Below are 576,716 nucleotides of genomic sequence, written 5' to 3'. Positions count from 1 at the left end.
ATATGATTAAAAATTCGATTTTGATATCTTATAACGGGCCCGGACAAGACACGAAAATCATTAGACTATCAAATCTATTTTTCCAAGGCTCCTTGATTAAAAATTAGTGTTTTTAACACATCCATGGCACTCTATAATAGATAGAAATTTAAAATAAGATTTTTTAAGCAAAAATGTCAAAAGTTGACATATTATGATATATTATTCTATTCAGAGTGTCATTTTCTATCGAATAATGTAAAAACATACCGGGGGTGTCATTTAATAATCAAAAGTTGTAGTCGTTTCCGGTGAAACTGGAAGTGACCAAAAACAATTGAATACGTCAATCAATTCCAATTTATGTCATATACTAACATACCAAATCTCGTTTTTTTTATCCAAAAAAAATAAATAAAAAAGTTATAGCGGTGGACCACTTTTGAGACGCACCCAGTATAAAATGACAGCAACCTTCATTTCATAGCCATCGCTGACGCTGATTTTTTTTTCGATTATACGGTAGCTAATCAGTACAATAATTAATTTTATTAGATTACTACGTTCACTAAGATCTAAAATAGTAATTTTAGTGTAACAAAAATGTTGATTGCTACAAGTAATAACGTTGTATATTCAGTTTACAGCTGGATGCTATCTACCAACACCATATAAATATGACAAACACGTTCTATGGTTGCATCTCTATAATATGAAAGTTATTATTACTCTAATTTCCAGTAATTCTATGGGCTGAAATTTTTGACAGATGAATTTGACAGATAAAATTTCTGATAGATGAATTTTTCAGCCAATAGAATTACTGGAAATCTATTCAAGGTCGTTACGCCGTTACGCCGATACGCCGTTTGTAGGATAGTGTGGATACCTAAATCTATCGAGGCGACGCGACGCGACGCGAAGGGTCAAAAATTTACGAGTAAAAACTTTAGGTACTTCTCTATATGTATAACCATATGCGAAAATGTCAAAAAATTGACATATTATATGTCATTCTATTGAGGTGCATCCACACTATCCTAAAATCGGCGTAACGGCGTAACGGTGTAACGCCCTGAATCGATTTCAGTAATTCTATTGGCTGAAATTTTTGACAGATCAATTTGATAGATAAAATTTCTGACAGATGAATTTTTCAGCCAATAGAATTACTGGAAATCTATTCAAAAGGTCGTTACGCCGTTACGCCGATACGCCGTTTTTAGGATAGTGTGGATGCACCCTCAATAGAATGACATCATAATATGTCAATTTTTTGACATTTTCTCATATGGTTTATTTGAAATTGTAACATGCGGTTCATAATGACAATTTGACTCGAAATACTATGTGTGTGGTACCAAATTATTCGTAAAAAATGCTTTTTCCAAATATGCTAACGAGCCTCCCTTGTTCCGTTTGGAAAAATTGAGATATGATTAAAAATACGATTTGGGCATCTTATAACAACGGGCCCGGACAAGACACGAAAATCATTAGATTATCAAATCTATTTTTCCAAGGCTTCTTGATTAAAAATTAGTGTTTTTAATACAGCCATAACACTCTAGATTGAAATTTAAAAAACAATTTGTTTAAAGCGAGAATGTCAAAAGTTGACCTATGATATGTCATTCGATTCAGAGTGTCATTTTCTATCAAATAATGTAAAAATATACCGGGGGTGTCATTTAAAATCAAAAGTTGTAGTCATTTTCGGTGAAACAGGAAGTGACCAAAAACAATTGAATACGTCAATCATCCCAATTTATGTCATATACTTACATACCAAATCTCGTTTTTTATCTAAAAAAAATAAAAAAGTTATAGCGGTGAGCCACTTTTGAGACGCACCCGGTATAAAATGACAGCAATCTTCATTTCATGCCACAGCTGACGCCGTTTTTTTTTCTCGATTATATGGTTGTTAATTAGTACAATAATTAATTTTATTACATTACTACGTTCAGTAAGATCTAAAATAGTAATTTTAGTGTAACAAAAATATTGATTGCAACAGTACTACGTTGTATATTCAGTTTACGGTTGGATGCTATCTACCAACACTATATAAATATGACAAACACGTTCTATGGTTGCATCTCTATAATATGTTCTATCTTCTATCTATGTTTACTTACTATGTATTCGAAAACTTAATTTGAGTATTATATAGTAGTATAATATTATTAATATTAATATTCATTAATCGCAATATGAATGAGAATAGTGCTTTCTTTTAATCACAATTCTAATAAATTGAACTTGAAAGTATGTGTTTCCCAGAAAAGTAGGTGGTTCCCAGACTATACAAATAGGGAATTCCCAGAAGTTCATGCTTTTAAACCTACACTTTTTACTACTTTACTGCTATATGAATTTTATTTAAATTTAAATGATTACATTACACTTTTAAACATTTTTCTTTACAGTTTCATCCAAACTCAACTCGCCAGATTAGACTTTAAATTATTTATATCTTGTGACGGGGATTCGTTATAATTATTTTGTTGGGTGTCGAACCATAAACTTTATGATAAAACTCGAAGAATTTCAACAAAACACTTTTATTAATAAACTTTAGGTTTCCGTGACAAATCAAATCATATGTTTTTTCTACCTACTGTCCCTCGCTCTTTTTTATAATGGACTCGTCCAAGCGGTCCGAGAGGGGCCCTATAATAATAATAGTACTCTGTTACAATTTTTAAATAAAACTTGTAGAAACAATCTTAAAGAATACTTTCTACCTATTTTGATTTTTTTCGTCTAAATTAATCTCTTAATATTCTAAATGAATACACTTTACTTATTAGATAAGTATACACATGGCATACATATGATTCCAAAAAACGGCGTCAAATTACCTTTGAAATGACAATCGTCAGAATCGATCGTCGTGTCAAAAAATTGTACGAGTATCTAAAGTTTTTTTTTATCTAAATCGATCACCGTGTCAAAAAATTGTACGAGTTCCTAAAAATTTATTTTGATGCTATGATTTTGTTGTAAAAGTACCTAAAGATTTTTTTCATCTAAATCGATCGAGGCGACGCGACGCGACGCGAAGGGTCAAAAATTGTACGAGTAAAAAACTTTAGGTACTTCTCTATATGTATATAACCATATGCGAAAATGTCAAAAATTGACATATTATATGTCATTCTATTGAGGGTGCATCCACACTATCCTAAAACGGCGTATCGGCGTAACGGCGTAACGACCTTGAATCGATTTCCAGTAATTCTATTGGCTGAAATTTTTGACAGCTCAATTTGATAGATAAAATTTGTGACAGATGAATTTTTCAGCCAATATAATTACTGGAAATCTATTCAAGGTCGTTACGCTGTTACGCCGATACGCCGTTTTTAGGATAGTGTGGATGCACCCTCAATAGAATGACATATAATATGTCAATTTTTTGACATTTTCGCATATGGTTATACATATAGAGAAGTACCTAAAGTTTTTTTCATCTAAATCGATCATCGTGTCGAAAAATTGTACGAGTACCTAAAAATTAATTTCGGTACTATGATTTCATTGTAGTAGTACCTAAATTTTTTTTTCGTCTAAATCTATCGTCGTTTCAAAGAATTGTACGAGTACCTAAAAATTTATTTCGTGCTATGATTACGTTATAGAAGTGCCTAAAGATTTTTTTCATCTAAATCGATCGACGGGTCAAAGAATTGTACGAGTACCTAAAGATTTATTTCGGTGGTATGATTTCATTGTCGAAGAAATTACATCAATGTAATTACGATCATCGTATATATGATAGTGACTGTACGATAAGGCCGTTTTGTATGATATTTCTCCCCACAGGAAAAAGTTTACACAAAAAGGTACCGTATGATCGAAAAAAAGCGGCGTCCAGTTGGCTTGAAAATGACGATCGATGACATTCCCCATATAATTTTACATATAAAATGACAGCAATTTTCATTTCATTGCCATCGCTGACGCCATTTTTTTTCGATCATAAATATGATAGTATTCAGTTATTTCACAATAATTAATTTTATTGCATTATTTCGTTCAGTGAGATCTAAAATAGTAATTTCAGTGAAACAAAAATTTTGACGGCTACACGTATTCTTTAAACTGTGGCTACACACTACAGTAATACGTATATTCAGTTTACTTTTAACTTTTTTTCTTTTAAAGTATAAAGATAATATACCCCCTATATTATCTTTATCCATCATCACTTAGTAAACACTTACAAAATCTACTAAACGAAATTGATAATGCATTGTAACTTGATTATGCTTATTACAAAGAAATTTAATTTTTAAAGAAATTTCAGATAAAAACGCTTTTGTACAGATGCATTTATAAGACAGAATATATCTAATACTAACAATAAGTACAATAATATTCACTATAGCAGAAATGCACCGTTTTTACTTCTGTACTGTCATCAATTACCGCGTCAAAAGGTCCGTTCGTCTAATTCTAATATAAATATTTGAGAATTAAAAGCGGCAACGTCGTGGGTCTGGCGAAAACGAATAAACCTCTATTTTTTATATAAATGGGACAAATTAAACGGTCCAGCATCAGGGCCTGAAGGCATCGCTTGAACATTTTTCGTCCGATATACCCCGGGTCTGACGGCCTATCTTCAACGTACCGGGTCTGACTTCGTCGATTTAATAAATATATATATATATATATATATATATATTAAACCATTTGCTACGTTCTTAGATTTTAAATCCCAAACATCGCTCCTGAGGTTTTGTCCCACTAGAATTACCATCCGCCGCACTGTGCGGCGCGCCTTGGCGCGTCTTGGCGCGGCGCTCCACGCGCCTGGAGCGTGGATCGGCGCTCCACACGGCGTGTAATGGCACTTTAATACAGTTCAGACTCTATAGACAGTGGACGGCTTCATCGCGTGGTCTACTATTGCGTAATCAAGCACGTGATCTGAACTTAATACATTGTAAATTTACAATTTGGACGAATTTTTACATCGTATTTTGTGATTCTACATAGTAACCTGTATGCCTTTTCATGTAAATTTACGTAGATAGAATAGAAGAAATATTACATGCAGCCTTGTAAAAATACACATAAAATGTATTTTTGCCATGCATTTTGTAAATATTCAGTTACTCATATGTAGAAATACCTTCCTAATTATTTTTATGTAAAAAAACTCTACATTGTCTGTGAAAAAATAATGTAAATTTACCCTAATTTTTATCAGTGTACCATCTTAAATATATCTGAAACGTAACTACATATTCATACTTATTTATTCATAATTTTAGAGTGGTTTAACAAAATCACATCACATCATGTTAATAAATATTATAAACATTTCTTCCGAACAGCTTTTTAACCGTTTCAGCATTACAGTATTGCCGCTGAATTTGAAAGGTCGTAGCATCTTTGTTATTTAGAATGAAACAGGCGATGTATTATCAATTTTTTGTAAATTACTTCATTTTTCACAATTTTTCTATTCTACATTCGAACGTATATATCGGGCAGAACAGAAATGGGCATCTTAACATTTTGATGAATTTTAAAGTTTTATATTATATTGTGTCTTAGTGGACCGATTTTGATAATTTTTTAAGCAATTTTTAGCTAAATTATTTGACTTTAAAGTATCTCTTTCTAAATTAAAAATGAAAGTTCCAATCTGTCAATTATACCAGGGAAAATATAATGTTGATATTTTGGCGAAAGTTTGAAACGCCCTGTGGAATATGTTAACACATCAAGGAATCTAAAAATCATTTTAATATCTAGGTGCATCTTTTCTTGATTGATCTCTTTGTTTGTTTTTAATTCATCTCAACAGCTTTATATTTTTGGAGATATTTGCTTTTGAAGAAGATACTAACATTTTCTGGCAATTTTTACATTAAAAGCGTTCTTTTGCTTTTGGTCCTAGTGAACAGACCTATTAAATAGTGTATAGGATTTATTGAAATGTCACTATCTTTGAAAAGTCATATTGTTATTTTCTGTTGGGCAGTTACTCTAGCAGATATGGTTTTAAGTCCAGAATTTGATCTCTATCTATACCATGACCAATTAAATCAGCCACTAGCCGATACTTCTGAATTTAAAACCATCTCTACTAGAGTAAACGTCAATAAATAATAACAATATGATTTTCCAATGATAGTGATATTACAAATACAATAAACCGTATTTTATAAGTGTGTTGACAAAAATCCAAAAGCAAAGGCATGCTTTCATCGCTAAAATTGCTGTAAATCGTTACTGTCTTATTCAAAAGCGAATATCTCCAATAAAACTAAAGCTATTGAGATGAATCGATACACACACTATCGAGAAAAGACGTGCCTAGATGATAAAATGATTTTCTAATTCCTTGCTTTGTTAACATATTCCACAGGGTGTTTCAAACTTTCTCCAGAATATCAATATTTTGTTTTCCTTCTATAATTGACATATATGAACTTTCATTTGTAATTAAAAAAGACACTAAAAAGTAAAATAATTTAGCTATAAATTGCTTCAAAAATTATCAATCGGTACACTAGAAAAAATATTCTTCTTCTTCTTAAGGTGCCGTGCAGATTCGTGCGTAGGCGTTCATTTTTTCTTCCTCATGAGATGGTTCTATTTATTGCAGCGACTTGGAGTGCTTGGAAGTCCGGTCCAATGACGAATATTTCTCAGCCAGGATAGCTTCCTTCGGCCTACTCCCCTTTTGCCCCCCTCGATTTTACCCTCGAGAATCAGACGCTGAAAGTGATAGCGTTCTCATCGTAGTATGTCATAGGCTATTTTCCTCTTCTTGATGATTTCGAAGAGTTCACGTTCTCCTAGACCAGCTCTTCCAAGAATGTCTTCATTCCTCACACGGTCGACCCAGAACACTCTTAGCATTCGTCGTAGGGTCCACATTTCGAAGACTTCAGTTCTTATTATCTCTTCGTTTATTGTTGCTACCTTCAGTGTCCATGCTTCCACACCATATAACAAAACTTATGAAATCAAAATTTTAAAGTACCCGTTTTTCATGCCGGTGAGTGTAGTTTTCAGAAACAAAGAATAAAATTAACAAAAACATGATAATGAAATAATACTGGTACAAATATCATGAATTCTGCATGTTGAAAGTTGAAATTTGGGTTATATAGAGATTAAGAAACGTCAATATATCCAATCTTTCCATAGCAGCTGATTGGATATCAAACAGGGAGTGTAAAAGTATCACATATACCAAACAGCAATAATTCTTATATCGTTCAATAATCGTAAAAATAATTACAATTCCTTTTTATACTTTCACTGCCCTATTGTTGCTAAAATTCTTATCAGACATTCCATCAATTGTATACATCAAATTAATTTATAAAGGCAGTCGTATTTACATATATTATTCGTTATTTATAGTGACTGTAACGTGTGACTAACACACCTCGAATGTTTAATTTAATTGAATGTTTTCGTTTGATTTTCTTTAGAGCCAGTTGTACAAGATTTGTGTCAAAGAACAACGAAAATCTAAAAATAGCTAAGTGGTAAATAGGAGCGCTAATCTAACTTACTAGTTAACATAAAATTCCCTATTCTATGAAAACAGAAAGTAATATTAGTTTATAAAAAAAATAAGACTGCTGGTGAGAAGGATTTCGGTATACAAAATGTATCCAATTTTTGTTTTAAATTGGATACATTTTGAATAATTTAAATATCACCTAAAATTTAGGTTCAAAACACAGGTCCTAAAATGTTTCTATTAAATTCCTATTCAATTTACTTTTATATCCGATGTTCTATAAAGGAATGCCTCTACAGGGATCTCGAAAAAAAGGTATTAAGAAAAATCAAATTTTTCCGTTTTTACTTATAACTGACTCAACTTGAAAAAAAATGAGAATTGTAATTTCACTCAATACTCTCAATACTACGATCCTGCTATTTAGGGTATCTCAATTTTGAGCCTCGTTATTGGTATTTCGGAAGCTACAAGAGATAGGTTGGTTAAATGGAGGTAAAATTGCGCAATTTGATGCTGATCAAAATGCCACCTTAAAGTTTAAAAATTCCGAATACCTCCGAAGATTTTTGAAAAAAAAAACGAATATTATAATAATTGTATTCGATTTCGGTTTTATTTTTTGTGCTTCTATTTGAATAGATAATAACAAAATAAATGTCACATCTCATTGTAACTGTTTTGTTCTACAAGACTATGTTATCAGATTTTCAAACCGACGTTTCCTCTTTGAGTCTCTAAGTTCCCAAAACCAATGATGTACCGCACTTATTTGCAAAAAAGGATACTAACGATTTCCTGGTAAAATCTTCCCAAAAATATATTCTCTGTCTCCCTCTAATACATGAGTTCTTACGGAAAATGTTACTAATACCAAAAAAAGGTTGATAGGCCCAGAAACCTGTGATGCTGAAAAGGAAGTTACAAGAACGACAACAAAAGCATGAAAAAACAAGAATGGTAAAAAAACCACCAGTGCTAGAAACAGGTGAAAAAAATAATACCCTGTTAGCAAAGTTTTGTCACATTTAGGGAACAGTTACGTATTTCCGTTTTATTCATGTCATCAGGAAAACGTAATAACGACGTCACCTAGAACACATTTCTCTTAAAGGAATAAAACGCTCACTGGGTAGTAGAACATTCGCCAAAGTTTACTGCAGATCAGATAATCAGAGACAGAAAAACTCCCAAAGCTGTAATAAATGTACAGGGCATTGTAACTCCAACAGAAATCTAAAGCTGTCGATATTGACGGACGAAGCCATGTGGCACTTTATAGTAGTGCGATAGCCTGGCAAATTTGCGGTTTTTGTATTATAGGCAATGATAAGCCATTACAAATAGCGATTATGGAGGGTTTAGTCTCCAAGTTATTAGACTTTTTGAAAAGGATAGCACTTGAAAATATAACCTAAAGAACAAAAAAGGCCCACAGTCAATCTGAAAAAGTCACAGCTATATACCGGGTGATTCTCAAAAGTGACACACAAGTGCTTTTTCCAGATTTGCTAATGACCACTTCATTTGAAAAAAATTGAGATATGATTAAAAATACGATTTGGGAATAATAGCAGCATAACTCAGCAAAAACTTTAGACGATCAAATCTATTTTTCCAAAAAAGGCTCCTTGATTAAGAATTAGTAATAATTACTAATTCTTAATCAAGTTCAATCTTGTAACACAGCCATGGCACTCTAGATTTATTTAAAACACGATTATTTTTCAGCGTGAATGTCAAAAGGGGACATGTCATATTATGTAATTCTATTCAGAGTATCATTTTCTATAGAATAAAGTAAAAATATACTGATAAAAATTAAAAGTTGTAGTCATATCTGGTGAAATAGGAAGCAAGCGAAAACAATTAAATACCCCATCAGTCACTCCTAATTAATGTCATATACTACCAAATCTCGTTTTTTTAACTGATAAAATAAAAAAGTTATAGGTGTAGGGCCACTTTTGAGAAACAGTTTGATCTAAGATACCTAATTGTTATACGTAATTTCAAAATCTGTCATAGTGAATATGAAATCAAAGTACGCCGCCATTTCGAAAAATATATCGTTGAAAAAAGAGTTTAAACTACATAATAATAATAAGAAGAATCATAATTCAGTCCGTAAAATGTAACAAACTGGTTTCATGTTCACTAGATGGCATTAATATAAAAAAGCAAAACTTAATGTACACAAGTAATTTACAGCTGTACCGCGTTAATAATTAGAAACTAGAAAAAGTGTCTGGAAATAATTTCCACATATTATTTTTTTAAATACGACCGTGCTTTTTAATTATACGAGCGTCCCGCGGTTCGAGTTGCATTTATCCGACTTAAAAAGATGGCGCGTTACGATGCCACTAGAATAATAAACTAATTTGTAAGCGAAATATTTAGCTTAGGAGAGTTTCAGCGGGGAGCGTATTATGCTTAGTTGTTTTGCAGCAGGAGCCTCATCGACTAACAAGAGCTTAGAGATGTCTCTTTTTAGAGAAAATGTCGATGCAATCAAAAACATAAAATGTAAAGAAATGCCAAGTCTCGCAATACAATTCTTCCACTACAAAAAGTTGTGAGATCTCATTTAAAACGAAGTCAGATTATTTTATTTAAATATTACCAATTTTATTATAAATTGTTAGTATAGTCTGTGTAGCGAATAACTTTGAATTTGACAGTTCCCGCGGGCTTTTCTAGTGTTAATTTTATTAGGTTAGCAACTTGTGGCTCTGCTGACGCAATGCCGTCTCTAATAAAACAGCCTCACTTGACTATGGCTGAAATCGCACTCCATAGTCAATGTAGATAGTTTTAGTGTTAAGAATAATAATTTGAAAAAATATGTGGTCATTTTTTGACAAGTTTATATTAGTTTATTAATTGTAGTAAACATTATTATGTGGTGTGCGGTGTGAATATTTTATATGTAGTTTTTTGGATTATATTCGACACTATTTTTTTCATATGACACAACACTGATGAAGGCTATAATGTTACCCGAAACGTTTTTTTAACCAAATAAAAATAATGAAAAACCAAATGAAAACTTAATCAGCGTTTTTCCCGAACCAAAATCCCAAGAAAATCAAAAATTTTAGAATAATTTACATATAAAATGACAGCGATCTTTATTTCATAGCCATCGCTGACGCCTTTTTTTTCTATGATATTGTATTATTTGCAAATATAATTTTTCGAACATTGATACTTGCAAATATACATATACATTTTGTGAATGAAAATAATAATACATCACTATTAGTAGATATTGAATGTTTTTTGTTAAATTAGATCGATTTTCAAACCACAAAATTTAAAATTGTATATTGTAAAACATTTGCTGCATTTGTGTGGTTCATAGTTTATTTGCCAAAGTATTTATTACTATAAATAGGAATATGTATTGTATTTATTAACTGTATATTATGTATATTTCATGTAAACTATATCATTTTTAAAATACAATGTTTATGAATGAACATGTATCAATAACAATGTATCATGAATACATGTTTTCCATGTATTCTACAACATATTTATTAATCCGTAGTATCTAACTAGCGTGACGTCATCAATCTCGCTCCGAGGCTGTTCTATTAGAGACGGCATTGGTCTGATATTTAGAAATGTCAAAAGCTGATGACATTTTACTTTTGGCAATTATGACAATTTGTGTTGATTTTTGCAAGAAGAGGAAGAACTGTCACTTGTTTTATTATTTTCCTTTTCTATTTCACGTAAGTAAAAAGAGTTACCTATCTGATTCGTTCAGGCACTCAGTTTAAAGAATATCAGTAACTTTTTTGACAGAGGGATTTTATATTTGCCATGTTGATAAAAAAATAACGGTCAAAATTCAAAGTTATTCATTTTATAGACTATATCAATATATTCTTTCTCTAGGAGATACGAAACCTTGTCGTTGGTGGGGAAGCTCCTAGTCAGGTGCTAGTAGAATTCCCTCTGGCACTTTGTCTGGGTCTAAGGAGCATCTCAATGTCTTGTCCCTGGCTGTACTGTCGTGGCCAGGAAATTGCACCAAGACGTATAATGACGCCGGATGGGACTACTCTGTCTGTCATACCAGGCACCCTCTAGCTTAACCACCTGGACCAAGAGGAGACAACCTCACCAAAAACCCAAATCCTGTGATGGCGGAACCAGGTCAAAGGGATGCGTGGTTAGATAGAAGATTAGCCTCTACTGGTCTCAACCTTGGGGCACCAGCAGGGCTCTTTAGAAGTCTAACCCTTGCAGGACAATTGACCTCAAATCCAAGGAAGTAATAGAGAAAAATGGATATATCCTCTATTATAGATTCGGGACAACACCGGTATCAAGTCTTAGGAGAGACCAAGTTAAAGAAGTGGAGAAAATTGAGACAGATCCCCGAGCCTTCACCTCACGGGCACCTCAGCCGGAGACAAGCTCCTCGACTGTGAAGGGCACGGAGGTAAAAAGCAGCACTAGTATGAGGTAAAAGCCAGCTCTCCTAGAGGATAAACATCTGTTGTCAGAGGAGGATGAGAAATACACTGTCCCCCCTACAACAGGAACATTCTCATGTATGATGTGTTATAGACTGATGAGCTATAACTCAAGAAAGGGGGACACAATAGATCTTTAAGGTCGCGGTGATTAACCCCCCCCCTCTTACTTATTCTACATTCTAGTATCAATATAAGACATCTTTATTTCTGTAATAATTATAATGACTTGGCAATAACACGGCACCATAATTATAAAAGAATGATCTACCATTTCGATTACTAAGAAAATATCCACAGTGCACTTACTTACCCAAGAAAACTTTTGAAGCAATCGATGATCTAATATATCGATATTTTAGCACATCCCGTCTTTAAGTTATAAGAAAGCAGTCTGTAGATAATAGAACGATCTAGAGTTGGAAAAATCAGATTAAATTAAATTGGGGCAATCAGAGGAAAAGAACTTTTGCCTTTAACGTTTATTATTTTATTTTTAGGATGGTATCCATTTAATTTTTTTATTAAATCAGAGCTATTTTGAAGAGATAATTTTTAAAAGAAGAAGCAATTCTCACGAATTAGTTGGTATAATAGAATTAATAAAGGATATATTTTTAAATCTTATTAAGTTCTTATTAAGTAGTAGATGTGAGTGAAATTAATGAAATAAATACAGCCAGCAATAAAGTGAATCTCAAAATAAATTTATCAAAAACTAAAGTAATGTACAACGAACTAGTGGAAAGAAAAGACATTCTAATAAATAACCTATACTGGAAATAGTAGAAGAATATATATATTCGGGACAGCTAATACAAGCTCGGTATCTTTACAACCTTCTGGTAGTTCCATTGAGCGTTCTCATTCCATTGTTGATTTCTATCAACAGAAGAATTAAGTTAGCATAGAGTGAAAGCACTTGTAAAAGTAACTCAATGATATTTAAACATAGAATGCCACTCTATCTAAAGAAGAAAATATTCGATGCTGGGAATTACCAAGAGAGACCATAAAAGAATAGAGTGGATACGACAAAGGACCCAGTTAATAGATGTCATCGATAGAGTCGAATCCCTCAAATGGCAATGGGCAGGACACCTGACAAGAAGAACGGACAACAAACAGATGGACATCAAAATTATATAGCACACTGTCCCAGATAAAACACCAAACACCAAACCTAGAAGAAGACCGAACGTGAGATGGGACCATGCTATTAGGAAATTAGCAGGGATAACTTGGGCCCACATAGCCAACAATAGGCAACACTGGGCCCAACTACAAAAAGAGTATTTAAATATGTGACAGAGGCTACACCATAATTGGAAATGGTTCAATAAGCTGAAAATGATGATGATCATGATGAAGTAGTAGATATGAGTAAACTGTTATATAATTTGCGTTGGTCATATACAAATTTTTCTTTGAAGATTTTGAGAACTATTTTTCAATCAACATTCTCATGACAAAACAACATTATAATTATGTAAACCAAAGGCATGGAGTTATGTGGAATCGAGTGCCTTTAGCGCTGCTTGGCTCTCTTGCAGTTTTATTTCCCCCACGCGATAATGGATTACCGCTATTTCCGCCTGCAAAATATTCTGTGTGTAGGTTTACGGGAATAAACTTCCTGTTTCAGCTCTACTACTCCAGCTCCATCGCTTAAGTTATGAGCCTTAAGTTACATCGCGCTCCATCGCATTAGGTTGACATGGTACAAGTGTACTTGGATGACAGCTCAGACCAAGAAATTTGTACAAGTACATACACTTGGTCAAAATTGGTTTCCACGACAGTGTACTTGCAGAAAGTTGTCATATTTGGTGTTAAAAAATGTGGGATTAATTGCAGATATATGCTTATACAGGAACTTGAATTGTATAACAAATTTTGTAAAGAGAAAAACTCCGGACCTGGACGTGGATCTTTAATCGCGAAGGACGTTGGCTTATACCTAAAGGCGCGTTTACACGAATCAAGCGAACTGATGAAGTCACTTTAATTCAACTGACTTGAAAGTATATACCGAATTTACACATTTCTTGTCAAAAAGCTTTTCTTAGTTGATTTAAAATGGTGACAGTGCGTCAGGCTTTACTTCAAACTGCCAAAATTATGGCAATAGAATTAATATAAAGATTATTACGTAAAAAACAAGAACTAGAAACTAGAAACTACTCTCCTTTAACTAATTTTGTATTCTGGACTCTGTGTTCCATAAACACTCATATTTTTCATATAAATTAAAAAAAAATACAGAATTTTCTCCTGCAAACCTACTTGCCACCATTTAAAAAAACACCATTGAACGTCAAGAGTTAATAAATTGTCAACTGAGACTTGATCAGTTGACATGATTTGTCGAATTTAGACTAGCGATGGGAACTATCGAATGAATTAGACTATCGAATGGTTACTGAATGAATGATTTCAACTATCGAATGGTTTTATTCGAATAAAATCATTCATTCATTTGTATACTAAAGCATATGTGACAACCTCGCCGTGCAACTAAATGGTTATCGTTGAGCCAGAAGTATCGAATCCTTTTGATAAATAAAATTTAGTATTCGTTTGATTTTTTGTGTACGTCAGTGCATTATTAGTTCTTCCAAATTTTTATAACTTCACCTTATAAATACTGTGCTATTTTTGCGTTTATTAAAATATTTAAAATACTAAAATAGTAGGTTTTTTAATTGACGATTGTGTGCGTGTGCAGGTGTCAAAATTTTTCCCAAAATTTGTGTGATTTTCCGTAGCCCGATCTTTCAATTATTTAATTTTATATGGTATATATGGTCTATTTTTTAATGGGAAATTTTGAGAAGAAGCAATTTTTAAGAGAGATGAGATGAACTTAGAATTAATTTTAAAAATAGATACATATTTGTATTTTAGATGTTTTAATAATATGAATTAGTTGAACTTAATAATCATATTTAAGTAATGTGGTTAAGTAAATGTGTGGTTATCGAACTCAAACTATGGGGTGTGAAAATTAAATTGAAAGTTTTACACGTGCCAATTTAAAAAAAAGTTAACGATGTTTGTATTTTGTTTATGCTAATTCTCTTACATGTAGTTTTTTGCGAAGAAATATTTCATTTATTTTTTAAAGTAAATGCCAGTAAAGGTAAATATTATTTTTAAATAGTAATATAAACTACCTAATATAAATAATTTTGATTTCTAATTTTTTATTTATATTTTTCTTCCATTACACTGCATGCTTAGAAAATTAATAAATGTTTATATTTCATGATTTTAAAGTTTGTTGTTAATATAACAAATTAGTTCTGTAATTATTATTATTTAATAAACCAACGTTGCCAAAAAATTTAAAAACTATATTATTTTTAAATAGGATCTAATATAAATAATTTTGACATCTAAATTTTTGTTTATATTTTGCTACTACGTAAAAAAATGTTTATATTAAATTATTTTAAATTTTGTTGTTAATAGGTATAACAAATTATTACTGTTATTATTATTTTTATTAAACCAGTCTTTGCTTAAAAACATTAAAAAATAATTTTCCTACATCCAAAATAACAAGTATTATTGCAGTGTAACAACAGAATATTAATAAAAAAAATGCAAAATATATAGACATACTATCCCTAACTAACTAAAGCCAAACAATAATATTCTTTGCTAATATCAACTAATACCAATATATGGCAACAGCGCCCTTCATAATGTATTCTGTGTAAATACTAGCACCTCAATAAAAAAAATAATGTGTCCTTATCTTTATATGACTCCGCAAAAAATCAAAGATGCCGTCTTCTTTCATAGCATTGCTGTCGAGCTTCTCGGAAAGAAACCTACGTCGCCGGGCGACAACTAAAATCCAGTTAATATTTTATTATAATCGATCCTGACGAATAAATGAATTTCATAAATGAATGAATTTTATAAATGAATGGTTTTTGCTGCCGAATTACTAGAATACAATATTTCAAGGCAGATGACGCATCTATTCGATAATTTTTATTCGAATAGTTTTCAACGAATGTTTTTTTACTAGCTATCGAATTATTCGAATGAATTGCAACTATCGAATGTTTCGATAGTATTCATTCGATAGTTCCCACTACTAGTTTAGACGGTCATACTCCATTTATGCGAATTGAATTCAAGTATTTTTTGATCAATTCACCTGACTCGCATAAACGCACGTTAATGTTAGAATGAGAACCAATGTTCAAACCTTAGTTAAAACCTTTAGTTTAAACATAGCTGGACCGTTACCTTCCAAAATCATCGTGATCGCAAATTTAGGGCGTCAGGAGTCTAGCGAGATGTCAGTGTTTTTATTCCTATTATTTAAATTTTAATTTATAAATTTCACATCATTTCCTTTCTCTGGCTCTAAATTTACTGTCATACCTCATAATTGAACTGAATAGAGATAAATAACGTTTGGGTTACGCTAGCTTAAATTATTTTTCGTTTTTCACTGCATTCCCAAATAAATATGGCGGCGTCAAATAAAATATTCGCATTATCCGACACAACATGAGAAAGCTTTTATCCGGGATTATGGTCTAATCGGAAAGAACATGACGTAGTTATAAAAAATAGTTTAAAATACACCATAATTAGAGCAAAGGACCATGTAGCGCGCCCGCTAGAATATAATAGAGTGTTAGTAGACAAAAGAAGTTTTTTTGAGAGACAAAATCTTTGGTTAGTTTTGAAAAAATCCGGAGCAGTAAAATGTACAGGGTGTTACAAAACAAATGAAAAAAGCTTTAAGGGGTGATTCGTTCTTAACCCTTAACTACTGAGACTGGGCATGGGTATTGACCCATGTTAAATTTCACACAGACAAACACAATGTCTTAGAATGAGTATACGAATGTCTTCAAACTTATTTGTTTGTATTTTAATTTTGAGCAAAAATGATACTATTAAAAATGTTCGTAAACTTAAAAACAGTATCAATTTTCTGCAACCATACGAAAACGAACAGTAGTAAGAGATGCGGTGATATCTGTCTTACATCTTAAATAGAATTGGGCAGGACATGTAGCTAAGATAACAGATGGATGGTGGACAAAGAGATTTGTGAAATGGAGACCAAGACACGAGGACTATAGAAGCAGAGGACGACATCCTAGTCGATGGACAGACAATATTAAGAGAGTAACTGGAAACTGGTTTCAAGTGGCACAAAATAGAAAGAAATGGTTAGAGTTAAGGGAGGCTTTTGTTCAGCAGTGGACGAAATAAGCTAAATGATGATGATGATGATATGTTACCATTTTCTCAAGAAATATCTTTATTTTAACAATTTTAGTTTGATGAAATTATAAGTTTCCATTTAAAAATGTTATTAGTCCCAATTGGAGCAGGCAATTTTTATTTTAATATTAACATTATTTTGAAATATAATTACTTAGAGCGTCCGCTCACGGGTCGTCTGGCTTACGAAGCGAAAGAGTCTCGAACTCCAAGCGAATCTTCCTGCACACTGCCTCCGTATATAAATAATATTATCAATCGACTCCGCATCGACCGCCAAACGCCCCGTTCGCGGATCTACTATTATTTACGTAGGAAGTAGAGCACTGTTGCCAACCTAGCGGTTTATTTTTCAGTTTAGCGGGAAAAAAATATTATTTTGTGGATAGCTGTTTTTTTAGCGGTTTACCTTCGGCTACTAGCGGCTTCCGCCTTGAGTTTGAGACGACCTGTGTGTGCACGGTCTTATTATTAAATAATGATTTACTCAATATGAAACTATAATTAGGTTTGGTATCAAAGGGTTGTATGTTAATTCCATTGAAATGTAATTCTTATTATGAGAATTTCGTTTATATTTTGGATGAATTTTGATATCTGCATCATTCTCGTTCTTTTAATAGAACACAAAGAAAGTAAGATTTTTCAGCGATATGTTTAACACATCGATCGAACTTACGATTTAGTTACGTATTGGAATTTGAAAAAGACATTTGCTGCATGCAAAACACGTGTGAAAATCTTTAGTTGCTGGTAATAGGTAGAGTGCGGGCAGAGATAGGGTTACAGAAGATAACTCGGGGTACCTTGTGGTTGTGATCCTTGTAAATAAATGATGAGTGATGGAATAGAAATTACCCTCCAAGAATGGGTTTGTTTTCTACAGATACTGAGAGAGAGATTCGGTCTACAAAATAACCTGCAAACTGAACTGACAGTAGTAAAGGAATATAAAAATAATTGTTCCGAAGATGAGTTTAGTGCTCCAAAATTATGGTTAAGTGTTAAATGTAGATTATGTTTGAGATATATTTTAGATGGTAAGGGCGATATACCGTATCATCGAAAAATAACGGCGTCCAGTTGGCTTAGAAATGACGATAAATGACATTCACCATATAATTTTACATACAGGGTGTTCCTTAATAAATTGCTAATATTTAAGGGGGTGACTCGGGGGGTCATTCTGTGACCGAATAAGAAAAAAACTTCATATGAATGTATGTCGTAAACATATTAACTTTTGAGATACAGGGTGGTAAAATTTTCCAAAAAAAGCATTATTTTCATAATAAATCTGAGGTTATTATAATTATCTTTATGGAATTTCACACACGTCTTCTTTGTATAAATATGTATTTTTTTGGCCCACAATTGTGTGTTGTCGTATCTCTTAATTTCCATCCAGCCGATGCATAAATGATTTCCATACAACAATCACCGCATCAGATTTTTAGCGATTTGACCCTGAAATAAAATGATGTTTGAAAATGAATCAAGATTTTGAAAATATTTTTTATTCTAATAGAAGTCAGTGGCGTACCATATTTTCCTTCAGATTATTGAATTCAAAATCCGTATTGACGTCACTGGTTGAAATATATCAAATTGTTTGCACATAAAAATATAGGCATTTTGATACATAGAAAACGTGTACCAAATTTCATGAAGATATCTTTAATACCATCGGAGTTATTATGAAAAATTTTTTCTTTTTAGAAAAATTTTACCAGCCTGTATCTCAAAAGTTGAGGTGTTTGGGACATTCATTCATATGAAGTTTTTTTTCTTAGAATATGTCCAGTAATCACCCCCTTAATTATTAGCATGTCATTAAAGAACACCCTGTATAGAATGATGCGATCATCATTTCATAGCCATACCGTTTTTTTTTCAAATCATATTGTAGAAAGCCAGTGGTACGACTTACGACTTCGGTAACCGGTTTTCTGAATTGTACCAATTATTGCGATGAGCAAATGCAAGACCAAAACTCAGTGGGTCTTGCTCTTAGTATTGCAGTCTTCTTGATCTTAAACTTGACCTTGCAGGGTCCAGTTTAGGTCTTGGTCTTGCGCAAGACTCTTGCAAGTCTTGCATGTTTAATAAATTTTTAATAGATAGTCTTGCATGTTTGGTGTTGCATAAGTCTTGCACTGGTTGGTCTTGGTCTTGCAAATCAAATGCTAGTCTGGGTTATGATCCTGCTTTTTGTCTTCGCCTTGGTGAAGACCAGTCTCGCTCATCACTAACCTAACCATTTAAGGCATTTAATAAATTTAACAGGGCTTTTAATAAACTGATATATCTGTTGAAATAATGCTAGTAAAATTCCGAAAAAATAACTAAGTTGTGAAAGAAATCAAAGTACCATATCCGCAATAATCACAACCATCCAGTCCAAAAAAGTTATTTTTTTTTATTTTCCTCAAAGCGGCATGGTTTATAAGTAAAAGGTTTCTAGATAATTTAAACTAATATAATGTTGTATTATGACTCGATCCGTATAAAACGTATTCTAAAAATCAGTTTAGGTCGAGGGACGGTAAATAAAAACTTGTACAAATTACTGAAGTGACATATGAAGAAAATTAGTCACAAAAACAACTCCCACATGTAGGAAAAAATTCTGAACACATCGGGACTCTATATTTATAATATTTAATTTAATTTACAGCGACAATAAAAGACGGACACCATTAATTTGTCACCTAAATTGACTGGCATTTTATTGGACATTTTCCGACATGGAAGACAAACGACACAGATAAAAAAAGCTTATTGCATTCATTATTTTTGGACACGAAAAGAAACAACAAAGAAGATGAGAAAGAAAAGAAGAGCTTATTATAATGGAACGTGTATGTTTATGGAATGCCAAAATATAGACGAAAATCCTGATTTCTTATAAGATTTTTTTATTTGTATTTATATGGAGCGATCAACAATGATTGAAATAATTGGCTATTGTAATTTTGATCATTTGTTTGGCAAAAAATTTAAGAAATTCAAATATTTATGGGCTGATATAACCTTAGATTAAGAATAAAAAGATATAACCTAGTGTCCAAATAAACCAAAATTTAAATAATATGATCAGTTTTTTGACAATATTTCAATTCATTTTCAATGTAAAACTAACCAAAGCGAGATGAGAATAAATGCATTTAATCTGACAGTTTTCTAAACTTAATTATTGAATAAGTGTGTTAAAAATATAGGTTAGGTTTCGTTATAAAGTTTGATAATAAAATGCACATTAAGATATCATAAACTAATTTAATCCCAAAAAAGAGGTTCGTAGATGGTATCCAGTGTAGGGTCAAAAAGTCCAGTGTACAATCAAAACTCAGTTACGGCGGATGCTTTTAGCATCGTGATCCTCTTCTCAACCCTTAACACAGATCAAAATATAATATCTATTTTTATCAGCTTAATATCGCTACGGCTATTTTTCAAAATTAGTAGGAAAATATAAATAAAACAAAATCCCGATTTTCAATATTTCATTGTTACCGCCAGTGATACAATAACAACAACAACAAATACGCTTTATTGTGCAAAAAGCCAAAATAGCTTCATCGACAAAGCATTTACAAAACAAACAAAAGCACAAAAAATATACAAATAATAAAAAATATACAATATATACATATATAACAAATTTCGGCTTAATAGGTAGATTAAAGACCAGATCACATGTTTGCGTATCGCGAATTGAGGAACGCGAATAATGATCTGATTGGTTAGACAAATGTCAGGCACGTCAAAATGTTACAAACTATCCAATAAGTTCATTATCCACAATTCGCGATTCGCAAGCGCATGAACTAGTCTTAGAAAGACTAAAGAAGATTATTAGGTATATTTTGTGCATATGTTTTTTTTTACATGCTAATTGCTAGCGTTGGAAAAAAAGTTAGCCGGTGTGCCCATTTGCGTTCGCAAAGTTAAACTACAAACTACAACACTCAGAAAGCAGACACAAATTACTATAATAAAAAATAAGATTTGACATGTTTTCACATGATATTTGACATAAATATGAATTAATTAACCATGTGACATTCAAGTCAATATGGCTATAAGAATGTAGGTATTTAGGGCACTAAATTAGGTAATTTAATAGGTCATCCTTATTGTAAAGGAGAAACTTACCGTGACCATGAAATATGACAACATGACGGATATTAATTATTAAGATGTTATAATATATAGTAGCTACTTATGAAGCATATTGTTCTTTAGCCATTGCAATTGACACCAAAATGTCATATTATCAAGAATCCATGTTGGAAGTACAAACGAGGCCTTTTTCTGCCAGCCATTTTTTGTAGAAAAGGGGAAAATTGTGTTTACTAGCATATTACTAATAAAGGATCAACGATAAATGTGGAAATCGTTTTATTATTACTGAGAAAGATATTAGGATAAAAATTTTAGTTTTTATTTTTGATTTTCAGTTTTTTTTACCATATAAAATTTCCAGAACTATGAAAATAGTAAGGTAAATTGAGAGCGCGTCAAAAATATGTTATTATGACCCACATATTTCATCATAAAACTTGTTTCGCATTAAAATTGTCTTTCTTGCCTCCACAAACCAACTTATAAAAATGTGTGATGACTTTTCAGATTATACTTAATTATTTTAGGGAGTCCATTTTAATTTCCGACCAGGTAGTAGTGCAGCGTTATAGTTTTGGTTATAGTTACACCAAACAGAAATACTAAAACGATTTAAACGTTTTTAAATATAGTACCATGCAAAAAAATAATTATATAATGAAAAATTTATGCACACTTTAAGAATATTAAACTAAAAGTTCTTTTGTAGTTCTTTTGCTATACCATTATGGTACAGAAATTTTAGAGGATTGTCTTGTAACCATTGTTTTAGAAGTTCTGTAAGACCTCTTAGAACGTTTATACAACAATTCTATAAATATTTTCTGCAGAAGTAAGAAAACAATTAAAAGGCTAAAAAGTTCTATAAAACGGTGCCCATTTCTATCGTATAAGTGTTCTAACAACTTTTAAAAATGTTCTTACTTAGAACAAACACTATTCTATGAAATTTGCTCTGGAAACGTTCTTACGATTTTTATAGAACATCAAATTGTTACCTGGGAGGATATGCAGACGACATTGTGGTCCGGGGTGAGCTTGCTGGGATGATAATAGGAACTAAACAGAGTAGATAACAGCACTAAACAAAGTAGATAAGTGATGTAAATTAGAGACACTGACAATCAATGCTCATAAAACACAAATTGGCAACTTTACAAAAATATAGCACCAAAATGCCTAAAACCACCGGTGCTACGAGAAACCGAGATTTCATTTGCCAAAGAAACAAAGTATCTTTTTGGGGTATTTTTTTGTCAAAGGCTTACATGGAATTAGCGAAGGCGGCAGAGAAGACTCATCTCTTTAGGTAGGTGCAGAAAGATGTGTGGAGAAAACTGGGGAATCCTAAAATGACTCTATGGTAATAAACAAGGATTATTGATAATTAGTACCCATGATAACTTACAGATCGGTGGTATGGTGAACAAATTTTTGCAAGAACTTGTCCTCCGATAGACAGTAGTGAAATTCCTCGGTAGTTTCCGCTATATGCCGTTGTTATTGTATATATTGTATATATTTGTTTACCTTTGTTCTTCACTAGCTCGTCACGGCCTTGCATTTTTACTCCCAGCGCTTGTAAAGAAGTTTCACTTCAAAAATAAAGTTGATGATGGAATTTGAAAAACAAAACGTAAATCGAAAATCTAACAACACGAACCTGTAAGTTTACCCAGACATTTTCTGGAATAATTTGTAATGCTATTACAGATTTGTTTGTTAAATCAATGGAATTTTCATTAATGCTCTTATAATTACACCAAAATTAATTGATAGAGTTAAAATATTTTGTTCACCGCAAATTAAACCCTTTTTCTTTGAAGACTCTTAAAATTATCGCTTTTTCATTTTGCTCCTTTGGGACAATTTCTATGGCTACTTTCACGCTTAATTTAAGCAAAAAGGTCACATCGGATAAGAAAAAACGTTGCCTAATTAGAGGCCTTATTCCTTAAAGAAAGACGGCAAGAAAATGGATTTTTTTCTTCAAAAATCGTTTACGTCTCATTAGCGTTTCATATTTAAGCGAGCCTTAAATTTGTCTGGTGGCTTTCAAAAAAGAAGCCTATTATTTTAATTTTCTCAGGTTTCTAACCCTTTTTTCTTTTCTTTGGTCTTTTTTCTTTGTATCTAAAAAATAAGATGGTTACCTGATTTTCTATTCAAACAAAAATTACCCCGCAGCAATGTTAATACTTAAACATCTAAAAAAAGTAATAAGTAAAACTATAAAATAAAATAAAAATATTTTAGAGGTAACTTTATTATTTTGCAGATTTCTCTTCAAGACACAATAATAAATATGATAATATTATAATAATAATGTGTCTATACAAGGGTTCAGAACCCATAAATCCCGAAAAAACCGGGAATTAAGACGGTCCTAAACGATGTGGTAAACACCTTCCAACGTTGGACGCACGGACATTCGCCACATCGTGTGGGCGCGCAGAGATTCATGTGTCCAACGTTGGAAGCAAGTTCGGCCTCTTGTCGGTAAATTTTACGCGCGTCAAAGGACCTTCCAACGTTCGAAGCATTGTTCGATGGGCTCCTACACGGGAGTCTTCACGTGGCTGATATTTTACTGGGGATCAGTAGCGGCCTCGCTTGTAATGTTATACCGTGGTCTCTTCACGCTGAAAATTTTTCGTGTTGATTTGCTCTTTGCCAGAAATATGTAAGTACATACATAGATATATAGAAAGATTAATTATTGGTTTTCTTTGTGTTAATTACATTAACTTAATGAAAACACTTACATTTTCCTTCGTCGGAGCAGAGCCAAATTTACAAAAAAATCTATCACCGGTTTTCCCATAAACGTCTAACGTATGCAATATATAATACATTATTATAGATTTTGCTTTTAGATGCGAAGAGGAGGAAAGAAGTTTGTACATGTATGCCACAACGGCATAAAATTTAAAAAAATACATACCTTTCCCTGCTTTTATTTAAAGATAACATTCACCATCTCCCATTACGTGTTCGTTTTTTTTGCTTCTGTTGCAACAGTTTAGCGCAACGTAAAACTATCATACCAGCGGCAATCCCAGCACTTAATATATTATCCATATCTGCTCAAGTCAAGAGTACGTACGACACTGAGTTAATTTCATAAATATAGCGCCAGGTTTGCGTCCAACGTTGGAACCAACCTTGGAATCATCGTGTAGGAAACACATTTGCCAATTGCAATATTGTCGCAAAACTGTGTCCAATGTTGGTTCCATCGTTGCTTGCAACCTTGGACGCATCGTGTAGGACCGTCTTTATTCAAGAACATCAAAGAACCGGTAGTCGACAGCGGCGTAGCGTGGCGTCAATACAGGGGTTGTAATAAATAACTGCAATTAACATTTTACCAACACAATAAAGTTTTTTTCTTTTTTTTTATTAAAGTCTTAATAAAAAAAGATAAATTTTGAAGGTACAAAAATAAAAAATCCGAAATGTAATAGGTTAAAAAATAATCGAGCCAATTAAAAAAAATAACTAAATTTAGGTAAAAAAACAAAGCTATGAACGTATCCGTTAGATTTTAAATTTTAAAATTAAGATCAATCCTTCTAGGATGCAAATTTTTTGCGAAAACTTTTATTACATTTTCTTCAAATAAAGGAGAAAAACGCTTACTCTCTAGCAATGAACTTTCAATAATGAAATTTCATCATAAATCATCATTGCCGGTAGTATTCCATACATTTTTGTCCTTGAAAAATGGTAGACAAGGCCAACAAAAAAGTTTATTGATACATTTTCACTAAAATGATGTGTGAATACATGATTTTAATTTGGTATTAATATTGAACATATGCTTTGGAGGTCCTATTTCAACAGTTTTTAATTTTTCTAAATACACCATAGATGCGAAAACCTCAAAAGTTGACATATGGTATATGTCATTTTACTCAGAGTGTCATTTCCTATCGAATAAAGTAAAAATAAACGGGTGCCATTTAAAAATCGGCAGTCGTAGTCATTTCCGGTGAAAGAGGGGGTGACCAAAACAAATGAATACGTCAATCAATCCTAATTTATGTCATATTCTCGTACATACCAAATTCCCGTTTTTTATCTGAAAAAAATAAAAAAATTATAGGGGTAAGCCACTTTTGAGACGCGCTCCGTATATGTTCCATACCTAGACATTTTGATAGAGATCAGCATTTAGAAAATTGACCATTCTATACAAATAAAAGAGCATTTATAACACGTACGTAGAAATATATATAGAAAACAGTTCCTATAAAACTACAAAGAAAGGAGGCTAAAAGGTTACAATTCATGAACATAAATCATTTTCTATAAAGGTATTATAGCCAGGAATAATTATAATAATCAGTGCCATTAATATTCGCGCGAGAGCTATTTTCGTACACAATGAAAATTTATAGAGATAATGTGGGAGTCAGAATCCTAGAACTCTGCGAACCATAAAACGACATTGACTAAACCAAACAAGCTGCTGCCGTATTCAGAAATGGCAAATGGCAGTTAACGAATGAATGGTCCAGCGCATCGGGTAAATACATCGGGATATTATTAGTTTTGCGTCTTAAAGCTGAGGTAACGATGGAGTAAATGCACTTTACTAGGGGTTAAACAATTATCATCAGATTGCATATTGCATTACTTCATATGCCCATAGAGCATTTTGTAGAGTAAAGCGGTTTAAAAATGAGATAAATTTGCAAAACCTTTTTTTTTAATTACATCTATTTAAATACCTGCAAAGGTATTTCTTCTATAAAAGGCATTTCGTGGTAAAAAAACTATTCAAAAGTAAGAAAATTCCAAATGTACCTCTAAAAAAGTCAGTATACAAAAAAGAGTGTCTCATATTTAACATACAGAAGTCTAAAAATGAGACATGCTGTGTTAAATATAAGGCAGCTACAAAATGCACGTTTAAAGGAATTGCAATTGTTTATATTAAATGCTGCAGCAAATATGCGACTAGAAAGGTAAATATTAGACATATACAGGGTCCCTGATTTTTATAGGAACGGTGGATTATCAAGTAAAATATAAGAGGTACAGCAAAAAGTTAAATATAAATGTGAAGTGTAGTAAATATAAATGTGCCACGACTTTAGGATGGACCCTGTGTACTTAAATTTATTACCCGCTAATAGATATTTAAAAATCCTATAACTTTTATATTCAACATTTTCCAGTACCTATTATATTTTACCTAATAATCGACCGTTCCCATACATATCACCGACCATGTATTTATGTTATGAGTAAAACACAGATAAAAAGATCTGGAAGACCTACTTATAATTCAAATCAAAATACAGTTTAATCATACCGTCGCAAAACATTTATAAACTAAAAGTGTAAAACATAGGGTTTCCAATTTTCAGAATCGGGATCTCGTTTTGAAATCCCGGCATCCCGGGATTGAATATCAGAATGAGAAATTTAATTTAAAGGAATAATTAAGGTCGGTGATATTTATGTATATACCAGATTTAGGAAGAACAGATATCACATAACATTTTAACCCGATCAAACATTCGGAGGTTGACTACGTACTGTAAAAACCAACTGAAATAGAGAAGGCGACATTGCCACATATCAAATTTGCGCCTATCTACTTAGTTTGATTTGCAGAAAAGGTGACTTTAAAACCTTCACCGGATATCAATAAATCTCAATTTCTTAATTAAATTAATAGTTTATTTTTAAAGAAGCATGCGTAATAATATGTTATTAACCAGAGGATATATGCGTTACTATTAAAGGACATGTTTACTGTTTAATGTGCTGAAACGTCTAGAACTATTAGCAATGTCGCTGCTAGTTTTCCAGAACGAAAATGAGATGTCCGTCCCACTACCCCTCGCGACGGCCCTTGGTCCATTATAGCGTACTACTAAGCTGTGGTACTACGTTTAGCTTACGGTGTGTCTGAAGTCGGAATCAAGTCCGAAATGAACTTTTCAGTGTTTTTTCAGTAGTTTTGTTTTTGTTTAATGTACTTTTGAATCTGCGAATTTTCAATATGGTACGACAGTGTCAAATGTGCGGACAAATAAGCTCAAATTACTCGAATTTGTCTTTTCACAGGTAATTATTGTAATATTATGGTAATTATCGTAATCGTACATAGGCGTCCCACAAGGGAGCTCTAACAATTAAAATAATTTCTAATTATATTTGTTGAATTTTGATCTATTAAAACAAGAACTTAGTAGCCGGTAATTGAATTATAATTCGTCTCAATTACTACCTAACTGTTGTAGATCATAACAAATTTGAATATAAACGTTACATTTGAAACTTTATTATAAGCCAGAAAGTGACATTTTTTTCTTATAATTGCGTCCTATTTTGATCATGTCATTATAAACGATATTCTAAAGGAATTTTGCTCAACAAATAAACAAAGATGTTTACCCGACCTTTTTTACATTTTATTGCTTTATTATATCTGCCCCTTCGGCCTTGTTTAGACAATTTTTTACCACCGTACAAATAACTCTAGGAAGATGTTTACTTTTTTTAGAATGGGACAAACTGTAAATAATTCTTAGGTTACTAGTTTTATACATACCTATATAGAGAGTGACACAGGCCTCCAAAAAAGCTTTTTACCTATTACGTTTTTGGTTTGTGATTTTTATTTCAATTTTTTACATAAGATGGGGGCCATTGTAACGCACATTTTCAAAATATTTTTGTCAACATACAGGGTGATTCAAACCGCAATACATATGCTTAATACAGTTCATGAAGATTAGGACATTTAACTACAATTTGATTATCTGATGAAGCTACCTTTAAAAGTAATGGATTTGTAAATAAACGTAATAGGTATTCATTATTATGCGACAGGAATTTTTGAAAATAAAAATTTTCTCATTAAATATTGATTTTAGGTATAGGAAGTTATTAATAATACAAGATTAAACAACTATAACACAGTACTTCACAGGAAGCTATCGATTACGAACTAACTAAATCGTTACTAATTAGGTACTAATTTTGAAAAGTTCTTTTTAATATAAAAAAAAAGGTAAAACTAAAACCTAAACTATCATTTGAGATTAAACGGGAAGTTCTAAATAATGTTGCCTATTCTAAACAACAAAAATTTATTTATAAGTTAAGTTTTATAACATTCCTAATTAAATTTGGGCGAACAGAATATTTCTGTTTGCTGTAGATAATTTTCTCAGGGAAAATACGTAATAAAATGACTTTTAAGTCAAAAAAAAGTCAAAAGGACAAGTTATTCCAAAAAGGACTGTCCTTTTCAAAAAGGACAAGTGGCAACCCTAGGTATTTCTGGAATGGAAATTTAATGGCAAATCTACAACTTTGGTTTGAAAATATGTTCCGGCCACCTATGTTTACAAAAATGTCTAAAATGTGCCTAAATGCCTCCATATTCTGAAAAAAAAATTGAAAGAAAAGTCACCAACCACAAACCTAATATAGAACTGTTTCGGAAGCCGGAGTCACCCTGTAAATATTCAAAAGTAACTGAAAGTTTATATAGAAATAACTGAAAGTTTAAATTGAAAATCGACGTTGGACCGATTTTCGAAAACTACTAACGTTTCAATAAGTATATGTGGGATATTAATTGTATTATTATATTAGACCTTATAACAAAACTCATCTGACGAAAAAGTGTTAATGTAGTATATTAACATGGAGTAAAAATTTTACTAATTACTTTACTTTTACTTTACTAATTAAATTCGTTCCAAAAAACGATACGACTCAATTAGAAAAATCCAAATGCGCCTAGTTGCCGGGTCGGAAATTTTAGACTTCTCTGTCTCTTCTGTCCGTGTTTGACACATTGGAATGTTTGATACACTACCAACGAGTATTTATGAATGAGATGTTCGGTCTATCTTTATAATGTCTTTGGTATATACCTATACTGCATATGATATTATATACCTATAGGGGGGGGGGGTGTGTGCAAGAAATTTGTTTTCCATTTTATAAAAATACAGCTACATATATCAAAAAGAAAATGAGAAAAGAGCTTTATTAAAATAGATAAAACAAAGTCACATTCATATTTTTTGTTGAAAATTTCACACCTCTACTTTTCAACCAATAACATGCTTTAATGTTGACTAGTTACCATGGCAACTGAAAAAATTTCCGGAAATTTTTTCGAGGCGCCACGAAACTTTAGTGGAAATTTTTTGACAGTTGAAAAGGTAAACATAAGATCTACAATCATAATGTGAATGAACTACAATGTCTATATATTGAAATATTACCCATTTGAGTTTTAGCATTTGATGTAACTAATTAAAAATATAATAATATTTGTTAATATTATTAACAAATTGAAATTATTTTAAAATGTCATGTTGGATTAATATTTTTTTTTTCAAATTTAGGTGTGAAATTTTCTTACCGAATACCACGCAAGCTTAAATTATTCCTGGAAATTTTCTTTCGGGCACGAATATTTTAGGAAAATTATCCCTCGTCTTCGACTAGGGATAATTTTCAAAATATTCGTGCCCTCAAAAAAATTTCCGAAAATAATTTAAGCTCTTGTGATATTATAAGTGAAAAAAATACAGCAATCACGGAAATATAACATTTAGACATTGACGTTCTGCTTAGTATAAATAAAATATGATCTTTAAAAGACTAAAGTGCTTAAAGTCGAATCATTTTTGATTGGGCATTTAAATTTTTCGAGATTTTGAGGACCCCGGAATTTAATATCAGAATTTCGGGATTGTATGTTTAATCACGATCCCCGTTTAGAAACCCCAGTGAAATAATTATATTAAATAAAATATTATATTAAAATATTAATAATGTCGCTTAAAGAGTAGTACAAAAAGAAATATAATTTTACCAATTAAAAAAACTAAATATTGCTGAAAATATATTGAAAGAGCAAAGATTCCGTAGTTCTAAGAATCCCGCCCTGCAAACCTGAGAGTGGTAATTTAAAGAAATGCATTTGTTGAAATCATTATTTTCCTCAGTAACTGCAGTTTTGATTTATCAATATGAAAAGCTTTGGCTGATTATTCGCCCAGAAAACAAAAACATTCGACCCAACTGTCGTACAACCCACCGCATCGATGCTTCAGTGAACGAAATCGACGCATTGGCGAACCACATCAGCGCATAGTGAATATGCGCTGCAGTAACCGTTGCTTCAGTAAATAGCAAAAAAAAAATAAAATAAAAAGTATTTAAAATAGTTTAGATATAACTATCCAGAGAACACTTTACTTTTTAATAGATACGTCTCCTATAAACCGTTGACGTTCGATAATATTGGACACATGTATTTTTTTAAACTTCCCAGGAATTTTGATTCTTGAATTATCGTTCTATCCCGTCAAACACCAATTAAACTAGTCAACATTAATACAGCGTATTAAAATAGTTAATATTCGGTGATATTTAAGTGCTTCATTTCCTATATGAAAGAGCTTAAAAATATAAAAGTCACTCAAAGGGAAAGAGGTCTAATTTTTTAAAATACTTATATGCATTATTTAAAAAAGCTGTTTAAAATGAAAAGTAAATGCCAGATATCAATTAACAGCTGCCTGCCGTGAAAAAACACATCGCGCTTCTTAAGTTTCATTTCTTATAACCCCGTATTTACAGTTGAGGGTTGGAACCTTTGGTGTTAAACATCAAATTAAAACACTAATTCACCACAATACACCAAAACACTTTACTTTTGCACTGGACGCGCGTTTCCATTATGGCATGTTAATAATGTAGGATTAAAATTGAGATTTAATCATTTGCTGATTATGCTAACATAATGGTTAGCGAAACGTGCGTTTGGTTAGCGTTTTGGTGTATTGTAGTGAATAATTAGTGTGTTATTTTGCTTTTAATCTGTATTCAGTTAATATAGATATACCTGAACGAAAGCACATCATCATATTTATCAATAACATATATATATTAATCGGTTTAAAACGTTCTACATCTTCCAATGCCATCTCTCCATGCCTGTCTGTCTCTCCATGCACTGTCTCCGAGAGATCTTTCCTCCATAAACGTGTCAATCCCTTCCTGCCAACTTCTTCTCGGTCTACCCGGTTTTCTTCTTCCTGCAGGTTTCCAGTTTATAATTTGCTTTGGGATTCTTATTTCTGCCATTCTTTGGACATGCCCGTACCATATGAGTTGACTGTTCTTTATGTCGTCCACTATCGTATGTTTAACTTCCATAATCTCTCTTATGCGTTCATTAGTTATTCGCTCGAGTCTTGGTTTGCCTGCTGATCTTGTCCAAAAATCCATCTCTGTAGCTTCCAGCATTCGTTTTGTTGTTTCCTTAATTGGCCACACTTCACAGCTGTACGTGGTTATACTCTTTATGATGGTATTGTATATTAGAGTTTTGTTCTTGTTGTTTATGCTTCTGTCCCACAGTATCCCATTCAATACCGTGATAGCATTTCTTCCAAGTTGGTTTCGTTCTTTAATTGCTGTATCCAACAGTCCATCATTTGTGATTTGCATACCCAAATATTTGTATTTTGTGCAGCACTTAATTTTCTTCCCTTCTTCTAGTATTAGATTTTGTTGTTCTCCTCCGATACACATATATTCTGTTTTGTTAGTATTGATCTCGAGTCCCCATTTCTGATATTCTTCTATAAGCTTACGTGTCATATAATTTATGTCATCGTAATCTTGTGCTATGATCACCTGATCGTCCGCTAAGCAAAGTGTGTAGAGCATGTTATCCCCTATGGGTACTCCCTATTTCTACATTTTTGCTTCCAACCTTTGAGAACTTGTTCGAGATATATCTTGAACAGTGTTGGTGAAATACAGCACCCTTGTTTCAGACCTTTGGTTCCATTAAATCCTGTTGTTAACTTTTTGCCGACTTTTATTCTAGTTTTTGTTTGTTTATATAATGATTCCACTGCTTTTATTAGCTCTACATTTATATTGTTTTTTTCCATATCTTCTCAAAGTCTCACAAGGGGAACGCTGTCGTATGCATTCTGCAGGTCCACGAACACAAGATGTAGCTCTTGGTTTATATTGCTCTTTTTACTTATTACTTGAGTGACTGTAAATAAGTGGTCCACCGTCGATCTTCCGGCCCTAAATCCTGCTTGTTCTTCGGCTTCTATTTCTTGGTATTCGTTTTCGATCCTATTTCTCCAAATTTTTCCATATATTCTACTCACGGTGGCTGTTACTGATATTCCGCTGTAGTTTTCGCACTTAGTACGATCTCCCTTTTTGTATATAGTTGAGAGGTAAGCCTCATTCCATTCTTGTGGTACATCCGTTCCGTTTATGCAGTCCTGGAATATTTTCCTTAAGTGTTCGTACAGTTTTTTCGGTCCTGATTTAATTAACTCTGCCGGTATATTTCCCGGTCCGGGTGCTTTACGATTTTTTAGTGAGGTACATGCCTTAATTACTTCATCCATTGATATTCTAATCGGGGATCCCATTGTTCTTATATTTGTCGTCACGTCAGGGCAGTCCATAAATTCGACTCTATTTTCCGTCATAAGATTTTCCATGTATTCTTCCCATTTTTGTGGTGTAATCGGGGACATGATTTCTTTGCCTTTTCCCTTATATATATATATATATATATATATATATATATATATATATATATATATATATATATATATATATATATATATATATATATATCAATAACATACTATACAAAATTAATTTAAGTTTTTAAGAGTGAAAAATTAAAATGAATTATTTTTCTTCTTCTTCAGGTGTCATGTTCCTAATGAACGTTGACAACTGCTATATTCACGATATCTCTGTATCGCTCTCGATCTTGTTCGACATGGTGTAACTTGGAGTAACTCATCCGCGTTTAAGCCTGTCCATTGTCGCAAGTTCTTTGGCCACGCATGAAGCCTCTTGCGCCCAATCCACTTTATTCCTTCGATTTTTCCGTCAAAAATCAGTCAGAGAAATTCATATCGAGGTCCTCCAGGTACATGGCCAAGGTATTCAAGTTTTCGTCGCTTGATAATATTCAGAAGTAGTCTGTTGTGCTCCGTTCTTCAAAAAACTTCTTCTTTCTGGTTCTGGTGTCTAAGATATTTTAAACATACTTCTGTATATCCAACTCTTCTGTATGTCAAAGGTTTCGATTTTATTTATCGTTTATTAAGCGTCCAAGTCTCACATCTATACCAAAGAATCCACCACACACAACACTTTGTAGGCTTCTGCCGTATTTTGATGTTTAGTGTACTATTTGAGAGCAGTGACTTAAATCTCTGAAATGCATTTCTTGCCTGTTTTATGCGACATCTGATTTCGTATGAAGGATCGATACGCTAGTTAATCCAACAATCTAGGATTTAAACTTTTCCACTCTGTCCAATGTTTCTTCATTTCATCAAATAATGAGGCCTCAAAAAATCAATTACTAATAGAGCTGAAATAATTGTCCTTTTTGTGTCCATTGTAGATAAAGGCAACCATTTTTAAAAATAGTTAATACGAAATCATTTAAATATGAAAACAACAAAATAGAATTCGCTTTTAAGCTCAAAATAATTAATTAGTTGTTTGTATATATTTTTTAATATTGCTTCATTTTTTAAGATAAAAAATAAATAAGAGTAACTACCAACGACGAAATACCTTTTATTAACATTTTAAACTCTCTTCAGTTACCTAGTTTAATTTAAGCTCAAGTTTATATACCAACTTCAAAAATATCGTGAAAATAATAATGAAAATCTCTCAAAACCTTTCGAATTATATTTTTAGCAACTACACTTATAAAATAAATAAGAAACTTCAGAATTACTTTCCTTTTTTTATTTCTTCTCGTTTAATATTTTCGAATTATAAAGTTTCAAATTAAATGTAAAAAATAAAAATGGAGCAGAAACATAGATAAATTCTTTTTTAAAAACTAATAACAATAATTATTCTTTTAACGGCTTTATACATTTATGTAATAATTTTATAATAGTAAAAGTTCCTAGTGAGGACATTGGGATTTATAGAGTAGAATTCATTGGGTAGAATAACATAAGAGGAGAAACTTTGCACCCTGTATCCACCCACTCTTCACTACCTGTCACATACCCCACATCACCACTGTATATAATCCTTTTATACAGGGTCGTGAGTGCAGAGTAACCGGTCAGAGTAGTAAATGATCGTTAGAAAAACACGAGCGCATCAGATTAAGGCAAGGTGAGTTAAATACTAAAGACCGATCGAATGTGAATTTTTTGGCCGAAGTCGGAAACGAAGTTGAACTTCAGTCTGTAGATTACCTTCGGCCGAACCCTATGCCGAATATACATATGTTTATAAAGTGGTAAGTTTAAGTTAAAAACAAAAAAATATATAGGATAAGGTGAAAGAAGATCGAAAAAAAGCGCCATGTTTTGAAAGTTAGACAGGATGAGTCTTAAATAAATGGAAATATTTTCAGGGCTGGTAGATCTCCATAAAAGAAACATACTTTCTCTTTACCGTTTTCAAAGAAGTCTAAAATAACCAAGTTATTTTACTTTAAAAATTTAAAAATTATATTTTTTGCTTTTACTATCCTGATATACTATCGTTAAATCTCGCCAAGAAATCCTCTATGGGTATTTCGCCACTGCAAGAAAATCTACAAAATAAAATAGTTATTTTTTGTAACCACTTCTGCGTTAATCCCAAACGGAAACTACTTCTCAGAAGTTAGGTTTACAGTTATACAAATTTGCATAATGAACAAAAAAAAATGCTTAACGTTTCGGAAAGTTTATCTCTTTCCGTCGTCGGAAGCAAAAAAAAAAATACAAAGAATAAAGAAAAAACTATTTCAAATATTTAAATTCAACTATTCGCGAACACTTTAGTTTTTTAGAACAGATACGTCTACAAAAACCGTTGACGTTCTGTTAAAATTACATTATATCAAGTTAAACTTCAAAATTAACACTTACTACCTGATAAAAATTACTTAATAAGAAGGTAAAACCAAAAAGCCCCAAACTTTCTGTATGATTATTTTTAATTTTACGTAGGTATGTTATGTTTATTTATGTTATGTTCTTAAAAATCTAAGAAGCGATTGCCATACATTACTAACATCTACAGATGTATGAGCAATACATTTTTTTTGTTGCTCATCATCATCATCATCATCATTTCAGCTTATTCGACCATTTCCAATTATGGTGTAGCTTCTCACACATATTTTTTAGCTTTTATTTTTTTTATCGTTAAAATATTTGCACTTATTTAAGAATCACCCTGTATAATACAATAAAAAAAGTTATAAACATAAGAGGTATTTTAAAATATATATTTCAAAATAAAAGCTTGTAGCTCAATATTCAAAATTGAACAGCCTAATATTATATTTAAAAAGGGTAGCTTATCTGCTTTCCCTCCTAAAGCCGGGTTGTCACTGCGCGAAACAGTTTCGCGAAAAAATGTTTCGCGAGTGTGTTTCGGACAACGAACATACGTTTCATGCTCCAAGCAGAAACAAGTGGTGAGCCGCCAGTTTGCGCGAGACAATGATTCTTGGTCCATTTCTGGCGCGAAACACACGATGCACGTTTACACTCTGAGCAACACGAAAGACTCTTTTGAAAAATCTCTTTTGATGCGCGAACGAAAACCGTCTGACGCTAGCTCACTTCGAAACATATTCGCGAAACGAGTTTCGGGGTGAGTACGAAGTATACACGAAGTGAGGCTAGTTTCGCGAAACAGTTTCGCGCAATGAAAACCCGGCTGAATAAATTAGCTCTTCGTTTCAGCTTAACCACGCTCGTTGATGGAGACGAAAAAACTTGATGCAGGTTTTAAAGGAATGTACGAACATGAATCCCAATAATAGGGAAAATGTCACTACTTCTTAAAAGGAAAGGTTCTCGTAAATACAAATCTAGATAATCTGATTGATGAAACTTGATGACGATTATACTTTTATCCTCGGCAAAAACTTTGGCTTAATTTTTTCCGGAGCCAAATTCACCGGAAGGCTTAAACAATGACCGAATTTGGCCGAAGCCGATTAATCGGTCGATCTCTATTAATTACATAGGTACAGAAAAGTATGCATTTGAATATTTAGTTAAGGAAATGAGAGAGTAAAAAAATATTTTTTTAAATTAATCATAAATTTTCGATCGAAAAAATTATGATAAAACGGTTTTTGCTGAACCTTTCAAGAAAAACATTTCAAATTAATTATTTCAGTCCTTGTTTCAGTCTAATAACTATTTAGTCAGCATGTTTAATTTACGTTAATGATGACATGCATAGATTATTTCGACTCGAAACGAGTTTCGAAGTATCTCGGGAACCATTACTCCTAGCGATTTTTACCTAGAGACGTTTTTTACATAAAAATACAGCGGAAATGTATATTCTTTTACTCAGTAGTTTGATACAAGTACGGAAAAAAAGTTATTATTCTTCAAACCAGTTAAATAACATTTAGGTGGCGCCCTGCTACAAGTAGGACTCATCATCATCATCATTTCAGCTTCTTCAATTATTTCTAATTATGGTGTAGCTTCCCTCACATATTTAGATACTCTCATTGTAGTTGGGCCCATTGTTGCCTATATTTGATATACGGCAGTAGTATTCACATTGACGTAAAAATCAAATTTCTCGTGTCAAAAAACTCCTCATCCAAACATCGACGTTAGTTCAGTAATTATATTGAAAAAATCGAAATAAAATCAAAACTTCTACACCCTGTATCTCTAAATAGAAGCATTTTGGGACATAAATTTATATGGACTTTTACTTATTTTTATCTGCAAAATATGCTGCCGAAATTTCCCGAACACAATTCGGACCACCCGCTATAAAGTGTGTTTAGATCTATAGTTTTTTTTGAGTTTAAATTTTGTTTATCTTTTTAAAATTTCTCATGTCTCATTGGAGATACATTACTTGACGTATTAAAGAATGTTACTGTTTGTTAATACAAATTTGTATGCAAGGCAGAGCTACTGAGAAATTTGTCTCCAGGATATTTTAAATGCCTAAAATTGATTTTCGATGTCTTTTAAGGTAAAGTAGATATATATTTTGATTCTAAATATTTATTTTTGTTTCAAAGTACTCAAAACAACTGATTATAATGAACACCAAATTTATATAAACAAAAAAAATTATGGTTGGAATTGGAATATTTTACAGGAATTCTAATAACTAACAGGTATAACCAATTTTCAGCTTAACAGTATATTATTATCTACTGAAAAAAAATATCAAATCGCAATCAAAGCCTGATCTCAGGGTTTAAATAATTACCTTCTTTGTGATCGGTTCATTATTTTTATGATCCTTTCATCGTTATACCGTTAATTTGCTAGAAATGCAGAAAATGGAACATTAACAGCCAAGCATACTAAAAAAGAAATATATCTGTACTGTAATAAACTCGGAAATATTTCTTTAAGTACTGATTTGCGAGGTTAAACACTAGTTAAGGTCGTAAATCATAATTATACTAATTACGGAGTGACACCAGAAAAAAATGCCTGCAAGGAAGATTGAAAGCAAAAAATGCTAGTTAACAGTGTAAAGCTTTTAGGTTTCTAGAATAACGTTTTTTTTAGTTATTGTCTGAATTAATTCTATAATAGGTTTGGTTTGGAGGTAGTAAATGAACAAGGATATTATGTCAGAACGTAAGTTAACAATGACATTATTGCGAATTCCAGAAAAAATATGTAAAATAATAGGTCGCGCGCCGCGCGGCGTGCAGTATATCTGGGTTAAAAATCGAGATAATAAGGGAATAATTTTCACTGGTAAGAAACTATACGGGTTTTTTTAAAAAACATGTGCCATCTCTCATGGGGAGATTCCTCACGCAAAAATAAGATTTATTTTTCATATCATCATAGATCTGATTCTCCTTGGTTTCGTAGCTACAGGGTTTTAAATTTTTAATATTTTTTCGATTTAATATAATTTTCTTTCAAGTACTTTTAGCGATTCGAATGAAATTTACAAAAAGTATCGACATATTCACCAAGGACGGGCATATGGATTATTACTAGAATATGTTTCTAAAAAAGCATGTACGCCACTGACATTCTCTTGTTAGCGAAATAATAAGCAGTTTAATGCCGATTAAAAGTTGTCTCTTGATATTTTGTCGATTTCGGCCTCCTTGGTGAGCTAAACGCAATTTTATTAATTTGCCTTGGTCCAAGTCTAATAGCAACCTTTAAAAAAATAATATAATTAACTTGCAAAAGTTTTAAATAAGTACTCATTGATTCCTCATCAAAAAATATGAAAAAAAGTTCTTATAAACATGGATATGGAAATGCATAGTTTTAGAGTTACAGGATGTTAAAACTTTTTAAAATTAGGTTTTCTGTAATTATCTTAAATATCATTTTTTCACATTATTTATAATTATTTATTTATTTGAAATTGCTGTAGGTTGGACTAATAGTAATAATAACTAATAGAAATAATATTTAATAATAAATTAGGTAAAATATATAATTTATTAATTTTATTTTAATTTTATTAATTTTGATTAATAAAATTAGGTTTATCTCATCAAGGAGGCCGAATTCGACAAAATATCAAGAGATAAGTTTTAATTGGGATTAAACAGCCTACACAATTTTAATATCAAAAGAAAAAAGTCAGTGGCTCACATGTTTTTTTTATAATATTACAGTGATAACCCATATGCATCTAAAAGTACTTGGAAGAAAATTAAAATAAATCAAAAGATTATTAAGACTTTAACACCCTGTAGCTACAAAACAAAGAAGAATCAAGCAACCTTTATTTTGTAATGTCATTAACTGGTTAACTGGTCTCCATTGACTCTTATAAAAAAATTCGCAAAACACTTCCTATAAATAGGGTTGAAGAAATGTTTAGTTTTATTGTTAGTATGTTAAAAGTTTCAAAAAATAGTTCTTTTGTTATAATTATCTTGAATAGAGCATTGTGTTTTTTTCTTGAATTTGCAGTATAGCTACCACTGACCATCAGTATATAAATTTTAATAATATTTAATAATAAAATAAATTAATTAAATAATTTTTTATTTCATTTTAATTTTATTACATAATTGTGATTAATAAAATTGCGTTCAACTCTCAAGGGGAATTCGACAAAATATAAATATACAACTTCTAATCGGCATTAAACGGCCTACAGATTTTGGCTAACAAGAGTGAAAAGTCAGTGGTGCACATGTTTTTTAATTTTCATTTAAATATTCTAGTGATAACCCATATGTACGTCCCTGGTTAATCTCTCGACACTTTTTTAATGCTAAAATAAAGTACTTGGAAGAAAATTATGATAAATCTGAAAAAAAGAAGACTGTCGTGAACACTTCAACCCCCTGTAGCTACTAAACAAAGCAGAACCGGATATATTGATATAAAAAATAAATCTTATTTTTTTACTTGAAAGACACCTTGTATCAGAGTGACTTTATTTGGATTTTCCACATTATAACTTACAATCCAGACCGTATAGATCTGGCGCACGTATGCGTACCTACACGTCGAGATAAAGAATACTCCAACGATAAAATCAGACTTGCCATCCTCCGTAAATCGAAAAGCCGTTTAAAATTCGAAATAAATAATAGCGAAATTGCAGATCGCAAATCAATTTTATGCGCTTGCGGCTAATAAATACGATTACGCGGCTGGAACACACCTACGTCGTTGTTGTTTCTATGTTGGGGCTGCCGCCGATTTTCTATACACAGGTAATTGCAGTTTGTGCTGTAATTGTAGTCGTTTTGTCTTTTCGATTATTGTAATTATCCAGTATGATAATTAGACGTAATTACTTAATTATAATAGGATTAGAATATACCGTGTTATAGAACGAAAACGGTGTAACAGTAAGCGTGAAAAACATTCTAATTATATCTTAAAAAAATTCTAGGGTTTTTTCCACTGAAAAAGAGACCTACAGAATAAAAAAGTATTTTTTTTGAAATACCAGTGCGTTGAATCCAAACGGAAACCAGCTCGTCAGTGGCTTTTTACTAGAAAAACAAATTTGTCTAACCGACAAACTGACTTTTCGGGGGGAATATATCCTCCCGTCGTCAGAAGGAAAAAACACAAGGAAAAAAACTACACAAGAACACTCGTGTTTATACACTACTGGCAAAGGAATATTAGCAATAGGAGGTTTTCAATGCGATAAAAAAAGATGGTAAGGCTGCAAAATACACTGCAGTGCAACAGAGACGGATAAAGTGTCTTTTCCCTACCATCGTATAGGGGAAGTGATCATAGAAGTGATACGACGAGAGAGCCCCTGCGAGAGGAAGCGCCGGGCGGGTCTTTAAGACGCTTGTGTGGGGGCTACCGCCTACTAATAGAACAGAATCGAAAAAATAGAAACAGGACGGACAGTGTTGCCATTCAATTAAATCGAAATTATGTTGGCTTGTCAAAATCCTAAATCTTCTAATCCCATTATCTTGCCTACTTAATGAAATATTAAATAAAGTACAAAACAATTTTACGAATGTTTTCTCTAGGCACATAACTTCTTTCTAAAACGAAAAGTAACATGCAAAACTTTGATATCATTTCTAAAATAGCAAGTGCAATTCTATGAAATGGCAATACTGTACGATCTTCCTAGCAGTCGCCCCGACACAGTCGGTCGGCGGCGGCGCTTCACAAAGCCGCGGCTGTGACAAAGGAATTAGGCCGAAAAAAACTTTATAAGGAGTAGACGAACAGGGTTGCCGGGTTTGTTAGATTATAATTCCATACGAGAACAAAATTCTCGGTAGATCTTCAACAAAAATTAAAAGTACAGAAACGAAATAAAATATAATATTTAAGTCCAAAATTAGCATTCCTATGTGTCGTAATAATAGATCACTCAAATAAAATACAAATATAATAAATATAACAAGAATTAGAAATAGCTAGGTATATTATTTAATATTAAAAAAAATATTGAATTAAATAATATTAATATATTAATAAAAACATATAAAACTATAACAAGTAGGGATAGCAGTCACAAATTAGTGTAGCAGTCACTTTTTACCTTTGTACAAATTTTGATCAGTGATATCTAAAATTAATTTCATTTCAATGGGAAAGCTGTAGCAACTCTCAACTCTTTTTTCATATTAATAAATTTTTTTGACGGGAAAATCACTAAATATTGTCCGAATTTAGGTTGTTTCTTAACTTAAATTTTGTTTTTGTTTACATTTTTTGGGGGAAAATATGGGTTCAACTTTAGTAGATGAATGAAATAAAATCTTTTCAAAAGATATCAACTTCTTCGGGCATGCCGCCAATCCCGCGCCTAATAAGGAGTAATAAGGATTTTTAGGAATATCTCTGTAACTCTGCAACTAGACAGAACGATGACCTGTATGTCTGTTATTACTAAATAAAATTTAATGAAACAATAATAAAGTCAGATTATATAGATTCCAACGCGGCAGTCGCTTAATTTTTAGTCAAATAAGTCAGCTTTTTAAAAGTGCTTCTATTGTAAAAACTAAAGACGCAGTTGAATATATCGTTGGGTTTTTCTTTAAATCGGTAGATCGGTAGCTTACAGACGAAACCGGTAGACCTGGCAACTCTGTGATGAACTGACGGGAGTCGGAATTGCGAGGTGCGGAGGCGCGTGAAGGGAAATAAAATAATGGCGATAAATAAAGGGCAGGGAGATGGGTATCATGAGTGGATGGGAGGTGGCGGAATTTCCAAAATTTGTTATCTTATTGGAGTTTGTCTAAGTAGACAGTCGTAGTGGAAGTGGAAACGGGGAAGTTGTTGTCCATCTCTGTTTAAGCATAGACTTTTTATAGGCGTTTCATTCCAATGCATGTAATTCCTATGCCTAGAGATCCATTGCCGGGCCTGTATATTATATGAGTAAAACAGCTTTTTTTATTTTGTAGGTTTTTTTTCTCTAGAGACAAAATACCCAGATTTTTGCAAGGTTCCAATAATTATAAACAGACTCTACACTATCCCCGAAATGTTTAAATTGAAAACTTAAAATCGTAAAACCGCTGGGCAATACGGAGTGACTAACTGTTTTGGCGGTCCGCTTTTCATAGGCTATAATCCATTGTGTTGAACTATTTAAAAATCGTGTAATTATTTCTTATTTTTGAACGGATTTATATCAAGCAATGTTATTATTATATATAAAAGTATCTTTTATTGACATCGGGTCAATCAATAATCCCAATTGGCTCGGAAATATTATCTTGAAATCGGATATGCTGATGATGTTGCCATTATTACTCATCAAGCAATACCACAGTTATATTAATCAATTAAGGCCGCCGAAACAAACAACATATACAGTTTTATATACTAATTCATTATAATAAAATTAATAATAAACATATTGTAATTATATTCCTGCAAATTGAGTGTGTGAAAAGTTTTGTTCTTAAATATCAACTCTGCATATTATAAAGGCGTGTTCAAATATTAATTTTGTGGAATATATATCAACATAAAACGAGATGTAATTAAACTATCATCGTAACAACAGCTATTTTAGAAACGTCTAGGTTTACTTATTTCACTGAGATTTATGAAAAAAAATCCTTTGCCTCGGGTACAGATACCGCCACGTTTTGGAAATAGCTCAAAACGAAACAAAATTGAACAAGGCTATAGGAAACGAGTAGTTATCAGGCGCTTTTAAGAATTGACAGTAGGTCGAGGCAAACCGAAGTGGGCCAAGACAACTACAAATAAATCGAAATGCGACTAAGTTGGGCGATGAAATGCGTCCTTGACCTGTTTCAAAGAGTTCTCCGCATAGTGTAGAGGCTGTTAGATATTTACCAGAGATGTACAAGATACCTCATAAAAAAGTATCTAAAAAGGTATTTCAAATACTAGATATAATATACGTACTTTCTAAATTATTTTATTAAAATAAATTACTTTTAGAAAGAAAACATTTATTTTTAATTTAAAAAGAAATTAGCTTATTACAATAACAATAATTATAAACAAGAATCCTGTAAACCTAAGAATGTATTTATTACTTAAATATTGCTATGTTTCTCAGGCTGCTCTAACCGTCGCCGGCGCCGGTGCGGCGGTTCTGCCAGTAGACTTGATGTTGTCGCTACTTCCAACAGAGTAATCAGAGTCCTCTAAAATCATGTAATTAGACTGGATTTTTGTCTTTCTTTTTACGTATTCCCCATTGTTGTCCCCAAGTATTATCTTAATTCAAATTGCATATATGTATATCCGGTTTTTATAGCATCCTTCGTCGCCCTCTGGTCTCCATGCGCCACATCCGTCTGTTGTCCCAATCTCCCGGTTGTAAGTTCCTTTCCGACATGGCTCTGTCCATTCCTTGATTCCAGGAAAGTTTAGGTCGGCCTCGTTTACGTCTGTCTGTAGCTGTCCACTGCAACACTTGCTTTGGTATTCTCTCATCAGCCATTCGTTGCATATGTCCGTACCACTGCAGTTGTTTTTCTTGTATTTCTTGTACAATATTACCCTTCACCTTCATTTTTCATATATTATCTCGTTCCTAATCCTGTCTAAACGGGAGATTCGGGCTGATCTTTGCCAGAAGTCCATTTCTGTCGACAACAACTTATTTTTATGTCTTTCGCTTAACTTCCATACCCCAGGACTATATAACATTACGCTTTTCAGAATCGCCTTATAAATCAGTTCTTTTCTGTGATCCGAGATATCCCTAGACCAAAGCACCGAGCTTAGTGCTTCTATCACCTTTTTGTTATCCTTTCTATCATAATATATCTTCTATCTCTTCTCTTAATTCGAATTCAATTCATTATTAAACGAAGTAGCACCACAATATATTGTAAAATATAATTTTACTAATGGCCAAACAAAACATATTTATTCTTAACGCATCTCGCTAATAGAAAAATACATATACTAAATAACTGAAAAAAAATATAAGTAACATATATTTATGTTAATCAGTTTAAATTACTGTTAATTCTTTAAAAGTTTCAGTTCAGTTTCCTGTCTGTAATATATCAATGTTAATTATTAAAGTACATACATGCCATTAGGCTTCTTCCAGCTTACTAATTTAACGCTGGTTCTTAGAATTAATACTGAATCGTTACAGACATTTTAGAAAACAAGCAATGTAGTAATAGTTAATAAAAATAAAATTATAAATTAGTACATAACAAATTTAACATTTATGTAAATTTGTTGTTCTGCAATGATGTTCTCTTTGATGTTCTGCAATTTGATAAATTTTATAATAATTCTAAAAAATGATATTTTGAAAAAAAAACGTATAAAACACATTGATGTTGGTTTCAAATACTTAGAATCTAAGTGTGTGTGGTCTTATAAATGTTTTGGTATCAAGTTTATTATGCTCTAGTTAAGTATCCGGTACATTTGAACATTTTCTTAATATGTTCTTAAAAATATCCGTTAGCGTTTATTTTTAATACAAAGGTTTGGCAGGATTATATACTAATGATGATTAGCAGCGCCTCAAGGGCATTCTGGAAATTAAAAGACAAAGTTTTCTACATCACGACCTGGGCACAAAAACGAAACTTGCAGTGTACCGAGCAATAATAATCCACACAATGTTATATGGAAGCGTATTGCCGACACATGAACGCATTAAACAAGTTGCAAGAGAGACACCTTACACAACTCTTAAGAATCAAATGGTTCCACCATGTCTCAAACATATCAATCCTTGAGAAAACTAGCTGCGAGAGCATTGAAGTCATGATTACAAGATCCCGCTAAAGATGGGCTGGTTATGTATGCAGAATGCAAGAAAACCACCTATCAAAACCTCTGTTTTACGGTGAGCTCGTAGAAGGTAAGAGGAAACCGGGGGACAACTGAGCAGGTACAAGGAGAAGAATTGTAAACTCAGCCAAAAGCAATGATATTGTTACGGATTCCGTGGGTCCACTAATTTAAACTCACGATAAAACACTAAACGAATTTATTTTTCTCTTAATTTACACACAATTTATACTAATATAACACACAATTAACTACTTATAAAATTCCTTCTCCAAATTCTCCGATTCACAATTTTAAACGCGGTATTATCATTATTAAACTTCAAACTGTCCAACTGCCAAGCGCGGGCCTTTATATACCCCTACTGACTGTTTCTCGAACCTTCTGTAATTTTCGATACTTTTCCGCCATCTGCCAGTAAATTCTATTGTATGATTCGCTTACTTGTTGACTTGATTAAGAGATGGCGCCTAAAAATGTCTTTTACTTTTTGGTGAATTCGCCATGTTTCTTGACACGTTACGGCAATGTAGGCAACCAGCAATACAGTTTAGCGCCATATACACCTTGACAATATGTTTAAATGTCCGGTGTGAGGAAGAAAGATAACATCACGTATCGGGCTTTTCAGTCACAGAAAAGCTCATGAAAGAAAACGCCTTGCGTATACACCTTCTGTTTTGTATCCAATACTCGTCAGCGAGTAAGGACAGTAGTAGTAGTTAATACAAAGAGTCTAGAACTTCCATAATAAAGAAACAATGTATTAATGACGCAAAAAAATTAGTAACAAATAGAAGATAAAAACACAATGAAATTTATATAACCATTTTTATATTAAACTAGCTGAACCTAATGATGTGACTGATGATTGTTGATATTTGTTCTCTATATTTAGTTTTATCTATTTTATTGTTGTTTAGGGTGTCCCAAAAATAAGTGCAAATATTTTAACTGGGAGTATAGTACCACCAACGACACCAGAAACACGCCCATGGCTTTTTTTCGCGTAAAAAAGTGTTGAAAATTTTATATTTTTCGGGAAATATTGAAAAACTTTTGAGAGTACTTCCGGAGAATGCAATGTTGCCGCCTCCTACGTTATCCACATTCTGTAGGTTATAAGATGACATTTTTAAATTTCGACAAAAAAACAATACTTAAATTAATTTTATTCATTGTAGATGTTTTAATCATTGTAGATAACTATAAGATATAGTGCAACGTCTGCTATTTTAAATATATTTTGACAATTTAGTAAACTGCAATAATGAAACCCAAATTATTGAGCAATCATAGCAGCTTCTTTTCGCCATGTAACTAAAAAAGTAAATATTTTCAATCGATTCCCTCAACAGTTATAACGTATAAATATGTTGATAGTGCTTACTCTTAACAGTATTTTATATCGAACATATTTTACGCAAACACGTGCACATCCACATATCTATTAAACTGAATCCAAACTAACATCACTTATTCTTATTATAACTTTTAGCAGAATATTATTTTAAGTTTTACACATGAAACAATTCAACATAAATACATTAGAAACTTTTTACACAATTTTCGAGATTACACCAAGACGCATAGTCTCCCACCGATGCGATGAGCCCAATGATACTGAATATATCAAATATTTTTTCACCTTTCTTTGGCTTCTTGTCGAATTATTCGAATCATTAGATACCGTTTCAGGTCAACGTTTGACCTACATTTAAACACCTACCCCTACATTATATACCCGAGACAAAGGACTTTTTTTCATAAATCTCATTGAAATAAGTAAAAACCTAGACGTTTCTAAAATAGCTGTTATTACGATGATATTTCGTTAATTACATCTCGTTTTATATTGATATGTATTCCACAAGATTAATATTTGAACACGCGTTTATAATATGTAGAGTAGATATTTAAGAACAAAACTTTTCACTCAATCTGCACGAATATAATTACAATATGTTTATTATATAATTGTATTAGGTAGAATGAATTAGTATATAAAGTTATATATGTTATGTTTGTTTACGCGGATTTAATTGAGTAATATAACAGTAGTATTGCTTGATGAGTAATACTGGCAACATCATCAATATATCGAGCTGATTGGGAAAATTATTGATTTACCCGATGTTCAATAAAAGATACTTTTACACCTATATAATCATAACATGGTTTGATATAAATGCATTCAAAAATAAGAAATAATTAAACGATTTTTAAATAGTGAATTATAACCTATAAAAAGCGAACCCCCAGAACAGTTAGTCACTGCGTATTACCCTGCAGCTACACGATTTTAAGTTTTGGAAATATATTTTTTACTATACAGGGTGAGTCTTAAATAAGTGCAAATATTTTCAGGGCTTGTAGATCTCGATAAAAGAAACATATATTCTCTTTACCATTTTTCAAATAAATCTAAAATAACCGAGATATTTTACTTTGAAAATTTCCCAAAAAAAGATTTTTTGCTAAAATCTTGATAACCACTGGATCTTCTCTGGATTTCCTTTCTTGTAAATTTAATCTGCTACCTATGCTGCTATATTATCAACAAATTACAACTTTTAACTAAAAAAAATCCAAAATTTTTTTCAAAAAATTCCAATTTTAATTTTTTTTTTCGCGAAAAAAAAAATCATAATCGTGTTTCTGGGGTCGAAATATACTACACCTAAAAATATTTGCACTTATTTAAGACTCACCCTGTATTGTAATTAATAATGTTAGACAATGATTAAAACTAAATATTCTTGTATAACCTCAGGAATAGCCAATTTAATCTACCATCGGTAACTGTTTTCTAAATGCATGCTTTTTGATTTTTCATCAGTTTAATATAGTGGTATTCCATTACACTCCATTATAAATTAATGATATTTATTCATACTCCATGTTTACTTATTTTTCTGAAGCGACCACAACGTTTCACCTTGATTGCTTCGAGCTGTTTCACAAAATAGTACGATAAATATAAGCCCGTGTTATAAAAATTAGTTCCCACGGCGTTTTCTGAAATAGATCGAGACGCGCCGCGATTGGTTGTTTGTTTATTTTGGTGTTTATTCACAAAAACAAGAGTGTGAGAGGTATCAAGAAATAATCGTAAATAATTCAGATGATAATATATGAAGGTATTTTGTGCCCAATACACGTGGATATTTTGTAGTACTGTCAAGCATCGATGTGAAATGAAGTGTTGTTAATTGCAGAGTTGGCGGTTTTAGGTAAAGTAATATCGATCTGCTATATATCGAAGTCCCGTTTTCTAATGTTAAGTAAACTTTTTACTTTTAATCTGGATTTTCCAATATACATTCGTTTTTAAATATTTCTAGTCGATTTGTCAACACTCAGCGCCGAACAGGTGGAGATATATCCTGGTAATTGCGAGGTAATTTGCGACTGTTTTATTGATTGCAACCGACCGCTCTCAAAATGTCCCCATATATTTTTTTTTAAATGCAAAGTTAAATAACTCGGTTATTATCAATTTATTTTAAAAATGGTTAAGAAAAAATATGTTTCTTTTTTTCCAGATCTACCTACCCCTTAAAATATTTGCACTTATATTATACTGGTACACCCTGTATAAACAAAATATACACAATACATGATAACCTGTCACATCTATTGCTCTCAATCATTTCACATCATTCCACCAATCAGTCAGTACCTCAAGAGTGACAACATATGTTTTACATCACTTCATTTTACTTCGTATTAGGCAATACTAAGAAAGCCGGGTCATTTAGTTAAAAATAAATGCCTTTTAGATATGTAGATCAGCTGTATATGACTTGATTGAAAACATAAAAAATGTATAGAAAAGACACATATGGTATATGGTCGTTACAGTATTTTTTAATATAAAAAAAAAACATTAGACTGTGCGTGTAAAGTAGCCAGTAAAGAAAAACTAATAATAAAATAATAAAACATTTCAAATGGATTTGAAAATTAATCAATCTAGTAAAAAGTTATTTGAATAACAGACCCCAGAAAACAAAAATCGGAGACATAGAAAGCAATAGTAGCATAGCTCCATATGGCCTACCACAAGGTGGCAACTTGCCACCACTACTATATACATTATTTATACTAACGATTTATTTGAACAAAATTTCTTTGGTAGAACGTATGCGTATGCTGACGATTTATGTATGATGTATTCTGAGAAAGGTTACAACAATTTACAACTGAACCTAAATAATGATCTGAAGAAATTTGAAATGTGGTGCTTCAACAATTCGCTAACTAAATAAATCCAAAACAGAATTTATAAGATTTAATATAAAAAATCAAACAAAAGACTTAAGTATAACTCTAAACGAGCAAAAAATAAAAGACATATCTGATGTCAATTACCTCGGAATTAAAACTAATAACAATTTAAAATGGGACACGCATATAAATAGCTTAAAAAACGCCAGAACAATTGCCGCACTAGTACAACTTTAAAAACAATGCCACCAAATATCAAGAAACCACTATATAATGCATTATTTTCATCAAGGAATATATATTTAATTCATACAGGAGTAATACAACAGAAAAAACCTAAATATGCTACAAAGATAACAAAATAAAATACTAAAAATAATATTTAACCTAGATAAACCAACACCAACAGAAGAAGTATATAAATCAAAAGAACTAAATATAAGATAATAAAATATCATAATATATTACTTCTACGCAAAATCAAAAATAAATTAATAAAAACAAATATTTCTTTATAAACTAATAAACAAATAATACACACTTACGAAACTAGAAGAAAATCACAGACATCAGAACAGACAAGACAACTCAACACAAACAAACTTTCACAAAAACTAACAACAGAAACTACCACAATATATAATATGTTACCAAAAGAATTAACGCAATTAAATTATAAAAATTTTAAGAAAAAAATTAAAAACATGATATTTGAGAAGAGAAAAAAAAACGTAGACGACATAGACCAATTTATAAAAAAGAACAATGCCTTCGACACCACCTGCCCAGGGAGAGTCTTTAAAAGTATTCAAACTGTTGCAGATGAAGAAAGACGCATCCAACAACTGCCACGAAGATAAAGCTTACTAAATAATATTGTTAAATTGTATATTTTTAGACAGTTGTATATATTTTTGTTAATAAATATTTATACTATAAATATATATTATATTAAAGACAAAAGATAATGTAAATGCATATTTACATTATGACATATCGACTAGATTCAAGCAGAAAAATTGTTGGAGCTTTTCAAGACGTTCGAATAAATAATTCTAAGAGAACCATCTAACGGAACGTAACGTTTGCAAAACCCTTATTCAATCAACTCAAATTTGAACATGAATGACGTATATTGTACGTACGGCCATAAGACAGGCTATTAGAATATAATTTATCCTCGCTATATACGCATAGGCGTGTGGGTTAAATAAAACAATTTTACAGCAGACAGGCTGCGTAAGATAAATTCAAAAAGTGACAGGGTATATGCCCTATAACGCACGTCACGAGTAAATCACAATTGATGTAAAAGTGCGTTGTAAAAAAGAAATTGAAGAAAAATACTTTCTCTTGCATTGATGGCCAATAAAAGAATCTCGAAGTCAAATAATTTTTCACTTTCTTTCTATTTACAACAACCAAATATACATTAATAAGAGTATGTGTGTATAGAAAAATCTACTCTGTAACCTGTGCCCTATGAATGTGTCAGTAATCTTAGATTAACGAAAATCGCTCTTTTTAAATAATCTTTGTGTTCTTTAATTCAAAGATTTACAGTTGTGAGAGCGAAACTGGTCTGGGTTATTTTAACATCAAATCAAACCAAGACTGAGACTAGCGTTTTATCTGCAATCCCAAAACCAAGACGACCAAGGAAAGACTGACGCAAGACCAAGACAAGTATGCAGGACACTAGCGGTCTTGCATTTTTATATATTTTTTATTTACATCGTATTTTTCATAGATAATAATTAACCCCTATAATTTTTTAGAACCATATAGTTTCATTTGGATTAAAAAGGTTCCACTTGGCATTTCATGTCAATTAGAATCATATGATTTTTATGGATCATAGAACTTATTGCCATATTATATGTAATAAGAAAAACGCTAAAATTTCGACATAAAAATTTCGACCTTTTGCCATAAAACCACCGAGTTATTAGGCTAAAATAAAAATGGATTTTTGTGCCAAAGATCTAACAGAAATTGATAAAAATGATTAATGACTAATTTAAGAAGATAAAATGTATTGATTATTTTGATTCCAAATATCTTGAACGATTGTCCATAGCGATTTTTACAGAGAGACCTATTTTACGTTAAAAATTGCGGAAACAATAGTTTTTCTTCCAAGTACAACACAAGTATAACACAAGGACAGGCGAAAATTATTACTCTTCAAAACAGTTAAAAACATGTAAGTGGGGCCCTTACAGAACTCATACTAACACCGAAATCAAGTTTCTCATGTCGAGAAACACCCAGGCATCAATTTTCATCCAAATAACGGCGTTAGTCGAGAAATTATCCGAAAAAAAAACGAAATAAAAATGAAACTTCTACAGCCTGTCTCTCCGAAACGAAGCATTTTAGGACATGAATGTGTACAAACTTTTTACTTATTTTTTTACCTGTAGAATACGGCCCAACGTATTCAACCAAACCCTGTAAATTCAAAAAAAAAATCAATGGAAAAATATACAGTTCATACAAATAAACTTTTAGTCACGTGATTAAGCTTGACCGCCACAGCGTTGCCCACTTTTATCTATTTTTTTTTACCAAAATATTTTAGGAAACAAAAATAAATTAATTATAAATATTATAAACAGTTATTATTTACATCAACAAAACCCGCCATCTTCAACAGCACTTAAGGGACATAAAGGGTCATTATTACCGCTTTCCCGTTCAAAATATGCTACTAGAGTTGTGATGAGTTTTTTGCGGCTATTAAGTATTGTAGTACTGCTAGGAAACATTTCCAAGCTTAAAGTATCACAACAATATTTATTTAAACCAAAAACTCGTAATACAAAACTAGAGTGTCAAAACGAATGGCAAGTCAGGAAATGAATAACTAAATGCGGCAACTTTTACAGCAAAGTTACCACGTTAATCCCCAGCGCGAAATTTAAATCCCTAGGCAGTACGGCGCCGAATATGTCCATGGATGATAACAGTGAATTTAAAAATCGCGCACTGGAATACGTAGCTAAAAGTTTCATTGATATGAAAAATATTTTATTTCTTTAAAAAGTTTTATTTGTACTAGACTACATAAAATACTACACTCATGGACAAAATTATGGAATATTTTAAATTTTCCAAAAAAATTTCATGTATATAAAATTTAATGAATAATATGCTACAGACAAGAAAGAACAATGTATTTTACAAATTTTAAATAAGGAATATTAAATTATTATTGACAGTAAATTGTAAAAAAATAATGCTAAATTTATGAAAATGGAGGATACTTAGTTTCAACTTAAATGCTTCAGAAGTAAGTAAGTAAAACCTTTTGAATGGAAAAATAGGGAATAGTTAATTACGAGTGTTCCCACCTCGAGCTCTAATTACTGCTTGCATCCTTCTCGGCATGCTACTAATTAAAGTTTGAATATATCCTTGAGGAATTGTATTTCACTCGTGTTGTATCGCATATCGAAGCTCTTCTAGTGTATTTGGAACAGGGTTTCTTAGTCGTATGCGACGTTTTAGCTTTTCCCACAAATGCTTAATGGGACTTAGTCTGGACTATATGGTGGCCAATCTAATCTTTGAATCTGGACTATATCAAGATAATTAGTCACTATGCAAGCTGCCATGTGGTCGAGAATGATCGTGCATAAATAAGAATCTGTCGTATCTAATGAGGCCTACATATGACAAAACATGACCTTGGAGGATATTTTCAATATACCCGTTACTGGTCATTCGTCCAACAATTTATATGAGTTCGGTGCGCCCCTCCCAATGAATGCCTCCCCAAACCATTATACCGCCACCTCCAAAACTAACAGTCTGTTTAAGGTTGCAGCTTCCGTATCGTCCCCCGACTCTGCTATATACATGATTTCGCTCATCTGGCTTCCATAATTGTCTTCTACTCTCATCAGTAAATAGATCTTTTTTCCAGTCCTCGATATTCCACTGAATATGTGTTCTGGCAAATTGCAATCGACGAGTTTTGTGATTTTGGACAAGACGTGGAACTTTGGCAGGCCGTCTTGGCTTTAAACCCACTTCATTTAATCTTCTTCTAACTGTTCTCGAACTAACATTAACTTGTCTTACAATTAGTAACTCACTTTTAGGTATGTGGACGTCAATGTGCGATTTCCAGTAGAATTAAGTACCACAAAACGGTCATCAATTGCCGATGTACACCTTTTGCGTCTTTGGCCGCGTCTTCGTACAAAATCTTGAGTCTCTTAATATCTTTTTAAAACATTTGATACTGTAGACTGACCTCTTCTAAGATGCCGACCGATTTTTGTTTGTCTATATCCTACCTCATACGAAGTTACAATTTGTGCCGCTTCACGCTCACTGCAATACCTCACTGGTGGCATATTTCTTTTAAATAGAGAAAACAACAAATAAAGAACACTAACAAATTACTTAAATTCACTACAAATAACTTAATTCAATATACTTCTTGATTTATGTAAGGAATTTTTAAATCTCAAAGAGGGCTATAGAAAATATACGCGCCGTTAAAATTAATTAAATGTCAAAATATTTTAAAACAAATGAATATAATCGCCTACTAGACAAATAACATTAGCAAATTTATAAATTTACAACGATAATATAGAATCTTGTTCGAATAATAGTGATAACCAAAAATATTCGATAATTTTGTCCATGAATGTATTTATTTGATGATTTTCTATGTAGAACCTGGCTTTAGTAAAAATCCATTAAAAAAGTACGTGACTTGCAAGGGACTTTCAGCAAGCACACGACTAACACAAAGACTGGACCCTGCAAGACCAAGACTAAGACCAATATTAGACTAAAGATTAGGACCAAGACGAACTTGGTCTTGGTCTAGTATTTGTTCATCACTAATTTACAGATCTAGATATTTCACCAATAAAACTTTTCTCACATTTACACGCGGTTAACGTGACGAAAAATCCAGACTTCTTTTTCAGAAATACTTTAAATATCATCATCAATACCGGGCTTACCGTTTCTTTTCATTCAGCTTTAATATCAGCCAATCCGGTTATTTAATACGAAGGATATAATCTCAATTTATATCCCCATTAGGTCCTAGAATCATTTGTGTGTGACGGCGCTGCTGAAAATCTCTTATATATGCAGATTTTCAATTGAATATGTTTGCCGTTAAGTGCTCATCTTGCCGATAATAAAAGGCATTAATTCTCGGTCGATATAAATTATGGAGCGTTATTGCGTGAGATCTGGCACTTTCTACCGACTATACGGTGTTTATAACGTCGAATTTTGTCAATTAAAATTGAACAAAACATTGTTTATTATCTGATATTATCAGTTTTCAATAACTTTTATTAAATATACATTAAATAAGTTTTTGCTTTTTATTTAAACATTTGCTTTCATATTTTATATGCGTTGCCAATTTGGTAGGTGTTTCCATGCATACGAGGCGTTTGTGAAAGATATGGGACTGAGAGAAAAACAATATACGAACATCCTGTAAAACACAATATACACTTATTAGGGTAGTTTTGATTACTTCTATTTATTATGTCTTTTTGTGGTGCTGTCAAATTCGAATTTGAGATTTGCTAACAAAATTTCGATACGATGGAGTAAATGCAACAAATTGGATTTTTTGGCGTTTTTTGTTTTTAACTTTAAAAACATCAATTTTCTCGTAAATATTATTACTATTCTAAATTAAAGTAAACAATTTCCTATATTTCTTATTATTTAATTTTTTTTCTCTGAAGAATTCAATGTATTTCAAATATCCATTAATTTAATTTTCAATTCAAAGGTTCCAACCCCCAACTGTAATATTTTTATTCCTCTAAGTGATAAGGGTAGTCCACAAAAAAATAATACACATAAAGATCTACAACATTTTTTAATTTATATTTTTTATGATGTGACATACAAGCGTAAATTTTCACCCTTCTACCATCAACCCCTATTTTTTAATAGTGATATTAGTAATTCAATAATTCTCAACCCCGTAAATAAAAATGACACTACGTTTGCTGGGCAGCTAGTTCTGTATAAATATAAGAACACAAATAGTCGCAGATGAAAGAGTCCACTGTCATTTATTAAAAGAGAAAAGTGTAGATTACGCATTATGGGTGGTAATTCTTAAACTATCAAATTTAAATTTAAATAAAATGAAAAAGTAAAACCTCTTGCAATAATGTAAAATTATGTACAGATAGAAAACAGAATTATAATTACAATCCAACCACAATTTTCACACCATACATTCGGATAATGATTTTTTTGCGGTTCGAGTTTAGTTCCTATTCTCTTTCTCTCTTGTCATTTTTGATGGCTACTCTAAGAAGAATTGTGGAAGAACTGAAGTGTGTGAAGCACAAAGGGTATAGAAATATTGACAAGTATAAAAAGAAAGCAATCTGCTGTAATATTATTTACTGAGTCCATAATGACACTGCGCCATATGTGAGGCTTCGGGGAGGTTGTGGCCCACTACGGTTTTGACTTGGTCTACCCACCTCTTAGGTGACCTTCCACGTGATCGTCTCCCCTCTACCTTCCCCTCCACCATCAGTCTCCCAATTGAGGTGCCACTCCTGGAATATGGCCAAAATATCGGAGGATTGACTGATTCAACCTGGTAATCAGACGTGTCTCAATTTTCAGTTCCTCAATAATAGAGATGTTTGTTCGATGAGCCGTCCATGGTATTCGCAACAGTCGTCGATATCTCCACATCTCCAAGGCGTTTATTCTTTGCTTATCACTTTCCTTTAGTGTCCATGTTTCAGAGCCATACATAGCTATGGGGAATATGAGGGGGTTCGCAATGCGCAGTTTAGTTTTTCGTGTAATTGCTGAAGTCTTCCATATCTTAGTCAGCTTTCTTGTTGCATTCCTCGCCATTACCACTCTGCGCCTGATTTCAGCCTCATGAACAACATCATGGAACCTAAATAGTTGAACTGACTCACAACGTCGTATCCAGCCACGGTTCGGACATCAGGTTGGTTGTTGCGGAGTACTGTCTCATAGAAAAGGTACAAATTGTATCACAAGATGAGAATAGAAATCCAAACGAGCGGGACTGGAATACTAAATGAAAATGTATCGTTCCAATGCCAACCACTTTGAATTCTTCACCGAGTTCGATACTGTATGTACAATTGTTGCAAATTCCAGAAAGGCTCTCAACTCAATTGTTATATACACTATTTTTTGATACCCTGTATATTTAATCAGCATTACTTTTTTTTTAATTTTTATGTAAACGTCAAGAAATAGATTCATATCATATAAAAACTATGAGCCTTGCATGCTTGGTCTTAGTTTTGCAGAAACCTTGCACTGGTCAGTCTTGGTGTCAGGTCTTGGTGTGTGGTCAGTCTTGGTCAACACCAATGAGTCTCGCTCATCACTATCTTATTTAGATTAAATCTTTGCCGATAACATTCAATTTAAAACCTTTTGTTTTGAATGCCGGGATGAAAAAAACTTCTGTCTAATTCGTTGCACACTATAAGTATATTGAAAAACAGTATTTTTTACATATGATAACGATACAGTTATAGATTTTTATATTATAAAATTAATGTGGTCATTTTAAATCCTGTTTTATTGATTCTAACTAAAATTAATCTGAAAGAAGTTTTAAGTAACTGCGTGTTTATAAACCAACCTCGATGTTTTACTTTTCATCTCCTTCCGATAAGAAGTTGTAAAGTCCTCCTACGCTGCGGTAGGCGAAGGCGAATTCCTACGTCAAGACGAACAGCAAAGAAATTGTTTTGCAGGAGAAATATTTGACAGGTTTTACGATCGCATGCCTGTCATCCCTTTGGGAATGAAAATTTGCAGTTTTTTATATTGATTTTTTGTTTCATTATTAGTTTTAATAAAACCATGTACAAAAAAAATATAAAAAAGCCTAATCAATATTTTTAAATACACTTATTGAATAATTAAATTAGGAAACCTTCAGATTAAATCCGTTATTTCTCATCTCCTTTTCATTGGTCTCCCATTATTATGCAAACTGAATTTACATATCGTCAATAAATTAATCATATTATTTAATTGTTGGTTTGTTTTGATGCTAGATATATCAACTGATGAATAATCGAATTTCTTAAATATATTACCAACCAAATGAGTAAAATCAGAATTGCCAATTATTCAACTATTTTAATCACTGTTGATCCAATTTGTATATGCTCCCTATGTATAGATATCAAGGTAAATATACCATATAGGTACCGTTACTTTCCATTATGCCAGTAAAGGCTAGATATAATAAAACCCGAAAAAGAACAATAACTGTTACTCCGATGGTCCGTATAAAATATTATGTAGCTTAATGTTTGATAATAAAAGAAATAACTTAAAACTATTATAAGATATACCGTATGATCGGAAAAAAACAGCTTCTGCGATAGCTATAATATGAAGATCGCTGTCATTTTGAATGTAAAATTATATGGGGAATGTCATTGATCATCAAGTCCAAGCCAACTAGACACCGCTTTTTTCGATCATACGGTATCTTAACATAATAATATTGTTGGGGAAAATAAGTATTTTAATAGCAACAACTAATAGTGATAGTGATAGTTTTAGTGACAACGGTTTCTTATTAAATAATATTTTTTGTATACTTGGGTAAAACAGTTATAGTTTTTTTAATATGCAGCCATATTTTTTACTTGAGCGGCCTACATTGCACATTGTTAATCTCCTATGGCTTCTAAGAAAAATGGAATATTGTCTAATTCTGATATGTTTAATCTTAAGATTTCTATTTTAGATAAATGAACAAACAAAAATTCGTATAATGACTGACCTTTACCAGGCTAGTGCCTCAATAAGTCTTGAAACAAAGAAAATAAATCACGGCTACTTTGAAAAGCGTTTATTAATTTTTAGCACCATTCTTTTCACGATTATTGTCCCCAGTTCAAACCTTCAATTTGAAATTACACTATGATAGCAAATTAATAGAATGCTCTTGAGTTTACTCGTAGCTTGAAAAATTATGTTATTGTCTGACGAATCATAAATGCTGAGGACATTGTGTTTGATAACATCGACCCAATCAAAACATCTTAATTTAGTGGATTAAATTCTAGTATAATAGCGGATATATTGACTTCATATTATGGAGCCACAGTGCGTGCACAATAAAGTGCTGGGGGAAAGTTAGATCTGTTTTTATTTATATGTTAATAACTCTGGACTGGATAATGGGAATCCAACAACTGAGTGCTCGCTTAAAAGAGCGTTTCTTACTCTATATTATACCACATAAACAATAAAAATAAGCTTTTGAACGTAGACGCTAGGGGGCGCTGTCTTACAATTTAACAAACAGTATGCGTTTTTTTCAAAAAAATGAAATACAATAGTATATGTAATTTTTGCTGATACTAAAGAGTAATAAAAGCTTAAAATATCAGCGAAAACCGCATCTTCATATCTTTTTTCAAGCCAAAGTTATTAGCAGAATTATAATAAATAGAAAAAATAAGCCCTTAATTAACTTATTTTTATAACACGATTACACTAGCCCTCTTGATTATTACTGATATTATATTCTAATAAAAAATAAGATAAAAAGGATTTGTTTGTTCTAAAATGGACAATATACCAGAATATCATAATACCAGATGTATTAATTTCTAATAATTAAGATATCAATGACAGTGAATAAGAAACGATGCCGCAGTGAAGTCATGATAGGCTTGGAAAAAAGTTTCTTTTAAAGGGATAGTTTAAATATCAAAATATTATTATATCAACATTTCGATAGTCTCAGCAGTGTTTTTTTATCTTTTGATTTATTCTAAAAATACCTTTCTTCAAAAGAGAAAAAACGCTGCTAAGACTATCAAAATGTTGATCAAATTACACTTTGACGTTTATACTATTACGTCAAAAGGAACTTTTTTCCAAAGCCACTTCACTGAGGCATCGTTTCTTATTCACTGTCATTGATATCTTAATTATTAGAAATTAATACATCTGGTATTATGATATTCTGGTATATTGTCGATTTTAGAACAAACTAATCGTTTATGTAACTATCTTATTTTTTATTAGAATAGTCATAATCAAGAAGGCTACCGTAACCCGTAACCAAATACGTTTAAATAAAATATACGACGGCCTCCCCATAAGAGCAATGAGAGGATTTACGTCCCAGTATTGAAGGAGGACAGAAAATCGAGTCGAATGGTTTCAAGACATAGGTTCATCCTTGTTTAGTCAAACCTCCTACAAACCAAGGATAGACTTATGAAGGAAATGCATTGAAATTCTATAGCCATCCTTCAATATCGGGACAGGAATTTAAGCGGTACCCTCCGTATATTTTATTTTAAACATATTTGCCCGTAACCGTGTTATAAAAATAAGGTAATTAAGGACCCATTTTTTCGTATTTATTATAATTTTGCTAATATCTTCGGTTTGAAAGAGGATATGAAGATGCGGTTTTCGCTGACTTTTTAAGCTTTTATTACCCTTTACTATAAGCTAAAATTACATATACTATCACATTTAATTTTTTTGAAAAAACGTGCAATGTTTGTTAAATTGTAAGACATCGCCCCTAGCGTCTACATTGAAAACCTTATTATTATTCTTTATACGGTAAAATATAAAGTAATAAACGCCCTTTTAAACGAGCCCCCGTTTGTTGGATTCCTTTCATCCAGTCCGGAGTTATTAATATTTAAATAAAAATAGATCTAACATTCCCCCACAACCTTATTTTGGCAGATAGGGCAAAATGATTCTAACAAAAAATATTCAAAATTTACTGAAGATTACTGAAGTTATTTATCGAGTACTATAAATAATTTAGGCAAATATAATAATAAATACCATAATTATCTAGGCAAAATTGTGTAAAACAGGTTTTTCTTATTTTTTATAGCAGTTGCGCCCTCTAGCGGCTGTTCTATAAACTTGAAAATGATTTCCAGCAATTTCTCATAGTCTCTTTAGTTATAAATAGTTTTTTTCCGCAGGCCCTACGGCTGATACTTTCCGAGATACAGCCGAGAGGGATTCTTAGTACACCCTGTACATTATCTGAATTTGTCTTATTTACACCTGCTATATTCTGTAACTTAGAGCATGTTTGGATTTTACGCTTCTTTCACTCACGATAATTTCAACTACTAGTAGACGACGAAGATGAACATGTCTAGCAAGTCGACATGGAATTAGTATCGGATGAACTGGACGTATATAATTTTCTTCTTTTATGTCACAGCATAATTACTGCACAAATTTTGCCAAAAAAGTATCACAATTCGCAGCGGTAAATTCGCACACACTACACACAAAAAATCCCACTTCTGATATAAGAGATCTTTCAAATATTCATATTGTTTAGAGGAAAATAAGTGTTTTAATAGCAACAACTGGCTTCCACATCGGTTTCTTATTAAATACTAATATTTTTTGTCTTCTTGCTTAACAGTTTTTGTGGGCTGACTATAAGAACCAATCATAAGGTGAGTATTAAATAAGTACAAATATTTTAGGGCTGGTAGATCTCGATAAAAGAAACATATTTTCTCTTTACAGTTTTTCAAATAAATCCAAAATACCCGAATTATTTTACTTTAAAAATTTCCAAAAAAAAATTCACAGTCCTTTACAAAGATGCAACCGGGGAGCATTGAAATTGATGAATAAAAACGTAAAAATATGATTAGTGTTAATATGAGTGTATTACATATATATGTTTAAATAACGAACTTAAAAAAAACCAACAGAATAAAACATTCACTGAAAAAGTAGTAATGTTAACATTAAATAAAACATTATCAATAATCAATAATAATTATGCGATCGCACCAATCCGTAAAACAAACAAGCAAAAAAACAAAATAATCAGCTTAACATTAACTTTAAATCAAACATTATCAATGCTAAAGGCAAACCCCCATTTAACCACAAAAACTTTTTAATACCTACTACTGTATCTAAAAGACATTTTTTTTAAATTACTAAATTATTAGCCACGCTTCTGTTTTTCTTGGCTGTTGTGCGTCACGTCAGAGATTAACAGGCCCACGTTTGCACCACAAGGCGATGCAGCAGACCACTAGGTAGACCGGTTGTAGAAATTTATGTTATACAACTTATAATCGATCTACACAAACATTATCAAAAACTTTTAAAATGTGTTCAGATTTTGTTAAAAGTATAGGTCAAAATCGCAAAACTTAAATTTGATATGAGTTTCTTAGTTTTTATCTAATATAGTGGCGAATTACAAAAATGCCTTTTCAATGAAAATTAATCAGTTAAATAAAATAATTTAATAAATTATTAATTATTTTTCCAACATATTTTACTTTGCAATTTTTTATAAATATTCAGACTCGCCAATAGTAGGCGCGCACCGTATACCGTAGGCCGATTCCTCTTCGGCAGCGTCGTGACCCTGGCCGATGGAAGAGTCTTGAAGACGCTCATCCGCGCATAGGATCAAGTTGACTGCGTAGCGTATTGCGTATTAATACGTATACGCGTGATGACGTCATGGTGTGGCAAATGTAGCATTTTAATTCGATTTGGGCTCCCTTATACCATAGGATAACAGAAACATTTTCAATGTTTTTTTTTGCTAACATTTTGAGAACCACTGGATATTTTGTGAATTTTACTTTCTTGCAAATTTAATCTAGTACCTATGTTATCATATTAAAAAGAAATTATGTTTTTTAACTAAAAATATATTCAATATTTTTAAAAAAAATCCTCAAAAATTTTCAATTTTTTTTACGCGAAAAAAACATAATCGTGTTTCTCGGGTCGAAATATACTACCCCTAAAAATATTTGCACTTATTTAGACTCAGCCTGTATACTTATAATTATAACGGGTAATAATAATTATAGATCTGATTTTTTTTTTCTAATAGGTGTTATCAAAAATGTTTAACTCTTAACAACCGTTAGTCTAGTTACATCACTGCTTACGTATGCGTTACATTCAAGATAATCGGTCCATTACAGGAATCTTCTCCTAAACGATTTCAGTACCGACGTGCTCACACTGACAAATCGCGTTTATTGCCTTTTAGGGTGTTCGGTAAAAAAAAAGAAAAAGAGGAGCAAAACGGAGCAAAGAACTGCTGTCAGAACATCTCCCGAAACTTGGTAAAAGTTACGCCATAAATGGCAATAAATACGTTTTTCGTGTCGGTTAATATGGTGGAAATAGTGAAAAGAATTCGAGATTGGAAATATTTAGAGAAAAAAATAGACAAGAAATTCTATTAGGGTAAGTTTTTTTCTTTCTCTTAATATTTCTGATAAATAAAAATTATCAATCACTTATTTAACGTGACAGTAATATAATAAGTTTAAGTTTATTTATTTACTGTAGAGGGTGTCTCAATTTCGAGCCTCATTAGGGGGATCTCGCAAACTGAAGAAGAAATACGAGGTTAAATGAAGGAAAATTTAATGATCAAAATGTCACTTTAAAAGTTTAAAAATTTCGAATACTTCCGAAGATATTTACAAAAAACAGAATATTCGTGATTTTATTTTGATTTTTTTATGACTCCATTTATTTATGTGAATAAATATAATATAATAAATATCAAATATTTTGATTGCCACTTTTTTGTTCTATAAGACGGTGTTATCAGACTTTCAAATCGACGACGTTTCGTTTTTGAGCTGCCTTCATCAACTTCCTATTTAAATATCATCATCATCATCATTTAGCTTATACCGTCCACTGCTGAACAAAAGCCTCCCTTAACTCTAGCCATTTCCTTCTATTTTGGCTCTGGATTTTTTATTACGGATTTTATACGGTTAATAATTTTTAAGGTCTCAAAACAATTGATGTAACTACTACTATTACGAGTATTTAACACGCATCAGAAGATGGTTACTCAAGGTGTTTTCTTTCATGAGCTTTTCTGTGAGTGTAAAGCCCGATACGTGATGTTATCTCTCTTCCGCACTCCGGCCATCCAAAAATCTCATTACTTTGTTGCCTCTTTACTTTTTGGTTGTCGTTATTAACTGAGTTTACAATTGTTCTCCATTGTGTTCTATTGTACGCTACTTCCTTCCTCTGATTCTGCATGATTATCACCTTTTAAGTTTTCATGGAAAATATCCTTGTATCATTTGAGTTGTCCACCCGGTTTCCCCTTACACTCTACAAGCTGACCCTAAAAGAAGAGATTTCAGTAGGCGGTTTTCTTGCATCCTGCATACGTGACCAGCCCATCTCAAGCGGGATTTAGTAATCATGAGTTCAGCACTCTCGCAGCTAGCTTTTTCAAGGACTGATACGTTTGAGACATGGTGGTACCATTTGATTCTTAACAGTTGTCTAAGGTGTCTCTGTTGCAACTTGTTTAATGCGTTCGTGTGCCGACGGTACAGCACTCAGGTTTCGCTGCCATATAACATGGTGGGGATTATTATTGCTCGATACACTGCAAATTTCATTTTTGTGCTTAAGTCATGATTGTGAAAAACCCTGTCCCTTAATTTCCAGAATGCTCTTGAAGCGCTGATAATTTTGTGCTGAATTTCAGAGTCTATATTTGCCTTTACCGAAATCAAACTGCCAAGGTAATTGAATTTCGCTATATATTCCAGACATTCTAGTAGTTCTTCTCCGATTTTTATAGCACTGTTATGATTTTCCGGGAGAGTGCACATGACTTGACATTTTAGTTTTATCGATGTTCAGCTTAAGGCCCAAAGTCTCGTATGTCCAGGTATATGTGTTCAGCATTTCTTGTAGTTGCTGTAACGTTTTTGCAACTACTAAACTTGGTAACTAAGGAAAATTCTTTATTGATAAATAATATCGGTTATATACGGAACGATTTGGTAGAATCGCAGACAAGTCAAAAGCTGATATTAGTTCTCACTCTCTCTTTTATCATTCGCCACTAACAAATATTTCACCGCGCGTTCGTCTCTTGAAAAATACCCAGAATATTTTCAAAGATGACTCCACAGTGGAAAGGTTTAAACGTTATTTATTAAACCGTTTTTAAACCTATGAAGCTACCCTAGCCACCATTGGCATTTTACGGATATATAGTTTCTGAAATTATCTCGCTTTTTAAGTTCCAACGTTACATGTTTTTGTTTCAAGATTATCATTCGATTCTCAACATTATCATTCGAAAATCCTCGTGTACCTTCGCGAGGATTCTCGAAACTGATCACCGTCTGGCGTAAATATTAAAGTTCAGAAGTAAACTGATTTATGATTTATATATTCAAGTTCAAACGTATTACTAACGCGATAACGAACGCGAAAGACAGAGCAAGGAGGCCTCGTGGTACATAATTGATAAGTTTTCCAACGCAATTCTTTCTCTACAAAAAGTTGTGAATCTCATGTAAAACCAAGTCAGCTTATTTCTCTGAGAGCGTCCGCACACGGGTCGACTGGCTTTCGAAGCGGAAGCGTCTCGACTCCAAGCGAATCTTCCTACACTCTACTTTCGTATGTAAATAATAGTATCAATCACTTCGGTCATGGACCTACTATTAGTTACGTAGAAAGTAGAGTGGAGGAAGATACGTTCCAAGTTCGAGACGCTTCCGCTTCGAGTTTGAGACGACCCGTGTGTGCACGGTCTTAGTTTCTCTTGAAGCACCTATTCAACATTTTTTTCATAAACTATGAGATATAATTTCTAAATATATTGGCAATATAACCAGATATACAGGGTAAGTCTTAAATAAGTGCAAATATTTTAAGGCCTGGTAAATATCGAGAATAAGCAAAGAATAAATGCCTTGGTGATGTGGGTGTATCGACGGCTGCTGCGAATACCATGGACGGCTCATCGAACAAACATTTCCATTACAGAGGAACTAAAAATTGAGGCACATCTGGTTACCAGATTAAATCAGTCAATCCTCCGATATTTTGGCCATATTGCCAGAAGTGGCACCTCAATTGAGAGACTGATGGTGGAGGGGAAGGTAGAGTGAAGACGATTACGTGGAAGGTCACCTAAGAGGTGGGTAGACCAAGTCAAAACCCTAGTGGGCCACAACCTCCCTGAAGCTTCACATATGGCGCAGTGTCGAACAACTTGGTCCGAGGAAGTGAGGGGAATCAACTCATGATGTCACCATACTCTCACGTAGAGTGAAGGACTGAAGAGAGAGATCTCGATAAAAACATATTTTCTCTTTACCCTTTTTTTAAATAAGTCCAAAATAATCGAGATAATATTTTAAAAGAAAATTAAAAAAAAATGATTTTTCGCTTAAATTTTGAGAACAACTAGATCTTTTATGGGTTTTCTTTCTTGTAAATTTAATCTACTACATATGTTGCCATATTATCAAGATATTATGTTTTTTAAATAAAAATTAAGAAAATTTCCAATTTTTTTTTCAAAAAATTCCAAATTTTCGTAGCGGGGTCGAAAAATACTACCTCTAAAAATATTTGCACTTATTTAAGACTCGCCCGAGGACTCATCCTATAGCATGTCCTCTTAATTAGTAAAAATTAATATTCTTGCTTTGTCCACAACGAAGTTACGGGGGGTCATTCTCAGATACTGGCTTTTGTCAAAGCCCTGTGACTCTTATTGCTCAAGAAAGGGGTACACAATAAACCTGTAAGGTACTCTCCCTCCCATACATTCTAGATTGGGGGTCTAAAGTACCGTTAATTGCTTCGAGAAAAGGATGGTACTGCTATGATCGACTTGGCGGAGCACTGCCGTATCCCCAGATTATCATATTTAGATATCACATTCTATCTTCCGAATTAAAGAAAAATCAATTTCAAGCAAATTTGTTCCGAAAGTTGTCGAACTGACCTATTTTGTCACACTTAGGAATGTATGTATATCACAATAACAGAGAACATCGTGTTAACTTCTCGCATTATCCACCCCCGACTAATAGACGGTCAATATCGCATTCTACTGACCTCTTGAGGGAAGCCTCGCCACTAATCTGTAGCCGAGCCGCCGTTAACTTTGTAACAAAACCGGACACTATGTAATCGGATTAGGCGTCATCTACATGTCCTATCCGATTTCGTGGAACGTATGTGTGTAGCTATATTAGCCGGGAAGGTCGATTCTCACAATAGGGCCACAAATATTCTTGGGTGTATTGTTTATTGCTCAGACGTGACGCTGGTTAAATGCGACTAGGATATATTTGTCGAAAAGGTTCATTCAATAAGATTCTTTTACTCAGAGTGGTAACTGCAAATGACTATTCACTCTGTCTACCGGGGTTGGCAAAAATCAGATTTTTTTATCTAACCCTAGAACGCTATTGTGTTTCTAATGACTGTTACTGGTATTGACACGTAAAATTTACGTATCAATACCAGTAATACATTGTCTATAGCGCGCAGCAATGATATTAAATAAAAACGATTGAAGGGTATTGATAAAAAAACACCCAGAATTCAAATGAAAATAATTAATTATGAATGAATCATTCAAATAAAAAATACATTATACCCAAAAAATATTAATTATAATAAGAAAAACAGATTTTTAGCTGATGCTCCCAGAAATAGGTGTTATACATATAAGACAGTATTTAGTTGTCATTCTTTTTTTATTGCTGGGCAAGTTGAACAATATTCGACCCTTTTAATCATGTTGGTCTAAATCTACATAATGTCCTATACCATGCAGTCCTTTCGCCAGTTGCGACTTTACAAATGATGCCTGGCCAATAACGACTTATATTGGGTTGCCCAAGACGTCGAAGCTGCCAACCTTCAGTTAGTTTTTTATTCACTTCAACAAGGAACAAATTTCCTCCCTGGAATAAAACATTATATGAATAAACAATAAAGGCGTTTATAAATGCCATGTTTATCATGTTGTAAAAGACGCAAAGTGGCCATCTTTTTGTTTTTCTGTTGCAGCTTGTGTTCATACGCATTTGATCAAATACATATATCCACTGCGCCTTTTGTGGCATTGTCAGAATACGTATCTCGGAAAATTTATCTACCAACTAAAAATATATGTAAAGACCACTTCTAAGACCACTGTGTTTGTGATAAAAAAAAGAAAAGAACAGCTGCTGATCTGTAACCTACATCATCAAATAAAACCTGTTTTTCATTTGTTTTACAATTACGGACTCCTCAGTTTTCTTTGTCGACTTAGAGGCAATGTTTTTTTTTTTCGTTTTTCATAATTATCTACTTCGATATTTTTCTTCCAGTTCTTCTGGCAAACATTCTGGATCCAACAGACTTTGTCTCCTGACTCCTCATTTTCTTCCCTAATTTGCTCCAAATAATCTTCTTCTTCACCCTCACTACTTTCATTTATCAACTCTTCAAGTTCTTTGTCAGATAAACCTTTTCTTGCCATAATATATAGCAATGATATAAATACCCATATATACTATATATATATATGTATATATATATATATATATATATATATATATATATATATATATATATATATATATATATATATATATATATATATACGCCCATACTAAAATATGTTAATAAAAAGTTGGTAGGCAGTTCTTTTAGTTTCAAAGTAAAGGAATTTTTCCATTTTTTTTATCTCAAAAACTGCGACTTTGACTGATTTTGATGTTATTACAATTGTTGCAAATATTACTACTAATCTTAAATAGAAAACCGCGTTTCGCTAGCTACTCTAATTTTGGAGTTACGATTTTTTAAATTTTTAACCCCCTCCCATACCCTCTTACCAACCCCCCACCCCCACCAAAAACTAATGGCCAGATTCTCGGGTGCTACAGTATTTTTGTGTCAAATTTGGGTAAAATCGGTTTAGCGGTTTTTGAGTTATCGTGTTACAGACAAACGGACAGACAGACAGACAGACAGACGCCATGAAAATGTTTTGTATTTAGGTCATTTAGGACCCAAATAACTCATTTTGAGTGAAATTAAAAAAAAATTTTTTTGCCGATGTTAGTGTGGCTGCAACGACCTCCCGTAATCCTGCTGTTAAAACAAAACAATTGTTTTTTATATATGTATAAAAATCAGCTGTTATGTTTTAACAGCAGGATTACGGAATGTCGGCGTCGTTGCAGCCACCCTTAATAGCCTACCATACCTGTTGCCCTATCCTAAATGGCTAGTTTTTCTTCTTATCGAAGACAGTTTAACTAATACTATAAATAATGTAACTAACTTGCTATACAGAAGTTTTGTGTTTGATATAGTATCTATTTAATTAAGTTTAATTTGATATTTTTTAATTACCTAGTATTTATTCATAGTTATTACTTTTCTTGATAAGCTCTATCAATGCATAGTAAACTTGCTGTTAAGTAGTTGATCTATTAAGAATGTATTTGATGGTATTAAAGTTAATACGTAGTTTTACAAGTTTTTACACTATAATTTAGATATGAGAATTTAACGCATATTGAATTTATTAAAGATTACTGTACTCATTATTGAGATCTCGGAACCTAGAAGAGGTATTAATCGGTTAAATGGAGATAAAGTTGCAAAAATTATTAATGCTGATCAAAATGTCACCTTAAAAGTTTAAAAATTCCAAATACTTCCAAAGATTTTCGAAAAAAAAAGAATATTGGTGATTTTCTCATTTTTTATGACACTGTTTGAATAGAAATAACAAAATAAATTTCACATTCTCATTACTATTTTTTGTCATATCATAGTTTGAGCTCCCACCATCAACTTTCTTTTGTTAAATAGAGATTTTTCATTAAGGTTTTTAAGAACTTCTAAATAGGTCCCAAATCCCTTAGAGATCCTCAAATCCCTTGAGATCTTTACGTATCGCACATATTTGAAAAAAATCATATTAATGACATTTTCTGTGAGAACTAATGGCATGTGTTAGAGAGAGACAGAGAATAGATTTTTGGGTAAGACCTTACTAGAAAATTATTAATATAAATTGTTGGAATAACTGCGATACATCATTGGTTTTAGGACCTATAACAGTTCTTAAAACGTTACTTTGAATATGGTAGATATTCAGTATTAGAACTAAAAGAATTTCGGACTTCCATAGTCTTTATTTATTTTGCTTACACAACGTTTCGGTCAGAAGTATCACTGACCGTTATCAAATGTGATCTAAACTAAATCCTAAAACTACTGTGCTTGTATACTAGAGCCGAGCATTCACCCGTGAATTAGTTGTCGAAATTTCCATACTTGGATTGCTAAAGATTTTGTTATTGTTAAAAATGAATACGGCCTCTTTTTAAATTTGCGCTTTTTCCAATGGGATTCTTTGTGGACAACCCGGTCTTACAACCATTTTATTTTGTGGTGCTTGGACCAAACATGATCTGCAATGCCCGACTTTACCGCACCCGCATGGTACCTGGTAGATGCACTCTTTTTCTAGGTTTGATGATTCCGGTTTTTTGATAGAGCAGCTTCTTAGAGTAGTCCTAGTCTTAAAAACAGTTTTATTTTTTTGGAGCATTGTGCATTGAATTTATAAAAGGAACATCGGAGAAGATTAGGCTGTTCGGGGTTTAATAATAAACCTACTAATTTCTTCTAACATAGGCGAATAGCTAAGCAGTATAAAAATAATTAATTTCCAAGATGGCAATGATAAAGATCAAATTTACCTTCTACACAATTAAAAAAAAATAGACAGAAGAAGCCGAATAAAAAAACATAAAGACAAAATATAAATAAATAATATATAAATAGAAGCTTTTTTACTCAATATGTATATTATGACTTTATATTTAAAATAACAAATTTGAACTACCAGTTTATTATTCAACGCCATTTTTATATTAAAGTATGAAAGGTGTGAAAGTGAAGAAGGCGTGGAACGAAAGGATGGCAGTACGACAAATCTCAATCAAAACACTTAAAAAAGAGGCTTGTTTACTGCCTAATATTCCCAATATTAACATATGGCTTCGAGTATTGATGAGACGATGAGACAGTCACAAATGAAAAAAATTGACGCAACTGAGATTTACTGCTGGCAACGAATGCCCAGAATTCTCTGGACTGCCCGAAGAACCAAGGAATTCATAGCACAAAAACTGAAAATCACAGAACGTCTCTCAACTTCTATACAATCACGTATACTTAAATATTTTGGTCACGTTGCGTTGTTACGTTATGGGGAGGGATACTGATTGTATCGAAAAACTCGTTATACAGGGTGGCGCCTCTCATACGCCGCGGAAGCTCCAAGGGGAACGGTAGTTTATATCGAAATGAAATTTTCGCAGCATATGTAGGTTCACTGAAAGCATTTTATAAAAATATATAGAGTTATACAGGGTGTCTCCAAAAAAAGTTACACATCAAAGTTGTGTTTTTCTAATGGAACACCCTATATATTAATTGATTTTCGGATTCTAGGAACAAAATAAAGGTGAGTTTTATTGAAGAAGCATATACCTAAAATCTAAGGATTTTGACATATTTCACATTTCGTGAAAATAAAGAGAAAATTTTAAATTTAGATAACAGCTACCTAAATTTTAGTTGACCTTGTATAGCCTAATATTTAATTACAGTAAAAATTGTATGTTAAACCAAATTGAAATTTGACCCGAAAAGTTATACAGGGTGAAACAAAATTAATATGGAACATTGGACACTTTTAAAAGCAAGTTACTCCTTTATTTTAAATAGAACACCCAGTATATTTTTTCGGTGTTCAATGGGGAATTTATATATCTTTAAAATATTATTAAGGTTGCCTACCCCTCAGACAAAGATTTTCCCAGATATTTTAATTTTTATGATTTTGCGTCAGTAAATCTTTAATATTTGGAAAAATCTAGGTGGCTGTGTGATATACCTTTTGTTAATTTAACAAGAATTAAAGATTGTAGAGTAAAATATACAAGGGTAATAAAAAGATACGCGTTTAAAACATATTTTAGTTATTACAGAATTAAAACTAGATATAAACCTATAATTATGCTACAAAAATTAGGTAGATGAAATCAAATGCTCAAAATGCTTCCCTTCCTGTTTACTGCATAAAATGATTGTCTTTTCAAAAGGATCTTTTCATTTTAAAAGGCATATGTAGAGTCCTACCTCGAAAAGCAGCTACAATAATTTCTCTCATGTTGTCGACACTAGTTAGTCGAGTTTTGCAAACACTGTCTTTAACATATCCCCATAAAAAAAAACAGACTAGATAAAATCAGGAGCATTTAAGTATTCTCTTAATTGGTGAATGCACACTGCATTCACCAAGAGAATCATATCAATTCTCTCTGATGTAAAATAAGTTTGCAATTTCAGCAAATTTCTGAGAATTTTTTTGTGTGTTTCAACTGACACAAAATGATAACTAGTTGTTAAAGTTGGACTGATTAGACAGCTATGTTGAAGTAACGTCAGACATATCACAGCCACCTAGATTTTATCAAATAATAAAGATCTACTCAGATCAAATCATGTAAATAAAAATATCTAGGAAAATCTTTGTTTGAGGGGTAGACAACCTTAATAGTATTTTGAAGAGACATGAATTCTCCATTGAATATCAGAATAATATACTGGGTGTTCCATTTAAAATAAGAGAGTAACATGCTTTTAAACGTGACCAATGTTCAATATTAATTTTGTCTCACCCTGTATAACTTTTTGGATCAAGTTTTAATTTGATTTAAAGTACTATAGTTAATTTAACTACATATTAGGCTATACCGGGTAAATTTTAATTTAGGTAGGTTTTATTGTAATTTAAACATTGTTCTTTATTTCTAGAAAATGTTAAATATGTCAAAAACCTTACATTTTAGTCATATACTTCTCTTATAAAACTCACCTTTATTTTTTGCCTAGAATCCGAAAATCAATTAATATATAGGGTGTTCCATTAGAAAAAACTTTGATATGTCACTTTTTTTGGAGACACCCTGTAGAACTCTCTATATTTTTAAAAAGTGCTCTGAATTAACCTACATATGCTCACAAAATTTCATTTCAATACAAACTGTCGTTCTCCTTGGAGCCTCCGCGGCGTATGAGAGGCGCCACCCTGTACAGGACAAGCTCCAGGAAAAAGACCAAGAGGCCGCTCGCCCTCCCGTTGGATAGACCATCTAACAAAACTCACTCACAAACCACTGTATACACTGATATATGAAGTATATGAAGACAAACAACACACATTACTTGGCCACTATTCATTCCATTCTCCATACGAATAAAGACAGAGAGATAGATAGGTGTATCTTCTATAATTTAATATGTTTTCTATTTATCTGGTTAACAGTTAATCGCTGTTATTCTTTTTTTATAAAATATATATCAAGAGATTCTAACAGTGTGAGTAGCTTTTCTGCATTCTTTACTACTCTGAATCAATGTGTTTAAGTCGTTTTTTATGACGGGGATTTCGACTGTCGGTAAATGTCACCGGCAGCAACCTCCGTAATAAAGTAATTTATGTCGGATATTATCTTACGTTGTTTGTTAATGACAGTGAAAAAGCATCTGTTTGGTTGTATATGGTGTGATTCGTCTTTGGAACACCCAGATATCAGTCACGTAGACTGCTAGAGAATTTAATATAAGAACTGATAAAGCCCGAACATAATTTATGTTGTTTTAGCGATGATTCGAAACAATTCATTGGGAACAAGTTTATATAAACTATGTATGTTATATGATGGATGATACTAATATTATTATTAAATAATGTAAATACCTTTGTTGCGGATTTATTTATTTCTACAAAAAAGTAATTTGGGTATTTTGCCACTAGAACAAAATCTACAAAATAAAATAATTCTTTTTCGTAAAAACCGCTGCGTTGATCCAACAGAAACCAATTTGTCAACGGTATTTTATTAATAAAACAAATTTGCCTAACTGAAAAAAAATACTTAACGTTTTAAGAGGTACTATATCTTCTCTTCTCCCATCGTAGGAAGCAAAAAAAGCAAAAAGAAACCAAGAAAAACTATTTAAAATATCTAAATACAACTATTTAAGTACACTTTAGTTGTTTTCAATAGATAAGTCTATTAAAAATCGTTGACGTTCTTTTAAATTGACAATATCAAATAATACATCAAAATTAACAACTACTTAATTAGGTTAAAACCAAAAACCTTCAAACTTTCTGTATATGATTTTTTGTTTCTTTATAATTTTACTTATGGTATGTTTCATCATTACTTTTATTGTAGCGCCATATTTGATTTTCACACATCTATAAAGATTAGTTCATTGCAATTCTAACGGTATCACATAGTAGCTTGGAATATATTTAGAAGCTTTGCAGCTAAGCAATATAAGTCAGTAATTTGTAAAATTCGTTTTTCAATAGGCGGCTTTGGTTGTTTGTAAGAAAACGCGACGTCTTAAACTTTATTACAAATTTGGACAGAAATAGGGCAAGAACATCAGAAATATATGTATTTATAAGCTTATCCAGAAAGGTATCAACAAGGCAGTTTATTTGAAAAACTAGATGAACATTTAGTAAGATTTTTGCTTTTTAAAAACCAAAGAAGATAATATGGAAACTAGATTAATTATTATAGTGTGGTAAATGTTCAAATCTCTCTTCCTGGATGCTTCCTCGTGCCTTCGGTTCTTGGCTTAATCGCCCGGACCAAGAGGAAACAACCCCATCAAAAACCTAAATCGATGGCGGGACCAGGTCAAAGGGATGCGTGGCTAGATAGAAGACTAGCCTTTACTGGTCTCAAACTTGGGGCACCTCATTGTATTTACCCTTTATTTCTACATACGGGATATGTAGAAGTGGATCGATTATCCCTCGCGACTCGTGGGAACACTATGACAAGTAGAAATGGCGGTGATGCCAAAGGACTACCCAGAGGTTGCACTGATCACAGACCAGCAATCGGCTCTAGAGGAGGCGATACTGGTCAGCTGCGTTTTCTGGGAATACACTTCCGGGTGGCCATGATCTTCATAGATTGTGTATCTCAAGAATCGCCGGATTGGTTGGTAGAAATCGCACCTAAGTTGCACTGAAGGGAGAAAACTTCTCAAAAGGGGCGCCCATCACGGTCTTCCTGCCGAGGAGCAAGGAGAAAGACACCAATATCGAGGCAATGGAGAAAGAGGGATATAGGTATACGGGATCAGGTCTAAGGAGAGGGGAGGGACTAATTTAAAGAGGTGGAGAAAATGGAGACAGATCAGCTATTTTCAGCTAAAAGGTTTTTTTGTCAGTAATAAGTAAGCTACGTAATTACTGACAAAAGAACCTTTTAGCTCAAAATAGATATACCGGGTGCATCTCAAAAGTGGCTCAACCCCTATAACTTTTTTATTTTTTCAGTTAAAAAATTAGGATTGTTAGCGTATTCAATTGTTTTCGGTCACTTCACCGGAAATGACTACAACTTTTGAGTTTTAAATGTCACCCTCGGTATTTTTTTTTACTTTATTCGATAGCAAATAACACTCTGAATAGAATGACATATCATATTATGTCAACTTTTGAGATTTTCGCATATGTTTTTTTTGAATTTATAATTTGTGGTTCGCAACGAAAATTTGACTCCAAATACCAAGTGTGTGGTATCAAATTATTCGTAAAAAAATGCTTTTGCCAAATATGCTAATGAGCCATACCGGTTCTATTTAAAAAATTGAGATATGATTAAAAATATTAAGCATATAATTAAGCATTTTCTATAACTTGCCAGGATAAGACACTAAAAACGTCAGACAATCAAATATATTTTTCCAACACTCCTTGTTTAAGAATTAGTATTTTAACATAGCCATGGCACTCTAGATTGAATTTTAAAATACGCCGTTTATTAAGCCAGAATGGCAAAAATTGACATATGATATGTTATTCTATTCAGAATGTCATTTTCTATCGAATGAAGTTAAAACATACCGAGGGTGCCATTTAAAAATGAGGTGGTGAGGGGAGAGCCACTTTTGAGAAGCACCCAGTATAGAAATTTATATGAAAATAGATAATGGCGAAAATACACGTCGAAACGTCGGCAATTTTTTAAATATAAGGTTGTTTATTTCCTGGTCCTAAACATGCAAACGCCATTTCAGAAATTCAGTAGTTTTCCTCCAAGCACCCGTTTGCGGAACATTAGCTTCTGAAGAAACTTGATATGTTGATATGCCGATTTTGATGTGTTCGCTTGTATATAAAAACAGATGTATTAGTACATTCGGTAATACAAATTATAAAAAGAAAAAGAAAAAAGAAAACTAATGATGGTGGTCAAAAGACTAAACGTCAAATGACAAATCTGAAAACACTGTTGAAGAAGGATACACTGGAGAGAAGTGACAATAAAAATGTGTTTTTACTCTTACGTACTTAGGACAGAAAAAGAAAATATAAAATCGAAATCTTAAATTTTCGAGTTTTCTCCGATATCTTCGGAACTACTCGGAATTTGAAATGCTTCTAAACGGACTATTGTTAGGCACATTAGTGTAAACTTAGTCCTAATTTAACCATCCTCGTATCTATAATTTTCGAGAACCCAATAGTTGGCGTCGAATTTGAACGACCCTGTTTATCTAGAAATGAAATGTTTATAGAAGTGTTCTTGAAGCAACTGGGCATATATATTTATGTTCATATAGTAATCATAACACTACTGTTTTATTATTATGCTGTTTTACTTCTTTATGGCTTCCCAGACAGCAGTAAACATATCGGAAATTTCTAATTTTTATTAATAGGTACCTACTTTTTCCGAACCAGTAAAAGTTTCACTCCATTGCAGACAGGAATATATACACTATTTGTTTTGGTAATTCAATTCTCTTCAATGCACTACGATAAGCCGTTAAGAAATATTTTTAGTTTCAAGTACATACGAGCTTGCGCTTAGTCACAGTTACATTTCATTAAATCAAGCCTGTATATTATGGGTGCATGTTGTTAATAAAACATTCTAAGAATACATTGAAATAAATTGTAGTGGTTTGTTGTCTCAAGTTACAGTATATAAAGAAATCTTTAAAATCAAATGAAAGTAAAATATTAAATAAATATTTTTTTCTACAAACGTCAGTAAAAATGTTATTTTTAATGCATGTTGTCAGTGCCTAAAAGGTGACATTATGTCACTGATGGTAAAAGACATTTACTTTTAGCACTGGGTGTTAAAAGTAAATACACTGAAGCGATAATTGAAAAAAAATAAGAAAAATCAAGTAAACGCAGAATAATTATTTACTCAAATTAAATGTACAATTAGTGAAATTACAATTGGAATAAATTATTCCATGGCCAATTTCATGTATAGCTGTAGTACAAGTAGATGTTATCTCTGACGTGAATATTGTACCAAGATTTGAAGCAATGGTAGTATCCGCTGAGGTTCTGGATAAAATTTGACCTGCAATACTCGTTTTATTTTGTAATGAGTTTTCTATATAACCCTCCGCTACGGTACTGGACTTCCATCCACCGTGTCGCTTAATTGTATTAAGATTAGCCCTGGGGCAGCCCTAGCAAACTAGCCGAGAATCTTCGGAAGCAATGCCCAGTGTAAAGATGAGAATTGGGCAAATTTAGAAATTTAGCAATATTTTCAGGCATCTTACCAAATGTGTTGATTCCAACTGGAGTAATGGCACATTTATTCTTAATATATTTTATAAATATTCTTAAATGGTTGATGGTCGCTGGACGGAGAGCTATGCACTTTTTGTAATAATTCAAATATAATGTACCAGTAATAACAAATGTTCGTTCCACATTAGTTTTTGTATTTGGAATATGCACGATTAATGAAGTTCCTACATCCTCAATATTATTTAATGTCAAGTTGCATAGTTCTTCACGTCGCGCGTCGGCCAGCTCTAAATATGCCGAAAATTACGGCAACTTTTTTCATAAGGTATATTTCATCCGACTTCTCTGCAAGAAATTTGTCGATCTGTTCTCTGGTCAATATTTTCGACTTCTTTGGACGATTCTTATCCCTCACTTTCGACTTTCTTATCCCTCACCTTTTCGCTTCAAAAAAGCAATAAGCCTGTAATATTTGCTTATGTCCTGATCGTTAATCTTTATCATCGCCTTGACCATGGAATAATTTGACCAAAGCGTTGACGATCTCCATATTTTGGACTTTTCTTCGAAGTATGCCAAAAGTACTTTTTCACTGAACTTGCCAGTGCCACTAACATTTTTTGGGTCACACCATCTCAAAAATCGATTATATGAAAACTCGTACTGATCCTTGGACTTGCTGGGTAATAAATCAAAAGTAATTCTATTAGCCGCTTCTTCAATTTCGGCTGGGAAACACTCAGTTTCTTGATTACTTTTCATCATTTTACAAGAGTTGAGGCACAAATTTGACATTAGTTGACAACAAATGATCGAATGTTTCTAGGTATACTCTTTGATCGAATGTTTGGAATCTTTCAATTACCCTCGCAACCATAAACTTCATAATTAATTTGATTTCAGAATGACATATTATGAATTATTCATTAACGTAAAAAGTAATAATACCTTGATATATACGAGCATAGATTTATTTGTAGAAAAAATAGTGTGTGATATGTGTGCTAAAAGTGATTTTATTTTGTTCGAAGGGATTCGAAGGGGTTCGAGCTTCCCTTCTCACAAAATAAAATAGCACTTTTAGCACTTACATCATAAATAACTATTAATAAATAAATATTTTTAGTACATAAGTCCTTTCTACCCAGCCTTTACAATTTGTAGAGTTTTGAGGAGAAAATTATGACCCTTTATCAATTGTTATAATTTAGGAACTATTATTATATCTAAAATCAAGGGTCGATGTATATTAATGGGTATAAACTACCTAAATTATTAGGAAAGGGTAGGTATACATTTTCTTTATGGTATTATAAAACTCTTATAACCCTTTATAAACGAATTATTAAATAATTCCAAACTAACTTCTCACCGTGAATACGGCTTTGTAGTTTTGTTTAGTGGTGAAAACTGAGTCCCGTAGAGTTTTTCACGTGGAATCCAGTGGCGTAACTGCTTTTTTGTTGGAAGCTGTCATTTTGGAAATATGACCCAAATTTATGTTTTTCTTTAAATGGAACATTCTGTATATTATTTTTTATTTTGTTTGTCCTCTTATGAACTTTTTAATAATATAATATACTCTATACTTTTTTCATAAATAAGGTGAAACAATGCATTATTTAGTGTTTTAACACAAATTAACCTAGTTTAAAAGAATATTATCTTATTTAATTCAGTTAAACCAGAATTAATTTAACCATCTTTCCATTGTGTTATCTTAATAAAATGCACTGAAAATGAACTTATGCAACTTTTAGATAGCACTTTATACAGTTACTTGTGCAATAATTTCACAGAGAAATTAGCATGGAGTAGCCAAATTGACACCAAAACTTGTCAAATAAATTATTTGATTGTTTTGATTACCTAATTTAAACCGGCCGCCTATGTTAAAAAGTAAAATAATGCATTTTTTTACCATATTTATGTAAGTAATTATAGAGTACTTTATATTTTTAAAGAGTTTATAAAGTGGTAAAAAAATAACAATTTAATGTATTGGGTATCCTAATAAAAAAAAGCTTTGATCAAATTCAAAAATAACAGCTCCCAGTAAAAAAAATCCCCTGTATTTCGGAAACTATATTTAGTTTCTTTAGGGTTTTTAGGTTTTATTTCAGCGTTATCGTGTTGTCCTATACACTATAACCCCGTCAACACTGTAACCTTCACAAACGAGAAACTCTGTAAAACACACGAAAATGAGTCACTCCGTACGCTGCATTATTCAAGAATTATTAGTAATGCTACTGATGCCATTAAAACTAATTTACGTAAACCATTGTGCAAATAATTAAAATTACTGAGTAGTTATCATCATCATCATTGTTGTCTGTTGGTGGCTATGCGGGCCCAAGTTATCCCTGCTAAATTAATACCATGATCCCATCTCAGGTTTGGTCTTCCTCTAGATCTCTTAATTCGTCGTGGGTACCAAGCCAAGTAATTTTAGTGATCCATCTGTCCTTCTTGCCAGGTGTCCTGCCAACTTGAAGGATTTGATTCTGTGGATGACATCTATTACCTGGATCTTTTGTCGTATCCACTCTCTTCTTTTACGGCCTCTCTTGGTTATTCCCAGCGCATATTTCTTTTAATTGAACGTTGTTTCAATTTTCAACATAAGTCATGACTGGTAGTATACATTGGTCGAATGTGTTCTTTAGATATAGTGCCATTCTAGATTTGAATGATTCAGTTTCTGTTATAAGTACTCCATGCTAACTTATTTCTTCCCAAGAAATATCCTAGCTGTCCCAAATATTCTTCTACTATTTCCAGTGTTGTGTTATTTATTAGAATGTCTTTTCATTCCACTAGTTCGTTGTACAATACCTTAGTTTTTACTAAATTCATTTTGAGACCCACCTAATTGCTGGCTGTATTTAGTTCATTAATTTGTGCTTGTAATTCTTCAGGACTATTGTATTATGACTATGTCATCAGCGAATCTCTAGATGGTTAAGATATTCTCCATCTATTTTTAAACCTTTGTTGGTCCACTCCAGTTTACGGAAGATTTTTTCTAATGTTGCTGTAAACAGCTTTGGGGATATCGCGTCTCCCTGTCCTACTCCTTTGTCAGCTGGGAACTGGGGTTGTTTTATATATCATTACTCTTGCTTTGGCCTCTTGTAAAGCACTTTCATGTCTAAGCGTTAGCACAAAAGTGCGAAGATATATTATTAAATTGACATAAAGTGTCAAATTCAACGAGTATAATCATAGTTTCTCGATATACCGGGTGCGTCTCAAAAGTGGCTGACCTCTATAACTTTTTATATTTTTTCAGATAAAAAACGAGATTTGGTATGTTAGTATATGACATAAATTAGGATTGATTAACGTATTCAATTCTTTTCGGTCACTTCCTGTTTCACCGGAAATAACTACAATTTTTTATTTTTAAATGGCACACTCGGTATTTTTATTATTTTATTCGATAAAAATGACACTTTGAATAGAATGGCGTATCGTATCTCAAGTTTTGACATCTTCGCTTAGAAAAAAAATCGTTTTTTAAATTTCAATCTATAGTGTTTTAGGCTGTGTTAAAAATCCTAATTTTTTTCGAGGAGCTTTGGAAAAATAGATTTGATCGTCTAATGTTTTTAATGTCTTGCGCTGGCCGGTTAATGGATGCCTAAATCGTATTTTTAATCATAACTTAATTTTTTCAAATGGAACGGGGGTAACTCATTACTCATTAGCATATTCGGATAAAGCATTTTTTACAAATAATTTGGTACCACATACTTGGTGTTTCGAGTCAAATTGTCGTTATGTTACAATTTGCAAAAATGTACCATGCGGTTGCAATTTACCATGCAAAAATGTCAAAAGTTGACATATGATATGCCATTCTATTCAGGGTGTCATTTTCTATAATACCGAGGGTGGTATTGAAAAATCAGAAGTTGTAGTCATTTCCTGTAAAACATGTCAATCAATCCTAATTTATGTCATATACTAATATACCAAATCCCGTTTTTTTATCTAAAAAAATAAAAAGTTATAGGGGTGAGCCACTTGTAAGACGCACGCGGTATAATTATTTACAAGGTATTACTTTGAATTTATATTATTTGCAACACCTGAAAAAGTTCAAAAAATATTTATAGAAATTATTTTTTTTTTCAAACATCACAAAAGTATTTTGCGACGTGATTGGCAATATAAACAGGTCATTTTAATTTTAACGCCTAGGCATAAAAGTAAAGCACTTTTACGCCTAAGCACAATTGTACGCAAATATATTATTAAACTGACATGAAGTACCAACGAGCGTAACCATAGTTTCTGGATGTATAATTATACACAAAGTATTACTTTTAAATCTTTTTATATTATTTGGAACGTTTGAAATTGTGTCGTTTTAAAAAAAAGCAGCGTGTTCTATTCGGAGTAAAAATAACTTTTTGTGGCTCGCCTGCATGTTCAAACATACAGCCTCGACCGAAGAAATGTCGTTTTTACTTCTAATAAAACAATATACTCTTTTGCGCCTCGCCTGTAATGTACGACGTAAACGTACAGGCTCGCCACAAGAAGTATCCCCCATTTTACTCCTAATTAAACAATATACTTATACTATTATTAAATCAGTAGATCATTACATAATAAACAACGCTGAAAATTAAATTATTGACTATCCCATCCCATCCCTTTAAAACATTCCATGAATAAAGGAAAATAATACACCAAAAACAAGCCAAAACAAACCCATGCCGAGTAAACAATTACAGTATTTGGTAAGACGCTACTACTAATTATAAACGCTTGTTATAAAGTTTAAATTATTTTACAGTGCCGCGTTTAAATAAACACGCTCTATAATTTAATGAGCTTAAAACAACATACAGTCAGCAGCGCGAATGTCGTTCATACATATATAATATGTTTATTTTACCTAGGGCAATAATAGCTGGATGTGGTTTATTTAGCCAGAAATTGTCTTTTACGGAAAGGGAGTTCAGTAGACTTACACAAAATATAATTAGGTTTCATCAAGTAATTTTGACAAAATTATTCTCATTCTCGTCTTTAAAGTCATAAGAAGATAAATTCATAAATATTTGTTAATTTGTTTTATAAAAAACTGTAAGTTATGTATGGCTAAAGAAAATTATTTTTTTAATATCATCTATAGCACATTTTTGTATAGTAAATCTAATCTTGAGTTACTAAATTCTTGCAAAATATATATGGTTAAAGGTTTTTGTTTCAGTTTTATCAATCTAGGTTTAGGTTTTGTTTCAGTTCTATCAATCTAAATATTTACGATTTTAAGAAGTTGACGACGTCAATACGACGAGAGCATAGTTCCTTCTGTTCTAGACAGGAGATTTTTAATAATTTCAAATTCAATACAAAAATAAAACAATAGACCCAAGAACAACTATAATGCATTATTAGTATCATGTGTTGCCACCTCTAGCTGCAATAACCGCTTGAAGTCCTCGTGGCATTCATCTTATCAAATTTTGAAGTTTCCTGTGGAATGTTTTCCCACTCCTGACGCGCAGCATGTTCCAGTTCAGCTAAAATGTTCGGGGAGGAGGATTTCTTTGCCGATTACATTAGAGGCCGAGCATTATCATGCATTAGTAAGAAATCCGCTCCTATGAACGGCGCAAATGGAACTACATATTCTTCAAGGATCTCCAACACATATCTGCGTGCATTATGGGTAGGTCTAGGTAGAGGCACTAAATCCGTACAGGCATCGTAGGCGATGCCTCCTCAAAACATAAGACTTCCTCCAGCAAACGGCTCCCTTGGAGATATGCCATGCTTGGGCAAATCGTTCACCGTCTCCTTTCCAGACTCTAGAGCGATAAAATAGAGTAATCCAATTATCGTCTCTTCTGGTGAGGAGAGGTCCAGTTGCCAGCCTTCTTTTACTAAAATTCGCTTCATGGAGACGTCATCTAACTGTACGATCTGAAATATTGATATGGCGTACTTCCCTAATCGAAATGTTTAAGCTACGGCTGGTAGATGTTCTGTTTCGTAGAACATTGAGGCGCAAACAATTGTCATCTCTTTGAAAAGTAGCTGAATGTCGTCCTTGTCCTGGTCTTCTTGTTCCGTCTCCCAAAAACGCTGCGCAGCTCTCATAACCCTATGATGCACGCCTAAAACACCAGCCACATAACGGTAACTTCGACCTTATTCAACTGAAGTTATTGCTTGGACAGCTTCATTTTCAGTCAGATGACGTGACGCTCTGTTCATACTCAATAGAGAGAATGGTTTATGTTTCACAACCGTAATTTTTTAGTGTCACCTTAAACAGTACGAAGTACTACTTAGGTACAGGGTGGTCGAAATTGGTCTGTTTTAACAGAGAAAACCTATTTCCTGACTTTATAGAGCAAAACCGACATAAATGTCATGGGCTCGATTTCTGAGACACGGTTAATGGCGGAAACCGTCTGTTGATATTTTCACTGCCAAGTGAGATACGGGGTCTTTTTGAATTTTTTACCATTTGCAAAATTGCCCATAACTTTTGTATCTCGCGGAATAATAAAATTCTGTAAAAACGTTCTTAAGGCATTTTTTAAGCATAATCCAGTGGCGTAGCCTGTTTTTTTCTATACTTGCTCTTTTTGTCAGAAATAATAAAAGATATAATTTTTTAAATGGAATTCATAGTTGGCTATGAATTTAAAAAATGCTGGTGTTTAACCCTTTCCAACGATATAAAGTTATGGGTATCTATTTCTAAGAATGAGAGAAATATTTGTTTTTTTAGCGGTCAGGAAATAGGTTTTCTCTGTTAAAACAGACCAATTTCGACCATTCTCTACATGCAGGGAAAAATGCAAAATAAGTAATTTCAATAATTCAGAAAATATTGACCTTAAACACCAAAATAAAGTGTAAACGTTGTTTTTGTCCAGTTTTGTTTTTCGCGCGAGCAAAGATAATAACTGTTTTAATTGATATTTATTTATTTTTTAATTTTCTTAAAGAAATCAGCAGTGGTGCGATAATTTTGTCCAGGAGTGTATTTGAAAAAAGATATAACAACACAAATTTTACATTATTGTTGCTAATTTTTCTGCACAAGTTGATTTAAGTTCGTTTCTCAGCAACGATCATCAGCTTGTCTTTTTAATTGCGCACATGGATTTATTACTGCCTTATTCAAAAGCTTGTGACCTCCCAAATGCAATGATGATGTATCTCACTTCAAATTCATAAATAACTATCACAGTTTCGTGAAGACCACAATATACAATCTACTAATATAATACTAATAAGCCAAATAGCCCTCACTTGCAATCAAAATTGTTAAAAATTAAGTTAAATATTGTTAAAGATGTCAACTGACAGATACGAACATTTGACGTCGACCACTAAAATTTATCAGGAATATTACTCCTTTGCCTTCAAATCGATTGGACGTAACTTATAACACTATACAGGGTGGTCCGAAATGTATTCGGGAAACTTCAGCAGCATATTCTGCAAATAACAATAGGTAAAAAATTCCTATAAATGTATGTCCTTAAATGCTTAATTTCGGAGATACAGGGTGTAGAAGTTTCATTTTTATTTCGATTTTTTCCAAATAATGTCTGAAGTAACGTCAATATTTGAATGAAAATGAGTGTCTGGGAGTTTTTTGACATGAGGAATTTAATTTTGATACAAATATGACTCCTATATGTGGGGGCGCCACCTACATGTGTTTTAACTGTTTTGAAGAGTAATAATTTTTCGTCCGTACCTATATAAAAGTACTGAGTGAAAAAATATACATTTCCGTGATTTTTTCGTAAAAAATATTTCTTGATAAAAATCGCTACGAGTAACCGTTCTCAAGATATTTAGAATGGAAATAGTCAATAAATGTCATTATATTGACAAAAAATGAGCACGTTGATGAGATACCGTATGATCTAAAAAAAAACGGCGTCAGCGATGGTTATAAAGATCGCTGTCATTTTGTATGTAAATATATATGGGAAATGTCACTGATCGTCATTTCCCAGCCAACTGGACGCCTGGAATTTGAATGAAATAATAAATTCGAGAAATTTTTATTTTTTTTAAATTAATCATAAATTTTTGTGCGAAGAAATGATGATAAAACAGTTTCTGAGGCACTTGTGGCACAAAAACATTTCAAATTTATGATTTCAGTGTAATAACTATTTAGTTAATATGTTTAATTTATGTCAGTGATGACAGATGTATTGATAATTTCGATTCCAAATATCCTGAGAACTATTACTCGTAGCAATTTTTCCCAAGAGACTTTGCTTACGTAAAAAATGTCGTAAAAGTATTTTTTTTTACTCAGTAGTTTTATACAGTTACGGATTAAAAGTTGTGGCTCTTCAAACCAGTTAAAAAATATGTGTGGTCTCTACAAGCAGGAGTCATACTGGCATCAAAATCAAATTTCTCATGTCAAAAACTCCCAGACACCATATTTCAAATATTTACGTTAGTTCATAAATTATTTGGAAAAAATCGAAATAAAAATGAAACTTCTACACCTTGTATCCCCGAAATTAAGCATTTTAGGACATACATTTATACGAACTTTTTTACTTATTTTTAGCTGCAGAATATGCTGCCGAAGTTTCCGGAATACAGTTCGGACCACCCAAAACTTCGAAAAGTTAGAGAACTAAAATAAAATTTCGTAAAAATTGTGCCAGTGGCACAGTGCATCATTCTTCCTCATACTGCTCCTTTTAAAAATTCACACTCTAACGGTACATAGCAATTAAATTTTACTGCAAAGAATTTTCATCAAATAACGAAGCTAATTCTCACTTACTATTACACACGGGTTGCGTGCCTGCTTGCCTAGCAGTTATCTTTACTTAACACGTTGCCCTGACACCTTAAAGATTAAACAAACATTTATCTAAGCTTATGGGCCGTAAATACAAGGATGATTTTAACTTTTCCATCTTCCGTTTTGATATATTGCACAGCTAGTTTGGTAAATTGCGTCGAAGGGAACTGCTAGCTTCGTTAAATTTACTTAGGATTTCTCCTTAGCTTCCTTGATTAGTTTTCTATCTGATAAAACATCAAATATTTCAACTTCTTGGTAATTGGCTAATTTTTCATTCTATTTCTCATGTCATGTCTAAGATTTGTTAGTAATGTCGGCGTGAGATTCACTATTTTTTTGGGGTGCACAACTGCACATCCTTAGAAAAATAGTTATTTTTTATACAAGACGATAAAATGGACAAGTAAAGTAGTTACAATTTCAAGTATTTGAAAAATCAAGCAATTGCTCACAACTACTTAATTTTTGTCAAGCTACTTGATTACTTCACTTTGTATTACTTTCACTTGATATTTTTAATCAACCACAAAATCCTGCAATAATAAACTTTATTGAAAAAACTAAATTCTAATGTTAACAAGAATCGCGGATTAAAACAACAATAAAAAAACAAATAAAGTAAGAGACTATTTATTAACGTAAATAGATAATAATAATGTAAATATAGATTATCCTTAAAGATTTAATAAAACTGATTTTTCTATGTATGGCTTCTTCTGCAAAGCTAAATTTAAAATAAATAATAATACATTTAAAATAGGCCTTTAATATTGTCGTTCGCCATCCCAGATCTAGAGCACAAAAGGCTTCTAAGAGCATTGTCCCCTAATCGGTTTCGGATTTTTGTGACAGTAAGGGCGACTCTAGAAGAAAATGTGAAAAAAAATATGAAGAGTATAAATTTGGCGTACCCGTGATGTCATGAGACTTAGACGTCATGACATACCCGTCATGATATAGACGGGAAGACGGGGGTAGCACGTAGGTCTCTATTCGTTTTGCCCGTGAATAAATTAAATTGTTATAGAGGCACACTAAAGTTCCCTAATCATTTTGAAAACGAGAAACTAAAATAAAGCCTAACGTTGAATTCTGATATGTTTTTGTTGTCTTTTGCCGGTGGCTTGCTACAGTAAGAAATGGCAAAAAATTAAGGTATTTATACAGGGTACTACAAATTCGAGGTACAAGCATTGGTATCTCGGTAACCGAATACATGGTTAAATTGGGGCAAAGTTGCGTATTGGGATGCTCACCAAGATGCCATCAAAAAAGTTTTAAAAATTTCAAGGATTACTGGGTTTTTAAAAAAAATATTTTTTTTTGAAAATCAGTTTTATTTTTTCCTGTCATTACTATTTAGAAAATCGAAAAACTAATTGCACATTCTCATAGTCACTTGATATGCCATACTTTATACTTTTCTTTTGTTTTGGGTACCTTGACAGCAACAAAACTATTTAATTATTATATAAAATAATTTCAAGTCTGACTCTGGTTTCTTAAATTATTTAATCTGATTATATTCATCGCAGTAATATTGATCAGCGCTAATTAAGATTGAATAAGGAAAATCGAGCCTATTGGAAGATTCAAATAAATAATATCCAGGTCAGAAATTTAATGATATTATTTTTAACTTTTTTTATTGTGAATTTGAAATCTCAGTGTGCGTTCTAATAATATGCATAATATTAATCCTAGTTATTATAAATAAATCAACATCTACAAACTAGTTTCTAATGTTCTACATGTTCGAACGGGTTATTACCACCCTCCCTATTGCACAATTTTATTTTTCGTTCAGTTTTATTTATAGCTCTTTGAACTTTCTTCTCATACTTCCGAATGCATTTTGTACCATTTATTGTAAATATTCAGATGAATTGATTTGACACTTTTACAAATGACGTCAAGCAATGTAGCCCCTTGGCGATAGGTCCAGGAACCTCGCTGGACATTATGCTGCTCTACCATTTCCAATCCATCTTCCGGGAAAATGATTTGATTGTTTATTGTATATTATATTTATATTAATTATTTTATTGCATTTGATTTTCCGTATTCAATGTTTTACCCCACGTCATTTTTAAATTTGTCAGCTTATTAACATTATAACAACGAATAGATTAAATATTAAAAAAAAACAGAGCCGGACTTGAAATTAGTTTAAGTAAATTGTGTTCAAATGTCAAAACAAAAAAATATTAAGTGTGGCATATTATTATACCCAGGAGACCGAGTGCTTTCAAAATCTGAAATAAAAAATTCAGACATGCTTGCTAGGATGAAGCAAACATGTTTGTTCAGTAGGCCGCTGGTTTTAATTTTGGCGGTACGATCTGTGATTATCACAGCTGCCGCTAGATGGCGTAGAGCGTCTAGCACTCTCGCCATAGTAGTACGTTTTGTACTCAAATGCTATTCTCTGCTTTTCGTTGGTCAGATCGAGGGTTACAGCAAAGTCGGCCTGATGATGGAGAAAAATCTCCGAAACCGGTCGTCGAATGCAGAGAATAAGCATATATGTAGGGTTTTTTGCCCCTTTTTCCGCTACTCGTATTTTGTTTATTTAAAAAATGCAGGTTCGTATTTAAAAAAATAAGTTGGCCTCTGTATCTCACAAATTATCAGCTAATTTGGAAATATAAAAATACCATCATAAAAATGTGCAATTAGTTTTTTAATTTTCCAAAAAGTAACGACAGGAAAAAATAAAATTTATTTTCAAAAAAATCAGTTTTTTCCAAAAAAACTCAGCAATCCTTGAAAATTTTAAAACTTTTTTGATGGCATCTTGGTGAACATTCCAGAGCGCAACTTTGGCCCAATTTGACCATGTTGGCATCTATTACGGTTACCGAGATACCAATGCTCGTACTTCGAATTTGTAGCACCCTGTATAGTTGAACCAACACAACTTTGGGAACACGTGACTTTTCAAAAGTGAAGTTTGACAAACGCCCGTAAGTTTTTAATTCGCTACCAACAAAAATAGTGGCGCCAAATTCAAATTTTCGTACATTAAGCAAACGGCATATGATTAGCGTAGCAAGCCTGTGTAAGCAAAAGCCGCGTCCTGTAGTCACTTGTTCCCAAAGTTGTGTTAATTCAACTATAAAGGCAAAATTAAACCATTTTTGTATGCAAATAGTTTTGAGATTTCATATTAGTATCACTTAATTTACAAATGTCCCTTTGAATTTGCTGATGCGTCGTTTTTTATAAAGCAAGAAAACCATATCAAAAGGTGGATTATGATTCGGTCAAGTGCTTTATCTAACTATAGTTAAGCCATATGATAGGTATTTTGAATACACTTCTAACTTCTACGCCGTTAAAGGGCCAAGTATTTTATTTTTATTAGTGCCAAGACTATCTATTGATGTTTTAAAACATCGATTTTTCAACCGATGTTTTATCAGCATCCTTATATAGCATATATTAAGTGATATTATCATCGATGTTAGATGACCGATGTCCAATCACTATTATACGATGTACAGTGCGACAAGATGCAATCAAGTAATATCAAGTAGCTTGAAACTGCTTGATATCAAGTCAAGTATTAACGATTGAAAATCAAGTCAAGTCAAGTAGTGAGATTCTAAAATACTTGGTTTTTCAAGTCAGGTCAATTAGTTTCTAAAAACATCAAGATACTTGACTTGATTAATCCCTAGCTAAGATGGATACTTTGAAGGAATCAGCAGATACTTTACAATCTAAATGGCGAGAATGCAAACTGTCTACAAAATCTGGTTAAAATGTAGATTTTATCACAGTTTACAAAACTAGCTGCCAGTTTAGATGCTTACCAGGCAGTTTACAATTTTTTGTTTCAGAAGTCCGCCTACCGACTGCAAATTTTCCTTTCTATCTTGGATGGAACTTCATATTGTATTCGATAGAAGGCCGGCCTCGCCGCATAATATGTTTAACACATGCATCGATCTCCCAAACTTAAACTATTTATTTACGTACCTAATGGAATTTGAAAAAGAGTTTTGCTGCATGCAAAACACGTGCAAAAATATTTAGTTGTTGGTAAGTATTAAGAAGAGTGTGGGCAGAGATATGGTCACAGAAGATAACGCGGGGTACATTGAGGTTGTGATCCTTCTAAATAAATGAAGGGTGATGGAATAGAAAGTACCTCAAAGAATGGATTTATTTAGTTTGAAAATATAAGTGAAACCTTTAAAGGTATGTTCGGTTTCATTATGTACCTATATCTAATGGGTCTATTTCCTATTAGCTCACTCGAAATTAAGAAAGGCTTTATAAAATAAAGTATATACATATTATATTTTGAGACAAAAATAGAGCTTAATGGGAACTGGACCGTTTTTTAAATAAAAAATATTGTAATATTTGAGGGTTGGTTACAACCCCTTGGAACTGGAATTTCAAAAAATCCCTTCTTATCAAACCTCTATACCTTAGAATCAACCTGTATGCCAAAATTGAGCTTCTTACGTTGAGTGGTTTGAGCAGGATCGTGATTAATCAGTGAGTCAGTCACTTAAGAATTTTATATAAGTATAGATTTTTATATTTACCAGTTATTTTAGTTAGTATGTATAATAACTATTTATGATTGTGGTTAATATGATAGGTCTGTTCTCAGAAGAATCCATGACTAGTCAGCACGTTTTTCATTGGTTAAAATGCGTAGAAATGCGTAGAAACCTGATTGTTAGTCTAGTTTCTACACATTTCAACCAATAAGAAACGCGCTGACTAGTCAGGGATTCTTCTGAGAATAGAACTGATAACTCCTCAATAACTATAATGATCATCAGTCATTCAAATTTGCTAGGTACGAAAAAAAGAAAATACTTGGATTAATGTTATTAATTTTAATTTGAAGTTGTTAGATTTGTATATATTGAAGTAGATATCTTTTTAAATGTAGAGTATGGAATTCTTGATCAGAATTGAAAAAAAAAATATATTAAATTATAATATGCGTTTGGCAAATTTAACTTCAAATTTTAAAGCTTAAAAATTATTCTCACTATACCTTCCGTTTCCATTCCATATCCGTTCCGTATTTTCTATTGTATTGACGCTATACGTAAGCTTCCGTTCCGTATCAGTTCCTTATTTATACTTTTTATTGTACTCTATATCATTACGAAAGTTTTATTTTAAAAATGTGTATCTTTTGAAAAAGGTAATAGATTTAATTAAGAGGTGAAAGAATAAATAAATATCAGCAAACTTTTAACAGAGCTGGTACAAATGTAAGAACTTGACAACGCTGTTTCCAATACGCTTCAATCCGTCCGCCAAAAAAATGTATGGAAGGAAAGGATATGGAACAGAAGGGAAACGGCACGGATGGTGTGCTTTGTCCTTAAATTGGAAAGTCCGATATCCGATATCATTTAATGAAAGATGAGATATTCTGAAAGCATGAATAAGTCTGAGGCTAAACTTTTTTCTCATTTATTTTAGCAAAAACACTAATCTTGTGCTCTTTATTCTTAAAATTTACATTCTCATCAGAAATTTAAATAAAACAACGTATCTGTAACCGTTTATTTTTGAAAAAAGAATAATAAATATAGAAAAAAAAACGAAAAGAAGAAAATTTTTATCTTTTATTTAACGAAAAATTACATTTTTTTTGAAAAAACGCTTAAACACCTATATTTTATTTTGTTTTTTTACATATTTTAGTTTTTTTTTAATGTATACAGGGTGTTTCGAAAAATCTGGTCATTGTTTAATCACGATCCTGCTTAAAACGCTTGACGTAAAAAGCTGATTTTTGGAAAACGGATTGACTTTAGGGTGTAGAGGTTCGATAAGAAGGGATTTTTCAAAAGAGTTCTAAAGGGGTGAAATCACCCCTCAAACGTATTATTATTATATTTATTATTATATTCTTTATTTAAAAACCGGTGAGTTTTTCGGAAAAACTCTTAAACACGTATATTTTATTTTGTTGTTTTACATATTTTAAGATTTTTTTTTAAATTTATCAGGGTGTTTCATAAAATATGACCACTGAGTAATTACGATTCTGCTTAAACTGCTTGACGTTCAGAGCTGATTTTTGGCAAACCAATTGACTGTGGGGTATAGAAGTTCGATAAGGAGAGGTTTCTCGATTATTTTTTCTCATGCTGACATAAATGTGAGAAAATTTTATCCAGTTTGTATGTTAATGGAAATTCTTGCTTTGCTTTATCATCACCATTACAAATTATTACGATGCGAACGAAGTCGCGGGTACACGCTAGTAATAATATAAAGTCCTGACTAATAATTCTGATTAATAATTTGTAAATTAGCTGCTGGTTACCCGCCCTTTTGCAAAAAATAGGCGACTTCTTACAATATAACAACGCTTTCAGTTAGTTTGTAAAATAGCTGATTATATAGCTTTGAAACTAGCAAGTATTCATTTTAGCCCTAACACATATAAAACAAACTTTAGCTACTGCGTTTAATAATTTATTATTTCAGTTGTCTAATATTTGTATTAGGTATAAGTACACTGTGTAGTGTACACAAAGTCGTTGCACAGTTATGCATCCTCAATTCGAAAGCTAATGAGATATTTAACAGGAATCGTATTTCTTCATCTATTGTTGGCTTACGAAATCAAGCACTATTAGATTTTACTGTCAGCAGGTGGGCCGTTTCATAAGTTGCAATCTGCCAGTGACAAATTAGCTTATTACTTACTTTCCACTGTACGTACGAGTGTGTTGTGTTATTTTCCTCCATCTTATTAGATAGCAACATTAGTTTTCTCGAAATAACTGTCTAGCATTCTTTCCAGTACATAAAATTAATGTAGTATATCATTTAAGATGAGTTGCATTTATTTTTGTTACTTAGAAGTAGCATATAATCATAAAAATTACAACGGTGGAATTTTGAAATTACTCGAAACAATCACACCAAATCTAGTGAAATATTAGTAAAAAATAATCCTTATGTTTATTTTTTAATGAGTTGTAAATAGTGTTTCTTTGGTTTTTGCTTTTGATGATAGGGGGAGGTATACCTCTGGAAACTTTAAATATTTTTTGTCGGATGGAAAACTTTGCTTTACTAGTAAAAAACCACTGACAGTTTGGTTTTTGTTTAGATTCAAGGTAGTGGTGTTTACAAAAAATAACATCATTCTATTTGTAGATTTTCTTCCAGTAGCAACCCCGAATTATTTTCAAGAAATGAGCCCACCACAAAGGTATAGACATTATACAGGGTGTTTCAAAAAACATCTGACATCTCTAGCAGGGAGTTTCCTCACGTAAAAGATTTATTTCTTATATCAACATAGGTCCGATTCTTGTTTCGTAGCTACAGGGTGTGAAAGTCTTAATTTTTCAATTATTATAATTTTTGTGGTACATAAAAATAAATGAGTTACGAGGTCAGAAAATGAAATGCCTTTTTTATTGTTAAAAAAAGAGAAAATAAATTAGTTATATTTGGTGGGTTTCTTTTTGTTGGAGGGATAATACTCTGTATACAGGGTGTTTCAAAAGAGATGTACCCTCTCTCGTGGGATGATTCCTCAAGTAAAAAAAACGATTTTACAGGATAAGGATTATGCTTTGTTTAGTAGAAACAGGGGGGCAAAATCTTATTTTTTTTCAATTTATTATAATTTTCTTCAAAGTGCTTTTAGTGATTTGAATGCAGTTTTGAGTGTAAAAGTTACTATAAGTCCGACATATTTTAATGGTAAATATTGTCGACAGATTCACCAGGAACCTGCATATGGGTTATCACCAAGGTTATTAAAAGGTAAGTTTGTCTCGTAACTCGATCCGCCATTATCGAAAACGTCATCTACTGCATCATAGGAATGACACCGCTCATAGATAAAGGGATAAAAAGTGCCCACAGTCCGACAGTGCATTTCCGAATCGATATTCATTGTGTACTTTATTGTTTATAGTGAATGGCGTCAATAGTTTTCAGTTGTTTGATGTGTGTTTTCTTTATTGTATTGTCCATTTATCTCTCTTTGTCGGGTGCATTTTATTTTCTATTCCTTTTATTCTATGATGTTTTACGTTCTATCTACGTCAGAGGGATGATTTTCCGCTTCGCTCCTATTGGTCCAAAAGTTACGAGACAACCTTACCTGTAATATCTGTGACTCACCCACGTTAAAATATCTTCATGACAAGGTAACTCAAGTTCAAAAATTGCAAGCCTCTCTAGACACTGTCGAAGCACTGGGAACCTGTCTAAAGAAGAACAATGATCTCCTTCCGGTCATTAGTGAAATGTACGATATTTTGAGTTACCATGACTCCAAGTGGAAGAGCTTGTACACGAAAGTGGATGACATTCACAGTTTCCCTACCAGTTTGTCGGATGGTAGACAAGAATCTTTATTCCATTCCATCAGAGACATGAAGCAAGATATTTTCAACTTGTCGTCTATTTTACTGGAGAATCATGATGAGTCTATTAAGGTCCAAATTCATGACTCATCAAAGGAAGACTTATCAAAGGAGTTGGGTGATTTGCGTTTGAGTGTAAATAAAATGGCACTCATGTTGGAGAAGTTGGCCTCCAGTGAAAAGACATCCAAGAACATTCCTCCAAAGAGCATTAAAAGTAACCTACCAATAGAAAAAAAGTCTAATTCGACGCAGACTGACCATTCGGATAACAAGGATACACTGGTGGGTATTGCTTCTCCAAATACCATTACACCCATACCTCACGGATTGTCCAAGAAAGAAGACTGGCATTACCTGATAGTGTCCAAAATCCCACCTCCTTGTACAGCAAACCAGCTTGCACACTATGCCAAGGAAAAGCTTGGAACTACTGACTTTATCCGATGCTTTCCCTTGCTGAAAAATAAGGACAGTTCACACTCTGACTTCAAAATTGGTGTGCAGAACAAGAGCCACCTTGAGCAGCTGAAGGACGTAGGTATGTGGCCGCCAGGTACTGAAATAGTCACTGCCAATTCTTTTACAAGACCTTTAAAGATATCGCCGCCAGCACCAAGTACTTCGTCCACAGGCTGTAAACACATCTTATCAAACACTGTTGATATCCGAAGTCTACCACCTTGCTCAGACTCGACATCCGTAAATATACCGGGGGAGGTCAAATCTGTTAAGATTTCTTCTGAGAAGGAGGCTATTGCTGCTTGTAAGTCTCTTGGGCTGAAAAATGTGGAAATGGTTGTGGAAGAAGGTGCGAGGAAGGATGGCGATTCTACATGTGAACCCGTTGACTCCGCCTGTAGTTCGGATGACGCAAAATTCGGATGAGGCAGGTGGGCGTTATTTGCTAGCTAGACTGAGGGACCCTTCCATATTAAAACCTATTCGGCTACTCCTCGCCTATCTCCACGATCAACCCTCAAGTGTGTGTTTTGAAGGGTACACTAACACCAGCATCAAATTATATATGGCCTCAGAAGAACTTCCTAGTGACGCGGATTCCCTGCGTAGGATATATTATCGCTTCCACAACGTATATGGTATTGACTCAGCTGAAGTGGATGCGGATCTTTCTGCCTTCAGGTCCTTCTTTTCAACGGAAAAACTTCAACAGCTTCAGAGAATTAGGGAAAGTCATACCAAGTATTTCTCCAATGCCTCTCCAAATAAAAATAAAAATATTTTTTTTTAGGTGAAATGACGCGAACAGAGGATCAAGCAACCTCTGAAAAACTAGATGATAGCAAGCTTAGTGTTTTTTTTTAATTAATATTCAGTCCTTAAGACATAAAACGGATGAATTATATCTTTTATTAGAAGAGCTCAATTTTCCAGAAATTGTTGCCATAACTGAACATTGGTTAAATATGGATGAGCCTGTATTTGTCAAAAATTACACTACAGTAACTAGATTCAATAGAAGTAACTCATCTCATGGAGGTACTATGATAATGTCTACTAACAACGATTTTACGGCAGTAACTAAGTTCGATACTCCGTCGGTTATCATAATGCTTTTGACCTTTATATTATTTGTATTTACAGAACACCTGACGCTGACGTGCATATTTTTAGTCAAAAATTGCTAAGCTTGCTTGAATCCCTACCTATAAAAAGTAAATTAATTTTGTGTGGCGATCTAAATATTGACTTTTCCAGTGTGTAGGGAGTCTCTCCAGTCCATTTTTCATTCTTTTGGTATACTCATGCATGTTGACTCACCAACTAGAATAACTAAAACTGGCTCTAGTACTATAGATTATATCGTGTCGTCTTTTGACCCGGAATTCGTTGACTGTAGAGTCCTTCACTCAGGTTTCTCTGATCATGAGGCAGTATTGACAACGTTTTTGCCACATTCCTAAGGCTTTCGACTGTGTAAATCATAATATCTTAATTAACAAATTACAATACTATGGATTCAGGGGAGTGCCGCTCGAATGGCTTAAGTCATATCTTGGCAACAGACAGAAGGCAGCTTGTGAGGATTGATACGTCTATGTCTTCTTGTATGCCTATAGAATGTGGTGTCCCACAGGGTTCAGTACTTGGCCCTATTTTATTTCTGGTGTTTATCAAAGACATTGCAAATCTAGACATTAGCGGTAAAATCTGCCTCTTTGCGGACGATACTAGTTTCACTTGGAGCGGCCCAGATGTTACGGCACTATATGATACTATATCCAGTGACTCACGCACCATTAAATCTTGGTGCGATTCTAATCTCCTATGCCTCAACCTTTCAAAAACTAAAGTTTTGTCATATAAAAGTACTATACAACCTTTTGTACTTAATAACACCACTATTGACGTCGTGGACTCTGTGAGATTCTTAGGACTTCTTGTGGACAACTCTTTAAAATGGGACTTGCACATCGAAGCCTTATCAAAGAAACTAAGCTCTGCCTGTTTTGCGCTAAGATCAGTGTCTAAGGAACTTATCTCATCAACCTCTAGAATGGTCTATTATGCCCTTTTTTGAGTCGCATCTTCGTTATGCCCTTCCATTCTGGGATACTTGCTGCGCGACAAAATTTGATCGTATTTTCAAGCTTCAAAGAGAGCAGTTCGATACTTATTGGGACTGAACAGTAGAACTCACTGCCAGAATTTCTTTAAAAATTTCAAAATACTGACTCTTCCTTCCTTATTCATTTTTGAATCCGTTTGCTTAATCCGCAAGTACATATTCTCTATTCCGGAAAGGCCTTCTCACAACTATCCACTTAGGAATGCGGAGCACGATATTTATCTGCCAACCCCGAGCTCAGAACTAGTTAAGGGCTCAATACTGTACAATGCCAGGAAAATGTACAATCATTTGCCTTCGAATATCAAGTCACTTTCATTCTTTCCCGCATTTCGCAAAGCTCTGAAATCATACTTACTGGAGAGAGCCCTATATGCGGTAAACGACTTTTTTGTTGATGTTTAATCATGAACAATTTAGAATTTTAATTTTAATATTTTGATCATCTCACACACTGGTTAAAGGTCTAGTATTTAATATTTTATAACTCTTGATTTTATGTTATTATAACATGATTTTATCCATTTACAGTTTTCCTTTTGTAAAATTTTCTAGATACGCCTGTGTTCTGCAATGTCCATATATGTTTTATTTGTAATTTTATGATGTAATTTTTTTTTTGAATTGATTTGTATTGTATAACATTTTTTTTTATTATTTGTATATTTGTTTTTGTGCTTTTTTTGTTTTGCTTTGTCGATGAAGCTGTTTTGGCTTTTTGTACAATAAAGCGTTGTTTTTTTTTAAAAAACCTTGGGTTATCACTAGAATATTAAAAAAAATGTGCGCCACTGAATTCTTTTTCTTGTTAGCAAAATTGTGTAGGCCCGGTTATGCCGATTAAAAGTTATCACTTGCTATTTTTTTGCCCATTGTTGTCTATTTCTTTACTTGAAGAACCTCCCCACGCGCGATGACACATATGTCTTTTGAAGCACCCTGTATACAGAGTATTATCAAAGTATTATCCCTCCAACAAAAAGCAGCACACCAAAGTTTTAATAATTTTTTTCTCTTTTTTAACAATAGAAAAGGCTCTTCATTTTCTGACCTCGTAACTCTAATTTTATTTTTATGTACCTTAACACACAGGTACTTATTACAAGAACCACTTTGTTCGAAAACGAAAACCATTTACAAGCGCCATTACTCCAATTGCTAGTATAATTGACTAGCCACAACATCGTGACTGAAAACTTAATTTGAAATATCAGCAGGTGTCTATATTATTGTTTAGTGAGTAAATTAAAATATTTAAAAAATTATGATTTAGATTTTATACCTGGACGAATAACATAAAAAAATACCAACATCTAATTATCATCATCGCTCTCAGCTATTCAACCATTTCCATTTATGATGTAGCCTCCTTCACATATTTAGATACTCCCTTTGTAGTTGGGCGCATTGTTATTTATTGTTGACTATGCGGGCCCAAGTTATCCCTGCTAATTTTCTAATATCATGGTCCCATTTAAGATTTGGTCTTCTTCTAGGTCTTTTAATTCCTCGTGGGTTCCATGCTGTAATTTTTGTGATCCATATGTTGTACGTCGTTCTTGCCAGGTATGCTGCCCACTGCCATTTGAATGATTTGGTTTTGTGGATGACATCTATAACTTGGATTTTTTTTTCCGATACACTCTATTTTTTGACAGTCTTTTTGTTTTTTCCTGGCATATTTCGTTCCATTGAGCGTTGTGGAACCTTCATTTTCCTTATAATGTCAGTTTTAAATGTCCAGTGCATAGGTCATGACCGGTAGTACACATTGATCGAATGTTTTCTGCTTTAGATAAAGGGGCATTCTAGATTTGAATATGAGTTTCTACCATCAGTACTCCATACTAACTTAATTCTTCTGTTGATTTCTGGTAGCAAAATTTCCGAGCCATGTATTAGTTATCCCAAATATTTTTTTCTACTATTTCCAGTGTTGTGTTATTTATTAAAATGTCTTTTCTGTCTTCTAGTTCGTTGCATATAACTTTAGTTTTTGCTAAATTCATTATGAGACCTACTTTATTGCTGGGTGTATTTAGTTCGCTAATTTGTGCTTGTAGTTCTTCAGGACTGTTGGCAATTAGGACTATGTCAAACCCTAATATTATATATTAATTAGATTCATAAATACTTTTACATGTAATTTACAGGTGTGTTGAAGTTTCTAATGCTTGTTATCAAGCATCCAGATAACGTTAGAGACAACGAGAGGATCTATGACATTGACTGTGTCTGTCTGTCATTTTATTTTAAAAGTAAATTGTATTTTCTGTCATTTTTTGAATGTTGTCTGTCGATATTTTCCAGGGCAGACTTTTGACATTGGAAGCGTAGAAAAGAACTAAAAAAAAGAAGACTAATCAAAATAAAAGAACAATATTTGGTTTTGTTTAATCTAAATCAACATATAATAAAATGTAATAGATTTAAGTAACTAGTGAAATATCTTCTTGGGCTGACATTGTCTTTAAAGTATCATTTCGGACAGATATGTATCACTGACTTCAAAATTATTATGAACTAATTTAATCTAAATCCTGGAGTTATTAAGCTGATATACTAGAATAAAACCTCTGAAAGAGTCGGGGCATTCAAACGACTTACGTGACAATTATACATCAATATCATTAAACTATATTATACCCGCACTATAGCTATTTTTAATAGATTTTATATATGCAATAAAATCAATACATGTATACTATAAAATATGATTGCATATTGTTCAATCTGTGCCATTATTGCCTACTTTATGAATAAATTACATGAATTTCGAAATAAAGAAAAGGACTGTAGAATATGAAACCTAACAAATCAATAATCGTGATCTTTGTTTGAGTATTAATATTAATAATACGTGTGATATTTTGAAATGGGGATTGTGAAATGACATTTCCATTAACTTACCGCTTTAGAATTCCACGAAATTCAATCCTTCAAATATCGCATGATAGAAAAGATTTAGAATTTTAAATGTTTGAGGGGTGAAAAGGCACAATTATAAGAGGTTGAAATGTTCAAAATTATTTATATTTTTTATTTATTTTAAAATTTAAATATAATCAAATTTATATAATCGTTTTCCTTCCATTAAATATGAGAATTGAGTATTGAGTATTATATATTTATTACATATATACAGTGTGGCCCATTAGTGCGAGAAAGCTGAATATCGTTATTGTTATGAAAAACGTTTTATGCAGATTTTACCTGGATCATAATGGTGCATATCGTAAAAATATTTTGTAATTTAGAGGGTGCCACACAATAGTTTGTGAGGTTTTTTAATTATACTCGTAATTTTTTGTCACACCCGCCAATTAGATAATTAGATTCAGCATACAGTTCTTCGTATAGTAGGACACTATTTTTATTTGAAGCATTATGCGGTGTTGCCATTATATTTCTTATTTACTTAAACTTTGGTTAAAATCACTATATACGAAAGGTTGTTAAAAACTGGACTGACTATAACTTTATTAATACTTAGTATGTTTTTCGAATCATCAAGGATAACAGTCATGGGTATTTTTTATGGCGTCACCAAAATCGGAATATTTAAAATGGTATATCTCTATTTTTCAATGCAACACTGTATATTATTTTTATTTAGATGTAGAATTAAAAAATATTTATTTTTTGTTTTTAAAGTGTTTTAAAGTTTTGTTATTTTATTTTTTGTTTATAATTTTTTATGTGATTTTGCAGATATTCGCTGTACTATAATACACATAAGGGTTTCAACGCTAAAATACCAGAGAAAGATCATACTTGGTTTTGATAAAAATTTAGTGTTGGAAGAGCGATATGTAAAATAATACCGCGAATATCTGCGATACCGTGCATTGAGTGCCATTTAAAAAAAATTAAAACCTTTTCATAATTTTATATCATTTTCATCATCATATTATATAATTTTTTAGGCACTCCTGTCTGAATAAAATATTTTTTTTCATATACAACGACATTAGACTTCCTCACATGATGGCCTATTAGCTACCCTGTATTACTTCTGTTTAAAGAACATTGAAGCAAGAGAAAGAGCGCATTTACCAAGAGTACCTTGTGAGTTCGGTGAGTCGTATATTGGAGAGAAAAAACGTCCTCTAAATGTACGACTTAACGAACATAAAATCATTCCACAAAAACGTGAAACGATGAAGTCAGGTTTTGCAGACAATGTGTGGGCCAAGCAGCAAAATAAAAAGTGGTTAGAAGAACAAGAAGGCTCATTCGCAGGGCCGGATCTACCTAAGAGCTGTTTGGGCTGCAGCCCAGGGCCCCGAGGTTACAAGGGGCCCCCAGAACCCGCTAAAAACAATAGGCCATAATTTGAATTTAAAAAAAAATCTAAATTAAAAAAAACTACCATAATTTTTAATTACTGCACTCATTACAAAGTATTCACGTATTCAAATGCAACGATTATCTCGTTCAATGTTTATTTTCAGAAAAAAATCAAAGTCTTAATTTACAATAATGTCTGTTCGAAAGTATAAAAGTGGAACTGAGAAACGCAAATTACAGCTAGATTGAGAAAAAGAAAGAAAAAAATGTGCAAAAATTGGGACTTTTTTCAAATCAAAACATAAAAACGAGGACGAACTCGCTGAAAATTCATCAACAAGCGCCAAGGAAGGGATCTTATCTGAGGGGAATCTATTTGAAGAGAGTAGCAAATCGCAACACCAAGAAAAAGACAAATGATGAAAATGTGCAAAGTTTTGACTACCAGCAACCCTCTGATCAAACGGAAACGATATTGGTGTTCAGCGACAGGATGGTAACACAAACACGGAGACAGAGACACGGATTTAGAGAATACCTATTAATTTTGAGTTTGAGAAATATGTTGACGTGGGCTTGTGGCCAGAATTGCTAAATAATGATTTAATGACATCCTCTCATATAAAATGACTGACTTTCAAAATAAAAATCCAAAAAATATATATTCAGCTTCTATAAAGAAATACAAGGAACAAAACAGAGCATTTTCAAATAGCCATTTCACTAAAAATGAAAAATGGTCAATCACTGGAAAGATCTTGGCTAACATATTCAACCAGTATTTGTGCTGTTTTTGGTTTGCCTTGCAAACTTTTTTTTTTAAACCTCTTCTCAACACACGACTGGAATTTCTGATTGGAAACACATAGGAACTTGTTCAGAAACCCAAGAAAATTCTAATGAACATAAGAAATCAATGTTAGTGTGGTTGACACGAAAAGAAAATAAATCTGTTTTAGGCAAGCAGCTTCAGGAGTAATTAAGAAAGAAATATATTATTATCAGAATGTCCAAAAACGAGTAATTGTAGTGGTAAAATTTTTGAGTATAAGAGGCTTAGCATTTAGAGGTTCCGAGGAAGTATTTGGTTCTCCACATAATGGTAATTTTATGAGGAGTCTGGAGCTATTGGCAGAGTTCGATCCATTCATTCGTGAACACATTGAATATCGGGAGCTGCCTCCAAAACCGATAATATCGTACTTATCAAAAACACACAAAGACACAAAATATTATTCAACTGTGATGGATTCTACACCAGATCTGTCTCACAATAATCTGTCTCACAACTTGCTATTGTATTACGATACTGTTTTCGGGGAAAAGTATATGAAAGATGTGTAGCCTTCATTAAAATTAGTAGTCATACTGCCTTACATTTATTTAATATTCTACAAGACTTTATAGAAACAAATGGATTACTACTGAGGGGGCAATCGTATAACAACGCTGCCAATATGGCGGGTCACTACAATGTTTTTTGACATTGCTATAATTGAGTACTTAGGTAGGCCTCTAAGTAGTTTCAGCCCAGGGCCCCACAAATTCAAGATCCGCCTCTGCTCATTCGAAAAAAAAAACTTAAATTTAACGAAGCCCTTTAGAAAGAATTTTTATATCAAGCAACAGCAACATCTAAATTTGAAAATTCTTACAATATGGGAAGCAACGCTTTTCAAACATGCCAATAAACAAACAAACCACCGTCCTCAGCGGAAATATTAGCGCTTGGTTGCACTTAACTCCGTCACAGATAAGCGCCTTGCTCTTAATAATGCAGTAATAATATTCAAGCTAAGTCGTTTAAGTATTTAGTTTACAGTTGATAACGATCAATGATATATCTGACCAAAAATTGTGTAGGTTAGGTTGGTTAGGTTGGTTAGGTTAGGTTAGGTTGCTGGAGTTTGGGATCATATTTGATCCCTCACTCGGAGGCCTTGGGCCCATTGCTTTGTTGTCCCTCCTCTTGGGCCCATTGTTTGTTTGTCCCTCCTCTCATTCTTTCTTTGCATTAAAGCACTTCCAGCTCTTTGCAAAGTTTGCGATGTCGCTGATGATGGTTTCTGCTGCTTCCTCTAGTCCCTCCAAAAAACCTTACCCTAAAGTTTTAAAGCGTTGGTATTCCAGTGCCGGACAGTTGCACAGCAGGTGGTCTATGGTTTCTTCTTCGTCTCCGCATTCTCTGCAGTAGTCGTAGTCGGAAAATTTCCATCTCATGAGGTTTACGCCAGTGGGGAAATTTTCAGTGACGACACCTACCATTATGCGTACTAGGTTCTCTTTGTGCTCTAGTAGTTGTTTTGTCTTTTTGCTATCTACCACTGGCCATAGTCTTCGAGCTGTAGCGCAGTCCTCACGGTGTTACCACGTCTATTGCTGCTTGGTCTTGATGGCCTTGATAACTTCCTTCAGTGTGTTGATCGTCACAAGTGGTGGGTCATCTGCCACGGCCTCTCCTCTTTGGCGAGTCTGTTTTATTGTCCACCACATTGCTATGGCCTGGCACCCAGCACAGAGTAGCCCCGCCGCGACGCAGCCAGGACAGTGCTTCTCGGCATTCCATAACAGTTTTCGATCTCACTGATTGCATGGTGATGCTTCTCAAAGCGCCCAAGCTGTCAGAGTATATCACGATATCCCCTATCAGCAATTTTCTCTCGTATACAACTAGCCGCTTCCTTCATGGCGTAAATCTCTGCTTGTAGAACATTACAGCCATCCAATAGCCTTAAAGATCGTCGGATGTCTAGTTCCTCTGAGAAGATGCCTATATACCTGTGCCTCCTGAAGTTGCGGAAGCATCTGTGTAGACTGCTATCTCTTGAGTCTCTTGAGTTTTCATTACTCGGTTGCTTTCCCATTCTTCTCTTGTCGGGATGCGAATCCTTATCTTTTCTCCAAAATCATGTTTGATGAGCATATAGTCCGTTTTCTCGTCTAGCAGATGTGGACTCGTGTTTACGATGATTTTCCCTATCACTGGCAATATCCTCGAGTGACCGTAGTTGGTCTGGTTCCACAGATTGGATGAAAACTTGTGTAAGTTTAAATATATAAACACAATGGAAGTCCGTAATTCTTCTAGGAACAATATCATATAGGCAATGTTTGTGGAAAAATGTTTAAGTCGTTTCAGCTGGATCTGAGATCTGATTTCGTAAAATGAGATTGCCTCCAAAATTCGAAAAACACAAACTGTACATTTAAATAATAAATATTTTCACTAATACCATACAGTGGGTAATCTGTCAAAAGTTCTCACTAGAAGAGCAAAAAAATAAAAAGTACAAAAATTGAAAAATATACGTAATAAAATTTTTCAAAACATATTTTATCGAAATTATTTCCATGACTACACAGTACGAAGACACCGACTGGTAGTACCACAAATACTATCCCAGCGTGACGTCAGTCCGATACGACCGGCACGGTAGATGGATGTCGACCTCACTGCCACCCATTATTCAGGCGATCGATTTGATGAATGGCTTTTTCCAGCGATACGATTTATAATTCTTTCACCATGTTAACAAAAGTGTTTAGTGGGGGCTCGATCGTGTTTATTTGATCACCGGGAGGCTGGTTGTTGCTTTTTTTTCTGTTTATATTGCCGCGAGATGAAGACGAGACAGGTGATTTATAAGTAAACATCATTGCATGTTTTGATTTTATTTATTTATACTTTTTAATGCATTGTAATACCATTGGGTGTTATTTATTTGTTTATATTGGTGGAAGATGAAGAAGAAACAAGTGATTTATAACTGTATATATACCGGGTGCGTCTCAAAAGTGGCTCACCCCTATAACTTTTTTACTTTTTCACTTAAAAAAACAGATTTAATATGTTAGTGTATGAAATAAATTAGGATTTATTGACGTGTATTCAATTGTTTTCTGTTACTTCCTGTTTCACCGGGAATGACTACAACTTTTGATTTTTAAGTAGCACCCTCGGTAGTTTTTTACTTTATCCGATAGAAAATAACATTCTGAATAGAATGACATACCATATGTCAACTTTTGATTTTACTTTTACAACATTGTTAACCAATTATACTTTTACATAAAAATGGAATATTTTGTTCTGTGTTTTAAGTGTTTTGTTATATGCATTAACCTCAGAAATGTATTTTAATGATTTCACAACAAAGATAAAGAATTTGCTTAAATTACTTCATTGTTACTCATTATGTAAATAGTCAAATTAATAACTTAACTACTTATCTCTATCGAGATTTAACACAAGAAATGGGAACGAATCGTTGTAAACAATTTAAAAAATCAAATAGAGTGAAAATGATAAGTTTCTTCGGCCGTAATAAGACAATTATAACGCCCTAATGAGATATGATGTATCGGATTTGAGATAAATGAACCCATTTAATTACTTTATTATTGCTGTGTATCTGTAGATGCAACGTACCCGTATTTAAATGCTTATCTCCGTATTAATCTTCGTTTATTACAATGTCCATTATGGTAAATAAGTTCCTGTCGTAGCGATTAAGCTCGCGTACGTCTTTCGTGTGTTTTGTCAAAATTAAAAATGTTTGCGCTATCACTTAATCGTGTGGGCTTTTTCTCTCTAAATTAATTTCGATGATAAGGCTTAACTGGAGGTTTAATTTGCATAAGACAGGTTAAGTTTTTTATCGGTTATAAGTTATCTTGAGTACATAAATATTGGAATTAACACATTATACAGAGTGTGATGAATGCATTATTGATGATTGCTTGTTAGGTTGTACATTTATGATAACAAAAACAACAAAAAAATGGCTATGCATATGTGTAGAGGGTTCCTTTCTTGAAAAAAGTCTGCGTTTTTCGCTACCGGAAGAGAAATATGATAACATAAATGTACAAAATAAAAAATATATTTTTTGTACACACCTCTGCGTTGTATACAAATAGTAACCAGCTTGTCAATAGTTTTTACTAGTAAAACAAATTTGCCTAACTGAGAAAAACTCTTAACGTTTATTAACTTTTTAATCTATTAAACGAAAAATAATGATTACTAAAAGTGAAGCTACCGATAACTGCATATTCAGTTGACACGAAGTTGCACAAATGAGTTTTTATAGCTTTGGTCTTTTCGTGATTCTCTTTTTTTTTAATTTTGAATGCTTTATTCGTAGCGGTAGACCAAAAAACGTTTCAAATCGTGATAGAATAAAACCGCTTGGCAGAAAGTTTACTTACATATAGTAAGTTGATTTGGCCTGCAGCACCTTATCAGGGGTGGAGGCAGATTCAAAATGGAGGAATTTTTCAAAATGGCGCAGCTTAACTTAATTCTTATGAGACTAATGGGGTTGAAATTAATAGAATAGCAATTTTAACTTTTATAAATTATTAAAAGTTCAGCATTTTTAAGAAAAAAAATAAAATGGCGTGATTTTTTACAAAATGGCGACGGATACCATTCCTTAGTCTTCGGAATCTTCTAAACTAAAATAAAAAATTTAAAAGAATAAGTCTACTCAGAAACTTTTTGTTAGTCTAGCTCGGAAAAATATAAAAATATTTAACAACTTTTGGATTACACTGTTGGTGCACATGTCTTTGCAGGAACTGCATTGCAGTGTACATGGAAGTACATGGAAGTACATGGAAGACCACTTCTTTTGCATTTACACCGACTGCTGCTACACCCAGTTTTACAGGAGCATTTAGCTAGATTCCATTCCATAGAGGAGTCCACTTTCAATTCTTTTCAACCCAGCCACATCCCTTAGGTGATGGCGTTACGTCATCCATATCGTAAGAACGGCCCCAGACTTGACCACCTTGGTAATCAGCCCTTAGTATATGTTGATACAGTGCTGCAGAAGTGGGAGGTATCAAATGAATTGGCTTGTTTTTTTTTTGAGAACAAAATAATTATTTTCTTGTGGTATCAGTGTTGGTTGCAGTGCTAAGTGGATTGTACATCTGAACAGTGAAGCTAGCAAGAACTTTGACGACATCGTCCGAAATGGAAGACAGTGATGGGCTTGAAATCGCTTGAAAAGCTTTGGTTGCCTTATCGCTCTGCAAATTCCATGTTTTCCAGGCACTTTTTTCCTTTGTAAGAAAAGAAAGACACCGTGTCACATCCTGTAAAAGCATGAAACCCAGAAAGAGCGCTAGCCTTGTCGCCAAGAGCATCTAAAATATGATTTTTTACGCCAAGTGTGTTATTTGTGTGTGAGAGGCTTACCTGCCACAAGGTGTGCTGCTTATTATCGTCTCTTTGCACCTGTACCAAAAAGAACCCATAAATTCTGGAGGGAAAGAAACTTAAATTGTGCGTATAAAGCTATACATAGTACTAGTACATTAGTATCAACTGTTCGCACTACCACGTTCTGAGACCCATGCTGCAGCGCATCCTTTAAATGTAATATTATTCTGCCATCTGCTTCTTCTTTAGTACTACATTTTACACTATTAAGGGATGAGTTTGCCTTTGCTGATGAGTAAATTATGCCAGCATATTTGATACATATACTATTTTGCTTTCTACTGCAATAAAAGATTTTGTTAAAAAAATCAATTTTGTTTGATGGTTTTTTTTAAGAAATCTGGCCAGTTTGGTGGAAGTCTAGTAAGGCCAGTTACTTGGCGGCGAATTCCATGTCCTCGTTCTTCACGGACAGTATTTTTAACGCTATCAATTATGTATTGATCCCAAAAAATATCAATATATGTATATTTAGTTAGTTTAAGTTTTTACGTTGTACAATAAAGTTCTGAATAATAATTGAAATATTGTAAAATAATTGTGGATTTTTAATAAGTGGATTTAATAAAGTCAAGTCGTTGTTGTACTGAGTGTTTTGAATTATTGGGACCCACGGATAGAGTAAATTCGTAACAATACTTAATGTGCCTAAAAGGTTTATATTTTATATGGAAATTTAATATTTTTTCTTCGGATTTCCTTTTTTATTGGGGGGGCGCAGGTGGGAAAGGGGGGACGGAAGGGGGTCTTCTCACAATTACTTTCTTGGTGCGCTGCTGCTTGTAATAAATTTTTGATTTGAACCAAAACTTCGCGTAGGTGATAGAGAATTAGCTCGCAAGTACTAATTAATACAGAACTAAATTCCGCCATTTTGAATTTTATATACTTAGTGTAGTATTAATCCTATTATTAGCATTTGAATTCAAAATACATCTATTAATTTAATCGATTAAAAAACTTAAAAAAAAAACAAAAAAAAGCCAAAAAAAACAGTAATTCTAAAAAACTGCCGCCATTTTGAATTTGCCTCCACTTGCAATAAGGTGCTGCAGGTCAAATCGATCGTTTATGTGTATATACCACCTATAACAAGTGGTTTGCTTCTATCATTATTTGAAACGTTTTTCGTATATTTGGGTTGTACCGCTACGACTACTTTGAATAATTTGGTTTTAAAACTGAATGTCTCGCGTCAAATTCAGCTGCTGCTGTATCGATCGGTCCTCATCATAACAGAACAGGATCCGGCTGCATGATTATTATGCTCATCGTATTCTTAATCAAAACCTAATTTTTACATGTATATTGTATTTACGTAAATAACGTATACAGGGTGTCCCAGGCTGAGCATGCATTAGAAGTTTACAGAGAAGTACAATATCTAGATCGGAGATTTCTTGCACATCATTGTTTTACAACGAGATCTATCGATTAAAAATATTTTCAATATGTCGAAACTTCCGGAAATACCGGAAGTTGACAGCAACTTTCTTATTTTAAATGGGTGCCCCCATTTTTTATTACATACTTAAATTCTCTGTAAAATGTTATGCATTTTGATATTAACACTCAATACCTAACATTAACCGTTTTTGAGAAAAAAAAAATATTTAAAATTTTTGAACGAAAAAACTGCCTGTCAAAAATATGTGTATAGTCTAAACGTCAAATTAAGTTATTACCACAGCCACTGTGCCATAAAAAGAAGACATGTGTCTATTTATTGCAAAAATGAAATGCTTTAAATGTCATATAATAATGGCGGTAGCTGTCATGGAATTGAACGATTAACACATTATCATAAATCAATTTTTTCAAATGGAAAACCACTTTTTTTATTTCACTAGTGAAAAGGCTTTTCAGTTCGTTACTTTTTGGCTATACATATTCCTATACCTAAAATAAATCGTTTTTAAGTTATTTAAGATTTAGTTTTAAACCGTATATTTTTCTTGATTTTAACGAATAGCCTATGACTTTAAACGTCAAGTGATGTAAAACTATATATATCTGGCCGCTAGATCATATATAGATAACTTATTAACTTACGTGGATAAATCAACGCCATAAGTTTAGCATTAAAAAATATGTCTCCGACAACACGACATGCCATTTTCAAACCTTCTTTATTGCACTTATGAAACGTTCAATAGGTTTGTCTTTCTCGAGGACCTGACTTTACGCATGCGCATTAAAAGTGGCACGTATTTCCAAAATAATTACAATTTTATCCGATTTAGAAAGTACAAATTATACATTGTTATGGAAACCAACTTTTCATTGTCATCATATTGTAATAATCTTGTCATAATCATATGTCATAATTTGGTCATAATGTTATGATAATGTTATTTCCTTTGCGTAACGACGTATGTTTTTTGCGTTTTTTATTTTAAACATTGTATTAATTACTCTTTTATCGACCGCTTTTATATTGCTAAGGATGCAAGTGTGTTCAGTGAGAAGTTAATTTTAAGTTTGTGCAATTATATTTCTATTTTTTATTCGTTGGGTTTTAATTTTTGGGTAAATATTCGTAAAAATGACAAGAAAGTATTTGGTGTGTGGAAATTATAATATAAATGTCCCCGATTTATCTTTTTATATAATTTAATTTTTGTGACAGTAACATTCAATTATTGTTTAAATATATGTATTTTACAAATTAAATTTTTAAAATTAATATTCAAATTTGGCTCGTGGGTGATACGTCCTCGACAAGGATAGACAGAGTAGAAGCACCGCGTGTGCAACAAAAAAAGAAGATAAATGGAAGTCGTTGATATGTTTCGGATAGTTTCCATAGTGATTTACTTATCCATGTAAGTAAAATTCAAATTCAAATTCAAATTCAAATTCAAATTCAAATTCAAATTCAAATTCAAATTCAAATTCAAATTCAAATTCAAATTCAAATTCAAATTCAAATTCAAATTCAAATTCAAATTCAAATTCAAATTCAAATTCAAATTCAAATTCAAATTCAAATTCAAATTCAAATTCAAATTCAAATTCAAATTCAAATTCAAATTCAAATTCAAATTCAAATTCAAATTCAAATTCAAATTCAAATTCAAATTCAAATTCAAATTCAAATTCAAATTCAAATTCAAATTCAAATTCAAATTCAAATTCAAATCAAATTCAAATTCAAATTCAAATTCAAATTCAAATTCAAATTCAAATTCAAATTCAAATTCAAATTCAAATTCAAATTCAAATTCAAATTCAAATTCAAATTCAAATTCAAATTCAAATTCAAATTCAAATTCAAATTCAAATTTCTTTATTAGACCCCATTAAGTTTTACAGAATAATATTAGTATTAATAAATGTGTGTCTAAAGGGATCGCACCGCGATTAAAAAACCGATACAATGGCACAAAGTGCCAGAGTGGTGCGACCCCAAATACAAAATAGAAATAAATTAAATTATAGAAATAAACAAAATTTAAAAAATTAAAATTATATAAAAAAAGTGAAAATATAATTTTATCAGGGATGAGTGGACATAAGCAGAGAGGCATAATGAAACAGTGTAAAAACCGGAACAGCAACCAAAGACGGGCATATCAGAAGAAATTATAATATTTACGAATTTAGTAAATGATTTTTAATTTGTTTTTTATAATCTGTAAAGGATTGAAATTTAAAGTTATTAGAAATATTATTCCACAAATGTGGCGCTATGAAACTGAAAGATTTTTGGAAGTTAGCTGTTCGGTGTTGAGGAATTTTAAAATAATGCACTTGTCTAGTCGAATGATCATGGTCAACGTAGTGAAACAATGAGAACAAATAGGGAGGCTGCTCTGTATTTAAAGTTCGATAAATGAATGTCATTAAATGAAATTGTCGTCTATTAGTTAGTCATGAATAAAATAGATAAATTTTTAAGATGTGGCGTTATATGATCTCTAAAAGGAATGTTAAAAGAAAACCGTAGACACGAGTTTTGGAGTATTTGGGTTTTTCTAGAGAATCTAGCGTTTATGGATGTACCATAAACAACATCGCCGTTATCAAATAAACATAAAATATTATATTATCGATCATCCTTCCCAAGCCAACTTAGGTCTGTTTTTTTTTCGATCATATATCGATATATTATTAATAATATCAACTATTAGATATCACTAAAGAGCAAAAATACCAGATATATTTTTATGTTGTTTGTTTTTTTGTCGATCATACGTCTTTTACGTCATGCGTCATTTCATTTTCGATCATATTATTATACCCCGCTGGCAAGCGAACCTTTAGGTCGGCGTTTACATGTATTATAGGAGTGAGTCGTTATGGCAATCTAGTAAGTCGGAGTGAGCAAAAATACGAAGTATGTATTACATAACTACTTAATCTGACGCTAGATTCCATGCGCTTGGGAAAATACTCGCCTTGTGTCTTTATTCAGTACATCTTATTTTACTAAGCATGTTGACCGTACTCTTCGTACACCGTGAAAACCGGCACCCAAGACCAGAAATGCCGACCCTTAGTATATCATTAATAGTTAATAATATCAACTATTAAGTAATTATCACTAAAAAGCGAATATATAATAACGAGATATATTTTTATAAATACACTTTTTAGATATAAACTTAACCTGTCTTATGCAAACTCTTAAGAGTTTAAGGAGCAGTATTTATATAAATAAGGGAAATTCAAATAATTCGTTTTCTGGCAGATGGAAATACATTGTATGGCTGTTTGACACTTAATGTCAAAGGAAACTAGATAAAATCAAAAAAATATATTATACGTTTTCAAACCTAATCTTAAATAACGTAAAAACGATTTATTTTAGGTAAAGGAACATGTACCTATAATTAAAAAGTAGCGACCTGAAAAACCTTTTCATTAGTGAAATAGAAAAAGTGGGTTTCAATTTGAAACAAATGATTTGTGATAATTTTTTAGTCGCTCAATTCTAAAAATTCTAAAACTATCGAAACATATTTAATAATATCTTAGGGTTATGAAAAGTCATCAGAAAGGAAGCCAAAAATGCAATAATATACAGATCTAATCCACTCACCCTTTTTGGGCCGCCCTGTAGAAGTTAAAATGTTCTCCTAAAATACATCCTAGTACCTATATACTTTAGTTTGGCACTAATACAAAATTCCTAAGTTTTTTATTATAGGAGCTACAGCCGCACTGTTGCCGGGCTCGTAGGAAAATCTTTGAACCGTGGTAATCTCCCTCCCCTCGGCAAGTTTTTATAGGCACCCTTATAACATCATGTAGAGAATAAAAATAACTTTAATTTGACATATAAATGATGAAAAAAATTTTTGAGCGTAATATTGTCTCCAAAATCAGTTATTATACCTAACCTAACTGTGTGTGTGTGTGTGTGAACATAGTTGCGGCAAGTTTCTGATAGGCAACCTGTGAAAAGTGTATTCACCTACTCATAAATATACAAAAAATTAGGTTTTCATTAAAAATACGATGAGCGTAATAATTATAGCGTTTATTAAACCACTACCACTGCGAACGGCAGCTTTTCATCGGAGAGCAGTCGTGGATAAGGTTGTGATTTCACTGGAAAGAAAACTAATTAATAACAATAAACAAAAAAAATAGATATTATATAGGGCGCCAGGCATGTACAGAGAAAGAAAACACAGTTGTATATTACTTAAAACTAATGACTATATTTATTCATGATGTTCTTTGATGGTAAATAACATTGTAAAATTTTAATACTTAATTATAGTGGTTATATGTCGAGGAAAAAGTTATATTAAAAATAGTATTAAATATGTTCAATGAAAAAGACTACGGAAAATACAATATAGAGCTATAGAAAATATAGAAAAGGTAGCATTACTTTAATTAAATTGTTATATTTTATAAAATCTAAGATCTTGCAAGCCGTAGATTCTAGAATCGGTTCGGTTATTCATTTGTCAAAATGACGCAATAATATATACAGAAAGTAATACCACAGATTAGGTATCCTATAAGTATACAGATAAAAATCTTGTCTCTAATTCGTGGTACGAAAATTGTTTTTTATGACGATGTGCAAACGAGTCAAATTTCCTGTGCGCAAAAATAAACTCGTGTAAAATAACAATAAACAGCGTAATAGAGAGATATCGCTAAACCGAAAGCGTGCATGGACGTTAATAAGGCCAGGAGTTATTTCCTTTACGTGAGGTGGTATAACTCTCTTCCCTTGCTCTCTTCATTTATAGTTATCGGATCGGAAAGAATTCTGATCGCGTTGCGTCCGCTATTTAAACTTAACCTAACTTTGAAATTGTTTTGTTTACTAGGTATTTTAAAACTAAAGGGCTAACGTGCTTATTTCCAGTGCTTTATTGTTCAACGTCTGCCAGTGGGTTTAGGGCAACAAGCAACAAATTTTCTTAGAAGGGCTAAGTCGTCATCTGCTGTAAACCTAAGACTCTTTATAGGTTCTTTAGTATTGGAAGAGGTGGAATCCATATTTTGGGCCATATTTATTTAATTAAAACTAATCCCAGCTACTTAAATATCAAATTACCTAATAAAACTAAAGCAATAATTCAAAACAATTCAAACATAACCTAAAATAAAAGATCTCGCCGGCCGGCTCCGGTTGTCAAATACCCACATGCCCATTTAAGCAATTTTAAACGTTATCAGAGGTTGTTTAGAAAGAGCGCTTGGGTGTATTGATCCGCAAATTACGTCAGGCGGTAACGTTATTAGTGGGTGTTGCGTTAAAAATTGACTCGCGCATATCGTAACCATGATAAGGTACGCGTAAATACTGGATGACGCTATTCGGTTTCCGATATCTCTCTAATAACTGTGCCGGTCAGGCGCTGTGCACAATTTTAGAGGCCATAAGTGGGCGTGCTATATGCGCAAACTAGTCACCTAACTAGTGCCCGATTCCGAAAATTGGAACCACGAAAAACAATAAAGAAAAAACAAAGATTATAATCTGTATAATCTGTGGTAATACTATTATAAAACGTAATGTTCGCAAGGAAACTAAGATCTAAATCATATTTTAAATACTAATCTGACATAAGAAATTTAACCACTAAACATAAAGTCTGTACGATATTATTCAAGATGTACTTTACTGTTTCAAGACTGAAAATCTAAATGTAAAACATAAAATCAGAACTTAAATCTAAACTTAGCTGTTCGTTCTTGAGGCAATCCTGCTTCAAACAGTACAGCGTGAGCTGGGACTCGTATCTCTGTACTGTCTCTCGGCTATGCTGTTGGCCAATACAACAAAAGAGGCCAGGATGAGAACACCATGAACCAATACAGCCGTAACTACTAACTAGGCTTAAAAACAGGAACGAAGCAGCATGGAGCTTACGCTACATCCATACTGGAACAATCTGTACATGAGACAAACCATGCACACAGTGGACACTCGTCCATAGGACATCTGTACATGGGAACACTACCCGTACCTTGGAACACTACTAGGACCTTGGATAATGCCCGTACCTTGGACATCTTCCGAGGTTTCAATAATAAACAAAGAAACTGTCCTTTCTTCCATGTAACATTCTGCAATGGAGGACAAAGAAAGCAAAAGAACACCAATGTGCCAGCAAAATACAAATACGAGTTAAGGTGGGTCAATCCAAAACTCTACCCCGTTGTTTTGAAATAGCAGCTGATTCAGATTATACAGCAAGATTTAAATAATTACCATTTCTAAAAGCCGATATGGTGTGTTGGTGATGGCTACAGAGCGACAAAAGCAAAAGTGAGTCCACAGCGCAGAGAGCGAAACCTTGAAGCGATGTTGACAGCGTCTCCACAGAGCAATGAAACCATAACAGAGTTGTGGACTAGAGAACGTAAAAATTACGCCAAGCGTGCCAAATACATTATCAGGTCTGAACGATACGGAATCCGGTGATGATACGTCAGACATCATATATAAAAAAGACATGTAACGAACTAAAAACGTTACATAATCATGCAGCCGGATCGACTATAATATACGTTACTATCTCCTTTTTCTGCATAATTTCGATTTCTCTATTATTGGTTTGGTGATAGAAAGGCTCACTTATATTTATTTATTTATTTATTAATATCACTGTGAAACATATATATTCCCCGAGAAAAAAAAAGAGGATGATCTGCGAAAAGCACCGAGATCCAATCAAAAGATAAAATGTAAAAGAAAGTCTTGCAACGCAGTTCTTTCACTACAAAATGTTGTGACATGTTATGTAAAACCAAGGCAATTATTTTAGTTAGTGTCTATAAGAGTACCTCTTCAACAAGTTATAAATTGTTATCTAATCAATTATCTATCAAAATTTATAGTGACCATATCAATATCACAATTGTAATGCCTTGGAACTCCCATAATTATTATCAAAGAATACTACCATTTCGATTACTAAAGTAAATTACTAAAGTAAGTAAATCTAAACAGAATAAAGTATTTTAATTGCAGAATAAGCTATAGTGCAATTATATAGAAATTATTATAAAGACTTTTAATAACAGTTAGATTCTGGATATGGTCACTATAAATGTTGATAGGTAATTGATTAGAAAACAATTTATAACAAAGTTTGTTAATTAGGTGTTTCCATAAGCACTAAAATAAGTGAATTAGATTTACTAATATTTCAGAACTTTGTTAGGGGAAGAAATGCAGATGCGAGACTTGGCATTTTTACATTTTATGTTTTCATTGGATATTACACAGTTAAAAATATATTTAAGAGTTCCATAGATAAACCTAACATAACATACTATTTATTCGTATACACGCTTAAGTCAATATTCCAAACAACCTTAAAGAAAAACGACTGTATTCTATACAGCTAACAAATGATTCTTTAATGGTCTGACTATCTATCATAATCAAAGCAATTTAAATATCATTATTTACACAGAAAATTACATTTAAGCCGTTCGGTGTGTAAGTAATTATCACCAACGTTATGGCGTGGCCTTCAACTCTTCCTTAATTATCGTAGGGTAAGTTGACCTATCACACTCAATAAATTTATTCAGGCGATAATGGGGAAACAGTTCTCAACTCTTATCGGGTAGACTAACAAATTCTATCGTGTTAAGGGCTTATCTATTCCTAGGCATTTTTATGTAAATGGAAATAGTTTAGATTTACTTCGAACGTCGCACAGAGGAGTGTTTTATGTTAAATGACCAAATCGCGTTTTTTTCTAATTAAAATACCACAAAACTTTTGCGGATGCAAAAATCATTGCACGTCAATGTTGTTTCATACTGAAATATTTCGATTAGAAATATGTATTTTGAATGTGGTGAATACACGAAAATCCCGAAATTTGATAAGAACTTCCTCATTTTAGATGGATACTTCCTTTCTTTTAAATTGATTGCCAGATTTTATTAATTTTAATATCAAACACTATTACCTATATCCCAACAGTATTGTTCTTTAGATGCTCATGAGCCCAAAGAAAATCTTTAACATTCTGGAAGAAAGGAGGAACAGAATTAAATTAATCTGGAAGCTTGGCCAGAGCGGTATCGAAGACAACAAATACCTGCCAAACTCGCAAGGCAAAGATCATCGTTGACCTGAAACTACTGAAAAATGTTGTATCTAAGATCTTACACTTTTTAAAAGCAAACATAGTGCAGTAAACTCTGAATTAGACATCTCAGGGATACAGACATATCAACGTCTTCATCCAACCTAATTTTTAAAGGTTTTACAGAGGTCTTGACTGGATAAGCTGACTGGTGGTCTTGGCTGTCAAGTGCCACCTGAACAATCTCAGCCGGTATCATGGATCAGTCTGAGATGACTCACCTATTTAAAAATAAACATATTTCTTTAAATTCAATACATTCAGTTTTAAGACACTCTGTATACATACATAAAATTATTGATTTTTAAAATATTAATCACAAACTAGGGAGAGGGAAATCAGACAACGAACAGAAATGATAGGTGTTAGGTAATAGTGTTAGGATCTAAAGATATTTGCACCAAACCTACAACTTTAGCTTCGAGTTTCGCAACCAGAACCTTAGTACCTGCGGGTGGGAACCTGCTAAACTAATAAGAACCTGTTCAGTTTTAAATTTAATAAATGTGGCATGTTTTAATTGTCTTAAACTACAAACATTGGTATAAGACAAGTTTTTGTATTATTATTATTTTTCTTTTATTAAAGTTGAGAACAGCATAGTTGGGTTCTTTGAAATAGTGATCAAGGTTTTCTCTTTTTTCCGTGCTCTTTTATTTGTGAATTCCAGGTAGAGTATGGCACTCTTTTCATTTCATTTAATAAAATAAATAAAGCTATTTACAATTTTAGCGTTTGATTTACATAGCCTATTTTCCTCAAATTTCTCAAAATATTGCTTTTGTCGAGCGCATCCGAGGTAAGTCACAGTAAAAAATATTTTTAACACAAAAATTTCTTAAAAATTTCTTCATAATAACTCTGATTTTATTAAAGAAATCTTTATGAACCTTGATACACGTCTTCTATGCATCAAAATACCTTTTATGGTGTACAAATCATTTTTTCCCACGTCCCCACGATAACATCTTTTGTTTATTGTTTCCTCTGGGCTAAGGTAATAGCGACGAGGTATGCTGAAGTACCTCCGCAGCGGTTTTTTGGTAGTAACGCTTGCGATTTGTGAGCTACTGCTTAACCAGGTTGCAAATGGTGCCTAGTGCCTCGTTTTCTTCCCCTTTTTCTTTTTTCAAGATAGCTAGTTCATCGTTGCTGATTGCGGGAGGCAGAAACACTAAGTGTCTACGGGTAGTCGTGTTTTAGCCATGTTTCATGGCTAATCTTACTGTAGGTTTGCCCAATAATTTCATTCGTCTTTTTGAAATAATTTTATTTCTTTCAACCAGTGCCGTCCATACGGGTTTTATATTGACTATTTTTGGAGAAAAAAGTACACCACTGACATCTCTTAACCCTTAACTGGTCCGGCGTCGTCTGACAGACTACGCCAAATAATTAACTCATTCTCATTAGTTACTGGGACCGCCCACACAATTGGCGTTCCAGCTAATCCTCCCCCGCTCGGTCAACTACTGATAGCCATATTTATGCCCAAACTGGATTAGTTTTTTAGAAATTATGGCAGAAGTTACTTAAGCCGTAGTCTCTCAGACGACGCCGGACCGTTTGCGTAAGATTTTGTGTTTCACAAACTTTTGTAAAATATGGCCGGGCCTTCGAAAAGAGTGCGTTTAGGAGACTCTAGTTATGAAGAAACTCTATTAAAATGATATGATAAGGACTGTGACAGTGACAATATGACAATCTGCCAGACAAATGCGTTTGACAATGTCCAATATTCCAAGAGAAATATACTTTACAATTGGTAGAATACTTGCAATTCCTGTACAACCAGAACACGCCCACGGAGATATTCTTATCCCAGAGTTCTTATCCTAGTTAAAGACAATGTTATGTCCTAGTTTAATTATTTTTAATGCCTAGAATGTACGAATCCATTTTGTAAAACATGTTCAGGAAAACAATGAACTTTGCCTCATGCTGTAACTAAAAACCTTTTCTTTAACTTCAGTTTTATAGTTTTTTTTTTTTTATATATAGTACTAAAAACATATTTCTGTATTGTAATCACTGTTACTAATTTGGTTTAATATTTTAGGGCTTAGTAAAAATCAAATTGTTTTTTTTTCAAATTTATATGTATGTTATTTTATTTTGTACTATATTTTCTTAAAGTTTATATTAATTGAACCCATTTTTGTCTATATTAGTTCAATAATACATAATATAATATATAATAAAATAAAAATTTGTTATTTTTTAGTTTTTGTGTGTTTTTCTTCACTTTTTAGAAGGCGTAGTCCCACAGACTACGCCGGACCGTTTATGATACATATCTATTACCGGACCAGTTAAGGGTTAAAATAAAAATTATTTTCAAAATCTCTATTCATTCCTAAACATTTTCTATCTCTTGATTGTTATCGTCCGACGCACAGTTTTTGCTTAAAAAAAATAAAGGCAGTTTACTTCAGGGCCAAATCGCTGAAAACCTGATGCGGTGACTGTTGTGTCGAAATCATTTCTGCATCGGCTGGAAGGAAATTAAGAAATAAAACAATTTTTTTGTATATCAAAATAAGCATTTTAATGCATGGGAGACATGTATCAAATATAACATCAGAGATATTTTGAAAAAAAATTGACAATTTACCACCCTGTATCTGAAAAGTTAAGATGTTTAGGGCATATATTCGTATGAAGTTTTTTTCTAAGAATAGGCCTAAGAATCACCTCATGACCATTAAGTAACACCCGAGGTAACACCCTGTATATTAGAACTAAATCACTTTTATAGTAACCCTTAGGATATCTATAAATTGACTTTGAATAAAAACTGCACTTGTGAAGAATAGAATTAACGAGATTCTTTAAAACCTCATCAATATAGTTGCGCCGTTAAATTACGACCCAATGACAGTTAACATCTCATTTTATCTTTTCTACTAGTGGTAATATGTATAGCGTAATAAACTTTGCATCGTACATCTCCTTTAACATCCGATTTTATTACCAATTAAAGCCCTAATTTACTATTCGAGCATCGAAAATACGTATTAATCTGGTAACGAAGTCGAAATAATCCAGTTCCAACATTCGGTTTACATTCAAATGAACTCGACTGGTATAGATTTGCTTATTTTGTATGGGATAGCAGCTATTTACTTTAACAACAATGGCAAAGTTTATTGAACCTTATTAGATTTGTTTAAATAAAGCTAAAATTTATTGTTCATACCTAATAGGTACATATAAATAAGTTTATAAGTTTTCCGGAAAATAAGGTGCGATTTTTTTATTGGGACACCCTGCACAGCCGCGCTATCAAGTTAAGATAAGTAAACAATTACAGAATCGGACTAGTCATATCTAAATCACTCAACAATCATAATTTTAAATCAATCATAGGTGTTCTTATAATTTTCCGCGTTTTTCGGAATCTGGAGACCATTGTGCGCCGTAGAAACGAACGATCGCATTGTGATCCGATTCAATTCTTACGATTCCTTTTTACGGCTCATCGTTCGAATCTTATGGATCCGTGCTGGCCACGATTCAATTGAATGAACCGTATTGTAAGCAATGAATAAATTCTCACGACTCTTTGAACGAACGATCGCATTGTGATCCGATTCAATTCTCACGATTCTTTTTTACGGCCCATCGTTTAAATCTTATGGATCCGTGCCAGCTAAGATTCAATCGAATGAACCGTATTCTAAGCAGTGAATCGAATCACACGATTTATTTTTAATACTCGTTCAAATAAACGACTCGTTCAAATTTTGCCCACCTCTATTGTAATATCCACGTTATCCACTCTATCCTCTATTGTAAAGACTATTAATATTTAAGTGTTATCGAGTGTGTTCCATTTGAGAAAACAGATTCAGACGGCAAGGAAATAAGAACGACAGTGATGTCTGTCAATGGAATCTTCTGGCGTAAATATATTATGAAACGTAAGATACAACATATATAACACTCTAATTAAGAATAATTTATTATACAGTTCAGAAACTTGGAGAATGGCAGAAAAATAAAAGAATCAAAATGCATGCACTAAGAAAATTAGTTAGAATATCAAGAATCGAAAGAGTTAGAAATAAAAATATCCGAAAATAAATGGGAATTTAGGACACAAAATTATACAAAATTATTCAATTACACTGACATCGAATAAAAATACTTAGCTGGTAAGACCATTTATCACACGCTATATACAATAACAACAGATTACCTATAAAAACAATGAATTGGACACCACATCGCTGGAAAAATAGAGGTAGCCCAAAAAGAACTTGGCGCGTTTGTAAAGCCATGAGTATGAGAAATTTAGACTAAATACCGGACAACGTCGCCGAACGTTCAAAACTCACTAAATTTCATTAGTTTTGTTAATAAAATTTATAAATTAATTGAAATTTACCTACTTAACCAAACACTTAACAAGAACCAAAACGGACTTTGTAAACTACCTGGTTTCTCTAGTTAGCAGCTCTTTTAGTACACTGAGACAAAATATCCATTTTAAACAGATTTTGCAAATAATTTGCAGACTAACCAGTTAGATTGCAAGCCGGTTAGTTTTAAAACTAGCCAAAATTTCATTTTAGCCGTAACACATGCACTAGGAATAAGATGAATTTCTATCATATATTTTATAATCAAATCATGTCTGAATATCAATCCAAAATATGTCTTACGATTCGTGAGTGGGTAGATCGTGATGTTTTATGTAAATATCTATAGTAAACAACAATTACATGATGTTTTGTTTTAATAAAAAGCATACTTAAACAGTTGTAAACAAACTGTCCCAGGCGCCGCGCCGCGCCGTTCTGAATAAAATCAAATTGAATTCTTTTTTTGGCATCACCTTACACTATTTTGGTTCATTCAACTTTATATCATTGCGTCTAATTTACTACTACTTCCTGTTAATGTTTACAAATTTAATTTATATCTCTTGTAAAAATATTAGAGACTGCTAAAAACTAAGAGATTTGAAATAGCATAATACTCCAATACAATAATTATTCATATAATTATCAGAATTTAACAACTGTAAAATGTTAATCAGTGGTTTTAGAAACATTTTTATTTTAAAAAACAAAAAAATTATAATTTTTTTTCGAAAAATACAAAAATTAAAAAAAAATGCGAGAAAAAATCATAGACGTGTTCCTAGGGTAGAAAATATACCAGCACTCAAAGTACTTATATAAGATACTCTGTATTGGTTTCAAGATAAGAAAAAACAATTTATAATATGTATATTTAGCTTCAAGAAAGAATTAAGAATGTGTATCCAAAAACAGTTTCTTTATTCTATTTTTAAACCTTCTGGATTATATACATATGTACTCGTATAATCGTGATGTTTTATGCGAATATCACAGTAAGCCATATTTACATTATGGCTTATATTTATTACTAGCGCACTTATTTCCCGGTATCACTTTACACTATTTTGGTTCATTCAACTTTGTATAAATTTTAGGCTATTTTAGTGTACTGTTATTATTTATATTATCATTATTTTGTATTTTTTTTTAAAACTGCTAAAATGAATGGAAAATTTGAATACCTATTATTAGCGTAAGTGTGAATTATACTATACTGAATTATTTTGTTTTAAATAATTCAATAGAGCTTCATGCCAATCTTATGTTCTGCTTTATGTAGTTTTCTAGCTAAGTTTTCAGTTTTATCCACTCTATCCTCTTGTTGTCACTCTTTATTTTTCCAAATGTACATCGCTGCATCGGCAATTTCGTGCTACCTGCATTTTCTTTATGAGTTCTTGTTTAACTGTCCATGTTTCACCATCATGACCAGTAATATCAACTCATCAAAAGGGTTTTTAAGGAGGTGATATTCTAGGTTTGAAGATGAGGAAATTCTTGAACCAAAACACTTTATATTGCACCGGACGCGCGTTTCACAACCACCTCCATCATCAGCAGATGATTAAAACTGAGTTTTAATCATCTGTTAATTCAACTCTTTCATGACATTTGCAAAAATAAAATAATGTTTTTTAGGCCAAACAACTTTGGGAAATGCGAAAACTAGATTCAGAGTACTATGTATACTTACAGAAATATGCTGATGAAACCAGTTATTACCAGCCAAGTTATCAACTCTCGACTGTTTCTTCAACTCCTAAATTATACATATAACCGCGCTGTCTTCAGCACACTTTTTTATATTTTGTCTGCTCATCGCAAACATCGGCGGGTGCATCAGAGTTAAATCAGCAGATGTTACAACTGAGTTTTAATGCTGAGGATTCTAACATTATTATCGAAACTGGCGTCCAGTGCAAAAGTAAAGTGTTTTGGTGTATTGTGGTAAATTAGTGTTTTATTTTGCTGTTTTAACACCAAAAATTCCAACTCTCAACTGTAATACTTAGTTAAATTGAAATTTTTAATGTCAGAAATCTTAGGGCACGGCAGTGTACAGGCCAAATTGGCCACAGCCATACCGTCCTCGAAACAGCTAAGGCACTTTTGACGCCACTGTAACTTCGTTGCGAATAAAGCAATAATCTTAAGAGTCTATTTCACTAGTGCGAAAAAGTAGCAAAATAAGCATTCGGAATTTAATGTTTTATATAAAACTGGCTAGGTATTTTTACACAAACGAAGATGGAAATTAAAGATGAAGGATTATACTATATCCGTATTGTAACACATTTTTAGGCAACTTCTTTATTTTTAAGATTTTGAAGGTCAAACATCAACAAAATATTCCTTATGTTTGGACTAAATTTTCTCGAAAATAACGACATAATTTAAAATTCCGTTACAATACGGAAATGGACTGAAGTTTTGTGATTACAGTGATATATAATTTGGATTTGTAATATGGATTTGTAACAAAGCAGATGTGTTTGGAATTTCTGGTGTGGCTTAACACAACAGGATCAGGCTAAGCCTTAGGCAGATTTCTGAAATATAATATATATTTCCTTTGGCCACACCCCCGCTTTACCCGACCCCTGAGAGCGACCCGAACTGTACAGTTGTACAGCGTACAGCGTAATAGACTCTTAATTTTTAGTCATCAACAGGGTACGGTTCGGTTAGGTTAGGTTAGGTTAGGTTAGGCTATATTACCAATATAACTAGTAATTACACCATATATGTAGTTTATGAATTATCACTAGTCAGAATCATTTAATTTCAACAGTAGCTCACTCACCGGTCATCAAAATTTGAATTTGCATTAGCCTTTAGCCTATAAATAGAGGAAGGAGAAAATTAATAAAGATCATTAAGTCAAGCGTAGAACCGGTAAAAGGGTATTTAGTCGACATGAAGTTGCACAAATTAGTTTTGATTGCTTGGGTTTCAACATTTTTTAGTGATTATCTGGTTTCTTAAATTTAAAACCTTGATTTTGAAAATTGAATATCTCACAAATTTTCAGTCAGCTGATATCGATCCGCTCTGGTCATGAATACTACGTTTACGTTTTTCGATTTATAATTGTGATTGCTAAGGTTGATTGATGATTAGGTATAGGTAGACTTATGTATTTACCTATGGTATTATTTAGAAAGATATCTTACCCGAGAAAAATAAGAAAAACCACCTACAAAAATGTTGCTTAAAAACCAACCATTATGTATTATGTAAATCATTGGTTTCTTATATTTTCACTGGTTTGAAAATCTTGATTTTGAAAATTTAATATCTCACGTCAAACTTTCGGTCAGCTGATTATCGATCGGCTCTGATCGTTAATACTACGTTTACATTTTTCTATCTATAATTTCGATTGTTACTGGTTTGATAATTAGGTATAAGTAGGCTTATGTATACTCCTACTGGTGTTATTTTGAAAGATGTGCTACCTGAGAAAACCAAGGAAGATCACCTAAAAATATGTGGCTTGAAAACAAACTATTATGTACCTCATCTTATTATAAACAATATAGCGTTACAGAAGAGTTCTATATAGAATCTTTGAAGATGCTAATAAATACCAGTTCGGAGTTCATTCAACTTTACGTTCACCCCTATATTCATCCCCCCAATTTCTCCTTTCTTTCCAATCTCTCTCTACCTGTTCCTGCTGGAGACGACAGCTCCGAACAGCCACCTGTAAGGGCAAGGGCACCCGACCCCCAACGCCCCTTCACTCACCTCCAAATCGTCATGTTGCCTCTCTGATCCTATCCTCTTTCTCCCTCTCATGCGCACTGTAACTCCACCACCATATCGGGGGCACGTGCACTGCGGCGGCGGCGAAGACGTCGGGACGCACGTGCTGACGGCGTCGGGCGCGAAACTTTCACAGAGCGCGCGACAGCGGACGAGACACAACTGGCTGCGAGATTTCTAAATAGCACGCGGCCACACTGCAATCGGATGTCTTCGGCCAACAAAAGACCTTCCTTCGGGAGGGGATTCCATCAGTTCCTGCTTATTATTAAATAACGCATTTTTGAAGCTCTTTACTGCTATTAGTGTTTCCAGTAATCGGCTGCCTAGTAAAGATGGGTAGATTCGGTATTTTAAAAGAGTCGGATCCGGAGTTATATAAGCTTCATCAGTGATGCCAACTCGTGGGAACCCTCGAGATCCGGAGGGAAATGGAAATTTTAACCCTTAACTGACGTGGTGAATTTTTCTACCGCTTATGGCTTTCATTCATTTTCAATAAATTAATAAGAATGCACACAAAAATAAAGTAAAACACATTTTTTAAGGATTTTTGACAACAGAAATGTAACTTTGTTAAGAAACCCATAAAAATTAAAAACATATATAATTTATGAGTTTCCCGTATTATTAAAAGTACAAACAACTAAAATGTGAAGCTAAAGTAATAAACATAAATTATTTTCAACACAACTGCAAACCTTGAATGTACATAACTTTTTCAAATACAGTTCATGTTAACATAGGATCTGCAGTTGCCGCACATGGATCGTACACATTTGATTCATGAGATTTTTGTGTTTTGTCATTTCTTCGTTGACATATATCCCATCTCTTTCTTTTCTGGTATTGATTATTCAATTTTCTCTGTTCTGTACTTCTGTATATTTTCTAACTTCTGAGTTATGGTTACTCTTTGGAGAAAAATCAATGTCTCGATGATCTTCATCTCACTTAAGCCTCTTTAAGTTCATCAAACCACTCAATTAATGCTTCCTCAAAATTATCGTCCCCGTGAGGCTCGCTTTTTAGACTACCCACCATCCTAATACTAAAACATTCTAGGCGTGGTGGTGCCACAAAGACCCCAATCAAACTTTAGCCCCCGCTGGTAGGAACAATAATTTATAAAAGCTAGTGCACCTTTAACAGTTGCATATGGGTACCCTAACTTAAAGATAAATGGCGCGGCGAGGCCTAAATCTTAAACGTAAAAATTTTACAGAGTTTTAAATAGTACTTGGTTTGGTTTGACCCCACCACGCCAGTTGAGGGTTAACCCAAAACACCATACTCGTGGGAAATTCTAAATTCATGTATTATTCGTGAAAAAATAGTTTTCGTATAATACGCATTTCTCAGCAAAGTGAGTAAATTCAAACTAGCACTACCGCAACTAAATACACATTTTCGGTTGGTATCAGACATTATTCTTGTACCCACACTTTTCGAATACATGGTAAATTTTGAGTGGGCTGAAAAATTGAAAAGTCTATTTCGAAATATCTTTAGTAAATTTTTCAGTTAAAAAAAAATATCTGTGTTGTGTTGCCGACACTATACTGGATTTGAGAACTCTTGCGAATTTTTAGAAAAAAATGGAAAATTTTGACCGTCTTCGTGAGAAAATCTATTTTATAAAGTTGGCAACACTAAGCTTTATGGATCACATCCAGATTCCAGTTTTGCTGGATCTATATCATTCTAACTTGATGGATTCCATAATTTCTTGAATTTATTAATAAATTAATAACACTACGCACAAATTTCAAATAATACTCTATAAGTTCCAATACAATTACGGTTCCACAAAAGTAAACTTAAAAAACAGTAAATACAACTAAGCAGCAGTTACAATTGCCTCCTTATTTCAATACGGTCCAATACTGATTTATTTTGCTACATCGTTATATTTTCGTTATCTGCCGACAACGTGGCCGGTTGGCTGTCAGCAAGTCAAATTCAGTTCAAGTTCAAGTTTGGTGTTCAGCAAGTCAGTTCCGCGGATAGGTGTCGATATTCAGTAGAATCTACATCCATCAGTACCGCCACCGCAAAGAGGCAAAGAGGTCCGTGGATTCGTATCCATCCGTATATACACATATCTATTGCCAGCAGACCTTAACGGTTATTTTTATACCGTCCCTATCAGAAATGATTGAGGTGACTGTTGGGTCGGTGAGAAAAAGGGGAAGATGGTGGAAAATTACTTTTATTTCTTATAAATTTGAAATTATGGATAATTTAGAAAAAATGTTTAATTACAACATTCTTGTTACTGTTATGAGGAACAAAATATGTATTGTACAAGAAAATTAAAAGTTATTCAATTAGTTTATTTTGAGTTTCAACATTTTTTATACTTAACTTTTGTTAGTATGTTTTCAACTATTAAGAACAGTTAAAGGAAGCTAAAGAAAGGAAAAAACAATTAGATAAGAGGAGCCAAAAGATTTTTTGTAGTTATATCACCCTAGTAGATATATCCTAATCATTACATATTACACAATTTTACGCACAACATTACACAATTTTTTTCTTCTTGGCAGGCCTAGCACTGATATGATTTGTGTTTGGTTTGGTTTGGTTTGGTTTGTCTGTCGTTTACTCTTCGAATTGATACAATTTGAATTTTGCTTTGTCTGTTTAAATTCCTAGTCTTCTAGGAAAAAAAAACTAATCTTAAAAATGTTTAATGGACCAATTACAGTCTTCAGAATTTTCCTGTCCATACTTATCAGGTCTGTAGTAAATTTTGGGTATGAACTTTTTTTCCTGCTTCTATTCTAGTGAATTTTTCCACAATTCTATAGATACACTGGCTACGCATTGTTTCACTGCCATCTTTTTAAGAGATTTTGTCAATCTGAAGAGGAAACGACACAACAGAACACATTTTATGCCAGTACGACAGTGTACAGGTGGGTCAGATTCGACGCTTTTAAATGGAAACACTCTTTTCTATAGGAGATAGACGAAAACTAATATCGGTGTCTGGAGCTCAATTTTCATCAAAAACATAATGGTGAAAACCGCACATCAATATCTGTCTGTTACCGTTTCGGAGTTACGGGGTGTTTTTCAAAAATGTGCATTTTTAACAAATCGCTGTAACTTTTTTACTATGGAAAATTTTGTATTTCTATGAAAACATTTCCAAAGTACCTTTTTACGTAAAATTTAATGGTTTAAGAATATTTTTTTTAAATTAATAATTTAAGAATTACCAACAGAAAAATTAATTTTTTATTTGGGACACCCTCTCTATTTTTAATTAACTGAAAAGAATTTAAAATTACTTTTCCAAAAATATAGCACACTTGATATTTTGTTATAATCCCCTTCGAAATACAGAATTTTTAAAAGTTCGCCACTTTTAACTAGTAAGCTTTGGACCCTTTACTGATGATATGCCCTTAATGGAACTCGAAAACATATTTTTCCAGCAAGACGACGCACCGCCTCTGAACTCTGAAGTTATCAGCAAATTTTTGCAGCCAATTTCAAGAATAATTGAATAGCTAACCAAGATCCCAGCCGTTGGCCGTTGAAGCCGCCTGACTTAGGGCCCATGGATCTAATCCTATGGATACATTTGCAGAAGAATAAAGGTTCCTTATTCTTTCGTATAATCTAGACAAGAATTAGAAATACTTAGCAGTTATGAGAGGGTGAGTTAATGAATTCCGCGAGAAATGTTTGAAGTGAGTTAATGAATTCCACTGAGTTAATGAATTCCGCGAGAAATGTTCAAAAACTGCCCCGTCTGTCCATAAGATATAGATTAGATCTGTCATTAGATATAGTTTAAATCTGTTGATGTTGGTTAAATATATTTTAAAATGTTATAAAATTCTGCATCTCTCGTAGCAAATATTATTTTCGTGTTAACTGATGCTCACAGCTAGAATTTTTTTTCATTATAGCCGGTGCCGTTCAAAGCCTACTTATTTAAAGCGGGCGAATTTTTATATACTCTATATCTCGAAGAGGAATTGAGCAAAATATCAAATGTGTTATATTTTTCGAAAGGTAATTTTAAATTGGTTTCAATAAATTAAAAATATACAGGGTGTCCCTTATAAAAAATAAAACTTTCTGTTGATAATTCTTAAATTATTAATTTAAAAAAAAAATATACTTAAACCATTAAATTCTACGTAAAAAGGTGCTTTGGAAATGTTTTCTTAAAAATACAAAATTTTCTATATTAAAAAAGTTAGAGCGATTTGTTAAAAATGCATATTTTTGAAAAGCACCCCGTAACTCCTAAACGGTAACAGATATCGATATGCGGTTTTCACCATCATGTTTCTGACAAAAATTGAGCTCGATATTACTTTTTGTCTATCTCCTATAGAAAAGGGTGTTTCCCTTTAAAAGCGTCTAATTTGACTCACCCTGTACATGTGCAGTTTTTTGGATTAGGCAAAAAAAGCAAGTGACAAAAAGTTACATGGACGGTTCAGTCTCAAAGTTATTAGACTTCGTGAAAAGGATGGAATTGGGGAGTATAAGAGATCAGGGAGCAAATTGGGGAACCTAGTTATCAGAAGAGGACACAATAGTTCTAAAAAGGTCATAGTACCACCGGCAGAGAGCCACTTCAAAAATATAATCCCATCTAATGATTATAAAAATCTAATAAAACACATATAATTTTAAAACAAACTGATCAGAAATGAAATAAATTTGAAAAGATGCAAAAACTGCTATACTAATAAATTCCTAAAAACATATTTGGCGTCATATAAAACATTGATAAATATGTTTTTAATTTAAACTAAAGCCATTTTAATGTGCTCCATATAGAGAACCACGTTGTTTCTAGAGATAATAATTTATCATCACAATTCTTGTAGCTTCAATAACCCTCACCATTCCTGTTTTAGAAATATTCAAATAATTTTCTCAGTCTAGATGAAAACTAGGTCACGCGAAGACATACTACTGCAGGAAAAACGTCTACGTTTACACATGTGTTTCGATACGAGTTCTCCTAAATGCACTATGGTCTGGAAGTTAAAAATATACTAGGTATCCCAAATTATATGGATCAATCATTCTGCTCTAGTGCTTTTTAAAAAAAATTGATTTAACTTTAATTTATTTTTTTATATCTTTGTTGTTTTAGAGGAGACACCTATTTCTAAGATACCAGATGCTATTTTTAAAGCTCCTAGTATAATAGTTCTATCTTTTAACACACTTTAGCCTAATCATCCTGTATACCAAATGATAAATACCGATATTATACAAATGTAAGTAGAGTGAAGCAATTTTTATAGATACCGACTGATTAATCGGCTTCGGCATCGGTTAGTGCAAAAATTAAGCTAAAGTTTTCGCCGAAGATGAAAGTATCAAGTGTCAACGACCACAACAGAAGAAACGTATAATGACTTTCATGGCCAATATGTAAATTACCTTTTGCCATATATATTTTAGAATATTTCTTATATTTGTATGTTGTAGTGTTGTTGTGTATTCAAAAACATTATGATTTTACTTCCACCTTCTTTAATTTAATTTGGTCCTGAACAATTTGAATTCAAGGCAGAAGGATTTTTTCATTTCTCCAAAAAAATCCTATAGGGGTATTTCGCCAGTGCAAGAAAATGTACAAAATAAAATAGTTATTTTCTCTAAACACTGCTGCGTTAATCCAACCGAGACTACTTGTCAGCAGTTAGATTTACTAATAAACAAATTTGCCTAACGAACAAAAAAATGCTTAACGTTTCGGAAAGTTTATCTCTTTCCCTCGTCGGAAGCAAATAAAATACCAAGAATAAAGAAAAAAACTATTTAAAATATTTAAATGCAACTATTCGAGAACACTTTAGTTTTTTTAAAATATACATCTACAAAAACCGTTGACGTTCTGTTAAAATGGCACAATATACATTACTGATAACAATTACTTAATAAGGTACAACCAAAAAGCCTCAAACTTTCTGTATGATTATTTTTAATTTGTTTTTAATTTTTACGTATGTTATGTTTATTTATTTTATGTTCCTTAAAATTAAAGGAGCCATGGCAATACATTACTACCATTTACAGACGCATGACGCATGAGCAATACATTTATTTTTATTAGATTGTATTAAAAAAACCTCTTTTATTTTTCTTTTAGAGGCTATTGCTTCGTTCGTTATAATTTTAGCGTTGGTAAAATCTATTCTGTGCAATGTTCCCATAAATGCTGACAAATCTTAGATTTGTGAATGTCACCCTTTCTTAAATAATCTTTATGTTCTTTAATTCGGACATTCAAGGGTCTAGATGTTTTACCAATATAAAACTTATCGCATTCACATGGTATTTTTTATATTACATTTTTTGGTTGTTGTTTAGTATTAATTCACTGGTTTAGTGTGTGATAAAATGGATCTAAGTGCAGTTATGATATATTATAATTGCACTTATTAATTACTTAATTAACTACTATTTAATTAATGTTAAGTTCCGTGGTATGTTTTTAAAATAATTACAATTTTATGTCAAAAATTACTTTTACGTTTTTTTTATTAAAAATTACTTTTTTTGTAATGGAACACCCAATATATTAATTGATTTTTGGATTCTGGGAGAAAAATAAAAGTGAGTTTTATAAGAGAAGTATATGACTAAAATGTAAGGTTTTTGACATATTTAATATTTTCTAAAAATAAAGAACAATTTTTAAATTACAATAAAAGCTACCTAAATTGGAATTTACCCGGTATTGCCTAATATGTAGTTAAATTAACTATTATACTTAAAATCAAATTAAAACTTCATCCAAAAAGTTATACAGGGCGAGACAAAATTAATATTGAACATTGGTTACCTTTAAAAGCATGTTACTCTTTTATTTTAAATGAAACACCGAATATATTATTCCGATATTCAATGGAGAATTCATGTCTCTTCAAAATGCTATTAAAGTTGACTACCCCTCAAATAAAGATTTTCCTAGATATTTTCATTTACATGATCTGAGTAGATCTTTATTATTTGATAAAATCTAGGTGGCTGTGATATATCTGACGTTACTTCAACATACCTGTTTAATTAGTCCAACTTTAAAAACTAGTTATCATTTTGTGTCAGTTTAAACAAAAAAAATTGAGAAATTTGCCGAAAATGCAAATTTGTCCTACATCAGAGAGAATTGATATGATTCTATTAGTTGGTGAATGGAGTGTGCATTCACCAATTAACAGAATACTTAAATACATCTGATTTTATCTTGTCTGTTTTTTTTATGGGGATATGTTAAAGACAGTGTTAAAACTCGACCAACTATTGTTGGCACCATGAGAGAAATTATTGTAGCTGCTTTTCGAGGTAGAACCCCACATAATACCTTTTAAAATGAAAAGATCTTTTGAAAAGACAGTTATTTTATGCAGTTAACAGGAAAGGGAGCATTTTGAGCATTTGATTTCATCTAGCTAATTTTTGTCACATAATTATAGGTTTATATCTAGTTTTAATTCTGTAATAATTAAAATATGTTTTAAACCTGTATCTTTTTATTACCGTTGAGTATTTTACACTACATCCATTAATTTTCGTTGAATTAACAAAATGTATATCACAGCCACCTAGATTTTTTCAAATAATAAAGATCTACCGACGCAAAATCATAAAAATTAAAATATCTGGGAAAATCTTTGTCTGAAGGGCAGACAATCTTAATAATATTTTAAAAACCAAACCTAACCTAACCCAACCCAACACCGGAATAATATAGTGGCTGTTCCATTTAAAATAAAGGAGTAACTTCTTTTTAAAAGTATATCATGTTCCATATTAATTTTGTCTCACCCTGTATAACTTTTTCTGATCAAATTTTAAATTTTGTTTAACATACAATGGTTACTGTAATTAAATATCAGGCTGTACGAGGTCAACTAAAATTTAGGTAGCTGTTATCGAAATTTAAAATTTACTCTTCATTCTTACAAAATGTGAAATATGTCAAAATCCTTAGATTTTAGGTATATACTTCTTTGGTAAAACTCACCTTTATTTTTTTCCTAGAATCCGAAAATGAATTAATATATAGGGTGTTCCATTACAAAAAACACCAGTTTGATGTGTAACATTTTTTGGGGACACCCTGTATAATTCTATATATTTTTATAAAATGCTTTCAGTCAACCTACATATGCTACCAGAAATTCACTTCGATATAAACTACCGTTCTCCTTGGAGCTTCCGCGGCATATGAGAGGTACCCTGTAGATCAAAAGATAATTAACATTAGTGCCATCAATGCCATGCATTTTTTTATATGTTTATGTAGCTTTCCCTTTAGAAAATTACCGAATGTGATATTTTGGCTAAGTAAAGCAACGTTGAAATCCAAAATATGTTCTTAATATTTATTGAAATATTTTTTCTCATCCTGTACATTAATTTTCAGTAGTCTTCTAGGAAGTTAGTTAATTTTTAATTTACAGAGTGGGAACGATGTACGGACGGGTATGTTTACCGAAAATATTAACAGACATTAATACTGCTGCAAATAAACGGAAAGTAATATTTAGTTAGTCAGTCAGCAGCTGAAACAGTTTTAGATTTATAGACTTCCAGATAAATTAGGTTGCGGGCTTTGCTGTATTTGGTACAGTCGCTGTTAATTTTAACATTTCCAACAATGTTTGAAACTGAGAACATACGTATAGGATAGTTGATTATAAAATTCTATACAACATTTTAAATTAATACTCTTATCAATTAGAGGCTTTATATAGTTAATGCTTTAAAAGATAATTTAATCCTGACTGAAATAAGTCATCTTTGTTAGCATTTTTTTCTAAAAATACGTCGAGGTATTGACAAAGATCGTCATCTTTTTTCAGTACCGACAGGCACATTTTTGACTTGTTTCGGTCAGGATTAAATTATCTTTTAAAGCTATATCACTGCCCAATCTATATTAAATATATTAACCATCTGAGATACACTCTATACAATAGGATTACATCAAGACAAGCCCATAAGACTAACTTTAATTTTGCTAATTTGCCTCCAACAGAGAACTCTGCAAAACTCCATTTACTCAGAACATACTTTCAAGTATGTTCTGTTATATATATATATATATCTATTATAGAAAATGTTTTAAGTTGTGTTTGTAGATTCAAGAATGGATTAGTAACAAGTTAGATCATTTACCATATGGATGGAAGAAAGATCAAAAAGGCAATCAACAGAAGATGTGGCGCCACCTGACCTACTAAAATTAATTTTTTGCAATTGCAAAGAGAGTCAGTGCTCTAAAAATTGCTCTTGTAGCAAAACTGGGTCTTAAATGTTCTTCAAAGTGAGGTCAGTGCTACGGAATCAGTTGCACAAACTTTTGTATTTTAGTTGAGGACGAAAATGATGCTCAAGATGACGTCATAGGAGATTTTATTTAATAACTTTAATTCAATAATAATGTTTTTAACAATAATTTTATTTAATAAATAATATTTAAACGTTACTTTTAATTGTTTTACTGCTTAAATTTATACTTGGTTTATCTATATTAACACTATACCGTTAACGCAAAAATTATAGCTGATGAAACTGGAAAATTTATCAAACGTATAATAAAAAATTACTCTATCTCTATTACTATTTATTAAAAAAAAAACGATTGAAAGTGGAAAATTCTAAATTTAATTCTCTACAAAAAACATATCTTTAGTTTTTTCTAAAAAAAGTTATGCAAACGGAGATATTTGGAAAAAACGAAAAAATCCAAGATGGCGGCGGTTTTTTTCAAACATCCCCCACTGGAACCGAATGGGACTTTTGAAGGGTTAAATAGGAGATCATTATCTACATATTCCCGTTGAGATTGGTTGGTTACTAATTTTTTCCACCTTTACATATAATACTCGGCTCCGTTTACTGGCCTATACATATTTATCCTAAAAGTGGTGCACTCAAAAGTGGTAAAATAGCTCTTATTTGAATAAGTCCATGATAAATAAAAAAATATAATATTAATAATAATAATAATGCCTTTATTTCACAGACTGATAGAGATTACAATAAAAAATAATATTTATAAACAAGATATATATAAAAATAATGCAATATAATAAAACAGTATAAAAAAATAAACACGCTCATTCCTACTAACAATCTTTTAGAATTTAGAATTTAGAATGAGTGGGAGGGGGGTTAATCACTTCGACCTTACAGATCCATTGTGTCCCCCTTTCTTGAATCATAACTCATCATACAGTCCCAGGGCTTTGACAAAAGCCAGTATCTGGGACGGTTTTATAGAGGGTAGTTCTCCATCTCCAATATCAGTCGTACCAAAATTCATGGCACGAATGGTTGTCGTCTCGGCGCACTCAGTGATGAGGTGTACTGGTGTTTCACCATCTTCCCCACAGAATCTGCATTCGCCGTTTCTTCTTAGTTTCAATCTACTGAGGTGTTCATTGAGGAGACAGTGTCCTGTTAAAACCCCGTGACAATCCGAAGATTGTTCTTACTCAGACCCAGGAAGATCTGTGATTTTTCTTGATCATAAGCCCTCAGAAACTTCTTCGAGTGTCCTAGACCATTGCAAGATTTCCATTCCAGGTTGCGGATGGAATCTTCCAAGTTTTTGAGTTCCGCCTTGAGTTGGTTACCACTTGGAAAGCAGAACGGTTCTGGTCCAGTTAGTGGAGTGTTCGCTCCTTTCCTAGCTAGATTATTTGCTTTTTCATTGCCTTCTATCCCTTGGTGAGCAGGCACCCAGTGTAGGAGGACTTTGTTTTCTTTGGCTAATTTATTCAGCTTCTCTATGCATTCTTTGACCAATTTCGAATTGATTGATACTGAGTTGATCGCCTTTAATGCTGCTTGACTATCAGATAAGATGGCTATTTCTTGTTTCCGATAGTTCCTATCTAAGATAAGTTGTACGCATCTCTCGATAGCGTAGATTTCTGCCTGTAGGATACTAGGGTAAGTGCCCATTGGTTCGGAGTAATTAGCTCTCGGCCCAAACACTCCGGTCCCTGTTCCCGTATTGGTTTTGGAAGCATCAGTATACCAAGTTATGGTATGGTCTTTTAACTGCTGGGCAAGCGTTTCGCTCTTCCAATCCTTCTTATTGCTCAATACTACATTGACATGTTTGTCAAAGTTGTACGTTCTTGGCATATCGTCCATTGGGAGTTGCAGAAGTGGTATTTCCTTTTTGAGGGTGTTCCAAGCCCCTGATCTGACAATTCTCCCAGTACTAATTCCGTTAGTGACCATTCTAATCATTGTCGCATTGGCATATCTACCAATGACAATGTGCAGTGGTGTTAGATCTAGAATGACCTCCATTGCTGCTGTTGGACAGGTTCTCATGGCTCCTGTGATGCACACACATGCTAGTCTCTGGACTTTGCATAGGTTTAGCCTTGCCGTCCGTTGCTCTAGTTTTGTGTACCAGGCAACTGCTCCATAAGTAATCATGGGTCTTGCTATCATGGTATACATCCAGCGCAAAATGTTAGGGGAGCAGCCCCATCTATTTCAGCCAGTCTTCTGCATATCATGAGAGCCTTTATGGCTTTGCTGGTAGTGTTCTTAATATGCCTGTTCCACAGGAGTTTACTGTCAGGGTTATTCCCAGGTATTTAACTTCCTGGGTTGGCAGTATTTCCTTTCCATCTAGTTGGATTCTTTTCAAGTTTTTCAGACTTCGCCTCCTGGTGAATGGCACTATCGCGGTTTTGTCTGAGTTGATACTCAGCCCGACAGTCCTACACCATCTCTCAGTGATACGGAGTCCTCTTTGGATAATATCACACAAGGTGCCTTCATGTTTCCCCCGAGCGATCATGACTATGTCATCTGCATACCCAATGCAGTGTATTCCCGCTAGAGTTAATTCATCTAGTAGTTCATCCACCACCAAGCTCCACAGCAAAGAGGAGGTTACTCCACCTTGTGGAGTTCCTTGCGTTGTTTTAACAGCTACAGTTTTGGTGCCCATCTGAGCCTCTGCTGTTCGTGTTGACAGCATTTCCCAAAACCAGCGAATAATAGTTCTGTTCACCCCTCTTGTTTCTAGAGATCGCCTGACCACCTTATGTGGTATATTGTCAAACGCCCCCGCAATATCCAAGAAGGCACAAATTGCTGTTTCTTTGCTATCCAGACTTGTCTGTATTAGCTCCGTTAATTGGTACAGAGCAGTTTCTGTGGATCTGCCCGTTCTATATGCATGCTGACTATCATGCAGTGGTTTAACCTTACTAACAATCTTAGAAACCTTTTTGATCAATTTTTTTAGGTATATATTTCTTTGGTAATTCAATAAAAAAATATCTGGTAATTTTTTAGTGGTTGAGTCTCTGGCGCCGTTTTATAGTTCTACGAATTTTAAACCTTAAAGCGTTTTAGCTAATGGCATAATAAAAATATTTTAGATAAGTATGAAATCATAAAAGAACATTATGTGTTTGTTATCACTGTTCGTACGTTTTTTGTATTAAATGTATACTATTATAAATATCCAGAAACTAAATTCTTATACAGGGTCACCCAGGCCTCAGAAAAAGCTCTGTATGAGGTTTTGAGTTTGTGATTTTCATTTCAATTTTTTACATAAAATGAGGGCAAATTACATAATATGAGGGTTTTGCACACCAATTGTGTACAGGATGCCCACTAAGAATAGCTCTCGGGCACAGTCTCGGGTGTATCTCGGAAAGTATTACCCGTAGGGCCTGCGAAAAAAAATTATAACTAAAGATGAGGCTATGATAAATTGCTGGAAATTATTTTCAAGTTTGTAGAATGGCCCCTAGAGGGCGCAACTGTTATAAAAAATGAGGAAAATGAGTTTTTACACAATTTTGCCCCAAGATAACGGGTACTATAAATAATAACTTCATAATCTTCACTAAATTTTAATTATTTTTTGTTAGAACCATTTTGTTAGATCAGACCAGAATGTTAAATCTGTTTTTATTTAAATATTAATAACTAAGGACTGGATGAACGGAATCTGACAAACGGGGGCTCGTTTAAAAGAGCATTTCTTACTCTATATTATACCGTATAAACAATAACAATGAGCTTTTGAATGTAGACGCTAGGGGGCGCTGTCTTACTTGTCTTTATTTTTCAAAAAAAAATAAATAAATGCGGTAGTATATGTAATTTTAGCTGAGAGTAAAGTGTAATAAAAGCTTAATTAAAAATATTAATTATATATATTAATTAAATCCAAAACTGCATCTTGATATCCTCTTTCAAACCGAAGATATTAGCAAAATTATAATAAATACGAAAAAGTAAGCCCCTAACTATCTTTTTTTATTACACGGTTACAGTAGCCCTCTTGATTATGACTATTCTAATAAAAAAATAAGATACGAAAGGTAATTGGTTGTTCTAATAATTAAGATATCAATGATAGTAAATAAGAAACGATGCCTCAGTGAAGTCATGGTAGGCTTTAGAAAAAAGTTGCTTTTGGCGTAAGAGTATAAATGTCAGTGTTATCTGATCAACATTTTGATAATATTAAGAATCTTGAAGAAAGGAATTTTTAGAAAAGCAAAGATAAAAAACGCTGCTGACGCTATCGAAATGTTGATATAATAATATTTTGATGTTTAAACTATCTCTTTAAAAGCAATTTTTTTCCAAAGCCTACCATGACTTCACTGAGACATCGTTTCGTATTCACTGCCATTGATATCTTAATTAATAGAAATTATTACATCTGGTATTATGGTTTTATTAAGAAACGCTCTTTTAAACGAGCTCTCATTTGTTGGATTTCGATCATCTAGTCCGGAGTTATTAACATTTAAATAAAAACAGATCTAACCTTCCCCCATCACTTTATTTTAGCAGATAGGGGAAAATGGTTCTAACAAAAAAGATCCAAAATTTACTGAAAAATATGAAGCTATTATTTATAGTACATCGTATCTAGGCAAAATTTCGTAAACATTCTATTTTGTTATTTTCCATAGCAGTTACACCCTCTAGCGGCCGTTCTACAAACTTAAAAATAATTTCCAGCAATTTCTCATGGTCTCTTTAGTTACAAATATTTTTTCCGCAAGCCCTACGACTAGTACTTTCCGAGATACAGCCGAGAGCTATTCTTAATGGGACACCCTGCACAGGGTGGGTCAAATTCGACGGTTTTAAATGGAAACACCCTTTTCTATAGGAGATAGACGAAAACTAATATAGGTGTCTGGAGCTCAATTTTCATCAAAAATATGATGGTGAAAACCGCACATCAATATCTGTTACCGTTTCGGAGTTACGGGGTGTTTCTCAAAAATGTGCATTTTCTATGAAGATATTTCCAAGCACCTTTTACGTAGAATTTAATGTTTTAAGTATAATTTTTCAAAAATTAATAATTTAAGAGTTATCAACAGAAAAATTGATTTTTTATTTGGGACACCCTCTGTATTTTTAATTAATTCAAGAGAATTTAAAATTACCTTTCCAAAAATATAGCACACTTGATATTTTGTTATAATCCCCTTCGAAATACAGAATTTTTAAAAGTTCGCCACTTTTAATTAGTAGGCTTTGGACCCCTTATTAATGATATGCCCTTAATGGAACTCAAAAACATATTTTTCCAGCAAGACGACGCAATGCCTCAGAACGCTGAAGTTATGAGCAAATTTTTACAGCCAATTTCAAAAATAATAGAATAGCTAACCAAGATCCCAGCCGTTGGCCGTCGAGGCCGCCTGATATGTGCCCATGGATCTAATCTTATGGATATATTTGCGGAAGAATAAAGATTCCTTATTCTTCCGTATAATCTACAGAAGAATTAGAAATACTTAGCAGTTATGGGGGGGGGTATCTTTCACCCCTACTGAGTTAATGAATTCTGCGAGAAATGTTCAAAAACTGCCTCGTCTGTCCATAACAGAAGACGGTCGATATGTCGAACACCTGTAGCAAAATATCATGTCTTGGTTTGCTATTTATTTTTATTGTTATTAGATATAGTTTAAATGTGTTGATGTTGGTAAAATATATTTTAAATTGTTATAAAATTCTGCATTTCTCATAGCAAATATTATTTTCGTTTAAATTGATGCTCACAGCTAGAATTTTTTTGCATTACAGCCGGTACCGTTCAAAGCCTACTTATTTAAAAGCGGGCGAATTTTTTTATACTCTATATATCTCGAAGAGGAATCGAGCAAAATATCAAGTGTGTTATATTTTTGGAAAGGTAATTTTTAATTCTTTTCAATAAATTAAAAATATACAGGGTGTCCCGTATAAAAAATCAAATTTTCTGTTGATAATTCTTAAATTATTAATTTTAAAAAAATTATACTTAAACCATTAAATTCTACGTAAAAAGGTGCTTTGGAAATGTTTTCATAAAAATACAAAATTTTCCATAGCAAAAAAGTTACAGCGATTTGTTAAAAATGCATATTTTTGAAAAACATCCCGTAACTCCGAAACGGTAACAGATATCGATATGCGGTTTTCACCACCAGGTTTTTGACAAAAATTGAGCTCCAGACACCGATATTATTTTTTGTCTATCTCCTATAGGACAGGGTGTTTCCATTTAAAAGCGTCGAATTTGACCCACCCTGTACATACAGCTTTTTATATTTTTTTGATGATCTCTTTAGCTTCATAGTTTTCCCAGTTGTTTTTTAATGTAGAAAAACAACAAAAAAGTACAACAAATCCGTCTAATTTCAAGTTAAATTTAAATGTAATTGAAACGTTAAACACAACTGTGAAAAATGGGGGTTTTGATGTCGATTCCGTCCCTAATGCATGAATACATTGATAGCATTATACCTTCCTTAATCTTTTTATTCAGAAGGGTCAACCAAAGTCATTTATAAAACAAGCATAATATGAAGCGGACTTAATCTGTGATATAGACTATAAAACCACACTGTAAGCACAAAAAATATCAGGTATTAAGTAATATTTTCTAGTAAAATCAGATAATCTCCGCCCATATATCACATTACATGGACTGGCATTTACCACAAGAGGCACAACAGTCTAAACAACAATAGGGGCGATATTTCTTATTTACTTTATGATTTGTTTTTGGCCGCGAATCGATACGATTTATCGATGTTAAATAACGATTAATGGACCGTGTAAACGTTTCGAATGAAAAAGAACACCGCCGAAAGAGAAAAGAAGTCCGTTTGTACAATACCTTCTTAAATAATAAAGCCTCAGATCTTCTGAATTAGATTACTGGGATAAAGCCATGGACGTAGGTAGATTTTGACTCAAGGTAGGCAGAAAATGGGAAAAGTTATTTTAAATTCAATTTCGGCTCTTGAACTAGTCTGCTTTGCATCTACAAGACTGTGGCTATGTATATATGTATTATGTTGGAGTTATGATAAAAAAAGATACTAAGTAGTGAAGAAACAATATAAAATGTATGACTTTGAATGCAGATGTTTGAGTTGCTAAGTTATTTCAAGTTATTTAAATTTCTCAAGATATCTTGTATACAACATATTGTTACGTTTTTCGTCGGTTCCGTGTGGATAGAAAGTCACAATTTATTTAAACACTATTTATTTAACACTAATGAACAAAAATAATAACGATAAAAGACTTATAGAACTATTTACAAACGATTTATAACTAAGAATTTATTTTGAATTTTAGCGCGTCAACTGTATATTTATAACTGCCCTCTCTAGGCCACTGCCGCCGGCTTTTATACCGACAGGGAAAAGAAATCTAGAATAGTCCAAAGATCGTTAAGCGCATAGAGAAGGTTTTCGAATGTTCTCGTATGTACGAGTCCATTCTAGTGGGTCTCGATTCTTCTCGAACGAATGAATCATTGCGGTGTATGTGCGATGTTAAGGTCATCCGAGGGCGGGCCATATTGTGAGGTTAGGTCGAGTCCACACCGGCTCGCAACACTGCCCCCTTCTTAGGCACATGCTCGTCCCGAGATGTATACGGTGAATGAAGGTATTTGCAAAGCTGGCCCCTGGTACATTGCGAAGTCTGGTAGAAATAGCAGTCTACAGTTTTCTCTCCCGATCTCAGCTTTGGGTTGTAGCAGCAAACGAGGATCTCGATTCCCGTAAATCTGAACAAGACTTCAATCATGTTCCGGATTGTACGCCAACTCAAACCATCGAGTCCACACGCCAGCTTCGGAATGGCTAATCGTGCAATGTTGTTGTTTAGCAGGGCTTCTCTCAGTTCAATCAGGGTCTTCCATAGATTGAGATAAGTCGGCTTACTCGGGGACCATTCCTTGGTGACCAGGTAGAAGATGTGCCTTGCTTGACCATGTGCATTGTCGGTTAGCCTCAAGACGCTTCCAACCTCTGGATCCTGTCGGCGTAGTTCTCCGACACGCCCAAACTTCTCATTGAACGTCGCAGCGATTCCTCTGGACATCCGCAAATCTCGAGCCACACAATGAGCGAGCGAATAATCAGGAGGCACGGAAAAGAGGTCTCGTTGATCTTCTTTGGTTACACCATAGCGAGCCTTCTCACTGCTGTTGTATCGGGCCATGAAATCGTCAAAGGACATCTCCGAATCAGGGGGATCAAAGCTGCAGGTTCTCACGGTCCCAGCACGATCTTCTATTTCGCCTTGGTAGGGGCTCAAACGGTTGAAATGGACTACCCTCGGTTTTCCTTTTGGCAATTTTCTGATACGGTATACGACGTCATTAATTCTATCCATGACTTCGTATGGCCCTTCCCACGAGGATTGTAGCTTCGGAGATAACCCACGACGTCTCTGCGGGTTATATAGCCACACCAACTTCCCTGGTTGGTATCCTCCATGCTCAGCTTGAATGTCGTAGTGTTCCTTCATTCGGTCACTAGCACTTTGAATATTTAGGCGGACTCTCTGATGAATGTCGTCCATCCTTTGACGTAGTGTGTGGACATAATCTTCTCCGGCGACTTCTTCTCCCGGTCGGCAACCAAATTTCAGATCACAGGGTAGGCGCACTTCCCGTCCCATAACGATGCTGGCTGGAGTTTGCCCTGTAGATTCTTGGACGGATGAACGGTAGGCCAACAGGAACAGGTGAAGAAATTTGTCCCAGTCTCTTTGGTGGTCAGAGACTACTTTGGCCAGATAACGGTTGATAGTTCTGTTCATGCGTTCAACCATCCCATCGGATTGTGGATGTAGAGCAGTCGTCCTGGTCTTGCGGATGTTCAGGACTTCACAGACGCCTTGGAACAGATTGGACTCAAAGTTTCTTCCCTGATCTGAATGAAGCTCCATGGGAACACCAAACCTGCAGATCCATTCTTTAACAAGGGCATCAGCAATCGTGGACGCTTCTTGATTTGGCAACGCGTAGGCCTCGACCCATTTGCTGAAGTAATCCATTACTACCACAATGTATTTGTTGCCATCGTTCGTCTCCGGGAAAGGACCAGCCACGTCGATCGCTATTCGTTCGAAGGGACTACCAACATTGTACTGGCGCATAGGGGCTTTACCACGCTTTTGTGGCCCATTAATGGCTGCGCAAATGTCACATTTCTTACACCAGGCCCTCACATCTTCTTTGCAGTTCACCCAGTAGAACCGTTCACGCAGCTTGCCAAGTGTCTTGGTAACACCAAGATGTCCACCGCTGGTTCCATTGTGAACTTCCTCCAAGACTTCTGGAACCCTCTTCTTTGGAATGACGATCTGTCTTCTCTCTTCTTGTCCCTCCGGTCTCTCGATCACACGGCGAAGTAGTCCGTTATCTATTACCAAGGACCAAGGAATTCCACTGGGCCCAGTACGACTTCACGTTCGGCGAATATCTGCAAACTTCCCCCCACGCTGGTCTCTGGTCCGCGTTTTTCCAGTTAATCACCAAGCCCAACTCTGGATCGCTGATTTGGTCATTTGCAAGATCTTCGGTTTGCCAAGTATCACCAACCACGGTCGTCCTTAAGACTTTCACTTCTTTCTCTTCTTTGTAACGATTTCCCATCTGTCCGCAATTCCAACAGCGAATCGGTCCCCCCTTCTTGCTCATATACTGATCCAGTACTTTCCGCACAATCCTTTCCACTTTGGAATCGTCGGAACTCTCCTCAACAGCCCGTACAAATCCTAGAGACCTAGAGCATTCTTTCGCGGCCTCAAATTCCAGGGCACGTGCTAGGGCATCTCCCAAATGCGTTGGATGAGCTAAAAGAAGTGTTTGCCTTGTCTCGTTGTCACGTAAACCATCAATAAAAGCCTGTACTGTTAAGCGCTCCATAACATTTTCGGGCATAGCAGGGTACGCAAGGCGAACGAGGCGGGCTACGTCGGCTTCAAACTCCTGCAGAGACTCATTTGACTTTTGAATGCGATTTTTTAGCTGGGAATGATAGACATGTTCCAAATGAGCTTGGCCGTACCTCATTTCTAAATGTCGTACCAATTGCTGATATCTCCCTGTTCCGATGGTGACAATGTCTGCAGGATATCAGTCGCATCTCCTCGCAGTGCGACAGTCAAAGCGGTAGCCTTTTCAGCGATTGTCCATCCGTTCGCTCTCGCAGCGGCCTCAAACTGGCAAAAATAATTGGCCCAAGCGGTTTTTCCGTCAAACTGTGGAGGCTTAATAACTGACTTTGAGATATACTTATTTTCGACTAGTTTCGGCCCCTCCGATGTTTCTTGACATTTTGGTGAATTGGCCTTTTCTATTTCTTATTTTAAAATTTCGATTTTTTCATCGAATTTTGAAATTTCCGAGATCGTCCTCAATTTGTGTTATTTTGTCTTGTAGTTCTGTAGAATTATCTATAATCTTTTCTTCTAATTCCCTGGAAGATTCCTGGATTTCTGTTATCTTTTCTTCTAAATTAAGTATTTTATTATTAAAGCTGGCCTGTATATCTTTAGAATTTTCGATGATCTTATCTTCTAATGTATTGATTAAATCCTGGGTATTTTTCATCATTTTATCTTCTAAATTATTCAAATTGCCGTTTAAATTGTCTTGCAATTCCCGGGAATTTTTCGTAGTTTTATCTTCTAATTTTTGTAAGGACGAGTCAAGGTCACCTTCCAACTCAAAGCAAAATGTTTCAGGATCCTCACCTTCCTCCACCAAAACGTCTCTCAGTCTGGCTTGCAAAATGCTTTTCTTTCCATCTGTCTCGCACTCTCTCTCTTCCAATATGCATTTCAGTTCGGACACTTTCAAGTCTTTCAACAATTTTTTCAGAGCCATGGTCAGTCTTTTTATTCTTCTAGTCTATCACACACCCCACACCTGACACCAATTGTTACGTTTTTCGTCGGTTCCGTGTGGATAGAAAGTCACAATTTATTTAAACACTATTTATTTAACACTAATGAACAAAAATAATAACGATAAAAGACTTATAGAACTATTTACAAACGATTTATAACTAAGAATTTATTTTGAATTTTAGCGCGTCAACTGTATATTTATAACTGCCCTCTCTAGGCCACTGCCGCCGGCTTTTATACCGACAGGTAAAAGAAATCTAGAATAGTCCAAAGATCGTTAGGCGCATAGAGAAGGTTTTCGAATGTTCTCGTATGTACGAGTCCATTCTAGTGGGTCTCGATTCTTCTCGAACGAATGAATCATTGCGGTGTCTGTGCGATGTTAAGGTCATCCGAGGGCGGGCCATATTGTGAGGTTAGGTCGAGTCCACACCGGCTCGCAACAATATAATTAAAAATTGCTGGCTTTATACGGCCGTAGGATACTATATCTTGAGTGGTGCATAAATAAAAAATGTCTCTAAATTTATTCCTAAATTAGCGAAAAGCTGGGGTGGGACAACTGCAGATGGAGCCCCGCGTTATCCCACCGTGGCTAGGCCCATGGATGAAACTTTATCGTGTGATCAACATTTTTTAATAAATCCTGAATTATCAGTCCGGATTTATTAAAAAATGTACTATCCTATCTTTAATTAAAAAAAACTTTTGGGCTTCTTTAAATTTACGCTTTTTCCAGTGGGATTTCTTATAGACCACCAACCTTGTGGAGCTAAGATTACACATGGTCTGGAATACCTGACTTCGTTGTTTCACCCCATTCAATATGTTTTTTATGCTCGTTCAATTGTAAATTATTTTTAATCAGCCTTGGGCAATTTAGTATAGCAATCTAGTAAAATTTCACTAATGAGCTATTTGTTTTCGACTTAATTTGCTACGGTTAAATACAAATCACTAATCCTATGATAGTAATTTTGGTTATGTCAGTTCTTTTGGAGCACTTTGTTAGAATGCACTGGGCTGTAGTAATTTATAATTTAATAGCATTTTTCACTACACTAGTTCAAATGGTTTTGTTCTTTTTAGTCTTCTAACTAAGCCATCACTATCCAGAAGCGGGTGGGCCTCGATGTTGATGTGCTGATGTTGATGTGCTCTCTTCATGTCTTAACGCATTTTCCTGATAACGTTGTCGACATCATCCACTTCTAAGTCCCTTATGTAGATTTCCATTGCGAATATACCACGGTGCGTCCACAATACCTCGTAGTACAATGTTTTGGAATCTTTGGATAATATTTCGGTTGCTTTGTTTGGAACATCCCCAAAGTTGAATATCATAAGTCCATATTCGCTTCAGGACTTGTTGATAAAGCAAAAACTTATTATACAGGGTGAGTTTCCTACGATGTTCTCTGAGTATCTCGGAAACTACTGGAGATAGAGAGTCAGTTAAATGGGGAAAGAATTCCAGTATTATGGGGTCATAAATATGCGCCTTTCAGATTTTTGAAAAAGTTCATGGCTTACTAGATATTTCGAAAAAAACAAATTTTGGCTATTTTAAAAATTGTGTCCCTGATTCCATTATAATCTATTTTAAACAAAAAGTTTTCAGATAAAAGTTGTAGATAATCACATCCTTAATGAGATTGTGTTCTCTGATTTTTTCTAAAGCCTGTCATTTTTGATTTATTACACAAACATATGTTTTTTTTAATGGAAACCTTAGTTGGCCATGACTTCATAAAAAGCGCCGTTTTTAAGCTTTTCAGCTATATACGCTATAATATGTTTCTTTTACAAAATTACTGAGTTATAGCCAATTCTTATCTTTCTTGACTAATTTCACTTAGTTGGCCATGGAAACAAGTTCAATCGTCAGAAATATGAAATTGTCACATTCAATCTTTGTAAATTAATATAAACAAAAATTGTAAATAAGAGTTTTTCAAATGAAGAAAAACGTGTAGGAAGTAGGATTATTGGTTGAACTTTACTTGGCCATACAGTTTCGAGGATACGTTGACCGTTGACCGGTGAGCGTTACTTACGTTATTTAAAGGTTTTCAAGTCATGTTAGAAAAGTTAAATTTATTAATACTCGCGCATTAATAGAGTGGTTCCAACATAACTTTCATTATGACACACCAACCCCCCCCTACACACACACACACACACACACCAATACACGTATGACCATATTTGTGACAACCGTGCAGTAAAGACATTTGTGGTATCATCACTATTTTTGTACGAAATGATACGAACCCGCTGTCCACGACCTAAAAATATAATTTATATGTCTATACACTCCACCGTAAGAAAGTTATTGGCATTTATTAATTGTGGAAACCTGTTCCACAAATATTATATTTTAGAATGTGTATTTGTGCTACCACAAATACCTTGCACCATAAAAGTGTGTAATATAGATACCACAAATATACAAATTTCAACTTCCTGTAAAAAGGACTCCACAACTATTGTCGAATGTGAGTAATTATGAATTAACCTTTTAATATAAAATTTTTTGTAATTTCCGTGTAGGTACGCTGATTCAGAATTAGTGTTTGTGGATGCTACATATTGCTATTTGGAATCATTGTTTTCGTTCAAGCAGCTATATTATATTATCACATATTTACCGAAAAAAATCGTAACGTACCATACGATGGAAAAAAAACGGTGTCAAAGACGGCTGGGGAATGACAATCAATCAATCTCCATTTACTTGGCCCGTACTATTCTTTATTTTTTCATGGCGCTTACTGCCAATTGACTTTAAGAAGGTTGTAATTTATTTTTATATTAGTAAAAATTATTTTTTAATAATGTAATTTAAAATTCGAGAAAAAATATTTTTTTGGAAGTAGATTTGTGAGCCTGGAAACATTCAATCATTTTTTAGATGTTAGAAAATTAGTATTAATTTTTGATAAGTTTTATGTCAATTTTTAGAAACTGGCATCTAAAGATTGACCTCGCCGAAACTAGCAACTAATGTCATTCCTCAGGCGTCTATGACGCCGTTTCTTTTTCGATCAAACGGTATTTCTAACCCATTGTTCACAAATATTTAGCCAATACAACTAACGATATAAAAAAACTTTCACTCAGCGTAAGTAGGGTTTCCAGTTATTTAAAATCCCGGAATAAGAACCTATAATCTCGGAATCGCGGGGATCAGAATGAGAAATTTAATCTAAAGAAATATTTAATAAAAATGCAGCTACATAATATATCAAAAGAAAATGAGGAAAGAGCTTTATTAAAATAGAATAAACAAAGTAATATTCCATATGTAGTTGTAAAAAAATATAATTCTTGTTGCAAAAAAATATAGCAAACAATAATTGACGTTCGGCTTACAGCGCTTTCAGATGGAGCGGACCGTCCGCGCGGATGTTTTTCAAGATAGCTCATCCGGACGGAGCATATGCGACCCATGTGAAATTATGTTCATTTAAATTCATGGACCTGGCGGACGGTCCGCGTAGACGCTCCGCTCCATCTGAAAGCGCTGTAATGGAACTCGCGGACGGTACGCGCGACCGCTCCGCTCTATCTGAAAACGCGGTAACAGCGCTTTCAGGATTCAGCGCGACCGTACGCGCGGAGCGTCCGCACGGATATTTTTTCAAGATAAGATAGCCTTCGACGATCTCATCCGGACGGACGGAGCATACGCGCGACCCATGTAAAATTGTTCATTTGAACTAGTGGAACACGCGGACGGTACGCGCGGACGCTCCGCTCCATCTGAAAGCGCTGTTAGTATAAATAAAATATGATATTTGAAAGACTAACTCGAATCATTTCAGATTGGGCATTAAAATTTTTCGACATTTTCGGAATCCCGGGATTTAATATCGGTATTTCGGGGATAAATATACAATGGGCACCCGGTTTGGAAACCCTAAGCGACCGACTATCTATCATTTAGAATACGTTCGGGATTTTCCTCGCGGAAAATTTTAATATGATATGGTAATAATATATAACTAATATACACTATGTGTCCGGATTGTCTTTACAAGAGGAAAAACATATTTATTATTAATATTTTGAGAAAAATGCATTCTTAATAAAAATTTTTGCTTGTTCTAAAATGGTTAATCCCGTTTGAAAATAATAAACATGAAAATATCGTTGATTTTTTCTAAGCCCTAAAAATGAAAACGAGTTTTTATGGTACGAGTAATATAATTTAGATTTCATTCTTTGATAGATGAGAATTATGAATTTTGATTAATGACATATGTTTTGCTATTGTTAAGGTATCACATTTTCCGACCATTATCATCCTTTCCGTAGCATTGAACTAAATAAATTTTGTGTTTCTTTATCATTTTAAAACGCAAAAAATATGACGTTAATTAAAATTCTATCAATAACAACAAAGAACGAAAACCATAGAAACGCGTTTTGATTTTTAGAACTTTAGACAAAAAATTCAACCATATTTTCATTTTTTTTTAATTTTCTCTAAAACGGTATGGAAATTTGGAAAACTATAAACGGGATTAACCATTTTAGAACAAGCAAAAATTTTTATGAAGAATGCATTTTTCTCAAAATATCAATAATAAAAAAGTTTTTCCTCTTGTAAAGACAATCCGGGAACATACTGTATAATTAATATTTTAATAATATATTATGATATAAGTGTGTTCCTCAATGAGATTTAGAGGCGACTCTTGAGTTAATTTTCCGCCAAAAGGATTCTAGGAACCTTGTCCACTCTGTATCTCAGTTATCAAGTTGATAGGTTTAGGAAATAGTTTCCTGTGAAGTTTTTTTTTCTTAAAATTAACCAATAATTTCCCCCGTGAACCTAACTATATCATTAAGAAACACCCTATATATTTTTTTATTAAATATTCTAGGATTTATTATGTAGTTTTTTTGGTGCATTTATATTTATACAAAGGGGTACCTGAAAGACAAGATAAAACCGATCAAAATTGAATTGTTTTAAATGGAGAAACTCATAGCAGATATTGATTCTAAAAAAAATTCTTGATTTGATTCTAATCAAAGTTTTTAGAATTTCATTTAACGTACCATACACTGATTCAATTACTTTTGAATTATTCATGTTTGAAAATTATATTTTTTTAGTATTTCTTAGATTTGTCTATACCATTAAAATATTAACAGCCAAACCAGGTTGTGTCTATGTTCTTATATCGTTATTTAAAAGTCTTTCATAAGGCACATGAACTGCTTTTCAAAATCTGAAAATGTAAATTTTCAAATGTAATTAATTAAAAACAGTACAATAATTATTCATAATATTAAGTTAAATGAATAATACTTATTTTTAATTAAAATCATAATATATCAAAATACGGGGTGTTCCATTTAAAAATGCATTTGTGTTTGTTCATGCGCAGCTAAATGATTGAAAATCTACCTTATACAGGATGTTTCCTCTCATACATAGCTCCAAGGAGAACGGTAGTTTATATCGAAATGAGATTTTGGTATCAAAGTTGTGTTTTTTCTGACGGAACACCCTATATATTAATTGATTTTTGGATTCTAGCAAATAAAAAATAAAGGTGAGTTTTATTAAAGAATCTAAGGATTTTGACATATTTCACATTTTTGAAAACGAAGAGTAAATTTTAAATTTCGATAACAGCTACCTAAATTTTAGTTGATCTTGTATAGCCTGATATTTTTACAGTAACTATTGTATGTTAAACCAAATTGAAATTTGACTCGAAAAGTTATACAGTGAAACCAAATTAATATGGAACATTAGTCACTTTTATAAGCAAGTTACTCCTTTATTTTAAAAGGAACATCCAGTACATTTTTCCGGTGTTCAATGGGGAATTTGTAATTAATTAATAATTTGTTGTTTCTTCAAAATATTATTAAGGTTGCCAACCCCTTAGACAAAGATTTTCTTAGATATTTTATTTTTTATGATTTTACGTCAGTAGATCTTTATTATTTGAAGAAATCTAGGGTGGCTGTGTGATATTACCTTTTGTTAATTTAACAAAGAATAAAGATTGTAGAGTAAAATACTCAACGGTAATAAAAAGATACACGTTTAAAACATATTTTAATTATGACAGAATTAAAACTAGACATAAACCTATAATTATGTGACAAAAATGAAATCAAATGCTCAAAATGCTTCCTTTCCTGTTAACTGACAAACAAAAGGATATTTTTATTTTAAAAGGCATATGTGGAGTTCTGCCTAGAAGAGCAGCTACAATAATTTCTCTCATGTTGTCGACAATAGTTGGTCGAGTTTTGTAAACACTGTCTTTAACATATCCCCATAAAAAAACCAGACTAGATAAAATCAGAAACATTTAAGTATTCTATTAATTGGTGAATGCACACTGCAAATGCAACCTAACTTAACAATACCAACTAATAGAATCATATCAATTCTCTCTGATGTAGGATAAGTTTGCATTTTCGGCAAAGTTCTGAGAATTTTTTTTTGTTTTAACTGACACAAAATGATAACTATTTGTTAAAGTTGGATTAATTAGACAGCTATGTTGAAGTAACGTCAGACATACCAGAGCCACCTAGATTTTATCAAATAATATAGATCTATATTATTTTCTTAGATCAAATCATGTAAATGAAAATATCTAAGAAAATCTTTGTTTGAAGGGTAGGCAACCTTAATAGTATTTTGAAGAGACATGAATTCTCCATTGAATATCTGAATAATACATTGGGTGTTCCATTTAAAATAAAAGAGTAACATTCTTTTAAAGGTGACCAGTGTTCAATATTAATTTTGTCTCACCCTGTATAACTTTTTGGATCAAGTTTTAAGTTGATTTAAAGTACGATAGTTAATTTAACTATATATTCGGCTATACCGGGTAAATTCCAATTTAGGTAGCTTTTATTGTAATTTAAAAATTGTTCTTTATTTCTAGAAAATGTTAAATATGTCAAAAATCTTACATTTTAGTCATATACTTCTCTTATAAAACTCACCTTTATTTTTCTCCCAGAATCCGAAAATCGATTAATATATAGGGTACATATATAATACATTACAAAAAATACAACTGTGATATGTAACTTTTTTTGGGGACACCCTGTAGAAGTCTCTATATTTTTAAAAAGTGCTCTGAATTAAACTACATATGCTCACAAATTTTCATTTCAATACAAACTGTCGTTCTCCTTAGAGCCTCCGCGGCGTATGAGAGGCGCCACCCTGTACATTCCCAAATATTTTTTAAAAATTTGGGACGCAACAGAAAACATAAAAGAATAGAAATTAAATAATATGGTGTGTATTCTGAATCGGTACTTTTCGGGAATGTACGTATCTAAACGCCGGGTTTACCACAAATATGAGTGTGTATAAAAATGTAGATGGCGCTGCGATACAGTGAAGTTTAGGTTACCACAATTCTGAAAGTGTGTGATACCAATAAATATTATGATTTGTGGAAACTTACACACGTAATTTTTCGGATCTAGCCGACCAGACTAATTTTGACCCGAGGATATCGAATTTGCTATCAGAAAATTGTGGTATACGCGTGTATGTATACCATAATTGAGACGTATGTCACAAATACTACTACTGCACACACAAGGTGTCACAAATATGGTCACACATACACACACATACACAATGAAAGAAATGTTAAAAATTATTTATATCATAATTATGTAGACTCAGGGATAGAAACCATGTGGACCAATTGCATGGGTCTCGGCCATTTGGCCTATCCATTTTAGATTTTTTTTTATGCGGTATTGTTAACAACAAGATTTACAAAAGAACTTATGAATTGAGAGAGGCACTCGAAGAGGCGGAACAGGAGAAGTTTAATTAAGTCAACCGGTCGTTCTGTGAGAATAGCTAGAAATTCATTTTAAAAAGAAGCATTTATGTACTCAAAACAATTGCGGATTTTTTGAAAATTTTCGAAAATAACTTATAGTGATATTATTTTTTTAAGTTTTAGTTTGTATAAAGCAAATTGTAAAGAGCCGTTTAATAATACATTTTGTCTTTTTATAAGTAATAATTCATAACAAAATTAGAATACCATTGAAAACCGTTCTCTAAAAAAACGTAAATAACTTTCACCGGTCAACGTATCCTCGAAACTGTATGGCCAAGAAAAGTTGAACCAATAATCCTACATGCTTTTCTTCATTTGAAAAATTTTTATTTACAATTTTTGTTTATTTTAATTTACAAAGATTGGATGTGACAATTTCACATTTCTGAGAGCAACGACGATTGAACTTGTTTCCATGGCTAACTAAGTAAATTAGTCAAGAAAGATAAGAATTGGCTATAACTCAGTAATTTTGTGAAAGAAACATATTATAGCTTATATCGCTGAAAAGCTTAAAAAATGGCGATTTTTATGAAGCCATGGCCAACTATGGTTTCCATTAAAAAAAAAACATGTTTGTGTCATAAGTCAAAAATGACAGGCTTTAGAAAAAATCGGAGAACACAAACTCATTAAGAATGTGATTTTCTACCACTTTTATCTGAACACTTTTTGTCTAAAATAGATTATAATGGAATTAGGGACAATTTTTAAAATAGCCAAAATTTGTTTTTTTCGAAATATCTAGTAAGCCATGAACTTTTTCAAAAATCTGAAAGGCGCATATTTATGACCCCACAAAACTGCAATTCTTTCCCCATTTAACTGACTCTCTATCTACAGTAGTTTCCGAGATGCCCATAGAGAACATCGTAGGAAATTCACCCTGTATATTGACAGGGTTGAATGTCATCCTAGTAACCAGTACATTTTCCTTTACTTTAATTTGAGTTCTTCGCATTTTTTCTTTACATGCGATTTCCAACTGAGTTTAGCATCAAGTGTCATGCCAAGATATTTAGCTGTATATTCGTAAGGAACTACTTGTTGATTTATATATACTGGCTTGTACTCGATTCGTTTATTAGTGAAATCGATATGCACTGATTTTTTTTTATTCAAGTTAAGGCGCCATTTTGCTATCCAGGTAGATATTTCATTGTATTTCGGCGACGGCAATTTGTAACTTTTCGGTTGTACATTTAAAGGAAGTTCTGTCTCTCCAATATACAACTCACCGCACCAACAAGATACCTGGCAGACGCACTCTTTTTTTTGCTTTGATGATTCCGGTTTTATTTTTTTAAATACTTCTTAGAGTAATTCCAGACTTAAAAATAGTTTTAACTTTATACTGTTAGGCTATTTGTCTGATTTTTTTTGATGCTCCTTTCGAATATGGAATGGGTGGCCAACAAATATCTAGAATGGTGAAGAAACTGACCAGGACAGAGACAGACGAAAAAGTTTATAGTAGGACATTTGCCAAAATTCACGGTAGACGTGATAAGCAAGGACAGAAAGAAAGTCAAAGCTGTAGTGGGTCTACAAACAGGACATTGTAAGCTGAATAGGCATCTAAAGCTGATAAGGTTGACGGACGAAGCCATATGTATGTAGGTTCTGCCAATCTGAGGAAAAAAAGACAGAACATATTCTATGTCGATGCGATAGACTGGCAAATGTGCGGTTCTCGGTAATAGGTAGTGATAGGCCTATTACCGAGAACACCTCTAGAAATCTAATCTAATCTAACCCGTATGGAGATGGGTGCGGACAAGCGTAATATCTTAAAGGGTATAAAGGGTTACCAGTTTTGGAAATTTTCATAATTTGATTATTAAAGATGATATTATTGTTTGATATAAACAGTTTTTTAATTTTTTATTATATATTTAGCTTATTCTTAAACCATTCGGTGGCATTAAGGTAACGGGTGACTTCCGTTATGCACTTCCGGGCCCCATATTCAAGATTTACAAAGCTGTAACCACCAAGGAAACGGTTGCGGATCCTATACAAAGCCGGACAACGGTACAGGAAATGCAGAACCGTTTCCCCTTCCTTCGGGTCCTTGCAGATTTGGCAAACTTCGTTAAAAGGATACTCATTCTCGCCGCATGTTAATCAATTGGCCAGTGTCCAGTATATTACCGTAAGCCTGGCGATATCCTTCTTACGCGTGTATAAAGGGTTACCAGTTTTGGAAACCGTTTGACGTTATGACGTCATGTTCTCCAGTGTATACCTCATATTTTTTTTTGTAGAAAATTCGATCTTTCTACCACTTTCTGTTATGCTGCTTAGACCATACAATATATAATACTGCAATACTTAACTTCATTATTTTACCACTTTGCGTATAATTTTTCCTTTTGTGAAATCGCACACTTCCCAAGCAACACAGATAGTTCCAAATCCCTTCGGTTTAAGACTGGCTACTAAAACATAGTTCCTGGGTGCACCCTGTTACCTATTTTGTCACTAGATCCGGTAATACCACCCATTTTTGGATAGTATCTGTTACCACCCTGTTACTAGTCATTTGGTTTGGTTTGGTTTGGTTGTGACTAGTAACTGAGACTACGCAAATCCTTTCATTGTTACCACTAAGTGGCAAAATCTACATAGTGATAATAAATACGGAACGGCTACCAGCCTGTGCTACTAAACTGGGTCTATGAAGTACTTGTTACTATGTAGTCCCATGCTTAGTCGCAGAATAGTCGCAGTACCATATATTTTGGGTCTTAAAGTTACGAGGCATTTGGGTACTAATTGTTGGTCCCAAAATAGTAGCTGCAACTATGGTTTGTTACTATAAAGTAACGGGTACTATACTCCTATTGACGTCTTGCTACTATAAAGTTGTGGAAACTAAAAAATATCTCTTTATAGTAGCAGATCGCGTATTTACCCATCCTGTCCGTTACCACAAGAATAAAGATCAATAAAATTGGTTGTTCACTGCGCTGCTAGTGGAACTTTCTAGACAAGTTCACCAGGATAAAGGGTTTATTGGATTAAATATAGAGAAGTATGACTGGGCTTTGATATGACAATAAATTATTTTAAATTTATTTTTGAAAATTCATATACATATTATTATTATGCATAATTGTCGTATTTTCTATATATTTGTAAAGTTCTTATAGCTGCATTTTTCTAGGAATGTCGAGTTGGTGACTACTGATGAATTTAAAGATAAAACGGAGCTTAGAGAAGAAAGTAACATTGGTTCCTGACTAGCCACTGACGGCCTGACTAGCCACATTGCTTTAACAGATTTACTTGGTATACTAAAAAATGAAGGCTTAACATCATTGCCAGGAAACAGCCACAAAACTTTATTGAGTACACTGAGATATTGTGCCATTGGTACAATGGAATAAGGACATTTTAGTAGCACGTTTATCCGAACAGACCAGCCTAGAATCGATGTCTCTAATTTTTAGTGTTGACGGCTTGCCTCCATTTAAGAGTTCTCCATTAAAATTTTGGCCGATACTCCTAAAAATGCATGAATATCCTTGCGATCAACCTTTGGTGGCAGCTATTTATTGTGGCAAGTCAAAAGCTCCATTACAAGAATTTTTACATGATTTTGTAACAGAATTAAATGAGATTTTGGAGACTGGAATTGAAGTAAATCAGATTAGGGTGAAAGTAAAAATTCGATTTTCTCATTCATCATTTTTTTTATTCATTTGTTTTTGGTCACTTCATGTTTCACCGGAAAAAAACAACTTTTGATTTTTAAATGGCACCCTAAATATTTTTTGCTTAATTCAATAGAAAATGACACTCTGAATAGAATGACTATCATAATATGACATCATAATATGACATTTTCTCATATGGTTTATTTGAAATTGTAACATTGGTTCATAACGGCAATTTGACTCGAAATATAAAAAACGAATTAATTATTCATTTAAACGAATTACGAAATTGTTCGTAAAAATACTTTTTTCAAATATGCTAATAAGTCATCCTCGTTCCATTTGAAAAAATTAAGATATGATTTAAAATACAATTTAGGCATCTTTTAACCAGTCAAGACAAGACACGAAAAACATAAAAAGATCAAATATATTTTTCCAAGGCTCCTAGATAAACAATTAGTGTTCTTAAATTGTTTTGAGATGAGAGGTAGGCGGAACTTTATAGAGACATATGGAACTATATTGTCTCAAAATGCCTGATTGTCCGACTTTTTGGGTGTTCAAAGTAGCTTTCTAGTTCCAGTAGTTACCATAGTGTACAAAATTTAAATAAATTTAAGAATAACAAAGTTCCAAAGTAGTAACTGATACTACAAAGTAACTTTTGGGTAGTAACAACTTAATCACTGGAAGTAGCGGATCTTTTAAAGTAAAAAACGGGTAGTCCCTGCTACTTCATAGGGAAGAGCCTAACTTTATCGTAGCGAAGTGTGCGTCAGCCATTTTTTACTGTCAGACATTTTTTAATTAAATTTATTTGTTAATATATTTTCATTTTTTCTTTATTTTCCCAAGTTTTATAGTGCTTTAAGCATTTATTTTTCCAATTAGAACTCGAATACACTTTCGTGCATTACGAAATATTATTTTTAATATTTTTGATATTATTTTTTGTCCTTAAATATCTACAGAATTGAATTAATTCGAAGGCGCGTTAAAATATTTCCATCTAACTCGGTAATATTTGTCAGTAAAGTGACGTGCGTTATTATATTAGTCCTGGAAGTGTCCGAAATACGCGATTAAAAACCATCATTTTTCTCATAAACATAACACGCCATTATTAACTTAACTTTAACATGGCCATGCACCGCGGCTGTCATATCATATTATTATTTTATTTCGAAACGTTTTTTTAAAGTAGAGGTCGCTAGAAGAATGTTTTGCTACTTCCTATATAGTAGCAGTTACCAGGCGGCTACGTAGGGGCGACCAGGCCGCTACGTAGCAGGATAGTGGCCGCTACTACCCTTTCACTTTATAGTTACGAAGTATAGTGGCAGCGTTAGTCCCTGGGACCACCAGGTATACTACCCAGTTACCCTAAATTCTTCCTTATTTTAGTAACAGTTACGTGGCGGCAACGTAGCCGTCTATAGTGGCAGTCTATTTGATGGTCGCTTTTGTAGTCCCAGGAACGTACCTGCTACTATCTGTGTTGCTTGGGTTAGAGGACGTAATGCTCTTCAGGATATGACTTGACAAAGTACCTGGTAGACATTCTTTGTCGTATATTGATATTTCCGGTCTTGTTTCTAAGACGCTTCTTGGAGTAGTCCCAGGCTTATAAACTTAGTTAAATTTTTACTGTTTAAGCTATTCGCTTGATATTCACTGAGGATCCTGTCGTATATAGAATTTTCAGCAGAATGAGGGTACCATTCCCAGACTTTTGCACCAATGAACCATGTCTTACATATTACACAAACTATACATGACGTCACACATTTCTTCGATTCTTAAATGCTGTGGTTTTTGTCTTTCAGGGGGCAATTGCTAGTTTGAGTGACAGTATAAAGCGAACGCCCATGGCTAGATGGAACGGGCAGAGCGTTCCGTTTCGTTTGTAATAATAGATGGGTCGACGAAGGTAGAGAATAGTATAACGATTACACCTCGAGATAAAAGAATTTTTACGTCAAAATATTATTTAGAAATACGATCTTATTGTGGCGAATTATTTGGATTTTGTGTCGGCGTGACCGCAGAGAACTCTCGACTCGTTTTGTTTAAGTCCATTGTAGTTTTAATTGTTATTTGATATGATACCATTATGACTACATCGTTTTTTAAAATATATCAGCTATTTCAAATTTATAGACTGGATTATTTAAAAAAAATGTCTATACATCTCTGGCGGATTCATTTTTTCAAAAAAAAGAACTTCTGGGTATTTCGCCATTTGCACTGTAAGAAAGTAACAAAATACAAAATAAAAAAGTAATTTTTTTAAAACACTGCTGCCTTAATCCGATGGAGACCCACTGGTCATCGGTGTTTTACTAATAAAACAAATATGACTGATTGACAAAAAATGCTTGGAGCAAAAAAGCACAAAGAACAGACAAAAAAACTATTTTAAGTATATAAATATTATTGCGTGATTGAAGTAGTAAGTGCTACCAGTTTGTCGAACTCCAATTAGCAGAATTGCCTCTTCGATACCACTCACTCTGAGACCCTATCCCTAGGGATGGGAAACTTGGACTGTTAACTGTTTATAACCCTTCGGTGGCATTAAGGTAACGGGTGACTTATATTATGGACTTCCCGGCAACATCTTCAAGATTTACAAAGCTGTGACCACCAAGTACGATACTACAAGTAAGATAGCGGTACAGGAAATGCAGAACCGTTTCCCGTTCCTTCGGGTCCTTGCAGCTTTGGCAATTCTCGCCGCATGTTCACCAATTGGCCAATGTCCGGTATATCGCCGTAAGCCTGGCGATATCTTTCGCGACTTAGTTATGAACTCTCCCGATTTCTTAATGTCTGGCTGTCCTGCAGGTGCTTAAAGTTTTCCATCTACTGTTCGTCATAGACAAAAAATGGTGGTAAATGTCTTTTTCGTGGTATTGAAGGAAGTAAAAACTTCCTTTGATGCATCTAGCCCAACGCACGATCCTCGCCTTACAAGTTTATCAGCGCGTTTGTTCCCTTCGATGTTCCTGTGGCCTGGAACCCACAACAAGGTATATTTTACCTATTTGCTATATAGGATAACTTTTTGTACGTTTTTTTTTTACTATTTTGAAGGATAGGTAATTCAGAGCCGACATGGCTTCTTGGCTGTCAGTGATTATTGCAGTTTTTCGCCCATAAGGTGTCTCCTCGCGCAACCATTACCAGTCCTTCTTCATCTTCTAAAATCTACGGTGTCCTTCCTGTGTCTCATCGTCGGGACAAATCTTGATTTTCAAAAATCTTCCTTTTTTAAATAATTTTTGTTTTTAATTTATTTAGTTTGTTTTAACATTTGGTCTAGATGCTTCACCAATATAAAATTTATCACATTCACATACTATTACATTTTTTGTTTGTTGTTCAGTATTCATATGGTGAGATCTCACAGATTTTTGTAGTTGAAGAATTGCGTTGCGGGACTTACTTGGCATTTTTTATATTTTATGTTTTTGATGGGATTTCTCTAATATTCAAAAATAAATGAAACAATTTCTAAAAGTTTGATTTAGTTTCAATATTATCAGAAAAATGTTTTTACATTACGAAATAAATAGGATCGATACAATATCCCCTTTTAATTATTTATGAACTTTATAGAAAATATGTCTGATTTACATTTAATTATTATATAATACCTAGAGATATTCTAAGTAATATTCTCTGTACTTATGACGCAATATAGATACTGCTTTACAAACAGCCTTCATAGTAAAGTGCTAATCTAAGTCAATTTTATGGGGTAAATATATTCAATTTCGAATGGAATGTCTCTTATTGTCTTCCTCGCTGACAATTGAAGATTCCCCACTGCCATAATAACGATAACCCGGAATAGAACACTTCCGTGTACCGTAGATTGGATGGTTTATTAGGATGGAGACAATGAACAAAGTTTGAACTTAGTCGATTAGTAAGTAGGCGGCAGATATAGGAGGGCGCCTCTCATATGACGCGGAGGCTCCAAGGAGAATGGTAGTTTATATCCAAATGAAATTTTGAAAGCATATTTAGGTTAACTGAAAGCATCTTTTAAAAATATATAGAGTTCTACAGGGTGTCCCCAAAAAAAGTTACACATCAAAGTTGTGTTTTTTGTAATGGAACACTCTACAAACTTTCTGTATTGATTTTCGGATTCTAGGAGGAAAATAAAGATGAAAGTATATAACTAAATGCAAGGTTTTTGACATATTTAACATTTTCTAAAAATAAAGTACATTTTTTAAATTTCAATGAAAGCTCTCCAAAAAATCCTATATGGGTATTTCGCCATTGCAAGAAAATCTACAAAATAAAATAGTTATTATTTGTAAACACTTCTGCGTTAATGCCAAACGGAAACTCCTTGTCAGAAGTTAGGTTTACAAATGCTTAACGTTTCGGAAAGTTCATCTCTTTCCGTCGTCGGAAGCAAAGAAATGTTTAAAATATTTAAGTTCAACTATTCGAGAACACTTTAGTTTTTTTAAACAGATACGTCTACAAAAACCGTTGACGTTCTGTTAAAATGACATTATATCAAGTTAAACTTCAAAATTAACAATAATTACTACCTGATAACAATTACTTAATAAGGTAAATCCAAAAAGCCCCAAACCTTCTGTATGATTTTTTTTTCAATAAAAGCTACCTAAACTGGAATTTTACCGGTATAGCCTAGTATGTAGTTAAAATAACTATTGTACTTCAAATCAAATTAAAACTTGACTCAAAAAGTTACGCAGGGTCAGATGAGAAGTTACTCTTTTACTTTAAATGGAACACACAGTATATTATTCCGATATTTTATGGAGAATTCATGTGTCTTCAAAATATTATAAAGGTTGCCTATATGCCTACTACAAAGATTTTCTTAGATATTTTCATTTTTATGATTTAGTGTCAGTAGATCTTTATTATTTGATAATTAATAATAAAAGTCTAGGTGGCTGTGATATTGTGATATGCCTGACATTACTTCAACATAGCTGTCAAATTAGTAGTTCAAACAACATATCTGTCACAACTAGTTATCATTTTGTGTCAGTTAAAAGAGAACAAATTCTCAAAAATTTTCCGAAAATTAAAACCCATCCAACTTCAGAGAGAAAGTGACATGATTCTATTAATTGATGTCTGGAGTGTGCATTCACCCATTCATAGAATGCTTAAATGCTCTTGATTTATCTAGTCTGGACTTTTTTTATAGGGATATGTTAAAGACAATGCTTAAAAATATCGACCAACTATTATTGACAACATGAGAGAAATAAATGTGGCTGCCTTTCGAAGTACAACTCCACATTGTGCCTCTTAACATGAAAATATCCTTTAAAAAGAGAATCATTTTCTGCAGTGAACAGGAAAAGAAACATTTTGAGAATTAGATTTCAACTAGCTAAAATTTGTCAGATAATTATATGCTTATATCTAGTTTTATTTCTGAAATTTAAAATATTTTTAAACGTGTATTTTCTTATTACTGTTGAATATTTTACTTACATCCTTTAATTTTTGTTAAATTAACGAAAGATATATCACAGCCATCTAGATTTTATCAAATAATAAAGATCTACTGACGCAAAATCATAAAAATAAAATTATCTAGAAAAATCTTTGACTAAGAGGTAGGCAATCATAAGAATATTTTGAAGATATATGAATTTTCCATTGAATATCGGAATAATATACTGGGTGTTTTATTTGAAATAAAGGGGTAATTTGCTTTTAAAAGTGACCAATGTTTAATATTGAATGCTAATAACGGAGATACCGTATCATTTTAAACAAAATAGGACACCCTATACATATATAATAACAATAATAAAGACCTTCATTCATCAACAAAAGTCTTACAACATCATATTTAATATAATTACTATTGAAATCTTAAAAAAAGGAAAAATCAAGTGAAGTCTAGCTTTAAAACAATTTTTTATTGCTGACTATTTTTCTTAGTAGAATTCGATAGTACAAATTAATAAATCGAAGACAAATTTCAACAATCAAAATATTCATGTATATAGCTCTAATATTTCGGCTACTATAGAATATTCATAATATAGATTCCATCCAGGACTCTATATTACGACAGTGCATGTCCCGAAAGCGTATATTCTCCACTACGAACTCTAAAACGACGAGAAATTTGCATTGGATAAATTCCAGTAACGTAGATAAGACCTCGATTAGCGTTATTAATTATTCATAAGATTTTTGGCAGCACGGTGCATTCTTGCGTATGCCGTGTCACATAAATGCATTGCAACGTTGTCTGCACTTTAAAAATCTGACGAAGGCGGTATTTTAATTACATTCCAGCGTAAAATCAAACGGGACTGATTTTTGTAATTAATAAACTTATATTTAATACAGAAGGTAAAATAATATTCTATTAATTGATGTCTGGAGTGTGCATTCACCCATTCATAGAATGCTTAAATGCTCTTGATTTATCTAGTCTGGACTTTTTTTATAGGGATATGTTAAAGACAATGCTTAAAAATCTCGACCAACTATTATTGACAACATGAGAGAAATAAATGTGGCTGCCTTTCAAAGTACAACTCCACATTGTGCCTCTTAACATGAAAATATCCTTTAAAAAGAGAATCATTTATTAATATAATTTTTATTTATATTTATTTTAACTTACGCAACATTTAGATCAGGTGTATCACTCAGAGTTATAAAGTGTTTGTTCTAAATCCTAAAGCTTCTGAGCTTATTATTGAAAAAACTCCTCTTAGAACCACAAATTTTACAGTATCCCGATTTTGACAAGCCTTTTCTGCTCACAACAGATGCGTCGAGAGAAGCTTGTGGAGCAGTATTATCGCAAAACTTCGGTGGAGAAGACCTACCCATTGCTTTTGCATCGAGAGGATTCACGAAAGGCGAAATAAATAAATCCACCATTGAGAAAGAACTAGCTGCCATTTATTGGGGAATTAACTACTTTAGGCCTTATTTGTATGGTAATAAATTTTTTGTCAAGTCAGATCATAGACCACTTATTTACCTATTTTCAATGAAAAATCCATCTTCAAAACTAACGAGAATGAGGTTGGATCTTGAGGAATACGATTTTGAAATTGAATACATTAAAGGCAAAAATAATGTGTTAGCAGATGCATTATCCAGAATAACGATTGAAGAATTAAAAGATAGAAACTCAAAATCAGCGCAAATTTTCGCTGTTACCACGAGATCTATAGTGAGGATAAGGCAAACATCACCCAATATTGACACCAAATTGCAAGAAGTTCAACGACCCGATATGACGCCAAAAATAATTCAAACAGATGATAATTACGATTTATTCCCTGTTCCTACTTTAAAGTTTATAATTAAGCCAGATTGTCTACGGATAATTATGGAAAAATATGGAAAAAAGAAGTTCAGCGCTGAAAGAATGATTTGTTTCACTAATGACAATTTTTCCTTAGGGAAAGTGTTGTCTCAGCTTCAAAAAATGGCTAGTGAAAATAAGTTGGAAAAACTTAAATTAAATATAAATGATGAAATATTCAAATCATACACGATAAGCGATTTTAAATTAGTAGGCCAAGATTTTTTAGAAAATACTAGAATATATCTATACAGGGAACCCAAAGTAATTACAGAGACAGGAGGACATTGTGGACAAAAGAAACTTTTGAAGAAGTTAAGATCAAAATGCCGTTGGAAAAATATGTCTCGTGATGTTGCTACCTACGTAAAAAAATGCAAGAAATGCCAACTAAATAAAAGCAATATTAAACACATTGAACCCATGGTAATTACGCCAACTCCACAACAACCGTTTGATATTGTTTAGATAGACACTATTGGCCCATTTACGAAAAGCGAAAATAATAATGCTTACGCTGTAACTATACAGTGCGAATTAACCAAATATGTGGTCATTGCACCTGTTCCAAATAAAGAAGCTCTTACGATGGGAAAAGCAATAGTAGAAAATTTTATTTTAGTATTTGGCCCTATGAAGGAAATTAGAACAGATATGGGTACCGAATATCGAAATGAAGTTTTAGAGAAGTTGTCAAACATTTTGAACATTAGTCACAAGTTTTCAACCGCGTACCATCATGAGAGCATTGGTGGATGTGAAAGGAATCACAGAGTGCTAAACGAATACTTAACATCTTATATTAATGAAACGCATACCGACTGGGATAAATGGATTAATTTTTACGCTTTTTGTTACAACACAACTCCCGGAGTTTATCACGAATACACTCCATTTGAACTTGTTTTTGGGAGAAAAGCGGAAATTCCTAACGAAGTATTAAACAAAATAGACCCCTGGTACAACATTGATGCATATTATCAAGAAGTTAGGTACAGAATGCAAATTTCTCATCAAAGAGCTAGAGATTTTTTAGTGAAAGTAAAGCAAAACCGCAAAATTAAGTATGACTTAATATCTCAAAATCTCAGTTTACAAAAAGGCGACTTGATTATGCTAAAGAACGAAAATAGAACGAGATTTGATGCTTGGTTTAAAGGTCCTTTCACCGTAGTTAGTACAAATGGTGTTAATTGTACAGTGAAAAGTGAAAATGGTAAAGAGCTCACGGTGCACAAAAACAGAGTTCAAAAATTTAACATTGCGCAATGACATTAATATTAGTGATAATGGCAGTGCCAATGATAATTGTATTAATACAGTATATTCTACAGTCTATAAATTCTTAATTTATCAAATTGCTTAGATAATAATTATTTTAGCATTAAGTATTTAACGAATCTAATATATTAATTTATATTTTATAGTATACTTAATTATTACGATAACACGTATTGAAATTTAATTTAGTTTAATAATAATAATTTCTATTTTAGAGTACTTAAATGATAATAAATTTTATTGGTTGAATTACATTTTCTAGAAACTGGCCAGTCTCAATTTGCTTGAATGAAATTCATGGCAATGAAATCCATTTGAAAAGGGGAAGATGTGGTGCAACCAAATCAAATGCTTATTCAGTAAACTCTGCTATTAACAATAATTAGTATTAAAGTAACCTAGTTTTAATATTTTACAACCATAGCAATAATCAATCGAACATTATAAATTTATATTATACAAAGGTAGAATAAATTAGTATTAGTATGGCAGCAATCGAGTAATCATTTACATGACCCTAAACACATTCTTACAGGGAAACACTGCAACCTGTGCTGGTGTGTTCCTGCAAAACAAATTCTGCAAACTGTTCTCCTATCCCTATACGCTGCACCAACTTATACAGATCTCTGATAGGATGGGAGCATATTTCCTCCGGTTTTAGCCTGCTTCCAAATAAAACTGTCTTTTGCGATCCAGAGCCTCGCAGCGACATATTAATGCTCCGCTGTTTCAGGATCTTTATCGCAGAGTCTGCAGCAAAGACTTCCTTGATACAGGTTGAGCTTGTTCACAGCCATTTGTCCTGTCAAGAGACCTGTTGTAATCCGCATTATATTCCTGCGAAGCATTACCGGTTCCTTTGTGGTTTTAGAATTAGGTCCCTGGATAAAGACCTTGCTTTGCCTGTGTTTTTGTGTGTTTCTACAGTAAAAATTCTGCTTTTTCCTGATCCAGAGTTTTACTGCATTACGGGCCATATATTTGGGTATAACCACTAGCTAGTTCATCGGCTTTTTTTGTTGCTTTGGTTGCCGCTGTGGCCCGGCACCCAGAATAATTTAATTCTGTTCCTTCGTGCCAGAGCTCCCAGTACATCCAGGCATTCCCAGACGAGTCTTGACGATATGTTTGGGTTCATAAGTCCCGCCTGACTGTCTGAGCATATATTGAAAAGCTTACCTTAGCAAGAAGCTCTTCTGTTGTTTTCTCTCGCGTATTGTATAATGGCAAAGATTTCTGCCTGAAATACGGTTGAGTATTTACCCAAGGAAAAGAATAAGCTTACCCTTGGTCTTTTCCCAAATACTCATAAAATGTCAGCACCTCTTCCGTCAGCGGTCTGTGATCCGTTGTATACCAGGTTAGTCCATCCAAGAAATTACATTTCCCGATCTATTTAATTTACTTCGAAGGGTTTGTGGCTGAGTACTATGAGTAAGACATGTACTCATACTAGAGTAAGACATTTGTCTGTGAAAAAGGTGGGTGCAGTCAAGAGTGAGTCGAGATTTCCATGCAAGGATTACTAAATTATATGTTATTATTGTTCGGGCTAACGCTTTTTAAAATGAGGGTCCCTGTGGACAACCCGGGTTTTCGACCACTACGATATTATGTTTAGACCGCACTTGGTATGCAATGCCAGACTTCATTGTTTCACATATTTGCATACTTTTTTATTCTCGTTAAGTCGTACACCATTTGCCTCTCCAATATACGACTCACTGCATTCACAGAGTACCATAGTTAAAAAAACTTCTTGGCATAGTTCCAGAACGTTCTGGAACTCTCTGTAGAGAGAGCATCTTCCTGAGAGAATATCTTCCTTCATTAACTGCAGGTTAACAAACCAATAAGTCTATCTTACAATCTTATTTAATCTTATCGATCTTAATGTTAACGGTTTTCTCAGAATTAAAATTCTGAGGCAAATCCAACCCTATATTATTCATTTCATCCTTAAGGAAGGCTTAGTCATTTACTATAGGATTTTTGCTCGGTAGCATTTAGTAGTAGCACTAACACTTTTTGAGCCATCCTGGAGAACTTAAATTTTTCCCTGGTGTTTTAACATACTTTAGATTGGCACTTATACAAAATTTATTTTTTATTTAACAAAACAATTGTATTGATGAACCCTAGTGTCTACGGGTAGTCATATTTTAGTCATGTTTCATGGCTAATCTTACTGTAGGTTTGCCTAATAATTTCATTCTTCTTTTTTAATTTGATATACATTATAAATGATTAACGAATGTTATGAACGTAATATATTCTTTAAAATCAATTATTATTATTAATTAAACATATTTGCCTCAACTTTCTGATTGACATCCTGTTAAAAGTGTATACCTCTATCCATAAATATACGTAAAATTAAGTTTTGATTAAAAATATGATGAGCGTAGGTAATAGTCCTGTAGTCGGATCGCTATTAGACTATTATATACTCAGAAACCTACTTAAATCTATGAGCGTGGCAAAGGAGTCGAAAATATTTTTGAATTTCATTTCATGTTTAGAATGGAACAAAATACAATCTATAGCGTTGATATTTAGAAACCGCCAATGCAAGCTCTGTCAAAGTACAGTCTGTATATAAAGTTTAGTTAAATAAATTTTACTCCTCTTAATGTAACTAACTAATTTTGCTTAACAAAAAAAATCATTTTTTTCCAAGAATTTCTTTCACGAAAACTAGGCGAGGATTTAAGGAATAGCATGTCTTCAAATCGTTATCATTTAGAGTCCCATTGTCTGGATTCCACACTCTACACGACAATAACGCCATTTACACAACCGAATTGTTCTTGTGTGGTCGGCGGACAATCTACGAATTCAAGTGCGAGTTATTGTGCATCGGACAATCTAGAATACCCTGCTAATATACGGTTTTGCTAGGCTATAAAGCCGCAAACTTAATCCTCTCACAAGGGTCAGTTTAGTAATTCGTCCTAATTTGAAATGTCAGTTGGTTAGCCCACTCTCTATACATGGTAAAAAACAATTTTAATTTTTTCTCAATATACCAAGTTTTAGCTCCGAACTTTTTACGAAAAAGCAGATATTTAATAGAGTTATGATTTTAATACCTGACGCTTATTTCTAGTCTCCTAGAAATTACCCAACTTTAATTTGACAGACATGCTAGAATATAAAATGTATAGAAGGTTTTAATTATCAGAAACTTACAGATCTTTTGTGTCTCCTTTCCTGAGTTATAATGAGTTATAACTCACCATATTGTCCAACATCCCAGAGCGATCAGACATCACTTCTTTTCACAAGGATAAAACCTTATGGTGCGTTTAGACTGAAGCACGCACGCACTGATCCTCCGCGAATGCTCAAGTGTAAACGGCTGTGCGCGCACACTCACTCTGAATCTGTCTGTGCGCGAGCACCCGCGAACGTGAGCCGTCTGGTGTCGGTTTTTGGTCCGTGCTCAAAGGAATTTTATGTGTGCGCGAACGCTCAGTTTGCACCGGCAATTTGTTTTGTCTGCGTTCGTGCGTGCGTGTGTGATTTTTTTTCGTTTTCTTTATTAAAATTATGGAGTGGATCCATGAATCTTCGTTATTATTAGTTGAAGAATATGAAAAGTTGCCTATACTATGGGATGATAAATATTCTTTGTATTATTAAAAAATATAAAAAACGCATGGTGAGATCTTGTAAATAAAATTAATATTGAATATGTCAATATTAATGAAATTGCTATTCTAAAATTTGTATCTTTTGTTCGTAATTTTTGGTGTTATTAAATTTTGTAAATATTCAAAGTCGGGTCTGGTCATTCTTGCAAATTTTTTGAACTGATCATAGCCCTCCTCCAGACACTATGTTGTTGCAGTAAATTATATCGATTTCTAAAAATTTGGGTTTGCCACCAGCGACGATGTTTTCGATTTTTCTCCTTTTTAATAATTAAGCTGTGCATAACAATGACTGCAGCCTCGACTATTTCTTGGTCGTCCATTATTTCGCCAACACAACTCTGCTGTGCGCGTACAAATGGATCACTTCATTCGTCGAAAAATAAGTTTTTAATTTGAACGGAGCCGAGAGCGCGAACGAATGCCGTGCGCGCACGTTCAGTCCGTGTGTGCTCAAGTCTAAACGCACCATTATATTAGGCTCTCAGTAGTGCTCTCATTTGCTTTGAGTACCGGCGTGTTTGTGAGTTTCGTTCTGTGTCACCTTGGCAGATACCGGGTGAAAAAGGTAACTTACTTAACTTAAATTTGTATGACTGATTTTTATATATGCATATATTGTAGAATATTACTCTGAAGTAGTATCAAAAGCGCTTTAAAGCTCCACAAGAAATAAATACCCAGAAGGTATGAAGTAACGTTAATATTTGAATGAAAATTGGTGTCTGGGAATTTTTGACATGAGAAATTTGATTTTGATGTCAGTATGACTCCTGTTGTAGAGGGCGCCACCTACATGTGTTTTAACTATTTTGAACAGTAATAACTTTTCGTCCGTACCTCTATAAAACTATGGAGTAAGAAAATATATATTTCCGTTACTTTTCACGTAAAAAATGTCTCTTGGTAAAAATCGCTACGAGAAAACAGTTACTGTTGAACTTTTGGCACAAAAACATTTAAAATTTATGATTTCAGTCTAATAACTATTTAGTCAACATGTTTAATTTATGTCAATGATGATAGATATTGATAATTTCGATTCCAAATATTTCGAGAACCATTACTCGTAGCGATTTTTCCCAAGAGATATTTTTTTACGGAAAAACTTCATTAATATGTATAAATGTATATTTTTAATATTTTATATATTTTTATATTTTATATACAGGTACGGCCGAAAAGTTATTATTCTTCAAACCAGTTAAAAAATATGTAGGTGGCCATATAGACTCCTACAAGTAGGAGTCATATTGACATCAAAATCAAATTTCTCATATCAAAAAACTCCCAAGCACCAATTTTCATCCAAATATTGACTTTCCTTCATAAATTATTTAGAAAAATCGAAATAAAAATGAAACTTCTACACCCTGTATTTCCAAACCTAAGCATTTTAGCACATACATTTATACGAATTATTTTACTTATTTTTATCTGCAGAATATGCTGCCGAAGTTTCCAGAATACAATTCGGACCACCCTGTATATCTAGAGCAAAATGTTAGGGGCGCGGCTCCATCTATTTACCGCTAGTCTTCTGCATATCATAAGAGCCTTGAGCCGAATGTTTTTAAATTGCCCGTTCCACAGAAATTTACCGTCCAGTGTTATTCCCAAATATTTGACTTCCTGTGATGGCAGTATATTAGGCCCTGATTGTCTAGAAGTTAGAACTCTACGTTGTGATAGACGTGCTACTCTTAACATTACGTTTAAATTTACTAGTAGATTTGTTGATACGATGCATATTCAAAATGCAAACGTACAAGATCCATTTCCAATAGTATGCCATTTTGACGTTTCTTTCCATTAGAAAGCACTGCAGGTTGACTGATAACAACACAAACCTGGATGGTTATGAAACAAGATTTGGCAATAACTTGTGGATTGACTTCCCAAGTAACATTTTTAGTTCCTTTAGGTTATATATTCTCAAGTTTAGTTATATAAAGGTTTAATAAATGTCTCATTGGTATCTTACAGTGTTTTGATTTATATAAGTGTAGCGTTGGTTAATTATCACTAATAGTAACCTTGAAATGTTGTTTACCACTTTCCTTATAAAACTACAGGTTCTTGTTACTAAAGGTTTCATAGTAAGGTTTTATAAAGGTGTTCACATCTATTTTATATAACTTCTGGTATTAGGTGTTATAAAGGTACGCAAGATATACACTATATAACTAAAGGTGTTATTAAGAACCATTATGTAACCTATTGGTTACAGTTATATAACTTGTAGTATTATTATACTACAAGTTATATAATTGTTCCCTCAAATCGTTTTTGGCACCTTTCAAATGTTTGCGTGCTTTATATAACCTGTAGTTACCGAATATCAAACCTAATGACATAACCTCAAATTTTTAATATAATCAAAACAAATAATATATTAGCAAGCAATCAATTCGGTATTATAATGAATAATAAAAAAATAAACTGGACAAAACACAAAAATACATCTACGTTCAAAAGAAAGGTTCTTCAGAATTTAAAAAAAAAATAGCAATAATCCAAACCTCATTCAAACTACAGCTACCAATATTGAAAGCCAACATACAAATTTACCATCCACAAGCAGAGATCAGGATCTACCTGAGATATTTCCAACAGAAAGTTGCCAAAACGATCAGGAACAGGAAGATGCCTGATTAAGGCATTCTCGAACATAAGAGAATGAGCTTTGCGCTTTAACATTACACATTCTGCACTTAAAGAGCTTTTTTCTATAGTCAATTCATTCATAACTGTTCTAGCAAAGTACCAAAGGACCCTAGAACTCTTTTGCAAACTCCTACCACTTTAAATATAGATCAAATTGAACCAAAACAGTATTATTTCAATTTTATGAGGTTATGTTTTGTTTTCTGCACATTTTCTGTCAATTGCTGTAATGTCAAACTTCGTTCACAGGGAGTCGCTACAGTCGACACCACGGGTTACATACATGGTACAAAGAATACAAGGTATGATATTGCGCAGGTTGGTTGCTACGTCACAGGTGATAACAGGCGCTATTGGTCAGCACGCCTCGCGTGCTAGTTCAAATCGTCAAGGTATTGTTATAAACCTGTTTTTTTGTTTATATACCGTCACTGAATTATCGCTAAGCAAGTTACTGTGGAGCAGTGCGTAAGGAGTTGGGCTAGGAAGCGAGAGAGCGGAGTTCGAATCTCGGCGGGACACAACTTATTTTTTAAATACTGTTGTATTCTATAGTTTATTTTTGTAGTATAAAAGAAAGAACTATTTATTCTGTTATTTTTTAATCTGCAGTATTAATATAAATTGATTGTTGATACAATACCTCATTTAATATAAAATAATATTCTACTTTTTGAAATGTATCTGGCCCTAATTGTACCTAAAAGTAATATATTTTTACAGTGATATACCATATTGTAAACTATTGAATATTTCAGTCACTTAAAAAGTTAATTTGCATTGAATAATTAACTACGATCAAAGGAAATTTGAGCTATATAATCCTTGATGGGCATATTCTGGGTATGCAAATACTTCCTCTAAATTTTGGATTTCGTTCAACCAATTTATTCTCAAAACCTGAAACATCTACATATAAAAAGAAGCACAGGCCACTAATTATAATAAACTTCACCCTTGGAATTACTTCTATCACAATTACAATACATTCATCTGCATTGGCATTTTCTACTTTTCGATGGGAAACAATATAATTCCCAACATTTTTTAAATGATGTAACAATTCCTCTTGTGGTTACTTTTCCATAGATATCCTCATCTCTGCCCTCATGTGAATTCAGAGGCAATGAACATAAAAATTATTTACCATAAACATCGCAAACTAAAAACCTAATAAACAATTTTATACCGAATATAGAAATAAATTTAGTATTCTTACCTATTATGGTCCAAATCCATGTTAATAGATAATTATTATTTTTAAATATATTTTTGAAACTGCTGGTTTTAGTAATTATTAAATTAAACAATTCTTAACCATAGCCCCAAAAAATGCAGATCTCCTGTCAACTTTCTTTATTTTTTATTTATTCATTATTTTCCTAGTGACGTCACAGGTGGTATGCGCGAACTGAACGAAATTGGAGCCGCTATCGATCATACCTTGTATTCTTTGTACCATGGGTTACATAAAGGTTTTCTAGGTGACTAAAAGTAGCCATAAACACCCCGGCATTTATAATGGCGATTTGTATCACCTTTAGTTGTATAAAACACTAAAATTGGTGTTTTAAATAACCCAAACTCATTTACGCAACCTTAAGTAACCAAATTTATATAATGGTTGATGAGTATGTTATAGACCTTAAAATAATATATAGCACTTTAAATATAATGGACGCCATTATTATTGATGTTTTCATTTTTGGCTACAATGAGTATTTCTAAGATAACGTTGAAAACTGGTACAAAACTATATTTTGGCCAGTTGCCAGTTATTTCTATGTATTAAAAAAGTCGTATGTTCTATTATTTATATTAATAAATTTGAGTTTCATTACAAAAATTTTACCATATTTTTTTGTTTATAAAAAAATCTATTAGATAATTCTGCTTTTGGGGGCGCATGTGTTTTTTGGAGGTAAAATTGATTTTCACACAGTAAATTTAATATCGCATATGTATTTAGTACTCTGGATAGGCACAATAGCTGTTATTAAGCCAGTAATTTCTATAAAGTCATTTGCATAACGCAAACGCTTTTGTAGGCCATAACAGGGATGGCGTCATTTTGTCTCATTTGTTTCTGGTCTGGATTATCTGCGTAGGACAACTTGGAGCAATAAGATCATATCTGCTTTTTATGTTAAAAAAAGAGGCAAATATTAAAGTAGTTAGTCAGAAAGAAACAAGTATATTTTCAAAAAACGCGCATGCGCGATATTTCTATGGAGGTAGTCTGTGGGAACCTTCTCAACACCACTATATAACTTTTATATACCCTTTTTCAGTTTTATAGCGGTAACTCGATAGGATATATAAAGGTGTTGAGAAAGTTTTCAGGACTTTGGTTGCACACCTTGAGTGTTAAGGGTTACCACAGGAACAGTTATAAAATGGACCGTTTAGGGCATATAAGTGTTATATAATGGTTACCAATAACTCACGACAACCATTCTAGATGCCATTAGGTTGTATAATATGGTGTTGGGAAGTTTCCTAACACACTTATAAAACAAAAAATGCTTCTTGGGTTATATCATACTTATTTGCGCGATCTCCATCCTATACTGTATAATAAGCTTACATATACAAAAATAAGAGATGATTTCAGGTGGATAGTGTGCTACTACCAGGGCTACTAAGTCACTAGGGTACAGTGTACAGTTACCAGGGTACAGTGTCACTGATTATTTTAATAGATAAATTTGTGTTTATTGTAGATATTTAGAATTTTATATGACATTTTGTGATTGCTTTATTATATTTACAGATTGTGTAAGTTATTTTTTTATATGTACAGGCAGTCCTCGATTTACGTCGTTTCGAGTTACGTCGAACAAATTTTTGTCACTATTCGTCAAAGTTACGTCCCCCTGTTTCAAGTTACGTCATTTTTTGAAAGGAACGATCCAAATTTTAAAAGAAATTTGGACATAAACAATAAAATTTTAGCAACATACAAGCAGGGTAGACAGATCCTCATAATGAAAAAGCGGGACAGTGTTGATCATTACTTAATTAGAAACTATTACGACTTTAGACGATATCCACAATAAAAGTTCCAACCAAAAAAAATAAATATATACTTTCTAAATATGTCGACTTTGACTCTACTTACTATTATATTTACGATTATATGGATAGTTAAAAATACTTTTTTGATTAGATAATGAAAAAGCGGGACTGTAAAAATACTTTTTTTATATATATTTTTTTCTTGTATTTTTTTTCTTGTATTTCTAAGTTTAGCTGCATTACAATACACTGTTTCTCATACCTCAATTATTTAAAAATACAATAATATTAATATATACAAACGCACATCTCTTTGTTATATTGTATTTTTATCTTACAAAAGTACCTAACTTCTCCATTTTTTATAGGATCTTATGACAAAATAAGATTCGACTTAACGTCGTTTCGACTTAAGGCGCTATTTTGAAGAACCTAACCTGCCCTAAGTACGAGGACTGCCTGTATATTTCTGAAGTACTCCTAGATCATTGTATTTGATCATGGGAACAAATAAACTTTTATTATTATTATTATTATATTTTGAATCAATATGTTATAATGTAATAATCTTGGTCTAGAATGTAAAACTGAATTTTAACCAATGGGGGCAAATTACTCATCTACCAAAATATTATAGCTAAATTAGATACTAAAAATTTAATATACTTTTTAATAAAATGAAATGCGAAAAATGTTGCAATCATCTCTAATCTATCAAAGGCTGGACACTTTATATGCCTAAATGGTGATATCAAGAACCCAGGTCAAGATACATATTAGCTACAGGACGTCCAAGAAAGAATAGGTCTATTAGTCATTTATATGATCTTATATTAGATCAACACAAAATACCTGTAATATAGTTACAGGTCTTTTGACGTTAAGATAATGACATTAAGAACAACGCATTCATTACAAAGATTTTGCAATATTCAATTGATTAACTAAATTGTTCAAGAAATAAAATTATTCCAAACTTTAACGAAGCAGGCTTTTTTCTAACGTTTTCTATTATCAGATTATATTTCAGAAAACCTAAGTTAGTTAAGGCCCTAAAAAAAGTTAGGCCGTGTTGCTATGTGGCGGACTAAAAGATTTTTCACAGCCGTCTAGACGATTCTTTATTTTTCTATTATCCCCGGCAAAAATGTTTCTGGAACTTTGGCTTTCAGCCATTTAATTATATTTTTCTCTTTTAGCTACTGATCAGGAGAGTTTGAGGAAAAATGTCAATTTACGAAACTATGACGATTTGCGCGATCTTTGGCTTGTATTTCAGGGTGTTATTGCTTTTGTTACAAATTCTTTGTGTTTTTGTCACCAAGATTTACAACAGTAATAGAATGGAGAGTCCAGAAATATATAGGGTGAAGAGATGAAGAATTAAATGCTTGAGCAAAATATTTTCTAAATAATGTCTGTACCTTTATGGCGGGTTCATTTCTTGAAAAAAAGTTTTCTTGCCACTAGAACAAAATTTACGAATTTATTTATTTTTTGTAAATTCCAGTGTGTTGAATACAAGCGGAAACCAGCTTGTCAGTGGTTTTTACTAGTACTAAACTTTTTGCACATGATTTTTGTGTTTAATTTTTTTTATGCTATTCTATATTTATTTATGTTTAAAATTGTTGACTGAAACATGGTATTTTCTAATATTAAAAGTAGTTCGTAAAGTGGTGATAAGAGACAATAATTCTCAACATTTATTCATTCAGAAAGGTATTCAAAGTAATGTGCGCTTTTCAATGTGTTTTGTAAATCAGTGGTTCAAATTGTGATGAAGCCTATATGAAAATAATGTGTTAGATATGGGGACTGTTATTTTAGCACTTATTATAATAGCATGTACAAGTAAAACAGCATAGTGAAGTGTATTTTAGTTAAATATGTATCGAAAAAGAGAACTGTCACAGTTACATCGATCTGTCATAAGTATCTTTTTTAATGTTTTTTTTTTATTTATTTTGTGTAATAATATCACAATCTTAAAAATGTAATGCATCTCTGCAATCTCGACCAAACTCGTCAGGTGGTGTGATTTTGTGATTTATTTTTATGCAAATACTTTCTTGTCGATATGGCAACACAGGGCGTCGAATTACCTGAGATCCGGGCTTGATCCGGGTAATTGGATGTAGTTGGTGATAATCTGCCGGCGGCGGCGGTTCTCAAAATGTTGCTATTATTTTTTTTTAAATTTGAAAGTTAAATACCTTGGTTATTTTCAATTTATCTTAAAAATGGCAAAGAGAAAATATGTTTATTTTGACCAGATCTACCATCTCTTAAAATACTTATTTCACTTATTTCTGGGACACCCTGTATTTATTAAAATAAAAGAGGCGATAGCCAGCTAACCTCTACAGATGTCTGAGCAATATATGTATTTATTATTATTTATAATAGATCTAAAAGCCTAAAAGGCTCATGGCTTGATTGGTTATCTTCCTCCATTTGTTTCTGTCTTTCGCCTATTCTCCACCCATCCACTCTTATACTTCTCAAATCCTCTTCAGCATCCTTTTTCCATCTGGTTCTCGGTTTACCCCTCCTTCTCTTTCCACCTATTTCACTTTTCATTATCATACTAGGAATTCTTGTTTGAGCCATTCTCTCAATATGTCCCAACCATCTCAGTCTTTGTGCTCTTGCTACTCCCGTTATACTGGGTGCCTGATTTAATTCTGCATTTATTTTTCTGGTCTATATGTTGTCTATCTTCTTTCCTCAAAAAATCTTGCTCAGTATTTTTCTTTCCCAAATCTCTAGCCTCGAACTTTCCATTGCATTGAACGTCTACATTTCACATGCTATGTAAACCTTATGTATTTATTAGATTGTATTAATAAAGTTTCTTTTTTTTTCGCTTAGAGGCTATCGATTTATTGATTATAATGTTTGCATTGGTAAATATACGCCGTAGCTTGTGGCCACACGTATGCTCACAAATCTTTTTCTTGCACCCTTTTTTATATAATATTTATATACTTAATTGTGTTATCTCTTAATTCTCTTAATTCATTAATTAATTAATGAACATTTAACCTTGATGATTCACTAATATAAAATTTCTCACATTCACATGGTATTTTGTATATTACATTTTTTGTTTGATAACATGATAGTGTACTAAACCTTAATTCTAAAATTAACTACTTCAGTCAATAAAATAACACTAATTTGAAAAGAATTATTCTTTATTACATCTTTAATACAGAGCCGGTTTCAAGATACAGTAAATAAAAGTTAAATATCGTTACTTAGTGGCTAAACAAAATCATTGTTACTGTTTTAATTTGCATCAAATTATTATTAGGTACCCATAACCAAAAACCAAAATATCACAGCTAAATTACTAAAAATTTAATATACTTTTTAATAAAATGAAATGCGAAAAATGTTGCAATCATCTCTAACCTCTCAAAAACTGGACACTTTATATGCCTAAATCGTTATATCGAGAACCCAGGTCAAGATACATATTAGCTACAGGACGTCGAAGAAAGAATATGTCTAGTTATTTATATGATCTAACATAGTTACAAGTCTTTTGAGGTTAAGATTCTTTTGCGACATTTCGCGCCGTAGGATTAGAACGCTCGTTTGTATAAATTAATTTAAAGCTGTCGTTCCGTAAGACTTCCATTGGCTGGTTCTCCTAAAACTAAGCCTGCTATGATCTCAGACCCATTCCGTTTATCATAATGTTCGCCAGGGCGTTACGTCGTTTCCGCCATGCGCCCATTCCCTGGGCATGGTTCTGCAGCTTTTTGTACCAGAGGTGGGTTTGGTCATCATCATCCGCCTAAAACAAAATAATAAATATATGGTTTATGTAGTATTCGCCAAAATGTTTAAAAATTACTAAAATTTACGCAGAACACTTAGATTGAATATATTAAAATATAGAAGAACGCCACTGGCATTGGTTGGATGTTTTCTCCACATACATACTACACATACATACACTACAACAAAGTTTTTCCGATAAAAAAAGTCTTTATTTACACAGTCTACTTTTCGAGTATCATCTAGCCGAAATTAGCTTTAACAATATCGCTTTGCAAAGAAGTTGAGGATTTGAGGTTGTAATTATTGCGAATATTTGGCTTGATTTCTTCCAAATTTTATGTATTTTTTTCAGATATTTATAGAATTATTTCAACAGAAATATAAATTTCTCAAAAAAATTATACGATTCAGGAAACCGGTTGCTGAAGTCGTACCACTATTATGCCTACCTATATCGTACTTAACATCTGAAATATATTTGAAATATACATATTCATACTTAACCGTAATATTAGAGTACTTTAAAAAATAACCTCAAGCCTATCAAGCCTCAATTAGGCATCGGTTTGGACATTTTTATCTACAGACCAAATGCTCAAAAATATATTTGCGATCCTTACAGCTCCACCATAAAATTCAATTTATTTACTTATTTACTTATTTAACTTATTAAACCTGCTACTTTCCCAGACGGTGGCACAATTTATGCACCACGTAAGTACAGTACGCCTATCCGTTCTGTAGCTACGGGGTATCCGTGAGAGGGGAAACAATATTCTCTCCATGTTTTTCGTAAAAAATTAGACGACGCGTCCCATCAATAAAAATTCGACAAATTTGCAAGTAGCCAATAAAATGAGTGGGCGGAGCGATTTGCGGTGACGTACTCGTCAAGTCGACGTATAAAATATATCGCTGTTTATTTAAATATTTTTGTCCGCATTCCTTTCATAGACGCATCGTCTAATATTTACGAAAAACATGGAGAGAATATCGTTTCCCCTCTCACGGATACCCCGTAGCTACAGAACGGATAGGCGTACTGTAGACACAACGTTGGCAGACGCGTGCCTACCTAGTACCTAAGTTGTGCCTACGTTGTGCTATTACGGTATTGCCAGATATCATCTCATCTCACTTATAAAATCAGTAGATTTAGGGAAAAAATGCTTTCTTCAGACACGCATGCTATTTGAAAAAGATCTTAGGTTTTACACAACTGAATTACAAACCAAATGTACTGCAAGCTATCTTGCTAATGCAGTTTGAGACCAGACATTGAAGAAGTACGATTTAGGAGCCAATACGGTATAGACAAATAGACAACTCCCAAGAATCAGCCAAAGTGATAAGTGTATATTGATGAAAATAGGTTAACAAGTGACACAATGACTTAACAAGACGATTTTACTCTGATTACAGTGATACACTGTAAATCCCCCCTAAAGTCGTATTTAAAAAAACCTCAGCATTACGAGATCAATTTATACATATTTTTCATCCAATAAAAACACACGCATCTAATATTATGAAGTTCATAACAGGAAAAACAACAAACTTGATTAAAGGTTAAAAAGCTTTTTTGTTTTGAAAAATAATATAATTTTTTTGCAAGGCATAAAAGTATTTCTGTGTTTTTGCTTTTCGAAAATATTTTATATAAAATTTTCCGGGAAAAAAATAAATATACATTTTTTGTCGACCATTATTTATCTTTATTATGTTTTATTCCTGCTTATGTATTTATTTTTAAATGTGTTTACTTATAATACCCTTTACATTAAAATTTTTAAATTATTCAGGTAAACATGTATATTTTAGCAGACAACATAAATTTTAAATAGTTAAATTTACTTAAAAAAATCTCACATATTTAAAATATAAGTAGGTATGTAGTAGAATAATATAGTGTGTCAAACTCTTGAATATAAACATGATTAGAATGTCAGGATTAATCGTTCAAACTATAGAGGTGATTTGGAGATAATAGTATGGTCAACTCATCTAAAATTGCTGTCAATCTATAGTTAGACGGCTTCTCTGTATTTTCTAATGTGTCTATCACAGATTTTACTTTAATTTGAATTTGCATTTGCTGAGGGAAATCTAACGTTGCGTATTACTGTTCAAAATTTTATAGTCTTGAACTGCTAAAGTTGTTCATGTTAATGATTATGATTTTATTTTTAATGCTTTACAAATTATACCAGACAGGGATTATAAACTGCGTAATATTTTACAAACAGTATATGAGAAAGTCGCCTATACTCCCCCACTACCGGCTCCTAAGATGTATCTCTGCAATATATCATTTATAATTTCATTGGCGAGACACTTTGTGGCCTACCTTGTGGTTTATTTAGTAACCCCAACAGTACGTCCAGTAAGTAATACCTTTACTTTTACTTTTAGTATACCAGTAAGATCTTTCTCAAGTAGCACACAAGTGTTTGAAAAAATAATACATGCCAAAGATTATTTGTACCTGTGCTCTTTATGACTTATGGTAAGTGATGCATAACTTGAGGGAATGTACCTAATTAAAGATGTGTATTTTTGGGAGTTACTAGAGTCTGTTTTCTTACATTCTTATATTCCATATGGATAAACATTAACTTATACTTCTAAATAAACCGACAAATAATTTATTTTATTATAATATATGTTTAATATGATGTTGTTCAATGATGTTGCCGAAACAGTACCTCTGTATGATTGCTCAATTAGTACCATTACGAGGATTTAGGAAAATAACATGTTTATTAGAGGAATCTTACGATAGAGAGAGAGCCTAAGTATAAAAAATATTATAAATGGATATTGGAGGTGTAGCATATTATGGTCTGTAGACAGAAATGTTTAGACAGCGCCAGCGTTTTGTGACTTGCAACCAGCGTTTTGTAACTTGCGTAAAAAGAGATAAAAATAAATCTTTGGTAGATGAGTTTATTGGCAAGCTAAATCCCGATGTTACTTTTTAAAACCACTCCAAAATTACGGTTATATATGATATAGATATGTTTCAGATATATTTCGCATGGTAAGGTCGATATACGGGGGTGATTCACGGCCATGGCACGTTAGACGTTTATGGAGAACCAGTAAAAGTATTTTTTAAAAATTTAACCAAACTAAATATTGTCAAAAATCACATTCACGCAGTCCGAAAAATTTGGTATTTTTTACTTTTGTGCAAAGTGGTATGGTTTAGCGTTAAGCTTTATTTTAAAAAGAATTATACATTTTATCATATTCTTGTTTTAATCGTTTTGTATTTATCTAATCGAATTTATCTTCGATATATTAACAAAAATATTAGTAAATTCTTCACAAAGTGATAGAAATAAGTATAAGCATAGATCATAAATTACCTTAAAAATAAACGTATCCTTTCCGAGTAATTCCTGGACTTCAAAGTAACTCTGCCAGGCTGGATCGGCAGCAATTACACACCTATCCAGATACAGCGGCTCTCTTAATAAAGAGTAGCGCCCATTTTTATCCCTGACCAGCAACAGCGCAGCATCCCTCACTCCAGAGCTTTTTGCTGAGAAAACCAGATTGCTGTCTTCGATTTTATCGGTTGGAGGTTTGGAAATTGACGACGTCGTCTACAAGAAAGAAAATAAGGTTAGTACAGTTCGTCTGCTGGATCTGTGTCTATGAAAGGAATGCGGACAAAAAACATTTAAATAAATAGCAATATATTTTATACGTCGACTTGACGAGTACGTCACCGCAAATCGCTCCGCCCACTCATTTTATTGGCTACTTGCAAATTTGTCGAATTTTTATTGATGGGACGCGTCGTCTATTTTTTTACGAAAAACATCGAGAGAATATCGTTTCCCCTCTCACGGATACCCCGTAGCTACAGAACGGACAGACGTACTATAGTTAACCAACTGTTGAAACATTGTATCAAGAAAAATATAAAATATACACATTTTTAGAAGGTAATTATTATTCTAATCCTATTAAATGAATTCAATATTCTTTTTGCTATAAATATCAACCGCAGTTGTAGGGTATGTGTAGCATGTAATTTAAAAAGATATAAATCCGTATAACATCTCTTACAATTCTCAAATAACATCCAAACTAAATTTATAGTTGTTAAAACTAAAAGGTTTACGAAAGGTATTGACTTTAATAGTTACAGAGAGCATTCAGCAGATGCCATTAACAACATTGTCAAAGTTTAAATTTGCTTTATTCAAACACTGATTAATTTGTTATATTTCAGCTCAAACTCTACGGAGGGATAATTGTTTCATAACCTTATATACATAGTTACTGTGTTTAATTACTAGCTAATTAAGTTTTGTAAACTAGGAGTGCTAAACAAGTTTGAAATTGAGGTAATTTTGAATAATATGAATAGGTGTAACAGCATAAAAACAGGTATTGTCTAATCCCAGGTAAGCATTTTTTTAAAACCGCTTGATGATTCGTTGAAAGTTTATATTTTGTCAACATTCCACAATAAAAATAATGTCTTTGAATGTGACAGACCATGATTCAATTAAAATAATTTCGAACTATCATTGTCTTTATTTTATTTAACTTTTATAACATTTCAATCAGAGTTCAAGTGTAAACTAAACTAAACTAAAAGTGCTAAAATTACTGCACTTGGATATATGGTCTCCTTTCTTACGTAAAAATGTAACTAAAAAAGCGAAAAAGTCAGTTACCCCACTTGAGGCTTCCCTACAGGCAAAACTTGTGCCTCACAAAGTGTTATAACTGGATCTATCACGGTATCAAGGCAGTGATAATATTTAGATATACAGGTATTTTTTTTATTTTATTTTCTCCTAATAAATGTTTTAAATGCCAGTTACGCCAGTATATGAGAGAGGGGGCTATAAAAATATTTCATCCCTTACTGGTGACATAACTTTATTTATATTATTTAGAAAATTATAGTTTCTCAATAAAATAAGAATATAAAATCAACAAACGATTTTTTTCTGAAAAACACTGTCAGGTATACCGTGCTGGCAACTGTTACTTTTGGGTCGGCATTTACATGTGTGGAAGTAAATCGCATAGGGATCATATTAAGTCGGAGTGAGAGAAATGCGACGGTGTGCTTTTGCGGCGTTGCCGGTACGCCTCTCCCTATGAAGTAAAGTAAAATCACGATCAACAACCAAACCGCTTATTTTTAAAAGACTTTTTTTTCGAGCGATAACTAGATAAAATCATTAGACATGTTTCTGAGCATCTGAAATGGAATTATAAGGATATCGTTAAGGTGTCATTTTTTTATAACAGTTTCTAGCTTGCACTTAAAAAAAATCAAGCTATAGGGAAAATTAGAAGAACTCGTTAATAAATAAACAAATTAAGTATCACGAGACGTAATTAAATAGTGAATCTGAACGCATGACGTACACCTTTCCCTAGAACTTTCAGTACTGACAGAGGTATTGATTGGGTCGACCGGTCAACTGCGACAAAGCTGTTATATCCCGTTCCACGTCTCTTAGCGATGTGCACAGTTTCTCGATTTATTTCATACGTTTAGCAACGTGTTTACTGTCCTCTCTTTGTTCATTACATTATAAACACATTGTACTCTTCTTACATACGGAAATCTCGACCCAAGACTAACCTTCGCCAGCCCTTAGTAGAATAAAAATGTAAATGTATGTAAGAATGTAAAAATAAAAAAGTAGGCATATCAATCTGAAGCAACGCCAGTCAACATCTTGATCAATCTCAAATTGAGATAGCAATTTCCTTCTAGCAGAGCCATTATAAAACAAGAAGAAGAAGATGAAAGTTATTGACAACTTGCGGTTTTCTGGTAGTGGTCACATATTGAAAAAAGAGTGAATCTATTGTAAGAATTGCAATAACAAAATATTGTTCTTACCTTTCCATTTACCACCAACAAGGCATTAACAGGCGTCAGTTTTATCGTTCTCCCTTTTCTCCAATAATTATCAGTTGGCTGTGTAAAAAGCAACTTCCCTTCCAAAACAAATCTCGCTTCGTCGTGATTCCATTCCAACACGTCAACCGCTATCTTTCTCAATTTAATATTCACCAAGTCCATCTCCGTACTCGGCCTCCTCCCAGAATTATTCCCTATCCTCCTCCACAATTTACTAGGCACATCTTTCGTTTCCGAGTTCATATGGTTCAAATGCAGTTCAATTTTATGTTGAGCCTCTTTTAAATGTTCCCTTGTATTGTAATGTGACGGCGTTACTTTATAGAGCCTGGCGAGTAATAACGGGTATTTAGTCACTCTCTGAACCGGAACCATCAAGAAGGAATTTAGGTTCATCCGTCGTAGCATAGTGTTCTCCATTTGGGAGACTCTCAGAAAGATTCTGAGTAGTTCCTTTTCTTTTTCTAGACTAGCTAACAATAAACTGGCAGTGCCTTGTCGGACGCAGTAAGTTTCAAAAGCATGAAGCATTGGCGCGGCTTCTAGGAACAGTTTACCGATATTTACAGTCAGGAGGTCGTCGTCTCCTTGTTCTAAAGCTATCTCTACCGCGTCTCTTAACCTTTCTGCTAGGGCCTGGCTGTTTTCTAATAACTCTTCTACGTTGAGGAAAATCGTTGATAACTGATCAGGTGTTAAAAGGCCAGCCACCAACATAGGTTGATAGAACTCCTCTAATATGATTTGTAGATCCTTACTGTATTTTTCTTCAGTTTCCACAATTTCTGTTATGATTTCCTTACGTTCTGACCGTTTCTTCAAACATTTTCTACATAAGAGAGAATCATTTTCTGTTTTCGATTCTAACGTCGACTCGCAATCTTCACAACAAGCAAAAATCTCAGGTTTACTCCTGTATTTACTCAAACTGGTTTTACTGGTCTCCGATCCTACTCCGGAATCATTTCTTTCCACTTCTGCTGGTTTTTGGAAGGTTGCTTTTTCATCTATGAGTGCGCCTGAGATGATTAGAGAATTGTCTTCACTGGAATCACTGACCGTACTCATGTGGGATACTCTGTTGTATGGTTCTTTGGTTTCGTCTTCTGTGTTGCTGCCGGTGTTGTAATTGTATGTGTAGCCGTCTTCTTGTACGATGCCGCGTTCTTTTGCATCCACCAAGTAACTGAGGATGTCATACTTTGAAGCTCCCTCAAAAATTGATCTAAAAAAAATAGAGAAAAGCTTTAATATCATTATTTATTAAGCATATTAATTTTAAATAGTTAAATGATAATTCGAAACTTAGTAGCATTTTACAAACAACAGGTATTGTATAGAAAAAAAGTGTTTCTTATTTATAAGGAGTGATCTACAATGATTGAAACAGTTCACAAAACTGTATTAAAGGATAATAAACATGTAAAAATTCTCACTAATAATTTCAAATGTACTGTGTTGTATATTGGATACCTTCTAACAAACATTTTTTTGGAATAAATCTAGTTTATGATACCTTAATATGCATTTTATTATCAAGATTTATTACAGATACCTGAATTTTTAATACACTTATTGAATACTCAATTTAGAAAACTTTTTTTTATTTCCCATGCATTTGGACGTCGGGACAACGTTGTGTCACGCGACCAAACGTCGGGGCGCAACGTCGCGCGTCGGCACAACTTCGTGCTAACCCTAGTCTGCACTAGTTTGGAGAATAATTTTTGGGTCGAAACAACGTTGGATACCGACGTTGGCTAGCAGCCTAATTTAGTACAAACTGCAACGTTGTTTAAAATCCTAATTCACAGAAATACAAAACTATAATAATATGGCATCCAAGTCGCGTTTTATCAATTTATTTTAATTATCAAATATTTCAAGTTAATGCATTCAAAAAGCAGGAATTGCTATTTTAGGAACGAAACATTTTCTTATTCAACAACACGGCGGCTTTCACTTTGTTGTTTTGGAGATTAAGATGGAGCAGTTCGAGTAGTCGCATACTGGACTAATAAAGTCGCAGTTCAGCCTTAACAGGTAGTATACTAGTCGCAAGATTGCCTAATTTAGTCATCCTACAGTCTAGCTTGTGCCGCCCTCTATATTCTAAATAAACGAGGGAGTGGATTAAGTATCGGTATATGTCGATGTATATTTTAATTTAGTTTTATATGTACATTTCTTATGTCCCATTTTAATTAAGTTTTTTTTTATAAAAACAAAAACAGCACTGAACTGTCTGACTGAACAGAACAATGAAGTGAAAACTTAAGATTTAATGTTATGGTTCAATATAGTTGCAAAAAGGTAGTGATTCGACGTCCTACCAACGTAAGAATAAGGAAATCTAAACAACGTTGGAATTAGTAAAACCGACGCCGTTTGCATAACGTTGGAATAGGTCCTGAAAGTGACGTCGGAAAACTCTTTATTGCCCTACATTGTAACTACGTTATCCGAATCACCTAAAGATCACTTAAGCAAAAAAGGTTACAAGACAACGTTTATTCGACGTCGCAGAAGCTTTTACTTTGTTGTAGTACTAGTGCAACGTCGGCACAACGTTACAACAACGTTTACATTTATTTTAATACCCAAGGTACGGAGCTAACTATTTTTTGTAACTAATCCAACGTTGTGTTTAGTAAACATGTTGTCGCAAGTCGTGAAAATGCTACTTGGGTTCTCATCTCGTTTTGATTAGTCTCACATTATTATACAAAATGAATTTGAATATCGTAAAAACATAATCATATTTTTTAATACTTGGATGTTTTGACGCTAGTGTTAACAGCTGACAAATAACGAAGTTTAAGTTTCTTAAGTTTATTGCCAACCCAACGAGCAAAATCATATCTGTTTCGATAATTGTTGATTGCTTCGTATAAATATGTCTTAAGAATCCATTTCACTAGTCAGAAAAACAGCAAAATAAGCGTTCGGCATTTAACGTTTTATGTAAAACTGGCTAGGTATTTTTACACAAATGAAGAAGGAAATTAAAGATAAAGGATTATATTATATCCGTAACACGACAGGATCGGGCTAAGCCTTGGGTAGATTTCTGAAATAAAATATATAGGGTATTTCAAAAAACGTGTGCCTTCTCTCATGGGGAGACTCCTCACGTAAAAATATTATTTATTTTTCATATCAACATAGGCCCGATTCTGCTTTGTTTCGTAGCTACAAGGTGTTAAGTCTTAATATTTTTTCGATTTATTAAATATTTCTTCCAAGTACTTTTAGCGTTTCGAATGAAATTTTGAGGGTAAAAGTTGCTATAAATGCGACATATTTTAAAGCTAAAAAAGTATCGACATATTCACCAGGGACGTACATATGCCCAAGTAGCATTTTCACGACTTGCGACCACATGTTTACTAAACACAACGTTGGATTAGTTACAAAAAATAGTTAGCTCTATACCCTGGGTATTAAAATAAATGTAAACGTTGTTGTAACGTTGTGCCGAAGTTGAATTAGTACTACAACAAAGTAAAAGCTTCCGCGACGTCGAATATATGTTGTCTTGTAACCTTTTTTGCTTCAGTGATATTTAGGTGATTCGGACAACGTAGTTACAAAGTTGGACAATAAAGAGTTTTCCGACGTCACTTTCAGGACCTATTCCAACGTTATGCAAACGTCGTCCGTTTTACTAATTCCAACGTTGCAGTTGTTTAGATTTCCTTATTCTTACGTTGGTAGGACGTCGAGCCACTACCTTTTTGCAACTGTATTAAACCATAACCTTAAATCTTAAATTTTCACTTCATTGTTCTGTTCAGTCAGACAGTTCAGTGCTGTTTTTGTTTTTATAAAAAAAACTTAATTAAAATGGAACGTAAGAAAGGCACATATAAATAAATTTAAATATACATCGACATATTACCGATATTTTATCCACTCCCTCCTTTATTTAGAATATAGAGGGCGGCACAAGCTAGACTCTAGGATGACTAAATTAGGCAATCTTGCGACTAGTATACTACCTGTTAAAGCTGAACTGCGACTTTATTAGTCCAGTATGCGACTACTCGAACTACTTCATCTTAATCTCCAAAACAACAAAATGAAAGCCACCATGTTGTTGAATAAGAAAATTTTCGTTCATAAAATAGCAATTCTGGCTTTTTAATACATGAACTTGAAATATTTGACCCTAAACAACACGCGGAATTTTTTTTCGACTGCGAATAAATTATTCTCATTTTACTAAAAAAAATTTCAAGAATTTTTTTAAAACTTCTAGTATTTTTCAGAGTAGAAGCAATAAATTTATCAATAAAGAGTTGGTTAAAGTGTTTCAATAATTATGATCTTCAAACATCCTCCACACTTAACTACTTTTGTTTTGTTTTCCTTTGTTTCCTTTACTGATAAAATTAATATGTTTACTATAATTATCCCAATTTAGGATAAAACGCGACTTAGACGCCATACTATTATAGTTTTGTATTTCTATGAATTAGGATTTTAAACAACGTTGCAGTTTGTACTAAATTAGACTGCTAGCCAACGTAGGTATCGAACGTAGTTTCGACCCAAAAATTATTCTCCAAACTAGTGCAGACTAGGATATTTTCCAAACTAGTGCAGACAGTAAAGGAAAGACATGAGGTTGTGCCAACGTTGCGCCTCAACGTTTGGTCGCGTGACACAACGTAGTCCCGACGTCCAAATGCTGCTTCGGTGGGTTATCACTGGAATATTTTTCTAAAAAAAATATGTACGCCACTGACTTTTTTCTCTTGTTAGCGAAATAGTATAAGATGTTTAATGCCGATTAAAAATTGTCTCTTGATATTTTGTAGATTTCGGCCTCCTTAATGAGATAAACGCTATTTTATTAATTTGCATTGATCCAAGTCCAATAACAACCTTTAAAAATGTGTAATATAATTAACTTGTAAAAGTTTTAAATAAGTACTCATTGATTCCTCATCAAAAAATATGAAAAAAAGTTGCTATAAACATGGGTATGGAAATGCATAGTTTTAGAGTTACCGGATGTTAAAAATTTTTAATAGTAGGTTTTCTGTAATTATCTTAAATACCATTATTTTTTTATTTCAAATTGCTGTATGTTGAACTAACAACTGGTAGTTTTTAAAGGTGTTGAACTAGTGAATAACTAATAGTAATAATATTTAACAATAAATTAGGTAAAATATGTAATTTATTAGTTTTATTTTAATTTTATTAATTGTGATTAATAAAATTTCATTTATCTCATCAAGGAGGCGGAATTCGACGAAATATCAAGAAATAACTTTTAATTGGCATAAACGAAACCAAACCAAACCAAACATTCCAGTGATAACCCATATGCACGTCCCTGATGAATTTATTTACCCCCAAAATTTCATTCGAACCACTAAAAGTACTTGGAAGAAAATTATAATAAATCGAAAAAATGTTAATATTTCAACACCCTGTAGCCTGTAGCTACGAAACAAAGCAGAATCGGACCCATGTTGATATGAGAAATAAATCTTATTTTTACGTGAGGAATCTTCTCACGAAAGATGGCACATATTTTTTGAAAGACCCTGTATATTTCCTTCGGCCACACACCCGCTTTACCCGACCCCTGAGAGCGACCCGAACAGTACAGCGTAATATACTCTTAATATAGAAGGGACTTATGGTCTTATTATATTTACCTTGTCGTATATTCTTTGTCCAATTGTAAATCATCCAGAATGCTCGATGGTGGAGGATTAGCAGGCAAAGGAGGCGGAATTTGAATTTCCTCATAAATAGGATCGTTGTTCACCTTTATACTCTCGTAATGATGATCGTCACTTTCTGATACTTCCACGTTCTCCGCTTCAGCCAACAACTCGTAAAACTTTGTCCTGTTCGAGAGTTCCTCTTCCGTCACAGAACTCCTGTTGCTATGATCGGTATAGCATTCCGAACTTTGATCCATCATCTCGTACTGCGTCGAGGAATGTTCCGACGTCACGTCCTCTTCCAAAGTTCGATCGTTCCTCAATTTTAACAAAGAATCCTCGATAGTTAAAGGAAAGTTAGCCTCTTTGAAGAAGGAATCAAAGAGAGAGTTAATGTTGCCGAGCGGCGAGGTGTGATTGGGAAATTTAGTATCTCGAGGTCGCCTAGGCATGTCTGACTTGCCACAGACATGAGGGACTAAGTTGTGACGAACAGCCTCGACAGGATCGCGCAGGATTTCTTTTATAAGCTCGCAAGAAGAGCTGGACTGTGAAGATTGTTTGCCTTCGTTCAATTTTGGAGCTACTGTTTCATCTTTAATTTCTGATTCCATCTTGATTGGACCATTCTCTTTAACGCTGGCAACTATCTTGATGGTATTTTCTTCAGGAACATTCCTTGATAATGTGTCTTCTGACGAACTACTAACGACAGCTTCTTCAGAATTATTACTAGAGATAAAAGTTCCAGTAATGTATATTTTACTGCTCTTCTTATTGTTTTGGATTGGTTCATCTTTCACCACAACCGAAGATTGATACAAAGGTACATTGTCATTAACATTTACAGTAGAGTAACAGTCATCTCCGTTTATCAATATAGACGTTTTTCTTTGAGGATTCTCTATTATGGAAATTGTGTTGTAGTTAGTGGTTGGTGAGAAATCAGGAAATTCGTTTTTAATTTGGATTTTGTGCATCGTAGGAGGAGAATTGATTTGTACGATTGTTTTATTAGAGTTTTCAGGACGAGGAGATTCAATTTTTACCGTGTGAACTAAGGGTTGTATTTCAGGAGACTTTACAATGTTTATGGTCTGTTGCTTGTTGTTGCTACGTTTTCTAGGTGGAGCTGAAGGAGGTGTTAAGTCATTGTTGTTAGAACTATTGATTGATGAATCTGAACCTGTGCTTTCGTCGTATTTATCACTATCATTGCTGGAAATAGATATCTTATGTTTGTGGCTAGAACTTTCTTCGATTTTAAACGCCAGTGAATCAGAATTTTCAATTTTTTCATCAACAGTGATACTATTTTCAAGCTTCTGACTACTATCAAGGACGCCCAGAGCTCCTTTCTCAGACTTTGCACTTATTTCATCGTTGGTATTAGATTCCGTTTTAGTCACAGCTTCAGAAGGTAATGAAGGTGGTAAAGGTGGAGGGGACAATGGTCGAGATGTACATGAACTAAGTTTACGCGTTTTTGATGTAATACCATCCAATTTTTCGAGATCTTCATTAGAGAATGTTATTCGTGAATCAGGTCTTTTTCTCGTTCGTAACGCCATACTGTCAAAGAAGTCCACACATTTGCTTTGAATGTTCCTTCGGTCGCTGTTACTCCTGCGAACTTTTATCAATTTCTTCTTTATATCGTTTGAAACTAAAAAAAAATATAATTTTTTTATATTTTGCTCGATATGTTAACGTTTCAAAAATTGTTACCATCTTTTTTAGGCTCCTCTACTGATTCAGGTACTGGCATATCATCCAAAGCGTCTTCGAAAACGTCATCTTCCTCTTCCTGTACTTTTTCGGTAGTGACATCTTCATAATTCTCTTGCTCAGTATTTTCGTTTGTTAGTTCTTCAATACTTAGTTGCTCGTCTTCTTCGCTGCTTTCAGATTTTCCTTCAAAAAATATAGCTTTAATATACAATTCTAAAAATGCTTTAGAGATGAGCAAAACTGCGATTGCGATTTTTAAATCGCAGCGACTGTAACTTGCGATTTTAGTATTTACCAAACTAAAAAATTATTCGTAAAAAATGCTTTTTCTAAATATGCGAATGAGCCATCCTTATTCGATTTGAAAAAATTGAGATATGATCAAATCCATTTTTCCAAGGCATCTTAATTAAAATTAGGGTTTTAAAACAGCCATGATATTCTAGACTGAAATTTAAAATACGAAAAAGTCAAAAATTGTCATGTGAATATTCTATTCAGACTGTGATTTTCTATCGAATAAAGTAAAAAAATACCGGGGGTGTCGTTTAAAAATCAAAATTTATAGTAATTTCCGGTGAAACAGGAAGTGACTGAAAACAACTGAATACGTCAATCAATCCTAACTTATGTCACATACTAGCATACCAAATCTCTTTTTTTTATTAAAAAAAAATGAAAAAGTTATTGAGGTGAACCGAAGAGGTAGGTACACTCTTGCGAAACACCCAGTATATTATAATGGTGGCCCTAGAAAATAAAACCTTTTATATAAAGAAATAATATCAGAGAGAAAATTTAAACGCAGGTTACTATAAAAAGCTTCAATAGACCACAAAATTACATTCGCACCAATATCGCAAATCGCAACACCTAAAAATTCAAACTAGCAGATAGAAATCACGGTCCCAGTTTACAAAATGGCAATCGCAGCAAAATCGCAAATCGCAGCTATACTGCAGGTAATACTGGTTGCCTGAATCGAACCTGGCAAATAATAGAAGAAAACGCAATGGCAGTTTCCTATGAGAGCAAATCGCAAGTTGCGATTGCGATTTTAATATCGCTGCGATTGAGTCACAGTTTGCGATTTCTTGCTCATCTCTATTACATAACCTTTTTAATTATAAAATAATGTATGTACAGTTCGCACCTCAAAAATTGTATCTTGTAAAGCGAGTGTAATATTTTATATTCAGATAGTATACTTTTATAATTGTGATTATATTGTTTACCTGCGTCTACAAATTGTACTTTCTTTCTTGGTGTTAATGGAAGAGACACAGGTATATAAAACCTTGATCCTGTCTTTTTTGTGGACAGTGGACTAGCCATATCTTCAGCATCAGAATATGGTGACGAATCACTACTGTAGTTTGTACCTCTCTTCTTCAATATCGATTTGAACGTGTTATTTGTTAAAGTATTATAAATAGAATCAGAAGTTCTAGTGGGGATATCGCTTTTACCATTAGTTATTGTTATCTAAAAATACATTATTTAAGAATATAGATACATTTTCAAAATAAAAATCCTTACGGTAGGCTTAGACTTTTTCTGTTTCGAAGGAGACAATTTTATTGCTGGTATTTTCGATGGTGATTTCAAAGGACTTGCAACATCCTCATATTCTTGTTGGTCCAGCTTCGGCCTTACTCTAACTCTTTGACCTCCAACTAATGCTACTGATTTTAGAGACTTATGATCAGATTTGATATCGCCAGACATCAAATCATACGGATTTATGTCACATTCTAATATAGAACGCCTCCCAAATGTGGAGTTGTACGATAAGTCTTGTTTTAATCCTAAAGATAATAAAATCAAATTAATATTGATATATAAATTCAAATATAGCAAAACCCCTTGTTAGTTAATTAAATGATTTTATGCATATGTGCTAATACATTGGTATTTCGTAATAAAATGAAGGCTATTGAATATTAAAGACCAGTAGCAAGTGAACCAAATAACAGCGTTTGTGGGTTAATACAAGGTTCAATAATTATTTTTACTAATGCTTTAACAAATAATTACAGAAGTACTGTCTATTTTTTGGGAAGTATAATTTCTTAGTAAAACCTGATGCTTTCAAATATCAAAACTAAAATGTAAATAAAAAAAATCACACCTTTAGATTTGCTGCAGCTTTGACTCTTTCTCGAATCGTCTTTGCTTTTAGATGGTGAGATTGTTCTGTCCCTAAACGGGGATACAGTAATTTTGGTTTCTGGTACTGATAATCTCGATCTTCTCATATGATCATAGGGATCCAAGGTTGGTAAAATGGAAGGTCGGCTTGAAGAGGTTACTCGTACAGTACCAGCCCTCAAGGGCATAACAGTATTGGCTTCTGTCGTTGGATAGCATCTTACCTAAATTAAATATATGAGCGTTAATTAGTAAATACACATTATCAGGAATATAATAAATCATGTTTAATTAGTTTTGAAGGTTGTTGTCGGTTTTCCTACGTTTTTATTTCCAAAATAGTATATTGTACCTACTTTTTGATTAAATGTATGGTTGTAAATTAAATAGAGCAAACCTTGGAGAAAAGTTTTCATAATTGGCTCAAGATTTAATTTAAACACAGCGCATCTCGATTAACAAACTCAGTCTTTCAACAGTAACGAGACACTTCGCTACTCGGTGTAATATAATTATTGCCGTTTCACACTATAATGCCGACCACAGTCCGTTCTTGCTTACACTTATTTCGAGTATCTCAAACTTGCTTGAATGTACTCATTTCGGCGGAAAGATACAGAGAAGGATAGCATGGCCCCTGCACAAGGATGACACGCAAAATCGTAAAGCGTTCCACATTTTTATGGATTTAGACAAACACGTACGAATGACATCACATATTAAAAGAATCTGTGAAAAGGCAAATATGGCCACTATATATAATTATACATAAGTTAAGTAGACTCAAGTCAATTATACATAAGTTAAGTAGACTCATATATTAATACATAAGTTAAGTGGACTCATGCCAAATATCGGAGGTTCAAGAGTAACAAAGAGAAGGGCACAAACAACAGCTGTACTTTATTTAAAAATGAAGAAGAAATCGGGGTTGAAGTTTAAATCCTATCGGGATTTATTAGAACGACTTAACCGTAGAATGGCAATAAGTATATAATATCGGCCTACAGAACCGCTTAAAGAAGCAGTTACAGTTCTTGCAGGAATGACTCCAATAGAACTGCTGGTGAAAGAACGGGACTTCATTTATCAAATGGGAAAATATTATGCTGCGGGGGCTAAGCAGACGACTTACGCACAGTGGCAAACAAGATGGAATGAAGGTGGGCTAAGGCTTTAAGGGTGGGCTAAGACTTTCATCAAAGACATTAGAAAATGGTGCGAAAGAAAATGGGGTAATATGAATTTTTATACATCACAGGCTATGACTGGTCATGGGGTATCTGTCTCATACCCGCAAAGAATAAAAAATAGCAGGATGCATGTTGTTGGTTTTGTGTAGAGTAAAAAAAGGTATAAAGGTGTAAGAGATGTAAAAAAAGGGATAAAATTACGAAAGAGAACGTAGCGAAAAGTCGAAAAGTGGCAGCAGACTAATGAAGAATATAAAGAAGGAAAAGATAGAAGGGAAGTATAGACATTGTCAATAGAGGATACTTTGTGAGGTTGAAGTAATACTTAGAGCAGTTCCAACGGCACTTGAGAGAAAAAAACAGGGGGAAGGGTTTTAGTCGGTCGCTACAAGCAAACCCGACACAACCCGCGCCGCTAGGCCAACAGTCGGGTATAATATCGATATACAGCATGTACATTCAACTTTTAAAAAAGGCTTGAACCTTCACGTCAATCCGACTTTCTAAGATTGACTTGAGTGAAGCTGGTTTGGGGAATCGAATATAATATGGATCAAGTTTTTAAAGTTTTAGGGTCGATATTTGAGCCTGATTTAAGTGAAGCTTGCTTGAAACACTCGAAATAAACGTGGTCGTAGTGTGGATTGGTTCTAAGCCTTTCAAACTAAGTACTTTCAAACTCTACAAGTTACTACTTACGGTGCCAAATTTTGACTCCACCGAGGACAAAGGCAACCTGGTGCCTTTACATTTCTTGCAGACGTGGGGACTCTTCTTCGACCCAGATCTCCTGCTCTCGTTGAAGTAATCGGGACATTGGCATAGAACAAGGGCTGGCGTGAGCAGCAGGCCTCCTGAGGCCCTCACGCTGCCGTACAGCCAGGGATCAGCGTAGCGCATCGAACGGGATAGGGCGCCAGTGTTTCCTCCGATGCATCTGTCTGCAGCGTCACCACCGTTCCGATTGCCACTTTCACTCTGAAACAACAAAAAACATTACGATATAATGAATATGTTACTGTTGAAGTGATTACTTAGCTAGTTTATATCCTTGCTGGAGAGTATACAAACTAATAAAACATCTTGATATTTTTAAATCAGATTGCGCTTAAAATAACTAGTAGTAGTTATTGGTTTATAGTGGCATATTGTCCAGTAGTGATGAGCCAGACTGGTCTTGGTCTTGTATAAAAAGTAAAACCAAAATATGCGTTTGATCTGCAAGATCAAGACCGACCATGCAAGACTCTTACGGTCTTGTATTTTGTCCACGTTTATGTGGAAAGAACTTATTTGTTCAAAATTACTATTTTAATTTATTACAAATACAGGGTGATTCAGGCTTCCGAAAAAGCTTTACAGGGTGGTCCGAACTGTATTCCGGAAACTTCGGCAGCATATTTTGCAGATAAAAATAAGTAAAAAACTTAGTTTGGGAGATACAGAGTGTAGAAGTTTCATTTTTCTTTCGATTTTTTCCAAATAATTTCTGATGTAACGTCAATCTTTGGATTAAAATTGGTGTCTGGGAGTTTTTTGACATGAGAAATTTGATTTTGATGTCAATATGACTCCTATTTGTAGGAGGCGCCACCTACATATGTTTTAACTGTTTTGAAGAGAAATAACTTTTAGTCCGTACCTGTATAAAACTACTAAGTGAAAAAATATACATTTCCGTAGTTTTTGACGTAAAAAATATCTCTTGGTAAAAATCGCTACAAGAAACCGTTCTCAAGATTGAGTAGGTAATTATCTCGGTAATTATTTGACTGAAATAATAAATTTGGGAAATTTTTATATAAATCATTTTTCTTCGAAAAAATTATGCTTAAAAAAATTAACTTTTTTCATAAAATCATTTCAAATTTATTATTTTAGTCTAATAATTATTTAGCAACATGTTTAATTTATGTCAATGATGTATGATAAATTGATGTATTGATAAATTCGATTCCAAATATCTCGAGAACCATTACTCCGAGAGATTTTTACCAAGAGCCGTTTTTTACGTAAAAAACGTCGTAAATGTAATTTTTTTACTCAGTATTTTTATACAGGTACGGATGAAAAGTTATTACTCTTGAAACCTGTTAAAAATGTGTAGGTGGCGCCCTCTACAAGTAGAAGTCATACTGATCATCAAAATCAAATTTCTCATGTTAAAAAACTCCCATACACCAATTTTCATCGAAATATTGACGTTCCTTCAGAAATTATTTGGAAAAGATCGAAATAAAAATTAAACTTCCACACCCTGTATCTCTGAAACTAAGCATATTAGTATCTACATTTATACGAACTTTTTTACTTATTATTATCTGCAAAATATGCTGCCGAAGTTTCCGGAATACAATTCGGACCACTCTGTATATTTCTGGTTTCTGGTTTGTAAATTCCATTTAAATTTTTTACATAATATGAGGGCAATGCTAACGTACATTTTGAAAATATTTTTTTCAACATACAGGGGATTCAAACATATTTTCAAACCAAAGTTGTTTAATTTTAAACGGAATACTATATATTTTTTAGCTCTATCAGTGGATTTACCCATTAAATTTCCATTCAAGAAATACAGTGGATTTTGCAATATAATCCTTTTCAAACTAAATTTACAGCTTATTTAAAGCCCTTTTAATTTCCAAATTCGAAGAATTTTATTTTTTTTAACAGGCAGTACTGTATAATAGTGTCTTAGCAATCTTGTTTCATATAATATACAGGGCAAGTCAAAACTAAATGTATTTTCTCCACGATTTTAGGTAGAACACCCTCTTTTTGTATCATAATCGAACAAGGTTTTCTTTAATCTTTTTGTTTTACTAAGCACTTCTTATAGCTAAAATAGATATTTAATGAGAAAATTGTGTTTTTTTTGAAAATAAGACATGATCTGGCGTCCAGTAAGACAAATGTATTGAAAGAATGGCGTTTATCATTAAAACTGTCATTGTCCATCTTTTAATTTTAAAACCTTGTTCGATTATGATACAAAATACAGGGAGTTCCATTTAAAATAGTTCCAATTTAAACACAATAAAGTTGATGACAGTATCTCTCAAATAAAATGTCAGATTAAAAATCTAATAACACATCAACTTGCAGAGCACGAAAAGTAGCAAATGGATCTGAAATTTGTATTATTATGACAATACATTTGAAATATAGACAGAAAAGAAATACAACATTTAGATTTGACTTATTTTGTATATATCAAATAAGATTGCAAATTTTAATAGACCGAAGTTTTACACGAAGACACTTGGCGCGTTCGGTATTCACGTTCGACCGCTCGGATCGATCTCTATCGTTCGTTTATGACATCCAGATGTAGGGGAAGTAAATCTGAATCGTTCGGTAAATAAAATCGGAGCAATCAGACGCTGATCTTTTTACTCGGAAAATTTTGACGGAGCAAACAGATTAATTTGAATTAGTGAGGTTAAATTTCCAAGTTGTTGTCAAGTTTTAAATTGTTTATTTTGTTGCTTAATGCAAAATGACGTACAAAACTCAAAAAAGAAATTACTGGTCCTTTTGTCTTTGAACGTTGAAAAATTTCAATTGGGAATTAGGATTTCAAACTTGTCACTTTTCCATTAGCGATCCGAACATTCCAAACCGTTCGGTAATTTCAGGTTACTCAATCCAATCTGTGATCACGTGACAAAAAATCCGTCGACATCTGGATGTGATTACCGAACTTAGCATTAGACAATAATTTCCTGTTAATATTTTTTTTTAAATTCTTCAAATTTAGAATTTTAAGAGGGCTTTAAATAAATAGTAAATTTTATATTTAAAAAAACACACGGTATAGTACGCGACGTTATGGTATTTTTGGAACGGAAATTTAGTAGGAAATCCACTGAGCTAAAAAAATATATCGTATGATCGGTTTAAAATTATACAGCTTTGATTTGGAAATATGTTTGAATTACCCTGTATGTTGTTATATTATGTAAAAAATTGAAATATTATGTAAAAAATTGAAATGAAATTCACAAACTAAAAACCTACTAAAGAACTTCTGCGGAAGCCTGAAACACCCTGTAATGTTATCCCTATAAAATTTTAAAGGAAGAAATGCTGATTCAGTTTATATTGAAAAATAAAAAAATTCGTAACACAAATATTCTAATAATGTTTTTCTTTAAAGTTTTATTTGCATTCAATTACTAAAAATACTATTTATTTAATGATTTTTCAAAACCAAGACTACTTATAAACTACAAAACCAAGACCAACGGAGTCTTGGTCATGGTCTTACATTTACTCGTCACTATTATCCAGCTAGTTTATAAATTATAGCATGTCTGTCGCCAAAGTTCAAACGACAAAAAAATTAGAAAAATTAACTAAGGCTTTTGGCTAGGCTCTAAACTTGCTACTATATTTGGATAAACCACGAACGTAATTTTCCTAGTAACATACTGGGTGTCCCATATAAAAATGCATACTAGAGAGATCTGATAAACAGAAAAGATCCTAAAATTTTCAATTAGAGAAAAGTATCGCCTTGCTGAACCCTAATAATATTATATTTCAAAATTTAAAAAACACGATTATTTCGAATTTAAACCAAATTTTTCCGATCTCGTTTTTATTCTTTTCTGGCTTTATTTTAAAAGTATTGTAATAAAATACAAATTTCAGATCACACTGCTACTTTTCGTGCCCTGCAAGTTTATGTTATTAGATATTTAATCTGACATTTCATTTCCGAGATGCTGTCATCAACTTTATTTTGTTTAAATAAGGGGGGGGGGCTATTTCTTAATTCATTTTCTAAACGCTTGGGACTCCTCCAATATAAAGATGTAGCATGTAGCATATAGCACACTATAAGTACAGAAAAAATATCCCCATAACTAGCCATGATTTGTTTTGTATAACAGAAAAAGCTGAAATTTTAGCAGTTGGTGTTCCAGAGAATATATTAGTATGAATAGAAGAACTTACCCTTAAATTGTAGGAGAAAGCTGCATCCGGAGGTGACAGTGGAAACCGATGCATTGCATGGCTAACCAAAGCAGCCATAGAAATATAATAAACGCACTAACATCTCCAAAATCTGTAACAAAATAAAACACATATATTAAAATTATTCACTGATATTTCTCATGATTTTTCCTAATTCAAATATAGTTAAAGACAAATTTAATTTACAACCTAATTATTTTATTTTAATTTTAAATATTTAATTTAGCCCTTTTCCAAAGAGCATCTTTTCTTGTAAGTGGGATTCTAAAATACTCATTGAATTTGGTGTTAGTACCAATTGGTACCATAAAGTATTATTTACTTATTTAATCACTTCCTCTTTCTGGTTCTAGTCGCTTCTTCTCCCTCATCAAGAGCTTATAGCTCTTAATGAGGGAGAAACTTTTAATTTAAAGCTGAAACTTTTAATTTTACAGAAGACGTTATACGTCTTCTGTAAAATTAAAAGTTTCAGAGAAAACCACTACAACTAGCCTATTGGGCAGACAATTATTGAATATATTGTTAGCTGTCCAGGTGTTGACTGAATGAGACTGGGCGGATACAGCAACAGAAATATGACATGATTGGCATGTGTGAATAGACTATATAATTATCATTTAAAACAATTTTGCAAAATTAAGACTTGCTTCGGGATTAAAAGGGTAGACAAATCAAATTTGAATAACTCTAAAGTAGGTAATAGAAAAAAAAATCTAGATTGAGTGTGAGATACATGATAAACGCTCGGTCTATAAAATATTTTACACTCCAAATACAATAAATAGCGTCACACTGAGCTCTTGAAATGATAATACCGTATGATCGAAAAAAGGCGTCCAGTTGGCTGGGAAATGATCGATGACATTTCTCATATAAATTTACATATAAAATGACAGCGATCTTTCATTTAGCCATAATTTTAACATTTTTTCATAGCCATCGCTGACGCCGTTTTTTTTCGATCATACTGTAGAACTAACATAACTTTTGCCGGACCTAACCTAAGCCTTCAGGTGCGGATTATTAAAAATTGACATAAGGTACTACACAGCAATTAGAAAAAAATATTTTAAAATGTTTGAAAACATTTTACACGTTTCTAAAATAAAAAATACCAAATGTTTTATCCATTAATCTCTTCAAAAGATTCTTCTGGGTATTTCGACACTGCAAAAAATCTACAAAATAAAATAGTTATTTTTTGTAAACACCGCTGCGTTAATCCAAGGGAGACTAATTTGTCAGTTGTATTTTACTAATAAAACACATTTGGCTAACATCATCAGAAACAAGAAAAACAAAGAAAAAACTATTAAAAATATCTAAATACTACTATTGAAGAACACTTTTTTTCAACAGATACGTTTATTAAAAACCCTTGATGTTCTGATAAAATGGCATATGTTAAACTTCAAAATTTACAAATACTACCTAATAACAATGACTTAATGAGGTAAAACAAAAACCTCAAACTTTCTATACATATATGATTATTTTTTAATAGCTTTTAATTATTATTTATGATATCTTTATTATATTTGAACTTATTTAAGACTCACCCTGTATAGTAAAGTTATAAAAATGTATCAATATTAAAGCTTTCCTTAATTGTAGTTCAGTATAAAATAGTTTTAATAATATATAAAAAAAGCTTATACCCTTAAGTATGCATCATGTATACATATTCTGCAATAGTTACGAGGTCTGTAAGTATAATGTTATTGCTACCTGTCTTACAATTATCTGACTTTTAAAACACTTAAGACTTTAATAAATAAAGACATAAAGACGATATACATATCTTACATGCATAATTGAAACATTAATATACCTAATCTCTACTAAACGTTCTCCCTCAATCAGCATTCGTAACTAGTTATTATGCAAATATATCGGATTCTTATTACTACAATTTCTGCCGCATTTTCCAATCAATGTATCTCAGGCGTATATAAAAGGTTTTTAAACAAAGAGCGTACGTCATTACGCAAAATGTATCCTGTCGATAAGAATCTTCCTTTCTACTATTGTCTGGCTTACTTCAGGCTGTTGTTCTATTATCCGTCTAATAGAAACTATAACAAAAGGACGTTCCTAACGATATCTTCGTTTTGGATGGCGTTCTTTGCCGTACACACTTTGAATATCTACACGAAATTTATAACTAGCGTAATGAGTAAGTAACCAAACCAAACTGATAGATTTTGGAGATTCTACATATTTTGAATGTTAAAAAAACTACTGATATTCAATGATGGTTCATTCATCAATAAGCGCACATGTGTGTAAACTTGATGGCGCACATGTGACTTGAAATTAAGTAGTATTGAAAAACTTAACAATACGGTGCCTTTTTAGCTGACCATACCAACAGGTAGGCTATTAAGATGGGCAAAAAAGAGTTTTTTTAATTTCACACAAAATGAGTTATTTGGGTCATAAATGACCTAAATACAAAATATTTTCGTGGTGTCTGTCTGTCTGCCTGTCCGTCTGTAACACGATAACTCAAAAACCGCTAAACCGATTTTAACCAAATTTGGCACAAAAATACTGTGGCACCCGAGAATCTGTCCATTAGTTTTTGGTGGGGTTGGGGGTTGGTAAGGGGGTATGGGAGGGGGTTAAAAATTTTAAAAAATCCACTTTTAAAAACTCCAAAATTACAGTAGCTAGCAAAACGCGGTTTTCAATTTAAGATTAGGAATAATATTTGCAACAAAATTTGTAATAACATCAAAATCAGTCAAAGTCGCAGTTTTTCAGATATTCCGTGTTTCCGTAGTACGGTTTTGAGAAAATCCGTGTGGGGAACTCCAAACTCCCATCGGACGCGACCCCAGGTGGCGAATAGGGGAAATAACCGCGGACCAAAATTCGAAAAATTCCTTTACTTTGAAACTAAAAGAACTGCCTACCAACTTTTTATTAGCATATTTTAGTATGGGCGGCTATACGTGCCTCCCGGCGCCAATTTTTTTATTTAGTGTTAATGCATAATCTTTAACAGCTAAAGTGCGGTCTATGGGATCCCGGTATCTATATTTTATCCTATAAGGTAACAAACGCAAATTCCGAGTCGTATGCTCTCTAATCACCCAAGACTTGTCTAAAATATTCTAAATTAAAAAAGCGGTAATAGATTTTTAGCAAAAATGTTAAGAGTTAGAAGATACACTTGTAGATGAAGAAATGAATGGAGAAGATTCTGATTCACACATACCAAGTTTTTTAAAAATTTGGCACAAAATTTGGTTATAGATCTCGTTTTTAAGCTCACTAGAATTTCATATAACAATAATTGAAATAAATGTGAGCTAATGAATATGTTCCACTACAAAACCTTACACCACGACATAAAAAATATCTGAAAATTTGAATACCTGCTATAAATATCCACAAAGGTGTTATGAAGAAAGCCTGTTCCAAAAACCGAAACACTGCTTTGGGAACACCGGTGTTGGGCTGACACCGGTGGTCAAATATAGGCTATCCGGTGTACCGGTGTCGACAACACCGATGTTCATCTACAACACCGGCGCGGCATTCGTTTCGACACAGGTGTTAATCTCGATACCGGTTTTGACTATATGACACCGATTTTGATCTCGACACCGGTGTCTCGACAGGCTGACGGTAACGCTAGCTTATCTCGGACAGGTTTTATACCACGAAATCGCCCATAACGTTGCGCATTTTCTTATTTTTTCAATCAACGATAATGCGATCAAGACATAACATACCAGAGGACCTGCGCGGCGCGACCTGACGACTCGGCACATTAGTATATGTATGTAAAATAACTTGTAATCATGCGCTTTATACTACGATACAAATTTTGATAAAGTGTCAAATAAAACTTAAAGGTAAGAAAAATAATGCGATGAAAAAATTTTCATAATTTGATGAAAGATTCATTAAATAATAATCATAATATATTATGATCTTCGTTAATAAAATACCTCCTTTTTATAGCTTCATTGATCTATTTGTATTATTTGTAAACAGATGTGTGCCTTATCGCAGAACTTTAAAAACCTAGAATGTATACTATTGTCACACCATTTTTTTTGTGATTTGACAATATTATTATTTTCTAGAAAACGATGACACCGACATAAACGAAACTTTGGCTGATCTGATGGGAAATACCAGCTGCATTTTAAACTGTTGTTTTTTCGTTTTCTTTCATAAGCAGTGGTCGAATCTGTTCGAAGCTTTAACAGATCATTCAACCTTTGGCAAACCTCCAAAATACGATACAAGTATTCAAGCTAACAAATTGTTTTCCCGATTTTGTGTTTGGTATGGTAATATTGGAGTGGGAATCTATACAGTTATATCACTTATAGATGAAAAATCTTGTGACAAGGTAAAATTAAATAGTAAGCTTTATTGGCTTAATAATTAAGCACACCCATCACTCAGTACAACTATATGCAAATTAAAAATTGTTTTTTAGATAACAATCACTTATTATTATTGTTATTAATAAAATGAGTTTGATTTCATACGAAAAAGAACAAAATGTTTTGGGAAATATATTGGCCATTAGGTATTGTTTTTATAATACAGTCCCTTCCTGTTCAGTCCGAATGTTATCATCCGGTCCCAGGGACCGTACCACGTATTTAGTGTAACGTCTTCAATATTTCGATAGCTCCGTCAAAAGGTGTGAAAAATATTCAATACAGGGGTTCTGACTTTCAAAAGAGATTGAATAACGAGAAAACTAGAACTAGAATACTAAAACTATTTTTTCTGACCAAGATGAGTAGATTTTAGAGCAATATTGATGAAAATTCTTCTCTCATTCGGAATTAATGACAGTGACAATATATCCTAATGATGAAAACCAGATCAACCAACGAATTTATTCTCGGAAGAATGGATACAAATGGAATCTTCTAAACCTAATCAAAACGTAAGACCTGCATGCGAAATCATGAAAGTTCTAACCGTAAGAGTAACTGGTATTATTATTTTGCACTATACCAAACTGGCAGAGTATCGCGTAAAAGAAAGACTGGTCAGAGATACGAACGACGTTGAAATCAATAGATTTTCGAGCCACTTATTATACACAAGCCAAAACCTGATGATATTAAAGTCTTATTAAAAAAGGTTATATAATATATATCTTAATTCCCCCAAATAAAAAAATCATGTTACTACAAATAATAATTTATCTTGTTGTCCTCAGGACGCCATAATGTTGTGTTTGGTTTGGACACTATTCTGCAACGTCGATTGTAACAGTCAAATTTCCTCGCTACGACCTATGTGTGCTATCTCATAAATTATCGCAAATAACTATTATTTTTGCATCATGTTTACTATAATTTTATTCTTAAATATTATTTTATTTAGTATTTTACCATTATGCAAGCGAATATACACCGTGATATTATACAGCTACAGCTACACAACATTGTCACTGGATCCGCCCAGCATTAGAATTTTTGTCGAACTCTCTATATCTTTGATCATCACCTGCCCGTCACTTGTCACTGTCAGATCAAATCAGATATTTTTGGATTTATTTATCCTTTGTTTTGGTTATTGAAATTTTATAATTATCAGATAAAATTTCGTAGTTAAATTGTTTATTTTTGATGTAGCAGAATGAGAGGGAAGAGGCAGCTCACAATAGAACGGAATGGAGAAAAATTGTAAAGTCAGTTAAGAGCGACAACCAAAAGTAAAGAGACAACAAAGCGATGAGATTTTTGAATGTCTGGAGTGCGGTAGACAGATAACATCACGTATCGGGCTTTTCAGTCACAGAAAAGCTCACGAAAGAAAACGCCTTGCGTGACCATCTTCTGATGCGTGTCAAATACTCGTCAGCGAGTAATGGCGGTATGTATGTATATTTTTGATGTGGATAGTAGTGTGCAATTCGTTAATTTTAATTGTGGAATTTCTGAGTTAAGTTGGTTCATTCATCGGATATGAAATATGTCAGTGGAAAATATTCTAGAACATCATTTTTTTATTTATGCCTTTTTGTGAGTTGGACTAGTCGAGATATATAGTTCTCTATCTATATCCTGGAGGGAGATTTCCGGTTGAAATCTGATTTTGTGAAGGAAATCGAATCCTTGCATCACTTCTTGTGTGCTCCCCGACCGAGAATATCGTAGTGAAGAACTGGCTGCCGTTTCGTGAAGCATTCCCTGTTGGTAGTTAACAGGTATTCTTAGGATTAAGGCTTCCGAAACACATTTGGTCAGAGACGTGGTTGTATTTTGTGGTTTGGACATATTTACATGGACCGCCGACCAATTTCCGTAATGGGATTAAAATAGCCTTTTTCCGACCGATGCGATATACCGACTCCACGTGCCCAAGAAGTCCCCGAATAGTTCCAAGGTATACTATAATTCTTCTGCCTAGTCTAAGTCAATGCTCAGCTGATTTTTATTCGTATTGTTGACTGGTTTTCGACTTTTCCATGCCCACGTGGTGTAGAAAGATTAGTTGAGCGTTATCTTCCTTAAATCTTATTTGGTTGTTCGTAATTGTAGAGCAAGAAGACCGATCCAGACCGTAGCACAGAACAGTCCAGAATTCCATCCGTTCCTGTTGTCCGTGTAGAGGTACCCGTTGGACATCATAAACCCTCGGTGAGGTAAAGTTCAGAGTTAATTAGTCCATCGTAGTCAGACAGTACACCGAGCTGTAGCCCCCTTAGCTATACACCGTAGCTCAACCGGAGGAAGTTTCAAAAATTTCAAGTACATACATCGAATAGAGTAATACTGTATAATTTTAGTTTAGTTTAGATTTGATTTATGTAAACCACCCTGACTGTATCTAGTGTTAAGTTAGATAAGGGAGTTTGATGTCAAAATGACTAGTTATTCCATTTAATTTAACTTCTATTTTCTTTTCCAACCTTCCATTTTACATTTCATTCATTTTTTTTATATATATTAACTTTTGATATTTAATAAATTGCTTAATCATTTTTAGTAGTATTTTTTTTTACAGCCTAGTCTCATAGTTAAGTTAGAGTCACTTAAGTTTAAATAATTATAGTAACATTTGAAGTTCATGGTAGTTACACTCAACAATTCGAGGTTAGTGTTGAAGTCTACTTAATAGTAACATCTTTTATGCTGAGTTCATAGAGTATAATCTCGTGGCGCCCTTTTATTAAGATCTTTGAACCCCGACCACCCGGCTGTTAAAATTAAAAGTTAGTGGCCTCTATGCAACTCATTACCGATTAAGTAAACTTGTGTTTTATTGAACTTCGAATTAGAAAAGGACGCGGCACGATTAAGGGTTAAAATTTGTACGAATTCTTTTGAATTCATACTACGTAAATAATATGTTTTTCCTAAGCTCAGTACGGATCAATCTTCCAAAACTGTTGATAGCTTTAAAATTGTGAGTATAAGAACTCTCGCACACACACCGGAAAAATCGGTGCCGGAGTCGGCGCCGGCTTTGCACCTGTTTCCCGTTTCGACAGTTGTATTTAATTCTATTGTATTGGCCGGTCCCTGACTATTTTACAGGATTGGAGTATATGTGAAGGAGCTAATTTATTTATATTGCAATCGATTTCAGCCCCGGCACCAACACTGATTTTACCGGCGTGTGTGAAAGCGCTCTAACTATATCAGAACTCAATCTTATATCAACGGCAACAAAACCATTGTTGACCTGTATTATCAATGTAACCGCAGCCAGATGCCATCTTCTTCTTAATTATTATATCTTTTGTATTAGGAAAACGAAGAACTACACTTGAACAGGATGTGTGGAATGCTAAGTCCGACATGGTGGCCCAACACTATCCAAGCAACCCTACCTATCAAACGCTTCTACTTAATCTATCAAATACTGGCCACCTCCTGGATTTTACCTCCTACTTTAACCTTATGTTTCATTATATACGAAGCTGGAGGTCTCATAGATGTTAGAATAGACCATCTGAAAGAAGTGTATGATAATATATTTGAAACAGATAATGAAGAAGAACAGTTCAAAAGGTTTAAGCTCTGGGTTAGATATCATCAGGATATAATTGGGTAAATTAACATAAATTAAGGTATTTTTTGTTTATTAAATATTGTTTTCTTTCAGGCTATGCGAACATTTGAATAGAATATCAAAAAGAACCATTGGTCATGTTCTTTTAATAGCTGCAATTGTCATGGGATGTATAGGAAATCAACTTATAAAGGTATAACTTTTATTAGCTCAAACAAACCAATTTTAATAAATTATGTGACATTACAGGATTCTACTCCAAGAGCAGCTATATATCTGGGTGGATATGCTTTATCTGTATTCTTCATATGTCATTGTGGACAACAAATTATTAACAAGGTGTAACTTTTTTAAACTGGTTTAATTTACCTTTAGTCGTTTTCAATCAGAATTTTTATTAAGTTTTTTTCACAGTCTTTTTTTTTATTTTTCAACATTAAATTTTTACACTTTGAATTAAGGTTATCGTTCCCCGATCAGATCATCCAGATTGAAGGCTGAGTGAAAAGTTTAAACAGTCCAAACTTCATTTCAAGGAATTTTAAAAGCTAAGGTTTAGATCACAATTACCAATTGATTCACTGGCGTAGTTTTTTTGTCTTTACTATTGATAGTGTTATATTTTAATTTGTTTTAAACTTATTATAAATATTAAACTATTCATTATTATTTGTCATTATAATAATTGTATTTCTTCTCGGACGAGACATACTACCACCTGATACATATCAAAATGAAAGAATAGACCTTCACACCAATGTCTTGTTCGTAAAATGATAGATCAAAAGTGATATAGTGTAAATCCCGCTTTAGCTATAATTTATAATTTATTGCAGACGCTTGATATCAGGGATACTATATATGAAGGAAAATGGTATATGTGCGATGAACGGGTAAAATCTTGGATGCCTTTTGTTTTACTGAGATGCCAAAAACCAATGAGCTTAGATGCCCTGCCACTGGGTAGCGCAAATTATCCATTGTTTCTGTTGGTAATAATCTAAATTAGAAAGAGTATATTAAACCAACTAAACATTTTTTCCTTTTCAGATTATCAAAACTACGTATTCGTATATAACGCTATTGAATCAAGTTGTTTAATGAGAAGTACTCGAATAGCAACGCGTTTTTACAGTTTTGCTTTATGCATACTATTTATATTCTTCTTTATAATATTTATATTATCCACTAGATCTCTTCCTTATTGATTTATAGTGGCAACAAGTAAAATAATTGTAATGGTTTAACAAAAAGGTCTCAATTTTGCTCTACATGATTTCCTAAAATTTTCAAAAATTTATACCGCGCACATATTGGAAATCTGCATTGTGAATATGAAAACATACAAATACGGAATTGTTGGCTCTAATAAAAGCACTGATGAACATATTCTTGTGTTGTGGATTTTGATTTTCAATTGATATGTTTGACTGGGTTCACATAATTTAATTAAGAACAATACGTATTAATTGCTGCTTAAATTAAAGAAAAATGGTTGTTAGTTAAAATTAGATTATAAAAATACTCCAAAAAAGTTAAATAACTGGAAAGATTTTATTAAATATCTAACAAGATTTTGTAGTATTTTCAATATATTTTTTATGCCCATTTAAATTGTTAATTTTATTAAAGATCGCAAGAGAAATTACATTTTTTTATATCCTTTGTCAATTTTGACTTTTGACAAAAATAATAAACAAGAAATAATGCTTTTCATATATTTAATGTGGGTTTAAATGCATCCGTCATGCATCATCAGTCGTTGATTATGTGCAATTTTATTTGTTTATTTCAGAAATGTCAGCTGACAATTATTATGATTGGAGTTACAGAAGGACGGGCGGATGACACATGGCGTGTGCATATACTAAGGGCTGGCAAAGGTTAGTCTTGGGTAGAGATTTCTGTATGTAAGAAGAGTACAATGCGTTTATAACGTACTGAACAAAGAGAGAACAGTAAAGACGTTGCCAAACGTATGAAATAAACCGAGAAACTGTGCATATTGCTAAGAGACGTGGAAGGGGATAAGCAGATTTGTCGCAGTCAACTAGTTGATCCAATCAGTACCTCTGTCAGTACTTAAAGTTCTAGGGAAAGGTGTACATCATGCGTTCAGCTTCACAATTGAATTACGTCTCGTGATACTTATTTTTATTTATTAACGAGTTGTTGTAATTTTCCCTATAGCTTGAAAATTTTTAAGTGCAAGTTAGAAACACTTGCATTTTTGGTAAAAATAAGTGGAATTGAGTTGGTGTTCGACATTGGTCGCGCTATTAGAACTCTGAATTTAAAAATCGATATCTCGAAATATACTAGAAATAATCGATTGTAGTTTTTTCAAAAACTTTCTTAACATTTCTGCTATATTTTCTTCGCAGACAGTATGTGAAAATCTTTATAAATAAAAAAGTTGCACGATTGCTGAAAATTGCTATGCACTTAAAGAAAATGGATGGGTTGTTTAACATTTTTGAATGGAAAAAACAACCTTATCGATTTTTTCTTATTTAAACATATTGTAAAAGATCGGATCTTCAAAATAAAAAAAGTTTCAATATCTAAAGTGATTCTTAATTTATGGAGTGTGACACCTTAACGATATCCTTATAATTCCATTTAAGATGCTCAGAATCATATATGTAACGATTTTATCTAGTTATCTTCTCGAAAAAAACTCTTTTAAAAATAAACGGTTTGCGATCGTGATTTTAGTTTACTTGATAGGGAAAGGCGTACCGGCAACGCCATGGAATTTCTCTCACTCCGACTTAATAAGATCCCTATGTGATTTACTTCCACACATGTAAATACCGATTCAAAGGTAAAAGTTGCCAGCACGGTAAACCCACCTTTAAATAAATAAATTGAACTGACAAATTATTTTTGTTTAATCTTAAAAATACAGTTACATCAACTTGGACATAATAATAAATGAAACTGCTGAACACAAAAAATAAAATCAAGGATTGAGATGGCCAGAAACCTTTCCAAAAACTAAAGATTTTTTTGCATTGGTGATATAAACTTACATTTAAGAACAAGAATGCTCCGATGCTATATGTTTTCAAACTTATTATATGGTACAAAACTTATGGTGGGGAAGCTCCTAGTCGGGTGCTAGGGGGAATCCTCTCTTCTCGGGGAAACACTTTGGCTGAGTCTAAAGAGTATCTCAATGTTATCAGAGTATATCAATGTGTATTTGTGTATATGACGAGAGTCCAAACTCGCTTCCAACGATCTCTGCGCTACCACACGATGTGGCAAATGTGTGCGTCCAATTTTGGAAGGTGTTCGCCACATCCTGTGACATCTGTAGAATGACGATTTGATAGCACAAAAAGAGTCATTCTTAGGCATAGTAACGTGACAATCAAATTTCTAAGATTGTGCATTCCAAAGTGAAGAACTACGTGTTCCCATTGGCATTTAGTATAACACGAGAAAGTTTCATGATCTAAAATTTTCATTTATTTTTATTTCATTTAGAAAATATTTCTTTACATTCCAATTTAATTCTACCTTTGTTCAGAATATTATACAATATACAACCTACCTAGCTAATGAGAAGGCGCTAGCTAATATTTTTATAGCTTTTTAAATAGAGAATATTCTATTTACACAAGGAACCAAGGAAACTCATCAGTGTAGAGTCGTTGGCAAAAGGCAGATATTGCCATTTACCTTAATAAGCCTTTCACGGTTTCCACCTTTAATAACATTGCGAATTTGTATTATCTAATATAAAACAGGCATCCGTTCAGTTTGTTGGAGATTTCATTAAAAATTATATTATGCAAAGTAGCAAAGTGAACAAATTGTATTTGAAATTACTGAGAATATTCCTAATTGATTGACTAATAAATAACACGATAAAGAAATATAAATATATATTTTATCAATGTTATTTGGGATTATTAATTGAGAATTGTGGCGGTTCCTCAATAAGTACAGGGTGTCTCACTTGTTTTAAGGGATTTCTCGTTTATGAGTAGAGATACAAAGAAGCGGTTTGCACCTCATTATGCTACTTTTTTATGAAACCAAAGTTCCTACACACAAATTTGCCCTGGTTTCTAAAATACAGGGCGAATTTGAAATTGTTGCATTTGTACATCCTTTGTATCTCGGTTATCTTATAACTTGTCGAAATCGTAAAAATTGAGTTCAACCGTAAAATCCAGTGGTATATCTAGTTTTTCGCTTATAGCTGTCATTTTAAAATTATGACTCAAACTTGTATTTTTTTAGTTTTTTTTTCTATATTATTTATTTATTTTTATAGTTGTCTTATGAGCTTTCTAAAAATGTACTATACTCTATACTTATTTTCATAAAGTAAAAAAGCATTTTTTAACTTTTTTACATAAATCAACCTAGTTTAAAGTGTATTATTATTTTATTTTATTTAATTTTGTTAAATTTAAACAGATAATTTTGGTTTCCGCCAGTTTTCTTAATAATATGCGCACTAAAAATAAACCTGTGCGGCTTTTAGATAACACGCTGTCAATCAGAGTTAGTGATATTTTTTATGCACATGTGCACTAATTCTACACACATAAACTAGCGTGGAATAATCAATAATTATGTGATTGTTTTGACTACCTAATTTAACAAAAATAACATATAAATATTAATTTAACTACAAAAATGACATCAGCATGCAATATTTAAAGATAATAAATGTTAGTTACCGAGATATTTAATATTTTTGTAATGAAGATTTGGTGCCTAATAGAATATTTTTTAAACGTACGCCATCAAAATATTGAAAAACCCGCCACCAAAATATTGAAAAGCCCCCGCCACCAAAATATTGAAAAACGTGCCGCTACTGATTGCAAATCTAAGTATCTTAGTAGAAATAGAGAAATACAAGAATATGTGTATTCTTGCATGTGTGTATTTAATGAAAGAGAAATATTAAATATTCAGAGTTTTGCTATAATTATAAATATACTAATAATATTGCTCTTTCTTTTTCGAAACTTTATATATTTTTTCTGCTTGTAATTAGAGCTGCAATTGACTTTCAGGGATTCTCTAATTAAAAATAAAACATTTCTTTGTTTTTGACTCAAAAACTTTTCTATTTATTATTTATTTATAACAAAATTTTATGATGTTTAATATTTTATCAACACTCCACTCTATATAAAAACTGAATAAACTTTAAACGGATTTGTATTTAGTATATCCAGAAAGCGAAAATGACGAGCATATATGAAATCACAAAAAATAAGCCTTTTTACTATACCTTAACTATACTAAAAAATTTAAGATTTTATCCCCAGTCTATGGAGACGAATTACAAATGTCGTTTCTACATAATGCTTATTTTATGGAATTTTATATTAGTTGTACCATGGTTTACTCTTCTCATATTACATTTGGTTATGAATTTGATTAGTAAGTAACTAAAAATAGACATGTAAATGGAAATATAGTCCTAAGAAATAGAGGTGGGCAAAGATTGAAAGAGTCGTTTCAACGAGTATTAAAAATAAATCGTGAAATTCGATTCATTCAATGCTTAGAATACGATTCATTCAAATGAGATGTAGCGCGGGAACGGATCCATAAAATGGTATGTATAAAATCATTTGAGTATTTGAACGAGTCGAATCATTACCCAGAATGAGCTTCGTTCAAATGAGTCATGATAAGCAGGGATCCCTAAAATTTGAACGAACGAGTCGTAAAAAAGATTCGTAGAAATTGAGTCGGAGCACCGCTTTCAGTGCGATTCGTTCGTTCCTACGATTCTTCGTTCAGTGATTCATATTGATTCGTTGGTTACAATACGGTTTCTTTAAATGAATATTACAGTTAAATACTGTAAGCTTGGATACCCAACGTTTGTAATATGGGTAATAAAATAAACTATAATATAATTTAATGCCGTCTTCATACTATATGAAGACCGCGTATTTATATAGCGCATCAATATTTAGACTCAAACAAAATCCCAAAACAAACATCAAAATGCAAGCGATATAAAAGTTATTTATAAAAAACTGTATATTTATACAGTTTACGTAAAATGTGTATATTCGTTCAAATGTAACGAATCTTGAGAGTCGTTCGATGTAAGAAATTGAATCGTGTAATTCGATTCACTAAAAATAATCGTAATGCCCCAGAATATATGCATTCTTAAAACTAAAAATATAAGATTAAAAAAACTTAAACAAGAAATAAAAATTAGATAAAAGGTTGGTATGAAATGTTATTTTAAAAATGAGTTTTCCTTTTGACTTTTAAAGTCCTGCTACTAAAGTGTGGGGCCACCCTGTATATAACATCTACTAAAATAATTTACGCTTCTTAGATGGAACTGATATCGACTTAACCGAAGACATTGGAGATATTTTTGGCAACACGGGATGTGTACTCTGCTGTGTATTTTTTTCGATCAATCACAAAAAGTGGACATTGATGTTTAAGAAACTATCTGACTTCAGGCGGTTTGGTAAACCACCCAAGTATGAAGTAGCACAACGTCGTGGCAACATGATATCCAAACTGTGTTTTATATATGGTAAAATATATAGTATCAAAATAGTTAGAATCGTCTAAGATATCTATCTTTTTGTTTATACAATATACCGTATGATCGAAAAAAAATGGCATCCAGTTGGCTTGGAAATGACGATCGATGACATTTCCCATATAAAATACATATAAAATAAGAGCGATCTTCATTTCATGGCCATCGCTGACGCCGTTTTTATTCGATCGGTAGTAATACACCTAGGTACCTTAAAAATACTCAAAATAGTATTTCTAAAAAGACTACAGCTAATACGAAATTTAAAATTATTATAAGAGATCATCATTTTAAAAATACGCTGACCGCCATATATAATAACACTTTTCTTTTCATTGACAACATTTTTTTTATTTGTATATCGTCAGTGAAACATGATAAGGTACTCCATTTTTTACGTGAATAAGTTTTTTATACCGTTAGAAAGAGAAAAAAATACTCTATAAATATGAAAAGCAGCTAAATTGTTTACCATTAAAAAAATTGTTATTTTAACTCAATAATATCTGCTAACTCCCAGTGATCTGAAATAGCCGCCGAAATGCTGCTATCTCCATAATTTCCGTTACGATCACGCTGAAGCAAATACGCGAATTTTTTACTCATATGTTTCTTTAGTACAAGACGTCGATCCAGGGTCGGACTAGGCCAGAGGGGCCCGGGTGGCATTGTGAGGAGGGGCCCGGGTGGAGTTTTTTGCGTATTTTTTCGCCTTACGTTTTGGTCAGATTTTCTCTATTTATTTTCAATCAGGAAACTACCCGTAATGCAAAGTGAACCAAAATGTAATGCACTCAAATTGCAATGCAAATATTGTTAATTAAAAATAAAAAGTTTTGGGGATAACCTCAGAATATTACCGTCCCTTTTTTCTGTTTCATTTCTATTTAAGAATAAATAATGCTATGCCTATATAAACTACTAGGGGAGCCCGCGAAGGCTGGGACCGCCTGGCAATCTCCAACCTGCTATGGCCAGTCCGACCCTGCGTCGATCCATTCTGTAAATACAGGGTGTCCGTAAAGGGTAAGGGGAGAAACAAAGTTATCTCTACACGAGCAATTCATGGGCATGCTATAAATATTTAAAAAAATAATATTTTTTATTTGAATATTGTTAGTAATAATATTACTTGCTTGTACAAAAATTTCCAAAGTACCTAATCAATTTTTTTTCGACGTTTTTTCTCGTAAATGAGACATAATCTTTATAAAAATTAAAAAATTACGGAGAAAAATAATAAAAATTTAATAAAATCACGCAACTATTTTACCGATAACGACTTCACTGTTTTTAAAAATTAGGCTAAGCATCCTGTCAATAAAATTCGACAAATTTGCAAGTGGCCAATGTAATATCATTGTACTAGATTTCTTCCAGAATATAGAGCTATATCCAGGAAAATCTACCATATCTTCTTAGAACTGTAAGTTAAATTTGTAAATTATTTTCATATTCATTAAGTCCAAAATGGTTCCTATTTTAGTTCATTAAAAATGCATTAAAAATTTATTCGGTCTTGGACTTGTGCATTTTGCTTCCAGACCGACGATATTATAAATACATGGTTATGAATATTATATTTTTTTTTAAATTTAATTGATTATTTCTAAATCTATTTGAGTAATATTCAATTCCATTTTCAAAATTTCAAACAATAAAGGTTGCTATCTTCAGAAATATATTTTTATTTCTAATTTCTGCAAGACGAATTTACTTCATTTTTTCAGACACAATAGGGAGATAGCAGATTCTCCCTATTGCATCTGAAAAAATGAAGTAACACGAAATATTCAGTCTTATTGTTCCCCAGCAAATAACACATTCACCGACATATGGTATTCTCATTACAGGTATACTAGGTGTAAGTACTTATGTCTTAGTATCCATGATAGATTCAAAACGATGTCAAAGAATGAATATCGAAAAGCATTTGCATGAAGTTTGTGGTACATTCAGTCCAGCCTGGATACCAAACGGCGATCAAATTGATTGGTTATCCTATATAGTATTGCTTGCGTCACAGTGTGCTTCTGGAATAGTATATCTCCCTTCTGGTTTTATTTTAAGGTAACAAATATTCAAGAAGATTTCAAATATTTTCAGAAACTGGGAAAAAATTACAATACACTGCGTTTCTTAAGAGTCCATTTCAAAAGTAGCAAAATAAGCGTTCGGCCCATTTAACGTTTATTTATAACATATTATGTTATCTGTGGTTTTATATAAAACTGGCTAGATATTTTTACACAAATGAAGAAGGAGATTACAAATAATAACGTGGTTGTGTAATACTCTATCCGTATTGTAGCACATTTTTAGACAACTTCTTTATTTTTAAGATTATGAGGGTCAAACATCAACAAAATATTCTTTAAGTTTGGACTGAATTTTCTCCAAATTAAAGACATAATTTAAAATTCCGTTACAATACGGAAATAGATTGAAGGTTTGTGATTACAGTGATATATAATTTATATGGTTTTGTAACAAATTGCTGGCTATTTTATGGCAAATGCTAAAGCTCTGCAAACCTTAATAAAGCCTTAATCAAAGCACGTGTGTTTGGAATTTTGGATGTGGCTTAACATGACAGGATCGGGCTAAGCCAAAGGCAGATTTCTGAAATATAGTATATATTTCCCGCTTTACCCGACCCCTGAGAGCGACCCGAAAGTACTAAATATTTGTATTGTTACAGTGGATTGCCCTTAGAAGGCTACGGATTAATTGTAGCAAGAATACGTCACCTTAAAGTTCTAATTAAAGAAGTTTTGAACATCGAAGACCCAAACGAACAAGAGAAAAATATAAAGACCTGGATTTCTTATCATCAAGAAGTTATCAGGTGTTTTATTTTTGTTGTTCTTTTTTACTACAGATAATTATTTAAACTATAAATTTATTAAAATTTCACAGATTATCTGAAGAATTAAATGGTGTGTCCAAGCTGACCATTGGCCATGTTCATTTTATCGTTGCTCTAGTTATTGGATGTCTGGGCAGTCAGGTTTTAAAGGTACTGAATGTATCAATTTACTTCCATTCCTTTTTTTTTAATTATTTTCAATAAGCCAAATGTCGAAATTCCTTATAGCGATTATACATATAGTGACGAGCGAAACTGGGTCTTCGTCTTAGTTCGGTACAACAAGCAAGAGTTAAGGCGCTCATATTTTTTGAATCCTTGAAATAAATATAAAAGTTATTTATTTATTTAAAAATAATGTTTCAATTTATTTTAAAGGGAGCAATGCTGATTCCGGAAACTTCGGTAGGATATTCTGCAGATAAAAATAAGTAAAAAAGTTTGTATAAATCTATCTATGTCCTAAAATGCTGTTTCGGAGATACAGGGTGTAGAAGTTTCGTTTTAATTTCGATTTTTTCCAAATAATTTTTCAAGTAACGTCAATATTTGGATGAAAATTGGTATCTGGGAGTTTTTTGACAGGAGAAATTTGATTTTGCCGTCAATATGATTCCTATTTGTAGGAGGCGTCACCTACTTGTGATTTAACTGTTTTGAAAAGTAATAACTTTTCGTCCGTACCTGTATAAATCTACTAAGTGAAAAAATATACGTTTCCGTAATTTTTTGTGTAAAAAATATCTTTTGGTAAAAATCGCTACGAACAACCGATCTCAAGATATTGATAATGGAAATAGTCAATACATGTCATTATTGACAAAAATAAACATGTTGAATAGATAGTTATTTGACCGAAATGCTATATTTGGGAACTTTTTTTTAATTAATCATATATTTTTCTTGGAAAAAATTATGATAAAATAGTTTCTGTCGGACTTTTACCACTAAGACATTTCAAGTTTATGATTTCAGTCTAATAACTATTTAGTCAACATGTTTAATTTATGTCAATGATGACATATATTGATAAATTCGATTCAAAATATCTCGAGAACCATTCCTCGTAACGATTTTTTCTAAGAGACATTTTTTTTCGTAAAAAACGTCTTAAATGTATATTTTTTTACTTAGTAGTCTTATACAGGTACGCACGAAAATTTATTACGCTTCAAATCTGTTAAAAAATATGTATGTGGCGCCCTCTACAAGTAGGTGTCATATTAACATCAAAATCAAATCTGTCATGTCAAAAAACTACCAGAAAACAATTTTTATCCATAAATGAACGTTGCTTCAGAAATTGTTTGGAAAAAGTCGAAAAAGAAATGAAACTTCTCCACCCTGTATCTCCTAAACTAAGCATTTTAGGACATATATTATACGAACTTTATTACTTATTTTTATCTGCAGAATATGCTACCGAAGATTCCGGAATACAGTTCGAACCACCCGGTATACTAATTTTAAAAAATATCAGACAAATATTGTTTCTTTCTGTAAAGTTTCATTTGCATTAAGTAACCTAAAAATTATTTGACAATTTTCTATGTTGAAAGTGCCTCTAGTAAAAATCTATTGGAAAAGTGCAAGACCAAGACCTAGTCCAAGACTTGCAAGACCAAGACCAAGACCAAGACTACTTATTAGACTGTAAGACCAACATCAAGGGCATCTTGGACTTGGTCTTGCATTATTTGCTCATCACTATTACCATACTCGTATATTACTATTATTATTTCTTTCTATGATTTCGAAAGATAAAGACGATTTAATACAAATAACAAAAGGTAGTTTGCAAATTAAGACAGTAATTAACCATAATACACAAAAACACTTTACTTTTGCACTGGACGCGTTTCACTAACCATCAGCAGATGATTAATCATCAGCAGATGATTAATACTGAGTTCAATTCACTTTTAAAAAATTCAGTTTTAGTCATCTGCTGATAACGCTAACATGTTTAGCGAATCGCGCGTCCGGTAAAAAAATAAAGTGTTTCAGTGTATTTATATGTTAAAAGGTATTTAACATATACAATTAATTTAATGCCAGAACATTTTTAAATTGTATTAATTCATTAATTAAATCGAAACCAATGTTGTTCCAGCAATCAACTCCAAAAGCTCTAGCTTATATTGCAGCATATATAGGCGCTTTATTTATGATGTGTCATCCAGGTCAAAGCGTTACAGACGAGGTAAAAGTTTTAAAAAATTACCTTTGAACTAATTTCTGCAAAAAAACATTTCATTTTCAGTCGTTGAGTATAGGTGATGAGATCTACGACAGTAACTGGTACGAAGCCAGTCCAAATATTAGAAAATATTTGATTTTGATTATTCTAAGGTCTCAGAAACCGCTTAAAGTAGACGCGTTGCCTTTGGGATCAGCAAATTACGCTTATTTCTTGATGGTAACACCTAATGCTGGTTTAATATGAAAATCGAAAATTTATATATATCTTTTCTTGTAGATATTAAAAACGTCATATTCGTATTTGACGCTACTGAATCAGGTTGTTTAATTATATGACAAAAATGGGTTATAAATGTGTTGCTAAAATATTTCTATTTGTAACTCTTATCATATTATACCAAGTATACTTGCATTGTTTCTTTATGAAATACATTATTTTAATACTGCCAACCTAGCTCCAGGCTACATATAAAACTAGCAGCTTTATTGCACTTGTTATTTAATTATTTAGTATTTAGACTCAATCAGAATATTTAGAAATATAAGTTGTAAAGCAAAATTAACAAATAAATGCTTAATACTTATACATGAAATATTTCTGTTTAACTCCAAATTTTAATACACATTTTGTTGGACCATTTTAAAAATAGACCATTCACCATTTTGTCGAGAAAAACAACAATATGGAATAAATAGTAAAAATGGAATAGAATGTGAAACAGAAGAAAAAAGAACGTACAGAAGAAATATGATATTTAAATCCAGTTTTCAATTCTAATTAAGTAAACTCTATCTTAATAATAATATATTTTTTATCACACGTTTTGTTTGTAAATTTTTCGTAGCTTTATTTGCTCTTATATTTATTATATTATAGGAAGTGAGGGTAATTGGGAACACTGTTAGTCATTTGGAATACTGACTTATTAAGACTATGCAATCCCTAGTTAAATATGATATAAACTACTAGTTCAGCTTGTATATAATGGACAACAGATTTTGTAGTTATTTTAACTTATAGTAGACTAAAGCTTTTATAGTGAATTTAAGTTAGCAATAATTGCCGTGATTTTTTTTAATAACTTTGAGTAGGTCTTAAGTTCGCTATAGGTCCATATTTTAATTTATTAAATGTATTTTTCGATTTGTTAAAGCATACAGAGCTGCAAGCTCACAGAACACTTAAGTCTTTTTTTGACTTAAATAATTTTAATGACTTAAATCATTTGATTTTAAGTCATATTTCGAAAGCTGACTTAAGATTTAATTTAAGCCATTTTCAAAATGAAGTTAAAGAATGAAAGCATTTAACTATGAAAAAGATTTAAGTCTTTTTAAAACATTTAAGTCTTTTTAGAAAAGGCTTAAGTTTTTTTCATATATTTTTATCGTAAATTTATAACAGCGGCATCAAATATGTGTTTACCATCTTTAGTATCATAAAAAGTAGCAACTGTGAAAACCGTATCTTTGTACCGCTGCCCATAAACGAGAAACCCTGTAAAATACACAAAAATGGGACAACCTGTACAAAGTACCACACAGTTTAAATTTTATTTAAGTTGTTGATGTTTATATATGGGTGTTTTTATGTCCTTGATGCGTTTATTTTTTTATTGTTTATTATAGTTGTTTATATAATATTTTAATCTAATATGTATCTACAATAAATTAATATAGATAATAAAAAAATCGGTAATGGGTATTACAATAAAATAAATATTAACAGTTAAAAAATAGGTATTTAAATTGAATTCTGGTTGTTTTGACTTGAGGGAAATTATAGTGAGTTAAGTCATTTTACTGACTTAACTCGCAGATTATCATGATTTAAGTAAAAAAAAACTTAAATAATGTTATATTGATTTAAGTGATTACAAAAATTACTTGACTTGAAAGAAAATGACTTAAGTCAAAGACTTAAATTTCAGTCATTTAAACTTCGTATTGAAATTGACTTAAGACGTATTCGTATTGAAATTGACTAAAATCATTTTGATTTTAGAAATGGCTTAAGAGTCCATTTGCGCTACACCGCTCGGGTCGGTCTCAGGGGTCGGGTAGAGCGGGTGTGCTGTGGAAGGCGGTCCGTTCACGATCCCCCACCGCCTGATTTTTGGTCGGACGCATTCAGTGTAAATCACATCTGAATATTTCCCATATTTATTTCAGTGGAGTAAAAACGATATCAAAATGTGTCAAAAATTTTTTTGGAGGTATAACTACATGATATCTATACAGGATTATCAGTTAGGCCTTTGTGCATGTGAAATAACTAATTACGACCTTTTGGGGGTGTCAGAAATTTTTAACTAGCAAAATGTCAAAAATGTATAACCATGTTTTTTATCTTTCCTACGCGATAACTCCTAAACTAATCAACTTATTCACAAACTCTTTTTAATCGATTGAGAACACATAGGCGGTGATAGCTGAGGTAATTAAAATTCCATAGTGAGTGTATTTTTTTGAAAATGGATTAAACTTCAAACATTAACTTTATTGTATCATGATTTTCGGTAAGCGAGAAACTTTTTTTATTTGAAGGAATTTTTACATAGTATCTGCGTATGAAATAAAGTAAAAATATTGAAAAGTTTTTGAAACTTGGTACAATTTTCTAATGCTAATACTTTTCTTGTTATCCTAAATTAAGTTTACGAATAGGCCGCGCGCGAGACCACTCGGGCCTCGCCGCCCGAGACTTTGATTTTATATGGCGACACGGCGGACGCGATGTTCCGTAGGCCTATTTCTGATTATTTGTATTGTACCTGCAGTTTGAAATTTAGTTAATTCAGTACGTTATAAATTATTTAGTTATCGACTCTTTAATTTGCAGAAAAACTATAAAGAAAAATGATAGGTTTTTTTAAATCCTATTATAACGAAACCTAAAACTATCATAATCATAAATGCTGCGGAAAAAGGCAAAATGATGTATGCTTAATATATTAATTAATAATTGTATATATATTATATTAACAATTATTAATATATTATATTAACAAAAAGAAAACTAGTTAAATAGAACGGTTTTGATATTATAATATTTTTGATATGTGATAAAATAGGAAAAAAGGGCAAACATCACAAATTAACATCTAGACAAACAGGTATCTTATGTTGTAACCTATTTTAATAAGATTTTTTAATAAATTCATTGATAATAAAATTGATATGATCGCTAAAATTCCATAGTCAGTATTTTTTTTGCCAATAGAGCTGAATAATTTATCATAAACCAGAATAATTTTAATTATTCTTATTTACCGTAAATATAAAAATAATAATAATAATAATAATATTTTTTTCTAGTTATAATAATATAATTCCATTACATAAATAATTCTATATAATTCTACAGAATGTCCCCGGATTGTGGAAAAACAAGTGGAAAAACTTTTTTATTATTGACATTTTGAGAAAAATGTATTCTTCATAAAAAATTTTGCTTGTTCTAAATGGTTAATCCCGTTTATACTTTTCCAAATTTCCATACCGTTTGTATATTGTTGAATTTTTTCAGTCTTAAAAATCAAGGGGCGTTTCTATGGTAATATAATTTCGATTATATTCTTTGATAGACGGTTATTATTAATTATTGTTTTATTATATGTAAATTTATATATGCATGGGAAATATTGTTGATCGTCATTTCCCAGTCAACTGGACGCCGTTTTTTTTTCGATCATACGGTATATTATGTATTTCAATAAAAGCGACAATACTTAGGCAACAATGTTTTCGATCTAGCGTGGTTTAATGACAAAAGGGGCTCCCTGTAATCCTTTTACCTGTTCAAATTAATTGATTAGTATAATGAGACAAGTCGCTGATTCCTACTATTTAGTGGTTTTCATATTTTATTGCAATGAAAATCGCAGTTTTACGTACACAAAACGCAGATTTAATTTAATTTTTTTTTAAAAACTCAGAGCAAAATTTAAAATGTCATATGTCAAATAGAAAAAAAATATTACAGTCGAAAGTGATAAAATATCCGATTTTTAAAGAAAAATCTCAATGCAATCGGTAATATTTGCCATGACTACCAACATAAAGCTTTTTTAATCTGCCAATTCGTTTATTTAATCAGGAAAGTGTGCTCAAAGGTTTCAAAAAAAAGAATTTTTATTCATTTCCGATAAAGACAATTAAAATAAAAATTCTCCAGCTTTGGCAACATTTGACTTTCAAAGAAATTTTTGTCTATTTTAATTTCTACACCGGGTGCGTCTCAAAAGTGGCTCACCCCTATAACTTTCTTATTTTTTCAGATAAAAAAACGAGATTTGGTATGTTAGTATATGACATAAATTAGGATTGATTGACGTATTCAATTGTTTTTGGTCACTTCTTGTTTCACCGGAAATGACTACAACTTTTGATTCTTAAATGGCACCCCCGGTATTTGTTTACTTTATTCGATAGAAAATGACATTCTGAATATAATGACATATCATATATCATATGTCAACTTTTGAAATTTTCGCTTAAAACGAAATTGAATTTTAAATTTCAATCAAGTAGCCTTGGAAAAATAGATTTGATCGTCTAATGTTTTTAGTGCCTTGTCCTGGCCAGTTAGAAAATGCTCAAATCGTATTTTTAATCATATCTCAATTTTTTCAAATAGAACGAGGGTGGCTAATTAGCATATTTGGGAAAAGCATTTTTTTACGAATAATTTGATACCTCACACTTGGTATTTCGAGTCAAATTATCGTTATGAACCGCATGTTATAATTTCCTTTATAATTTCAAATAAACCATATGCGAAAATGTCAAAAGTTGACATATGATATGTCATTCTATTCAGAGTGTCATTTTCTATCGAATAAAGTAAAAAAATACCGAAAAAACTAAATATGCCATCAGTTTGCTTAAATAGAACAAGTAACATATAATTTACGCGAAACTGACGATATGAACACAGACAACAAATTGCAGAGCTTCACAATTCAGCATAAAAAAATATTTATTAAAAAAATAAATTAAATATAACTGTAATCAGAAAACCTTAATTTATGTCTGTATTGTAACGGAATTTTAACTTATAATACTCTTTCCAATATAGACATGTCTTATAAACCTTATATTTTTAAATGACGTGGTGAACGATGTGGGGTATCGATTAATTTTGAAGAAAAAAATATTAAACCCTGAACTTAAATTAAGATTTATTTTTAAATTATAAGAAAGTATCGCTTATAATTAAATTAACTATTAAATTTATTTCAATCAATATTTTTTAAGTATAATAAATACAACTTTGTTTGACCATCAAAATCTCAAAAATGGTAGATAACAACCTATTCTCAGACCTATTGAATAGACATATAAAATTTAATCAAAATCGGTCAAGCCGTTACGGAGAAGTATGGTAACAAAAAATTAAAAACAACCCCTATTTGAAAGTGAAAATTTAGTGTCGTATGTATTTTTAATGCCACATCGTAAAAAACAAAAATTAAAAATTTTGTCCAAAAAATAAAAAATTGGGGTGGGCCCCTTGTCACTTAAGGATATAAAAAATAGATAACAGCCTATTCTCAGACCCCCTGAATATACATATAAAATTTCATCAAAATCGGTCAAGCCGTTACGGTGAAGTCGGGAGAAGTATGGTAACAAAAAAACAACCCCTATTTGAAAGTGAAAATTTAGTGTTGTATGTATTTTTTATTGCCACATCGTAAAAAAACAAAGATTAAAAATTTTGTCCAAAAAAATATAAAAAATTGGGGTGGGCCCCCCTTGTTACTTAAGGGTATAAAAAATTGATACCAACCAATTCTCAGACCTACTGCATATACATATTAAATTTCATCAAAATCGGTCAAGCCGTTACGGAGAAGTCGGGAGAAGTATGGTAACAAAAAATTTAAAAAAACAACCCCTATTTGAAAGTGAAAATTTAGTGCTGTATGTATTTTTTATTGCCACATCGTAAAAAAACAAAGATTAAATATTTTACCCAAAAAATACAAAAAATTGGGGTAGGCCCCCCTTGTCACTTAAGGGTATAAAAAAATAGATAACAACCTATTTTCAGACCTACTGCATATACATATAAAATTTCATCAAAATCGGTCAAGCCGTTACGGAGAAGTACGTAACAAAAAATTAAAAAAAACCCTATTTGAAAGTGAAAATTTAGTGTTGTATGTATTGTTTAATGCCACATCGTAAAAAAAACAAAAATTAAAAATTTTGTCCAAAAAAATAAAAAGAATTGTGGTGGGCCCCCCTTTGTCACTTAAGGGTATAAAAAATAGATAACAACCTATTCTCAGACCTACTGAATATACATATTAAATTTCATCAAAATCGGTCAAGCCGTTCCGGATATTCGGGAGAAGTATGGTAACAAAAATTAAAAAAAAACAACCCCTATTTGAATGTGAAAATTTAGTGTTAAATGTATTTTTAATGCCACATCGTAAAAAAAACAAAAATTAAAAATTTTGTCCAAAAAAATTTAAAAAAATGGGGTGGGCCCCCCTTGTCACTTAAGGGTATAAAAAAATAGATAACAACCTATTTTCAGACCTACTGAATATACATATAAAATTTCATCAAAATCGGTTAAGCCGTTACGGAGAAGTACGTAACAAAAAATTAAAAAAAAACCCTATTTGAAAGTAAAAATTTAGTGTTAAATGTATTTTTAATGCCACATCGTAAAAAAACAAAAATTAAATATTTTATCCAAAAAATAAAAAAAATTGGGGTGGGCCCCCCTTGTCACTTAAGGGTATAAAAAAATAGAAAACAAATAATTTCAGACCTACTGAATATACATATAAAATTTCATCAAAATCGGTCAAGCCGTTACGGAGTAGTACGTAACAAAAAAAATTAAAAAAAAACCATTTGAAAGTGAAAATTTAGTGTTAAATGTATTTTTTAATGCCACATCGTAAAAAACTAAAATTAAATATTTTGTCCAAAAAATAAAAAAAATTGGGGTGGGCCCCCCCTTGTCACTTAAGGGTATAAAAAAATAGATAACAACCTATTCTCAGACCTACTGAATATACATATAAAATTTCATCAAAATCGGTTAAGCCGTTATGGAGGGAGTACGGTATCTAAAACTGTGACAAGACAATTTTTTATATGTATTAGATTTCAGAAATCTGCCTAAACCTTAGCCCGATCCTGTCGTGTTAAGCCACACCCATAATTCCAAACGCACGTGCTTTCAGCGAAAAAATATAATTTTTAAATTCCTTAGATTAGGGCTTGCAGAGCTTCAGCATTTGCCATAAAATAGCGAGCAATTTGTTACAAAACCATATAAATTATATATCACTGTAATCACAAAACTTCAATCTATATCCCTCCTGTAACAGAATTTTAAATTATATTTTTATTTTCGAGAAAATTTAGTCCAAACATAAGGTTTATTTTGTTGATGTTTGACCATCAAAATCTTAAAAATGAACAAGTTATCTAAAAATGTGCCACACGACGGATTTAGTATAATCCTTTATCTTTAATTTTCTTCTTCGTTTGTGTAAAAATACCTAGCCAGTTTGACATAAAACGTTAAATGCCGAACGCTTATTTTGCTACTTTTTCGGACTAGTGAAATGGACTCTTAAGACTTAAGTCTTTTTAAAACTGACTTGTTGCAGCTCTGAAAGCATATATATTTTTTGCGGATTATGGCGTAAGATCTTCATGTTGCTAATTTGGAATACTAGAAATAATGCAAATTTTGTATAATTTATCTGGCTGCTTTTCGATTATATAAATATATGTCATTTTTTCGGCACGCCCTGTAGCCCAAACTGCTTGATGTTTAATTTTAACATATAAAGTGTCGTTAGATTTGTCTTAGAATGGTAGGAGGGATATGGATAACATAAGTAAAAATTAGAAGATAGGAACAATTGGTGAGCCAAAGCTGAATTATTTCGAATTCCTCAGAAGAACCCGCTCCAGAATATGAATTAAAAAGAGAGCCAGATCAAGATACTGTATGCCTTTATAGCGTAAGATAATTTAGTGAAGATACAAGAGGAGAACAGAGGCTTCAGTACGTCACATGCAAATCATGAGTGCACTGTGTTTGTGCCGGAACATACCGGGTGCCACTTTTGGTTCACCCCATAACTTTTTTATTTTTTCAGATAAAATAACGAGATTTGGTATGTTAGTATATGACATAAATTAGGATTGATTGACGTATGCAATCGTTTTTGGTCACGTCCTGTTTCTCCGGAAATGACTACAACTTTTGATTTTTAAATGACAACCTCGGTATGTTTTGACATTATTCGATAGAAAATGGTACTCTGAATAGAATGACATATCTTATGCCAACTTTTGATATTTTGACTTAAAAAATATTGTATTTTAAATTTCAATCTAGAGTGCCATGGCTGTGTTAAAAACTATAAATTTTAATTAAGGAGCCTCAGAAAAATAGATCTCATCGTCTAATGTTTCTTGTGTCTTGTCCTGGCCGGTGAAAAGATGGTCCTTTCCGGTGGCTCATTAGCATATTCGAAAAAAGCATTTTTTTAAGAATAATTTCGTACCACACACTTGGTATTTCAAATTGTCATTATAAACACCATGTTACAAATAAGCCATATGTGAAAATGTCAAAAGTTGACATATGATATGTCATTCTATTCAGAGTGTCATTTTCTATCGAATAAAGTAGATACCGAGGATGCCATTTAAAAATCATAAGTCATTTCCGATGAAACAGGAAGTGACCAAAATTAATTGAATACGCCAATCAATCCTAATTTATGTCATATATTAATATACCAAATTTCATTTTTTATTTGAAAAGATAAAAAAAATTAAGTGGTGAGCCAAATTTGAGACGCGCCCGGTATACGTGTGCAACTACTGCAAATAATCTACTTAAGTTTCTCTTTTAATTATTATTTGGATACAAACAACGTGGAAAGGTAATTTTAAGTTCTTTTCATTTAATTAAAAATACACAGGGCGTCCCACATAAAAAATTAATTTTTCTGTTGACAACTCTTAAATTATTAATTTTGAAAAAGTTATACTTAAACCATTAAATTCTACGTAAAAAGGTGCTTTGGAAATATTTTCATAAAAATAGAAAATTTTTCATAGCAAAAAAGTTACAAAAATGCACATTTTTGAAAAACACTCCGTAACTCCAAAACGGTAACAGATATCGATGTGCGGTTTTCATCATCATGTTTCTCATAAAAATTGAGCTCCAGACACCGGTATTAGTTTTCGTCTATCTCCTACAGAAAAGGGTGTTTCCCTCTAAAAGCGTCGAATTTGACCCACTCTGTACACATGACTTGATTTCCAAAAAAAAAACATAACACCCATCTAACACGACGCTTTAATATACTTTTCATAATCTTTTCCTATTACCGTTTTATAAAATCCATTTTCAAAATTAATACTAGCAACTGTCATTAAGCATTTCCAAATTTTCAATCAAATTGCAAAGCCCCCTTCCGCCCTTAATCAAAAACAGCGCCAATTTACATCACAAACATTGTTTTTAATTATCGATTAAATCATAATGTCAATCATACTGTGTATCGGAGATGAGGCTTGATCGAAATGTGGGTCATGGCTCCGCCACGAGATTCGAAGAGAGATTTTAGCCCGAGGGGCATTGATTTCGAGCCGACTTGCATGTAAAGAAAATCTTTCTGCACCTGTTTACGCCCCAGGACCGGCTTCAGCAGCTTCTAGAAATTTTATTTCCTCTCGATTTGGTAATATCCTGACAATTTTGTTGCTAGTTTTTTTAATTTTTTTTTAATTTAAATTAAATTAATATTCAAGGTTGTAAATTGTATCTAAACGAACATACCTGGTTTTCGTAGTACCTATTTCTATTATTTTAAGCTGAATAATACGAATCACACATTGCCCAAAATATATATAAATTATTAGCACCATAGAAATATACATACAAGGTAACTAATAAAAATCTATTCTAAAAGAAGTGAAATGTAGCTCTATACATACAGGGTGAGTCTTAAATAAGTGCAAATATTTTCAGGGCTGGTAGATCTCGATAAAAGAAAAATATTTTCTCTTTACCATTTTTCAGATAAATCCAAAATAACCCAGTTATTTAAGTTTGAAAATTAAAAAAAAATAATCTTTTTTGAAAAAAATTTGAGAGGCACCGGATTTTTTCTGTAATTGCAGCCATTTTAGTGCCGTAACCATAGAGTAAAGCCGTAACTATGGTAATATCAGAGATTAAGAAATTCTAAAAAGTGTTCGAAAAATATATAGGGAAATTAAAAAAAAAAAAAAAAATCATTTTTACTCCGAATAGAATTTGCTATTTTTTTTTCAAACGCCCACAAATAATTTTCTAATTAATATAAAAAGGTTTAAAAGTAATACCTTATAAGTAATGATATATCGAGAAACTCTGGTTACGCTTCTTGAATTTGACACTTTGTCAGTTTAATCATGTATTTCGTACTTTTGTGTTTAGGCGTAAAAGTGCTTTACTTTTATGCCTAGGCATTAAAATGACTTTTTTCTACGATCGTGCAAATCTGTAATAAAAGTCAAATATATTGTATTAAAAGACAATTTTTTACACTAGTGCAAAGAAACACCTTGACATTATTAATGGCTGCTAAAATACTGGAAGGTAAACCAATTACCAGTATAGAACACCTCATCGTAACAACATTCCGGAAGAGAGTTTTAAGTGAAGAACAAGAACCCGAGACCTCCACGAGCAGATATCAAAATAAAATACAAAAGACTAGTGGAAATGAAGTTTGTCCATCAATTACCTTAGTGAATTGTTTAAATTGCGACATTAAAATTAAAATGAACTCAAAAAAAGTTATTAAAAAATAATATTTGTTTATAGTGTTGTTGTTAGTGGTAATATTATTCTGTGAATTACAGTAAAAACTTTTTAATAAACATTTAAATAAGAATTGTTCTTTTTGCACTAATTACACAAATAACTATTTTTTCCAAACGTCACAAAAGTATTAATTTTTACGACGTGATCGAAAATATAATATAAAAGTCATTTAACGCCTAGGCATAAAAGTAAAGTACGAAAATATATTATTAAACTGACATAAAGTGTCAAATTATGACTTTTAAATCTTTCTATATTATTTGGAACGTTTGAAATTGTTAGTTGTTTAGTGTATTATTTTTTGAGACGTAAATGACAATATAAAAAATTTATTTTAATGCCTAGGCATAAAAGTAAAGCACTTTTACGCCTAAGTCAAGCCTAAGCATAAAAGTACAAAAATATATTATTAAACTGACATAATGTGTCGAAAATAACTTCTTCGTATGCCAAACGTATAACCTCGCCACAGAATTTTTACTCCTAATAAAACAATATTAGTATTTTTTATACAAGACGATAAAATGGTATTTTATCGTCGACCGAAAAGATGATCTGAATTAATTTCGAGAGACATGCAATTTCGGGAGAAAATGCAATTTTATCGTCGTGTACAAAACAATTTTTTTTTTCCATAACGAGTTACGTTTTAAAAAATATTCAGAAATTATTATTTCAAGGAATTTATTACGAGTAGAAAAAATATTGCGCTGGGTTGGCGTTGGTTTCTATGTAATTTGACAAATAAATAAAGCTGTCTCTTTAGCGTAATAAAGCGATAAAGCTGTCTGTTGTCAGTTTTGAGCTATGGTTTTGAGTCAATATTTTTTAATTCTCTTTCGTGTCGATTGCTGATTGAATTGGAGCCAGAAATGGCTCAAAACGAAATAAGTAAATTACCAACAGATATTCAGGCTGAGGCGACAAACGCCATATCCAAACTACTTCCATTTAAATCCCGAATAACTTATGAAAAGGAATACAAAAAATTTCAAAAATGGAAGCAATTAAAAAACGTGCGAGAAGAAATAAAGTTTTAAACCTATCACTGAAGTATAAATAATCCTCGCAAAAATATTGAACAACAAAATGCAACTGATTCCGATCCTGCAGGTGTATTAAAGTAAAAGTGAAAGACCCGATAGCAATATTTATTTTAAAAGCAACCACTGCCCTGCAGCTAAACAGCGCTTTTTAAGAGACAACATTGTCTTCATTTGACTGTTTCACTTTTATATATTATAAAGTATATATTTGCTGGGAAGGTCAATGGCAATAATATTCCCTGCAGACATGCAGGTTTCGTAATGTGGATAGAGAAAGGTGATAAAAATAAATATCTTTATCTTCAAGATATATCTAAATGAATAATTTTAACGTCTGAATATTTATATATGTAATTAATATGAAAAAAAGCAATACAATATAAATGCTGTCGATGTTCATGATTTTTATTTACATATATATTATTAATTTTACGTGGTTTTATACATGTGATGGTATCAACTAGTTGCTGATATGTATAATGACACAATCCTTTAAAACAGAAGAAGCAAAAAGATTTTAATTTCTTATATTTAAATATTGACTGACCCGTCTATATTACATTAAATTAAATTCTTTGTGGTGGCCTGTTCCACTGCGATCTTTTCTGATCCAGGTCTACCCTTTTTAGAGAGTCTAGCAACTTGGAGACTGAACCCTCCTTATAGCTCTTTGTTAATGGTCTATGATTGCCTAGTCAAAGAACCGCAAATTTGCCAGGCTATGACACCAACATAAAATGTGTTTTGTCATTTCTTCTTCAGATACACAAAATCTATACATGACTTCATCTGCCAATATCATCATCTGCCATTAGCTTCATCAGCTTTTGATGCCTATTCACTTAGTTAATGCTCTCTCTTTTTACATGTTTAATATTTTCTAAAAATGAGGATTCATTTTTAAATTTCAATAAAAGCCATAATTTACCGGATAAATATATGGCTAACAAATTAAAACTTGAGCCAACATATTATACAGGGTGAGACAAAATTAATATTGAACATTGGTCATCTTTAATAGCACGTTACTCTTTTATTTTAAATGGAACCCCAGTATATTATCCCGATATTCAATGGGGAATTAATGTCTCTTTAAAATACTATTAGGGTTGTCTAGCTCTCAAACAAAGATATTCCTAGATATTTTCATTTTTACGATTTAGTATCAGTAGATCTTTATTATTATTTGATAAAATCTAGGTGGCTGTAATATGGCTGACGTTACTTCAACATAGCTGTCAAATTAGTTCAGCTTTAATAACTAGTTATGTGCGTGTCAGTTAAAACAAAAAAAATCTCAGAAATTTGCCTAAATGGAAACTTATATTACATCAGAGAGAATTGATATGATTCAATTAGTTGGTGACTGAAGTGTGCATTCATCAATTAATAGAATACTTAAATGCTCCTAATTTATCTAGTCTGGACTTTTTTGTGAGGATATTTTAAAGAAAGTGTTTACAAAACTCGACCAACTATTGTCGACCACATGAGAGAAATGATTGTAGCTGCTTTTCGAAGTAAAATTCCACATATGACTTTTAACATGAAAAGATCTTTTGAAAAGAAAATAATCTTTTGCAGTAAACAGGAAAGCAAGCATTTTGAGCATTTCATTTCATCTAGCAAATTTTTGTCACATCATTATACTTTTATATCTAGTTTTAATTCTGTAATAATTAAAATATGTTTTAAACGTGTATTTTATTATTCCCTTTGAGGATTTTACTCTAAATCCTTTAATTTTTGTTAAATTAGCAAAAGGTATATACAGGAGGCACAGGTATAGGTATCTTCTCAGAGGAACTAGACATCCGACAATCTTCAAGGCTATCGTATGGCTGTAATGTTCTACAAGTTGAGGTTTACGTCATAAAGGAAGCGACTAGTTGTATACGAGAGAAAATTTCTGATAGATCAATAGGGGATATAGTGATATACTCTGACAGCTTGGCCGCTTTAAGAAGCATCATGCAATCAGTGAGATCGAAAAATGTGATGGAATGGCTGAGAAACACTGTCCTGGCTGCGTTGGGACGGGGCTACTCTGTGCTGGATGCCAGGCCACAGCAATGTGGTGGGCAATCAGGAAGCAGACAGACTCGCCAAAGACGGGGCCAGGGGAGAGGCCGTGGCAGATGACCCACCCCTTGTGATGATCAACACACTGAAGGAAGCTATAGGAACTGCTATCAAGGCCAAGCAGCAAGAGACGTGGCAACACCTTGAAGACTTCGCTACAGGTCGAAGACTATGGCCAGTGGTAAATAGCAAAAAGACAAAACAACTACTAGAGCACAAAGAGGACCTAGTACGCATAATTATAGGTGTCGTCACTGGAAACTGTCCCACGGGGGTAAACCTCGTGAGATGGAAAGTTTCCGACGACGACTACTGCAGAGAATGCGAAGAGGAAGAAGAAACAATAGAGCACCTGCTGTGCGGTACTGGAATGCCGACGCTTTAAAACTTTAGGGCAAGGTTTTTTGGAGGAACTAGAGGAAGCAGCAGAAGCCAACATCAGCGACATCGGGAACTTTGCAAAGAGCTGTAAGTGCTTTAACGCAAAGAAAGAATGAGAGAAAGGTTTGGTACAACAATACAGGGGTATCGCAATGGGCCCAAGGCCTCCGAGTGAGGGATCAAACATGATTTCAAACCCCAGCAACCTAACCTAACCTAACCTAAAGGTATATCACAGCCACCTAGATTTTATCAGATAAAGATCTAATGATGCAAAATCATAAAAATGAAAATATCTAGGAAATTCTTTGTCTGAGGGGTAGGCAACCCATAGTGTTTTGAAAATATATGAATTCTTCATTGAATACCGACAATGAGTAACTTGCATTTAAAAATAATCAATGTTCTTGACAATAATTTTGTCTCACTCTGAAAACTTTTCGGATCAAATTTTATTTTGGTTTAAAAACAATGGTTTTTATAATAACCTATATATAGGTGGTATTAAAGCTATACAGGGTAAATTACAATTTAGGCAGGTGTTAATGAAATTTCAATTTTATTTTTCATTTTCACAAAATGTGAAATATGGCAAAATCCTTACATTTTACGCATATGCTTCTTAAATGAACACTTATTTTTTCATAGAATTCGAAAATCAATTAATATATAGGGTATTCCATTACAAAAAAAGAACAACTTTGATGCGTAACTTTTTCTGGGGACATTCTATTGTTTCTCTATATGATTTTATAAAATGCTTTTAATTAACCTACATATATTACGGCGAATGAAGATTCTGTGGGGAAAATGGAAAAACACCAGAACACCTCATCACTGAGTGCACCGCAACAAGAACCATTCGTGTCATAAACTTTGGTACGACTGATATCGGAGATGGAGAACTACCCTCTGTAAAACCGTCTCAGATACTGGGTTTTGTCAAAGTCCTGAGACTGTAGACAATAGATCTGTAATGTCGCGGTGATTAACCTCTCTCCCAGTCATTCTACATTCTATATTCTACAACCCGAGTTTGTTTCATTTATTTAGATATATAAAACGTTATGTTTCTCTAATGAATATTTGAAAGTGTTTTTTTTTCTAAATTAAGGAATTTTGTTTGTGTAAATCAAGAAAATTTATAGTTTATCTACCTCCTTTCTTATAAACATCGTGATAATAAATCTGTCAGATCATAAAATCATTATTACAAAGCTGGGCGAATGTGAAAGACTTACTTTCATCTCGACAACACTGAAAAATTAAGAACTGATCTGAGACAACCCAGATAAATTATAATATGCCTTTTACTTTCGTGCCTGGAGCTATGCCTGGGATAAATAAAATCGAACTATACCATGACAAAAAAGGTGCTTTCGTATGTCACGTAATAGAAAAAAAATATTCGTGCTGGTACCATCCCATGGGAGTTTGATGGGAGAGATAGAGTAAAGAAATGAAAGGTAATAGTATTAATCTATTCTTTTAAAAACTTATAGTAGTATGGGTACTTTTCTTTTGTACTTATTAATGGCATTGTTGGGCATGACACTTTAGTTTTTTATTACAAGTTGTATTACGAGTTTTTGGTTTAAATGAATTATTGTTTTGTGATACTTTCGGCTTAAAATTTTTTACTAGCAGACCTGGCAGTGGAACATTGCTCTTTTTAGAACATCTTTTAGTGCGAAGTGTACAAGATAACTTAATAGCCGTTACAAAAAACTCATCGCAACATTACTAGAATATTTCGAACGGAAAAGCGGTAGAACCAAACCATTTTTTTTGGCTGTAAGTTTTTTTGTGGGTGGTTAGTGATTGTAGTGTTGTGGCAGTCGTAATGAGGATGTGGCAACCTTATATATAATGACAATTGCAGTTAGTTTATAAGAGATCTGCAATGTTGTTGAGTGATTTAGATATTTTGTTAGAAAACCGATTTATATGGTTGAATTTAAGATCCTATTCAGTTTCTGAATACAAAAAAAAAGAAATCTTATGAGATATTTTATATCGGACACGTAAAACTGTACAAAAATAATGTTCAATAGTGCTTAAAAAAAATTAAGGTTTCCTCACTCATTGTTTTTTTTACTGATTTACAATTTCCGATACTTTGTGTCATTACCATTTTACAAGCTGCGATATACGCGTATTCTAAGGACAATAGATTTTTGCGAACAATAGTACAAGTTCAACCTAAATTTTTTCCATATCATCGCTTCAATTTTCATTGTTTCTTTTCACTGAAAAAAAAACTGAAAGTAGCGAAGACTACAAATTCGTTATCGATGTCGATCTCATCTCTGCCGCATTGGGGCCCATGTAACATAATGAAATTGAGGAAAGAAAGTGAATGTTAACTGATAATTATACTAGCAGTTATTAAAATTTAAATTAAGCTTTGTTAAAAAACTTTTTGGTTTATATCGAATAATGAAAAAAAAACAGTGCCACAGTAGCTTTTAAATTGACAAGCGATGCTAAAGGTTCGGCTAATAAACCTGTCTTTGGAAGTGAAGAAAATGAATTAGCCATAATTAGCTTTTTTAGAGAGCATTCACTATATCTAATAGTCATCGTAAAATAAATTAGAGAACTACTTATTCGCTTTTCTTCATAAAACATTAAATACTTATTTATTAAACAATTATAGTAAATAAAAGTAATCTGCTATAAATTTAAATGAAGTATATAAACTTTTTTCGAAAATAGCTAGTAACTTTTACTATCGAATTGCAATGACGACATTGCAACGAATTGCCCTCTTAGCTGTCATTTTATTGAAAAAATGCTCTTTATTCAAAATCGGAGCTAAATATTAAATTTTAACAATTTGAGTTTAAACAAAAAAAAATAGTTATAGGAAACCCCAATATAGTTTGAAAGGACATTTAAATATGCTTTATCTTATTTAAAATATACGGAGTATTACATTTGAAATAACGAAGTTTTTGTGTAAAATAAATATTTAAAATAGACCAGCAATTTTTGATACACCCGTATACATACCAAACCAAAACAAAGCAATAAAATTTTTCAGTCATCTGTCAGTTATTGAAAAGAGACCTAAATATTTTTTGTCAAAATTAAATATTCCAATCAGAAAATAAAAGAAAAATTTACAGAAACAACTCTCTTTTCATAAAATACTAATTGATATTCTGTATGAATTCTCGTTTAAAATATTTAAAAAAAATCATTTTCTTTTAAATATTTTAAAAGATGTTACGGTTGCAGGATTTTAGTTTCAGATTTTTTATTATTTATTGTTTCTATATTTATTTATTATCTATTTTTCTACAGTGTTTTATGCATAACTCTAAAGATTTTACAACCTAACATACAGGACGATTCTATATACTGAGGAAGCAGCCTACATATTTTTGGAATCAAAATAAGTTAATTGGACACATTTTACATACAGGGTGTTTCAAAACAAATGCGAAAAACTTCAGGGGGTGATTCCTTGTTCAAAATAAAGGGTAGTTTACTTCATAAACGTTGGGTCAAAAGTCAACCATTAGGGAGATATTGCGGTACAAAGATGGCGGAAAAATAATGTTTTTATTTTTTATCTTGAAAACGAAAAGAGATAGACTAGAAAAATTTTATGGAAGCATTACTGTTATGAAAACACACTTTCTGGTAATTTTTTCACTTTTTTAAAATGAGTGGAAGGGGTTGAAATAAACTACCCCTATCATTCTTGTTAACGAAATTTAAAGAAAAATCTTATCAAACACATGCAAAAAAATTAATTTGGATAGTTTAGTTTGTTTAGAAACTTTTTTATCTCTTGTATTTTTTTGATGACACTCACCGATTTGAATTTAAAAAATAAAATGTAAAGCATTACATGTCAGGACAAAAAACATTTTCTGATAAAGAATCTAGTGGGCTGCTGTAATTTTTTTAGGAAAAAATCTAGTCGGCCGCTGTTACTTTTTAGGATATTCCTAATATTATTTTATTTGACATTACTCTACTGCAATACGTTATTATCTAGATGATTATTATTATCGTAATTATCACTAGATTCTTAATCTAAAAATGTTTTTTGTCCTGACATGTAATACTTTACATTTTATTTTTTAATTTCCAATCGGTGAGTTTTATCAAAAAAACACAAGAGGTAAAAAAGTTTCTAACCAAACTTTTCGTTTTCAAGATAAAAAATAAAAACATTATTTTTCCGCCATCTTTGTACCGCGATATCTCCCTAATGGTTGACTTTTGACCCAACGTTTATAAAGCAAACTTCCCTTTATTTTGAACAAGAAATCACCCCCTAAAGTTTTTCGCATTTGTTTTGAAACACCCTGTATATGCAGTAATAAACGGTATCAAATTTTGATAAACCAAAATGTTAATTAATTTAAAAGTTATAAAGCCAATTCACTACCTGAGTTTAATTCTTGATATAAAAAGAAATATTTTTGTAGGTCAGTTTTTCCCTCTAAAACTATGTTAGGTGTCGTTTTTTATAAGAAACAAAAAATGTAGTAAATACTAGAATCAGGGTGCTAAAAACTCAAGATTTTTTTTTAAATTTTTTCGGATATAGTCATGACTGTCTTAAGTCGGAGAATAAAATTAATATCATCTAATGTTCAAAGTGCAAAGTACTTATTGCAGAACAAAATGCCGGTAGAAATTTGGAATGAACTAGAAGATAAATTAGAGAAGGTAGAAGTTAGCTTGATCAACATTAAGCTGTTTCAAAAAATATATAAAACAGCCTTGACATCAGCATATTTGTTTACATTGATTATAGACTTTGGGAATAAAAATATAACCTGACATCAAAAGAAGCTAATTCTGCACTAGAGTTTGCGAATGAAATTCACAACAATTTCAAAATAAATCTATGTCATACAGGTATAATGGATTCACACGAAACAACTTCAAAAATCGATTCAACATTTTAATAGATGGATAGATATTAAGTAGGTATATATGTGTCATATGTTATATGCTATATATTTTACAATTATTTTGCGATTAAAATATTTAAGCGTTACAACAGCAAGTGTAACTTTGTATTTGATGAATATAAATATACCGTGCTGGCAACTGTTATTCTTGGGTCGGTATTTACATGTGTGGAAGTAAATCGCATAGAGATCTTATTTAGTCGGAGTGAGAGAAATGCGACTGAGTGCTGTTGCGGCGTTGCCGGTACGCCTTTCCCTATCGAGTAAAGTAAAATCACGATCGCAAACCGCTTATTTTTAAAAGACATTTTTTTTCGAAAAGATAACTAGATAAAATCATTAGGAATGTTTCTGAGCATCTGAAATGGAATTATAAGAAAGGTGTTATTTTTTTTATAACGAGAAAACGTCAGTAATCGCGATAATTTAAAAACTCAACTTTTTAACACATAACACGCCATAACTCAAGTAACACTTTAGATATTGAAACTTTTTTTTATTTTAAAGATAGGATCTTTTACAAATATGTTTACATAAGAAAAATTCGATTAGGTTGTTTTTTTCCATTCAAAAATTGTAAACAACCCATCCATTTGCTTTTAGAGCATAGCAGTTTTCAGCAATCGTGTAATTTTTTTATTGATAAAGATTTTCACTTACTGTCTACGAAGAAAATACAGCAGAAATATTAAGAAAGTTTTGGTTTGGAAAAATACTACAATCAATTATTTCTAACAGATTTCGATATATCGATTTTGAATTCTGAGCTGTAATAGCCCGACCACTGTCGAAAACCAACTCAATTCCACTTATTTTTACCAAAAATGCAAGTGTTTCTTGCTTGCACTTAAAAATTTTCAAGCTATTGGGAAAATTACAACGACTCGTTAATGAATAAACAAATAAAGTATCACGAGACGTAATTAAATCGTGAAGCTGAAGGCATGATGTACACCTTTCCCTGGAACTTTAAGTACTGACAGAGGTACTGTTTGGGTCGACCGGTCAACTGCGACAAATCTGCTATATCCCCTTCCACGTCTCTTAGCAATGTGTATGTGTACAGTTTCTCGATTTATTTCATCCGTTTGGCAACGTGTTTACTGTTCTCTCTTTGTTCAGTACGTTATAAACGCATTGTACTGTTCTTACATACGGAAATCTCGACCCAAGACTAACCTTTGCCAGCCCTTAGTAAATTTCTTATAGGAATACTTTTTTATATATAGGAAAAAGTTTTTATAACTTTTACAGTTATTTTTCGATTTATTATAAGTTTTCGAACAAGTTGAATCCAATTTAACAATTTAAATCCATGATTAAAATTAAAAAAATTGTTTATTTAAATAATCGCACCCTGACTAGAAGTAGCCTTTTACGAAAAAAGACGGACAAATAAGGGGCTTTTGTATAGAGTTAACTTGTGTCAAGTCAATTGATCTTCATTATTTTGTTCTCATATTTTCCTATACTGTAGATAGTTCATATAATATAAAACGTTAGTTAAAAACTAGTGAGATTTATTCAAATCTATACTTTTTCACATGGATAATTATTTACGATATCAAGGTGCATACCTATCAGTTAAATTAAATTAAATGCAACTCTTCATTCATCGCTGAATATTTAAAGATAATTTAAATAAATTAAAAGTTTTATTTACATACTGAAATCAGCATATTTTGTTTGTAAATTACATGCAAATGACACTGTGCTTATCAAGTACTGTATATAAAACAAATATTGTTTCATCTATCAAATCTCAATTTACTTTCACCATCTCGCAATAATAACCATAGAAATCTATAAACATCTCCAAACATGTCTTGCTGTAATAACCATTTTCAGATTAATAAGAATTATTAGAAAAACCATTATCCATTCACAATCCTTAGCGAATTGTATTAATATTTTATACACAATGTTGCTTTTTCTAAAGTGGGCTAATATCACAGAAATAAGTAAACATAGAGATCCATAACATACAAATAGCATTGTTTTATATATGTCTTTGCCGGTTTCCGGCATCCGGGTACATCCTGTAGATAAAAAAAAGGTTTCAAAATTTATTTTTCTATTTTTTTATTAAAACATGATGGTACAATCTTTCAAAACCCCTCTAAATTTACTTATTTTTCTAGAGGACTAATTAAACAGATATTCCATTAGCATATACCGATAACTCTGATTTTCACACACACGCTTCCTGTTATATTTGTAGCGCTCCATTACTTTAATTAAGCATTTTTTCCGGCCGCAATTAAAGCCATTGACATTGGCAATGACTCGAGAAATGACTTTCACTTAATGTCAACGCCCTATCTGTTAAGCGACCACAGAGAAGAAAGCCAGCGGTCTTCCTTATAAAAACAATCTTAAACGGTTTTTAAACGAAGATAAGGTCTATATAAAGTAACCTCTCTGAAAAAAGGTTAGGCCGTGATATCCTGACGTAAATTTAAACTTTTTATTTTTCCCATCACTTTGATCGGCGGCAGGTTCTCAATAAGGGCCCATGTAGACTTAAAGAAATAAAATTAAACCAAATAAAAATACCACAGTCTAACGAAGTCAAATATTTAGGCTGGACAGAGGACTGACTTAGAAAACGCATATGGAAACAAGAGAAAAGCACTTGATCAGCAGTTAAGGAAACTTTACTGTCCTTTAGGATGAAAATCACAACTATTTTTAGAAAATAAACTCCAACTATACATATAAATGCATACTAAAACCCATATGGATTTACGGCTTGCAATTGTGGGGCACAGCATCCACATCAAACATAGAAATTTTAGAACGATTTCAATTCAAAACCCTTCGTGAAATAACTGAAGCCCCCCATTTTATATAACAAATTAGAATGACCTAAAACTCAAATCAAGAATGTTAATGAAGAAGTTAACAATTGATTGCTTACGTATTGTAAGAGAATTAAATCCGATGCTAACTTATTCGCAAGACCACTGATGAAAACCGCCATAAATTTAAAAGTTTAAAAAGAGCCCCCAAGATCTGTAAAAAGATAATTGATTACATGAACATATCAATGGATATTGTTCCATACACGCCAACAACAAAAATTATATAAAATCTAGTTAAATGTCCACAAGACAGCTCGCTAGAATAAAAGTAGTGCCAGCCCACCAAGGCATAGAAAGCAATTAAAAAGCAAACGATCTAGCTAGAAAAGGAGCAAATACTCCACTAAATGGACCAGAACCGATGCTTCCCATGTGGAAACCAACTTAAAGCGGAACTGAAGAACCTGGAAGATTCCATCCCTAGAATGTAGATTGTTTAGGAGGAGAGTTAATTACCGTGACGTTACAGATCTATTGTTTGTTCCCCTTTCTTCAGTTATAATGAGTTATTACTCATCATATAGTCTCAGAGCTTTAACAAAAGCCAGTATCTGAGACGACTACTCCATGGAGGCCAGCTCTCGATCTTCGACGTCAGCCATACCCAAGAACAGTTAACCTAATAGGACTGCTCATTCAGCCAAAAGTGTACGCCAGGTGCATGCGAAAACTACTCGCTTTGTGACGTCATTGTAGTCTTTGTCATGGTTATTAGTCCTTATTCGGCAACCAATAATACACACACGTGCATTATTGGTTGCCGAATGCAAAACGTTCATTATTTAGTTTATTTATTTAAACACCTTATATGTATGCAGTATAGAAAATTAACTGCATAAATCGTATTAAATACTCGGATAATGTATTTTTAAGAACAGCAGTTTCCAGCATCACTTTTTGCAAGCATTCTTTTTAGAGTACTTCCATATTTTGCTTTAAAATAATTAATAAACAATATCGTAGGCACTTAGTAAGCACTTTGTTACCGTATCCACAACGCAAAATGAACGAATTTATACACTCTATAGCTCTAAAAACTTAAAGACACCTTTTTCACATTTAAAATTGACAAAATAATTAATTCAAAATTTCTCAGCTGTTATTTTTATAAGTTTACCATAGGCAACTAATAATACACACTATCATGACAAGGACTACAATGACGTCACAACTGTCAGCTGAAGAGGCGAACGTACGTCTTATGAAGATGAGCAATCCTATTAGTTTACCGTTCTTGAGTCGTACCAAAGTTCATGTCTCGGACGGTCGTCGTCTCTGCGCACTCAGCGATAAGGTGTACTGGTGTTTTCCCATTTTCCCCAGAGAATCTGCATTTGCCGTAGCTCCTCAGCTTCAGCCTACTGAGGTGTTCGTTGAGGAGACAGCGTCCTGTTAGAAACCCATGACAAACCCCATGACAATGATTATTTTTTAATTAAATCAAGGAAAATTTTTGATTTTTCTGAGTCGTAATTTCTGAGGAACTTTTTCGAGTGTCCTAGACCGTGGGAGGACTCCCATTTCAGGTTACGGATTACAGGTTCTTCAGTTCCTCTTTTAGTTGGTTTCCGCTTGGAAAACAGAACGATTCTGGTCCAGTTTGTGGGGTGTTCGCTCCTTTTCTTGCTAGATCATTTGCTTTTTCATTACCTATTATCCCTTGGTGAGCGTTCCACGGGGTGAAATCCAGAGTTCCATCCCTAACCTGGAATGGGAATCCTCCGACGGTCTAAGACACTCAAAGAAATTTTTCAAAACTTGCCAGAAAAATCAAAGATTTTCCTTGATTTAAGTAAGAACGTTGATTGAAAACATTCCTTTAATCAACACTAAGAACAATCTTCGGATTGTCACGACGAATGCATATTCTGTAGGGGAAATGGGGAAACACCAGAACACCTCATCACTGGATGCGCCTAGACGACAACCATTCGTGACATAAAATTTGGTAGGACTGATATCGGAGATGGAGTAAAAAATCTCTGTAAAACTATGTCAAATACTGGCTTTTGTCGAAGTCCTAAGACTGTACGATGAGTTATAACTGATTATAACCCAAGAAAGGGGGACACAATAGATGTGTAAAGTCGCGGTGATTAACCCCCGATATATTCTACCATTATACACTATATTTACTGAACATGCCTTTTATGTGCCAATTCCGGGCGTTCCAGCTTTCGTTCATTCATTTTTCTGCCACGTCTCTTGATCACTTCGTGCACTGTTCACAGGAATAATAGATGTAATTGGTTAAACAATTGCCGCATTCGCCCTTGGTTCCTCGTGACATCCAGCGATGTTCAACGTGCCATCGTGTATTAAACTGGCTCCTGTTCACATGTATTGGAATTATTAGATTGGATTGGATATATCAGAAGCAATACATTTTAGTGGTCGATTTTTGTTATAAAATAAGATCCTTTAATTTACAGTCGTAGCTTTGTTTTTAGGCGTAATCGCGTAATATTTTTTTTCGGAGAATTGAACCATTATTGGCTTTAATACTTTCTAACTTTCTTGATCAGTTGTTGATTTACTTACCGTTCAACGCATCCAGCTACAGTGTACTGAAAAGAAATAAAAATAATTAGTGATGATCTTAATACAAATTATGAATTATAAATTATTAAAAATATTATGACGAACTTAGTAAGTAAATGAATTGAAATGAATGGAAAAAGTCTCAGTGGGAAAATATTGTTTAAGACGTTTTATAAACTTCACCTGTATACTGTATACAGAGTGTCGCGTATAAGAATCCAAACTACAAGCACCCCTAAACCGTTCTCGAGCTTACATAGTCAACTGTATTTGTTTAAATACGGAACTGGATATATTTTATATCCCTTATTAAATAATTATGTCCTACCAAATACAAACTTCTCCAAAAAATGTTGATTTTTTTAAACAGAAACATATAATCAAGGTGATTCTCATGAGGGCCCATCTCAGGCCAGAAATGGTCATAAAAAAATAAAAACAGAATCTGGAAATATGGTTTTCGAATATGGGAAATATGGTTTTCGAATATGGGAAATATGGCTCCTACTTGTAGAGGGCGCCATCTGCATATTTTTTAAATGGTTTGAAGAGTAATAACTTTTCGACCGTACCTGTATAAAGCTACTGAGTAAAAACTACTCAGTAGCACATTTACGACGTTTTCTACGTAAAAAAGGTCTCTTGGGAAAAATCGCTACGAGTAACGGTTCTTCTAGATATTTGGAATCGAAATTATCAATACCTGTTATTAAATAATTATGTCCTCCCAAATACAAACTTCTCCAAAAAATGTGAATGAATATAAATCACAATGTCACAAAACAAAAAATACTACAAATCGAGAATTGCTAATAAATGTCCTAATATAATGTACCTTAAATAAAATCTCAAGGATTTATAGAATGATAGCAGGTACAAATAAATTAGTGCCAGGATCATTATTCCTCTGAACTGAAGGCATTTTAGACAAATGACTTTAGAAATTCAATTTGACTTGTTTGTTATACCATATCAGATAAATATGTTGAATCGGAACTGACAGATTAATGATAAAGTAAACAATGAACTAGAAGATATAAGGCGCGTGGGTGATTTTTTCTTAATTCTCAGTAGCTATAGCTATAAAAACACTGCTTTTATATTTACTAGTCTATTTGATATTACGTGCTTCGACGACTTCATTTGATTTTGATGCAAATTGCAAATTCAAAGTTAAGTAGTTTTTAATAGGAAATATTTTATATCTCTAAATCAACAAACTTTCATTTTCTGAAAGTAACATTTTAGTTAACATGCCAATATCCCACAAACTTATCTAGTAATGTAATCACCCTCACAGAAATTGGTTGCGGGACGGGGAAACCCTACGGTCACTACAGTATTCTTGGAAGATTATTGAAGGATATTATTGCTGAACCATCAGATTTTATGTCACCTAAGTTGGTACTTGGCAGGAACATTTTAGTCTGAATTCAAACCAGAAAGGAATGGGAGACTAACAAACTAGTGAAGGAATTTGATATTGCGCTATTGATATCGATTGATAAATAATTAATACTGATGGATCCAAGATGGATTCAGATGTAGGTTCGAGGGTTTTCTTGTAGGGTCTTCACATCACAAGCTCTTATCGGCTTCCGGATAGATCAAGTGTTTTCCAGGCAGAGATACTTGCTATTTGGAAGGCTTGCGAATGCCTGAGCGAGGAGACACCTTATGGGCAGAAAACTGCAATAATCACTGACAACCAAGCAGCTATGTCGGCGATAAACTCATATGCATATCCTCCAAAATATCCAAAAACATACGCCAGGTTGTTCTACGTGGCAAGTAGGTATGATATGACTTTACTTTGGGTTCCAACGGTTCACAAACGCGCTGATGAACTTCCTTGAAGGCTAAGTTCCATAAGAAGACATATTTACTCCCCCCAATACCATAGAAAAAGACATTTACCTCCATTTTCTGTCTATAGCCAACAGTAGATGGAAAACTTTAAGCACCTGCAGGACAGCCAGGAAAACTTGGCCCAAACACTACCTTAAGATATCGGGAGAGCTCATAACTAAGTCGCGTAAGGATATCGACAGGCTAACGGCTGTATATATGGGACATTGCCCAATTTGTGAACCTGCGGCGAGAATTGGAATCTCTTTTAACAAAGTTCCTGTGTCCGACTTTGTATAGGACCCGCAAACGTTTCCTCGGAGGTTACAGTTTTGTAAACCTTGCAGATGTTGCCTAGAAGAGGATAACGGAAGTCACCCATTACCCCAATACTAAACTATCCCATTGTTAATCAATATAAAAATAAATTCCAACCTTCTTAAGGCCAAACTAAGGCCGTAAGTGCCATTAAAAAGTAAAGAAGAGTACGCGTCACGAAAATGAGGTCTAGAGCTAAACCTCGTCAAGGTTATCATTGATTGTCATTTCACAGCCATTTTTGACGCCTTTTTTGATCGTATGATACCTACTAGAATCAACACTATTTTTTAATACACTGCGGCTGATGTATGGAAAATATCCTCAACTATTTCTAAACTACAGAACCATCCTGATTTACAATCCATCTCCTGTAATAGGAAGTACCACGTTCCCGCAACTGTTTTTTACTGTAACATTCTACTCTCTTTTTATTAAAATTTCTCCGCACGCGATCATCCTATGCGTTGCCTTTTATTTCTATCGTTAACTCTTACCTATCCATACAGAGAGAATGGTTATTTATATGCGCTTATATAGGCAGAAACCTGCGAGAATGTGGCAAAGCGAAACCATTCATTCCTATGAAATTGACGCGAAATAATCGATACCATTTTCAGTTTAAATCCAAGTTAATATTAATAAATTTGAATTTACTTGGGGTTATCTCATTAGATCCTGCTTTTCCTGATTTTGGCTTTAATTAGCGCTAATTATCGATGGGATTAATAAATTCAAAGTGAAAGAACGTTAGTTGTCAGTTTAATAAATAATCAAAACCATACCTTTGAGTAAGTTTGCCTCGGAAAAATAAGTACACAAAGAAAAGTATTAACAGTTAGTTTTATTGGAACAGTTCAAAAATCTACAATAATTAAGTGTAACATTTTTTATATTTAATGTATTTTAAAATCTGATCTCTCTTGTGCCAATATCAGTCTGGTATTTTATCGTTCAAAGGGCCATTATGTAACTAAAACGCGAATATTTGCGAAACCGTTAAAAATTTTGAAATAATTTAAATTCAAAAAATATTTAATTTTTAATTTTCTATTTAACAAACGAATAATATACAGGGCGTTCCATTTAAAAAAAATCATCCAAATCCACTCACACTTTTTTGAGCCACCCTGTAGAAGTTAGCATATTTTCCTGAAATACATCCTAACACATACTTTAGGATACCTTAGGAAGTTTCTTGTTATAGAAGCTGCAAATGCCCGATACACTGTTGACCAGTCTGTATAAAGTATAGGACCGACTTTGAACTATGATGGCAATCCCTATTTCCACCAACTTTTTCATAGGCATCCTTATAAATGTAATACAGGGTGGTCCAAACTGCAGATAAAAATAAGTAAAAAGTTCGTATAGATGTATGTCTTAAAATGCTTAATTTTGGAAATACAGGGTGTAGAAATTTCATTTTTATTTTGATTTTTTCTAAATAATTTCTGAAGTAACGTCAATATTTGGATGAAAATTGGTGTCTGAGTTTTTTGACACGAGAAATTTGATTTTGATGTCAATATGACTCCTACTTGTAGAGGGCGCCATCTACATATTTTTTAAATGGTTTGAAGAGTAATAACTTTTCGACCGTACCTGTATAAAGCTACTGAGTAAAAACTACTCAGTAGCACATTTACGACGTTTTCTGCGTAAAAAAGGTCTCTTTGGAAAATCGCTACGAGTAACGGTTCTTCTAGATATTTGGAATCGAAATTATCAATACCTGTCATCATGACACAAATTAAACATATCGAGTAAATAGTTATTATTATACTGGAATCATAAATTTGAAATGTTTTTGTACCCAAAAGTTCAACAAAAACTGTTTTATCGTCATTTCTTTTCCAATTAATTTAAAGAAAAATAAGTTTTTCCCGAATTTATTATTTCAGTCAAATAACTATCTACTCAACGTATCTATTGTTTGCCAGCAATGACATGTATTGATTATTTCCGTCCTAAATATCTTGAGAACGGTTACTCATAGCGATTTTTACCAAGAGACATTTTTTACCAAGAGACATTTATTTTTTGTATAAAAAGTCACGGAAATGTATATTTTTTCACTCAGTACTTTTATACAGGTACGGACGAAAAGTTATTACTCTTCAAGACAGTTAAAACACATGTAGGTGGCGCTCCCTACTGGGAGTCAAATGGGAGTCATATTGTCATATTTTTCGTACCAACCGCGGCACCGTCGATTCCATATTTTCCATCCGTCAACTACAGGAAAAAGTAAAAGAGCAGCAGTCTAAACTTTATGTTGCATTCATCGATCTAACAAAAGCCTCCGACTCTGTGAACAGAGATGCACTTTGGGCAATTATGAAAAAGTTCAGAGTACCCAACAAATTTCTTACAGTGTGTAAAAGCCTCCATAACAACAACAAGTCAAGAGTATATCAACATGGATCACTGAGCGACCCATTCCTAACAAATACAGGAGTTAGGCAGGGATGTGTCTTAGCGCCTCTCGTATTCAACATATTCATGGCAGCGCTCTCCATTATAGTGGACATCAAATTGCAGGAGAGAGGATTGAGCATTAGATACAGATATGACGGCGGTCTGTTCAACATAAAAAGACTCAGGGCAAAAACACGTACAAAATTTATCACAGAACTTCAATACGCTGACGACTGCGCTCTAGTTGCAAACACGGTACAACAATTACAAGAAATGTTGAACACATATACCTGGGCATACGAGGCTTTGGGCCTTAAGCTAAACATCGACAAAACTAAAATCATGTGCACTCCCCCGGAAGATCACAACAATGCTATAAAAATGGGAGAAGAACTATTGGAATATGTGGCGGAATTCAATTACCTTGTCAGTTTGATTTCGGAAAAGGCCATTATTGACTCTGAAATCAGCACAGGATTAGTAACGCCTCAAGAGCATTCTGGAAATTAAAAGACAGGGTTTTCTACAATCATGACTTGAGTACTAAAACAAAACTTGCAGTATACCGAGCAATTATAATCCCCACCATGTTATATGGGAGCGAAACCTGGGTGGCCTTACCGCCGACACATGAACGCATTAAACAAGTTGCAACAGACACACCTTAGACAACTCTTAAGAGTCCGGTGGTTCCATCATGTCTCAAACGTATCGGTCCTTGAAAAAGCTAACTGCGAGAGTATTGAAGTCATGGTCACAAAATCCCGCTTAAGATGGGCTGGTCACGTATGCAGAATGCAAGAAAACCGCATACCAAAATCTCTGGTTTACGGTGAGCTTGTAGATGGTAAGGTGGACAACTGAAAAGGTACAAGGACATTTTCATTTCAGAATGAGTGCGAAAAAGCAGCTCACAATAGAACTCAATGGAGAAGGGTTGTAAACTCAGTTAACAGCGGCAACCAAAAAGTAAAGGGGCAACAAAGCAATGAGATTTTTGAATGTCCGGAGTGCAGTAGGCAGATAACATCACGTATCGGGCTTTTCAGTCACAGAAAAGCTCATGAAAGAAAATGCCTTGCGTGACCATCTTTTTTATGTGTGTCGAATACTCGTCAGCGAGTAACGGCTGTATGTATGTAAAATCAAATTTCTCATTTCAAAAAACTCCCACATACCAATTTTCATCCAAATATTGACGTTACTTCAGAAATTATTTAGAAAAAATCAAAATAAAAATGAAATTTCTACACCCTGTATTTCCAAAACTAAGCATTTTAGGACATACATTTATACGAACTTTTTTACTTATTTTTATCTGCAGAATATGTTGCCGAAGTTTTCGGAAAACAGTTCGGACCACCCTGTATAATCATGCACAGAATAAAAATATTTTTTTAATTTTAACTTGACGACACATTTATATGCCAAATCAAACCAAATCAAAATAAAATTATAAACGTAATGTCGCCTCCAAAATAAGTCGGTCAATTAATAAATATACGTAAAAATTAGGTTTTGATTAAAAATATGATAAGCGTAATAATCCTGCAGCCTTAATGAGAAAATCTTATATGATGCAGACTTTATCTGTAAGAGTAGAATTTGAACATTTCATATGCATATTTGTAAAAAAATCGCTATATAAACACTTATTGAGATATTAAAGATTTCTATGTTGGTACATCTACAGACGACAGACCCCCTAAGGCTTAAAGTGAAAAGTTGTGCATAATCGGACGCACCCAAACAAAATAAAATCAAAAGTTGTGCGTTGAAGATAAACTTGACCCAGAGAAAGTATTCGATATGCCTCGTGTATGCCTTGAGAAAATGTTATTAGTAATTTAATAGCCTTTTTAAATCAGATAGTGGTAATTAACAAACGAGAAAACAATGAATTGTGTAATTAATATTAAAAGATTTCGTAAAAGAGAAGTGTGATGAGAAAAAGATATAATTGATTCTCACTAATTTTGATTTGTTATTTTTGAGTATAGTAATTAAATATAAAAAATATGAGTAAGAATTTCCAACAAAATTAACTTAAATGCAATCAATTTATTTAATTGTCTGTTGCCAATTATTTCTGCAAACAACATGCATACAACGAATAAACTTCAAATCATTTGGAGTTTTGAAAAATATTAAAGATATATTTAACTGGCTCACTTATAAACTTCTCAAAATTTTTTTAGCGACTAGTCCAGTTTATTTATAATCTGTTTAGCAAAAGCATATAATGACAGTGACAACTGTCTGCCATTTCGTATCAAAAATATATTCTGCCATTCTTTGGATATCGTCTGTCGGAGCCAAAAATAATTCTTGTTTCTAAAACTATATCAATATTGTATTTTCATTTTCATAGAGTCCTAAAATATGTTATTTTTTTTCAAACGTCAAAAAAGTATTAGTTTTTGAGACGTGAATGACAATATAAAAAATTTATCTTAATGCCTAGGCATAAAAGTAAAGCACTTTTGCGCCTAAGCCAAGCCTAAGCATAAAAGTACAAAAATATATTATTAACCTGACATTGTGTCAAATTCAACGAGCCGCACCTAACCATAGTGTTAACCATATATATAATTACTTACAAGTAATTATTACTATATATTAATATATAGTATAATAATATATGTATAAGGCTAAAGAATCACTGTCAATAATTACTTACAAGGTATTATTACTTTTAAATCGTTTATATTATCTATACTAATATATAAAATCCTTAAGTAACTGACTCACTGATTAATCACGATCCTGCTCAAACCACTCAACGTAAAAAGCTCAATTTTGGCATACAGGTTGATTCTAGGGTGTAGAGGTTCGATAAGAAGGGATTTTTCGAAATTCCAGTTCCAAGGGGGTGAAACAACCCCTCAAATATTATAATATTTTTATTTATTTAAAAAAATTTCAAGTTTCCGAAAAAACGCTTAAACACGTATATTTTATTTTGTTTTTTTACATATTTTTAGATTTTTTTAAAATAAATGTATACAGGGTGTTTCGAAAAATCTGGTCATTGATTAATCACGATCCTGCTTAAATTTTTTGGTAAACGGATTGACTGTGGGGTGTAGAGGTTCGATAAGGAGGGGTTTCTCGAATCTCAAATTCCAAGAGGATTAAAAGGCCCCTCAAATATTACAATATTTGTTATTTAAAAAACGGTTAGTCTTTCGGGAAAACGCTTGGACACGCATAATTTATTTTGTTTTTTTACATATTTTGAAATTTAAAAAAAAAATCATACAGGGTGTTCCAAAAAGTTGGGTAATTGATTAACCATGATTCTGCTTAAACTGCTTGATGTAAAAAGCTTATTTTTGGAAAACGGATTTTTCGAAAGTCAAATTCCAAAGAGATGAAACTACCCCTCAAATATTGCCAAGTTATATAATAATATCGCCATATTGTTTTTTCTCATGCTGACAAAAATGTGAGAAAATTTTATCCAGTTTGTATGTTAATGGAAATTCTTGCTTTGCTTTATCATCACCATTACAAATGATTAATTCAACGCGAACGAAGTCCCGGGTACACGCTAGTATTTTATGTTATTTGTGACATACATAGATAAATTAGTTAATACGATGGAAGCAGCGCACAAGTGAGATGTGCACAGTATCCGTAGAAGTATACCTATACAGGTTGTTAACTGGACAGTTCCTTATAGGGGAACAGAATGGCAACACTGCCTATTGAGAACACACGACTCGACTCGTCGCGTCGTCTATCGACGAGCGGGCCGAGGTTGCCATATTTCAACCATAAAGCTCTTGCCGCGAGTAATATACAAATTAACAACCTGTATAGCAGCAGCTAAGTGTACTTGGTCCAGGTACACTTGGACCGTGTCAACAAGGCGTTAAAGCCACCTCATACAAGAAAACTATTAAAAAACTTTCCATAAAAGAACGCACCCCATCTCTTCTTTTTGATATCAAAATTTTTCATTTAGAAACTTATTGTCAATAAAAACTCTAACCGATCCGAAACTAACTTCTGAAATAATGATTTTTAGGTAGAAGATACGGCCTCTATCACTGCTGCCGGCTAAGATATTATAGTCGAAACTACGACATAAATATCGAACTTTGCAACCCAAGGAAGTTTTAACCGCCGTGACATCGGGTAAACTTTTATCCTTTGAAGGTTTAAAATACTTTATATCCCCCTGCTTTATGTAATAATAGTTTTAAACTCTAAACTGATTAGACGTAACCTGAACGCTGAACGTTAATACTGACGTATTATCTTTAAAGTCCTAATTATTTAGTAAGTTTTAACTTAAGTATTAAAGAGGTTTATCGGGTTTATCAACATGTAGAGATATACTTGAAATTTACACAGTGTATGTTCTAGCACACCCCATATATGTCGATTTTTTGAGATTTTTTCAAACCTAGATTTTGAGATATTGTCGGTCAAATTTCTAAATTCATAGGCTCATATTTTCAAGTGAAACCCTTTTCACATATTACGGGCGCAACGTCGGCACAACCTCGTGCCAAACCTAGTCTGTACTAGTTTGGAGAATAATTTTTGGGTCGAAACGACGTTGGATACCGACGTTGGCTAGAAGCCTAATTTAGTACAAACTGCAACGTTGTTTAAAATCCTAACTCACAGAAATACAAAACTAATATGGCGTCTAAGTCGCGTTTTATCCTAAATTGGGATAATTGTAGTAAAAATGTTATTTTTATGATTTAGTTCGAACATATGCCAGATGGCAGGAAAGGAAAACAAAACAAAAGTATTTAAGTGTGGAGGATGTTTGAAGATCATAATTATTGAAACACTTTAACCGACTCTGTAAATCGTTACCCAAGGCAAAAAAGTTAAACGCAAACAACTTTATTGATAAATGTATTGTTTCTACTTTGAAAAATACTAATGGGCCTTAAAATTAAAGAAGTTTTAAACATTTTCTCGAATTTTTTTTTTAGTAAAATGAGAATAATTTATTCGCAGTCGAAAAAATTGTTTCCGCGTGTTTTTTAGGGTCAAATATTTCAAGTTAATGTATTCAAAAAGCAGGAATTGCTATTTTAGTAACGAAACATTTTCTTATTTAACAACATGGCGGCTTTCACTTTGTGGTTTAGAGATTAAGATGGAGTAGTTCGAGTAGTCGCATACTGGACTAATAAAGTCGCAGTTCGGCCTTAACAGGTAGCATACTAGTCGCAAGATAATTGAGTCATCCTAGAGTCTAGCTTGTGCCGCCCTCTATAATCTAAATAAACGAGGGAGTGGATAAACTATCGGTAATATATGTCGATGTATATTTAAATTTAGTTTTATATGTACCTTTCTTATGTCCCATTTTAATTAAGTTTTTTTTTTATAAAAACAAAAACAGCACTGAACTGTCTGCCTGAACAGAACAATGAAGTGAACATTTAAGATTTAAGGTTATGGTTCAATACAGTTGCAAAAAGGTAGTGACTCGACGTCCTACCAACGTAAGAATAAGGAAATCTAAACAATGTTGGAATCAGTAAAACAGACGACGTTTGCATAACGTTAGAATAGGTCCTGAAACTGACGTCGGAAAAGTCAATATTGTCCAACGTTGTAACTACGTTGTCCGAATCACCTAAAGATCACTTAAGCAAAAAAGGTTACAAGACAACGTTTATTCGACGTCGCAGAAGCTTCTACTTTGCTGTAGTACTAGTCCAACGTCGGCACAACGTTATAAAAACGTTTAAATTTATTTTAATAGCCAAGGTAGGGAGCTAACTATTTTTTGTAACTAATCCAACGTTGTGTTTAGTAAACATGTAGTGGCAAGTCGTGAAAATGCTACTTGGGGTCCTCTGCCGGAAACACTGCGACCTGTGAGGCCTATTGTGTTTGTCCCCTTTCTATATCTGCACCCATTCTCCTATCCCTGTGCCCTGCACTAACTTATGCAGGTCCTTGATAGGATGGGAGCATAGTTCCTTCGGTTCTAGCCTAGCTTTCCCAAATAAAAAGTGTCGCTTGCGATCCAGAGCCTCGCAGTGACATATTATGTGCTCCGCTGTTTCAGGATCTTTATCGCAGAGTCTGCAGCAAAGACTTCCTTGATACAGATTGAGCTTTTTCAGGTAACACTTGACAGCCATATGTCCTGTCAAGAGGCCTGTTGTAATCCGCAATTTATTTCTGCTCAGCATTAGCAGTTCTTTTGCGGTTTTGGAGCTAGGTCCTTGGATAAAAGCCTTGCTGTGCCTGTGCCCCTGTCTGTTTCTCCAGTGGACATTCTGCTTTTCCCTGATCCAGAGTTTTAGTGCACTACGGGCCATACGTTTGGGTATTCCCAGTACTGGCTCTGGACCAAGATAAGATGCCGATGATTCAAGTGAAACCCTTTTCACATATTACTCAACGAAAAGTGTACAAACTGAAAAAAAATAGGTAGTTTACAGGAATATCTGTCGTTTTATGTTATATGTATGTAATTGTCAATTACCAATAAATAATATTGTCAATTAATTAATATGCATTACTTTGCTAGATTCTTCTCATGTTGATGGCTAATTTATAAATATACATATAAATTTACAGAAAATCGCGCGTTATTGTAAAATACTTTTAATTTTACATTTTTTATTTCGTTATTTCATCATAAATATACAGGGAGGCACACCTCATCCGCCTCGGTTGATTATACGAAAACGGAGAGATGTAGAAACAAAACATTTTATGGGTATATGTGGGGAGACAATGTGCACAATTTAAAATTATTTTGAAATATACAGGGTGTTTCAGAACTAAGATCCATACCAAAGTTATATTTTTTCTTATGGAACACCCGGTATTTTATTTCATTTTTGGATTCTTGGACCCAAAAAAAGGTATTTATTATAAGGGTTAAATATGTTTAAAATCTTTGGTTTTTGAGATATTTAAAGATATTTAAATTTGCATGATACAATAGAATAGATTATTTACACCCTATACATTACTTTTCAGAATTAGTTCTTGTGCTGAGTTTAAAGGTAGACAAAGAAAATTTACAGAAAAATGTTATTCCTTCCTTAGATGTATACAGGAGTATCAAAAATTACTGGTCTATTTTAAATATTTCTTTTACATAAAAACTTCGTTATTTCAAATGCAACACTATGTTTGACTAATGAAACTAATTTTGATTTTGAAAATAGCTACTAACTGTCACTAGAAACTTGCCATGACAACACTAGCGATCTTGATTACAATTTTATTTAAAAATCGCTTTTTATTCAAAATATGAGCTAGATAGGTATAGGAAACCCTAATATAGTTTGAAAGAGCATTTGAATCTCCTTCGATTTATTTAAAAAAATACAGGGTGTTGCATTTGAAATAATGAAGTTTTCATATAAAATATATCCTTAAAATAGATCAGCAACTTTTGATAGCCCTGTATAAATTTAAGGAACCAGTACCATTTTTCAGTAAAGTTTATTTCTCTACCTTTAAACTCAGCATAATAATTAATTCTGAAAAGTAATGTACAGGGTGTTAATAGTCTATTCTATTGTAGCAAAGATTTTAAGCATATTTAACCCTTATAATAAATGCCTTTTTTTGAGCCCAAGAATCCAAAAATGAAATAAAATACCGGGTGTTCCATAAGAAAAAATATAACTTTGGTATGGATCTTAGTTCTGAAACACCCTGTATATTTCAAAATAATTTTAAATTATGCACATTGTCTCCCCATATATATCCATAAAATGTTTTGTTTCTACATCTCTCCGTTTTCGTATAATCAACCGAGGCGAATGAGGTGCGCCATCCTGTATATCCATATCATAGCTCCATATCATAAATGACCGTTTAAAGCATTTTTTGCTCCCACAGATCCCCGACGAAGAAACAGGGTTTATGCTAGGAAAAGGAACAAAAGAACAGATATTAAAAGACATATTATTTGAAAAAGCATATGAATTTAATGTTAAAACGTATTTGTGCTTCGTCGACTACAGTAGGGCTTTTGATTGTGTAAAGTGGAAGAAGCTCTGTGGCTGGTGTTGGAAAACATGGGAGTACCAGAACATGTTATATTAAGTCTTTTAGTCCGAAACGTGGTGTGAGACGAGGTTGTATAGTATCACCCATACTCTTCAACATCTATGGACAGTACATAATGAGAAAGGTCTTACAGGGCTGGCGAGGCGGACTAACGATAGGTGGAAAAAATATTACAAACCTTAGATATGACTACGACACCTTAATTCTTGCATGCTCTGAGGAAGAACTTGTTCAAATAATGAGAAGGTTGAGTAAGATCAGTGCTGAACATGGCCTTATGCCGAACAAAAGGAAAATGCAAGTCATGATAATAGACCGAAATCATACGAACATCACGGAGATTGATGGTTTTGAGGTAGTTGAAATGACCTCGGGATCCCTTATAACAAACAAGGGATGATGTGACGAGGAAATCAAACGCAGACTAGCAATAGCTCGTAACTCGACTATAAAACTAACATGAATATGGAAAGACTCTGCAATATCCCAGCGCAACAAATTAAAATTAGTAAACACATTGATCTTTCCTATCGCTACTTATGCATCTGTCATGATTGTGAGACCTGGACTCTGAAAACTACAAACACACGAAAAATATATGCTTTCGAAATGTGGGCCTACAGAAGAATGCTGCGAATTTCATCGGACATGCGAAGAACATCGGACAACGTATCAGTTCTAAGGCAGTTGAAAGTTAACACAAGACCGTCAACCAAAATAAACCAGTCATACCTTAGGTACTTCGGGCACATTTCGAGAAGAACAGATGGGATGGAAAAAATCATAATCAAAGGGAAGATTAATAGCAAACGACCAAGAGGAAGATCTCCGACTCGCTGGGTGGACCAAACCAAAAAAACTATTGGTGACGGCCTACAAGAGGCTTCTTATAGCCGCTCAAGATAGGGAGGGATGGAGAACAACGATCCGAGCAATTGAGACATGATCTCACCGTACTCTTTCGAGAGTTAACGTTTAATATTTTCAGGGCTGGTAGATATCGATAAAAGGAATATACTTATCTTCTCTTTTCCATTTTTGAAATAAGTCCAAAATAACAGTGTTATTTCACTTTGAAAATTAAATTAATGATTTTATTCTTAAACTTTGAAAACCACTCAATTTTTTATGTTTGTTTTCCTTCCTCTAAATTGATTCACGACGATAAAATTGCATTATCGTCTCCCGAAAATCTTTCCGGTCGACGATAAAATACCATTTTATCTTCTTGTATAATCTTGTATATATCTTTAGCTACTGCTATCAAAGTATGAACGTAGATGAAATACTCTTATTACAATGCATGGTCCAATATTTATTTAATTGGTATAGAGGTATTTTTTAAGGACTCTTTTGCTTCGCCTATGCAGATGAAGATGGTATTTTCCGAACGACCAAACAAAGGAAAAACTATTACGCTACACAGCCACTTTTACGGAGAACGTTGGCACGATATCGCTTATTACATTAATTATATTCAAACAGCTAGCAGACGGACATCTCCAATTAAAGAAGATGGTGGTAGAGGCATATTTGCAACCGTCTAAACGGCGCTGTCAATGAAAGAAAATTGCAGGTAATTAGAGGTAATTTGAATGGAATTTCTTTTGTACAGGTCAGTTACAGAAAGCAGTATTCTAAAGATTTTGAATTTTGGACTTAAACTCTATCTTTCTATTATTTAAAAATAGAATTTAACTGCTGTATTGTAAAATTTAGTTCGAAACTTTTGGAGTTTCAACAGAAAAACACATTAAATCAATTACAATATACCAGGAAATAGGCAGTCTTTAAGAAAATATAAATTTTTGCAAACCAACCATAATATTTACTTTTGAACTAGAGGGAAAGGTAGTGTTTTATCATTTGTTGATGTTTTAGTGTCAATATTTCATTATAAAAAAATCAAATCATAAAATATTCATACAGCAACACAAGGCGTTCCAGATAAGGAAAGTAAAACTATATTTCATACGAACATCGTTTAAAATCAAAAATACTTTTAGATCCCTTTTTACCCACACAAAACCAAGGAACATCAAACAACAATCAAAAAATATGATATACCATATAAATAAGATAGGTGTTATATTAGCGAAACGTCTAGAAGTCTAGATCTTTTAATTAGAAAACAAAAATAAATATCAAATAGGCAGATTTTCGCAAAGTAATAAACTTTGTCAACATTCATGGGACACAGGATAGACTTTAACAAAGTAAAAATTATAACCCACGAACCCATAGTTTCTAAGATAAGTGTACCAGTTGGTTGGTTAGGGGCATTGTACCAGTGTTCGTCACTTCATTTGTCACATCACAATCTTTGTCAAAAATTAAGAAGTTTTTATATAGCACAATAATAAATCAAAATGTATTTCACAGTTTTGATTTTTTTTCCTCAATAACAAGGGGCGGTCCTCTGCCAGAAACACTGCGACCTGAGGCCTCTTGTGTTTGTCCCCTTTCTATATCTGCATCCATTCTCCTATCCCTATGTCCTGCACTAACATATGCAGGTCCTTGATAGGATGGGATCATAGATCCTCCGGTTCTAGCTTAGTTTTCCCAAATAAAAAGCGTCGCTTGCGATCCAAAGCGTCACAGTGGCATATTATGTGCTCCGCTGTTTCAGGATCTTTATCGCAGAGTCTGCAGCAAAGACTTCCTTGATACAGGTTGAGCTTGTTCAGGTAACACTTGACAACCATGTGTCCTGTCAAGAGGCCTGTTGTAATCCGTACTTTATTCTTGCTAAGCATTAGCAGTTATTTTGCAGTTTTAGAACTAGGCCCTTGAATAAAGGCCTTGCTGTGCCTGTGTCCCTGTCTGTTTCTCCAGGGGATATTCTGTTTTTTCCTGATCCAGAGTTTTTCACAGTTTTGATAATATTATTTGATCAATTTTACAACATATGCATTATATAATAGCTGTCATAATTTATTTCTGCAGTACTTTTTGGTGCGAGGTTAGTATAATGTTGGTTCTGTGCAAGTTCTTTAATATGTATGTTAAGACACCCAAACTTTTAAGATAGATCAGTAAGTCTACAAAATTAAGTTTAATTATGCATGTTTTATATTAAATAACCTGTATGGATATTAAACTTGCTAAATTAAGATGATTATACAAGAATAATTATTAAAGAATATTTTTAGTAGCACAAAAAAAATTTCATATCCAATACTACAGGAGCTAAAATTAAGTCCTGAATTTATCGTTCATGAATATTTTTAGTAAAATTATTTTTTATTAATTTTCAAAATATTGGTCTCCAAATAATTTAACCTCTTGTGGTATTACTAGTAAAAATAACTTTCTAATTTTTGGGCACTCTACTTCAATGGCAGAAATATTCAGGAAATATTTACTTCCATTTGAGTAAAAAATCAAAAGTATTGAATTAAGATCAATAATTAAGGCTAAAGATGTCCTAATAAATATTCAAAATTAAAATTAACTTAAAAATGCAATTTTGATAAAAATACACTTATTCATTAGTTTCATTTGTGGTTTTTGATTTATTTCTTATTCATAAGATATCATTAAAAAAGAATTATTATACGCGCTACAAAATTATTCACAGCGTTTGGAATTTCATCTCAAATTCTACATCTGTATATTTGTCTTCTATTCTCCACCATTTGTTATGTTTAACTCGAACACTTCATTGACTTCGTCAATTAATTCGGTTATATGGAAAGGCAGCATTTAAATGAAGCTCGTTTGCATATTCCAACAATTAACATTCCGGAATGGTATTAAACGAGCGCTGCGTACTCTTTTTTTTCTTATTTTATATCGTAAAATATTCCATATTGGATAATAGACTGACTTAACAGTCCTACAAGCAAGTTGGTTTCGATGCAGTTACAAATTGAAGGGAATACAAAATTTGTTTAGTGTAATGGCGAATGCGCAAGGATTCGGAATTCGAATCACAACTTTCAATTCATGCTCTAAATTAAAGACTCAGCATACAAAATACATTATATTATAAGTATACAAATATGTACATATTCAAATTATAATATATTTGGTAATATATTATAATTATTTATTTATTTTTTGAAGTACGATACATTATTGGTTTTGGGAAATTGGAAGCTTTTAAAATATTTAATCAGGGATCATCCTGGATGCACAATCGTGCATATTATTCACCAATTTACACTCAATATGTAGAATAGCACCACAATAAAAAAGCATGCACAATCAAGTAATTTTTCAAAATATCAAAACTTATAAAAATTCTATAATCTTATATTGATGAGTAAAAAGAAAGTTAATGCTAATAAAAAAATAATTCGTCAACTTAATGTTAAATAGTACAAAAATTATATTTTTAAACCTATGATTTGATTTATAATTATAGTATAGCCTCCTATTAATTAGCAGGCATAATAGTTATTCTTGAGAAGTTCCTAATATCATGACCCCCCATCTTAGGTTAAGTTTTCTTCTAGGTCTTAATTTCTCGTGAGCACCAGGCTGTATATTTTGTGGTCCATCTGTTGTCAGTCCTCCACCTCTCTGGCCAATTTCCTGCCCTTTGCCACTGTGGAATCTGATTGCCATCACAGGAAGTGAAATATCTGGGAATAACCCTGGATAGTAAACTTCTCTGGAACAGGCATATTAAGAACATTACAAGCAAAGCCACAAAGACTCATGATATGAAGAAGACTGGCGGGAAATAGGTGGGGCTGCGCACCTAACATTTTGCGCTGGATGTATACAATGATAGTAATACCCATGATTACTTATGGAGCAGTTGCTTTGTATACAAAACTAGAGCAACGTACAGTGAGGCAAAACCTGTGCAAAGTACAGAGACTGGCATGTATCTGCATCACAGGTGCCATATGAGAACATGTCTGCAGAACAGCAGCAATGGAGGTCATTCTAGACCTAACACCACTGCACATTGTCGTCGGTAGTTATACCTTATACCAATGTGACAATGATTAGAATGGTCATTGACGGAAACAGTACTGTGAGAATTTTCAGGTCAGGGGCTTGGAACACCCTCAAAAAGAAAATTCCATTTCTCCAGCTCCCAGTGGATGGAGACTCTTCATGGATGGAAACTCCCCATGGACATACGAAGAATTTATAATTTTGAGAAACACCTCACTGTAGTATTGAGTAATAAAAAGGATTAGAAGGAAGAAACGCTTATCCAGCATATAAAAGACCATACCATAACCTGGTAAATACACCGAACCAATGGGCACCTATCCCAATATCCTTCAGGCAGAAATTTACGCTATCGAAAGATTCGTACAATTTATCTTAGATAGGAACTATCGAAAACAGAAAATTGCCTTCCTATCCGATAGTCAAGCAGCACTTAACGCAATCAAATTAGTAACCATCAATTCGCAGGTGGTCAAGGAATGCCTAGAGAGGCTCAACAAATTAGGCAAAGAAAGTAAAGTCCTCCTATTCTGGGTGCCTGCTCACCAAGGGATAGAAGGCAATGAAAAAGCAAATGATCTAGCTGGGAAAGGAGCGAACACTCCACTAACTGGACCAGAACCGTTCTGTTTTCCAAACGGAAACCAACTGAAAGCGGAACTGAAGAATCTGGAAGACACCATCCATAACTTGGAATGGGTGTCCTCCAACGGTTTAAGACACTCGAAAAAGTTCCTCAAAACTTACGACCGAGAAAAATGAAAGGTTATCCTTGATTTAAGTAAAAAAAATCTTCGGATTGTCACGGGGTTTCTAACAGGACACTGTCTCCTCAACGAACACCTCAGTAGGTTGAAGCTGAGAAACAACGACGAATGCAGATTCTGTGGGGAAAATTGGGAAACACCAGAATACCTTATCACTGAGTGCGCCGAAACGACGACCATTCATGCCACGAACTTTGGTACGGCTGATGTCGAGGATAGAGAGCTGGCCTCTGTGAAGCCGTCTCAGATACTGGGTTTTGTTAAAGCCATGAGACTCTATGATGAAAAAACTCGTAACGAAACTCGTTATAACTCAAGAAAGGGGAACACACAATAGATCTGTAAGGTCGCGGTGATTAACTCCCCTCCTAAACATTCTACATTCTACATTCATTACCTATGGGTCTTTTGTCATACCGACTTTATTTTTTACTGTCATTCTTTGTTATTAACAGCATTTCGACTGCGTGGGTGCTCGGATGGTCCAGCATCCACGTGAGGAAAACAGTGGGTGCGGAGCACTCACGAGCAGAAGCATCAAAAGTAATAATTTAGCAACTGTAAGCAAAAATTATCTCATCCACTTAAACTATGGAAAGCCCTTTGATACATTGATACGCAATACGCATCATACTGTGGTAGATTTTCGAAGAAATAAATTTCAACAGTTCTAAGTAAATTTCCTCGTCCAGTTTCAGGTAAACCAATCTTGTGTTTCAACTTTTAAATCAGCAAGCAAATCGACATGGGGATAATTATTTCCTTTAAGTAGCCACAAATCTTTGGTCCATTTGGTTCTGGTTAACTAACCGTTGTTTTGGGGTTGTTTTCTTTATTACACAAGAGACAAAGACAAACATGTTGACAACAAGGCAAGATATTTTAGGAACTCTGGCGAAATCTGTCAATTCTAACAATGCTATTCTAACAAATCAACAAACTAACAAACACTAGTATTTCTAACTACTATAGTCTAATTTTAACAAATACTAGTATCGTTACACTATCCATGACTACTACGACGCATTCGCACCTGTTTCTAATTCATTTTAGCTCGCTAAGTATAAGAAATGTGATATGTGATTTGAAAGCTCGTTGTGTATGTTTATATTCCGTTTATTTTCGAGAAATTTAAGTTTTGATGGATAAATTTATCTATCGAAATCCTAAGGTACCCATTCATCCCGAATATTTCTCCACTAGCAGCTCATCTCAGTAATTTAACTTCATTCATTTTGTATCTTTACAATAAAATTAAGAATCTGTGTATTTTACTGCCTACCTTTACACGATTGTACTTAATGGGTATAATTAATATTTTAACAAATTGGTATCTGCTTGAACTAAATATTTTTATTTCTGCTTATTTAACTCAAATTGTACTCAATACAACTGCAAAAATGATATAAATTGGTAATAAATACAACAAATGTAACCAATTCTTGAGATTTGTTACATTTACCTGTACCTGATGAGCACCCACGAGGTTTTATAAAAGTCGGCGCCCCTGCATCCAGCGTAGTGCGACCTGCAGTTTCCTTATAATGGCTGTTTTAAGTTTCCAGATTCTGCAGGCATAAGTCATGACTGGTAGTACACATTGATCGAACGTTTTCTTACTAACTTCATCATACTAATTTTTCTGTTGCTTTCTGGTACTAGACCATGTTTCAGAGATGTTCTGACCAATATAATATAGTAATCTCTTAAATATTTTTGTTTTATTAAGGAAACATCCTGTATATAGCCATCGTTCGTCAGACTCGATAATAAAGTTACCACACCCTTGGCGATCAAAGAGTGTTTCCTGGTTCGTTGTTAGTTTGGCATTTAAACGGAACAATGGCAGTGTTGCAGCGATCTAAACATTTCAATAAAAAAAACGTATCGTTCCTTGTATTTAGCACTATATTTCATAGTTCACCTTTACCGTTTGACGAGATTTATGTGAGGCGTTCCATTGTTTGTCTTGCCCACAATTACGTTACTGTTACGGTTTTCATACACGTACGAATGAAGAATTTTTTGTTGTTCAATTGACGTGTTTTTGTTGTGATTTCAGTATGTTACATTTTGAACAGTATACAACTTATAAAAAAAATATTGAGTGTATTCCATCAGTGATCCACTATTTGTAGATTTTTTGGTAGATAATGATATTTTTATATTTTCTTGATATTCGGATACTCTAGGCGAAGATGGACCCCAAGACCCAATGCTATTTATTAGACTGCAAGACCAAGACAAGAGGACCTTGGTCTTTGTCTTGTATGTTCTGAAGGTCGTATTTTTTAACTTAAGACTTTTAAAACTTAAAGATTTAAAAGACGTTTACGCATTTCTTATTATTATCTAATGGTAACAGGTTTTCTTTAAATTCGTTGTTTAATATCGCTGAATAAATTGTAAGTGCATTAAGTTCTCCCAAACAAAAACTGGTTAAATAGTTTGTTAAATGAATATAAAATAATTTTACAAAATAATGGATTATAATGTACTAGGCGCTCTATCTAGATGAAAGGTATAGCGATTGTTAAATATGATTTATAAATTCGTTCGCTTTGGGACAGAAATTATTCACTTTAATTAGACCTATAGCAATTGGAGCAAAACATAGTGGTAGCAGCAGTAGTTAAGTAGAAAGAAATGGTTTTACAGTCGAATAGATATAAATTTCACAGACGTTTTTAATCGCAGCCATTAAGACCTAAAGCATTAAAAAATAATACCGGTTATATTTTAGCTTAGGTTCTGTAAATTCTTTTCTCTTTCCTGCTGATTTTTATTATCATTGCTGCTTTTGGTATTATGATGTTCATTAAAGATTTTTTATATATTTTAGGTTCCGTTTATAGTCTTTTTTTTAGAAACAACTTTCGTTTAGGTAACTAAAATTATAGGAAAGAAAGTGTAATTTTATATGTTTTTTTTGATTTAGTGTCAATTTAACAGAACGTCAACGGTTTTTGTAGACGTATTTGTTTTAAAAAACTAAAGTGTTCTCGAATAGTTGAATTTAAATATTTTAAATAGTTTTTTTAATTCTTTGTATTTTTTTGGCTTCCGACGACGGAAAGAGATAAACTTTCCGAAACGTTAAGCATTTTTTTTTTCGCTTTTTCTTGTTCGTTTGGCAAATCTGTATATCTGTAAACCTAACTTCTGATAAGTAGTTTCCGTTTGGATTAACGCAGAAGTGTTTACAAAAAATAATTATTTTATTTTGTAGATTTTCTTGCACTGGCGAAATACCCATATAGGATTTTTTGGAGAGATGAATCCGCCACATAGGTATAGACATTTTTTATTTGTTTAACCATAACAGGTATATGATGTACGCTAAAATGACATTACGTATCAATAAAGTATTAATAATTACATCAAGGTTTTTTTTCTAATAGACGACTCTGCTAAAAAATCTCTGAACCCGGAATAGTTGTATTCAGATATTTTCAATAGTTTTTGGCTTCTTTCTTTTGTTTTTTTTTGTCATCTGAATATTGGAGTTTGGTGGAGTTTGTTACCGGTGTTTTTCAAAAGTCGCTCCTATAGATTTATATTTTTGCAGACAATAAAACGACATTTGGTATGGGAGTATATGAAATAAATCAGAAGAATTGATTGACGCATTCAATTATTTTTGGCCACTTCCTGTTTCATAACTAGAACTTTTGATTTTGAAAAGGCACCTTCGGTTTTACTTTATTTAATAGATAACATTCTGAATAGAATGACATCATGTACATCATGTAATTGAACTCTACTATACAATTTTTGTGCGTCCAGATTAGACACTTAATAGAATAAACAAAAAAAGATCAAGTCTGCCCTGGAAATTTAATTGACACTTTATATGTCAGCTAGTTGGATCTTTTTTTGTTTATTCTATTAAGTGTCTAATCTGGATGCACAAAAATTGTATAGTAGAGTTCAATACAGGTCAATACAGATCAATACAGAACCTAAAATGTTATTGTCAAAAATGCCAGCCAGCCCAGACGTTCAAAGGACATCTTATACACTTTTGGTTTCTCTAATTGAATGAGGATTTTCTTTTGCATAATAATGTGATTTTTTTTCTATTAAATGTACCGGAATTTGTAAATAAAGATTCATCCCTCCATAATATTTTTTTAGAAAAGGGGGGCTTTTTTGAACACTTTCCCGAAACCAATTGCAAACTTCTAATCTTCTGTTGTGATCACCAGCATGTAAGTTTGGTGCACATTTAAATTTAAAATTGTGATATTTATGTTTTTTAATATTTTTTCCTAAATAAGAATCACTTATACGTACAACACTCGCGACTTATTTTACGGCTAGAAGTTTCCGAATTTATTGCAATCTGAGTTGGCACATTAATATCGTTAAGCCTTTTAAAATATTGCCCTCTTGTTTTTTAAAGCTACCAGCAACTGCTATTTTTCTTGAAATCCTTGCGAAAATAGTACGATGACGCTGTGTTCTTTCAGGATACCATGTTCTATAACTTGTGGATGCCATATTATAATTTCTATTATTTCTTAAGTAAACAACATACATATCTCGTGTTTCCTCACTTGTGAACATATTGTTGACTGTTAATACACTTTACACTATCTACTATACATTTTTGTGTGTCCAGATTTGACACTTAATAGGGTAAACATAATTTAACTTGCTGTTTTAAGGTTTTATTGTATTTCCAAGGCAGATGTGATCTTTGGCGAATTTTTAAAAAATCTAATTTTTTTAGTGAATTTACATAATAATGAATAAAAATTAAATACCACCGTATAGACTTTTTTCCGCTCTATCTAATAGTATGAAAATTCAAAATGGCGGTCATAAGAAAACAAAAACTTGACTGTTGTTGTGCGAAATCTAGAAGGCTTAGAAATTTTCTTAAAACTGCATTTAATTGGCCGAGGTTAAAAATATAAAACCACCAACTTAGTTGCAATACACTAGTTCTGAACATATTGTCATTTAAAATAAACGTATTATTTTCATTTTTTTGATATAAATGCGAAACTAATCAAGATATCGGGGTTTTCTTCATAGGTGTTTGTCTAACTTCTAATTACGCAACTTTTGTCCCATTTAACCGAATTTGTATCTCTCGTAGATTCTGAAATGCCAATGTTGCGCATCGAAATTGTCACCACCCTATATATCACAATTTTTATAAAAATCGAAGAAAACATTATTAATATTTTTTGACGAATTTTTTGACGTGAAGTCAAAAAATCCCTTAACTTAACCCATTACCCCTCCCCTAAAACCGCTCTTGCCTGCAACGTGATCCTGTATTATTAACAAATAAACACAATTGTAAAATATTTCCTATTACGTACTTTTTGGAAATGCGTTGCGTGCTTAATCTATTTTATTGGAAATTTTTGAACAACAAATATTATTAACCTTTCGCCTTCCTCCTTTTGGTAAATCAGGTCGGAGCAACTCTTTTCGCGAGCTTTGCGCGTGGTCGTCCGTTCTGAAATTGGTTTGTTTGGTTTCGGTAAGACTTGTAGGTGGGACGCGAATAGAAGGTCTAAAAATACGTTCAACGGTTCTGTCGCTGAGGCTTTACATTCGTGGGCAGATCAACGCTATCGAATGTATACAAGAATGTATAATATAGAATGAGGTTTATAAATGCAATGATATAAAAACATATAGGTTTTTATACCTGTAGGAAGATTTATCGATACCGGTTGGGCATTATTGCTAAAACCCCTTTTTTAGGTGTGTTATCATCGTGGGGTTATTTTAAGGCTCCGCTGGTATCTTCGGAATGTATATTTGATAAATCAGAATCAGTTTTGGAGCTGGTTTTGTCCATTCGGCGGTTTTTGCCCTGGGAGTAACGAACTTAACGAACAGGAGTCGATTCAGGAATATAACGATTGCATTGCATCATATCCATAAATTGAAAAATTACGGAAGGGAAATTGCTATCCACGTATTCATGCATTTGAGACGGAATCGACACTACAAACACACGAAATATTCTGTTTTACCTAGCAATTGACAAAATTGAATTTTATTTGAAATATTGCATATTTGTTGTGCTTTTCTGACCTTATATTACGTTATGTATTGTTTATTCTACAAATGAAGACGTGGCTGAAATAACCAGGCAGCTCCATTTTAATAAATTTGTGGGAAATCGAAAAAGAGCTGCTCGGTTCTTGCTGCAAACCTAGAGCAAGGCAGCTCCAACTAACGTCGCCATTTATGTACTGTTATATTGAGAGAACTGATTGTTAGTGTTTAAGGAAACAATCGGCCAATTTTTTTAAAGGGCAATTCATTAAAAATCTAATTTTCGAAAAAAAGTGGAGCTGCCTGGTTATTGCAGCCACCCTTTAAATTGGTTTTGTTTAGAGGAAGTAAATATAGAAGGATATTATGTCAGACCTTAAATTAATAGTGGTATTATTAAGAATTTCAGAAAGACCTTAATATAGTTATATAGTTGTGCAACGTGTAGTAGATCTCGGTCAAAAATTGATATAGAGTTGACTGGTAGGTATTAATATGTACAGCTTCTTAAATTATTATAGAGTATACAGGTAGTTTGAAAAAAATTTGGGGGATATAACATTATATGTTCTTTTTTTTTAATAGCACCTTATTTTTTATTTTATTGTTAGATTCTGCGTAAAATTCCTTAACTTTTTTATATATAATGTTAACAGATTTTTTAATAATTCAATTTGTTTAACAAATTTTAGATTTCGCTATGGTAAAAAATTATCAGTAACGCTATTGTTTCTAAAGTTGGAGTACGACAGAGGAGAAGCAGGACGGAGAAACAGATGAAGTTAGATAATTATTACTTTTTTCATGACAACTCTATGATGTTATAGAATAAGTGTATAAATAGAAAAATATCGAAATAAATCGCAAACAAACTATTAAAAATAGGTATATGTATGCTTAGCGTGTATTTTGATTGCCTTTTTCCTTATATCGTGTTTTGATTGCTAGAACTACATTATGACAACTTCAACCTTATTTCAAAAGAAAGTCATATAAAACTATTGACGTCACGAACCCAAATGCAAAAATGATGTGGAAACTATTACTGCGAAGAGTCGCTGGAGGTTCTTCCAAGTTGATCATTAAAAGTGACAAAAATGTAAATTAGTTTTAAGAAAGGTCTCGTACATGGTAGCACTACTTGTACATACGTGGTACTTGAGAAAAATTGCCAAAAATACTAATCAAGCGAATATAAAAAAAATATAGCTGGAAATGTCAGTATTTGATTCAAATCTACTTTTAAAATTCAAAAACTATTTTATTAGTTCAATATACTAACCTACTAAAAAAATTAAAAAATAACAATCGATCATAATAGTTTCACATATATCAGATCACTTTTATTATTTATTTTTTGCTACGTTCAAGAGAACTTATTTTGATATGTTCTTTATCGTACAGACGTACATGATGGATTGCAAAACAATCTTTTGATCTTGACTTTGTAGCAGGATGTCTAACCTTTGTGTAAGTATAATTACAGGAATTAGCTTCGCCAAAACTGTAAGTAGCTGTTATATAGAATTATATCTAGAATGTAGAATGCAGATGAGTGGAAGGAGGGTTAATCACCGCGACCTTAAAGATCTATTCTCTCCCTTTCTTGAGTTATAACTCATCATACAAACTATAATTAATCATACATGGAAATACGCTTGTGGGAGGGACAGAGTATTTCCCATCCTCCTCTGACAACAGATGTTCATCCTTCGAGAAGTGGTCATCTACCGATCAGAGTTGTATCTATATATTTCTGATATTTTTTATTCCTTCTAAGACATCTATCACTTAAAAAATATTTTTATGTAATAATCAATCAAAACATATGACTAAAATTAATTATTTATTAATGTATAATTTACACACAACCAAACTTAGATGGAATCATCTATTATTTTTTACAATTTTTGAGACGTATGAATATTTTATGTTTATGAATAAAACTCAGCCCTTACCAATGACTTTTAATGAAAAATAATCCATATAGCAATACAAAAATTAATTAGATCCCAAAATAAACACAATGATATTTTTTTGGTTTCTGAAACGAAATGAGATTTAAATTTTGAATGGTCAAAAAGCAAAGACAAAAAGAGAATTGATAATTTTAATAATCTTTGTTGCCACCTCTAGCCCTTATGTAAGCTTCTATCGGCACTGGCATGCTTCTTATTAAATGATCAACTTTGTTTTGGGGTAAGTTTTCCCATTATGTCAATGCTGCATCAATAAGCTGTGCGAAATTTCCCGGATTGTTTCGACGAGCTCTAATTTTTCTTTTGAGCTGGTCCCAAAAGTGTTCGATAGGATTTAGATTTGGTGAACATGTAGGCCAGTCCAGAACTATGACGCCTTCCGTTTTAAAACATTCTCTGGTCACTCTGCTGGTATGGAGAGGTGAACTATCGTGCATGAAGTTAAAGTTATCCCCAATTGCAGCTCTCCAAAGACAACTATTGGTACTAACACTAACTCAACATACCTCCGACCCGTTAAAGTTTGTTAAAGTGGTAACACTGGAGTTTTTGTTCCCAGCATAATACCTCCCCAGTACATTACAGTTGCTCCTTTATATATTGGCACAGATTTGGTAGCCTGGAGTCTCGCTCGTCTTCCTGGAGCTCTGAGAACCCGAATTCGATGGTTATCTAATCTTGGGACAATTCTGGTCTCATCCCAAAAAAGAAGATTTTGCCAATTCTCAGTTGTCCAGTTCTGATGTTGAAGGCACCAATTTAACCGGTCAACTTTATTTTGCCGAGATAACTATGGGACCCGTAACTCTCTCCTGCTGTACGACCCTCGAGCACGAAGCCTTTTTCTTATGATTTCAACTGAAACGTTCACACCTGTAGCTGCCAGAAGTTGTTTTTGTAGCTCTGGATGAGAAATATTGGGATTTCTTCTAGCAATCTGGTACACAATGCGGTCTTGGTGTTCAGTTGTGACTCTTTGACGACTTTATCTGGGCCTGTTCTTGTGTGTTCCTAGTTCCAAGTACCTTGCATATGTTTTCGAAACAACACCCTGGGTAACGCCTACTATCTCTGCTACGCCTCTTTGGGGCATTAATTGTTCAATGAGAGCAATAATTCTTCTCCTCTGTATACATATCTCTTAATCCAACATAATGAATATTTTTATTTTTTTTGGATCCAATGAAAATTACCGGACAATCGTGATTTTACTACTGAACACAAAATTCACAAGAAAATAAATAGCAGCAGTCGTTTATTCTTTGTTATCAGGTTTATTTACAACAAAAAACCTTATCATAAGGTTGTATACCAATTTTTTCCTTTAGTAAGAAATAAAAAGTGATTCCATATAAGTTTGATTATAAGACCCAAGGGTGGATTAATTAATACAGATTGCATATAAGGGAGGAATCATTTAAACATGATATTAATGGTATTAGAAACTTGCTTTTAACATTTCGTTGACAATCTAATGCTACATTTTTTGCTTGTTGCATTTTTATCTCCAGCTTAATTTTTAAAACGTACTCTAACATGAAGTACCATACGTGCTAATCTGTTTTCATCTTCCTTTACGCAGTCTTCTGTTTTATCCTTATCGTACCTACACACGTTTACCGCGTACCATGATGACAGCTGTCTGATTAGTCGCGTGATTTGTTTGGTCGTATAAAATTCAGCTCATGTTCTACGTTGTAATACTTTTCTTTCGTGATCATAGGCTTGATTTTAAGCTTGATGGTTGAATTGCTCTTACCCATTGAAGTTCCAAAACTTTATTTAGAACTCTTGTCTAAAGAAAACCACTTGTATCTTTTTTAATAATAATAATAGTTGAATGTTTTAACGCAGTTTTTATGTAAAATACATATTTTAGATAGACTAGCAATTTTTGATACCTCTGTATACATTTAAGGAACCAATCAAATTTTTCTGTAAAGTTTATTTCTCTACCTTTAAACTCGGCACAATAATTAATTCTGAAAAGTAATGTAAAGGGTGTTGCTGATCTATTATTTATAGCATGCATATTTAAATGTCTCAATAATCAAAGTTTCTAAACATATTTAACCCTTATAATAAATGCCTTTTTTAAGTCCATGAATCCAAAAATTACCATAAATTAAAGAAAATACCGGGTGTTCCATAAAAATACAACTTTGGTATGGATCTTAGTTTTGAAACACCCTGTACATTTGAAAATAATTTTAAATTATGCACATTGCCTCTCCACATATACCCATAAAAAAATTGTTTCTACATCTTTCCGTTTTCGTATAGGTAATTAAACGAGGCGAATGAGGTGCGCCACCCTGTATAATTATACAGGGTGGGTCTTAAATAAGTGCAAATATTTTTAGGGGTAGGGTATTTCTACCCAAGAAAAGCGATTAGGAGGTTTTTTCGCCAAAAAAACTCCTTATTTGTATTTTTTTTTTAATTTTTTGGTAATTTTTTAGTTTTTAGTTAAAAAACACACAACTTCTTGATAATATGACAAAAGAGGTAGTAGATTAAATTTACAAGAAAGAAACACTAGAAAAGATCCAGTGGTTCTCAAAATTTAAGCAAATTTTTTTTGGAAATTAATTAATAAAGATAACTTTAGAAATTACTTAATAAAGTAAAATAACTCGGTTATTTTGGACTTTTAAAACGGTAAAAAGAAAATATGTTTGTTTTATCGAGATCTACCAGCCCCGAAAATATTTGCATTTATTTACAACTCACCCTGTATATTTCTTCTTGCATTTTTTTTTCATATTTAATACGTCATAAATATGCGCCTTTCAGATTTTTTAAAAAGTTCATAGCTTACTAGATATTTCGAAAAAACAAATTTTGGCTATTTTAAAAATTATGGCAAAGTGTGAAAAAAAATATGAAAGTTGTGCCACAGATGGTAAGAAATATTATCAAACGTTTTCCGAAAGAAAAAGAAATAAATATTGCAAGATTTTCAGAATTAGCATTTAAATGTTGTATTTAAAAGGAGCATCACATGGTACCTAACAAGAATAAAAAAAAAACATTATAAGGTACATTAGCCAATCTAACACCTAAAACTAGGTGATATAAATTATTGTAAATTATTAACAAAACAAAATTCGTAATAAATACATAGACATAATCCTGAGAAACAAAATTTCTAACACATGGACAAAACTAAAACTTTTTTCTTCCTATTTTTTTGGCATTGTCTGAAATAAAATCGTTGATGTTTAGACTGTTCGCTATTTCGTGCTCAATAGATATTAAAGATAATCCGCTTAATCGTTCTTGTGTCATACTTGATCTCAGATAATTCTCAATTATTTTGAGTTTAGAAAAACTTCTCTCTCCGGTTGTCACTGAAACCGGCAGCGTTAATAAGATTTGTATGGAGATGTAAATATTTGGAAAGTTTTCAATCAGATCGTGAATTTTTAAATATTTTAGTGTTTGGTTTTGGACAACTGAAGTTTTCGACATTATCTGGTGGTATTTGAGCAATTAGAGTTTACTCCGTCCGTTAAATAGAGTTGAAGATCCATACAATGCTTTGGTATTTCCTCTCATTGATATTCCTGAGAGCTGTGAAGTCGTATAAAAATGAAAAATAGTCCGAGTGAGCTTTTAACAACCTTTCCTGGAGAGCCTCATGGATTGTATCCAGGGCAACAAAGAAAAAATCGATTTTAAACTTTTCCTGTGGATCTAAAATTGACTCATCCACTGATTCATACAAAAACTGTCTAGTTTTTTTCTGGGACGAGCTCTAATGTCATTAGTAAAGACTGCTTCAATTTCCAGCTCTTCTGCCAGCTCTGCAGCATCTACTAATATTTCTCTAAATGGTCGTCAGTCCTTCGAGCTTTTGTGGACTCAATGGTGTCGAGTTTCTCATTCTGAAGCAGTTTACTAGTTGCATTTATACTGTTAGAAATTTCGTACCGAAAATGAACATTTTTCCAAAATGTAGTACTGACGCATGACGTACCGAATTTGGTCAAGATGTACCGAATTCAGTACAATTGTACCGAAACGGCCGGTACCTGGAGTCACTGCTTCTCTGCTCCACCCCTCAGGACGGCCCTGCATAACACACTAGTTTGTTATAACTTCAAAAACTCACGCGTGTGTTATTATTTATTTTATATGCATGGTATACATGTGAGTAATGTCTGTAGAAAGTGGCTGTTGGATAAATATATTTTTTTTAACAATTTTCATAATTAATAACATTTATTGAAAACATAAAGCAAAACCAACAAATTATTGATTTAGACGTTTTAAATAAAATTAGAGCGGCACTGATAAACCAGAATTTAAGTCAACCATTTCAAAAGACAGAAACATTGAAGTCTCGGTAAAATCATAACTGACCAGTCAACCACATTAAGGGCTATCTTGAGGCGATTAAACCGCCTGATTATTAATTAAAACATTGGATGTTTCCGTTGAGCCTATTTTTTAATGTAGTGTTTAGAGAAGGTTTTTTACCACGTTGATGTCCTGAGGATGGAATAAATAAATTCCGTAAGCTTGACCATTAACGAAGTGTATTAACTCCAGTCCAATCCCTTCCGACTGCAACTACACTAGTTCCTAAATTTTTTATTTATTTTTATGTATATTTTCAGATATGCATTTGGATATATTAAATTTCTGTTTATAACACATTTAAATAACTTCTTGTAATAAAAATAAATGGAAATGTCCAATACTGTTATACAATTACCAATTATTTACCAGAATCGTGCCACTTATAGATATGTTTTTCATTACAAGTTTTGATTATATACGGTCTAGTACTTTCAGGTATTTATTTTATTAATAATAATGTACACGAAGCCCAATAAATTGTTACAGAGAATCCGGAACAATCTGAATTCGGTCAGCTTGTAATATTCTCTTTACAGCCATAAAGTACGCTAGATTATAATGAGTTTCTCCTGTGTGGGTATTTATTTAAGAGAGCTTCAAGAAAACGAGTTATAAATAAATGTGATGCTATATTTTCTTTTCAAACTTGAAACCAATCTTTAAAAAGTACCGTGCCCTTGTAATCAAAAGGTATAATCCCCGCTAAAAATATAAACCATAAAATGTATAAAAAATCGTAAATATAATATAATAAAAAGTCTCGCAAAGCAGTTCATCCGCTACAAAAAGTTGTAAAATCTCATGTAAAACCAAGTCACTTATAACTATGGAAGCACTTATACAACAACTTTGTTATAAATTGTAATCTAATCAAATATATATTACCATTTTTATGGTGACCCTATCAACATTAGACATCATTAGACAGAGTGAGTCTTAAATATGTGCAAATAATATTATTAGGGTTGGTAGATCTGGATAAAAGAAAGATATATTTTCTTTACCGTTTTTCAAACAAGTCCAAAGTAACCCAGTTATTTAAGTTTCAAAATTAAAAAGAAATTTGAAAAAAGATTGAGAGTCACCAGATTTTTTCTGTTAATTGTGTGCCTCTCTCTGTAATATGTGTAATTTGTTCCTCTAATTTTGATCTACTACCGATGTTTTTAGGATTGTTAGAGGACGTTTTTAAGATTTTTTAACTAAAAGTTTCACCTAAATGGTACTCGTATTTGTTACACGCCACCCAAGGGGTAGTGCAAAGGCGCGTTCTTTGTTTAATGGTGTTCTCCAGTAGCATTGTTACCGAGACTGTTACCCTACACAATAAATAGAATAAGCTTAGCTCTGACATTTAAATATGATATTATGCTATTAAGTTATTATTGGTTATATTCTTAACGTGCAAGTCCTATCTTACCTGTACACAACACAGAACATGGAAAACCTAGTTGGCTCATTATTTTATTATGGTTAAGCTCATTATTTTCTTATTTGGAAAATTGTTATACATTGCGTGTGTAGTACACACAATACCACAAGGGGACAGGTAGGAAATTTTGAATTCTAACCACATTATTTTAATAGACGCAAACTCTCAGAAAAATAAACATTGGATAGAAATTAGCTTGTGCTGACAAGGTAAGAGCCTTAAAATCGAGCAAAAACAATGTATTACACTCAAAACAGACGTTTTATGTGTTCGTTCTTTGAGGTATTATTCTATAGAGATGTAATAATGTATGCTAGTACCAAAGCCATAAAGTTATAATTAAACTTAAAACCGGTAAAAGGGGTGTGTTTTATTCTAGAGTTATTTATTTTGTGAATAATGAAATAGATAAAATAATCATAATGGCACAACTAGTATTTCTGCACTTTATAATACAGGTTATTTTTTCACACCTTTTCTGAACATTTTTACTTGTTAATTGCATTTTCTCAGATGAATAATTAGAAATATTTTTAGATGAATAATTAGAAATATTTAGGAAGTGGCTATGTTGCATCCCGTTTAGTGCCGTAACCATGATAATATATCAGAGATTAAGTAATTAGACGGTGAACAAGGCAGGTCTAAAAAGTTTTCGAAAAATATACATGAAAATTTAAAAGAAAATGCACGATTTTCAACATCTTCTTTTGCGAAAAAAACTCAGACGTTCTCCTGGGGTCGAAATATACCACCGCTGAATATCTGCACTTATTTAAGACTCATCTTGTATAATAATTATAATGACTTTGTAATATACGAACGGCCAACATATTGTACCAATTAAAATACTTTATTCTTAAATGCACTGTTCGTTAGCGCCCTGTTTATTTAACTTAGCAATCGAAATAGAGTGGATTATTCTTTTATAATTTAGTGCCTTTTTCATACTTTTGCTATGCCTGTGCCCCTGTCTGTTTCTCCACTGGACGGGACAGTACTACGGGAGACATATTTGTGATTTCCCAGTACTGACCTGACCAAGATATGATTCCGATGATCCTTTGTGTCACTTTAAAATTACTATACTATATAATTAAATATTGCATTTTCCACGCAAAGAAATTAAATAATATTGAACAAAAATAAAATAACGTATTTATTATATTTCTGTTATTTATGCCCACTTACTTATCTACCAACTGTTGCATACATTACTTTTTGTACGTTCTGTCTAATTATATTTGAAGGCAACTTAGTCTCGGGCGATAATTTATGCAAATGTAGTAAAATATCTTGTTTTTGCAACAAAGATACTCTAGGAATTAGGTAAGATTCAGATGCAATTAAAAATAGAAAAAATCTCGGGAAAAATATAGGAAAGTGATACATGTGAGAACGTTCTTACCTTTCTTTGCGCAACTGTCGAATGCATCCCACAAGTATGCAGAAAAGAATTCCGATACACTTAATGTAGTTAAACAACTTTTCCTTCCTTATGAAATAATTTGTACAAACCACAAACTAGGGCTTAAATATCAAATGAAAATACATTCTGCAGAAAGGAATAACTTAAAATTCTACAGTTATAATTATAATTGGAGAATTTTGGTTTCTCAACCACCTGATATCAGCTCTGTCGTATTAACGAAAAAGCTCCTTGTCTGATGCAGTGAACAAGTTACGATCTTTCTTCTTAATATTTGTAAATGGGTATTTTAGGTTTTGTGTTATATTTGTAACAATAACTATCCGATAGTTGACTATTTGTCTGCCGACTAAAAATCGCATGTCAGCACGGGAGAAATCCCTTTATTTCGCATCTCGTTTTGATTTGTTTCAAATTATTATGGAAAGCGAATTTAAATATCATCAAAAAATTACTTAGATCATTTACTTTTTGGTTTGTCTTGACGTTATAGTGTTAATAGCTGATAAATAATTGTAATTTCTTAAATATATTGGCTATTAACCAAGCAAAATCAGAATACTTTAATCATTTCAATCACTGTTGATCGTTGATATTACTACATCGCATACCTATTACCACCTTTTCTTTAATAATTTAAACATATATGTCTGCGTAGATGTTGTTTATATACTTATAAAAATTCTTCAGCTAATCACATGCAATATAATTACCAAGATAAAGTAACACACCCTGAGAATGATCTAAAAAATGCGATATGAACTAATGTCACCAAGGCTAACAGAATCAAGGATTTCAACTAAAAATATACACTATATATGTACGAGGCAAGACAAGAACATTTTATGATTATTGTTAAGTTTATTTTCTTCCTTGTAACGTAAACAGCATTTTCTTAATAATTATAAATGTATAAATAATATGAGTTTATGAAGAAAGAAGTTTTATAAGAAATTGTCGATATTGAAAATTTATTAAAGTGTATGTAACCTAATAACACAGTTTTTTCTATAAATATATTACAACATTTTTGTTAAGTACCAACAATTATTATTCTTGTCGTTATGAAACAGTTCGTTTGTAGTAACTAAAAAAGAAATTATGTGATAGGTGATATTGTTTAAAATAATATTAATAATATGCTTCAGTGAATATAATATTTTTTAGGGATCTGAATATTTCTGAATAGGTATATGTTGTGTTTTGCGACATACATCTGTACAAACATGTGCAAAAGATATATTATCCCACAGTTAGCTTGAGCGAATTGGTTTGAAATTGTTTAAAACATTATTTATGACGTTTGAAAAAAATAGCATGTTCAATTCGGAGTAAAAATTACTTTTTGTGCCTCGCTTATAATGTCAAACGTACAGCCTCGTAACAAAAAGTATCACTTTTACTCCTTATAAAACAATATAAAATATTATCAAAAAATGGCACCAGCGATGGCTTTGAAAGATCGCTGTGTTTCATGTGTAAAATTATATGGGAAATGTCATCGATCGTCATTCCCAAGCCAACCGAATGCCGCTTTCATTCGATCATACGGTTGAAGCATCGTATATATTAGCATCAGTATCAATCACTTATCCTATAATCCTCCAACACAGTATTGCCAACTATTTCAATTCTTTGTTAATAGCTCCGTATTATCTATAGTCTTTTAACACAGTTATTTTGAATTTTGCATTTATGAGAGGAAAAATACACCCAATAAATATTTAGATCCAAAATACATTTTATTAGTTTGGGTTTTTACATACTATACATAGGTCCGAAGTAATTCATCAGTTCTTTGTGTTGTTTGGACACAACAAAAACACCAAGATCGCATCAATGTCAGGAAAAAGGATTAATGACGAAACGGAGAAAGTCTAGCTTTCCGTTTGGCCCATAAACGACTGCGAATTGTTGTCGAGATAACGTGTCACACACTTAACAAGAAAGAAAAAAAGAACATAAAATCAACTTTAATAAATAATATTCCTTTGTGTTCGCGAACGTACTCAAATAAAAATTCCAGCAAATTGTATTTAGAGTCAAATATATGGCATATATGTTTCATTGAAAAACACGTAGTTTTTTCTTTGTAATTTACGATAAAATTGATTTTAAAACTAATATAATCTTCAATTAAATGTTTGCTGAGTTTATCTAGTACAGAAAACTTAAAAAATGTAACATGACTAGACAAATCTTAAAATTCCAAAGCCAAAGCTTTACAATACTCCAAATCAAGATATTTGCCATTAACTAATATCGAACCAGAATTTTTGTCATCTAAGCAAACTATGAAATTTAAACAATACCTGAAGTAACTTGTCAGAGAGAAGAAAATGGGGTTGTAACTCGAATACCAGAATATATGAATACCAAAAAAATGAATAACAAAATGAAGGGGAATGTGCAGGAAGAAACAAGTAAATAATTCCATATGGAACCATTAACCAACCTCGAAAAAACACTACAAGCAAACCATAAATCAAAAAGTTTTTAGAAAAGTTTTAATACAAAAAGCTAATTAGTCCATTAGTCTAAGCAGAAATAATTTCAGGTAACCTTTTAAAAATTACTTTAAATGGAGTTTATAATATAGATCTATATGAAAATGTCAAAGGCATAGTGTAGGCGTTTGACCTAAATTTCCAAAGTGTTCTCAAAACAGATTAAAATATTTTATTTATATTTTCTTTATTCTTTTTTTTTACTTCTGAGAACAAAAGAAGATATACCTCATGAAATGTTGTTAAATGATTTTCGTTTGATTTGGTTTAGTTAAGCATATTTGTTTTTCCAACCAAACCAAACTACTATGTAGGTGATCAACGAATCTTTAGAATGGTGGAAAAATTTACCAGGACAGAGAGAGATAAAAAAGTTCATAGTAGAACATTCGCAGAACAACTGGAGATTAAAGTAAACGATAGTTTAGATAAAATACACCGTTGGCTGAAGACTAAAAATTTGCAAATGGCGGTCCATAAAACAGAGGCTGTACTGATAACGGATAAGCAATTTTTACATATCCCAAGATTGTATTGGATGGGACGGAAGTCAAATGGTCCAAAAGCCTCAGGTGTCTGGGAGTGCAAATTGACAAAAAGCTGAACTTCAAAGAACATATACATGCAGTAGTAGTAAAAGCTCAGTAGCTAAATTAGCAAGAATAATGCGAAACATCAGGAGTCCAAGACAAGATGTTGAAGAAATGAAGACCTATTGAAGAAAGAAAATTCATAGTAAAACAGGCCTTCAATCGACCTAACCTAGCTCCTAATAGTAACCTAACATATGAGTTATCTGATATTAGAGACATAGTGTCAGGAAACGACCTATATATATTTTATTCATCCCTCAACTTAAAACAACTGTTAAAAGATATGCACGCCACTTTCAACACCCAGTCTATAAATACTGTGAATGATGTACGTATGAAGAGAGAATTTTTTTAGATACAGTCACGTAAAGACTTATCTATCCGCTTTATAAGGAAGACAGTTGGGTGGAGTAAGTGAACGTGAGTATCTGTAACGAGCCCACTCCTGTCTTGTCCTTGGTCAGGAAATGTCTAAGGTCAAGCGCCCATCGCGATTATTCTCTTTCACGGCAGAAATACTCGCCGATCACGATGTACAGGGTGATTCAAACTTGACGCCTTCGACTAATAACAATCCACAATGATTGAAGTATTTGGAAATACATTGGATCAGTAAGTACTCACCTAAGTAGTAGAAGTACAAGTAGTACAAGTGTACGCATCTTTTAGTAAACTTATACTACAATCAAACTGCTGCTGTTAGGGTCGATGAAGGAACTACTAATGACTGATGTTATTATTCAACTTGTATTCAGAGAACATTTTTCACGAGGCAAAACAGAAGGCGTTAAATTGGAGACGAGATCATAAATAACGTAACGGAGACGACACCGCCACTGTCGCACAGAAAGCATGGAAGACTTGCAAACGCTGCTAGACAGAGTACATGAAGCTAGTTCCAAAAGGGGTATTAATATAAATATTAAATATCAAGATGACGAAAAGGATGTTTGCGGGTAAAATACAAATTAATCCAATCCCGTTAAAAATCAGCGGACACAATATTGAACAAGTACCGCATTTTAGATATTTAGGAAGCTGGCAAAATAGTGAAAATACATGTGACGAAGAAGTAAAGGCAAGAATTTAAATGGCATGTAGAACATTCAGAAAATTGAATACCACGCTCACTAATAGAAACCTGTCACTGCAAACCCGATTACGAACACTGCGTTGTTACATATGGTCCACTCTTCTTTACGGATGCGAGACATGGTCGCTAAAAGTCGAAGATATAAATACAATTAAAGCTTTTGAAATGTGGTGCTACCGGAGAATCCTTAAGATTACTTGGACCGAACATACATGCAAGGAAGAAGTTCTTTGGCAGCTCAATAAAGATCGGGAACTCTTAACCACCATCAAGGCTAGAAAGGTTAGCTACTTCGGACATATAATGCGAGGCACCAAATCATTCTAGGAAAAGTCGAAGGTAGAAGATGGATAGGTCGAAACAAACTGTCATGGCTGAGAAACATACGGAATTGGACCGGTCTAGGGGTGGAGAGGCTGTTTCATCCAGCAAATGATAGAGACCCACGGCACCGCAAGAAGAAGAAGTGGGTACTCAGTAGTCTACTAGTGCGCACTCAGTACTCACTTTCTAAAACAAATTATCGATCGAAAATTTTTATTATATTATTTCAATTCATTGACGTCACTTTTTTGGCTTCTCTTTCGTGCTTTTAAATAAATACAATATATCTACTATCTACCAAAGATTAGGTAACATCACAACTTATGCTCTACCAGATGGTCATTTTTGAGTATTCCGAGGTTCACTTGTTTACGTACATGTTTAATACATGCCAGTAGTCAGAGCACCCGCCTTCATTGATTTTTTAAACCAAATGTCAATGGAGCTCAGAAAAGTACTTATTTACATAAGATAAGACATTACGCACATTTCCAACTAAATGACTCTGTAAATGAAGTCGGCAGGCAATTCAGTGGTGGACAGAGAGGGGGGCCCGTGGGGCCTTTATAAATTGGGTTAAATATTAAATTTTCCGGTTAAATATGGCGCCCTAAAAAGCATATTCTACATTACTTTTTGTTTGGGCTCCCCCTAAAATAAATTCCTGTATCCGCCCCTGGCAGGCATGTTATGAATTAGCCTGTAGTTATACAGGATGTCTTAAATAAGTGTTAATATTTTTCGACTGCAGAAACACGTCTATGATTTTTTTTTTCGATAAAAAATTTCTTTGAATACTCGGAATTTTTGGAAAAAAAATTTTGGATTTTTTTTAAATTTTTTGTTAAAAAACATAGGTAGTAGGTAAATTAAATTTACAAGAAAGAAAACCCAAAAAAGATCCAGCGGTTTTCAAAATGTAAGCCAAAAATTTTTTTTTTCGAAATTTTCAATGTCGAATATCTTAGTTATTTTGGATTCATTTAAAAAACGGTAAAGAGAAAACATATTTCTTTTATCGAGATCTACCGGCAGTCCTGAAAATATTTGCACTTATTTATTTAAGATTCACCGTGGCATTATTACAATATCGTCGATATGTCTGTTCCCAGAAGAATCTCTGACTAGTCAGCAAGTTTCTCATTGGTTGAAATGGGTAGAAACCTGATTGTTAGTCAGGTTTCTACGCATTTCAACCAATAAGAAACGCGCTGACTAGTCAGAGATTCTTCTGGGAACAGACCTGATATAAACAATCAGATCAATTAAAAAAGTATGTTAACTACAGTTGCGTATTAAATTAATAAAAAAATTATATAGAGAGAATAAAAAAATACTAGTGTAAAATTTACATAATATGTATCACACACAAACTTCAGTATACCAGGTGCGTCTCAAAAGTGGCTCACCCCTATAACTTTTTTATTTTTTCAGATAAAAAAACGATATTTGGTATGTTAGTATATGACATAAATTAGGATTGATTGGTGTATTCAATTGTTTTTGATCACTTCCTGTTTCACCGGAAATGACTACAACTTTTGATTTTTAAATGGCACCATCGGTATTTTTTTTGCTTTATTCGATAGAAAATGACATTCTGAATAGAATGACATATCATATGTCAACTTTTGACATTCTCGCTTAATAAAAAATTGTTTTTTAAAATCCAATCTAGAGTGCCATGTGTATGTTAAAAACTAATTTTTCATCAAGGAGCCTTGGAAAAATAGATTTGATTGTCTAATGTTTTAGTGTCTTGTCCTGGCCAGTTAGAAAATGCTTAAATCGTATTTTTAATCGTATCTCAATTTTTTAAATGGAACGAGGGTTGCTCATTAGCATATTTAGAAAAAACATTTTTTTACGAATAATTTGATACCACGCACTTGGTATTTCAAGTCAAATTTTCGTTACGAACCGCAAGTTCTAATTTCAAATAAACCATATGCGAAAATGTCAAAAGTTGACATATGATATGTCCTTCTATTCAGAGTGACATTTTCTATCGAATAAAGTAAAAAAAATACCGGGGTACCATTTAAAAATCAGTCATTTCCGGTGAAACCGGAAGTGACCGAAAACAATTGAATACATCAATCAATCCTAATTTATGTCATATACTAACATGCCAAATCTCGTTTTTTTAACTAAAAAATTAAAACTTTAAAGGGGCGAGCCACTTTTGAGAAGCACCCGGTATATAGTACTGTACTATTAATTCCATGACATAACTTAAAAACTTACTTAACCTATTGAAATAAAATATCATAATATGAAGTACCCAACATATTTTAATACGAAATCACACAAATCGCCGATGAAAATACGTAAAGGCGAGCGTAAAGGCGTATCTCGAATGTTGACGAAATTTAGATAGATCCGCCAATGCACATTAATTTAAATGTTCTTCAAGTTGTGACGTTAAGATGTATCTCTAAAACGCACTGTTCGCTTTGGAAAATAAAAAGTTAAGGGTGTTTTGTTAATCGCATAACGTAAAGGGCGTATCTGAAATAATGTGTTAAAAAAAACCTTTATAGTACATTTATCAATAATTTTTATGGTTTATCTTATTAATCTTGCCTTGAGTTAAATAACCTCCAAAAATGAATCTCCCAATTTTAATACTCCGAGACTTATGTTTGAAATCATAGACTTAGAATAAAATATAGACTGAGCATCTCATTCATAAATAGCTGGAAGATGCGGACAGACAACGTCTTGTTATTGTTGTGTTATTGTTTTTGGCTCTAACGAGTGCGACACGAGCGATAGATAGGCTGTCTCCGTCGTAACGGTCGTTTCCTGACGGCTCTGCCGCCCAACGCAACACTGTCTTTTGTTTCTTCAGTGCACCTGCACTCTCCGTATCATAGGCGGGTATTTTTTTTAATTTTAATGAAGCTATAATTCAATTAAAAATATATCGTATTTAAACTTTTTTATATTATTAAGATTTAGGATAAAGAAAAATAAAGCAAAGTTTAGGACTTAGAAAAAAAATACGTCTTAGAGTCTAAAAACGATAAAAATAATAAAGTACGTGTTATAGAAGAAATTTTAATAATCGAAATTATTTAATTTTTGAAATTGATGATAAATTATTAATTTAATAAAATATTAATTTTAGTCAAACATTTACAACTCTAATATTAATCAAAACAGGATCTATTCTATAGATATAATAGAACAGAAAGAGAAAAAACTTTATAATTGTTTAATTTTTTTTTCCGGTAAAAGTGATGTCTTATTATGTAAATTAGAAAAAACAGGAATCTGTTCCATTAAAGCAAGCTTTTAGGAAGTGAATAAAATGAAAACTACATTTATTTAACTCGTTACTGTCTTTATTATAGAGTAAGTATAATAATGGTAATGGTGACTATACTTTATTCAATGGAAATATGCACCAAATTCAAACAAATATAAAAGGCATGAGTATAAACAGTATTACTACAGTAATATTGAACATTGGTTCAAAAATATTACATTAATATAATACAATATTACTGTAGGTATTACTGTCAACGTGCAAGCTTGTTTGAAGCTTGATGTATTTGTATGCGCTTGGTACATCTTGGCGTTGGAAAATGTATAGAAAATTATTAAGAAAAACTAGTACGTAATGGGGGATATCTTGATATACAGAGTGGTCGGAATTGTATTCAGGAAACTTTGGCAGCATAATCTGCAAATAAAATCAGTAAAAAAAATAGTATAAATTTATGTCCTAAAATGCTTCGTTTCAGAGATACAGAGTGTAGAAATTTCATTTTTATTTCGCTTTTTTCCAAATAATTTATGAAGAATGTATTGATTAATTCGTTTCCAAATATCTTGAGAACTATACTTGTGGCGAGTGTCAACAAGAGACCTTATTAAGTAAAAAACGTTGGAAATGTAAATTTTTCTCAGTAGTTTTATATAGATACAGACAAAAAGTATTACTCTTCAAATAACTTAAAAAATATGTAGGTGGCGCCCCCTATTAGTAAAAGTCAAATTGACATCTAAATCTAATTTTTCATGTCAAAAAACTCCCAAACGCCAATTTTCGTCCAAATATTGACGTCACTTCAGAAATTATTTGGAAAAAAATCGAAATAAAAATGAAACTTCTACACCCTGTATCTCCGAAACGAAGCATTTTAAAAACTTACAAGTTCATTTTTTTAGAAAGCCAATGCAACATTTCTGAGTTTCAAATAAAGATAAAAAACAGTAAAACATATAATAATAATATGTAAATTATTTTCTTGGATACATACATATATGGCAAATAATAACAGATTGTTTTATTAAAGATTTACGTTTTGGTTAATTCTAAAACTATCTTCAGATTATATGTGATATTACTTAAGTGATATTACATTATAAAAGAAAAAATGAAAATTATACCTTATAATCGAAAAAAAACGGCGTCAGCGATGGCTATGAAATGAAGATCGCTGTCATTTTATATGTAAAATTATATGGAGTATGTATCGATGGTTTTTTCCAAGCCAACTGGACGCCGTTTTTTTCGATCATACGGTATTACAAATTAATAATAGATTAACAGTCGAGAAAAAAAAAGAAAAAACTCTAGGTAAGTACTGGATAAATTTTAAAATGGCATATTTATTTTATCTTTGTTTAATATAAAAAAAACGAAATATCTACCTGGTTTACATAACCCTGTATAATTTGTGAAATAATAATGGACAAAAATGCAAGCGGTAAGAAAAATATTTACAAAAAATATGTACTTGTTTACATTTCTGGACCATTGTTCGTCATTTTTGTTATCATAATGGTGACCCTATCATAAAAACGTAGTTATTTCTATACCTGATGTGAAACTATAGGGAAAAAGTAATGTTTGTAAAATATTTTAGTCTTGAAAAAAAATAAGGAATGTTTGGTATTTTAAAATGTTTGGTAGCTTGTAATTTTTTCGACTTTCTCGATTGTTTATAGTTTATAATAAGCCTTAAAAATTGTTGTTTCATAATGGAATATCATTCTGGAATTCCTGTATGTTATTTTAGATTCTAAGGATGGTTTTAGAATAAAAAGAAACACATTTTTCATAAAAAAAAGCATTAAATTAACCAATGCCCAAGAAAATAATGTGTCTACTTCTTATGTACTTAATAATGTATCTACTCGTTATATTAATAACGAGGTTAGTAAGAACCTTTACGTAAATGATAAATATAAAAAATACAGATTTTCCAGGGTTTATAATTTACTAAATTATTATCTAAATAAGCGCCTTTCTACAACGCCACTGACGCCAAAATAGTAAATTTGACTTACCTGTGGAATGTTGTTCCAGGACTTAAATAGTCCAATTTCTTACAAATTTGGCACTGACGAACATGTTTTATAGTTTTAAATAAAAAGTAATCAAAATAAACACTAAACCGACACTACACACTAAGAAAATCGAATCCAAAAAAATACAAAAATCAAAACATCCAATAAAAACAATAAAATAGCCATGGAGAAACTGTGACAACAAGGTTTTACGACACGTGCTTTACTCTACTATGGCTCTACTACGAGAGAATAAAGAATGAACAGGCGACCCGGCGATTGATGGGTGTTGCCAAATTGTAAAGAATTTGTCATTTTTAAATAGTCTCCGACTTATAATTTAGTAGTATAGGGACTATTTAATACATCTTTCTACTATTAAACACTACTTTATTAAAATACAGTTTTAATATCTCAATATATGTGTATAACAACAAAAAAAATATTAATAATATTTTAGACGTGACAACATAGGCTGGAGGCGAAAGACTCAGACGGCCGAGGTCAGCTGCACCCAGGAGTAAACATGTTTACAAAAATTAATATTGGACCGCGCTTAAATGTAAATAGTGTAGTCTATATTTTATTCTAAGTCTATGTTTGAAATAGTAGAGTCATTTTTCTTAAAATCGCTCTCCTGAAAAATCGTTAAAAACGAGTTACGCCTTTACGTATTTTCAACGGCGAAATAATAAGTTGTTCTGTGACGAAATAATCCTAAACCATTTACTATAGGTACAACATTAATAATATACTCCCCAAGCACGATTATGTGAAACCGTACTGAAAAACTTATAATTTTGAATAGTACCGACCGTATTGTACTCATAATAATGTGGAGACCGTTATATAATCATTACCAAACGGCTTATTTATAGAAATATTATCTCAGTGTATTGGAAATGTAAAAAAGCGAGTACATGCAATTTGCCACACAGAACAGTCCATTTGAACGACCGGTCAAGCATGTAGTATTTTTTATGAACTGGTGTTTTTTCGTAATTTACATAAAACAGTAAATGCCTTATATAGGAATTGGTATATAGGTTTAAGATCCGATTACTAAGCTGGTGCATATTATATGGGTATAGTTCTAATAGTTTGCCTCCCACATCTGAAAATTTGCAGGAGACTGTGAAATATGTAATAATTTGTAATGCAATAATTTTTGTAATGTATGAAATTGATGAATCTAATTTAATTTAAAGTTTATTTTCTTCTTTTTAGAGCAATTAAATAAAAGCTTGTTTTTAAAAAAAATTAATAATTTTTAATACAATTTCAACTCAATTTTTATTGCGACATTTTTCTTGTTAATTCAAAATTATTAATTCTTCGATGTTGTGGACGGCCGTGGCTCGTGGCTTCAGCAGTAGTAGGTCGACTGCTAGTAGGTAGGTCGACAGCAATACGGTCGCTTTATCTGTTTAAATAAAATTATTTATCTATTTAATTAAAGCGACCTGCCATTTCAAGGAACGCAATGACTACACTGAATAGTCCCTCTCAAATAGTGCCATTCGGATTCGTATTCGATAAACTGAAGATAAATTGTGAACACTAATGACACACATTGCCACCTCACAAGTGCATGCGATAGATTAGCAACGCTCTGTATAAAGCAAAGTACGAAAGAAGAAGAATTCTTCGATAATTAGTTCTTCTAAAGATTTTATTGTACTTACTTACGGATCCCAGACCTGGACACTAACAAAATCAAATATGGATAAGGTAACAAAAGCTCAAAGATCTATGAAAAGACAAATGCTACATGTAAGGCTGGCAGATAGAAAAAGGAATGAGTGGATCAGAGGTAAAGCAAAAGTTAGCGATGGTAGTAGCAAAATTGAAATGAAAGTTTGCCGGTCACAATGTCAGACAGAAGGATGATCGATGGAACAAATGCATCGTAAACTGGAGGTCCTGGGAGAATAGAAGAAGTAGAGGAAGATCTCAGATGAGATGGACGGACGATCTGAGGAAACATGCAGGCACAAGATGGACGAGCACGGCTACAGAGAGAGAAGAGTGGAAGAGATTGGGGGAGGCCTATGTCCAACGATGGACCGAAGAAGGCTGAATAGATAGATAGATAGATAGATAGAAAGATTTTATTCGCCTAAGGGCAACATAGGCTTGCCCAGCGGCGAATCGAAGACTCCCAAACACTGTAGGTTTATCTTGTTTAGTATTTCCGATACCATCTTCAGACTAGCTTTATGGTACCATAATATTGTATTGTGGCTTAAGATACGAAAGTATACCAAATTTAAGCGCAATCGAACGTCAGAAAATTATTCTAATTCAGCTTACAAGCAGTGTTGTCAGCTCTTCGTTAATTATCCTACTAGATCAGAGCAAAATTTTTATTAGAATCATACTAATACATTTTTTTTCTAATATTTCAAATAACTCTAACAACTAATAATTTTATTAAATAAAAAATCTGGAAAACATTGTTTTCTTCTTTGCTATGGTTTAGTCCGAGTTTGACCATCAATGGTGTCAAATGATGTGAAATGCAATGTGTAAATTCTTAAAGAGGGGGTTCATCTTCTGATATGAAATTCATTGGGAATTCACAATGTACCTATCTATTTACTTAAATTTGAATCTATAAATGGCGCTTTATTTCTAAGAATCAATGCAAGAAAAAACCTGCCAATAATCTTACTAATCTACTAATAATAGAATTTCCTACCGAGGCTTCTGCAAAATCTACTAGATTTAGTAGGATTCCTATTGAATTGGTAACACTGGTCGCAAGACTTAACCCATATGAACAAACTGACATGACAAGTTAAATAAATGAAGGGTCCAGGGGAAAAACAAGAAAAGCGCCATTTTACTAATCTTATAAGAGAGCACTGGACGGCTGGTGCTTATCAGGTTCTTTCCATGCATTCTATATTTTTACTAAGCATATGTCATAGTATTTCAAAACTTATTGCCCTGCAGAGTTTAATCATTTTGTAGGGTCCAACTAGACCAATTATGATATTGTAAAATCCTAAAATTAAAAATTCGCGCTTATCAAGTTATTGCCCTGGACCCTTCAAATGCTTGGAAAAAACTTCCTTTTAAGTTGTCGTTATTTTTGAAATATAAGATAATAATTAATATATTTTAAATACTGGAATTGTAATATAATATTTCTCATTGTAATGTTACAGATTAAAAATGATCTGCATTAAGTACTTAAAATAGTAAGTAAACTTAATTACATAAATTTGTGAATATTACAAAAATGGCATCTATACAGGGTGTCAAAAATAGTGTGGTTAACCTAGTGATGATTCTAGAGATATAAATAAAACAAATACGTTCCTATAAAGATGCTTTCCGTGGAAGTTACAGTTGACGAAAGGGTAAGTATAAAATAATATATTTTCTTTAATTTTGAGAATATTGGTAAATCGTTGTTCTTGAACTTTGGTATTCATGCAAACACGTTATTGCCAACAGTAACAGTTTGCCCGTAACAATTTTTAAAGTAAGGTCTTTTTAAAAAATAATAAATATCATGTATGTGATTTTTTAGCCATGTATACAGGGTGAGTCTTAAATAAGTGCAATTATTTTTAGGGGTGGTAGATATCGATACAAGAAGCCTATTTTCTTACCGTTTTTCAGATAAGTCCAAAATACCCGAGTTATATATTTTACTTTGAAATTTTCCAAAAAAATATATATTTTGCTTAAATTTTGAAAACCACTGGATCTTTTCAAGGTTTTCTTTCTTGCAAATTTAATCTACTACTTATGTTGCCATATTATCAAAAAATTATGGATTTTAACTAAAAACTAAAAAAAAGTTACAAATAATTTTTCAAAAAATTCCAAATTTTCAAAAATTTATTTTTCGCTAAAAAAACCTCAATCGTGATAATCCTGTTTCTGGGGTCGAAATATACTACCCCTAAAAATATTTGCACTAATTTAATTTAAAACTCATCCTGTATAATGCATATACCTAATACATTCTTGCAAGCGACTGTTATTTAAATTTATATTTTCAATTTCAGTTAACAATATTATAAAAACTAATTGTAACAAATTAATTAAAACTTACTTTTTATATGATGTACCCTTATATGTCTCTGGTTTTGGTCTGTTACTGATTCTGAAAAGAAAGAAAAACAGAATTTAAAATTATTTACTAAATACCACTACACTCTCACATTATTCGTACAAGTCCTACATTACTATAAATGTATAAATAGCTTGATTGGTACCATTAGTACGGCTGTAATACTATTTAATAATTACTATTCAGAACCGACCGTTAATGTCGTACAATTGTTTTTACCGTCGCTACAACAAATATATGATCTAATACCCTCGATTCTGCAACAACGCGAACTGAATTGCAATTATAAAAATTGGTGGGTCCCCGATATGGTCTGTGTTTTATGTACTTGCTTAACCTATCGTGATGACCAATAAATTATTATTAAAAAAAATAAATAGAAATTTATTATTATGTATAAAAGCCGTTCATTCGATGGGAGTATTAGATATTATATATAAAGATATACTTCTAGCAAAAGATATACTAAGATAAGTCCTAACTCCTAGTCACTTTGAATTTTTGAAAAAATATAATAAATAATATTTAAAATATTTTTGCGATAAATTAAAATTAAAATATATTGTTCGTTTTTCATAGAAAATTGATTAACAAGCATAAAAAATATCAGTTCCGGGATAGTATTCAAAATATTTTTTCTACCGTTGTAAAGAGATAGGGGAATCTGAAATATATCTATGAACAAGAAAGAAATAGTGAGGGAAATGTATAAAAAAGAAGAAAAAGATTAAACGGCTCAGCCCTCAACAACTCGTAACCGTATACACCAGTGTACACCAGTGCAGACACGCACACTCACACACTCGCACAACCACACCTACACTAGTGTACACTGATGTAACTGCCTTCAGGCTTCATCAGTACGGTAAGGAATCAGGAAGCGATGAAACCGATCCCAAAACACAAAAAAAACTATTAATGAAACATAATTATTACTATTAAAAATATTGGATCCGGACCTAGAGGCACTAAATAAAAGACTAGTTTACGTACGGATCGGCCAGCGCGATCGTAGCCCGATGGTAGGCGGGAGTGGAGAGTGCCAGCCGTATGTTACCCAGGATGTTACCTGTCCCGGACCGAAAAAAATGAGGGGAACTAGAAAAACTAATTAAAAGTCTAGTTCTCGGGAATCTATTCAGTCGACAGATCCGAGATATAATACAAGGCGACGACGATGAATTCTGCCTTGTCTATTGCAACAGCCGGTATAATTACCACAGAAAATTGTCGTTGATACTGAACTGGAATGTTTGACTTTAGATCTGTAAGATTAAGAAATATCTTATAAAACGAAGTAAATATTATTCTGAATTTTTAGACAAAAACAAAAAGCTTAAAGTGAGGAAAAATGCAATTTTTCGGAAAATTTTTGTATTATTTGCTTCAATTGATTTGTTGATTTGTGATATAGTTTTTTAAACTCTGATTTGAGTTTCTTTTTTAATTTTTTTATCTGCAATTAAACTTACCTATGTGTTTTTAACATACTCAATTACACGTCTCGTTATATCCCGTACATTATAAAAATTATACAGATCATACTGTGAATAGTTCTGACTGACAACGAAACCCATTAGCAAGCAACGGGGTTGTCAATGTTAGTCGGGAGTTATTGTGAACTAAAGATCTAGTTTCAGAAACTATTCCTCCGGTGGGGAACTAGAACCAACGAACTAGTTCCTCCCAAGGAACTAGAATTCCCACCTCTAGTCTCTATTTAATTATTTCTATACTCAAAAATGTTTAGGCACCGAGAAATTATTTCGACTGTTCAAAAGATTTAGAACGAAAATTAAACGAGTATTGTTGCATTATTTACTACCGAAACAAAAGCAAAACCAAAGGACAAAAGAAAACAAGGTCTGCGCTAATTAAGCAGGCCAGATAGTGCGATAGCTCTTCGCGGTCTGGAGTGAGTTCCGAATAGCGGTTTCTTCGACGGCCAACAACGAGGTCAATATGTCCTCTATCTCGTCTAGATAGATGTGTGTGTGTGTATGCGATTGTGTATGGCCGTTACGCGTTCTTCTAATTGATTTACGTGTCGGTACGTCGACGTGGTGGTCGATTTCGTTTCGTTTGTGACGGATTGTGACCGTAGAGGATGGATTGGTTCAGGATATCGGCCGCAGTACTACACGGCCTGATTCGATAATGAACGACAAGAAAACAGAACAGCCGCCCAAAGGATTGCTAACAATAAGAATCAATACCTGTACAGGGTGTCCCATTTTCGTTTTATGGGATTTCTCGCTTATGAGTAGAGATACAAAGATGCGGTTTTCATATTCCTGTACCGCTTTTTATGAAACTAAATATACTATATACACAAACATTTTTTTGTCGTAGCCCACTTGATTTCTGAAACACAAGGCGAATTTCAAAATGGTGCATTTTTCGACTCCCGGTTACCTTATAACTTATCGAAAAGGTGAAAACTTAATTAATTAATTTTCATATACAGGGTGGACCATTTTGGTTGTTTCTAGAGGATATCTAGGAAACTGTAAGAAATATTCAAATTTTGATACTGCAGTCTCGGGTTCTTTTTTTGAAAAAATCACAATGCCGCAAACGGATCGTCGCTATCTTGATCGGTTTTGAAGCTACAGGGGGATTCTCAAATTTTGTACTTTTTGAAGATATATTATCGAAATTTTTATATTTATATTTAAAAAAATTTTTGAAGATATATAGTTCGATAGTTTGTTTATTTCAGCAACTACGCAAAAATGAATTATACATTCTAAAGGCACTTTTCGGTGTAGAATGCAGTGGCGTAGTCAGACTTTTTTCGAAAAAAATATTTTTTTAGATATAAACTATACTTCTGTTTTTTTAAATAGAACCCCCTGTATATTTTTAAATTTCCTAATTCAGCTTGGCATGGGCTTCTCGAAAATATAGATCCCTCTATATTTATTTTCACTATTAACCTCAACATTTCAATATTTTCTTAAAATATCTAGTTAATAGTAGGCCGCGCCGAGTAACAAAGTAAACGGTTGTCATGGTGATCGAGGCATCCTTTGATGGATGCGTGACATTTCAACAGATTGAAGTGTGTGTATTTTAAATAATAAAAAAATAAGTAAATTTGGAAATTTTGAGAAATATAATATGTTAGAATGTTATATTGAGTCTAACAAAGATATAAGCAAATGGCAGCTGATTTATATTTTGAGCGCGAGCAACCAAACCCAGCCATTTTTAAAAGGTCAGAAAATAGTTTAATTCTAGCTACCTAGGTCATCTGATATCACTTCCTTGGACTTCTTTCTCTGGGGCTTTCCGAAAAACGAAATTTATCAAAATGCAAATAGAACATTAGAAGAGTTACAAGATAGTTTTGTTGTGGCTTTGCAAAGTGTAACCAACATACACATTCGATATGCTGTTAGCGGCGGCGTGCAGAGACGGTGCCAAGTCCGTCTAGATAATAATGGGCAGTAGTTTGAACATTTAATGTAGTCTTTGTGTTTTTATTTTTTATATTAACTGAGAAGCCCGATTGAAGTAATCTGTTGAATTTGTATTGAAATATGTTCTTTTGTTTCTGTCACACTTATTTTATATATGCTTCGTTTTGTTCGAATTTTTTTAATTGCTAATACATGAATTAATTTGAAAGTAGATATTCGCTTGTTTCCTTTATTACTCGGCATGACCTACCAAGAGGAAAGTCGATATCTTTAAATAAATTGGAATTTTAAAGTTAATAGTCAAAATAATTATATAGTGTTATATATTTTCGAGAAGCCCATGCCAAACTGAATCAGGAAATTTAAAATATACAGGGGGTTGTGTTTAAAAAAACATAAGTATAGTTAATATCTAAAAAAATACTTTTTTCCAAACAAGTCTGACTACGCCACTGCATTCTACAAAGAAAAATGCTTTTAGAATGTTTAATTCATTTTTGCGTAGTTGTTGAAATAAACAAACTATCGAACATCTTCAAAAAGTACAAAATTTGAGAATCCCCCTGTAGATTCAAAACCGATCAAGATAGCCACGATCTGTTTGCGCCATTGTGATTCTTTCAAAAAAAGAACCCAAGACTGCAGTATCAAAATTTGAATATTTCTCACGGTTTCCTAGATACCCTATAGAAACAACCAAAATGATCCACCCTGTACACAGTGACGTTCGCTGGAAGCTTTTTTTTTAAATGGGACACCTTGTATATTATTCTTTTATATTTTCTATAATGTATTTTTTGACATATTTTTGAAAAAAAATTATAGATTATAGTATATTTTTAGAAAGGTAATAAGACAAATAAAAAAAATAAAATAAAATACAGGATATCGCACTTAAAAAAACATAAGTTCGAGTCATATTTCGAGAATGACAGCTCTCAGCAAAAAACTAGATACGCCACTGAATTAATGTGAAAAACTCAGTTTTTACCTTTTCGATAAGTTATACCCTTGATTAAGGGTTATACCGAGTAACGACGGGAGTCGAAAAATGCAAAATTTTCAAATTCGCCCTGTATTTCAGGAACTAAAAAGGCTAGGACAAATCTGTGTGTAACATCTTCAGTTTCATAAAAAGAAGTGGCACAGTGATGTGAAAATTGCATCTTTGTATCTCTACTCATAAACGAGGAACCCTGTAAAACACATAAAAATTTGGAAATTTTGAGAAATATAATATGTTAGAATGTTATATTGAGTCTAACAAAGATATAAGCAAATGGCAGCTGATTTATATTTTGAGCGCGAGCAACCAAACCATACTCTACACAATATTGTTAAAAAAATACCGTCATTCGGCGGCATGATATTTCTATATCTGTAAATGCCGGTGGAAAATTGAAGTAATTTGTCGTTGACAACGGTTTACATTTGACCTGGCAGACAAAAGCCGTCGAAAGGCGGCATACTGTATTATATATATATATATATATATATATATATATATATATATATATATATATATATATATATATATATATATATATATATATATATATATATATATATATATATATATATATATATATATATATATATATATATATATATATATATATATATATATATATATAATACAGTAATATAATAATACAGTATATATACATACACAACAAAAACATTGCCGAAATTATTACATAACCTAGCTTACCTCTCGTACCAATCAGATGCGCATTAATCAAACAGAAAAAAGTGAGAGTGTTTTGATTGCTAGAGCTCTAGCTAGACATTAACCTAACTTTAAGGTCCTTAAAGCAGGGTTGGAAAAAAATCATGATTTTTTTAAAAAAATAAAAAAATCAGATTTTTTTTATTTAAATCAGATTTTTTGGATTTTAATTCAAAATAATATTTAAATCGGATTTGCAAATGACTAGGACTTATTTCCAATTAAAGTCCTATCCTAAATGGCTAAATCTATCTAGATTAACATTAACAATTCTACGGGGCGAGTGATTTTTCCACATATATTCCGCAAAGAAAAGTCGTTCACTTCAGATCAAAAGGATTTTTTTTAAACGTCTCAAAAGTATTAATTTTTTGTCATTTTAATGTCTAGGCATAAAAGTAAAGCACTGTTACGCCTAAGCACAAAAGTACAAAAATATATTATTAAACTGATATTAAGTGTCAAATTCAACGACGTGTACAAATTGTTGTTCGATTACTGTTTATATTATTTGCAATGTTTGAAATTGATTAAAAAATTATTTGTAATGTTTAAAAAAAATAATATGTTCTATTCGGAATAAAAATGTACTTTTTGTGCCTCCCTGTAATGTTGGAATAGCTTTACGATGATCCTACAAAGGTACAGCATCGTCAAAAAAAGTATAATTTTTACTCCTAATAAAACAATACACTATTGTTCGGAAATAGTCTTAAGTCGAGAATGAAATTAGTATGTATTATCTAATATCAAAGTGTAAAGTACTTACTGCAGATCAAAATGTCGGTGGGAGTTTAGAAACATACAACCGTTTCAAAAAATATATAAAACAACATATTTTCTGACAACATTTATAGATTCTCGGGAATAAAGATATAATCTCTATATTAAAGCAGAAAAGAAGAACCTAGTTCTGCACTAGACTTTGCGAATGATATGTATTTGAACAGCGAATTTTTGTCACTTGTACTAATGTTGGTCTAATGGATTCACACAAAATTAGTTCAAAAATCGGTCCAACAATTAAATTGATGAATAGATATTTTTATATAGTTTTATAACATTTACAATTATTTTTTGATTTATTATCTGCTACATCTGTTATAGAAAATGTTTATAGTTTTCTAGGACACATTTTCATAACTTTTACAGTTATTTTTTAATTAAAGTACTAGAAGCATGTAGAATGTAGAATGTTTACGAAGGGGGTTAATCAACGCAATCTTACAGATTTATTGTGTGTACCCCTTTTTGGCCCATTGTGTGTCTCCATCATACAGTCTCAGGGCTTTGACAAAAGCCTATATCTGAGACGGCTCCACAGAGGCCAGCTCTCCATCTCCGACATCAGCCGTACCAAAGTTTATGGCACAACCGGTTGTAGTCTCGGCGCATTCAGTGGTAAGGTGTTCTGGTGTTTCCCCATTTTCCCCAAATCTGCATTTGTCGTTGTTTCTCACCTTCAATCTACTGAGATTTTCGTTGAGGAGAAAGTGTCCTGTTGAAAACCCCGTGACAATCCAAAGATTCATCATCATCATCATCAATGAGCCTGAAGTGTCGACTGCTGGATCTAGGCCTCCCTCAAACCTTTCCACTCTTCTCGGTCCTGTGCCACTTAGATCCAGTTTCAGTTTTCGACATCGGTCTAAGATTGTTCTTACTTAAATCAAGGAAAATCTTTTATTTTTTCCGGTCGTAAGTTCAGAGAAACTTTTTCTAGTGTCTTTAGACCGTTGGCGGATTGCCATTCCAGATTACGGATGGAGACATACAAGTTCTTGAGTTCCGCTTTAAGTTGGTTTCCGCTTGAAAAGCAGGACGGTTCTGGTCCATTTAGTGGAGTATTTTTCTAGAAAAGATTCAATAGCTAGCTACATCTTAGCTAGATGGTTCGCTTTTCCTCTTGGTCAAATCATTAACTATTGAGTCCCTCTGTTCAGACGAAATCAATTCGAAATTAAATAATAATGATGAAAAAAACTCTTTTCTTTACCACACACTAAAAAAATTGACTCAGAATATAAAAATTAAGATGAAACCTTTTGAAATGGCTAAACTACGAATCCCTACTAAAATCCATAAATATACAGAATGTCGTATAATTAAGAAGAAAGTAATATCTTATTTTTTAAAAAAATATATCCTTTCTTCAGAACCACAGAATATGTTTGTTAAAATTTAGTTCACTCAATTCGGGGCGCACAGAATTTTAAGGTCAATTATCACTCTAAACAATTCAGATTAGCATAATTTAGTAAATCAAATCCATTAGCATCTTTGTTTAAAATCGATTTCTCGTAATAGGACCTGTTTCGGAATGAAATATATTTTAGTCCCACTTTAGTTAAATTTAAGAACACTGGTAAAACTATAAATTTAAAAAATCTTATATCATTGTAAGAAATAACAGCATCTCTTAATGGAGCTCCACTTATGTCAATAAATACATAGCCTATGAAATGAACAGTTTGTGTGACCTACATATTTTATTTATATGGAGTTCTATATCATCAAGCATTAAGTAGCTAACATACGTTAATCTGTTCAGGAACCATATGTTCTATATAGCATGGTAACTGTCTAAGGTGATTTGCGGAATCTAATGATAATGATTTAAATGGTTTATAAATTAAATAGGTAAATGTAGATTATAAAGCATATAATAGTAGCGTAATAAATTAGTACTTATAGTATTATCCAGTAGCTACATAATACTAGAAATAGGCTCTCGTAGATAATATCATAACTGTGTATTTGCCTATATACAGAACAAGATAAAATACATTGAATATAAAGATTATGTAAGGAGTCTAATATTATTTTATGTTGTGCATTAAGAGACGGAACTAACGTCATAAAACGCCAATTTTTGACAGTTTTGTTAAACGTTTCACTTGGCACATTTGAATTTGACAAAAATTTTTGCAGTTTGCTGGAATTTTCTAAGCTTAAATTAAGTTTATTTATTTATAGCCAACGGTAAACAATTTTACATTTATAAATCAAGTAAGAAGATAAAAGTAAGGAAAGAAACAAATACAATCTTTTGTATTAAAATGGTAAAATACCTTATGGTTGTGAAATGAAAAGTACTATGAAATGAAAATCGCTGTCATTTTATATGGAATATTATATGAGGAATGTCATCGATCGTCATTTCCAAACCAACTGGACGCCGTTTTTTTTTCGATCATATGGTATAATATATTAATGTAATCTCGAAGACACTATTAAAAACTTTAAAAACTTAACTCTTAAAGAGCATACACAAAACTACAAAATAAGATAGATAGATGATTCTTGTTTATTTTATAATTGGTTTGTGTATACAGAGTGGTCGAAATTAGTAATTTTAACAGAGAAAATCTATTTCCTGATTAGATAGAGCAAAACCGGCATATATATCATATGATATCTATGTCGGTTTTGCAAATCCATATGGACTCGATTTCTGAGACATGTTTAATATTTTTTTCATTTTTACAAATAGATACTTGTAACTTTATATCGTTGAAAGGAGTTAAAAGCCAGTATTTTTTTAATTTCATACTCAACTATGATTTCCTCATTTCCATTTAAAAAAAATAGTTTCTTATTTCTAACCAAAAGAGCTAGTATAGAAAAAAAATGACTACGTCACTGGATTATGCTTAAAATAGTGTCTTAAGAATACTTTTACAGAATTTCATTATTCCGCAAAATAAAAAAGAAATGGGCAGTTTTCAAAATGGTCGAAAATTAAAAAAAAACGTATCTCAGTTGGCATTGAAAATATCGACAGGTGGTTTGTAACATTAAACATGTCTCAGAAAGCCCATGACATTACAGAAAACATGTATGTCGGTTTTGCTCTATGTAGCCGGGAAATAGGGTTTCTCTGTTAAAACAGACCAATTTCGACCATCCTGTACAAAGTATATAAATTTGGATAGACATAGACATTGCTTCAAGATTAAAACTATAGCGAAATAATTCTGAATTTTAAAAAGAGAATTTAAAAATAGTGACTTGTGCAACATACGATAGTTCCCCAACAAAAAAAAAACACACAAAACATAAAGATAAAAAACCAACTTCTATGTTACGAGTGGTAAATCCTAATAAGTTTTTAATTCATTTAGTGTAAATGCCCTCAATCTAAGTCTAGCAACTATAGTCAATTTAGTTTTTTCCAACTATAGTCAATTTTAGTTTAGTCAATCTAGCAATTTATACTCAAAAATTTGGAGTAAAGGCTCCCTGTGGTATGAATAAAAACCAGAAGCAGATACTTCGCTTGAGTTGGGTTCTCTTAGGTAAAATTTGTTGTGAGTATGTTCTCATTTTTGATATGAATAAAAATGTGTTTATGCTCGTTACGGTGAGAATGTACTCCATAAATTTGGAGTCTGATAGTGACCAGACTTCAGTGTAACCGTGGCAGAGCTATGGCTGAGTTCGTGCTTAATTTGCGTTCAAAAAAATATTATTAACCTAGAAGAAGTACGTGTGATCGTGACTTTAAAGCAATGTATCCATTTAATAGAGAAAATGTCGAGTGGCTATATAATAACTTTTTGGTTGTAGAATCCGAAGAAACAAGAGGTGGTGCTATATATGTAAAACTGATAAAATGAAAATATTTTTGAGATATGTAGGTGATCCGGGGTTTCAAACAGGAGTAGGAGGAAAAATATTGGTGTTCATCAAACTTCTGTTTCTAAAGTTGTGACTCAAGTTGCTGACCAGATGATAGAAAAATTTGGACAGTGTTATAGAAGCCAAAGAAAGATGGCAAACAAAGTACACTTTTCCATGTTCCGTGGGTGTGATCGATTGCACCCACATAAAAATAAAAAAAACACCTTTTCATGCTGATGCATATATATAAATCGCAAGGGATATCATAGCATCAATGTTCAAGCCACTTGCAATGCCTACATGCCTACAATCAGTTTGGAAATTAAACAGCGAGTATCTACACTTATCTACTAGAAGCAGAAACTCATTAATTCGAAATATGTTTATTCATATAAAGTGGAGTACAAACTCATACTTTTTGCTCATACTCATGAGAACATACTCGGAGTTTATACTCTGGTATTATTCATACCACCTAGTGTCTATGAAAGCACCTTAAACAACTTTTTTATTATTGTTATCTAGTCAATTACCTAACAAATAATCTAATTCTCGTCTTGTCTTATTATTCAGAATAAAATATAACAAAATCCTAAATACAATTTACCGCCGACAATTATAAAATATTAACTTATAATAATAGGACACTAAATAAGAGAAATATTAATAATATAAATATAAATATATTGTACTAGAATTTATAGAGAATATTATAGAAGATAATATATAAAAAATATTATAGAATATATATTTGGCAAAGACGCCAGATATAATATATATATATTGCACTAGAATTTAAGTATGGTAAATGAATCTTCCTAAATGTAAATACACACAATACACAAGCAAAAATTAAATCAAAGTTTTTTGATCACTAGATAAAACATGTCGTAAACTACAGATAGCAGAGACACCAAATATGAGAATCAACTCAGACAGCAAAAAGATAATTATGAAAAATGAGTTACAATAGAATTTGCATAATCTTACATGGTTTTATGATAATGATGGACCGCACACAGAGCAATGTAATAAATATACCATGTTGATAAAGTGAGGATGGTTTAAAAATTTCTCATAATACAGGGTTGATCACCACATACGACACGGAGTATTGTAGCTAATGTTGCTAAAGGATTAGATTTTTAGAAATTGTAAGTCTTGGGTTCGTTGAAGGACTATTAGAGCTACAATTTAAAAGTAATTTTACAAAATACAGAGTGTCCCAAATAAGTAAAAAATATTATAGTTGTATTTTTGTACATTATTGTACATTATTCCTGTACATTATTCTATTTTTAGATTGTACAATTGAAATAAAGGTAAATTTGATTAAGGTTTATCACACTTAAAGCTTACCTTTTTTGAAATATTTTCAATTTTGTGAAATTGCAGTAAAAAATTTAAAGCTCCATTTCACCAAGAATATTAAAGGTTTTAATACTAAATATTTACTGAAGATTATTTATTGATCAAATATTGTGTTGCAATAATAAAAATTATACTACCTTATACAGAGTGTCTAAAATTTTTTATTAAATAATTACTGGCTTTAAACGGCAATAACTTGTTTAATTTATTGGAATACCCTGCATATTTTACGTGAATGAGATGCTCAATTTAATAGTCTATCAAATTGTATTATACCATTTATTTCTTATATCAATTTTTTGTAGAAAATGCATTTTCTTATCATTTAGACCTCATTTATCACTGTACCCATGGAATATTGACATTAGATTATTTTTAAAGATTTAAAATATTTTTAAAAGAACATCTGTAGGATACACTAAGTATGCAAGTATGCATGTCCAGCAAACGATAATAGATGAAATAGAGAGAAGACTGCTCAGCAAAATAAAAACACTAAATCACCACAATACACCAAAACACTTTTACTTTTACACTGGACGCGCGTTTCGCTAACCATGTTAGCATCATCAGCAGATGATTAACTGAGTTTATAATCATCTGCTGATGATGCTAACATGGTTAGCGAAACGCGCGTCCAGTGTAAAAGTAAAAGTGTTTTGGTGTATTGTGGTGATTTAGTGTTTTTATTTTGCTGTGTAACACCAAAGGTTCCAACCCTCAACTGTAATGAGAAGACTGCTGGTATGGTATGGGCATGTAGAAAGAATGAGTGAGGACCGAATACCGAAGAAAATCTTGAAATGATCCGGAGTGCGGAAGACAGATCACGTATCGGGCTTTTCAGTCACAGAAAAGCTCATGAAAGGAAACGCTTTGCGTAACCATCTTCTGATGCGTGTCAAATACTCGTCAGCGAGTAATGGCAGTAGATGATTTTCATGATCGCCAAATGGAAGATTGGGTCCTTAGATAAAAAAATGATCCTGACACTTTTTTCCGTAAAGTTGTTCGTAAAAAGAAACCAATTCGACTATTCGTAATTTTGCAACTTTCTTTTGTCAGCCTCTCACGAATAGTTGTTTTTATTAAAATCTAACTAAATAAATAGTTCAAACTTTCTGAGTTGCTGAAAGAGACTCTAAGAACAACTGTTAAAAAAATATTGATAAATAAGCTATTATTAGTCAAAAATATGAATAAGTTTTTAAAAATCTGAAAATTTTTGGCAGTAAAACCAAAACGTAAAAAATGACAAGGACCATTTTTGTAGATAATTATCTAAGCTTTATTTTTTATTCCAAGAAAAAATTTGTAAATTGCATATTTTGGCAGATATATGCGAAAACTTATTTTTGACCAAAACTGGCCGAGCACGGTGTTACATTTTTTCCTTAAAACTACTCCCCAAAAAGTACACAACCCGCCTGCAAAGTCCCGGTCGACGAATTAGGCCGTTGTTTCAACCTTCATTTAGTGGACTATACAGTAAAAGTACTATTTAAAAAATACAGCATACTGCTTTCTTGGTTGCCCTCTATCATTTCTTGATGATTTTGATATTTAAATGAATGATACTCCTGAATATATATATTTAAAGTTCTTATTAGTACTGTGATATGATTGTTTTACACATTCCAATACTTCCTATATTAATATTCTTATTTACTTTCGTTTATGTCGTGATTGTGTACTGTGCTTTCCAATTTTTTATTACGCATTATTTTACTTGAAACAGCAATAATCTTGTGTATTGTCGACCTAGAAGGAAAATCAGGGAAATTAACCAAAAATATATCAGATACAAAACACAAAATATATTTTGCATATAATAGCATTTTATTATAGTGGCTTTTTCCTCAGTTGTGCAGCTCATAATAACAATAAAGTATTAGTGTTAAATATTAAAATTAACATTTTAAAATTACGTTACAAAATAATATAATGACAAGAATAAGTTACATGGTTATAATAAGATAATGACAAAATCATATTGACAACCTGAGGTATGTTGACCTTATCCCCCCCTCCCCCGGTTCAGTTTTAATTTAAGTGTGTTTCTTGTATTAAGCTTCATTCAGAACCTCGCAATTAGTCCAATACATTAGTGGTCTCAATTAGCGTAGAAGTTTGTTCCTTTAATTTCAATGTAAGCATTCAGAACGTCAAAATTAGTGGTAGACATTTCAATTAGTAGAAAAAATTATCAAAATTTTAACTTTTCAACTAATTATACTTCAAAATTTCCGAGAAATGTAATTTGATCCTTTAATTATCTTCCGTCAAGAGAAATTGTGGTTAGAAATCAAAAGTTGATTGTTTCATAAGTTAAATATTAGGCTTTCTCTATGGATACAACTAACTAACGCAAGCTGTTGCTAGGATATTCTATTAATTTTAATTGTGTTTTTTAAACATTGTGGATGATTGTAAACTAAAAAGTATAAAATGTAATTGAAACCACTAATTTATTCCACTAATTGCGATGTCCTGAATGAAACTTTAGTTCAAATCGTCTGGTCAAATTTGGCACATGTATTCAGCATAAACAGACCTTTTAAAACCCTAAGTACGACTTTGTTGTAATATATACAGGAAGGCCAATAATTTTTAAAAAATTGCATGGGACCTCTTTCCAATGACGATGCCACTTCACGGTATCTCATCTTAATGAATTAATAATAAATATATAGTAGCAGTGCATATACCCTCAGATTAAGTTATACCCTTGAAAGACTTTTAGTTCGACGTATCTCGTTAAAAACAGTACCGACTGAACCTTGCCATTTTCCTGCATATAGCAATCCACTCACTCTTCGAGGTCTGAGACATTATAAAGATGTTTTGGACGACTTTTGCAACGCTTACAAGGTGAAGATAGTATCATCATGGGTTTTACGGTTTCTTAATTTCGGATTAAATGCGCGTATGATAAGATACATATGTTATATGTAGGTTGGGTTGTAATTTAGAAACAATGCTACTGTAATACTGCTGTGTGTTGCTTAATACATCGTGTAATACAGGAAGTACTTATTAGGAAGATTTTGCAACTATATGGAATTATTGCGATATACATATTTAAAAGAATATTTTTAATTAATAATTAAAGAATAATTTTCTTTTAATTCTTAATTTAAGTGTCTTTTTCAAAATCTTTATTTTCGATTGTTATATATAAGATCGAGAAAATGGCGTCACAAAATTGCCTTCAAAAGATGAACCGTTATAATTTATTTCGGATCGATACCTATTTCCCCTTTTTTAAAGTTGACTTTTTCAAAAACTTGAAAGATTATCATATAAAGGAAAAAATATTAAAAAGCTACAGTCATGGCAATCTTTTTAATTTAAATTATTTTTTGGAAATAATTTTGGCCCAGAAATTTCTTATTTTTTTCAATTTTGTATGAATACAAGTATTTATGTCAATTTTGATAAATTATATATACAGGTTGACCAAACAGAAAATGATCCATCATCGATCATCATATCAAACACTAGTGACAAGATACCGTATGATTGAAAATAAACGGCGTCCAGTTGGCTTGGAAATGACGATCGTTGGCATTCCCCATATAATTTTACAAATAAAATTACAGCGATCTTCAGTTCATAGCCATCGCTGACGCCATTTTTTTTCGATCATATGGTATAATAATATTATTTAATACATTATAACATTTTCATTAATAATGTTTCTCTCAGACAAATAAAATTAATAAAAATACTTTACGGTGCAAAACAAAAGTACATAAGATATGCAAACCAGACGTAACTAGAAAAATGTCAGGTTGCTATAAATTTAATAAATAAGATTGTGTATGATTGTAATATAATGATTATAGTACTTCATCGAATTATAAGGATTTGAAAACCACAAAGGTGTAGATTTCTATCTATTGACATATATTGCTTCTCTATCAATAATTCAAAATTTAAAAATCATCCAGTTTTCAAAAGTCAATTTGACAAAACCCTCAGTTGTAAATTTTCAAGTTCAGGACTTGGCGCTTTCCCTTTGATTATATATTTTTAACTTTTATCTTACATGATTTTTTGTAAAAAATCTATGCTTGTACATTTTGAGACTATTATTTGTTATCAAATTAAGGCGGAAGTTCTGTGTGACGGAACGTATAAAGTACTTATTTTGTAGAATTTACAACGGAAATGGAAAACATAACCTTTCACAACTGAGTATGTACTTTTGACAGTAACAAGCAATGGCGCTGGTCCACAGGTATATAACACAGGTCTGTATCATATAAATACGAGTATATATGTTCTAAGATACATTTGATGTTATATACTCTTCTGATTATATTTTCCTGTAGGTAATATATTTTAAGATACCATGACATTCAGCTTTTATATTGGAATTCTTAAATGCTTTTGGTATAAATAGTCATTCGTGTATTTAACTCTCTGTTTTATTATAAGTATCTAGAAACTATGCCAATGACGTTGTCAAATCTTGAAAAAAAAAGATTCTCTGGATAAAGCAAGCTGTAAATAAACAAACGTTTATTTATATTTTGCTTCTGTATGTTGTACAATTCAATATTGTATGTAGAATGTTTGAGAGGAGGGTTAACCAAGAGGCGACCTTACAAATCTATTGTGTCTCCCGTTCTTAAATTATAAGTCATTATAAAGTCTCAGGGCTTTGATAAAAGCCAGTATCTTATATGTATCTTTACAGCGGTTAGTTCTCCATCTTCGATAATATCAGTCTTACCTGGCTAGTAAGTTCATGGTACGAATGGTTGTTCGTCTCGGCGCACTCAGTGATTAGGTGTTCTGGTATTTTCCCATTTTCCTCACAGAATCTGCATTCGCCGTTGTTTCTTAACTTGAATCTACTGATATGTTTCTTTTGGAGACAGTGTCCTCTTAAAAACTCCATGACAATCCGAAGCTTGTTCTTACGTAAATCAAGGAAAATCTTTGATCTTTCTCGGTCGTAAGTCCTGAGAAATTTCTTCAAGTGTCTTAGACCGTTGGAGAATTATTCCCGTTCCAGGTTACGGATGGAGTTTTCCAGGTTCTTGAGTTCGGCTTTAAGTTGGTTTCCACTTGAGAAGCAGAATGGTCCTGGTCTAGTTAGTGGAGTGTTCGTTCCTTTTCTAGCTAGATCGTTTGCTTTTTCATTGCTGTCTATCCCTTGTTAGGCTTTCAATACATATTTGTAGTGTTTCCTTATTTTGTTGACTAGTGACAATCTCTGTTAGTATCTTTTACCAATTAATTTAACAATATTAATGAATCCAATCCTTGCTTAAAAGCACACGTTACATTTTATATATAATTTACATTACATTAAACTCTAAAAGTAACGACTGTTGATAAAAGAAAGTGTAAAATCTGCATCGATATTAAAATAACTAACTAATATATTCTAACACATTCTAGACCCATTACAACCGATTACATGCACGTTAATAACTTCAATTTTCTTATTGGATTAAAGAGAAAACTCAGTCCACTGCCGGTTTTTCATCTTTATTAGAGAAAACAAAAAAAAAAGCAGCAGAACTTAAACGATGCCAAGTTCCATTAGTCTTCTTTCGTTTTTATTTCATTGGTAATTGCTGCCGATTCGAAAAAATCGATGAGAAATAGGCACAGAGTGGTCCCATTTGTGTAGGTGACCGGTCTACAAGCAGCTACTTTTAGTTTTTAACCGTCTGATTGACACAATTCTTCTCGCGTCCCATGAATTAATTAGAGATATTACCATCGACGTTAAAAAATGTAGATCAACCTATCAGCTATTATACGGGGTGGTCCGAATTGTATTTAGGAAACTCTGGCAGCATATTCTGCAAATAAAAATAAGTAAAAAAGTTCGTATAAATGTACTCGTATGTCCTAAAATGCTTCGTTTCGGAGATACAGAGTGTAGAGGCTTCATTTTTATTTCGATTTTTGCAAATAATTTCTGAACTAACGTCGATATTTGGATGAAAATCTGTGGAGGAGTGTTTGGGAGTTTTTTGTCATAAGAAACTGTAGTGGGACGCCAACTACATATTTTTATCAGGTTTGAAGAGTAATAACTTTTCGTCTGTATCTGTATAATAATACCGAGTAAAAATATTTATGTATTTCTGCCGTTTCTTTTTACGTAAAAAGGCTTCTTGGTAAAAATCAGACACTTGCTCAATATATTGGCTTCTATAAGATTTAATTCAAAAGTTATTATATCAGATTTAGTGATATAAAATATTTTTTTTTGCTTATTGTCATCGGCTTTTTTATTTTACTCACCGTATCAACCTCCTACCGATCTATTATTTTTAATGTTTATGAATATTGCGTGTTGTTACGTCCAACTAGACTGTTGTGACGAAGGAGTGGCAAAAATGTCGATATCGAACATGTACGTTTTTTTCCTTTTTGACATTTGGTGATAAAGAACGAGTCAGCTGGAAAATTTTATATTAACATATGTATAATTCCTAAAAAACAAATTTATTTTTTATCTTTGTTATTATGTTATTTATAGGAAAGATTTTATGCTTCGGTATTCGTTTTGGTAAGTTTTTGTTATGGTTTATGTCCATGAAGTGTCTGGTACAATTATTATTAATCAACGGGTGATATGGTTCATTTACTTTTTTTAAATATGTATTTTATTTTTTATACTAACAAAATTAACAGATATTTTTACACTTAGTATATAGCAGAAAATATTTTTTTATTTATAATCGAAGGTCCTCTACTCAAAAGGTGTAGACTTCTAGTAATTACTTCCTTCCATACACAAAATTTTGCCACTTTTTCTTGTCCAGTACCAAAAAAAAAGTTTTGAGTTTTTCTAAATTTTCCCAGTCTTAAATTATTACAATGCAGTAGTTGCAAAGTAATAGTTTTGTATTTTTCACCACTGTCTAAGACCATTACTGTTATAGATGGTGATAGGAATAAAAACACTATGTTAAGAAAAGACTGTTTAAAAGGTAGCAAACACGTTGAGTATAATATTAATTTTAAATAATGTATATTCGTTGGTTTTGCTGTGATTTAAAGCTCTTCAAAAAACAAATTTACTATTCAGAGATAATGATACAACAAACGATAGATACTAAAAATACAATAAATAAAGATATATTACTTTTCAACTACTAAAACAACTAAAGGCTAAATTATAAAGAGTTCAAATTATTTGGAATCGCACTAAGAAAAATTAGATATTACCCTTGTTTATACAGTATGTCCCCAGATTGTCTTTATAAGAGGAAATAAAGAAACCTGTTATTTTTAAGTTTTAATTTTAAGCTGCTGTGTAGACTTCTAGTAATTACTTCCTTCCATACACAAAATTTTGCCACTTTTTCTTGTCCAGTACCATGCTTGCTAGTTCGCCGGTGCAAATCCCTCTAGCCTTAAGTAATTCCACAACATTTTGGTTCTCACAACTAACAAGTAACTCTTAAATAACCGTTTTTGATAGTTGTTTTAGTACTGGTTGGACTTTCAGCTGCTCTCTGATATCGAAATTGCGTATTTTATTCATTATTAACCCTTAACACTTTTCTTATGTACCGGGTGTCCCACTAAGAATAGCTCTCGGCTGTATCTCGGAAAGTATTAGCCGTAGTGCCTACGGAAAAAAATATTTGTAACTAAAGGGGCTATGATAAATTGCTGGAAATTATTTTCAAGTTTGTAAAACGGCCGCTAGAGGGCTGCTATGGAAAATAAGAAAATATAATTTTTACAGACTTTTCCCTAGATAATGGGTACTATAAATAATAGCTTCATAATCTTTAGTAAATTTTTTTTTATTAGAACCATTTTTCCCTATCTGCTAAAATAAAGTGGTGGGGAAATGTTAGATCTATCTTTATTTAAATGTTAATAACTCTGGACTGGATGATCAGAATCCAATAAACGAGGGCTCGTTTAAAATAGCGTTTCTTACTCTATATTATACCATAAAAATATTAATATTAAGGTTTTGAACGTAGACACTAGGGGGCGCTTTCTTACAATTTAACAAGCATAACGCGTATGTTCAAAAAAATTAAATACGATAGTATATGTAATTTTAGCTGACAGTAAATCATACTGATATCTTCTTTCAAACCGAAGATATTGGCAAAATTATAATAAATACCAAAAAATAAGCCCTTAATGATCTTATTTTTACAACAAGGTATCAGTAGTTCTCTTGATTATGCCAATTCTAATAAAAAATAAGACAGAAACAGTTAGTTTATTTTAAAATCGACGAAATACCAGAATACCATAATACCAGATGTATCATAATATCTAATAATTAAGATATTAATAACAGTGAACAAGAAAGATGATTCGGTGAATCCATGGTAGGCTTTGGAAAAAAATTGCTTTTGACGTAATAGTATAAACGTCAAATTGTTATTAGATCAACATTTTGATAGCTAGTCTTTTATCTTTTAATTGCTTTTTCAAAATGTCAACAACTTCAACTACTTCAAATAATAAAGGCATTATGAAAAAGCAATTAAAAGATAAAAAAAACGCTGCTAAGAATATCAAAATGTTGATCTAATAACAATTTGACGTTTATACTATTACGCCAAAAGCAACTTTTTTCCAAAGCCTACCATGACTTCAGTGAATCATAGTTTCTTGTTCACTGTTATTAATATCTTAATTATTAGATATATTAATAACAGTATTACGTATTATGGTATTTCGTCGATTTTAAAATAAACTAACTGTTTCTATCTTATTTTTTTGTTAGAATGGGCATAATTAAGAGGGCTATTGATACCGATTTGTAAAAATAAGGTAATTAAGGGCTTATTTTTTGGTATTTATTAAAATTTTGCTAATATCTTCGGCTTGAAAGAAGATATCAAGATGCGGTTTTCGCTGACTTTTTAAGCTTTTACTACTCTTTACTATCAGCTAAAATTACATATACTGTCGTATTTAATTTTTTTGATAAAACGCGCTATGTTTGTTAAATTGTATGAAAGCGCCCCCTGGCGTCTACGTTCAAAACCTTATTATTATTATTTTTATGGTATAATATAGAGTAAGAAACGCTCTTTTAAACGAGCCCTTTTATTGGATTCTGATCATCCAGTCCAGAGTTATTAACATTTAAATAAAGATAGATCTAACCTTCCCCCACCACTTTATTTTAGCAGATAGGGGAAAATGGTTCTAAAAAAAAACTATTACTTATAATACCCCTTATCTAGGCAAAATTCTGTAAAAATTCTATTTTCTTATTTTCCATAGCAGTTGCGCCCCCTAGCGGTCGTTTTACAAACTTGAAAATAATTTCCAGCAATTTATTATAGCACCTTTAGTTATAAATATTTTTTTCCGTAAGTCCTACGGCTAATACTTTCCGAGATACAGACGAGAGCTATTCTTAGTGGGACACCCTGTATTTCATTTTTATTGCTTTCCTCAAGTTTTTCTGTGAGAACCCAACTCTCACTACCCAATGTTAATTTTGGTACGAATACCGTAATTAAACTCGCTCATGTTGGTGTTCGGGCATAACTCTTTTTTACCAACAAAGGTGTTATTTATGCTATGGTATATATTTTGGTAATATTACAAAATGTTACTAAAGTATGTATATTATATATTCACTGTTATATAAGAAAGTTGAAATTGAAGTGAAAATTTGATTTTAGTAACTCTATATGGGATACTTAAAATTATCTGCCAAGTCAAACAAAGCTAGTATTTTCAAAGCAACTCACTGAACGTTTAATCCCTGTAACTTCATTGTGGATAAAGTAAAAATCTTAATTTTTGTGATCAAAAAGACACAATATAACTGGCTATATTGCCAATATATCTAATAAATTATACCTTATAGCTCGCCTTATAGCTTATGAATTATCGCTAGTCAGAATTCTTTAATTTCGAGAGTGGTCTACACACCGAATTTAAAAATTCTAGTCATTATAATTATTATAGAAATATAGATATGTCTAAATTGATAATAATATACAATATAAACGTTGATAGGTAACTCTTAGTTTATAACCAAGTTGTTGAATAGGTTCTTCCATAGACCCTGACACTAACTAAAATAACTGACAAGGTTTTACGTGAAATTTCACATCTCTTCATAGTGTTAGTAGTTCATTTTTTACATTTTATATTTGAGAGGATTGTTAGTTGTCTATTAATATTTACATGTATGTACATGTATATACATATAATAATAATGTATCCTTATATGGTACCTTATGTATCCTTATATGGGACACCCTGTATAAAATCTAGATAGTTCCATTTTTAATTCATTTTTCTATAGATCTTGCAGCATTTATTACATTATCTCTTATTATAATAATATTTGTAAGAGCCATATTACACTACAAACAACAATAGCATTTTTTTACTTTCTTTGGCTCTATCAGAGCATGAAAAAATCGCAGATAAGCCCCTCGGTTTCCTGATAGCGAAGAAATCCGTTACAGGAAGCGTTATTCCTGCACACACAGGGCGTTACGTAAAACTAGACACTCGAAAAACAACGAAAAAACCATAAGGCGAACTGTGCTATAAAACAAAGTTATCAGTAGGTACCATCTATCGGGATATAATGTAATAACTGGGTGGAATTCATTTTCCATTCATACGCTGTAATTATGATATGCAAGTTGCGCGTTCAACTAGGCCAGTGATATATACCGACATTTAAGTCGTTATGAAATCGTAATGATGGCAGGGTAGAAACAATTATTATTAATGAAATAATTGACATGGTGTCAGGTGTGGACAGGGGCGGAACTAGACTATTTATTGATGGAGGGGAGGGGACACCCTGTGTACTAAAAAATATTTTAAAATTAATGTAATATGTAATGTAATTATGATATGCAAATATGCTTTCAAGTGTTTAGTTTGGTTTGGTTGGGGATGTGGTTGTGGATCAAATAAAGAATTCTACCTAAAAACTCGATTTCATTAGTGACTTCCACATCCAGACATTAAATATCCACTTCCTAGGTTATAACAAAACCTTCAAAATCTATAAAATAATGTAAGTAAAAACAGATGTGATTGGCAAACAATGCAGAAAACAACAGATATCTTCTTCTTTCTCTGCTTATCCATTAACATATATTTGCGACCACACTTTCCAAGACTTCCCTCTCTCCCTTTCGTCTCTGACTGTGTGGATCAACGTCTGTATGTTACGCATGCCTGTCCACTGTCTATGTTCCGCAGCCACGACATTTTTTTCCGTCCCAAACCTCTTCTGCCCTCGATCTTGTCCTCGATAATCAACTGGAGAAATTGGTATTTATGGTTACGCATGACGTGATCCAGGTATGCAGTCTTTTTTTTTATAGTGTTGAAGAGTTCACGTTCTCTATTAATACGTCTGAGCACATCCTCGTTTCTTATCTTGGCCGTCGATGGTATCTTGAGGATTCTGCGGTATATCCACATTCGAAAGCTTCCAGTCTGTTTATGGCACTTGCTTTTAGTGTCCAACTTTCCACGCCATAGAGAAGCACCGACCAGACGTAGCATTCAACAAATCTCAATCGAAGCTCAAAGTCGAAATCGCTACAGATAAAGACTTTTTTAAATTTCAGGAATGCGCCCCGGGCTTGCTCGATTCTGCACTTAATGTCCCTGTCAGATGACCAGTCCTCGTGAAGCCAAGCTTCCAGGTACTTGAATTTTGCGAATTTTCCTTCGTATGTTAAGCTGGCGTTGTTAAACTCATTCACCTCTCTCGTGACAACCATGAATTCTGTTTTCTTTGTGTTAATGGCAAGTCCCATTCTTTGACTACATTCTCCTACGATACTAGCCGACTTTTGTAATTCATCCATGTTATCCGCAACCAGAACTGTGTCATTGGCATATCGTATGTTATTTGTCCAGACTCTATTGACTCTAATTCCAATCTCCTTGTCCTCTAGCGACTCCTAAAAGATGGCCTCTGAGTATATATTGAACAAGAGCGGCGATAGTATACATCCCTGCCTTACTCCTCTGCGAATACAAATTTGGTTGGTAATATAGGCCGTTCGCTAATTTTACCCGTGCTGACTGGTGCCAGTATAGGTTTTCGATACATCGGATGTGTTTCTGGTCTAAATCTAATCTCCTAAGAAGCTGCATAAGTTTATGATGTTGAACCCTATCGAAAGCTTTTCATCACCAAATAATGCAGAAAACAACAAATATACTTACAAGAAATAAAGACAACAAGCATCACACTTTTACTTACAATCTAAAGTATCAATTTTCAAAATATTTTAGGTAGATTGCAAGTCATTTATATTGTAAAATCAGTAAATTTTATATTTATAGCGATTAAAGTTGGGGGAGCCTGGGCACCACAGGCCCCCGTAGAGACACCAGGGCATATTTAAAAAAATGAAATTTTATCTTAAAGTACATTTTAAAAATAAATCTCTGAGGTAATAAATATTTCTATACATCCAAACCAAACACCTTCTTTTAGTTGCAAAAAAGGAACACAATTATTGGCAAGTAAAAACTGAAAGTATGTTTGCGTAATGCAGAAAATTACAGGATCTATGATTGATAGGTTAGACTTCAACAGAGAGTCCAGTTCTTTTGCGGAGCTTCAAAGACTCTAATTAATACATTCCTTAGAACGAGACTGACTTATGTTTTAGTTTTTTAACTGTTTTTATTGGCATTTTACGCTTTATGAGTCACTTTCTTACCACACGTGACTTTATAAACCTAAAGTAAGTACCTACCTTATGCATTTTTGTTAGTTTTCTGTTAAATGACTTAATAATATCACCATATCTTCTTCTTCTTCTTCTTAAAGTGCCTTCTCCATTCAGTGAAGATCGGCAACAACCATGGCAAATTCCTCTCTATTTTTCGCTCTTCTCAGCAAAGTATGTGAGTCCAGGCCTGTCCAATCTCTAATGTTCTTCAGCCAGGAGCATTGCCGTCGTCCGGGTCCGCGCTTTCCCTCAATTTTACCCTCGATGACGAGCTGAAGGAATTCATACTTGCTATGTCTTATGATATGGCCCAAATAGGCTGCTTTCCTCTTTTTTATTATGTCGAGGAGTTCTCGGTCCTTGTTCATTTGGTTTAGAACTCGTTCATTCGAGACACGGTCAGTCTATGGTCATCACCATATCACCTCTCATATTAATTTATCGGCTTAGTGCATTGTAGTAATCTGCAAATGCTGCCACCATCGGAGAATACTGTAAACAGCCGATTAAACAAATACACGGGTTTAACTCTCTGTTAAAACACACGAACAAGTTGTTACGTTATTTGAAAAGTATTCTACTTAGTATTATTAAGTGCAATTTCTGAAAATTCTTATAAAAAATCAAAATATGTCTTTTGATATCTTCAGAAGGTCAGATGTGTATTATAATTTATTACTCAAGCTAATAAAAATTTTTGGGCTTAAAGTATGGTAGCGATCATTGTTTTATGCACCGGTTTTGCTAGGAGGACAATTTTTAAAGTTTAATATTACTGTGACACCAGTGTAGTAGAATGTCTCGAGAAGAAATGCAAAGTTTATAAATGATGAATAGTTTCATATTTACCATAAGCTTAAAACACATTAAAATTTAAAACTACCAATATTAAAGCTTCACTCTAGATTAATTATCGTTATCGGAAAAAGGTTCCTTAATCAAAAGTTGATTGGAGTTCAAACTGTTTCATCTTTCCCTTTAGTGTACACCTTGGATGAATAACAATTTAGATGCTATCTACACTTGACTCCTCCAAAATGATCAATGAAAGTGATAAAGTAACAAGAAAGTGACACATCACTTATACGACTGCCTAAGCTTCAGTTAATGAAAGAGTTCACGGAAGTCAGATCAGGTCACAATTTTTTATTCCACTCAAAATGCTGATAAATATTTTGTTAATATCTTAAACTACAGACAAAAAAATAAATCACATAGACTTGACTGAAACACAAAAGAAATTATTCTACTTAACTGAGTTTCTTCTAGATCTTTTGGCCTTTTTCGTCATATTTTAAACTAATTGAATATACTTTTAGAGGCAGTTAACCTATCTTTCCAAGCTAAGTAAGCACTAATTATATCTACAAAAAGGAGCTTCTAATTGCTTTGATATCACATGGTATGATTTAAAAAGGCCATTAAAAGTTTATTCACATACTTAATTACATCTTCATATTTATGTCTTTACTAAAAAAGCAACATGTAATACTGAAAGCGGCAATATTTCGCTTTTTATTTACTGTTTTATATGACCGTCTCTTTTATAATTTGGATGATATAAAAACATGGATAAGAGAAAAATTGAACACTCTGTAAGTTATTTTGGATAAAATCTGGATTTGTAAATAAAAATTCAATTTTCTCAAACTTTAAGATTTGTGCCATTTAGAAATATTTATTTTTATATATTTTGTACCCTTTATAATTAAATGAGAACCTTTCTCATTTTGATGAAATATATTATCTTTTGGGATGAAAAATATTCAATTCCAAATATACTTCACAACACCCACCCAACCCAATAACTACAGTATATCCGCAAATCGTCTTTTCAAAAGGCAAAATTATTTTATTATTAGCATTTTGAGAAAAATACATTCTTCCTAAATCTCTCTCTCTTTAGTCCTTCACTCTACGTGAGAGTATGGTGACATCATGTGTTGATTCCCCTCACTTCCTCGGACCAAGTTGTTCGACACTGCGCCATAGGTGAAGCTTCGGGGAGCTTGGGACCCACTAGGGTTTTGACTTGGTCTACCCACCTCTTAGGTGACCTTCCACGTGATCGTCCGGTCTTCCCCTCCACCATCAGTCTCTCAATTGAGGTGCCACTCCTGGCAATATGGCCAAAATATCGGAGGATTGACTGATTTAATCTGGTAACCAGACGTATCTCAATTTTTCTTCCTAAATAGTTTTGCTTAAATGTTATTTAAGATCTTGTTTTAAGAGACTGTTGAGGGGAGGAGTAGCGGCCAAATAAGATTTTGTGGTTTTTGTTATTATCGTTCTATTCATTGTAGTTTGAGATTGAATATACTCATATTAATGGTTTATTATACAACGTAGCCTTGTTTTATATAGTTGTTAGTAGCGTTTTATTTTGCTTATTTGAATAAATTCTGATTATTTTAGTGCCTCTTTTCATGCATTTTTGTTTATTTATTTGGCCTCTTTTTTTCCTTGTCTATTAATGTATTAAATTATCGTTTCAAAACGTCTAAACTTTCTGTTCTAAATTTGTTAGTTCAAATGTGTATGATTTGTTTATATCTCATCAGGTAGAGAATTATAATTTTAACTAATACCACCTAAAGATGTCAGTAACCTTTAATAAAATACGGAACAATAATGAAAAACTAAATAATGCAATTCGCAGCATTCTTCTAAATGAGCTTGAAGAAAACCTACTCTTCATTTTTGCATAATATTTAGGATATTTTAGTTCATAAAATGCCTACGTAACTTTCTAAGAAAAGTTTTTTGTCGTAAAATAAATACGCTTGTCGTCAAGGAAATATCATTGTATCATGTATATTTGTTAAAAGGCATAATATTATCTTATATATAGGATAAATTTAAATTATTGTTCAGTTAGTAATTGTTCTTATAGAACTCTGAAACCAAATAGATTTCTATATGAATTTTTAAGTTTATATGTAATCTTTACTTCTGTTATTTAATATGCTTAATTTGAACGTTATACTTTACAACAGAAATAATCTTCATTATTTTCTTTATTAATGCAAGTGCTCGTGCAGTTCACTCGTATGTCAGCATGAGAAAAAACAATATGGCGATATTATTATATAACTTTTGGTAATATTTGGGGGGTAGTTTCATCTCGTTGGAATTTAACTTTCGAAAAATTCGTTTGCCAAAAATAAGTTTTTTACGTCACGTAGTTTAAGCAGAATAGTGGTTAATCAATTACCCAACTTTTTGGAACACCCTGTATGATTGTTTAAAAAATTTCAAAATATGTAAAAAAAACAAAATAAATTATGCGTGTTCAAGCGTTTTCCCGAAAGACTAACAGCTTTTTAAATAATAAATATTGTAATATTTGAGGGGCGTTTTCACCCTCTTGGAATTTGAGATTCGAGAAAACCCTCCTTATCGAACCTCTGCACCCCACAGTCAATCCGTTTGCCAAAAATCAGAATCAAAAGAATCGTGATTACTCAATGGTCATATTTTATGAAACACATTTTATTTCAGTCAAATAACTATCTGCTCTCTCTCTCAACGTGTTTATATTTTGTCAATAATGACATGTATTGACTATTTCCATTCTAAATATCTTGAGAACGGGTGCTCGTAGTAATTTTTACCAAGAAACATTTTTTACGTAAAAAGCCACGAAAATGTATATTTTTTCACTCAGTAGTTTTATACAGGTACGGACGAAAAGTTATTACTCTTTAAAACAGTTAAAACACATGTAGGTGGCGCTCCGTACAAATAGGAGTTATATTAGCATTAAAATCAAATTTCTCATGCCAAAAATCTCTGAAATACCAATTTTCACCCAAATACTGATGTTCTTTAAAAAATTATTTGGAAAAAATCGAAATAAAAATGAATCTTCTACACCCTGTATCTCCAAAACTAAGCATTTTTATCAGCAGAATATGCTGCCGAAGTTCCCGGAATACAGTTCGGACCACCCTGTATAAGTGTTTAAGCGTTTTATCGGAAACTTGACCGTTTTTTAAATAAAAAAATATTGTAATATTTGAGGGGTGGTTTCGGCCCGTTGGAACTGGAATTTCGAAAAATCCCTTCTTATCGAACCTCTACACCCTAGAAGCAACCTGTATGCCAAAATTGAGCTTCTTACGTTGAGTGGTTTGAGCAGGATCGTGATTAATCAGTGAGTCAGTCACTTAAGGATTTTATATATTAGTATAGATTTGGCATAATTTATTTGTATTTGGTACTCCATCTTTTTCTCGGTAGGCGAGCTTTAGTAGATGCGTTACATAGTAGGCAGTATTTTTTCGATTAAGAAAATACTTAAGTCTACATAAAAAATGAAGTAGGGTTAGCTCAAGATCATCTGTACCGATTTTAATGATCTCTGATTTGTTGAATTCGTTTCAGCCCCAAAATAACTATTAAAATATAGAAAATATTCACAAAAAAATACACAGTTAATTTTTAAATAAATTAAGTTTGGAAATTTGTCATCTTCCGCAATTGCCAGCTCACAATAAGCAGGCTTAAGCATATTTATGTTAACGGATGTTCACAGTGATATAAATAGACATTATATAAAAATAAAAATACTTGAATAGAAATGTACACATAACAAAAATATAGAGAAGAACTGTCAAACTTCATTTCAATGTTAGACGATAAGAAGATAGCCGGGTCTCCTAATTTTCCAACAAATCAACTCTTGTCATTAATGTAGTAAGGCAATAACTTAAATCTTTTTTTTCATAAATATCTTATTTAAATAAAATCACGCATATTTCACATATTTATATCAACCATTATCAACAAAGACAAATCCCATTCGAGCTTTTACTTTCAATGGAAACAATCTATTTTACGTATAAATAAAACTACTTAGCCACTTTATCCCAAGAATGCCAGCTGTTTTCGCTTTCTCTGCCTGCATTTATTTATAAAATAACAAAATAATTAGTGTTTTTGTGTTCAGTATTATTATACAGTCTTTAATTAAAACAGATTTTCAATTTGCTACACCAGCAGTTTCTTGCATTTCGAAATAATTCTTATACAAAGAAATGTAATAAATGAGTCTCACATATTATGCTTAATTACGACTTCTTCCTTAAATAGTTAAATTACAGAAATGTGGCAAATTACCAATAAAACAAATTAATGTATAGTTAGTAGATTTAAATTCCCTACAATGAAATAGTTGTATACCGGGTGGTGCATCTTCGTTGGAAACATAGGAAATCTCATGCAAATTTTGAACTGTCCAAATATTGGCTCCCCTGTAATTTTACAGCCAAGTCGCAAATAGGTTTTTTAAAGGTCTGCGGAGGCTGAATACAGATGCCAACTTTGAACAATTTTGTACAAGCCAATTTTAAGTAATTTAAGATAAGCTGCATCTATTTTTAAATTAAAACTGGACAGGTAATAATGCAAAACCAGCCTATGACTTTGTAAACGCCAAATTGTATTTTCTAAACGTTAGAGTTTTGCCTATTTATAACAAGTTTTAAATTACAAAAATGTATTTTGTTGCCCTAACTGTAGTACGCTGAATACTGACAAAAAAAAATTGGATAAACGCAGCGGTATTTACAAAAAATAACTATATTATCTTGAAATTTTTTTTCTAGCGGCGAAACCCCCAATAGATTTTTTTTTGAAGAAATTACAAAAATGTATTTCGGGCGCCCTAACTGTAGCACGCTGAATACTGACAAAAAAAATTGGATCAACGCTAGCGGTATTTACAAAAAATAACTATATTATCTTGAAATTTTTTTTCTAGCGGCGAAACATCCAATAGATTTTTTTTGAAGAAATGAATCCCCCGCCACAAAGATTATTTTAGCACGACTTCCAGTCCAAAATATTAATTATAATTACCAAGTAGTAGTCCTCTGGATACTCACTAATGCCACCGTTCGGATATAGAGACAAGCGAGGGTTCTATCCTGGATGGTAGTACACCTCGTCGATTAAATAGAGACATCCTGGATATGGACGTAGGCTTACCTGATTTAATAATATTTTAGCCTTACATACGGCACTATGTTCTAGGTTGTCTAACATTTTATCTCATAATATTTCTGAGGATGGTCGTAAAAATCTTTACGATAATATATAATTCCAGATAATTTAAATAATTTAAAAATCCGCTTGATATAAACTCTGAGATTATGCCTCATCTTTTATCTTATCACAAAAGCCGGCTCTTCAAAACAATTAGCTCATAGCTTAACCACATTGGGTATCACCCTTAACGTCTTAAATAATAAGAATTGAATAAAATAAATACTGTGTATTTTTCTACGGAAAAAATTGGTGGAGGGACAGGCTCCGATTCGGAAAACCGATATCGTCCTTTTCGTCAGTAGAGGGAGATGAGAAGAACGAAAGGGCCATATCGTCCCTCAAAGGTTCCACAAAAATACGATGCGACGACAGTTCCGGGCGCATGAAGAAATAATAGTAAGTAAACTCCAGTTTGCAGGGTTATTATAACAATTTATTTCTATTTCGAAAACTATTACTTCCAAAAAAGTAATTTTGTCATGTATTAAGGGTGTTAAAAAGCCCCTTTTTGAGGAACCAATAAAAACATTTTTTGACCTTTGTATCGAACTACAAAGGATATCAATATAGCCTTTTAAAAATAGGCGTAATAAATATATGCATAGTTTTACCAAATCAGCTTGTGTCAGGTTAATTTTTGGTAAAGAAGCCTTCGGTAAAGCCCGTTTTATAGCATATTTAAAGAACTTGAATAAGTTTGTATCTAATTTCCATTTTAAGATGGGAGATTACCGGACGTATCACGAATTATTAAAAAGGTGTTTATATATCCACAATAGGCCTTTTTATATCCTCAAACATTAAAAAATGTTTTAATGAAATAAATTTACACTTGGTATCGAGTGTATTAAACATCTTGATGATTTCCTTATATTTGGTTCGTCTTTTGAAATTTGGGCGAATAATAATAATAATAAATATACAGTTGATTTACTATTATCATGAAGATTTGAGGTTAATTTTGAAAAAAAGTGCTTGGAGCGTCTATCTTTAATTCTACTAATAGGTCTATTGTTTTGCCAGACAAATATAAGAAGCATAGATTGAGAGGTTTCTATATATAATAATAATAGCTTCCGTATATAGCGTTTAACGCCTTGGGAGTAGCAAGGTACATCTTACCATGCTAGAGCCGGTCGGTGTACAAGGAAGGTAATGTGGCTAGCACTACGCTTCAACCACCTATTTGTTACATCAGGACTGTGAATCCCAAGTACTCACATTTAAGGCTGGGTCGACCTAGGTACCCAAACTATTTTTATTTTAATAAAAATAGTCGGCTGATGAAATGCCGGGTGTAAGATTCACAACCTTGAGATTGGTAGACGAGAGCCTGTACCTCTACGCCACCGGACACTATTCGAGAATAGGCATGTTTCATAGGTAACTTGTCTCTTCTTGCCCTGGTGTTAAGTTTGGTTGGTCACATAATTTTAAGTTCACAAAATGTCTCTCTACCTAGTGGTTTTGTACATTTTGTGAACTTAAAATTAACAATCAATTTGAAAATCCAAATATTGATTTGTATGCATCCAATCTTAGCCGGAAGTATCATAAATTTGTATCTTGGCATCCTAACCCTAATTTTGTAGCTGTCTATACTTTCACAATAAATTTGCAGAATTCATTCACTTTTTAGCTTAATTTTAAGAAAATTATACTAGATCAGGCACGGGGGATAATTGTTGTTCCGTGATGGTTGTGACAGCCATGGTTTCCTTTATATTTGTTATACATAAAATAGGAAACCATATTTTGTTTAAACCACAGCCTAATTTACTTCTTGTTCTTTCATTGGGGCAACACCCGATGTCGGCCACCTTTCCCTGGTAGCCGCAGTATTATGCAGCAAGCTTTCTGAATAAAGAACATACCAGAAAAAGCTATTTCCACTATGCTCAATTCCATTTCAGAAAATACCTTACTGGTGCGTTTAACCTTTGTTGGTGGAATTTTTGTATGAAAAATAATTTTTCCGTTTTTAAGGCAGTATTTACTAAAATTTTGAGTTTTTTACAGTTGATACTTGATACCGACCCACATAAATATGGCACTTTTAATAATCATTAGTCAACGCTATCATTAATATTACATGAAAATATTAGTGCTGATGCTAGGATTAAGGTGTTAGAAATTTAAGGCCAGACAGACCAAAATATAATGTAATGGGATACCAAGCCAACGACAGGATCGGGCTAAACCTTCGGCAGATTTCTGAAATATAATATATATAATTAATATCTTCGGACTGGAAGTCTACTAAAATTATGATCGAACATCACAGGTAAGTTCGTTTGATCATATAATTATTATTTAAAATGCCATATTTCAGCGCAGCTATAATCCCTGCGAAAACCAAACTGAAGAGAAGTCAATAATTTGTATTCAACATAATTTCAGATCTGTATCTCCTCGATTCGTTCAACTATGAATATAGTGGGTAATATTCTAAGTTCCCAACTGGCAAAGGAGTATGACAGGGAAACGCGAACGCCCAAAGCTGTTTACAGAAACATTAGAAGAAATATTCCGTCACCTGGAAGGGACCAACAAACGATTAAAAATAGATGGAGAATATCTTAACCATCTAAGATTCGCTGATGACATAGTCCTAATCGCCAATAGTCCTGAAGAACTACAAGCACAAATTAATGAACTAAATGCAGCCAGCAATAAAGTAGGTCTTAAAATGAATTTAGCAAAAACTAAAGAAATGTACAAGGAACTAGTGGAAAGAAAAACATTCTAATAAATAACACAACACTGAAAATAGTAGAAGAATATATATATACTTGGAACGACTAATACACAAGCTCGGGACAACTAATACACATATCTACTACGAGAAATCAACAGAAGAATTAAGTTAGCATGGAGTACTTACGGAAGAAACTCCAATCATATTCAAATCTAGAATGTCACTCTATCTAAAGAAGAAAACATTCGGCCATTGTGTACTACCAGTCATGACCTACGCATGCGAAACCTGGACACTTAAAACGGACATCATAAGAAAACTGCACATCGCACAACGCTCAATGGATGGTGTAAAAGAATAGGGTGGATACGACAAAAAGACCCAGGTAATGGATGTCATCCACAGAGTTAAATCCATCAAATGACAATGGGCAGGATACCTGGCAAGAAGAACGAATAGATAGACCACAAGAATTACAGCATGTTGACCACGAAGAATTAAGAGACCTAGAAGAAGACCGAACCAAGTGAGAAGGGACCATGATATTAGGAAATTAGCAGGGATAACTTGGGCCCGTATAGCCAAAAATTGACAACAATGGGCCGAACTACAAAGAGAGTAGCTATGTGAGAGAGGCTACACCATAATTGGAAATGGTTGAATAAGCTGAAAATGATGATGATGATAAGTTCAGATAGTTGAATGTGTAATGCAACCTTAGGATTTGATAATAAAAAGAAACTTTTCCAGATACTCGGTAAAGAAGCCGAGTTTTTTTAACAAAGCTCAAGTAGGTACACATATTTCTATGCAAACAGTCGTAAACGTCAGGCTTATGTATAAGCTTTGGTTAAGAAGAATGGCAGTTTGTGAGTTGAAACCTCAAAGCGTGTAACGTTGAACATTTTGCATTTCGGGATCAAAAAACTAGTTTTTAAATAATGAAATTTAAAATATATGATTTTCCAGTTTAAAAAAATAACATTTTGTTAGATGGATGTTTACAAGATATATTACTTTCCGAAGAGTTGCTTTCCGTATATTTTCGCAAAAATACATGTTTTTTTCGCGCCCTTAATGACGGCTCGTTAACGTGCAACAAGCCGAAGGTTTCGAGGAATGGCGAGTCTCACGCGACTTTTTCCCGCAAAAACCCCGTTTCGCCGCATTCCTCGGCCGACCATATGCATACCTACCTCCGTTGCGTCATTATTCGACCCTTTTTTCCGCAATAAACCGGCTTAATTTAGATGACGCGATAAACTAGACGTAATAGCTTCTTAGAGGAACTGTAATGAACGAGGTACACGGCGGGCAATTAATTTTTAGTGCGCGCTCCGCTGCGCGACTCTACCAATTTCGAAGAGTAATAGCGGTGATTTAGGGCCCTTTGTGCTTTCGGTCGTTAGGCTTATAGAAAAAATTGCGAAACTGCAATTTGTCCGCATCGTTGCATAATCTGTTTTGTTGTACGGAAAGGTCTTGGAAAATTATGTAAATGTGGACTGTCAGGATAGTTACCTCTCTTCACTTCGAACTGTTTAGATGTTTTGTGAAGGCTCTTACTTATAAATTGTCCAGTCATCTCAAGCTTCCATCGGTTTTTCCTCTTCAACGTATATTTCTTTTCTAGCACTTATTTCTGCTGCATCTTCACAGCAGCTACATCCTTATACTATATCTAATTAGGCCTACTTTTCAGATTATATCTTAAAAGCTAGTGTCCAATTAGAAAACCTGTAAAATGTGTTAAAAATTGAGAAGCTTATGATTTTTTACTTAACACCAAGTTTTGTCTTGTCTTTAGTCTAGATGTTTTTCTAGTATGACTTCATTTTGTTCTTTTCTGATGCTAATTAAAGATTCACTGAAGATATAGGAGACTTTCGTAGTATCGTGCTTTAGTAACCCTTACACAGTTCATTTGCTGTTTCCCAATAACAAAGCTCTAAGATAATAGCGGGCAGTAAGGTATTCTGTAAAATACCATAAATCCTTTCTGTTTAATTTAAGGAACCTCCACTTTCTTACAGAAACTGTAATGAACGAGGTGCGCGCCTTTACCAATTTCGAAAAGTAATAGAGGTGATTTAAGGTCCTTTGTGCTTTCGGTCGTTAGGTTTATGCAAAAAATTGCGAAACTGCAATTTGTCCACATCGTTGCATCATGTGTTTTGTGATCACGATGATGCGATAACTAAATGGGACAACCGTACGGGAAGGACTTGGATAATTATATGATATGAGATGTAGTCTCAGGATAGTGACCTCTCTCCACTTGGAACTATTTATAGATTTTGTGAAAACTCGTACTCATTCATAAGTTGTACAGTAATCTCCAGCTTCTATTGGTTTTTCTTCTTCAAGGTATATTTCCTCATTTGTCTCGTCTACATCTTCACAGTAGCGACATTTGCCTTCTCCAATTAGGCCCATTTTTTCATTTTATCTTACAAGATAGTGTCCAATTAAAAGATCTATAAGCGTTAGGTCGTTTCTGTAAAAATTGAGAAGCTTTATAAAGAGTTTTTAGTACCGAACATTTTATACAGATTTTATTTTATTTTTGGTCTGAGGTGAAATTTTGATTTTATTTTAAGTGTAAGTGCATATTCGATCAGTGTTTGTTTCATTTGGTCCTTTTCTGATTCTAATAAAATATTCACTGAGAGGAAGATATAGGAGACTTTGGTAGTATCATGCAGTACAGTGACATAGAAGATGTTTTATTGCATTTTCCAATAATAAAGCTGATTCCGTAAATCATCTCTCTTACATCAGTCTGCTGTTTTATCCGATCAATCATCTTTCGACTATCAGCTACCATCTCATAGATCTATAAGCTACTAATAATTTCCAAGAAGTGTCGAAACATAGTTATTTCAAACTATTTTTAGCTGTGTTAACTAAATTATTGCAACAATGTTAATGTTACAATTCATTGTAAGACATTGTAGGTGTGACAAAAAAGTCTTTAATGAATTTGAACTTTAAATAATATCTTTTGCTACTAAAGGAGTGCTATTGAACTAAATAGAATTAAAATTTATTTATGTAATTCAAATGGTAGAAACAACTGTTCTATACTTAGACGCTAGTATTAAAAATTAGCAAAATTTCAGGCATTTGATATCTTGAGCTTTCATTCGTATTAGTGAATAATGTTTTGTGTTTCGGTTTTAGCTCATAGCCAAACCAAACAGCGGTTAAGAATTTCTCAAAAAGGCTTTTAATGCTCCGTAGTTCAATACCAAATCTTTTAAGAATTTTGTTACCTTTTTAACCCAAATTACACTTAAATTCGGCTTTTAATATTAAATAGCTTCAATCAAAAATATTAGAAAATGTATTCAAACTAAATTTGGTAGCCAAACCCTCGTCCAAACCTTACCATTTTTAAACTAAACTCTTAAACTAATTTTGGTATTAAATTTGAATACAATAACATTAAGAGATATCGGGTCTTAGTAAGTTGCTTAGTATCTCCGTATGTTTTAAGGAGATGGTTCTAGGAAGTCTCACAATGTTGTCATGACTGATTTAGAAATGTTCAAAGAATAAGGCAGAAATTGCCAAATTACTACCTTAATCCACATACAAAGTTTTACAGAACTCCTGTAAATATTGTTACTTTTTCCATAAATCCTCAAAGATATACGAGAGTATCTAAAATTGCAACATTTTCAATATAATCTTGTAGTATAGAAACTAAGTGCCGATGATAAGTTTTTACAACTTTAAATTTACAAGTTTATTTATAACCAAAAAATGGCAAAAAATAGAATCTTTAAATTGAAATGACAGACATAACATTGTCACTGTCAGACACCCCCTCGTTGGACAGACTTAAAACTTTGGACAGAACTCTTAATTGTAACAAAAATGGAATACATACAAGAGTACAATAAATCCTAAGTGCTCATTTTGGACTGCACTCTTTCGTTCCAAATCAAACTTTTACATAAAAATATTTTTTCGTGAAAAATAGATATATACCTAATTAAAATTAATTTCTGCGCGTGTTCTTCTATCGTTATATTTCACCATATTTCTTGCTTGGGTTGCCGCCCACCACGTCAAACCATTACAATAAATTATTAATAAGTATCAATATCACACTGAGCGCGGTCAATGCCAGAGGCGAGGGGGCATAAATTCGAAAATCCGGTTGCATACTTCCTGATGCAGATAAACCGGCTCCCAGACCTAAGAGAAGAATTGCTGCCAGACACGAACGTGACCGAACAATGTGCCTAGACGTACATACATATTCTTGTTGCATTACAATACAATACGACGGCTTGTCATATTAAATTACGTAACGACGTACGACATTGTCCTACATTAATTGATTTACTATGAATTCGTTCCCCTAATGCTATATCCTAGTGGTCGAATAGAAAATAAAAAAAATATTGTAGATAATGTTTATATTTTGGTTGAGTTAATAATGTAATTTGACAACATCACCACTGAAGAAAAAACACACATAACTCTCTTTCTCTCTCTCAAAATGCCTAGTTTATTGAAAACAAACCTCTGTGTCTAGACACCAACTCAATATTAAAAGCCATCCTATGCCGAAAACACTGCGACCTGCAAGGCCTATTGTGCTTGTTTTGTTTTCTTTCCCTTTCTGTCTGGGGGGGGGGGCATCCAATCCCCCATTACTATTCCCTGCACTAGCTAGTGCAGGTCTTTGATAGGAAGAGGGCCAAGCAAATACGTTTAAAATAAAGTATACGGAAGGTACCGCTTAAATTCCTGTCCCGATATTGAAGGATGGCTATAGAATTTCAATGCATTTCCTACATAAGTCTATCCTTGGTTTGTAGGATGTTTGACTAAACAAGGATGAACCTATGTCTTGAACATTCGACTCGATTTTCTGTCCTCCTTCAATACTGGGACGTAAATCCTCTCATTGCTCTTATGGGGAGGCCGTCGTATATCTTATTTAAACGTATTTGGAGCCAAGTCTCGTCGATTCTAGCTTTGTTTTTTCAAATAGAAACATTTCAAATGCAAATTCCTAACATATCATTTTTTTAATTATCCCATTATCTCTATTCTTTTATGAGCTACACATTTTTAAATCGAGGGCTAATATTTTTACAGTCTTGAAGTTGTTGAAAATGGAGCTCTGAATGCCCACCGTTACATTGAGGATGGTCCACCAACAAGTTGTCGTTCCACTTGCTCCGTTCATTGGAAATCAGTTTATACTGATGCATGATAATGACAGACGTCTCACGTTGAGTGAAGTAACGAGTTGGGAGTACGAGTAGGTAACGATTACCCGGATGAGGTTGGACTACCAATATTGGAATAGCCTCCTTGTAGTCCCGACCTCAATCCAATTGAACATTTGTGCGATGAACTTAAAAGAACTGTTCGTCGTCGTCCTATTCCACCAGCAACTTTACAAGAGCTAAGGCTAGCATTCACGGAGGAATCTCTGTTAATGCTAGCCTTAGTTCTTGTAACGGGTTTTCTTGATCTATAGCTTGATATTCATCAGGCTATAGATCAAGAAAGAATGACTACTCTTATTCGGTTGATACACACCGACGGAAACACCCTTATTCCCCAAGCTCTGAACGGAGAGTCATATGCCATATTAATCGCCAACCTCAACAGAGAAGGCACCTAGGAAGAGGAGGATTCGTTTGATACGACGAAGACCTCGAGCTGTTACTGTTGCGAGAGGTGGACATACACGCTATTAAAATTATTATAAAATTATTTTTTCTGTCAATAAAAGAATCTCTAAAGTCAATATTTTACTTAAAAATGTATAGCTCATAAAAGAATAGAGATAATGGAATAATTCAAGAAATGAAATGTTAGAAATACATCTAATATTACAGGAAAGTTTTTTTTCGAAAATGCCCGTCTCATTTTTTCACAGGGTTACGATACGCAAAAAACAACGTTTTAATTTACCCCATGATGAACCCACCTAACCGAAGAATATAAGCCATTAAAATAATAAAAATAATACCGATAAATTTATCTATAACACTGCTGGCTTAGAAAATAAAAAGTTATGAAACATCAAACTTAGTCAATTTTTTAGGGTGGCGGAATTTTGTGCCGGGTGTATATATTATATATTCATACATTAAAAACGGAATAGAAGCCATTTTTGATAGTATTGTGTTAGTTGGTTATTTGATTGTACATTATTTGTAGTTGAGTGTACAGTGTTTGAAATGGAGTTGAATTTTTGCGGATTTGTTTAGCTTCTCTGAATATGTGTTATTTCTGGATAATTTTACAAGTGGTTTTATACAAAGTGAACTGTTTTACATCCCGCATACTACCTCTCTTTCCTATTTTATGTCTATCAAAAGGTACAATGGCAACTTTATGGACATTTTAAAATATTGACGTTAAGGTAAATTTTTCCTATTTAATATCTCTTTGGTCTTGGAGGTAAGGATGCACTTTTCGAGAAGAAATAAAAAGATTATAAAATTACGAATATTCATGAATAGTTTAATATTTACAGTAAGTTTAAATTACATTAAAATTTAAAACTGCCAATTGTAAACAAAAGTGGTTTTATACAAAGTGAACTGATTTGGTATGATATTATGTAAGGAGAATTAGAGTGAGATTATTGTGAACCTTAGAAAGAGGCTTCAAAAATAGTTACTTGTGCAGGATGCAATCATTCCCAGGCAAAGAGCAAGAAATATAATGAGCCATTTTGCCAAACAAAAAAAAACAAATTGAAAGATTTTTTGGTAATTTAGCATGCTCCAATTGATATTACCGATAAAAATATTCCATTACCTACCTAGTAATAAAATTATATTTACCGCTGACCTTTCGGAACACCCTGTATAAAAAGATGTATGTAATATTGTACGAAATCTCAAAATGAGGTTCTTTAATGGTCTCGTTAGATTCTTATAACGATTGGCGCGCTCAACCTTTCAAATCCTTTTATTTTTCTTTAACCGCAAATTCATTAAATTTCTATCGGTGTTTTATGAATATTGCATTTTCACTCTTTTCCTTAGTGCTAGATGCATAAACAACAAGATTATATTGAAGAAAATTATAGCTACACATGCTAAAAACTAGAGTTTCATTTGCATTACCACGTGAAAGTAAATTAAATATAACTTACCTACAACTCTATAACAGTATAAGCTCCTTAATCCCTATAAGAAATAAACCTAAACCAGTTCTAAGAAATCTTCCGTAAATTTTATGTTGGACTTAAATATCGAATGGGTATCACCATTTTATTGGTGCAGTAAAACTATGGATCAAGAAAAAGTAGACCGTAGAAAGTACTACCTAAACAAACTCAATCTATATAAAAAAAAGTCCTTGCTGCAGACTGAGACTGAGATAGATCACTTTTTTTGTTTGTTTTTTTTGGAGGTGTAAAATACTTTTACGTACGGAGTGTGGTTTGTTTGTCTCTCTTTAAGCTGACTGCAATCTCTCTTTAAGCTGACTGGAGGACACTAGCCACTAAACATCACCCCTCCTCCTACCAGGTCTACCTGGACCCGCTGGACGCATCTCCTCCAGTAGATGCCGGACTGTTCTTTATGTTTGATTACCCCTGTCTTCGCTGTATTTTGCCTTAGTATATTTTGAGCCAGTTTTGAAAAACCAATCATGCAAACAAACCAAATCATGCGCGACTCACATTTTTCCTGTTCCCATCATGGACAAGCAAACTTCCCTCTTTCACAATTTTACACAGGTAACTCCCAAAATTCTCGTGACCACGCAATATTTGAGTAAGATAGAAGTTTACATCTCCATACTTTCTTTTAATCCACATAGCCAGTTCTAAGGGCTATTGGGGATGAGCCTCGAAATGAGCTTATTTTCCATCTTCCTTTTTGCGATACTTTCCATTCTGCCTGCCACTGCTGCACTGTGCGGTTTCTCTCCATCTCTCTGCTTGCCCTGGTTTGTACTTCATCCTTGAGAAAGAGTCGTCTTCTTTCTCTTTAGAGAAGATGCAGGAGCACCAGACACGATATAACCAAGGCTGCTTCCGTTGAAGTTTACGCGTTTAGACCCTCAAAGCCCTGACTCTCTGTGCACCCTCAAGTCTTTTTTTATTTGCTTGCATATTGGTTACTTCATTCCACCCAGGTACATAATAATATTCTGGCACGCATATGCTAACACTCTTCTCTTTGCTGGTGTTGGGCCCCAAACGTCTAGCAGCACTGCGAACAACGCTTTAGCAGGTCATTATGACTTCAAACACACCTCCTTGATATGCAGGCTTATTGTGAGTACACGCTCTATGTGGAATCCTAGATAATTGACTAACTTCACTGGATTTATTATTATATCCTTAAAATAAAACTTTATATGGTCAATTTCTCTCTTACGGCTTGCAGCCGTGGTAGTTCACTGTGGCGCCGCAGCCGGCGCTTTGTTTCGCAAAAAATACTTTTCATTTAGGAAGGCAGGATTAGAACCGGAAGAGCTGTGCTCCCACCTATCAAAGGCCTTCACAAGCTGTTGCAGTGCACATGAATAACAGCCTGGGTGCAGTCATAGAAATGGGACAAACACAATAGGCTCTTTAGGTCCTAATGTTTTCAGCATAGGAGTTAGGAGTAAAAATATACTTTCTGTGGCGTTTGACATACAGGCGAGGCACAAAAAGTCATTTTTACTCCGAATAGAATATGCTATTTTGATTTCAATCGCCACAAATAATTTTTCAAATATTTTCAAACATTCCAAATAATATAAAAAAAAATAAAAGTAATAACTTGTATATTGTAATTTGTAATACCTTGTATATTAATGTAATTATATATCGAGAAACTATGGTTACGCTCGTTGAATTTGACACTTTATGTCTGTTAATAATATATTAATTTCGTATTTTTGTGCTTAGGCGTAAAAGTGCTTCACTTTTATGCCTAGGCGTTAACATGATGTTTTTGTATTGTCAATCACGTCCCAAAAATTAATACTTTTGTGACGTTTGAAAAAAAACACAATTTTTATTCGCTTTTAAGCATTTAAAAAGATAATACTTGTCGATATGTGTGTTTTATTCATGAAAAAACATAATAATGTAGGTGTTAATACGAAAAAATCCATTTGCAGGTTATCACTAAGCAGTTATCTGCAAAGGGTCGACGGTACTGTGCAAACAGGCTTCAGAAGAATGAGTCAGCAGCTGAATTTGTTTGTACTGTCGGCGCCAAGTTCATTTAAATATACAAGTCTGAAGGAGAGAATTTTCTACCATAATATGCAAAGAAGTAAATTCTTCAGAGAAGTTCTTCACTAAAATAAATATTATAGGATCAATATTTTGTTTCTTTCAGTAAAAAAAGCCACTGCTCAAAAAAATCTAGCAAAAAATAACTTGTATTGTGTATTTGAATACAACGGAACATCAATAATGTATATACCTTTGTACCAGGTTTAGAATATAAAAAGTAATATTTTATAAAATATTTTCTGTATTTATCCAGTTTAAATTTTGTTTACAGTAAGATTTATCTGTTATGTCATGTGTGTGCAGTGGTGCAATTAGGGGGGGCTAAGGGGGGGGGGGCTTAGCTTAGCCCTTATTTCATTTTTATTTCGATTTTTTCCAAATCATTTCTGAACTAACTGGCTGAAAATTGGTGTCTGGGTGTCTTTTGATATAATAAAATTTGATTTCGATATCAATATGATTTCTACTTTTAGGATGCTGCACCTACATATTTTTGAACTCTTTTGAAAAGTAGTAAGTTTTCTCTCATACCTGTATTCATTAGCTTACTATCTCATTAATTTAATCATTACAGCCAAAAATTAAACATATTTAGTAGCTATTTATTAAACTGAAAAAATAAAACTGGATTTTTATGCGCCAAAAATTCAACATTGAGTTCCCATATTTTTTTATCATTTCAGTCAAGTAACTGTTTAGTCAACATGTTTATTTTTTGTCAGTTATAACATGTATTGATAATTTTTATTCCAAATATCTTGAGATCAGCTGTTCGTAGCGATTTTTACAAAAAAACCATTTTTACATAAAAAAAAGGCGGAAATTTATATTTTTTCACTCAGTAGTTTAATATAGGTGCGGGCGAAAAGTTATCACTGTCCAAAATATTTTAAAAACAGGTAGGTGACATCAAAACCAAACTTATCATGTCAAAAACACCTAGACACAAATTTCCACCCAAATATCAACCTTGGTTCAGAAATTATTTAAAAGAAATCGAAATAGGAATGAAATTCTACACCGTGTATCTTCCAAGCCAAGCATTTTAGGTCATAAATTTATACCATTTTTTTTTACTTATTTTTATCAGCAGAATATGCTGCCGAAATTTCCCGAATACAATTCGAACCACCCTGTATAACTTTTTTTTTAATTTCGTGTTGTGTACTTAATATTTAACTAACCAATCACCAGTTTTTGCAAATTCATACAACCAAATTTTTCTACAATGTCTGATGCAATATATCCACTGTCTTATTAGGATCTTATATCAAAAACGTGTCTTTAATGTAAACTTTGGATGAAACAAAAATTAGAGGCAATCTAGATTTATCACCTTCGATGATTCCTCAAAGATGTTTATGAAAAATGACAAAAATGTTACGAGAGCCCTTTACGGTATATTTCCGTATAACATACGTAAATACGGATTTCTTTTCTAAAGTTCAATATCAAGGAACAATATCCTCCGTGGCTCTTAGCATATTTTCCCAGTATTATCTCGCGAGTATTCTCGATGAATATAGCCCGCGGGCAACAATAGATATGCTCCTTTTATGGTACTCGAAGCTTTGTATTAAGTACAGTTACGTAATGTCAGTAGGGCAGTGCGGTATGCAAATTGTCCAGAAAGGTGTGGTTCCGCCAACGCTCGTCTGACATTTGAAAAATACGCTAAAAGAACGTCTGTCATTGTCCGTGGACCGACCGCATCGAATGAAACGACGACTGAAAATGCCGGTGAACTGTATTTTAACTATTTTATTAACCATATTTGGAACGTTTTATGTCTCTGTTATAGGCATAGATTCGAATTTTTTGGTTTGGTTTATAAAGAGGTAAATACTAAAAATATTTTTTTATATACAGGGTGTGTCAAAAAAAGATATTATAAAGTTTTAAGTTCTTTTTTTAAGTTGCACACACCATTTTTCTGTACAAATTTGGATTCAGCATAAAATTCTGCATATAGTACGCTATTTTTATTTCCAGTAATATGCAATGTTGCCATTCTATTTTTATTTACCGAAACTTTGGTTAAAAACACTATATCCGAGAAGTGGTTAAAAACTAAACGAGTGAATTTTACGAATTTTAATAAACCCGCTAAGGAAAATTTACATTATCTTATACAGAGGTAATTTAATGGTGTCCCAAATATCGCAATATTTAAAATACTATATCTCAATTTTTTTTAAATGCAACACCCTGTCTATCATTTTGATTTTAGATGCAGAATTTGCAAAAAATTGATTTTTTTTTTAAAGTTGTTAGTTTGTTGTAAATTTCGCAGATATTTGTGGTATATTATTTCATAGGGATCTTCCAACAGTAAATTTTTATCAAAGCCACCTATAATGATCTTTGTCTGATATTATTCATTCGATTTAAAAATCAATTATCTCTGCCACGTTATCGGACAGCCATGTTTAAACGAGGATTTTCCTATAACGCTATCAAGTTATATAATTCACTGCCGGACGAATTTAAGTTATATATATTTATAATATCAACAAATTTAAGTGTAAGTATCGTTCATTGCTGCTTAATCAACAGGTTAATGACTGAAACGAGTATTGATTGGGCTTAGTTGGAGCCTTTGATGACACGATAAGAAGGCAATAATAATTGACAGCCCTCTGAACAAAATTTACAGTACCTGTGCTTCTTCCCCTCAATCCCGAGTAACTTACTTTTCATATTGTATATTATAATTTGGCCGTATATTTCAGCGTTTATATAATTGACGAATAAAAGCACTGTTTTTTCGTTCTTGAGGTGCAAGAATCGCCCGAGCGTTGAGTAAGAGCAGCTATTTAGGCTAGACGGCGCAGACGGGTGATCCAACCCCTCAACAGTTTTATGTTTTGTATATGATATAAATTGTAATATTTTTTTCTATACAATTTTTCTATTTATATATAAATTGTAATATATTTTAATATCTTTTTTGAATAAAGACTTTTTATTATCATTTATTATTATTATTTTACCGTTCAAATATTACATATGGGGTATGTAATATAATACGGAGAAAATCTGCAAAACCGCTAAAAATTTAAGATCACTTTAAATACAAAAAATGTTCATTTTTTGTATTTAATTCATATTTTATTTATTTTAATTCTTATTATATTAATTTATTTTTAATTCTGCAACTACACGAAAAATAATATACATAAAACAATATACATAGTTGCATTTAAAAAAAATCGAGATATAGCATTTCAAATAATCCGAATTTGGTGACGACAAGAAAAATACCCTGTATAGAATAATGTACATTTTTATTTTATTTATTTTATATTATTATCCTTGGTGTTTAGAAAAATATAGCTAAGTATTCAGTTCACTCCAAATAAGAAATAAAATGAAATAAAAATGCAAAACCCTAATTAATGCCCCTTTATAAACTAACCCTAAAACCACAATGCTTCAAATAAAAATAGTGTACCTACTATATGTACAGTTTTATGCTAAATCCAATTATCTACAGAAAAATGGGGATTGCAGTTTAAAAACACTTAAAACCTCGCTTAAAACTTTATCCTAACTTTTTTTGTGGCACCCTTTATACAACAAAATATTTTTAGTATATGCCCCTTTATAAACTACCTATGTAACATCTGTATAAAACATTTTTCGAATCTTCAAAAACAATAACGATATTAAACTTCCTCGCACTTTAAATTATATACGCCACACCCTTTCCAAGCACCCTGTATACTATATAATAATTTTAAAATGTATATCTTAACCTTCCCCACAACTTTTCAATTTAACATTTTTTTAAAATCTCATTTTGCATCAAAAATATATTTTCGTTTCAATAAAATATTATGCAATCTTTTGAATTTAATTAAAAAATAAACTGTTAGATGACTTTTAATGGCTACCTGTATTATCTATAAGTAAAATCACAATATGGTAGCAATTAATTTAAAAATAGAAGAACTATTACTTCTCAATCAGCGAGGAAATTTAAACGCATCAAGTTTCTCACAATTATCCTCCGTATTTTCACATAGACCGTAATTATAATTACTTTCGTTAATTTCCTCCGTACTCTTCGTTCGTTTTTTCTTCTTCTTTTTCTTCGTTGAAGCGTCGACACGGAAAAGCATCATAAACTTTGGCTCGCTCGTAGTTTGCCCGAGCAATATTAGGGAAAGTTAATTTGAGAAAAAAGATAACCGCCGGTTTTGTGTCCTACATAAATTTTAGAAAATTTAAACAAACATCGATACGGACGCATCATCATTACTTTCTATGTTGATGAGAGCGTAATTGATAATAAATGACCAAATTTCCAGTCGCTTATTTATTGTTGTTGATCTTCTGTCCCTAATTTCATAACCAGCACGGATAATTTTCTATAGAAACTGAACTTATTTTAGTCTGTAGTAACTAGAAGTCATCTAGATTCTCTAAATAAAACATTTTAAGTTATATCTAAATAAATAAGAAGTCGCGTTATAAAACTCAAGAACGGTTAATGATATTTGATTTGTTGGGGAAAATTCAGGGAAAAAATTATACAAAAGATGAATATTTAAATATATTAGGTCTCGCATGCTTAGAGCTTATTCGTAATAACAGATATCCACTGCAAATCAGTAATACAGGGTGTCCCAATATTCCGTAGACATAGAACACCTATACGTATTTTTGGAATCAAAATAAGTTCGTTGGACACAATTTACCTTTATACAAAAGTGCTTCGTTTGTCCGCTAGAGGGTATCAAACTTTCAAAAAATAAACACATTTTTAATATATTTTAAGAACCGTTATTCCGATTTGAATTAAATTTTAGGTGTCTATGTTTTGCTAGTGGCCGGCCGTAGCTCCAGCGTTAGTGTGTCTATCTGCGGAACGGAAGGTACAGGGTTCGATCCCCAGCCAGAACGGTCACTTTATTTTTTTAAATAATATTTATTTATCTAAATAGAGCGACCAACAACCAACGAGCCGCCACCTCAAGGAAGGCAATGGCAAACCACCTTGAGTATATTTTCCTTGTACAGCATCTCAAATAGTGCCGTTCGAATTCGGCAATAAACTGTAGGTCCCGTGTACTTGTGAAAATACTGATGAGACACATCACAAGTACATGCGAGAGGTAGCCGACGCTCTATATAGAGTATGGCACTGTAAGAAGATGTTTTGCTAAGTACTTTAACATTTAATTTTCACAAAAATCAAGAAAACGTACGAGAAAGATGAAAACTACTCTCACACATACATACATTTTAGTATAAGTAATTGTGTGACAATGAACTTATTTTTATTCCAAAAATACGTAGTAGTTCTGTGTCCACGGAATCATGGGACACCCTCTATATTAGACATTAGTGGAAAATAGTGGGAAAGTACCATATTGAAATATAAAGAAAATGCTTGAATCAAAACGAATAAATAAATATAGAGAACAAATGACAACTCCATTATCTGTCAAAATTTAGAAAAAAAAAACTCTTACTCCATTTCACTGTCATCTAGCAAATTAAAAACAAATGACGCTCAGTTATCAATTTAAACTATTTATATACAAATTCAAATTAAAATCTAGTGTACAACAGAGTATATTATACATCTACTCACATCGCTCTAATTCCAAGCAAAATTATATTTTATCACAGAAGACAGATGCATAAAATCCGGATCTGTACCATTTATAATAGTCTTGGCAAAGAAAATTGCAGTAAACGACAGTTTTACTAAGAAAACAGACAAGAAAATGCAATTGTAATACTTGTTTACGCCGCAGTATATTACCAGATTATATTCAATAAGCGTAGGCTTGTAATGCTAATTTACAACAAATGCCAGTATTTAGATCATAATATTATGTATTTATTACGTAGGTACTCGATTTACAGTAATTGGAATCAAAATTCAACTGAAATATGATTTTTCAATTTTGCTCCCATCTCCCATATATGAAATTTGCAAATATGAAATAATTTGGCAATACATACATTGTTTTAAATATTATTGAAAAATATCAGCACATTACATACACCATTTAAACATCCAATATAATTAAGAAAAAAAACGGCGTCAGCGATGGCTATCAAATATAGATCACTGTCATTTTATATCATGTCAGGCATGTCATCGATGAGGCATGTCATCGATGTTCAATTCCAGGCCAACTGGACGCCGTTTTTTTTTCGATCATATGGTATTCTAATATAAACATATACAGGGTGGTCGAAATTGGTCTGTTTTAACAGAGAAAACCTATTTCCTGACTAGATAGAGCAAAACCGACATAGATGTCATGGGCTCGATTCCTGAGAAACGTTTAATGGCGTAAACCGCCTGTTCATATTTTCACTGCCAACTAAAAGACGGGGGCCTTTTTGAATTTTTTACCATTTTGAAAATTGCCCATAACTTTTTTATTTTGCGAAATAATGAAATTCTGTAAAAACGTTCTTAAGGCACTTTTTTAATAAAAAGCCAGTGGCGTAGTCAGTTTTTTTTATATGTTTGCTCTTTTTGTCAGAAATAATAAAAAATATAATTTTTTAAATGGAAATCATAGTTGGTGAACTTAGAAAAATGGTGGCGTTTAACCCTAGCCAACGATATAAAGTTATGAGTATCTATTCCTAAGAATGAGAGAAATATTAGGTTTTTATCTTTATATCGAAGCAGGCCTTGATTTTGTGTTGATCGTTTGCTTGTCATAAAACTAATATCACAATTTAATATTCTAAATTATTGTTTACTTGCATAATAAAAGACTTTTAAAAGGTAAATTAACATTCTATATTAGTATTAGTAATTACAATTGAAATCGATACAATAAACAGCTAACGAAACTAAAAAAAATTATTTTTTGAGTGACAAATATAGTTTTCTAAAAAAAATCATCAAAGATGTTCAAACAGCACCTCCTCTTGTTGAATACACAATAAACATATTTTGCGCACAGAGTTACAGCGATTACAACTGGTGTAAGTTCAAAAGCTTGCCTAGTAGCCTTCCGAAATTCTTCTCTCATCCCAATGGTTCTTCCCTTAATAATATATAAGGTATTTTAATGTCCCCCATAAAAAAGTCGAAAGGAGTTAAATCACAAGACCTAGCAGGCTAAGATATGGAGCCCCTTGTTCCAATCCAATTCTCTCTAAATTCTCCATTTGTTCAGTTGTAACCCTGGCGTTTTAATTATTATAATTGGTAATACTAATATAGAATGTTGATTTATCTTTTCAAAAGTCTAATTATGCAGATAAATAATAATATAGAATATTAAACTGTGATAAAAAATAATTAGGCAACTAGGTCAACACAAAATCAAGGTCCGCTTCGATACAAAGATAAAAACCCTAATATTTCTCTCATTCTTAGAAATAAATACACATAACTTTACATCGTCGGAAAGGGTTAAAAGCCAGCATTTTTTTAAGTTCATAGCTAACTATGATTATATTTTTTATCATTTCTGACAAAAAGAGCAAGTATAAAAAAACTCACTACGCCACTGGATTGTGCTTAAAAAGTGCCTTAAGAACGTTTTTACAGAATTTTATTATTCCGCGAAATACAAAAATTATGGGCAATTTTCCAAATGGTAAAAAATTGAAAAAGACCCCGTATCTCAGTTGGCATTGAAAATATCAACAGGTGGTTTACGCCATTAAACGTGTCTCAGAAATCGAGCCGATGACATCTATGTCGGTTTTGCTCTATCTAGTCAGGAAATAGGTTTTCTCTGTTAAAACAGACCAATTTCGACCACCCTGTACATTCTAATATTTTAATGAAATAAATATTTTTTCCCTATCTTTTTTTTCATTAGAGAGAGGTCATTGGTATCTCAGAAACAAGAAATACGAGATCCATTAGATGGAGGCTAAATTGCGTAATTGAATGATGATCAGAATGTTACCTTAAAAGTTTAAAACTAGAACCAAATACTTAAAAAAATATTACCAAGATGGTGGCAGTTTATAAAATGTCGATGGTTTATGTTTACTGTCATGGTTGTTATTGAGGAGGTTGGGAGCTGTTTGAAACAGACCCTCTTTTAAGCAGACCCGCTTTCAAACAAACCTTGTTTCAAACGGGTCTGTTTCAACTAAGGTCTGTTTCAAACCGAGGCTGTTTCAAAGAGGGTATGTTTCCCCCTTCAACAACAAGCATGACAGTCGATATAAACGGCCAACATTTTATGCTACTATTTTTTGCCAAAAATCTTCAGCAGTATTCCAAATTTTATAATAACTTTTAAGGTTGCATTTTGATTAGCATTACATCGCGCAACATTGCCTCTATTTAAACGACCTCGTATCTCTTTCCGATTTCCAAGTTTCCGATATCCCAATTATAAGGCTTATCATGTATAGGGTATCCTAAATTTGAGGGTAAGCACGGAATATCGACAACCCAAGATATACGAAGAAGGTTAAATTCTGGAAAAGTTGCTCAATTTTATGACCAATAAAATACCGTTTTGCAAATAAACAATTAAAAGTATAGGTATATTGCAAATTCCTTTAAGTTAAATCCTGGGTTTATATAAAAAAAATTAAAGCATTTTTAAATATGTCTCTACTTACCTATTTACAAAAGTCCGGTTTTTGTTAAGCCAATCTGTAAACGAAAAAAACTTCTATTAATTATGCTATTAATCTAACTAAATCGATAAAAAATAAAAACAGAGATATAAAAAAATCTAAATATATCCAGTGTATTAAGCCCTACCCATATATGGTAACTATTAGTTATCATTCATTACAGGCAACTAGAAACTATTTCAATCTAGATTTACATACGTATCTGCACTAGTCCGAAACCAGTCCGACTAGAAAAATACTTTATATTATTTAATAATAATTATTTAACACTTTCCAATTTATCAGCAAGAGACCTACATTTGTAATTAATTCTTTGTTATTAACAACCGTTACGGCAATCTATGTTTTTCTATTATAAATATTAGTTGCAGCCAGTATTGACGTAATTTTGCAATAAAGTTTGTTATAAATAATGCAGCAGTTTCGTGTACGTTTAATTTGTTGACTTACTTAGATATAGTAGGTTTTGATTTTTGAAATTGATTTAAAAATGTAATTTATATATTGATAAGTTTCCTATAATATGAGCTATTTCTTTGTTAATTAATAATTTATATTTTATTATATGATAGCTAATGGTTGTTTGTAGGTAATAAATAACAATTATACTGTTATATGGGTAATGAAAGTAATAAGCTATTTTAGATTTTAGTTAATATTTTTCATTCCAACTTTTATGCTTCAATAACATGATATGAACATGATGTATTGGTATCTACAGGAAATGTATACAGGGTTTTTTAAGTAACTAGTTTATTAAAAGTTTTTTAGCATTAAATTAGATTAGATTCCTAGAGGCAGGGCCGCGTTAAGGTGATTTGGTACCCTAGGCACCATTTATTTTGCCGTCCCCTTCAACTAATAAAAATTCAAGTAAAATTTGCTGCCTTTCTTGCCTAATGGATAAAGCGGCACTACCTAACTGGTTATCGGCCTGATCCACTGCTACTTTCTGAGATCTATTGTGGTCCTCTTGAGGGGGAACTACTCCATGTCTTACCGGCACGAAAAACACCTTAAAATTTGCAGGTATTTTGAAGTTCAATAAATTTTGTTCTAGTGTACCGATTTTGATTTCTGAAGCAATGTGTAGCTAAATTATTTGAGTTTAGTATCTTTAAATTGAAAATATAACTCCTCATTTGTCTATTATACGAAGAAAAACAAAATGTTGTTATTTAGGCGAAAGTTTGAATCACTCTGTGATATGGTTTAACAAAGTAAACCATTTATTTTTTTACTTTTCCATCAAGGTGCATCTTTTCTCGATATTTTGATTTTCTGATTTATCTCAATAGTTTCATTTTTTTGGAGATATTTCCTTTTGAAGAAAACAGTAACGATTTAGAGCAATTTTAGTATTAAAATATGCCTTTTTGGTACTCATCAATACATTAAAATAAATGGTTATTGTTTTCGTAATGGCAGTGTCATCAAAAACTCATATTATTATTGTTTGGTAGCAGATACTCTAGCACAGATAGTTTTAAGTACAGAAGTTGATCTCTACTATGTTCTATTAAAGCAATAGACCATTTTATATTCTATTTTGGGCTTAAACCCATCTCTGCTAATGTATATTGCTATTAGTTCAATTCTATTTCTCCTATTACAATCATAAATAGCCATGATGACCGGTTGCTAAAAATGCTGTTATGTATTAACAAATAAAAATATTTGAAACAAAGTCTAATTACCTATTTCAGACGATTATATATTTAAATTTAATTTCTTTTAGTCTGTAATTAAAGGTAGGAAGTAACGCTAAAATTATTCAATAGTAATTATTTCAGGAAAATCAAATATAGAGCATAAACATAATGAATAACTGTATAATAATTGTATGGGAAGCATACAAGACACGTACAGTTGTACTAATTTTATTAAAACTTTTTGTTTATATTACCATCGGAAACGCTTGATTGATAAAATATTTTTTAAATGATTTTCCATTCGGATTTTAGTGTAGTGACAATAAAAAAAAACAGAAATCGACCCCCCAAAAAGTATATACCGAATATATAGAATTTTCGTTTGTTATTCTACAAAATAATTATTTTTTTATACATACAGCTCTGACAACAACTTTTCATTCTCAGGAGTGGACCTCTACCTCTTACGAGGATATACACCCTTCTACGGTTGGGGTTTAGCCCTCCGTGATCTTCACAGTCGAGGAGCTAGTTTCCGGCTGAGGCACTCTTGAGGGGGAGGATAGAGGATCTCTCTCCATTTTCTCCACCTGTTTAACTTGGTCTCTCCTTAAACCTCCTACTGGTGTTGCCCTGGATCTATAATCGGGTATATAGCTCTCTTTCTCTGTTGCCTGCTTGTATAATTGCAGCTCAGTATAATCTCTTTCTCTGTTGCCTCCTTGGATTTGAGGTCATTTTCTATTGTGAGGATTGCGAGGATAAAAAAATACAAAAATATTAACTTGAATGAATAATTGACATAAGTTTTTCGATCAAATTGTTTTTGGTATCAGTATCAATCATTTTGAATCTCTTCATCTAACACCGCATTGCCATCTATTTCAATCATTGTTGTTTGCTCCGTACTATTGTGGTAAACTTATTCGATAAAAATGTATATGGAAAATGCACATTTTCTATTAATGGCCAATTATATTAGCGCCAACAGATCTAATTCCATTTTCATTCGATCGAACTGTTATTCTGTTTACTGCTGTATAAGTAAATCAGCTTTTTCTCTAGAAACCGACTTTCCACGACCGTCACCGTTCTATTTATTCTCCGTTTTTCTCTGAATTATTTCTATTTGTGCCGTGCTCGATTCTTTTTTCTATCCAAGTCGAACGCATTGCGTTAGTTCAAATTAAAGGCGCTTTTAAGCGATCACAATTAGCCTAATACGTCCTCCTTACCCTGTTTTGTATCCTGAAAGTTAAAACAATTAAGACCGGACTGTATAGCAAGTTAATGCCCGTATCATTATTTAATATTTCTTAATAGTTCAGTTTAGTACATATATAACGATTTTTTGCAGGCCAAATTGCGCAATTTGATGGTGATCAAAAAACCTTACAAAGTTTAAAAATTCCGAATAATTCCAGAAATTTTTGGAAAAACTTTAATATTCCCAATTTTATTTAAATTTTTATGACTTTATTTGAATAGATATAACAAAATAAATTTCACACCCTCATTTTTTGTTCTACATGATGATGTTATGAGATTTTCAAACCGATGTTTCGCCTTTACAACTGTCATCATCAGATTTCTTCTCTAAATACGGGTCTGGATTTTTTACTACGGATTTAAAGACCTTTTGAGGTTCCAAAATGAATATTGCGATTAACAACTACTAATTTCTTAATTAGGAGTATCACACTTAACTAAAAAAATCGGGTTAATTAAAAATAGAATTAAAATTAAAACAATAAAATCCTGTTCTCTGTCTCTATCTCTACTGTCTGTGGTCATGTATCACGGGCAGAGGGTGTGGGGATCTTGGCTTAACCGCCCGAACCAAGAGGAGGCAACCTCACCAAAAACCTAAATCCTATGATGGCGGGACCAGCTCAAAGAGATGAGTGGCTAGGAACTAACCTCTACTGGTGTCAACCTTGGGGCACTCCCTTACTTCTATATGCGGGGCTCTGTAGAAGTGGACTGACTAACCCTTGCGGTGTATCACCATCTTTGCCAGAACTCTAATGTAAGGACATCGATTTGGTTAGGCCAATATACAGGGTGGTCTGAATTGTATTCCGGAAACTTCGGCAGCATATTCTGCAGATAAATATAAGGAAAGAAGTTCGTATGTCCTGAAATGCTTAGTTTCGGAAATACAGGGTGTAGAAATTTCATTTTTATTTCGATTTTTTCCAAATAATTTCTGAAGAAACGTCAATATTTGGATTAAAATTGGTTCCTCTGAGTTTTTTGATATGAGAAATTTAATTTTGGTGTCCATATGACTCCTACTTGTAGAGGGCGCTACCTATATATTTTATAACTGGTTTAAAGAGTAATAACTTTTCGTCCGTACCTGTATAAAACTACTGAGTAAAAAAATATTCATTTAAGAAGTTTTTTATGTAAAAAATATCTCTTGGTAAAAATCGCTACGAGTAATGGTTTTCGAGATATTTGCAATCGAAATTATCAATACCAATCATCATTGACAAATTAGACATGTTGACTAAATAGTTATTAGACTAAAATTATAAAATTGAAATGTTTTTTTGCCAAAAGTTCAACAGAAACTGTTTTATCATCATTTTTTCGAAGAAAAATTTATGATTAATTGAAAAAAATAAAATTTTTCCAAATTTATTATTTCAGTGAAATAACTATCTACTCAACGTGTGTTTATTTTTCGTCAATAATAACATGTGTTGACTATTTCCATTCTAAATATCTTGAGAACGGTTGCTCGTAGCGATTTTTACAAATAAATATTTTTTACGTAAAAAGGCACAGAGTATATTTTTTCACTTGGTACTTTAATACAGGGACGGACAAAAAGTTATTACGCTTCAAAACAGTCAAAATACATGTAGGTGGCGCCCTCTACTAGTAGGAGTCATATTGACATCAAAATCATATTTCTCATGTTAAAAAAGTTCCAGACACCAATTTTCATCCAAATATTGATGTTACTTCAGAAATTATTTAGAAAAGATCAAAATAAAAATGAAACTTTTACACCCTGTATCTCTGAAACTAAGCATTTTAGGACATACATTTATCTGAACTCTTTACTTATTTTTATGTGCAGAATATGCTGTCGAAGTTTCCGGAATACAGTTCGGACCACCCTGTATATAGATGTCTTCTGTGATAATATCTTATATAGATGAGAGAGAGATTTTCTGTTCTATTCGATCCGCATAATGTTGATGGATCTCTAAGAAAATTCCATTAGGACATGTTATCTTTTGTTCTGCCAATCCGACTTCTTAGTCTGTTAAGGGACTTTCCATCGCAGTGGCAATTTCTTTTTGAATTTATAAAAATATGTAGAAGTACTTATTATGAATTTCAAACATATTTTGTTGTACCGGGTAGCATAACGGCGCTGGAAACGTGGGAAATCCCATGCAAATTTTGAACTGTCCAAATATTGGCTTCCCCTATTGACTTTACAGCAAAGTCGGCATAGGTATTTAAAGGTCTTCGTATGCTGAATACATATTCCAAATTTTGAAAACAATTTTGGATAAGCCGATTTTAACTAATTTAAGAAAAACTGCATTTATTAGCCGACCATACCAATGGGTATGGTAGGCTATTAAGATCGGCAAAAAAAAGTTTTCTTAATTTCACTCAAAATGAGTTATTTGGATCATAAATGACCTAAATACAAAATATTTTCATGGTGTCTGTCTGTCTGTCTGTCCGTCTGTAACACGATAACTCACAAATCGCTAAACCGATTTTAACCAAATTTGGCACAAAAATACTGTGGCACCCGAGAATCTGGCCATTAGTTTTAGGAGGGAGTGGGGGGTTGGTAAGGGGGTATGGAAGGGAGTTAAAAATTTAAAAAAATCGTAAGTACAGTATAGCTAGCGAAACGCGGTTTTCAACTTAAGATTAGGAATAATATTTGCAACAAAATTTGTAATAACATCAAAATCAGCCAACGCCGCAGTTTTTGAGATAAAAAAAATTTGAAAAATTCCTTTACTTACTAAAAGAACTGCCTACCAACTTTTTATTAACATATTTTAGTATGGGCGGCTATACGTGCCTCCCGGCGCCATTTAAGGTAAGAAATTCGCTGTAGTTTCTTGACCAATCAATTTTGGAATAAATAGAATTAATGGAATTTATTAATTAATGAATAAAATATAAATTATTTTTTATCTCACGACAAGGCTACAAATTTGGAGGTGCATGTGCACATGTGCCTATTGAAGAACTGCCTCATATATTCTCCCTTTCGTTGTTCTAGACTATACTTAGTATTAATCTTCTGTATAAAAATATATACATCCTTATAAATTTTACTTGATAATAGAAAGTAAAAGCGTATTAAATAATCTTTCTATATACCACAGGCTATCTGTTCTTTTTTGAAAGCGAAAACAATCGAAACCAAACATTCATTCCCATGAAGTATAATTACATTATACACCAGCTCACCAACTATCTCAGTTCTTTACCACAGTATTCTAAAAAGATAATATATAGTTTGGAGCATTTCTTGGGTAGCCGTGCGAAAAATTAGTGGGTGTGAAGTGGCACGAAACACTGTAGTTCGATATTATGTTTTATTCTGTATCTGTATGTAACTGGAAATATATTTAGAGAACTTTATTTTAATATAATTAACTAATTTTGGTATTAATAACCATAACAGAACTAATGATATTAAAGAAAACATCTGTAATAGTCAAGTATACAAACAGAAAAAAAACTTTTAAAAAATACCTAATATATTGTATTGCCCCCTTGGCTACTATAACTGGCTGTAGACGTCTGTTCATAATGTCAAAGAGGCTACATATATCATATTTAAGGACCAAGCAAAGTTCATTTATGAAGATGGTGAAGCTTCGCGACCTCCAACCCTCCTAACCTAGCCAAGTGTTTCTAAAACGTGTTCTATAGGGTTCAGATCTCTCTAACATGCTGTACAGTTTACAGTAGTATATATTTCACTATAATCAGCAAAGGTACCTCATCATATTGGAAAATAACATCAGAAGAAAACGATAATTGAAAATATTGTTGGCAAATTAATATACTCTTAAAAATTAACCAAGACATGTGTGGACATCAGAAAAAAAAACTAAATGCTCAGGAGACATGTTTCTGTCAGAGAAATAGTGTTTTAGAAAAATATTGCACAGGGTATTTTAAAGTTAATGTAAAAAACAGCCATTCGAAAAATCCTGTATAATAAAGCCAATTACTAATTACGTTTATTAAAAGTAAGTTTTGTTGTATATCCAGAAAACAAAATGCTTAAGAGACATGATTCTGACCAAAAAATAATGTTTTACAAAAATTTTCTTACGAAATTATTGCATTTTGCATATGAGTGCATAAATAAAAATAGTGAAAATTAAAGAATATATAAAAAATCAAATTGAAGAAAGTAAAAGTTCAATATTTATACTGTGAGGTGACAAAATAAAAAGTTTCTGTGGTTTCTATTATGTATCAATCTATGAAAGTATGTACAATCGAATATTTAAATTATTCGAAGTGAGAGAAACATTAAGTACCACCTAAAAGTTAATGCAAACGAACGAATCTATTATGCAGCGAAAGTTATACCCCTAAGAAAAAAACAAACTCATTTAAGTATATATGTTGGGTTGGTTACGTAACTAAGTATCTAGCTGCGAACGCATCTAATTTGAATAAGTAATTACTGGAATTAAGTAAATAAACCTTAATAAGTGTGTATACTGTATATACTGTACTAAATAATTTGCTAAATTAACATAGCACAAGACATTTAGTAATATCTCGCTACGAATATTAGGTATACAATGGATGACAGTGAATAATCATTATGAAATATACTTTTTATATTACATATCAGCAGTTTGAATTAGAGGTGACTAGATAATCTAAAATATCTATAGTTCATATCAAATAAACTTTTAGTCGCGTGATTAAGCTTGACGGGCAGAGGCGTTCCCATTTTTACCATATTATCTTTTATTTAAAATATTTTAGGAAGCAAAAATAAATTTATTATAAATATATAAACAATTAATATTTACATCAACAAAACTCACCTTCTTAACATCACTTAAGGGGCATAAAGGACTATTTTTTTTTGTCAAGGAGGTTTTTGTTTTTTTGGTAAGGAAATGCAATTTACGCACGAAGTGTCGGGCTCTCTTAATAAATACCGACTAAAACACCTCCTTTTACGTCTTGGACTCTAGTTCGGGACCGTTTAGCACTATGGTTTAGCACATTACTTCGAGACTAGTCCATTTTTTTATCGCCCTTGGGCTCGCTTCTGTTTATGGAATCAACGGTTGTCCAGGTCGCTTTTCTTTTCCCTCAGTATCTTTTCCACCACATACCTAGATATGCGGTTCCAGTTTTCAGGGCTTCAATTTCTTCCTCGATATTTCTTCTGTATACGCTCTACCTGTCGCATGCAAAAAAGGTATGTTCTGCGTCGTCATAACCTTCACAGTAAAGGCATACTGGTGATGGTACCTTTCTCATTTTTTCAAGGTATTATAAAAAATAGCCGTGGCCGCTAAGAAACTAAGTCAAGAAATGATTTATTTCCCCGTGTTCCCTTTGTGTCCAGGTTTTCATCGATTTAATAAGTGGCGCAGTCCAGCGACCCCTACTCCCCTGTTCCCATAATCTCTGCTATGCTTCATAAGTCCTGTTGATTTCCTCCTGTTTAACTTCTTTTGGGTTCAATTCGGTTTTTCTTTGGCATATGGCATACCGTTCTCTGGCAAGAAGAGCTATAGGTGCTACCGCTGCGATAACCAGCACTGACGAAACCGATTGAACAGTCGACATCAAAAATCGCCATTTACTTGACTTGGGTCCACTGGTGTTGGCCATAAGTCTGCTCAGTGCTGTGACACCTTTAGCGGCCTTGTCAGCATTTTTATCTGTTCCCAGAAGGTCTTTTGCCAAGCCAAGATATTTTACTGCTGGTTTCGATGTAACTATCTCTCCCCCTACGTGGAATGGGAGCACTGTGTTTATTCTGTTTTTGGTGAGAACCACAATTCCAGTTATTAATAGTTAGCATCACACTCCTTAATTTCATTTGGGCCATCTCCTTGTCTCTAGCTGCGATAAGTGCGGCGAAGTCATCGGCTTATCCGACCAATACTGTTTCCTCAGGCATATTCGTTCTCAATAGGTCATTGTAAGACACATTCCATAGATCCGGACCAAGGATAGATCCTTGTGCAGCCCCCGATGTTATCGTCTTCCTTTTGTACCCTTCTTTAGTTTCGTAAATGAGAACATGATTCCTTATTAACGAATATATTACATATGTATAAAGGACCATTACGACCGCTTTCCCGTTCAAAATATTCTAATAAAGTTGCGATGAGTTTTTTACGGCTATTATGTACACTTCGCGCACTAAAAGAGGTTCTAAAAAAACAATGTTCGACTGCAAGGTCTGCTAGGAAAAAAAATTAAGCTTGAAGTATTACATAATTCAATTAACGAAACCAAAAACTCGTAATACAAAACTAAAGTGTCAAAACGAATGACAATGTCAGGAAATAAGTAAAAAATGAGGCAAGTTGACATTTTTTACAGCAGAGCTACCATCTGAATACCCAGCATGAAATTTAAACTCCAGTTAGTGAGCCCGGCACCGAATGTATCCATGGTTGGCAACAGTGAATTTAAAAACCGCGCCCTCGATTACGTAACTAAAAGTTTAATTAGTATCAAATATATAATAGATATTAGATATTATTATTATAGATATATTTTGATATGTTTTTGCATATCCATGTCTGTTGAAATGAAAACTATTGAAACAATTTAAATATATCTTGAAAAAGGTCTCTCATCTATCATCACTAGAAGATAAATCTACAAAATAAAAAGCTGTTTTTTAAACGGTTTTATTAAACGGTTATTTAGTATTATTTGTTTGTTTATTTGGGTCAAAATTAGAAATTGAAATTTAAGTACCTTCCTGTTGTCAGATTGATCTGAAATTTGGTACACACCTTTAGTTCCCATGACAATACAATATAGTAATACCAATAACATTGTAAATCTAAGATGGCCGCCGGTACAAAATGGCGGATTTCATATTTTTCCACAACCCCCTCAATATGGGTATCAGATGAAAGGGCTACACTAGTAGAATACTGTAATTATGACAAAATTTAAAATCCAAGATGGACGTCGTTACAAAATGGCGTATTAGGTGAGGGCATGAGTAGTCGTGTCCAGAACAGTTGTGTCCAAGATTGTGTGACGTTAGAAGGACAGATAAAAAAAAATAGGTGATTAGATGTACCTACGTAGTTAGCGGTAGATTTACCACCCAAGTTAAGGTAATAGGTTAAAACGTGCTGAGGACTGTATGGCATTAAGGTGGCTAAAAATATAATGTCGCAAGCGTTTTCCCCTCAAGATTGGGCGCCTCTTGTTGTATATTATAGCCTTGCCCCTCTACTGGACCTCTGGGGGGGTCGACCGTTAAAATGTCCATTACTCGTGGGAACAACATGGAAACAATAAATAAAAAAAAACAAACAAAAATAAAAAATCGGTAAAAAAACTTTTAAGTTAAACGGTTTTATCTTATGTGCATTGAAAACTAGAAAATAATAATAACAATTAGGTATTTTGAACTTCTAGTTCAGAAATATTTTAGTACTAGGCAGAATAGCTTTTAGGCATATTAGACTAAAATAAAAACGTGGGGCCCCTCTGAAATCCTACCTATGGCAAAGCATATCTTTATACTTTGGTAGATCATGAGCTCGGCGTTCGCTGGTGAAGCCGCCACGGCTGGTTATTGATTGTCAAAATCTCCAGTTACGATTATAGTAAGTCGATGCAATCCACACTTAGTATAGAAGAAAGTATTACAGCAATAGTTAATGGGCCCCACGTTTTTATTTTAGTCTAATATGCCTAAAAGCTATTCTGCCTAGTACTAAAATATTTCTGAACTAGAAGTTCAAAATATCTAATTGTTATTATTATTTTCTAGTTTTCAGTGCACATAAGATAAAACCGTTTAACTTAAAAGTTTTTTTACCGATTTTTTATTCTAAACACCACATCCTTATTACTATCTGTCTGGTATCTACTAGTAAAACCATCTTGTCTAAATTACAAAAAATGCTTAACATTTCAGAAGGTATATTGTAGTTAGAACCAAAAAAAAGAAAAAAAATATTTAAAATGTCTGAATACAACTATCCAAAAACATATTAGTTTTTAGCAGATACGCCTTTTATAAACCGTTGACGTTTTGCTATAATAACATAACATGAAGTCAAACTTCAAATTAAGAACTACTTACTACCTCGCGGATGATACTTGTTTCACATGGAGCAGCCCGGACACCACGGCACTTCATAGAACCATTTCCAGTGACTTAATCAACATAAAAACATGGTGCGATTCTAATTATCTGTGTCTCAACGTCTCTAAAACTAAAGTCTTATCATATAAAAGTACGTTGCTACCTTTTCAACTTGATAATACCACCATTGACGTCGTTGATTCTGTGAAATTTTTAGGCCTTGTTGTGGACAACTATTTAAAATGGGATTTGCACATCGATGCTTTAGCTAAAAAATTAAGTTCTGCCTGTTTCGCACTTAGATCAGTTGCTAATGTGCTTAATTTGTCAACATCTAGGACAGTCTATTATGCCCTTTTTGAGTCGCATCTCCGATACGCACTTCCATTCTGGGGTGCGTGTTGTGCGACTCAATTTGAGCGTATCTTCAAATTACAAAAGAGAGCTGTGCGATATTCACTGAGGCTAACCAGTCGTGCTCACTGCCGGGACTTGTTTAAAAGATATAAAATATTAACTCTTCCTTCCCTATTCATACTCGAATCCGTCTGCCTAGTTCGCAAGCACGTATCGAGTATTTCTCTAGGGCCAGTTCATGGCTATCCAATTAGGAACGCAGAGCATAACATGTATCTGCCAACCCCTCACTCTGAGTTAGTAAAGAGTTCCATATTGTACAATGCAAAAAAAATGCACAATCATCTGCCATCTGAAATTAATTCCATTTCATCCGTTCCTGCATTTCGCAGAGCCTTGAGATCATACTTACTGGAGAAAGCCTTTTACTCTAGGTTTCTAAATTTAACACACATTCACTAAATTTAAGAAATGATTTTGTTTTCTATCCATTTAAATTTAGTATTGACATTATATACAGTTGTTTATTTACATGTATGTTTATATTTTATTTATATTTAATTAAATAAATTTTTGACAATGTACAATTTCTATAATTGTATAAAGTATTGTTTTAGTTTTGTATGTTTGCTGTTAGTTTTATATGTTTTTCTATTGTTAAGTGAAGTTTTGTATGTTTTTTATATTCTTTTTTTTAAGCTTTGTCAACAAAATTGTAAAATTTTTTATGACAATAAAGCAATTTCTAGATAAAACCAAGAAGCTCAAACATTCTCTGTTTGTTTTTTTTTGGTTTTTAATTTTTACTAATATTTTACGTTCATTTATGTTATTATACGTGTTATTTATACAGGGTGTCCCAGAACTTGCAAGTATTTTAAGGGGTGGTAGATCTCGATAAAGGAAACATATTTTCTCTTTATCGTTTTTCAAGTAAGTCCAAAATAACCGAGTTATTTTACTCTGCAAATTTCCAAAAAAAAATTATTTTTTGGTAAAATTTTGAGAACCACTGGATCTTTTCTGGATTTTCTTTCTTGTAAATTTAATCTAATACCTATGTTGCCATATTATCAAGAAGTTATGTTTTTTAACTAAAAACTAAAAAAAATCGAATTTTAATTTTTTTTTTTCGATAAAAAAACCTCATAGGCGTGTTTCTGGGGTTGAACTATACTACCAGTTAAAATATTTGCACTTATTTCTGGAACACCCTGCATAGAGAAAAAGTTGACAATAGCTTCCCCTAACCAATATCCCCATTTTTTTTAAACTAGCATTACTCCTAAACTGTGACAAATTTTGAAATATAGAGATCGAAAAGTAATCCAATATACATTATATACATATAAATTATAAATAAAAAAAAAGATAAAGCATACAATTTAATAGAATGAGCATTATAAAGGATATTTTCAAGTGGGCAAGTTCGATATTATCAAATCTAAATTTAGATATAAATTATTTTTCTATAACGCATATAAACTAGTTACAATGTGTGGTGTCACATGCAAGGCTAAATCTTATTTTTTTCGACGTACGAAACCAATCTATAGCATTTAGGCAATTCCGGTTACAACACATTCACTTTTATGCCAACAGGAGATTTGAAAGTAAAGTTTAGATAGACAAACAACAGATTGTTTGCCGGTACAATGCATGGTACTACTAGTAATAAACGTGCCAATAATGAAGAAGTAAGGTACGTTGCTACACGTACAAAATCATTTACAACGTATTGTCTTCAGGTTTTAATTAGCACTATATTTTAGAATTATTGCTTTCTACTGATTACATCCTATCATTAAATTGGTGATGCAGATCTAGCTGTTATTTTTTTAAATTATTTAAGTCATTTAAGTTTAAGACACTCTGTAAATTTATGCCTAAATGATTGATTTTTAAAATACTGATTTTTTCCGCGCGATTAAGGTATCATTTTATTACGGCAACACTGTGACCTATAAGACCTATTGTGTTTGTCCCCATTTTTGTCCCCCAATTAAGAACTTTTATTTTTCCGCAAAGATAAAAATCCATAGGCACTAAGTCCGGCGGCGTCGATGGCCAACGGCTTGGATCATGGTTAGCTATTCAATTATTCTCGAAACTGACTGCAAAAATTTCCTGATAACTTCAGCGTTGTGAAGCGGTGCCTCGTCTTCCTGGAAAAATATGCTTTCAAGTTCCATTAGGGATAGATCATCAATAAGAGGTCCAAATTTAAGCCTACTAGTTAAAAGTGGCAAACTTTTAAAATTCTGTGTTTCGAAAGGGACTATAACAAAAGTGGGTTATATTTTTGGAAAGGCAATTTTAAGCTCTTTTCGGTTAGCTAATTAAAAATACACAGAGTGTCCCAAATAACAATATCAATTTTTCTGTTGATAACTCTTAAATTATTAATTTTAATAAAATTATACTTAAACCATTAAATTCTACATAAAAAGGTATTTTTGGAAATGTCATAAAAATACAAAATCTCCCATAGCAAAATTAGCAATTTGTTAAAAATGCACATTTTTCAAAAACTGCGAAACAGTAACAGATCATGTTTTTGATAAAAATTGAGCTACAGACATCAATATTAGTTTTTGTCTACCTGCTATAGGAAAGCGTGTTTCCCTTTAAAAGCGCCCAATTTGATCCACCCTGTACAAAGAATAAACAATTCTCGAATTATTTTTTCCTATATATATTTTTTCAAAGATCTTGAACACACTGCATAAACCAACACAATCCAGAAAACATAGCGACGTTAATAACCAAAATCCGCAAAGACTGAAAGAAGACAAAGTTGCGATTTTATATACCTAACTTGTTCTCAGCAACCGCAAATATTTAAATAAAGAATTATGTTACGAGACAATGTTACGGGCGAAAGCCTTCTCAGAATTTATGCAGTCTTTATTTAAAGAGCTGCACATACTGTAAAGAATAGGAGGGGAGAAGAATGGAAAAGAGTAACGATAAATTTAACGATTCTATTACACGTACGATAAATATCCGCATAGAAAAATTCACGGCCATTAACATTTAACTACGATAAGAAGTTTCCAATTACTCCCGCCTCGATGGAAGAAATATGACGAGGTCCGACTTGAGTTTATAATGCGGCCTTAGACCATCTAACAAATAGACACTTTCGTTCCACTGTGCTCCTCTGTAGCCAACATAAATTTTGATCAAGTCTTATTGGTAAAACCAAATGAATGTTACTAATCTGTTTTATCTAGTATAAAATGGAAATTTAATATTATTTCTATTTAGGAAGGTTAGGTTAGGTTAGGTTGCTGGGAATTGGGATCCTGTTCCATTGCGATACCCCTGTGTTATTGTACCAAACCTTCCTGTCATTCTTTCTTTGCGTTAAAGCACTTCCAGCTCTTTGCAAAGTTTCCGATGTCGCTGATATTGGCTTCTGCTGCTTCCTCTAGTCCCTCCAAAAAACCTTACCATAAAGTTTTAAAGCGACGGTAGTCCAGAGCCTGAGAGTGGTACAGCAGATGCTCTATAGTTTCTTTTTCCCCTCCGCATTTTCTGCAGTAGTCGTGGTTGGAAATCTTTCATCCCACGAGGTTAACCCCCGTGGGGAGTTTTTCCACTGAAAACTGAAATTGTAGGTGCCATCACTTGGCACCTACAATTATGCGTTCTAGGTTCTTTTTGTGCTTTAATAGTTGTTTTGTCTTTTTGCTATCTACCCTTGGCCACAATCTTCGAGCTGTAGCGCAGTCCTCACGGTGTTATCACGTCTCTTGCTGCTTAGCCTTGATGGTAGTTTCTATAGCGTTGTCGTCAGTGTGTCGTGTCTATAGTGTTGATCGTCACAAGTGGTAGGTCATCTGCCACGGCCTCGCCCCTGGCTCCCTCTTTGGCGAGTCTCTCCGCCACAGTTGCCCACCACATTGCTGTGGCCTGCTTTGACGCAGCCAGGACAGTGCTTCTTGGCAGTCTATCACAGTTTTTGATCTCACTGATTGAATGGTGATGCTTTTTAAAGCGCCCAAGCTCTCAGAGTATATCACGATATCTCCTATTGGTCTATCAGCGATTTTCTCCCGTATACAAATTTGGAGGATTTTTCTATTAGTCTCTTTGTGTACCATTTCCCACCATACTAGTGCTCCATAAGTGATGATTGCATGGTCTAACAGCAGTGTACATCTATTTAGGAATCAAGAGAATACATTTCAGTTAACAGTTTTCTTTAAGACTAGGTTTAATTTCTCCCACCTTGAGGAAGAAATATGAGGAGTTTCGACTTGAGTTTATAATGCGGCCTTAGACCATCGAATAAATTGATACTTTCGTTCCACTACGTCTCTCTGTAGGCAAAATATTTTGACATAATCTCATTTTAGAACAAAAAATAACATTATAACTGCGTTTTGTTTAGTATAAAATGGCATTTTAACAGTAAATTAAACCACCAACAAATAGAAACTTTGATTCTACTGGATCTTCTTGAAGCCTACATAAATTTTGATCTAATACGTTCCATTAGTGGTGACATCATATTGCTGAAGGCCAGTGTCACTGAATCCAAACAAACATTGTACCCAATGGGTTAAGTTCGTTTTTCTTAATTTATTATTTCATTGCTGATTTCTCAGGGATAACTGTATTTTTCCAAGTAAGTCGTCTTAGTAAGTCAGTCTTGAATCTTACAAATACCCTTTATAGTTGATAGATTCTTTAAAATTATGGAAATTTGTATTCTTTGTTTTTGTGTCATAATCTAAATTACGGATCTCTGAATTATCTCTGAATCTCGGATATTACAGAATGATGGCTACGAAATACATCGGTTCATCAAGTGTGATCATTACATTTTTTAAAGGCCATGGAAAGCAGTTTGAACGTGGTAGACATGCATATAAATATGTGCATGTTGTACAGTTCCATTTTGGTGCTGATTTGCATTCAGCCCTATTAAGGGTTCCAGATTGAAGTTAGTGTAAGTAGGTATCTTAATTTGTGTTGTAAATGTTAGGTATCCATCGGTTTCAATCAGGCTCGAGTTATAGATGCTAAATGCAGTTATTTAAGGGGAGAAGGGTTTTGCCATCATATAGCTGCTCTATGCCTACCATTACCTACTTAAGTAGTAACAATCATGGTACATTGGAATGTTTCGGGACCTTCAAAACCATTCTAAAATTATGCGAAAAAGCTTTTTCATAGTTTTGAACCATTTCCCATTTAGACAAAATTAACAGTTATAACAAGAAAATTTACCGCTGAACTGAAAAACACGAAGACAAATAATAACGAAATCTAAAATGGCTGCGCCCGATACGCATGAGCCAGGCAATCAGTCATACCAACATATGATATGAAACTTCCCTTTCTACGATCTGAAACGTGATTGGTGAAGGCTATGTACGTCACAACACAACCAGGAATGTTTAAGTTTGAAATTATAATTTAATTTCTAAAAAGATACCATGGAATTTTTCCTAATTTCCTATGTATTGTAAGTAATGAAGACTTAATCTATGAAATACAATGATTTATTTGCGAATTTATATTTGTTGGAACATGCCCATTGATAATGATATAACGTTGAAGAGTCTTTAGTAGTGTCTACTGAATATACTTATGGTCTAAGAGTTGCTGTACCGCAGGAATTACAACTTCATGATATATGTAATAAATGTGTAATGGACGGGCATAGTAAATTCCAACGCGAAATATAGGAAAGTAATTTAGTCGAATGCGCTCACGACAGGGTACTTCAATAAAGCGTACTTTCCTAAGGAATCGAGGTAGGTACCGTGAAATACGCGAATGCTCGCTAACCGTTTTAGTACTTTAATGATTTTGCGTTATGCGCCGCTCGGTTCTTCTTCGTTTAGCTTGTTTCCATGATAATAACGCATAAAAATATCAATGCCAAACTACCTCACTTTGTGTTTTATTCTTTCTCCTTTTTACAATTAAGGTTTATAACGATCCATATTCCTTATAAACTTAAGGGTTTGTATGTTATGTCTAATGGACCTACTGTAACAGTGCATTGCGCTATACCGGGTGCGTGTCAAAAGTGGCTCACTCCTATAACTTTTTTATTTTTTCAGTTAAAAAAACGAGATTTGGTATGTTAGTATATGACATAAATTAGGCTTTATTGACGTATTCAATTGTTTTCGGTCACATCCTGTTTCACGGGAAATAACTACAACTTTTTATTTTTAAATGGCACTCTCGGTATTTTTTACTTTATTCGATAGTTGATTATAAAAAAAAACAAATAACACTCTGAATAGAATGACATCATATGTCAAGTTTTGACATTTTCGCATATGGTTTATTTGAAATCATAACTTGCGGTTCGTAACAAAAATTTGACTCGAAATACCAAGTGTGTGGTATCAAATTATTCGTAAAAAAATAATTTTTCCAAATATGCTAATAAGCCACCCTCGGTCCATTTGAAAAAATCTAGATATGATTAAAAACACGATTTAAGCATTTTCTAACTGGCCAGGATAAGGTACTGAAAACATTAGACGATCAAATCTATTTTTCCAAGACTCCTTGATTAAGAATTATTAATGTTTTTAACATAGTCATGGCACTCTAGATTGAATTTTAAAACACGATTTTTTATTAAGCGAGAATGTCAAAAGTTGACATATGATGTGTCGTTCTATTCAGAATGTCATTTTCTATCGATTAAAGTAAAAAAATACTGAGGGTACCATTTAAACATCAAAAGTGGTAGTTATTTCCGATGAAACAGGAAGTGACCAAAAACAATTGAATACGTCAATCAATCCTAATTTATGTCATATACATCTCTTATGTCATACATATCTCGTTTTTTAACCTGAAAAAATATAAAATAAAAAATTATAGTGGTTAGCCACTTTTGAGACGCACCCGGTATAGGATATACTAGCGTTCTGAAAAAGTTATATGTGTTAATTATGACATAATCACAGACTTTAATATTTTTTTAAATAAAATAACTCGATTATATTTTTTCAGTTTTATACATTTTTTTCATAATATTTTGAAGCAACCACTTGCCACAAAAATTTCAGACATAATTAGTTTTCTGCTATGCGTTCCAATTGTACCAACTTATTTCTTTGTAAAATCAAATAAACTACTTTGAAATTAAAATGACAGACGCATCTATCACCGTCAAGAATTTTTGTCGTTGGACTATAGATAATCTCCTCTTAATTGGGCACATTACTGTCTAATGTGCGGCTCCAAGTTATCCCTGCTACTTCCAGGTCTCATTATTTCCTTGTAGGTACCATGCTGCAATTTTTGTGGTCCACCGTCCTTCTTGTCATAGTTCTAATTGGTTAAAATAATTTTCGACATTTTTAAGTAACTTAAAGCACAAACCAATGGAAAACTCAAATTTTGCTTAAATTATTTAATTTTCTATAGTTTATAACTGTACTTAAAACTGATATTTTAAATAAATTTATACTACCTTAACTGCAGTTGCTATATAAATTGTTAAAGGGGAACACACAAATCAGATATCTTTTAATAAAAGACAGAAATTATACATTTATAGAAACATAAAGAAAAGAAACCCCAAACTATTATGCGATGAAATCGACTACCACTACTACTAAGCACGTTCTCATTTTGTGTGGTTTGAATACGGAAAATACCTTTCATAGCATAAATTACTTTGATACGGGTGACACAATTCGCATTTTATATATTATATGTAATTAGTGCATTATATAAGTTCAACTGCGTTACATAAAATCGGAAAAATATTAGTAAATGAAGGAAAAAGTAACCAGACAGACGAAAACCACATTTTACACATTTCTCGTTCAATCGATCAGCTGCTAACTTTACAGTTACTTTCATTTTAAATGTAGGTCTTAGTAAACTATCATTAAAAACATTTATTTTGCGTAGAAAATAGTAAAAGGAGTGGCTCTAGATTAGCTGATTAGAAGTTAGAGGCTACCTTCTAAAGTTCAGGGCCGTGTAAAAAAAAGTTGATTATGGCAGCTCAAATACGCAACGCCGGTTTGAAAATCTAATAACGCCATCTTCTAGACCAAAAAATTAGTAATGCGAATGTAAAATTTATTTAATAAATAATCATATATAATAAACAAAATTTGTTAAAATAAAATTTCTTCAAATTTAAATTAAATAACAATCATACGATACAAAATGGGTTATTCTATAAGATAGTTACAAAATTCATATTCAGACAGAATTGACACTTGACCTTAAAATATCAATTAGAGTCCTCCCTGTTAGAAACATATCAATATTTACTCAATAGAATATTGTTTTTGTTTTGTTACTGGTTATGTAAGTTGTGCACGGTATCTCGAGATGTCTCAATATCTTACCAGAAAAAAAAACTCCATTAAAATCGAGTTACATCACTGACGTAAGTGTCGGCGATGACCGGTATAGGTCGAGTTGGCGTTACCTGGTTGTGTGGCTCTTCCATCTGCAGATGTTTCGGAAAAAAACGGGGTCACCATCGGAGGACAACCCAGAGCGATAATTAATCCATTACATACCGTATATTCCTCTTTAACTGATCAATAAAATAAATATTTTTAGAACAAGTCTACTCATACAAATACCTACCTTTATATTTATTTTTTCTCCTAGGCAATATCCCCAAGGGGTTACTCAGGGGTCAGTCTTACAAGGACAATTCAAAATTTAAAAATCTACATTGACATGAACATTTCAAGTTGAGTGACAAAAAAATCAAAATAACTAAACACAAAAAAATAGAGAAATAAAACGCAAACAACGAATCTGTTTCTTTCTACCGTATATGAGGACATTCACATTTAATGTGAGTTACTGTCAACTCAACATCACAGACTATGCACATTAGAGTATGCCCAATACGAAGACGATGCACTCTGGATTCGTCCGCTCGTCCTAGTGCAAGACGTAAGGATGGGGTTGACAGATCTTGTTTTATTGAGCAAGGTTTACCTGCCCACTCATCCTGCCATTCCCTTTCTGTTCATTTATGCAGTACTACTTTAAGATCATATTTACTAATATAAGGGAAATCAATGGTCTCTCTTCCATCAGCTTGCTCAGCAGCTTTATCTGCCATTGTGCTGCCAAGTATATCAGTGTGGCTTGGGACCCATACAAACGTGAGTTTGTTTCCCTTCTCGCTGCACTCTCGAATAAGCCTCTGAATTTTTGTTTCAGAGGATCATGGAGAAATATGTTATTAATATTAGATACGATCTCTAAAGAGTCAGAAACAATTAAAACTCTAGATTAATTATATTTCTCGATGACATAGAATAAGGCTTTCCAGATCGCAAGAATGGAGATGTTATATCTACGAAGAGTATACTTGTGAGACATGTCAGCTTCGATGGTATGGATATGGATACTTGGCTGGAATGTACATCGATATACCAGTAAAAGGAGTATAAGAAGCTAAAATGCAAGGGAATAGGCTAAGGAGTAGACCGGCCAAAATATGGAATGGCACAATAGAGAAGATATTATGGATAGAGGACTAATAGTAAATGAAGCCAAAATATTATCAAGAGACAAAAATAAATGGAAATAATTTGTGTATAGTGAGCAATTAAATAAATTTAACAATTATATCTTACACCTCCAGTAGAAAGGTTTTTTTGCTTATACCGAGTGTTTCTCAAAAGTGGCTCACCCCTATAACTTTTTTTATTTTTTCAAATAAAAAACCGAGATCTAGTATGTCAGTATACTACACTTCCTGTTTTACCGGAAATGACTACAATTTTTGATTTTTGGTTCCATAACCTCGGTATTTTTTACTATTCGATAGAAAATGACACTCTGAACAGAATAACATATCACGTGTCAACTTTTGATATTTTCGCTTAAAAAATTCGTATCTCAAATTTGAATCTAGAGTACATGGTGGTGCTAAAATAGTAATTTTTAATCAAGGAGCCTTGGAAAATAGATTTGATCGTCTAATATTTTTCGTATCTTGCCCTGGCCGGTTAAAACAGCCCAAATCGGAAAAAGAATTTTTTTACGAATAATTTGGTACCACACTTGGTATTTCGAGTCAAATTGAATAAAAAAATCCTCTAAAATGTGATACAAAAGTATGGAAAAACTTATTTTGCGTTGTAAATAAAAACGTTAAAAATACTGATTTTGGTCTTGCGCAAAATATTTTGATGTTTTACTACTCTGAGGTATATACTTACAAAATATATCGTTAATTTTTTAGGTTAAGGGGGGAGGGGGTTCTTTCATTCCGTTTGTGTTGAACATTGTTGAGATGTATCGGAAATGTATACAGAGGTGCTTCTTTTAAGTACACAAAGTAAGCTATGAACGAGTTTATCTTCAAATTTTTCGAACACAGTTTCTGTCTTTTCTTTGTTTTCACATACTGCTCCATTAGAAACAATTTTCTGTTACTGTTAGAACGGCTGTATTTCGTTGTAAAAATTGTTAACCAGCTTGATAAGCTATGGGAAGTATAGATTCATGAAAAATATTAATTACAGAACGCTTTGTTAAAAAAGTCAAATGCTGACAATAACTTTTCTGTATATATATTTCATAGCCCAATAACTTTTCTGTATGACCATTAGATGACAAAATCGTTGCTCGATCTGCTTAAAAAAATAGCGTCTACGTCCCACTAGCCTACTCAGGCCCCAACAATATTGCCGTTTGTTGTCCCCTAATTTCATGATTTTCAATTGTTAGCTAAACTAAAGACGTTTATTTTTACGGTTTATTTCAAAGTTGGATTGTAACGATTTACGTCTAGCCGGACCGTACAACTTTTCAACCCGCAGTTTCGCATGCGTATTTGTCTTCGGTGGTAAGGCAGAACAAAGTAATGCTTAGCTATAGCCTGGTTACGAAAGCAGCCTGTGGCTCGGTAAACCAAATAATAATCCAACTTTGAAATAAACCTTAAAAATAACGTCTTTAGTTTAGCTAGCAATTGAAAATCATGAAATTAAAGGACAGCAAACGGCAACATTGTTGGGTGTCCGAATAAACTAGTAGGACGTAGACCTTAGACAAGGAAAGAGAGGGGACAGGTAACACGGCAGCTGAAAGTGAGGCCACTTGTCACCACACGAAATTCTCCATAGGCGTAGCATAAGAAATTAGCTTGTACCTAGACGATAAAAAATATTTATTAAAACGTTAACTAATATATCGTTTATTTTTGAGTAATGCATGTACAATTTTGTATTTTATAGTCTCACCTTTATAATATTAGAATATGTAAGCCGATAATGCAAAATTTATTTAACAGTCACAGTGAACTGATCATCAAGCCAATTATTTATTTATTAACGTGTGTATAATGTATAATTAAATAAAAAATAATGTAAATATATATGTTTTAACGTGTATATACATATATACCGTATGATCGAAAAATAACGGCATCCTGTTTGTTTGGAAATGAAGATCGATAATGACATTACCCATATATATAAAATGACATAAAAACTATATAAAATGACATCGAAAAAAAGACTGAGAGGAATGTCATCCACAGTCATTTACAAGCCAACTGGACGCCATTTTTTTTCCATCATACGGTATAATAATGAATCTAGGCAATCCCCTTCACACTTGCCTACGGATTCAATGAATAATTATAATACAGGATATTGAAAATACTACTTGGAATTATTAAAAATAGTTTGTTTTGGATGTGGTACAAAACATATTAAAAGCATTTTACATATTTTTACTGCTATAATGAAAAAAATGTACATTTTATGACTACATAGCACAAGTTGTGTATCAACTTTTACCTGTAAAATGTAATTCCAGTCATTTTTTTCACGCTTCAGTCTTTGCAGCCATACGCCGAACATCTCACCACATACTAAACAACACAGTTTATAAATTTAAAACAAAACAGTATTCACAAAAAACTTAAAAATTCGTTTGGTGTCACCTCGAAATCTTGTCACCAATGTATGGCCGCCGATCAAATTTTGGCCTCAAAAATTTTTCACTGGAGAATATGCGTGTTAGCTGTCCCCTCTCTTTCCTTGTCTAAGACGTAGACGCTAGTCTGAAAAAACACGTTTATGTCATAATGTTAATTAATAACAAAATATATATTTTTTTTACAAATTTATTAAAAATTTGCAGACAATTTAGTTCTCAACAAATTTCTTCCAACAAAAAAACCTTTTCTCGTTCGACAACGGGTTCATGAAAATTCAAAATTTAAAGTTTGTGACACTTCTAGAACTACCTTAGAATTTTGATGACGGTGAGTGAGTCGCTGGCGAAGTTAAAAAAATTTGACTAGAAAAACTTCATAATCCTTGAATTACTGTTGGTATATTCATATACAAATAAAATCAGAAGAGACCGCTTCGATTAATTCCAGATTTTTACCTTCTTCTCTACTGGAAAGTCAGTAACGGGTAGCGGTTAGACAGCTAACTTGTAATCCATCGATTAAGGATCGATATTTCGAGATTTTTCATTTTTTCCTTCCATTATAAGCTTAAAGCTAAAGTACCTTTTAAGTACCTAAAATTAAAAATTTGAACTCTTGTAGAAGTACCTTAGAATTTTGATGATGTGTCAGTGAGTCAATGTCGAAATTAAAGAAATTTGACAAGCGATAATTCATAAACTATGAGGTATAACTACTAGATATTTTGGAAGTCTAGCCAGCTATAGTATCTCCTCACGCGTAGTGAACATTAATATGCTTGCTTTATCCACAACATAGGGTGGTAAAAAGGTTAAAGGGTGGTGAAAAGTGCCGCTAATATCTTCGAGAAAAGGATGGTACGACTGTGCTCGACATGGCGGGAGCACTTCCGCGCCGTTCCCCCAGATAAGGCGGTTTCTTATGTTTTACGACAATAGAACAAAAACAGTTATAAAATACATATAATAGGTTATCCATATGAGGAAAACATGAAGCTGGAGTCATCAAGCAGTGACATTAATGGCATCCGTTAGATTAACTCAACAAAATACAGAATACTTAATATGGACTTTTCATTTTGCTATTGTAAAGCTTTATTTGCAAAAGCTTATTACGAAAACGTTACTGGCTACCGTTATGTATTCAGGAATCCCTTTTACTGCGAAGCAGTAAAGATTATGCTAGTACTACCAATAGTGCATCGAATAACAAGTTAAAGATCCTAAACATTCGGTATGGTACTTCGGTCGGTAGTTTCCTGCATCATGGTACTAATAATATTTTTTTACACGATCTTGTTAAACAAGTTGGAAAATGGTAAGCATGTAGTTTCTTTAACTTTGTAAAGAGTTTATATACTTAATACTTACAAAAGGAATGTTACAGTTAGTTCCGGAATGGAAATTACCAGTTTGGTTTGGCTTTAATTTCCGGTATAGCTTAATGTATGTCCCATTTTGGTTGAAATCATACGGTATCTCCGTTATTAGTGAAGAGAGAAGGGCGCGGTTTGCACAAACCTGTTCCGCTTTTTTCTCAAATGGAAGATGCTGTAAACAAAATTTTCATAGCCCTCTTCGTTTCTGAGCTACAGGATCTTTTTGAAAATTTTGCAATTTGGTACACCCCCTGTATCTCTGTTATTATTAAAGGTATCGAAAAGGCAAAAACTGTTTACTGTAGAAACTGTTTTACGTAGAATACAGTGGTGTAGTCTGTTATTCTACGAAAAGAATATTTTTAAAAATATGAACTAAATTTATGTTTTCTTAAATGGAACACCCTGTATATTTATAAACTATATGATCTGCCTTGCCATAAGCTTCTCAAAAATTTTACTTTATATTTATTTTTACTGCAATATTTATTATTTTTTAATAAAATATCATATTTATTAGTAAGCCATGATTGATAATAAAAGAACCTAAAGAATTATATGAATGCTAATAATTATTAATGCTATACTATCTGTCTCTTGTTTTGTTTTGGGAACCACTAATAAATTCTTTATACATTAGGAAAACTTAATCTTAAGAGCTATCGTACCGGAACTTTTAGATATTCATAATTTCAGTAAGATGGGGCTCCCCCTCACTCAACTTTGAAAATATTAGAATTTTGTTAAATTATTATTTCTCAAATCAATGAATTGGAACCAATGGATCCATATGATGGCCTCCCTGATTCCCGGATTTGCCCGTTCTCGATTTCTGATTGGGGATTTTTGAAATATGAAATATATCGTGGTAACTACAACAATGTCGAATACCTGGAAAATGTTTTAATAATGCAAGCTTTTAGATATTTGTAATTCGCAAACCCATCCCGTTATAATAAATTCCATTCGGAGATTCAGTGGTAACAGTTCAAAAGTAAAATATATCAATCCCAAATAAAATTTGGGATTGACTATTTTAGTAAATACCATTTTAATTTCTTTGATATTTAACACGGCCTACCAATAAGAAATTGAAATATTTTAAATATTGCAGTAAATAGTGAAAATAAATTTAGAGTGGTATATATTTTTGAAAAGCTCATAGCAAGACGGATCATATGATATATAAATATACAGGGTAGTCTATTTGAAAAAACAAACTTTAGTTCATATTTGCAAAAAAAAATTTCGTAGAGAAACAGACTATACCACTGTATTGTACGTAAAAAAGTTCTACAAAAATCAGTTTTCATCTTCTCGATATCATACACAAGAACGGAGATACGGGAGCTGTCGCAAATTGCAAAATTTTTGAAAAGACCCTGTAGCTCAGAAACGAAGAAGGCTATGAAGATTTTGTTTACAGCATTTTTTTTACAAAAAAGTGAGATTTGTACAAACCGCGTCCTCCTATCTTTACTAATAACGGAGATACCGTAACATTTCCACACTATGGGACATCCTGTATTTTCATCAAAATATTCAATCATCTCTCCAAGATTTTTTGATATTTGTAATAAGATACCAATTTTGACATAATATTAAAACAAAAATAAGGTACATAAAAATTTTTGTTTGTACGAAGAGTACACAAAATTTTTTGTGTATCAACATGACTGTACAAGAAGATGTACTGAAGAATGAGAGAAGAGCATGTATTTCCTAAGCGCATGAAATAAGGCACCGAATTAAGTGGTTATGTATTATGTAATAAGTATTTTACCCATTTTTTTTTTCTTTCTGACTGACGACATCGCCATATCGATTCAGTACTTGACATGCAAATGCTGACCCTAGACTCTCTGTTGCCGACAGAGTAAAAATCTTCCGTCGAAATATCTAAAACAGCAAATTATCTATATGCAAAAATTACCTAAATGCTAGAGTGAACGTAATTTTTCTATAACATTTCCTTTTTTACTAACAAATAGGTACAGCGAAGCGCGACGTCTGGTTTTTAGTAGGAGAGCCAAAGATGCCAAATGAGGATATACGCGAGTGTCATATTCAGCTAGGGCAGTTAAAGTCTTCATTTTTTTCGATTTATTATAATTTTCTTCCAAATGCTTTTAGCAACTCAAATGAAATTTTGAGGGTAAACATTGTCACACAATAAAAATAAAAAATTCTTGTGCGTTTCAGATGTTAATTCTGTATGCGCTCCACCTGTTTCTCATTAGAGAGGGATACCAATCTGGCTGGTTTGCATGGTAGGGATAGCCATACGAAGGAGTAGAAAAAGATAACAACTTTCGTTTAGCTAAAATCTGTTATATAAAAAATGACTTTATATATGCGTTCTAGAAGGCGTTAGAAGTACAAATATACAAAAATTTTCCTGCGGAAATGCGTCATTTTCATTTTTCGAACTTTAGTATAGCCGAAATCTGTTACATCAAAACTAGTCTTCGGGGTGTGTTTCAGACATTTTTCTAAACATAAAAAACACAAAAAAGTGTCTGCGGAAATTTTTTATTTTTATTTTACATAAAAAAATGCTTTGACTTTAGAATAGCCGAAATCAGTTACATGAAAAATGAACTTATAATATTTGTTTTATACGAGCATTTACGAGCAACGAAATACAAATAAATTCCTGCGTAAATGTGTCAATTTCATTTTGTGCACTTTGTTTTTCATACATTTTTCAGTTTAGAAGCTTACGGGACCCGGGAGCGAATAGGGGTGCTGGGTGGGGTAAAACATCTTTCGGGGGAATAACAATTCTTGTAGAATAGATAATTTAGGTTCTTGTAAACTATAAGTACCTCGGATTGTTGCACTTATTCTTGTTTTTTATTAAAGCTTTACGTAAATAGGGCTGATTCAAAACAAAAAATCATTGGATCATGCAGTTTTCTTTTATATTTTAATAATTAACTGTGATTTGGCAAAAATATTTGATTGGGTTGCTTTGGTTAGCTTTTCCTTGTGGAGGGTGTTAAGCTGTGGTTTTTATATTTTAATAATTAACTGTGATTTTGTAAAAATATTATTAGATTGGTTAAATTTTAGACACTTTTAAATGATTTGTTTTTGGTTCAAAAGTGCTTCATCAAAGATTTTTTTTTCTTTTAAACTGTTCTATAAGCATAGGACTTTCTGCCAAAAAGTTTTTTTGCTAAATTCGTGGGTACTACTTTACAAGACCCGATAATAAAATAAGGAACAAATGGAAAATGAAAATCAAGCATTTCCGCAGGAAATTTTTTTTTTCCTGAGTTTGTAAACGCTTCTAAGAGGCAAAAATATATATTTTTTTACATAACCGATTTCAGCTATTCTAAAGTATATTAAATTTCCTTAGAAAATGGATACAGTTTATTTCCAAACCTTTATTTTCCTCAATTCGCGAATGCTTCTAAAAGGCAAAAATATATTTTTTTTATGTAACTGATTTCAGCTATTCTAAAGTCTAATAAATTTCCTAAGAAAATAAAAACAGCTTATTTCCGCAGGAAAATTTTTGTGTTTATATGTTCAGAAAAATATTAAAAATAAAACGCAAAATGTATTTTTTACAGCAAATTTCAGTTATTCTAAAGTGCGAAATTTGGACGCATTTCCGCAGGAAAATTTGTGTTTTCCGTGGTTCACAGTAGCTTTTAAAAGACAATTTTTTTTTCTAATAACTGATTTTAGCTAAACGAAAGTTGACCCTAATTGAACTCTAAAGAAGACTTCATTCAAATGACTGACGCACCCAATTTAGACGCATCCAAAATTCATAGCAGATTTTTTAGAAATTCTCAGCACCACACTTTATCAATAAGTTTATCTACTTCGATTTGTGGAAATCGGCAGATTATTTTATTCCCGTGATTCTTGAATGATTTCCTTCAAAATAAATTGGTGCGGGTACTTAAGGTGCAAGGTTTTTCCCTTCATGTTATTCTGCCTTGAGTAATTCTAAGTAAATTCTTGAGTAAATTCTAAAATCCTCGCTTGGGCTCCCCTACTATTTGGAACGGCACCTAGACTTGCTGGGCTTATCTATCTCGAAAATTATTTGTTTTGTCCTTTTTCTGGTATCATAAACAACTATTTTATATGTGGCAAACCAGCACCAGGGTATTATCAAACGGGCCACGCTATCATTTTTATTAGAGATATAAATTTTTATGGCACACAACACCTTATGGAGCCGGTACGTACACGTATGTATGTACACGCAAGATTTTACGTAGAAACGGTCATATAAAACGACTTTGAGAATTATTTAAGTTCGTGGAATGTAGGTTTCAGGACGGCTATGAGGATTTTTGACGGGAAAATCTGTACTTCATCTACAATTGACAATGTTATTTAGTAAAACACCTGTAATGGCAGGCTAGAGATTTTATTTGATCGTTGAAAAAATCTTTGAATTGAAAACAAATAGATAATATATTAAATAATTATATGGTATTTTAGGGAGCATTTTATCTACGGAAGAATGTTCAAAGGCAAGACCGTAGTTCAAGCCTTTAATTTTCTTAAGCGGATAAAATACAACTAAAACACTAATATAATACAGCATTTTATCCACAAACGCATGTATTATATTTAGTAAAATTTATAAAGATTTGGCAGGAAAAATTAGCAGCAAAGGAATAAGGGGGAAAAATTAGCAACTGTATTCCGGAAACTTCGGCAGCATATTCTGCAGATAAAAATTTAAGTAAAAAAGTTCGTATAAATGTATATCTTAAAATACTTAGTTTCGGAGATACAGGGTGTAGAAGTTTCATTTTTATTTCAATTGTTTCCAAATAATTTCTGAAATAACGTCAATATTTGGATAAAAATTGGTGTCAATATGATGTATGTGTATGAAATTGATGTCAATACGACTCCTACTATTAGAGATCGCACCTACATAGTTTTAACAGATTTGAAGAATAGTAACTTTTCGTCCGTACCTGTTTTTAGTTAATTTTAGTTTAATTACAGAGTAAAAAAATGTACATTTATGATGTTTACGTAAAAAAAAGTCTCTTGGTAAAAATCGCTACGAGTAGTGGTTCTCGAGATATTTGTAACCGAAATTATCAATACCTGTCATCATTGACATATATTAAACAATGTTGACTAAATAGTTATTAGACTGCAGTATAATCTTAAAATATTTTTGTGCCAAAAGTTCAGCAGAAACTGTTTTATCATTTTTTCGAAGAAAAATTTATGATTAATCTAAACAAATAAAAAGTTCCCAAATTTATAATTTCAGTCAAATAACTATCTACTCGACATGTTTATTTTTTGTCAATAATGGCATGTATTGACTATGTCCATTCTAAATATGTTGAGAATGGTTGCTCGTAGCGATTTTTACCAACAGACATTTTTTTGCCCAAAGAGTCACGGAAATGTATATTTTTTCACTTAATAGTTTTTTACAGGTGCGGACGAAAAATTATTACTATTGATGAGTAATAATTTTGTAAAACACATAACATAATTTTGTAAAACACAAAAACACATGTAGGTGGTGGTCTTCAAAACAGTTAAAACACATGTAGGTAGCTACAAATAGGAGTCATATTAACATCAAAATCAAATTTTTCATGTCAAAAAACTCCCAGATCCTATTTTTCATCCATATATTGAAGTTACTTCAGAAATTATTTGAAAAAAATCGAAATGAAAATGAAACTTTTACACCCTGTATCTCCGAATTTACTACCCTCTATATAGCGTTTATTATTATGGTAACTTAGTATTGATAAAAATAAAAGCAAGGCAAAAGCAAAATTCGGAGTTTGTGTTATAAAAATTTTCAAAGATTTTTTAACAACCATGGATATGAGCCAAAAAAAAGCTCAAGAAGCAACTACTCATTTTCTGCCTGTGACAGTGTCATCAGAAATTTTTGAGAGAATTTCTTCAACGGAGCCTTAAAAACCCTTCATATTCCTTCAACTTCACAAAAAATTCCAGATCTTCTGAAAAATCACCAAATTTCGTGTATTTTGCCTATTTTATAATTAGGACAAAAATTTGAAAAATTTATTTCTGGAAATTTTTGTAATTTAATACACAACAAAAAATAACATGATCAACAATGCTGTGATAAATACTCGACAGCAGTATTCTAATGTATGTTTCAAAAAATTAATTGATTACATTGACTGTTTGAATCAAAAATAATTAATCGTACAAGACGCCACTATCAGCTGACTTACTTATTATATATGTTTTCCCGTCTACCTATTTATTTCTTTTCAACATCAAGAATTTTGGTTTAGTTATGGTATGTGTGTAGTAAGACGTACTGAAAGATAAAAATGTATCTATTAATTTTTTGTTAAAGGTTAAAATATTTCGAACTTTCGGACTTTTTGAATTGCTTTAAACTGAGGCATCCTTAATAATTAAACACCGTTAAAGTGACAAAAATAAATGTAGGATAAAAATCCTTCAGCCCTTCATTCGACGTAGTATGACTTTAAAATCCTTCACGTTGAAGGAAATCCTCCAATTCTGGAAACACTGGCCTGTGATGTACAGAGAACATTTAACGAGTGGAGAGAAAAACGGAGGGTAATGTCTCTAAATGAAGATATTATGTCTTCGTCTTATTTAAACATGAAGAAGATGTATCATATATAGATTGTATAATACAATCTATGTGATCAGCATATTCAAAGTTAAAAGCTGCTTTAAATTATAATTATTATTATTACTGGAAAATATGGTAAGCTTTATGTTTTTTTGTTTAAAAAACACGATAATCTGTAAAAATTGTATAAATTTACTGAAATAATATTAAAAAAATATTATGTGGCAACAATTAAAATAAAATTGTACCGGTCTCTTATGAAGACCAACATCTATAGATGATTTACGGTTAGGTTTTGCCGAAAGCAGATTCGACAAAAAACCCAGAAAATTTTTTGATGATGTAACATAACGCACAGCTTTTTTTAATCACGAAATACCGAACAGAAAGAACCAAAAAAATATAATAATCATCCACCGTTATTCAATTTAGTTTTAAACTTTCCAGAACTTTATTTTAATTGCTATAATTAAATATTTCTCAAATTATTAATTTAGTAGGTTCTGCAAGTATATAATATAAATGTTTAATACTATATACAAGTATACAAGAATGTGTTCTAAAACAGAAAAATGAAAATAAGTAACTTTTATAGGCATGACATTGTTTATACTAATTAAATTTACTACTAGATATAGTTTTATAAGTTTTATATCAATATAATAATTTTAAAATTTATATAATTAAAATAATAAATTATAAATTTAAGGGCTAAAGATTTCTAAGATGATTAATTTTTTGAAGCAATGTTATTTTTCTCCCAATTCTGGTAGTTCAAGGAACTAGAATCAGAGAGATCAACAGTCAGTTGGACCAGAATCGCAATTTGATTTGATCAGACAATAAATATAAGACTGGAAATATCAGACACAGAAAGAGTAAAACTGTTCTAATCAAAAATGTTTTTGTCTAGGGCAAAAGTTTTTTTGTCTTTTATAAAATCATTATGTTTCGAAAAGAAATAAAATGTTTTATTTACAATCAAATATTCACGGCAGCAAATACAGAACGTGTCGTGACGAAAGTTGACGTTTTATCATCAAACGACAATCCAGCAGTATACAGGGTGATCCGAACTGTATTCCGGAAACTTCAGCAACGTATTCTGCATAGAAAAATAAGTAAAAAGTTCGTATAAATGTCTTAAAATGGTTAGTTTCAGAGAAGTTTTTTGCAGAAGTTTCATTTTTATTTCGATTTTTCCCAAATAAATTTCTGAAGTAACGTCAATTATTGGATGAAAATTGGTGTCTGGGAGTTTTTTGATATGAAAAATTTGTTTTTGATGTCAATATAACTCCTGTTTGTAGGGGACGCCACCTACATGTGTTTTAACTGTTTTGAAGAGTAATAACTTTTCGTCCGCACCTGTATGAAACTACTGTATAAAAAAGTATACATTTACGACAATTTTTACGTAAAAAAGGTCTTTAGAATCGAAATTATCAATAAATGTCATCATTGACATAAATTAAACATGTTGACTAAATAGTTATTAGACTGAAATCATAAATTTGAGATGTTTTGTGTTAAAAGTTCAACAGAAACTGTTTTATCATCATTTTTCCGCAGAAAAATTTATGATTAATTTAAAAAAAATCCCAAATTTATTATATCAGTCAAATAACTATCTACTCAACGTGTTTATTTTTTCGTCAATAATGACATGTACTGACTATTTCCGTTCGAAATATCTGAAGAACGGTTGCTCGTAGCGATTTTTTACCAAGAGATATTTTTTAAGTAAAAGTCACAAAAATGTATATTTTTTTTGAGTCAGTAGTTTTATACAGATACGGAGGAAAAGTTATTTTTACGAATAATTTGGTACCACATACCTGGTATTTCGAGTCAAATTGCCGTTATGAACCACATGTAACAATTTCAATTAAACCATATGCGAAAATGCCAAAAATTGACGTATGACATTCTATTCAGATATTTCAAAAAATATCGAGGGTGCCATTTAAATATCAAAAGTTGTAGTAATTTACGGTGAAACAGGAAGTGACCAAAAACAATTGAATACGTTAATCAGTTCTAATTTATGTCATATACTAACATACCAAATATCGTTTGTATCTGAAAAAATAAAAAAAATTATAGATGATTGGATGAGCCAATTTTGACACGCACCCGGTATATCATAAGATTTAACAACTTATTGCCCTGCAGAGTTTATGCCACGTTTGAGACGCAACCGGTATAACAATAATATACCTTCTTCATTAAAAAAATACATTGGGTTTGCATTTGGTTTGTGTAATAATGGGCACCTATTATGACATTATTTATGACATACAGGGTGAGTCTTGAATAAGTGCAAATATTTTCAGGGGTAGTAGATCTCGATAAAAGAGACATATTTTCTCTTTGCCATTTTTCAGATAAGTCCAAAATAACCGAGTAATTTAAGTTTGAAAATTTTAAAAAATATATTTTTTTTGAAAAAAATTTGAGAACCACCGGATTTTTTCGGTAATTGCATCCCTTTTAGCCCCGTAACCATAGAGTAAAGCTGTAACTAAGGTAAAACCAGAGATTAATAAATTATACCGTGGGAAAATTTGCGGTGAATAGGCAGTTCTAAAAAGTTTTCGAAAAATATACAGGGAAATTTAAAATGCACGATTTTTAACATCTTTTTTTGCGAAAGAAACCTCATAGACGTATTCCTGGAGTCGAAATATACCAGCTCTGAAAATATTTGCACTTATCACTCACCCTGTATATTATGTATAAAATTAATTTAAATAAATTTACTAATTTATCGAAAAATCCCTAACCAAATTCATCTATTTTTCAGTGTTTTTATAGCTTTGACCGAAGAATGCAGCTTTGATTACTTAAGCAATTACTGGCTGTAGTTACGTGGCTTGCAATAATGCAATTTTAAGTGCATGCACATGCAGAAGATTATGACTTAGGAGCTTTAGGTGGTCTTCTTAGATTTTTTTGACTTATTAACTATACGCGCTATGTTATATAAAATGTCGTAATTATATTGTTTATAAAGTTTCGTAGTTCAAACATATCAAGAAAAATAAATTTTAATAAAAAGAATTGAAAATTATAATAAAACAAAAAATATACCTCGTATTTGAATTAAAGTTATATGGCAGAGTAATTTAGTGATTAAATATACGCATTATAAAAAAATAAATCTTGCTTTCTAATTATGCCAGGTAGACCAGTGTAACTATAATTAATAGAGAACTCGTTGTTTTTGCTATACTTTCTGGTATCTATATCCTCCTATAATACATAATTTTTTCTCTATAAGTAAGTAATCCTTAAGTAATCTTTATTCTTATAAAGGGTGTCCCAGAAATAAGTGCACGTATTTTAAGGGGTGGTAGGTCTGGTCAAAAGAAACTTTTCCTCTTTACCATTTTTCTAAGTCCAAAATAACCGAGTTATTTTACTTTGAAATTTTAAACAAAAAATGCTTTTTTGCTTAAATTTTGAGAACCACTGGATCCTTTCTGGATTTTCTTTCATGTAAATTTAATCTACTACCACCTATGTTGTCATATTATCAAGAAATTATGTTTTTTAACTTAAAACTTAAAAAAACTGCAAAATTTTTTTTCAAAAAATTCCAAATTTTCAATTTTTTTTTTCACAAAAAGAACTCCTAGGCGTGTTTCTGAGGCCGAAATATACTACCAATTAAAATACTTCCATTTATTTCTGGAACACCCTGTTTAATTAAAGCTCAATCTTGCACAAAAAAAGACAACTAAAGTCTGTCCAACGAGCCGGGGAATATATACAAACAACATGCAAAAAAATGACAGAAAATACAATTTACAAATGAGTTAAAATGACGGACAACAGTCGCCAGTGTTAGATATCCGACAGGCTTTAGAGAGTGAAAGCTACATAAATTTCTGAAACAAAACGAAACGAAAAATTAAAGACTTCATATAGAACTTGTCCCTAGATTAAACAAAAACGAATGTCTTACTAAAGCATTTTTTTCTTCCTATTACTTTTGAAATGCTTTGATCTGAATCTTTAATATTAAAAATTAATAATGTAGAACCTTGTACCACAATTTATGTATTCATGCATTCGTGCACATGCAATTTTTATCATGTTGTGTGCTAAATTCTTAGATGATGATTTTAAATGTTAGAATTAACATATATATGCGATATTTTGTAAAAAAATATGTTAAATTTGATTTAACGATCATTTTTCTTACTTTTTACAATAGTAAATATGATAGAATAATATAAAGTACTACTTTTACTAGATTTTTTAAGTTATTTTTGAGTGGATATTTAAATTTCAAGTTTGGTTATACGGCTATATACAGTATCAACTTCTAAAATCTGTATCATTATGAGTGATCAATAAATCAATAGCACTAAGTGAAACTTGTCTGACCTAACTGACCTAACCAAACCAAAACAGTAAAAATATAGGTTTGATAATGTGTAGCTTACTCAAAAGCGTTGCGTATAAAATAATATATAATATTAAAGAAATACTAATTAAAAAATTCTAATAAATAAAAAATAGATAAAATGTATAAAGACAAACAGAAGAAAAATGCAAAGATAAAATTCAAGACAGTTACAAACTTAAAATGGTAAAATGTTTAAAAGATATGTACGTTGTACAAACACTACATATTATCAGACCAAAAATTAGCATCAATATCGACAGCATTATGTTTTCTGGCCTTCAACAGATCGTCAAGCGTCCAGGGAACAACTCTAAAACTGCGTGGTTTCGGGGAATACCGCGGGACTCTGTTGGAATGCCATATTATATAAGTCCATAACCTTTCTGTCGTTCTGCAAAAGCGATTACAGGACTGGCCACAAAACAGTAGGAATGATGGAAAACTTCACTAGAACAGGTCAAGCAGATCTGATAACCCAAGAGAGGATAACTGTCAAAACTGTAATGGTCTACTAATAGTGTTTTGGACTACTAACAGGGTATTGCAAGCTCAATAGGCCTAATGGGAGTAAAACAGCCTAAACCATGTGCTGTCAATCAGAAGGAGAAAGTGCAAACTAAAAGTGCAAAATTAAAATTCTATATCTGTCTAGCAAATGTGTGGTTCTTTCAACTAGGCAATAATATGCTATTGATAGCGTTATATAGAAGATTCATTTTCCAAGTTGTTAGATTTTTTGAGGAGGATACGACTAGCATATGTAACTCAGAGATAAAAAGAGGATCCAATATATGTGCGATACCAATTAAACTTTTAGTTACGTCATCGAAGGCGCGATTTCTAAATTCATTGTTGGCAACCATGGACGTGTTGGGCGCAGGACTGACTAACTGGAATTTAATTTTCCCACTGGCGATTCTGGTGGTAGCTCTACTGTCAAAAATGTCAAATTACCATATTTATTTATTTATTTCCTGACATTCGGTTTGACACTTTAGTTTTGTATTACGAGTTTTTGGTTTAAATTAATTGTGTTGTGATACTTTAAGCTTAAAAAAATACTAGCAAACCTTGCAATCAAACATTGTTGTTCTTAGAACCGCTCTTAGTGAGAAGTGTACTGCCGCATAAGATGCCGCATCGGCTTAATAGCCATTACAAAAAACTAATCCCAACCTTATTAGAATATTTTGAACGGGAAACTAGTAATGGCCCTTTTTGTCCCTTAAGTGCTGTTAAGAATGTGAGTTTTAACGCTGTGCTGGCCAAGCTTTATCACATGACTGAAAGTTAATTTGCTATGATCTATATCTATAAAGGTCGCAGTGGATTAGACCAATAGCCACCTCAAAAAATGTAATTTAATCTATGGATATCTGTCAAATTGGACATTTAATAAAATAAATGACAAATAACGATAAAATGTGTAATAATGTTCAATACTTATATCAAAATATTCTTTTTCATGGACTCGTGGAAAATTTACCTATATAAAGATGCTGTATGACTAATTTTATAGTAACTTTTGTTATATCCTAAAATTTTCTAAAATAAGTACACTAAAAAAGTTTACTCGTTTTATAAAAACAGCATACTGAATTGTTTCCTTTCTTTTCACAACAACATACATCACTTCAGATAAGTTTCCGTAATGAATCTAACCTCCGATATCGATAAATAATAAAGTACTATTGCGATGACCTCCTTTCTCATCGAAATTAATAGTCTCTTCCTTCGTCGCCGGTACTTAACCTAACTGTAGATGAAAAACGGAAAACCTCATGTCCCCAGAGAATCCCAAAGGCTTCAAACTTATAGGTATGGGATAGTTAAGTAACGTAATTTTGCTTTCATTCTTTTTTATTAATAAATTTATTATGTAGGACATTGATTTTAGATATATTTTTAGATTTAGTTTGCACTTAAACAAAATTCTAAAATTTGTTTTTCTAGGAGTTACAGATGCCCGGCGCACTATTGCCGGACCCTGTATAATATTTCCTGAGTCGGAAATCATAATAAATCAATCCCTAACGATATGAATTCGGCTTAAGACATTAAAATACAACGGTCCTTTGCAATAAAAAGAATTAATTACTACAAAAAGTACATAAAGCTCAGAGAACAATAGAAAACCATGTACTCATAAAGAGATAATCACACGAAACAATCATAATATTCTTATCCCGTTTTACCGTATCGTAACACTAGGTTAGTTTCGGTGCAAAAAAGCTCAGCGGGCACGATGTGCTTCGTCTTCCTGAAAATGTAAAGCTCAAGACAAAAGAGCTTGGAAGAGAGGAAGATCGCACGAAGGTTGTTCACCTTTCGAGACTCTTCGGTGACTTATAGACAAAGGTAACGCTTTTTCTAGTCGGGTTCCACAGTGCTCTGCCATTTACATGATTCAGGAATTTTATATGATTTTTATAGATAGTTAATAGATAATATTTTATTCGCCTTCTATTTAGTTAATTAATTTTCAGCATGATTTTTGAATAATATTCATAATTAATTGGTAGTTAACAGTAGTAATGAACTGGAAATCGCTTTAACAGGTGTGTTTATTCTAGTTCTGATTTATACAAGGTGTCCCAAATTGTAGGGTGATCATTGAGATCCCAAAATCAGTTATGGAAATTTTATTTGTTAAAATAATTTTAAAACAAGCTACTCGAAGCTACAGAAATGGACTTTTGGAGGCGCGCGGCCGGAAAATTGAAACTGGATAGTATAAGAAATGAAAGATTTCAGAACATCATAGGCGTTAAGCACAGAATAACAGAAGACATAAAAATTAACCAACTCAGGTGGTACGGGCACGTACAAAGAATGGAAGAGAGCAGAATCCCAAAGAAAATACACAATTCCCCACAAGGTAAAAGAAAGGGAGGAAGACCTAAACGGAGTTGGAGAGAAGGAATAGACGGGGACATCAGAACAAGAGGAATAGACGAAAACCTCTGAACAGACAGAGACCAATGGAGACTGGATCATCAGGGCCGTTCTAATTTTATTTAAAACGTATAGAATTGAATATAGGATAGACTCATAGACTAATTTGTGGGTTTATTTTACCTTGTCAATAAATGCTATTAGTCAGTAAAATTGTTTAATAACATATATTTCTAATAAAAATAAATAAATTATAATAATTATTTAAAAACAAAAATATTATGCCGGGTCCAGACCAATCAGACAAAGCAACGACAAGACAGAAACATTCATGTTTTACGACAAAATTGCGACAAATCCAATACATTTCTGCGACATTTTCTCTCATTTTTGTTTTGTTTCAAAATTCGGAGACTTTTCAATGTCCCGTCTCGAGTCGGTAAAGATCAAGGTGTCTATGTTTTGTTCGTATATTTTACGACAAGTTGTCGGCGCAGTGTGATGGCGTATGCTGCCAACAGCAGAAGACCAGTGAAATCACACATGGTTAATAAAACTCATTCGCAACAAATAAATATTTGACTTTGTTGTACTTTTGTTCTTGCGGTGTGGACAATTTGTCTCAAGTTTGTCTTGTCAGAATTCCCCATTTTTTGTTGCAAGTTTGTCTTGTTTTTGTCTCAAAATCGTGTTTAGTTTTTGTCGCCTTGGTCTGGACCCGGCATTAGGTAGGCTACTGAAACACATGTTACTAACTGAAATTTGCGTATCCCAATTATTTTTGGCAAGTTATAAATACAAGTGAAAATGGAAAATATATATATATATATGTTATATTGGTCCACCCAGTACGTTCACCCGGCAGGCCACATCCTATTGCGACACGTCCGGCGCGCGTTGCGAAATCGCGAACGTATCATAATAATATTCAATTGTTCTCACGATTATTGTTAATGTAATCAATATTTTCATTATAAAACCTAATTATTTTTGTTAATCAATTAAATGTGTATGTCTCTGTACAAAAATTGTGACGACTTTATTGATATGTTTGTGTTATGTGTGTGGAAACCAATGTTGGATATATTTTCTTCGCTAAGTAATAAATTTTGATAAAGACCCTACCAGGTCGAAACGTCAATGAAATATTTAATATAAAAAAACCGTTTTTCTCATTTTTACCTGACCTAAAGCCAAGAAAAATTAAATAAAATATATATATATATATATATATATATATATATATATATATATATATATATATATATATATATATATATATATATATATATATATATATATATATATATATATATATATATATATATATATATATATATATATATATATATATATATATATATATATATATATATATATATATATATATAATTAGTTAATTCTAAGTGACTTTCATGATTGTTCGGTTTACTAAACGTAATATGTATTTTATAGAGTTACTTACGAGGGTGGTCATTTAAATTTCGCATATAGAAACATAGTAGGCACCTGTCGACACCTGATCAAATGTCAAAATTAACTGTCCTCTTTAGTTAACTTAATGCCAAAATTTTAGATCGCTTCGTTTAAAGCTGTACCTAAACTGAATTCTTGAAACTGACAAGTCAGTCGAACAATGAAATTAAGCCTAGAAAATTTTCGCTCAATAATTTTTTACAATTTCCAAAAACAGTCGTCTTAGCAAGAATGTCTTGCCGAGTTGGTTTCTGCTTTCGGCAATGAACCACCATATCGGTCGCCAAATTCTCGTTGGTATGGTAATTTGAACCTAGACGATCCAGCGAACAGGTCTACCAACAACGACAGTCACCGATCAAAACGTCGATGATGTACGTAAGCTGACCCAAAAAGAAACATTGGGCATTTCAAAGACATTTCAATTCAAAAAAAAATATATGAAGAATTATCTGCAAAAGAACTGGTTTCTCGTTGGATACTTGTTGACAGAGGAACAGAAAGCAATTAGAGACAATTAATGACAAAAAACTCTACACCCGTTTAACGCAGGAAACTCTAAAGATATATACAGTATTATCAGTAGCGATGAACCCTGGATAAACCCGAAAAGAAACGCCAATCAGCTGTTTGGGTATTCCGAGATGAATCAAAGCTGATGAAAGCTATTCGTTCTCGAATTGTTTCCAAAAAGAAGGTGGCTAAATTTGTCTCAAAAGTGGGCCATATAACAACAATTCTTCAAGATCAAAGAACTGTTACTGTTAATTGGCACATATCTATTTGTTTGCCGGAAGTAATTGCTGAGTTTCGAAAAACCAACACCGGACGACTAATAATCCTTCACCAAGACAATGCAAGTTCAAACACAGCTCAAAGACAATTGAGTTTTTAAAGCACGAAAACATCGAATTGTTGGACCATCCACCGGTCCCGACATAAGTCTTAACGACTTTTTTGCTTTTCCAAAAATTAAGAATAAACTGCATGGTCAAAGGTTCCAGTCCCCAGAAGATGCAGTCAGCGCCTTCAAAAACGCAATTTTGAGGGTACCAACAAGCGAGTGGAATAACTGATTTCAGAAATGATTCCAACGAATAAAAAATACATTTCTCTTCGCGGAGAATACTTCGGAAAAAAATAGTGTTTAAATCTATTGTTTTTTTTCTACCTCTACATATATGCAAAATATAAATGACAACCGCCGTACCAGTGAAAATTATTACTTTCTTATCTGGATTTTTCACCGAGATCAATTCGCAATATAGTCATTATTCATTTACTCTGACCCAATATCCTTCTAGCTTTATTACCTCTAAACAAAATTGTAGAACAAATATTAAATATCATAAAATAAGCTCAGAAAATGACAACATATCCGCAAACTTACAAATCAAATTCAAATGTATCAAATAAAATGAATACATAGATAGCATTTTACTTCTTCCTTAATATGTTTATTAAATTATGTATACGATTAGAGATAAAAAAAGGAGAAAAATGAAAGAAAAATGTAGATGTAGATACTGTTTCTTTTTTAAAATAACAGTCTTATTTACGATGGACAAACACCAACAAATGAATGGCATCTGTATAGTATAGTTCTGTTTTTTTCCTACACTATGAACTCCTAGGCGATAATTAACCCGATCGTGGCATTTTAGCGGTGAAGGTAACTCTCGTGAGAACGGAATAGATTCCAAATGGGTTTACTGTTACGTTTTACGTTGTCAGCCAGCATCCGACACAGAGTACAGTTTGGGAACCGCCACGAATTTGGTACTACGAAGAAACTGATACGAAAATTCGATGCATTGTATATGTTACGCACAATACTGGATTTCGGATAATGCCCGAAAAAAATGCACAGAACTAGATTTGAGCAAAAAATATTTCCCAAACCCGAAATTGTACATTTAAACGGGTATTGCCCATTCTGTTAAAGATATTCTTTAAAATCTATCATAAATCAACAATTTATTTCTGTAAGTATTAGCATTTATGCTCTCTATGAACTCAAAGTAAATTTATTTATTTATATTGAATTAATATAAGCTTATATCGTCTTGGTTACTCTAACTGTAAATAGAGTCATAACTCTCATGGAACATTATTAACCGGAATTAAGACGCCATAATTCCATCTACCTTTTATAGGTAATAACATGAAATACAATAGAAGTTTTGAGTAATCATATAAAATGAAAATGGACACTCATCTAAATACTCTAATACAGTAGTTCCCAAACTTATTTTTCTCGTGGACCACTTTCAAAATTTTACTGGTTTCGGTGGACCTCCTGCTGCTACATTTCTACCACATTCTTAAAGTCGCCAAAAAATAAAAATTGTGTCACTTCTGAGTTCTGTCCCTATATTCCGATATGTAAAATAAAAACGAAAAATGGTACATTTTATATCACTTTATTTATTAAAAGAATAGAATTACAAGAAAAATATTAAGGTAATATAGGTTCAGGTCATAATTTTAATTAATGGGAAGGATGTATCTGATGGAGTGTCAGCAAACGATCAATGTTTGGCTTTATTTTTGTGAGCAATAACCGCAAATCCCCCGCTCTGTGATGTTTAATTTGCTCCTTTTTTTGTTAAGAGGTTTGTAACGGCACTAAAACTCCTTTCGACAAGGTATGACGAGGGAAAAGCTATTAAAAATTTCCTTGCGATTTCCCACAGTCCAGGATATTTTTCGGGTATTTCTGCTTGCAGCCAAAATGTTGGGTAGCCTTTTCTAAATTTCACCTTCAGCTCCTCATTAGTGCTTAGCTCGAGCAGCTCCTCTTGTAATACAACATTGGCCACTTCCGTTTCATCAAATGGATTTATGATCCATGGTGGTATATCCATCGTCAGTATATCTTCAAACCTGGTTTTGAAGTCATCATGCAGAGCACTTAAATGTTGACTGTAGGTATGGATATCCTCATCAATACATTCTACCTGCGACAAGTTTGGAAATTGAGAGAATTCGCGCCGACTAATGTTTTGCTTCATAAATTTCAATTTCCCAAGAAAAGCCGAAATTATCCCCTTTGTTTTTATTAAATTCAGGCTGTCCCCTTGTAACTGCAAGTTAATATCATTAAATTTTTTAAACAAATCTGTCAAATACGCAATGTCTGCTTTGAATTTGATCAAGTTTTCTTTTAAATCTGGATCTCTACTTTCTAAGAACTCTAATATGGAATCGAAAACAGAGTAAAATCTCGTTAAGCATGCACCTTTCGACAACCAGCGTACTTCAGTATGTAAGAGCAGTCGTTGGAAGTCTTCATCATTTTCGTCGCACAATTGAGCAAATAAACGCGTATTCAATGCATTGCTTCTGATTTTGTTGACAGCTTTTATTACAAAATGAAGAGATTGGTTCAACCTGTCACTTAAATGTTTTGCCACAAGATGTTGTCGGTGGATTACGCAATGAATAGCTGTAAGTCCTGGTATAATTCTTTTGAGATGACTTATAAACCCACGATATCGCCCGACCATTGCAGGAGCTCCGTCTGTTGCCACTGAAATAATGTTTGTAAATGGGATCGATTTTTCCGTAAAAAAATTACTCAGGACATTAAATATTGATTCGCCTTTAGTGTCAGTCTCCAAAGTTCTGGCAAATAGCAATTCTTCGTGAATTTCTTCCTCAACAATAAATCGGACATATGCCAATAGTAATGCTTCATTACTGGGTAACGTTGACTCGTCCAGTTGTATAGAAAAATGAGTTTTTTGCAGATGATTGCACAAAAAGCTTTCGATATCAGAGCTCATTTCATCAATGCGTCTTTGTACAGTATTGTTACTTAATGGAATTCTTTTTAGTACGTCAAATGGAGATTTGTGCAAAACAGTTTTTAAAACCTCTTCAACAGCGGGTAAAATTAATTGTTCTCCGATAGTGTGCGGTTTTCCAGATTTTGCTATAAGTAATGAGATATTGTAAGATGCCCGCAAGCCATCATCGTTACTTTGAGATGTTGAAGCGAACATACTGTGCATGGTGGGTCTCTTTCCATATTTTTCTTTCAATGTTTGAAAATATTTTAAATCTTTACCTATTTTATCAGTATGACACCTTTTTAGATGATCTTCGAGCTTTGATGGTTTCATAGAGTCATTGCTCAAAACTTTGTTGCATAATAGGCACATGGGCAATTGTTTGTCTGCCTCTGATGGAACAAAACCATATTTCAAATAATCGATACTATATTGTCGACATTTTTTCTTTGCTGTAGCCATGTTTCGTGTCAGTTACCTTACCTGTAAAAAAAAGTTTTAGTAACCAAGTTTTTTCTGAATATAGGTATCACACCGCAGCCTTTGTCAGCACGCGGAAATAGAATTACGGCTTGTAAAGGGACCAACTAATAAACCGCTGAGACAAATACAGACGTTTTCACAAAACGGTATCAATTTTAAAGTACATAATTTACCACTAATTTTTAATAGTATAGTATAAATAAAAATTGGTGTACTCAGTATCGAATACTGATCATATTTGTGTAGGAAAAAATAAAAGTCGAAATCCCAAAATTGTCCATAAAAACGATAACTAACATTTTATTAAATCAATGAGTTCACGCGCTCCGTGTATTTGCGTATTTTTTGTCTGCGGCTTCATTGTTAAAACGTGACAAACTGGCATCAAAGTCCAAGCCCGCCCTTTTCCCGTCGCCCGCGCACCGCTCGCTCTTTCCGAAAAGGAATAGTTTTGATAAAATAGTTACTTCAAAACCAATTTAAAATGATTATGAAATTACTGTTTTATAAAATTAGTAGTTATTTGCAAGAAAAATTACAAAATTAATTGCTCTGCAATATTGCTTATTCGGCCTTTTAGAGGCAGTGTTTCTCTCGTGAAAAAACAATTGAATAAAACGTGCTGTGTTTGTCTTCAAATCGAAAGAGGACAATTAAAATATCTGTAAGTTACTAAGTTACCTATCTATACAGGCCGTTGTGATCAACCGACTAGTACACGTAAACAAAATACTTAAGTACTATAACAAAAAAAGGTAGGTTACTTACTTTTCTCCGGCACTAGCAAACACAGATATAAATTTTTCTCACAACTTTTTTCCAAATTCCGCCTTTTTTTTCGAAATTCCGGAAACAAATGAATGCGTTTGCCTTTGGCATCAAGTATTTATAGTGGTGATCAAGTTCATGTCTGAACAAGCATTAAGCATTGTCGGGCGGATAGCGCTTTGCAAGTCTGTACACGAAATTGTACGTAATATCGAATACGCAAGTTTGGACAAGTAACAGTCGCTTGCCTTATTAAAATATTATCTGCTTAGATAGGTACTTAAAACAATGTAGGTAGGCCCTTATAAAAACTATGCTTACATTTTTGCTCTTTACTATCAAAAGCAGATAAATTTTCGTGGACCCCCATTAACATCTTATGGACCCCCATTTTTTGTTCACGCCTACGTAGACCCCCAGCAAGTCTCCCGTGGACCCCTGGGGGTCCACCTGGACCACTTTGGGAATCACTGCTCTAATAAATAATTTACCTCATTAATGTCAGGGTGAGTTTTCTACGATATTCTCTATGGTTATCTCGGAAACTACTGTAGAGAGTTGGTTGAATGGAAAAAGAATTGCATTTTTGTGAGGATAAACATTTTCCCCTTTCAGATTTTTGAAAATTTCGAAAAAGCAATTTTCATTTAAAAAAGCATTATAATCTATTTTAGACAAAAAGTTTTCAGATAAAACTTATTATTTTAGACAGAAGCGCGCAGTAGCGGTATACAGGCGAACTCTGTATCGTGTAAATAATAGTTCTTATTATCTTGCTTTACTTAAATAACTGTCAAATTTGTATATTAATTTAATAAATATCATACATAGAATTTTTATAAAACAAATAGGTTCAAATAACCATATACACTCAGATGCAAAAAAAAACGCAACGGAGAAATTTTTGGTCAAATTTAAAGTGTTATACTTTTGTTATTCTTAACGCTATTTTCATGAATTTTTTAGCAAACTGTATATAATTATATCAACTTTAATTCGTAAACTAAGTTTTTTATAAACTTTAGTATTTGTCATATTATACAGGGTTAATCGAGGGGTTGTTCTTTACCCTAATTTTAAAACACCCTGTGCAATAATTTCGTGTGTAAATTTTCTTAAAATATAATTTTACTGTCAGAACCATGTCTCCTGAGCATTTTCTTTTTTGGATCATGTCAATACATGCCTTAGTTAATTTTTAAGATCGAAATGAACTTGCCATCAACAATTTGCAATTTTTTCAATGATCATTTCTTTTTGAAGGAATTTTTCAATATGACTAGGCCCCTTTGGTGATTATTGTGAACTATATGCTATGAACTGACCATCATGTTCGACGTTTGGGAAATGCTTGATAGGAGGATTAGAGGTTGTGAAGCGGTACCAGCTTCATTAAATGAACTTCGTTAGGTTCTTAAAGATGAATGAGAAAACATAACGCAATATGGTATATGCAGCCTCAATGACTGTATGATCGGACGTATACAGGCAATGATATCAGCCAAGGGATGCTATACAAAATATTAGGATATTTTTACAATTATTTTTCTGTTGTTTGTATACTTGAGTATTATAAATGTTTTCTTTAATATCGTTAGTTCTGTTATCGTTATTAATGTTTATTAAAACCAGGAGAGTATCGTTAGTCTTTAACGTTTTTTTTTTAATTTAATATAGAGTATCCAATGCAGCGTAATACGACGTTACGACAATAGTCACCAAAACCATCTCGTCATATTAAAAAATTACATCAAAAAGTAATGATAATTATGTATTGATATGAATCAAGAAACAAAATGCTCAGGAGTCATGGTTCTGGCCGTAAAATTATATTTTAGGAAAATTTACATACGAAATTATTGCACAGGGTGTTTTAAAGTTAAGGTAAAAAACCAATACCCCGATTAATCCTGTATAATATGCCAAATACTAAAGTTTATAAAAAAACTTAGTTTACGAATTAAAATTGATATAATAATATACAATTTGCTAAAAAACCATGAAAATAGGGCTAAAAATAACAAAAATATAACACTTTAAATTTGACCAAAATTTTCTGCATTGCGTTTTTTTGCATCTGAGTAGTAGTAATAGTAGATAAGTCCATTTTTAATGATAACCCATATTATTTTTCTTTTTTTATTATATTCGGCATCAATAATAAAGAAACCTGGGTGTAAAGCCATCTTTTCCCAAACAGATTAAAATTACCAATCTCCTATTAACAAATTCCTAAAACAAAGTATGTGACATTGTGACATAAAATACCATTTATTACTAAATTAATAAGACAGACAATAACTCTCACTGTCAAGTATCCTCTCACAATGGACAGACTTAACTAAAATACTGTACAAATTATAAGAAAGTCTGTCCACAGGTCTGTCTAAGGAATCATGAAAGTTTTCGACAGATGAAATCCAGAAAATGGCAAAAAATACAATTTTGCTATGAATTAAAATGACAGACACAGCTGTCACTGTCATGTTTCCTTTCGTTGGACTTTACATAACCTATCATGAAAATACATTCACCATTTTGTGATAAGCATTTTCTGATGAATAAGGTATTTAATAGATCTTTATCGAAACCACTATATAATAATTACATAGGTGTAAGATTGCCCAAGATCGTTGTTCTACACACATCCCATTATCAAGATTTCACGCTTAAGTTTCAAAAAAACTTACGTTTTTCAACTTATCCAACTGAAATTAAAAATAGATTATAGATCTGGAAAAAATGATATGCTGTCATGTAGATAATTCTTTCCAGCTGAAAACAACGATAGATAACGAGATAAAATATGAAGTTACCACCTCGTCACAATCTCTCTTTGCTCTGGCAATTATCGCGAGTGGCTAGATAAGAGAGTACCGCAAAAATGGGCTACACGATGAAAGATAGCGCTTGAAGTATGAAGCGAGCGCGGAGGTACGACAAGGAGGCTGTAATGCTCCGGAGTAACTGAAGCAGATCGGTACCAGAAGAATGAACAATGGTATCGATAATGTTAAGAATCGATAATAAGTATATTACTCGAGATTATATCGTTATCTATACTGTTAGAGGTTATATTAAGAGGTTATTATTAAGGTTGATTCTCACTATACCTTCCATATCAGCTCCCTTCCGTTTACATAAAATATTATAGCATGTAAATGAATAGGACCATGCACACTATCCGTTCCGTTTCCCTTCCGTTCCATATCCTTTCCCTCCATACATACATACATACATACTGCCATTACTCGCTGACGAGTATTTAACACGCATCAGAAGATGGACACGCAAGGCGTTTTCTTTCATGAGCTTTTCTGTGACTGGAAAGCCCGATACATTATGTTATCTGTCTACCGCACTCCGGTCATTCAAAAATCTCATTGCTTTGTTGCCTCTTTACTTTTTGGTTGTCGTGTTAACTGAGTTTACAATTATTCTTCTCCATTCCGTTCTATTGTGAGCAGCTTCTTCCCACTCATTCTGCTTGTTAATCCCCTTTAAGTTTTCGTGGAAAATATCCTTGTACCTTTTGACTTGTCCACCCGGCCTCCTCTTACCGTCTACAAGCTCACCGTAAAGCAACAGAGATTTTGGTATACGGTTTTCTTGCATTCTGCATACGTGACCAGCCCATCTTAAGCGGGAGTTTGTAATCATGACTTCAATATTCTCGCAGTTAGTCTTTTCAAGGACCGATACGTTTGGGACATGATGGAACCATTTTATTCTTAAGAGTTGTCTAAGATTTCTCTGTTGCAACTTGTTTAATGCGTTCATGTGTCGGCGGTACGGCACCCAGGTTTCGCTTCCATATAATATGGTGGAAATTATTATTGCTCGGTATACTGCAAGTTTCGTTTTTCCCTCCATACATTTTTTGGCGGGCGGACTAAAGCGTATCGGAAAAAGAAATTTAGAAACACATTTCTAAATCAAAGCAGAAACTATGGCCGAATTCAAATTTCATCTAAGTGCAATTAATATGATGCGAACTTTACCGATGACACTGTTTCATTTTTGTTTCAGTGGAGAAATTGCCAGTGAAATTTTTATAGAAATGACGATATGGTGCATCGACATATATTAACGGCCCATCCCTACCATCATATATGTTTAGCGAGTTAACGGGCTTAATAAAAGAGCGTAAAATCACCGTACAAGAGAGCCGGCCGAAGGACCATTAGAACCAGCCGGTCTCTTATTCAATTAATTTATAGTGACTGATTAATCACTTTATGCTTCGATTATTATGCATTAGGATGCATTAGATCGAGGCCGATAGATGATTGACTACCGGGCCGAAGAATAAACAGATAATTCGATTATCTCATTGGTGAAAAAAATGGAGATAGAAGTATTTTAATGATGGCGCAAATATTGGCAGTGTTTGCATCTTTAGTCTTGTAACGACTCAGTGGCTTAGGCTTTTCTTAATGCTGTTTTATTTTCTTAAAAAGTCGTGTGTTCAATATCACTATATCTATATATGTTTAAAGCCGGTAGGTACACAATCCAACGTTCTAACCAACATTTGGCACAGTTTTCAACAATATTGCAATTGGCAAGCGTGTCTCCTACACGATGGGGTAAACGATTATTCCCACGTTAGACTTAAATTTGGCACTACATTTGTGAAACCAAATAAGTGTCGTAGGTATATTTCACTCCTTCTTCTGGGAGAGGCGAGACCTTGTCGTTGGTGGGGAAGCTCTTAGTCAGGTTCACTGGGTCACTTTGACTGGGTCTAAGGAGCATGTCATTGTCTTGTCACTAGCTGTAGTGTCGTAGCCAGGAATGACCTATGACGATGCCGGATGGGACTACCCCGTCCGTCATACCAGGCACCCTCTACTGTCTGTGGTCGTGTATCACGGGCCGAGGGTGTGGTTAGTCTTACTTTAACCACCTGGACCAGAGAAGACAACCTTACCAAAAACCTAAATCCTATAATGGCGAGACCAGGTCAAGGGGATGCGTGGCTAGATAGAAGACTAGCCTCTACTGGTCTCAACCTTGGGGCACCAAACCAAACAAACTCATTTTATTCTTGTCTCCCTTACCTCAACATGCGGCGCTCTTAACGGACCGACTAACCCTTGCGGTCTAATTGACCTCAAATCCAAGGAGACAATAGAGAAAGAAAGATATATCCTCTATTATTGATTCAGGATAACACAGGTATCAGGTCTAAGGAGAGACCAAGTTAAAGAGGTGAAGAAAATAGAGACAGATCCTCCAGCCTACACCTCATGGGTACCTCAGCCAAGCTCTTCGACTGTGAAGAACACGGAGGTCTAAACCCCAACAGTGGAAGGGCGTATATACCCTCGTAAGATGTACATGCTCCCCGGAAGATACACATCTGTTGTCAGAGGAGGATGTAAAATACCCTGTCCCGCCTACAACAGGAAGATCCTCATGTATGATGAGTTGTAGACTGATGAACTATAACTCAAGAAAGGAAGTCACAATAGATCTTTAAGGTCGCGGTGATTAACCCTCCCCCCTCCTTTAATATATATACCGGGTATTTCTCAAAATTGGGTCATCCCTATAACTTTATTATTTTTATCAGATTAAAATACAAGATTTGGTGTGTTCGAATATGACATAAATCAAGATTGGCTGACGTATTTAATTAGTTTCGGTCACTTCCTGCCGGAAATGATTAAAACTTTTGATTTTTAAATAGTCCCTCGATGTTACTCTAGGCATTTTTTTACATTGTTTGAAAAAAAAATGATTATTAAAAAGAGTTTGGCTTTATTAATAAATTCATTGAACCATTGGCATTTTTCTATTATAGTTTCCAACTTTATTAAAATGATGCCGTCGTATTTTCTAAGAGTAATTAGTATTCGAGCTGATACACAAAGTTGGTAATCTTATATTTTATCTTGTTATCAGTAATCTCTTGAACTAAAAACGAATTATTCATACAGCAATTTAGAACCAATTTTAATTTTATTAAAATTGTGCCTATATATAGCAGCTTTAATCATAATCGGGCATTTTTCACAATACGCGTACAATTTTAAGGGTACGCGCAGGCAGGCAATTATTTAGTTGCCGATTTGTAACCAATATATTCATAAGAATATATTGGTTACAAATCAAGCAAAAATCAAATAAAAATTTTATCATCTAGGTACGTCTTTTCCTGATAGTTTGTTTTTGGTTTATCTCAAAAGTTTTTTTTATTGGAGAAATTCGCTTTTGAATAAGACAGTAACGATTTACAGCAATTTAGCATTGATTTTGGGTTTTCATCACTAATAAACTAGTGTTTATTGTTTTTGTAATGTCACTGTCATAGAAAAGTCATATTATTATTGTTTATTGACGTTTACTATATTAGAGATGGTTTTAAGTTCTGAAATATCGGCTATTTTTTGCTGCTTTAATTGATCATGATAGATATCAACTTTAGGACTTAAACCATTCAACTACAGGACACTGTCCCTACACTAGGACCAAAAGCAAAGGCATGGCTTTAATGTAAAAAAAATCGAAAAAATGTTAGTGTCTTCTTCAAAAGCGAATATCTCTAATATCTAAAAAAAGCTATTAAGATGAATCAAAAAACTATCTATCGAGAAAAGATACACCTAGATGACAAAGTGATTTTTAAATTCCGTGCTTTGTTATCGTACCCCACAGGGTGTTTCAAACTTTCACCAAAATATCAACATTTTGTTTTTCCTCGTATGGCAATTATCATTACAACTTTCATTTTTAATTTAATAAGAGATATTAAAAAGTCAAATAATTTAGCTACAAATTGCTTAAAAGTTAATCAAAATCGGTCCACTAGAACACAATATATAAATCTTTAAAATACATGAAAATTTTAAGGTGCCCATTTTTCGTACCCGTGAGTGCAGTCCCTATTTTAAGAATCCAGCAAATCAGAGATCATTAAAATCGGTCCAGTCGTTCTTCACAACTAACTTGACATGGTTTTATTAATTTATATGTATCCGATGGCAATTCTCATTACATAATTAAATAATAATTGACTCTTCTATACACATAGTCAGGTTCATGTTTATTATAAAAACAGTTTTGTTAGATGAGTAAATAAATACTTATTAAAGTAATTTTCTTATTAGGCGCCCAAGCCTGAAAAACTCTCAAACACACTCGACTAATTGAATACGGTTTTTAATTTCCTCCTAGCGTCGTGAAAGAAAACTAAAAAACTACACGCAGAAGATAGGGAAATTATTACCGAACGTTCTCTGGCTCATCTGTGAGTAATTAATTCAATTAAATAATCGTTTTATAGGCGCGCTAATAATATGTTTCTTCCTGTGAGATGGCGACAGGCGCGGAAGTTTTGACCATTGAATGATAATGAATTTATAGCTGTATATAGAATATCGTTTTTGCTCGGTTTAATGCCCCGTTGTTCGCTGTGTGTATGTTACCCGAGATGTATTAATTACACGGAGATAAGTTAATAATTAAATATAGTTGTATGCGGTTAAAGCAAATCGTGTGGAAGTAAAGCTTTTAATTTTTTTATAATATGAAAAAGGTATTTTTTATAAACACCAAATTGTCAGTGGTTTTTTACTAATAAAATAAATTTGTCTAACCGACAATTCAGATATATTTAAATATGCGAGGTGTTTTTCACAACATATTCACAAAACTTGTGTGAATTTATCAAAATATATTTAGTGAAAAATGACGCCACGTCACGTGACTTCTTGTCCTTCTTGTGAAGCTGAAGCGTATTAAAGTATTCGACGTAATTAGAGGAAACAACGAACGACGAAGAACATATTAATCTAAGCAGTTTTTTGAACAGGTGTTTGAATAGGTCTCAGTGCGTGGGTGATTAGTGTTTTTATAATTTAAGGGTAAGTATATTATACTAGTTATATATGTTTATATGTAGTTTCTGTAAACATAAAGCCAGCTCTCTTAGAAAACACAATCTCCTTTTATTATAATTATTTGCATTTTAATTTTAGTGATTTTTTAAGTAAACATAATTGTTCCATGCGTGTGTGTGATCTCTCTATATCAACATATCTTTAAGTACATATTATTTATTCTTACAGACTGTGTTTCGGAGGACAAATTTAATAGAAGATAGGACTAGAGGACTCTGACCTAACCTAACCTATCTGACAATCCTATGGCAATTTTGTTCCTATTTTGGTTAGGCGCAGAATTCCAGTAAGGTTCTTCTAGACAAGAAGAGATGGCAATGAATTTTTTTTAAAGGTTAATAAAAAGTCACAAAACAGGACTTATGTATGTAAGATATTCATGTTCATCTCTTCTTGTCTAGAAGTTTGTTATTAACCTTTATAATAAATATTATAATTATAAATACGTGTTTTATTAAATTTATTAATATTTACTAACGCTTTGTGAATTTATAAAAGTAACTTTAAATTTACTATAATAAACTGTTTTAATTTGTTGTTACTCTATAGTAAAATTACATGAAGTTAAGAAAAGATACGAATTAAGAAGTCAAAATTGTTGTAAATTAAAAAGACAATAAGTAAATTTACTATGAGATACACATTTTTTAAATAAATTCACAAAGAATATTGGTGAATATAAAGATATATTATAATATACCAGTTAATATTTGCCAGCCCTTGGCAAAGGTTATTCTTGGGTCGAGATTTCCGTATGTAAGAAGAGTACAATGCGTTTATAATGTACTGAACAAAGAGAGGACAGTAAACACGTTGCCAAACGTATGAAATAAACCGAGAAAATGTGCACATCGCTAAGAGACGTGGAAGGGGATATAGCAGATTTGTCGCAGTTGACCGGTCGACCCAGTCAATACCTCTGTCAGTACTTAAAGTTTTAGGGAAAGGTGTACGTCATGTGTTCAGCTTCACGATTTAATTACGTCTCGTGATACTTAATTTGTTTATTTATTAACGAGTCGTTGTAATTTTCCCTATAGCTTGAATTTTTTTAAGTGCAAGCTAGAAACACTTGCATTTTTGGTAAAAATAAGTGGAATTGAGTGGGTGTTCGATAGTGGTCGCGCTATTAGAAATATGAATTCAAAAATCAATATCTCGAAATCTATTAGAAATAATAGATTGTAGTTTTTTCAAGAACTTTGTTAATATTTCTGCTGTATTTTCTTTGTAGACAGCTGCTGAAAATTGCTATGCTCTAAAAGTAAATGGATGGATTGTTTACAATTTGTGAATGGCAAAAACAACCTTATCGAATTTTTCCTATGTAAACATATTGTAAAATATCCGATCTTGAAAATAAAAAAAGTTTCAATATCTAAAGTGGTTCTTGAGTTATGTGTTAAAAAGTTTTGAGTTTTTAAATTATCGCGATTACTGATTTTCGTTATAAAAAAAATGACACCCTGACGATATCCTTATAATTCCATTTCAAATGCTCAGAAACATGTCTAATGATTTTATTTAGTTATCTCTTGAAACAAAAAAAATAAGCGGTTTGCGATCGTGATTTTACTTTATTTGATAGGGAAAGGCGTATCGGCAACCGCCGTAAAAGCCGCAACAGCACAACGTCGCGCGTCGCGTCCGTCGGTCGATCGCATTTCTCTCACTCCTATAACTTCTTTATTTTTTCAGATAAAAAATCGAAATTTGGTATGTTAGTGTTAGTATATGACAAAAATCAGGATTGATTGATGAATTGAATTAGTTTCGGCCGGAAATGACGGCAACTTTTGATTTTTAAATGGTAGGTATCGTCGATATTTTTTTACTTCATTTAATAGACCATGACATTCGGAATAAAATGACATATCATATGTCAACTTTTGATATTTTCGCTTAAAAAATAGTATTTAAAATTTTAATCTAGAGTGTCATGTTAAAACCACTAATTTTTCAATTCAAATCAAGGAGCCTTTGAAAAATATATTTGATTGTCTAATATTTTTCGTGGCATTTCCTGGTGGGTTAAAAGATGCTCCAATTGTATGCTGGCGGCTCATTAACATATTTGGAAAAAGCATACTTGATATTTCAAGTAAATTTTTTTATGCGCACAACTAGTATTACGTTCTATTCAGAATATAATTTTCTATCAAACACCGAGGGTACCATTTAAAAATCAAGAGTTGCATTCATTTACAGTGAAACAGGAGTGACCGAAAATAATTAAATACGTCAATCAATCCTGATTTATATCAGGATTGATTGACGACATACCAAATAACAAGGATTCGAAGGAAGAGGAAACGTTCCTGCATTTCCTGTACCGCTGTCCGGTATAGGACCCGGAATCGTTTTCCTGGAGGTTTACAGCTTTGTAAATCTTAAAGTCTTAATCTCAATGTTGCCAGGAAGAGCATAATGGAAGTCACTCATTACCTCAATGCCCCCGAATTGTTTTATCAATCCAAATTTTCCATCCCTAGGGTCTCAATGTGAGTGGTATAAACAGGGTAATTCTGCTAACTGGAGTTCGGCAAGCGGTCACACTCGCCACTTTAACCAACCAACCAGCCAACCAACATACCAAATATCGTTTTCTACGATTAGCTAAGAAAATGCAGTTTGAAACATGGAAAACTCGATCTGAAATTGGCGCTTTGCAAACTGTTGTTTGCTAAGGATTTAGCGCACGACATGTGTCATTTTTCGCACGACATGTGCCAATTTTAACATTTTTAACCTCCAATGTTAAGCTGAAACACCATACGCAACGCAGCCGTCAGAAAAGTGTCATCATTACATCGCAAATTATTTCACAAAACTGGCAAAAACTGAGTGAGTCTGCTGCTAATTTGTGTCGTAGAAAAAATAGCGTAAAAATCTCGTTCAAAAACTTCTTTGTACACTCGTTCGACTTGTAGCTGCGGCTCGCCTGCTTGTTGCCTGCGGCTCGAGCCAACAAACTGTCGAACTCGTGTGCAAAACGTCGTTTTCGAAACTCGATGTTCAATATACTATTTTGTGTCTAAAAAAGTGGAAAAAGTTATCGGGGTGAGTCCCTTTTGACATCAGTCATCCGTCCCATAAGATTGACAAAACATAAAAACTTTTGCAGATTTTTAATTTCAATATTAACATCTGTATTGAATTCCAACGTTAACAATATAAAAACAAGAAGATTCATATAATCTACACTTCAAAGCGATCGGCCATTATTTATCTTCCAAATGTCAGGGTTACTGAAATAAACTGACATAACAACTTTAAATCAATATTATTTTTACATCCGCTACAGTAGCATATCAAAGTTCGACATTTAGATTCAATCTTTATAATTTTAAACATATTAAAAACTAGAACTATAATATATTATTTTCATATTCTGCCATTTTGTATTAACCTTGAGTATTAACCTTACTTATAAGTCAAAATGATATTTTACTTCTAGTTGTCAGCTTACTTTCTAAAATACATTAAAAACTTTAAGGTTATTGGTAAGAAACCGTACAAAAAAAGCTTAAAAGTGCTTTTATTTTTTTTTGTACCTATATGGCCATATGGTAGAAACATATGTTGTTTTAGGTTCAAAAAGTAAACAGAATTTCTAAAGAAATAACTTTAAGATAATAAAATTCTTTACAACAAAATATTTATATCTGCACATAAATCAATTAAAAATTAATTAACATTATTAAAAAACATAAACACTCACCGTCTTGGGTTTATTTGGATATCACCAAGTTAATTTCACCTGAAAATTAGAGAAAAATCAACATTAATATTAAAATAAAATAAAATTGATACTTATATTAATACAAATGTATAAAAAAACAGTGGCGGCGCGTACTTTGTAGGTGCACAATCTTAGAAAAACAAATAGTCATGCGACCTTGTAAAAATGACATTTTAGAGCTATCAAATCGTCAATCTAATGTGGCTAATTAAAGAATAATATTATATTATGAAAACGGCTACTAATGTTATTGTATTTATAAATTGAATGCCATTGTAATATTTCTGGATAGTGAAAACAGAAGTCTGAGCCTCGACGCACACAGAAAGAGCAAAATATGTGATGCCCCAATGCAAATTAAAACTTGGCTAACGCACGCTGACCAGTGGAGAGCGTTAAGACAGATTTAGGTTTGTTTCTTCACAGTCAGGCTGTCATGGTAAAACATGTTACAATAAACAATAAATACAATAAAGCGTGAAATCGTGAGGGAAAATATACAAAAAATAACCACCAGTATAAACTAGTGTAACTGCCTTTCAGCATCATCAGTACAGCAAAAAATCAGCAAACGATGAAATAGATCCCAAGAAACAAAAACCAGGAAGCATACGATGCACGAGGCACCGTTTGCAACATTGGCGATGGAGAAAAAATAAAATAAGTTCACGGGAGCCTACAGCCCTAATTTATAGCCTAGAACCAGGGTCGACCAGGATTGTGGGCTTCGCCCAGAATAGCTAAGGAGATAGCGAATAACAACCCGCCGCAATACTCTTGCCGAGAAACAATATAAAATAAAAGCAGGAATCGGAAAGGGGAAATATACAAAAAAGTCGTAACCGTATATACCAATGTATACTAGAGTGAACTACTAACTATTATACTAGTGTAACTGCCTTCCAGCATCATCAGTACTGTAAGGAATCAGCAAACGATTGATTTCAACCTTTATTTTATATTGTTCCTCGGCTAAAGGTATTGCAGCAGGTTGCTATTGGCTAACTCCTCAGCTATTCTGGACGAAGCCTACAATCCTGGGCAAGTCTGTTTCTAGGTTGCAAATTGGGGCTTTAAGCTCCCGTTTGCTCCATTTATTTTTCAGTTTTTTCTCCGTCAACGGTGACGAATTGTTGAGGGCTGTGCCGATTATTTTTCCTTCTTTTTTATCTTTAATTACTGTAGAGGGAGATGGGGGTTTCACCATCCACCGCAAGGAGCCGGAAGTGACGTCATGTGACAGTTAAAACAAGTAAAAACGGTTAAAAGGCGCTAATAAACAAGAATCTTGTTCTTACAGTGGCATACACTATACAGAGCGTAGGCTACCTCTCGTATGTATTTAGTGTAATAGGTACACCAAATATGTAATGACAAAAACGTTTTTGACTAGAACAGTTTTCCTCTTTCTCTGCGTTTCCTCTGCTCTGTGCATTCAGCTTAATAATCATTATACTAAATATGAACTATTTATTTTTGATTTTTTAACAATACCTCTTCTCTGCTCTTCTGCTGTTATTTTAGACAGATTTACTTTTGTTGACATGAACTATAAAAATCCACTTACGATAGTAAATAACCTACAATCATAAAGAGAAGAGGTCAAGATAAAAATTGTTCATCTAGTTGAAATTACAGATAATGTTTTCAAAGCAAATGACGCGATTTCAGTCCGTTTTGTGAAATCCGAGATTCGAGGTTATTTTTGAAACTGAAAACATGTTTTGTTTTTGAAAACAATTGAGTCCATTTAGTGGAAATCCGCCTTAAGCTACCAATAATAGTAAAGAAAGGTTAAGGAAGTTAATGTCAAATTAATAATACCACTTTATAAAATAAAACTCAACAAAGGCACTGTTAATAAGCAACAAACAGGAAGTCGTTGAGGAATAATATGTTTCCGATAGATATATGCTACGACCTACAGTCTATTTTTTTCCTTCTAGTCTTAATAACCTCATTATTTTGTAACTGTAACAAAATAAAAAAAAATAGCCTAACCATCCTTGAAACAAATAACGAAATATATCGTTTTTATTGTTTCTTTTTTCTCGCTCTTGTCGGTCAAGGTAAGTTAACCTGTGCATCTGTTTTATAGAGTGGGCTTAGATTTTAAGTTAGTGTAATGTCTGTGCATAATAAATTGTTTCTAATATGTGATTTTGTTTTTAGGAGTACAAGGTGTCTATAAAAAATTAGAAATGGCTGGTGGTAGGGCAAAAATTCTCAAATATTCGTTCATTCTCTTAACATTTAAAAAGAATCGAAAAAATATAATTTTTTTTATTTTATTGGAAAATTTATATATTTTACTGTAAATGTCCGAAATTCGGTAAAACCTAGGATTTACCAAAAGCAAGTGGTAGTAAAAACCAACCAACCCCACCAAATAACCACCTAACCAATGCATTAACACCCCCCAAATAATTAGGCTTATCAATGCATTAACACTCTCCAAATAACCAGGCTAACCAATGCATTAACACTCTCCAAATAACCAGGCTAACCTAATGCTTTTGGTAAATCCTAGGTTTAGCGCGCTTATCCTAGGTTTTACCGCATTTCAGACATTTACAGTAGCATATATTTAAAATGTTCTCTTAAACGCTGCTAAATATTATAAAGTTTAAAGGAATAAGAATTCAAACAAAAAAACATTTAAAAGAAAATATACCGAGTGTAAATAAATAAGTTCCAAGAATCAGCATACGTTTTTTTAAAAGCTTAGGGTTTTTACTAACTCGTTTAAGTTTTTTTCCTTTCGTTGTTTTAGATTTGGCGTTTCTCTGCAAATATATTTGAATATATGGATGAACAATTTAGAATTTGGTATACTAAAGTACAAATAGATTCAAAAATTGACCACCGACATCTAAAAATTCACAGACAACTGTCATTGTCAGAGTCGATCCTTGGACAATTGAATAAAAATATTAGCTTTTTAGAGTTTTTGTCAGTTTTTACTGATGTTTCACTTCGCATATTTGAATTTGATTTGAATTTTTGCGAATTTGTTGGGCTTTGTTGACTTTATGTTATTTCGTGTTTTAGTAGTAAGAATAGTTATGCAAAATATTCCAATTTAGAAATGAATTATGCTTGAACTAGAAAATTAAAATGGGATTATTGTGAATCTTAGAAAGGTGCTTTAAAAATAGGTAACTGTGCAGCGTACGATTGTTTCCAGATAAAAAAAAAAACATGAAGAATAATGGACCAACTAACTTTTCACTTAAGTAAGTAAATTAATAATAATATATGTTACGAGTATTAAACTAATGAATTATGATAGACACTTGAATGAACTAATTATATTTTTATTCTTACATTTTCTCATTTTTTTAATAGTTGTCAAAAATAATTATGATACGTCAATTTTAACTTAGTTGGTTCACATTATAAATTAGAGTAAGTATCAAAAATTAAAATGCATCTATTCTATTAATACAATAAAAACAGATATGGTTTAAAAAAATAATCAATTTAAATTAAATTTAAAACAAGCCTGCTAAAATTCAGTTGACAGAACTGAATACCAGATAGTCTGTAAGACTAATGAAGCCACTAAAGAATGATATTCCTGTTGTTTCCCACACGTTTTAAGTACCATACCGGTAACCGGTAGTTGTAATTTTATATTGTCGTTAAAAGGCTTAATGTAAATATCTTCTGTATAATTCATCAGGCTATCTTTATTCTGTCTAACTACATACTTTTATTGTTCTGTTGATTTCATTAGAATTTTTATTTTTGGCTCTGAAATATGTAGGTCAGAGTTTTTTAAAAGGCCATTGTGTTTTGGCAAATTGTCTTAAAATTATGTTACCAGTAAAAATACTAAATTGGTATTATATAACAATAGAATGAATAGTTTTTGATGATTCAGTTAAATAACTGAAAATATTTTTTGAGGTATATCATTATTAAGATCACAGCCTATTCATAACCAGTCTGTCGACTTACGATCATTACGATTATTGAAATCTGCGTACCTAGTACCTAACTAGAGATATTCGCTTATCCTATGTAAAAAGTCCGGATTCTGAGTTTCATAGAAGAATATTTAAGTGAGCTATTAGACTCAGTCCTATTAGACCAGCTGGTCATATTTGCTTGTTTTTGTGTATCAAAGTGTCACACCTAAATTGAATACACAAAAACAAGCTAAGTGACCAACTGGTACTTAATAAGCTGTAATTAAGACTATGACCATAGTTGGCTATACAAGGGTGTTTCAATTTTTTTTTTTGAAATAAAAAAATTAAATATTTTGAAACACCCTAGGCTATACGTATTCTGTGTACCCTGTGTCTAATGAAAAAACCTGTGAGATCTAGTAGATTTTAACAACGCAAAAATTATAATGAAAGATAAGCAATAGCCTCTAAAAGACACATAAAATAGGCTTTTTTAATACAATCTTATAAAAATAAATGTACTGCTAATGCATATGTAGATGTTAGTAAGTAATGTATAACAATCGCTTCTTTGATTTTAGAGAACATAACATAAACATAACATACGCGTAAAAATTAAAAAATAATCAGACAAAAAGTTTAAAACTTTTTGGTTTTACTAAGCTAAGGTTTACTTAAGTAAATAATTGTCATCAGGTAGTAATTGTGAATTTTTTAAGTTGAACTTATTGCTTGATGTAATATCATTTTAACAGAACGTCAACAGTTTTTATAGGCCTGGTGCATTTCAGTTGATTTCAACAAATTCCGACCGCAGCGCACTCTACAGCTGAAATCAGAATTGATCAACAATGTAGTTCACGCCGCCGTGATGTCGATAGCATTAAAATAATAATATTGCAATCGGGGTTAGGTTAGTTAGTTTTTGCTAGTGCCGTTATTGATACTATAAAACACTCAGGTACGAGATTTGTGTGATGTAAAGCTGTTTCGGGTAGTAAAAAATAAGTGAAAAAGAATTCAAACTAGCCGTCTTGTTGTGTTAATTTTAAATGTTAATAAAATTGCCCAAAAAATGTTAACGCATAAAGGAGAGCGTAATTAGGGCGTTGCTGGGTGCAATAACATTCAATAACTCAACTTTCCCGGATATTCAGCTCTCCCGAAACAACATTTTATAGCTTCATAATTCTTACACCGATTTGATCAATAGCAAAAATGGATTCAAGCAATTCTACGAAACAAGTGAGTAAACAAAGTGTTCGTTACATAATCAAAAAATTAAATAAACACATACTATGAGAGGATGAAATATAATTTGCAATATTAATGGTATACTTTTTTAATTATCTAGTGATTAAATGTTTTATGAACATCTTCTAATATTATAATTATGTACTTTTAAAAAATTTCGTTATAGACGAAATAGCTCCAATTATGTCCCACTAGCAAAACCGGTGATAAAACTATACTCGCTACCGTAGTTGAACTCATCTATTTTTTTTAACTGGAATAATAAATTATAATGCAAGTTAGACCTTCGGAAGATATCAAAATAATTTACCTTTTTATTTTTTTGTTTAGAATTTCCACAAATTACACTTGTTAACACTTTTAGAATAATTATATACTAATTTTTTCGTTTATTCGTCATTTAAACCCGTGTATTTGTATGTGTTTGTTATTTACGAGTTCTCCGGCGGTGGCAGCGCTGGCGGAGATTGCACCAAGCCTATAGATGTATCTGTTTTAAAAAAACTAAAATGTTCTAAACTAGTTGCATTTAGATATTTTAAATAGTTTTTTTCTTTATTCGTTGTGTTTTTTTTACTTCAGACGACGGCGATACTCCCCAAAACGTTAAGCATTTTTTTGTCCGTTAGGCAAATTTGTTTGAGTAAACAACTGCTGTCAATCTCCGTTGGATTAATGCAGCAGTGTTTAGAAAAAATAACTATTTTATTTTGTAGATTTTCTTACAGTGGCGAAATACCCCATAGGACTTTTTTGGAGAGATGAATCCGCCACAGAGGTATTATAGATATTTTTTATGTATTGTTACAAAAAAAACGCAAAATAAAGTATCAAAAACTAATTTTATTCCAGAAGTGGTTTGTTAGTAGATATCAAAGATACATTTGAAACTGTAGTAAAAATTCCTACATATACTTATAAATTTAAAAGGCAAAATGTATGTAATTATATCAGTTCATCATATTGTAGGCTCATTGTATCTAGGCTCAAAAATACGATTCTGTATTGATTAAAAGTTACTTTGCCGATTAGGTTCAAGTTCTAACCATGTTTAGAATGCTGGGATAAAAATAAGCTCTTATTATGTAAGTATTCCATGTCGAACACTATAGCTGTAGTACCTTTGCATTCTCGCCATCTTTAACCTCCAATATATATATTCGATAATGTATTTATTAAACACTTGCATAATTGCTTCTACATATTCATAGCTTTAAAAAAACGGGTTTTCTCAACTTTTTAGCACCCCATTATTAAAAGTTGATTGAAAAAACAATTTGCGTTACTGCTATTTTGCTAATAGTTTTTCTAAACCAACCGGTTTTCGACTGACATTTATAAACTAAGCGATAAACGAATATGTACGAAATAGCAATAAATCGAGGAGCAATATGGTTCTGTTGTTAATTATACTGTTCATGGCATATTGCGGTTTGGTATTCTAAAAAGTGAATCATTTCTAAAAATAACCGAATGTTACCGTATTAAATATAAGATTGAGTAACCAAATTCATTTTATCTCCCTTATTTTACAGATAATTAAAAAAATATTGCATAAAATTAATGTTAAAATGTTAATTATTTATTTTAATCATGAAAAAGGTAATTGAAAGTTTTTTAGCAACTAACATTTAAAAATGCAATGAAAAAGTATACATAGTGTCTCTTGTTAGGATTACATTAGAAGTTTTCAGAGAACTACAATATTTAAATGGAGTAATTTTGAACACCAATATGTCCTAATGAAGACCTAACACCACTGCGTATTGTCATCGGTAGTTATGCCAATGCGACAATTATTAGAATGGTCATCGACGGAAACAGTACTGGGAGAATTTTCAGGTCAGGGGCTTGAAACTCAAAAAGGAAATTCCACTTCTCCAACTCCCAGTGGGTGACATACCAAGAATTTACAACTTTGAGAAACACCTGACTGTAGTATTGAGTAATAAAAAAAAGTAAAGTAAAGTAAAGATTTCAGTTAACGTCTCCTTTTTGCTGCCAGGGCTAATCTGGACGGGGCCTACTTTGTTTACGCGGAATCCGAACCGCGGTCCTCGGCCATATCATGGTCAAGGGCCTACCGACTTGGCAAGTGTCTAAATCAACTCTTACTCACGAGGTATCCGATCTCATTCAGCCTCAAACCGGCGTGAATGAGCAGTGTGTGTCAATAGATTTTACACTCTTTCCTTTGGACAACAGCACGATACAAAGTTTCGAACCGGTCACCCGTCCATCCACTAGTATCGCCTTACGTCGCTTAACTTTGGTGTTCTAATGGGAACCGGTGTTTCGACGTAGCTGGGCCGTTGCCCGAGTAATAAGAAGGATTGAAAGGAAGAAACGCTTACTCAGCATGTAAAAGACCATACCATAACGTGGTATACTGATGCTTCCAAAACCAAAGCAGGGACAGGGATAGGTTTGATAGGCACAAATACTTTGTGCCGAAAACTAAATACTCCGAACCAATGGGCACCTACCCCAGTATCCTTCAGGCAGAAATTTACGCTATATACAGGGTGTTTCAGAACAAATGCGAAAAACTTCAGGGGGTGATTCCTTATTAAAAATAAAGGGTAGTTTGCTTCATAAACGTAGGGTCAAAAGTCAATCATTAGGGAGATATCGCAGTACAAAGATGGCGGAAAAACAATGTTTTTATTTTTTATCTTGAAAACGAAAAGAGATAGACTAATGAAATTTTATGGAAGCATTACTGTTATGAAAACACACTTTCTGGTAATTTTTTCACTTTTTTAAAATGAGTGGAAGGGGTTGAAATAAACTACCCCTATCATTCTTGTTAACGAAATTTAAAGAAAAATCGTATCAAACACATGCCAAAAAGTAATTGGATAGTTCAGTTTATTTAGAAACTTTTTTATCTCTTGTGTTTTTTTGATAAAACTCACCGATTTGAAATTAAAAAATAAAATGTAAAGCATTACATGTCAGGGCAGAAAACATTTTTAGATAAAGAAAAAAGGCTTCGGAATAATTAATTGATCGTAAGATAATAACGTATTGCAGTGGAGTATGTCAAATTAAATAATATTAGAAACATCCTAAAAAGTGACAGCGGTCCAAACCAAACCAAATTAAAGCATCTTGCATGTGTTTGATAAGATTTTTCTTTAAATTTCGTTAACAAGAATGATAGAGGTAGTTTATTTCAACCCCTTCCACTCATTTTAAAAAAGTAAAAAAATTACCAGAAAGTGTGTTTTTATAACAGTAATGCTTCTATAAAATTTCATTAGTCTATCGCTTTTCGTTTTCAAGATAAAAATAAAAACATTATTTTTCCGCCATCTTTGTTCCGCGATATCTCCCTAATGGTTGACTTTTGACCCAACATTTATAAAGCAAACTACCCTTTATTTTTAACAGGGAATCACCCCCTGAAGTTTTTCGCATTTCTTTTGAAACACCCTGTATATTAAATGTACAAAAGATGCGTACAATTTATCTAATATAGGAACTATCGAAAACAGGAAATGCCATCCTATCCGATAGTCAAGCAGCACTAAACGCGATCAACTCAGTAACCATCAATTCGAAGTTGGTCAAAGAATGCCTAGAGAGGCTCAACAAATTAGGCAAAGAAAATAAAGTCCTCCTACTCTGGGTGCCTGCTCACCAAGGGATAGAAGGCAATGAAAAAGCAAATGATCTACCTAGAAAAGGAGCCTAACCTAACCTAACACTCCACTAACTGGACCAGAACCGTTCTGTTTTCCAAACGGGAACCAACTGAAAGCGGAACTGAAGAATTTGAAAGACTCCATCCGATCCGTAACTTGGAATGGGTATCCTCCAACGGTCTAAGACACTGGAAAAAGTTCCTCAGAACTTACGACCGAGAAAAATTAAAGGTTTTCCTTGATTTAAGTAAAAACAATCTTCGGATTGTCACAGGGTTTCTAACAAAACACTGTCTCCTCAACGAACACCTCAGGAAAATGGGGAAACACCTTATCACTGAGTGCGCCGAGACGACGACCATTCGTGCCATGAACTTTGGTACGGCTGATGTCGAGGATGGAGAGCTCGCCTCTGTGGAACCGTCTCAGATACTGGCTTTTGTTAAAGCCTTGAGACTGTATGATGAGTTATAACTCGTTATAACTGAAGAAAGGGGATCACACAATAGATCTGTAAGGTCGCGGTGATTAACTTCCCTCCTAAACATTCTACATTTTACATGTCATAATGAAAAAAATGATAGAAAATACAATTTATATGTGAGTCAAGAATGACAGAGAAAAAACGCAGAATATAACACGCAAAGAAAAAATATCACAAAATATCAGGTATCTATTTCAAAAACAGAACATTTGAGTAGTTAACAGTTACTTGCAAATCGGTGTGTGTTCCTCCAAAGCGTTTGGCAAAGCTGTACGACGGAATATTGCAATATTGTGCTCCAGTACGGTGATCCTCGTCGGCAAAAACAGCCGCTAAAGTACGGCCACACTTTGAAACCGAGGCTTTACACACATAAAATGTATTAAAAGCCTGATGTTTTTCGCGTTTAAATAAATTAAATTAATTACTTTTCGCATGTAATATGTTAAAATTAATAGTTACTTGTCAATACAAGAAAGCATGTCGTTTTGTAGAATGTAACAGTGCTATTATGACTTAAAGCAATAAGAAATCTCTTACAGTTATTATGATAATACGTTTTAAAGTTTTAAGTCATTTAATTTAGGACAATAGTGGAAGAAACAGTCTCTGCGCTAGATCTATCAGCGATAGTTGATACATAGCTGGAAACTACAGTCGTTCTTGTAACATAAATAGAATTTTACAGTTATATAACAACTAAAAATGACAATTTTTCGAAGCAAACAATGTCGCATTATTATTCAGGATATACAGGATGTTTTTTTAGAAGTTTATTTTTTTATACAACTGTTTTATTAAAAGTTTTTTAAAAGAGTAATACTTATAAGTAGATAAAAATTTGAATGATTCAAGGTTATTTCCAAGTACTTTTGTAAGAATATGTCTGATTTTTTGACACTTCTGGTTTAACCGGAAACCGGTTAAACTTCTGGTTTAACCGGAAACATTTAGATATCTCAAATAGTTTTTACATTTTATTTCAAATAATTATTCTTTATTCATTTTGTTTATTTATTCTTACCTCTGATAAAAAAAAAACGGAGAAATATACCCAAATATACCCACTGAAAAAAAGTCCCAGGTAATAGATGTTATCCACAAAATCAAATATCTCTCAAGTGATAATGGGTAGGACATCAGGCAAGAAGGACGGATAAGAGATACAGCCACAAAAATTACAGCACAGTACCCACGAAGAATTGAGAGACCTAGAAGAAGACCAAACCTAAAATGGGACCATGAGATTAGGAAATTTGCAGGAATAACTCGTACCTGCATAAACCAACAATGGGCCCAATTACAGAGGGATTATCTAAATACGCAAATAGTTGAATGACTCCAACAAAAGTCCTTTCTTTGTCATTGATATAAATATATTTCTCTTCGCCACTCTCTCCAACGTTTCTTCATTCAATAATAATAAGGTCTCGCCGACATCTACTTTACTCACAACCATACATTAGTTTTATTTATATTAATAGATAGCCCCCAATTAGGGTTTTATTTTATCCTAAATTTCACATTTATTTATTATAAATAAAACCGTATATGTTTTCAATATAAACATTGTCTTAACTTCAAACAGATATTTCTTAATATAATATATGTAAATCATTTTGAAAACTGTGTTAGATGTTGTTATAAATACCTCATTTACCTGTTATCTCTAAAAATCTTACGATAATAAAACTGAAATAATAATATGCATAAGTATTTTTTGTTTGATTTAAGAGTGCAGTAAAAGTCAGAAGTTTTTAAACGCAGTTATAAATCTTCAGCTTTGAAAATTTATGACCGAAGGTTTCCTGTCTCATCTACTGTTGTAATCACTTCTGAAACAAACAAGTAGCAATGTTGGGAAATTCTCTTGCATATTTCATATCCAAGAATTCAATGTGTCTATGTAAAATTAGCCTATAACTTATAAAAGTGACTACAAAATGGTTATTTTAATAATTAAAATTAATTAAAAAGTAAGGAATAACTTTCTCATTTTAGGTTAAAGCCTCTGTTACCATGTTAGAATTGGCAGGCATCATGAGGAAGGTCATCAAAAGTAGTATCAAAAATCAGTGTCTTTAAGCGCTTAAGGCATAAATTACTACTAGTGTCTTATAGTTGATTTGTGAATGATCTGGAATAATTAAGACTAATTGATTTGACAGTTGTACATGTCTATATTTTTGTTGAAATTTTGATTATTTTTTTATATTTCAATATCTATCTAGATTTGCTGATCCGGCTGTTTTGTTTATTTTTCTGTGGATAATATAATATTTTATATCATTTGTCATTTAACTTCTATTTATGTAATTTCTATATATGTTATGCGGTAAATACGCCAGTGACGTTGTCAAATCTTCAAAACAAATTATATTAAGTCTGTGGTCAAATCAAACTACAAATAAACAAAAAGTTTGTTTACATTTTGCTTGTATATGTTGTGTTAGGACAATCTAGGCAGTTGGTTGACCGAAAGCTTGGATCAATCAGGAGAAATAAAAGCTCGAATAGAAATAGCCAGAGCATCCTTTGTAAAACTCTAAAAATGTCTCTGCAGTGGAGACATCAACTTAAAGCTAAGATTAAGAATGCTAAGGGGTTACATATTTGCAACTCTACTCTATGGTTCAGAGGCTTGGACACTTAAAAAGGCCAAAATGGAGAAGCTTGAGGCATTCGAAAGATGGTGTTATCGGCGTATGCTGAGGATTACATGGACCGACAAGGTTACAAATGTAGAACTGCAACGCAGAATTCAGAAGGACGAAGAGGTGATTAACACCTTTAAAAACAAAAAACTTGAGTACTTTGGACACATAATGAGAGGACCTAAATATGCCCTGCTGCAGAACATAATAGAAGGAAAGATAAAGGGGCAGAAGGAGCCAAGGAAGAAGAGAACATCATGGCTCAAGAATTTGAGAGAATGTTTTGGAATGACTTCAAACCAGTTATTCAGAGCAGCCGTTAACAAAGTTAGAATTGCCATGATGATTTCCAACCTCCATTAGGAGATGGAACCTGAAGAAGAAGAGGACAAATCAATGCCTGTGGTAAGTTTATCTTCAATACAAGTCTTAAACAATCACTTATTGGACATTCAGATTCAATTAAATGATAGGAATTTCTCTCTGAAGAATAGTAGACAAAAATGTGAGTATTTTTATTACAACTTTTTAAATTGCAGTTGAGGGTTGGAACCTTTGGTGTTACACAGCAAAATAAAAACACTAAGTCACCACAATACACCAAAACACTTTTACTTTTACACTGGACGCGCGTTTCGCTAACCATGTTAGCATCATCAGCAGATGATTATAAACTATTTAGATGATTTAGTTTATAATCATCTGCTGATGATGTTAACATGGTTAGCGAAACGCGCGTCCAGTGTAAAAGTAAAAGTGTTTTGGTGTATTGTGGTGATTTAGTGTTTTTATTTAACTTTTTAAATATTTTAAAAATTGTTAAATGTTTCAAATGGAGGATTGTATTTTTTTTTATTTTGTGTAGAAAAAGGACAAAACAATACAAGATTATTAATAAAACTCCACGAATGTATGTCATGGTATCAAATATAAGATAATTTAAAGATACTTTGTTAACCAGACGCTACATTTTCAGCAGGTGCTTTATACAGCTGTTAGTAGAGTTCAACCATGGTACCTTCCGTTAATTTTATGCGCATATGGCTTAGTATGCACATATTAATTTAAAACAAAATCTTGTAGCGCACATCAATGGTTCACTTTAGATCATACGAAATAAACTTTTAGTCACGTGATTAAGCTTAAAAGGGACAGAGTTGCTGACTTTTACATATTCTCTTTTTTTTATCAAGTATTTTAGGAAACAAAAATAAATTAATCATAAATAATAGTTGTTCTTTAAATCAACAAATCTCACTTCCCTAACAGGACTTAGGGGACATATAGGGCCATTACTAATCCCATTCAAAATATTCTATTTAAGGTTGCGATAAGTTTTTTGGCGACCGCTGTTAAGCTGCTTCGACATTTTGTACAGTTCGTACTAAAAGAGGTTCTAAAAAGAACCATTTTCAACTGCAATATCTGCTGGTAAAAATTTATAAGCTTAAAGTTTCACAACACAATTCACTTAAACCAAAAATTCGTAATACAAATCTAAAGTGTCAAAGCGAATGACAATGTAAATAAGCGGACACACGTGAAAAGTAGGTAGAATGTGATCGAAAAAACGGCAGTAAGTTGGCTTGGAAATGGCGATCAATGACATTCACCATAAAATATTAAAAAATGACAAAGCTCCTTCATTTCCAAGCCAACTCTGACGTGTATATTTTGATCGTATAGTATTTTAGCATTTAACTAATGCTTTAGGTTAAGAATATTTGGAGTTGCACATTCTTTATGTATAATTTTTTTTCACTTCCTGGCACTTCCGGTTTAACCAAACTATCAAAATTAAAATATTAGAATTATTATTAATACAATCTGAAGAAAGATGCAAAACACGCCTAGAATTTTTGTACACAATATAAGATTGAAAAAGTTTTGTTTCGTTTAAAGTTAAAATAAAAGTATGATAAAAATTAAATTACATTTATTCTATCAAAAAACAGGCATTAAATTTGATGTTTATAATAATTATGTATCTCGAAAAATACTAAACGAGTCAGTAACTCTTATTCTGAAATTTAAAGTACTTAAAATAAAATTCGACTCAATATAAAAAAAAATAAATGAAATTATTAACATTGAACTCAAAACAAGAACAAGTTTTCATGCTGTTACACATTTCTATCAATGTCATTGTCTTGTCCGAAAATATTATAATATTATTACGATTATAAAAATGTTCCGAAAGCTTTAACAGTGATACAATTAGAATTCATCTTACGTCACCATGTGTCGCTTAAAAGAAAAAAAAAGAAATGACTACACAAGGCGCGCTGACAATACTATTTTCGTTTGGAGTCTATAGCGACACCCGATTAAGAATTCATCACCACGATCACCTTTCTTTATGACATGCAAAGAATTTTAATTGGCTGTTTTATTAAATCTCTTTTATAATAGAGAGACAGATAATATGTATAAGCGTAATATCGAATAAGCCAGGGCCAACTGCTATGCGAATGCAAAATGGTTTGGAATTAAATTTTGTTTTCAGTTTAGTTCCCCTAATGGAAATATTTGGAATATTAGTTGCAATCGAAAATCAGGGCCAACTGAACCAGACTATTATATATCAACTAAGGGTAGTTTTGTTACTATCATGATGGAGATCCTTCGTATTGCCTATTAGACAAAAAATGGTATTAACCTTTCTTAAAAGACAAGGATAAATTCAAAATTTACTTCTTTTCTGAAAATATAGTTTTTGATACAAAATTGTAAATATTTGATAAAAGGTCAAGACTTTTTTATTTACATCGTATTTTTAGATTACCCCCCCCCCTCTATAATTTATTAAAAAAATAATAATGATGAAAAAGAAAGTTTCCCCGAAGCTATTGTCAGCGAATATGTGAAGTTTGATAACCGTAAACAACGGCAAAGAATAAATTGTCTAAACTACAACGACAAACATGCTTAGCGGTGACTGGTGCCTTCCATTCCACGCCGTCAAAAGCTATGGAAACCCTACTCGACCTACCTCCTCTTCAAATTCTTTTGGAAAGAGAAGCGAGATGGGCTACATATAGGTTTCTAAATATAGCACGAGGAAGCCAAGGAACAATCATGTTCATACAAAACCGGCTAGTAAAAGAACTACAGTCGGATGAGATTCTGGGTATGGTCTCGGATCTCACACCACCAGTCAACTCTTGACGCGCACCTACAACGTCCTGTTTCCGAATAGGGACAAATGGGATAAGCCGGGAAACGATTTATTACATGCGGAAATGTGTTGGTACACGGACGGATCCAAAAACGAAAAAGGATCTGGCGCAGGAATTTACTGCAGCAGTCCAAAGACTGAGATCTACCACAGTCTTGGAAAACACACCACGATTTTCCAAGCTGAGCTATATACTATTGAAACCTGTGTGCAACTGCTGGTACAACAGTAATACACCGGGAAAACAATATGCATATATCGCATAGTCAAGCCGCGCTGAAAGCACTTGAGGCAACGAAAAGCACGTCTATGACGATTCTTCATTGTAAGAAACTACTCAATATACTGGGAGATAAGAACAAAGTGTCGCTAATATGGATACCGGGACATGTCGGCCTAGAGGGAAATGAACGTGCTGATTCCCTCGCCAAAATTGGTGCAGGCTCGACATTCGTGGGCCCAGAACCGACACTTAGCGTTCCTAAAAATCTCGCAAGAGACAGGCTCTGACTGAAAGGGACAAAAAAAGGGACATTTCTTGATTAAAAAGACACATTTCTTAAACCAATAGCGAATACTATTGACTCAACTAAAATTTATTTTGATCTAAGAGAAGTCTATACATCTTATACAGGCATATTACGAGGTATATTATTTTCTGATAAATTTAGGTTTTCCTGGTCTGTAGTAGGTAAAGTGATATTATTTTCCTCGATAGTAGTTATTTCTGCTTCTTCACTCCTTGGTATTTATTGAGGCGGTTCATCACTCTACAAATTACAAAAAAAATGTTACATCACGATTAATCAAAGTAAAGCAAACAAATTATTAAAATTATAAGCTTTGATCACATTTTGAATTTTTTAATACGATGACTTGAAATTCTAAAATTTTTGTAATTATTTGCATAACAAAATCGATACCTATATTCTTATTCTATCTATATTTATTATCTAAACAGGTGCATTAGGTAAATGTCTCTTACCTTCAAATATAGCAAATAAATACTCTAATTTCCATTTTTTGAGAAACTTCTTTAAGGAATCCATATATCCTAAAATTTGTCCATAAAAAATGACAAATGCATGTTAATAACGATCACTAACTTGTTAAACGATATGCGTTTAAAAAGCAAATTATGCAAAATTCCAAGCAACAATACCCGTGCGTACTATGATGTGCGACCTATGAAATGCGACGTACGACTGATCCAAAACTGATCGGACTGCCAACTGATTGTATATACCGTCCTTCGTCATCGTCTTTGCGTGTCGTTATTATTTTTCATCAAAAGGGTATTTAGCTATTGGAAAAATGGTCATGTTTCTCGAATACTTCCTAGCGTATTTTTGTTATTATCTTAAAACAAAGTAACTTGCACTTGGTTGAATGAAAATAGATTCAAGAGAAATTTTCGAATTTTTCAAGAGAACCAGTTTTCTTGAGTTAAGAGAGTTTTTCTTCAGGCAAAATATTTTCTTTTACGCTAAAATAAATTCTCTTGCCACTAATTTTTTTTTCAAGAACGATGACGACTTTAGTTCAAGTTTATCTTTTTTATCAGTGCGTGTGAATGTCCCGGAATGGAACATGCCAAGAAAATCCTAGCAGGGCCATCCAAACATAGAACAGGAGAACTCCTAAAGGCCGGTAGGAATGGAGCGCGTACGCTTACTGCAGTGTACACGGGCCACTGCCGGCTGAGATCTCACCTACAGAGGATGGGACTGGTGGAAGACGCCGAATGCCGACTCTGTATGGAAGATGACGAAACAATGAAGGCACGTTATGTGTACCTGCCCCGCTGGGGGCAGGACCAGGTTTAAGATGCAAACCTATGCTAGACCTATCAGACCCACGAGACATATCGTCCTCAGACATAACGGCCTATGTTAAAAGGCTGGGTCTTGAGGGTGAACTTTGACGCTCTTGTATATTAGAGCTGGTAGAAACTGAGCCACAATAGGCCCTCGCGGCCGCAGTGGAGGGTCCCATGGGACCCACTCTTAGTCAATACAATACAATGATAACCGTCAATAATAAACATATTCGTATGAAAGCTTCTTTTTTTCGAAACATACCGAATATTGCTGTATTAGTTAAGGCGCTTATGGTTCTTAAAACATTCAAATAAATAAATATATCACACATCCCGTTCAAAACTGTATTATCTTAAAATAAAATGTTTTTGGGGTTATTTCAAAAACAATAACCGTTTAATCAGATTTATGTCCCAGCAAAATGCCACTAAAGTTCTACAAAAAATCCACTATAATATTATTTGGCCAATAATATTTAAGAATCTACATATTTTCATAACTTACAGTTTTGAAGGGGATGTCCAATATGATATAAAAGATTACTTATTTGTTCAATAGTATTGATTTAATTTATTGTCTGTTTGTAAATAGTGTTTTCCATTGACCGTGAATTTTGCAAAAAATGTTAAACTAAGCACTGCAGATTCAATATATTAATGAAAAATTAATTTTTGTCTCATACTTGCATTAAACTGCTTAAAATACTAGACATTGGTTTAATGATTTTCTATGTAGAAAGATGCTCTAGTAAAAATATTTTAGAAAAATGCCGGACTTGCAAGAGTATTTCAGAAAGACCAAGGCTAAGGGAGTCTTGGATATAGACGTCAGTTACCAGACGTCCGGATTTTCACTATATCCGGTTGGGTCCGGGCCGATTTTTCATAAGCGTCCGGATTTGTTCCCTTTTTAGAAATGTTGCAATAATGCAAAATAATGTATTAGTTTTAATAAATTTAGTTACTTAAAAATCGTCGAGAAATTTTGCAGTGTAAATTCATTGTTTTACTTCCTAAGTTTTGAAAGTTATAACTATATTTTTTTCCAAACGTCACAAAAGTATTAATTTTTGCAACTTTATTAACAACATAAAAAGTCATTTTAACAAAACGTAGTACGAAAAAAGCACAAAAGTACGAAAATATATTATTAAACTCACATAAAATGTCAAATTTAACGAGCGTAACCATAGTTTCTCAGTTTCTCTTTAATGTATCTTTTAAATCTCTTTATATTATTTGGAACGTCGTTATAGAAACCTCTTTGGTTATAGATTAATACGGGGATGATGTAAAACATGTAGAAAGAGTTAAAAAACATCTGTAAACCAGAATAAACAGGTTTAAACAACCGCTTAAAATGAGAAACAACCGACTGAAACAAGAAAAAACAGTTAATTTAAGCATTTTGGTGGTTGTTTTCGGTTTTTAAACGGTTGTTTCTTGTTTAAACCTGTTTATTCTTGTTTATTCGTGTTTTTATCTGCTTTACATTCACCCTCCTATTTATCTATATCGACTGTCTCTCTGTCTCAAGTGTCCTAATCCTAATACCTACTGTTCTTATGTATGCTACTGTAAATGTCCGAAATGCGGTAAAACCTAGGATAAACGCGCTAAACCTAGGATTTACCAAAAACATTAACTAATTAGGTTAGCCTGGTTATTTGGAGGGTGTTAATGCATTGGTTAGCCTGGTTATTTGGAGGGTGTTAATGCATTGGTTAGCCTGGTTATTTGGGGGTTGTTAATGCATTGGTTAGGTGATTATTTGGTGGGGTTGGTTGGTTTTTACTACCACTTGCTTTTGGTAAATCCTAGGTTTTACCGCATTTCGGACATTTACAGTAGTAACATGTATAAATTCAAAGTCATTGAATGATAAAATTTAAATAATTTTTTTTCTCCCAAAAAAGACGCATTAAATTTGGGAGTTGGCACGTACTTATTGAAGAACTGTCACTGAGGACTTCACAGGTAGACATTAATAACCCTCAAACTGAAATATTATTCCTGCGCCTACAGTGAATTCAAATTCCTTCGGCTACACCGGATTTATGTGATAAAGTATTTTCTCATTATAGTTAATATAAGTATTTATCAATTAATTAATCATGCCGTAATATGATAGAAAATAGTGAACGTTTATTATAATCGGCCAGGCTCAGCTCTATTCCATATTCAGACAGCGCCACCTTGACATTTGCCGGAGAATATTAGAAAAGTAATGGAAATCGAAATCGACTTGGCCGGAATGCGTCCTTTGGGTATACGCGAGGAGCGATAAGCATTCGAAAAATGCGCCGCTTCTAATTAGATGGGATCGGATCGGATCGCAGCAACAAATCGAAGATCTAAGACGACGTTAGGCGGCAAATCCCAAGAATTATTGTGGTTTAATTGACGGTTGTCACTTGGCTAGCGCGAGGAGACATCAGTGTTTAACTACAACAGGATGGCGAGGTAGTAATTCGCTTTTTTACTGCGATCTTTGCTTTTTTCAATCGGTATCTGTAAAGGAATTTATGGGAAAACTAGCTGACATGGCGAAGTGAAATGAAGTGAGATTTTTATTGTGAATCTTGTAGTATGGATGACTGATTGGCCGAATGATTGAGACCAATGGCTAAAGAATACAAGGACACGTAACGCTAGGCTTTCCATAAAGGATTTTGGAAATTCCGGACAAAATCCGGACAAGTGAACTCTGAAGTCCGGACAAAATCCGAACGTCGCAAAAAAGAAACTATAAATTTGTTTATGAACTTTTAAAGGGGAAATTAAGAAAGGAATACTTTAATAATTTTAATCATTTCTTCCGTTGCCGCACACTTAAGTTTCGGCATTATTAAATACGTTTTTATATTTTATTGGTTTTAATATTATTCATAAAATTTGATATTGCATCTAGAACTAGTCAAGCTTCGTGTAGACCTTCGTACTCACCCTGAAACTTGTTCCTCCAGTATGTGTCGAAGTGATTCAACGTCTTCCTTGTTACCGCAAAGTGTGCATGTATAGGGTGAGCCAACGATAGAGTAAAGTCCTATATCTTTTTTTTTACTGTTAAAAGTTAAAAGAAAAGTTTTAGGTAATGTTAGAAATGAAATTAAAAATGGAATTTTTTCATTGTGTAACTTATTGTTTTCAAATTCATTAGATTATTTTATTATATTTATTATTAATTATAATTGTTAATTATCATTACAGGTGACGAGAATGTGTACTATGAATCTAAATTGATCGCCTATGCATATTTTTATTTATCTGATAAGGACAACGGACAACCCAAGAGAAATTAGTCATTGTTTCGAAAAAACTAGTGGCTCACCTAGTTTCGCGAATATAAACCAAAAAGCATTCATTTTTTTTCTAAAGCAAATTTGAGCAGTAAGTAGAGCTCTAGCAACCTAGATACTAAAATATTCAACAAAGTAACTGAGAAATTAATTCAACTGTAACTGTAAAATATTTTACTTAATCCGGATATATGGAAACCCTACGTAACACCCATATACGAGCTACAGCATAATTTGTAATGTTAGAGGCCATTTTTTTGGAGGTAACGGCCATTTTTTTGGAGGTACTCATTATCTATATCTAATAATTAAGATATTAATAACAGTGAACAAGAAACGATGATTCAGTGAAGTCATGGTAAACTTTGGAAAAAAGTTGCTTTTGACGTAATAAACGTCAAATTGTTATTAGATCAACATTTTGATAGTCTTTTATCTTTTGATTGCTTTTTCAAAATACCAACAACTTCAACTACTTCAAATAATAAAGGCATTTGAAAAAGCAATTAAAAGATAAAAACGCTGCTAAGACCTATCAAAATGTTGATCTAATAACAATTTGACATTTATACTATTACGCCAAAAGCAACTTTTTTCCAAAGCCTACCATGACTTTACTGAATCATCGTTTCTTCTTCACTGTTATTAATATCTTAATTATTAGATATTAATACATCTGGTATTATGGCATTCTGGTATTTCGTCGATTTTAAAATAAACTAACTGTTTCTATCTTATTTTTTTGTTAAAATGGGCATAATCAAGAGGGCTACTGATACCGTGTTGTAAAAATAAGGTAATTAAGGGCTTATATTTTGGTATTTATTATAATTTTGCTAATATCTTCGGCTTGAAAGAAGATATCGAGATGCGGTTTCCGCTGACTTTTTAAGCCTTTACTACTCTTTACTCTCAGCTAAAATAGCATATACTATCGTATTTAATTTTTTTGAAAAAACGCGCTATGTTTGTTAAGTTGTAGGAAAGCGCCCCCTAGCGTCTACGTTCAAAACTTTATTATTATTATTTTTATGGTATAATATAGAGTAAGAAACGCTCTTTTAAACGAGCCCTTGTTTATTGGATTCTGATCATCCATTCCGGAGTTATTAACATTTAAATAAAGATAGATCTAACCTTCCCCCACCACTTTATTTTAACAGACAGAGGAAAATAGTAGTTAGTAGAAAATAGTTCTAACAAAAAAAATCCAAAATTTACTGAAGATTATGAAGCTATTAGTTATAGTACTCATTATCTAGGCAAAATTCTGTAAAAATTATATATTCTTATTTTCCATAGCACTTGCGCCCCCTAGCGGCCGTTTTACAAGCTTGAAAATAATTTCCAGTAATTTATCATAGCCCCTTTAGTTATAAATATTTTTATATAATTATTTTTTTTAAGTCCTACGGCTAATACTTTCCGAGATACAGCCGAGAGCTATTCTTAGTGGGACACCCGGTACGTTTTCTTAACAATTTAATACGTTTTTTTCTTAATTAATTAGTATAATACCACCGCATACACCATAGGCGTAGTTAAAATATTTATCAAAAATATCAATATCTCTTCACCGAGCTCTTCACGCAGCTAAGTTAAGAAAAATATGTGCCACTGTTTAAGTTAGTAAGGTAACAATTTGGTCTCGGGTATTATGAGTCCCTGTATTCTTAAGTCATTGATTGGGACCTATCGATTTGACATCACTTGCGCTGTAAGAAAATCTACAAAATGAAATAGTTATTTTTTGTAAACACCGCTGGCGTTAATCCAACGGAGACCAACTTGTCAGCGGTTGTTTACTAATAAAACAAATTTGCTAAATGGGCAAAAAAATGCTTAACGTTTCGGGAAGTATATCTCTTCGCGTCGTCGGAAGCAAAAAAACACAAAGAACAAAGAAAAAACTATTTAATATATATAACTACAACTATTCATGAACACTTTAGTTTTCTTCAACAGATACGTCTGTAAAAACCGTTAACGTTCTGTCAATAATGACATTACATCAAGTCAAACTTGAAAAATAAACAATTACTGCCTGATAACAATTAATTACTGAATTACTTCCGACAAGGAAAATACTACACCAAGCTGGTGGCTCAGGTAACTGTTGAGTTCGGTGAGTCGTATATTGGAGAGATAAAACGTACTCAAAATTTAAGACTTAAAAAGCATATGCAGAAAGGTGAAACAATGAAGTCACACAGATATTTCAGATGATGTGTAGTCCAGGCACCACAACATAAAATTATCGGAAACCCTAGACAAGGAACCTTATTGAAAAAAGCGTAAATTTAAGAAAGGCGTAATCATATCTAGCAATAATAACATCTTTAACCATCCAAATATGAAAATTTCCACCGCACTTATTAAGTCGGTAATACATCTGCCGTGATGGAAAAAATGTGTAACTAAAAATAAATAAAACAATAGAAGTTCGAAATACTTTTTTAGTTTCTATGCTGAATCATTGGTGGTAGACAATCCAAGGCAGCAAGTAGCTAATTATAAACAAATTTTCTCTTTGGTTTTCTGTAGGTCATCTAACCCATTTTCTGGCGTTTATCACATCCCGTTATTTTTGCATTAATAAACTATTTTGATATTGATTTTTTTTTGTTTGTCACTAACTAATATTTCCACACGCTGACGAGTATTTGACACGCATCAGGATGGTTCCGCAAGGCGTTTTCTTTCGTGAGCTTTTCTGTGACTGATACGCGATGTTATTTCTCTTTCGCACTCTAGACTTTCAAAAATCTCATTACATCGTTGCCTCCTCACTTTTTGGTTGTCGTTGTTAACTGAGTTTACAATTTTTCTCCATTTCGTTTTTCTACATTGCAAGTTTTGTATTTGTGCTTAAGTCATTATTGTAGAAAAACCTGTATTTTAATTTCCAAAATGCTCTTGATGCGCTGCTAATTCTGTGCTGAATTTCAGAGTCGATATTGACCTTTTCCGAAATCAAACTGCCGCCGACAATTGAATTCCGCTACATATTCCATATTCCAATCTTCTCCGATTTATAGCATTGATTTATACCTTACCAAATTAACCCAAAGACTGATATACAGTTAGTAAAGAGATACGAGACGTCGCGGACAATGGCCATGTTACGATATGAAACAATTCCCGTGATCTAAAACAGCACCGAACCGACTGATTAGACTGAAATGAAGTAACGGTTGTGTAACTAAATCCGCCATTATCATTATACGGTTCGTTATTTCTAAAAAAGATCGTATAACCGGCATTGTTTATACACTAAACCTAAAGCAGTATTGCTAAAGAGCACCGACGCCGGCCGTCTGCGATACACAAAACGCAAGCGGAGCAGGGGCAAAAACAAAATCGCTTTTATATAATAAAGCTAAATCAAGAAACCTAGTTTCGTTAACGAATTAAAGCAGAAATATCAAGGTGGCTGAGTTAATTAGCTGCGATAGACGGGTTAAGGTAAGTCGATGGAACAGTATGGAAAAACCGAAATATTATGCTACTCTACAGGGTGGTCCGAATTCTATTCGGGAAAATTTACGGCAGCATATTCTGGATATAAAACTAAGTAAAAAGTATAAATTTATGTTCTAAAATACTAAACCGTAGTCGCATCTCTACTACTGTACCGTCTGGGAGATACGGGGTTTAGAAGTTTTATTTTATTTCGATTTTTTCCGAATAATTTCTGAAGTAATATCGATATACCGAGTGACTCACAAAAGCAGCTTACCCCTATAATTAATTTATTGACTTATTCAATTATTTTCGGTCACTTCCTGTTTCACCGGAAATGACTACAAATTTTGATTCTTAAATGGCATCCTCGGTATTTTTTTACTTTATTCGATAGAAAATTACACTCTGAATACAATGACACATCATGTCAACATTTCACATTTTCAAAAAAGTTTAAAACAAAATTACACTTAAAATTTCAATGTGTTAAAAACACTAATTTTTAATCAAAAAGCCTTGAAAAAATAGATTTCATCATCTAATGTTTTTAGTGTCTTATCCTGGCCGGATAAAAAATGTCCAAATCGTATTTTTAATCATATCTTATTTTTTTCAAATGAAACAAGGGTGGCTCATTAGCATATTTGGAAGAAGCATTATTTACGAATAATTTGGTAACACACACTTGGCATTTCGAGTCAAATTGTCGTTATGAATCGCATGTTGCAATTTCAAATAAACCATATTCAAAAATGTCAAAAGTTGACAAATCAAAAGTTGTAGCTTTGGTTGTAGTCATTTCCGGTGAAACAGGAAGTGGCCGAAAATAATTGAATAAGTCAATAAATCTTAATTTATGTCATATACTAACACACCAAATCTCGTTTTTTTTATCAGAAAAAATAAACAAGTTATAGTAGATGGTATATATACCCGGTATGGATGAAAAATGATGTTTGGATGTTTTTTGGCATGAAAAATTTGATTGTCCTGAACAATATAAATCCTACTTGTAGGGCGTGCCACCTACATATTTTTAACTCTTTTCAAGAGTAATAACTTTTCATCGGTAACTGTATTAAATTAATAAGTGAAAAAATGTACATTGCTGCCATTTTTTATGTAAAAAAGCATCCTGGTAAAAATAGCTACGTGCAACCGTTTTGTCGTTGTTAAGATATTTAGAGAGAATGGAAATTATCCATTATCCATATGGAAGTTATATCAATACATATCATCACTGGCAAAAACTAAACTTGTTGATTTCATAGTTATTTAACTGAAATGAGAAAATTAATGCAAATATTTCAATTAGTGAAAACAAAAAAAATATTTCAATTAGTTATAAACAGATTATAATCAAAATTACCATTCAGAAGTAATGTATATAACTAAACTTAACCCGGGATCGGTCGCTACCCTTTCTCAACTAAAAATGTTAGATTTTTTCTAACAGCGCGATCGATCCCAGGTTAAAGAATAAATTTTACTATAAATTAATTTAAAATTGAATACCACGTTAATAACGATTCTCATTGAATTTATAGGTAATTTTGAATTTTACTGATTGCTCTGGTAAACGATTTACATCGAAATTAATGAAAGAACTAGTAAACCATGTTGAAAGAATATCCAACTCGATATTATTGATAAACCTCTCGCAGATAAAACAGAGCGTAATTTTCGTTCTATTATAAAATTTTACTCACCATTTTTAAATATTTTCCAATAATTTTTAATCATTTAGGTAGACATCCTCTTCAAATTTGAATAGGCTAAACAAATATTCCAAATACTTTCTTAACTCGTTATTGACACGACCCAGTTTATTCAATTTTGGCCCATAATTTACCGTTTTTTCCTCATATTCAGAAACGGAAACGCCGTATTATAGGATTCGGACCATGGTCAGTAGCCAAAATATGTTTTTTCTTGTCGATTTGCTGCTTTCTCAATCAAAACGACACATAAAACAATAACTTTCTTCTTGATTACAGCTCTTTGTCGAAAATTAGGTACGTACTGCTGCACGTCATAGCAATTGACATTAACTTTTACCGTTAAGTGAAGATAAATGTTGTGTACACAAATAGCAAAAAAAATAAAGGAGAAAAAATATACGGTTATATTATAAATAATGTTCCATTGTCATACCAGAGAAAATTGTTATTTCTTTGCAACAAGAAATAGTAAAATAAACATTGCGATATATAAAATATAGAAAACATACTCATATACAGGGTAGTATAGTTATTTTTGTAGCCGGGTTTAGCAATCAATATATAATCGTATTTTAATATATTTTTTTAATTAATACTACACTCTCTGAAAAAATATAAAATAAATTTGATATACATCATATTATAGACTTATTTATCATTAACAATAGTTCAAAAATATTTACCATCCATTACAAAGCAAAATTTGTGGACGTTCGATACTATAAGACTCAGATTTCATAAAAACCTAAAAGAATACATCACTTTAGGACCTATTGGAACCTTCAAAAATCCCTCTTCAGAAGACACACATCGTCTGAGCTACGAGCCACTATAATTCAGAAAAGAACCAGAATATATCCTATAATTAACAAAAGCCGGGTAGACTAAAGGATACCCTGATTTTTTTACACCCTTTGTTCCAAATTTTATAAAATATATTTGTTGGGTGCAATTTTATAAAAAAAATATCAGATTATTGTATCATAATTATTGTAATCTGTATTATTAAGCAATGCCTTTATAGACCCTAAGTTGGTACAATATTCTACAGAAAATTTTTTATTTTTCTATGAACTGTTGACATTTTACTAAATAAAACTTGGCCATCCTGTAAATTTAAAACATACCCTAGACGTGTACTAAATTCAGTGCGAATATTTATTTACTTTCTAAAATAATAGAAATTCTTTTCACTATTTCTTTTTTATTTAAAAAAATAATATATGCTTTAGATAATTGTAAAATGACTGAATTGACTGAAAAATTAATCATAATTTCATTTAGGAAGTTTTTAACTTTCTCCAATAAATTTTAAATCATTAATTTTCAGAAATATCTTTTTAATTCTGCTAAAAATTTATGGTGACAACCAAGATATTTTTATTGATCTCTTAAATATTTAACCGTAAATTATTTTGTGAACAAAATTGGCATTAGTGAGACAAAGTAAATTTTTACACAACTATTTATTCTAAACATAAATTTAGACATTCTCTAAAATTACTTAATACCTATGGGTTTCATAATTATGAATTATTTATTATACGGACAAATAATAAATTCTACGGAATATAAATTAGTTTTAATGAAAATTATTTACTAAATTTATGTAAATAAATTTTAATTTTTGGAGAACTAATTTTTAATTTTTTTTTATTTTTCCAAGAAAAAAATAATTTAAACCCTATGGCCATGCAATTTCTATATTACAATAAAATAAATATCTTTGATAGACAATTTTTAAAATCAACCTATTTACCTTGAATTTAAAATCGATTCAAAACAAACAAGAAATTTTCTTACTTTTACTTTGCCCATTACTGGGTGTTGGTTTAAGGTTGGGCATCATCATCACCATTAATGATATTAAAAATAAATTAAGATTCACGTCTGGCTATTTTTAGAAATTTTTATGACGAATAACGTGTTAATTTTATCTTATTGATGATTTTCCATTTTGAAAATGCACTTTCACAATTTACTGAGAGGTATTAAGGAATGATTTTCCATATTAATTTGATACCACGAAATGGGATAGGATATAAAATAAATTTATCAATATCGTACTTTCAATATGCACTATTAATATTGCATCTTAAATATTTTTATACAGCATCATAAAATTATGAAAAAAGAACCGATAGTCTCTTGAAGAAAAAAGTGTTATTGTTATATAGTATATTATTTTATTAGGAGTAAAAATGACACTTTTTGTGGCGAGGCTGTACGTTTGGCATATAGGCGACCCACAAAGTCATTTTTACTCCGAATAGAACATGCTCAGTGGCGTAGCTACGAAGAGGCTAGGCGGGGTAGTGCCTCGGGGCCCTCAAGCTCAGGGGGCCCTCGAATCCTTACCAGAAATCTCGATCGAACTGAACTTTTGGAAATTTCTCCCATTTTCAAAATAAATATGACAAGTTGCAACCCCACTTTTATCATGACAACTCAGTTGAGAGAAATTCAAAAGTTATGCCTAGGGAATTCCCCTAAATTCTTTCTGTAGGTTGGCAGTGTTGTCAACTTGACGGAAAGTGATATGTGCGAATTCATGCACAGTGTATTGAACGACATCAATTATGCATCCAAAACTTTACAAAAATGCGACATCAATTTGGCCGAGGCGAGTAAAGTTTTAGCAGAAACCAAAGCAAAGTTGCAAATTTATAGAAATGATTTCGAATTATTCAAGTGCAAAGCCAGTGAAACTACAAGAAAATATGGTATTGATACCCATTGTCAAGAAAAAAGGCAAAGAAAAGTTAATAAACATTTTGGTGAATTAGCTGCTTATCACCGATTTCCAAACCGAGAAAAAATATTTAAAATTGAGATTTTCAATAATGTACTAGACACAGTAATATCTCAATTAGATACACGTTTTATTGGTATGAGTGCAGTCTGTCATATATTCGATTTTCCAACATTCGATAACACCAACATTTTTATTACATGTTGATGAAGCAACTTTATTACAAAAGTGTGACGAATTCCAAAGAAACTATTCAGATATAATAGGCCCTAGTTTTTAACTTCAATTTACTAATATTTACCACCTAGTTTTACCTCAACTAACTCAAGCATGGACTGTTCACCAATTATGTAAGGAAATAATGAGCAAATATGGAGTGCTAGAATGCTACCTAACGGAAGTATTTACAGCAATGTTATTATTCTTTACAATTCCTGTCACTTCTGCAGTAGCTGAAAGGTCCTTTTGCAAATTAAAAATAATAAAAAAATATTTAAGAAATAATATGGGCCAAACTCGACTCCGACATTTATCGCTAATAGCAATTGAAAACAAAACCGCATCAAGCCTGGATTTAAACGAAATCATTGATACTTTTACGAAAACTAATGCTAGGAAAAAATTGTAAATATAATTGTTATTTAGTCAGTTGGTCAGGCCCGACCTTTATGTAATAAACCCTTAAATCTTCTCTATTTCGTTTTATTAGTTAAACCTACACCAAGTATTAATTTAAATTTATGTTGTTACTGTTTAATATTTTTATTACCTGCCCTGTAGTGCACAAAAAAGAGCTTAAGTAGCTTAGCATTTTTAAAGTATTTGTATATTTCATATTTTTTTTTATAAAACCTAATCAGTTTACATAGCAGTGGGGCCCCATTTTTTAATTTGCCCCAGGGCTCTTGGTTACCTAGCTACGCCACTGAACATGCTACTCTTTTTCAAACGCCACAAATGAATTTTTAAACAATTCCAAATATTCCAAATAATATAAAAAGATTTAAAAGTAATACCTTGTATGCAATTATAATATCAAGAAACTATGGTTACGCTCGTTAAATTTGAGACTTTATGTCAATTTAATAAAACATTTTCGTACTTTTGTGCTTAGGCGTAAAAGTGCGTTACTTTTATGCCTAGGCGTTAAAATGACTTTTTTATATTATCAATCAGGTCGCAAAAATTAATAGTTTTGTGACGTTTGAAAACAAAGTTTTTTTTCTATGTTCTTTGTTTTTTATTTGTTTCTGACGACGGGAGGAAATATAACCTACCTCGAAAAATTCGCTCAAGTACTCGATTATTAAAATAACCGACATTGCTCGATTATGAATGAGCGACTTATACGACGTTATCCGTTGCGTATCTGAGTGACAAAATTTTACGACCTACATCGACAATGCCTTGAAATAAACTAAATCAAGCAAGCGATCAAACAAATCGCTCGTCGCTTGCTACTTGCCATTCATCACCGAAAGCTCTGCGCACGCAACTTACTGCTTGGCGTTACGAGTACAACAAGTAACAAGCGACGGCTGAAAACCCGTATTTTTAAATACGAGCGATATTTCGCTCGATTCGATAATCGAGTACTCGATTATTGAAATCGCTTGAAACTCGAGTACTAGATTATTGAAATTAGTCGGTTTTCCCCATCACTGCTGGTAATATGAAAATTAAATCTTATTTTTGCGAAAGGAATCTCCTCGCGAGAGATGGCACATTTTTTTTAAACACCCAGTAGACATTATTTTTATGTTATTTTCATATGAAAATTTAATTTTCAAGAAATATCATATAATTACGAGACTATTATACGAGAAATAGCATATCATATCTATCATAAGTAATCAAACAAACGGTTTTTAATAATTACTTGTCTAACGGTATACGTGATATAATAATAATATGCACGTAACAACATTATTTGACCTTTTTATGGCATTTCTGTTAACTACGTGAAAATAAAAATTCTATACGATAATATTTATGCATTATGCAATAATAATGGTTTGCATTTAAAGTGTGGTACGCGCGTATTGTTCCAAGTCAGAACACGTTTTACTATCTATTCCATATTTAGCAGACGAAGTAAATAAATAATCGTTGTTATATTTTTACGCGGCGAAAGTTAATTCATTAAAGCTCAAATTATTTAAAAATGAGGTTTATTAAAACTTAATTTAGTTAAAAAAATATATTTCAGAAAAAAATTATTCGTTCAAAATGGTCTTTTATTCCCCTAGATTAGATTTTTGAGAGGCTACCGTGTCTACCGCCCTGTTCCCTGCGACTTTTTTCAAATATATTTTCATCCTCTCCTGATTCTCCCTAAATTACATTCTCCAGTCCTATCATTTTCAAAAAGTCCAGCAAATTGAGACTGAAAACTCCATCAAGTCAATGGCCTACATTGTCTGACACAAAGAACCGCACATTTTCCAGGCTGTCGCATTGACATAAAATATATTCTGTCGTTTCTTCTTCACATTGACAAAATCTGCAATGGTTTCGTCCGTCAATCCTATCAGCTTTAGATGCCTATTAACCTTATAGTGCCCAGTTAGTAGACTCACTACACACTACACCCGATTGACTGTTTTTGCTTTATCGTATCTGTGGTAAATTTTAGCGAAGTTTTTCAGTCCTTCAAAAAGCAAGCTGCGTGAGCGCTGAAGTCATGATTACTAAAACCCGCTTAAGATGAGCTGGCCACGTAATCAGGATGCAAGAAAACCGCCTACCGAAATCTTTTCTTTACGGTGAGCTTGTAGAGGGTAAGAGGAAACCGGGTGGACAACTCAAAAGATACAAGATATTTTTCATGAAAACTTAAAGGGGATAAGTAGGCAGCATCAGTGGGAGGAAGCAGCGTACAATAGAACGCAATGGAGGAGAATTGCAAATTCAGTTAACAACGACAACCAAAAAATAATGAGATTTTTGAATGTCCGGAGTGCGGAAGAGAGATAACATGACGTATCGAGCTATTCAGTCACAGAAAAGCTCATGAAAAAAAAACGCCTTGCGTAACCATCTTCTGGTGCGTGTCAAATAGTCGTCAAGCGAGTAATGGCAGTAAATAAATAAGAATTTTAGAGAATGCTCTACTATGAACTTTTTGGCCTGTCTCTGCCGCGGTAAATTTATCCATCATTCTGGAGATTTGTTTGAAAGAACTATATGGAAGGTTCACTCTCCAAGTTGCTAGACTCACAGTCACAGTGGAACAGGCAGATAGCCACCACGAAGAATCTAATCTAATCTAAAGAATCAAAATATATCCTATTCAGACGGATTAAGCTTTTGAGTCGACATTATTATTAACTGCCATCAGGCAGTTATTTTTAATTTAAAGTTCGATTTATGATTTAAATAAATGGGCATTCATCATCATCATTTTCAACTTATTCAACCGTTTCTAATTATGATGTAGCCTCCCTCACATATTTAGATACTGTCTTTGTAGTTGGGCCCATTGTTGAATATTTTTGGCTATGCGGGCCCAAGTTATCCCTGCTAATTTTCCAATATCATGGTTCCTATCTCAGATTTGGTCTTCCTCTAGGCCTCTTCATTCTTCGTGGTATCTTCGTAATTTTTGTGATACATCTGTTTTTTTGTCGGTCCTTCTTGCTTGCGTCCTTCCTATTGCCACTTGAGTTTCTTCCATAAGTACTCCATGCTAATAAGTTAGTTATTCTGTTGATTTCTGGTAGTAGAGATCCCGAAGTGTGTATTAGTTGCCCGAAATATATATATTATTCTATTATTTCTAGTGTTATTTATTAGAATGTCTTTTCTGTTCTACCAGTTCGTCGCACATTACTTTAGTTTGAGACCTAATCTATTGCTGGCTGTATTTAGTTAGTTAGATTGTACTTGTAGTTCTTCAGGATTATTGGCAATTAGGACTATGTCATGAGCGAATCTTAGATGGTTGAGTTATTCTCCATCTATTCTTAATCCTTTATTGGTCTAGTCGAGTTAACGGAAGATTTCTTCTAGTGTTGTTGTAAATAGCTTTGGAGATATTGCGTCTCCCTGTCGTACTCCTTTGCCAGTTGGAAACTCTGGAATTGTTTTATATATCATTACCCTTGCTGTAGCGTCTTTGTATATATTGGCTAGCGTTTAAGGCATGTTATTTAGTTATCATAAGGCATGTCATTACCTTGTTGCGCTAGGGCTTCTATTATTGCCTTAGATATATCGAGTCAAAAGCCTTCTCAAAGTCTATAAAGGCTATGGCTAGTGGAAGTCCGTATTTTTTTGTTCGGCTGTTTCTCTTAGTGTATGTATGTGATCAATCCGCTTCTAAAGTCTGCTTAAATGGGTATTATACAGTATTAAATGCTTATGAACAACATGGGTTGAACAACAGGTGCCCGGTAGCGTGGAGGTTCAGATAAAATAAAAATAGTTTGGGTACCTTAGGTCGACTCAGCCTTAAATTAGTACTTGGTATTCACATTCATTCATTCAATCCTGAGGTAATAAATAGTAGGCGGTTGAAGCATAGTGCTAGACACATTACCTTCACTGTATACCGAACGACTTTAGCATGGGAAGATGTACCTTGCTACTCCCAAGGCATTAAACGCAATATACTGGAGATATTTGTATTATTATGAACAATAGATTTTCTTGTCTACTGTAGACAAAAAAAAGAAGAAATCGGTTATTTTTTCAAGAACTACTTATAAAATAATAGAGAACCACTTATGCCACACCTGAGCACGAGAGAAATGTAATCGAGTTTAAAGCACTTTCACTAATTTAATGTACTTACATGAATCTATTTTTTTATTTTGCCAATCGAAATTTCTTAAATGTCTATTAACGTTATCACGAACAGATATTAAGTATTACACTATCATTACAGAAAGACTTAATAGAAAATATGAAACGACAAGACTTAAATGCTTTGAGAGAATAAAGGTATACGGCATATGTGTATGTTGCCATTTATTACCATGGCTTTTACTTACGTGTTTGGTTGGTTGGTAAAAATAAAGAATAAATAATAATAATATATATTTATGTTATATGTGCGGTAAATCAACGTTTAAAAAAGTTTCAAAACAAATACTGTAACATTATTAGCGGACGAATGACGTATTATTATATATATTTTTTATTTCAAACTGTTTGGATAAGATCTATGATACTAATAATTAATTGAGTATTTATTAATCCGCTTATACAGGGTGGGTCTTATATAAGTGCAAAAGATCTCGATAAATGAAACATATTTTCTCTTAACCGTTTTTCAGATAAGTCCAAAATAACCGAATTATTCAAGTTTGAAAATTAAAAAAAATTATTTAATTTAAAAAAATGTGATTTGATAGCCACCGGATTTCTTCTGTATTTGCATCCCTTTTGTGTGTGTCCCCCCAGTGTCGTAATCATCGCATAGAGTAAAACCGTAACCATGGTAATATCAGAGATTAAGAAACTTTACCGTGGGAAAATTTGCGGTGAACAGGCAATTCTCAAAAGTTTTTTAAAATATACAGGAAATTGTAAAAGAAAATGCACGATTTTCGACATCTTTTTTATGCGAAAAAACTTCCTAGACATGTTCCTTGGGTCGAAATATACCACCCCTAAAAATATATGCACTTATTTAAGACTCGCCCTGTATATGTTTTGGATACTATTGTATTTATTTGCGTCAAAGTCGAGTCACTTAAAAGTCGGTGCTATTAAAGGAAATTACTTATTTCAAATCAGTATCTGACATAAATTACGATTGATTGACGTATTCAATTGTTTTAGGTCACTTCCTGTTTCACCGGAAATGACTACAACTTTTGATTTTTAAATGGCACCCTCGGCATTTTGTTACTTTATTAGATAGAAAATGACATATAATATCATATGTTAATTTTGACATTTTCGAATATGGTTTATTTTAAATTGCAACATTCGATTTATAACGACAAATTTACTCGAAATAACAAGTGTGTGGTACCAAATTATCCATAAAAAATGCTTTTTCCAAATATGCTAGTGAGCCAGCCTGTTTCATTTGAAAAAAATGAGAGATAGGTAATTAAAAATATGACTTGGGCATCTTTTAACTGGCCAGGACAAGAACCTAAAAACATTAGACGATCAAATCTATTTTTCCAAGGCTCCTTGATTAGAAATTAGTGTTTTTAACACAGCCATGGCACTCTAGATTGAAATTTAAAATACATGTCATAATAAATAATGTCATTATATTCAGAGTCATTTTCTATCGAATAAAGTAAAAAATACCAAGGGTGCCATTTAAAAATCTAAAGTTTTAGTCATTTCCGGTGAAATAGGAAGTAACCGAAAAGAATTGAATACATCAATCAATTCTAATTTATGTCATATACTAACATACCAAATCTCGTTTTTTTTTATCGAAAAAGATAAAAAAGTTATAGGGGTGAGCCACTTTTGAGACGCACCCGGTATAGCCTGTGCATTTGAGAATATATAAGCCTGTGCATTTGAGGACAGTTTTACTTTATTTTATTTAATACTAAACTTTTGCTAATCTAGTTCCCCGTCAAATTACTTGTACCAATGGAAATAAAATAAAATATCGATAGACATCGACCTGTTTGGATAATTCTTCTAACTGTTTCTTAGAGTTATTGAACCAAATCTCAATGTTTTTTTTCGGATTTCGTTTGGTTTGGTTAAAATTCCACCAGGTAAAAATGTTTACAGACGGTGAGTCGTTCTTGTTGCTTTCTCATAACGGGCTTTTTGCAGAAACTTATTTTTTAGGGTTAGGTTCGTAGTAAATTTTGAATTTGTTACAATATTTTTTTGTTACAAAAATTAAATAAACATAATAAAAAAAAAGCTAAATAAAACACTAATTCACCACAAAACACTTTACTTGTGCATTGGACGTGCGTTTCGCTAAGCATTTTAGCATAACTTTAAGACTCAACACGAAGTTTTAATCATCTGCTGATGATGCTAACATTTTTACCGAAACACGCGTCAAATGCAAAAATAAAGTGTTTTAGTGTTTCGTGGCGTTTTATTCTGCTGTGGTAACAATAACTGTTCCAACCCGCAACTGTGATATTAAGAAACAAAGAACAAAAGTATTCCTTTTTAAAGAATAAAGAATAAAGGTATATTTGAAAGAAAGACTTTTGTTGTCATAATATTTTTTTATAAAAAAAAGTCTTTTGTCTCGGGTATAGATTATAGAGACCGACACGTTGGATGGAGAATAATCTGTTAACCGTAGCTTCACATAAAATGGAAGCATTATTACTGATCAGAAAACGAAAAATATCCCCGGTGCAGTTTTATATGCAAGAAACTGTAATTTACCCAAATAATTCTTTAAAATACTTAGGAGTGTGGCTGGATACCAAATTGAATTTTGCGGACCATATTAATAAAACCATCACCAAGACCGAGAAAACTGTCACCGTTTTAGCCTTACGCATGCTAAATGTGGCAGGTGCTAGAGCATCCAAAAGAAGAGTACTTGTTAGTGTACCGGCATGACATAAAGTCACTAACAACCGAAAGCTAATGCAAAGACTACGCAGAATATACCGCATTATGTTGCACATACAAAACGGTATCTGAGGTGGCTATAACATTTATAGCTGAAATAGCGCCTATTGATCTGCTGATACAGGAACGATATGATAGATACCATGGGATAGATAAAAATATAGCAAGGAACAAACTTCTCCAACAGTGACGAGAGAAATGGGATAACGGAATATTTGGCAGATGGACATGCAGGTTAATATCCGACATACGACTATGGTTAAACAGACATTATGGATAAGTCGATTACTTAATGAGTCAGTCATTGTCCGGCCAGGGGTATTTAGAAAATATTTCTTATAAATCGTTGACGACGGGATGAGATATACCTCCTGCAACGTAAAGTACTTTTTTTGGTTAGACAGATTCTTTTTTTTAAGCCACTAATAAACCACAATATGTAGTTCTCGTTTGGATCTACGCAGTGGTGTTTGCAAATAATAACTTGTTTTTATTATTTTGTAGATTTCACTACTAATTCACTTTTCTAAAGAACTGAACTCACCAGAAAGGTATAGATATTATATTTTATTACGTATCATATTTCAAACCAATTTTTTTACAAATAAATTTCACATAGAAAACGATCTGAATTCAAATCAACTCTTATTTTATAGTCTAATAGAAATTTCGATTACAGTTACACCTGTCTAACCAATAATTAGTCACAATAAGGTTAAAAAACTTTACGCAACATTGCCTCATATCTCAAACCGCAATTTAGTCAATAAAATAATCAATAAAATCTACTAAAGAATTTTATTCTTCACTTTTGACATTTATTTTATGGTACTAACTTTTATTTTATGGAAAATTACAAGACTCCATTTCTGTTAAATACCAGTGTTTAGGACAGAGAAAAGTAGCAGGCATGGGAACATGGTTTTTATTTATTTTTTGCTACATTACACTATAGAATATACAGCTACGTAAGTATTCCGTAAGTATATATTCTGTAATTAAAGATACTACACTCAGGTGCAAAAAAACCCAACGGGTGTTATATTTTGTAATTTTAGCCCTATTTTCATTAATTTTTTAGCAAGCTGTATATAATTATGTCAATTTTAATTCGTAAACTCACTTTTTTATAAACTTTAGTATTCGGCATATTATACAGGGTTAATTGAGGGGTTGTTTTTCTACCCTAACTTTAAAACACCCTGTGCAATAATTGTGTGTAAATTTTCCTAAAATATGATTTTACGGTCAGAGCCATGTCTCGTGAGCATTTTATTTTTTGGATTATGTCAATACATGTCTTAGTAAATTTTAATTCGTAAACTCACTTTTTTATAAACTTTAGTATTCGGCATATTATACAGGGTTAATTGAGGGGTTGTTTTTCTACCCTAACTTTAAAACACCCTGTGCAATAATTGTGTGTAAATTTTCCTAAAATATGATTTTACGGTCAGAGCCATGTCTCGTGAGCATTTTATTTTTTGGATTATGTCAATACATGTCTTAGTAAATTTTTAAGAGCGATGAACTTGCTGTATTAGGACTGTATTATCTATTGGTGAATTGTTGTTTGAGAATGTTAAAGAAGCACAAAATTTAACTAGTTCAATGCTACAGAAATGGTGATAATAGTTATCGGAAAATGGTGATACTTTAACAACAACAAAGAATATGACGTTAATCAAAATTAATAATAACTGATAATAACCATCTAACAAAAAATGAAATCGAATTGATATTACCATAGAAATAGAAACGCCTTTTGATTTTTAGGACTTAGAAGAAATTCAACCATATTTTCATGTTTTTTTTTTAATTTTTGTCTGAAACGGTATCGAAATTTAGAAAAGTATAACGGTATTAATCATTTTAGATGAAGCAAATTTTTTATGAAGAATGCATTTTCTCAAAATGACAATAATAAAAAAGTTTTTCCAAACCAAAAACCCCCAGCCATTCAATTAAAAAAAGAACTTGCGATATCGCATTGAAAATAATGTAGTTCTATACAAATCTGTAAAAATACATCCAGAGTGCCATTAAAATTAAAAAAAAATGAAGAACTTAAATTACGGCAACCTTGTAACTATTTTATTCAGGCCTGCAGACGAACAGAATGTCTAAACAGAACGCACAATGACTAATCCTGAGGAGGCACACACATACGAAGAAACGGTGATTTTTATAAACTTTATAAAAATTCATCGCGGGTCGCGCGCCAGCCTTTACACCTTTGCTGAATCGTTTAAAATGTAAATGTTCATGCAAATAAATGTCAACAGATCAACTGATCGACGGTACGACTTTTTATCGGTAAGTTATGAAACTAACGGTAATGACGTTTATGGTAATATCGAATATTTAGCACGTTTATCACGTGTCTGGTCAAATATCAACAGTGATGATACATTCAGATGTAACTGTTTGTATAGAAAGTTAGAAGCATATAATAGTTGTACATTCTTAACTGTAGAAGAAATTATTAGATTTTTATTACTACATTTAAGCTCAAACCATAAATTGAAAACAAACTACCGTCACAGCCTATTTATACCCAGTCTGTCCATTTACGATCATTTTGTATGAAACCGAAACCGTACCGCTTTGCACAAAAGTTTAAAATTTTTCAAAACTTTTCGGACTGGGTAATTGTGATTATTACGAATTTTTAGTTTGATCTCTTCCATATATTTATAATTTTTCAGATATTTATTAGCACTATTTCAACAGAAATATCAATTTTTCAAAGGCCTTGCAAATGGTACGACTCAGGAAACCGGTTGCCCAAGTCGTACCACTAGGCTTCCTATATCGCACCTATCATCTAAAATATATGAAACATATCAGCACAATCCTACTTAACCATAATTTAAGAGTAGTTTAAAAAAATCACATCGGGCTTAATAAATACCACAAACTCATCTTCCGAACCACTATTTTTATGACTATTACTGTCAGTTCCTTTGCAGGTAATTGTTTTTTTTTTTTAATTTATTTGTATAGAAAGATAGATGCATATAATAGTTGGTCATTCTTAACTGTGGAAGAAATTATTAGCTTTTTATTACTACATTTGAGTTCAAACCATAAATTGAAAACAAACTACAGTCACAGCCTATTTATACCCAGTCCGTCCACTTACGATCATTTTTTGTGAAACCGAAACCGTACCGCTTTGCACAAAAGGTTAAAAATTTCCAAAACTTTTTGGACTGGGTAGTTGTGATTGTTACGAATTTTTAGTTTGATCTAACTAAACCACTGATCCACTATTTCAACAGAAATATCAATTTTTCAAAGGCCTTGCAAAGGGTACGACTCAGGAAACCGGTTGCCAAAGTTGTACCACTAGCTTCCTATATCGCACCTATCATTAAAATATGTGAAACATATCAGCATAATCCTACTTAACCATAATTTAAGAGTGGTTTGGAAAAATCACATCGGGCTTAATAAATACCACAAACTCATCTTCCAAACCACTATTTTTATGACTATTACTGTCAGTTCCTTTGCAGGTAATTGTGTTTTTTTTTTTAATTTATTTGTATAGAAAGATAGATGCATATAATAGTTGGTCATTCTTAACTGTGTAAGAAATTATTATAAATAGGCTGTGACTGCTATTTATACCCAGTCTGGCCACTTACGATCATTTTTTGTGAAACCGAAACCGTACCGCTTTGCACAAAAGTTTAAAAATTTCCAAAACTTTTCGGACTGGGTAGTTGTGATTGTTACGAATTTTTAGTTTGATCTAACTAAACCACTGATCCACTATTTCAACAGAAATATCAATTTTTCAAAGGCGTTGCAAAGGGTACGACTCAGGAAACCGGTTGCCAAAGTTGTACCACTAGCTTCCTATATCACACCTATCATTAAAATATATGAAACATATCAGCATAATCCTACTTAACCATAATTTAAGAGTGGTTTAAAAACATCACATCGGGCTACTAAATCACATACCACAAACTCATCTTCCGAACCACTATTTTTATGACTATTACTGTCAGTTCCTTTGCAGGTAATTGTGTTTTTTTTTTAATTTATTTGTATAGAAAGATAGATGCATATAATAGTTGGTCATTCTTAACTGTGGAAGAAATTATTAGCTTTTTATTACTACATTTAAGTTCAAACCATAAATTGAAAACAAACTACAGTCACAGCCTATTTATACCCAGTCTGTCCACTTACGATCATTTTTTGTAAAACCGAAACCGTACCGCTTTGCACAAAAGGTTAAAAATTTCCCAAACTTTTTGGACTGGGTAGTTGTGATTGTTACGAATTTTTAGTTTGATCTAACTAAACCACTGATCCACTATTTCAACAGAAATATCAATTTTTCAAAGGCCTTGCAAAGGGTACGACTCATGAAACCGGTTGCCAAAGTTGTACCACTAGCTTCCTATATCGCACCTATCATTAAAATATGTGAAACATATCAGCATAATCCTACTTAACCATAATTTAAGAGTGGTTTAAAAAAATCACATCGGGCTACTAAATCACATACCACAAACTCATCTTCCGAACCACTATTTTTATGACTATTACTGTCAGTTCCTTTGCAGGTAATTGTGTTTTTTTTTTAATTTATTTGTATAGAAAGATAGATGCATATAATAGTTGGTCATTCTTAACTGTGGAAGAAATTATTAGCTTTTTATTACTACATTTAAGTTCAAACCATAAATTGAAAACAAACTACATTCACAGCCTATTTATACACAGTCTGTCCACTTACGATCATTTTTTGTGAAACCGAAACCGTACCGCTTTGCACAAAAGTTTAAAAATTTCCAAAACTTTTCGGACTGGGTAGTTGTGATTGTTACGAATTTTTAGTTTGATCTAACTAAACCACTGATCCACTATTTCAACAGAAATATCAATTTTTCATATGCCTTGCAAATGGTACGACTAAGGAAATCGCTTGCCGAAGTGGTACCACTAGGCTTCCTATATCGCACCTATCATCTAAAATATATGAAAGATATCAGCATAATCCTACTTAACCATAATTTAAGAGTGGTTTGGAAAAATCACATCGGGCTTAACAAATACCACAAACTCATCTTCCGAACCACTATTTTTATGACTATTACTTAGGGTTGCCAACTTTCAAAATAAAAAAATATAGAGGACGAGAGGGTAAAAAAAGGCACAGGCGAAACATTTTTTAAAAACTCGCCCAAATATCTAGAATTTACCAGAAAGTTATGTCAACGGTATGCATTTGATGGTCTTTCTAACTTTCTTAAAAATGTTTATACTAAGATGTAACTGTTGTAACTGTGTGTATAAAAAGATAGATGTATATAATAGTTGTTCATTCTTAACTGTGGGAGAAATTATTAGCTTTTTATTACTACATTTAAGCTCAAACTATAAATTGAAAGCAAACTACAGTCACAGCCTATTTATACCCAGTCTGTCCACTTACGATCATTTTTTGTGAAACCGAAACCGTACTACTTTGCACAAAAGTTTAAAAATTTCCAAAACTTTTCGGACTGCGTAGTTGTGATTATTACGAATTTTTAGTTTGATCTAACTAAATCACTGATCCACTATTTCAACAGAAATATCAATTTTTCATATGCCTTGCAAATGGTACGACTAAGGAAATCGGTTGCCGAAGTGGTACCACTAGGCTTCCTATATCGCACCTATCATCTAAAATATATGAAACATATCAGCATAATCCTACTTAACCATAATTTAAGAGTGGTTTGAAAACATCACATCGGGCTTAATAAATACCACAAACTTATCTTCCGAACCACTATATTTATGACTATTACTGTCAGTTCCTTTGCAGGTAATTTTGTACCTAAAATGAGCATCATTGTAGACATTTCGATCTATAGACGAAATGCTACACCTCCAAATTCCATTTGAAACATATACTTGAAGATTCCTCTATGACTCCTGCTACTTCCGTAAATCAATCTGGTACAAATTGAGAAACCATAAAGTGGTTAAAGCGTTTAACCATATTGAATGTAAGAAAATATGCTGTAGTTTGAAAAAAATACACATCTTCAATTGCATTCCCTTAAGAGTCCATTTCACTAGTCCGAAAAAGTAGCAAAATAAGCGTTTGGCATTTAACGTTTTATGTAAAACTGGCTAGGTATTTTTACACAAATGAAGAAGGAAATTAAAGATAAAGAATTACACTATATCCGTATAGTAGCACATTTTTAGACAACTTCTTAATTTTTAAGATTTTGATGGTCAAACATCAACAAAATATTCCTTATGTTTGGACTAAATTTTCTCGAAAATGAAGATTTAATTTAAAATTCCGTTACAATACGGAAATAGACTGAAGTTTTGTGATTACAGTGATATATAAATTATATGGTTTTGTAACAAATTGCTCGCTATTTTATGGCAAATGCTGAAGCTCTGCAAACCTTAATCAAGCCTTAATCAAAGCACGTGTGTTTGGAATTTTGGATGTGGCTTAACACGACAGGATCGGTTTAAACCCGTAGGCAGATTTCTGAAATATAATATATATATACATATATATATATATATATATATATATATACATATATAGTTTTGTTATATATACATATATATATATAATGTTGTATTTGAATTTGATGTGCGACGTAGTATTAATAAGTAAAGGTATTATAAGTAAGGTAAAGCCGGCTTTACCCGACCCCTGAGAGCGACCCGAACCCTACAGCGTAATAGATTCTTAAGCCGTACAAAATCAATTGCCATAAGGCATCATGACCAGCTGGTAGTGAGTAAACTGTACTACAGTCAATAAAGTACGAGAAATATTACGCAATACATCTGCTGACCTATTAATTCAATCAAGGAATAAATAATCTTGAAATGTTCCTCTACTTAATTATGTGTATTTTCGTAATCCCAAAGTTATAAAATATATATGCTTATTTGCATTGCGAGCGACAAAAATCACCTCGCTGTAAAATTATTCAAAAGCTGAAACAAAGACTTTCGGTTGATGGGCTACACAAAAAGGAAAAAACTCTTAGTTGAGCTACCAAACCATGACCGAGCTTACTCAAGCCATTATTACATAATGTTTTAATTATTATTGCTAATTACTCCAATTTTTTTATTTTGATAAATTACATACTTAAATTTCTCCAAAAATATATCTAGAAATAAAGTTTGTTAGTTATTTTACCATGACCAACCATGACTGAGCATATTTAAGCCAATTATTATGTAATCTGTTAATTATTATTACTAGTCCTAATTTTATTTCTAATAATGTATTTACCCGAATTTCTTCAATTAAATTATATTTAGAAGATTTCCGTTAAAGAAATATATTCTCTAAGTTTTGAGATATTTGTTTTTTAAACATATAACGGTATTTTAGTAGGTGCTAAAATCAATATGTACATCCCTCTTGCTTGAAGCATTTTATTTGTTTATTATAATAAGTATAACAATGGATCTCTATATCCGCAGAGTAATTATCACCTGCAATGTCATAAATAGTTACCTACTTAAAACAGAGGAATATTTTAGGAAACAATTTGTTGAACACTCTATATAATCCTTGTTAAAAGACAAAAACCATTTTTGTAGACAATATACTTTTAACAAAACAAAAACTATTGTAACATATTAAAAATATTAGATTTATTTTTATTTTTGATTTGTTTAGTTTGTAATTTGGTTAGGTTAGGTTATTTTTGATTTTTTTTATTTTCTGTAAAGAAAGTAAGTAATTTGTTGTTTGGAAATTTAAAAAACAATATCCATTCGTAAATGTTACTACCCCGGCCCTTTGGGTATGGCACTTTGCAAGGCTAAACAATGGCCGATGGACGAAGAAAATAATAGAATGGAGACCAAGACATGATGCATTCAGGATAGGCTGTCCATACGTCCGGATTTACCCGGACATGTCCGGATTTTTAAAGTGTCCGAGGCGGTCCGGCCCGGATTTGGAAAAGCGTCCGGGAAACCTGACCGTAAAAACAATTTAATTTATCAATATTTTATAGTTACTTTGTTGAATATTTAAGTCTCTACGATGATACAGCTCTACTTAACCGACGCATGTTCGAAAGTACCCATTTATATACTTTGGCGCTCAAATTTTTCGCTTTTGGTGCACTCCTGGATATTGAATGTTTTTTTGGTTTATATTTTGTTGATTCCGGGGCTATTATTTGCGTCCTATAAAAGTTCGTAAATAAAATTATAGTGTCCTTTTTTCGACTTCGATTTTGTCAGAGGATTTATCAGATGCCGTCCTCCAACCAGATGGCATAACGACATAAGGCGTATCCACAGTAATGGATCCAAATAGCTCAAGATATGGAGTTGTGGAAGCAAACGTCCAGCAGTGGACTTTAGTGGCTGATTGATGATGATGATGATGATGATGATGAAATTTTACTACAGTAATGTTAAAATAAATAAATTTCAACCATTCTTATGATGTCGGTTTTAAGTGTCCCTGTTTCGCCTGCATAAGTCATGACTGGTGTTACACATTGATCGAATGTTTTCTTCTTTAGATAAAGTAGCATTCTAGACCTTAGACCGGAATATGTTTGAGTTTCTTCTATTTTATATGTACATACTCTATGCTCTACTTAATTCTTCTGTGCTATTAAATACATGTTATTAAATATTACTCTCCACTGAAAAACAACCTTTATATAAGAACCTGTTAGTTATGTTTAATGACATTTCGATAAACATACTTAGCAAAAGCTCGATGTTTTTCATAGAAGGATCGTTGTTGTGCAAGTCTTAACGAACAATTCAACATTGAGAGCCGCTGCGAAAAAAAAAATATGACTTAAAGGTCACTTGAGTAACACAATTTCGGTTTTTAGCATATTGTTGTAGTACCTTGGCTGAGCGTTAAAAAAGTCAAGACTCTCCACAAAACGGCGCCAGCAACCGGTAACCGACTTAAGAGGTGTCCCATTCTTTTGTGATTTACGTTTCCGAACCAGTATAGAAGTAATTAATCTTGAGACCCATTGCCAAATAATTTGTTATTATGATTTACATTTACATGATTACACTTTAATTAGCGTTTTTTTTTCGTTGTTAGATAAGGTGCTAATTAGCAAATTTAATGATTAATACATGTAATTTCCTAATGACCGCTCTTCTCTTATTTTTTCTTGATACATTTTTTTCTTTATATGTATATAGGGTGTTTCAAAACAAATGGAATAATCTTTAAGTGGCTTGTTGAAAAAAAGCCTTGTTAAAAAAAGAGTTTGTTGTATAAAAAATGGGTAATGTAATATTAATAAGCCTCGTCTACACATAACGTTCTACCTGTCAATTTTGCGCGTCAGGTAAAACGGAAGAGTATGTAGAAAATTGATGGCAATTCTCAACTCAAGACGATTGTCCGTCTTAGCCTGGTCTACATATAACGTTTTAACTGTCAGCTAAAAGACGTATTAAAAACTTGCGCATACACTGGAAGTTTTACCTCCGGTTTTATCAATAAAATGATAGAATTGTGTTTGGTGAAGTTGAACATGACACTCTACCACAGAATTATATTAATGGACCGTTTTTCATCTACTTTCAAGGTTTTACTTGATATATTCTGACTGAGCAGGTACAACTGACAAGTAAAACATTATGTGTAGTTTAGGGGGCATTAGCTTTACAGTGCTTACCTACAAAGTTAAATCGGGAAAAAAGTAAGTTTTTGTGGCACAAAAATATTTCAATTTTATGATTCAGTCCAATAACTATTTAGTCAATATATTTAATTTATGTCAATGATGGTAGATATTGCTAATTTCGATTGCAAATATCTCGAGAACCATTACATATAGCGATTTGTACCAAGAGACTTTTTTTAAGTAAAAAACTTCGTATATGTATATTTTTATACTCAGTAGTTTTATATAGGTACAGACAAAAACTTATTAATCTTCAAGACAGTTAAAACACATGTAGGTGGCGCCCCCTACAAATATGAGTCATCAATATCAAATTTCTCAAAAAACACCCAGACACCAATTTTCATCCAAATATTAACGTAACTTATTAAATTATTTGAAAAAAATCGAAATAAAAATGAAAAAACTTCTACCTACACCCTGTATCTCTGAAACTAAGCATTTTAGGACATAATTTATACGAACTTTTTTACTTATTTTTATCTGCAGAAGTTTCCGAAGTTTTCGGAATACAGTTCGGTCGACCCTGTATAATCCGTAATAATCTTGCAGCCGGATCTTAGGCTAGAATGAGAATAAACAAAGTAGTTCCTTTCCAGATTAAAAGACAGTTTTTCTCTACTTTTCATTCGATAGAAAAATATCGAAAATATAGATATTCGTCAATAAAGTCCATTCAAAAGTCTAGCTATGATATAATTAAATAGCCAAATATTGAGTTTGTATTTGAATTCTATCGAATAAAACACCGTTTACGGAATTCCAATCAATCAATCATTTTCACTTTAACCGCAGCCATGGCAGTTTTCTAATCGGTATCGAACGCAATTTTTCTATATTGCAAGTCGCAGTCGGCGAGTTTCTCTTTTGTCACATTGGAAATCGACGCGGACAAACATAATTGTTATTTTATTTGAAAACAGTATAAGCACACCTGCGCTTTGCACATTGTGTCTGTATTAAATGATGGACCTAAAAATCGTATTTTAATATTAATTAATTAGTGATGACCGAGCCTGGTCTTGATCTTGCACAAACAGCAATACCAAGATTAAGACCAAGACTGATCATGGCAAGATTTTGTTTTATTAGTGACAACCACTACAACCTAACCTAACCAACAAGACTGGTCTTGATCTTGTATAAAAAGTAAGATCAAGACCAGGACCGACCAGTGCAAAACTTCCGTAAGACCAAGCACGCAAGACTCTTGCACTCCTGCATTTTTTCACATTTATATGATATAGAAAATTACTTATTTTTTCAAAAGTATTCTTTTAATTTATTATAAATAGTGTTTTCCCAACTATTGCATAAAATTGCAAAAGAAAGAAATGCTGATTCAATATAATATACAAGGTGGTCCGAACTGTATTCCGGAAATTTTACCAGCATATTCTGCAGATAGAATAAGTAAAAAAAGTTAGTATAAATGTATATTACAGTTGAGGGTTGGAACCTTTGGTGTTACACAGCAAAATAAAAACACTAAATCACCACAATACACCAAAACACTTTTACTTTTACACTGGACGCGCGTTTCGCTAACCATGTTAGCATCATCAGCAGATGATTATAAACTCAAAAGTTTATAATCATCTGCTGATGATGCTAACATGATAAATGTATGTTTTAAAATGCGTACTTTTTGAGATACAGGGTGTAGAAGTTTCATTTTTATTTCGATTTTTTCCAAATAATTTCTGAAGTAACGCCAATATTTGGATGAAAATTGGTGTCTGGAAGTTTTTTGACATGATAAATTTTTGAAGAGTAGTAACTTTTCGTCCGTACCTGTATAAAACTACCGAAAGAAAAAATATACATTTCCGTGACTTTTTCCGTAAAAAATGTCTCTTAGTAAAAATCGCTACGAGCAACCGTTCTCAAGATATTTAGAATGGAAATAGTCATTACATGTCATTATTGACAAAAATAAACACGTTGAGTAGATATAGTTATTTGACTGAATAAAAATAAAAATTTTCGTCAGACCAAATACTCTATATTTTCGTTATTTAATGTTTTTGCATTAAATTACCAAAAATATTATTTATTTAAAGATTTTCTATATCTAGAAAATGCAACTAGTAAAAATATATTTAAAAAAAAAAGAGTAGGTACTTATTAACTGCAGGACCATAACACCAAGACCAGGGAGTCTTGATCTTGCATTGGTTCATCACTACATGCAAGACTCTGGCGGTCTTTCAAAGAGCACTATCAAAGAAATTAAAAAATCGTATATTATGGATGCCCCTTCAATGGAAGTAGATATTGTAAGTATTGTAATGTCTTCTTCAAATTTAATGATACTTAAAGAAGCAAAATCATTTGTTATATACAGGAGTAGTCACAACAAGAAATTATTTTATTCCTCCGCTGTTTCATATGAAATACCCTGTATAAAAATATATAATATAAAATGTAACTTTTATCCAAATTTATTTCTTATTGTGCACTTTTTATACGCAAAATCCATATTCATTAATTTAAATTTTCGTTATTTTTATAATAAATTACATACATACATAGCTTACCTCACATCTTTACTATAAAAAATTATTTAAAATTAAACTGTAATAAGTATGTATTATTTCATCCAAAAACTCCTCACGATCCTTATAACGATAAGTGTAACAAAGCTTTTTAAAATTACATTAACCGATACATAACCGTAAAAAGAATAACTCAATGACAACATTTTGGTCCAATCTAAATTCTTGCTATATTTAGCATTTCGATTGGCTGTATTGTTGCACAAGCCCAAAGATATTTCAAGGAAAGACAGGCTGTAATTTGAAAGTGTTGCTAAATCTTAAATTGGTCGCGATATTAGAGCTGTAGGTACATTTGCAACAAAACGTTTTTCATTGGCTCTTTAAGCTATATTCAGAACTTATATTGGTTTTGCTAGTTAGTAACTCATTAAAATGTAAATTTAAAACATTATAATGATTTTGAAACATTTTCTGTAAAAAATACTGCTTATAAAAATGGAATAGATAGAAGTTATAAATTCGAAACAGTAGAAAATCTAAATATAACGTTACTAAAACTGAAAACTTGAAAAAATAAGAATGTATGATGTCACTGGATTTTTTAGGCAAACGTTTCAGAAGTACCAAACTATCGAAAAAACCGGCGTCAGAGAAATGGTTTAGAAATTAAAATCACTGCCATTTTATATGGAAAAGCCAACTTAACACCATTTTTTTCAATTATATAATGTGTCTATCCCACTCATCAAAATAAAAAATATATATTTCAAATTCGGAAATTTTACTATAATATAATGAACACTAATATATGTATTTATTGACTTTGGATTTCAATTTTCCTTATTCTTATTAGTTTTGTTTTGATTGCTGTAATATCTACATTCGTTATCAAGTATCAAATAGAAGTATATAACGAAGACACTTGAACTCGTTTTCACATAGACCTACATGTTCATCGAAAGAAGGTACAATTTTGTCAGACGACATCCAAAAAGTAGCAGGGTCTCAGATAAAAGAAAATCTGTAGTCATAAAATCGAGAACTCTGTTTCATCCAATGACTAAATAATCCAAGGACAAATAACAGCCGAGAGCAAATTGTGACGCTATCACCAAGCAGTGCCGTGGAACATATTTTTCTTAACCTAGCTGTTTGAAGCAATATTTATATTTTTTGATAATTGTTTTGATTACGCCTATGCTGTATCATCCTAATTAATTACGAAAAAACGTATTAAAATGTTAACAAAAGGTACAAAACTAGTATCGACGTATAGCACATATCAAATATATATAAATGTTAATTGAAGTTGAAGAATAATTATCAAATTCAATAAGAAAACGCTAAAAAGTTCGAGTGGACTGTTTATTTACCTATGAAACGTAACTCCTGGCTCTTTCTTATCGCTGCTGCTTTTACACTTGAAAGCTGAACAACTAATCACCATTGTAATAAAGTTTATACAAACTTTACTACACACAAACTATTAAAAATCGCTAAAATTGTCGCTGGTGACCAAATGATGACTCATTGTTTGCCACCAAAACAAAAAAAAAAGGTCACAAATTCTGCTGCAGCCCGTATAGGGGCGTTACATGTCCTTATATTCTTTAGTCATTGGTTTCATCAAGGTTTCATCCGATTGTAAAATTGGATAATTTATTTTTTCAAACACAAAGCATTTTTTGGCATGATTTTTCAAAAACTTTAATCAACAAATCCAAAAAAAAACAGGTAATAAATAAATAAATACTTTTCAATAATTATTGTAAGTTGATATGTCAATTTAGTATCTTTTTAAGATTTATATTTATAGAGCTGAATTTTTCAGGACGTTTGGAATTTTACAATTTCCCAATCGAATGAAAAAATGTTCTCAATTTGATGACTAGATATAGATACAAAAAAGAGAGCAAACCGTTTTCGAAAAAGTTTGCAAAAAAAAGTGATAGATTCGTCATAGTTCAGCTTAATTTTTAACTCTATGGTTAAGCTACACAGAAAGTTACAAAAGTATTTCAATTATTCCATTCATATACAGGTTGTTTCAAAAAACATGTGCCATCTCTCCTGGGGAGAAGATTTACTTTTTTTATATCAACATATAGGTCCGATTCTACTTTGTTTCGTCGCTACGGGGGGTTAAAGTCTTGATTTTTTCTTCGATTTATTATACCGTATGATCAAAAAAAAAACGGCGTCAGCGATAGCTATGAAATGAAGACCGATGCGGGGGTTCGTCGATGTTCATTTCCAAGCCAACTGGACGCCGTTTTCTTCGATCATACGGTAATTTTCTTCCAAGTGCTTTTAGCGATTCGAATGAATTTTTGATGGTAAAAGTTACTATAAGTGTTACATATTTTAGTACTATAAAACTATCGACAAATTCACCAGGGATGTAACTGGGGTAGCAACTGGAATATTTTTCTAAAAAAAATGTACGCCACTTATTTTTTTTCATTTGTTAGCAAAATTGTACAGGCCGTTTATTGCCGATTAAAAGTTCTTATATAGTTATAAGATAAGCGCAATTTTATTAATCATAATTATATTAATCATTAGCCTACACATAAGGTCTAGACATTATTTCTAACTTTGCATATCCAACATTCAATACAATAATATTAACATTTGCCTAATAGTAAAGTAACACTAATTTACCCAAAATACACGCTTCACTTGAATTGTTATTGAATTGTTATACTCAACACTGAATTCTAAACGCATCTTTCGTTAACCATGTTAGCATTAACCATGTCATACTGTGTACCATGTCATCAACATTATTAAAACTTCAGTTAATCAGCTTGAAACTCTAGTCTTAATCAAAAGTTGATGATGCAAACATGGTTAGAAAATTTTCCGAAAATAAGTGACCGAAATCAATTGACAGAAATGAAAATTACCCGAAAAGAAGTATGACAGATTTACAATTGGTTATTATTACGAATTACAAAATTACAAATTGACAGAAATAAAAATTCCTCAAAATATTGCAATACAGGGCATTTTAACAACAGGACCCATTGAATAAAAAGCAAACCAAACCAACAGTCTATTAAAAAATATACCGTATGATCGAAAAAAACGGCGTCCAGTTGGTTTTGAAATGACGATCGATGACATTTTCCATATAATATTACATGTAAAATGACAAAATGACAACGATCTTCATTTCATAGCCATCGCTGATGCCGTTTTTATTCGATCGGTATAAAAAAATACTCTTCAACATTGTCTTTTTGATAAAAGAACTGTGGAGTAACAGTTTCTGTTTTCCTTTTTCACTGACTACAAATTCGACATTCTACACGTTTTTACTCGGATAATGCAAGACGCAATCAATGTCGGACCTGACAAGTATTGCAATTTTTCGGGCAACTTTTTTGTTCCGTAAATGTTCTTAGGAGAACTACACTTTCGGGTAATTTTCCTTCAGAACAATATTAATTTCGGTTAATTTTCCTGCGGTCATTTGTTTTCGGGAACTTTTCCGGATACGCTCAATATAAATTATCTTAGTGTATTGTTGTCATTAGTAATCCCAGAGGTTGGAACTCAATTGTACCACTTTTGAAAAATCTTAAATTTAAGTGTAAAACCACTTACTAGGTATAACATTTTTCCAAACATGAGAGAAATGGTAACCTCTGTATGGAAATTTGTTTAAAATAATAAAATGTAGAATAGAGCATATGAATGTACCAAGTCGTTTTGATGGTTGGAAGATCTACGCCTTCATGTATGTAAAATTCTATTGTGAATGCTATTATTTCCAAGCTAACCTGAACGTTTTTTCTATCATGCAATATTTTAGCATTTATTAAAATTTTAACTTTACATATTATATAATATTTTCCTTTGCTGGGGTGCAAAATATTTACAAACTCGGGATCATAAAAAAAATATATATATATATATATATATATATATTTTTTATATGATATAGTATATATATATTTTGCACCCCAGCAAAGGAAAATATATATATATATAATATATGTATATATATATATATATATATATATATATATATATATATATATATATATATATATATATATATATATATATATATATATATATATATATATATATATATATATATATATATATATATATATATATATATATATATATATATATATATATATATATATTTTTTTTTTTTATGATATATATTATATAATATATATATATATATATATATATATATATATATATATATATATATATATATATATATATATATATATATATATAGTCAAAACAATTATCGCATATTTGAATAAAAGTAATTATGACATATTTCTAAATGAAGCATGCATTTTTCTGCCTTTCTCTTGTAGTTTTTTTTAGGATAATTAGGGTACGCACTGATGTAATTTTTAGTCGGCCGACTATTTAGTTGCAAAAGTGAAAACAATACATTCTTATGGAGCCGATCAGACCAATATTTGATTGTGTCGCGTAGCCTTAGGCTATACGCTGACAGGCAATTTTTAATCGACCGACTATTTAGTTGCATATTTGTAAACTATATATCCTTATGGACCCGCTCTCACATGCAATAAAATAGTCGGCCGATCAGCTCCATAAGTATGAATTGTTTTCATTTTTGCAACTAAATAGTCGGCCGACTAAAAATTACAGGTTAACGCGTAGGCTTATTGTTTCGAATTTCCCTTCACACCAACTATTTAACACCGTAAGTCAGGGAATTGAAAATTTTTGTTTTTCAAATTAATTTTTTTTTAAATATGCGATAATTAATTGTTTTGAGTAGTTTAATTTCAAATTATTGAATGAAAAACGAAAAATTGAAACATACTGAAAGTGTTCTCCTTTTCAAAGGTTCATTAGTTAGGTATCTCATCCTATAGCATACCTACTAATTCTGTACTAGAAACAACTAGAAAGCCCTTTCACTTTGGAACTTCACTGCCTGGTTTTTATATTATTTTATTCGTATATAAATCTAAGTAGGTAAGCAGAAGAACATTCAAATAAATTTATTTAACAAATGTCACAGAATTGGTGAATATTAATATAACATAAAAAATTACAATTAGTAGAGTAGCTCATTTTAATAGATAACTTCAAAGGTGCCAACCTCAATTGTACCCTAAAATTAAAATGTTTAAAAGATCTTAAAATACAGTATGATCGAAAATAAACGGTGTCAGAGTTGGCTCGGAAACAAAGATCGCTGTCATTTTATATGTAAAATTATACGGTAAATGTCATTGATCGTAATTTCCAAGCCAACTTGACGCCGTTTTTTTGCATGCGGTATTTTAGCATCTATTAAAATTTAAATTTTATATATTACGTATTTTCCTTTGATGAGGTCCAATATTCAAAAACAGATTAATTTGCAAATAAAAATATTTGTACCCCAGAAGCAAGCTATGTTAGGTCACAAAACAAAAAAAAACAGTTATAAGAAAGAGGAATTTTAAGTTCTCTCTAATTACTCGGATATTTTTAAACCTATGATTGAATATTTGGTATATGACTAACTTATCTTGAACTTAAATGAAATATAACAAAGTTTTTTTTTTAAATTAATATGCTAATTTTGGACTTAACATGCTTCTAGGGTACAGATATATTTTCTCTGGAAGAATATTTTCAAATTTCAAATTATTTTATAGCAAAATATAAACGAGAAAACTGAAACAAACTGATGATTGTTTTTTTAATCGATTCAGTTAGATATCTCACCCTATAGCACACTATATATAATTCTGTACTAGAAAGCCCTTTCACTTTGAGACTGCATGGTATTTGTGGCATTTTATTAGAACATAAATTTAATAAGTAGGTAAGTAGAAGAACATTTAAATAAATTTACTTACCAAATGTCACAGATTTGGTTAATATTAATATATTAGTAAAAATTACAATTAGTAGCTCGTTTCAATATTACATTGAGTTTTAATATAATGACCGATGCATGAATGCATGTTTTAATTTGTCTTTAATACGAGGAATATATTTTTTAAATAATTAAGTTGCTACTAGAAGAAATATATTCATAATTTGACAAATATTAAAAATATAACTGTAATAACTAATAAATATGTACTTTCTAACTCACTTTCAGAGATTAAATGTTCCCAAAATGAATTATCCAACAAATGAGACGAGCAAATTACATTCCACAAAAGTCACAGAACCACACAGCAGAGAACAGATCCTCTCCGATATTAGGTCACAGTCCTTTTAAAAAACGTCAACAGAAGAAGCGCACACCAACCAACACTCCCGCGTAACCGTAGTACGACTTGGCACCAAGTCCGCCGAAGTAACAGTACTCGCGGATCTTCGGTACTATCTGTTCGCCAGTCCCTGCGGCCTGCGGAGCGCCGTTCACTGCAGCAGGGTTGCCAGATTCTATATTATTGCAAACATACATAGTGTTACTGATTGTGCACTGTGTCCCCATATATAAATCTAGACTCTATTGTAAATTAATGTTTAACCTTTAAGCTAGTGACCTCTCATTACTTCGCCCTGCTTGCATTCTTTTACAAAGACTCAAATCTACAGGGTATTTCAAAACATTTACGAAAAAGTTTACGGAGTTATTCATAGTGGTAAAAATAAAGGCTGGTTTGTTATATTGAGTGAGAAAAAATAGTTACCAAAATGTACTTCAGGGGGATACTACAAATAGAATAAAAGAAAAAGTTCCTATAAAAATATATGCCCTAATATGCTCCCTGAGGTAACAGTCCTTAACAATTCATTTATTTTAATCATTCAAATTCGTAGTTACCTATTTGATTTCGAAATAAATAAAGAGTATCTTTCTTGCTTAAAAGAGCCCTAGCTTTCTTAATATGCTGAAATTCCAGTATCCATTAAAAGTTTTGTGTGAAACTACCCTAACACACTGTAGACATTCCCTTTGGACACAATTTTAGTATATTTAGCGCAATGTTTTATAATTTTAAATTTTCTGCTAAATTTCCTTTCATCTTCATAATATATCGAAGTGATTATGGGCAAAACACGCTGTATAGATATTTATTATGATTTATGTATAAAATTTTTTATCCACAATTTTATCTCCATAATTTATCATGGAATGATACACCTTTTATATTTGTTTTAGTTTTTATATTAATTAATATAAAAATAGAAGTACCAAAATATATGATACTTGAAGTATATAATGTTGTGGTAGCCATGGTTCGGTGGCAAGGCTGGGAAATGTATCTGCCTCCTATCCGAGAGTACCTCCTAAATCCTACTGGGATTAATCTTCAGGTACATGCTAAAGATCGCCAAAAGGTTTTGTACAAAGCATGGCACTGTAAGAACTGTAATTACTAATATAAGTATCAAAAAAATAAATTTCAAAATTCTTCGTCTCAAAGGCTTTATTATGAAGCCGGCAACGTTGAAAGAAAGCCTCCTGCGAGTTAAGAACCGCGCGCGATCATGTGACCACAGTTCTTGCAGCAGCGGAGGTTCTTGCAGAAACAACAGATAGGGTCCGACGACCGGACATCCTTTCCTGTTGGTGCCGCTCTGACGTAGTCATGCAATAGCCAACGTCAGCGATAACAGCGCCATCGTGACGAACCCATGAACCCATTCCACTCGACGATGTTCCTTTGTTTGCGGCGCATCGATTGATCGACTGGTATCGATCAAGATGTCAGTGATACGCGTTGTCTATAAGAGAGGTCGTTGATTTCGATATTTTAAATAGAAAAGTGTTTTTAAAAGGGCGCGAAGATGGAAAATGGGATGAAAAATGTATGCTACACCGGATCGGTATTTCTAGCCATGGGTGCCGATTTTCGTGGGTACGAAGAGTACGGCCAATGCGCCCAGTACTGAATATAGAAATAAAAGCAAGTATTTTTCCAAGCGAATGATATCTAGCTGCGTATTAAGTGGTCATGTGATAAATACTTTTTCTCTCTCCGATTTACTAGATCGCCATAGCGATTTATTTGTACAGGGGTACAGGGTGTCCCACTAAGAATAGCTCTCGGTTGTATCTCGGAAAGTATTAGCCGTAGGGCCTATGGAAAAAAATATTTATAAATAAAGGGACTATGAGAAATTACTGGAAATTATTTTCAAGTTTGTAAAAGGGCGGCTAGAGGGGGCAACTGCTATGAAAAATATTTAGGAAAATAAGAAAATAGAATTTTTACAGAATTTTGTCTAGATAATGGGTACTATAAATAATAGCTACATAGTCTTCAGTAAATTTTACCAGGATACCATAATAGCAGATGCATTAATATCTAATAATTAAGATATTATAATAAGAGGGAACAAGAAACGATGCTTCCGTGAAGTCATGGTAGGCTTTGGAAAATAGTTGCTTTTGACATAATAGTATAAACGTCAAATTGTTATTAGATCAACATTTTGATAGTCTTTGCAGCGTTTTTCTTCTTTTGATTTCTTTTTCAAAATGCCTTTATTATTTGAAGTAGTTGAAGTTGTTGACATTTTGAAAAAGCAATCAAAAGATAAAAAAAAACGCTGCTAAGACTATCAAAATGTTGATCTAATAACAATTTGACGTTTATACTATTACGTCAAAAGCAACTTTTTTCCAAAGCCTACCATGACTTCACTGAAGCATCATTTCTTCACTGTTATTAATATCTTAATTATTAGATATTAATACATCTGTTATTATGGCATTCTGGTATTTCGTCAATTTTAAAATAAACTAACTGTTTCTATCTTATTTTTTTGTTAGAATGGGCATAATCAAGAGGGCTACTGATGCCATGTGGTAAAAATAATGTAATTAAGGACTTATTTTTTGGTATTTATTATAATTTTGCTAATATCTTCGATTTGAAAGAAGATATCACGATGCGGTTTTCGCCGACTTTTTAAGCTTTTACTGCTCATTACTATCAGCTAAAATTACATATACTATCGTATTTTTTTTTCAAAAAACGCGCTGTGTTTGTTAAATTGTAAGAAAACGCCCCCTAGCGTCTATGTTCAAAACCTTATTATTATTACTTTTATGGTATAATATAGAACAAGAAACGCTCTTTTAAACGAGCCCCCGTTTGTTGGTTCCGTTCATCCAGTCCGGAGTTATTAACATTTAAATAAAGACAGATCTAACCTCCCCCACCACTTTATTTTAGCAGATAAAGGAAAATAGTTCTAACAAAAAAAATCAAAAATTTACTGAAGATTATGAAGCTATTATTTATAGTACCCATTATCTCAACAAAATTCTGTAAAAATTCTATTTTATTATGTTCAATAGCAGTTGCGCCCTCTATCGGCCGTTTAACAAACTTGAAAATAATTTCCAGCAATTTCTCATAGCCTCTTTAGTTATAAATATTTTTTTTCCGTAGGCCCTACGGCTAATACTTTCCGAGATACAGCCGAGAGCTATTCTTAGTCGGACACCCTGTACAGGGTGGGTCAAATTCGACGCTTTTAAATGGAAACACCCTTTTCTATAGGAGATAGACGAAAACTAATATCGGTGTCTGGAGCTGAATTTTCATAAAAAACATGATGGTGAAAACCGCACATCAATATCTGTTACCGTTTCGGAGTTACGGGGTGTTTTTCAAAAATGTGCATTTTTAATAAATCGCTGTAACTTTTTTGCTATCGAAAATTTTGTATTTCTATGAAAACATTTCCAAAGCACCTTTTTACGTAGAATTTAATGGTTTAAGTATATTTTTTTTTAAATTAATAATTTAAGAGTTATTAACAGAAAAATTGATTTTTTATTTGGGACACCCTCTATATTTTTAATTAACTGAAAAGAATTTAAAATTACCTTTCCAAAAATGTAGCACACTAGATATTTTGTTATAATCCCCTTCGAAATACAGAATTTTTAAAAGTTCGCCACTTTTAACTAGTAGGCTTTGGACCCCTTATCGATGATATGCCCTTAATGGAACTCAAAAACATATTTTTCCAGCAAGACGACGCACCGCCTCTGAACAGCAAATTTTTGCATCCAATTTCAAGAATAATTGAATAGCTAACCAAGATTCCAGCCGTTGGCCGGCGAGTACCGCCAGACTTAGTGCCCATGGATCTAATCCTATGGATATATTTGCGGAAAAATAAAGGTTTCTTATTCTTCCGTATAATCTAGAAAAGAATTAGAAATACTTAGCAGTTATGAGAGGGTATCTTTCACCCCTACTGAGTTAATGAATTCCGCGAGAAATGTTCAAAAACTGCCCTGTCTGTCCATAACAGACGAAGACGGTCGATATGTCGAACACCTGTAGCAAAATTTCATGTCTTGGTTTGCTATTTATTTGTATTATTATTAGATATAGTTTAATGTGTTAATGTTGGTTAAATATATTTTAAATTGTTATAAAATTCTGCATCTCTCATTATTTTCATTTTAATTGATGCTCACAGCTAGAGACTTTTTTTTGCATTACAGCCAGTGCCGTTCAAAGCCTACTCATTTAAAGCGGGCGAATTTTTATATATTCTATATCTCGAACAGGAATCGAGCAAAATATCAAGTGTGTTATATTTTTGGAAAGGTAATTTTAAATTATTTTCGATAAATTAAAAATATACAGGTTGTCCCGTATAAAAAATCAAATTTTCTGTTGATAATTCTTAAATTATTCATTTTGAACAAATTATACTTAAACCATTAAATTCTACGTAAAAAGGTGCTTTGGAAATGTTTTCATAAAAATACAAAATTTTCCATACCAAAAAAGTTACAGCGATTTGTTAAAAGTGCATATTTTTGAAAAACACCCCGTAACTCCGAAACGGTAACAGATATCGATATATCTCCTATAGAAAAGGGTGTTTCCATTTAAAAGCGTCGAATTTGACCCACCCTGTACACAGGTAAAAACAGACGTTTTGTGTGAAACTACCCTCTACCCTAACACACTGTAGACATTCCCTTTGGACACAATTTTAATATATTTAGCAACAATGGGCTCTGCAATGTCGACATTAAGAATCTGTAGAATTTTTAATTTTCTGCTAAATTATTATTAGTATTTTGATTATTTACTGATTATTATTTCTAATTAGTGATATAAAGGGTAATATTACCGGTAATTTTGGTAATATTGCATAATATTATCGCAAGATCGGTAACACTGACAATATTGATTTTCTCCCGCTCTACTCTTTTCCTTTTTTTGCAAAGACAAGATGGGGCTGCTTTGTTTCTTGTCTAAAAAGCTTGTTGGACACTAAATACTCATTAAAAAGCTTAGCAATAATTGATGATAGCCCAAATATTTCTCATGTTCTTTCACCAAACACAGTAAGCCTTCTGCTTCGAAACGAATTTTGGCTATAAATACAAGCAACTTATGACTTGTTTAAGCCAATCGCTAAATCGGTAACGATTTTTGAAGCTAACGCGCCAACAATCTCAAAAGGTTTTAGCTGCTTTTTTGAAATAAGGTCTATATTATTATATCAAAGTATAAGATTCATTTGTTGCTAGGTAGGAAAACAAGATAATGTGTGCAATTCTGAAAAAACGGGCAAGTAAATATTTAAGACCTGCTCATCTTTCTGCCCTATACCTATTATAACCAAATCTACACGGCGAAAATTTAACTGAAGATGAAAATTTAATTGCAACGGAGTTCATCTATGAAACTGCAAGGCATCATCCATTATATCCAAAATATTTTTATCTCATTATGGGGGGCACTGACCGGTACAATACAAAATTAGAGGTAATATTTTTGTAAAAAATGTATTTCCCATTGAAATAAACTTAATATGTGGCTCAGTTTCTTTATAGCGACTTTAAAAAGGATATTTAAAGGGACCGAATGCTTCCTGACTGATGAATGAATGAATGCTTCGTCTTACTGATAAATCTGTGGCCTAGATTTGAACCTTTTGGTAAGGCTTTCATCACGTGATGATGATTACACTATTAATAGTGCAGATTTTGGGAAAATTGTTGTTTGGAATTTTAGTAATAATTTTTGTCTCAAATTTTACTTATTTATTATTGAAAATTTTAAACCGCTAAAAAACGCTAGCCGCTAAATTATTTTTTTCCCTAAACCGAAAAAAAAACAGATTTAGCGGGAGAAAAAGCTAAATTGGCAACACTAGCAACAAGTCGGATTTTCAGCTCCATTGAAGCTTCGTTTGAAAAAAAACGTTCGGGATTGGTGCTCTGACTTACTACTGGCATGTGCACAAAATTTAGCCGCAGTAGGACATCTCTCGAATGGTATGTCTCGAAGTCATATCTGAGCAACAGAAGTCAACTTGTGGGGATACCACGTTGTCTTCTAACAAGCTAATAGAATGTGGAGTACCACAAGGCTAAGTACTAGGTCCTATTTTGTTTCTTCTTTTTATTAACGACATTGCTAACATAAACATCCAGTGGTAAAATATGTCTTTTTGCCGATGACACTAGCTTCACTTGGAGCACAGGACGTCACGGCACTTCATAACATTATATCAAATGACTTAATCACCATTAAATCTTGGTGCGATTCGAACCTCTTGAGTCTCAACATTTCTAAAGCTTTGTCATATAAAAACTCGCTGCAGCCTTTTATACTTAACAACACCACCATTGACGTCGTAAAATCTGTAAAATTCTTAGGGCTTGTTGTAGACAATTCTCTGAAATGGGACATGCATATCGACGCTTTGTCGAAAAAATTAAGCTCTGCCTATTTTGCATTAAAATCTGTTTCTAAGGAGCTTAACTTGTCAGTGGCTAAAACTGTTTATTATGCACTTTTTGAGTCACACCTCAGGTATGCCCTTCCATTCTGGGGTACGTGTTGTGCGACTCAATTTGACCGTATTTTCAAGCTCCAAAGGAGAGCTGTTCGATATTCACTGGTACTAAACAGCAGAACTCATTGCCAGGACTTTTTTAAAAAATTAAAAATATTAACTCTTTCTTCCTTATTTATATTTGAATCCGTTTGCCTAATACGTAAGCATGTATCAGCTTCTCAAGAAAGGCCATCTCACACTTATCCACTCAGGAACGCGGAGCAAGATCTTTATCTACCTACCCCACGCTCAGAGTTAGTTAAAAGTTCAATATTCTACAATTCGAAAAAAATGCCCTGCCATTTGAAATCAAATCCATTACATCATTTTCTTCATTTCGCAAAGCATTGAAATCTTATTTACTAGACAAGGCTTTCTACGCTGTAAATGTCTTATATTTTGATAATCGAATTTGATCTTGTAAACACTGGTCTAATGTTTGCTATTACTATATTTACATCGAAATAAATTTGTTTAGAGGTCATTGATATTTACTATAAACTAACTAAATATTTTTGAATATTATTTTAATTTTTTTATTCTTTGACATTGTAAACATTTAAAAATGTTTATTTTAAACAATAAGACTGACAATGTTATATTTGTATAATGTTTTGTATTCTCTTTTGTTTGTTTGTTTGTTTATTTTGTTTGTTTACTTTACCTTTGTCTACAAATTGTAAAATTTTTTGACAATAAAGGCATTTATTTATTTATTTAGGACAATTGGCCAACCAAAATCAAGCGAATATGACCAGCTCGTACTGAATAAGCTATGGTTGGTTATATTCAATTCCTGAATGGGAGTTTTACTTTGCAATCAATTAAATTATTATATTAAAAACTAAAAATCGTTATTTATAGCTTATTTTTTTGTTTGCTATATTTGCTATATTAAGATGGACTCTGACGACTCGTGTAATTGTCAAACATTTTTTATTGACATTCAAAGTCCGGCGATAGTGCGTCATAGCTCTTATAAACTTAAAAATTTTGTATAGTTGCCCGACGGACTATTGCCGGACTCTGTATACCAATAACAAATGTTTGTCAAGTAGACGAGTCGTCTGAGCGCGCATTTAGATAGACCATTTTTACTTATTTTATAATGTTAATACCTATTTTTGATTTCACGTATTCCCAAAATTGTATTCTGTTGAGTTGCTTAGTTAAGCCCCGTTCTCAGGACAACAAGAATAACAGTTGACATTTCAAATAACCAATGAGAGCTGGACTAAATTTAAAATTGACAGATGTTTGAATTTTGTACAAATCTCATTGGTTCTTTTGACGGCTGGCGACAATTAACTAGTTTAATTTACTCTTTAAAATTATATTGTACTGCCCATCAGGCAGTTTTTTGTCGTTTTCGATATTTCATAATACTGTCCCAAGTAACATTTTCACGACTTGCGACCACATGTTTACTAAACACAACGTTGGTTTAGTTACAAAAAATAGTTAGCTCCCTACCTTGGGTATTAAAATAAATTTAAACGTTTTTATAACGTTGTGCCGACGTTGGACTAGTACTACAGCAAAGTAGAAGCTTCTGCGACGTCGAATAAACGTTGTCTTGTAACCTTTTTTGCTTAAGTGACCTTTAGGTGATTCGGACAACGTAGTTACAACGTTGGACAATATAGAGTTTTCCGACGTCAGTTTCAGGACCTATTCCAACGTTATGCAAACGTCGTCTGTTTTACTAATTCCAACGTTGTTTAGATTTCCTTATTCTTACGTTGGTAGGACGTCGAGTCACTACCTTTTTGCAACTGTATTGAACCATAACCTTAAATTTTAAATTTTCACTTCATTGTTCTGTTCAGTCAGACAGTTCAGTGCTGTTTTTGTTTTTATAAAAAAAAACTTAATTAAAATGGGACATAAGAAAGGTACATATAAAACTAAATTTAAATATACATCGACATATATTACCGATAGTTTATCCACTCCCTCGTTTATTTATATTATAGAGGGCGGCACAAGCTAGACTCTAGGATGACTAAATTAGGCAATCTTGCGACTAGTATACTACCTGTTAAGGCCGAACTGCGACTTTATTAGTCCAGTATGCGACTACTCGAACTACTCCATCTTAATCTCCAAAACAACAAAGTGAAAGCCGCCATGTTGTTAAATAAGAAAATGTTTCGTGCCTAAAATAGCAATTCCTGCTTTTTGAATACATTAACTTGAAATATTTGACCCTAAAAAACACGCGGAAACAATTTTTTCGACTGCGAATAAATTATTCTCATTTTACTAAAAAAAAAAATTCAAGAAAATTTTTAAAACTTCTTTAATTTTAAGGCCCATTAGTATTTTTCAAAGTAGAAACAATACATTTATCAATAAAGTTGTTTGCGTTTAACTTTTTTGCCTTGGGTAACGAGTTACAGAGTCGGTTAAAGTGTTTCAATAATTATGATCTTCAAACTTCACACTTAAATACTTTTGTTTTGTTTTCCTTCACTGCCATCTGACATATGTCTCTAACTAAATCATAAAAATAATATTTTTACTATAATTATCCCAATTTAGGATAAAACGGGACTTAGACGCCATATTAGTTTTGTATTTCTGTGAATTAGGATTTTAAACAACGTTGCAGTTTGTACTAAATTAGGCTGCTAGCCAACGTCGGTATCCAACGTCGTTTCGACCCAAAAATTATTCTCCAAACTAGTCCAGACTAGGGTTGGCACGAGGTTGTGCCGACGTTGCGCCCCGACGTTTGGTTGCGTGACACAACGTTGTCCCGACGTCCAAATGCTGCTTGGGGTGTGTTATTCTACATACCCTGTGTATGTGACCTTTTTTATTTATAAAGTTTAAAAACTGTCTTTTAAATGGGTTTGATCTTTATTACAGTTGAGGGTTGGAACCTTTGGTGTTACACAGCAAAATAAAACACTAAATCACCACAATACACCAAAACACTTTTACTTTTACACTGGAGGCGCGTTTCGCTAACCATGTTAGCATCATCGGCAGATGATTATAAACTGGTTAGCGAAACGCGCGTCCAGTGTAAAAGTAAAAGTGTTTTGGTGTATTGTGGTGATTTAGTGTTTTATTTTGCTGGGTTTGATCTGTTGGACAATAATATTATATATTATTATAAAAAATCATAAATAAACATTTCTAAGCGCGCTATTGTGGCTTGAATTTCTGTTTTTATTGAATTAAAATTTTGAGTAAAACCACAACCTCTTCATTATACAGCCAGTCAACTTCTCTAGTTTTCGAGTATCAGCACCTGTTCTCATACAAGCAGAGCAGAGCACCTGACTCAATAATTTAAAAAAATGCAGCTTCAAAGAAGTTCAAAATCTAACTTGTTACATATAAGCGAATATCTAGTATTTAGGTAAATAGTAGATATTCGCTTATTCTAAGCTGAGGTTTTATTCAAAATTTTAATTCAATAAAAACATAGAAATTCAAGCCGATAACTGTGGTATCAATGATAAACATACATAAAATTTTACCTCAATAGCACTTTTTTAAAGGTCTGTATTTCTAAACCTAAAATTAAAAATATTGGTTCTATTTACCAACATTGCTGAATAAATACAAAAAAAGATGTTTTGTAAACAAAAGGAATTTTATCCTCTGGATGTGTCATATTTAATAATTATTAAATGTTACTGAAATAAAAACTCAAAATCAAAAAGAATTCAAATGTTTCATAATAACTTAAAGTCTAGTTGAAACACATTTTAACAAGATTTTAACATATTTTTTTAAGAGGTATTAATGAACAAAACAGAGCAAAAATTAATATTTTTATTGTAAAAGGTTTAAGTCAATATATTATTGTATTTAAAAAAAAGTTATATTACTCCTCATTTTTAGGTGCCTCCTCTTTTTTGTCTTTCTTTTTAGAGAATTCTGACAAATCTCTCCTCATGGAGTATGCATCCTCCCCGTCAGCATAATATTTAGGTTCAATCTCCACAGTTTCAAATTTGAGAGCATTCTTATATAGATTTAAAGCAGCCCTATTGCTTTTTCTTACATGCAAGGATACATATTTAGCATCGAAACACTCTACCATAGCTTCGGATGCTTGATCCATTAGTTTTTGTGCTAGTCCTAAACGACGATGAGATCTCTTAACAGCTAAAGAAGTAATATGTCCATGTTTCAAGTCTTCCTGATCCTCTTCCATTTTTGCAAGTACATAGCCCACTATTTTACCTAAAAAGTAATCCAAATATATTACACGATTACCCCTAATGTATCTATGTATATGTAGTTACCATTTTCATCCTCAGCAACATAACTTAATTGAGGCCAACTAAGACCATGATAAAAATAATATTTCATTTGGTAATTTTCTGGTAAGCATAATAAATTACAGTGTTGCATATTCATAAGGTCCTCAGGTCGAGCACAACGAATATTCATTATGAACAATTTTATCAGTCTTTTCTAGTCTTCCTAATTTTACTACGGCTCGTCTTCTCTTCAGCAATTGGTTCTCTTTGAGCACTTCTCAACAAATCTCTTATAAACTTAATGCGACGTAAGACAAATACCCATAAAATGTACCAACCTAGAAAGTATTTGAACAATAATAAAAGGCATTCTTAAAACCAGAAAGTTTGTTTATAAAAAAAAGATAATAATCCTGTCATCATATCGTCCCATTGCTGCCAAAAGTCACTAACTTACTTTTTATTACTTCCAAGAAAAATATGTCTAAGGATGAATTGCATTTCATAAAGATGTTATAGTTAGTAACTATTCGGTATTAAAATAAAACATAAATAGCCAGAAATCGTAGTTAATGACTTTTGCAATCGATTCACCGCTTCAAAACATAGTGATTGAATTTGGTTGTTCAGAAAAATGTTAGTTAGTGACTTTTGGCAGCAATAGGACGATATATTTATGATAGCTTCTATCATATATTTATGATAACAAGAATGTTATTTTGCTATAAAACTAATAATAAACTGCAAAAAAATCTGTAAAATTGTAAACAATATTCAAAAGAGATCAAAATAGTAGGATTAACCTTCAATTGAACGTCAATGCGATCTTACCTATTCCAACAAAAACTAGAACAATGCTAAGAGCTACAAGAAATGAAAAAACAGCCGAAAATAAGTCTTTCATTATTTTTCTACCCTAAAAACTACATTAAAAAAACTTAAGAAAAAAAATCTGGCAGTGACTTCACATTTAATAGCGCCATGTTGTTTGATAAAAATGTTCTTCTGAAAAGCTTTTGTTCTCTTATCAGCTATTTAATGAGTTAAACTAGTACATAATTGAGAATAACTTACCCACTCACCTTAAGATTTTTGAACGGATTTAGATTTCCACATGGAAACAAAATTTAATTTTCATTATTCTCAAAAATGTCAATTTGGAACATATTTGGAAAGGTTAAATACTTATTATAGGACATGGATAGGCAACTAAATATACAAGCATGAAAATAGGTGGTTTATTTATTTATTAAATGATAGACGAGTGAAGCTGTGATTAAAATTCAAGTACATTAGTTTTAAAAACAACTGCATGCCTGCATTTGTATTCCAACAAGGTCTATAGAAGTTATTATATTTTAAACCTTATTTTGAAATACTAGAATATTTTTGTGGTGGCAAGAATGGTGAAAAAATAAAGACCCACTTACAACCTTACAACACCCCAATAACCCGAAAACTGACAGTGACAGTTACCATCTTATTTTTGGGATGTTTTAGCTCAAATAAAAAGAAAAAATGATCTTTTGTGACCGATTTTAGAGTGTATCGATATTGAAAATAGTTGAGTTATGTCTACAAGATCACAACTCACCAAGGATTTAAACGGTAAGCGACATTTTTCATTTATAAAAATTGGAAATCTTTCTGTTTACAATTGTAAATGACGTCTTAAGAGGGGAGTGTCTTAAATATTTGAAAAAAAATGTGATTTTAACTGTTTTTATTGAAAAATTATTTTTCCACGTAGCTAGTATTAGCTGTAGCTTTTGTACAGATATCATTTCTTCTTAATTGTTCAATTATTTGTCATTGTATTGATATGATTCATTCATTGTGGTTTTCCATGTTAAAAAGATATGCTTCTGGGTATGCCCCGCAGTCTTTAGATTTGACCCACTGACACTAAATTTTTTATGCTAAATTACTTTAAATTGAACCTGAGTTGGTTAATAATGTGTGCTTGTTAATTTTTAGTTGAAAACACACAAAGAAAATAACTTGATTTGAATTTGTTTCTGTTAGTTGAGATATTATTTTTAAATGTTAAAACTATGAGTTTATGTTGTTCTAAAAAAGGTATAAAAGTTTTTTCGTATTTTTCAACGTTTTATTTGTACTTTATGCATTTATTGAGGCTATATGAAATAATTTTGGAATAATTACAGTTCTAATAATTTTTGTTCGAGTTAATACAAGATTAAATTATTTTTTAGAGAGTATTAAATCCTCAGTGGGCAACAAAGTCAAAATCCTCTTTAAAAATGTCGTTCGTTTGGAGACTAAGGGAGATAAGACTGAAAATAGGGTGCTGGTAAGATACTTTTATATTTAATATATGCTATATAAAGTTTATATCAATTTTGTTATAGTGTTTAATGTAGTCTATGTCAGAATCAATATATTGAACGTGTTTGAATTCGACCGCGAAAATTTAGGGTTTTTTTCATTTAATTTTTATCAGCTGTTTTAAATACAACTTGAGTGATTTATTGTCACTATATCTATTATCGTTTCTGTATGTGCCTAATAAAGATAGCTGATACTGTTTACCTGCTATCCAGCTATAGCAGTATTGTTGCCTTGAAAAAATAAAGGAAGAAGAGTTAAGACATTGACATTGACATTGTTGACGTTTTTAAATTGTCAAATTGTGTAGCTCAATTGATGTTTTGTGTTTTGTTATTTTAAAGACAATATTCTTTAATTTACTCTGGTATAATAGTAATTATTCAAAATGCCGAGAGCCGAAGTAGGAACGCCGAAGTACTTGGCAAACAAAATGAAGGCCAAAGGTCTTCAGAAACTACGCTGGTATTGCCAGATGTGTCAGAAACAATGCCGAGATGAAAACGGCTTTAAATGCCACACCATGAGCGAATCCCATCAGAGACAGCTCTTATTATTCGCAGACAACTCTAAAAGATACATTGATGACTTCTCTTTCGATTTTGCAAAAGGTTTTGTTAGCATATTAAAACGACAGTTTGGTAGTAAACGAGTTAATGCCAACCGAGTATATCAAGAATACATTTCTGATCGAGATCATGTTCACATGAACGGTACAAGGTGGGTCACTTTAACAGGCTTTGTGAAGTGGCTGGGCAAAACAGGACAGTGTGTTGTCGATGAAACTGAGAAAGGTAAGAATGTAAAGAGTTATATATTTATAATTTAAAGTATTAATTAATTATTCTTTAGGTTGGTTTATCACATATATTGATAGAAGTCCAGAGACAGTAGAAAAGGAAGAGAAAAAGAAAAAGAAATTAAAAATGGATAAGAATGATGAGGAAAGGACATTGGAGTTTATAGAAAAACAAGCCCAGGCCGCTTTGGAACAATCAGGTCCTCCTCCAGAGCCAGTTTATACAGAACTCATTAAAGAAAATGAAGAGGAACCACTAAAATTGGAAATTAATCTAAAAAACGAGAAGAAATTTATACCAAATGGTGTCCCTTTGGACAAAGTGTTTAAGAGACCCAGTAGTACCACAAGCATTACAGCAAAGAAAATAAAAACAGAACCTAAAACTGAAGTAAAAAAGAAATCTGCCCTAGACGAAATCAGAGAATCAGAAGAAATTAAGAAAGAGAAAGAAAATCGGAAAGATTACTGGCTAACTGAAGGCATAATAGTCAAAGTTATTACAAAAACTCTAGGAGAGGAATTCTACAAACAAAAAGGAATAGTGCGCGAAGTTATAGACAAATATGGAGCAATAATAAAGTTATTAGATACAGGAAAAAAACTGAAACTTGATCAGAAGCATCTAGAGACTGTTATACCAGCCATAGGAAAATTAGTTAAAGTTGTTAATGGGGCGTACAGGGGTGAAATTGCTTCGTTACTTAATTTAGATGAAAGAAACTTTTGTGTTAGTATTGAAATTGAGAAGGGTTTGCTAAAGGGACGCAGGGTTGATGGAGTTCAGTATGAGGACATTTGTAAATTACCTGAAGATTAAGGGGGAAACGTGTAAATAATGACGTTTAGTAAATAATTAATATTTAATTTAGAATAATGTCAACAAATGGATGTGTAATGTTTATATATATTCTCAGGGAATGTTTCCCATAAATGTATGTATAGCAATGATATATAAATGTTATCATAGGATATTGATTGTTTTAAGACAAAAAATTCTATTTGTATATAATGTAAATAAAACTTTTGGTAATAAATGGATTTTTGGTATCTTGAACTTGGTTATCCCCAATTTTGTAATTACCTATACCTTAGTTTATACATGGTGTTACAAATTCGAGGTACGAGTAATAGATACGAAGAAAGTTAAATTGGGGCAAAGTTGCTCCTTGGGATGTTCACTAAGATGCCATCAAAAAAGCTGTAAAAATTTCAAGGATTGCTGAGTTTTTTGGTAAAAACGGATTTTTTTCTTGTCGTTATTGCCTCCTTGGGATGTTCACTAAGATGCCATCAAAAAAGCTGTAAAAATTTCAAGGATTGCTGAGTTTTTTGGTAAAAACGGATTTTTTTCCTGTCGTTACTTTTTTGAAAATCAAAAAACTAATTGCACATTCTCCTAGCCAATTTATTAGGGCTATCTGATAGTATTTTAACATTTTCAAATTAGTTGATAATTTGTAAGATACAGAAGCCAACTTAATTTTTTTAAATAAGAACCTGCACTTTTTATTTCAAGTTTTGAACGAATTCGGTCTTCTGAGTTTATTTCCAGTTTTGAACGAACTCGGTCTTCTAAGTATAATGATATGACACACTTGATACCTTTTTTTTTTGTTTTGGGTACCTTAACAATAACAAAACTATTTATAATTTCAAGTCCGACTGTGGTTTTTTAAATTATTTAAACTGATTATATTCATCGCAACAATATTGATCAGCGCTAATTTACATTGAATAAGAAAAATCGAGCCATTTGAAAGATTCAAATAAAAAATGCCCAGATCAGCAGTTTAAAGATATTCTTTTTAACTCTTTCTATTGTGAATTTGAAATATCAATATCTAATGTAATAATATGCATAATATTAATCGTAGTAATTATAAAAAAATCACCTTTCACAAACTAGTTTCTAATGCTCTACATGTTCGAATGGATTACCACGCTCCCTAATGCACAAATTTATTTTTCGTTCAATCTTATTTATAGCTGTTAAACATATCTTCTTCTTCTTTCTTATACTTCCGAATGTATTTTGTACTCTTTATTGTAAATGTTGAAATGTATGGATTTCACTTTTACAAATGGCATCTTGGTGAACATGCCAAGGCGCAACTTTGCCCCAATTTAACCAACTTCGTCTCTATTACGGTTTTCGAGATACCAGTGCTTGTACCTCGAATTTGTAGCACCCTGTATAGATATAAATATAAACAAGGAATTTTACTTATTAACATAATAACTTTAAATCAATGAATTAAAATGGGTGAGTTGATTTTTTTAATCACTTTTATTATTGCTTTAGTAGATGAAGGATTCAGTCTTTTTATAAAGTACCAGCGATTTCGTTCGCGTCGAATTAATCATTTGTAATGGTGATGATAAAGCAAAGCAAGAATTTCCATTAGCATACAAACTGGATAAAATTTTCTCACATTTATGTCAGCATGAAAAAAAAAACAATATGGCGATATTATTATATAACTTGGTAATATTTGAGGGGTAGTTTCATCCTGTTGGAATTTGACTTTCGAAAAACCCGTTTGCCAAAAATAAGCTTTTTACGTCAAGCAGTTTAAGCAGAATCGTGGTTAAGAAATTATCCAACTTTTTGGAACATCCTGTATGATTTTTTAAAAAATTTCAAAATATGTAAAAAAAAAACAACTAAATTATGCTTGTCCAAGCGTTTTCCCGAAAGACTAACCGTTTTTTAAATAACCAATATTGTAATATTTGAGGGGCGTTTTCGCCCTCTTGGAATTTGAGATTCGAGAAACCCCTCCTTATCGAACCTCTACACCCCACAGTCAATCCGTTTGCCAAAAATCAGCTTTAAACGTCAAGCAGTTTAAGAAGGATTGTGATACGTGGTACTCAATGGTCATATTTTATGAAACACCCTGTATAAATTTATAAAAAAATCTTAAAATATGTAAAACAACAAAATAAAATATACGTGTTTAAGCGTTTTTCCGAAAAACTCACCGGTTTTTAAATAAAAATATTTTAATATTTGAGGGATAGTTTCACCCCCTTAGAATTCGAGTTTCGAAAAATCCCTTCTTATCGAACCTCTACACCCTAAAGTCAATCTGTTTTCCAAAAATCAGCTTTTTACGTCAAGCGCTTTAAGCAGGATCGTGATTAATCAATGACCATTTTGATTTTTCGAAACACCCTGTATACATTTTTAAAAAATCTTAAAATATTTAAAAAAACAAAAGAAAATATACGTGTTTAAGCGTTTTTTCCGAAACTTGACCGTTTTTTAAATAAAAAATATAGTAATGTTTGAGGGGTGGTTTCACCCTCTTGGAACTGGAATTTCGAAAAATCCCTTCTTATCGAACATCTACACCCTAGAATCAACCTGTCTGCCAAAATTGAGCGACGTCTGCCAAGTTGAGTGGTTTGAGCAAGATCGTGATTAATCAGTATGTCAGTCACTTAAAGGCGCGTCCAAGCTACTCGAACAAAATGTTCGCGAACATATATAATTAAACAGATACTAAGTGAAAATTGTGAGATAGGTAGATTTATGAATAATAAAGCCAACAAGTACAGCTAGCCTAGGCCTATTAAGGAGCGCGGAGCGCCGAAAGGCTAGCTTGTACGCCAGAGCGTGCGTCTGCCTATGCTAGAGCGCGCGCGTTCTTTTTCCGACGGGTGTCGGTAAATCAAAAGGAACGAACGGCGTGCATTTCGGCGGACATTGTACCGCACACTTGGAAGGGTTTCATTTAATTTCGGTCGTCCATCTGTGATTTTTATTTTTTACCGAGTATTCGACAATGGGAGACGCAGTTATTGACTGGGATCGTGAAAAACATTTACATCTAATTTGTTTACACAAAGAAAAGATTTTATAATGTTAATTTTATTGTGGGTTGAGTGTGAATAGCTATGTAGCTAGACTTCGTCCATATAATTTCATTGTTAATACAGACCTTTATGATTATTCTTATTAAAAACCGGAATTATTATGGGATTCTGAAATTAAAAATTACCACTTAATAGGAAGTTTGACACCGGAAATGAAATTTTACCATTACATTTTTAGAAATTAATATACCGGGTGTTTCTGAAAAGTGGTTTACTTCTATAACTTTTTTAATTTTTTAGATAAAACACGAGATTTGGTATGTTAGTATAGGACATAAATCAGGATTGATCGACGTTTTCATTTATTTTCGGTCACTACCTATTTCACCGGAAATGACAACAAGTTTTGATTTAAATGGTACCCTCGGTATTTTTTTACCGTATATGATAGAAAAGGACATTCTAAATAGAATGATATATTATAGGCCAACTTTTGACATTTTCAATTTAAAAATGGCCATAAATAAACGTAACGACAATTTTACTCCAAATACCAAGTATGTGGTACCAAATTATTCGTAAAAAATGCTTTTTCCAAATATGCTGAGCCAGCCTCGTACCATTTGAAAAATTTGAGTTATCATTAAAAATACGATTTGGGCATCTTTTAAGCGGCCATGAAAGGATACGAAAAAAAATTACACGATCAAATATATGTTTCCAAAGTTCTTTGATTACAATTTTTTTTTGATTATAAATAGTTTTAACTCAGACTTGGCACTCTAGATTGAAATTTAAAATGCTATTTTTATTTAATTGGAATTGTCTAAAATTGACGTATGGTATGTCATTCTATTCAGAATGTCATTTTCTATCAAATAAAGTAAAAAAGTAGTTAGGATACAATTAAAAAATACAAAGTTGTAGTCATTTCGGTTAAACAGGAAGCGACCGAAGGTAATTGAATACGTCAATCAATCCCGATTTATGTCATATACTAACAAACCAAATTTCGTTGTATTATCTGAAAAAATAAAAAAGTAAAAAAGTGAGCCCCTTTTGAGAAACACCTGATAGAATCGGCTGAAAATGAATACAGGTCTTAAAAATACACTATAACGAATAATCTAACAAAAAACCCTGTGACCCTCCGCTTGCTAAATATTGATTCTTCAACGACAAAAGTTCTTAAACTGTTTACCGGTTAATTTATTTAATAAAATTCTTGCACTCGAAATCCGGGCACTCGAAAAAACAGCGACTACCTAAACGCATCCTAGATCTATAGAGCAAACTGGTTGTCGCATTCTTCCCCGCACCTCAGTCCTCGGAACCGATGCGATGGGCTGTGCCGTCGTTTACGACCTGCTGCTACGAGTATATAGTGTGAATTATATATGTTCGCGAACGTTTTGTTCGAGTAGCTTGGACGCGGCTTAAGGATTTTATATATTAGTATAGATTTCTTATAAGAAATGTTTGCCATCTTGATTTTTACGATTAACGTTAGTTTGTAGAGATTCCCTTCTGCTACAATATTTTTTCGTAGCTACAGGGTGTTAGTCATCATTTTTCTTATTAAATTTTCTTTTAAGTGCTTTTAGCGAAAAAAAGTGTCGACACCAGGGACGTGCATGTGGGTTATCACTGGAATATTTTTTATCAAACAAAGATACACCACCGACTTTCTTCTCTTGTTAGCAAAATTGTGTAAGTCGTTTTGCCAGTTAAAAGCTGCCTCTTGATATTTTGTCGATTTAGATCTCCTTGATGATATAAATGCAATTTTATTAATTTGCTTTATTGCAAGTCTAATAGCAACCTATAAAATTTTTAATGTTATTAACTGGCCAAAGTGTTAAATCAGTACTCATTGATTTCCCAACAAAAAATATGAAAAAAGTTCTTATAAACATGACTAAACGCATAGTTACGGTAAAACAATGCATAGTTTTAAAGTTACGGGATGCTAAAACTTTGGTTACAGAATGTTAAAATATAGGGTTGTTGTAATTATCTTAAATACCATTTTTTTTAAGTTGCTGTAGGTAGCCACTGTACCATCAGTTTTATAGATTTTAAGAATAAATTAGATTAAATAAATAATTTATTATTCTTCTTCTTTGCGGGCCATCTCTTTCGTGGAGGTTGGCGATCACATTGGCAAAATCTTCACGATTCTCGGCTTGCCTTATGAGCTTCAAAAGTTAGGTGAGTCCAATTTCTGATGTTTCTCAACCAAGATAGTTTCTTCCTGCCGATACTTCTTTTTTCTACAGTTTTACCCTTAACTATTAATTGTATGACGTGGTATTTTTCATTTCTCAATATATGCCAGAAGTATGATGTTTTTCTTATTTTTATTATATTGAGCAATTCTATTTCTATGCCTATTCTGTTGTGACCTCGGTATTTGTGATATGGGCTGTCCATGAGTCCATGGAATTTTAAGCATTCATATCGAAGAATCTATTCTATATATAATTTATTATTAAATTTTATTAATTATTGTAATTAATAAAATTGCGTTTATTTCCTCAAGGAGATCGAAATCGACAAAAGATCCTCATACAACTTTTAATCGACATTAAACGGCCTACATACACATACATACTGCCATTACTCGCTGACGAGTATTCGACACGCATCAAAAGATGGTCACGCAAGGCGTTTGCTTTCATGAGCTTTTCTGTGACTGATAAGCCCGATACGTGATGTTATTTGCCTACCGCACTCCGGACATTCAAAAATCTCATTGCTTTGTTGCCTCTTTACTTTTTGGTTGTCGCTGTTAACTGAGTTTACAGTTCTTCTCCATTGAGTTCTATTGTGAACTGCTTCATCCCAATGATTCTGCATGTTAATCTCCTTTAAGTTTTCGTGGAAAATGTCCTTGTACCTTTTGAGTTGTCCACCCGGCCTCCTCTTACCGTCTACAAACTCACCGTACAGCAGAGATGTTGGTATGCGGTTTTCTTGCATTATGCATACGTGACCAGCCCATCTTAAGCGGGATTTTGTAACCATGACTTCAATACTCTCGCAGTTTGCTTTTTCAAGGACCGATACGTTTGAGACATGATGGAACCACCGGATTCTTAAGAGTTGTCTAAGGTGTCTCTGTTGCAACTTTTTTAATGCGTTCATGTGTCGACGGTACGGCACCCAGGTTTCGCTCCCATATAACATGGTGGGGATTATAATTGCTCGGTACACTGCAAGTTTCGTTTTTGTACTGAAGTCATGATTGTAGAAAACCCTGTCTTTTAATTTCCAGAATGTTCTTGAGGCGCTGCTAATCCTGTGTTGAATTTCAGAGTCGATATTGGCCTTTTCCGAAATCAAACTGCCGAGGTAATTAAATTCCGCTACATATTCCAATAATTCTTCTCCGATTTTTATAGCATTGTTATGATCTTCCGGGGAAGTGCACATAATTTTGGTTTTGTCAATGTTTAGCTTACGGCCCAAAGCCTCGTATGCCCAGGTATCTTACCAGGTATATTTACTTTTTCCTATAGTTGGCGGATGGAAAATATGGAATCGACGGTGCTACACAGTCCTAAACGGCCTACACAATTTTGCTAACGAGAGAAAAAAGTCAGTGGTATACATTTTTTGTTTAGAAAAATATTTCAGTGATAACCCATATTGTCATGTTATAACCAAACCAAACCTCCCTGGTGAATCTGTCGACACTTTTTTATCATTAAAATATGTAGCACTTACAGTAAATTTTACTCCCAAAATTTCATTCCAGTCGTTAAAAGCACCAAGAAGAAAATTGAAATAAATCTAACTTAACATCCTGTAGTTACGAGACAAAGCAGAATCGGACCTATGTTGATATAAAAAATTAATCTTATTTTTACGTGAGCAAGCTTCCCACGAGAGATGGCACATGTTTTTTAAAATACCCTGTATATTAGTAAAATTAATAAAAATATAGATAACCAGATAGCCACGCGATTTTTTAAAATTTCTAAGATTGCAATAGACCACGCAAAACAATACGATTAATAATAGGCCTCTTGCACATACTTTAATTTTCACCTGAAAACTACTTAAAGACCTTCATAAATACAACACATAGCACCCCCACGATGTTATTTCCAAAGAGAATTGCAAATTATTCCATAATTTCGATTATAAACTTCACCCGGGACCTTTAAATTTGACGTCACACGAAAACGTTACACCATTGTTTGTGACGTCACGAGGTACGATTTCGGTAAGGCAGTTTATATAAACGTATAAAGTCTGCCGTTCTACTGGAGTGCTCTGAAATATTCGGAAATTTCAGCAACAAAAAAGCAAAGAACTACTTATCAAAACTCACAGGTGCAACTAAGTAAAACTCAAAATCACGAAACAAAACCTGAGTAGACAGCAGACTTTATTCGCTAAATCATTTTACTGCCATTTTACCAAAGTCTATATTACACTTTACGTTGTTCATAGGTACTATTAGTAATAATACACAAATGTTAATACGTCGGTGAATATACAGGGTGCTACAAATTCGAGGTACGAGCATTGGTATCTCAGTAACCGTAATAGATACGAACATGGTTAAATTGGGTCAAAGTTGCATTTTGGGATCTAAATTATTAAATGTTATGGTTTGGTTTGGTTTGGCTGCGCCCCCCAACATCATATAGGGACCCCATAACCTAAACATATTTTCGCATTCGCCAAGATTTTATCATTATGTCTAGATTAAAAATATATTATTTAATTATAAGCGCATTCACCATTATGTCTAGATTGACTAATATTAAAATATTTTATTAACGCATTCGCCATTTGTCAAGATATTACCATTTTGTCAAGATTTAATAATTTATCAAAATTAAAAATGTTTCGCGCATTCGTCATTTTGTCTAGAATGAATAATTGATAAAAAAAAATAAAAAATATATCTATACACATTTACCATTTTGTTAATATTAACGCATTTATACCATTATATCGAGATTAAAAATATTTGTTTACTATATACATAGCTGGCTTGTTTCCATTCAGCAGCTGTTTAGTACACCATAGTATAGTACTGTAGGTTTTACTAAAAATATGTCTTTCGATAAACACCAATGGTAACACCCTATCAAAGGTACATATACGAATTTACTGAAATAACTTAAACAAAACACACGTAAAGCTTAAAATATGTACTCACCAGGGTTTGGATTGGTTTGGTGCTATTATTATGTGCAATTTTTTTTTTTTTTCACTCTTGGTGGTATATTCTGACAGACGGGTGTTCATTACCAAGTACTGTCAGAGTTTCTATTGTTTTAAGAAGGAGCGGATTATGTTTGTGGTTTTAATGATTACTGCTTTTTGAGCAAGTGTGTGAATATGACCTTTTAAATTTAAAATATCGAGGTTTTCTTTAAATTTCCTGTGTGTGAGGCCCGTGCTAGATATAATAAATGGTAGGATTTTAACTTCTTTTTGTTGCCATATTCGTTCTACTTCCTGTGTTAGTGGAATGTATTTGCTAATTTTTTCTTCATATTTCTTTGTTATGTTGTTGTCATTCGGAACACTGATTTCTATTAGATATGTTACTTTCTCTTTTTTTAGTGTTAACGTTATATCAGGTCTATTGCATGTTACTGTCTTGTCAGTATGGATCGTTCTGTCCCAGTCGAGTTTTATAGTGTCGTTTTCAAAGACAGATTGCGGCGTGTATTTGTAATAGGGCTGTTCTTCTTGTATAAATTTATATGTTTTTGCTATTTCTTGATGTATAATACGCGCAACAAAGTCATGCCTTAGAGTGTATTCTGTACCAGTGAGTATTTTACAACCATTTGTAATATGCTCTATTGTTGTCTATTGTGCTATTATTATTATTATCCATTTAACACACGAAAATCATTCTTCGATATCATATTCAAACGCTAACGGGTCAATGGTCAATAGAGATAACAAATGTGTAACTGATAACGTTTATAATTAGTATGAATAAATATGTCGTCGAGTCAACATGTATATTATTATGTTGTATATTCACCTAAAATATTTAAAAAGGAATTTATTGATCAAATAGTTAGAGAATTCAATGTAGTGTTAGAAATTAGAGAGTATGGTGTAAATAAGAGGCATGAACATTCAAATATGGTTATAAGAGATGATAGAACATTGGCGGCAATGCGTATGTATTTTACTAGAAGGACAAGTACTAAACACGAGGTGAAGGTTAAAAGAGTCAAAGATATAGCTAATGTAGTGACGTACTGCACAAAAGAAGCTGACCATAAGTACCAGGTAAGAAAAAGGAGAATTATACCTTTTTAAATTTTTAAAACGATTAATTGACAGGTAAACATATATGAGTTGGAGAAGACAATAGAAGAGTATCAACAAGAAGGACAGAAGAATAAGAGCGAGTCAGAACTAGTGGGAAGATTTAAGATGTATGAATGTATTAAATTCTGTCAATGGTATTTGGATAGCGATGTGATAGAGATAAGGGAGCATCCATATTTGAATGACGCGGTCCCACTGACGTTGGAAGATTGCACGCGCAACGAGTTTAAAATAAATTGGCTGTTGAATTATTATGTGCGCGCCACCGGCCAGTACATCTATCCGAGCATGCGCACCACCGTTGTTCAGAATCTTGTGCCGCTCGTAGAGCGACTTCGGGTTTTCCGATCGGGCCCGATGTTACCCGATCGCGTGCGTTCCTCCCCTTGGTTATAACGAAAGGGAGAACCACAAATGGTGCAATGCTGTGGTGCAATGTGTATCCGACACACAAGCCGAAGCTACATCAGAAATCTTCCAGCCACACATGGTACTAGATTGTTGTACCTTTGAGGACAGACTCGTCTCCACAGTTCTAGGCGCGTGTGCAGTATAATTCTGTTTAGTGATGTAACTGTGATTTAACTGTTACTGTGATGTAATCGTTGTTGCAGACCGAATCGATCGATTTATAATTTGTAATATGATAGAATAAGAACTTTTTTGCTAGTTTTAATTTTTTAAAGTTTTCCAACACTAAATAATATCAAATATTTTTTTAATTTTTAGTATGTTTTAAAGTGGGATAATAACTATATTCGATTATTTTTAAATGTAAAACTGAAACATTGTATTAATGTTTTTAAATAAAATAAATCGGTTCATATATTTCAGCGTTTTTCAAAATTTGAGCTACTTGAGAAAAAATGGTGCAAAACTATGACTTGTCCAACGGGATGATCCCTGACAGTTGTGTCTGTCATTTTAATTCATAGACAAATTTCATTGTTTGTCATTTTTTGGATGTCCTGTGTCGAAATCTTCCCTAGTCGCTGGATGGACTGTATTAGGCATCGTTTATGAATGGATTTCACAAAGTTCTACTCTCAATCTTTCGTAAATAGGCTATGAGAATGAACAAATTTATATTAGAATTGATATTGTTTTGTCGAATATGATGCGTAAAACTTGGTATTAATGTGGATAGTTTTCGATTTGATATAATGAAACACGTTTTTTTGTCGTTTTTCAAAATTAAGCCAGTTATAAAAAAATGTAGGTAAAATGATGAGGCAAAATGTATAAGTAAATTAACGTACATATATATGAACAAAATCACTGAAAACTTGGATAGCATGCTCTTCGATAGAATTATTCACCCATATGTATCTCCTTTTTTTCAAAATTCAACTCTTTGGCATTTAGTAAAAGAATAAGATACCTACTATAGATTATTTTGAATTTTCCTTACGATCTTTTGTAAATTTTTAACTGTTATGAATGTAAATTGTAATGTCTTGTGGCAAGATAGTGAATGGATAATCAATGGATTAATCATTGGACATTTATATGTAAACGTGTAATAGTCATATGAATAATCTTTTTAAACATGCCAGGTTAAAGGAAGCTCATAATATGTTTATTGCTTTCAAGTTAGCCATGCAGTTGGTCATATTGTTCAATTTACATATATAAAATTTGATTAATACATACTAAAACTAGACTGAAACCATATTATTTATTTAAAAAAGTTACAGCCAGTAAAAAGTGGCACAAAATAAAATGGTAACACTATACACTATGTAAATATCTTGACAAAATGTAAACATTTATTGCTAATATAATTAAAAAAGCTGTTTTTTGTCAACTTATTAAGGGTTGTTGTGTATTCACTAAACCAGCACAGGCGATAGTTATAGTATAGTCTAATTGAGAAATCAAGTTAATGTGGAGCACGCATAATGTTTTAACACTTCAAACTCTCTTAAACGCCTTATAACTCTTTCGATATGGATTCTTAGACTTAAGACTTGATATCGCTTCTACGATGCCTGTCCTATAAAGGATTTCTTCGAGGATTTCTTGTTTTATGGGTAAATCATATGTTGTAGTACTGGCTTCACACAAAACAACTTGAATAATACTTTGACTTGGCCTCTAAATAGCACTCATTCGAGCAGGTTGGAGATAAGTCTGTTTTCTATCTTGGTGACAAGCAAAAATTTATGGGGAACTACATTTTTTTCATTTGCCTTTGAACACACATCATTTTCCATTCCATATAATTTGCCATATTTTGTTTCAACTAGAAAAAATGTACTATTTATAAACTCCATAAAAATAAAAGTGAGGTTAGTTCAACACCATGATAAATAAACGGAAGATAAGATATAAGATATTACGCATGTAGTAGACGGAGCTTAACAGAAAATTACTACCCGGGTGACGTCATGCGCGCGGAAAGCCGATTTGCGACCGCCAAGGATCTTATCTTTTGTTCATTGTATCATGGCTCAACATATATTCCTTAATTTCCTACTGTTTTATATTTGTATTTCTCAAGTAACTCAAAAATAAATCTGTAATTTAACTATGCTTTTCAAATTTAAAAAAAATACATTAAATGGCCTTCAATAAATACATCAAATATGGCTTCTAGAGCCAGATTTTTCGCTGTTTCTCTTCGATAGGCCACTGTTAAATTTTTTTCCAGTAGTGGAAAATATCGTACTTTTGCAACCTGGTACCATACAGTATCGATCATTTTGCATTCGTAAATTAGTGAAAAACCTCGCTGAAAATCGTAACTCAATAGAATGTCAAAACAAAAAAGTCACAGAACATACTAAAATAGTACCTCGTGACGTCACTATCGTAAGCGCGGTCAAAGCCAACGTATTAGCGGGCTTTTCATCAATTTGAATTTTAGCCAGATAATTTTAAAAATATTTTACAGAGGTGCTTTTGGTGTCTAAATGATCATTTTCAGACAATAAAAAAATACCCAAGGGGCCCATTGCAGGCAAGAAACAATTGCCAAATTTTCTATTCCTTGTGTATTTTTTTACATTTTCTGGTCCTCACTCTTAATTTTAAATAAATAAAATGTGTCAAAATTTTAACCGGCTACTTTTATTTCTTCAAAAACTCTAACGCCATTGGGCTATTTTAAACCACATTTTCTGAAATTTCCAGGTATTTTCGCCGTATCGAATCCTGCTGCTCACGGCTAAAGTCCCGACAAAGGTAAAGGAATAACAAAATTATGAGAGTATGAACTATTAACGAATTTCAATTATTATTTCAGGTCGACTGTCACTTCCATTATCTCGAAATCCAAGCCCTGGAGAGCAAAAGAGGAAACCATCTGAGCCTTACGATCAACGACAAGGTTTACTCGTTTTTGACTGGTGAAGATTCGACATGCAGTACAGAGGTGGACAATATGATAGGCGCTTTGAACAACGCAATTAGAAATATATTTCCTACGATGCCATTACAACATATTATTAGAAAGGTATAGAGTTAGCTTTGCAGGGTTTCTTAAAGTGGAGTTTGCTATTTGCTTTGAATAAAAAGATTAAGGAAGGAGCATATCAAAAATCTTAGATCGAACGCGAAGGGCACCTAAAATTCCGGTGTATGAGTGCCGTTCTAATTTTATTCAAAACGTGTAAAACTCGGTAAAAATATGATGTAGGGTAGACTCAATAATTTGTTGTTTTATTTTACGTTGCGAATAAATGTTAGCAGTTATTAAAATTGTTATAAAAGTATATAATTCTGATAAAAATAGATAAGTTATAATAACTAATTATTAACACACACATACGATACGCTAGTGAAGCAATCTTTGACAAGTGGTAAATAAAAGCAAAAATGCAAGAAAAAATATAATTATATATTTTTTCTAACTAATTATTAACACACACATCCGATACGCTACTGAAACAATCTTTGACAAGTGATACAAGCAAAAATACAAGAAAAAATATAATTATATATTTTTTCTTGCTTTATAAAAGCAAAAATACAAGAAAAAATATAATTATATAAATATTTTTTCTTGCATTTTTGCTTTTATTTACCACTTGTCAAAGATTGCTTCAGTAGCGTATCGGATGTGTGTGTTAATAATTAGTTATTATAACTTATCTATTTTTATTACTAATTAGTTAATTTTGCATATCTATTACTAATTAGTTAATTTTAAGTGAATTTCATAAATGGTCAGATTGCTACAAGTGTGTATATTATACAGGGTGAGTTTCCTACGATGTTCTCTATGGGTATCCCGGAAACTACTGGAGATAGAGAGTCGGTTAAATGGGGAAAGAATTGCAGTTTTGTGGGGTCATAAATATGCACCTTTCAGATTTTTGATAAAGTTCATGCCTTACTAGATATTTTCAAAAAAAAAAAAATTTTGGCTATTTTAAAAATTGTCCCTAAACATTATAATATATTTTAGACAAAAGTTTTCAGATAAAAGTTGTAGATAATTACATCCCTAATGAGTTTGTGCTCTCCGTTTTTTTCTAAAGCCTGTCGTTTTTGACGTATGACACAAACATATGTTTTTTTAAATGGAAACCATAGTTGGCCATGACTTCATAAAAAAGCGCCATTTAGTTATGAGTTTGTTATTGAGTTAGTCATTGAGTTATAGCCAATTCTTATCTTTCTTGATTAATTTCACTTAGTTAGCCATGGAAACAAGTTCAATCGTCGTTGCTCTCAGAAATATGAAACTGTCACATCCACACTCTGTAAATTAAAATAAACAAAAATTGTAAATATGAATTTTTCAAATGAAGAAAAGCGTGTAGGATTATTCGAGTACAGTTTCGAGGATACGTTGACCGGTGTACGTTACTTACGTTTTTTAGAGAACGGTTTTCAAAGACATGTTAAGCGGCCCATACATTATCAAACAAATTGCGCAACGAAGCGATGCGCAACGTGGCGTTGCACAACTGATTCAGCGGTCCATACACTATCAAGCAAGTTGCGCGACAAGGCGATGCGCAACGTTCCGTTGCACAACTGCCTCACCCATGCACTTAGTAAAATTTTGATCAAACTGTTTATTAAAAGTTGTGCATTGTTTGAGAAACAATCATGTCCTCAATTGCCATTGCGTCAATTATTATCGTATATACCCTAGATGATGTCGATGATACCAAAAAACGAAAAAGAAAACAAAGAATTTGTGGATGAAAGAACTAAAATATTGCACAACGAAGCGCAACACACACATACACTACACAACGCGTTGCGCAAACAGTCCTGTTGCACAAAAGAATTCAAACATTCTTGAAACTCATCAAACAATTGCGCAACGCATCAAACACTACCATACATTGGCAACTCGTTGCGCAACGGTCTGCGTTGCGCAATTTGTTTGATAATGTATGGGCCGCTTTAGAAAAGTTAAATTTAGATACTCGCGCATTAATAGAGTGGTTCTAACATGACTTTTATTATGACACACCACCCCCCTCCTCCCCCACAATGAAAGAAATGTTAAAAATTATTTATATCATAATGATGTAGACTCAGGGATAGAAAGGGGTGGACCAATTGCATGGGTTTCTTCGATCACCTGACCTATCCATTTTAGATTTTTTTTTATGCGGTATGGTTAACAACACGGTTTACAAAAGAACTTATGAATTAAGAGAGGGGGATGATCCTCCAGGCGGCTGATGCAGAATCGGCCATCTCCCTCTACTGCACTCGAAGAGGCGGTACAGGAGAAGTTTAATTAAATCGACTGATCGTTCTGTGAGAATAGCTAGAAATGGCGGATTTTTTTAACATTTTCTAAAATAACTTAAAGTTTATGTAGTGATATTATTTTTTAAGTTTTAGTTTGTGTAATGTAAATTGTAAGGAGCCGTTTAATAATATATTTTGTCTTTTTATAAGATATAAATCATAACAAAATAAGAACACCATGGCAACTAAGTGAAATTAGTCAAGAAAGATAAGAAAAATAACTCTTTTTTTGAAAAAAAAAACATATTATAGCTTATATCGCTGAAAAGCTTAAAAAATGGCGCTTTTTATGAAGTCATAACGGCCAACTATGGTTTCTATTTAAAAAAAACATATGTTTGTGCCATATGTCAAAAATGACACGCTTTAAAAAAAATTGGAATACGCAAACTCATTAGGGATGTGATTATCTACAACTTTTATTTGAAAACTTTTTGTCTAAAATAGATTATAATGGAATTAGGGACAATTTTTAAAACAGCCAAAATTTGTTTTTTTGAAAATATCTAGTAAGTCATAAACTTTTTCAAAAATCTGAAAGGCGCATATTTATAACCCCACAAAACTGCAATTCTTTCCCCATTTAACCGACTCTCTATCTCCAGTAGTTTCCGAGATACCCATAGAGAACATCGTAGGAAACTCACCCTGTATAGTCACTTACTAGCGAAGTTATTCCATTATTTCCCTCGATTTTTGCCCGAGATCTACCGCACGCTACACAACCAACTATTTTACAGTTTTTTTCGATAAATCGCAATAGTGTTACTGTTAATTTAAGTTCCGCCACAATTTCCTTCTAGATTTACTACCTTTAAACGACTATCAGTAGTAGAATAAATAACATAAAATAAGCCCATCAAAGACTGACAAATCCACAAAATTTGTTATTTGTCCCCTAGAGTAGGGATATTTGACAGAACTATCAAATATCCCCACTCTAGGGCCCTCTCTCCGTCTACCATGCTTGAATACATGGATAGCATTATACTCCTTTCTTAATATTTTTATTCAAAGGCTATTTGATATGATACATCATGATTTGGATTGTACCATGATATCATGGTACAATCCAAAATGCGACCAAGTAAGACCCGCGCAGCGTCAAAGTGTATTTGTATTAGATTCAAGTACAGGGTGTCCCACTAAGAATAGCTCTCGGCTGTATCTCGGAAAGTATTAGTCGTAGAGCTTGCGGAAAAAAATATATTTAACTAAAAAGAGCATGAGAAATTGCTGGAAATTATTTTCAAGTTTGTAGAGCGGCCGCTAGAGGGCGCAACTGCTATTAAAAATAAGAAAAAGGAGTTTTTACACAATTTTGCCTAGATAACGGATACTATAAATAATAGATTCATAATCTTCAGTAATTTTTGCATATTTTTTGCTAGAACCATTTTCCCCTATCTGCTAAAATAAAGTAGTGGGGGAATGTTAGATCTGTTTTTATTTAAATGTTAATAACTCCGGACTGGTTGATCGGAATTCAACAAGTGAGGGCTCGTTTAAAAGAGCCTTTCTTACTCTATATTATACCATATGAACAATAAAAATAAGCTTTTGACCGTAGACGATAGGGGGCGCTGTCTTACAATTTAACAAACATTACGCGTTTCTTCGAAAAAGTTAAATGCGATAGTATATATAATTTTAGCTCATACTAAAGAGTAATAAAAGTTTAAAAATTCAGCGAAAACCGCATCTTTTTCAAACCAAAGTTATTAGCAAAATTATAATACGAAAAAATAAGACCTTAATTACCTTATCTCTCTAACATAGTATCCCTAGCCCTCTGTTATGACCATTCTAATAAAAAATAAGATAGAAAAGAGTATTTCATTCAAAAAATCGACAATGTACCAGAATACCGTAATCCTAGGTGTATTAATATCTAATAATTAAGATATCAATGAAAGTGACTAAGAAACGACGTCTCAGTGAATTCATGGTAGGCTTTGGAAAAAAGTTGCTTTTAAAGAGATAGTTTAAATTCAAAATATTATTATATCAACAATTTGATAGTCTCAGCAGCGTTTTTTATCTTTTGATTGCTTTTCTAAAAATGACTTTCTTCAAAAGAAAAACACACTGCTAAGACTATCAAAATGTTGATTTAATAACTCTTTGGCGCTTATCCTATTACGTCAAAAGCATATTTTTTCCAAAGCCTATCATGACTTCACTGAGGCGTCGTTTCTTATTCACTGTCATTGATATCTTAATTATTAGATATTAATACATCTGGTTTTATCGTATTCTGGTATATTGTCGATTTTAGAATAAAGCAATCGTTTCTATCTTATTTTTTATTAGAATGGTCATAATGAAGATGGCTACTGTAACCGTGTTAAAAAAATATGATAATTAAGGGCCTATTTTTTCGTATTTATTATAATTTTGCTAATATCTTCGGTTTGAAAGAGGATATCAAGATGCGGCTTTCGCTGACTTTTTAAGCTTTTATTACTCTTTACTATCAGCTAAAATTATGTATACTATCGCATTTATTTTTTTTTGAAAAAACGCGCAATGTTTTTTAAATTGTAAGACAGCGCCTCCTAGCGTCTACATTCAAAAGCTTATTATTATTGTTTATACGCTATAATATAGAGTAAGAAACGCTCTTTTAAACGAGCTCCCGTTTGTTAGATTCCGTCCATCCAGTCCGGAGTTATTAATGTTTAAATAGAAATAGATCTAATCTTCCCCCACCACTTTATTTTGGCAGATAGGAGAAAATGGTTCTAACAAAAAATATGCAAAATTTACTGAAGATTATGAATCTATTACTTATAGTATCCGTTATCTAGGCAAAATTGTGTAAAAACTCTTTTTCTTATTTTTAATAACAGTTCGCCCTCTAGAGGCCGCTATACAAATTTGAAAATAATTTTCAGCAATTTCTCGTACTCTCTTTAGTAATAAATATTTTTTTCCGCAAGCTCTACGACTAATACTTTTCGAGATACAGCCGAGAGCTATTCTTAGTGGGACACCCGGTACACTTTGACCTGCCATCCATATGCACTATTTGTTCCAAGTACACTGCCATATAAATATACTTATATGCATGTTGCGCGCGTGTCGCTTTTACGCTATTTGACCCCGGGGCCCCGGGAACTTGGGGTCCAACAAATAAGTGACTAAATATTAAAAATTATTGTCTTCAATTTTAGATTGAAGTTATACCCAGTACTAGATTACAGCAATTAAGGGACTTAGAGGCAATAGCTAGCAGTCGTAGAGAAGTAGGACCCTGTGGTGGTTTTTCAGCTCAATACGCCTGCTACTGCGATTACCACGGCATGACTTATAGAGATGAAGTTGCTTGGGACATAGACAATATTTATTTTTCCCTCAACACCAGAGAACTAAATTTAAAGGATTTCGAATATTTTGATCAAAAGTATGGAACCAATTAATACAGAACTATTTTTTAATATTGTAGAAATGTTAAAGACAAATTCTTTTAGAACATGTGCCCAAGAACTATTGAAATCTATATTTATATCATATAATTAATAACAATTTTTATGTTTTCAGAGACTTAGTACCTATAATAAGTGCGTTAGAATATAATACGTGGTTTACGAAATTAAGGGCGAATCAAGTTAAGCTGTCTCACGATAATATTGACAGAATACTGTACATGTTGAAGAAATCGTTGAATTTGGAAGAATTGTTTTTGGATAACTTGGGTTTGAAGTCGGATTTTGTCAATAAACTATCAAACACACTCAAAGTCAATCCAGATTCAGCCCTACATACGATTGACTTATCTTTTAATCCAATCGAAGATAAAGGTAACCTTTCTTTGTCTTATTCTTTAGTTTTAATAGCAGGCATACCTATGCTTGTTCACATTTTTTATGACTTCTTTTTCCTAAATCTAATAGCATATAATACCAAAACTTTGTATTCTGAGCTTAGTGCTTCTGAATTGATTGTTTATTACAGGAAAAAATCGCTGTTACTGAGTAAAACTATAAAATAACTTTAGCAAATCATGTGGATAACTGTTCTCTAAAACAGGGTACAACAGAAAGAGAAACATTTGCAAAATTATTATTTTTTTCTACATAAGTTATCAGTAAAACTGATGTAACAGTTATTTTGATCTTTAATATTTATGAATAACCTTTTTTTACTTCATTTTCCAAACCTCTTGGCATTTATATACTCCATTTTGCAACTGATTGATGTTGAGACAGATCGAGGCAAATGTTATTTATAATAACAATACAATAAAGAACAGTTATGAAAATAAAAGTGCGCTGGCAGCGAATACTCGTGATGTAGAGTCACCAACGCTTCGCTTCGACATTCTACCAACTTTTTTGACAAAAAATAACAGTCCGTCGAGAGATATATAATGATATAATTTTAACAGTTGTTACTTTCTTAACAAATACCAGATCTAATAACTGCTATGGATTGCTGATATGCTGATTTTATGATGATTTTAGTTAATTTATGTTTTTATATCAAATATTTTTGTTAAGAGGATTGTAGGTAGAGATTAAAAGTATTAATGTGTCATTCTTGATTGTTTGTAAAGAAATAGAAAAAAAAAACAGATAGTATAGGTATCTATACTACCATGTTAAAAATGTGTATTATAATATACTGTTTTTGGTTTGGTTAATAAAAAAGTGAAACCTGTTATTTAAACTGTGATTTTTTAAATAAGAATAGCATTTTAAAATGTTATTTAGAAATAACAGTTTCAGTCACATCTGTAACAGTTAAATCCTTATTCTTAGACATACATTGGTTCAGATTTAGATTAGTTATTGAGTTCCTTTTGATAACTTGTTCATATTTCTTATTCTTTATAGTTTTATCATATATATTTTTGGTATCTTTGATATTTTAATTATTACAAGGGTTCGCAGAGTAAATAACAAGAGTAATTTCTTTTCAGGTGCTACATATTTAGGGCAATGTATAAACAGGCTAAGTAAAGGAATAGTTCACATAAACGTTTCCCACTGCGGCTTAAGTTCTAAAGGCGTCAACAATATCTCAAATGCAATTTGTTCAAACTCTAGCAATTTAAATAGTTTGACGTATTTAAATCTTAGTGGTAACAATCTTAAAGACGATATAAGCGTAAGTTTTATACCTTTATCACTTATATATTCTTTCTATATGGTTTTAATACTTTTCTAGCAATTACAGAATTTGTTCTCCCAAGCCAACGCACTGCAGTACATCGATATATCGTCTACAGATATAATTCTCGAAAATGTAAGAAAATATTTTATTTTAGAATCAAGTTAATCTGAAAATACTTGCTTTTTTGTAGCTTTTTGGTGCTCTAGTGAAAGGATGCACTACGAACTTGGTGCATTTAAATGTATCCCGTAATCCGTTTAGTAGTAAGAAAAGCAAGGAAGCTCCTATTTCATTCAAACAATTTTTTAGTACTACTCTTAATTTGAAGTATCTTAACATGTCTCATTGCAAATTACCCCAAGAAGCACTAAAGTAAGTGTTAATCTTTGGTTAAATATATTTTGAAAGTATTTAAGAAGCCTGGGGCTAGACACACAGAAAGAGCTAAACTGTTTTAGTCATAATCGCTTTTGTCTTTTATTTATTATTTAATTAAATATGCAAGGCAGCAGATACCAGAACAGGTCGCGACCCAAAATGTTTTAACATAAAACTACGATCCATCGATCGACGTCAATCAGCCTGACTGTGTCTAAATGAGTCTAAACCTGTCTTAAACCTTTTTAAATTACTACATAGTCTGTGGAAAGGGTTTTCATAAACTTACCTTGTAAAAAAGTATTTTTTTACTTCTAAAGTTTTTACGATCATCCCTGATTTGAAATGCTTTTGTAATTTTTCAGAAATTTACTGTTGGGCCTAGCATGTAACGAATTTACCAAAGAAATGAGCCTAGATATAAGTAATAACGGATTGGGTAGTCAGGGTGCTCACGTTTTGGAATCATGTGTTCACGGAGTTAGGTGTATTTCTAGTCTTGATATTTCCGATAACAGTAAGTTCCACCTCAGAGAAATAAGTAAACTTATAGGCGACCTCAAATATTTTAGGTTTTATTCTCTATGTTTACTTATTTCTTTGAGTTTCTAACCATTATTTCAGTTGTATTTACTGGGGACACAAACATTTTTAGATATGGATTCGGATTTATGTAATGTAGTCTTAGCCATAAGTAAGAATAGGTCTTTAAAACACTTGAATATGGGACGTAGCATGAAGAAACATATGGGCCTCATCATGGAATCCGTTGTTCAGATTATACAGGAGGATGAGTGTATTTTACAGAGTTTAATTATTCCAGATTGTAGGTTAAGGTCGGATATGTTCAACCTGTTAAATGCTCTAGGTGATAATAAATCTTTAGAGATATTAGGTGAGTAAGGAATAAATGACAGAAACTTTTTTTGTTATTGTAATTATACATTATAAAAGTTTAATTTAAAATTTTATTGTAAGTTTTTGTTATCATTTTTGACATGTCCTCTGTCTAAGTCAATATATTTTCTGGCTGGACAAGTTTGTTCTACAGGGTATTTAAAAAGTGAACGTCTAAATTTCAAGGCTCATTATCAAAAAATATGAAAAAAAGTTCCTATAAATATGAGTCCAGAAATACATAGCTTTAAATATACAGGGTGCGAAAACTTTAAAGATAGTTTTTTTTGTAAATTTCTTATATGTAAAGCAGTTTTTTTAATTTGCTGTAGGTAGCCCTGAACATTAAAAGTCTTAAAAAATTCAAGTTTTTTTAATGGGGCCCAGAGACCTTCAGTGAATTATTTTGTTTTTTTTTCTCGAAGACAGTTCTAGATAGTCATACGGTACAGAGAAAAAAGTTGTATTTTATTTGCTTAATCTAAAAAATATAAAATTGGTAAAAAGTCCGAGGCGTACTTTTTTCCAATTATTTTCAATAAGGTGTCTTCTGGGGCAGCACTGGAGTTTATAATTTTAATTTTATTAAGCTTAAATTAAACCATTGGGCGCGTTCAGAGAACACAGCCGCTGACATTCAGCGTAGAGTTTCGCTGACCCTTGATTTATGACATTTTACGATATTCCCTAAACGGCAAAAGGAACAAGAAACAGCAGCTCTGTCTACTATAAAAATTTGAGGGAAATATAAATAAATCGTCTTCAAATCGGTCTATAATCGATCTTTAGTCTTTAGAATAAAAATTATTTTGAAGAAAGAATTACTACTGGCTGATCATTTAATAATTGAAAATATTAACAGTTTATAAATAATTTTACCTATACGCCTAAACAGAACAATTTAAAATAACAGGAACTGGCAGTTCGACCAAGTCACCTTTTACGCATTTTTTTTTCGATGGTGTGGTACAAATAAAATTACTGAAGATGTAAATACCATACAATAAAAAAAAACGTCGGGGATGGCGGTGGAGATAAACATTGCTGTTATTTTATAAGTAAACTTATATAAGAAATGTTATCGATCGTCATATTTCTAAGCCAACTGGGCGCAATTTTTTTTGATCAGACGGTATAATTACTATCAAAAGTTATTTTGCTGCTTTAGATTTTTTTCAGAAAGTAGTATTTTATTTCTTTAATTTCATTGTATTCAGAAAATTCGACTTGAGATGGAAATCAAGTTGAATCTTCTTTATTTTTTCAACTTCTTCAATCTCTATTTACAACTTTCTTTTTCGAATGTTTATTAACCTTCTGCTTTGTAACTTTTTTGACATCAAATATCTCCTATTTTTTAAAGATTCGATTAACTACGGCTACGATTGACTGTAAACTTCAACAACCCATAAAAAATAAACAATAAAATGAAGTTATTTTACATTAGTTGACCACAGATAAGGAAATAGATCAAGGATGACTTGTGTCAGCCTAAATATTTACCGCTGAGAATTTTGCACAGCGGCTGACTGTCGCTGTTCGTCAGAATAGACCGTTTAGGAAATTCGCTTACTCAGCCACTCAGCCGCTGACCCTCCCTGAACGCGCTCGTTACATGAAATAACACTGACAAATTATAAGAAATTTGGCACAGAGTATTCAAGATGATTACAAAAAAAACTATTTTTTATATAAAGTTTAATATTCTGTATCTTTAAAACTACACATTTCCGGACCCATAGGAACTTTGTTACAATTTTTTTTTCAATTAACAAAAACGCCCTGTATATATAAATTCTTAGATTATTGAGGTTAAATTATAACGTTATTAATGATTTTCTTTCTCAGATATTAGTGGAAATATAATCGGCGACTCTGGTGCTCGACTGCTGGCCAAAGCACTGCAAATCAATAGCAAGTTAAAAACAATTATTTTAGATAGAAACAATATTACTTTACAAGGGTATAATGATTTAGCATATGCCCTAGAAAGTAACAGGTATTTTTTTTCTATTTAGTTAATAATTTTGTTTCATCTAATTTTTTTATAGAACTTTACAATATATTCCTTTTCCAATATTTGACGTGGCTCCATGTATGAAAGCTTCGGCGGAAAGAACTGACGTTATAATGCGAAAAATTCAGGATTTGTTAAACAGAAACGTTTGTTACAATAAACAAAGTACAAAACATACTTCTTTACAACCAGGATTTTTGTTGTGTTCAAAACAGCAAGCTTTGGAGAGGTATGGTCATTTTATTTTTGTATAAAAATTACATATTTATTTGGAACCTTTGGTACTAACAACAAAGCTTAATCAATGGCTAAAAGTTACACACAATCATGTTATATACTCCAAAAAATATGAAAATTACACACAGTTACAGTATATCCTTATACAAAATTTCACAGTATATACATATACTCCAAAAATACCAAATTTACACAGTCTTAGTATATACTCCAAAGAATATAAAAATTATACAATCACTGTACACAGGGTGGCGCACCTCATTCGCCTCGGTTGATTATACGAAAACGGAAAGATGTAGAAACAAAATATTTGATGGGTACATGTGGGAAGGCAATGTGCATGACTTAAAATTATTTTGAAATGTACAAGATGTATCTGAACTAAGATCCATACCAAAGTTATATTTTTTCTTATGGAACACCCGTTATTTGATTTAATTTTTGGATTTTTGGACATAAAATAAGGCATTTATTATAAGGGTTTAATATGTTAAAAAGCTTTTGTTTTTGAGATATTTAAATATGCATGCTATAATAAACAAAGTTTTTTTACATTACTTTTTAGAATTAATTCTTGTGCTGACTTTTAAGCCAGAGAAATAAGCTTTATTAAAAAATTTATTTGCTTCCTTACAGGGGTATCAAAAAATGCTGGTCTATGATAAATATTTATTTTACATAAAAACTTCGTTATTTCAAATGCAACACTTTGTATTTTTTTAAATAAGTTGAAGCAGATTTAAATGCTCTTTCAAACTATATTAGGTTTTCTTATACCTATCTGGTTCAGATTTTAAATAAAGAGCTATTTTCAAGAAAATGGTTATCAAGATGGCTGGTGTCGCCATGACAATTTTCTAGTGACACTAAGTAGCTATTTTCAAAATCGATATTAATTTATGGACTTTATTTAAATTTATAACAGGTTATTTTTATTTAATTTACCTACAATAAGGTTAATAAGTATTTATTATTTTATCAAGAAAAATGAAGCAGTATCTGCTGGCGGAAGGAATGGATATGTTACTAGTGATTTTATTTTGTGAGGATAATTTTATTGCTTGGAGGTTGGCCTGAAGGGTTTTTGCTCAAAAATATCCAAATTGGTATTTTCTTCACAAGCCTTCCTTTGGAAAACTACTTTTCCTATTTCGCAGATCTGATTGTGTAGTATATGAAAAACCTAGTAGGCTACAGACAGAAACCTGTCGTTGGAAGTGAAGATGTGAAGAAAATGAATTTGCCTTAATTGGTTCTTTTAATATAAATCAACGAAACTACTTCTTTATTTTTCTTGATAAAATAATAAATACTTATTAAACTACTGTAGCTAAATTAAATAAAAGTAAACTGTTATAAATTTAAATTTAAATAAAGTCCATAAACTAATGTTGATTTTGAAAATAGCTACTAACTGTCCTAGCAAATTGACATGGCGACACCAGCCACCTTGATAGCCATTTTATTGAAAAATCGCTTTTTATTCAAAATTTGAGCCAGATAGTTATAGGAAACCCTAATATAGTTTAAATGAGCATTTTAATCTGCTTCGACTTATTTTCAAAAATACAGAGTGTTGTATTTGAAATAACGAAGTTTTTATGTAAAATAAATATTTACAATAGACTAGCAATTTTTGATACCCCTCTAGCTGTATACATTTAAGAAAGCAATCACATTTTTTAGTAAAGTTTATTTCTCTGGCTTCAAAGTTAGCACAAGGATTAATTCTGAAATGGTACAGGGTTTTAAAAAACTTTTTTATTATAGCATGCATATTTATATATCTCAAAAACTAAAGCTTTTGAACATATTAAACCCTTATGATAAATGCCTTATTTTATGACCAAAAATCCTAAAATTAAATAAAATACCGGGTGTTCCATAAGAAAAAATATAACTTTGGTATGAATCTTAGTTCTGACATACCCTGTACCCTGTACATTTGAAAATAATTTTAAATTATGCACATTGCCGCTCTACATATACCCGTGAAAAAATGTTTCTACATCTTTCCGTTTTCGTATAATCAACCGAGGCGAATGACGTGCGCCACCCTGTATACTCTTTCTAAAAGAAAAGAAAATTATACCATATTACATGTATATACTCAAAAAAACATTACACATAGTGGCGGAAAAAAACACTTTTCTGTTTGTTAGCACATTTTAAAGATATAGAATAAAAAAATGCTTGGGTAGTGTGACAAAAATGTGTCTTTTTAACTTTCAAATACTAATCTTATGATCTTTATTTTTAGATTAGTTACACAAACTCAGGAGGCTATCAAATCGCTCGCCAATGACACTATATCATCAAATAATGATATAAATCACGCCAATGATGTAATACAAGATGCAGAGAACTGCAAACAACTGCTAGTCAGGTTGCAAGAAGTAGCTCAGCACCGTAATGATAAGCATCCTGTTGAAGAAAAACTTCAACAGGTGTCGAAAGAAATTTTTACAGCTGTTTGTGATAGTATACAGGTAGAGATTTTAATTTTTACATTGTTTTTGTTGTTAATAGGTAATATTCTTGATTTACTTTAGGTAATAATTGATAAAATGTTAAAAACTTGCAAAGAACAATGTCCGTATGTATTAAGAAATGAACAAACCGTTCAGGAAATTAAAAATGAATGTAAGAAAAAGAAGCAAATACCAATAGATTTCGTGACTAGCTGTATAAAACATCAAGCAGGTGTTGATATAATGAATAGGTTGAGGTAAGAATAAAAAAAATCCTTTTTTTATTTATTTTTATTATCACACTCTTATGTTTGGTTATTTTCAAACCAATGTTGTATCCATAAATATATTTTTTCTAAGTTTTGTTCTAAATTTTCTGGCGTAACACTTGACAATTCATGAATTAAATTTTCTTTGTATGAATTCTTTGCCTCATCTAAAACCACCTGCAACAAAACAAAATAATGATTAACTAGCTTTATGTATATATATCGTTTCTCGCACAACATATACCTACCTGAAATATTTCACAATCCACATTATCTTCCAGCTTTTTCCCTGCATAACCCCTTTTAATTAAACGGTCATACAAAGTTGTATTGTCTGTTCTCAACACGAATACCACATCAAACCATCTCTCTAAACATTAAATGAAAGTCAATTTGTGGTAAATATAGGTAAAGAATTATTTGTTTACCTGGAAAGAACTCGCAACTATGATAATCCACTATATTTCCGCCTTGGCACATGGTTTCTTCAAGCCCGTCCATTAATTTGTCTTCATCTAATACAGGACATTGATACACCTAAAAATATATTTCGGAAATCATATTTAAATAGTAACATAACATATGAGCTCTATACCTCATCATATTCTTCTAAACAGTTGTTTTCTTTTGCGATTTTTGATATTTCTAACCAATTCATTCCTGTAGTTTCGGCAACTTTTTTACACAATGTGGATTTTCCAACGCCTGGCGTACCTGTTATTAATATATTTGGTGCATCTCGTTTAATATTTGGTACTACAGGTGCACAATCCATATCATCTTCTTCACTTTCCATGTTTATTTCTAGTTTTATTCTAATTTTTAGATTTTTTAGTAAACTTGTAAAATATATTTTCTAACCTCAATTATTTAATGGAGTTAAGTTAGTCACGAAATATTTAAGGTGTGGCATTTGTTACCATCAAGGGGAATGTGTTATTAACTTCAATTTGTATCCATAGGCGGGTTATATAGAATTTTGCTAGGATGTGGTATTCATTTAAAAAAAAAATATTTTTTAGAGAAATAAACTTGATGGTTGCTTCTCAACTTTCCGAGCAAATCACCGATGAAGTTTACGAAGCTTTAATGCAAAGCTACAAGATTTTAGTCGGTGACGAGAGTGCCATTCGAATTGATTCGCCTCCGCGAAGATCCAGACTTAGTAGTACCGATAGTTCTAGGCATGGAGCCAGTGATATTTCTATTACAGATAGTGCCAGTCACATTAGTGATCATTCACCTATGGTAAGTGTTTTTAGTTTACTTTAAAATAGTTTAATTTGTGAAAAATAATTTTGTTTCTAAATGTTTCATGCAGTTACTGGAATATCTGAATCTAGTAAGTAATGATATTTATTGCAGATTTTTTTTTATTTTTTGAAGATTTATTATTTCATAAAATATACGTTTTTTTATTTAATAATTTTTCTGATGCTAGGCTACACCTCACTTGTCTATAAAACGCAAGAGTGTTCATAATCGCAAATTAAGGCCTAAATCTGTAGTGGACAGTGTTGAAGGCCTGTCAGCTGACGATATACCAAGTCTTTTACCTTCGTTGCCCAGAAACAGCGAAGAGGAAGACTCAGTAACAGAGTTGCCAAATGCTAGTCACCATTTGCAACACTTAGTGAAAGGTATTTTCTTGAATAAAGGTTAGTTCATCTCATTATTTGTCAGATATCATATCATTGGTTTAGAATCACAAGATATTGACTCTTGAGTTATTTGGCTATATCTTATTAGATAAAGTAGTGTCACAAAAAATAACTTATAACCTTACAGAAGGGACAGTGTCGGCTCCTTTGAAGTCATAAATTTTGACTTTTAAACTCACTTGTACATTTAAAATTATGTGTGGAATTTTATTGAGATTAATTTTGAAAAACACTGATTTTATTTCTCTTTGTATAGCTGTTATTATAGACACTTTTCTAGTCTGAAATAGTATTTTTTTAAGTTTTCATAAAATGTCAATTACATGTAAAAATATTTTCCTGTTTAATATTAAATTATTATTAATAATCAACTAATGCCGGCACTGTAAAATTACAGCTTAAAAATATCACAAATAAACTAACTTAAAACTTGGCTCATAAAAATATCGCCCAGTGTCGTTTCTGTGTAGTTTGGTATAAAGTCCCTAGATAATGTAATTAATAATTAACTTAAAACAGGATGACAATGACATAAATAGTGTGTGGTTTGAAAGAAGGGATTGGTGGGAATTGGTTTTTATGTATCTGAATTCAGACAATTATGATATTGCCATCAGTATTCCTACAAGAAAATATATGTTAAAAAGTATATTACTGTATTCTAGTTCCTAATTCAACAATCTAAACACTACCCAGTCCAGTAGTTAATATTAATTTCAAATTAGAACTTTTGCAAATTTTGGATTTTGATATCCCTTATATTTATGTCTCAACAGAACACTTTTTTTAAACCCATTCAATGATAGAGTCAATATTTGTAGTTCCAGGACTTAATAGCCATAAAAGATTGCATAAAGGCTTTTTTCATCCTAACCATACACGGTGTTCTGTTTTTTAGGTCGACCTAGAAGAGCTAAAACTAGAGCTCCAACTAGACCTGTAGTTAAACCTCCCGATGTTGCCGATTTGGTATCACAGGTAAGTCTTGTCTCTATGATTTTTTATTAAAAAAAAAACAACAAATGCACTAAATAGACGTATAATTTAGGAAACATTTTAAATTTTGTTTATAAACAAAAGTAAATGATATATTCTTAATCTTTCAATATTTTCTTATTAAACATAGTTATGTTACATGAAATACCGTATGATTAAAAAAACGGCGCAGCGATGGCTATGAAATGTAGATCGCTGTTATTATATATGTAAAATTATATGGGGAATGTGATCGATCGTCATTTCCAAGCAAAGGGAACGTCGTTTTTTTTCGATCATACGGTAGTATGTATTTATTAATGTCAGTCATGAGTTCATTTATTATAATAAATTTTTAGTTTTGTTGATGATGTTATAAAACTTGTAAACATTTAGAGAGCTACTAGATTTGTGTGTCTTAGTTTTGTTTTTTTTCTCATTAATTATTTTAAGATAATTAAAAATGTAGCAGGGGCGTGCGGTGAAATTTTTAACTTTTTTTTTAATTTAAAGGTTTATAAAAAAAGTCGAAAAATATTTATGTACATATATATCTATAGACATTGGAGATTACACATTACATTTTAATTGATATGAATTATTAATTAAAAAAACTCGGTTTCTTTTTGTCTCGGCCTATAAAGCTGCGTCCTCACTGAGTCGACACTGTCGATCGACCATGTCTATCGACATTGTTGATCAACAAGTCGACAAATCTGCATCTGTCCTCACCAGATTGACAGAAATGTTTGATTCAGTCGAAATCAACATCGATCATTCGAAATCAACATGTCTGACGAAGATAACGCAATAGTTGCTTGTGCCGCATATATTATTATCGCCAATTTCAAACTTTCAAAAGCAAACCATTTACTTGCAACACACATCTTCCGTACCAGTGCCAGATTTCTTGCTCTCTTTTATTTTTTTTTTCACTTCTCTTGCAAATTGACTCTGAAGATTTTTTTATTTTTTGTTCTCCCGCTTGCTTATCGATGTTAAATTGATTAGCAATTTCCATAAGGGCATCGTGCCTCAAGTTTCTGTTCTTATAGTTTTTGGTTTTAGAATTCCATAGATTCTTTTTCAGTTTGTATGCCTCAATAAAGGCTATGACTTTATCTTGTTCCCATTCCATTTCTTCAACGAAAAATCACGACTACGATGTCAACTAGCCAAGACGTCACTGTGTATAACAGTTTGTCGAATGTCGAACGTCGAAAACAGGTCCACACACTAATGTCGATCGACTGTTCTTTGATGTTTACCGACGGACGATGGAAAACAAATCGCCATGTCGATCGATTAATTCTGTCAATCGACACCGTCGATTGCCACGTACACACCAAGTCGATAGCGTCGATAGACAGGGTCGATCGACAGTGTCGACTCAGTGAGGACGCAGCTTAAGGAAGCACCGCTTCCCCCGCTTTCATGGACCGCACGCTCCTGAAATGTAGGCTTTAATTTCAAGTGGCAAGGTTGCGTACAAGAGCACCTTGTACCTAGGAGATGAGAGTACCTTGTACCTCAGCTAAATCTGCATATCTAATAAGGTTTCTAAAATATCCACGAATTTTAAAGTACAGGATTTTCAACATTTTTTTGTCGCTCATGGATGTATCTCTGGGATCAAAAATATTTGAACTTGTTTAGGAAACGCCCTATCTGCCCAACAGGCGAAAATACATGCTTCTCTATGTTACTTAAAATTTCTGGGTAGGCAGATTCGTATTAGCATATTTCAAAAGAGTGGTTTACTATATTTCTAATAATTTGTTATATTTAGTATTGATTCTGAATTAATTTATTCAGGATTTGGTGGAGGGTTTAGACACATTTTTCCGTCCGGGGTCCGTAACTCCCACATCCGACGACTGTCACTCGTTCCATCTGGATGGCAGTCCGAATCACGAGTTTGCGTCTCCTGTTTTAAGCGACGATCGCAAAACGCCCAAACTTAGTCGTAATTCCCCTCTACTAAAAGGTATTATATTTAAAAGAGTAATATTTTCAAGAGGTGTAAATTATTGAAAACTTTGTAGGCTTAATGACTCCGACGCCTAGGTCCCGTTCCACGGATAATTTGGAGAAGTGTTCGCCATCTTTGGTGAGGAAAAACACCGGTGATTCCCCTCTTAGTCGACGATTAACAGGTTTGCTTTTTTTCATTCTTTTTATTACGTAATAAAATTCAATAATTCATACGAAATCCAGTAAAATAACAATTTATTTCATTAATTTCGACTTTTAAACGAAGAAGATCATTTTCATATACTCATCACTGTTTATATTTTTTGTTTCTCAATTATGCTCAACAACTTTAGGGGACGATTCTTTAAATTATTTTGTAAAATAAATTTACATATTTTATAGAAATAAACAAATTTCCGTAAAACATGTTATATTTTTACATCTAGAAAAAAACGTTTAATTGAATACTTAGGGCCGGTTCTACAAAGCAAGTATATACCAGGTATAACCAATTTTTGGACTATCTATTAAAATTTCCGTTCAATAAGTAAAAAATGTCCTGAGAATAATTATTCCGAATTTATACTTGGCTTTGTACAATGGGCCCTTAGTAGTCACTTTTGAGAAGAAAATGCTACGCTACTGGTTTTTATTAAGATGTAATTTTTGTGAACTCACCCAACTCTCTAAAGTTGTTTGCATAAAAATTGTCGGAAAATGTCACTCCGGGATTTTTCTAAAAACGAATTAAACAAATATAAACTTGATGTGTAGTTGTTATTAATTAATAATTGTTATTTGTATATCTTATATGGTGTTTAAATCAGGCTAATCAATTTGCAATTTGTATATTTTTTTATCGTTTATCGGAAAAAAACTAATGTATAACGGTCAATTTGAAGACATTTTTGTTCTGCACATTTTTTTTACAGCGGTTGAAAAAAGAATTATATAGAATATTTTTAGTAGTTTGGTAGTTGGTCAACGTGTTTGCGTAAATTTATAGAGGCTACAACCCTATTACTTTTTTAATTTTTCAGATAAAAAAACGAGATTTGGTATGTTAGTATATGACATAAATTAGGATTGAATGACGTATTCAATTGTTTTCGCTCACTTCCTGTTTCACCGGAAATGACTACAACTTTTGATTTTTAAATGGCACCCTCGTTTTTTTTACTTTATTCTATAGAAAATGACACTCTGAACAGAATGACATATCATATGTCAACTTTTGACATTTTCTCAAATAATTTATTTGAAATCCGGTTTTTGAACATGCGGTTTACAACGACAATTTCACTCGAAATACCAAGTGTATGGTACCAAATTAACAACCTAAGAACATAGTGGAGCGACCAGGATAGCGGCGAACCAGCAGCGAGACATCGCGCCCAAAACAAACCTGTGAAAACAAGTACGTGTGAAAATAGCAAAGCGATCTGCTCGAGCGGTTAGATCGAGCGGCGAGATCGATTCAAATAATGTTTTCGTCGCTCTGTCGCGCTGTAGAAAACTATGGATTCCCAAAAATTAATAGATTTAGTATTTGTAAGAAAGTTTTGATCGGACAAAAAAATAGAAATCACCATAACCGGCACATTTTAGATAAGTTATCTCTCCGGGTTTTGAAAATTTCATGTTGTAGTGTACAAATTTCATGTACATTACACTTTTCGGTTTGTTGGTTTCGAATAAACCAAATATTTGCGACACATTTTAAATAATTAATTAGCAAATGAAAATAATAAAGTTGCGAGTACCTCGCTATTCCTCGCCGCTCTACTATGTTTTAGCACGTCGAGGCTTGATCGACGCGGTATTGCGCTGCTTGCTCGCCGCTATCCTCGCCGCTCCACTATGTTCTTAGCCTTATCCGTAAAAAAATGCTTTTTCTTAATATGTTAATGAGCCACCCTCGTTCCATTTGAAAAAATTGAGATATGATTAAAAATACGATTTGGGCATCTTGACATGTGACCAAAAACAATTGAATACGTCAATCAATCCTAATTTTTGTCGCATACTAATATACCAAATCTCGTTTTTTTATCTGAAAAAATTAAAAAGTTATAGGGGCGAGCCACTTTCGAGACGCATCCGGTATAAGTAAATAACTTTTTAGAAGAACGCCAAATCTAAAAATTGCAATTTTTTTCGCACTTATTCATGTACACTTCTTACGACAGGTGATAGCTTAATAAGCCAAGAAAGCAGCGAGGGAAGTTTGGCAGCTGAAGCGACCTTTGATCATTCCCCAAGCAGCACATTATCGAAACGCGTATCTCCAGATAGCTTTAAAGGTTTCAAAATCCCATTCACTTCAACAATTTTAATCATATTTACTTAATATAGTTCTTTTAGAAAATTCCGACCCTTCCAAGCAGCTAAAACTGAAACCATCACCGGCCGTAGCTCAGAAACCCAGGCCTTGGTCTATGGTGAACAACACCGAGTCTAAATCCACCGATCTGGGTCTTCTGAGCGACGGTTCTTCGCCTAATAATTCGACCGGGAATACTCCTGATTCTGCTGAGGCTTTGGATAGCTCAGAATCCAGCTCTATTGATAGGAGAATTGCAAAAGATATTAAATTGAAAAGAGGGGGTAAGTTAACTTTATTTTGCGTCTGTAAATTTAATTTTTTGTGGCTTATTAAATGTGTTATTAAATTTATTTTCTCTTTTTTGGATTTCTTACTGCTTCTTATTATTATGTATAATTTTATTGTTTTGTTTTACTTTCCTGTCTTGTGTCATAGATTTAAAAATGTGTATGTACTAAAAGATTTTTTTGCACTTCATGCTTCATAAAACTGCACAGTAACTGATTAGTGATGAAGTTCCAACTATACAACTAACAATACACTTAGTCCTAAATATTTCCTTCTGTTCTCATATAAGGTAACTTCAACCTTAAACATACTTCACACAAGGTCGCGTTTTCTTAAGAATTTGGTGACCAAACACAATGTATATATATATTAGCGTAACTAGCAATTCGTTCTAGGGCGGCCTAGTGCTTTAATTTTTTATAAAATGAAGAATAATAATATTAAAAAATAAACACATTTATTGTGTGTGAATAAAACGCCTTACGTGAATTTCTCTATCAATAAATTTCATAGATTTAGTCATCAGACCGTGTTCCCGTGGAGCACTTAGATACCTACAAATTTTGTAAAAAAAATAAAACTAACACATTTTTTGAACAAAACTAAATAATATTAAATAAACAAAACTAGAAAACGTAATTTTTAGTACTTCACAAGCAAATAAAAATTAATATTTAGCTAAGAGTCATAATTCAGTCAAAATTCAAGATTTCTCTAGGGGGTGCCCAGCAGAGGGGGCTGAGAGGCCCACCGAGAGGAGGCCGCTCCCGGGCCCCCCTGTAGTTACGCCAATGTGTATAGTGGGTGCCTCTCAAAAGTGGCTCACCCCTATAACTTTTTTATTTCTTCAGATAAAACTACGATATTTGGTATGTTAGTATATGACATAAATTGGGATTGATTGACGTATTCAATTGTTATCGGTCACATCCGGTTTCACCGGAAATGACTACAACTTTTGATTTTTAAATGGCACCCTCGGTATTTTTTTACTTTATTCGATAGAAAATGACACTCTGAATAGAATGACATATATCATATGTCAACTTTTGACATTTTGGCATATGGTTTATTTTAAATTGTAACATGCGGTTCATAACGACAATTTGACTCAAAATACCAAGTCTGTGGTATCAAATTATTCGTAAAAAAATGCTTTTTCTAAATATGTTAATGAGCCACCCTAGTTCCATTTGAAAAAATTGAGATATGATTAAAAATACGATTTGGACATCTTTTAACTGGCCAGGACAAGACACTAAAAACATTAGACGATCAAATATATTTTTCCAAGGCTTCTTGATTAAAAATTAGTATTTTTAACACAGCCATGGCACTCTAGATTGAAATTTAAAATAGAATTTCTTAATTAATAGTCATTTTCTATCGAATAAAGTAAAAAAATACCGAGGGTGCCATTTAAAAATCAAAAGTTGTAGTCATTTCCGGTGAAACCGGAAGTGACCGAAAACAAATGAATACGTCAATCAATCCCAATTTATGTCATATGCTAACATACCAAATCTCGTTTTTTTTTATCTGAAAAAGTAAAAAAGTTATAGGGGTGAGCCACTTTTGAGACGCATCCGGTATACTATATGCATAACAAGTAATTCAAGATTATTTTCTAATTTTTATCAACAGTACTGAGTATTTTTTGCTTTTATCATAATTATTATAAGGGAAAAAAAGAAATGTTTCCTTATTGTTTTTAAGAAGAGTAGTCTCAGATATCTCTGGGATTACTCAGATTACAAGAACCATAGCAGAACGTATTTTAGACTTCAGAATAGCATTAAATTGTAGAACATTTCTTTAGTCTGTCTAATGAGCCAGGGAATATTTCGACAGACGACATCAATTTTTGACAAAAAATACAATTTGCCCGTGAATTAAAACGACAGATACAACTGTCACTGTTGGGTATCCTCTCGTTGGACAGACTATACTTTAAATCTTCATGTTATGAATTTCTTATGGACTCTTAAGGCGTTTTGTTGGTTGCATATTCAGTTACATCTCACTAAATGTCCTAATTTGTTTATTAACCCTACAACAACCGTTTCCATGTTTCAAGGATTCTTCATTAAAATCTGTTTTGGATATAAGTATGTAGACAAAATATGTAAGTGTTTGCATTCTTTATAAATTGACATTGTTTTGACATTATTTTCTTAGTAAACTTTAACAAATTAATTTGGGACAAGGATACTGTATGATCGAACGTTCTTTTCATTTGGTCATATTTTATCCATATCTGACAGCTTATGAAGAATTTTTTCCCAAAATATCTTTAATTTAATTAGAAGGTTTGTGACCACATACTTACCTGCTTTTAAGAAGTATTATACACACTCAATTATGTCTTGTTTGCCTTTTATTTTGCCTTATTACTCATTTATGTTTTTATTTCTTTTTCCGTTAAGGAATTTTACAGAGTTATTTTCCGGACAGGGGCGATTTCAAGTTTTTGTCCCGGTACAAGGTAATTTTTATTTCACTGATTTTTATTTATAATATTTTTTATTGTTTCTTGCTATTTATTTCCTTGTTTTGCTTTAAATCTATGTTTTATATGTTAAAACAGCTTCAAAATTATCATTCATGTCCGCTTTAAGAGTATGTGACGCTCAAAATATTGAAAATAGTGAGCTAAATATGATGTTAAACTGTGATAAAAATGCATGTTTTCTCGCTTGGTTACCATGATTGACTTTTGACTTTTTTATAAATATAAAAATCAGAAAATTCTATAAAAATAAAAAAGCTAATTTAATGACACACTTATGAGTATTTTTGAAATAATGTTAGATCTGCTGTACAGGGTGGGCCAAACTGGCAGCTTTTAAATGGAAACACCTTTTTCTATAGGAGATAGACGAAAACTAGTAACGGTGTCTGGAGCTCAATTTTTATCAAAAACATGATGGTGAAAACCGCACATCGATATCTGTTACCGTTTCGGAGTTACGGGGTGTTTTTTAAAAATGTGCATTTTTAACAAATCGCTGTAACTTTTTTGTTATGGAACATTTTGTATTTTTGTGAAAACATTTTCAAAGCACCTTGTTACGTAGAATTTAATGGTTTAAGTATATTTTTTTTAATTTAATAATTTAAGAGTTATAAACAAAAAAAATGATTTTTTATTTGGGACACCCTGTATATTTTTAATTAGCTGAAAAGAACTTAAAATTACCTTTCCAAAAATATAGCATACTTGATATTTTGTTATAGCCTCCTTCCAAATACAGAATTTTTAAGTTTGGTACTTTTAACTAGATAGGCTTTGGACCCCTTATTGATGATCTGCCCCTAATGGAACTCGAAAACATATTTTTCCAACAAGACGAGGCACCGTCTCAGAATGCTGAAGTTATCAGCAAATTTTTGCAGCCAATTTCGAAAGTAATTGAATAGCTAACCAAGATCGACGACGCCGGAATTAGAGCCTATGGATTTTATCTTAGCGGAAGAATAAAGGTTCTTATTTTTAAATTGCCCGTATAACCTAGACAAGAATTAGAAGTGCTTAGCGGTTATGCGAGGGTATCTTTCACCCCTACTGAGTTAATGAATTCCACGAGAAATGTCCAAAAACGGTCCGGTCTTTCCATAACAGAAGACGGTCGATATGTCGAACACCTGTAGCAAAATCTCATATCTTGGTTTGCTATTTATTTTTATTCTTATCAGATATAGTTTAAATACGTTGATGATGTTAAATATAGTTTAAATTGTTATAAAATTCTACATCTCTCATTGCAAATATTATTTGCGTTTTAATTCCTGCTCACAGCTAGAATTTTTTTGCATTACAGCCTTTTTGCATTCAAAGCCTACTTATTCAAAGTGGACGAGTTTTTAAAAACTCTATATCTCGAAGACGACCCGAGCAAAATATCAAGTGTGCTATATTTTTGGAAAGGTAATTTTATATTATTTTCAATAAATTAAAAATATACAGGGTGTCTTAAAAAATCAAATTTTCTGTTGGTAATTCTTAAATTGTTAATTTAAAAAATATATACGTAAACTATTAAATTCTACGTAAAAAGGTGATTTGGAAATGTTTTCACAAAAATACAAAATTTTCCATAGCAAAAAAGTTACATCGATTTATTTAAAATGCACATTTTTGAAAAACACCGTAACTCTGAAAGGTAATAGATGTCAATATGCGGTTTTCACCATCATGTTTTTAATAAAAATTGAGCTCCATATACCGATATTAGTTTTCGTCTATCTCCTACAGAAAAGGGTGTTTCCCTTTAAAAGCATCCAATTTGACCCACCCTGTACAGAGTACAGAGTGGGTCTATATCAAAAAATAAAAATATCAATTTTCCCATTTGTAATGTTAGCTTCCAATGAAAAAAAAAAGTAAAATCTATTTGAATCACACTGTGCAAATGTATGTAAAGTATTGGGGTTAAAATCACAAAGGGAAACCATATGCAGATTTTTCAGTACATTAGATGATTCTGTTTATCATTCTTAATTTTTCTCAAGGCCTTGTGTTCACTATTCATTATTTCAGCGTTACATACTTTTCCATCATTTTCTCGTTTTATTTCTTTAACACTAAACAAAAAAATGTAGCCTACGATCAGGAAAAACTGAGTACAAATACATGTACAACTAAGGCGTAGAATAGCTTTGAAATTTACGCTTTTCTTATTCCCGCTAAAAAGCAACGAGTTTGTAAAGGAAAACATATTATTATAAAAACTATTTATTGAAAAGGACTTCAAATAAATCACAAATAGCTAGATATAGGAAAGCCCAAACTTAAATGCTACTGTACGCCTACTGAATTTTTTTTTTCAAAATTTTTGTATTTAACGTACATCTTCAACATGATATAAGAAAGATTTGTTGATATTTTAGAATATATTTTTTTCTCAATTATTTAGGGGATAATAACTAAGCCAGGCCAGTCTTCTAATGCCAGTCAAGATAGGAGAGATAGCAATTTTAACTGTAGGACAAAGGAGGATGCACATATTGTTAGATAAATTTATAGTCTCATTTCTTTGGTTCTTTTGATTAATAACATGAAACAGAACAATTTAAAAAGAAATACAAGATGTAATTGTTGTTTAAAGGAAAATAACCAGGAATTAAATTAAAAATAGTCAGTTGTGTGTTAATTGTGGAGTTACTCAAGATTTTCCATTAATATTTAGAGCTTAGGTATAGCTTTTTAAGAAAACGAAACAAAAATACTCCTTGTATTTTTATTACCTTGGCTTTATATTAGTCATTTATTTTCTGATGAAAAATGTTTAAATTTCGTAGTCAGACTTAAAACTTACTCATTGATTGTTTTATAAAAGAAAAATATAATGTGTGAGTTTTTAGCCAGTGATAGTTTTTTTACTTGACTGCCAAAAAAAGTTCGCTAGCCAAAAGGTGATGGTTTTCTAAACAGTGACCCTTTTTGAGATATACATTTTAAAAATTGACTTTTGAAGTTGTTTATTAACTTTCAAATTTAATGACTTGTGCAATAGATTTTTAGGAGCACAATTAAAAGTTCTATACTTAGAGAACGATTAATTATAATGATAATCACTGGTAGAGTAAATTCTGGTATGTATAGTTCTCGTGTCTTCTTTTTCCATGTGATTTTACTCATAGACTGAACAAGAACTTTTAAGATTCCATTCCAAAACCTACAGAAATCAAACGAAAAAGATTTTTTTTTTTATAATAAAGGTTATTTATTATTTTAAAAATAACTGTATTTTTTTCTCATTTCATTTTTTATAAACCTTCTGATAAAAATTATATAAAAGTATATATTATAGATTTTTTTGATATTATATTTGATTTTATTTGTGATAAAAATGTTTTTTTTTAATATATGTGAAATTTGAACTGAAAAAGTTACACTTCTGTATATAGAAAATTATTTTATATTTACTTTTTCTTATACAGGCTCATGGGCGTCATAATGCTTTAGTATTTAATCAAATTTAAGAAGTTCAAAATTATTACAAAATCAAAAATTCTCTCTAAAAGCATTATGAGTTTATGACTTGCTTTATTATCAAATACTTTATGGTAATTATTTATATCTTAGACTTTATATATTTTTTTACACTGAGTATATATCTTTTTTAACTATGCTTCCATTTATAGTTACTAACTGTTCTTTTTATACGTAAAATAAAATTATACCTTACTTCACAAATTGTTTTATTTCACCTACATTGTATATTTACATTAAATATATAAATTATTACAAATAAAAATTAAAAAAAAAAACAATATTGAAAAACTTTAACAAACTAACTAAAACTAAAATAAATTTAGAATGTAAAAAATGGAAATGCTTTTTGGTAAATAAAATATTTCTATTTGATAGATGCATGTATAACATATGTATAGGTCTTTAAATTTGTGTCTGAGTTATAAAAAATAATTTCTAGAAGAATGCTATGTGTTTGGTGTTTGGCAATCACTTTCCTATTTTCTGAATCACTTTAAAAACAGAACCTCCCATTATATATACATTTTTTGAATACTGAATTTGTTCGTATCATAAGTCTTCATCCCCACTATAGTATAATCCTGAGTATATAATTATCCAAGTCACCTGAAAACTGCTTTTAGTAATGACTCTTTTTTGATATTTTTTGTTATTACCATAAATCCTGCAAAAGAAGTCATAAAACCTTCCTTTGTTAATTCCCAGGCCCCATCGTATTCTTCCTCATCCACATTTTGAAAACTACTGAAGTAAAAGTATATTACTCCTGCATTTATTAGTACAAATCTAAAAATTAAGCCCATAAAACTTGTAGTCAAACATGTTACTTTAAACATACAATGCTAATCCTAAAAATCCTTTTAATGGGACGATACCCCATATTATTCCTAAAATTATTCCAAGTATTTGTCTAGCCCAATAAATTACATCTAAAAATTCTTCCTAAAATATAGTAACAAAATATGGAATTATTAACACATTAGGATATAAGTTGTATACTGTAACATATATTTGTGTCTCCTGAATACTTGATTAGCAAAAATCGGGAATAATATGGTTAGATGAACTGGATACTATAAATAATATATACTTTTTGCATTTTTTAGATAATTAACAGATATGTACTAGTATCATGCAGTTGCCGTAAGAACTATGAGTTTATAATAATTAATTTTATTCAAGGAAAAAAAGATACACTGCAGCAAATCATAATCCACTTAACCTAAAACTCACTTTATCTGGCCATTCTGAGTTTGCTGTAAATGCCCTAGACCAAACAGATAATTCGACTGTTTTTACCGATCCATTTCTTTCTCCAGACTTAGTTTTAGTACTCATTTCTTTTTAAATAATTAGCTATATTAATAATTATTGTTCAATTAAAAATAAACCACAAATTCTTGTCAAGTGATTTCTGACTGACAGTCATCTGACAGTTGACAGTCAACTGACAGTTATTTCTTTTCTGGTGCTTTTCTCCAGAGATATGGAAGTGGGAGAATGAGCTTCGACGAGTGCGCATCCAAATTTTTGTCGACGGCAAGATGGCAGACATCTTCCAGGTCTCGCTGTCACTTCCCCTCTTTAATTGACATCTGTTTGTTTTGTTTTGTTTTTCGTTTGTGTTGTTATCTAGTTAAAATTTATTATTATCTCAATTATTCAAACACTAATTCAAAAAGGCCTGTTGTATATTCATAGTCATTCTAGAAAGCTAATACGCCGGGAATAATGATTAGTTTTCATGTGTAAGTTTATACAACATAATCGTGTTTACAGATGATTCAAAACTGTTTATTTTTAACTTTCCTAAAGGCGATTTGTAAAAATCGTGATTGTAATTGGGAATGGTCAAAAATAAGTGTATGATGTGGCCATTTAAAGAGGATGTTTTTATTACGTGTGGAGGAAGAAGATACTTGGAATCAATGTTCGTGGTTCTGTAAAACAGTGCACTCTTATAGTGTCCATGAAAGCACAAGTTCAAGTGACCAGAAATATATCAAATAAGATTGGTCCTTACTTGACAAGAAGATTATTTGGAGGAAAAGAAAACATAAGATAGGGTATTTTAATCGAACAGCGAAAATTTAACATTTTTATTGTAAAGTTTGTTGTAGGTAGTTGTAGTTTTGTGCTAAATATTTCTAACATTAGCAGCGGCTGTGTTCAGAGTGTCAAGAGGAGGAGAATTCAGTTAATTAGATTTATGCACAGTTACAGGTATGAAGGCTTTTTCAAACATAGTATCGAGTTCTATAGTCAACATTTTTAGTATTCCTACAACTGTAAAAACAAGGAACATTGGACTGGAAAATGGCAAGATTTATATAGGAAGAAAGGGTATTATGCCAATAAGAAAATTAAATCTGTAGGCAGAAGTTTCTTATTTAAAAACTGTTATGGGGCATATATTAATTTGTATCTGTGCCACAAATCACTGAGAAAAATCATATAATATTCATAATTGTTAACGAGATGATATTTAAAGAGTGTTAAAAATGAGATTATTAGTCATGAAGCTTACAATGTTACTTTGTTTCAATATTACACTTTTATTCTTGTAAAATCTATGATGAAGCTCAAAAGCATTTTGCAATGGCCTTAAATTGTGAGCCAGGATTTATAGCAAAGGTATTTGATGCAATGAAACTTAATCAGGGGATTGTCAATCCCATGTTTTTAAATAGATAAAATACAGGCCAAAGTTGACAATATTACAGTTGAGAAGAAACTATTTTATCTTAAAAAAAATTTCTTAAAATTCTGAGATCATATAATCTAATTTTCTTAATAAATTAGGTATATGTATGTTGTACATACAGAATTTTGGTATGGACAAATAAGGATCGACAAGCTTCTTTTGTGCAAAAAATAAATTATTTTTTGTAGTATTAAGACAAACGATAATGTGTTTTACAAACTTACCGGTAACAGTTTTTTTTATAATAAAATATTTAGGAATAATTTGGGTTGTTTATCAATATATTAATGACTTGAATTTTGACAAATTGAATTTGTATCAAAATAATTTTACGAAATATAAAATTGATGTTCTATTACAAGACTGAGTTTTTTTTGTCGACAAAAACCAGGATAAATACTAATAATAATACCCATAATAAAATCAATGATGTTTATGTATTATGAAAATATTTGTTAGAAGACATGTTATGTAACAATTTTTGGTAACACAATTTGAAGGGACGAATAAAAAAAATAAAACAAAAACATATTTTTTCTAGGTTTTATATTAAAAATACAAGGTAAGTAATCATCAAAAATAATTATGCACCAAATGTTTTTATGAATATACAACTTGAACAAAAGTTGTTTAGAACAATTTTACCAAATTTGCAAAAATTTTAAATTGAAACGCGTAATTCTGTACAAGTAAACATGAAATAATTTAAATACTTATTTAATGGCATTTCGAGTGTTTAACGACGAAAAGGTCATCTGTCTGTAGCGTCTTTTGTCAGAATATTCTTATATTTAGTGTATTATATACCAATATTGTACGCAGTTTTGAAACTGATAATTAAATAAATCATATTAATGTTAACTAACCATAATAAATGATAGAATTTCACTAAATTTAAATTGCCCCCCGTATGGTTGAAAACAGCAAATTGATATTTGATTACTTATAGATTACCACCTATATACAAAATGACACGGAGACCTGGAATATGGCGCCCAACTTGATTAGACCTTCCGCGCATGTTGAAGCTCATTCTCTATCCCTTCTATTTCTCTGCTTTTCTCCTATGGTATGCCCAGAAGATAGGTACAAAACAGCCACAGATTAAAGAAGGCGTAACTGTTATATAGGGGGTTTCACAGAGAATAGCTACATTAAAGAAATGCTAACTTCATGTTAAAAAATGGAAACAGACGCCACCTGGTGTCGCCTGGCAGTACTAGCTAAATTGAGGGGAATTGGAGGGGCGGGCCTTAAAAAAGGGGAAATTTAAAAAAAAATATTTTTATAAGTATCACTGACTTACTGTTTAAAGTTAATAAACATATTTTTTATTACTTTTATATAAATTAATGTATTAAAAAATATGTCTATTAACTTTATACAGCAAATCAATGATATTATTAAAGACTTATTATTTTCAGAGAAAATTCATAGTAAATAAATTACACATTATTATACTAAACAGTATCATTTATTTGTTAGAGCTGCGATTTATATTACAATAATATTGAAATATATATATTTTTTTAACAATGAAAAAGAATATCACGGAACCTGAAAAAGAAAGATGATCAATTAATGACTTAAATTAGTTCAAAATACATTTTGCAAATAACTAGTGAATTGGAAAGATAAACATACTATTAAAAAGACATTTTAGAAGTATGTTATCATCTATTTGCTGATAATACATAAGTATATAATAGGTAAATAACATGCATAAGGCACTATGATACAACTACCTGTATCATGATAACACACTAATATCACAAAAAATATATGCTAATTTAAATTCCTTTAATGATCTAATGAAACACTATCTAGCGTCAATGCATGCCATTCCAAAGGCAAAAAAAACTGTTATACCAAATAAATATAAGCTGAATAAAACATAAACCAAGCCAACGTGCATAAACAACCAAAAAATGCATCAAAAAATACTTTTATCAGATCATACCCTTGGATATATTTGTATTTTATATATCGCACATCCCGTTCAAAGTTTACTAACTCAAAATAGAGAATATAGAGAACATTGTCAGGAGAAGTAAAAGAAAATTTAAGTTAAGGCAATATGCTCCTTTTTGCATATTAATGGCCAAATAATATAATGTTGATTTAATAAAATTTTACTGGCATCCTTCTGAGGTATAAATCAGATTAAAAGGACATTGTTTTTGTAATAATTGTTTGTTTTGTAAACATTTTTTGAAGACAATACAGTTTTGAACGGGCTGTGCGATATAAACAAGGATCTTACTATTATTTGAGGTTAGAAAGTATTTAAATAATATAAAACATAATCAAAATCATTTTTCATCATAAATTATAGAGGTACTTACGTGTTTTGATATTATTATCAGGAAATAATACGTTTAGTTAAACAGGTACGCTGCCAGGCAAGTTCTACCGGCGGGTCTTTGCAAAAGTTGAAATCTAAAAATACAAAAATACGTTTACATCTTAGTTGTATTTACGAATAAAGTATTTGTGTGTAATTTCTGACTTACCAGTTAACTGAATAATCGCATTAAATACATCCAAATGGTAATTTAATATTGTAAAAAAGCAAAATTGTTGTAAATCACTTGCCAGGACAGCCCGGCCAGCTTCTTTGTTGGCAAAATGGCCGCGGTATCATGATTTAAGCAATGTGAGTGACAAAGAAAGCCAATGCCTGGCAGATGTTGCTTTCTTTGTCGTTGGTCCTGGCACGTTTAAATTTGACTGTTGCCTGTTTTCCCATACAAGTGACACCCCCGTGGGGTTTCATATAAAATTTTATGATATACAAATAATTTGTTATATTAAATTCTACTATAATATTATCTGCTAATAATTTTATCTGTTTTCTTTTTATTTAAATAATTCGCGGAAGAATTTAAAACTGGTGTATTGAAAAATAAATATATTTTAAAAACAATAGAAAAAGAATATTTTTACTACTTTATACCACTCAGATACCACCCCTTCTCTGGAACCACTTTATACCAAAATATAGAAAAAAAACGGCGTCAGCCATGGCTATGAAATGAAGATCGCTGTTATTTTTTATATGAAAAATGATATGCCAATTGTCATCGATCGCCATTTCCAGACCAACTGGACGCCGTTTTTTTAGCTGATCGTACCAATAGGTATGGTAGGCTATTAAGATCGCCAAAATTTTTTTTTTAATTTCACTCAAAATGAGTTATTTGGATCATAAATGATCTAATTACAAAATATTTTCATGGTGTTTGTTTGTCTGTCCGTCTGTTTGTCTGTCCGTCTGTAACACGATAACTCAAAAACCGCTAAACCGATTTTAACTAAATTTGGCACAAAAATACTGTGGCACCCGAGAATCTAGCCATTAGTTTTTGGTGGGGGTGGGGGTTGGTAAGGGGGTATGGGAGTAATGGGATAATAACAAGTGTATACCTAGTGTATTATTAGTTATTTTTGTTGTTTTATTACCCCATAACAATAGTTACTATTCTATAATTCTATGGCAATCTCTTCTTAAAATTGATATGAAAAATTTAGACCTCTGAATCTAGTTTTCAGAAATAGAGTAAAAGTATTTTTTGGGGCTAATCAAAGATATTTAAACTCAGGAGATACAACGATCCATTCATAAAACGCTCTAAAACTTCATCACACATTGGTTTGCGAAAATCAACGAGTGCGAAAGAGAATGGACAAAGAAGGGAATAGGGTATCGGCGCTACAGCAACAATGTTGTTATTTACAAAGATTAGACGGTTGAGGTCGTTAATTTCCAGTGATGTGCAGATTGAGTTTAAATATATTTGGGGATAATTAATTTCAAAACCATATCCAAGTAGGCTTTGTGTCAAAAGCAAATTCAGAATGGCACGACGCGTTAAAAGCTGAGAGTCTGAAATTGGTCTGAAAGTAAAACTATATTATATATAATATATAATACATAAACCTATAAACTATATACATAAAATTGTGTTAAGTGTTAATAAGTGACGTAAAACTTTCATTAAATAATGTGGAGTGAAAATTGTGAAAAAAATGCATAATATTAAGGTTTCTTTGAAGTTTCTTGAAGATTTTCGTGACATTGCCTGCGGTAACGGATACTATCAGGTATTAACTTTCTCAGTTTTTCTAATAGGTTTCTAATTTCAAATATTCAAAAATACCGGAAATTTCTGGTACTTTCGGTATCGAAATTTCCCGGTTCTGAACCCTACTCTGGAGTGTGCCAAGTATTGGATGTTTAGGGTTGCCCACAGGGGTTGCCAGACGTGTCCTCATTTTTTGGCAATTTGTTAATGTCCGGCCGGCTTTTCTTTATGTCCGGCTTTTTCCAATTTACGAAAAATTGTTAATTAATTTCGATTTTTATAATACTAAAAAGTGCAAAGTGCAACCGGCAACCGGTCAACCATAAAAATCAAACCAATTCCACGCCAAAACGCCTGGTATACCACGCCAAATGCCTAAATTGTGGTATTTAATTTGTATTTTTGGCATTACTTTGGTATTAGTGTACAGAAATTTGTTAGCGATTTACCCCTCGTAATAATCCTTTTTTATCTGGTAGGTATAGTGTATTGTATTTGTATTGTATTTTACTGAGAGTGAGTCCCAGGTGGGACCCTCCACTGAGGCCGCGAGGGCCTATTGTGGCTATATATCTGGTATAGTGACTGGGATAATATTTGTATAAGATAAAAAAGGGAATAATTTTATTGAAATTTTATATGCTTGTGTAAATGCATAATAAGTAAAGAACTGTCCGGCTTTTTTTATGAAAAATCAGGCTTTTTTTATACAATTGTCCTACTTTTGTGCATTGTCCATCTGGCAACCCTATGGATGTTCTGCTTATCTTATAGTTTTGGTAAATATATTTCAAATCAAATGTACGTTTTCTTATTTTTGAAAGTTATACTAATTAACTTATTGAATGTCAAAGTCACCTTTTCTTTAAAAACTACTTTTATTTTTGAATGAATTACATTTAAGTTTTATTTAATTATATAAAAAACTAAAAAATTGACATCTGTTTTAAAAACTAACTAGCTTGAAGAGCTCGTGCGACAGAGTGTAAAAAATAGAATCTGTACTTGGAAAAATGCTAGTCTATTGTTGTCTATTCAGCACTTATACACACACACACACACAATATAACTCCTCCCTTCTCAGAGACAGCTATACCGATTGAGGGGGTAGCTGGATATTTCTTGAAGGTGGTGGTTGAACGTCACGTCGACATCTGGGGAACTTCTTATATATCAGGTAGGATGCAAAGGATGAAAATTACCAAATGGTACAAAGTAGTGTCCACAGGCTTGGATATTCCCCTGACTTCGTCAAATACCAGGTGTGGTTGATTTTTCAATTAGTTGATTTTTCAATGTGTGGAGATTGTCGAGTCTTATTTCAGATATTTGGCTTGTTAAATGCTTAGAGGTCGGTAGGATCTTATCATCTTCAAGTAACATAGTCGTCAGAATAAAAATCAAATGATTGGTAGTATTAATTATTTTCCCTTTCATTGATTATTAATAAATCGTTCACTAAGGTCTCACAACCAGGTGGTATTTCAAAGATATATGTACCTTGAAATTTAGCTCTCTCTTCTTGTTTGAAACATTTCAAGTGTGCTTGAACTTCATAAGGGGGCACAACGAGCCATTGGTTTGTATTTTTCTAGTTGATTGACAATAGGCTGTGGTATTTTTTAGTTCGACTTGCTTACAGTTTTTATTGTTTGTTTTTTGGATTGCAATAATTGAACTGAACATGGACTCATTGTAGCTGACTTCTTTAAGAGAGGGGTGTCACTTGAATGTAATAACTATCCACTGCTTCTTTGCAAAGTTCATTTTCGAATGCATATAGTGCAATTGACCTTTTATCAAGTATTTATTAACAGGTAAATTGCCTTGAAGAGACTCTTAATATATAGGTATAGAAAAAATAAATGAAAATAAGTGAAACTCATCTGAAATGTTATAGGAAAATGAAGTAAATATGTTATTTTATTATTTAAAATAAAACATTCTAATTCAATAATATTTTCATAATACAATATATTATCGATCTTAACAGACCCAAAGGCATAAGATTTTTCACCTACTTGAGCCTGTATGTTTTAACTCAATAAAGAGATCATCTGTTTTATTATACTTGGATGCATTTATTTTTAATTTGGAAAAGTTAATGAATTTTCGATATCCTTGTCAAAATAAGAATCGATGGTTTCATACACTAATGATTACATTGATTTAATGTATCTTTTATAAAGTGAGAATTCTGAGAATAAGTTGTTGAGTTTATTTATCAAAACAATTTGATCTATTTTGCCTTACCAAAATCTTTTCATTTTGGTTATTTGTTGTATCGTTAAATTAAATTTATCAATTACACCTATAGATAGATATATTTTGCTTTCGAATATATTTTCCTCTAAACTGTTTTTGGTTTTCTGTAAATTTTGAATTAGTTTTCATAACGTTCATACATCTGAAGCGTCTAAATTTCAGTTACTGCTTTAAAAAACTGAGCCTACAACATTCACTAGCCCCTCTTTTGTTCTGTTTTGAATGTGGAATAATTTCTGATATTTCCTTGTTTCTTGACTCCTTTGCAAAATTGTAATGCTTTTACATAATGTACAGAATCTTTCTTATACTCTCTATGTTTGTTTACTAACTCGACAATAGAAATTGTATTTATATAAAGTTTATTTGTTTCTTTTGTAATATGTGGGTGTAAGTCATTAAAATGTATGAGTAAAAGTATACTGGTTTAACTGTTTGCATTCCCTAATTTTGATTGGTGAGAAGTCCGACATTATCGTTGACTTTCCTCACATTTATTTTCTACTTGAACCTCGTATGCAGAGGTGATTACTCTGAAACATAATACAACTATTTTTTATAATGGTCCACATTAGCCCTAGGTTAATAATTTTTACTAATCAAAGCTATATCTGTATTTAAGTGGGCGTTTAACACACCCATGTGTACCTTTTCTTGACTTTCAGTAGATACCATTTTTCTTACAGGGTTGGTAATTACAATTTTGGTAGGGTTAAGAGAACTTATTGGCTAATTTTTGACGTACGTGCTTTTTAATATAAACCCCTTTTGATTTGGTTCCTAATATATCAGGGTCATCACGCGATTCATTAATTTTACCGATTATTTTTTGTTTGTTGCTATTAGATCTTCGTTAATTTTTTGAATAAAGAAGTTTGGCTTTTCTTTATGCTCAGAAACGTAATTAGTTAATAACAGCCGATCAATGTCAAGTTAAATGGATCATTTGAAGAAGATATGACCACTAATAACGTCAACAGGTTTTAACTTAGTAACAGAGTGAATTGAATTCATTGTAAGCCAAAATAGCTGTATTTCTATCTCTTTGATGTATCGTGGTGTTTTATTAAAATTTTCGGATTTGTTTAATAATCGAATGTGTTCTGATAAGGTTGAGTGTAATCGCTCTATAAGGACCATTAGATTGTAGGATGGTTCGGCGAGCAAAAGTGTATATTAATTTTATGAAGTTGTAAAAGTTCTGTTACTGTTGTGTTTCTTGAATTCGGTACCATTGTCAACAATTATCTTAGACGGAATGCCATTGATGAGAGAGAAAAATGTTATTAAGTTATCAGCAATTTCCATTAGCCGACCATAGATTTTAACACAAAAATGCTTGCGCATATTTAGGAAAAACTATCTATTATAGTTAGAAATTTAGTCTGTTCTAGTGTATAGGTGTCTAAATGGATTATTTCAGAAGGTCTAACTGCAGTGGGAGTAATATTCATTTTAATATTGATTGGATGACGCTCGTACCCACTTTTTGGCAAATTTCACACTGGTTAATATATGTTTGTATATAGAAGCCTTAATATTTGGCCAATAATATTTATCTTTAATAATTTTGACTCGGTTTCATCTATACCTCTGTGATTTGTTTTTGCTCTCGTGGTAGTTTTTGATAATTGTAGGAATTTCGTTTTTTATCGGTTATATCTAATAGTCTTGGTTAAACATCTTTAAATTTAATAGATGGCGCTTAAAGGTTTCACTTACAATTTCGCAGAAAGGCTCGTACATTTCTGGTGATTCAAAATAAAAGAAAATAAGTTTTGTCTGGGAATTATATTTTTCTTTAATAAAATTTAGAACATCAACATCAAAATTGTTTTCAGTGAAAGTTGCACCAAAAATCTACGTTTCTTTTCGAATAATATTAATTTTTCTTTTGCTGGACTGTGTAAGACTTTTGTAAAATAGCAGTTGCACCCAAATTTACCGCTGTTTCCAGTGTAGGGACTCTACTATTGGATCCTGCCGTCATTCAGATGAATGGTTTCCATCGTCATTTTTCCTCGTATAGATTTTGTTGTGGTTCCTTATCTGGTTGGACTATAATGGAGGCATTATCTAAGTTATCTTCAAATCTGTTCTGTCATTTTGCTCCATGTATATAATCTTTTTAATACAGATATGTCGTTGGTATCTTTTTGTGTGTATCTCAATTCTGGATAAGGCATCTGCGTTGGTGTTCAGTTTGGTTTTCTTGTAAATGATCTTATTAGTCAAATTCTTCCATCTTTATACGCCAACGCAAGTTTACTGCTCAGGTCTTTGAGAGAAAACAGCCACTGTAGAGGCTTATGTATCAGAATAATGTTGAATTTTCGACCAAATAAATAGGGGCGAAAATATTTCGTTGCCCATACTAAACAAAGACATTCTTTTCTATCATGTAGAGTAATTCATTTTCAGAATCATTCAAAGTTCGCGATGCGTATGCGACTGGAAGGTCTTGTCCAATCGGACCCTGTGACAACCACCGCGCCTCCAAGGCTACATTACTGGCATCGGTGGTAAGATTGAAGGGCAGAGAGAAGTCAGGGTATTGTAAAATAGGTTCATTGGTCAAAAGATTTTTACAGTATTCAAAGCAATCTACAAATTCAGGGTTATGTTCAATTTTGGCTCCTTTTTTAAGACATTTCGTCAATGGTTTCGTAATTTTGGCAAAATTATTTATGAATTTTCTGTAGTACCCTAGAAGTCCTAAAAATCCCTTAATCTGTTTGGTTGTTTTCGGTATGGGGTAGTTCTTGATAGCTTTAATCTTTTCCGGGTTAGGCTTGACTCCATCAGGTGTCACTATATGGCCTAAGTACGCAACTTCACGACGCAAAAATTCACTCTTGTCAAGTTGGATTTTAAAATTTGATTCTCTTAGTCTAGTAAAAACAGATCTTAAACGTTCTATATGTTCTTGCAATGATGTTGAATACACAATAATGTCATCGAGATATACGAGACATTTTTCATTTTGGATTCCACGTAATATGCTGTCCATTATTCTCTGGAATGTCGCAGGCGCATTCTTTAACCCAAACGGCATTCTCAGAAACTCGTAGTGTCCGTTTTCTGTATTGAAGGCTGTTTTCGAAATATCATTTTCGCTCATCTCAATTTGATGAAATCCGCTCGCGAGATCTAAGGTTGTAAAGTATTGACATTTCCCCAATTTGTCAAGCAAATCTGTGATATTGGGAAGCGGATATTTGTCATCAATGGTCTTTTCGTTAAGCTTACGGTAATCAATAACGACTCGCCATTTTTGATTTCCCGAAGCGTCCAACTTTTTGGGCACCACCCAAATTGGAGATGACCACGGCGAATTGCTATGGCGGATGATATTCTGCTTAAGCATTTTATTAATTTGACTCTCCACTTCTTGTTTGTGAACAAACGGGTATCTATATGACTTGGTATACACTGGTATTTCATCAGATGTTTTGATATGATGTTTAATTTTATTTGTAAATGTAAGTGGGGTGTTCTGATAATAAAATACGTCAGAAAATTCAGCACACAAATTAATAATTTCAGATTTTTCCTCTAAATTTAAGTGATCTGTTCGAATTACCGAAGGATCAAATTCAAAATTGTCTAAATTTTCAAAATTATGTAATTCAATATTATTTAAATCTTTTTTATTAAAATTTTCGACTTGAATCGGCTCGGAAAAATCTAAAACTACTGGACTAGTGGTTTTATTTAAAATTGTAGTTACAGCGTATCCGTTCTTAGCAACTGATAAACAGGATGGTATTTCACAATTCTGCAGTTTTTGATATGGAATGAAAATATCACCGTGTTTTACACTTGTTTTTATTCTAATAACTTGTTCTGTTCGTGGAGCTACAGTGATGGAATTTAACTCATGTTTAATTCTGTGAAAAAGTAATCTGATCTTTGAGTATGGCGTTACTAGGTATCCTGTGTCGAAATCAAGGTTGGCTTGTAATAACTTTAAATTATCTAATCCTATAAGTCCATCGAAAACATTGTGAAACTTAAATAAATAAAATTTTAAATTTTTATTGTTAGGCAAATTAAAAATTTTGGATGCAGGAATCGATACACTGAATTTATGGGCTGACTGTTGAAATACTGTTGTTACAATAAATGGATCATTAATAATAAATTTTGAATAAAATTTTGAAGCTAAATATGGATCTAAAAATGATTTTGTAGACCCAGAGTCTATTAAAAATTTTAAATTATGTTCAGGGAAAATAATGTAAGATAATTCGCTAGCATTATTTGTATTGACTGATATTATTGGTGGCGTTACGTATCCGTGTTCATTACCGGGGCGCTCTGAAAATTTTCGTCAGGTTGCGTATATTGTGCAGATTGCTGTTGATATTCAGAATAATTTTCATCGCACACCTCGTATTGATTTTCATAGTTATTGTAATACTGAGATTCAAAATTAAATTTTCTGGATACGTTTCTTCCTGTATACTGATTTGGATCCAGTTTCCGCATTGTATAACAGCTCTCGAAAACGAATTTCGGAGGTGGACAGATAAGACGTCGTATTAGGAGAAAAGCTGGTTTAATATTACTGGTCTGTTTGTGGAGATACTCATTGGGGTAGGTTTTGGTAGGGGTTTGTTGACTATTAGGGTTAGGTTTAAAAACATTTTATATATTTGAATTAGGTCTTCAGAAAAACTTGTGAGTTAGTAGGGAAAACGATTTGGAACATTATTAAAATTAGGGACGAATATTAATAGGTTGAGATGGAAAAGTGGGTCTTGGCATAAGTGAATTATTAGAACATGATTGTTTAAAATTATTAAAAAGGTCTAAATTGAGACAAATTGTGATTGTTATGATTAAAATATTGAGGGTTTAAATTTATTTTGTTGAGATGGTTCAATTTTAGGTACTGGTTTAGAAATTTTGGAAATATCTTGTATTATGTTCTTGCGTAACAGGTGTAACGCTGTTGGAAGGTCTTTAGGCGCCATGCAACGGATTGTGTTGCCTAAAGGTTCTCTCCAGTCCGGATAAAAAAGTTTTAAAGAGCTAAATCGTTATATAGTTTGCGTTTAAGAGATTTTGATGTACACATAGTTTCATGAATGTCGACGTAAGAGCACAGTAAATTAAGCAAATGTAAGATTTTATCGTAAAATTGATTTGGAGTTTCGTTTTGACATTTGTCCCAAAGCATTACCAGATCTCAGTTCAAACATGACATGGTCTCTTTGATCTGCAAAATGTCTATAAAGTGTTTCTTTTAAATCGTCCCAGGTAGTAACGTTATGAATATTAATAACAATTTTGGCATTACCAGTTAATTTTCAATTAAACAGTTTAGAAATGGGAAATAAATATTTCGAAAGTTAGTTGGATCACTCTGAATGTAAAATGATCAATAAGGCTTTGACATGTTGGTAAAAGATATCTATTTAAATCATTTGGTGTCCCATCGAAGGTGGGCACGCAATTTAAATCTCTTAGTTTATCGTTTTGTGAATTACTACTGCTAGTACTTTGCATGTTTATTTTTTAGTCTACTATAGATGTAAGATATAAATATTTTAGAGAGTCTCTTAAAGGTTTTATAGATAGCGTTTCAAAAAAAGTGTATGATAAAATTTCAATCGTTAAACAAATTGCACACTTACATTAGGGGTGAAAAATGACTTTGAGCATTCTTCTATAAGGTAGATTTGTCAGGTCTGCGAATTTGTCTTCTGCCAACTGTAATCTGCCTTGCGAGGGTGAGGATGCTTGCTTCACACTCCGATGAATTGTTCTTTGGGGCACGTCACCAGTTCACGATTGAATGGGCTGTTCGATTTTTGAATGGGCCACTCCAGCGACTGTCGAAAAGTTCGATTCACCACTGATTCCCAATAAATCGTTGATCTGAACTCGAACGACACGATGCAGATACGATTTGGGAATCCTACCGACTGCGCCAATTAACTTATTGAATGTCAAAGTCACCTTTTTCTTTAAAAACTACTTTTATTTTGAATGAATTACATTTAAGTTTTATTTAATTATATAAAAAACTAAAAAATTGACATCTGTTTTAAAAACTAACTAGCTTGAAGAGCTCGTGCGACAGAGTGTAAAAAATAGAATCTGTACTTGGAAAAATGCTAGTCTATTGTTGTCTATTCAGCACTTATACACACACACACACACAATATAACTTACTTAATAATTTTTAACTCATCCATTGGGATAATTTTTTATAATGTCTATTTATTCTGGGTGTCATAATAATACAAAAATGCATCCTGCCCTAAAAATAGAATGTTTTTCGATAGACATCTAAATAATATGATTGGTTTTATTTTATATATTTTTTGTGATATTGTAATTATAGTGTAATGTGATTTGTGGTATTGATGGAAAGAAACTGCGTCAGCGATAGCTATGATATGAAGATCGCTGTCATTTTTTATAAAATAATATGGGAAATGTCATCGATTGTCATTTCTCAGCCAACCGGATGCCGTTTTTTTTTCGATCATAAGGCACCTTATAGATTATGGTTTAGATCTTTGCGGTATTTAGAAAATAATAAAAAAATGCCTACAGTGCGTCCCAGTTTGTTTTGTGTTGACATATTAAATGGGAAAGTACACAAATATTTCCTCTGCTATACCGGGCACGTCTCAAAAGTGGCTCACCCCTAAAACTTTTTTATTTTTTTAGATTAAAAATCTAGACATTGGTGTGTTATTATATGACATAAATTAGGATTGATTGACGTATTAAATTTTTTTTGGTCACTTTCTGGAAATGAATACAACTAAAAACAAACCAAACTTTTGATTTGTATAAATGGCGCCCTCGGTATTTTGTTACTTTATTCAATAAAAAATGACACTCTGAATAGATTTTGAACTGCCAATAGGTCTTATTCGAGGGTTCTAACTTATTTTTATAATAATTAAAAATGAATTTTAAATGGTGTAAGTAGTTCAAAATTCGCGAAAAAGTATTTTTGTGGAAACAGGTTTGAGGGTCTGAAAAACATTCTATCCTTAAAATCTTCTATAATCAAATACGTTTAAATAAACTTATTTCTCTATAATCAAGTGTTTTAGTTTTTGACACGTTTTGTGTCAACTTTGAGTAAATGACGCTAAAATTATTTTTATTAAGATTGAGCGCGCTAAAATTATCAATGATTGTCATTCCCCAGCCATCCTTAACCCCGTTTTTTTTTCGATAATCTGGTATCTTAAGTAGGGACATATACTGGGTGCGTCTCAAAAGTGGCTCAACCCTATAACTTTTTTATTTTTTCAGATAAAAAAACGAGATTTGCTTTGTTAGTCTATGACATAAATTGGGATTGATTGACGTATTCAATTGTTATCGGTCACTTCCGGTTTCACCGGAAATAACTACAACTTTTGATTTTTAAATGGCATCTTCGTTATTTTTTTACTTTATTCGATAGAAAATGACACTCTGAATCGAATGACATATCATATGTCAACTTTTGACATTTTGGCATATGGTTTATTTGAAATTGTAACATGCGGTTCATAACGACAATTTGACTCAAAATACCAAGTGTCTGGTATCAAATTATTCGTAAAAAAATGCTTTTTCCAAATATGCTAATGAGCCACCCTCGTTCCATTTGAAAAAACTGAGATATGAATAAAATTACGATTTCGGCATCTTTTAACCGGCCAGGACAAGACACTAAAACATTAGACGATCAAATCTATTTTTCCAAGGCTTCTTGATTAAAAATTAATGTTTATAACACAGCCATGGCACTCTAGATTAGAGACCTGCACGGGCCGGTTTTTTGTAGCCCGACCCGGCCCGGCCCGGGAAGAGAAGTAGGTTTTGTAAGCCCGGCCCGGTTTGTGGAAAGTTAAAACTTAAACTAGTCCGGCCCGGCCCGAACCATTAAAATAAAATGATCAAAATAAAATTACAAAAATCCTTTCAATTACAATTATTCCAAGTAGTTCTTTGTCGATTCCAGACAATCTCTCAATTTCACAAAACATCGCTTAAAAACACCTATTATAATACAGGGTGTCTCAAAAACATGTAGAGAAGCAAAGTTGTGTTTATTTAAAGTGCGGAACCGGCCCGGCCCGAGGCCCGACCCCTATTGACAGTGCGAAACCGGCCCGGCCCGTGGCCCGTGTTCCGGCCGGGCCTGGACTGAGGCCCGTTCGGGCTACCCGGCCCGTGCAGATCTCTACTCTAGATTGAAATTTAAAATAGAATTTGTTTTTGAGTGACTATGTCAAAAATTGACATATGATATGTCATTCGATTCAGAGTTTCATTTTCTATCGAATAAAGTAAAAAAATACCGAGGGTGCCATTTAAAAATCAAAAGTTGTAGTTATTTCCGGTGAAACCGGAAGTGACCGAAAACAATTGAATACTTCAATCAATCCCAATTTATGTCTTATACTAACATACCAACTTTCGTTGTTTTATCTGAAAAAATAAAAAAGTTATATGGGTGAGCCACTTTTGAGACGCACCCGGTATATATAAAATTGTGTGCAATTTACTATTTTTCATATTTTTGAATTTGTACAATTATAATATGGGTGAGCAAGTATTTGTACAGGGTGTCCCAAATTCAGGGGCGTCTATTGGGATCTCCGCAACGATAAGAGATACGAAAGAAATCAAATTATGGCTAAATTGCGCAACTTTATGACCAATAAAATGCGGTTCTGCAAAAGAAAAATATCCGAATACTTCCGGAATATACTGTAATATTGTAAAATTGTTTTTAATTTACAGTAAGAACAGTTTTCAGTTTTTACAAAGAAAATTTTAAAAATAAATACCACTTTCCATGTCACTATTTTTTCATCATCATCATCATCATCATTTTCAGCTTATTCAATCATTTCAGCAATTATGGTGTAGCCTGCCTCACATATTTAAATAGGTACTCTCTTTGTAGTTGGGCTCATTGTTATCTATTGTTGGCTATGTGGGCCCAAGTTATCCCTGCTAATTTCTTAATTTCATGGTCCCATCTCAGGTTCGGTCTTTTTCTAGGTATCTTAATTAGTCGTGGGTACCATGCTGCAATTTTTGTAGCCCATATGTTGTCCGTTCTTCTCGCCAAGTGCTCTGCCCATTGCGATTTGAGGGATTTGACTCTGTGGATGACATTTTTTCGTTCAACTTTTTTTTTAATACGGACATGGATTTTTAATTTCCATTTCCACTTTCAAAAGCTTATAACCTCCTAATGTAGAATCTAGAATGTTGGGGGGGGGGTAATATCCGCGACCTCACAGATCTGTTGTATGTGTCTTATTGTAATTGTCTTTCTTAAGTTATATAACAGTCTCAGGGCTTTGACAAAAGTACAGTATAGTATCTGAGACGGCTCCACATAGGCCAGCTCTCCATCTTCGACATCAGTCGTACCAAATCTAAAGTCTAAGGCATGAACGGTTGTCCTCTTGGTGCACTCAGTGATAAGGTGTTCTGGTGTTTCCCCATTTTCCCTACAGAATATTCATTCGCCGTTGTTTCTCAGCTTCGATCTACTGAGGTATTCTTTGAGGAGATAGTGTTCTGTTACCCAACCCCGTGACAATGCGAAGATTGTTTTTACTTAAATCAAGGAAAATCTTTGATTTTTCTCGGTCGTAAGTTCTGAGAAATTTCTTCGAGTGGCTTAGACCGTTGAAGGATTCCCATTCCAGGTTACGGATGAAGTCTTCCAGGTTCATGTTAAAGTTCCGCTTTAATTTGGTTTCACTTTAAGGATTATTTGCTCCTTTTCTAACTAGATAGTTTGCTTCTTCATTACCTCCTATCCAACAACACCTGCCAAACACAGGAGTTAGGCAGGGATGTGTCTTAGAGCCTCTCCTATTCAACATATTGTTACGGATTCCGTGGGTCCACTATTTAAACTCACGATAAAATACTTAACGAATTTATTTGTTTCACTCTGTACACACAACTTATACTATTTACAACACAACTTATGCAACTACTATTACTCTAACGGTATTTCGCGGTATTTTCAAACTTCAGACTTCAGACTCTCTTCAGACTTGTCCAACTGTCAAAGCGCGGGCCTTATATACCCCCTGGCGATGGTTTCTGGAATTTTCTATAGAATTCTATAATTTTCTTTTACTTTCTGGCGAATGCGCCAGGTTCCTCAATGCACGTTGCGATTATTTAGCAGTATGCAGTTATGCAACCAGTAATACACCTTGACATTGCCCCCTTCTCAAATTTGACCGTCCCGATCAAGGTTTCCTGTCTGGTATCTCTTCAATCGATCCAGATGAACTACTTTCATCTTACTTCTAGGGCTGCGTTGAATCCGGTACACAACATCATTTATCCTCTTGATGACTGTATAAGGACCTTCCCATGCTGGAGTTAACTTTGGGGACCTTCCTTTCTTGCGCTGTGGGTTATACAACCATACCCTATCGTCCTGTTGAAATCCTGTAAATTAGCTCTGAGGTCGTAACGAGCTTTCATCCGGTCACTGGCTAGCGTAATCTTACTTCTCACGGCCTTATGAATTCCCAATAACCTTTCCTTCAGTTCATCCGCGTAATCCTCTACGTTCGTGGTGCTGTCGTCTGGTGATCCGAACACCAAGTCACAAGGCAACCGTAATTCTCGACCAATAAAATCTTCGATGGTGAAAGTCCGGTGGTGTTGTGAACTGCACTTCTATATGCCATTAGGAATAGTGGTATATGCTGATCCCAATCTCTTTGATGCTCATCCACCATTTTCGAGAGATGTTCTTCAATGGTCTTATTGAATCTCTCGACCATCCCATCAGACTCCGGATGTAAAGCTGTTGCCCTAGTCTTGTGAATACCAAGCAGATCACACATCGTCTGGAACAGTCTTGACTCGAAGTTCCTTCCTTGGTCAGTGTGAAGCTCTAAAGGAATTCCAAATCTACTGAAGACATTATTGACTAATACTTTAGCTACAGTCGATGCTTCTTGGTTTGGAATGGCAAAAACTTCTGGCCATTTACTGAAATAATCCATCGCCACTAAAACGTACTTGTTGCCCTTGTGCGTTTCAGGGAATGGGCCTGCAATGTCAACAGCGATTCTTTCGAATGGCAGTCCAACGTTATATTGTTTCATTTTTCCCCTAGATCGAGTGCTTGGTCCTTGGCTGGCTGCACAAATTTTACATTGTCGACACCATTTCTTGACATCTTCGCAATAATCCACCCAGTAAAAGCGATCTCTCAGCTTGCTCAAGGTCTTGTTTACCCCAAGATGGGCTCCAGTTTTACCACCGTGAATTTCTTCCAATACCTGGGTAACTTTCTTCCTTGGTACCAGTAACTGAGTTGTTACTGTGCTGCCATCCGCACTTTCCCATGTGCGCTTTAACAATCCATTCTCAATAACCAGTGAATTCCACTGAGCCCAGAGAGCTTTGAAAACGAGCCCTCTGTCCGCAATATCCTGCCACGGTGGTCTCTCGCCGTTACCTTCCTTGAGCCGTAGTATTGCTCCGATGTCTGGATCTTCCATTTGATCTTTCCTCAATTGTGTCGTCGTCCACTGTTCATCAGCTCCAAGCTTAAAACTCCTTATTCTGATAGTGCTTTCGCGATGTTTCATTTTCTTGTCCAAGGTAGCTCGTCGTCGATCTAGGTCGTTGTCGATAATTTGTACCCGTCCTACACGGCACCCAACGGTTTTCTCTAGTTTCCCGAACACAGTCTTCTTGGTATCACCAGGTATCATCACAATTTTCGATAATATTTCTTCCATATTTCCTGGTCTCTTCTCTTTAGATACAGAAAATTCCTCATTTCCGATTTTCAGGATGTTTCTATGGTGATCAAACGAAAAACCATGTTGACTGATCACATCCATACCCATGATAAAATCATCTTCAATGTCCGCCACTAAAACGCTATGCCGAAACTTCAAATTCCCTAACTCCAATTCCATGAAAGCCTCTCCCCGTACAACGGCCATTTCCCCCGTAACTGTACGTAAATACACTCTTCTTCTAAGAGGCATCATCTTCAATCCTCGCACTGAGTTAGTCTGCACCAACGATACCATAGCGCCTGTGTCCACAGTCATTCGATTTCTTCTACCATTGACCTTCCCGTTGATCACCAAACTGTCAGCGGTTTTTCCTAGACTCCTAACGGAAAACATCCTAGGGGCTCTGTTTTCTTCAGCCAATACTCGCTCATTAGTGTTGATTTCCGGGTGCCTATGTTCTCTCGATGGTAAACGGAATCGCATTTGGACGCGGCAATCCCGTTTGATGTGGCCATTCCTGCCACATCTATAGCAACTTATGTCCTGGGATCTTCCGATGTGCCGATGTTCTCTGGATGGTGAATGGAATCGCATTTGGATGCGACAATACCGTTTGATGTGGCCATTCCTGCCGCATCCATAGCACCTCATGTCCTGGAATCTTCTTTGGTTCTCTGTCTGGGTGTTGTTGACTTACTTGTTTATTAGTAGCTCACATAGTTTGTCGAATTTTCTACACATCTCCTCCAAACTTCTGTGGGTACTCTCGGGCTGTTCCTCTACCGTTACCGATCTTATCTTCGGTCTAGGGATGGCGCTAAAAGCAGCTTCGATTTCCAGCGCCCTGACCAGTGCTTCGCTGCTGGTAGAAAATCAGGATATTTGCAGCGCCCTCTGCGCCTGATAAAGCACTGAGCAGCGAGTTCCTCCCTAAATCCTTCCGGTGCTTCAGGATACGCTAGGTGTACCAGCCGACGTAAGTCTGCTTCAAATTCCTGCAGACTCTCTCCGGACCTCTGCAGGCGTGTCTTGATCTGTGCCTGGTAAAGTTGGCGTCGATGTTGGTCGCCATATCTTCTGTCCAGTGCAGCGACCAAAGTTTGGTATTCCTGCTGTTGGGCTGCAGGAATAGTTTGCAACAGTTCCAGGGCAGGGCCACGCAGCGCGATGACAAGTGCCGCTGCTTTCTCCTGGTCAGTCCATCCGTTGGCAGCGGCGGCTGCTTCAAACTGGCGGTGGTACATCGTCCAGGTGGTTTGTCCATCGTAGGTCGGGGCCTTGAGGTTCGCAGTTCCATGAACGCCAGGTGTCTTTACTTGTACCTTGGTCTTCTGTAGGTCCATCTCTAATTTTTCCATTTTCTGCTGAAGGCGTTCCTCAAGATCTTCTACGGCTTCTTGAAGGTGGATGTCTTGCCTTTTTTTCAGTTCTTCAAAGTTCTTCTTAAATCGGTTTTGATCTTCTAATTTTTCTTTCTGGCGACGCACTTCTAAATCTTCAACAATTTTCTCCAACCGTTCTTGTCTAATTTCTTGATTTTCAAGAATTTTCTGAAGCCGGTCCTGTTCTTCTTGTTTGTCGTGCTCTCGTTGAACTTTGAAATCTTCCAGAATTTTCTCAAGCCGGTCCTGTTCTTCTTGTTTGTCTTGTTGTCGTTGAATTTTCAAATCTTCGAAAATTTTGTCTTGCCGGTCCTATTCTTCTTGTTTTTCTTTCTTTTGACGCGCTTCTAAACTTTCTAACATTTTTTCTTGATTTTCCATAAGTATTTTCTGTAGACGGTCTTGTTCCTCTTCTTTCTCTCTTCTCATATTCTCCATAAAATCGCCTAATAATTTGCTTACTTCCTCCATTTTCTTCGCTTGCTCCCTTGTACCAACCATAAAAATACTTAAATTCGGTCTAAAAATCTTCCAATCCACTTAATTTCTTCTTAAAATCCTCTTGAATCCCACTTCTGACACCAATTGTTACTGATTCCATGGGTCCACTATTTAAACTCACGATAAAATACTTAACGAATTTATTTGTTTCACTCTGTACACACAACTTATACTATTTACAACACAACTTATGCAACTACTATTACTCTAACGATATTTCGCGGTATTTTCAAACTTCAGACTTCAGACTATCTTCAGACTTGTCCAACTGTCAAAGCGCGGGCCTTATATACCCCCTGGCGATGGTTTCTGGAATTTTCTAAAGAATTCTATAATTTTCTTTTACTTTCTGGCGAATGCGCCAGGTTCCTCAATGCACGTTGCGATTATTTAGCAGTATGCAGTTATGCAACCAGTAATACACCTTGACAATATTCATGGCAGCTCTCTCCATTATAGTGGACAGCAAACTGCAGGAGAGAGGATTGGGCATTAGATACAGATATGACGGCGGTCTGTTCAACATAAAAAGACTCAGGGCAAAAATACGTACAAAATTCATCACAGAACTTCAATACGCTGATGACTGCGATCTAGTTGCAAACACGTTACAACAATTACAAGAAATGTTGAACACATATATCTGGGCATACGAGGCTTTGGGCATTAAGCTAAACATCGACAAAACCAAAATTCTGTGCACTCCCCCGGAAGATCATAACAATGCTATAAAAATCGGAGAAGAACTATTGGAATATGTAGCGGAATTTAATTACCTCAAAAGTGTCTGCTCAAGCTGCCTCTAAGTGACTCAAAAGCATTCTGGAAATTAAAAGACAGGGTTTTCTACAATCATGATTTGAGTACAAAAACGAAACTTGCAGTGTACCGAGCAATTAAAATCCCCACCATGTTATATGGTTATTATATATTGCAACAGAGACACCTCAGACAACTCTTAAGAATCCGGTGGTTCCATCACGTCTCAAACGTATCGGTTCTTGAAAAAGCAAACTGCGAGAGTATTGAAGTCATGGTTACAAAATCCCGCTTAAGATGGGCTGGTCACGTATGCAGAATGCAAGAAAACCGCATACCAAAATCTCTGCTGTACGGTGAGTTTGTAGACGGTAAGAGAAGACCGGGTGGACAACTCAAAAGGTACAAGGACATTTTCCACGAAAACTTAAAGGGGATTAACATGCAGAATCATTGGGAAGAAGCAGTTCAGAATAGAACTCAATGGAGAAGAATTGTAAACTCAGTTAACAGCGACAACCAAAAAGTAAAGAGGAAGCAAAGCAATGAGATTTTTGAATGTCCGGAGTGCAGTAGGCAAATAACATCACGTATCGGGCTTTTCAGTCACAGAAAAGCTCATGAAAGAAAACGCCTTACGTGACCATCTTTTGATGCGTGTCGAATACTCGTCAGCGAGTAATGGCAGTATGTATGTATGTATGTATGTACCTCCTATCCCTTGGTGAGCTGGCACCCAGATAGTAGGACCTTAGAAAAATATAAAGTGGAATGATGTTCACACATACTCAAAAATATTCTTTGTTTTATTACACATATCTATTCAAAGTGATCCGTATTTTTAAAGCCACATACTCACTATGTGCTGATGCGTCAATGTTATTCGACCATGCGTCCATGCACACATAGTGAGTATGATAATATTGTTAATGCGGTCCGTCGCGTCGATGCGATTTGTTAGTTCGTTTAGAAATTCGTCCATTGTGTTCGTGATATATTTCATTTGATTAATGATATATAACATTTGATGATTCGCTCAAAAGCCGACTTTCCGCCAAACTGCCACACAACTCATCATATCCACGGATTGGCACACCAAATTGACGCATTTGACGAACCACATCGACGAACCGTATCAGCGCCTAGTGAATATGGGTTTAACTCTGTTCAACTTATGCATTTTATGGGATTTTTTTTATTGTACATTTTTGAATAATTTCATTTCAATAGGGGGCTATTATACAGGGTCCGGCAATAGTGCGTCGGGTATCTGTATAGCTGCTAGAATCAAAAACTTGGGAATTTTGTTTAAGTGCACACCGAGGTGCACACCTAAAGTATGTACTACGATGTATTTCAGGAAAATATTTTAACTTCTACAGGGTGGCTCAAAAAAGTGTGAATCAGAATGATTTTTTTTTAATGGTATTTTTTTAATAATAACACCCTGTATATTATTGCACTTTTGGCGTCCTTTCAGATCACTTTACATAATCCTAAGATATGAATAAATATTATATTTCGGTAGTTTCAGAAATATTAATAAATAAATAAAAAATATATATTTTTCAGCCTTTCTTAAAAAAAATATTAAAAATACAAGAACTCTCCTGAAATCAAACCTATATTAGGTATTTACTTTAGACGGTCTGTAATTAGCTTTCCTATATAAATATTGTAAGCTTAAATAATACAGGGTGTTCAAAATTCTACGCCAAACTTTGAAAAATATAAAATATTTTTTCTTCGTTATCTTAAATGGAACACCCTGTAGATTATTTTTTAATAGATGGAGAATAAAAAATGAACATTTTTTATATTTAGAGATTTATTTCATATGGTTCAACGGTAATATACAAGAGAAAAATTATTGGGTGGCTTTGATAAAAATTTACTGTGGAATATATGTGTACCATATGAAATATAAAGCCCCGGATATATGCGAAACCGTTAAACATTTTGAAATAGTCTAAATAAAAAAAAACTATTTTTTAATTCTCCATCTATTAAACAATATACAGGGTGGCGCACCTCATTCGCCTCGGTTGATTACACGAAAACAGAAAGATGTAGAAACAAAATATTTTATGGGTATATGTGGGGAGACAATGTGCACAATTTAAAATTATTTTGAAATAATAATAATAATAATAATAAATGTCTTTATTTAAGTCAGTTATAATAACAAATAATGATTACATAAATTTTTAGACGGCGAGATCTAGCATAGCTACTCCATCTAACCGTCGCAGGAAATATGTATAAAGATAAACAAAATATTTACATCCATCTATATGCAAATAAGGTTCTCCCCATTTCTTAAAAGAATGTATTTTTATTATTTAAATAGTACTTCCTTTAATTTATATTTAAAAACTAATTATACTTGGCGAATTTGTTACAGTATCTGGTAACGAATTGAACAGTTTAGCGCCGTTGTAGCTAAATGACCTTTGGAATAATGCAGTGGAGTGTTTTGGTATTACTAATTTATTATTATAGCGGGTGTGCATGCCGTGAACTTCAGGCCCCTTTATAAGCTTTTGTCGAAGATAAGTTGGAAGACCGGTACTCAATATCTTAAATACCAAAGTTGACAAGTGAGCAGTATATCGTTCCTCCAGAGTAAGCCAACCTGACATGCCAAAGAGCGGTGTAACATGGTCGTACTTTCTAATACCGTAGCTGAATTTCAAACAATAATTTTGTAGCTTCTGCAGACTTAATTTTTGACTTGAAGTCAAAGCTGGCCAATACACTGTGTCACAATAGGACTGACAAGGAAGAATCAACGCATCACACAATTTAAGTTTAATATCTGAATTTAAATAGTCTTTATGCAAATACAGTTGTTTGAGTTTACCATAACTTGACTGAAGCAATCTAGAAATATGAGTTTCAAATCTAAGTCAAACATCCAAATATAAACCGAGATTACGACAGCAGTCAGTACTGTTTATAATATTATTATTAATTTTGATCTTAAAATTAGTATCATCAATAATATTTTTCCTATTCCTCCCAAGCAGTACCATCTGAGTTTTTTTGCATTAAGAACTAGACCGTGTGCACTAGAAATTTTGTATATCTCCGCCAAATCTGAATTAATTAGTGCCACTGCACTGTTAGATCGAACCTCCTTAAAAGAAAAATACAACTGAAAATCATCGGCGTATTGATGGGAGGAACAATATTCGAGGCATTTACAAAAGTCTGCAGTGTAAATTGTAAATAATAGTGGTCCCAGAATACTGCCCTGTGGAACACCTCTCGTAATTGATACAGTTCTGATGATTTACCATTACTAAAATTCACTTTCTGCTCTCTATTCTCTCTAAATAACTTTTGAAAGAAATTAACTGTGCTACTATCTAATCCAAAATATGACAATTTTTTGCATAAAATAGTATGGTCTATATTAGTGTCGAATGCTTTGCTATAATCTAGCAAGACCAAACAAGTGTTTTCATGTTTATCATATGCTCGGAAAATATTATCAGTGACATCTAGCAGAGCTGTATTAGTACTATGATGAGGGCGAAATCCGGACTGCGTACTTGGAAGTATATTGTTTTTCGCTAAAAACAGACTAAGTTGCTCATGGACTACTTTTTTCTAATATTTTTTGAAAGTGTAGGCAGTATACTGATGGGCCTAAAATGAGAAATTAAAGTAGGTTTTGAAATCTTGGGAATGGGTATTATTTGAGACTGCTTCCAAGCAGATGGAAATTCATTTAACGACAAACATTTATTAATAAGAAATGCAATATGAGGTGTTAAAAAGGGCGTTATAATAGATATCATTTTTAGGTTTATACCATCACTGCCAACAGCACTAGAAGTTAATTTAGAGATTATTTTCGAAACAAGCGTACAATCTACATTTTTTAAAAAGTAAATTTTTTAGTATTTAGTGTTATTGTCTTATTTACATAATTTTTTGTCTAAAAAGCTGCATTTTCTATCCAGTGGCAGGAATATTCTCTGTAAAATGCCTATTGAATTGATTAGGGTCGTTATGGATTTCTTCAGGTTTTATGTCGGCAACCGATTTAATATTTAGCCACCTTATTGTCTTCCAGAACTGCTTGGGATCACATTTGAATTTATGGACAAGATAAGCTTTTTTCTCGTTTCTCACTGCCATACTAACAAAATTACGCAAATCTTTATAATAATTCCAGGATGCGTCCGTTTTAAGTTTTATATTTTGAAAGGGCTTTCTTTCGTAACTTCATCATCATTTTAAGTTCTCTGTAAGCCACCGAGCAGGAGCTTTGGTAAATTTAGATGATTTAATGGGGCGTGATCAAAAATTGAGTTTATGTTAATATTCAGGTATTCTACGATTTTATCAACTTCGTCCAGACTATATATATGATCCCAATTGCGCATCTCTAAATCATTCATAAAGTCGATATAATTAAAATTTGAATAATCACGATATGTACGATATTTAATTTGGTCAATTTTAGTAAAAATTTTTCAGTGTACAAGTAACCAATGAGTGATTCGATATTGGATCCATATCTACAATATTTACATCATTAATTAAACTAGGACGAGAACAAACAATAATATCTAGCAACGTCTGAGAAACATTAGTTACTCTAGTTGGCGAATCCACCATTTGTGTTAAGCCATATTTGTTGAACATTTTTGTAAAATATTATTGTCGTTGTTCAAATAATTGACATTTAAATCTCCTCCGAATAAAACGCAGTCAAATTTAGGCAACACATCAATCAAAGTATTCTCCAAACCATTAACACAGCACAACAAATTAGAATCGGGAGGACGATACACCGATCCCAGGCAAAAATTTAACTTACCCACCCTCACACTCACCCAGATCTGCTCCAACGTAGAGTCATCTAAGGGAACCGTTAGAACTTTGTATTTTAGTGAATTTTTAATATAGAAGCACACTCCACCAGCTCGGCCATTTCGATCATTTCGTATTAAGTTATAACCATTTAATAAAACAGCCCCATCTGTCACGTTACCAGACAGCCACGTCTCTGAGAGTCCCAGAACATCATAGTTTTCGCCAATTACATGTTCCGCAAACAAATCAAAAGAAGAAAAATTGAACGTATATTGAAATGGGAGAAATTAAAGGCGCTTGTAGAATAATCCACAATAGGCAGAAATACATAAAGTCGCCAAAATAATATATATAACTATATACAGGCGAGAAAAAATTATATCTATAAGATAAAATTAAAATTGTAGTTCATCAAACGTAATTTAAAATCAGTACAAATACATAATACTTTTAAACTAGCACCAATATAGCGCACAATTTCAAAAATATAACTATGTTTTATGTTAAGAAATTATAATAGAATAGATTTACATGTTTCCTTCAAGGATGATCCTCAATTTAAAGTAAACAAAACATGCTACACAGTACCAAAATAAATTGAAAAAAAGAAACAGCCAAAATAAACATTTCATACCCTAACTAATATTAGGAATATAATAATATAAAATAAAATTAAACGTATCACCATTGACAGCCATAAACAATTTAGCCATGAAATGTAATAGAGACCAAAAATAAGATTTGGTAATGGCATACCAGTACATTTGTAATTTCAATGGTTCTTATAATCAAAATTTTGTAAAAAATTGTACTTACAGAACATGTTTATTACTATATTAATTTGTTAAAATCATCCGCATCAGAAATTCTGTGCACTACATCGTTACACTTAATATATATAGTTCCATTAAGCACCCACACATTTTTATTCGTAAATATACAGGGTGTTTCAGAACTAAGATCCATACCAAAGTTATATTTTTTCTTATGGAACACCCGGTATTTTATTTCATTTTTGGATTCTTGGGCCCAAAAAAAGGCATTTATTATAAAGGTAAAATATGTTTAAAATCTTTAGTTTTTGAGATATTTAAGATATTTAAATTTGCATTGGACAATAGAATAGACATTAACACCCTCTACATTACTTTTCAGAATTAAGTCTTATGCTGAGTTTAAGGATAGAGAAATAAACTTTACTGAAAAATGGTATTGGTTCCTTAAATTTATACAGGGCTATCAAAAGTTGCTGATCTATTTTAAGGATATATTTTATATACAAACTTCATTATTTCAAATGGAACACCCTGTATTTTTTTAAACAAATCGAAGCAGATTCAAATGATCTTTGAAACTATATTAGGATTTCCTATACCTATCTAGCTCAGATTTTGAATAAAAAGCGATTTTTAAAAAACATTGCAATTAAGATGGCTGGTGTCGCCATGGCAATTTTCTAGTGACAGTTAAAAACTATTATCGACATTATAATCGGATCGGCTTATCTTCCTTTCGATGACCCTGACCCACCACCACCAGAGTCTGTGGAGGAGCTAGTGAGGTACTGTAGAGGAAATGGATCTCAGTTGATCATTGGCACGGACGCAAATGCGCACCACACTCTCTGGGGAAGCACAGACACAAACCCTAGAGGCGAAGCTCTGCTGCAATTCTTTATGGCAAATAATTTAGACATAATGAATAAAGGTAACAGGCCTACCTTTGTGACCACACAAAGGCAGGAAGTAATAGATCTAACATTAGCCACCACTTTTGTCAGCAATTTCATAAAAAACTGGAGTGTGTCAGAGGAGGAGAGTTGCTCGGACCACAAACACATAAGGTTTGAAATCTCGGGAATACAAAGGACCGTAGAAACCTACCGTGATCCTCGGAAGGCAAATTGGGAAGTCTTTGGGGCAGACCTAACTAGCAAACTGACGAGAATCATCAATGGTAAGGAATGAGACTGAGGTGGAACTGGTCGCGGAGCAATTGACTGACGCGATCATCTCTTCTTTTGAGGAAAACTCCCCTCAGACTGTCAGAAGCCGCAAATGGGTAACACCCTGGTGGACCGTCCAGCTTGAGGCAAGAAGAAGGCAGGTAAGGAAAAACTGGAATAGGGCAAAAAGATCCGGCGATTGGGGGGAATATAAGACCTCTTTGACCGAATATAACAAAGAACTGAAGAGGGCAAAGAGATTATATTGGAGGTACTGCGAGGGCATTGACAGTACCTCAGAATGTGCCAGACTCAAAAAATACTCTCTAAAGACTCTCAGTCCTCAATTAACTCTCTTGTAACTAGTGCAGGAGAATACACATCCACTGGGAAAGAAACACTGACCGAACTCTTTCGGGTACACTTTCCCAGATCAACAACCTTGGAGCAATCCCCAGAAACCTGGAAGAGTAGTGGACTTGAGAACTTCACGAGAAGAGCCTCAAGGGAAGACTGGCAGGTTTCAAAAAGGGTGATTGACCAATCAAAGATAAAATGGGCTTTAAGCTCATTTGAGCCATACAAATCACAGGGACCGGATGGTATTTGTCCAATAATGCTCCAGAAAGGACCAGACCTACTGACGAGCAAACTTTGTACACTACTAAGAGCTAGTCTGACCTTAGGATATATACCGAGAATTTGGAGGCTGACCAGGGTAGCTTTTATACCCAAGAGTGGGCATCTGGACTATTCTACGGCAAAGGCTTTTAGGCCCATCAGTCTTATGTCGTTCGTACTAAAGGCTCTTGAGAAACTAATGGACAGGTATGTTAGGGATGAAATAATAGGAAAAAGACCATTTCACCAAGACCAGCATGCCTATACAGCAAGACGATCAACCGAATTGGCACTCTATCAGCTAGTAAGCAAAGTAGAGTCGACGTTCGAAACAAGAGAAGCGCTTTTAGGGGCATTCCTCGACATAGAAGGGGCGTTTGATAACACCTTATTTCAGTCACTGACGAGAGCTACAAGGAACCTCGGATTAGAGGAGACCTGCTGCAGGTGGATAGACTGCATGCTCAAAAGTCGAGTGGCGTATACATACATACATACAGCCGTTACTCGCTGACGAGTATTCGACACACATAAAGAAAATGGTCACGCAAGGCGTTTTCTTTCATGAGCTTTTCTGTGACTGAAAAGCCCGATACGTGATGTTATCTGCCTACCGCACTCCGGACATTCAAAATCTCATATTGCTTTGTTGCCTCTCTACTTTTGGTTGCCGCTGTTAACTGAGTTTACAACCCTTCTCCATTAGGTTCTATTGTGAGCTGCTTTTTCCCACTCATTCTGCATGTTAATTCCCTTTAAATTTTCGTGGAAAATGTCCTTGTATCTTTTCAGTTGTCCACCTGGCCTCCTCTTACCGTCCACAAGCTCACCGTAAAGCAGGGTCTTTGGTATGCGGTTTTCTTGCATTCTACATACGTGACCGGGATTTTTTTTAAGCGGGATTTTGTAATCTTGACTTCAATACTCTCGCAGTTAGATTTTCAGGACCGATACGTTTGAGACATGATGGAACCACCGGACTCTTAAAGAGTTGTCTAAGGTGTCTCTGTTGCAACTTGTTCAATGCGTTCATGTGTCGGCGGTAAGGCACCCAGGTTTCGCTCCCATATATCATGGTGGGGATTATAATTGCTCGGTATACTGCAAGTTTTGTTTTTGTACTCAAGTCATGATTGTAGAAAACCCCTGTCTTTTTGAGCTGAATGCTCTTGAGGCGCTACTAATCCTGTGCTGAATTTCAAGAGTCAATATTGGCTTTTTCCGAAATCAAACTGCCAAGGTAAGTGAATTCCGCCACATATTCGAATAGTTCTTCTCCGATTTTTATAGCATTGTTGTGATCTTCCGGGAGTGCACATGATTTTTAGTTTTGCCGATGTTCAGCTTAAGGCCCAAAGCCTCGTATGCCCAGGTATATGTGTTCAACATTTTTTTTGTAATTGTTGTACCGTGTTTGCAACTAGAACACAGTCGTCAGCGTTCAGCGTATTGAAGTTCTGCGATAAATTTTGTACGTGTTTTTGCCCTGAGTTTCTTTTATGTTGAACAGACCGCCGTCGCCGTCGTATCTGTATCTAATACCCAATCCTCTCTCCTGCAGTTTGCTGTCCACTATAATGGAGGCGCTGCCATGGGCGTATGTTGAATAGGAGGCGCTGGAGACACATCCCGCCCTAACTCCTGTATTTGTTAGAATGGGTCGCTCAGTGATCCATGATGATGATGTGACACTCTCTTGACTTGTTGTTGTTATGGAGGCTTTTACACACTGTAAGAAATTTGCTGGGTACTCCGAACTTTTCCATAATTGCCCAAAGCATCTCTGTTCACAGAGTCGAGAAGGCTTTGTTAGATCGATGAATGCAACATAAAGTTTAGACTGCTGCTCTTTTTCTTTTTCCTGTGGTTGACGGATATGGAAAGTATGGAATCGACGGTGCTGCGGTTGGTACGAAAACCCGTTTGCGATTCTGGAAGAATTTTTTTTTTTTCTATAATATTGGGTGCAGGCGGTTTGACATTATTTTTGCAGAATTTTTTTCCGCCGATGGCCAATAGCGAAATTCCCCGGTAATTTCCGCAGTCTGATGCACTTTCTTTGTTCTTAAATATATTCACTATATTCGCATTGCGAAAATCCTGAGGTACCTCTCCGCTTTCCCATACGACATCAAAGAGGAGCCTTAAGATGACCAACAAAGTTCTTTACTTGCACTTATAGATTTCCGCCGGAATATCGTCACAGCCAACTGATTTGTTGTTTTTAAGCTGTTTATGGAGGTCTTTATTTCTTGTTCTGTTATTGGGATGTCTAATACATCGAGGCTGTTATACTGAGGTATTGTGTTTAATGCTTCCATATTGGTGTTGTTTTCATGGTTAAGGATATGGCTGTAATGTTCTTTCCAGCGATTTCTAATTTGTTCTTCCTCTTTTAGAAGTTCGCCATTTTGAGCCATGATTGGGCAGCTTACCTTCTTAGTTGGGCCGTATACTTCTTTTACAGCCTCGAAGAATTTACGACAATCGTGATGCGTGGCGCTTTCGCGAATCCTGATTTGCTTTTTGTGACCATCAGTTATCCTTTATTTGGCGCAGTTCTCTTCGAAGCGTGTTGTTGGCTGCTTTAAGGTTGTCTACCAGTCTTGGTTTATGTGGATTTGCAGTGACGGCTTGTTATGCTCTATGCTTTTGTTCCAACAAAGCCTGTATATGCGTTTGATTTTCGTCAAACCAGTCTGAAGTTGTTTTCTTTTTGTTCGACTTTCCCAGTACTGCTTCGCTGGTTTTATGAATCGCATCCCTTAATTGTGTCCAGCCTTGTTCAACTTCAATTACTGAGATTGAAGTTATCGGTGGAAGTGATTCTTTTATGACTTCCCGGAGGGCGTCGGCGGTATTGTTGTTTTGTAGACCCCGTACGTTCAATCTGATCATGTAGCTTTGCTTTTTACAGCGTGGATGTTTGGGTTTTAACTGGATTTTCATTTTGAAATTAAAAAGTCGGTGGTCAGTGCCGCATTCGGCATCTACTCTAGCATTTGTGAGCCTAACATCTTTTAGATGCGTCCTTCGAACGATTATGTGGTCCAATTGATGCCATTGGCCTGATCTAGGATGTTTCCAGGTACCCTTAAACTTGTCCTTCAACATGAACCACGTATTGGTGATGCAAAGATTATACTCTGCACATGTTGTTAATAAGCGTTCACCATTGCTATTTAGGTTTCCCATTCCATGTTTTCCCAATACGTCAGGCCATATTTCCTGTTGTTTGCCTACACGGGCATTAAAGTCACCTAGCAAGATGATTCGTTCGTGCTTTGGAATTCGTTGAAAGGCATTTTGTAAAGCTTGATAAAATTTATCCTTATCTTCAATTTTAGCGTCAAGGGTGGGAGCGTAGGCACTAATGATGTTGACATAAGTTTTGTCTGATATGGGGTACCTTAGGGTCATAAGACGTTCGGAGACACCAATAGGTACTTCTGTTAACTTGGTGGCGATTTCGTTTTTGATCGCAATGCCTACACCATGAATTCTCTTGTGTGTTGCGGGATGACCTTTCCAAAAGAAGTTGTAATGCTCCTCAGTGAGACTACCTTCATCTGCAAGGCGTGTTTCGCTTAGAGCGGCAGCATCTATATTTAATCGGTTGAGTTCCTGTGAGACCAGTGCTGTTCTCTCTGGTCGATTTGAATTTATCTTGTTCAGTAGAGTGCGGACGTTCCACGCCGCGAACGTGAAAAACATTGACGTTTTGTTTCTCCGATGATACGCTCTAGTAGGCACCCCCTCCCGGAGATCCGATTGAGGGGGTATTTTACTTCCGGACGATAATTTTGTCCCACTCGAATGTTCCATCATTGCTGTGTGTTAGCTGCGTGAAAAGGTTTAACTGTGGCGATGGCGGTTACGCTGCCGCACGGTTTTGGCTGCAACTGTAGCACGGGATGGCTATGGCACAGTGAGGACTGCGACGATAGTTCCCTTGTGCTACGTTCTCGGCCGTCTAGGTGTATTTTATTACTCCTTTTCCCCAGAAGATGGTAGGTCTGAGGGTTGTATAAGGTTATACCGCCTATACTCGGACGTCAGAGCCTCGTTTGTGTAAACAGGGTGCACCACGTGAAGGTGAGGTTGACTTTTGGGTAAGCTAGGCTATATGTATCGCTTCAATACCCCTTGCACCCCAAGTGGCATATACCACCCTACTAAATGAGACTGTTGCAGTCCGGGTGGCGGGAGGATGCCCGCGGGGAGGAGTTCTCTCCCCTCTGCTATGGAATCTCGTTATGGACGGACTGCTTAATAGTCTCAACAGGGCTGGTTTCAACACTCTGGGATATGCAGACGATTTGGTCGTGTTAGTCAGAGGTAAGTTTAACACAACAGTAAGGGAGCGAATGCAAAGGGCCCTGAAGATTGTGGAATCATGGGTGACACGGGAGGGACTAAATATTAGTCCTACAAAGACCGTAATAATCCCCTTCACCAAGCGCAGAATACTTGAGGGATTAGGCCCTCTAAGACTCTGCGGTGATGAGATTCCTCTCTCGGGGGAGATCAAGTATCTAGGAATCACGCGATACCAAACTGACCTGGAACCGACATTTGGAAAATGTCACAAGGAGGGCGGTGACTACACTATAGCGGTAGTCAGACGCCTTCATGGAAAAATCTGGGGCCTTAGACCACAGATGATGCACTGGCTGTACACTGGAGTGGTGAGGCCTTCAGTAATATATGCATCCTTGGTATGGTGGCCTAAGGTAATGCAACAAACAACAATGCTCAGCCTCAGCAAGGTGCAAAGACTGGTGCTTGTCTGAGCATAACAGGGGCGATGAAATCAACGCCCACTGCATCAATGGAGGTGCTTCTGGACCTTCCGCCTCTTCACATAGTGATCCAGTCGGAGGCAAGAATGGGACTCTATCGACAACAAAGTGTCTTGTCTCTGGGAAATAGGACAGAAACAGGACACTCAAAGATGGGAAATCCTATCGGAGGACCTCTACTCCAAATGAGATCGGACCAAATAACCCCTCTTTATCACTACCACAAACAATTCGAGGTGAACAAAATGGATCGAGGAATGTGGACAGATATAACATTTCTTCAGGATGGACTAACCTGGTATACAGACGGGTCAGAGACCGCTGAAGGAACAGGACTGAGTATTTGTGGAAAGGAGGAGTAGTTGGGGAAAGACCAAGGGTAAGTTTATCCTTTTCCTTGAGTAAACACTCAACCGTATTCCAGACAGAAATCTTCGCCATTCTACAATGTGCGAGAGAAAACAATAGAAGAGCTTATTCAGATAAGCTCATCAATATATGCTTAGACAGTCAGGCGGCACTTGGGGCCATTATGAGCCCAAAGGTATCGTCGAGACTCGCCAGGGAATGCCTGAACTGGAAGCTTGAGGGAACATAATTAAATTATTCTGGGTGCCGGGCCACAGCAGCATCCAAGGCAACGAAAAAGCCGATGAGCTAGCTAGGCAAGGATCATCGGCATCTTATCTTGGTCCAGAGCCAGTATTGGGAATACCCAAATGTATGGCCTGTAGTGCACTAAAACTCTGGATCAGGGAAAAGCAGAATGTCCACTGGAGAAACAGACAGGGGTACAGGCACAGCAAGGCTTTTATCCAAGGACCTAGCTCTAAAACCGCAAAAGAACTGCTAATGCTTAGCAGGAATAAATTGCGGAGTACAACAGGCCTCTTGACAGGATATATGGCTGTCAAGTGTTACCTGAACAAGCTCAATCTGTATCAAGGAAGAGAAGAAAGGGGACAAACACAATAGGCCTCACAGGTCGCAGTGTTTCCGGCAGAGGACGGCCCCTTATTGTGAAAAAAAAAGAAAACTATTTTCAAAGTCGACATTAGTTTATGGGCATTATTATTTATAATTTATAACAGTTTACTTGAATTTACCTACAATAGTTTAATAAGTATGTATTCATTACTTTATCAAAAAAATAAACCACTATCTGCCTGCGGAACGAATAGATATGTTACTAGTGATATTATTTTGTGAGGAAAATTGCTTCTTGGCCTCAAGGGCTTATGCTCAAAGATATTCAAATAGGCTAGAACCGGAGGAACTATGCTCCCATCCTATCAAGGACCTGCATAAGTTAGTGCAGGGCACAGGGATAGGAGAATGGGTGCAGATATAGAAAGGGGACAAACAGAATAGGCCTCACAGGTCGCAATGTTTCCGGCAGAGGACGGCCCCTTATTGTGAAAAAAAAAAGAAAACTATTTTCAAAGTCGACATTCGTTTATGGGCATTATTATTTATAATTTATAACAGTTTACTTGAATTTACCTACAATAGTTTAATAAGTAAGTATTCATTACTTTATCAAAAAAAAAAATAAACCACTATCTGCTGGCGGAACGAATAGATATGTTACTAGTGATATTATTTTGTGAGGAAAATTGCTTCTTGGCCTCAAGGGCTTATGCTCAAAGATATCCATATATATCCATAGGAACCTTCCTGATAAGCGTTTCTTTGAAAAACTTCTTGTCCTATTTCGCAGAGCTGGTAATGTGGTTTATAAAAAACGTATTAGGCAGAAACCTGTCGTTGGAAGTGAAGAAAATGCATTTACCGTAATTGGCTCTTTTATAGAAAATCCATATACCTACAAGTCATCGTAAAATAATTCAAAGAACTACTTCTTCGTTTTTCTTGATATAATAATAAACACATATTTAATAAATATTATTTATTAAACTATTGTAGGTAAAACTGGTATAAATTTAAATAAGTCCATAAACTAATTTCGATTTTGAAAATAGCTACTAACTGTCACTAGAAACTTGCCATGACAACACTAGCCATCTTGATTACAATTTTATTGAAAAATCGCTTTTTATTCAAAATCTGAGCCAGATAGGTATAGGAAACCCTAATATAGTTTGAAAGAGCATTTAAATCTGCTTCGACTTATTTAAAAAAATACATAGTGTTGCATTTGAAATAACGAAGTTTTTATGTAAAATAATTATTTAAAATAGACCAGCAATTTTTGATACCCCTGTATACATTTAAGGAAAGAATAACATTTTTCTGTAAAGTTTATTTCTCTACTTTTAAACTCAGCACAAGAATTAATTCTGAAAAGTAATGTACAGGGTGTTAATAATCTATTCTATTGTAGCATGCAAATTTAAATATCTTTAAATATCTCAAAAACTAAATATTTTAAACATATTTAACCCTTATAATATATACCTTTTTTTGGGCCCTCGAATACAAAAATGAAATAAAATACCGGGTGTTCCATAAGAAAAAATATAACTTTGGTATGGATCTTAGTTCTGAAACACCCTGTACATTTCAAAATAATATTAAATTGTGCACATTACCTCCCCACATATGCCCATAAAATATTTTGTTTCTACCGTTTTCGTATAATCAACCGAGGCGAATTAGGTGCGCCACCCTGTATTTATACTTAGAGGTATATATTTACTCATATCTTGGAATTATGTAAAGTGATCAGAAAGTAAGATAAAAATGCAAAAATATACAGGGTGTTCTATGTAAAAAAAGTTACCCCGACTCACTCACACGTTTTTGAGCCACCCTGTAGAAGTTAAAATATTTTCCTGAAATATATCCTAGTACATACTTTAGGCCTTTTTGGTTTGCACTTAACCAAATTTTCAAAGTTTTCTATTCTAGGAGCTACAGATTGCCGACGCACACTATTGCCGGACCTTGTATTATATTGTCTAAATATTTTTTTTTTTGTTATTTTATAAACAGATATAATTACGGTAATTCTGGATATATGTATGTCCACACTAAAACAAAATGTGAAAAAAAGATAAGCCTATACTAGGTTATGTATCACACATTTTTAGTAATCTTTTTTTAAAAAATTGTACATTTTGTTTCTTTGTGGTGATATTCGTGGAACCATTGTAGAAAATTGAAATAATGAACCATCAGTGTAGGTATAGTGTATACGCATTTTGTGTAAAGAAAGTACTATTACTATTTATTATAAAACCGTTTGATCATGCGATACAATCTAACATTGTTTACGCAGAGGTAGATACATTTAAAATTATTGCCAATAATAAAAGTAGTTTTATCGCAAATTAAACAAACTATCGTGTGCTATCGTGCTGATAAAACATAATAATCGTTTGGAATCTAGCAAAGTAGGGGTACCTCCGCAAGTCGTACCGCACCGGCAGGTGATAGTCAGTTGTTTTGAAACATTCGCCGCGCGTTGGTTCCGTGTGCCAAGTTTGCCTTGATGATTTTCTAACGATATCGGCCGCGTAAAGAACTTATCGAGTGCATATTTTTTGGCGCGATTTTTAAAATTCCGCAGTTTTTGCCGAAAAATAAATCCTGCTTTAACATTATTTAACCCTTGTTTTGAACATTCTCGTGTAGTATATTGTGAAAATGTTTTTTTAAGTGAAGTGATTTTTTATTTGTGATCTTTTAGTGGATAATTATTTTTAACATTTGGAGAAAAAACATGCAAACTAAAGGATTATTTTTACTTTAAAAAAAGGTAGGGGAACATTTACAAATAGAGATATAAAATATATAATATTTTAATTTTTATTGTTTATTGTTTTTTAAATTTTACTGTTTTAATTTTCTTTTTCTGCTTTTGTTACTATTATTTATTTATTTATTTAGATATTTAGCGGTATTTTTTATTTTGTTTTTCAGTAACTACCTTTTCATATTTTGAAATTGTTTTAATTGAAATTATTTTTTTATTTTTACCTGAGTTTGGAAATTTTATTTCTAAATATTTACCAAAAAATATGCTCAAGGAGTTTTTAATTTAAAAATGGTAAATACAAGTAAATATACACAGTATATAATAATTAACTTAATGATTAAGTGATTAAATAAAAAAATATATATATTTTTTAATATATTTACGTCAATAAGTCATAAAAACTGAATTAATATTTTCTAGCAAGTACCTGGGTACAAAGAACATGTCGTATGTCCTTGGTATATTATTTTTTTATAAATTTACAATATTATACACAATATGTATAACAACGGAATTTATATCTTAATTATTTATTTATTTGCTTATGTATGTACGTAATTCTGGTTAGAAAGTGCATGTAGGTAAACAAAAAATGGTTTTATATGACTCAGTTTTAGAAAGAACTATATTTTTAATCAATAGCTATTTTTTATAAATTATTATTATTATTTCAAATTACATTATTTGATATTGAATATTGCATTTGATAGACTCATATATATATAGTATATCACTAATAGGTACTATACAAAATATAAAATTTTAAAGAAAAGAAATAGTAATAGTATATAACATACAGTATACAGGGTGATATATTATATCGAAATTACAAGTTCTATAGACATTTTAATTTAAATTAATACAAGTTTTAAACAACCAAACCAACCATTTTTATCCAGCTATTCAAATATCAGTTTTCTTAAAGGAACACTCTGTTATACTAAATTTCGTTTAAATCGGACGATTTTTTCGCCATTGATGATGGTGTTTCATAGTGCACGAAACGTCGTCAAAACATAGTGAAAAGATGGGGCTCTTTGAGCTACATAAAAAACCTTATCATCGTTATATGGCTAATTTTTTGTGTGAAGTATCCTTTTGTGTAGCCATTGTGAAATAGTCATGTCTGCCAGCGCGATCCCGGGGCTTAAAGCGGGGGCGGCCAATCGAAAGGGTGAAATTTTGACACTAAAAATATTAAAAATATTATAAGGTACACGAGTTATAACTGCCAAGTAGCTTTTATTTATTATTAGGAAACGTGTAAAATTGTTGACAGACACTTTTCTCGTGGCTGAAATGCCGGCAGACAACGCGAAAGAGGCATAGAATTTTGACAAAAGAAAATCATCGCATACATGCATGTTGGTTGGTGGAATGTCATGTTTATTGTTAATTAATTTAAAAAGCCGTATGCAAAAGGGCAGATAAAAAAATCGTTATTGAAATAATAAAAAAATATATTTATAATATAATCGTATATTATATGATTTATCTATACTTAAATGGATGAGGCGGCCAGCGTTCCCTGAATAAAGCGCTTGAGTAATATCGCGCTTTTGATAACTGTCTGCAGCTGATGCTGACGGCTTTTAAAATAAATAAATATGACATTTCACCAATCGGCATGCAAATATGCCATAATTTTTTTCATTCTTTAAATTTCATTTTCTAATAATTTTTAAAATTTCATGCCTCTTTCGCGTTGTCTGCCGGCATTTTAGCGACTAGAAAAATGTCTGCCAACAATTTTCCACGTTTCCTAATAATAAAAAAACTATTTTTGCAATTATAACTTATGTATCTTATAATATTTTTAGTGTCCAAATTTCATCCTTTTGATTGGCCGCCCCCGCTTTAAGCCCCGGGATCGCGCTGCAGACATGACTATTTCACAATGGCTACACAAAAGGATACTTCACCCAAAAAATTAGCCATGTAACGATGATAAGGTTTTTTATGTAGCCAGCTCTTAGACTATTAAATTTTTACTCTCATCGCGCGTAAAGAAGTTTCACTTCAAAAATAAGTTAAAATCTCAATTCCCGAATTGAATTACTTGCGAACAGTGAATCGCCCTGTATACATTAGCTAAGGGATAATCCGCCCAGCATATGTCTAGAATAATACATAAAAAAATAAAATTAACGGATGTAACCTACGAAGCGTTTCAAAAAATACAGGAAAGGACGATTTTGTGGCCCTCCAGTTTTCTTTAGACCGTTAAAAGAAGGATGTATTAATTCTAAGAAGGGTGTGGCTGACAGTAAACTAATTAATTTTTATGAATTTTGTTACCTACGTCCAGTCCCTAATCATGTGACCCACACCATCAGTTTGTGCAGATCCGTGATAGGATGGAAGCATATAGTTCCTCCGATTCTAGTCTTGTTTTTCCAAACAGAAAGTGTCACTTGCGATCCAGATCCTTGCAGTATCATATTATGTGCTTTGCTACTTGCTGTCTAAACTTTCAGGAGCTTTATCACAGAGTATGTAGTAAAGGCTTCCTTCATACAGGTTGAGCTTGTTCAGGTAACATTAACAAAAATATATCTTGTCAGGAGACCTGTTGTAATCCGCACATTAATCCTGCTGAGGATTGGCAGTTCCATTGTAGTTTTCAAATTGGGTCCTTGGATGAAAGCCTTATTACTTGTACCTGTGCCTAAATCTGTTCGTGTTGAAATTTGGTGTTAGGTGTTGATGACTACCGGTGTCTCAGTCGGTGTACCGGTGTCAACACACTGTGTTTATCTCAACACCGGTGTTCATTTCAGCATCGGTGTTCATCTACAACACCGGTGTTTATCTCAACACCGGTGTCTATCTCAACACCGGTGTTTATCTAGACACCGGTTAACACCGGTCTAACCTAAAACCGGTCTCGGTGTCGATGCCGATTGTGCCGTTTGTTTTTTTTTTATTTTTTTTTGATGTAATATTTTTTAGTTTATTTTACAGCTACGAATTTTTGTTTTTTTATGTTTTGTTTTGTTTTCTGTTTGTTTTTGATTAAACAATTTTTTACTTTATAGTTGTTTATCTAACGCTTCCACTTTATTTTAGTGATTAGTCTGACAAAAAAATATATTTTAATTTGAAAGCTTTAACTTAAAGTCTGTGTGCGCTTTAATAAACAATAAAAATAAGCACCGATACGACATTATTATTATCAGGGTTAATTTTGAACTTATTAATTAACATTATTTCTTCTTTAACCCGTTTACCAAACACCGATGTCGTAGTCAAAACCGGTATCGAGATGAACACCGGTGTTGTAGATGAACATCGGTGTTGATACCGAATACCGGATAGTCCTTATTTTGCCACCGGTGTCAGCCCAACACCGGTGTTAAAACGGTGTCCCGGTGTTTGGAACAGAGGCCTACCTGTGCCTGATTATAATCCCAGAGTTTTACTGTACTACGGGTCGTACATTTTGGTATTCCCAGTACCTAGTTCTGGACCAAAACAGGAATCCGCTAATCCTATGACCCTGCACCCGGAATAATTTAATTCTAGGTAACCGATTCTTAATACTAATAATAATTGTTAATTAACTGACTCTACTTATTTATACGTTTGTAACTAATAAATAGTTTCCTTTGTGCATTTGTCGATTGTGAAAATATTTTTATGGGTATTTAATTAGTAAAACAAGTATCAACGCACAGCTACAGGTGCATGAATTAATACAACAGGTATCAAATCCCAGGACCGGAAGTGGCAAGGTATGTGTCTAATACCTAAAGTTTTCAGAAGAAAATATATATTTTAGGATATCTATAAAAATCAACCCTCTGTTTGCAAAAGGTGTGTTTTGTTCTCCGGATGCCTTTTAGCACCTGTTCTAAAAGCGTTATAGACATTAGTGTCCCACAGCTGTCTAAACTTTTCATCAAAAGGAACGCTAGTTTTAAGGGTGAAAAAATTTACATCCAAATAATACTTAATTTGAAACAAAACAGCTTTTTGGCTTACAATTTTTTTCTGAAATGGAATTATATACCGGGTGCGTCTCAAAACTGGCCCATCCCTATAACTTTTTTTATTTTTTCAGACAATAAAACGAGATTTGGTATATTAGTATACGACATAAATTGGGATTAATTGACGTATTCAATTGTTTTTGGTCACTTCCTTTTTACCGGAAATGACTACAACTTTTGATTTTTAAATAGCACTCTCGATATATTTTTACTTTATTCGATAGAAAATGGACACTCGGAATAGAATGACATATCAATATGTCAACTTTTGACATTTTCGCTTAAAAAATCGTATTTTAAATTTCAATCTAGAGTGTCATGTCTATGTTAAAATCACTAATTTTTAATCAAGGAGCCTTGGAAAAATAGATTTGATCATCTAATGTTTTCCGTGTCTTATCCTGGCCAGTTAAAAGATGCCCAAATCGTTTTTTAATTATATCTCAATTTTTTGAAATGGAACAAGGGTGACTCATTAGCATATTTGGAAAACGCATTTTTTGCGAATAATTTGGTACCACACACTTGGCATTTCGAGTCAAATTGTCGTTATGAACCACATATCACAATTTCAAATAAACCATAAGCGAAAATGTCTTCTAAATTGATCTCTCAGTGAGCCACTCTGTATATTTAGGTGTACTAATATTAAATGTAATATGATATAGCTAGATAGTTTTTTAATTAAATTATTAATTAATCTGGGATATAGCTTATTAAAGTAGATGCATAAAGTTAATATGTGATACAAAAAATTAACCAGATTAAATTATATAAAATTATAGCATTGCTAGATCGTATGAGGTCACATGTCTAAAATGAAATGTATAATTAGAGCTTAAAAATATTTTTCACTTATTCAGTTCAGTATTCATTATGAAAAACCGTTATATATATGAAATAAATTTTATATAACGAGCTTTAAATTTAAAATAAATTTATTTATTTACCCTTGAATACATTTTCTATCACACTTAAGAAAACTAAAATAGTCTAAATCTGTTGTGTCCTAGAAAATGATACAAAAATACTGTAAATTGGCATTAAGTGTACTTACTGATTGATTTCGCAGGTTTGCATGGAATAAAAAACATTTCTAGCCTGATTCTGTGAATGTTCAGTCTACCGTTCATATACAATGAAGTCTGCATACGAAATGGCTGTACTCCGTACAAATTCTGCATCAGACATGAGACCGAAATTAAATTTCATGAACTTGTATTACTTTTTATAACAGAGCAGTAGCTGTTATATGATTAGAATGGTTAAGAGTTAAATAATTGATTACACATTTACAATGATGTAGGTAATCAATTATTTAACTTTGGAATGGAAAATATATCTTGAAACCTGTAAGGGAGATATAGCAAATGTTATATTGGCTAAAGAACATATTTGTATTTTTTCTCAAATTTCAATTGGTATTGTTCATTCGAACTAAAATATTACAAAACAATAAAATATCTATTATTATTTTCTTCGCTAGCTGTTGAATTTGAAAATTTCTTTAATAATCGTCCAAACATAATATATGTCAACTTTCTCCATACGGCTTAATATAAAACACTGAATAACACAAGTCGTTAACAATATCGTCTAATTGTTTATGAAATTTACAGCTTGTTAGCAAACAAAGTGTACACCTACAACGTAATCTAAACATCTGAAAAGTTAAGGTTTTCAATTGTAAAAATTGGAAACTTTAATACTAGTAATTTAGTTTATTTACAGTGAAATAATATGTAATGTGGCCATTACTGACTTTTTAAAATTTTAAAAATGTCACATTGTCTACCTTACTTGTCTCTTCCATTTTCCTCATCAATTTTTTCCTCACTCGTGTCTTTCACTCATCTTCTCTTATTTCTCTACCTTCTTGTCTTTCTCTATAGTTTCTTTATAGGTTTGATGAGATATCAAGTATCAAGTAATATTCCTTTCGTTTTCATCATAGAGGCTGCATAATATTTACAATTATTTATAATTTATCCGTCAACTGATTGCTAACATATTGTATAATATAAGGAAGAGAAGGTAAATTTAAAAGTAACTTTTTTACTTTTTACTCTTGTTACTTTTACTGTGAAAGTTGTAGTACAGACCACTTGTAACAAAAACATTAACGTGTAGGCTGGCTATTCAACTGAGTATACCTACAGGGTGTAAAAGAATAAAATAAACAAAAACATTTGCATTTGTAATAATAGTTTTTTTTCTTAAAATTTATTTCGATTTGGCGTCTTCTTACAAAAGTATTTAGTTATATACGGTAAACTAAAATCACCATATAGTATACAGACTTATGTTTAAACCAAAACCGTTAAGGAACTTGCAACCATAGCGGAGCATGCTGTCGATCTAGTAAACTCCTGGATGGATGAAGTCGGATTGGAAATTGCCCCTCATAAATCGGAGTGTGTCATGCTAGCTGGTGCTCGTAGTAAGGTGTAAGGTCGATCTAGAATTTCCGATAAAGGGCTAGATCATCAAACCAAACAAGACTTTAAAGTACCTGGGAGTCACGTTTGGATCCAATGATAGCTTTGTCGAACATATTCGTACAATAACAACAATACCACTGGCGGAAAGGTAGAGTATATTGCTGTCAAAACTAATGCCAAATTGGTTGATCCTAGGCCAAACGAAGAGACGGATGCTAACTTCGGTCCAGACATCAACTATTCTCTATATCTGAATGTTGGAGAAAAACCGCCAGCGTAAGCAAATGCAGAGAAAAGTTAAAGGCGGTTCAAAGACTCAAAGTCAAGGCTATAAGAGTGTGCCGTTGGTACCGCACGATATCTTCAGACGCTGCGCAGGTCCAGATCCATGATACCCATAGATTTACTATAGTTGGAGAACGGATAGAGAGTAAAAAACATCCCGAAAAAGAAAAGAATGAAAATAGGAAAATAACATTAGCCAAGGAGGCAAAATATAAATAAAAAAACTCGCTGGACCAGGAAACTCATTCTGAATTTGGAGAGTTGGGTAAATAGAAGTCACGGAGAGGTGGATTATGACATGACCCAATGTTCTTCTGGCCATAGTTGCTTTAGGCATTATTTATTTCGAACGCAGCTCATTAATAGTTCGAAATGTATATACAGTGATTTTAATGACTATACAGAACACACAATCTTTGAATGTCGAAGATGAGAGTCAGAGAAGAAGGAACTATTGAAGAAATTACAAAAAAATATATCACTCACCAATCCAGTTCCAGCTATGTTGCAGTCTATGGAAAACTGGGAGGCTGTACAAAACTACATGGAGACTGTCATACCTATAAAAGAGAAGGAAGCAAGACAGGCTATGTTCTATCACACAATCATATTAATACTTACCAAGGGAGTTTAAAACGTTCACTTTTCACGATGTTATGGACCTCTGAAGAACAGTCTCGGAGGATGCTTTTTACAAATACTCACCAAGGATATCATCACAGTACACACTTATCACGTGCCGTGATAAGTGTCATGATCAAACTTGGAGCTTGGAGAATTTGGAGAAGCGGCCAACAAATCTCTAGAATAGCGGAGCACAGACAGGATATTGTTCATAGTAGAACATTCGCCAATATCGACCTAATAAGCAAAGACAGAAAGACTGTTAAAGATGTGTGGGGTCTACTACAGCGCATTGAAAGCTTAATAGGCATTTAAAGCTGATGGGATTGACAGATGAAGCCATGGGCAAAAAAAACGATAGATAACATATTTTATGTTATCTATCGTTATGTTATCTATCGTTATGTTATCTATCAAATGTGCGATTCTTTGTACTAGGTAATGATAGTACATTGATAAAGAGCTATATGGGTGTTTAGTCTCCAAGTTGTAGAATTTTTAAAAAGGATAGGACTAAAGAATGTAACCTAAACATCAGAAGAGGACCATAATAGATCTGAAAAGGTCGCAGTAGAACAGACCGATAGCCACCTCAAAAATCTAATCTAATCTAATCTAAAGAATCTCCGTATATCAATAAAAAATATACGAAAAAGTCGTTAAATTTCTAGTAACTATATATTTACACCCTGTATAATACCTATCGTTTCCATTTCCTTCCCTTTAAATAACTCGGACGGCTTGTTTTTTCTTCCTATTCTCCTTTAATGTAATTAGAGATAGTGTACGGAGATCGCATTACGCTCTAGCGTAAGATAGCGTAAAGTGTATTACGAGCGTAAATGATATAAAATCGGGCAGGGCTCGACAATGTAATTCTAAATTATTATCTTGTAAACAAAAGGAAAGGAAATTGCCTATTTAATTTACAATCGCCGACGATCGGTGTCGGTAACAGATGGTAATTGGAATAAGTGCGATAAAGGTATTTAACTTATTTTAAGAAACGTAAAATATAAAAATATTAACAAACATGTTTTAAGCCAGGAGCGCGGGCGGTTCGAGGCTATTTGACGCCGGGGTGCGGATTGTGCGGAAAATTAGTCCAGTAAATGAAGGTTGAAACTGCCTAATTCGTCGTTGGGGACTTTTCAGACGGATTATGTACCTTTTGGGAAGTAGTTTTAGAGAAAAAATTGTAACACCGTGCTCGGTCAGCTTTGGCCGAAAAAAATGGCCCAAAATTTGCCAGGTTTTTGCAAATATCTGCCAAAATATGCAAGTTACAAAATTTTTATTGGTTTAAAAAATGAATCTTAGGTACTCAACTAGCAAATATAGTTCCTAATCCTTTTTAAAATGTCACTGCCTCTAAAGTATAGTTCCTAGGCCCACTCTGCTACTTAAAATGTTACTCTATAAGGAATAGTTTGCAGTATATTTCGAGAGTGACCGGTTAGTGCCTACCTACCATAAAAATGGAAAATAAACACCCCGAGTGCAAGTCGCAAACATGTAATTTAAAGAAGTGGCTGGAACTACCCGAATCTTCGAATATGACATCATAAAAGACCAAAAACTTGATAGTAACTTTTCAAAGTAGGGGTTACTAACAAGTGCTACCATAATGCCTTCATTAAGTTTTTGTTACTTTATAGTAACAATTTATGTTACGGGGTTGTCGCGGCCACGACACCTAGTTACTTCTAATTTATAGTAGCATTTAAAGTAGCAAAATGGTTACTGCTACCTTCCTAGGTTACTATAAAGTAGCCGTCGCTCATCCATTGCCACTAAAAAGTCACGGGGATCAAAAACGGCTACTTTATAGTGACTATAACTTAATATACCCTAATAAATGTAATTGCTTCAGTGCTGCTCTGTTTTAGTATTTTCTTTTACTTGCTTTTAAGCTTTATTAAAATTTTGTAAAATGCCTAAGGTGAATAAAAAGAAATTTAGATATTCTAGTACTTTCTACCGAAGACTATATTTCTACAAAAACTACATCTTTCTATAATCCTACTGATGAACATCATAAATCAGGTAGTGACTGTGATATTTTTGAAGTTGTTTCTGTAGATGAGTCTACACTCATCTACAGAAACAACTTCAAAAATATCACAGTCACTCAAGTCAGATAAACTAACACTACCTACTGTTAGTTCTTCCAGTTTAACGAAAGTTCCACATGTCGGTGGATAACACTTGGCTGTCACGAACCCGCGACTAGGTAGCTTCGTAACAGATAAGTCGCATTCACCAGTAGGCTACTTTGTAGTAACACATCATAGTAACTCTTTTAGTGGCAAAAACTACCCAAGACACTACCCGGCTACTCAAAATCTTTCCCCATTTTGGTCGCAGTTACTTAGCAGCACTTACTTAGCATATACGACGTAGCCGCCGATGATGGTCACCGCCCACTTTGTAGTGGCTTTAATAGTAGCAGTTACGTATCCTCCACTATAAATGCTAGTTGGGTAATTACCTAGAAAAATGTTTTTTATCATTTTTTACCGGCCTCGAAAATCCCTGAATTTTCCCTCCAAGTCTTAACGCTTCGGAGTTAGATTTCATAAGCATATCATCGATTAAACAAATTGTTTAATAACTGGGCTAAAATTTAATCCCACTAAAAACATAGAATGTATAAATATGCCAGTTTCTCAACACAATTTTTCCACTATAAAAGTTGTGAGATTTCTTGTAAAATCAAGTCAGTTTATTCTATTTAGTCTCTCTCTCTCTCTATTAGAATATCATATCGTGCAATTGCCAAGTCATGATAATTATGACAGAAATAAAGATGACTAATACTGATACTAACAATTTATAACAACATTATTGAATAGGTGTATAAAGAAAGACTAAAAAAAAATAAACTGACTTGGTTTTACATGCGATATCTCACAACTTTAGTGGCCACCACTCTCGGCTTTAGTGGCCACCTCGATCTCCAGACCTTTCTCTAATAGAAGATGTCTGGGATATGATGGGTAGAAGGTTACATAATTTACTGCACCCTCCATAAGCACTAGAGGTTCTACACCACGAAGTTCAGGTGGATTGGGGTATTACACCCTAGAAAGAGATTAACTTAGTGGTAGGTGGTAACATGTTCTGAAACAATGGTGAAAATTAAATTATTAAAAATTTCAGTATGCAGAAAAAAAATAAATAATATAATTTTCAAGTATTTTATTTTCGAAAAAGAGGCAAAGCTAATATTACTACTTAATGTCAATTAATATTATTCAAATCGATTGCAATTAACTGGCATGACTATAATTACTTGCATAACAAAGAAATAGTTAAGATCAGTTAGATAACAAGCCAATAAACGACAATAATTTCCATAAAAATATTGAAAGAACTAGATATAATTGAAACATTACCTAACAGGTGTTGTTATTAAACATAATTCGAAAACGAAAATAAAAGCGTCTAAAATAATACTCTTTTATGGTCTGGCCAAAATAGGAGAACAAACTAGTGAAAGTTAAAATGTTAAGATTGGGATTAACTCAAGCACCCATGTCCAAAATGGGCTAATTGCCCTCTTTGCCTTTTTGTGTTCGTGTGAGTGCGTAGCGATTTCAAGGATTTTATGATAAATTGCACGAAAGAACCGAATTGACCCGAATAGCTATAGGAGGAATCTTAAATGATTGCCTAATTTGCAGTAAATGGTAGCGTGTTTTAAATGACTTTATTTGATTCAGATACATTGGAACAATCATTAATGATGAGGCTCATTTTAGGCAAGATTTTAAGACACATAGAGATAAGTCAGAGGCAATTAGATTGTAAAGTGCCTAAATAGTTTGTAAACCTTCAGAAACTGATTTCATGTACTATATTCAACGCAATGTTTAAAAATAATAAATTGTAGTAGTTTATAATTAGACAGAGTTTTTACTTATTTAATATAATAAAATCTTTTAATTTACAGTTCCAGATTGACAACTTGCCAAAAGACAGTCTTTGTTGGGCATAGTCGCGAGACATTTTTTTTTCTAAGGCTACGCACGTTTTTGGTTAATAGGTATAGTCACAGACTAACCAGTTACAGACTAACCAGTCACAGACTAACAATTTGTGGTATAGTCTATTTCAACTCCTTTCATTCATTTTAAAAATATGTAAATGCATACTGCTTATATGGGGTGTTTTTTCAAAAGTTACTTACCTCTGTAACTTTTTAATTTTTTTTAGAAAAAAAAAATAAATTTGTTATATTAGTAGTTAGTAGTTTTCTGTCGCTTCCTGTTTCACCGGAAATGCCTATAACATTCGTTTTTTTAGCGAGAATGTCAGAACTTGACATATTATATGTCATTCTATTCGGAGTGTCATTTTCTATCGAATATAGTAAAAAAAACCGATGGTGCCATTTAAAAATTAAAAGTTGTAGTCATTTCCGGTGAAAGAGGAAGTGGCCGAAAACAATTGAAGACTTCAATCAATCCTGATTTATGTCATATACTACCGTACCAAATCTCGTTTATTTATCTGAAAAAAATTAATGTTATAGGGGTGCGTCACTTTTGAGAAATACCCGGTATATACAGGGTGGTCCGAATTGTATTCCGGAAACTTCGGCAGCATATTCTGCAGATAAAAATAAGTAAAAAAGTTCGTATAAATGTATGTCCTAAAATGCTTAGTTTCGGAGATACAGGGTGTAGAAGTTTCATTTTTATATCGATTTTTTCCAAATAATCTCTAAAGAAACGTCAATATTTGGATGAAAATTGGTGGATGGGTGTTTTCTGACATGAAAAATTTGATTTTGATATCAATATGACTCCCATTTGTAGGTGGCGCCACCTACATGGTTTTAACTGATTTGAAGAGTAATAACTTTTCGTCGGTACCTGTATAAAACAACTGAGTAAAAAAATATACATTTGCGACTTTTTCTACATAAAAAAGGTCTCTTGGTAAAAATCGCTACGAGTAATGGTTCTCGAGATATTTGGAATCTAAATTATCAATACCTGTCATCATTGACATAAATTAAACATGTTGATTAAATAGTAATTAGACTGAAATCACAAATTTGAAATCTTGTTTGATCTTGAATTTGAATCATTTTTTCGCAGAAAAACTTATGATTAATTTAAAAAAATAAAAATTTATTATTTCAGTCAAATAACTATACTCAACATGTGCTTATTTTTTGTCAATAATGACATGTATTGACTATTTACATTCTAAATATCTTGAGAACGGTTGCTCGTAGCGATTTTTACCAAGAGACATTTTTTACATAAAAAGTCATGAAAATGTATATTTTTTTAGTCAGTGGTTTTATACAGGTACAGTCGAAAAGTTATTACTCTTCAAAACAGTTAAAACATATGTAGGTGGTGCCCCCTACAAATAAGAGTAATTTTGACATCAAAATCAAATTTTTCGTGTCACAATACTCCCAGATACCAATTTTCATCCAAATATTGACGTTACTTCAGAAATTATTTGGAAAAAATCGAAATAAAAATGAAACTTCTACACCCTGTATCTCCGAAACTAAGCATTTTACGACATACTGTTCATTTATATGAACTTTTTTACTTATTTTTATCTGCAGAATATGCTGTCGAAGTTTCCGGAATACAATTCGGACCACCCTGTATATGATTTATATTAGTTGTTTTCATATAATAGTAGCAATACTCCCATAAAATGCACATTATTTTTCTGCAGTATCTCCCTTATGCTTGGCCTTTGAAAAAACGTTAAGAGGTATAACAAAGTACTATTTATTTTTAACAAAGAATTAGCCATTAAAGTTTTTCGCATTTGTTTTGAGATACCCTATATAATATAATTTTATTATTAATTTTTTAATGCAATGATATAAATTTGTCAACAAAATATTCTTATTAAATAAATATAATTGACTGAAGAGCTGTTGCAATAAGCTTCCCTAATAATTTTTAGCTAATTATTTTTTAATTGCTTACAAGATAAAACCTGGTAATGACAGTAGCACTTCGAGTCAATACGTTGTACATATATAATTAAATGCCGTAATGAGAAGTGACTTTTAAGTCGATCATACCTGCTGAAATAGGCATAGTAATCGCTCCGTGACAAGCCGGAAGTTCAAATCAATTTTTAATTAGCTACTCACAATGGGAAACATGCGATGGCTTTACATTTATTTTTGTTCTCTTTAGAGAATATCCTTAAATTATGAATGATAAAGATTTGAAAAAATCAATTTTGAATTGAATAAATCGATATTTATATGGCCATTCTATATACAATAAATTTTAAATATATAATAAATAAAAATACTAAAATGATTGTGATTATTTAATATACACGGGGTGTCAAAAAAATTGTGCATCTAACTCCGGTGAGTGATTCTAGAGGTAAAAATAAAACAAAAAGTTTCTATGCGATATGCCCTAAAATGTTTCCCAAAGAAATTACAGCCTTCGAAAGGTTAAATAAAAAAAAATAGTGCCCAAGCGAATGGCTATAGTTGGCTATAGTGTAAAATTCCGTAACAGCCCTGAAAGGGTACCATTAGGGTAGAGAGTATCCTTACAGATACAGTAGTTTCATTAAATGAAAATTAAAGCTAGGACTTTTTTTATGTAAAAAAGGTGCTCTTTGTTTAGTTCGAAACACTGAACGTTTTCAAGATATCTGCGTTTAAAGGTTTCGATATATCGATTTTAGCATAAGCGAAATCAGTTGATTAATTTAATTAAAATTTCTTTACATTTTATCATTTCACTAATACTGAAATCGATGTCTCCTAATCTTTCAACGCAAATATCTTGAAAACCGTTCACCTTTTCGAAATAAACGAAGAGCACCTGTTTTACATAAAAAAGTTCTAGCTTTTTATATCATTTATTGAAATTACTGTATCTATAAGGATAAAAGAAGTACCACCAGTAGTACTTCTACTCTAATGGAAAGTATCCTTTCAGGGCAACAGACTTTTTCACAATCGCCATTCGCTTTGGCATTAAAATGTGTGTAAGAGTACCAAATTTCAGGAAAAACGGTTTGCCAATGTTCTTAAAAATAAAGAAAATATATTATTTTGGTTCAATTTTTGAAGGGCTGTAACGGTCTTCGGGGAGCATTTTACAGCTTACGTTCATAAGAACTTTTTGTTTTATTTTTGTCTGTAGAAGAACCCACCAAAGTTAGATACACTATTTTTTGACACCCTGTATATTTTTTGTTGTATAAAACCCCCAGTTAATTTTTATTTTTATTTTATTTTTGGCATTTTCTATAGGCCTTGCTTTCTTTTATAGTTAATATCACAGATTAATATGATCTATTTTTTTACGTACTTAACTAAATTATGTATGTAAGTATCCTATACTTTCATACATGCTATACAATTACGTAAGATTATAAAAAGAAAATTCCGTTACATATGTTACATGTTTAAAAAATCTATTCATTTCATTAAGACACTGTTATGAGACCTTAAGAAAACTCAAATAAAAAATAGATATTGTCACATGCCTGCTAATAATATAGTTAAAGTATAATTAGTATACACGATATACAGGGTGTTCCAGGCTGAGCGTTTATTAGAAGTTTCTAGAGAACTGCAATATCTAAATAGAAAATATTTTGCACATCATTTCTTCATAACGAGATTATTACAACTATTGATTAAAAGTATTTTCAATATGGCGGCACTTCCGGAAATACCGGAAGTTGACAGCAACTTTCTTATTTCAAATGGATGTCTTCATTTTTTATTATATACTTAAATTCTCTGTAAAATTTTATACCTATCATTAACCCTTTTTGAGGAAAAAAATATTTAAAATTTTTGAACGAAAAAAACTGCGTGTCAAAAATATGTGTATAGCCTAAAGATCAAGTTTAGTGATTACCACAGCCACTGTGCCATAAAGAGAAGACATGTGGCTATCTATTTCAAAAACTAAATTGTTCGAATGTCATATAATAATAACCGCAGCTGTCATGGAATTGAGCAATTAAAAAATTATCACACATCATTTTTTTCAAATGGAAACCCACTTTTTTATTTCACTAGTGAAAAGCCTTTTCAATTCGTTATATTTTGACCATCCATGTTCCTATACCTAAAATACATTGTTTTTATGTTATTTAAGATTTAGTTTCAAAGCGTATATTTTTCTTGATTTTAACCAGTAGTCTATGACTTTAAACGTCAAGTGATGTTAAACAATAGATCTGGCCATGTCATATTGTGACACTTTGTTCAAAAAGCAGTGATGTGATATCGATCATCATTTCCAAGCCCACTTTGCGCTGTTTTTTTTTATCATACCGGATATTATTAATAAAAATAGACCGAAAACACGAGATATATTTTTGTAAATGCACTTTTTAAACTCTTAAGTCAGGCAGTATTTATTTATTATTTATAATATAGGAAATTCAAATAATTCGTTTTCTGATAGATGGAAATAAATTGTCTGACTGTTTGACACTTAATATCAAAGGAAGCTAGATAAAATCTACGTTTTCAAACTAAATCTTAAATAACTTAAAAACGCTTTATTTTAGGTATAGGAACATGTATTCTCAAAAAGCAACGAATTGGAAAACCTTTTCACTAGTGAAGTAAAAAAGTGGGCCTCCCTTTGAAAAAATAATTATGATAATTTTTTAATCGGTCAATTCCATGACAGCTAGCGCCATTATAATATGACATTTGAACAATCTAATTTTTGAAATAGATAGCCACGTCTTCTCTTTACGTGACAGTGGCTGCGGTAACATACAACATACAAATTTTGGCTGTGGCAACATACAACATACAACTTTTGGCTTTGGCAACATACAACATACAACTTTTTTTGACAAGTAGTTTTTTTCGTCCAAAAATTTTAAATATATTTTTTCTCAAAAACGGCTAATGTTAGATATAGAGTGTTTAACATCAATATTCATAGAATTTTACAGAAAATTTAAGTGTGTAATAAAAAATGGGGGCACCCATTTAAAATAAGAAAGTTGCTGTCAACTTTCGGTATTTCCGGAAGTGCCGCCATATTGAAAATCTTTTTAATCGATAGATCTCGTTGTAAAACAATGATGTGCAGAAAATCTGCAATCTAGATATTTTGGTTCTCTAGAAACTTATAATGCACGCTCGGCCTGGGACACCCTGTATACAGAATTACAGAATGAGCCAATAACTTCAAAAATAGCTGCTGTTTGGTAATATGATTTTATGTTAAACATTTTGGGTATTATACAGGGAGTTTTAAAAAATATGTGCCATTTCTCGTGGAGAGATTCCTCACGAAAAAATAAGATATAATTTTCATATCGACATAGATCCGATTCCGCTTTGTTTCGTAGCTACAGTGTGTTAAAGTCTTTATATTTTTTTGATTTAATAATAATGTTATTCCAAGTACTTTTAGCGATTCGAATGAAATATTGGGGGTAAAAGTTACTATAAATGCGACATATTTTAATGCTTAAAAAGTGTCGACATATTCGCCAGGGACGTGCATATGAGTTATTAGTGGAATATTTTTACAAAAAAGACATGTACGCCACTGACAATTGAATTGATTGATTTGAATTAATTGGTTTTTAAAAAATGAATAATGAATCGATCTTTATCTGCATACATACACACCTACTATCGATTTTGCTGCTTCAACAGCCTTCTCTTTTACTCATTACTACATCTTAACAAATTAAGTTTTTAGCTGAAAATAGTCTTGAAAAAGACGAGAATATACGTCGAAACGTCGGCAATTTGATAAAAAAGTTATTTTTATTTCCCGATCCTAAACCTGCTAACGCCATTTCAAAAAAATACCTTAAGCATATTTAACTTGAGTCACCCTCTATATAATATGTGTTTCTGTCACAGAATACCTAAACATTTGGTGTCCCATTGTTCCTATACCATAGCCGGCTTTCGTCACGGTCTGACAGAATCCACCGTGTGAACTAGAGACAAGTTCAACTGTTACATTTTTTTCTATTCATTGTTATGTGTCATTTCCTCGAGTCTGATGACGTTAGGGATGCTTAATCGTCGGTATCGTTTGTCAAGTGCCTTAGAAAATTAGTATAATGCATTATTAAACAAAGGACGTCTTTAAGTCGCATTGTTGTTATGGTTAATTATGTTAATTCTTTGTTCTTCCCACTATTATAAATAAAACTGTCTTGGTGTTCTAATATTGTGGTGATAAATATTCTGTAATGTGTCTAGGTTTGTCTGTTAATGACCGGTAATAATGGAAAGTGTTTTGTACTTTGAAAATTTTTGTAATTTTCCAATTTCCTTAAACTTTAGAATTAATGAAACAGTGTATGAAAATAATTTCTACTTGGCAATTGTCAATTTTTTTCCTCTACATAATGACAAGGAGAATTTCAGAGATTCACCATCTTCAACTTTCTTAATTTAAAAACAGATCTGTACCTACTTTTTGTTTCACTATTAAATGTTCTTCATAACTACTGGATGGAATTGTGGGAAGGGGTCCGAGTGGATGTTTTTGCTTTGCGTATTTTTTCGTCTTAGTGTTTGAAATTAGGGAACTACCCGGAACTACTACTATAATGCAATGCAAATGTAAATATTGTTAATCCAAAAAAAGTTTTGGGGATAACCGCAGAATGTTACCGTCACTTTTTTCTGTTTCATTTCTACATTGAAAAACATATAAAAAGAAAAAAAAATACAACATTCTACCACAGATTGTACTTAGATTTTTTTAAACATATAACTTACATTTGTTGAATTAGCTAAGTTATTGTTCTTCCTCAACTCAGTTTACAATAGTGCCTAGCAACAGTAAATTATGTCAAAAATATAGTAAGCAGTGCTACAATTTGTAATAATGACTGTCGAGTATAATCTCAATATTCTCTGACACACATTATGTGAATCACCACTACACATGTTCGCTATTTTCGTATAAAGTCAAGCATTTTTAACTATTTTGGAGATCTTGTAAAAGAAATAAAAGCTACAACGTGATGCCATTTTAGATGCAAATGCAGCAGTGTTTTATACAATTGTGTGGTTTATTTCAATTAATTTTTTCCGTTTTCCAAGAATAAATAATGAACTATTTTTATTTTACGTGTTTGTTTTAAGACAGGGGGGCCCGCAAAGGCTGGCAATCGCCATCCTGACTATATGGCCATTTCAACCCCTTAAAAGTCATAGTATACTATTTTTTGGGGAAAAATCGGTATTATTTGGAGAATTTAAAAACACCGCCATCTAGTGACCACTAGTTATTACGGTGCAGTTTTAGGATCCAAAATAAAACAAAAAAAAAACGTTTTTCCTTGACACCAAATTGATTAAAATTGATTCATCCAAAATCGATATCAATATTTGAGTATAAAAATATTTAGCCTTACCTCAACACTTTTTTGACAGTAGAATAAAAATGTGCATAATCGACCGAAAGATATAGTGCTTGTATTCTCAGCATCCTTCAATTCGTAAAATTTAGGAGAACATTAGTGTATTCAAATTTGTTGTTGTTAGCCTCTTGGCCCTCTAGCGGCCAGCTTTTAAACTTGAAAGTAATTTACAGTGAATTGTCTATAAATATTTTCCTTGCTATATTGATCTCGATTTACAGAAGGTGTCCTCTGTTATTGGACTACCCTGTACATTTTTTAATAGCTACACCAATAGCAGATGGTTTTAAAATTTAGGTTATCAATTAAAGGAACTTATATCTTCAAGATTTATCAAGGGAACAAGAGTTTAACATGAAATATGTACAAAGCAAAAATGATTCACTTATAAAGGTTGTTAATTATATACTTCCAGCGTTCAGCGTTAATTCTATTACAATAATTTAATATTAGAACAATATTTCAATAATTGCTAGAAAAAAACGCTAGGGAAAAAATTGGTAGGAAAATAATTGTTACAACAAAAATTGCTGGAAATGTAATTACTATGAAAAAACAGTTATAAAAAACAGATAGGAAAAAAATTGTCGGGAAAAAAATTGCTAGGGAAAAAGTTGCTAGGGTATAATTGATAAAAATATGACTGTTAACTAGAAAAATTGAAAGGAAAAAATCTTAGGAACAAAGTGTTGGGAAAAGAAATGCAAAATAATTGCAAGAAAAAAAGTCTTGCACTTGACGATTGCATTGCAATCGGACCATTGCAAAGCATGTTCAGCTAGAGAAGCGACGATTTCAACAAACGGCATTCAAAAATACTAGAAAATTCAAAAATCTACTCTGATTTTGAAATCACAGACAGCTGTCAGTATTCTCACAGAATATATATCTAAGCTATATATTCTGTGGTATTATGTATTCTCTCGTTGAATAGAATATAACAAAAGTTTCAAAAAATAAAGGCAAATCAATACGTTATAATTGAGAATTTATATTGACTTGTGTGTGACTAATTTTTACAATACTTTTAAAAGAAAACCTTTTCATACAATATAAAATTATAAGTGTTTCTCAATTCAAAAATTCCAAATTCTGAAAACACCTATTTACAAATTATCTCACTTCAAAAATCACCGACAAAAAACTACATTTTATGGATTTTACATACACATCTTGCATATCTATATCCCTTTGGTCGACCTTCCATGTTTCCTGTATATTTAACATTCAAAATGACATCACTCAACTCGAACACATCAGTAGTCCCTTTTTTTTAATTCATCAAAACTCTAGTAACATTATAAAACAAATTTCTGCAGTATAAGTCCCCCCATTTAACCCCCATTCATATTTTAATAATAATTCATGATAAATTATAAGCGATTAAAGTGAATCATAGTTTCACTATAAAATAAACGATATGTCCGCCAACGGACGTAAAAATCGTAATAATTTTCACTGATTTATTTTTGTTCTGTATCGGGGTTTATTGAATGAACGAGAAAAAAGGTCAAACGAGCTCAAGTCTGGCGATATGGGAGGCTCACATTAACCTACATTCGAATGACTAAACCGATTTTTAACTTCTTAAGTTATATTTTGATTATATGTATATTATTTCTGTTTATTTTTTTATTTTTGTATGTTATATGATTTCCTCTTTTATGAAATTATTGTTGATTTATCACTGAACATTTTATAAAGTTTATTGTATTACAATACAATTTTATAATTAATTATCCATTTCATCTAATTTTACAAAATAAATATTTAATTTCACTCCTTTAGTACCATTTACAAATTTCGTACCATTCTTATGCATAAAATCAAACTTACCACAAGCTGAAAGGCCATGATTTTGCAAATGTTTACCAAGGTCATGATCTGAATCATATTACCTATATTTTTTATTTTGGGAATGATTACAATACAAGAAAATAACTAGGAAAGTATTCAAGAATTAATATTATAAATAAAACTGTACTCACTCTACAAAAATTTTGAACAAATTTAAAGTGTTATATTTTTTTATTTTCTCACTTACTCTCATGATTTTTTTAGGAATAAATATACCAACTTTAATTCGTAAACTCAGTTTTTTTATAAACTTTAGTATTATGTTTATTATAAAGGGTTGTTTTTAACTTTAAAACACCCTGCGTGTTTTACTACAGATAACACAGATAATTTAGAATATTATCTGTTCTAAAAAATATGTTGGTCAGAACTCAGAACTACGTTTCCTGAGCATTTATTTGTTTTTTTTGGTCCATGTCAACACAGCCTAGGTTAATTTTTAAGAGCGAAGTTAAATTGTCACCAACAATTTCCAATGTTTTCATTTAAAATTACTTTTGCATTGTAACCTTTACCTGATGCCTGAAACTGAAGTAATATTAGACCTGAATAAACTCAAGACACATCGTCTGAAATATACCAAGGACAGTTCCACAAAATAGTAGACAAGTACAATGAAAAAATTGTCTTTATACTGATGGCTCCAAAACACAAACTGGTGCTGGATGTGCAATTATTATAAACGAGTCAGCTTTCCAATGGACTTTGGAACATGAAGCATCAGCTTTCTTCACAGAACATTTTGCGATCTGGAAAGTATTATCCTACACAAGGTGCTACAAATTCGAGGTACGAGCATTGGTAACTCGGTAACCGTAATAGATACGAACATGGTTAAATTGGAGCAAAGTTGCGCTTTGGGATGTTCACCAAGATGCCATCAAAAAAGTTTTAAAAAGTTCAAGGATTGCTGAGTTTTTTGGGTTTGAAAACGGATATTTTTGAAAATCAATTTTATTTTTTCCTGTCGAAACTTTTTAGAAGATCAAAAAACTAATTGCACATTCTAATAGCCACTTTATTAGGAATATCTGATAGTATTTTTCAAGTCAGCTGATAATTTGTGGGATACAAAGGCCAACTTAATTTTTTTAAATACGGACCTGCATTTTTTATTTCAGATTTTGAAAGAACTCGCTCTCCTGGGTACAATGATATGCCACACTTAATATTTTTTTTTGTTTTGGAAATTTGGACATAATTTATTTAAACTAATTTCAAGTCCGGCTCTGTTTTTTTTTAATATTTAATATATTCATCGTTACAATATTGATAAGCTTTCAAACTTAACAGTGACGTGGGTTGAATACGGAAAATCAAATTCAATAAAATAATAAAAAATATTATAAATAAAATGTAATATAAACAATCAAATCATTTCCCCGGAAGATGGATTGGAAATGGTAGAGCACTATAATGGCCAGCGAGGTACCTGAACCATCTAATGACGTCAAGTACTTCGACAGGTCCAAATTTTACAGAAAAGTGAAATCAACACATCTCGGCAGTTACAATAAAGAGTACAAAATGCATTCGAAAGTATAAGAAGATCTATTCAAAAGCTATAAATAAAATTGAACGAAAAATAAATTTGTGCAATAGGGAGGGTGGTAACCCTTTCCAACATGTAGACTATGTAAAGCATTAGAAACTAGTTTGTAGAAGTTAATTTATTCATAATAACTATGATTAATATTATGCAAATGATTAGATCGTACACTGAGAATTTCAAATTCACAGTAAGAAAAGTTAAAAATAATATATTTAAATTGCTGATCTGGATATTATTTATTTGAATCTTTCAATTGGCTCAATTTTCCTTATTCAATGTTAATTAGCACTGATCAAAATGTTGTTGCGATGAATATAATCAGATTAAATAATTTAAAAAACAGAGTCGGATTTTTTTTAAATAATAATTAAATAGTTTTTTTGCTGTTAAGGTACCCAAAATTAAAAAAAATATAAAGTGTGGCATATAGTTGTACTCAGGAGACCGAGTTCTTTCATAATCTGAAATAAAAAATGCAGGTCCGTATTTAAAAAAGTTAAGATGGCGTCTGTATCTCACAAATTATCAGCTAATTTGAAAATCTAAAAATACTATCAGATAGCCCTAATAAAGTGGCTATGATAATGTGTAAATAGTTTTTTGATTTTCTAAAAAGTAACGACAGGAAAAAATAAAATTAATTTTTAAAAAAATCCGTTTTTTCCAATCCTTGAAATTTTTAAAACTTTTTTGATGGCATCCTGGTGAACAGCCCAAGGCGCAACTTGGCCCCAATTTAACTATCTGCGTATCTATTACGGTTACCGAGATACCAATGCTCGTACCTCGAATTTGTAGCACCCTGTATATATCATCGAGGAATATAATCAAACTACAGTGGTAATTGTTTCTTACTCTTTAGAGGTCGTGTCAAAAATTAATGACATATTTGTCCAAGATCCTCTGAAACAAAAAATTCAGACACTTATTCGAGAGTGCAGCGAAATGGAAAACAAATTCACGTTTGTATGAGTCCCAAGCCACACTAATATACTTAGCAACACAATGACAGATGAAGCTACTCAGCAAGCTGTTAGAAGAGATAACATTGATTTTCCTAATATGAGTACAGTACGTCTGTCCATTCTGTAGCTCCGGGGTATCCGTGAGAGGGGAAACGATGTTTTCTCGATGTTTTTCGTAAAAAATTAGACGACGCGTCCCATCAATAAAAATTCGACAAATTTGCAAGTAGCCAATAAAGTGAGTGGGCGGAGCGATTTGCGGTGACGCACTCGTCAAATCGACGTATAAAATATATTGCTGTTTATTTAAATGTTTTTTGCCCGCATTCCTTTCATAGACACAGATCCAGCAGATGTACTGTAAATATGATTTTAAAATACTATTACATAAAAGAAAAGAAAGGGAATGGCAGTATGAGGGGATAGGTAAACCTTCAAGGCTGCGCGCAATAAAACAGAGTGTGTCAACCTCATCCTTAAGTCTTGCACTAGGACGACCGGATGAATCCAGAGTGCATCGTCTTTGTATTGGGCATACTGCAGTGATTCATGCATAACTGCTTAAAAGAGAAATGCCTCCAATGTGCACAGTCTGTGATGTTGAGTTGACAGTAACTCACATTATATGTGAATGTCCTCAATATAAGGTAGAAAGAAGTAGATTCCATATATACCTACGTGGTGAAATTTGTGAAAATTTAACCGAAGAACCAAAATTAAAAATATTTTGAACTGTTTGAAAGATATTAATATATACCACCAACTCTGATACTCACCTGTGATACTCTAATCCAACTGTGATACTGTGATATACATAATATACACAGTTTTATGTTGTCAATGTAGATTTTAACTTTTGAATTGTCCTTGTAAGAGTAGATTGCTTGAGGGATACCCTCTGTAATTACATTGTTATCAATAACGAGTTGTAAATGGCTAATGCTCTGGTGATGGATACCTTGGAAATAAAGATATTACTTTTTGATATTATTTTTTAATATGACGTGGTGGTTTTAGTGACTCTTGTCTTAATGTAATATAAATTCTCTTTAAAATAAGTAAATTGACAGCCATTTTCGTTTAAACTGGAAGTTCCTCCAGTTTCCAAAGTGGAAAATATTTTAAAAAGTAAGAATGCTTGGACAGAATTTTAACTTTCGAAACATTTAGATTTGTATCTGAATTAGGTGTTAATAAACTTTTAAAGTAGACACCAGTTTCACAAAAAACTCTGTATTTACTTATGATCGAATTACACTACAAAAAGTGTAAGTGTACAAAAAAATGCTAGTGCCATTAAAAGATTTTCTTCATATTATTTAGTAGTTTATATCCAAACGGAGAAAAATATATTTTCTTCTATACTTACCACTTTCCAGTATGTTATAAATACTGCTCTGTCAATAGAAAAAGCTGCCATTAGCTTAACTTCGATTACGGACACGTCAATTAAAAATAATTCTCAAGGTTCTCCTCTCTGATTTAAGCTTATATAAAGCGTTATTTTTTCCCTGGTTAATTTATCCTTTTACTAGATTAAATTAATTTAAACAACCGCACTTATGTGCTTTCTTACCCATAGGCTTAATTATACAAAACTTGCAATTTAGCACAGAACAGGTTATCGAACGGGCTTCGAGAGTTTTTTGCCACTAAAGGTTGCCACACACAGTCAATTTTTCCCCAAAGTTTCGACTGAGCAGCCCAAGCCTTTAGATATTCCTCAGTGTATGCTGAAAACTTTAAGGCTGCCCGTGGATTGCACAGGATGGCCCATTTTTGTGTGTTTTGCAGGGTTTCTCGTCTATGACTCGAGCTACAAAGATAGGAGGGAACAGGTAAGCATTGGGAGGCACCAGGTAAGCGTTCAAAAAGAATGTGTCTCATTGACTTTAAGTTATTGCATAAGGTGTATTTCGGAAGGGGTTCATTTCTGATAATATATGATTGGGTAAGATATGAATGACCTGTGAGGGTTCTAACAACTTTACAGAAAGATCCGCGTTCAAGAGAATATATATTTTGATACAGATGAAGTGGCATATGTGATCTAAGTTTATTAGTTCCTTCGAGGATGTCCCATTCATTATGAATCATACTGAATCAGAAATGAGAAGAAGAGATTGAGCAACCGGGCTGTAAAAAGCACAGCCAACACCTTGGTCATATTTCGAGCAGTCTGTGTAAAAACAAATATAGTAACGATGTTTCAGATTTTTTTAATTTACAAAGTTCCATATTAACTGAAATAGGATCCTTCCTTAGAGGGGGCAGTGTGTCGGAAAAAGTGGATACAGGTATATTAGGAATGTGTATTTGGGAGGAAAATAGGTAGTATTTTATATTAATGGGGCGTTTGTATTTTGGATGAACAATATACGTTTCACTGTCTTGTAAGTCGAAGAACTTGCCATTTTCAATCAAAACAGGCTTTGACTTAATGGATATTCCATAATTAAGAGTATGGAGAGTTCTGCTATGATACAGGGAAGAATATCCAGATAAGGCATAAAGACTCTCCACCGGTGTGGTGCGAAAGGCATCCAAAGATAATCGTAGTCCCTGGTGGAGTATTGTATCCAATGATTTTAGGTAAGACTTTCTGACAGAGTTATAGACAACATCACCATAGTCAAGTTTAGATAGTATAGAACTATTAAGTAGTTGAAGAAGACAAGTTGGATGGCAACCCCATTTAGAATTACCAAAAGCCTTAATGATGTTTGAGACACTTTGATTTAATATAAGATAAATGAGGCTTGCATGATACTGAACCATCCAAGATCAATCCAAGGTTTCTGACATCACTATGCTAGTTTTTTTTATGAAACTAATGATTCTACACACGGATTTGTTCTAGCCCTCTGGGTTCCTGAAATACAGGGCGAAATTAAAAATGTTGCATTTTTGACCTTCTTCGGTTATAATAAATGCATGTAATTGTATCCCTTTTAGTGCCGTAACCATAGAGTAAAGCCGTAACTATGGTCAGTCAGAGATTAAGAAATTATACCGTGGGAAAATTTGCGGTGACAGGCAGTTCTAATAAGTTTTTGGAAAAATACAGTGAAATTTAAAAAAAATGCACGATTTTCAACATCTTTTTTTGCGAAAAAAAACTCATAGACGTGTTCCTGGGGTCGAAATATACCTACCACTCCAGAAAATATTTGCACTTATTTAAGACTCACCCTGTATAATTTATCGAAAAGGTAAAAACTGAGTCCCATAGAGCTTTTCACGCAGAAATTCAGTGGCGTAACTAGATTTTTGCTGCGAACTGTCATACTTGAAATATAACCCAAACTTATGTTTTTTTTTAATGGGATACTCTGTATATTAAATTTTTATTTTATTTGCCTTATTATAAGCTTTGTAGAAATATAACATGCGCTACTTATTTTCATAAACAAAGTAAAATATGCATTATTTAACTATTAACAAAGGCAGCCAGTTTAAAATAGGTAATCAAAAAAATCGAATAATTTATTTGACGTAAAATTTTGGATATTGAATTGGATATTGACTATTCCGTGTGTAGAATTATTGCACAGGTGCATTAAAAATACCAATAACTTCAGAGTTATTGACAGACAGCGTGTTATCTATGTATATTTCAGATTTAGTTCATATGGTAGGTGCGATATAGAACATCTAGTTAACTTGTGCAACCTGTTTTCCGAATCGTACCATTTACAAAGCCCTTGACAAATTGATATTTCTGTTGAAATAATGCTTAATAAAAATTTGAAGAAAAAAAAATGAGTTTGTGGGGAGATCAAACTATACATATAATAGCAATAATCACAACCAACCAGTCCTAAGCTATTTTTTTCTATAGTAAGTTAATTTACAGGTTTGCGCTGTGTACCAAACAAAAGGTTCCAGACCTCGATGGCGCAGTTTTGCCTTGAGGAAAAACTGCATGTGTGTGGCTACCTTTGGAGACTGTCTATTTTGCCGGTTTTTGTTTAGTATCTACTTGTTACATTTCACACGTAACAATAGCGTTATGTTATGTCAAAAAGTCTAGGTATACGTGTAAGGCATTATGCTTTAACAAATAGGTTTAACAGTCACATGCCGGAAGAGAAATATATATTTATTATTTAAATAAATAAAAATTAAATGGTGGTTTGTGAGTAATAAATGAAAAAGACTTAGATACTTTAGATAAATAAGTAAATATAGGTATAATAATAATATAAGCGCTGTAAACCTCCTGACGTTGGTTTTGGAGGCTCACAGCGCTTTCAGATGGAGCGGAGCGTTCGCGACGGATCGTCCGTCGTGTTTTTTTCAAGATAGCCGTCGGACGAAATCACCTGGACGGAGCATACGCGACCCATGTGAAATTGTTCTTATAAACTCATGGTACTTGCTCGAAGTCGCGGACGGTCCGCTCCATCTGAAAGCGCTGTTACTTGAAAATATAAAAATATTTTTTTTGTTTGCTGATATATTGTTTATCGTTTCTCTTTTTGTATTACTAATTGGGACATTTTATATACAAAAAAAGCATTAATCTTACTATGCTATCTGATGTCTTATTTGATTAATTAAGCAAAGAATAATGTTGAGATTATAAAAATTAGTCCGTGTAATGTTTCTCACCAGAAATTTTACATAACAAAATAATAGTAATTGAAACAATATGGTAAAATTTCATACCGAATAAATCAAAGTCGAAGCAAAACAATTGGAACGTGAAAGAAAGCACTGGTACCGCATTATTTTTGTAAAAAAAAACGATTATGTAACGTTCTAGTGGTAATTTTTTTTTCTTAAGTTATCTATTACCGTTAACGGAATTATTTGTTTTTGTTTACGAAATAATAGTCTCTGTCATTTTCCTGCGTTTTAGGCCAATAATTTGTATTGTGTTGTATTCGGAAGATTCGTGTTCAATTGAAGGAACTTCGGACAATTTTTGTTCCTAAAAATATCTTTATGCATACAGGGTGTCCCAAACATAAGTGCAAGCATTAGTATTTTAACTGGTAGTGTATAGCGGCCTCAGAAATACGCCTATGAGGTATTTTTTGCAAAAAAAAAATTTAAAATTGGAATTTTTTTAAAAAAATTTGGAAATTTTTTTTAGTTTTAAGTTAAAAAACATAATTTCTTGATAAAATGGCAACATAGGTAGTAGCTTAAATTTACATGAAATAAATTACAGAAAAGATCCAGTTCTCAAAATTTTAGCCAAAAATCATTTTTTTTGGAAATTTTCTAAGTAAAATAACTCGGTTATTTTGGACTTATTTGAAAAGCGGTATAGAGAAAAAATGTTACTTTTGACCAGATCTACCACACTTTAAAATACTTGCACTTATTCCTGGAACACCCTGTATATACAGGGTTGTTCACCACATACGACACGGAGTATTGTAGCTAAACGGCTAGATTTTTACAAATTGTAAGTTTTGGGTTCGTTGAAGGACTATTAGAGCTACAATTTAAAAATATTTTTACAAGATACAGAGTGTCCCAAATAAATAAAAAATATCAAAGTTGTATTTTTTTAAATGGAACACCCTATATATTATTACATTTTTAGTTTCTACGATTAAAATAAAGGTAAATTTGATTAAGGTTTATTACACTTAAACCTTACCGTTTTTGAAATATCTTCAATTTTGTGAAATTGCAGTATAAATTTTAAGGCTTCATTTCTCCGAGGGTATCAAAGTTTTTAATACTAAATATTTACTGAAATTTATTTATTGATCAGTTATTGTATTGCAATAATAAAGACTTTACTACCTTATACAGAGTGTCTAAAAATTTATTTTAAATAATTACTAGCTATAAACGGCAATAACTTGTTTAATTTAAATGGAACACCCTGTATATTTTATGCGAATCAGATGCACAATTTAATTGTCTATCAAATTGTATTATACCATTTTTTACCTATCTCTTCAAGTTTCCGTAGAAAATGCATTTTTTTGTAATTTAGAACTCATTTATCAATATACCCATGGAATACTGACATTTTAGATTATTTTAAAGATGTACCAAATTTTTAAAGAGTACAGATACTATATTGTCGATATAGTTCGTTTATTTCATTAAAAAATAAAAAAACTGTTTAAATATTTGTTAAAGAGGACCAATTAATATGATTCCAGTATTCAAACTACATTAATTGACTGTTTGCGTTGATTAATAATAATTGCTCCAAATACTAAAAAACTGAATTATGTATGTGTATTAGACAGTGTGGTAAAAAGTAACACTTTAAAAATGATATTTAATTTTTTGACACATGCTTATTTATAACAACAGAGACGTTCATTTTCATAACTTATTATTATATTGATTTCTGATTCAAATCCACCTTTATTTAGAATAATTTATTAACGAACACAATTAAGTATGTAGTTAATTAGTATTTGGGTGGAAATACTGGTGATATATTTAATTAATGGTATACTCTTTTATAAAGATTTAAATAGTTTTCTTTTTGCATACAAATGGCCTAGTAATATTGTCGTTTTAGTAAAAACGATAATATTACTAGTCTGTACATTTTGTACATTTGTTGTTATAAAAACAATCTAAAATGTCAATATTC

The 576,716-nt window shown here is 32.7% G+C and overlaps 9 protein-coding genes and 1 non-coding gene across 23 annotated transcripts in view; 5 read left to right on the top strand and 5 right to left on the bottom strand.

The window, feature by feature from the left end:
• The window catches only part of LOC115875628 (collagen alpha-1(XVIII) chain-like), a 955,759-nt gene extending 830,683 nt beyond the window's left edge, over positions 1-125,076 (bottom strand). For all 7 annotated transcript variants that reach the window (XM_030891132.1, XM_030891136.1, XM_030891133.1 and 4 more), the window contains exon 1: positions 124,912-125,076. In XM_030891132.1, coding sequence (XP_030746992.1) covers positions 124,912-124,925 — 14 coding nt within the window. In that variant the 5' untranslated portion in view covers positions 124,926-125,076. The remainder of the gene's footprint in view (positions 1-124,911) is intronic.
• A 52,789-nt stretch (positions 125,077-177,865) lies between these two features.
• On the bottom strand, positions 177,866-453,322 carry LOC115875626 (rhoGEF domain-containing protein gxcJ). Its single transcript, XM_030891130.1, has 15 exons — positions 453,099-453,322; positions 399,056-399,094; positions 342,326-342,359; positions 291,904-291,954; positions 244,483-244,508; positions 200,092-200,203; positions 195,826-196,104; positions 193,914-194,157; positions 193,322-193,590; positions 193,018-193,267; positions 191,780-191,965; positions 190,040-191,717; positions 184,344-185,589; positions 181,828-182,067; positions 177,866-178,469 (listed from the first exon to the last, which is right to left on the bottom strand). Exons 6-15 carry the CDS (start codon positions 200,167-200,169, stop codon positions 178,338-178,340), a joined length of 4,602 nt encoding a protein of 1,533 aa, XP_030746990.1. The 5' UTR covers positions 200,170-200,203; positions 244,483-244,508; positions 291,904-291,954; positions 342,326-342,359; positions 399,056-399,094; positions 453,099-453,322; the 3' UTR covers positions 177,866-178,337.
• On the top strand, positions 194,511-194,615 carry LOC115875686. The gene has a single exon (XR_004049041.1). It is a non-coding gene; the product is annotated as a U6 spliceosomal RNA (small nuclear RNA).
• Positions 207,875-209,243, top strand: LOC115875627. Its single transcript, XM_030891131.1, has 4 exons — positions 207,875-208,160; positions 208,216-208,315; positions 208,959-209,114; positions 209,173-209,243. Exons 1-4 carry the CDS (start codon positions 207,886-207,888, stop codon positions 209,221-209,223), a joined length of 582 nt encoding a protein of 193 aa, XP_030746991.1. The 5' UTR covers positions 207,875-207,885; the 3' UTR covers positions 209,224-209,243.
• A 10,245-nt stretch (positions 453,323-463,567) lies between the features above and the next one.
• LOC115875625 (N-alpha-acetyltransferase 10) lies at positions 463,568-465,203 on the bottom strand. Of its 3 annotated transcripts, none has more exons than XM_030891126.1 (3): positions 465,091-465,203; positions 464,059-464,354; positions 463,568-463,996 (listed from the first exon to the last, which is right to left on the bottom strand). In XM_030891126.1, exons 2-3 carry the CDS (start codon positions 464,204-464,206, stop codon positions 463,635-463,637), a joined length of 510 nt encoding a protein of 169 aa, XP_030746986.1. In that variant the 5' UTR covers positions 464,207-464,354; positions 465,091-465,203; the 3' UTR covers positions 463,568-463,634. The 3 variants fall into 3 exon arrangements, with proteins under 3 accessions (XP_030746986.1, XP_030746987.1, XP_030746989.1); XM_030891127.1 differs by having other exon boundaries at positions 465,099-465,200; XM_030891129.1 differs by lacking the exon at positions 465,091-465,203 and adding an exon at positions 464,848-465,009.
• Positions 465,204-465,261: 58 nt separating this feature from the next.
• Positions 465,262-507,832, top strand: LOC115875620 (F-actin-uncapping protein LRRC16A). 5 transcript variants are annotated; one of them, XM_030891120.1, is made up of 24 exons: positions 465,262-465,624; positions 466,233-466,330; positions 480,443-480,493; positions 480,555-480,764; positions 486,205-486,434; positions 486,572-486,831; positions 487,953-488,140; positions 488,201-488,278; positions 488,337-488,518; positions 488,890-489,041; positions 489,180-489,419; positions 491,270-491,420; positions 491,473-491,667; positions 493,936-494,164; positions 494,228-494,403; positions 495,438-495,663; positions 495,857-496,055; positions 496,975-497,054; positions 498,867-499,038; positions 499,097-499,207; positions 501,215-501,328; positions 501,381-501,632; positions 504,066-504,124; positions 506,556-506,774. In XM_030891120.1, exons 1-24 carry the CDS (start codon positions 465,588-465,590, stop codon positions 506,655-506,657), a joined length of 3,792 nt encoding a protein of 1,263 aa, XP_030746980.1. In that variant the 5' UTR covers positions 465,262-465,587; the 3' UTR covers positions 506,658-506,774. The 5 variants fall into 5 exon arrangements, with proteins under 5 accessions (XP_030746980.1, XP_030746978.1, XP_030746977.1 ...); XM_030891118.1 differs by having other exon boundaries at positions 495,857-496,073; positions 501,390-501,632; XM_030891117.1 differs by having other exon boundaries at positions 495,857-496,073.
• Positions 466,638-468,133, top strand: LOC115875621 (DNA/RNA-binding protein KIN17). Its single transcript, XM_030891122.1, has 2 exons — positions 466,638-467,159; positions 467,218-468,133. Exons 1-2 carry the CDS (start codon positions 466,754-466,756, stop codon positions 467,982-467,984), a joined length of 1,173 nt encoding a protein of 390 aa, XP_030746982.1. The 5' UTR covers positions 466,638-466,753; the 3' UTR covers positions 467,985-468,133.
• LOC115875622 lies at positions 476,936-478,136 on the top strand. Of its 2 annotated transcripts, none has more exons than XM_030891124.1 (2): positions 476,936-477,259; positions 477,320-478,136. In XM_030891124.1, the coding sequence occupies exons 1-2, from the start codon at positions 476,969-476,971 to the stop codon at positions 477,701-477,703; spliced, it is 675 nt and encodes a 224-aa protein (XP_030746984.1). In that variant the 5' UTR covers positions 476,936-476,968; the 3' UTR covers positions 477,704-478,136. The 2 variants fall into 2 exon arrangements, with proteins under 2 accessions (XP_030746984.1, XP_030746983.1); XM_030891123.1 differs by having other exon boundaries at positions 476,937-477,265.
• Positions 494,423-495,317, bottom strand: LOC115875624 (adenylate kinase isoenzyme 6). The gene is made up of 4 exons (XM_030891125.1): positions 495,011-495,317; positions 494,844-494,952; positions 494,664-494,785; positions 494,423-494,592 (listed from the first exon to the last, which is right to left on the bottom strand). Exons 1-4 carry the CDS (start codon positions 495,209-495,211, stop codon positions 494,452-494,454), a joined length of 573 nt encoding a protein of 190 aa, XP_030746985.1. The 5' UTR covers positions 495,212-495,317; the 3' UTR covers positions 494,423-494,451.
• A 21-nt stretch (positions 507,833-507,853) lies between the features above and the next one.
• LOC115875611 (uncharacterized protein RAB5IF homolog) lies at positions 507,854-509,086 on the bottom strand. Its single transcript, XM_030891113.1, has 4 exons — positions 508,871-509,086; positions 508,476-508,579; positions 508,294-508,423; positions 507,854-508,243 (listed from the first exon to the last, which is right to left on the bottom strand). The coding sequence occupies exons 1-4, from the start codon at positions 508,973-508,975 to the stop codon at positions 508,187-508,189; spliced, it is 396 nt and encodes a 131-aa protein (XP_030746973.1). The 5' UTR covers positions 508,976-509,086; the 3' UTR covers positions 507,854-508,186.
• Positions 509,087-576,716: the final 67,630 nt, after the last annotated feature.

Source organism: Sitophilus oryzae, unplaced genomic scaffold (assembly GCF_002938485.1).
Source record: "Sitophilus oryzae breed Bouriz unplaced genomic scaffold, Soryzae_2.0 scaffold_1393_pilon_pilon, whole genome shotgun sequence".
Taxonomy (NCBI): domain Eukaryota; kingdom Metazoa; phylum Arthropoda; class Insecta; order Coleoptera; family Curculionidae; genus Sitophilus; species Sitophilus oryzae.
The sequence above is the reverse complement of the archived record's forward strand: the minus strand, read 5'-3'. Positions and strand labels throughout refer to the sequence as shown.

What these genes read in the sequence shown, in the direction of transcription:
- LOC115875624 (XM_030891125.1), bottom strand. Translation starts at nt 495,211, where the DNA reads ATGGAAAGTGAAGAAGATGATATGGATTGTGCACCTGTAGTACCAAAT. An exon ending in GTTTAGAAGAATATGATGAG is followed by an intron (nt 494,953 to 495,010) that starts GTATAGAGCTCA and finishes ATATATTTTTAG; the next exon opens with GTGTATCAATGTCCTGTATT. An exon ending in TGGATTGTGAAATATTTCAG is followed by an intron (nt 494,593 to 494,663) that starts GTAGGTATATGT and finishes GTTTTGTTGCAG; the next exon opens with GTGGTTTTAGATGAGGCAAA.
- LOC115875626 (XM_030891130.1), bottom strand. Translation starts at nt 200,169, where the DNA reads ATGGCTGCTTTGGTTAGCCATGCAATGCATCGGTTTCCACTGTCACCT. An exon ending in AGTACAATTTGTAGACGCAG is followed by an intron (nt 191,966 to 193,017) that starts GTAAACAATATA and finishes TATTTTTTGAAG; the next exon opens with GAAAATCTGAAAGCAGCGAA. An exon ending in GACAAAGAATATACGACAAG is followed by an intron (nt 185,590 to 190,039) that starts GTAAATATAATA and finishes TATTTTTTTTAG; the next exon opens with ATCAATTTTTGAGGGAGCTT.
- LOC115875620 (XM_030891117.1), top strand. Translation starts at nt 465,588, where the DNA reads ATGTCTACAAGATCACAACTCACCAAGGATTTAAACG. An exon ending in TACAACATATTATTAGAAAG is followed by an intron (nt 480,765 to 486,204) that starts GTATAGAGTTAG and finishes CTTCAATTTTAG; the next exon opens with ATTGAAGTTATACCCAGTAC. An exon ending in TATGCCCTAGAAAGTAACAG is followed by an intron (nt 491,421 to 491,472) that starts GTATTTTTTTTC and finishes ATTTTTTTATAG; the next exon opens with AACTTTACAATATATTCCTT.
- LOC115875611 (XM_030891113.1), bottom strand. Translation starts at nt 508,975, where the DNA reads ATGAGTACTAAAACTAAGTCTGGAGAAAGAAATGGATCGGTAAAAACA. An exon ending in ACTCAGAATGGCCAGATAAA is followed by an intron (nt 508,580 to 508,870) that starts GTGAGTTTTAGG and finishes ACTATATTTTAG; the next exon opens with GAAGAATTTTTAGATGTAAT. An exon ending in GGATTTTTAGGATTAGCATT is followed by an intron (nt 508,424 to 508,475) that starts GTATGTTTAAAG and finishes CTTAATTTTTAG; the next exon opens with ATTTGTACTAATAAATGCAG.
- LOC115875622 (XM_030891123.1), top strand. Translation starts at nt 476,969, where the DNA reads ATGTCGTCGAGTCAACATGTATATTATTATGTTGTATATTCACCTAAA. An exon ending in AAGCTGACCATAAGTACCAG is followed by an intron (nt 477,266 to 477,319) that starts GTAAGAAAAAGG and finishes ATTAATTGACAG; the next exon opens with GTAAACATATATGAGTTGGA.
- LOC115875621 (XM_030891122.1), top strand. Translation starts at nt 466,754, where the DNA reads ATGCCGAGAGCCGAAGTAGGAACGCCGAAGTACTTGGCAAACAAAATG. An exon ending in TGTCGATGAAACTGAGAAAG is followed by an intron (nt 467,160 to 467,217) that starts GTAAGAATGTAA and finishes ATTATTCTTTAG; the next exon opens with GTTGGTTTATCACATATATT.
- LOC115875625 (XM_030891126.1), bottom strand. Translation starts at nt 464,206, where the DNA reads ATGAATATTCGTTGTGCTCGACCTGAGGACCTTATGAATATGCAACAC. An exon ending in TGTTGCTGAGGATGAAAATG is followed by an intron (nt 463,997 to 464,058) that starts GTAACTACATAT and finishes ATTACTTTTTAG; the next exon opens with GTAAAATAGTGGGCTATGTA.
- LOC115875627 (XM_030891131.1), top strand. Translation starts at nt 207,886, where the DNA reads ATGTGTGGAATGCTAAGTCCGACATGGTGGCCCAACACTATCCAAGCA. An exon ending in TAGGAAATCAACTTATAAAG is followed by an intron (nt 208,316 to 208,958) that starts GTATAACTTTTA and finishes AATTTATTGCAG; the next exon opens with ACGCTTGATATCAGGGATAC. An exon ending in ATTATCCATTGTTTCTGTTG is followed by an intron (nt 209,115 to 209,172) that starts GTAATAATCTAA and finishes TTTCCTTTTCAG; the next exon opens with ATTATCAAAACTACGTATTC.